Source organism: Oryctolagus cuniculus, chromosome 11 (assembly GCF_964237555.1).
Source record: "Oryctolagus cuniculus chromosome 11, mOryCun1.1, whole genome shotgun sequence".
Taxonomy (NCBI): domain Eukaryota; kingdom Metazoa; phylum Chordata; class Mammalia; order Lagomorpha; family Leporidae; genus Oryctolagus; species Oryctolagus cuniculus.
Genome location: NC_091442.1, coordinates 25,612,945 through 26,170,886, shown reverse-complemented (window position 1 = coordinate 26,170,886; position 557,942 = coordinate 25,612,945). Strand labels below are relative to the sequence as shown.

Genomic DNA, 557,942 nt, shown 5'->3' with positions numbered 1-557,942 from the left:
AATGAAGAATAAATTTCCATTGCTTCAAGCCAGAGATGGATTTAAAGGGGGATCTACAACTCAGCTATGGCCGACAACATGAGAGGGCAGGTTAGCTGGAGATTTCTAGAAAAAGTTCCATTAATCTTACAAACAGAACTGAAGGGCAAGTGTTTGGCCTAGCAGTTATGATATCTGCACCCCATATAAGACTACCTGGGTTCGATACCCACCCCTGGCTCCTGACTCTAGCCTTCTGCTAATGTATATCCTGGAAAGCTGCAGTGATGGCTTAAGTAACTGGGTCCCTGTCACTCACATAAGAGACCTGGACTCAGTTACCAGCTCCTGACTTTGGTCCAGCCCAATCCTAGCTATTGCAGGCATTTGGAGAGCATATAAACAGATGGGAATTATATATATATATATATATATATTTATATTTATATATTTATAATTATATATATATCTTTCTCTGCTTTTCCTCTTGAAAAAAAATATTTTTTAAGATTTACTTATTTATTTGAAAGGCAACGTTACAGAGAGAAGGAAAGGCAGAGAGAGATCTTCCATCTGCTGTTTCACTCCCCAAATGGCTGCAATGACCGGGGCTGGGCCAGGCCAAAGCCAGGAACCAAGAGCTTTTTCCAGGTCTCCCACATGGGTGCAGGGGCCCAAGGACCTGGGCCATCCTCTGCTGCTTTCCCAGGCACATTAGCAGGGAGCTGGATTGGAAGTGGAGCAGCTGGGACTTGCCCCAGTGCCCATATGGGATGTTGGTGCTGTAGGCTGTGGCTTAACCTCAATACCTATTTTTTATAAATATTTTTTTAAAAGGTTGAAAATAGCAACCAAACAACAAAGAGCTGCAACAGGAAACATGGTCCCTTTTCCTTTGATGAGTCACTGGAGAGTATGCGTGTGGTGTAGCCACCATCTTGCAATTATGATAGGATCTAGTCAGAGGGTGGCAACGTACAAAGATGGGAACTACCTGAGTCCTCGATAATGACGTCAAGCCACTAAACGAACCAGCCCTGTAGCTGCCTCACCTCTGCACTTGCTGTTATATAAGATAACATGTCCTCACTGTTGACGCAGATCATCCACCTGATACACAAAGAGGGGGTTTTAAAAGGTTAGTGAAAAGATAGAATTAAAAGCTAATGTGGGGTGGGGCCAGTGTTGTGGCTTAGCCACTGCCTGGGAAGCTGGCATCCCACATGGCACTGACTCGAGTCCCAGCTGCTCCACTTCTGATCCAGCTCCCTGCTAATGCACCTGGGAAAATAGCAGAAGACGGCCCAAGTGCTTGGACCCCAACTACCCATGTGGGAAACCTGGATGAAGTTACTGGCACCTGGCTTCAGCCTTGCAGGGTCTTAGTCCACCCGAACGAGGATGGACTGGGTCCAAAGAAAGGTAAGTGGGCCACTCGCCCGTTCCCCAGCCTCCCGATCCCGGAGACAGTCAGACGCAGTGGGGAGTCAAGTCAAGTAAGCAAGAACTCCATTTATTGCGCGCATAACAAAGCCTTTTAAAGCGCAAGACCGCAGGATCACTGGGGCAGGGCATAAAGACCAACCAATTACTTAAAAGGTCATTTTAAAGAGCGACTTTTTACAGGACCAGCCATATGTCTGTACACTCGTCATCAGTTGTCACCTCCCCTGATGCTGCGCAGCCAATCAGCTTTGGTGGTAAACGACTTTGGGTACTGCCCACCTTACTTCCTTTGGGCTCCATCTTTGAATTGCCACGTGTGCCTAATTTCCCCACAAGCCTGGCCCAGCCCCAGCCATTGTGGCCATCTGGAAAGTGAATTAGCCAATGGATGATCTCTTTCTTTCTCTCCCTCTCTCTCTGTCACTCTGCCTTTCAAATAACTAAGACAAAAATCTTCAAAAGTAAATACATAATTTTTTTAAATAAAAGTTTAAAAATAGTAAGGTGGGAGTAGGGATTTGGTGCATCAGTTAAGACACCACTTGGGACATCCCATATTGAAGTATGTGGATTCAAGTCCTGACTCCGCTCTGGGTTCCAGTTTCCTGGGAGGCAGCGGTGATGCCAGGGAGGAGGCCTGGGTTGAGCTCCTGGCTCCTGACTTCAGCCTGGCCCTGCCCCAGTTGTTGTAGACATTTAGAGACTGAACCAGCATATGGGAGATCTCTCTTTATCTGCCTGTCCCTCTTTCAGCCTTTCTAAATAAATATAATTTTAAAAATTTATTTTAAAAAGATAATACACATTTCCATGAACTCTGAGAAGACCCTTGGTGTGAAGGTTTGTTTGCTTTTCTGGCGTTGTGAGATTATAGTCCTATGTGTCGGGACTGAGTTCATTTGCAAGGAATGAAACCCAAAATAGTAGTGATAGAAACAAGGCAGAAGTATATTTCTCTTTTGTTTAACAGAGGTCCGGACACAGGCAGTTCAAGGCTGGCATGGCATTCCACAGTGTGGGAACCACGGCTCCTTCTATCTGTGGCTCCACCATCCTCAGTGCAACACACCACTCAAGTTGCAGCCGTCACCTCCACATTCCAGCCTGGACCCCACCCCACCCCCCCATATCCGGAGGAAGTGGTCAGGAGCCAGAAAAGGCACAGCATCCCAGAAGACACACACAAACCTCTGCTTATAGGACTTGGTCTCATGGCCACACTGAACTGTGCCAGAGCCTGAGATGTGTATTTCATTCTGAATAGCCATAAGCTGCCTCAGAATCAGTATGTTTCAGAACAAGAAAATAGGCACTGGGAGACAGCAAGCAATCTCTTCCATGATATTATGCACATTAGTCATCATTTGCTGTTTTCACTCAATTTATCGAGAGTTGCTAGATAGAAATTTGCTTTTGTCATTGTGGAGGTTATTTTCTGCCTTTTTCTCATTTCTTTTTTTTTTTTTCTTTTAATTTGACAGGTAGAATTATAGACAGTGAGAGAGAGAGAGAAAGGTCTTCCTTCCATTGGTTCACTCCCTAAATGGCCGTAGCGGCCGGCACTGTGCCAATCCAAAGCCAGAAGCCAGATGCTTCTTCCTGGTCTCCCATGTGGGTGCAGGGACCCAAGGACTTGGGCCATCCTCCACTGCCCTCCCGGGCCACAGCAGAGAGCTGGACTGGAAGAGGAGCAATCGGAACTAGAACCCAGTGCCCATATGGGATGCCGGCGCCACAGGCGGAGGATTAACCAAGTGAGCCACAGCGCCGGCCCCCTCATTTCTTTTTTAATAATAATTTTAAATGTTTACCTATTTTCATCTACTTGACAGTCAAAGTAACAGAGAAGAAGGGAGATTTTTTTAACATTTTTATAAATTTTTTTGATCTTGGTTTACCAGTTTTTAACATTACTTCATATTTAGATACTTTATACATACACATATATTTAAATATTATGTACATACATATTTAGATATTATATACATACACATATATACTATTTTTTCTTGAAAACAGGGGTATTACTATCACAAAATGTGGGATTTATGACAATTATCACCACACAGAAAAAAAAAGATTATATTGTCATGTACGCGATATAATTCAGTGAAGCAATATAACTATATACCAAGTAATGTAAGACAGAGATCATCCATCTGCTGGTTCCAAACGCCTGTAACAGGCCAAAGCCAGGAGCTCAGAACTCCATCTGGGTCTCCCACGTGGGTAGCGAGAACCCAAGTACCTGGGCCAGCATGTGCAGCCTCCCAGGTGCATTAGCTGGAGCTGGATTGGAAATGGAGTAGCCAGGGCTCGACCCAGCACTCTGATAAGAGACGCAGGTGTCCCGAGTAACTGCTTAACCCCCTGAAACACAACACCTGTCTCTTGCTTCTGAAGATAGAAACTTAGATAACTCATTTGGACCTTTCTTCTTTTCCAATATAAGCATTTAAAGCCACATTTCACTCTAAACATTGCTTTCGATGCATTCCACAAATTTTGGTATGTGGTGTTTTTCATGATAATTCAGTTCAAAATATTTTCTAATTTCCCCTGTTGCATGGATCCAAACTGACGTAACAGCAGCCATCTTTGTCATAACTGCCATCCCGCCCTCTAGGCGATCTTGGCAGGCATCCCAAACCTATGAGATGAACAAAGTCATTAAAAATAACCTGCTTTTATCTGATGCCTGGAATGTCTCTTTTAAATGTTAATATTTCTTGAGACAGTCCCAGAACATTCCAATTGGCCCCAGGCCACCTCTCTAGCTCGGCATATAAAACACTTCTGTAGCTCAGGGTGTGGGAGTCTCCGGTTTTGCAGCAGCCCAAGACACAGTTCTGTCCCTAAGTCCCTAATAAACTACACTCTGTGTAACCCTGGACTTGCCCACCTCTGTCTTCAGTCCTTGGTGTCTTCCACTTTGGTGCATGGTTCTCATATGCCAGTTTTTCCCAAACACCTTGTGATTTCTTCTTCTTCCTACAGGCTAGTTAAAAGTTTGCAATTTACCAAATTTATGCAGGGTTTTTCATATATCTTTTCTGTTATTGGTTTCTAATTTGATTCCATTGCAAATTTGAGACTTGCTTAATCATTAAATGTGTGGTGCATCTCAATGCATGTTCCACGTGCCATTGACAATCATAGGTTCTGCTGCCATTCGGGTGTACTTTCTCATAACGTCAATTAGCTCAAAGTGGTTGATCATGTCCAAGTCTTTTCTGTACTTGGTGATTTTTTGCCTACTTGCTTTATCCATTGCTGTAAGGGTATTGTTTAGTGGATATTTCTGTTTCTCCTTTTGGTCAATTTTTTTCCTTACTTTCTTGTTTTTTTCATGGTTGAAAATATTCCCTATATGGATTATCATAACATATTTTCATGTGTGGAAGGACATTAGGATTAGTGGGAATGTTTTGCCCTTACTAACAGTATGGCAGTGAGTATATTCACACATGTAGAAGAGATTATTAGATCCAAACCTACTACTAATCAGAGGGCATATATTATTCACATTTTCACAGACCTTGCCCAGTTGTCTGCCTACGGGGCTGCTTTGGTTTTGTTCCTGTGAACAGTGCCCAGTTCCCTACTCCGTGACCCACACTGGATACCCCAGTTTCTTCACTTGCTACTGCATCGGAAGAGGTTGAGAAGGAAGATGTTTCTGTGCTTACTTTGCATTTCCCGACTTATGGCAAAGCTGAGCAAATTCCTCTCAATGACCGTGCCCTCAGCTACCCAAAAACCCCAGCAAAGCTGTAAAATCACAGCTTCTGAGAGCTGGACTGCATTCTCAGTCTCTCCACTCTTCATCTCTGCCTGAGGTGAAGGAGTGTTATTTCTTCCAATTACCAGAGCCTTGGTTAGAACAGAAAATCTGGGATCAGCCAAATCTGACTGTTTCCCTTTGGCTCAGCCATTTGTCAGCTGTGTGACCTCAGGCAAGTCACCTGGGTGACCTCAGGCAAGTCACCTGGCCTTCTGAACCTTGGGACTCTCTGTTTTACAAAGGGATGAGACACTTTGCCTAAGTATTATGAGGATTAGAAACTGGATGTGTGGGAGCAGGCCTTGTGGCACAGCAGATTAAGCCACTGCTTGGGATACCCGCATCCCATATCAGAGCGCCTGGTCCGAGTCCTGGACGCTCTGCTTCCAATCCGCTTACCTGCTAACGCATCCTGAGAGGCAGCAGATGATGACTCCAGTGCTTGGGCTCCGGCCATCCATGTGGGAGACTCAGACAGAGTTCTGGGGCCCTGGCTTCAGCTTGGCCTAGCCCTGGCTATCGTGGGCATTTATCAACCTAGCGGATGAAAGTTCTTTTACACGTGTTCACTCGCTCACTCGCGCTCTCTCTCTCTCTCCCCCTCCCATCAGTCTGCCTGTAAATGTTTAAATAAACAGTCTAAAAAAAAAAAAAGGACAGAACTTGGGTATGTAAAGCACCTCACACAGCACCCAGTAGGCACTGACAGCAATGCTTTTAAATAGCTATTCGTCAAGCAGCTGCCAGGTGCACAGCACTGAGTGAAGCCCCTTCTTCTAGTTATCTCACCAATCCTCACAACAGTAAGAGATAACACCACTTTACAAACGTGGAAAACTGAGGCTGCAGGATGTTAGGGCCCTTGTCCAAGAAACAGTCATGAGCAGAGTTAAGGAGGAAGTCAAGAATGTCCGACTCCTAACCAAGCCTGTTTCCCAGGGTAGCTAGTTCATTTCACAGCATGGAAAACTGAGGCCCAGGGAGATGAAGTAACATACAAAATTAAATGGTGTGTGAGCAGCAGCCAAATGACCAAATACCCACCCCCCTTTCTGGGTCTGGGTGACCAGCTGGAGAAGAGACTGGAGAGATGGGAGGCAGGGACAGCCACCCAGCAGAAGAGTCAAGAGCATGGAAAATGTCTCTTTCAGCCAATTTTCCTGAGGAACCCTGGCTGAGGCTCAGCGCTGGGAATGGAAAGTGTGCAGGGAGGAGGCGCAGCCGCGTCCATCCGGAGAAATGGTTTGCAGAGTCCAGCAGAGGTGGGGGTGGGGGGAGCAGCTGCTCCTACGGGGCAGGGGAATAGATCCAGGAGGCCAAAGCTCTGGCATCTGCCCAGGGCTGGGTCTCCTGGGGGAGGAGGAACAGGCATCCCCCAGCTCCTCGATTCCTCCTTGGGCTCCCTTGCTCCACCAGCCTCTGCCGTGTCCTTCCCACTTGTCTGGGCACCAGCCAGTCCTAGAACCCAGAGGCTGGCAGCCCTGACTCTCTGGGGATGTGCACAGCTGAGTCAGGGCGGGTGTGGTGACCAGGCAGACGGATTTATCCTACTTCCAGAGACCTTGACCAGAGCTGGGCCGGAGCGCCATCAGCCACGCCAGATTCATCCCGATTGCTACGACATCAGTGTGGACCCTCTGTCCTGAAAATTGCCCCTTGCTATTCACAGTGCCCATAATTCTACCAGTACAGAAACAGCCAAGGCTGGTGTTCAGGATGCAGAGGCATATGTAGGCATATTCCTGCTGGCTGTTAATAACTCCTGTCCCAAGGGCCTTGCAGGTACCCCCTCCCCAATGCATATGAGTATTGGACACTGTGGATACTCACCTGGGTCCGTCCCCCTAATCTTCCCCACTTACAGCCAAAGAGGTCATGCTGGCCACAGCAGAGCCATCCAGTGCTTTGGGGACCACCAGTAAGTGCTGATCAGATCAGCTGCTAACGCTCTTCACATCACTCTTAGAAACAATCCTTGGGGGCCAGTGCTGTGGCGTAGCGGGTAAAGCTGCTGCCTGCAGTGCCGACATCCCATATGGGCGCCTGTTTGAGACTCGGCTGCTCCACTTCTGATCCAGCTCTCTGCTATGGCCTGGGAAAGCAATAGAAGATGGCCCAAACCCCTGGGCCCCTGCACCCACGTGGGAGACCTGGAAGAAGCACCTGGCTCCTGGCTTCGGATCAGTGCAGCTGCAGCCATTGCAGCCATCTGGGGAGTGCACCAGCGGATGGAAGAACTCTCCCTCTCTCTCTCTGTCTCCTCTCTCCTCTCTCTGCCTCTCCTCTTTCTGTGTAATTCTGACTTTCAAGTAAAATAAATAAATCTTTAAAAGGAACAATGCTTTGCCTTACAACTTTGTTTCCTATTTAAAGACAAATGGTGGGGCCGACGCTGGTGCAGCAGGTTAAAGCCCTGCCCAGCAGCGCCCACATCCCATATGGCCGCCGGTTCAAGACCCGGCTGCTCCACTTCCAATCTAGCTCTCCACTATGGCCTGAGAAAGCAGTAGAATATGGCTCAAGTGCTTGAGCCCCTGCATCAACATGGGAGACCCAGAAGATCCTGGCTCCTGACTTTAGATCAGCTCAGCTTTGGCCACTGTGGTCATTTGAGGAGTAAACCAGTGGATGGAAGACCTCTCTCTCTGGTTCTACCTCTCTCTGTAACTCTTTCAAATAAATAAAATAAAATTTAAAAAAAAAAAGTAGAAATTCAGAGGGGAAGGGACCTTGTACAATCTCTTCATTTTTCCAGATGAGGAAACTGAGTACAGAAAGAAGCAAAGACTTGGCCAAGGTCACACAATCTGTCAGTTTACACATAAAGACGTGAGGTCCTGACTTTTTTTTTTTTTTTTAAGATTTATTTTATTAGGTAAAGCTGCCACCTGCCATGCCGACATCCCATATGGGTGGTGGTTCGAGTCCCAGCTGCTCCACTTCTGATCCAGCTCTCTGCTATGACCTGGGAAAGCAGTACAAGATAGCCCAAGTCCTTGGGCCCCTGCACCTGCGTGGGAGACCCGGAGGAGGCTCCTGGCTCCTGGCTTCAGATTGGTGCAGCTCCGGCCATTGTGGCCATCTGGGGAGTGAAGCAGCAGATGGAAGACCTCTCTCTCTCTCCCTCTCTCTCTCTCTCTCTCTGTGCCTCTCCTTCTCTCTCTGTGTAACTCTGACTTTCAAGTAAATAATAAATAAATATTTTTTTAAAAAAAGATTTTATTAGGCCCGAGTGGTTGCCAATAAAATGGGTGAGTTCACAAAACCTGGGAAAGTGGTGCTGGTCCTAGGCGAATGCTACTCAGGATGCAAAGCCATCATTGTGAAAAACATTAATGACGGCACCTCCAATCACCCCTGCAGCCATGCTCTGGTGGCTGGAATTGATCACTATCCCTGTAAAGTGACAACTGCCAGGGGCAAGAAAAAAATCACCAAGAGGTCAAAGATCAACTCTTTTGTGAAAGTTTTTAACTACAATCACCTCATGCCCACTAGGTACTCCATGCATATTCCCTTGGACAAAACTGGTCAACAAGGATATCTTCAGAAACCCAGCTCTTAAACGCAAGGCCTGACGAGAGGGAAGGTCAAATTTGAAGAGAGGTACAAGACTGGCAAGAACAAGTGATTCTCCCAGAAGCTGAGGTTTTAGATATTTTTTGGTTCCAGTCATTAAAAACTTTTTTAAAAAATACTTTATTTATTTAAAAAGTAGAGTTACAGAGAGAGAGGGAGAGACAAAGAGAGAGAGAGAGAGAGAGAGGGAGAGAGAGAGAGAGAGAGATCTTCCACCTGTTGGTTCACTGCCCAAATGGCAACAACCAGGTCTGAGCCATACTGAAGCCAGGAGCCTCATCCAGGTCTCCCTGAAGGATGCGAAGCCCAAGGACGGAGCCATCTTTTGCTGCTTTCCCAGGCACATTAGCAGGGTGCTGGATCGGAAGTAGAGCAACCAAGGCTCAAACTGGCCTCAGTTAAAGTGGAAGCTTAACTCATTATACCTACCGCTGGCTCTGGAGCCCTGACTTCTGACACTTCCCTCGGGTATCAATTTATCCAGCCCCACCAACACTGAACTTCAGCAGGCATGGAAGGAGGTGAATGGGGAGGAATCTGACTGGGGCAGAACTGATAGCCAATCACTTCGCTCCTGTAACTGATAACTGTCGTTATGGCAACAATCTCCTGGGTCACTATCTCCACAGAGATAGCTGCCATGGCAACCACCACCAGGGGCACCAACTTCCTGAGCCTTAAGATAAACCCACAAGCAAGCCTGTCGCAGGCCAGTGACCCAGATCAGAGCTCAGAGGATGAAAGGGACTTGCCCGACACCACACAGCAAGTTGGTGGCCGAGCCAGATTTCCTGAGTTCTCCTCCTCTCGGCAGCTGACACCCCAACTCCCGCCCCCGTTTTTCGGTGCTTCCCACATTCCTCCAGCCCTCAGTCAGGATCTCCTTCCCACGGCATCTCACCCTTGGCTGCCTGTCAGCCAGCTCATCCTCCTGGGAACGGGCTGACCTGAGCTTATCGTAGAACTCATCGCAGGGGTTTCAACATTCGCTGGGGCTCCCTGAAGACCAAAAAGCCTCCAACCCCGCCTTTGGCCGCCAAAGGAAGTGATGGCCAGTGGTGGAATTTCAGGCACCAAGCTCGGAGTTGAGGAGCAATTTTTGCACAGTCGGGCCCTGGCCATTATGTAATGCCAAAGAGAGCTGCTACCCCATTATGGAAAAAGCTCTGGGCTGGGGGGCCAAGAACCTGGATTCTAGTCCTACTCTGAGTCTGACGCCCTGTCTGGCTTTTACCTAGTCCCTTCTCCTCTCTGAGACTCGGTATTCTCACCAGAGAAATGGGAATGAAGGTAATATTCTCCTCACCACCACCACCATCACAACACTGCTGAAGACTAAAGGCAAGGCGTGGCCATGGTACCTCCCTGGTACCTCCCTTTGGAATAATGGACAATCCAAATGGAAAGGAGATTCCACACACAGGCAAGCACGTGGGCAAAAAACAGCGAAGTCACGAAGAATCTACGAGAGGTTAGCATGCTGGGGTGCAGCGATGATCGGAGCAGGCTGGAATATGCCGGGGTGAGTTGAAAAGATCACTGGTGGCCTGCACGACCCCCTTGGCCATGAGGCCGTCTCCTGCCTGGGCGACTCTGATCCTGTGGGGAAAAGTCGGGTAGGATGAGGAACGGCCTGAGGAGCCAAGCGTGCTCCAGGAAGTCATTCAAAAAATATTTATCAGATGCAACCTGAGCTATGCCACCTCGGGAAAACTATTTAACCTCTGCGTAGTTCAGATCCCCTTTATGTAAAATGAGGGCAAAGCAATGGCAGCCCCATGGAGTTAGTTTGTGTGCCAACTTAGTGTCCGCGCAGCGCGTAGCAAGCCTGTGCTCCATGAGTACACACTGCGATTACTGTGATAACTACTGAGTGTCTGCTAAGTGCCTGTCACAGTCCACACGGCAGACGGACAGCGTGAACTTGCATAATTCCTGCCTTCAAGGACTTCACAGCCTCACAGGGAAGACAAACCAGAAAAGAAAGAAAACTTCAGGGGCCCACGCCGTGGTACAGTAGGTTAATCCTCTGCCTGCAGTGCCAGCATCCCATATGGGTGCCGGTTGAGACGCAGCTGCTCCACTTCCGATCCAGCTCTCTGCTGTGGCCTGGGGAAGCAGTGGAATATGGCCCAAGTGCTTGGGCCCCTGCACCTGCATGGGAGACCGGGAAGAAACTCCTGGCTCCTGGCTTCGATTGGCACAGCCCCGGCTGTTGCGGCCATCTGGCGAGTGAACCAACGGAAGGAAGACCTTTGTCTCTCTCTCTCACTGTCACTCTACCTGTCAAATAAATAAATAAAATCTTTTTAAAAAAGAAAGAAAACTTCATAAAAACAGAAATCATAAAACAACAATGATAAAGTGTTGCATCAGATGTGAATTTTAACTGTCCAGCTCAGGTGTGCCAGAACTGTTCTTTATTTTTTTTCTGAAACCAAATTTATCCTCTCACCCTCCTCCCATCTTTCTGGACTGGAGGGAAATTTAATGTCCGTCCTCACTGCAGGTTACTGGCTTCCAGGAGACAAGGAGGGAAGCCAGGGGGCTCTCACTGGCACTGGACTACAGAGCCCAAGCCCTCAGTGCCCTTGATGTCCAGCAGCCCCTGTTCCCAAGCCAAGGGAGGACCCTGGGACTCTTGCTGCACGCAGGCTCGCCAGGCCTGGGTCCAACCTCCCCAGACACACTGGCTTTCCATCCCCACACTCTGGCCACCTCTTGGGCAGGAGAGGCCCCTGGTCAAGAATTCACTGAGCATCCTTTGCCTTACAGTTGCCAAGAGCTCCTTTCTCTTCCTATTCTTGCCTTCAGAAGCCATAACCCCCTCTCCGCTCCAAGGGTTGGCAAACTCGGAGTTGCCAGAGGCCAAGCAGCTAACAAAAAAGTGAGTCTTGGTGACCCGAGAGCACACACTCCACTTAGAGGAGCAGCTGAACTATCAGGCAGCATAGTCTGGTGATTAGGGGCTTGCTTTTTTTTTTTTTTTTTTTTGTAAGATTTACTTTGTTTATTTGAAAGGCAACGTTACAGAGAGAAGGAAAGTCTGACAGAAAGGCCTCCCATCCACTGGTTCACTCCCCAAATGGTGGCAACAGCCAGGGCTGAGCCAGGCCAAAGCCAGGAGCCATGTGCATGGCAGGGGTCCGAGTACTTGAGCCATCATCCACTGCTTTCCCAGACGCATCGGCAGGGAGCTGGATCGGAAGCACAGCAGCCGGTATGGAACGCTGGCATTGCAAGCGGCAGCTTAGGGGCCTGCGTTCTAGACTGTGCCGCCCAGGCTCAAATTCTGATTCTATTATTTGCTGTGAGTCCTTAAGCAGGTCACTTAACCTCTCTGTTGTCTAAACCATGAAAAAGAGTCATGCCTGCACTGGTAGGTGTGACAACTTCACATGAGAAAGCACAAGGACAAAGCCTGACATTAGGAGAAACTCAATACATATCAGTACAGGTCACGTGCAAATGCAGGGTCTAGATGGCCAGATGTTCCAAATAGCAAAAGAAGTCAGACATCCAAATTTCTATCGTGAAATTGCTCTATTTTTAAATTTTGTGAAAACAGCTTTTAAATCCTGGTGAAGGTCATACAAAACACAGGTGGGCTGGACTGGGCCTGTCGAGGCTGAGACCGGCAATGCCTCCTGTGCAGTGTTTAAGCTTTCAGAAAACAGAAGGCAGGAAGGAAGGCATCTTGGAGGCAGCCTCCACTTTGGACTCTCTGAGCAAATCTCCCTCAGCAAGAGGTCACAGAAAGAGAGGAGAAAAATAGAGCAAGAAAAACACAAATTAATGCATCAAATTACCCTGGTACGTAAATGCTATGTGCACTGGGAATTCTTTTTTTTTTTTTAAGTAGCTGAGACAAACAATAGGACAAGTGGTCAGAGAAGGTGTTGTTTAAGCTCAGATCCATGAGATGCCGGTACCTTAACAAAAAAGCAGGACGAGAGATCAGGCCAGGGGCACCTAGGTAAAGGGCCTGGGGCAGAAAAGAGCCTGATGCAAAATAGAAGAGCTATAACGAATGAGCTGGGCGGTTAGGCAGGGCAGCGCCATGATGAGGAACATGGAGTTATCTTGAGGGCAAAGGGGAGTTGCTAAAGGGTTTGAAGCCAAGAGTGTACGGAGGGGACTCCAATAGACAAATTAGGAAGCAGTTGAAATAGCCCAGGAGAGTTGATGTGGCTTGGATTGGCCAGCAGCTTAGGACAGGGACCGCATCAGACGTGTCTGACGTCAGTCTCAAAGTCGAAGGCTGGATCCAAGCCTCAGGGGCAGGCCTGCTGCTTCTGCCTAAGCCAGACAGCGGCCCCGCATAGCCGACACCCTCGGGCCCGCCTCGGACCCAGCCCCACGGCCCGGTGTGTTCACTGGCCTCGGCTGTCCTCTGCTGGCAGGAGAGGGCACTACAGCAAAGGCAGCGGCTCATCCCCCAAAAAACCAGAACCGACCCACTGGGGAAGGAAGCTTCGCCCCGATCTTGCTCCGCACCTCGGCGAATCTCATCTTCCACCCAGTGGGTCGCTCCGGAGCCCGGGGCTCGGTCTTCGCACCTCCTCCTCCCTCACTCCCGTCGGCGAGTCCTCGGCAGTCTATTTCCCAAATCCTAAATCATTCTAATTCCGAAATCAGAAACCTTCTCGACGCGCCTTCATCACGTCCACTTCCATCTCCACCAGCCCCACCCTGGCCGGGGCCACCTCCATTTCTTCTTTCACGGATTTATCCGCCTGGATTCTTTTCCCGGCCCCATTCCGTTTGCAGCCAGAGTGCCCGTGGTAGCCTGTGATTCCAGAACCCGTTCTCCTCGGTTGACGGCTCCTCGTACCGTTGCGGGTTGAACTAGATGAGAAGCCCCCGCAGCGCATGGCGGGCCCGGCGGCCGCGCGCTGCCCTCAGAGCCGCCCCTGTGCCCCGGCGGGGTCTCAGCCCCGCGCCACCGCACTGGCTCCTGTCCCGCCTTCATCCTCCCGCTCGTTTCTGTCTGCCCCTTCCCACGAACTTCTGTTCATTTCCAACGCAAAGCCGCGTGGCCGCCGCAGCCCCGGCCGGCAGGACGCTTCCGGTCGCGCGTGCCCCTGGGGCGGACGGTCCAGCCGTCGCCTCACCCACGGCCGGGCAGTCGCGCTCTCACCCGGACTCACGGCCCGGCTAACATCCCGCCGTCATTCCCGCCTGACGCGAGCCCCACGCACGCCACGCCTGAGGCGCCCCGCACGCCCTGGTCCCAGACCGCGCAGGAGCCTGGGAGTCGCGGGTCCCGTCGGCTGCCGGGGCCGCCGGCGAGTGCGAAGACAGCAAGCAAATCAAGACAGCGAGGAGGCAGAGGCTGCGCTGGGGTCGCGGGCAGCTCCGTGCCAGCCTGTCCCGGCCAGGCCTAGGTTAGTCACCTCTTCCGGGGTGGGGGGGGGGGGTTAAGAGCCGCTCCCAGCCAGGCTTCCGCCCGTGGAAAGGGCTCTGGCCACCCTCTGCAAATGCAGCCTCCATTCCCAAGTCAACAAACAACCAAGGGGACCCAGAAATGATGTCTTTGTCTTAAAGTCTTCAAGGATCTTCTGTTGTCCTTTGTGAATGTCGGCGGCAGAAGGAGGTAATCAGACTCCGGGTTCCAGTCGCGCTTCCGGCTAATGCACCCTGAGAGGCAGCAGGTACTTGGGTCCCTGCCACTCAGATGCACGACCCAGACTGGGTTCCCGGCTTCTGGCTTCAGCCTGGCTCAGCCCCAATGTTGCCAGAGTTTGGGGAATGAACCACTGGACAGAAACACACACTCTCCCCCGCTACACATACTTAGGATTATATTCATCCTGTACAGTAAACTGTCATCAGCATTTTCCACAAGGCCTCTATTTTTTTTTTTTTAAGATTTATTTATTTAAAAGGTAGAGTTACAGAGAGAGAGAGAGAGGTCTTCCATCCGCTAGTTCTCTCCCCAAATGGACGCAACTGCCAGAAATGCGCCAATCGGAAGCCAGGAGCCTGGAGCTTCTTCCAGGTCTCCCACATGGGTGCAGGGACCCAAGCACTTGGGCCATCTTCTGCTTTCCCAGCCCATAGCAGAGAGCTGGATAGGAAGTAGAGCAACTGAGACTCGAACTGACGCCCATATGGGATGCCGGCACTGTAGGCATTGACCTTACCCACTGTGCCACAGCGCTGGCCCCACGGCCTCTGTTTTATGTTCTCTCTGTTTTGTCTTGAAGATTTATTTATTTCTTTTAAAGTCAGAGTTAAAGAGAGGGAGAGATGGAGACAGATCTTCTATCCACTGATTGACTCCCAAGATGGCTGCAATGGCCAGGAATGAGCCATGCTGGAGCCAGGAACCAGGAGCTTCATCCAGGTTTCCCACAACGGTGGCAGGGTCCAAACACCTCGGCCATCTGCTGCTGCTTTTCCTAGGCTATTAGCAGGGAGCTGGATCAAATCAGAAGTGGAGCAGCCAGGACTTGAACCGGCACCCATATGGGATGTGGTGTTGCAGACAGTGGTGCCACCCGCTAAGCCCTGATATTTTTTTTTGTTTTAATCCCCAGCTCCCACTCTTGTTCCTTCCCTCCACAGGGAAGTGCTTGACACATATTCTCTAAAAAGCAAATTTCCATGCAGCCGTGTATATACTCTGCGATTCTATAAAACATGCTGTATATTTTCCTTTTCCTAATGCTCATCTCTATGCTTTAAAAAAAAAAAGATTTATTTATTGTAAAGAGTGACACAGAGAGAGTCAGAGATAGATATTCCACATACTAGTTCACTCCTCAAATGGCTGCAACAGCCAGAACAGGGCCAGACTGAAGCCAGGAGCCAGATCTCCCACGTGGGAGGCAGCAGCTCAAGCACTTGAGCCATCGTCTGCTGCTTCTCAGCCCATTAGCAGGCAGCTGGATTGGGAGCAGAGCAGCACGGATTCGAACTAGGCACACCAACATGGGATGCGGGCATCCCAAGCAGTGGCTTAACCTGTGCGCCACAAAGCCTGTCCCCAGATCTACATTTAAAAGACCTATTCATGTTGCTAAGGAGATTGTGAGGATGCTGCTGGAGCCATGCTGAGATCCCTTCACCAAATTGTGGTGGCCTCCCCAGGCTGTTGTACTGTCTGGAAACCACTCTCTTCTGTAGGGTGTCGTTGGCCAATGAGATGACCTCCCAGCTGGCCCCCAGACTATGGCCAATGACTGACAGATACAGGGCTCCCACCAAAGTCAAACAAGAACCCCCCACCACTGCCTCTGCTTCTAGTGAACATGACCCAGTGACTCACTACCCACCCCGACTCGTGGGCCTGCTTCCCGGAAGGTCTAAGGACTCACCAGAGGGGGCTGCCCTGCACAGCGGTTCATTTACAGCCAGTAAGGAGACCACGCGGAATCATTTCTGAAGCTGTGACTTCACAAGCAAGGGAAACAGGTATCTTTTCTTTTCAGGGAAAGTGAATACGGAAGAGGGGCAGCTTGTGCCATCACAAGTAGGGGTGGGTGCAAGTTCAGAAACACGTCCAACATAGCCTGTATGTTACAGTAATGGGGTGATGTCAGTATGAAAGTGAAGCAGAGGCGGCCTTTGGGTCCTTTCTGACCCATCTGCACAGGCACTGCTCCTGGAGTGGCTTCCAGACCCTGCCAGGATGGCTGGGGACTACATCTCTCCCTGGAAGCGGACTGAAAACCGGAAAGACAGCTCGAGAGAGCGTCAGGGGCTTGTAGCAGCTCAGCCATTCTTGAGACAGGAGCATGAAAACGTGCTACTGCAAGGGGCTCTATCAATAATTAGGCCAGAGCCGGCGCCGTGGCTCAATAGGCTAATCCTCCACCTTGCGGCGCCGGCACACCGGGTTCTAGTCCCGGTCGGGGCGCCGGATTCTGTCCCGGTTGCCCCTCTTCCAGGCCAGCTCTCTGCTGTGGCCAGGGAGTGCAGTGGAGGATGGCCCAGGTGCTTGGGCCCTGCACCCCATGGGAGACCAGGAAAAGCACCTGGCTCCTGGCTCCTGCCATCGGATCAGCGCGGTGCGCCGGCTGCAGCGGCGGCCATTGGAGGGTGAACCAACGGCAAAAGGAAGACCTTTCTCTCTGTCTCTCTATCTCACTGTCCACTCTGCCTGTCAAAAAAAAAAATAATAATAATTAGGCCATGACACAGGCCCAAACCAGGACACAGCATCCCCCTAACTGAGCACGCACTGTTGGATACGGCTTCGTCTTACTGTCTCGTATCCCAGAGGGAGCATGCAGCACATGCTATCTGTCTGGTCCCCCAGGGACTCACAACTCTCATTTCCCACTGCCATGCATGTGCACGTGCACACACACACACACACATACAACATTGCAGGGAAAGCCTGTACGTACCCCCTGGAAGACTTGGAAGAAATTCTAGAGAATTTCTGTAGAATCGTGGATGGAGCTAAAAAGAATTTGTTAGGAACAGCTCCATGCATACAGTTTTGGCCTCCAAAAACGTTTTCTCCCATGGGGATTCCAGCCCTGATGCAAGGAGTTACAGGGGCAGAGAAATTGTTTCTCCCTGTTTCTTTTATCAGTAAAGTCCCCGTGGTACTTGGTGGAGCTCTTTCCTGCTAGAAATGGAGGCAGTCAGGGTTGTGGAGTGAAGCAAAAAGTTAGGTGGAAGGAACAATACACCCATCCACTCATATTCATATTCATTGAGTACAAACATATTTAAGGGTCCTGTGGCTGCAGCAGATAACAAGAGCAGTCATAGAGTTTTACTGCTCTTCTACTTTCTCTCACATGGGTCAAGACCATAGGGCCAGGGCCAGGATATGGCACAGCAAGTTAAAGCCACCACTTGGTATGCCTGTATCCCAAATGGAAGTGCCTGGTTCAAGTCCTGACTGATCCACTTCCAGTCCAGCTCCCTGCTAATGTGCCTGGGAAAGCAGAGAAAGATGGCCCAACTGTTTGGGCCCCTGCACCCACAAGAGAGACCCAAAAGAAGTTTCTGGCTCCTGGCTTTGGCCTTGCCCAGCTCTGGGCATTGTAGCCATTTGGGGAATGAACCAGCGGATGGAAGCTCTGTGTGTGTGTGTGTGTGTGTGTGTGTGTGTGTGTCTGTCTGTCTGTCTGTCTGTCTTTCTCTCTGTAACTCTTTCAAATAAACAAATATATCTTTTTGTAAAAAAAAATTGGTTTGATCCAGAATCCAATCAAAGCTGAAACATTGCATTTGGTTTTCATTTCTCTTCAGTCTCCTTTTAATGTAGGATTTTTTTGTCTAGAACTGTTGTTTTTGTTTGTGTGTTGTTGCTTTGTTTGGCTTTGGTTTGAGTTTTGTCTTTCATGGCACTACTATTTTTTTAAAAGTTCATGGTATAGAAAATGCCACCATCTGGACCTTCCTGATGTTTCCTGAGGTTCCCCCAAGCAGATGTGTGTGACACATGTTGGGCGTGTTGGGCATAGCACAGGTGATGTGTCCCCCTCCACTGCTTGCCTTTTGCCATTCTGACTCATTGCTGGTGATGCGAGTTTGATCCCTCGGTTAAGGGAGCATCCTCCAGGGCCCTTCGCTGTAAGGCAGTTCTTTCCTCTGTCATTAGTGAGTGGTCAGCAGGTAACACCTTAAGGCTGTGTGACGATCCTGCTCAACCACCTTCCTCCTAACAGGCTGGCACCCACTGATGATGCAAGCTTGCTACTCTAGGAACTGTTTAGACATTTAATACTGCATGCAAGTGTGTGTGTGTGTGTGTGTGTGTGTGTGGACACATGAGTATATGAGAGAAAACTGCGAAGTCTGAAATCCATTCACAGTGACCAAACACAATAATAAATGCAAACGGAGGGAGCTGCCTCTTTCCCTGGAACAAATATTTGGCAATTTATTCGCCCAGCCTCTAAGCAGGCTCGGTTCAGAAGTGACCCCAGAGTGGAGACCTCCTAAGAGGGGCTTCGGGGCACCCATCCTCAGCCTCCTGGGAGCATCAAGACTCGGCTCCAAGGCAGGAACCAACCTTCCAGACAGAGACTTGATGAGAGCTTTCTGAACTTGGCTTAGCCCCTCACTTCTCTCCTCTCGGGAGTGTAAGAGGAGACGGCTGGATCTCCTCAAGCCAAACTCACTCAAGTGCCCAGCCCACCTGGAAGCCGACGTGTCTCCAATTTCCTTTCCTGTGTTCTCAGACAAGGAGACTCGGAGGCGCGGGGCCTGGTTGCCAGGCAGATGCTGTGGCCTGAATTATTGATGGCTGAATTCATCAGGCACACTGCCTTCACCCATCCCTTTGGGCTGTGTCCAGTTTATAGAAAAGCGGAGCCTCAAACAACCCCTCTTGGCCCAGAAGCTACTGTCTCTGGTCCAGATTCCTGTGGTTCATTTTCCTCTTCTGCAAAATAGGACCAACCGCTGCTACTGGTGTTCCTGGGTTGGAAAAAGCACAAAGTTACTCGTGCATCCTTTGACTGCCCCTCTGTACTCACAGCCACCCCTCGGCTTCCCAAACCCCGGCCAGTCACTAATTTGTTCTCCATCCATTCCTTCAAGGTGGGTTTGAATCCTTTCCATTTTAATCTGGCCCACCTCTTAAAGGAATGAATAACCCCCACCCCAAACAAGTGCATCTTGTCTTTCAGACTATCAAACACATCTCCCAAGATGGCAGCTCCCCGGGCTGTCATTCACACTTGCTCTTCACCCCTGCCTGACTGCACACCTGCGTCGCTGGTCACGGTTTACAGGCATGAGTTTGTCTTCTACCTTTCTTCCCCCTGCCATACGCACATCTTTTTGGAGAGCAGAAACTGGATCTTCTTCACGTATGTTTCCCTCACAAGGATGAATCCAATATTTCCCTGTACAGAATAGTCATGGACTAAATAGTGCATTTTCCTGCTTTCTGAAAAGCTATCTAAATATGCTATAAGAAAACAGTCAAGCACAACACGATTTTTAAAAAATAGACGAGAAAGTTGAAAAAAGCAGAAAGGTGCAGGTAGGGTAGTAAGGTGAATCAGGGTGAGGTTGGCAGATTACGGAAAATAGCTCACTGCTCAGGGGGGATGCAGCTTTGACACTGACTTCCCAGGAACCAGTGGGAAGAGGGAAATGAAAAGAAAAATGTACAGTATCTAGCATTTACTACGTCTTCCAAGTTTCCCACTCCTGTCTCTTAACAGACCCTGCCCATCAGAAGAAGAGACTGGGCCTGGGGAGTGAAATGACTTGGCCCAGGCTGCACAGCCGTAAAGGGACAAACAGAGGCCCAAGGCTCACATCACTCATTCTTGCGTTTACTTGTATAACACTGGCTAAGCACCTCTGTACGCCAGGTCCTGTCCTCCCTACTATTCCAAATACATGTGGCCTGACTCAGTGGAGGAGATTCAAGTTCAAGTTGCCAAATCAAGCTACCCAGGCCGAATCTGTGGCTCCCACAGGAGAATTCCTTTCTTTACCACCTGCATGAGTGTCCCATGCATTTCCCAGTTCTACCTCTAATACGAAGGGGAATGGATAGAGGCAGGGGACCCTGAAGGACAGGCTAGGGGGAAAAAGCTGTCAGCAGGCAGAAGGGGGAGTTTCAGTGATGGCCCAGGTGCAGAGGGGCAGGAATAGTGAGAAGGGTGATAAAGGCAGGTGTGGGTGCGGGAAATAACCCCCTGACTTGGAATCAAGAGAACTCTGAGTCCTGACTCTGCTGTTGGCAGGCTGTATAAGCCCTTGGGTGTTCAGTTTCCTCATCTACAAAATGAAGCTAAGGGGTGTCCTACCTACGCCAAAGACTTATCCTGAAAATCAAATGAGATGTGCATTCACTCAGCGCTCAATGAGCACATACCATGTGCCAGACACTGTGCCAGGGACTTAAAATTCAGCAGTGAAATAGTGCAGATCTGGCTTCTGCCTTCATGGAACATATACTCCAACAGAGAAGACATGTATTAAATGAATAATAACCCAGAAATGTAGGATATATCACTTTCTTGCATAACACCCTTGACCATCTTCATGTTACTGTGAGATGATTCATGCCAGCTCTCTCTTTATTCCCCTCTGAACACCCCTATCATCTTTGGGTCCTCCAGCTCACTGGGCCCTTTGTCCATACCCCTACCTGGAACTGTTGTCCATTGGCTGGCTCCTCTCTTACCCTTTAGTTGTCAGACTTCCTTTGGGCACCCACCCAAGGTAGTTTCCTTCCCAGCATAGTTTCCTCTTTTTAATTCACTGCCTAGACCCACGTTTGTCTCATTTATAGTACTTAGATTCCTAGAGCCTAGCCTAGCACCTCTTATGTCCTAGGTATCCAATAACAATTCACTGAATGGATATATATGTTTACAAATGTATGGAGATGCAGTAGATGGATTGTAGACAAGAAAATATTCAGGGGCCGGCACTGTGGCATATTGGGTAAAGCCACCACCTGCAGTGTCAGCATCCCATATGAGCGCCAGTTCAAGTCCCAGCTGCTCCACTTCCGACACAGCTCTGCTATGACCTGGGAAAGCAGTGGAAGATGGCCCAAGTCCTTGGGCCCCTGCACCCATGTGGGAGACCCGGAGGAAGCTCCTGACTCCTGGCTTCAGATAGGCCCAGCTTTGGCTGCTGCAGCCATTTGGGGAGTGAACCAGCAGATGGAAGACTCTCTCTCTTCCCCCCCACCCTATCTCTCTTTAACTCTGCCTTTCAAATAAAAAATAAATAAATCTTTGAAAATAAATAAAGAAGGGCCGGCGCCGTGGCTCAACAGGCTAATCCTCCGCCTTGCGGCACCGGCACACTGGGTTCTAGTCCCAGTCGGGGTGCCGGATTCTGTCCCGGTTGCCCCTCTTCCAGGCCAGCTCTCTGCTGTGGCCAGGGAGTGCAGTGGAGGATGGCCCAAGTGCTTGGGCCCTGCACCCCATGGGAGACCAGGAGAAGCACCTGGCTCCTGCCTTCGGATCAGCGCGATGCGCCGGCCACAGCACGCCGGCTGCAGCGTGCTGGCCGCGGCGGCCATTGGAGGGTGAACCAGCGGCAAAAGGAAGACCTTTCTGTCTCTCTCTCTCACTGTCCACTCTGCCTGTCAAAAAAAAAAAAAAAAAAAGGAAAGAAAGAAAGAAAATATTCATGGTGATTGCCTTCAAGAAGGTAGGCCAAGAACCTGTTGCTTATTTTTTGTGTTGTTGGATTTTTACCCCTTGCATAAAACTTTGTTTCAAAAAATAAATATTAAAAATAAGCATTACACATAGAGGGAGTTTCTTCCAATTGTGATAAGACCCACGAAATTTATAAACTGTCCAGGTGATAAACTATTATTGACAGATTCATAGTCGGCTCTCAGAATGTTTGGAAACGCCAAGCTCCCCTGCCGTCTTTCGCTTCACTTTTCCTCTATTTATCTCTATTAAGTTGCCATGTGGCACATAGCTACACACTAACCTCTTACAGGTTTATATTTTATTTATTTTGTTCATCTGATTATCTTCCAACCCCCTCCCACTCACCTCACAAAAATGCAAACTCCGTGAGGACGGGGACGAATTTCTGTCTGAGTTGTGTCCCTGGCGCTTAGGGCCATGTCTGACATATAGGGACACTCAATAAATATTTAAAGAGCGAATGAACAACTCAACACTGAATGAAGGCACGCATGAAAAAGCAAATTCTCAGTCATCAGGAGGATGAGGCGTTGTGGGGAGTGGGACAGCCTGCGACGGCAGAGGCGACTGGGGCCGAGGAATGGGATCCTCAGGGCACCCTCGGACACATGCAGCGACCCGGGCTCCTTTCCCGACCAGTACCAAGTCGCTTAGCAACCCGCCGCCCTGCCCTCCGCCACCGCTAGAGGGCGAGCGGGCGGGGACACGTGAACGCGCGCGTGTGCGTGCGTGCGTGGGCGCGCTCGTGCGCGGCGCGCGGCGGCGAGGAAGGCACGTCACTTCCTGTTTCTTTAGGGGAACGTGGCTTTCCCCGCAGCGCCCGTGTCTCCCTCTGCGTTGGTGCTGCAGCGGCTGGAGCTGGAGTCGGATCCCCAGCGCAGCCTCGCCATGGACTCGGCCCTCAGCGACCCGCATAACGGCAGCGCCGAGACTGGCAGCCCAGCCAACGGCACGACGCGGCCGCCTTCCACGCCCGAGGGCATCGCGCTGGCCTACGGCAGCCTCCTGCTCATGGCGCTGCTGCCCATCTTCTTCGGCGCCCTGCGCTCGGTGCGCTGCGCCCGCGGCAAGGTAGGGTCGGCGGCAAAACTGGGCGCTCTCTGCTCCTGTCCCAGACACGCCCGGCACGGACCGGTCCTTTCCCAGGCGGGACGGTCAGCAATGGTCACCACCGTTCCCTCCACCCCGCGCCCGCATCCTGACACCTTCCTCAAACAGGAGTTGGTTTCCACCCCGACCCGGACGCTGACACAGGCCTCCCGGTGCGTCCCGCCGCGGTTAGGGGCGCTGGGGGCCCGACCCTCGCACTGCGGGGGCCCAGCCGAGCCGGCCCCACCCTCCCTCTGGGACATCCCACCTGGGACAGGCACCCCATCCCAGACTCCGGGCCCGCCCCCATCTGATCCGCAGAGCTCTTGTTGGGCGTCCATCAGGAGTCCTGCCTCCCTCCGCCCCACGGCCAGTTCCAGCATCCAGATCCAGTCCCGTCTCACTGGAATCGTGCTCCCCTAAACCCCCGTCCCAGGCCCTCCACAGCAGTGACCCCAGGAAAACAGCCTCAGCCCAAACCCCACCTTTTTTTTTTTTCCTTTGTGTTCTGAAATTGATTCCAGTTAGCTGGGTCCTCAGAAACTGGAAGCTGGATACCTCTACTCTTGAACCCAGCGTAAACCCCTTACTTTGTTGGCTTCTGCTTCCTGACCGCTCATCAGCTTTGAACCTAAACCAGCCAAAGGCCAGATCCCGTCCCTGACCCCTTCCCACCCCAGCCCCTGCCTCTGCCTCAGAGGAGCCCCTCTCCCCTTCCCCTACTGCCATCCCCCCTCCAGCCTAGGCCTGCCGACTGAACTGAGCCCCCGCTGGCCTCTCTCGCAAGACTGGGCCAGCCCCCATCCCTGGCCTGCCTTGGTCTCTGTCCCATTGGATACCTGAGAGGACTCCAACACCTTCCACTGCCTGTGGCCATTGCCCCAGTCGCTTCTCATCTGGCACTCTTCCTCCCCACCCACCCCAACCTGCCCTCCTGTGGCTTCTCAGACCTGAAGTTGGACCCAAGAGGAAGCTGGCTTACCAAACAGGGCAGGCCCACAGAGCAGCTGCCGCTTTGGAAACTGCTCGAGTTGAGGTTCTCGTAGCAATACCAAGCTTGAGCAGCAGCTGGGGCTCACCTCCTTTCTTCCCCGGGAGCAGAGCGCGCCACTGCCGCCTGGCTGTCCGTGGTCAGGCAGGGCTTAGGCTGAGAGGCTGTGACCCCTTTCAGGCGACCTTAAGTCTCTGCCGTGCCTGTGTGAGGCACACGTTCCATGCAGAAAGACCTTCTGAATAGACCAGGACAGGGGAGGCAGCATGACCTGAGTTTGGGCAGTTCCCCCTGAGTGGCTGCCCCTGTCTGAGTTCTCCTTGGCACGTGCTGCCCAAGGATCACCCATCTCTTCAGAGCACACCTTCCGGGTAGCACTAGTTCCTGGACTGTCGCTCTTTGCTAGAGTGAAGAACCCTGCGAGGGCTGACGAGGTCAGAGCCCTGGCCGGGGGAAGAATGACCTGGTCTGTGCTTGCAATGCGAGCGATGCTGCAGGATTCAGGGAGAGGGGTCGAGCATGTGTGCAGCAGGGACACAGAGAGCCGGGGAAGCAGGAAGGTGCCAGGCAGGTCAGGAAGCAGTGGAGGTCTGGTGTGGACGGGGCAGGAGGCGTGGACAGAAGAGAGTGTTAGTACTGAAGTGCCTCCCGGGAGCATGTCCTGCCGAGCGGCGGCCTGGGACACTGGGAGATCACGGCCAGCACCTGGCCTTTAGCAGCCGGGGTGCCCAGGGCACCTGAGTGTGGCAGGCAGCCCGATTCATTGTCCTCGTCGCGCAGGACAAGAAACTGAAGGCCAAGGACTGACTGCCAAAGGCGGCAGGACCGGGTGTGCCTGGTGCTGCTGCAGGGCTCGCTCCGCATCGGCGCCTCTGAAGACCCCTGACAGCAGCACTTTGGCCTAGGAGCAGGGCAGGCCAGAGACGTCCTTCCCTACCGTGAGCTCATTCCAAGCTTGCTCACTTGGCAAAGGGAAAAGTCGGTGTGGGGACCCAGGGATCTGGGCTGCCCGCTGTGTTAGACCCCAAAGCCAGCCGAGAAGAGGGCGTGTGAGGATAGGACTCTCCCAGGGGTGGGAGTGTCCGAGACAGCAGAGCTCAGGTGGGGTCTTGGGGGTGAGGAGGGGGAGCGTGCGGGAACGGGGCAGGGGGAAGGAGCCCTCAGAGCAGCAGGCGCCTGGTGCCCAGCCCGTCAGACACCTTCCCCTGGGAGGGAGTGAGTGTGGCCACGCAGGGTTGGTGCCGTGGCCCTTGAGCTGAGCACAGAGGAGCCCCTGCACCAAAAGACTACGAGGGCCTGCTCTGTGCCTTGCCAAAGAGAAACAGGTGTGCCCAGCCGCCAGCTGGATGGAGTCTGGTGCAGCTCCAGAGCCGGCAGCAGTGGCGTGTGTGAATGGGTGAGACCTGAGCGGGCACCGCAGAGGGCGGGCAGGAGACAGGAAGATGCCGGGGAGCCTGTGGGATCTGGGGCTGGCATCCGCTTGTAGTTACAGCAGCACCGCGCCCCGTGAGGAGTTCAGCGCAGAGGCAGAAGGGAGCGCCTCCTCGGTCCTCTTCCTTGGAAAAGCCCAGCCAGCTGTTTAGTGTGTCACATCCCGGGATGTTTTTTGTGGACGGACAGACATGTGTTGTATGTGCCTGTGTGTGTGTAGATGGGTGAATTTGTTTTGTCAAGATGGAACAGTGCAGTACTTACTGCTCTGTATCTTGATTTTGTTGTCCTTTTACAATGTGTCCTGGTCCTTTTCCTGTGTTAACACTTGTAGCTCTGCCACATCTTTTCTTTAAAAAAAAAAAAAAAGATTTATTTATTTATTCGAAAGTCAGAATTATGCAGAGAGAGGAGAGGCAGAGAGAGAAGAGAGAGGTCTTCATCCGATGGTTCACTCCCCATGTGACCACAACGGCCGGAGCTGTGCCAATCAGGAGCCAGGAGCTTCCTCCGGGTCCCCCATGCGGGTGCAGGGGCCCAAGGACTTGGACCATCTTCTACTGCTTTCCCAGGCCATAGCAGAGAGTTGGATGGGAAGTGGAGCAGACGGGACTCGAACCGGCGCCCTTATGGGATGCTGGCGCTTCAGGTCAGGGTATGAACCCACTGTGCCACAGCACCAGCCCCTGCCACATCGTTTCATGGCAGGAGAGTGGGAGATAAGGGAATACACGTCCATGGTTCAGGATTCAGATGCTCAGGAGCGCAGTCTCCCACCGCAGCTGCCCTCCGCACAGGCAGCCCCTGTCACCTGCCCTAGCTAGTCATCCAGAGGTTTTGTCCTTCACACGTAAACAAGTATGGCTTTAGCTCCGTTTTTGTTCTGTAGACCCTGTGTTTTGCACCGTGGCCCTTTTTCACCACCTATCCCTGTGTTGGAGGTCAGACCAGGCCAGTCTGTGTAGTACTTCTTCAGCAAAGGAGGTGGGGGCCTGCCTGCACCCCCCAGTTTAAAGTGCAGGTTCTCAAAGCGTGGTCACCGCAGGGCGGCATCAGCATCTGCGTCACTGGGGAGCATGCCAGAACCAGATTGGGAACCAGAAACTGGAGGGGGGCCCAGCTGTACATGTTTTAACAAGCCCTCCTGACCCACACCCGAGTGTGAAAACAGCAGGTTTAGAGGCCTCCACTAGTCATTTAGGTTGCCCGAGTCTTTGGCTGCCACAAACCATGCTGAAATTAATGTTCATATCCATTTTGCTACTTTCCATTTGTGTATTTAATAAGTTTCTCACAGTTGATTGCTGGGTCAAAAGCTATGTGCTTTTTATTTAGATTTTACAATTGACCCATCATCGAGGTTGTATCCATTCATCCTGCCACCAGCAGTGGGCCTGATTTCATGCTTAATGGCTGCATTCTGGTCCATTCTCCGGGGCAGTTTGGGGCAGGCTTGTGGTGCAGTCAGGTGTGGGCTGTAGAAAGGGCCCGTGGCACCATAGGTGGTAGGAGGAGGAGGGTGTGGTGGTGGCGACTGGGGTAAGCGGTGAGCTCAGGAAATGTTCAGGAAGTAGAATCTTTGTGAGGTGAGAGGTGTGGTGGTGAGGACAGGGCCCCCGGGGCCCTCAGCGGGGATGGCTGAGTAAGAGTGCTCCAGGAATTCCAGGTGGTATCTAGGGCATGGCCTGGAAGCAGCGCTCCCAGCCCTCGTGCCAATGGCTGGGAGCTGGGCATCTGTCTTCCCTTCCTGCCTTTGCTTCTGCCCTGATAACTCGGGTATCTCAAATGTCACTGGAAACTGAATTGTTTCTGCTATGTGTGTCAGCTTTTTTCCCTACTCTTTGTGTTCCAAGAGCTATTGTATTTGCATAGACGCATGGTTAAAAAATCCGAGTTGTATTTGTAGAGAACCCCAACAACTTTTAGTATTCTTGTGGTTGCAAAGATCAGCTCTTCCATTACTTTCAGGATTTTGTTCTCAGAAAGGTCAGAGGCCCCCTAAGCATCTTGTCACACTTTGCCAGAAATTTGCAAATAAGAAAGAGTTCTTAGGAAATAGTAGCCAAGCATCTAGACCCTGAAACTAGACCGCCTCAATCTAGAGCCTGGCTCTGCCACTCAGCTGTGTGGCACTCAGCAAGTTAACTCAACTCTCTAAGCCTCAGTGTCCTCATCTGTGCAGTGGAGCTATTAAAAGTGCCTGTTTCGTGGGGTTTTGTGAGGCTGAAATCACATAAAGTGCCTAGAACACAGCGAGGTGCCTCAGTCGCCATCTGTGTTGCCCTCGCCGCCATTACTGTCCGTCAGATTTCAGATCTGCTCTGACTCGATGAGACAGCAGCTAGGGATACTTCTGACCGTCACCCACGGAGGAGGCCGAGTCCTCTGCTCGCTGGAGCTTCCATCCAACCTTGGTTTGTCATCGAATCATATTAAGCCTCTTCCTGCTCTGGCTACAGGGCTGACCTGAATGGGGTGTGTGGAAGTGAGCTGTAGCACTGGCTGGAAAGGGAAGCCACTGGGGCTGGCGCTCTGGCACAGCGGGTTAAAGCCCTGGCCTGAAGCGCCAGCATCCCTTATGGGCGCAGGTTCTAGTCCTGGCAGTTCCTCTTCCAATCCAGCTCTCTGCTATAGCCTGGGAAAGCAGTAGAAGATGGCCCAAGTCCTTGGGCCTCTGCACCCACGTGGGAGGCCCGGAAGAAGCTCCTGGCTTCAGATCAGCGCAGCTCCGGCCATTGCGGCCACCTGGGCAGTTAACCAGTGGGTAGAAGACCTCTCTCTCTCTACCTTTCTCTGTAACTCTTTCAAATAAGTAAAATAAATCCTTAAAAAAAAAGAAAAAGAAAAGAAAGTGAAGCCACAAAGGTTTTTTTTTTTTTTTTCAAGATTTTATTTATTTGAGAGGTAGAATTACAGACAGTGGGAGAGAAAGAGACAAAAAGGTCTTCTGCTGGTTCACTCCCCAAATGACTGCAACAGCTAGAACTGCGCCCATCTGAAGCCAGGAGCCAGGAGCTTCGTTCTTAGAAGAGGAGCAGCCAGGACTCAAACCTGTGTCCATATGAGATGCTGGCACCACAGGCAGAGGATTAACCTACTGCACCGCGGCGCCAGCCCCAGTGTTTTTGTTTTCTTTTTAAAGATTTATTTTAGGGCTGGCACCACAGCTCACTAAGCTAATTCTCCGCCTGTGGCGCCGGCACTCCAGTTCTAGTCCCGGTTGGGGCGCTGGTTCTGTCCCAGTTGCTCCTCTTCCAGTCCAGCTCTCTGCTGTGGCCCGGGAAGGCAGTGGAGGGTGGCCCAAGTGCTTGGGCCCTGCACCCGCATGGGAGACCAGAAAGAAGCTTCTGGCTCCTGGCTTTGGATCAGCGCAGCTCCAGCTGTTGCAGCCATTTGGGGAGTGAACCGGCAGAAGGAAGACCTTTCTCTCTGTCTCTCTCACTGTCTAAATCTGCCTGTCCAAAAAAAAAAAAAAGATTTCTTTCATTTATTTGAAAGAGTTACAGACAGAGGTAGAGACAGAGAAAGAGGTCTTCTATCTGCTGGTTCACTCCGCAGATGGCTACAACAGCCGAGAGCTGAGCTGATCCAAATCCAGGAGCCAGGAGCTTCTTCTGGGTCTCCCACTTGGGTGCAAGGGCCCAAGCACTTGGGCCATCTTGCACTGCTTTCCCAGGCCATAGCAGAGAGCTGGATTGGAAGTGGAGCAGCTAGGACTAGAACCGTCGCCCATATGGGGTGCCGGTGCTTCAGGCCAGGGCTTTAACCTGCTGCGCCACAGCATTGGCCCCATCCACAAAGCTCTGTATGGATTGTAAGGACGCTAAGCCTCAGATGGGCAGGTCCTTTTGCCTGAGAAGCACTCCACTTCTTGTACCGTAAGCAGGCTCGTCCTGCACACCAGACCCTGTGTGTGGGCTCTGCCAGCCTGGCCAACATGGCATGGTGACTGCTCCAGCTGCCCCCGACCTGCTGTACCTGCAGAAGTGCACACAGCTTAGGTGAAGGCACAGGGCCAAGTGCTACCAACATGGACATTAGAATCCCCACAGTTCACTTTACAACTGAGAAAATCTAGGTGCTGAGAGAGCAAATGACTTTCCCAAGGTCCCACGGCTTGGAGGAAGCCAAGCTGGGAGTCAGCTGGGGCTTGCTGACCTCAGAACGCTCTCTTACGGCCGGGTGCCATCCCGGGCATCACGCAGGTGTACCTGGCCGCTGCGCCACGTGTCACTGTGCTGCAGTGTTGTTTACACAGGATCTTAGCCTGTGCACTCTTGAAGGTCAGGCAGGAGCTACCTCGTTTATTTTTGTACCCACACTACTGCTACCCAAGAAAAGTACTGAAATTTTGGAGGTGCACAGAGGGGGTGAGGAGCTTGTCCAAGTCCCACAGCACACTGCTGCCAAAAGCAGAAACCAAGGGCTGGCAGAGAAGCGGGAAGGAAGGAAACTGGGCCCGTTGGTGTCGGTATTGCTCACCTGCCCCACCCCCGCCTCCTGGCCCAGCGGCCAGAGAGTGACTCACCCGAGCTTCCTCCAGAGGGGAGGCTCTGCCTTCCAGCGCTGGCCTGGGCTGCCTCGCGGGCCCTATGTACATGAGGACCTGGGGATCTGGTTACCCACCACCTCCCGTGCCTCACTGTGCTCACAGAGCCTTACGTGTCGGGCTCTTCCAGGTCCCTTATGTCGTTTGGCTCAAGCCCCTTGGCCCTTTCAAGGTAAGTAAAGGCAGAGGTTTTCATGTGAAGCCTCTGTGAGCAAATGACTTGCCTGTTAGCAAGCCATGAACAAGGCAGTGAGCGCCTAGGTTGTCTTCTATGCATCAGTTTTGCTTATGTGTCAATTGTATCTGTAGGAAAGAGCCCCAGAAGTGGAATTGCTTGGCCAAAGAGAATGCATGTTGTGGTTTTGACACTTCTTGCCAGATTGCTGATTCGTGCCCGTCATCAGTGTCAGAGACTCCTCTTCCCCACAGCCTCACCACCTCGATGTGTGACCAAATGCATGGTGCACTTTAATTTGAATTTTCCTTATTAAGAATGAGAGTGAATATTTTCCCTCTATGGTTGAGCTATTTATAATCCCTATTCTGTAAATCTTCTCTTTGTTTCCTGGGGGGGTGTGCAAATTATGATTTGCCGCATCCTGCTAAATTGTCCCCTCAGAAAGGCCGGACAGGTTTGTACTCGATCCGGAGGTACACACCCCCAGTCCCCTAGCTGCCTCTCCTGGGCATCATTGTGTAGGCTTGCTGCTCTGCGCCCCTGTCTCTTTCCCCTCTTGCAGCCTTCCACCCTGGGGCTTTAGGGCCTCATTCTGCCAAAATCTGCCCTCTCCAGACGGCTCCCCTCTTAGCTTGTTTTTCCTGTTGGGTTTTAAGTGTCATTTATTAGCCAGACTGTGGTAGATGCCACACCTGTGTGTGATTCCTTCTCCCAGGGACGCTGGTGCCTTATCCACAAAGTAGACATGGTGACATTGGAATCCTGGCACTGCGATGAGCCTGTAGCTGTTGTGGAGAGAATTCACTGAGGCGTGAGCGGAAGTCTAATCAGGCATTGCTAGTACTTTTGGTGGCTATGATATAAAATAGTCGGGGAATAGGCTTGCCCTAGCAGGGGAACCTGGAAGGGCTTCATGGCGAGGACATTTGCTGGGCCCCTGAGGACTGAGAGTGTGAGGAGGGCGTTCTGAGCCTGGAAGCTTTTGACTACAAACTTAAATCAGGATTACAGGGGTAGACTTTAGCCTAGCGTTTATGATGCCTGCATTCCCTAATGGAGTACCCAGGGTCAATCCCTGACTCCAGTTTCTTGCTAATATAGAAAGAAATCTAAACCAGGCTTACATGACCATCAATGAATGCTCATCAGAAAGTCTTATATGCGGGGCAGGCATTGTGGCACAGCAGATATAGTCACCACGTGGCATGTGTGCATCCCATTTTAGAGTGCCTGATCCAAGTCTCAACAGCTCCACTTCCCGCCCTGCTCCTGCTGATGCACCTGGGAGGCAGCCGATGATGACTCAAGTACTCGTGCCCCTGCCTGGTGGAGCTGCTGGCTCCCGGCTTCAGCCTAATCCAGCCCTGGCTGTTACAGGCATTTGGGGAGGAGTGAACCAGCAGTGGGAGGTCTGTCTCTCTCTCTCTCTTTCTGCTTTTCAAATAAATAAAAAATAAACATTTTAAAAGTCTTATGACATGAAGCAGATATAATTCCCATGTTGCACTATTACTTCATTTTCAGTTCTTTTCCATTATTTTGATTTCATTTAATTCTTTTTGTAAACATTTATCCTTTGTCAGCTCTTTACTTACATCAGATTCTTGCCAACTGTAGCATCTGCCATTGTAAATTTGATTGTGGCTTTTATATTTTTTAAAAATTTATTTTATTTTTGAAAGGGTTACAGAGAGAGATAGAGACAGAGGTTTGGGGCTGGCTCCATGGTGCCGGTATCCCCTATGGGCACCGGTTCTAGTCCCAGCTGCCCCTCTTCCAATCCAGCTCTCTGCTATGGCCTGGGAAAGCAGTAGAAAATGGCCCAAGTCCTTGGGCCCCTGCATTCATATAGAAGACAAGGAAGAAGCCCCTGGCTCCTGGCTTCGGATCGGTGCAGCTCTGGCCGTTGTGGCCTTCTGGGGAGTGAACTAAAGGAAGACTTTCTCTCTGTCTCTCCCTCTCACTGTCTATAACTCTACCTCTCAAATAAATAAGTAAAATCTTAAAAAAAAAAAAAGAGAGAGAGAGAGAGAGAGGTCTTCCATCGCTGGTTCACTCCCCAAATGGCTGCAACGGCTGGAGCTGAGCCGACCCAGAGCCAGGAGCTTCCTCTGGGTCTCCCATGTGGGTGCAGGGGTCCAAGCACTTGGGCCATCTTCTACTGCCCTCCCAGCCCATAGCAGAGAGCTGGATCGGAAGAGGAGCCAGCCGGGTCTCGAACCAGTGCCCATATGGGATGCTGGCGCTGCAGGCCAGGGCTTTAACCCACTATGCCACAGCACCGGCCCTGTGGCTTTTATTACCATGTTCAGGTCTCTCCCAGTCAGATTTCAGTTTTGTCAAGATTTTCTCTCCTTGCATTTGGTGACTTCTCAAGTGCCATTTCAGCCATAGGCAGTTGTTTGTGCCAGTTATAAAATTCACTACCTGTTGGATAAAAGATTAATCGTATTTCCTTCTTAGAAGATCTATAAGAAAATTGGGAACAGTTCTCATGAGGGCTGGGCCTGCCCCTGTGTCACTAGTTGCCGGGTTTTTTGTTTTGTTTTGTTTGTTCTGGTTATTACATATTAGGACTGCCCCTGCCATAACCCTCTGCCCAGATGTACACACCCTGCGTTCTCTGGACTGTCTCCATCAGCGTCCAGTCTTCGAAGTGGCAGAACGGCAGGATCCAAGTATCTTGTCCCTGGGGCAGACGGGTAGGCAGCGTTGCCAGCAGAGGAAACAGCAGCCGCAGAAGCCTTGAGGCAGGAAAACATGGTTAGTCTGGGGCCCCTGACGACCAGGCTGGTGGGGAGTGGGGACCAAGATGAGTGAGTGTCTCTGTGAGCCGGAACCGAGCCCCAGCTCAGCCAGGTCTCTCTTCTCTCCTCTAGAACGCCTCGGACATGCCTGAAACCATCACCAGCCGAGACGCTGCCCGCTTCCCCATCATTGCCAGCTGCACCCTCTTGGGGCTCTACCTCTTTTTCAAGGTAAGTCTTGACCTCTTGTTGTGTCATTTGGTTTAAATGACTTTATTTTGCTTTGTTTTATTTTTCCCATCACAGGAGCCATGCATGTTCATTTGTAGAAAATAAAAAGCAGGGGAAAATAATTGATTGACACATAGATCGGATACCAGGGTCAAGCACCGTCAGTGTCCAGGACCCTTTCCCTCCAGTCTTTGTTTTCTCCATGTACTTTTTGGTTTGTTTTGTGATCTCAGTTTGGTTTCACTGTACTGTTGACGTTGGGGTGGGGATGTGTCTCAGACATACCTCTGCCGTACTAATTGCCTTTTTTTTTTTAATTTATCGAGGTTTATTTTCCCAATAAAAGTTACACAGGCTCAGTGTTGAAAAGCTGGAAAACTCAGAAAAATAAAAAGGGGGAAACAGCAGTCATCCAAAACCCCACCAGAGACAGCCCCAGTTTCCCTCTGGAGGTGTGTCCTTCCACTGTTTCTCCCCGTGCATGGTCCCCACAGCCAGGCCCCGCGGTGTGTTCAGTGCGTAGCTGCTTTTCTCACCCCACATTAATGACATCATGAGCATTTTCTCATGTTACTGCGAACTCTCCTTCTAACTTTTTAAAAAAGATAACTACTATTTTCTGATTATACAAGTAATGCATACAGAAAACAATGTCAAGTGAGAGAAAAACAAATCCACACAATGCAGAAGTAGTCACTGTTAACATTCTGACATATCTCTTTGCAGGTTTTTAGTAGCATGTTTGTTAGCATAATTATAACTGTAATATTTTATTTTTTGGAGTTTCATTTTTGTTGTTGGGTTTCTAGGATTCTTTTTTGTTTTTTGTTTTTGTTTTTTATTTTGGAGGTAGAGCACACTTCCTTTTGCTGATTCATTTCCCAGGTACCCGCAACAGCCAGGGTGGGCCAAGACTGGAACCACAATGAACTCAGTTACTTGAGCTATCACCTGCTGCCTCCCAGGGTCCACATTGGCAGGAAGCTGGAGTCGGGAGCTGGCACCGGGAATCGAACTGCCAGTGTGGGACACAGATGCCAACCACGAGGCCAAATGCCCTCCCTCTTCTCGTTTTCTGGAGTTTGGGGAGCATTTTTGGTTTTTGTCTTTTTAAGATTTATTTATCTGTGTATTTATTTTGAAGGCAGATTGACAGAGAAGGAGAGACAATCTCCCATCCAATGGTTCACTCCCTAAATACCCACAAAAGCTGGGGCTAAAGCAGGCCAAAGTCAGTAGCCAGGAACTCCGTCTGGGTCTCCTGTGTACATGACAGGAACCCAAGTGCTTGGGCCATTACTTGCTGCCTCTAAGGTGTAGTAGCAGGAACCTGGATCCAAAATGGAGGCAGGACTTGTTCCGAAGCATTCTGACATGGGATGCCAGTGTCCAAAGTGGCAGCTTAACCTACTACACCACAACCCTCACCCATTTTTTTTTTAATAGTACATCAGAGGCACTTTTTCCCTGATCACTGTTAATTCCTCAGTGATAACCTTTTAATTCACATTTCAAAAGTATGTGTCCATGATACAGGGCAAGCACCTGGCATAGTGGTTAAGACACCACTGGGAACACCCACATCCCATGTCAGAGTGCCTCGGCACAAGTCCCTATTCCACTTCTAGTCCAGCTTCCTGCTGTTGAACACCCTGGGAGGCAGCAGATAGTGCCGCAAGTACTGGGTCCCTGCCACCCACTGGGAGGCGCAGATTGAATTTCACCTCCTGGCTTCAGCCTGCACTGTCCCTGCTATTGCAGGCATTTGTGGGATGAGCCAGCAGATGGAAGGTACCTCTCTTTTTCTATCTGCCTTTAAAATAAATAAAAGAAATAGAAATTATTTTTAAAAACTACATGTACATTATTTAAATTTTTTCACTCTACCAAAAGGTACATTGTACATGAGCCATCAGCCTCTCCCAACTATGTCTTTTTTTTTTTTTTTTTTTTTTGACAGCGTTAGAGAGACAGAGAAAAAGGTCTTCCTTCCGTTGGTTCATGCCCCCCAAATGGCCGCTACGGCTACGCCAATCTGAAGCCAGGAGCCAGGTGCTTCCTCCTGGTCTCCCATGCAGGTACATGGGCCATCCTCCACTGCCCTCCTGGGCCACAGCAGAGAGCTGGACTGGAAGAGGAGCAACTGGAACTAGAACCCGGCGCCCATATGGGATGCTGGCGCCACAGGCGGAGGATTAACCAAGTGAGCCACAGCGCCAGCCCTTATGTCTTATGATTCTCTTAGATATAGGTCTATGTTTATGTTCAAAGTTTTCAGTATGTGCATCACACATACAGCTCTTAGCGTGGAGGTGGAGGTGTTTTTGTGTTGACACCGTCAGATCTGCCTCATTCTGTTGACCACTGCTCCTGGCTCTGCTCTGCAGGGTGCCCACTGTGGGGATATCGCGGCAGCACTGCCGGGAACACCTTCCTGCCCGTCCTTCTTCAGGTGTCCCTGCAGCAGGATGACCAGGTCACACAGTGTCTCCTTTTATAATTGGACAGCGAATGCCAAGGAGCCTTCCAGAAAGAGGATCTTACATTCCTCCTCTCTAGAGTTCTGGCCTCCTCATTCTCACCTGCATTTCCTAGCACCAAAATTTCTAGCTTTCACCCGTCTAGGCGGCTCAGGAGCACAATTTTCAGTACCTATTTCCTGTTCATGAGTCCCTCGTTGTCAGATCAGAAATAGTGTATGTCGGGGCCGGCGCCATGGCTCTCTTGGTTAATCCTCCGCCTGTGGCACCAGCATCCCATATGGGCGCCGGGTTCTAGTCCCGGTTGCTCCTCTTCCAGTCCAGCTCTCTGCTGTGGCCCAGGAAAGCAGTGGAGGATGGCCCAAGTGCTTGGGCCCCTGTACCCGCATGGGAGACCAGGAGGAGGCAACTGGTTCCTGGCTTCAGATTGGCGCGGTGCACCAGCCGTAGTAGCCATTTGGGGGGTGAACCAGCGGAAGGAAGACCTTTCTCTCTGTCTCTCTCTCTCACTGTCTAACTCTGCCTGTCAAAAAAAAAAAAAGATTAAAAAAAAAAAAAAAAAGAAATACTGTATGTCGTGGTGTCAGAATATCCCCACAAGCAGATACACCACAGATGACCAGAGCAGCCCCTTCACTTTAAAGAGAAAATATTCTGATTTTTTTTTCTTTTAAAAATAAGGATGCGCCAGCGCCACGGCTCAATAGGCTAATCCTCCACCTAGCGGCGCTGGCACATCGGGTTCTAGTCCCGGTTGGGGCGCCGGATTCTGTCCCGGTTGCCCCTCTTCCAGGCCAGCTCTCTGCTGAGGCCCGGGAAGGCAGTGGAGGATGGCCCAAGTGCTTGGGCCCTGCACCCCATGGGAGACCAGGAGAAGCACCTGGCTCCTGCCTTACGATAGGCACGGTGCGCCGGCCGCAGCGCACCAGCCGTGGCGGCCATTGGAGGGTGAACCAACGGCAAAAGGAAGACCTTTCTCTCTGTCTCTCTCACTATCTGCTCTGCCTTCAAAAGAAAAAATAAGGATGCATCAAACAATAAATATTCACTGACGCATTTTTTTTCCTGGCCCTCGGTGAAGAACTCGATTTTGATCGAATGCCTTGATTCATAGCATACCATCCTCAGTCCATGCCAGGTTCCCCTTACTGTTTTCCGTTCCCTTCACCCCTGGTTCCCACCTCATTTCCCGCCTCCATGTCCCTTTCTGCCAGAGGTACCTGCTGCCTGTTTGGTTTCTGTCCTTATATGGGGTACAGTGTGGTGTGTCGGCATGTGGGGGAGACTCTGTTTCCGTAATTGGTTCTGTGCGTCCTCCCTTGCCTTTTCCTCCCCCTGTACTTGGTGGGTCTCTGTAGCTCTGCGTGCCTCAGCCCACTGCTTCTGACTTTGCTTTTGGCAGGTGTTTCTCAAGTCACTGCTGTGCTGAGGGCAGGAACACACACCCAGGCCCTTGCTTCCAGACCCTCTTAACGTGTTTAATATGTAGGACTCTTTTTTTTTTTTTTTTTGGACAGGCAGAGTTAGTGAGAGAGAGACAGAGAGAAAGGTCTTCCTTCCATTGGTTCACCTCCCCCCCCAAATGGCCACTACAGCCAGTGCACTGCAGCTGGCACACTTTGCTGATCTGAAGCCACGAGCCAGGTGCTTCCTCCTGGTCCCCCATGCAGGTGCAGGGCCCAAGCACTTGGGCCATCCTCCACTGCACTCCCGGGCCACAGCAGAGAGCTGGCCTGGAAGAGGAGCAACCGGGACAGAATCCGGTGCCACAACCAGGACTAGAACCCGGGGTGCCGGCGCCGCAGGTAGAGGATTAGCCTCGTGGCACCAGCCTACATAGGACTCTTTCTTTAGAGCCAATGCCCAAAAGGAGTTCTGGCCACACAGAGTGTGAACTTGCTTTCCAAGGCTCTGGCTCCATGTTGCCGAGCCAGTCCTTCCCTCCAGGCAGGTGAGCCCACCTGCCCAGTGCCAGGAGCAAGAGCATACCTCTCCCCCAGGCCTCTACGGTTCTGCGGCTGCATGGATATTGCAGCCTCCAGGCTCCACCTGAACTCCAGCCCAACACCTGCTTGGCTGGTGTTCACAGGAGAAGGGCCACCACAGCAGGTCTTGCTCAACCTCTCACCCCCTCCTCCTGCTAAGGGGACTGGAGTTTATAACTGCATTTTACATTTTTTAAGGTTTTATTTTATTTATTTGAAAGGCAAAGTTAGAGGGAGAGGGAGAAACAGAGAGATTCCATCTGCTGGTTCATTCCCCAAATGGCTACAACACCTGGGGCTGTACTAGGCCAAAGCCAAGAGCTTCTTCTGGGACTCCCACATGGGTGCAGGGGCCCAAGCACTTGGGCCATCTTCCACTGCTTTCCTAGGCCATAAACAGAGAGCTGGATTGGAAGTGGAGCAGCCAGGACTCTAACTGGTGCCCATATGACATGCCAGCATTGCAAGTAGCGGCTTAACCCACTGTGCTGTAACACCAGCCCCTGCATTTTACATTTTTATAGCTGTATGTTTTCCTGAGGCTTCAGCAGTCCCGCAGATAGGCTGTAACACCCTGTCCGAGGGCTAGGGGCAGCACTGCAGTAAGCTGATCCCACCGTAAGTCTCCCTTCTTGCTGTGCCATGACTATGAACCAGCGGCATTCAAACACATCAGTGAAACGCCGTCCTGTCATTAGTTCGTGTGTTCTGTCCTGGGCCCCAGTGAAGGCATCTGGCTGCACGGCTCCTTCTGGGCGACCTGAGAGTGGAAATCATTTCATTTCACATGCACCTCTGACAGACTTCCCGTCTGAGCTTATGGTGATCCCAGCCTCATCGCCAGCTGCGCTGGTAAATGGGAGAGGAAGTCCCCTTGATGGGGTCTGTAAGGATCACTCCCACACAGTCAGAGAAGCGTATGAAATCAGGGCACTTACTCCACCCGCAGGCCCTGGAGAGGGAGTCATGGCATGCCACACGGGGAGCTCCTGGGGAGTGAGCTCAGCCAAGCAGGTGGCAGGGCAGGGCGAGCGCCCTTGCTGGCTTCCGGTGGAGTAAGCAAACAGGGAGAGTTCCTAGTGTGTCTGACGCCACTGGGTCCCAGCTGGGGCAGGCGAGAAGGGGAACTCGGGCAGGGACTGCATTCTGATGCATCTGCTCACCTGGTAGGGTGCACGTGACTTGTTTGTGGAAAAGTGGAGGCAGAGGAAAATAAGAAGTTTTTAAAATTTACAGTACAGTAACATTTCTCTTCACCCTGGCCTTGCCTTTATCTTACCCTGTTTCAAACAGATTGCTTGGGGCCAGCACCATGGCACAGTAGGTTAATCCTTTGCCTGTGGCGCCGGCATCCCATATGGGCGCCGGTTTAAGTCCTGGCTGCTCCTCTTCTGATCCAGCTCTCTGCTGTAGCCTGGGAGGGCAGTGGAAAATGGCCCAAGTCTTGGGCCCCTGCATCCATGTGGGAGATCAGGAGGAGGCACCTGGCTCCTGGCTTCGGATCAGCGCGGCTCCAGGCATTGTGGCCATTTGGAGGGTGAACCAGTGGAGGGAGGACCTTTCTCTCTGTCTCTCCCTCTCACTGTCTGTAATTCTACCTCTCAGATAAATAAATAAAAACTTAAAAAAAAAAAAGGTTGCTTTGAGGCAGCTTATAAAAATTACATTGAAAGGTATACAAAAAACAGGAAACTGAGAAACTGAGGTGAAGGAGAAAAATTAAATGAAATCACCTACAGTAAGCCTTGGTTAGGGCCTCATCCAGAAGCTGTGCTCTGAAACCCTGCACCGTGGACGCCTGCAGGAAGGGGGCCGTAGGTGTGGCTCTGACTGGTTTGCACCCAGAGCACAAAGGAAAGTCAAACGTGGTGCTCGATTCACACGGTCCACGTGGCCCCAGAGAGGTTCATCCCGAGGGCCCCACGCTGATGGTTGAGGGACTCCTCATCTTCCTGAATCGAACACCATCCATACGCCTGCGAAGTGCGTTCCTAGGTCTTCTCCTGTCGCGTCCTCATTGTAGGCATAGACTTGCTCCATTCAGCCATTCTGCATTTCTGAGTGCTGCGTGCTCAGGACACCACCGTGAGAGAAGCAGCTGCCATCCGTGCCATGGATGACTATGAAGTTTCAGCTCTAAGGAGGGCAGTGGAGGCGAGGCCCGCGGGGCCGGCAAGCGGAGCAGAACCAGCCCAGGGTGACGCACTGCTCCCACACGAGCCACGGGCTCAGACCCTGGCCCTTCGGTCCACCCCGCTCAGTGGCAGCCCCTGTACACACTGCAGAACATGCTGCAGCCTCTCTGCTGCCTGGCGCTCCCGCGTGCCCCAGGGCAGGGCTCCCCGTGCCCTCTGCTGGGCGACACAGGGCCCTCCTCACGGACTGCCTGCTCCGCCCTCGGGCCACGGCATCTTCCACACGGTGACAGAAGGATGCTCCCAGGCCATCCCATTCTGTCCCGGCCGAGCCCTCAGTGCTCCAGTTCCGACCGGATTCACCCACACGGATCTGAAGTCTTTTCTGGCGCTGTAGGGTCTGGGTCCCTCTCACCTCCTACCCTCATCCTTAGGCACTCGTTTTGCTCCCTCAGCTCTAGGCCCACAGGTCCTCCTCCACAGGCCCTGCACACTTACACGTGACCCACCTCCAGACCTCGGCGTCTGCTCTTCCTCTGCCTCCCATGCACTTCCCCACGTATCCCCATTCCTCACGTTCCTTAGGTTTCTATCCCGTCATCCCGGCCATCCCCAGCCACTGCTCCAAAGTAGTGGCTCCGCTCCTTCAGTCTCTCTCTTTGCTCTGCTCCATGTTTCTTGGCGCCCATCACTGTGGGACTGTGTGTGTGTGTGTGTGTGTGTGTAAAGTCGTCCTCCCTCTCCGGCACCTGAGCTCTGTGAAGACGGGGCCTCGGCCGTGTTCTTTGCTCTGTGTATGTGCTGGGGGCGCAGGTCAAGGAAATGCCCTGCGAGCGCGTCTGGACCCGGGACCAAGTCAGCGTCCAGGACTGAGTGAGGAAGAGAGAAGACCGAGGCCGCCTGTGGGTGGGAGCGGGGCCGGCGGGGGGATGTGAGCCCTCGTCGTGGAAGGCAGAGGGAACTGTGGTGAGGCTTTAGGCAGGGGAGCGTCAGGGTCAGGCAGATGCTGAAACGCTCCCACAGCAGCCCTCCGTCCGACACGCAGCACTCCACTCCCTCCCAGGTAGCCAGCCTCACAGTAACAGCAGCCAGTGCAGCTCGAGTGACGGCCATTGCCTTGGCAAAGTCCAAAATGAACAACACGTGACAGCTGGCTTTGGAGTGCTGTGACCGAGTGCTTCTCAGTTCCGCACTTAATAAGATGGAGAAGCGGCTGTCAGGGCTGCTGGCCCAGCTCCCGACTGCCCCCAGGAGGGCACGGGGCACACAGGTGTCTGGTGACAAGCATGCTGAGGCCCCGGTAGTCATCTGTGGGGGCTTCCTGGAGTTGTGAGCAGGGAGGAGCAAATACGAAAGAGCTGCCTTGGGGCCTGGACTTCAGACCCCGTGCAGGCTGTGGGCTCGAGCATAGCAGCTGCCTGACTCCAGACAGTGGTGGCGCAGCGTACACCGAGACTCCTCTGGAGGCGCCTCCGCAGCCTCTCCCCCCCTTTATCTGCACAGCTGCAGGAACGAGAGTGCCCTGGTGTGTCTGAGATTGTCCCTCACAGTCCCCTGCATCCAGAGGGCTGAGACCACACCAAAGAGAAGTAGGACTCTAGTCACCTCCCAGCCACTGGCGAGCCTGACTTCCTGTTTTTCTTTGTATTTCTGCCTCAGATATTTTCCCAGGAGTACATCAACCTCTTGCTGTCCATGTATTTCTTCGTGCTGGGAATCCTGGCCCTGTCCCACACCATCAGGTCAGAAGGATCTCTGCACCATTTGAAGCCACTTTCTCGGGAGTCAAGACAGGGTCTTGGATGACAGCATGACCCTGGTGTCACTGAAAGCCAGGTTTGAACCCTGGCTGTAAAACCCAAGGGAATCTTTACCTGTGTCACACTAGAGGTGGCCTAGGACAAGAACTGTAACCTCTTGAGGCCACAGTTTGTTTGCAGGTTCAGGGGAGAGTGTCCAGTGGATGTCGCCCACCACCATGGGGGTCAGGGCAGTTATCTGTGAGCTGTGATGTCCTGCTGTCACGGTACTGAGATGAGCAATACTAGGGCCACCCGCCAGGTGTTGCAGCTTGCTGTGCACCAAGCACTAGGCAAGGCCCCTCACACTGTGTCTTGTGTCCTGATGAGGGAGAGGCAGACTTGTGAGGACTAAGAACTCTGGAATCTGACTACCAGCTGTGAATCCAGACTCTGCCACTTAATTATCCTGTGACCGTGGGCAAGTTACTTAATCTCTCTGGCCTCAATTTCCTCATGATTGGGGGAAATAATAGTCCCTTCCTCATGGGGGTCATTGGAAAACTTCTAGCACAGTGTCTGGCAATTAATATGGTCAATAACTATTAACTGTTGGGATCATTCTGTTTATCTTTGTTAACTTGCTGGACAACCTTAGGGGTCAACCTTTGCGTTTGGTCCAGTGTTACACTCGGGAAAATTGAAGCTCAGAGAGGCTGAGAAATTGGCTAGAATCACACAGCTGGTGAGTAACAGAGCCAGGGTTCACACTGCAGTCTGTAGCCCAGAGCCTGTCTCCTCCCATTGCAACCTGCTCAGATTGCCGGGTGCTCATTCAAAGGAGAGGAGTGACCCAGGCCATTGTGCTGCAGGGCTGTCTTTGGCAGTTTGGACAAGCTGGCTCTGCACTGTGCAGGACTGCCCCATGCACTACAGACATCTGGCGGCCTGGCCTCGTCACCTGCAGTGTAGCCCCAAGCCCTTCGAGTTCATGGCGTCACACAGAGATGCCCAGCATGTTTCTGTATGCCGATTGAAGTAGTAGAGCCTCAGGCTCAGAGCCACTGATAGACCGAGTGGTCAGCAGAGCAGAGCAGCTACCCAGAGTAAAACGGCTGGAACTGGGCTTTGAAGAGTAGGAAGCCTGGAAGAAGGACAGGACAGGCCAGGCCAGGCGCTGGAAGGTGTGTGAGCACTGAGGTACAGTCAGGATCTTCCCCGAGCATTCAAGGTAAAAGCTAAAGAGAAAGCACAGGATCTACTCAGGGAAGGCCAAGGTTGGTGTGGCTTCATCTCTAGGCACTGTGGCACAGCCAGGCGTAGTCAGACCATGAGCTCGAGACACAGACAGCCTGGGACCAAGTTAAGTGTAAGTTACCAGGCTCTCAGAGCACCAGTTTGACCATGTCTAAAATGGAGAGGCTACAGGGTAGAGGCAGCATCGACTGAGCTGCTATCCACAGTGCACCTGGAGCACAGGGCCAGAGTGCAGCCAGCTGAGTGGCTGGTCCGCGGTTACACTGTGGGGACTTCAGCTCTGGTGTTTCAGCCAAGCCTAGTGTCGTGTTGACCTGAACTGACCCTTTACCCACAGGATCTTCTAGCCACTTTCAGAGAATTATGGCTGTAGCCCCCATCCTGAAAAATGAAGACCCGGGAGAGTGGAGGGAGGAGAAGGGGAGGTTGAGTAATGGTTCCAAGACAGAGAGAAGCCATTGTGGAGTTCCCAGCACAGTGGGCCCGCTGCAGGGTACAAGTGTGTGATAGGTGCCGGGCAGCCAGGCGTGAAGGAGGGATAAACAGATGGAAATGCTGATATGAAGTAGGCACTGTACCTCATAGAAATGTACATGCATTACATGTTAATTGAAAATTTGGTAAAAAGAGCCAGCAAACCTCAAGTGACTTAAACCATTAATGTAGTGCTGACCCAGGCATCCTTGCTGGCAAGATGGACTTTTTTTTTTTTTTTACTTTTGACAGGCAGAGTGGACAGTGAGAGAGACAGAGAGAAAGGTCTTCCTTTTGCCATTGGTTCAGCCCCCAGTGGCCACCGCGGCGGGCGCATCACACTGATCCGAAGCCAGGAGTGCTTCTCCTGGTCTCCCATGGGGTGCAGGGCCCAAGCACTTGGGCCATCCTCCACTGCACTCCCGGGCCATAGCAGAGAGCTGGCCTGGAAGAGGGGCAACCGGGACAGAATCCGGCGCCCCAACCGGGACTAGAACCCGGTGTGCCAGCACCGCAAGGCGGAGGATTAGCCTGTTGAGCCACAGCGCCGGCCAAGATGGACTTCTTTTATGACTGACCCAGGAGCAGAGGGATAGTCGCTTCTAGTCATCGGGTCCCCTCCCGCCAACTCTAGCCCTCCCTACCCCAGCATCTCTGAGAGGATTGGGACCTCCTCTTCCCCCCACAGCCCAGCCTCCACCTCGTAGTGACAGAAGCCACTGTAGGCCGTGGGCTGGGGCCTGGTCATTTCACTTCATCTCAGCAGCACTGCAGCAGACATCTCCCTGTCCGGCTGCACAGGCAGTGGGCTTTGAACCTCTGCCGTTCTGATGCCAAAGACATTGTCCTTTCCGTTTAAATAAGAACTGAGAGACACTGTCCCAGATTTATTACAGATTAGTCAGGAAACAGTCGTCTTTCTGTCTTAACCAATTCAGGTTTTTAATTATAGATATTATCAACAGAAAATAAAACCAACTGCAGCTAAAATTGCATATGGTACAATCTATTAATGACTTGAAACTAACAGAAGAATCACTTTCTTAATAAAATTTAGAGCAACTAAATTTGACCTGGAAAAACTGGACATTATAAAAATAATGGATGGCCATGGGCAGAAGGGACACTCACCCTACGAGGTCAGAGAGGTTGACCGAAAAATTTTATCAGAGAGGAAAACTGGCAGATGAGTGAAGTTGTTCATGTATAGTTTACATGGAAAACAACTGAATCCATTGAAAATAACTTTAGTAAAAGGGGTGGGTTGTAATTTAATCATGTTTTTTTTTAAAGTGTTGGTCCAAGAATTAAATTGACTTTTATTCATTTAAGTTGAGTTTTCTCCAATACTTTTCTCAAAGAAAGTCTACAGTGTCACTCAAATTTTGATAAACTATTTGTATCCACACTATCCTCTGTATCCAAACAACAAAGTCCAAAGGCTTAATACAGGGAAGTTGAGGCTCAGGTGGGTCATGCGACCAGCAGGATCCGCAGCTGCTAAGGGTGGAATCAGATTTTGAGCCCAAAACCTGTGTTCTTCCCAGTTTGGCCCTAAATGAAGGGAAAAGAAGAGCTCAGGGAGTGCAGGCTGGCTGCTGGTTCCCAAAAATTGGCAGAGGAGAGGCCTGCCAAAAAGCCATGACAGGCTGTGCCCCGAGCCAGCTCAGCCCAGGCTGGGGTTCTCTTGGGATCCCTGTGAACTCCACAACCATCCCCCAGCCCACCTCAAGCCTCTTCAGGAACAAACCACAGCATGGGGTGTTAGGAAGGACAGGGGCTGCAGTCTGCCTTCACCACTTGCAGTCACCATGACTCAAGCCCAAATGCCAGACGTCCCTGCCACCGGGACCCACCCAGATGACTTAGAGGACCAAAGGCCCAGAAGGCCCAAATCTGCCACCACAGGAGGAGGAAGCCGCATCACCAGTTCCACTGACCTGACCTTCCTCCCCAGGGGAGAAGGGCACCAGGACGTGGTTCTCAACGGGACACCATGACCCTTAGGTTTGCTGTGAGTCCCAGGAATCAGGAAGATTCTGCCTGCTACGCAAGTGCCTCCAGCGGTGTTAGCTCCCAGGCACCAGGCCTATGGGTTGGATAAAGATGGTGCCAAGGACCACCACCCTCAAGCTTACCCTCAAGATAGAGGCCAGCTCACTCGAATGTGACCCGTGTCATACAGCACTTCTCAGAGGAACGAAGACGATGGTCCAGAGACTTCCTATTTGAAGTTGAAGCCACAGTTAAGCTCACAGGGAGCCGGTCACCCACCTACCCTCTTGATAACCCTCTAGAAAAAACTCTGTTGTCATGTTCCTAATGAGGAAAGTGTAGCACAGAGCAGTTAACTAACTTTCCCAAGGTCACACCTCTAGTAAGTGGCAGAGCCAGGAAATCTGGCTCCAGAGTGCACATTATTACCCATCAAACTTTGCTAGTGAGGGTTTTCGCAGTTCCCCAGCCACCTCTGGGCCTCTTCCCATACCTGCACACATTCAGTGGCTTCAGACTCCCCAAGAAATCATTTAGAAAACTGAGCTCATAGTAGCTTCCAGCATCTTCTAGCCGTGAACCTGCCTCCTGCCTCCCTGGAGCCCTGCTGTGGAAGCCCTCTCCTGGGTCCATCTTTGTGCCACCACCTGCTCAGAAGGCCTCTCGTCATGCACAGCACGGCCTTGCCACCTGGGAGGAACCGGCTGCTTTACAACTGAGGAAGCAGACCCAGAGATGACTGCTGAATCCACGTCTTTCTCCAAGCCTCTCCTTGCTTTACCACTGGGGCCTGGGTACCTCTGGCCTGCCTCCATTTCCTGTTTGTTGAGATGGCTGTTCTTGGATTTGCCTGTCTAATCAGTCAGCACTAGTCTGCTCTGATGTCAAATGCTTTCGGACTGAGACTCGAGGAGTACACCATGGTGACAGAAGCTCACAGCTCTTACCTCCCTGCTGCAGGCCCTGGGCTGAGCTAGCCATCTCAGCTGCCCTGCCTCCTATCTTCGAAGCAATGCTTTGAGATGGGTGGTATTATTATCCCAATAAACGGGTGAAGACACCAAGTCACTGAAGAGTTCTCTCCCAAAGCCACATGGCTGGTGTGTGGCAGAGCAGGGCTGGGCCACAAGGAGCCTACTGCCACCCCTTAGGACCAGACTAGGCTGAGGGGCCTTGATTTGCTAGTGTTGCTTTGAAGATACTCCAGGAAAGAAAAAAATCTCCATTCCCTACCTGGCCAGGAAGTGGGGCCTGGAGGGGCTCAGAGAGACTGCTTCTAGAAGCAAGGGCAAGCCAGTCCTGAGCAGTGGCCTGGTGGAAGGGTGAATGAGGGTGTTCCTGCTGTGGGGGCTGTGCTTCATGAAATCTCGGGCCTGTCACTTGAGAACAAAGTGATGTGGTGTGGGAGGGGGCGGTCCAGGACTCTGCTTCTTGACAAGGGACAGGTAGTACAAGCAGTCCGTGTTCCCAATCTGTCACTCTCCCTTAAACTGCCTTATGTGAAAGGCTATCTGCCACTGCTTTGCATTTCTTTGGTGTCGCCACATAAATCACTAGGAGTCCAGAGACTTGGACCCTGAGCTGGGATGCCGGCTCCCCGTGTGGCCTTGGGCGAGTCGGCTCATCTCGGAGGCCTCTGTTTGCACGCCTGTAGAGTGGGAGCGCCAGCACTCACCCATCAGAGCAGCTGTGAGGGTGCCGGGCAGTAACAGCTGCCAGAGGGAGAGGAGGGCGAGGGCTGGGACCGGCCGTGGGGGCTCTGTTTGCCGACCTGCTTTGTCTTTCCTTCCAGCCCCTTCATGAATAAGTTTTTTCCAGCCAACTTTCCAAATCGACAGTACCAGCTGCTCTTCACACAGGGTTCTGGGGAGAACAAGGAAGGTCAGTGCCGCCCACTTCCCTGTGGTCTGCCTGGGTGTCTCCACCTCAGTTCCCCTTTGGTTCTTCGGTGTTGGCTTCTCCCGGAGAGCTAGTGATGGAAGAGGTATTACCTCGACACGGGACTCTGGGTGGATGGCGCCTGCCTCTCTGAGCACTTGGGTTTTGGGGTTATTTTTCATCTGTGAAATGAAATTGGTGATCCAGTACCTCCTTCACAGGCACATTGTTGGGACTGTGGGCAGATGATAAAAGGAGAGCCGTCAGCACACCGCGTGTCTGATCACAGCGAACGGTGCCCGCGCTCTGGTCTGTTGGGTCTCATTTTAGTACCATTACTGTCCCACCGAAGATTGGAAGAAAAGGGTGCCACAGCTTTGTTAGTGAAAATTGTAGGGAACTGAGAGGATCCTGGGGTTCGCAGGTTACTTAGGGTACGGGTTCGGATGCAGTGGCAAGATAATCAGAAGACGCTTGGTCGTGTGTCACAGTCTAAGCTCATGAAATGTGCCAGTGTCTACTCGGGTCTAGTACCTTCCGCCTTGTCCCTAGAGAGCAGCAACTTGACGCGACTCCTTTTTGCTTCCCTAAATGCATCTGTGCCCGGTTTTTTAAAAAGGTGAAATTTGCACGATTAGAGTCTAAAGGTTCCCGGGCCCCGTCTGTCTCGTGTTCCGCCATATTTAGGGCTGGTCCCCAGGCCGGGATGCCGACCGTCACCCTTCAGACCAGCCAGATGGGGAAAAAAGCATCCGCATCAAAGGCCTGTGTAGCTACATGGGAAGTAAAAGTGTCCGGAAGCCAGTCGGCCTATGTCCAGTCAGAAATCCTCCGGGTACGCCCCCTGCGTTCTCCCTCCAGCTGGAAAGGACCGCGTGATCACTTCTTCCTGCCCAAGTCCCGCCCTTTCCGCCACCGCCACTGAGGCGGAGTCGGTGATCCGAGGAACCCGCAACGCGCCGACTCGGGTAGGAGGAGCGGAAGTGGTCACGTTTTGCGGAGCCGTAAAGCGCGGCTGTCGTGTCGCCTTCCGGTTAGCGACAACGGCTGCGACCGGCCGGTGGTGCCGTCCGTCTGCGGGAAAGGGCATCTGCCAGACCCTTGCCCATACGATTTCCTTCCTGTTGCCGGCCCTTCGCTGCCACCGCCACGTCTGCCTTGAAACATGTTCAAGAAATTTGATGAGAAGGAGAACGTGTCCAACTGTATCCAGTTGAAAACTTCGGTCATTAAGGGTATTAAGAACCAACTGATAGAGCAGTTTCCAGGTATTGAGCCGTGGCTTAATCAAATCGTGCCCAAGAAAGATCCTGTTAGAATAGTCCGATGCCATGAACATACGGAAATCCTTTCAGTAAATGGAGAATTGCTGTTTTTTAGACAAAGAAAGGGGCCTTTTTATCCAACCTTGAGATTACTTCACAAATATCCTTTCATCCTGCCACACCAGCAGGTTGATAAAGGAGCCATCAAGTTTGTACTCAGCGGAGCAAACATTATGTGTCCGGGGCTGACTTCCCCTGGAGCCAGGCTCTGCCCCGCGGCCGCGGACACCATCGTCGCGGTCATGGCGGAAGGGAAGCAGCACGCTCTGTGTGTCGGGGTCATGCGGCTGTCTGCGGAGGACGTCGGCCGAGTCAACAAAGGGATCGGCATCGAAAACATCCACTACCTGAATGACGGGCTGTGGCACATGAAGACGTACAAGTGAGCCTCGGAAGGACCGCCTGGGCTCAGCGTGGCGATGTGCTGTGTGTGTGTGTCTGTTCGGCAGCATGAAGACACTGCTGGTGATGCCAAATAAATTCAGCCGATGCTCTTTTTTTTTGTAAATCGGGGTTCTGTTGTCATAGAGGAAAGAACAGAGATTGAGGGACAACCAGCAGTCGGCTGTGCTCTAGGAGCCCCGCGAACCCCCGCGGGCCCCTGGGCTCCCTCTCTGGGAACCCTGGAAGCACTCGGGCATGGCTTTGAGAGGCCATGTCTACCAGAGCACTCCCCAGAAGGCAGCACGGGAACCCCTCCTCCTGCCTCCACCCTCCCCTCCTCCTCCTCTGCTGGTGACCCGGGGCTGCCAGCAACCTGCCTGATTCCTTTGGGGGCAAAGTAGGAAGACTCCAGAGGAACCAGGACCTTGCTGGAGGCCCCGCCCGGTGTCCACTGGCATGGATTGCACACCTGCCAGCTGCCAGGCACCGCTGAATGCGTTGTTCCCCACAGCAGGCCTATGAGGGAGGTGCTGTTACCCAGTGTTCACAGATGAGGAAACATGCCAGAGAGGGAGCTGCCTCCCCCAGGGTCTCCCAGCTGCTGGTGGCAGAACCATGCCCCCAACCCCAAGGACCACCTCCCTTTGACCCCGTACCAGGCCTGCATTCTTCTCTAGGCCTCTGTTCCCTCCTCTGGGAAACTGGAGGGGTTGGGGATGTTGCCACTGAGCTCTCCCTGTCCTGGAACTTCCACCAGCCAGGAGCGGCCAATGCTGATCCCCTTAGCTCATGGGCTTCTGACAGTGCCCCCGTCCTCCATCCAGGGGCTGACAGGCGGGAGGGGCAGCCCCAGCCCGGGGAGTGGACTTACCTGGTCTCTCTGCCCAGAAATCATCAATTATGAGTTTGACACTAAGGACCTGGTGTGCCTGGGCCTGAGCAGCATTGTTGGCGTCTGGTACCTGCTGAGGAAGGTAAGTAGTGGGCCTGGGCGAGATGGAAGGCAGGGGTGACAGCTCAGGGTGGCCAAGGCAAGCTGGCCTCACTCCCTTTGCTTCCGCAGCACTGGATCGCCAACAACCTGTTTGGCCTGGCCTTCTCCCTTAACGGAGTGGAGCTCCTGCACCTGAACAACGTGAGCACTGGCTGCATCCTGCTGGGAGGACTCTTCATCTACGACGTCTTCTGGGTGAGTCGGCAGAGATGCCCGGGGCCCTCATCTTCCTGCTGCCCCTCCCCCCGCCTCCCGCTGGAAGTGGGCCCCCAGAGCAGGTCCTCCCTGGGCCGGTCTGTGCCACGGATCGCGTCTCAGAACCCGCTCAGCACCAGGCGTGTCCCAGCTACTCCCACATCCTCCTCACGGTGGCCCCAGCACAGCTGTGGTGTCGTCACACATCTCCTTAGCGGGTTGGGAGTCAGAGAAGTTCAGACGATGGTGAAAGTGCTGACGAAGGGGCCCACAGCTGGAAAGGGGCTGGGCGAGCCCTGGCTGCACACCAGCCCCGGGCTGAGGGACCTGTCACGCGTGTCCACGAGGCCCCCTGAGGAAACGAGGTCAGCCTGGCGGGCACGCATCCTCTGGCCCCGGGCAGCCTCTTCTCCCCTTGAGTAGGTGGTGCTGGCGGGGCTGCCTGGGCTTTGTTTCCCAGCGCCCAGTGCCAGTGGCAATGTCACCTCAGCCGCAGATTGGTCTAGAGCCCCTGGTGGCTCCTGTCTCCTGCCCCAGATGTAGCAGAACATCTGGAAGCCCAGGGACTGCCATTCTTCCCCACTGTGCTCCAGGCTCCTCTCTCCTTCTAGGTGTTTGGCACCAACGTGATGGTGACAGTGGCCAAGTCCTTTGAAGCACCAATAAAACGTAAGTGACCACCCCTACCACAGGGCACCCCTCCCCACCCAGCTGCCCCCAGCCCTCGTGGTCGCCTTGCTGGTCAGTGCCTCCAAGCTCTGCCTCCCCAGCCTGGTTGCCTTCTCTGCCTGGCTCTTCTGGCCGTGTCCATGAGCCACTCTTGTGCCCCGGCCTGGCCCCAGCTCTTGGCAGGTTGCAGTGTGGTGTGAGATGAGCTGGAATGAGTGCACGTACAGAGAGCAGGTGTCCAACACCAGCCCCTGGTGGGGGGAGCAGCGATTTTCCAGAAGGGGCCTCCAGGCTGAGACCTTACGGATCACTCGCTGGCATCCCCGTGGCACCTGAAGATCACGTGCTGGCTGGCCCGAGGCTTTGTTCTTCACGGTCCCCACCGCTTCTGTAGCCATCTTTGAATGAGGGAGAAATTCTGTTTTCTTACGCTACAGCAAGCCCAGGGGTGGAATGGCTCAGGGTTGGGTTAATGACTCAGTGGAGTCACCACCCTTCTCAGCACGTCCACCTGCCTGTAAGCTCGTTCCTTCTTGGTCCCAATGTTGCTGCCAGGTCCCTGGCACTGACAATCCTCACACTGCCAGGTGCAGAGACTGAAAGGAGAAGCCATTGTTTCTCATCAGAGAGGGATATTGCTCCCCAAGTCCCTGCTGCAGCCTCTCTCATGTTTCATTGGCCAAAACTGTGCCAGAAGGTCAAAGTGCAAACCATGCATCAGCCAGAGGGCTGGGAAAGGTGTGGTTTGCCGCAAATCTAAGCTTCAGACTAAGCAGGAACCGCCTCACGGATCACACGGCTCAGAGGGGACAGACTGAAACATCAAGAAGGAAGAGGAGGGTGCTGTTGGGAGGGCGGTCAGCAGTGAGTGCCGGGGAGGCTTTACCTGCGGCAGCGGGGGCATGGGGAAGGCAAGTCCAGGAAGCCAGAAACAGCCTCGTTCTCCACCATCGCAGGCAGCCTTTCTCTAGGAGCTGCAGGGCAGTTCGGGCCACACCGTGCTCCTAAATGTTGTGCTTCCTGTCCAGTGACCCCAGAGGGAAACAAGCTTCTCCTAGCTCTAGCCTCAGTACACCTCCAGGGCCCGGCCTGGCTCGTCTCATTGGGGAGACAGAGGAGCACGGTGGACAGGCCTGGGTGTCTCACCGCCCCATCTGCTGCTGGCGGCTCCCGGAAGCAAGCATGCAGGGGTGGGTGTTCTCCAGCGCAGAACAGGCAGCAGCCGGAGCAGAGCCTTTACCTCCCGTGGGCTTTGATGGAGGAACCTGGAGGACCCAGCTAAGTGGTGGAGAACACACATCATCAAGCCCATAGGGACAGGATGGGTGTTTGAAAGAGCAGACAGTGTCGGTAAAGGACTGGAGGCAGGCAAGCGCAGAGCGCCCTGGGAGCCCAACACCAGGGCAGGAGTGTGGCTGAGTTCCAGGGAGCAGCAGGGATGAGGCTGGGAAGAGGTGTGCAGAGGCCAGATTGGAGGAAGCCCAAGGATGCCATGCCAGGGAGCTTGGGCACTGCCCAGACAGCGAGGACGGGCCCTCGGGAGGCTCTGAGCAGAAAGTGGTGCCGCGGTCATATTTGGTGCCTGGAGAACACCAGTGCCTGGTGCTAGGCCTGGATCTCAGAGGCAGGAAACCAGAACAGTCAAGTTCCCAGAGGCTGCAGCTCAGATCCCAGCCCCGCCTTTTACTGTGTGGCCTTAGGGAGGAAACCTAAACTCTCTGAGCCCTGGTTTTCGTATCTAGAGTGGACGCAGTAGTCTGCTGCTCAGAAGCGAATGGTACTAGGACTGAGAGGGTCAGAAAAGAAAATCTATACATTGTGCACTGCACGTTCAAGCCAGGAAGGAGCAAGCAGGGTGAGGACATCGACACGTTAATAGGAGAGGCACAACTTACCCAGAAGCCCCGTGGCGCCCCTGTGTACATAGTGTACACAGAGCTGAGTCATATGGCCACCCCTAGCTGCAAGGGAAGCTGGGAATTCAGGGAGCGGGATTGTGCTTGTTGGCGTAGCCTCACATCACACTTGACCAATCACCTGGGAGGGCTGTCCCATTCAGAGCTGCTACTGGATTCATACAGCAGGCAGCAACTGCTTTGTCCTCACAAGGCCCTGTGGGTGAACACCAGCCCCAGGTGCCTCCTGCTGTGACCAGGCCCCGGGGAGGCACCTTTCTCCCTAGGCTGTATTTCTAGTGGCTTGCCAGGGGAGGACCTGGAAGCGAGGCATTTGCTGGTGTGTGGCCTCTTCTCCCTCCACAAACACAGAAGGGCCTGTGGGCAGGCCCGCCATGCTGCCATGCCGCCATGCAGAGAACCTTCTCAATGTCAATACTTGGTGTCTCTTTTCTCTTACAGATCGGGCTGTAGGGTCAGTCTCATTTGCCAAAAGGGTCCCATAGTTGTGCAGGCTTTGAAATTGTGTGTCGTTTGAGTTGTCACTGCAGAGGCCCTCAGCCTGGACCGCCCCAGCCCCCCACCCACCACTCCCCACCCTGACCAGCCATAATTCCAGGTGGAGCCATGGTTCTTGGCCTGTCGGCATCCTCTCGCCTCCCCACCCCCACCCCCGCAGCCAGTGTGTGTGTGTGTGTACGCATGTGTGTGTGCTCCGAGCTGGGCTGACCGCTCACACTCCTGCCTCCCCTGTAGTGGTGTTTCCCCAGGATCTGCTGGAGAAGGGCCTCGAAGCGGACAACTTCGCCATGCTGGGCCTAGGAGACATCGTCATTCCAGGTGACTGCTAGGGCTGGGCCCTGGGGTGTTGCGGGGAGGTGTTTCTGGAGCAAGAGGCAGGACCCAGAGCAGCCAGCCTTAGCTGTAGGGCAGGGGAAGAGACGCGGTTAGCCTGGGCCGTTCCTACACTGACTGGGCCAGGCCACCTTGACTGAAGGATCCCAGCTCCGCACATGTGTGAGCCGGGCCCAGACAGCCCGCAGGGAGCTGTCGTCACAGAACTTCTAGTCTGGGTGCCCGGGTGCCCACACTCAAGCCCGAAAGTGAATGTGTAATGCCAGCCCAGGGTACACCCTGGCAAGCACGTCGGGTGGCAGCCTAGACGGAGCTGGCACCTCTCACATACAGCCCCGTGTTGCCGAGTGTGCCACTGTGCCCTGGCTGCCCTGCCGTGTGCCAAGCTGGTCCCAGGAGAACACGCGCGTCCCGTGTCCATGTTCTTGGTAGAGGGACATAGTACACACACCTACTTAGCTTCCCAAGCTGGCCTTTGAGCCCCTGCATCTACATGTGCTTGCCAGTCAGTGCTGTGTACGTGGGCACAGTCCCCAGTCCCAAGGGTGGGCGTCCATCTCTCGTAGCCAGGACTTGGCCTCGCCTTGACAGCAGCAGCCAGATTCCCAGGCAGGAGCCTCAGGGCAGAGCGCTGCTGCCACGCTCCCCGCAGCTGCAGCGCCCGCGGCTTGGATGCCGGGCTGCAGACCTGGGCCCAGCAATGGGCCAAAAGGCACCTGTGTTCCCCTAGGCCCAGGGGCTCAGAGGCAGAGGCTGGATGTGTGTGGGAGAGGGAAGTTTGGAGCAAGCGAAAAGCCAGCTTACTGTCTAGTGCAGGGATTAATGGCAATTCTAATAATCCAGGATGACACTGGCACTTTGTGCGATTTTGATCTTGTGACACAAATGGAGATCAAGCTGGAAACTAAAGCTCAGAAGCAAAGTCGTGATAAAATCCCCAGTGAGCACTTGGGCCCAGACTCGGGCCAGGAATGGCTGCTGCTGAGACCAGCCCTCAGCACAGTGGTCACTTGGCGGCGCTCCGTGCACTGCATAACTGTTGCTGATGAGGACCGTGTGGGCCTCAGAGATGGCTCAACCTGCCCGAGCCCACGAGGGCCTGGAGGTAGGGGCTTGCGCCCCAGCGCTTCCGTCACTTCCGGTGCCGTGCGGCAGGGACCCCTGCTTCCCCCGGAGAAGGCGGCTGCATCCGACAGAAGAGATCAGGTCCCGGGCAGCACTTGGCTCGCTGCAAACAAGGCTGCTGCGCTACGGGCACCACACGCACCTGCTCGCGGTCTGGGCTTGGGGCATGCACAGGACCTCCCTGCACGGCTGAGCTCACCCTCACCTCTGTGTTCCCAAGGGTACTTGAAAACAGTCGCGCAAACTGGAATTCGAAGTTTATTTTGGCACCAGAAAAAGTTTGGAATCCATGAGCTTTTTGAAACCTCCTTGTATGTGCCCCCAGACCTTTGCAAAATCACAGGAAGCTTAAGTTGGTTGCACCCTCCAGGAGCCAGGGTGGAGCGCGGCCTTGAGGTGCAGGTGAACCAGGACTGAATGCTCCTGGCCAAGCCCTGACCTGTAGGGTAGTTGGAGAATTTGGCCGCCAGGGGGAGCTGAGTGTTCAGCTGTTTCTGGGAAAGCGCTAGAGTGCTCTCCCTACTCCCGGAATCTTCACTGAAAACCAGCTCATTACCCTCTTTAAAATTGATCATATGTTGCCAGTTGGTGCTTGAGCAGCACCAAGTATTTCAGATTTTTTTTTTTTAAGAGAAAGATCTTCCATCAGCTGATTTGCTCCCCAGATGCTCACAATGGCTGGGATTGGGCCAGGCTGAAGCCAGAAGCCTGGAACTCCATCTGGATCTCCCACATGGTGCAGGGGCACAAGCACTTGGGCCATTTTGTAGTGCTTTCCCAGGCCCATTAGCCGAGAGCTGAAATGGGAGTGGAGCAGCTGAGACTTGAACTTGCGCTCACATGGGATGCTGGCACTGCAGGTGGTGGCTTTCTTCGCTGCGCCACAACACTGGCCTGCATATTTCAGTTCTTGAGATCCTGCCCTCGACTAAATGTGACTTGGCCTCTGCCCAAAGACCAGCGAGGAAGGCAGAAGTGCAGCCGGACGTGCTGTGTGCAGCATACGGCAGCTGGCTGGATCCCAGGCGCGCTTGGACGGCTGGATCCCAGGCGCGCTTGGACGGCTGGGGTGAAGGGCTGGGCAGCTCACCATCACCTCCAGAGCGGCTGCAGAGCCCCCTGACGGTCTCCCTGCAGCCATGCGGCAACCACCGGCAGCTTTTCCAACACCTCTTGAGGAGGTTCTCCTGCTTCCAGCTCTTGCAGTGTGTCCCCTTCCCTGTGTGTCTCGTGCTGGCCGCAGGCTCACTGGCCCTCAGTGCCGACCACACCCCCTAGCCCCTTTGCCTTGGAACCTTTGCACCCCCTTCCCTGGCAGTGTCGCTTCAGAGGCCCTCTCCATTCCCCTGCCTCCCCCGAGCAGGCAGACTGCCCGTGCAGCAGGAACTCCTGGCCCAGCTCTCTAGAGCAGTGATTTTGCTTACCTGGCATCCCCTGTGGTGCCCGGTGCTAGCAGGCGCCCGGTGTGACACAGTATGGCGCTGTGAGGTTACTGTAGTCTGGCCAACACCAAATCCTGGGACCTTCTCCTGGGGGGAGAAACAGGGTTTCCGCCAGCACCTGCCCTGTGGGCCACATCTTCAGGGCTGGCGACTGCCCCTGACTGGCAGTTCCCTGGCACCCTCTAACCCTGGCTCTCTCCCTGCAGGCATCTTCATTGCCTTGCTGCTGCGTTTTGACATCAGGTAAGCAAGTGAGGGTCTTCCAGGCACTCCCCAGCGCTTTCATGAGCCCAGGGGCGGGCCACAGGGGACCAGATCCTCCACCCCACACCACCCAGAGCTCTTCTCACTGTGTCTGTTTGGAAATTCTAAGTATTTGAAAAACCTGTGATCAGAACGTTTCTTCAAAGCTGAGAACCCCAGGCCAGGAGACTTCAGCACAGAAGGTCTCGTGATGCTGCCTGCCCAGCCTTTCCAAGCCCCAGCCCCTCATCCTTAGGTCCACAGGAGACGATTCCTGCCGCAGGGTCATCAGGAGAGGCTGGGGGCGCCCGGGGGGATCCAGCCGCAGCCGATGGCTTCGCTGGTAGCATCCTGGGCTCGGTCAACACAGCGCAGCTGTTCCCTCTGGCTCCTTGCTTAGACTCCTGGGCTGCCTGTTAGAGGAAAGGGCGCGAGGGAGGGGAGGCCACCCTTGCCCAACACTCCAGGTCCTGAGTTAGCGCCTGAACGACTGGCCCTGCCACCAGCAGGTGGCACCAGCCAGGGCTTGGCTGATCATTGCTAAAGCTGCAGAAGTGGGGGCGGGGGTGAGACTCAGTGCTAGGTCGCTGAGCTTCCACCCAGACAACCTCTCCGACTCTGACTCGCAGACATCTGGGTTGTTTGTATACTGCCCATTTGGAACGCAGGGACACAGGGCTAACAGACAACGGGCCTTGGGAGGAGGGGGAGCTGGCCAGCCTGTAAGGAGAGGCACATCAGGGCCAGCCATGTGTGCTCTGGCTAAGCAGAGCTAACACAGAAGGGACGCACAGGATTCCCCTGGCCCTTGGCTGGAGGTGCCACTGCCGGCACCTGCGGAGGCCAAATCTCGTTCCTAGCATAGGCTCACAGGCCTTCCAGGCTGATGGCAGAACCTGCAGCCTTCCCAGGGGGAGTGCAGCAGCTCCCAGGGCGCTTGCAGCTGGAGCCCCCGAAGCAGCCAGGGCCAGCTTGTGTGGCATCACTGGGGGCACACAGCGGTCACGGCGCCGCCCATGTTGGACCCGCGCAGTCGACACAGTGCCACCAAGCTGCACCCGCTGCACTTGTGGGTGATGACTGCCTGTGGTTTCTCAAAGCGCGACCCCGTATCAGATTCCCTCCGTTTTTCAGATAGTGATTTCCTGGGCCTCACCCCAGACCTGCTAGATCGGGTCTGGACCCGGACCTAGAACCTGTATTTTTTGTTTTTTTCTAAGCTTTCCAGATTGTTATGCTGGCTGGCGTCTTAGCGCCAGTGTTCTAGGTTCTAGATACAGCATCCATGTTCACAAACCCCCAGGGAGATGGGCTTGTGGTTTTCCCGTTTTGCAGATGAGTAAACTGAGGCTGAGAAAAGGAAGGTGACTCATCAGGAGACGTAGCTGAGGGCAGTGACGGATGCGCGTCCAGCCCGGGGCTCCCGGCTCCCCCGGCCCCCCCGGCTCCGTCCTCTGAAGGTTTGTTGCTGCGGCAGTGCCCTCGGCTGACCCCTGCGCTTTCCCCGCAGCCTGAAGAAGAACACGCACACCTACTTCTACACCAGCTTTGCGGCCTACATCTTCGGCCTGGGCCTCACCATCTGCATCATGCACGTCTTCAAGCACGCCCAGGTGAGCGGGCCCACCCCCGTCAGCACAGTCGCAGCCCTCCCGGGGCTCCCGGGGCCCACTGCTGCCGGCGCAGGGCTGGCCGCTTCTCGTGGCCTTGCTCCTGTGGTTGCAGGGAGGCTGTCGCTGCTCCAGCGCACACCCAGTAGGCCTGCTTGCCGCCGTCGTCAGGAAGGCAGGAACTTGCCCAGGAGCCTCTTAGCAAATGTTCACCTGTGTTTCATGAGCCAGCTCGGTGCCACGTGGCCTCCCTGGCCTCACGAGACTGAGACTCCAGGAAAGAACTTGGCGCCTCTGTAGTGGCAAACAGAGAACAGGATTGGGATGGGTGTCGGGTGTGTCGCAGTGAAGCACTCACTCCCCAGGTGAGCGATAGGGTGTTGAGGTCCCTGGGTAGACCAGGGCTCTGCCTTCTGCCACCAGGGTGGGTACAGAGCTCAGGTGGGTCACGCTCAGGTGACCTGGTGCAGGGTGAGAACCTGGAGGGAAGAGGAGCAGACAGGACCTCCCATGGGCCGGACTCTGCCCCTGAGGGTCCCTGTGAACAGGGGCCACACAGGCAGGAAGTGCTAGAGCCAGGAGCCATGCCTGGGTCAGCGTGAACGCCAGGCCCAGGCTGAGAAGCCCCAGCCCCACTGGGAATTTGGAGGCCAGCTGCTGCGTGGGCCGCCGGGCGGGTTGCTGCCTTTGCTTGCTTTTCCTCACTGGTAGTGAACACAGAAAATGGAGATAAACAGCAGCCACCTTGGAGTGATTTGAGGATGGAATGAATTAACAAATGCTCAGAGCCATTCCTGGTCCAGTTAGCATTGGCTGTCGCCAACAGTGGTCTCCTCATACACGAGGTTTTACCTTCCATGGTCTCAGTGACCTGTGGCACATAGATGTGAGGTGGAAAGTTCTGGAAGGAAGCAGTTCACGAGTAGTCAGGTGGGTGCTGTCCCGAGCAGTAGGATGAGGAACGTGACCCACCTGTCCCACACACCTGCACGTGACGTGGCTGGCGGCTGGTGCAGGCGTCTACCAGAGTGTGGCCTCCACGGATAAGAGGCTCTCCCCCTTGCCCCCACTGCCCATGGCCTGTCCTCAGAGGGGCTGCCTCGGAATGAATCACAAGAGCTGTTTGTTGGCTCCCGCATGCTGTTTGTTGTTAATGCACGTAGGCTTCACCGTGAGCCCCGGAGGGGAGGGAGGTGCTACGGGTATGCACAGAAGGCCCCCGGCCCCTAGCCCAGAACCCTCAGGGAAGCCTGCTCAGTCTGCCCGGAACGGCCTCCAGGGCAGTGCTAGCTGGGAGGGGTGTCAAGCTGGCGAGGGCTTCCCAGACTGACTGGGTCTGGACTGGGGACTGGTTTAGTTTGGAGGTCTCTGCTCCAGCTCTCTACCAGTTCCAGGTCAAGATTCTAAGCCCAGCAGCCGGCTTTGTGGCACTGCCAGTTAAGCCACCACTAACTTACCGTATCTGAGCACTGGTTCAAGGCCTGACTGTTCCACTTCTGATCCAGCTTCCTGCGAATGCACCTGGGAAGGCAGCAGTTAATGGCCCAAGTGCTTGGGGCCCTGCCACACCACATGGACAACCTAGATAGAATTCCAGGCTCCTGATGTTGACCTGGCCCAGCCCTGGCTGTTGCAGCTGTTTGGAGAGTTGAACCAACAGATGGGAGATCTCTCTTTCTCCCTCACTGCCATGTCCCTGTCAATAAATATTTAAAAAATAAAATGAAATAAAATCAGAGCTGTTCCCCCAGCAGCCACCAGGTGGCAGGCTTGCCCTCTGCCTGGTTGGACTGGGGGCTCCCATTCAGTTACCTTCAGGGTGTGGTCCTCTCTCCTTTATGGGGTCACTGCAGCTCTGAAAGAAAAGGAGACTCCCAGATGTCAATCTGGGCCCTGACTGGAGCCCTGGACTCCTGACCCCTGATCCCAGGCCAGGGCCACTGCCCAGTGGTAACAGCCCAGCCCTTTTCCCAAGTCATCCAACTTGGCATCTTCCTAAAATTCCTAATTGGGAAGGGGATCTGGACATCAAGGGACCCTGTTTCATGGTGGTCCCCCGCCCTCTCCTAGATGCACCCCTGGTGCCGGCCTCGCCTTGGGGAGGGCAGCTCGTTCAGAAGCCCACCCCAAGCCAAGGAGCCAGTGGCTGCCTCCGGGAAGCCCTCAGGGGTGATGGGCTTCAGCGTCCTCGTTGTGCAGAGCAAGTGGGAAATAGTTCAGCCCTGGCCACAGTGGGAAGCCAGGAGTCCTGACCCCCAGCTCCTGGCTCTGAGCTATGTGTCCCACCTTCTCCACACTGACCTCTTTGGACAAGTTCCCCGGTGCTTTGAGGGGAAAAAGGATAATCCAAGATTGCATTCCTCTGACGACAATGGCTGCAGCTGTCAGGAGAGGTGCCCCCGCTTCCCCAGACCCCACTTTTCTCTCTCAGGCTTTGCTGAAGATAGTGCTTTGGGCTTAGAGGCAGAGGAACCTGGGTGCAAATCCTACCCACTGTGATTTTTTTTTTTTTTTGACAAGTCCTTCTCCGCTCTCTGCACCTCAAATTTTTTTTAACATTTATTATTTGAAAGGCAGAGTGACAGATCTTCCATCTGTTGGTTCACTCCCCAAATGGCCACAACAGCCAGGGTTGGGCCAGACAAAGCCAGGAGCCAAGAACTCCATCTGGGTCTCCCACATGGGTGGCAACAATTCAAGCACTTGGGCCATGTGCCGCCTTCCTAGGTGTGTTAGCAGGAACGAGATCGGAACAGCAGCCGGAACTCATGCTGATGCTCCAACGTGAGATGTCCTTGTCTCTGGCAGCTTAAGCTGCTGCACCACAGCACCTGCCCCTCTTTCTAACTTCTTGGTTTGGAAACTTGCGTTTTTTTTTATTTCAAGACTTTCCTGTTCTCTAATAAATTCACTAGAGGTTGTAAAAACTGATATAGTTCACAGCCCACCCATGGAAAGTGCCAAGGAGTTGTCTGAAGGTTGGGCTCGGGGACACAGGGGGAGGCTTCCTTTGTTCTCTGGCCAAGGGCTGGCTCTGTGTGAAGAATGGTGTCTCTTACCCTCACCCCACTCATCTCCGAGACACGCTCTTAACTTTGTGAGCGCCCAAGAGGGAGCCATTCACTTGGTATCCACCAGGCCTTCTTCCGAGTGCCAGGCAGGGCGTAGAGCACTAGGCGAGATGACTGGCGGGCGGGCAGGGGCTCCAGTCTGCACCGGCTCAGGCACACTGCACTGCACCCCACGGAGGTGTGCTGTGGGGGGTACCCCATGGGGGTCGGAGAGCAAGTGGCCAGGGGCCCTGGCTCCGGCGAGTACCGGCTTCTTCCCAAGCAGCAGCCCCGGCGGCAGAAGCTGCACGTGCAAAGGTCCCATGGCTAGAGTGGGGGGTCAGGCGAGGCGGGCAAGGGAAGCAGGGACCCCACCTCCCGGAGCCTTCAGGCCACAGGAGCACTGGGGACTGGGGAGGCTGAGCACCCAGTGAAGTCCAACTTGCAGATGCACAAGGGTGGAAGGGCTTCCGAGTCCCGCGGCCTGGGCTCCGGTCTTCCGTTCAACACCCGGACCTCCTCCTCTGCAAAAGCAGCAGTGGCGGGGCTGCGGGGTGGCCACACTCGGAGCCTGCCTGCATGGGATGCGGCTGTGCACGAGAGCTTGTCCTGTCTCCTCGTCTCCCGACGCAGCTGCGCCGGAAGTCTCCACACAGGCCCTGGGGCCAGATGCCCTAGCGTGATCCCAGTGGAGCCCATGTCCAGTGGGGTCACCTGGGTCATTGTCATCATAGCAGCATGTCCCAGGCCTAGGGAAGCAGGGTCTGTGCGAGTAGTGCTCACCTGGGCAGTTGTGTTTGGCCCTGATGCCCACGTGATTGGGACACTGCAGCCGGACTCCCAGGAGCCTGCTGGACTCACTGTGTGTTTCTTGAGTTCCTTCCTGGGGCCCTGGGTTTGGGCTCAGCCGCTGACTTGCTCTGTGAACCTGGACCAGTCATTGGTCCCTGGTCACATCCGGAAGAGTTGGGGTGCTGGGTGTGGCCCTGAGTGGGTACCCTGCCCAACACTGCCTCACTGCCTGTGTCCCCTCACAGCCTGCGCTCCTGTACCTGGTCCCTGCCTGCATCGGCTTTCCTGTCCTGGTGGCGCTGGCCAAGGGAGAAGTGACAGAGATGTTCAGGTAAGGCGGGGCAGGGGCAGGGGCAGGTGCGGGCACGCTCATGGGCACAGGTGCACCTGCAGGCCGCCCGTGGAGCCTGCTGGGGGCGTCTGTACACATCTCTAGGGGAACGTTCTTCCCGACTGCCCCACCCCTCGCCCTCACCACCAGCACGTGGGAGCTGGGCTGTGGGCACCGGTGGGAACCTTTCCTGGGGCTCTCCAGGCAGCCTTCACAGCAAACGCCGCTGGCAACGACTTCTCTCCAGGCTTCTCCACTCTCAGGGCCCTGCACTCCCACCCTGGCTCCACCTGGGGCTGGCCTCAGGCATGTCTTTCCCCTCCCTTGGCCTCAGTTTTCACCTGTGAGTAATTGAACGAACAGGGCTGTGTGGTGGGAAGTGCCCCAAGTTCAAGGTTACGTGTCAGTTCCTGGGGAGCCGCCTCTGTGGCTATAACCCCAGCTCATTGCTTTCTCTCCACCTCAATTTGTAATTTGTGTCTCCTCACACACATACCCCTTCCCCATGGCCACATCCACACCTGCCACACCTTGTGCATAGCCCCACCCACACCCCAAGGCCTGCGTGACTCTGGCAGGTGTCTGCTCCCCAGTGCCTCCAGCCCCGCCTGCCGGGGACCTAGAAATAGCTGCCAGCTGTGATTAAAGCTGCCCACTCGGGGGCCTTCCACCCAGCTCCACCTGCCTGGCCTCCGAGTTGTCCCTCGAGTGCCTGCCAGGGCCTCCTGTGCACCTGGCTGCCCTGCGGGCAGCCAGTGACTCACCCTTCCCCCCCTACCTGCCTCTGCCCTCCCTGTCCTGCCTGGAATCCCAGCTCCCAGTTTCCAGCTGCCTGCCCGTATCTTGTGGCCTGGCAGAGGCCTGCGGTGGCTGAGATGAGGGAGGGAGGGGCGGGGGGTGAACTTGGGGACAGATTTGGAGATTTTGGAGCAGAAATGGCCCTGATCCCTGAGTTCAGCACTTTCCCCTCCCCCTCCCCGGCTGTCACCCAGCCTCAGGCCCACCTGCCCCCGCCTCCCTCGTCCTGTCTGGTCCTGTTTCGTCGTCATCGCTGAGCTCAGAGCGCCCCGGCCAGGGCAGAGGGTGCTCCCTCTTCATTCGCCTGGCACCGGGTTTCCCTAGGTGTTCTGCCCTCGGCATGATGCCCACCTGTTGCCCTCTCCCCCCTGCCCAGAAGTTACTTAGTTGGAAAAGCAGGTGGTCTCCGGCTCTGTCCCTGTCTCTCCCCTGCTCCCACCTTTTGGTTTCCTTTCTCCTTCACTGGCACTCCCCTTTCATTCACTGCTTTGAATAGGGAACACTTTGGCACGATTGCAGATTGCAAGCCCCTCGTGCCCCAGCCCCAACATGTGGCGCCCCAGGGTCTCTGAGACGGGCACAGCAGTGGATGCATCTAGAGCACCCTTGCCTCGCATAGCCGCGTGGTGCACCTGCAAAGTCTCCGGGGGCAGAGAGAGAGAGAGGAGACCGTGCTGCCCTCACCCCTTCAGAAGGGAGTCTCTGTCCCCCGTCAGTCTTTCCCTCTCCATCTCTTTTTCCTGTCTCTGTCTCTGTCTCTCACACAGCTACGAGTCCTCAGCGGAAATCCTGCCTCATACCCCGAGGCTCACCCACTTCCCCACGGTCTCGGGCTCCCCAGCCAGCCTGGCCGACTCCATGCAGCAGAAGCTAGCTGGCCCTCGCCGCCGGCGCCCGCAGAATCCCAGCGCCATGTAATGCCCAGCGGGTGCCCACCTGCCCGCTTCCCCCCACTACCCCGGGGCCCAAGGTAGGGCAGATACCCCAGCTTCAGTATACAAGGCGAGCCACGGGGCTAGGAAGCAGGGGTGCCCAGAACCCAGTAACCCACCGGGGTGGGGGCCCCGAGTGGGTGAGACTGGTTGCTGCTCACTGTGTAGGTGGAACCCAGGAGAAGCCACTTTCTCCTTCAGAGCCTTTCTTCATCTCTAGCTGTCTCGTCCCTGCCTCACTGGGTTGATCTGGCGAGCAGATACATGTTTGGCCTTGGCATGAACTCAGTTGCTCAATGAGGGAAGCCCACAGTGAGAGCTGAGCCAGGGTGTCTGCAGGGCGGCACCTTGCCCCTCGCCAGTCGAGCTACCCCTGCTCTGCACCCCTGGGAGCGAGCTGCTGGCTCCTGCCCGGTGCCCTGGGAGGCAGCCGGGCCCCCGGTCTCTTCCTGGCTACCCCTTTGTTCATTCGCCTGCAGAAGATTCAGGAAGCCAGTTGGTCCACACAAGCCCAGGCACAACCTCGGCCCCACCTGCCCCTGCTACCTCTTGGCCCCACCGGGCACAGAGCATGCCAAGCAGCCAAAGGACTGGAGGATGCTGGGCAGGGGCTGCAGGCCTGATGCCCACAAATGCCTGGGGGGCTTCCTTGGATCGGAGGGAGAGGGGGCACCGAAGGCCCCGCTCTCTGCCCGCTCTGACCTATCTCCATTGTTTGGTTTTTTGCTCAGTTATGAGGAGTCGAGTCCCAAGGATCCAACAGCAGTGACAGAATCCAAAGAGGCAACAGAGGCATCTGCATCAAAGGGGCTGGAGAAGAAGGAGAAGTGACGCCCCTGGGGCTGACCCTTTGGGGCCAGACCTGACGGCGGGGAAGGACCCACACAGGCGTGCAGGGGCAGAGGACGCAGGAGGCTGAGGGCAGCTCCAGGACCCGGGAGAGGGCAGCAGGTCCTCCAGCCAAGCCCCTGTGGCCTCAGCTTCCCTCTCCTCCTCCTCTGGCCTCCCTCTGCTCCTCCCTCTCCCCTGCAGGCAAAGGAATCCCCCAGCTTCCTCCCTTCCCAGAAGCCAAGTGGGAAAAAGGGTGTGATTTTTAGATTTTTGTATTGTGGACTGACTTTGCCTCACATTAAAAACTCATCCCCTGGCTGGGGCGGGCCGCTGTGCTCCTGGAAGGGTTCCCTGCAGTGCTGCTGGTGTCTTGCACTGGCATTACCGCGTCTCCCTGCCCACCCAAAAGCTTCCTGAGAGCCTCCCCACCCCCAGTGCGCTGCCAGCGGGCTGGCCAGCAGAGGGGGCCCATGAGCCCCCCTCCCAGCCATCATTTTGCCCCCAGCAGTGAAGGCGGCAGTGAGGGTGTCAAGCCAGTGCTGTGCTTGCCCCTGCACCCGGCCCGGGCAAGCTGTGGGGGGGTGCCAAAGCTGATGCCGGCGCGCTTCCCTGGTGCCCACGGTCCCCATGGCCGCTGGCTTCAGCTTCAGAGGGCCTGGACTCCAGGTTGCCTTGGAGACAAAGGTCCCATCTCTTCCATTGTGCCCATTCCCAGGACTCTTCCCAGAGTGACTGCTGCAGGGCCGGGAACCCTGGACAGGCCGCCTGTGCCCGAGAGCCACAGACCCCTGAGCCAGGGTTCCCTCAGCCCTGCCTGTGGGAGAGGCCCCAGTGGATCGGGAGCAGTGGGCACAGCCCTCACCCACCAGCCTGGCGTGGGAACATTGAGACAGGATGGGGTGGCCGTTGGCCTGAGTTCTAGCCGGGACTCTCCCTCGTTCGACTTCACATTCAAAGGACAAGCGTGACCAGAGACTCAGAGTGCCTGTGAAAACGCTGGGACGGACGTGTGCCAGGCTTCTCGATAGCAGCTTCGGTTCTCACAGCCTTGGGTTCTGGGAGCTGCTGTTAGCCCCCTGTACAGCGGAGAGCACAGAGGCAGCTTGCAGTGGACATCAAGTGGACCTCAAGCAGTCAGGATTGGATGCCAAGCTCCTGAGGACCGTCCAGGTCCTCTCCAGAGCCCTTGGGACGGTCACGTGGCTGGTGGGCTGGGCCCCTCGGAGCCAGCACCCAGCTTCCCTGGGCCCAGGATCCTATGGAAAGGAGGAGGAATCGAAGGCTTCTCCCAGCCAGGAGGGTCCCTTTCAGGGGCTTCTCGGATCTCCGCCAACTCCAGCCGCCTCCGGGGGGGAGGCCGTGTGGTCCTGGAACAAAGCCCCTGTGAGGGCGGCAGATGGGGCAAGCGGCCCAGGCACACAGCGCGGTTGGCTCTGCGGCCCGGGGCCCACAAAGGCCTCATTGAGTCACCGCCGGCCCCCGGCGGAGGCTGAGGTGGCAGTGGCGCCGGGCGCCTGCCACCTAATGACCGTCCTGGCCGGGCCAGATGTTCCACAGACCTCGGCAGCGCCGAGCAGGGCCCGCCCGGCCAGCCGGCACCGCAGAGGCCACTCCAATTCCAATTAACCAGCTTCAGCTGAGCAAACAGCGGGCAGCGGTGGCCCAGCCCGGGCGGTAGGCCCGGCCGGCAGAGCCTTGGAGTCTAGACTCCAGATGTGAACTGCCACCGCCAGAGTCCCATGGAAAAATGGCACCAGGCCGGCCACGGACGGGGCCTGCACACTGGAGTCAGGGCTGGGTGCTGGGCCCGGGGCCGGCCTCACTCTCGGGTGGGTGTGGAGTCGGAAAACAGTGCCCCACCCCCAGTTCTGATTTGTTGGTGTCTCTCTGCCTCAGTCTCCCCTGACTACAGTAGGTGGGGGGGGGACTCCAAGGGAAAACCAGCCCCACCGAGAGCCCTAATGCATACCCCTTGTGTTTAACGTGTCAATTTCACACGGGACTGGGGCTATGCAATCATTTAACCGGCGGGGAAACTGAGGCAGAGGCCTTCAGCAAGTGTATAGGGTGCGGAGGTGGCCACTGTGATGTCGACCTGGGTGAGGATAGGGGGTGGGCGGTCTCCGTGTAAAAGCCCGGCTGGCTCCCACCTCCCCACCCGACTGCCTGTCGCTAGCGCCTCCCTCCCAGGGCGCTGCTCTAACTTTGGGGGGAGCACGTTTGTCCGGCCTCAGTACCTGGGGCACCGCAGGGAGCACAGGTCAAGACGTGGCTGAGTGAACGATAACACCCGAGAGGTGCCTTCTCCTGTCGTCGCTACCGTCCTGCCGGGGTTCCTGAGGGGCGAGGCAAGAGCCTTGCGGCCCAGGAGGTCAGAGTTCAGCTGTGGGGGCACGCACGGGGAAGCAGCCCCAGGGCCGAGGATCCCACGGGGCGGCCGCACCCCCCTGCTCAGATTCCCCCAGTGGGCCCAGGCCGGGTCGCGGGGGGCGGAGGCTGCATCCTGCCCGGGTGCGTCAGGAAAGGCCAAGCGGGCGGGAAGGGAAGCGCCACCCCCACCCCCGCCGCGGCCACACCTGGGCTCTCCAGGCGGGCAGCGGGGAACCCGGCCGGCGCCTGGCTCCAGCGAGTCTGGGCCGCCTCCCCGCGCCGCCCCGTGGGGGCCGCCAGATGGGCCGGCCGCCCGCCCAGCGACGCAGGCAGGAAACGGCCGGCCGCGGCTGCCAGGAATGTGCGCGCGGGGGCGGGTCCGCGGCCACGCCCCCGGGGAGGAGCCGCCGCCGGCGGGCGTGGGCGCGCTCGCGTCCCGGCGCTGCGGCTGCGTCGCGGGCAGGGGTCTCCCAGCGGGGGCGGCCGCCTGGCTTCCCGGCCCCTCGGCTTCCCGGCCCCTCCGGTTCCCTGCCTGTGACGCGGGGCTGCGTGAACTCTTCGTTTCCTTCCCTTCGGTCCTTGGCTTTCGCGTCCCCCTGCGCGGGCGGCCCCGGGTCGTAAACCCGCGGAGGCCGAGCCTTGGTTTTCCGCCTGAGGATCTTGCCGGGGCGGACGCACTCACAGGACCGGAGTCTATGCCCACGAACCTTCCTCCAGCTCCATGCTGCTCACCTGGCACACGGTCGTGTGGGAAGTGGGACAGTGCACATGGAGGGCGCACGTGGTGTGCGTCCCGGTGGGTGACATTTCTGGAAGGGCCTCCGAGATGTGAGAAGACAGATCCGGGTACATCTGAAGGCTGGGCACTGGGTTGCTTGGGAAGAAATTTTTTGCTGAATATGCAAACTTTGCCATATTTTGTATTTTTAAAAGTTTGGGTCAAGTGAACATACTTTTCAAAAACCAGTACAGTGGGGGGTGTTGGTTCGAATCCTGGCTGCTCCGATTCTGATCCAGCTGCCTGCTGATACGGCTGGAAGGCAGCAGAAAATGGCACAAGTAGAGCCCCTCCCACCCACGCGGAAGCCCAGGACGGGGCTCCCGGCTCCTGGCTTCACCCTGGCCCAGCCCTGGCCTTTGGGACCCTGTGGGGAGTGAACCAGTGGAAGAAAGATTCATTCTCTCTCTGTGTCTGTAACTCTGACTTTCAAATAAATAAAAATAAATCAATAATCACAAAAAGAAATCTAGCTTTAGGGGGAAAAAAAAGAAATGAACTCTTAGCTACATCTGGCGCCTGCAGCATTTAAAATCCAAGGAGGGTCTGAAACCTGACCAAGGTCCCAGAGGGCCAGAGCGGCAAAGGTGAGACATGAGGAAGCAGCTCACTGCCCTCACCTGCTCTTCCTCAGGGGGAGGGGGAGAGGGAGGGGCAGAGCCCATGGGGCCAGGGAGCCAAAGAAGGGCTCAGAGCAAGGGTGTTTGCAGTGGAGAAGGCCTGGGAGCCGGCGATGACCAAGGGAGTGGGGAGCTGACAGACAGGACTCAGGGCGGTCACCCCTGTGCCCCTCCGAAGCACGGCGGGGCCACCGACACCGGGCTCCTGACTCCACTCCGATTCCCTCTCCTCGGGGACTGTGAACTCACTCCACTCCCGTCCTTAAAAATGTCCCTGGCTCTGCTCAGGTCCCAGAGAGGCCTAGAGCTGAAGGGAATCAGGAGAGCCCCATGCTGGGGATAGAGACCTGAGATGAAACCAGCGTCACCAAGGGTAAAGCCGCCGCCTGCAGCGCCAGCATCCCACAGGGGCGCCAGTTCCCATCTTGGCTGCTCCACTCCCGACCAAGTTCCCTGCTAATGCACCTGGGAACGCAGGACAATGGCCCAGGTGCTTGGGCCCCTGATATCCATACAGGAGACCCAGAGTTCCAGGCCATTGCACCCATTTGGGGACTGAACCAGTAGATGAAAGATGTCTCTGTGTGTGAGGGAGCGACACAGACAGACAGACTCTGCCTTTCAGATAAATTTAAAAAAAAAAAAACCAGGGCAAGCGTTTGGCACAGCAAGTAGCAGTTAGGACACTCACATCCCACACGGGAGCGCCTGGGTTCCAGGGCAGGCTTGGCAGCTGCTGATCCAACTTTCTGCCGATGCACACCCTGGGAGGCAGCAGGTGATGGCTCAAGGACTTGGGTCCCTGCTGCCCACATGGGAAAGCTAGATGGAGTTGAGTTCCAGGCTCCTGGCTTCAGCCTGCCTGGCCCAAACTTGGCTGTTGAGTTTCCCATGTGGGTGGCAGGGGCCCAAAGACTTGAGCCATCACCGGTGCCTTCCCAGGCACGTGAGCAGGGAGCTCAATTGGAAGTGGAGCAGCCGGGACTCAAACAAGCACTCGGATAGGGGCTGCTGGCATCATCAGCAGTGGCTGAACCCAACCCACAGCGCCACAGCACTGGCCCAGCTTAGTAAGGATTTTTAACCCAAATCGATGGACAATGCATATTGGTTTGATACCCGTTTCTGACCTCCTCCTATCTAATACTCAGCCTCTGTCACTTTGACGCGGGACAAGGGAAACAGACTGGTTACCTGCATGTAAGGCAGACCCCTGCCCAGGAGATGAGGCCAGGGGGGGTCTGTATTAGGACCTCCCGCCATCCCCAAAGCTGCCCAGTGGGCTGGCCCTGTGGCCCTGGGATCAGCCCTTGGGGGAGGGGAAGGACCTGCTGAGGCTCAGCACCTTGGTCCTGCATTCAAGGCCTCCAGGAGCGGGCCATCTCCGGCACCAGGAGCTGGGTGCCTGCCCCTCTCTGGCTGTCCCAGGGCCAGCTGGAGGGGGAGGGAGGTAGAGGCCCAGGAAGCATAGGTGTCAAGGTGGGGGAGGGGCTGGGCAGTAGAAAAACCCAGGGCTGAGACTGGACAGCCGCTGCCGAGGTGTGGAATCAGGGCCGGGGCTGAGGCCCTTTCTTCGTGACAGGTTCCCACGCAGCTGTGAGCACGTGTGTCCGCGTCTGTGTGGCAGAGTGTGTGTTCTTGGGAGAATCCGTGCACATCTGGCCTGTTCAGGCCTGTAAGGGTGCAGGAGTTGAAACCTTATGCACAGGACACATGTGTTTCTACTTGGTTGGGTTTGTGAATTGTCAAAAGACAAAATTACATCACATTTTAAAAATGATTTATTGGTTTATTTGAAAGGCCAAGTGACAGAGAGAGAAAGATCTTCCACCATGGGTTCGCTCCCCAAGTGGCTGCAACAGCCAGGGCTGGGCCAGGCTGAAGCCAGGAGCCAGGGACCCCATCCGGCTCTTCCCAGGCGCATTAGCACGGAGCAAGACAGGAAGCGGAGCAGCCAGGACTGAACCAGCATGCGGATATGCCACAACGCCGGCTGCAAACGACAGATTTAAAGGTCTCGGCTGGCTCTGTCTGCGAGCCCAGCGCCAGGCAGTACAGGCAGCGCTGCGAGGAGCTCGGCAGAGAGACAAATCGCCGCACTGACTGACTTCCCACAGGCACTTGCTCCTGCTGCCTGCGCCAGCCTCTGGCGGGCTGGCTACTTTCCCCTCTCTCGGGACTCCTTGGGAAGGCAGGTAAACAGCTCTGTGGAGGTGCCGTGGAGAACTCCTTCTGGGTTTGGTCCGTTGGCCACAGCAGCAGCTCAGGCCCAGCCTAGGGCTTGCTAGGACTTTCATTGAACAGAATGCAAACTTACACACTGGTGTCTATCCTGGTGTGTTTAGAAGCGCGTGTGAGAACATGTGAAGCAGTAACTACATCGGGATGTGTGTGTGCACGCACACATGCATGAGAGAGAGATCCTGGAGCTGGTGTTGCGGTGCAGTGGGTTAAACCACCGTGTGCAGCTGCGGCAGCCCACATGGGCACCAGTTCATGTCCCAGCTGCTCTGCTTCCAATCCAGCTCCCTGCTAAAGCACCTGGGAAACAGCTGAAGATGGCCCAAGTGCTTGGGCCCCTGCACTCACATAGGAGACCGGGATGGAGTTCCAGACTCCTGACTTCGAGCTGGCCCAGCCCCAGGCTGTTGTAGCCATTTGGGGAAGGAACCAGAGTATGGAATACCTCCCTCTGGGTCTCCTACCTCCCCCACTGCCCACACACTCTGCCTACCCACTTTGCCTTTCAAATAAATACATCTTTTAAAAAAAAGATTTATTTGAAAGAGTTACACAGAGAGGTAGAGACAGAGAGGTCTTCCATCTGCTGGTTCACTCCCCAGATGACTGCAAAAGCCCGAGCTGCGCTGATCCAAAGCCAGGAGCTTCTTCTGGGTCTCCCACACGCGTGCGGGGGCCCAAGGACTTGAGCCACCTTCTACTGCTTTCCCAAGCCATAGCAGAGAGCTGGATTGGAGAAGGAGCAGCCAAGACTAGAACCAGAGCCCATATGAGATGCTGGCACTTCAGGCCAGGGCTTTAACCCACTGCACCACAGTGCTGGCCTCAATAAATATGTCTTTTTAAAAACAGACTAGAGGCCGGCGCCGCGGCTCACTAGGCTAATCCTCCACCTAGCGGCGCCTGCACACCGGGTTCTAGTCCCGGTCGGGGCGCCGGATTCTGTCCCAGTTGCCCCTCTTCCAGTCCAGCTCTCTGCTGTGGCCCGGGAAGGCAGTGGAGGATGGCCCAAGTGCTTGGGCCCTGCACCCCATGGGAGACCAGGAGAAGCACCTGGCTCCTGCCATCGGATCAGCGCGGTGCGCCGGCCGCAGCGTGCCGGCCGTGGTGGCCATTGGAGGGTGAACCAATGGCAAAAGGAAGACCTTTCTCTCTGTCTCTCTCTCTCACTATCCACTCTGCCTGTCAAAAAAAATAAATAAATAAAAATAAAAATTAAAACAGACTAGAGATCCTGTGTGACTAGGCATGTTTGGGCTAATAAAAGGGTTTTTGCAAAGATTCTGCGTATGCAAGTTAGTGAATGGGTGCCACTGCACCTTTCTGCCCGTGTGTGTGTGTGTGTGTGTGTGTGTGTGTGTATCTTGTATTTCTGATCCGTGCTGCCCTCTGCCCAGGTCACTCCCCACCCAGCCTGTGCCCGTCCCCACCAGCCTCCCTGTGTCCACATGCAGAAACTCCAGAAAAAGCTCGCAGACTGTGCAGTAAGACTAAGATCGGCTTTGAAAATTTACGATCTAATTATTATTTTTTATTTTTTTATTTTTTGACAGGCAGAATGGACAGTGAGAGAGTCTAATTATTTATTTATTTGAAAAGGAGATGAGAGAGAGAGAGAGAGAGAGAGAGAGAGATCTTCCATCTGCTGGTTCACTCCCCAGATGCCCTCCATTGGGCTGGGGCAGGCCAAAGCCAGGAGCCAGGAACTCCATCCTGGTCTCTCAAGTGGGTAGTAGGAACCCATGTACTTGAGCCATCACCTGCTGCCCCCCACCCCCACCCCGGCACATTAGCAGGAAGCTGGATCAGAGGCAGAGGTGCCTGGGCTTGAACCAGGCACTCCAATACGGGATACTGGTGTCCTCTGCCCCCAAGGTTTGCGATTCTGACTGCCCAGTTTCCTCATCTGTGAAATGGGGGCACAGGAACTGGGAGAGAGCATTCTCTCTCCCCTACCTGCCTCCTTCCCAAACGCCAGCCAGGCCTTTCTCCTCTGGCCAAGTTAACGCACTTTTCGTTTTTTTAGGACTCAACGCTGCTCCCAGTTTGCTCAGCACTACCCGCTGATGGCCCTGGATTTGCCAAGGACACAGCCCACGGGCACGGGGGAGCCAGCCAGGGCCGCAGGCGGGCCGCAGCCACTGTGTTCACGCCCCAGTGCGCCGCGCTGTCAGTGGGAAAGCAAGCTGCAGTGAGAAAGGGGGAAAAAAAGAGTTTTTTCTTCCTTACCATTTTTTTGTTTTGTTGTCCGTCTGTGTCTCTGGAAGCCCCACAGGATGGAAATGTCCTAAGAGAAATTGAACAAGAGGGGAAATCCCATTATCTGTTGTGTCGTGTTTCTTTTTTTTTTTTTTCAATGGGTCTCTCAGGATTCCACGGGACCCCCTTCCCAGGCGCTGTGTGGTCCGGGCCTGAGAACGTCCAGCCCCGGCCCCACAGCCCACGCCCACCCACCTCCGGGCCGCGGCCGTTCCCAGGATTCACATGGTAATGAAGGCATCCATCTTCCCCAGACACACACTGCGCCCTCCGGCCCGCCAGTCCGGCACAAAAGCCCTGGCGCTCGGCCTCACCACCTGTTGGATTTTCCCAGGGAAGGGAGGAAGGGGTGGAGAAGGGCCCCCTCCTCCCGTCCCCAGCCCCTCCGCCCCAGCCTGGGCCCGCGGGGCGGCAGCGGCAGCACAGGTCCTCAGCTCCCAGGCCGTGTCAGCCTTGTGCGGGGGGCATCTCCAGTCAAACGTTCCAGTCCCAGCCACCGTGCCTCCCACCCAGCTCCACACACCTGCAAGGCAGTGGGTGATGGCCCAAGTGCTTGGGCCCTGGCACCCATGTGGGAATGCGGATGGAGCTCCTGGCTCTCGGCTTCAGTGTGGCATCTGGGGAGTGAACCAGCCGGTGGGAACATGGAAAATCTGTGGGTCGTTCTGCTTTTCAGGTAGATGAAAACATGTTTAAAATAAAGACAAAGATACAAAAATCCATCCAACAAAAAGGGGACTGTCCACCTTAAATCTGAGTATCTCAGGTGATCCTAGAGCTCAACCCCAGAGAATACCACTGCCTGTCTGGGTTCTGTGTGTGTAAGAAGAACATTCTGGAAGGACTCAAAACCTCAAGCTCTGTGAATGCGCCAATCACAAACGGCCCGAAGGAAATACCCAGAATGGGCACATCCATAGAGACAAAAAGGAAATGGGGGTGGGGTGGGTAAATGAGTAACTTTTTTTAAGATATATTTTTATTTATTTGAAAGACAGAGTTACAGGGAGAAGTAGAGACAGAGAGAGAGGTCTTCCATTTGTTGGTTCACTCCCCACATGGCCACAACGGCCGGAGCTGCACTGATCCGAAGCCAGGAGCTTCCTCTAGGTCTCCCATGCAGGTGCAGGGGCCCAAGCACTTGGGCTGTCTTCTACTGCTTTCCCAGGCACATTAGCAGGGAGCTGGATTGGAAGTGCAGCAGCTGGGACTCAAACCCGTGCCCATATGAGATGCTGGCACTGCAGGTCAGGATTTTAACCCACTACGCCACAGTGCCGGCACTACAAGTTAACTTCTATAGGTAGAGGGGCGTGGGGGCCACAGCGTTCTGCCGTGGCGTGGAGTGCTGGAGTCACAAATCTCTGAACTAAAAATCCTGAGAGGTCCACTTCCAACAGGCAAGTTGCGAGCTCAGGGAGCGGCAGTTCTAGAAACACTTCTGTCCCTGAGTGGCAGGCGCTCGCTGTGCCCCCCCACCCCTGCCACCTCCAGGGATCCAGGTGGATCCTGCCCGCCGGCGGGGCTCACGCACCAGGCGAGTTTCGCCTGCTTGTTCACAGATGGCTTTCACACCACACAGTCTCAGAGTGGGAGGAGAAGTCTGGAGGGTCCATACCTCTCCTCCTTCCATTTGCATGTAATTCCATTTTGAAGAGGCAGGACCTGCTCACAGCACAACAGCCATGAAGCATCAAAAGCAGGTCCCTTTGTCCTCCTTGGAGGCTGTTTCCTAGCAAGACAAGCAAATACACACGCACTCTTTCCAGTTTCTTCTCTTACTTATTTTCTGTATGTGTTTAAGAAGCAGAAAGAGGGCCGGCGCTGCAGCTCACTAGGCTAATCCTCCGCCTTATGGTGCCGGCACACCGGGTTCTAGTCCTGGTCGGGGCACCGGATTCTGTCCTGGTTGCTCCTCTTCCAGGCCAGCTTTCTGCTGTGGCCCGGGAGTGCAGTGGAGGATGGCCCAAGTGCTTGGGCCCTGCACCCGCATGGGAGACCAGGAGAAGCACCTGGCTCCTGGTTTCGGATCAGCGCGATGCGCCGGCCGTGGCGGCCATTGGAGGGCGAACCAACGGCAAAAGGAAGACCTTTCTCTCTCTCTCTCTCTCTCTCTCTCTCTCTCTCTCACTGTCCACTATGCCTGTCAAAAAAATAAATAAATAAAAATAAAAATAAATGCTATTCTGTGTTTTTTTTTTTTTAAAAAAAAAAAAAAGAAGAAGAAGCAGCAGATAGGGAGACAGACCAGCAGAGATAGAATTTCTACCTACTGGTTCACTCCCCAAATGCCCACAGGGGCTGGGGCCGGGCCTAGACCAAAGCCAGGAGCTAAGGACTCACTGCAGGTCTCCCACGTGGCAGCAGGAGCCCCAACACTTGAGCCATCACTGCCGCCCTGCAGAGTACCAGCAGGAAACTGAGTCAGGCGCCAGAGCCTGGGACCCAGGCCTCCGGTGTGGAGTGTGGGCATCTTAAGTAGCAGCTGAACCGCTAGGCTAAACATCTGCCCCTTTTGCTTCTTTTAAAATGACGAATGGTTGGGGCAGTCTGGACAGCCTACTCTGCGATTTGTTTCTTCTTGAACAGTGCACCTTGCGGATCTGGGCAGATCACGGCGACAGGGAGGCTTGGGCTCTGTGGCCCAGCTGCAGCTTGCAGTGCCCACACTCCAAAGCAGAGTGCGAGTTCCAGGCCCACACGCTCCACTTCCACCACAGCTTCCTGCTGATGCGCCTGGGAGGCAGCCGGTGATGGCTTCAGTCCTTGAGTCCCTGCCACCCACACAGGAAACCCTGATGAAGTTCCAGGTTCCTGGCATGAGCCTGGGCTAGCCCTGACTACTGCTGGCCATTTGGGGAGTGAACCAATGGATAAAACAATCTCCCTCTCTCCCCCTCCTCTCCCTCCCTCCCTCCCTCTCCCCGTGTGTGTGTGTGTGTGTATGTGTGTGTGTGTCCCTCTCTGTCACTTTGCCTTTCAAAGTCATTAATTGGTTAAAAAAGAAAAAGACAAAAAGGATGGCAGGAGCCTCCTGCTCCCTTTGTGCAGCCAGTCCCCTGGTGATGGACGCGTGGGACTTTTCCAGCTGGCCGCTCTTCCTGTACCTACATCATTTCACACATTTGAGAATATCCTTAGGATAAATTCCTGCAAGAGGAAGTGCTGTCTCATGATTTCCCAGGGCCACATGGTATTTCACAGTTTACTCAGCCATTCTCCTTCCAGGGCAGTTAGGTCCTTTCCAAGCAGTTGCTCCGAGGAGCGCAGCTGCGGGAGCCCTGGGGACAGCCCTCCTGACCCCTCTGGCAGTGTCAGAAGCCCTGCATCTCCTTCCCAGAAATGCACATCAGATTCACACAGTGCTGAGGCCCACCCGGGAGCCTTTAGAAACCCTGATCTGCACCAACTGCTGTCATCCTGAAATGGAGAAACACCAGGCCCCCAGGGGCAGCTGCGCAGGGTTGTGGTGATTCTGCACCATGCAGGCGGCCACGGTCCTCAACTCCAACCCCCCTGGGGCTCACGTCTTCCCCAGAGTCCTCCCCAGGACCTACCTGGGGTTGCAGGACAGGAGCCACCCTGCCTACCCCCTCCTCTCACTCGGCTAGTCACAATGGCCTTGTCACCACACCATGCTGGGCACACCTCTGCATCTGGACTTGGCATGGGCTGGGACTTGCACCTGCAGTGTTTTGTTTTGCTTTGTTTTTCCCTAAATAGTCAAGGGTAGCAAGGGACTAAGTTCTTTTTTGTTTCTGTTTCTGTTTTAAGATGTGCTAATTTGAATGGCAGAGATAGAGAGATCTTCCATCCTCTGGTTCACTCCTCAAATGACCCCCAGTGGGCGGGGCTGGGGCTGGGCCAGGAGCTTCATCTGGGTCTCCCATGTGGGTACAGGGGCCCAAGCACCTGGGCCATCTTCCGCTGCTTTCCCAGGTGCATTAGCAGGGAGCTGGATCGGAAGTGGAGCAGCCAGGACTTGGAACTGGTGCCCATAAGGAATGCTGATGTTGCACGTTGAGACTTAACCCAGTACGCCACAACAATGGCCCTGGACTAAGTTCTTTACTGAGATTCCTTCTTGGGGAGTCCTTTGCTGGTTGCCCCTCCTATGTAAGATCACCCCAGCCTCCCATGTCCTCCGATTTGCGCCACTTACTTTTCTCTGTCATACTTGTCCCCAGATGATATAACACACACTACACTTATCCTGTTGCACCCTGCCCAGTAAAAACTCCACAGGACCGAGACTTCAGTCCAGTCTGTTCAGTATAGGACCCCAGTGGGTGCTCCAAGATGTTTGTGAATTTAAAAAAAAAAAAAAAAAAAGGGAAAGGGGTAAGCATTTGACATAACAGTTTAGATGCTTCCATCACACATCAGGAAGAGCACCCAAGTTCAAGTCCAAATTCCAGCTTCCTATTGATGAGCACCCTGGGAAGTTGTCAGGTTCCTGCCCCTCGTAGGGGAGACCCAGACTGAGTTCTCAGCTCCTGGCCTGGACCTGGCCTAGCCCTGGCTGATGCAGGCATTTGGGGACTCTATCCACAGTATTCTCTGTGTCTTTTCTCTCTTATTTACTTGAAAGGGAATTAGAGAGAAAGAGATCTCCCATCTGCTGTTTCACTCCCCAAACAGCTCCAACAACCAGGGCTGGTCCAGGCTGAAGCCAGAAGCCAGGAACTCAATTCTGGTCACCACCAGGGTGGCAGGAGCCCAAGGACTTGGGCCATCTTCCACTGCTTTCCCTGGCACATTAGCAGGGAGCTGGATCAGACACGGAGCAGCCAGGACTCTAACAGGTGCTCAAATGGAATGCCTGTATCAAGGCAGTTTCTGAACTTGCTGCACCGCAACAGCCCCAAAATAACTTTTTTTCCAGAAAAAAAAAAAAAAAAAAGAATAGGTTTGTAAAGCACTGAGCACACGGGAAGCTAAAGGAAGTGAGGTGCCAGCTTTGAGATGCTGCACCCCCAGCTCCTGGCACTTGCTGTGACCTTGGACGAGTCATCATTCAGGAGCTCTGTGGTCACAGTCCCCTAACTGCACCTGTGCACAGGGCGGCAGTGAGGCTGAGCCAGGTAATGGTTGAGAGCCTTGGCTAAGTGCTTAACCAGCAGCAGCCGGTACTGCTGCGGCAGACAGGGTGTGACCCGGCCCCTCCACCGGCGGACCGAGCTGCCACTCGGGGGGTGTGGCAGGCAGTCCCAGGGAGCGCTCTGACCGGATTCCTGAGAGGTGTTCTAGTACTTTCCAGCTACAGGGTGGGAAAGGCTGGTGCGGTGGGGGCGGCTGGAGGTAAAACGCCCGCACCTGAGAAGCCCTCGGACCTAACCCGGCTCCCCGCTTCCCAGTGGCGCCGGGCGGCCCGCCCAGCGCAGCCGCGGAGGAGGGCGGCGGGAAAGCGAACATCTGGCCGCGAACATCTGCCCTCCGCCTTTGTCGCGCGGCCCTGGGCCGGCCTCGCACCCATCTGCCGCCGCCCCCGGCCCCCGCCCCATCTGCGCGCCGCTCCCCCGGGGCGGTTCCCGGCGCCCCCGCCCGCGCCCGCCCAGCCCGTTCCCACGGGCCGAGCGCGCCCATCTGCCGCGGGCGGTTGTCCGGCGCGGCGGGCGCTGCGGCCAGGCGGCCCCCAGGGGCGGGCCTCCGTGCCCAGGAACGCCTTTCGGGCGGGTGCGCGCCCGGAACAAAGTCCGGGAAAAGCCGGGCGCTCCTTCCCGCCTCGACCCGGCAGGTCCGGGTGCCAGCCTGCAGGTCGCCCGCACCCCTCCGCTCCCTCCCACGCTGAACACTGGGGGCTCCCCTGCGTGCCCCCTTCACCTCGAACGCAGACCCCGTGCGCCTCTTCCTGGAATGCCCTGGGCCTCCCTGTCTGCCTCCCTCTCATTTCTGGAAGATGCAAAAATCACCGCACTCCTAGCATCCTATTACTGTTACTAGCACCCTGTTCCCTCCAGCCGCAGCTGCGCACTGTGCAGTGCGCTCTGCTCGCTCCCTTCCTGCGCCTTTAAGAATGACGCTGTGCAGAAGTGCTCCTGTCCCAGCCAGACCCCCTCCCTGCCCTCCAAGACCATCTGCCCACCCCTCCCTGATCAACATCATGACTGGCAGGTTTTTTTCCCGGCCAGGTCTCTACACTTTTAGGTCCATAAATGGATCAGCCCTTAGCATTTTCCCTGAGCATGCTCCCATCTGTGGGTGTAGCCAGTATAAGGCACACAGGTCTGCCTCCTACCTGTTCAGTGCTGCATACTAGGCCCTCATCCTCTGATCTCCGCGTCGGTGGCTTTCCGTTGGGTGCCGGGACAGCAGGTGCTGCGCATGCGCATTCTTGCCAGCACCGGCTGCGTGCGTGCGTGGGCGGAGCGGCTGGGTCACAGGGTGTTCAGATGTTCACTTGTACTCGGCGTTGGCATTGCCACATGGAGTTCCCAGGTGATCAGACCAGTTTGCACACCCACCCGCGGTGCGTGCCGGTTTGTATTTTCCCACATTCTCACCGACATTTTATATTATCAGACTTTAGTCGTTTACAAGGTGATGTGTTGGTTGTCACCTGCAGATCTTCCAGGTGTGCAAATACTGGGCTTCGGCCGCATCTGCCTCAGCCTTCCTCACGGTTTCCCGTGAGGAAGTGGGAAGTGACCTCCTCCTGCAGGAAGGCCTCCTTGACCCCCCCTAGCTGAGGGGCAGTCTCTCCCGGGACATGCCTCCCACAGCTTCTCCATCAGAGCCCTCAAAAATTGGCCGGCCAGTGCCGCCTCACAGGGTCCACAGGTGCAGCGCCACTCAATAGGCTGTCAGGAGCAGAGAGACGCTACAAAGCATGCTCTTGCGAACATACTCCTTGGAGTCAGAGCCCCTTGGGACAGCCCCTATGGACAGCACCTCTGTGTCCCCAGCGCATGGCTACAGCAGCCAGGAGCCAGCCTCCTGGCAGGTGGCGTTTATTCCCGCGTATAGTGACTCCAGCCAAGAGCAAGCGCCCGGTGCCTGCCTTTGGCATGGCTGCCACCTGAGGATGGTAAGGCTCCATCGCTTGGGGCCGAGACCCAAGCACGGAACCAGGGTTACCTCCAGGGAGGCAGAGCGGCCACTGTTGAACAGTAACCGGCATCTAGAGTGCTGACCCCCTCAGCCCTGCTCCAAGCTCTGAGTGACAGCCTTGAAGGTTCACAGGGACACAGGGATGGGAGCTCCTTCCCTTCCCCCACTGTCAGGGCTGGGAAGGGGCGGGGAGCCGGGGCTCTGGTCTCCCACAGCCCTCCCTGCTCTGTTCCCAAGCACACTTCACTTCCTGTCGGCCAGCACACTGCTTTCTGCCCCCAGCAAAATCATCCTAGTAATATTTTTTTAAAGGACGACTCAGGAAGACCTTGTCCTGAGTCACCGTAGGTGAGGAGGCTGGCTCTGCTGGTGGCCTGAGTCAGGGAGCAGCTGGAGGTGCCAGCCCTGGGGTTCTGGTGCTGAGGTGGGGCTGAGCAGGGCGGGCGGGGATTGCCCCAGGCTCCCCGGGGTGGGCAGGGAGCTGGGTGGGGTCCTGGGAGATTCAGCCTCACCTGGTGCCTGCGTTCTGGGCCCTGGAGCATGGGGCGTGGATGAGGGAGAGCCAGGTGTCAGGGAGCAGGTGAGTCAAGGGAAGGCCAGGCCGAATGCTGGAGGGGGAGCACCGAGGCCCCCACTCCCCCCCCCCAGTCATCCGGCTCTTGCCTTACAACTGGGGGCAGTGGCCTCTACTGGGCCTTGCCTGGGGTGGGGCCAGCAAGCCTGGGGCAGGCCTGGCTGGTAGCACCAACCTCTGTGGCTGCCAGGGTCAGAGCGGCTCTCACACCTCCACCCTGGGCAGGGCCCAGGCCTGCATTGGTGGGCGTGAGACACCTGGGGTCTGGGCAGGCATGGTTGTGTGTCTGTGGAGCTGACGCAGGATTCTGAATCGTGTGTGTGTGTGTGTGTGTGTGTGTTGAGGGTAAGGGGTTTGTCTACATCTAATAAGACCTCAGGGGTGTGGGAGGCCAGATGGGTGGGTGCCAGGAGGAAGTTGCGATATGCTTTGGCCTTGGGTTCTTTTTCTAAGGCTGGGGGCACACGCGGCGGCCGCATCTCGGTGTGGCTGCTGCTGTCAGGGGAGCACACGGGTGTGTGGTGTTGCGGTGTAGGCTGTGTGCAGCTATGCACAGCCGTTGTTGGGGGGCTGAGTGGAGTTCTCTCGGGTGTGACGGCCGGGCGTCCTGATGTGTGGCCTGGTCAGCCTGCTTTTGTGGAAGAGGGGGGCCTGTGTCGGTTGTGCAGCTGAGCGTTGGGTTTGTGTGTTGAAGTTGCTGTTTGCAGTGTAGAGGAGGGTAGATTTTGTGGTGGGCAGCTGGGCAGGCGGCTCTGCTGGCTGTGTGTGTTGACTGGTGCGGCGCCTGTACGCGCGTGCGATGTGTTGCTGTGCAGTTCTGTGTGTTGCATGGCGGCTCTGTGGGAGAGTGCAGCACTGCGCATGTGCAGCCCTCAGGTCTGGCCCCGTGCGGAGTGCCCGAAGATGGGGGCTCCCTGGGCTGGGCTCTGCCCCTCCCTCTGGCCGCAGTGGCCCTTTGTCCGCAGGAAGGCCCCACCCCCTCCATCTGCAGGGGACCCGGGGAGGGGCCCAGACTGCCAGGCTCCAGCCTCCCGTCCATTGTTCTGGGGCCTCTTTGCAAAACAGGATGGGAGGCGAAAGGTGGACGGAGGCCTGGACTCTGCCACTCCCTGAAATAATGACCCTGGAGCCCAGCGCAGAGTTCTGCGGGTGAAGGGCCAGCAACAGGCCCCATTTTGCAGATGGGGAAAGTGAGACCCAGACTGGGGGAAGGGGACTTGGCAGAGAGCCTGGAGCCCTGACACCCCTTCTGCGCCCAGCTACAGCCTCCTGCTGCCTTTGGAGGATGGAAAAGTGAGACGCTGCAGGGGCGCGGAGCCATCCACTCTGCCGTGCCCAGTTCCCAGTGCTGTCTGTGTCCTAGGCACAGTCAGAACTCGCGGCGGGGCGGGGTGAGGGTGGGGGACAGAGTACTTCAAATTTTGCACCCATTTCACACATGGAGAAACTGAGGACCACGAGGCCAGACCTCTAAATACTCCGCGCTTCCAAGGCCATGCTGTGTGACCTCGAGCAACTTGCTTGCTTTCTCTGGCCCCGGCGCCAGTGCACCAAACAACGGAGCCTCTCAGAAGGTTCTGCTCAGGGCCGGGGAGTGGAGAGGGGCAGAGCGGGAGCCCTGCATCGGGAACACATCTAGCGCATACTCAAGACCAGGGCAAGGTGAACGCACGGAGGCCAGGGGGCTGAGAAGGCCTCTGGGCGGGAGCGTTTGACCTGAGGCTTGGAGAGTGGGAAGTGTGGTCGGCGGGCGAGGGTCTGCGCATCGGGACCAGTAAGAGCAAAGGCCCTGAGGCAGGGCTGAGCCGGACCCGGGAGGGGCCTGCGCGGCGGTAGGCGGCGGTGGGCAGGCGCCGCGAGCCGGGGGCCGGGGGCCGCGTCCGGAGCGTACCCGCAGCGTGACGGGCAAAACCCCAGAGCGGGCTGGACTCAGGGTTCTGGAAGCGGGGAGGCCTGCGGTCTCCCGTCACGGGGGTGGGGGCGGGGACGGCCGGAGCCAAAGGTCTCTCCCCCGCAGCTCGGGCCGCCCCAGCCCAGAGGCGCCGGCCTGGCGGCGGAGACTGCTCTGTGGGCACATCTGGGGAGCAGCTGCCGAGCCAGGGCCAGCGCGGGTCACGTGGCGCCGGGCAGGCCCGCCCCCCAGCTGGAAGGCCAGGAGTCCCCTGAGGGGCAGTGGGAAGCGCGCTGGCCGTGGACGCGCGTCACCAAGGACGCGCTGGGCCGTGTGGACACGCATGCGCACCAGCTCTCGCCCGCCTCGCGCAGCGCCTCGGTGTCCTGGCCGCCCGGGTTCAGGGTTCAGGTTCCAGCGCCACCCTCCGCACAGCGGGATGGGAAGCAAGTCATTCGGGCTCCGTGGACCCCAGCGCCTCGGCTGTAAAGGGCAGGGGCTTTTAGCGCGTGGTCCGCGGGCTGCCCGCTTCTCATGCCGCGAATACTCATGGAGCGCCCCCCGGGTGCCAGGCAGGGCGACGGGCTCAGGATCCTGGCACCGAACCCGGTTCCTGTGATCCCTGCGCTGCAGAGCTTAGCGGACACTAGGCACAGCGTCTGCCGCTGAGTGAGCGCTGAGTGAGCGGAGAGGCCGTGGAAAGCAGAAAGGGAGGGGTGGCGACCAGGGATCAATCGCAGTGACGGGGCGTCCCCGCCCCCTCACCAGGTGCTGCACTCAGCTCCCACACAATCCCGCAACCTGAGCTCTGGCTCACACGCAAGGAAACTGAGGCGCAGCCTGCCGTGGGTACAGCCAGGATTTGAAACGCCAACGGCTGGGCCCTCTTCCCTTCTGGGCCCTGGTCTTCTAAGAGACCCTGCGCAGGAACCCAAGCTTGGCGGCACCAGCAGAAGGGAACCTGTTTTCCCCAGGTGACCTCGGTAGGCAGGACTCCGGGGACAGTGCACGCTGGACTCCCGCTACCAGCGAGAGGGCGGGGAAAACCATCCGTGTGGCAGGGAGATAAACAGAAAGTCTTTATTTAAACTCCTTGTCAGGCCTTCAAAATGCAAGAGAGAAAAGCCAGGGCCGGGAGTGCCGCGGATTCGTTGCCGTGGGGCTGAAGGGATGCCAGCGTCTCCCCGCAGGCCAGGGATGGATCGGGGCAGGACCAGGAGTTTGAGGGGAGCTCAGTAAAGGGGGCCTTTCATGGGGTCTGTAAGCCTGGCTCACGGGCTCACTGTGAACCCCTGGAGGCACAGCTGCAGCCCACGGGGTGCCAGGGGCCCGGCCTGGCGCTGAAGAGGCTCTCCCCATTTACTAGCACCTACTATGCCAGGCCAAGCTCTGTGACCCCTCACGGTAACCTCGGCAGGCAGAAGTATCAGCACTTTTTAAAAAGAGATTTTTTTTTTTTTTTTTTTTTGACAGGCAGAGTGGACAGTGAGAGAGAGAGACAGAGAGAGAAAGGTCTTCCTTTTGCCGTTGATTCACCCTCCAATGGCCGCCGCTGCAGCCGGCGCACCGCGCTGATCCGATGGCAGGAGCCAGGATCCAGGTGCTTTTCCTGGTCTCCCATGGGGTGCAGGGCCCAAGCACCTGGGCCATCCTCCACTGCACTCCCTGGCCATAGCAGAGAGCTGGCCTGGAAGAGGGGCAACCGGGACAGAATCCGGCGCCCCGACCGGGACTAGAACCCGGTGTGCCGGCGCCGCAAGGTGGAGGATTAGCCTATTGAGCCACGGCGCCGGCCTAAAAAGAGATTTTTAAATTATTTATTTGAAAGGCAAAGTGGGCCGGCGCCCTGGCTCACTAGGCTAATCCTTCACCTAGCGGTGCCGGCACACCGGGTTCTAGTCCCAGTCGGGGCGCCGGATTCTGTCCCGGTTGCCCCTCTTCCAGGCCAGCCCTCTGCTGTGGCCAGGGAGTGCAGTGGAGGATGGCCCAAGTGCTTGGGCCCTGCACCCCATGGGAGACCAGGAAAAGCACCTGGCTCCTGGCTCCTGCCATCGGATCAGCGCAGTGCGCCGGCCGCGGCGGCCATTGGAGGGTGAACCAACGGCAAAAGAAGACCTTTCTCTCTGTCTCTCTCTCTCACTGTCCACTCTGCCTGTCAAAAAAAAAAAAAAGAAAGGCAAAGTGACGGAGAAGGAGAGACAGCTCTTCCACCTGCTGGTCCATGCCCCAGACAGCCGTAACAACCAGGCCTGGGTCAGGTTAGAGCCAGGAGCATGGAACTCCATCTCCCGCATGCGTGGCAGGGACAGAAGCACCTTGGCCATCACTTGCTGTCTCCCCAGGCACATCAGCAGGAAGCTGGATAGGGAGCCGCACAGCCCACTCTGATGTGGGATGCTGGCATGACAAGGCGCAGCGTAACTCACGGCACCACAGCGCTAGCCCTCTGTATTACTTCTTCTCCTTCTCCTTCTCCTCATTCTCCTTCTATCCTTCTTTCAGATTTGTTTATTTGAAAGTACAAGACACAGACAGACCGATGATCTTCCATTTGCTGGTTTACCCCCAAAATGGCCACAATGGCCAGGGCCAGCGTTGTGGCGCAGTGGGCTAAGCCATTGCTTGCAACAAAGCCATCTTGAAGTCCAGCTGCTTCACTTCTTATCCAGCTCTCTGCTGTGGCCTGGGAAAGCAGTGGAAGATGGCCCAAGTGCTTGGGCCCCTGCACCCGCGTGGGAGATTGAGACAGAGTTCCAGGTTCCTGGCTTCAGCCTGGCCCACGCCTTGCTGTTGTGGCCATTTGTAGAGTGAACCAGTGGGTGAAAGATCAGTCTCTCTCTGCCTTTCAAATAAGTCTTTTTAAAAAAAATACCTACCATGTGACTGGTCACTCCACTAATAAATCTTTATCTGAGAGCAATGCAAGCCCAGGCTCACAGAAGCACCTGCACACCGGACGCTTGGACAGCTTCATTTGTTCTAACCTAAAGCTGCGAAGGCTCCAGATGTGCCTCAATGGGTGAATGGAGAAGCAATGTGTGGAATAGCCACACGATGGAATACTACTTACCACTAAAAATGAATAAGCAAGAATGAATCTGGAAATAACGATGCTGACTCAAATAGCCATAAAAAAAAAAAGTTAAGTACATACTGGGGCAGGTGGTGTGTAGCAGGTTAAGCCACCACACGCATCTCCAGCATGCCGTATCACAGCCCTGGTTCACATCCCAGCTGCTCTGCTTTTGATCCAGCTTCCTGCTGATGTGCCTGGGAAGGCAAAGGTGACAACCCAAGTGCTTAGGCCCCTGCCACCCATGTGCGAGAGCAAAATGAAGTTGCTGGCTTCTGGCTTCAACCTGGCCCAACCCTGCCTGTTGTGATTATATGGAGAGAGAACCAGCAGATAGAAGCTCTCTTTCTCTCCCTCCATCTGTCTCGCTTGCTTCCTCTGCCTTCCAAATAAATCTTTTTAATTTTTTTTTATCTTAGAGTTGTATAGTTTTTGCTTGTCACTTACGTGTCAATAAAATTGTTAAGGGGCAGGCATCTGGCGCAGGGGTTAAGACCCTGCTTGGGGTGCCTGCTTCCCATTTCCTGCCTCGGTTGCAGCCCCAGCTCTGCTTCGGGTCAACTTCCTGCTGATGTCTACCCCAAGAGGCAGCAGGTGATGGTCACCATGTGAGACCTGGATGGGATGCTGGGCTCCTGGCTTCAGCTCAACCCCACCTGGGGCAGGCACTTAGGGACTGACCCATCTTTCTCAGTCTCCCTCTCTCCCTCTTTCTCTTTGTTGCTTTGCATTTCAAATAAATAAATCTTTTTTTAAAGATTTATTTTATTTATTTGAAAGAGTTACAGAGAGGGGTAGAGACAGAGAGAGAAGTCCTCCATCTGCTGGTTCACTCCCCAGATAGCCACAATGGCTGGAGCTGCGCTGATCTGAAGCCAGGAGCCAGGAGCTTCTTCTGGGTCTTCCACACTGGTGCAGGGGCCCAAGGACTTGGGCCATCCTCTACTGCTTTCCCAGGCCACAGCAGAGAGCTGGATTGGAAGTGGAGCAGCTGGGACTAGAACTGGCGTCCATATGAGATGCCTGCGCTTCAGGCTAGGGCTTTAACCCATTGTACCACAGCGCTGGCTCCTATAAATAAATCTTAAAGAATGAAATACCTATGTGAAGATAAAAGTGGAATTCTTACTTACATCACTCCTTTCCCCTGCCCACTTTTTTTTTTTTTTAATTCATTTCACCTACTTGAGAGGTAGAGTACTAGAAAGAGAACAAGAGACACAGAGATTGACAGATCTTTGACCTGCTGGTTCACTCCCCACATGTCAGAGACCCAAAACTCCATGAGGTCTCCCATGTGGGTGGCAGGAGCTGGAGCACTTTAGTCATCTGCTGTCTCCCTGGGTGCGTTAGCAGGAAGCAGAATTGGAAGAGGAGCAGCTGGGGTTAGAACCTGCTCTCATACACGGTGGCTTTCCCTGCTGCCCTCCATCACTCTCTACAGCGGCAACCCTATTAATAAGTCAGGGTTTATGTTTTCTTTCTCCCTCCCCCCACCCTCCCACCGCAGCTTGCCAATGTTTCTTTGAGGTGCAATTTAAAAACACAGTGAAGAGCATGCAGGCGTATGTTCTGACCAGCTCATCCACCTGCAGGCACACCGCATCATGACAGGGAACGTTTCCCTCCCTCCAGAAAGTCCCCTGCACCCCGCCCCTGGCACCTCCCCACACCCCACTCCCAGAGACCACCACCATCCTGCTAACTTCCACTGCAGATCAGCTGTGCCTGTTCTCGGACTGCGTGTCAGAGAAACCACACCGGACTGTTTGAGTTCTGCGCTCTTGCTTCTCATTCCGTTTCTAGACCCTCATCCTTAGGAGCAGCATCTCTGCTGTTTTCCGTACACCGGGTCTGGGACCCCTCAGTCTGTCCCTTGCTTTCTCTCCTAATGAGATGTCCATATCTCAGAGCCAGTCTGCAGCGCTGATGTGCCAGTCCTGGTTCATATAACACTACACTTGATGGACATTTAGGTCATCTCAGCTTCCGCTCTTGCAACCAGCACACAATGGGCATCGCGCGCCTGTCTGTGTAGGTATCTCTGGGGCTGACTTGCCACGAACAGAATTGCTGGGTCCACTCACAAACACTCGGTGATGAATTAATACCCGCGTGTCCTCCGCTGACCGTGTCCCCTCCACTCTCCAGCAATTTTTTTCTTCTCCCATCGTGGGAGGATTGGCACACAGGGCCCTGGGGAGTCTGGGGCACATGGTGGGGGGGTGTGGTAAGGGGATGGGTAATTAATTACTGATGTGTCTACCAGTCCTTTGCGGCTGCTCTCCTTTTTTAAGATTTATTTTATTTGTGTTTATTTGAAAGGCGGAGTTAGAGAAACAGAGGGAGAGATATAGAGATCTTTCATCTGTTGGTTCATTCCACAAATGGCCTCAACAGCCCAGCGAAGCCAGGAGCCTAGAACCCCATCGGGGTGTCCTGCGTGGGTGGCAGGGGACCCCAGTACCACCACCATTTCCCCCTGCTTTCCCAGGAGCATCAGCAAAGAGCTGGGTCGGAAGTGGAGCAGCTGGGACTGAAACCCAGGCCCGTGGGCAATGCCGGCACTGCAGGCGGCGGTGTAACCCGCTGTGCCACGAGGCCGGCCCCCGGGGGGCCTGGTCTCCTTTTGGGGAGGTAGTGGACACGCTTAGGGTTCCCGCTCCCTAACTTCCCGGAACAAGAGAGCCTGGCCATAGGCAGCGGAGGAGCCATCATGCCAGTCTCCTATGCAGGCAGCACTTTGTCCCTGCTCAGGCCTCAGCTTCCCCGCTGGTGGCACGCCCGCCCGGGGCTCTCAGAAGGAAGGAGCTGCATTGCCATAACGAGCCTTGTGCATCAGCTGCGACTCCTGCAGACTTCCTAAGCCTCGGTTCTGCACGGCTCCGCTCGCCGGACGCGCGGAGAGAATCGCCGAAAACCCGAAGGCAAAGGCTTCCCACCGTGCCTGTCGGGAGGCGAGAATGGGGGTGCTGCCCGCTCTCGAAATACCAGAACGTGAAGCACCCGGGGCTCTCGGAGCAGGCACGACTCGCAGAACTGCAATTGGAACTCGGGCCTCTTTCCCCTAAAGAGATTGGGGCGGGCGGGGGGGGGACCCTCCCAAGCTGCGGGGCTGGGCAGGGGGCCTCGCAGGTGTGGGGCCGCGAGGTACGGCGACCCCTGCCCGGCACCCGCGCCCGCGAGCGCCGCATTCCCAGGCCTCCCGCCCGGGGTCTGCAGGTGACGGCGGGGGGAGCGCGCGGACGCTCCCGCCCGGTTTGCCGTCTCCATGGCTACCGCCCGCGCGGCGCCAGCCTGACAGCCCGTCCCGGTTTTATGAATGGGTGACGTCACGAGCCTGGCGTCTAACGGTCTGAGCCGCTTGTTCAGACGCTGACACAGCCCAGCCCGGGAGAGAGGGGGGCGGCTGGAGCGCCGCAGCTGCCGCGCCGTGGGAGGGAGACCCCGCTCGAGGTCTTCGAGGGGAATAAGAACCCAGCCAAAAAAGGGAGAAAAACTAAGTCACTAGCTGCTGCAGATGCCTGCAGGCAGGGCTGCACACGCGGGGTAGAGTCCTCTGTGCGCCTTCTGCGTAGTTCGGGGCCCAGAGACCCAGCCCCTAACCCTGCAGGGATCTGGGTGGGCCCTCCGGGCCCCAGGAGCAACCACAACTGCGTTCCCCGGCGACCAGCCCCGGGAGCAGGGTGTAAAGGTCAGCTCGCCTTCAGTTTCGGCCCCGGTTCCTGGAGGTCCGAGAGAGGCCGGAAACGCGGGGGCCAGCCCTGGGCTCTCTGGGAGACCCAGAGGCCACCACGTCTCCGTCCGGGCCTCAGTTTACCTCATCTGTAGAATGGAACCGAGAGGTGAGAGCGTGAACATAGGAATATGGCTCCTGAGGCCTTTCAGTCATCGGCAGTACCGCTCTCGCCTCCTTCCTGAGGAGCCCAAAGCAGTGCCCACCGCCACACGCCGCCCTGGCCGGTGCCCTCGCGCCCTGCCCGTTCCCGAGACCTGGGCTGCCGTTCCACCCACTGGCGGGTGCGCCCCTGGAGCAGGAGGAGGGACCCAGGAGGCCGAGGTCACGCCCCCAGGCCCCCATTGGCTGCTTTTGAACGTTCTGACCCCGCCCCTCGGGGGGGGCACGTGGCGTCTCTATAAAAGCGCGAGGGTGGCGCGGCGTTCTCGCATTCTACAACCGTCTCCTGCGCGCTTTGAGCTCGCTTGCAAGCCCGGCACTCGCCTCCTCGTCGCCTTCGGCACTCTCTCCCAGCCGGTCGCCAGAACCATGAAGGTCGCCAGTGGCAGCGCCGCGGCCGCCGCGGGCCCCAGCTGCGCGCTGAAGGCCGGCAAGGCGGCGGGCGGCGCGGGCGAGGTGGTGCGCTGCCTCTCCGAGCAGAGCGTGGCCATCTCGCGCTGCGCGGGCGGCGGCGGGACGCGCCTGCCCGCCCTGCTGGACGAGCAGCAGGTGAACGTGTTGCTCTACGACATGAACGGCTGCTACTCGCGCCTCAAGGAGCTCGTGCCCACCCTGCCCCAGAACCGCAAGGTGAGCAAGGTGGAGATCCTGCAGCACGTGATCGACTACATCAGGGACCTGCAGTTGGAGCTGAACTCCGAGGCTGAGGTCGGAACCCCAGGGGGCCGGGGGCTGCCCGTGCGGGCTCCGCTAAGCACCCTCAACGGCGAGATCAGCGCCCTGACGGCCGAGGTGAGCCCTGGGCTACCGTCGGGGCTGGGTCGGGGTCGGGGGCTGCACCGCGTCCGCTCCATGCTTTGGGGCACCTGGCGGGGCAGGGATGCCCAAGGACACCGGGAAAGTGTCTCCTGGGGAGGCGGCGGGTGGGCTGCGCCTGCTGCACCTGCCCCCCTGTGCAGCCCTCCGTCTCACCTCTGGCTCGTTTTCACAGGCGGCGTGTGTTCCCGCGGATGATCGCATCTTGTGTCGCTGAAACGCCACCCCCAGGCGCTGGCGGACCCCGGCGCTCCGGGGGGCAGCACGAGTCAGCGCTCCCGGGTAACCCCCAGTGTCGCAAGACCCGGGAGAAACCAGACAGATCTACGGCCCTCGGGCCCCTGCCGAGTCCGGCCCGGGGCCGGGGGCCCGCGGTGGAGGGGCCGACCCTCTCTCCACGCCTACCAGCCACCAGAGACTTTGGGGGGTGGCATTCCCCCGTGTGTTTCTATTTTTTGAAAAGCGGACATTTTAAAAAATGGTCACGTTTGGTGCTTCTCAGATTTCTGAGGAAATTGCTTTGTATTGTATATTACAATGATCACCGGCTGAGAATATTGTTTTACAATAGTTCTGTGGGGGGTGTTTTCTTTTTTGTTATTAAACAAATACTTTAGATGGTGGTGAAGTTGCAGTGACTTCTCTCATGGCGGGGAGGGGAGGGGAGGGGCTGGAGCCGGGGGTTGAACTCTGACCCTTGCTGCAGCTGGTGCTGGGAGGAGGGGGCCTGCAGGGCCACATCTGGACTGTGGCTCTTAGCGACCTGAATGAGTGTTTCCGGTGTCTTTAAAGTCTTTTCTTTCCCCCCATCCTTGGCCATTTCCCTGCTCCCTAGTGTCATAAAATTAAATCCTCTACACGCTGGGCTCACTCTCAGAGTGGTCCGGGCCATCTGGATCACCTGGGGAGGCTGTTAAAATGCAGATGAACCTGCTGGGGGCCCCCTCCGGGATGGGGGAGCAGTGAGGCCGTTGAAGTGGGAGAACCAGGTTGCGGGCCTCCCGCCTCCCCCCACCAGGTGGGACCCAGAGCCCTCTCTGTCCCCAGTTCCCCAGAAAGAGGTTGCTCTCGCAGCAGGCTGCCCTGCGGCTCCCAGCTTGTCCAAGTGGGTGAGCAAGTTGGCAGGGCCCGGCTGGGCACAGCTGCTGGGCCACCTGCTTTGGGTCTGCACCCAGCCGCCTCACCCTGGCCGGGCTCTGCCAGCAGCTCACTGAACCGCCTCTGCCCTGGGGCGCCTGTGTGGGCCCGGAGAGGAGTGGGCGAGTCCTGCCCCCGGCGGCTTCTGAGCAGGAGAAAGGTGCCCTGGCCCTGCGCGCGTGTGCTTGTGCTCCTGGGGCCTGTATGTGGGGCAGGAGTGAACCGGACACTCCCCGATCCACCGGGCTGGGTCTTCTGCTCGCGTCCAGGCTGGGGGCTGTAGGCGGGAGGGTGAATGTGAGCAGGCACATGTGTCCTGCAGATAAGTGCCTCCCAATTGCTGGGACGAGCGCTGCCCTAAGTGCAGTGCAGGCATCTGGGTGGTGGGGGGGGGGGGTTCTGTGACTTTTCTGGAGGTGAATGCCCCCCCTTGGGGGTCCTCTGCAGATATCTGGTGGGAGGAGCAATTTTCGGAGCAGCAAGGAGGCCCAGGGCACACCTTCCCGCCAAGCCCACGAATTACACGTGGAGACACCGAGTCCCCTCGCTGGGGAGTGGGCTATGAAAGCGCCTGCTCAATGAGGCAAAGGGGGGGGGGGGGCAAGAAGCAGCCCCTGGGCCGGCAGCCCGAGGATTTGGCCACAGCGGGATTCTGGTCCCAGGTCCTGTAACGGGAGAGGAGCTCAGAGAGGAACTCCCCCCTCAAATTAATAGTCACGATTAATGGTCAGTGCCCCCCATCAACACGAAGCCAGGCACCAGCCCGCTCAAGCATGTTCTAGATTGCACCAAACACACGACAGGTAGGTAAATTATGCCCTCGTCCTCGCCCCCCACCCCGCCCCTCACCGGGCGGCTGCTTGCTAGGGCTAACCTCAAAATGGTCAATGAAATAAAAATTCAGGGCCGCACCCCGCGCAGTGCCTGGCACGTAGTGTGACACAGTTATACATTCTCATTATTAATTGCAGCCTGCGTGTCCTTGGAGTGTCCTCGGAGGCACACGTGCGCACCCACTCCCTCCCACGTGGGCCCCCCCCCCGCCCGCGCCCGCAAGCCCACCCACGGGGCCGCGGCCGGGCTCCCCGCGCGCACTCCTCCGGGGCACGGCCGCCTTCCCGGCGAGGAAGGGGCTGCGGCGGGCCCGGGCCGCCTCCCCCGCCCCACTCAGTCGCACTCTGGATTCCACGTTTCCCTCTTTTCCCCTTTGGCCCGGGCCCAGCCCATCTGGAGGCCGGCTCGGCGGCGGCCTGGGAGCGTTTCCATCAGCTGGGCCCGAGGAATGCGGAGCTATTTAACCTGAGCATCCCCAGGTGTACGGAGGCGCCTGGCTGTCTGGGGCCCGCGGTCTTTGGCACGGCCGCGCTAGACAAACAGCGCGCCGCCCCCGCCCTGCCCCTCCGCCCGCAGCTGCAGCCGGGCCTGGGAACGGAGGGCGCCGGCGGCTTGCATAAGAGGCTCCGGGCCTCGCCGAGGGAGGGAGCGAGGGAGCGAGGGAGGGGGCCGAGGCCGCCGCTGTGTGTGCCGGCGCTTGTGTGTGTGTGTGTGTGTGTGCGCGCGCGCGCGCGCGTGCGCGCGGGGAGCAGCGCACAAAACCTTGCTCCTTGGGAAATCATTAACGACTTAACCCCTCCTGCACGGGACGAGTTTCTTGGCCCTGGACTCTGCTTTTCCCGAAGTCCTTGTCTCTTCAGTTAACAAGCTTATAGAGCGCTTGTTACCTGCCAGGCGCCAAACTCAGCTCTTGCAAAAATCAGTTCCTCTAAAATTCATAACCTTTAGGGGGCCATTGGGACCACGTGTTCATCCTAAAAAATACAGTTATCATAAAAGGTTCACGTTTTAGCAGGGAGGCAGGTAGGACAGAGTTTCTGAAGGGGTCCTGAGGCTCATCACCTCATCTCTCTGAGCCTCTCTTTTCTCATCTGGAAAATGGGTTCAGCACTCGGGCCTGCAGGGTCCCCTGACCCCAATGCACATAAAAGGTTTCTCAGCTCCAGGACTGGCTCAGAGCAAACACTTAGTATATGTTTGTTTGTTTGTTGACAGGTAGAGTCTCTCAGTCTCTCAGTGTGAGAGAGAGAAAGGTCTTCCTTCCATTGGTTCACTCCCCAAATGGCTGCTACGGCCGTGCTGCGCCGATCCAAAGCCAGGAGCCAGGTGTTTCCTCCTGGTCTCCCATGCGGGTGCAGGGGCCCAAGTTCTTGGGCCATCCTCCACTGCCCTCCTGGGCCACAGCAGAGAGCTGGACTGGAAGTGGAACAGCTGGGACTAGAACCCGGCGCCCATATGGGATGCCGGCGCCGCAGGCAGAGGATTAACCTAGTGAGCCACAGCACCGACCCCAGTAAATGGGGATGTAAAATGTTTTGGGGCCTTACTCTAGGGAGTATCTCAACAGTCCCATCAGGTGTGTACCCGCCTCCCCCATGCCCTAGATGAGAAAAGGGAGACACCAGAAAGGTGGGGTGACCCTCTGTGGGCCACGCGGGGACACCAACTTGGAGGCCGTTCCAGCAACCAGGCTTCCTGTGCGGGATGTCCGTGTTCCATCTTGGTGCCACTCAAAAGCCAGGCTCTCTGGTCTTTCCGCGGTTTCGTTTGAAAGCCCTGACCTGGCCTAATGCAAGGCACATCTAGGAAGCACAAGGTCTGCCACCGCCTCCAGGTTCCTCTCCATTTTCAAAGATGGAAGCGGCCGGCCCAGGCTCTGCTCACCTCTCAGAGGTCCTGGGCCGGGTCCTTGAGAGGCAGGCAGCCTGGCACAGGTGTGACATCAGGTGGACACCAACCAAGCCGTGGAAAGAACTGCCTCGCGCTGTCGCTGCCCGCCCTGACATCTGGACACACCTCATGCCCCGCCCCCAGGGCCCACGGATGGCTCCCACAGCAACAGCAGCCATGGTGACGCATGTGGACCCCGCGTTGGCCGCAGGGGGCTGCCGCCTAGCACTGTTCTTCATCCATTCTCAGCAAGCCCCCGGAACGGCCAGCCAGAGCCTGCTCCCCACTGCCCAGCGTGGCACAGCCAGCCGGGCTCCCCAGCCGCAGGGGGGGCCTCCAATCCATCCCCGCCTGGGTGCCAGAGTGAAAGGAGGTGACTCACAGGGGCAGGCCAGGAGCCGGGGGAGGCTGGGGCCAGGATCTGGGCGCTGCCTTCCGGGAAAGGGCCGGGAAGAGGAAGGCAGAGGGCTGGGAGGAACTGCAGGGAGGGGGCAGGGCGCCCTTATCTCCTGCCCCGCCCTGGCTGGCCACACTTCCTGCCTGCCCCAGCTCTTGCAAAACCTCCTTCCCGGCGCTGCCCCCAAGAGAGGTGTCCCGGGCCGGCCGGTGCTGGGTTGCATCAGAGCCTTGTGCAAGGGTCGGTGGAGGGGAGGATGGGGGCTGCGGGTCAGGAAGGGGCGAGGGAAAGCAGAGCCGGTGCCACTTCTGATTGGGCGCTTGCTTCACCTCCCGGAACCTCAGCAGCCCCAGCTTTAAAATGGGTGTCACACGCACTGTTCTGAGGTTTCAATGATGTCACCCCAAACCTATGCACGCCCCAAGCCCCAGGCCAGCCCCAACTGGCTCATTCAACAGATGGTTATAAAACAACCAGAAGCGCTGGGAACAGGACCTGCCCTCTTGGGCCTGCATTCTTAGTGGACAGACAGTAAATGACTATGCATTGGTTCAGGAGGTGCAGTTACCCTGACTTTATTGACGCTTAAGCACCAAGGTTCCTTACCCAGAACGAGCCCTAGCCATACGTGTTGGTATGATTCTTGTGTTTTTGTAAAATTTGCAAACTATGTGTTTATCTAGTTAGAGGTCCACGAAAGCTGGATTCTCCCCTGTCTATAGATGGCTTGGAGCAGGGGCCAAGCTTGCGGGCCCGGCTGCAGGTCGTGCGCGGCTGTTGCCCATTTCTTGGGCCTGAGACCCCGGGATCTCGGGCCGGGAGCGCTGTCTGGGTCAGTGAGCGGGCAAAGCAGCTGGGTGCTCTCCGGCACGGGCACACGCAGGCACTGGGCCCACTCCGACCTTCCTCGGGCTACCGGCGCCGCCTCCCGGGCAGAGCCGAAGTGGCACCAGCGCGGGCAACTAATGCGGCCCGGGTCCTGCGGGAGGCGAAAGCTGGTGCCTGGGCGGCCTCTAGTGGACTTGCCGGGAACTGACGTCAAGGGGTGCCTGTGTGTCTCTCTGTGTCTGGAGTCTGCGTGTGCCTCTTTGTCCAGGTTCACAGCAGACGGCGAACCCAGAGACCGCCACCCTCAGCCCCAGCTCTCTCGGGCCTCCATTCTCTGGCTTTTCACCCATTCTCTTTCCTCTTCCTTGTTTTGCCGCCACCCCCTCTGAGTCTCGGTTCCCCAACCATAAAAGATCTTGGGCTAAACAGGTGAAAAAGTCATTTTAAATTGTGAAGCCGTTACACCTGCTGCAGATAGTCTCCACATATGTCTACAGTTCAAAGGCGATAGTTACACTCACCCGCCACACTGCCTCAGGACCAAAGTTCCCCGGCCCCCTCAGGAAAGAACCCCCGCCCCCTTGTGAGCTGCTGCCTCGGTCCACAGCTGTGTGTTAATCACATACATCCAGCATGTGGCCTTAAACAGTCTACTGCTTAGTTTTACCTGGTTACCTTTTATACAAACACAGTCAGAGGCAGGTGTTTAGCCTGGGGGTTAAGACGCAGGTGAAGATACCTGTGTCCCACACAGGAATACCTGGGTTCCAGTCCCAGTTTCTTTCTTTTCTTTTTTTTAAAAATCAAGAATTTTTTTTTTACTGTGAGATAGCTAAGATTTCTTGGTTTTTTTTGGAAAGATTTTTTTTTTGACAGGCAGTTAGACAGTGAGAGAGCGAGAGACAGAGAGAAAGGTCTTCCTTTTATCGTTGGTTCACCCCCCAAGGAGATTTATTTATTTATTTGAAAGTCAGAGTTACATAGAGAGAGAGAGGAGAGGCAGAGAGAGAGAGAGAGAGAGAGGTCTTCCATCCGCTGGTTCACTCTCCAAATGGCCACTGCAAATGGCCACAGTGCCTGGAGCTGAGCTGACCCAAAGCCAGGAGCCAGGAGCTTCTTGCAGGTGTCCCACACAGGTGCAGGGACCCAAGGACTTGGGCCATCTTCCACTGCTATCCCAGGTCACAGCCGAGAGCTGGATTGGTCATTCCAGTTTTCTGACTCCAGCCTCCTGCCAGTGCAGGCTCTGAGACATAGTGCTGATGGCTCAAGTCATTAGGTTCCTGCCATTCATATGGGAGTCTTGGGTTGAGTTCCCAGCTCCTGGCTTTGGCCTGGCCCAGCCCAGGGCACTGCAGGCATTTAAAGAGTGAACCAGCCGGCCGGCGCCGCGGCTCAATAGGCTAATCCTCCGCCTTGTGGCGCCGGCACACCGGGTTCTAGTCCCGGTCGGGGCACCGGATTCTGTCCCGGTTGCCCCTCTTCCAGGCCAGCCCTCTGCTGTGGCCAGGGAGTGCAGTGGAGGATGGCCCAGGTGCTTGGGCCCTGCACCCCATGGGAGACCAGGAAAAGCACCTGGCTCCTGGCTCCTGCCATCGGATCAGCGCGGTGCGCCGGCCGCAGCGCGCCGGCCGCGGCGGCCATTGGAGGGTGAACCAACGGCAAAAGGAAGACCTTTCTCTCTGTCTCTCTCTCTCACTGTCCACTCTGCCTATCAAAAAAAAAAAAAAAAAAAAAAAAAGTGAACCAGCCAATGGGAACCCCCCCATACATAAATTAAAGCAGCAGGAAGCCAGATGTCCCCCTTCCCATGAACCCGGGTGGCCTTTTCTTGCTGCAGCCAGTAGGTTTCAGCAAAAATGATGCCACTGACTTCCAAGGCCGCAGCGTGAAAGACGCCTTCCGCCTGGCTTCTGTGAGGCTCCGGCTCAGGCGGAAGCAGCTGCCTGGCGTGCAGGACCCCCTGCAGCCACCCAGATGGTTCCTGCAGCCTTCCAGGCGCTCCTGTCTGAGGGAGGCTGCCTGGGCTCTTCCCGACTGGCCCACTCCTCAGCTGAGTCCCAGATGAAGCCACAGGGAGCAAGAAAAGTACTCAATGAAGCCCTGCCCGAGTGCTTGACCCACAGAATCCATGAGATGTAATACAATGATTGTTGCTAAGGCCACCACGTTTTGGAGTAGTTTGTTATGGTGCAAAATACAGCCAGAACAATCCTGCTTGCATGTTTACTGGTGCAGCACAGCTTCTGTCTCTAGGTGGGTGTTCCACAGCCTGCTTTGTTCTCTTGTGCACTGTCTAGCACAGAGCCTGGCACCTAGTGGGTGCCCAGTAACTTCTGGAATAAATCAGAGTGTGGACGGGGCGGTGGCACTGTGGCACAGTGGGTTAAGCCACCTCCTGCAATGCCAGCACGCCTATCAGAGTACAAGTTCAAGTCCCAGCTGCTCTGCTTCTGACCCAGCTCCCTGCTGATGCACCTGGGAAAGTAGCAGAAGTGGCCCAAGTGCTTGGGCCCCTGCCACCCATGTGGGAGACCTGGATGGAGTGCCAGGTACCTGGCTTCAGCCTGGCTCAGCCCTAGCAGTTGTAGCCATTTGGGGGAATGCACCGATGGGCCATCATCTGCTGCCTCCCAGGCACATTAGCAAGAAGTTGGATCCGAAGTGTGGAGCAGCCAGGCTGTGAACCAGGCACTCTGATACGACAAAGCAGGTGTCCCAAGGGTGGCACAAGGCCACTGTGCCACAAGGCCCGCCCCTCCTCCAGCTTCTTAATCACAGACAACTGCAGGGATTCCTTTAAGGGTGCTTCTACCCAGTGCCCAGAGGGCAACGCCCCACCCAGTCCCCTCCCAGCCTGCACACAGGCTCCTGGCAGTGACAGCCCCTCCCAGGACACCTGCTGTGTCAGGCCTGTGCTGCCAGTTTTCTTGCCAGTATCTCACTTCCTTTTATATTTTAAAGCTATTTTTATTTATTTGAGAGGCTGTGTGAGTGTGTGTGTTCGCTGCTGCCAGTTCACTTCCTGAATGTCCCCACAGCCAGAGTTGGGCCAGGATACTCAGTCCAGGTCTCCCAATTACTAGAGCCATCATCATGGCCTCCCAGGGTTTGCACTGCAGGCAGCTGGGACCAGGCACCCTGCTGTGGGATGTGGGTGCCGTAATGGCTGGGCTGGGCGAATGCCTGCTTCCCAGTATCTCCTTTCAGCACCCCCCCTCAGTGAGGTCAGGTCTGTAATTATCCCTGAGAGGCCTGAGGCTCCAAGGAGAGCTAGCTCTGGGCTCAGGGTTCTGGATCCAAGTCACTATTGTTCATTATAAGCACTATGGCTTTTCAAATATTTATTTTATTTTCATTTGAAATGCACAGTGACAGGGAGAGGGAGAGAGTGCAAGGGAGCTCATCCATCTACTGGTTCGTTCCCCAAATGGCCACAGTGGGTGGGGCTGGGCCAGGCTGAAGTCAGGAGCCAGGAACTCCATCGAGGTCTCCCACCTGGGTGACAGGGACCCAAGCACTTGGACCATCTTCTGTTGCCTTCCCAGGTGCATTAGCAGGAAGCTGGATCAGAAGTGGAGCAGCCTGGACTTGAACCAAAGCTCTAATATGGGATGCTGGCATCCCAGGTGGTGACTTAATCACTTACTAAGCACCAACAGAAAAAAGGAAGACCTTTCTCTTTGTCTCTTTCTCTCACTGTCCACTCTGCCTGTCAAAAAAAAAAAAAAGTGATCATAATGATAACGATTCATGAACTTGTTAACAACTGCTCAATTCAATGAGTTAAGCAGGATATTTTCATAGTTTCAAAGTATCTCCCTTAAAAAAAAAAAAGACAAAAAGACAAAGCATCTCTCTTAGCATATTTAACACAAAGAGTAGACCAGTGAAGTCCAGCAAATCCTGCCTTGGACAAGTAACGGAGGTCACTGTCACTCGTGGTGCTGATGGACCCAGGTGCCTGGGTAGGTCACTGCTCCGGGGACACTTCCCCGATTAGGCACCACCTCCATTTGATTGGGAGGAAAACTTACAGACATCTGGGGAGTGAACCAGCAGATGGAAGCTCGCTCGCTCGCTCTCTCTCTCTCTCTCTCTGTCTCACCCTCTCTGTAACTCTGGTTTTCAGATAAATAAATAAATCTTTCAAAAAAAAAAAAATACCAAGGTTGGCTTGGTTTTTCTGAGTGATCCCTCATTATGTAAGAGGTTAACAAAGCGGAGGCTGAGTGAAGGCGGACAGGAATTCTCTGTACTATTTTTATAATTCTTGTGTGACTAAAATTATCTCAAAGGAAAAGGAATATGAAAAGCAGGAGAGAAGGGAGGATGTGGGCTCCGCTGAGCGCCGGCTGCAGTCTCGCCGTGGGAGCAGTGGGAGGCTCCGGGGGAGGGAGCCAGGGGAGGGGGCTGGCGTGGGAGAGCAGCCCCTGAGCAGCACCCGGGCCCCAGAGTGCTCTGCAGCCCCAGTCCCTTTCACCCGGAGCAATGCACCTGGAAGAGAGATCCAACTGATGGGAGCTGTGAACGGTGCTGGGGAGAACTCCCTATTTCAGACAAGAAGACCAGAAACGTGGGGTCCCCGGAGGCCAGAGAGCAGAGAGACAATTCTAGAGTGGAGAGAGTGGGTGCAGAGCCTGCCCCATCTCTATGTGTGAGTCAACTCCGGTCCTGGCTCAACAGCAAGGTGTGCACACGTGGGACACATCCAGAGAGGGAGGCGGGCCTGAGAAAATGAAACTGGTGTTAAAACCACAGCCAGGGCCAGCATTGTGGTGCAGCAGGTTAAGCCGCACCCCATGTGGTCACCAGTTCCTGTCCGGCTGCTCCACTTCCAATCTGGCTCCTTGCTGGTGGCCTGGGAAAGCAGTGGAGGATGGCCCAAGTGCTTGGGCCCCTGCACCCATGTGGGAGAACCTGGATAAGGTCCTGGCTCCTGGCTCCTGGCTCCTGGCTTTGGCCTAGCCCAGCCCTAGTTGTTACACTGTTTGGAACAGAGGAGGCAAGATCTATCTCTCCTCTCTCTGTAACTCTGCCTTTCAAATAAATAAATAAATCTTAAAAAAACGCGGCTGGCGCTGTGGTGCAGTGGGTTAACGCCCTGGCCTGAAGTGCCTGGGTGCCAGTTCTAGTCCCAGCTGTTCCACTTCCAATCTAGCTCCCTGCTATGGCCTGGGAAAGCAGTGGAGGATGGCCCAAGTGCTTGGGCCTTTGCACCCGCGTGGGAGACCCGGAGGAAGCTCCTGACTCCTGGCTTCAGATCGGCACAGCTCCAGCCATTGCAGCCATCTGGGGAGTAAACCACCGGACAGAAGACCTCTCTCTCTCTTTCTCTCTCTGCCTCTCCCCTCTCTGTGTAATTCTGACTTTCAAATAAATAGATAAATAAATCTTTAAAAAAAAAATCTTAAAACAACAGAAAACCAGCAAGGATCAGAAACACCTGGACAACATCAACAACCAATTTGCCCAGTGGATGCTTACAGAGAGCCCCACCTACCAGTGCCCAGGGAACATCCACTAGGCTGACTTTAGACCTTTGACGCATAACAGATGTTTAAAAATTTATGGGGGCCGGTGCCGTGGCTCAATAGGCCAATCCTCCGCCTTGCAGCGTCGGCACACCGGGTTCTAGTCCCGGTCAGGGCGCCAGTTCTGTCCCGGTTGCCCCTCTTCCAGGCCAGCTCTCTGCTGTGGCCAGGAGTGCAGTGGAGGATGGCCCAAGTCCTTGGGCCCTGCACCCCATGGGAGACCAGGAGAAGCACCTGGCTCCTGCCATCGGATCAGCGCGGTGCGCCTGCCGCAGCGCACCAGCCACGGCGGCCATTGGGGGATGAACCAACGGCAAAGGAAGACCTTTCTCTCTCTCTCTCTCTCACTGTCCACTCTGCCTGTCCAAAAAAATAAATAAATAAAAATAAAAAATAAAAATTATGGGGCCACCGGTTGGCCCAGCAGTTGAGACCCTTACATTCCAAAGGGAGCGCCTGGGTTCCATTCCCACCTCCACTCTTGACTCCAGCTTCCTGCTAGTGCAGACCCCGGCAGGCAGTGACATGGTTTAAGTGGTTAGTTGGGTTCCTGATACCCACGTGGGAGGTTGAGTTCCCCGCCCCCAGCCATTGAGGGCATTTGAGAAATGAACCAGCGAAGGGGGGCTCTATCTCTTCTCTCTCTGAAATAATTTTTCTTTTTTCTTTTTTTTTTTTTTTTTGGACAGGCAGAGTGGACAGTGAGAGAGAGAGACAGAGAGAAAGGTCTTCCTTTGCCGTTGGTTCACCCTCCAATGGCCGCTGCGGCCCACGCGCTGCAGTCGGCGCACCGCGCTGATCTGATGGCAGGAGCCAGGAGCCAGGTGCTTCTCCTGGTCTCCCATGGGGTGCAGGGCCCAAGCACTTGGGCCATCCTCCACTGCACTCCCTGGCCACAGCAGAGAGCTGGCCTGGAAGAGGGGCAACCGGGACAGAATCCGGCGCCCCAACCGGGACTAGAACCCGGTGTGCCGGCGCCGCTAGGCGGAGGATTAGCCTAGTGAGCCGCGGCGCCGGCCCGAAATAATTTTTCTTTAAACTTAATAACAATAAAAAGTTTAAAGTTAAGAGATATGTTCTTGGATCACAACGGAATTAAACTCGAAATCAGGAACGGAGAGCTCAGCCTGGCCCGAAAGCGGTCTCTCGTCCCGCCCTTCCCACGGCCGGCGCAATACGGCCCAGGGTGTCCACGAGGCCCCGCCCTGGGCCAGAACGCCGGTCTCTCCCCGTTGGCTGGCCCGCAGCAGTCCTGGTTGGGGTCGGTGCTGACCCGGCCAGCCAGGTCCCGCGCCATGCACCTGCAGGCCTCAGCGTTGCAGAATCCCAAAGCTGTTCCAGCTGCTGAGGGACAAGCCCCGGCCCGCTCCGAACCTCACCGCTCGGTCCGTCGGCCCCGCCCCCTGGCGCTCCCTGCGGTCCCCCGGCCCCACCCCTGCGGTTCAGTCCCCGCCTCTCGGGGTCGGCTCTACCGGCTTCAGCCTCGCCCTGGCCTTCGGTGTGTTCCTGGATTCTGTCCTCTAAACTCCAGCTCCTCCCTAAATTCAAGGGCCTGCCAAGACTCCCGAGGCACCAGGGGCCCGTGTTCACGACATGGTTAATTTTTTCCCCATATTTAAAAAATTTTTTTTTTCATTTTGTTTGCAAGACAGAGATAAAGACAGACGATTGTTCATCGGCTGGTGCACTCCCCAAATGCCTGCAAGAACCCAGAACCCAGTCTAGGTCTCCTAGGTAGGTGGCAGGAGCCGGGGCTCTGAGCCAAGCAGGGCCACGATTCAAACCCAGGAACACCCACAGGGGAGGGGCACCCAAGCAGCATTTTGAGGACTGCTGACCCCGATATTTGATGCCTTTTCCTATTCTCACCACCCTGTCCTCAGTATCCCCTGGGGACCACCAGCCTGGGCGGGGGTCATGTTGACAGGCGGTGGCTCAGGCCATTTTTCTGGGCTGACTCTGGGGCTTCCTGGAGCTGAAGCAATGAGTGCAAGCCACCCCGTTTCTGTGGGGCCTCCCTGGGGGGCCGGGTCTGTAGGGGTCATGCCAGGGTCCCCTCTGCTCTCATGCCCTCCAGGGTTCTGGGGGAAGACTCTTCCCCACCTCCTGGGTCCCTGAGTCACCTGCTTTATGGGAGAGGCCACCTGTTTTCAGGTGCAGGGCCTCTGGGCGGTCACCCCGCAGGTGACAGCGCTGCCGCGTGTGGAGCTCAAGCTGCCCCGGGGCCTGCCCGCCACTACCCTGAGCCCTGGAGCAGGCGTCCCCCACAGATGGTCCTCATCACAGCGTCACTCACATCTGGAGCCTGGAGTTCCCACAGGGGTGGGAGCGGGGGCGGGGGCAGGAAAGGGCAGGGTGGGACAGAGGGCCGCGTTCCCAGGATGCCTTCACTTGGGAGGTCCCTAAGAGATGGGGAAACCAAGGCCCAGAAATGGTGCCGCTCAGCTGCCCCGTGGCCGCCATGGAGCCAGCTCACAGGTGCAGCCACCATCTGTCCATCCTGGGTGGGCTCTTCTCTGGAATGACTGAAGGAGGGTCTTCCTCTGGCCTTGTCCACAGGGCTGTGCTACACGACACCCCGCTCGGCATCCAAGAGGCCCCCAGGGCCACAGCATCATTGGGGTCTCTCTCTTTTTTTAAATATTTATTTGAAAGAGCCGTAGAGAAAGAGAGAGGGAAAGCTACAGAGAGAGAGAGAGAGAGAGGTCTTCCATCTGCTGATTCACTCCCCAAATGGCCACAACAGCTGGGGCTGGGCCAGACCAAAGCCAGGAGCCAGGAGCTTCCTCCCGGTCTCCCACATGGGTGCAGGGGCCCAAGGACTTGGGCCATCTTCTACTGCTTTCTCAGCACATCATCAAGAAGCTAGATCAGAAATAGAGCAGCTGGGATTCGAACCGGTGCACATTTGGGATGCCGTTGTCACAGGTGGTGGCTCCACTGGCCTCTCTGGGTCTCTTCACTCTGGAATTCCTGTGCCTTGGTTTGGGGAAGGGGGTGCGTTGGCTCCCAGGAGTGACCACCAGAGGGCGCTGGCCCCTGCATGGCAGGCCCTGGAATTGGGCGGGGGTCGGTCTTGACCAGAATGGAGGTGATGGGCATCCTGCCCACTGCAAACTCCCCCTAGCTAGTGCCTGCCTCTCTAGGCTCGTCTGCCCCCCAGGATTAAGCCACCTCTCTTCAGAAACTGGCCAGAGCAGCTCTCTATGGCCTCACTGGGAACCCTGGTGGCTGGGGGCTGGGCAGACCTCATGGGCCTAGAACTGGGAGATCCGGAAAGCCGTGGTTGCCAGGCCACAGAGCAGCCCCAGTCCTCACCATCAGTAGTACCTGAGCAATCCCGGGCCGCGTTTTCTGGGCTCGTGCTCTGCTCCGGGTCACCATGCTGCCCCCTTCTCACCCTGGTGGCCTCCCATGTTTGGAATAAATCCAAGACCCTTGCCAGGGCTTGTGAGGCCCTGCGTGGGGCTCCAGCCTACTCCTCCCTCATTTGGCCCCCTCTTGTCCACTGCTCTGGCCAAGATGGTCTGCCTTCTGTTCTTCGACCTCAGCCTGGGTTTCCCTACCTCGGGGCCTTTGCACGGGCCTTCCCCTCTGCCGGAAGCTGGACTCGGCCCCCTGCCAGAGCAGGGGCACTATCTGGGCATGTTTGGCCGCACGTCCTCCGGCACTGAATCTGGTAAACACGACACACAGTAATGCCAGTGGGAAGAGATCTTAAGTCATTCTTTTTGTTTTAAAGATTTATTTTTATTTACTTGAGAAGGAGAGAGAGACAGAGAGAGAGGGAGCTTCCATTTGCTGGGTCACTCCCCAAATGGCCGAAACAGCCAGTGCTGGGCCAGGCTGAAACCCAGAACCAGGAACTCCCTCCAGGCCTCCCGTGTGGGCAGCAGTGGGGCAAGCACTTGGGCCATCCTCCGCTGCCTTCGCAGGCACATTAGCGGGAGCTGGGTGGGAAGCCGAGCAGCCAGGACTCCAATCTGTGCTCACGGGGGATGCCTGTGCACCCCGCACCCGCCCCTTAGTAAATAATCCCTGAATCCATTTGCCTGAGGCTTTTCTGTTTTCATTGCGGGAGGTAGGACCTACCACCAGCCCAGTTTCACAGGGAGCAGGAGCTCAGAGAGGGCAGAGCATTTGTTGAAAGTCACACAGCCAGGACGCAAACCCAGAGGCCGCTTTGTCACCACCTCCCCTGGGTGCAGTGCTGTGGACAAGGGGTCCTGCACAGGCCAGCTCCTAGGTGCCAGCCGCTGAAGGCTTCCGGGAGGAGGAGGCTTCTATCTGCAAAGGCCCCGTGCGCATTCCAGGCATGCGGACCGCACTGAGCACAGGTGCAGAGCCTGGAGAACTCTCGTTCAGGACTCCCCGCATCAAGGGCGAGCAAGCTCTAAGGACAGGGGCCCGGTGGTGGGCAGATGGAGGCGGACGCGCCAGGGAGTCCCCCAGGGACAAGGGACGCGCGCTCCCACGCTGGGCTGAGCAGGACGTTCCCACGCGGCCTTGGCCTTGGGGAGGGCTGGGGGCGGGCCTGGGGGCGGGCGCCCGCGCTCTGGGCGCTTCTCAGCAATCCTTGCTGGGCAGAGCCGGGTCGCGCTCCTGCTGCCGCCAGCCACCGAGGTGAGTAGGTGTCTGTCGGGCGGCTTGGACCTCCGCCCTGGCCCTCACCAAGGAGGAGGGGTGGGGGTGCTGAGAGATGGGAGCTGAGCGCTTCTTGGCAGTAGTCCTGTGTCTGCTTTGGGGGTGGCGTCTCTTTCCCCCAAATCGCCATCACCTCTCCTCCCTCTCCCCACTTGTGGGATTCTCCCATCCTCAGCAGGGACGGGGACCCTCTCCTTCCCACATGTGGGGGTGTCCCTCCCACTTGTCACAGATGGGGTGCCCCCTCCTCCTCTGCAGTCCCTCAGTGGGAGGGTCTCTCTCTCCCCAGATGTGCTGTCCCCCCACCCCCACCCCCCACCCTGTCCTGGTTACCCAGTTTGGTCCTGATCTTCTAAAGCCATTCTCTCCCAGCATGGGATGGGGGTCCTGAGTCTCCCCCAAGGGGCTGGGGGCTGGGCCCAGCTCGCCTCCCTCCCTAGGAAAACAGAACTGCTCTGCCTGCACGTAGGCAGCCAATTAGGGGGGAAGGGGTGGGAGGCCACCATCTGCACAGATGGCCCTGTGGGGAAGGCGGCCTCAGACCTGCTCCCTCCACCCAGTCTCCTGGCCAGGCTGAACCAGGGCGAGCCCAGAGCCAAGGCCCCAGCCCCAAACTGCTCCAACCCTGACCCAAGAGTTGGGCCTCCTCCCACTTCTTGGATGACTCAGGTCCCAGGAGGGAGCTCCAAATGTCTAGGGCCTCCCTGTGCCCCCTTGGGGATGTCAGACTGAGTGGGAGGGGCCGGGGCAGGAGAGTGAGTTGGAGCCCTGGGACCCCCCACCCCCGATCCCCGGCCATCGCTCCAGCAAAAGAGGGCTTCTCAGCCCCCAGCTGCCTGAGCCGGCAGACTGACCCCTCCCCACTCCCCGCCTCCACCCCAGATGCTCTCCAGAGCTGCCTGGAGCTTCGTGCTGCGAACAGGGGGGCTCGGAGCCCGAGGCGCACACAGCCCAGGAGACGCAGGTGAGACCTGAGCCCTCCCTTCCCAGCCGAGCTCGGAGCTGGCCCTCCCAGGCTGCCCTGGGCCTCTCGTGATCCCATTCCTCGGTCTTGAGCCAAGTCTCTCTAAACTGAGCCCACGGGGCGAGCCGTCCCCAGCCTCCAAACCTCAGGCCCCTAAGACCTTTGTGTCCTGGGGTGGAGACGGCTGCAGACCTGGACCCTGCCGTTTCCTTTTGCATCTGCTATCACTGGCAGTCAGAAGGAAGAGGCCTAAAAGCAGGAGAGACTTCAGCCAAACAGCAGAAGGGCCTCCCTGGCCCCCAGGAGAACACATTCTATTTCCTGTGTCCCACACGCGGTGATAAACGTTTCGCCTACATTAACACATTTAGACTTCACAATGACCATGTGAAGTGGCTGCTGTGTTAGCTCCACTTCTCAGGTGGGCAAACTGAGGCCCGGGGGAGGGGTCTAGCTATCAGAAGAGGCGGGGCTCTTTGGCCAAGGCAGTTGCAGCACTGTCTTCGAGAGGTGGTAGGGAGCCCTCTTAATTGGCTACTCTGGTGTCCGAATGGGGGAGCTTTGATGAGACCCTCCTTGGTGCCCAGCTTGATTCTCAGCCCCCTGGACACACACCGGGAACCCTCCGTGCCAGACGTCCGTGCCAAGCTCCCCACTAGCGTACGAGGTGGGTGCTCTGGTTACGCCCACTTTCCAGATGGGAACGCTGAGGCACAGCAAGGTAAAGGGGCTTGTTGGAAGTGAGTGGGGTAGAACGGAGTTCAGGCCCCACCGACTGCAGAGCCGGGCCCTGGAGCCCTGGCAAGGACACGCGCAGAGGGCATGGCAGCTCTCGGGCCGTTTCACATCTGGCCTCTTGGTGGCTGCCCCTTTGCCCAGCAGCTGTCTGCCTGCCGAACTGCTGACCTCAGACCTTCCCAGGGAACGTGGGGCTGAAGGGTAGCCCAGGTCCCTCCTGCTCCATGACTTCAGCAAATCGCAGAGCCGCCGCCGGTCTTTGCCTGTACCACAGAGGTAGCAGCATCCCCGGGCTCTGAGCCACGGAGCCGCCTGAGCTTCAGGCTTCAGCCTGGCCCCTGGTACACAGCCGGCACTCCACAGAGGCAGCGCTCTTACTGACCTATGGTAGACGCAGGACCCCCGCAGGCAGCGTGGTCCAGCTCCCCGCCTTGTGCCCGCAGCCCGCAGCGAGGGCAGGATGCCGCCGTACACCAACTGCTATGCCCAGCGCTCCTACCCCATGCCGGACGAGCCGTTCTGCACGGAGCTCACCGCCGAGCAGCGGGCCCTGAAGGAGAAGGAGAAGGGCAGCTGGACCCAGCTGAGCCCCGCCGAGAAGGTGGCCTGTAGGTCTGGGGCGGGGCTGCTGGGGGGCGTGGCCCGGGGGACCTGGCAAGGGAGGCCCCGAGAGCGCCAGCAGCCCCCAGACATCCGAACGTGCCCCTGGCGGTGGGGTGGGGAGCGGTCTTTCCTTGTTCATTCATTCTTTCACCCACCCAACCCAATGTGCACAGCCTGATGCTACGCGCTGCCCAGGGACACCAAGGGGACCCCCCGGAGGGTGCTTGCCCTTGGTGTGCTCCCAGTCCAGCAGGGGAAATGCACACAGACCCCAGCAGAAACTGTGATGCAGCCCATGTGGCTAGGGTGAGCTGTGCTCAAGGGACTATGAGGGCCCAAAGGGAAGGTGGAATCCTGGTGGGCCTCCCAGAGGAGGGCACCTTCCAGCTGGCATAGAGGACGCACCCAGGTCCTGGGAGCAGAGTGGGGAGGACTGTGAGCGAGTGTGGGGGGGATCCCTCACCACTGAGGTATTTACTTAAACATGAGGGGGTCCTCCCAGATGCTGGTTCGCTCCCCAGATGCCCTCCACACCCAGGGCTGGGAGTGCCGCCCTGCTCTTCCCCGTGAGTGGCGGGAGCCCGGTCGTTTGAGTCTCTCTGCCGCCTCCCAGGGTCTGTGTCGGCAGGAAGCTGGAGCCAGGAGCCAGAGCTGCAGCCCAGGCCCTCCACTATGAAGCTCTTGTTTGAGAGGCAGAGACGACTCCCATCTGCTGCTTCACTCCTGAGATGCCCACAGAGGCCAGGGCTGGGCTGGGCTGGAGCCAGGAGCCAGGAGCTCAACCCAGGTCTCCCACGTGGGTGGCAGGGAGCTGATGACCTGAACCCCAGGGTGTGCGTTAGCAGGAAGCTGGGGTCAGGAGCGGGGTGCGGGACACGGGCATCTTAACCATGGGCCAAACACCTGCTCCAGGTAACGTGTTTCAAACCACGCGGGCGAGCACTGAGCCTAGCAGTTAAGATGCTCACGACCCTGTCAGAGTGCCTGGCTTCGATGCCTGGAGTAAGAAAGACAAGCAGTCCGTGTATAGACCAGCTGAAAGGGGACAGGCCTGGTGGCTCGGTGGGGGTTCCCCTGCACGGCTTGCGACGCCCACATTCTGCATGAGGACCTGCTGGGGTCTCAGCTCCTCTGCCTCTGACCCCGCCAGCGCACCCTGGGCGGCAGTGGAGGATGGCCCAAGTGCTCGGGTCCCTGCCACCTCCCTGGGCGACCGGGATGGGGCTCCTGGCTTCAGCCTGGCCCAGCCCTGGCTGCTGCAGGCAAGTAGGGAGTGAACCAGTGGATGGACAATTTCTCTCTGTCTCCCTCTGTCACTCTGCTTTGCAAGGATAAAAAATTAATATTTTTTAGAAATAGATGAATAAAAATATCTACTTAGTGTGAGGGAAGCAGAGATCAGGCAGGAAACTGATGAAATTTCGAAGGAAAGAAAAGCACAGTCCTATTGCTTCCTGGCCTAAAATCCAGCCTCCGCAATTCAGTTAGAAGGAAACCCAGTGCTCCCCCCGAGGCAGGGGCAGCCTGTGGATCAGGCTCCTGCTGACTCCCCCTTGGCTACACTCTCTCTGTTTTGATCATTCCACTCCTGCCACCCTGGTCTTCCTGTCACCCCACCACACTTCCTGCCCCAGGGCCTTTGCACTGCCTTCCAGTTTCACCCGACTTTCTCCCTTTGACTTTCCAAGCCTCAGTTCCGTCAGCTCCTCTGGCCACACTAACTGAAGTAGCCCTGCCCACAGCTGGTGTGAGGCATTGGCCAGTCAGTCCCCTCCTCTCAGCTCTGCAAGAGGGGTGGGTGCTGTGCTGCAGCGGGCTAAGCCGCTGCCTTGGATGCCCTCATCCCCTATAGGAGCGCCGGTTCAAGTCCCGGCTGCTCCGCTTCCCACCCAGCCCGCCTCTAATGCGCCTGGGAAGCAGCAGAGGTCGCCTCAAATACTTGAGCCCCTGCGGTGCATGTGGGAGACCCAGGGGGAGTGTCTGGCTCCTGGCTTCAGCCTTTCCCAGCCCCAGTTGTTATGGCCAGCAGATGGAAGGTCTCTCTCTTTCCCTTTTAAATCAATTAATTAAAAACAAAAACAAACAAACAAACAAACAACTCCACCGGGTCAGGAATTTCTGCTCGGCCCTGGCTGCGGTCAGCGTTTCCCGACCTTACCTGCTCAGTCCGAATCTGCTGAAGGGAGAGCATCCGCAGGCCGGGCCGGGGCGGGGCCCCGCCTGAGGCCCCGCCCCGCCTGCCCCGCCCCCAGTGTACCGGCTGCAGTACCGGGAGAGCTTCGCCGAGATGAACAGGCGCTCCAACGAGTGGAAGACCGTGATGGGCTCTGTCTTCTTCTTCTTCGGATTCACGGCCCTGCTGATTTGGTGGCAGCGAGTCTACGGTGAGTGGCGACACAGCCCCTGGCTGCAGAACTCCCCAAGGAGTGTAGGACGGAGGGCAGAGTGCGGCTGCTTGGCTCCCATGGAGGGAGTCCAGCTCTCTGGGCCTCAGTTTCCTCATCTGTGGAATGGGAATAGTAACGTGTGAGCATTTAATGAGAGCGAGCCAGTGCTTGGTACACAGTCACAAATGAGGGTGCTGAGCGCAGAGTCTCATCTGCTGGTTCTCTCCCCAATAACCACTGCTGGACAGGGCTGAGCCAGGCCAAAGCCAGGAACCAGGAACTCCATGCAGGTCAGGCACTTGGGCCATCCTCCGCTGCCTCCCCAGGCACGTTAGCAAGGAGCTGGGTGGGACACAGAGCAGCCAGGACCGGAAGCAGGCACTCCCATGCAGAGCAGTGCGGTCCCAAGACCCCAGGACCTGCCGCCTCCCCACCGAACTTTTCTTGACCCAGACGAGTGCTTCTCCAGTGCCATCCGGGATGAAAAGTGGCACCGAGATGCAGAGTCTTGGCCCCACGCTGCCGGGTTCCTGGGGCAGACCCTGGGGGCAGCCCTCCGCTGGGGGTGACCGGTCGGGAGCCCTGCTCTGGGGCTTGTGGGGAAAGAGCCGGCTGTATCTGGTGCAGCCGACGTCACTCTGCTGCCCTCCTGTGCTTTCCGCAGAAGAGTGAGGGCCCTTCCCTGGGGAGCGCAGGGTCAGTGCCTGTGAAGATCCTTCCCTTCCTGCCCACGCAGAGCACCGGGACAGAGGCCAGACAGACAGGCGGCCATGGCAGGTGGCCAGGGAGCAAGCCCCAGGTGGTGCTGGGAGCGCTCAGGGCCTTTCCTGATGCTCACATCAAGGTACTTAAAGTGCCTCCACCAGTGCTTCGGCCTTTGGGCTAAGTATTGCCCTCCCCAGATTAAAAATGTATTTGTTATTTATTTTCACTTACTTGAAAGGCAGAGAGAGCAAGAGAGAGAGAGAGAGCAGAAGCGAGAGAGCGAGCAAGCATCCATCTGCTGCTTCATTTTCCAGATGCCTGAAACAGCCAGGGCTGGGCCATGCTGAAGCCAGGTGCCAGGAGCTCCATCCGGGTCTCCCACAGGGGTGCAGGGGCCTGAGCACTTGGGCCGTCCTCCACTGCCACTGCCTTCCCAGGCACACAAGCAGGGAGCTGGGTCAGAGGCCAGCAGAGCAGCCAGGACTCCAGTGTGGGCGGTTGATGTGGCGTGCAAGCTGCGGCCTGTCCCCTGTGCCAAGATGCAGGCCCCAGTGTGAACGTGCACACCCCCTGCCTACCCCCTTTCCTCCACGCCCTAGGAGACTAAAGGGACCCCTCACCTAGGCTCTTCCCAGCGAGGGGAAATCCGTCCCTGTGGTCGCGGTGGACACCTTGTGTCTCCCAGCATCGTGCTGGCAGCGTCACAGTGCTGGCCTGCTCGAGCCCCACAACCCTAACGGGTGGAGATGGAGGCTCAGAGGAGGGAGGTCACACAGCAAGGGAGGAGTGGAGATGGGATTGAGATCCAGCCTGTCTTCAAGCCAGTGCTTGTTACAACTGGCCGCAGAAGCAGGTGACGGGGCTGAGGCCCAGAGCGGGGAAGCCCAGTTCCCATCGTGAGTCCTGGGCAATGCTGGGGGCAGAACCCAGAGGTCAGGGGTCAGCGCCGTGGTGCAACAGGTGAAGTCGCCTCTTGGGACAGCAGCATCCATATGGGAGTCCCGGCTGCTCCACCTCTGATCCAGCTCTCTGCTAATGCACCTGGGAAAGCAGCGGAAGATGGCCCAGGTGCTTGGGCCCCTGCACCCATGTGGGAGACCCTGTTGGCGTTCCTGTCATTTGGCTTCAGCCTGGCTCAGCTGCAGCCTTGTGGCCATTTAGAGAGTGAGCCAGCAGATGAAAGACCTCTCTCTCTCTCTCTCTCTCTCCCTCCCTCTGTCACTCTACCTTTCAAATAAATAAAAAAATTTCCCCCCTAAAGATTTAGCCATTTGAAAGGCAGAATCACAGAGAGAGGGAGAGACAAAGAGGTCTTCCACCCCCAGTTCACTCCCAAAATGGCCGCAACGGCTGGAGCTGGGCAGATCTGAAGCGAGGAGCCAGGAGCTTCCTCCAGGTCTCCCATGAGGATGCAGGGGCCCAAGCACTTGGGCCATCTTCTACTGCTTTCCCAGGCCATAGCAGGGAGCTGGATGGGAAGTGGAGCAGCCGGGACTCAAACTGGCGCCCATATGGGATACTGGCGCCACAGCTGGCAGCCTCACCCGCTAAGCCACAGCGCCAGCCCCTCAATAAATCTTTAAAAGAAAGCAGCAAGAGCCCAGAAGTCCCCCGGCGCTACGTCAGGAGAGTCTGGCGGGCTGGCCAGGGTGGCGGGCATGGGGAGGGCCTGGCAGGTGCCCCGTCCTGCGCCCCTGCAGTGTTCCCGGAGAAGCCCATCACGCTGACCGACGAGTGGAAGGCCCGGCAGCTGCAGCGCGTCCTGGACATGAAGGGCAACCCTGTGCAGGGCCTGGCTGCCCGCTGGGACTACGAGAAGAAGCAGTGGAAGAAGTGACCTGGAGCCCTGTCAGCGGCTCCCCCGGCCCGCTTCCCCAGGCCCCCACCCCAATAAAGCTCGCTGTCCTATCTGCTTTCAACCTCCGGGTGTTCGCAGGCTGGGAGGGGCGGATCTGGGGCGGAGCCTCGGGTGGGAGGGGCGGGGCGGGGGCGGAGTCTCAGGTGGGAGGGGAAGGGACTCCTCCCAGGGGGCCAAGTCAAGGGCCTTTCCTCAGTTAGTTCATAAAGCACCTACTGTGTGCCAGACAGGGAGGCCTCACTGGGTGGGGGGATGCCTGTCCACGGGGCAGAGTGGGAAGTGCGTTGTCAGTGTGGCAAATGGCGGGTTACGTGCTGGTAAGAGCCCTGGAGAAACAGCGAGATCAAGAGCCCAAGGCGGGCTCAGGGCGCAGGAGGTGGCACTTTGCTTCGGGAAGGCCTGGGCGACTGAAGGGAGCAGGAAGTGCAGAGACCTGGCTGGGGACCTGGCGGGGGTGTTTGTGGAACGCCAAGGCCACGGGGCAGCTGTGTGTAGCGGGGACACAGGACAGCGTGGAGCACAGATTTCATAGTGCCCTAGGGGATTTTTTTTTTTTTTTTAAGATTTGTTCATTTATTTGAAAGTCGGAGAGACAGAGACAGAGAGATCTTCCATTTCTATCTGCTGGTTCGCTCCCCAGATGGCTGCAACAGCCAGGGCTGGACCAACCTGAAGCCAGGAGTTTCATCTGGGTCTCCCATGTGGGTGCAGGGGCCCAAGGACCTGAGCCATTTTCTGCTGCTTTTCCAGGCCATAGCAGGGAGCTGGATTGGAAGTGGAACAGCCAGCGCCCACAGGGGATGCTGGCTTCATAAGGCGGCAGCTTTACCCACAACACCACAGCGCCAGCCTGCAGTTTTCGTCTGTGTGTTTTATATGCATTGTCAAAGGGTTTTAGTTCAGGAGAAACAGGGAACCGTATGTCTGCTTCATCTTCCTGGACGCGGAAGTCGGGGTTCATCTTATTCCCAGGTCCCTTGCCATTCATGCGCGGAGCACTCCTGGGTATGACTTGCATATCCCCGCCCCCTGCATGTTCTATGAATGGGGTCACAGGACAGATTGGTCAGACCCCTGCTCGTTCACGAGAATGCTGAACGTGGTTCGGCCAGCAGGCACCCGACGCCTGCTTTTCTTTGCGTGTCGTTTGCAGCGTTCATTGGTCGCTGTGTGGATTCATGACCTTGTTAGGAGCACAGGTGGCTTTCAAATACATGATGAGATGCCAACCTCAATTAGAGTTTTAAGAAAGAGAATTTCAAGTGCTATTCTTTCATCCCCCAGATGGACCAAGAACAGACGTGAGACAGGAGCCAGCCCTGCAGCCACCAGAGGACAGGGCGCACGCCTCGGGCCCGACGCCCCCTTGAGGAGCTTACCTGTGGGGCCCGAGGTTGTCTGGGGTGGGCTGCTCGGATGAGCCCAAGGTGAGAACTGCCGAATGGAGTGTCCCCTCGTCGCCACAGACTGGCAGGGCAGTGGCAGACGTGCGGGAAGCCCAGCCACGTGCACGCCCCAGAGTCCTGTGCAGCCTTGGTGGCCGGTCCTCCTACACGGGCACAGCGTCTGTGTCTGTTTCGCCACAGGTTGATGTTTTATTGAAGCCTGGGGCGGGCAGATGCACAAGACGCAGAGGACAGACCTGCAGAGGGGCCCTCAGCCCCTCCGTGGGTCTTGCAAAGCATCCCCTGGGGCCCAAAGTGGCAGCTCACTCATCGCTGCAGCCTGGATCGGCTCCCTCTCCCTCCCCGCTTTGCATAAGCACTTGCACCTGACTCCTAAATTTATTTCATTTTATTTTTTATTTGAAAGTCAGAGTCACACAGAGAGAGGAGAGGCAGAGAGAGAGCAAGCGAGGTCTTCCATCCGCTGGTTCACTCTCCAAATGGCCACAATGCCTGGAGCTGCGCCAATCCAAGGCCAGGAGCCAGGAGCTTCTTCCCAGTCACCCACATGGGTGCAGGTGCCCAAGGACGTGGACCATCTTCCACTGTTTTCCCAGGCCATAGCAGAGAGCTGGATCAGAAGAGGAACAGCCAGGTCTCGAACCGGCACCCATATGGGATGTCGGCACTGCAGGCAGCGGCTTTACCCATTACACTACAGCACCAGCCCCGAGACTTTTTTAATTTTAAAAAGATTTATTTGAGGGCCGGCGCCGCGGCTCACTAGGCTAATCTTCCACCTAGCGGCACCGGCACACCAGGTTCTAGTCCCGGTCGGGGCGCCGGATTCTGTCCCTGTTGCCCCTCTTCCAGGCCAGTCCTCTGCTGTGGCCAGGGAGTGCAGTGGAGGATGGCCCAGGTGCTTGGGCCCTGCACCCCATGGGAGACCAGGAAAAGCACCTGGCTCCTGGCTCCTGCCATCGGATCAGCACGGTGCGCTGGCCGCAGCGCGCTGGCCGCGGCGGCCATTGGAGGGTGAACCAATGCAAAGGAAGACCTTTCTCTCTGTCTCTCTCTCTCTCACTGTCCACTCTGCCTGTCAAAAAAAAAAAAAAAAAAAAAAGATTTATTTGAAAAGCAGAATGACAGAGAGCGAGAGTGAGAGAGAGGCAGAGAGATTTTCTATCTGCTGGTTCGCTCCCCAGATGGATACAACAGCCAGGGCTGGCCTAGGCCAAAGCCAGGAGCCAGGAGCTCCCTCTGGGTCTCCCACGTGGGTGCAGAGGCCCAAGTACTTGGACCACCCTCCTGCTGCCTTCCCAGGCACATTAGTGGGGCGCCGAATCAGAAGCTGAGCAGCCAGGACTCTATCAGAGCTCTGGCATGGGATGGCCAGGGCCAGCCTAACCCTTTGCGTCACACAGGCAGCCCCAGGTTGGTTTGTTTTCACACGGAGCAATTGGAGTCTGCCTGGGGACCTCCCGGTCTGGGGGCTCAGTCCCTTCTGCCAGCAGCACATTTACAGACCTCTCACTGGTGGCCACAGGGTTAGGCTCATCTTTTTTCTATCTTACTTTTAGAAGTCCCTGTTCTCACTTTGTGCCCCTGTTCCTGGCACCTCAGTAGCTTAAGAATGACTTCCTCAGGGCCAGTGTTGTGGTGCAGAGGGTTAAGCCACCGCCGGCGACACCAGCATCCCCGATGAGCATCTTTGAGTCCCAGCTGCTCCGCTTCGGATCCAGCTCCCTGCTGATGCACCTAGGAATGCAGCCCCAGTGCTTGGGCCCCTGCACCCCTGAGAGAGACTCAGAAGAAGCTCCTGGCTCCAGGTGGCCATTTGGGGAGGGAACTGGTGGATAGAAGATCTCTTAGTCTCTCTCCCTCTCTCTGTAACTCTGCCTTTCAAATAAATAAAAATAAATCTTTAAAAAAAAATACTTCAAATGTAAAGATTGACTCGTGAACACCTGCAATGCAAACATTCTACGAGAATTCCCAAGTCTCTTTATAATGAAATTATTCAAGTTAATTATTCATGTGTGAACCTACTGAAATGAGGTGGCCTAAATCATTTAGGAGGGAATTAATCCTCCATAAGTCTGGGATTCTAGCGGTAGTGCATTGGATATTTACTAAAAATCAAAGGAGACACACACTTATATAGGTCATGCATGTTCGTTGCTATTAATGAAGAAAAAAATTCCTGCTATTTTTGCTTCAGGGCAGACCCTGCGATGATGGATAGTAAAATGGAGAGCTGGACGTTATGTAATAGATGGGATCATGGTAGAAGTTGCTGCTTTTTCTACATGATTTATTCATTTTTTAAAAAAAGTCATAAGCGGGCCGGCGCCGTGGCTCAATAGGCTAATCCTCCACCTTGCGGCGCCGGCACACCGGGTTCTAGTCCCAGTTGGGGCGCCGGATTCTGTCCCGGTTGCCCCTCTTCCAGGGCAGCTCTCTGCTATGGCCAGGGAGTGCAGTGGAGGATGGCCCAGGTGCTTGGGCCCTGCACCCCATGGGAGACCAGGAGAAGCACCTGGATCCTGGCTCCTGCCATCGGATCAGCGCGGTGCGCCGGCTGCAGCGGCGGCCATTGGAGGGTGAACCAACGGCAAAGGAAGACCTTTCTCTCTGTCTCTCTCTCTCACTGTCCACTCTGCCTGTCAAAAAAAAAAAAAAAATCATAAGCAATGCACACAATCGTCATCTTAAACTTCTTCAGGATTCAGAAGACTAAACAAGTGAAAGCTAACTTTTAACCCTTGGCTTGCTAAAAGATTTTTTTTAATTATTTTACTCCATTTTTTTTTTAAGATTTATTTATTTATATGAAGGCAGTTATAGAGAGGCAGAGGCAGAGAGAGAGAGAGTCTTCCATCCTCTGGTTCACTCCCCAGGTGACCACAATGGCCCAAGCTGTGCTGATCCGAAGCCAGGAGCCAGGAGCTTCCTCGGGGTCTTGCATGTGGGTGCAGGGGCCCAAGGGCCTGAGCCATCTTCTACTGCTTTCCCAGGCCTTAGCAGAGAGCTGGATCGGAAGTGGAGTGGCCGGGACTTGAACTAGCGCCCATATGGGATGCTGGCACTGCAGGCGGCGGCTTTACCTGCTATGCCACAGTGCTGACTCAAGAAATAATTTAAAAAATTTTTGATATTAAAATCTTCCCTATGAAATATTTTGCATTTCATAAATCATAAATATGTAATCAATGGAAATGGATTCATTTTCCCCAGGACTGACATGGACATTCCCAAACTCCTGCCAGTACCCTTCACTGAGTAACTCCAACATGTGTTGCATGTATGAAGTGGGAATCAGTGACTTGCAGGTCTGGTTAGAACTGACAAGGAGGGGCCGGCGCTGTGGCGCAGCGGTGCCAGCATCCCATGGGGCGCCGGTTCTGCTGCCCGAGACGCCTTCTCCCATGGGAGTCCCAGCTCCTCTGCTTCCCCCAGCTTCATGTTCATGTGCACCCTGGGAGGCAGCAGGTGACAGCTCAAGTCCTGCCCCCCCCCCCCTCAGGAGGCCTGGATGGAGCTCCTGGCTCCTGGTTTTGGCCTGGCCCAGCCCTGGCAGTTGTGCACACCTGGGGAGTGAACCAGTGGGTGGACGATCTCTCTCTCTCTCTCTTGCTCTGCCTTCCAAAGAAATAAAAGTAAATAAGTTAAAAAACAAGATATTTATTTTTGGGAGGCAGGTGTTTAGCAGAGCAGTGAAGATGCACCTGGGACAAGCGCATCTCATTCTCCGAGTGCCAGGTTCAAGTTCTGGCTCCACTCCTGATTCCAGCTTCCTGGAGGGCTTGGGTCTCTGGTCACTCACGAACGAGACCTGGACGGAACTCCCAGCCCTGCCTGTGGTCTGGCCCAGCCTGGACCCCTGCACATATCTGGGGAGTGAACCCGTGAATGGGAGGCCTCTATTTCTCTTCTCAGATACTACTAATAAAAAGCTTACTTTGTACAAAAATTTTGAAGTCATTGTGTAGTTGTTTGATATCCATTGCCAATGAGCTTTTGAAGAAAGCTTTTTTTGAAACTTTTTTTTTTTTTTTAAATTGAGAAGTAGACAGACAGAGCTTTTATCCACTGGTCCATTCTCCAAATGCCCACCACGGCCGGCCCAAGCTGGGAGATGTCAGGGCTGGGAACTCATCGCAGGTCTCCCAGGAGGGTGGCGGGGACCCAGGCACCCAAGGCAGCCCCCTGCCTCCCAGGTCTGCCTGAGTAGAAAGCTGGAGTCAGGAATGGAAGGTGGCACTGAATCCCAGCACTGATATGGGAGGGGGAGCTAGCCCAAACACCCCCCTCTCCACATTTTGAGGTCCCTGCAGAGTTCTAATATTGTGACCATTTATGCCAAAAAGGGGGTGGGAAGAGGAGAGTATATTTACTTATGTGTATTTGCCTGTATGTGAAAAATCTGGGGAGGGGGCTTGACTTAGGTAGGGGACAGGAGCCAGAGTTACAAACATGGGGGAAGGGTTGGGTGGAGGCTGGAGGCTTTGGACTTGAACCGAGGCAAATGCCGATTCCAAGACCCGGGAGAGCTGTGCAAACTCTGAACCCGGTACCCAAGCGTTAGAAGTGTTCCGGGGAGCAGGCGGGGGGGGGGGTGGCTGAGAACACGGGGAGAGCTGGTGGGGCTGCAGACAGAGGTCTCAGCTCTGAGCGAAGGCAGCTGGGGCTGGGAGAGGCTTTCAGGTCATATCCTCCTGCGGCCACCAGGGGGCAGTCAAGCCCGCCAATGGAAGCGGGCGGGGCGGAGGTCGGATAGGCCCCGCCTCCAGGCCCGGCCCCAAGGGGAGCGCACGCGCTGGACTCCCTGACCTCTGTGCCAAATGCAGCTCCCGGACCTCAGGCCGCTGCCACGTGGATCTCCAGGAGAGCCCGCCCGGTAGCCGGGGGTCACCCCGTCTGCGTCCCCCCCCCCCATCTGCCCCCACCGGCCCGGTTCTCTCGTTCAGTCATGACAAACCCGAGTTGTGAGCCGGACGCCACCATAATTCCCGTTCCGAGGAGGGTAACGCTGGGCACAGGTTTGGTAGCTTGCCCTGCATCACTATGTCAGGAACGGCGAGTCGGGACGCACCCCTGGCCTCCTCGCTGTGCAAGCCCTCGGAACCTCCTCCACACAGCAGCCACCGGTGTTCTGGGGGCTCCAGCCACAGTGGCACTCCCTCGCTCACCGCGATCGAGATCAGACCTCTCATCCCATCCCGGCCGTCCTGACCAGGGCCCCGTGGCTGTCCGCTCTGCACACACCGGCTTTCTTTCCTTCAGCCTGGATTCCCGCCCTGCCACATCCCAGGACCTGGCTGTTTCTGCTCTGCTCAGCCACAGGCTGCCCTGCCGCTTCCTCCAGGGAGCCCTCCCTGAGTCCTGATGCCCAGACACGCTCAGATCCCATGTTACCGCTGTTGAAGCTCTCACTGAGAGCCGAGCTGCGCTCTGACGTGGCCTTCCTTTTCGTATTTATGATGGTAACACTATTCCAAAAACCTGTTGCCCTTGTCTTTTTCTCCGATGCCATCTCTAATTCACCCAAGTTCCTGGGTGGAATCAATCTTGAAAATGTCGTCTCTAGGGGCAGGCACTTGGTGTAGTGGCTAAGACCTACCTGGGAAGCCCACACCCCCCATCGCAGCGCCGGGTTCACGTCCCAGCTCCATTCCCAAGTCCACTTCCTGCCAGGACGCACCCTGGGAGGCAGCAGGTGATGGCTCCAGTCCTTGGGCACCTGCCACCCAGCTGGGAGACCCAGATGGAGTGCTGGGCTCCTGCTGTTGGCCTGGCATTTGGGGACTCAACCAGAGGATGGAGATGTCTCCCTCTGCCTGCCAAGTAAATAAAACAAAATGCTTCCCCCAGGCTGACCCCTTTCACCTCTACCCGACTAAGCCCTTCGTGTCTTGCCAGAGACTGCAGTGGTGCCCTATGCTTGTCCGGCCCCCACCGCTGCCCTCAGGAGCCGGAGTCCTGCTTTCCCCGCCTGCCTCCCCTGCTAGGACGTCGGGGGCTTTGCTCTGCAGAACACTGGGGCCGAGCCCTGTGTCTGTGCAGAGCAGGCTCCACGAACACTTGCCGCATGGCTGTTTCGTTCTTCTGCGAGGATGTTAGCTCCTAGGGGCGAGGGCTGGGCCTGTCCTGTTCACGGTGCAGGCCCAGTGCACAGCACACACCAGCAGCGTCCAGGTGAGGAATCTCAGGCCCTCGTCCGAGGCCCTCCCTGACGCAGGGCAGCGGAACCAGGCCAGCAGCGGGCTCCCCTCAGCCTCTGCCGCCCAGCAGCTCCTCCTTGCCCCATCCACGAACACAAGAGCCCAGGCCCTTTGTTCACTGAATAAACACGGTTTATTACTGAACTGCACTTTCACCTTCACACAGACTATTTCAAAGAGCTGGAACAAGTGTGGGGGAGGGACTGGGGGCGGGACAGGTGCCCCTCAGGAGCCAGGACCCCTGGGCCAGCGTCTGCAGACCAGGGCAGGGAGGAGAGGGAGGGAGCGTTAGGCCGTCCAATCTCTGGGCACCAGCTCTCCACGTGCACGCGCACAGCAAGCCAGCAGCTCCGCACACATAAATACAGACACGCTTAACAAAAATAGTATATCATCTGCACAAGGAATAAAAACTAGTCTCGAATATGTACAGCAGAGAGCCTAGGGCGGCCAGGGCTGGGCCGGGACCCCCAGGGACGAGACAGGCCAAGGTGGGGCAGAGCAGACAGGGAGGCCTGAAGGGTTCCTGGCCAGGCCACTCTGACCCTGGCAGCCAGCTGCCCAGGCTGGGTGGGAGTGGGCACACATCTGCCTGGCTGGGCCGTGTCGGCCCCACCCTGAGCCCCTGCCCAAGGCTCTCCTTCCTGCCCTTCCTGCCTGAGGTAGGGAAGACCCTAGGCTCCCACAGCTGCTCCCACAGCTCCCCTTCACCTCTGGGCCGAGGCCCCTGCAGCCCTGGACCCCACGGGCAGCAGTCCAGGGCAAAGTTGCCACAGGCCGATCTTGCGGGAAGTGAGGCAGCTGAGGCCAGCTCTGGGGCGTCTGTCCTGGGCCCAGTTGGTCCCTCAGTTATGGTCACGGGAGCCAGGGGAGGGGAAGGGACGGGTGGTGCTAGACTGCAAGGTCACCCTAGCTTTGGCATGCGGTGCTCCTGCAGCTAGAGCCCCCTCCCTCCAGGGGCTGGCGTCGAGCCTGAGGCCTCTGGAGAACATTCGACTGGGAGTGGGGGCTCTGGCCAGGCCAGAGAGGGGAAGGGGGTCCTGGTCCCTGCTCATCTCAAGCAGCCTGAATCCCTAACTAGTTCAAAGTGGCCTCTACACGGCTCTAGGGGGTAGGGAGGCAAGGAAGGGGGGCCCAGGCCCAGGGGAGATGGGAAATGATCAACTCTGAGGCCACAAACATCAAAACAAAGGCAATCTAGTCTCTCTAGGGAAGAGGTTCAGGAATCTTTCCAGCTCCCTAGCAGGTGAGCACTCGGGGTGCTGGGCAGCAGGGAAGGGTCTACCCACTGGGCGGACCCTCGGGCGTCCAGCCAGAACTCCCCCACCCCGCCCCACACACCACCTGCCAGCCTCCATCGGGCAGCTCTGGGGGAAATTTTGTGGATTCCGAGGCCAAGAGAACGGAGGGGTGGGGGAAGGTGGCTCTCTCAGAAGCGTGGTAGTCTAGGAAGCTAACTGCAGGGACCAGGCCTAGGCCCAGCCCTGGGCTGCATGTAGTGGTTCTCCGGGTGGCAATGGTGGCCGGACGGAGGGATGTGGCGGGAGCAGGGCAGGGGCGGGAAGGTGAGTGGGTGGTCAGTGTCTGGTCATTTCCGGCTGAAGAGGGAGCCCAGCAGAACCACGCCAGCCACGGTCATGCCCGTCAGGAACCAGCGGTTGAAGCGCTCCTGGCCCTTGCGGCTCTCGGCTGCTGCGTTGTTGCCGTAGAGTTCCACAAACGTGTCCTGCGAGGAGACAGAAGGGAAGGCACGTTGGAGGTCGTGGACAATAATGCGGCGATGGGAGGAAAGGGGCCCTGCAGGCGACGGCCATGGGGACCCCACAGCCTGCAGCCACCAGTGGCCCCCGAGGCCAGTTCAAGGGCTGAGGGCTGCCCTCTGTGGATGACCGACCCCCACCACTGCTGATGAAACAGGTGCAGAGTGGACAGAGCTTAGTCCAAGGTCTGACAGCCAGGGAGTGGAGCTTGCTCCAGAATCGAGGAGGGACCGACAGGTGGCTGGAATGCAGTGCAGGAGAGGGGACGGGGAGAGGGGGCCCAGGGGTAAGCAAGGCCCAGGCCAAGTGTGACCTGGAAGCCACGGAAGAGCCTGGAGCTGAGTCCAAGAGCACAGCAGAACCCCCAAGCCCCAACCCTTCTCCGACTGCGACAGGGGGAAGGGGAGGCCACGGGAGCAAACTGCCAGAGTGGTTCAGGGCTGGGGGAGGTTTGGGATTTTCAGTCTCTACCTGTGGTGGGAACATCTGGCCCAGCGTGTCAGCAGCTGGGAGGAGCAGGGCAGAGGGCAGAGGGGGTGACAGTGATGCAGGCCTGGGAGGCCCTGGCCGGGTCCCCCCACCCAGGGGCCATGGCTCTGGGCCCAAGAGGAGGTGAGCACAGGAGGGAAGCACAGGACTTGGGGAAGGTGGGGCTGCGGGCTGGAGTGCAGCCGCGGGCAGGGCATGTACTGCACCGTTTTATGAGTGAGCTTCCCAGCCAATTTGTCCTTTTATCCTCCCAACGATGCCATGTGGACTGTAATCGCCCAGTCATCAGACCAGGAAGCTGGGCCACTCAGGTAAGTCACCCAGCTTCTGGCAGTGGTGAACCTGAATCCAAAGCGGTCTCTGGCACCTAGAAACAAGTGCTCAGTGTGTCTGTGGGATGGCTGAGTCTCGGCTGGCTCCACAGCCTTGCTCTCGCTCTCTACCAAGAGCCCCTACGTGGGCCTGGCATTGTGGCACAGCAGGTTAAGCCACCACTTGTGGCCCTGGCATCCCATACTGGAACACTGGTTGGAGTCCAAACTGCTCTGCTTCTCATCCAGTTTCCTGCTGATGTGCCTGGGAAGACACTGGAAGATGGCCCAAGTACCTAGGCCCCTACACCCACATGGGAGTCCCGGATGGCATGCTCGGCTCTTAGCTTCAGCCTGGTCTAGCCCTGGCTGTGTGGGAGTAAGCCAGCCTTCCCTCTCTCCCTCTGCCTTCCAAATAAATACACACACCTTAAAAGACACCACCACCACAGAGCTGCCTCCGCCGGCCTCCACTTCCACCTGGCTCCAAGTCCCACCTGCCAGTCTGCTCACTTGTGATGCCTGCCTGGCCCCACTTCCAGTCTTAACGATCCTCCCAGTCCATGCTCCACAAAGAAGACTTCTAGGAACACAGGTCAGATGTGGATTCAAGTCCTTTGCAGCTCCCTGGGCACTGAGAAACCAGTGTCTCACTTCTGTGTCCCTGGTGCTGAGCACAGTGCGACATGCACTGAGCTGCAGACTTTTTTTTTTTTTTTTTTTTAATTAGGCAGAGTTAGACAGAGAGAGAGAGAGAGACAGAGAGAAAGGTCTTCCTTCTGTTGGTTCACCCCCCAAATGGCCGCTACGGCCGGCGTGCTGCGCCGATTTGAAGCCAGGAGCCAGGTTTCTTCCTGGTTTCTCATGCGAGTGCAGGGGCCCAAGCACCTGGGTCATCCTCCACTGCTATCCCAGGCCACAGCAGAGAGCTGGGCTAGAAGAGGAGCAACCGGGACTAGAACCCGGTGCCCATATGGGATGCCAGTGCCGCAGACGGAGGATTAACCAAGTGAGCTATGGCGCTGGCCTCAAGCTGCAGACTTATGGCTGCAACAGCTGGAGCTGAGCCAATCCTAAGCCAGGAGCTTCTTCTGGGTCTCCCACGCAGGTGCCAGGGCCCAAGGACTTAGCCCATCTTCTACTGTTTTCCCAGGCCATAGCACAGAGCTGGATCGGAAGTGGAGCAGCCAGGACTCAAAATAGCCCCCATATGGGATGCTGGTGTCCCAGGTGGCAGCTTAACCCACTGCACCACAGCGCTGAACCCTGAGCTGGACTTGACCATCTCCCACACATTTCATTCAAGTCATACTGGTCTCTCTGCTGTTCCTCCGACACTTCCTGCCACATCTACTTGCTGTTCTCACTGCCTTGAGTCCCAGCTCAACACTCACCTTACCTCCTCCCTTCACTCACCACTGCTTAAATGTTACCTCTTCAGATGGGGCCAATGTGGCATAGTGGGTTAAGCTGCCGCCTGAAAATGGCATCCCATCTGGGTGCTAGTTCAAGTCCCAGCTGCTCTACTTCCAATCCAGCTCCCTGCTGATGGCCTGGGAAAGCAGCGGTAAATGGCTCAAGTGCTTGGGTACCTGCTACCCATTGAGGGAAACCCGGAAGAAGCTCCTGGCTCCTGGCTCTGGCCTAACCAGCCCTGGTTTTTGCAGCCACAAAGTCCCCTCCTGGGGCCAGCGCTGTGGTGTGGTGGGTGGGGCCCGCTGCCTGCAGTGCCAGAGTCCCATATGGGTGCAGGTTCGAGGCTTGGCTGCTCCACTTGCGATTCAGCTCTCTGCTATGGCCTGAGAAAGCAGTGGAGGATGGCCCAAGTCCTTGGGCCCCTGCAGTCGCATGGGAGACCTGAAAGAAGCTCCTGGCTCCGGACTGGCATAGCTCTTGCGTTGTGGCCATCTGGGCAGTGAACCAGCGAATGGAAGAATGGAAGACCCCTCTCTCTCTTTCTGCCTCTCCTTCTCTCTCTGTGTAAAGTCTGAATTTCAAATAAATAAAAAAATCTTAAAAAAAAAAAAAAGTCCCCTCCTCAGAGAGGCTTCCCTACCCACCGCTGCCTCTCTCCACCTACTCCTTCACCTCACGTTAGTGTTTTGCTCAGAACTTTGCATAACCAGATTCTGATTTGTTTTCATTGTGATTTGTCTGCTGTGTGTCTTGATGAGGGCAGAGTCCCTGTCTTGTTCCTACATACCCAGTGCTGACAAGTGTCTGCTCAGTGGTCACATGCCACACATTTTGGTTAATGACAGATGCTTATATAACAGTGGCTCCACGGCTAGCGCCGCGGTTCACTAGGCTAATCCTCTGCCTGTGGCGCTGGCACCCCGGGTTCTAGTCCTGGTTGGGGCACCGGATTCTGTCCCGGTTACTTCTCTTCCAGTCCAGCTCTCTGCTGTGGCCCAGGAAGGCAGTGGAGGATGGCCCAGGTGCTTGGGCCCTGCACCCGCATGGGAGACCAGGAGGAAGCACCTGGCTCCTGGCTTTGGATCGGCACAGCACGCCGGCCGTAGCACACTGGCCGTAGCGGCCATTGGGGGGTGAACCAACAGAAAAGGAAGATCTTTCTCTCTGTCTGTCTCTCTCATGGTCTAACTCTGCCTGTCAAAAAAATAGTGGCCACACAAGATTATGATGGAACTAAAAAAAAAAAAAAAAAAAAATCCCCATTGCCTGGTGATCCTGTAGCAATTGTAAGGTGGGGATGCTGGTGTGAACAGACCCACTGCACTGCCAGCTGTGTAGAAGCATAGCACAGAGGCAGGCGTCCAGCCTCGCAGTTAAGATGCCTGTGTCTCACAGCACAGTGCCTGCAGGTCTGGCTCCTTTCAATGCAGGCCCTGGGAGGGAGTGATGATGGTTCAAGGAACTGGGTTCCTGCCATGCACACAGGATGGTGTTCTCAGCTCCTGGCTTTGCCTGGAGCCCATCCCCAGCCACTGTGGGCATCTGGGGAAGTGAATCAGCAGGTGACAATTCGCTCTCTCACAAATAAATGAATTTTTTTTTAAAAAAGCATCATGTACAATACTCAGTACTAGATAAGGACAAATGACTGTCACTGGTGTACGCATTTACTACATTTTCTAATCATGACTTTATGGTGTGCGCCTTCTGCTTATTAAAAGAAAGAGCGCTGACTGTAAACTAGCGTGCTGCGTTGCGCAGCCGCAGCCGGACACCTCCGGTTCTCCGCGTCTCTCACTTGCAGCATTTCTCCTGTGCCAGCACCACGGAGCTTTCTCTAAGTACTCCGCTGTTTGCACAACAACAAAACCGCCCAGCGACACACTTCTCAGAACGCACCCAGTGAGGCAGGACTACACAGCAGAGCGAACGCACTGCCTGCTTACTATAAGCAGGCTCTGTCACCCTCATTCACAGAGTCAGAGACCCGAGTCCATTTTATAGGCGAGATGCAGGGAAGACCGAGTTCACCAGAGGGCAGGGCAGGATCAGACGGCAGGACTGCTTGGCTTCACAGGGAGTGTGGCCATGGCGGTTCACAGCCCTCCAGACAGGCCTGGGGGATACCAGGACAAGAACCACGCACAGGGAGGCGCTGAGCCCTGTGTCTGCGAGAAGAGGACAGCTGCGGGCATGGACGGTGCCCCCTCCCCTCCTGGCCAGTCTGTGCAGTTTGGCAGACAAGGAAACTCTTACAGGAGGTTTCATTTCTTTGCCCCCAAGTTAAGTGGGCCCAGGTGATAGGGGAGTGCTCCGGGCCGTGGAAAGCATGGGAGAAGGGAGGCCGTCGCTGGGAGGCCCCGCTCTCCCAAGGGGCCAAATGTCCCACCAGAAACCAGGGACACTGGAAGTCACAGCCAAAGTGGGAGGGGCTGGCTCCCTTGATGGGAACTTTCCTGAAGCTGCGGGCTGGCAGCCACCGGAAACTTTCAGCTCTGGGGCTGGGCTGGAGTAAACAGGCCCTGTCCCCGCAAGAGCACAAAGCGTCCACTGTCCAGGAACAGCCATTCCAGGGTGGGGGGACATTCTCCTCTCAGCGCCACGGAGAAGGGCCCGGCAGCCCCAGCCCAGCGCAGGCATTCTGGCCTGCACAGTCTTCCTCTCCACCAGGAGCTCCTTCTCCTGGGCGGGAGGAGGGTTTCCAAGGGGTGTGGGTCCTGGGGACTGCTTTTGCAGAGAGCACACCAGCAAAACGGGGCGTGCTGTTCCAGGGCGGGTGCTGGAGAGGCGGTGGTGTGGGTATATTTAGCCCATGGTTCACACAACACACTTGGAAACAAACACAGCCATTTTCTCAGCGGGCGGCTGCTCTGGGTAAATAAACAGGATCGCAGACCAGGCCTGGTCTGGGAAAGCAGAGATAAGCCCCCACTGCTCAGGGCCTCCCCTTGGATGTGGTCAGGCCCAGCATGGTGGGCAGGGGAGGCGGTGTTCAGGGTGGTTACAGGGAGGTCTCTGATGTCACCAAGGTTTCCAGGGAACCCAGGCCAAGGGCCTGTCTGTATCCTTTGCTTCAGTTGGCGTACTATTGCTGGGGCAGATTTCTTTGTAGCCGACCACTGCCACGGGGATCCATGTGGACTTCCACAGACTCTCGGCCCCATGGGTCAGCAAGGCCAGTCCAGCCACCCATGCCAGTTCCCCACGGCTGACCTGTGGCAGGGCCTACACTAGGAACCTGGGTCTCCTGACTGGGGCCACTTTCAAGGTTCCTCCTCCAACACTTGAGTGCCTCCATGAGTCCTGGCCACACACAGAAGGGCCCACACCACAGTTCACAGAATGTTTTGTGTCCTGCACCTTTGCCAACACCATGTCTGCTAACTGGTCACCCTTGCCACATCTTTCTCCTGCCCTTAGCCAACACCTCCTCCCCCTCACGGCCCCTTCCCTGCCCCTCCCTTCTCCAACTCTGGGATGAGCGTCTCCTTTGGGGTCCTCGGACCGCTGTGCATTGTCATGTTTACTGAGCACCTACCATGTTCCATGCCCGGCAAGAGAAACACAGCAGCGAACAAGGATGTCCCAGAGCTTATGTTCTGGTCTGGTTTTTTTTTTTTTTTTTTTTAATTTTTTTGACAGGCAGAGTGGACAGTGAGAAAGAGAGAGACAGAGAGAAAGATCTTCCTTTTGCTGTTGGTTCACCCTCCAATGGCCGCTGCGGCCGGTGCACTGCGCTGATCCGAAGGCAGGAGCCAGGTGCTTCTCCTGGTCTCCCATGCGGGTGCAGGGCCCAAGGACTTGGGCCATCCTCCACTGCACTCCCGGGCCACAGCAGAGAGCTGGCCTGGAAGAGGGGCAACCGGGACAGAATCTGGCGCCCTGACCAGGACTAGAACCCGGTGTGCTGGCGTCGCAGGTGGAGGATTAGCCTAGTGAGCCGCAGCGCCAGCTCTGGTCTGTTTTCAATGGCAGTGGGATCACTTCCAAAGGGGTGAAGTGAAAAACTCTCCACAAGGTCATGGTACATAAAGAGAGGGTGTAGGTCACGGTATTCAAATTTCATGGGAGACCCATTAGGACAAAATTGTCTAAGACTCCTGGGAGGTGGAAGATATGAGCAAATTAAAGGTGGAGAAACAGTGTCCTCTTGGGAACTGGAGGGAAGACAACAAGAAAAGGCAAGACAATGGCAGAAATGATGAATTTTAAAGAAAATTAAGTCAAGGGCAGTGATAAGGAAGTACCTGGAGGTTCCTCTGAGGAAGTTAAGGTTTGAGCTACAACCTGAATGAGCAGGCACTGGAAAGCCCTGGAAGGGTTAACAAAATACTGAGTGAGAAAGACCATGTTCCAGCCAGGGCAGCAAGTACCAAGGCCCTGTGGCAGGAAGAAGAGCACTCCCTGGATAAAGCCCTCTGTCAGTGCACTGGTCCCCTGCATAGAGTGCCCGGAATGAAGCCTGCACCTCCCACACAGACAGACTGCCTCTGACTGCCTCTCTGCCAAACAAATGACGCTGGTCACCCTGCAGCCACCTGTGTCCCCGCACAGGTCAGGCAAAAAGGCTGACACAACGGGAGAAAGGGCCTAGGTGCCAGGGACCACGCACACGGCCAAGGGCTGAAGTGAACTCCCTGCCTGAGTCTGGCCCACCTCCCAGCTCCGTCCCTCTGCTCTCTCACCTCCGCAGTCCGTGTGTCCTGCCAGCAGCGTGACTTTGAACAGGTTCCTCCTCGTCTCTGCCCACACTGTCCCTGACAGCTGACCTTTACTGGCGTTGAGTGATCACCTGTGCCAGAAACAGCTCAAGCACGCTGCCCTGACCACACGTCCAACATGCTCGCTTGAGATTATTCCCTGAGCTGTCTGCCCAGTATCCTGTGCGGTTTGTCAGCTGTACCTCTAGAATCTGGTGCTATACCCAATAGAGCAGGTGCCATCTAAACCAATGCTTTAGATGAACAAAGGAATGCTTCCATTGAACCCGTTTTACAGATGTGAAAATGCAGGCTCCGTAGCTTACCCCAGATCCCTATCTAGGAAGTGCTGGGCTTGAGTTCTGGCCTCACTCATTCTGATGGCCAATGCTGCCATCTCCATCTCTGTCACCTCCACCCCAGAAAACCTGACCTCCACACAGGGCAGCGGCAGAGCGTCTGACACTTGCTGCACACCTGCCCCGCAGGACACTCTTCTTGGCAGTGCTGTGGATGGTTCACTGGCTACCTCCGTGCTTTGTTGGTCAATGGTGTTAACTCTTCACCCACACAGCTGATGGCCCCAGGCCTTCTAATCATATGACCTGCGCAGCATCACATGGGGAGCTGGTGACCTGGCCGGGATGACCACACCAACAATCTGGCCCCAGTGCCTGTGCTCCTGACCTTGATGCAGTGCTCTGCTCAGTTTCAGAAGGACAGCACTTCTCCAGCCCCCCACCCCTGGACCAGGTAAGTGCACTTCTGAGACTGAGGCAGGGCCTCAACCCAAGCCCAGGTGAATGGAGGCTCAGACACAGAGACCTGGCTGAAGTGCTAAGCAGCGAACCCAGTTTCAAGCCCAGTATGGCAGACAGGAAAGCCCAGATCCAGGCCAGTGATATAGCTCTGGGTCCTTTTAGGAGGGGAAAGTGGCCTGAGGCCACCAGCTCGGGCTTCAACCAGCTGAGGGGACTGGGTGTCACAGGAAGAGGCAGCAAGGAGGACCAGGAAGTGATCCCTCTGTTCTGACTTCCGTGTGGACTAGGGCCCATGCCAAACAGGCCCTTCCTCCCTCCCACGTGACTCTGACAGGCCGAGGCCCACGGTGGCTTCATTCCTGCTTAGGTATTTCAGGAAGAGGTAGGTGCAGGGCAAGGGGCTCCTAGCAGCCAGGGACAGTGCCAGGACACCAGGACTGACCTGACCCCAGCATTGGCACGGCTGGCACCAGCAGGCTGTGAGTCACTGCAGAGTCATTTTCTGCTATGGCCTCAGTTTCCCTGAGGGAGAGGCAGAAAAGTGCTTGCTAAGTAGACAAACAAGGCCTGTCGCTGATCCCTGGGAGGGGGCAGGAAGGGGGTGGGGTAAAGTGGAGGTCTTATCACTCTCTTGGCGGGGAGCTGCAGGCGGAGGCTGGAAGAAGCAAGGTTTGTGGTCGGATTCCACTTCCTTTGGCTTCCCCTGGGGAGCCATTGGGCTTGGATGGAAGACAGGAAAGAAACACAGCCTTTCTCCTCTACCCTGGGGGAGTACAGCCTGCATGCAGGCAACTTCCAGGCAGCTTGTGGGGTAGGAGGTAAGAGGTGGGTGGCCAGACTGTGTCGGGGTCAACACCACAGTCCAGCCAGCCCAGTTGGGAGCGCTGCTGCGGCCTTCTGCCTGCTGGGCCTCAGTTTCCCTGCCTTGACCTCACAAAGCAGTGGCAGTGAGATGGGGCGAAAGCACCTGAAGCCAGGTCACCTCGCTGTTACTACCTAAAGGAGGTGCAATGGGTGGTGGGGCCCAAGTGGTCCGTGTCTTAGGGAACACTTGGAGGCACCCTCACAGCAAACTTCACGGCCATCTTCCTGCAGCCCGGCTGTCAGCTGGCAGCCTCCCCACCCCCCCGGCCATTAGTTCTAAGAAGGCAGCCTGACAGCTGTGCTCATTTCTCAGAAAAGGAAGTGGTTGTGCCGGTGGGAGATAACACCTCCGCTGGGGAATGGAGAAAGCTATCGGCAGCGTGCGCGTGGCTCTGTACCAGGGTGCGGACTTGTGGGCACAGGACTCAGGGCATTCACGGGGCGCAGAGATGCTCATTTAGGGCCTCACGACCTCCTCCCCTGCAAGTGATGAAAAAGCAGGTACCAGGCCTGGTGCCGAGTGGTCCTTGTGTGAGAGCTCATCAATCTTCAGTTACCCTGCTGCAGGAGTGCTGCTGTTACTCCATGTTACAGACGAGCCAGCAGGTGCACAGAGACAAAGTCACCACCCCACACCCATCAGGTCCCACAACTCCGCAGTGGCAGACTCAGAATTTGAATCGGGGCTGTCTGGCTCCAGAGCCCTGGCATTTAATCTCTAAGTTGCTGAGCGGCTGTTCTGTGCCTGGATGCATTCATTCCCTGGACGGTGGGGCCTCTCTCATCTCCTCTCTGGAGATCCTGTTCTCCACAGGTAGATGGCTGCAGCCCTCCATTCTCCCAGTGTCCAGGTGAAAAGAACCATGGCTCACAGCAGGAAGAGTCAGACTCAATACAGGCCTTACAACACACCCACCCAACTGTCCATGTGATACCCTTACCCCCCACACTCCTCCTCACAGATACAGCTCAGAAAGGTGGAGTGTCAAGGCCACACAGTGGGTCTGTCTCCCTCCAAATGGCCACATACACAGGATGTCATGGGCACATTTGGACACTCTCTGTATGCACTTGGATGGGGGTTCCTTCCTTCCTGGGTGGAGTGTTTCATCATGGGACAGCCCCACTAGAAAACACAACCCTTGCCTGGGAGCCAAAGCCTTTCTCCCTCTGTCCCCCACAACTGGTTGGCCTTAGTTCTCAACCTCTCTCTGCTGCTGCTCTTCTGCAATTCTGATGTAAGAACTACACAAGGCAGCAAGGGCAGGCAGAAGAAGCGTTGCCAGCCTTGCCTGGAGCCCTGGGCCAGTCTTGCTCCTCTCCTCATTTGTAAAATGGAGATAGTATCTGGACCATTTAACCAGGTAACCATTTAAAAAAATTTTTAGATTTATTTAATTATTTGAAAGAGTTAGAGAGAGGCAGAGGCAAAGGCAGAGGCAGAGAAGAGAGACAGAGAGAGACAGAGGAGAGAGATGTCTTCCATCTGCTGGTTCACTCTCCAAATGGCTGCAATGGCTGGAGCTGGGCCTATCCGAAGCCAGGAGCCAGGAGCGTCCTCTGGGTCTCCCACACAGGGGCAGGGTTCCAAGTACTTGGGCCATCTTCTGCTGCTTTCCCAGGCCATAGCAGAGAGCTAGATTGAAAATGGAGCAGCCAGGACTCGAACCAGCACCCATATGGTATGCCAGCACTGCAGGCTGCAGCTTAACCCACTATGTCACAGTGCTGGCCCCACAAGGTAACTTCCTATTTCTCTACTTATCTGAGTAGCCAGAACACAGAGCAGGCAGCTAATAAGAAATCTGTTGTAAAAAAATTTTCATTCTATTTGAAAGGTAGAGACAGAGATCTTTCCAAATACCTAAAAACAGCTAGGGCTGAATGAAGCTAAAGCCAGGAGCCTAGAACTCAATCCACACCTCTCATGTGGATGGCAAGAACCCAAATCCATGAGCCATCATCGGATGCCTTCCAAGTTGCACACTAGCAGAAAGCTGGATCAGAAACAAAGAGGCTGAGACTCAAGCCAGGTACTCCAAGCAGCGTCTTAACCGCTGCACCAAACGGCAGCCCCACCAACTAATCTTGTTAAAGACATTTAGCTTTAAATTTTGTATGTGTAAAACGGGACAAAAATTACCTTATTTCAAAAAGAATACTGGGGTCAACACTGTGGCAGAGAAGGTGAAGCTCTGCCTGCAGTGCCAGCATCCCATATGGGCACCAGCTGCTCCACTTCCGATCCAGCTCCCTACTAACGCACCTGGGAAAGCAGCAGAAGATGGCCCGAGTGCTTGGACACCTGCACCTACATGGGAGACCTGGAAGAAGCTCCTGGGTCCTGGCTTCAGCCTGGCTTAGCCCTGGTTGTTGCGGCCATTTTGAATCAGTGGATGGAAGATCCCTCTTTCTCTCTTTCTCTGTATTTCTGACTTTCAAATAAATAAATAAATAAAATCTCTTTTTTTATTTTTTTTTAATTTGAGAGGTAGAGTTACAGACAGAGGGAGAGACAGAGAGAAAGGTCCTCCATCCACTGGTTTACTTCCCAAATGGCCGCAACGACTGGAGCTGGGCTGATCCAAAGCCAAGAGCCATCTTCCACTGCTTTCCCAGGCCATATCAGAGAGATGGATCGAAGTGGAGCAGCTGAGACAAGAACCGGTACCCATATGGGATGCTGGCACCACAGGTGGGTGCTTAAACTACGATGCCACAACGCCAGTCCCAAATAAAATCTTTTGAGTCTGGGAGTTTTCTCCCTGGCTTCAGGGCCTTCAGGTCTTTCTTGGCTTCCTCCAGGCCAGGCTGCTCCATCTCTCACATGCCATGCTCTCCTCAGCCTCGGGACCTTCACCATGGCAGTCCCTCTGCTGAGCTTCTCCTGCTTACCTATTAGGTCTGAACCCCTCAAAGGAGGCCAGCCACTCACTTCCTCCCTCACTGGACCATGGACTCCGTCCCCAGGCCTCGTCTGGTGCTGGGCTCAGGGGAGGTGCTGAAGAGCATGACTGGTGGACAATGAGGAGGGAAGAGAAGAAAGACCACTTCCTGCTCGCGATCCCCATCCCCAAGGCTGAGATACCAGGCAGCTGGGCAGGGCACAGGGCATTCTCCTGATAGGAAGCCTGCTTGGGCCCAGGAAGGAGGACAGGAAGCTACGGGAAGGATTTAGCAAAGGCATCTTCTGTACTGTGCTGAGACAACAGGCAGAAGGGATTGGGGTAGCAACCTGCAAGAAATAGGACCATCCTCTCCCCCAAATTCTGCTTCCTTCTAGGATCTTTGCCCCCAAACTCTTGCTCTAAAGTAAAAGCATCTCCTCCCTCCTTTCCAACAAAGGTGATGCCCACTCTCTGGCTGAGGCTGACCAGTGCTGGATGCTGCAGAGGAAGCAGCCCTGGGCTGACAGTCAGTGGATGAGGGTTTTGTTCCCCAGCTCCATCACTGGGTTGCTTGGGATGAGTCTATTACCCTGTCTAGGACTGTCCCCACCCATGAGCGGAAGGGACTCTCTCAAAGAACTCCTCCGAGTGCTGCCACATCAGGAGGATGGAAGCAACTCACACATGGACCAATGGTGACTACCTGGCTTCTCCCTCTCCAGTGTACCCAAAAGATCCAGAAAATGGTACCTAAGGTAAAAGGCAACATTCCAGAGTATAAAGACCTGTTGCTACAAAGGGTCTGATCCCCTCCACCCCGAAGCCTGTGGAATTACAGAGGATGGCGGCAATGAGTACAGCCTATGACCCAAGGCAAACTCCTGCCCTCAACCTCTTCACCCCCCTCTCTCCACTGCCTCCAACTAGTCCAGACAAGTCCTGGGTATTTTCAGCCACCTTTATTTGATCGGAAATGTTTGGAATTCCACAGAGGGCCACCAGCTCTAGAGGATTTGGGGATGGGAGCAAATCTCTACAACACCCTTCCCTCCCCACCCCTCCACGTGAATGCTCACACACACACCCCATGTAACCCAAAACTCAGAGCTGAGTGCTCCTGCAGGGCTGCATTTCCTACATTCCGGCTCCTTTCCTTTTCATCTCTACCCAGTCTACCCGCCCCATCCACCACCAAGGTGCCAGGAGGGCTGCAGTGCTGGGTGTGCAGCCACCGAGGGAGGGGCCGCCCAGAAGCCTGTTGGTCCCCGTCAAGACCCGCAGCACTGGTAGACCGCAGAACTAGGAGGCTGGGGAGCCATGCACTGTCCCAGCCGATGCAGCAGTCACCTTTGTTGTAGGGATGTCTGGTTCAATCCTTCCCTGAAGAGATGGGACACTCGGAGGAGGTGAGGAGGCAGGACCTGGCCTGGGGCATCCTGCCTCTCTGCTGGAGCTGGGGCAAGTCCCTTCCCCCGAGCCCACGTTCTGGCTGTACAAGAGAAGGGCTCAGCAGCAGAACTCAATAGCGCTAGCATCCACTGCTGACACAAAAGTCCGCAGGGACATTTTACCAATGAGAAAACAGTGAGGAAATTCTGCCCGAGGCCCAGTACCAAGCAGGGACATTCAGTCTCCAGCGAATGGGAACGGTGAGGAGGTCTTTACCAGGGCCTGCCTGCCTCCCCTTTCATACACCCAGTATTTCAGCTGCTCTGCGCTTGGCCCCTGCCCCACAGCCCGAACCTGGCCATTGTTTTGGAAATGTGTGTGTTTTCTAAGATAGAACAGGATGTCTTTGGGAGCTGAGCTGCCCTGTACAGACGCAGAAAGGCCCAGAGAAGCTGCCCTGCTCAGCTCTGCACACTCACCACATTTTTACCAACAGGCACTGTGCAAGGTGCTGAGGATAAAGGAATAACTAATCCTAAGAAAATTCCTACCTGTGTGAGTTTACAACCCATGGAAAGAGGCAAGAAGCAAACTTGTCAGATGGTGACAGCTGCCACAAAGGATACAGGTGAGAAAGGAGACACAGAAAACACAGACGAGAGGAGGATTGGAATCTGTGGTCTGAGAAAACTGGAGGAGGTGACCTGTGATCCGTGCCGAGTGAAGTCAGGGAACGCGCGCTGCAAGGATGAGAGAAAGGCAGAGGCCCCAGGGACAGGGAGACCAGCGCAGGCGCGGACTGAGCGAGTGGGGACACTGGCAGTGATGAGGGCATGTGGAGGTAGCCTAGGGCCAGACTGAGCAGGCAGGGCCTTGTAGGTCCTTTTGGGACTTGGGCTTGTCCCGTGAGACACTTCAGGGTTCTCGGCAGGGCAGGGACACCATCTGACTTTGGTTTTAACAGGGTCCCCTGGCTGCTGGGTAGTGACCTCTAGGGACAAGGATGAAAGCAAAAGTCTAGAGAAGAGCTGACACAGACATCCAGGAGAAACAGAATGGTGGCCTGGCTGTGATGATACCGGGGAAGCTGATGAAATGCTGTCGGATTCAGAATTTAGTTGAAGAGGAGAGCTAACAGGAGAGCAGGTACCTAGCTGAGCAGTTAAGACACCTACATCCCGCATCAGAGTGCCTGGTCTGACTCCTGGCTCCGGCTCCTGATTTCAGGTCCCCATTAAAGCAGACGCTGGGAGGCAGCAGTGATGGCTGAAGCACTTAGGTCCCTGCCATTCTTGTGGGAGACCTGGACGGAGTTGTGGGATTCTGGCTTCAGCCTGACCCAGCCTTGGTTTCCTCTCTTTCTGTTTCTGCCTTTTGAACAAATAACAATAAAGACAGAGACAGCAGAAAAGATTTGCTGATGCATTGGACATGGACAGGATTCTGGCTTTTTTATCATCTCTAAAGGCAGGAGGGTTGTAAGATTTTTTTTCCTTGACTGATAACTACGGGGATCCAGATGAAGGAAGAGACAAACCATTTCTATTGTTCTAATGGAGGCAAAAATCATTTGTTCACCAGGTCCTCGAGTGGAAGGCAAGAGAAGGAAGGCACGCGTGGGTCAGACACAATACGGCAAAGGGAGGGCAGGGGTCTGCCAGACTGTGGCCATCCCATCTGCAGCACACACCCCACCCCACCGCCAGGCGTGTGCAGGGTTCCGGAGTAGATCGATCGGCTCAGGTGGGAAGTGGCGACGCCCCTGCTTTAGGTTAACAGGGAAGAAGGCACATCAAGGCACACGAGGCAGGAGGTGCTTGGTGACCAATCAAATGAACAAAGGAATGAGACAATACCATGAGGCTAGGATGTATCCAAGAACTTCCCAAGTCTTTCTAAATTAACCAAGGTAAGCCTGGCCCATGGGTCCCCTCTCCTGTCACTCCTTCTGCATCCATTACATTCTAGGCTGAGGCTCCAGTTCCTCCTCTTTGTGAACAGACTCTGAAGTCTGCAGTCACTGAAGCAGAATTTTAGGGCTAGAGGAAGCACAGACACATCTGGTTGACAACTCCACAATTCCAGCCTTCACTGTTGTGGCTTTATCCATGTCAGTATTTTTTTAAAAAAAAGATTTATTATTTATTTGAAAGGCAGAACGGTGCAGGGGTGGGGGGTGAGGAAAAGAGGGAGAGAGATATCTTCCATGTACTGGTTCACTCCCTACATGCCCACAACAGCCAGGTCTGGACCAGGCTCAAGTCAGGAGCCAGGACTCCATCCTAGTCTCTCAAGTGGGTGACTTGAACCATTACCCACTGCTTTCTCAGGCCCATTAGTAGACAGCTCGATGGGAATCAGAGCAGCTAGGACTCCAACCAGCACTCCCACATGGATGTCAACACCACAACCGGCAGCTTAACTCCCTGCACCACAACACCAGTCCCCATATTATCATTTACTTAACATTTTTTTTTTAAAAAGACCTATTTATTTGAAAGGTAGAGTTACAGAGAGAGAGAGAGGGAGAGACAGACAGAGAGAGACAGAGAGAGATCCCCAAATGGCTGCAAAGGCCAGTGCTGGGCCAAGCTGAGGCCAGGAGCTGGGAACTTCTTCCAGGTCTCCCACATGCGTAGCAGGGGCTCAAGCACTCGGGCCATCTTCTGCTTCTTTCCCAGGCCCATTAGCAGGGAACTGGATCGGAAGTGGAGAGGCTGAGACTCAAACTGGCCCCCATATGGGATGCTGGCATCGCAAGCGGCAGCTTTACCCCCTGTGTCACAATGCCGGTGCCAAATTAACATTTTTCTATCAATTGACTCACTTCTTAAAACATTTAAGCAAATATACTGAACATCTTCGACTTCTTCCCCAAACCTGTGTTTTCTGCATCTTTCTCCTTTTTGGAAATGACAGCTGAAAATCAAAACCCAGGGATCATGCTTAAATTCTCTTTCACTCTGATCCGTCAGTATATTCCCATGGATCTGTATTCAAGTGTACCCAGAATCCTAGCACTTTTCACCCCTCCAAGGCATCATTCAGTCCAAGCCAACATTGTTTCTTGCTGGTATTGTCCCAGCCTCCTCACTGGGTTCCTGCTTCTCATCTAGCCCATGGCTGCTTCACCACACAGCAGAGGAGTCAGCAGGGTTGGTTCCTGGCTGCTCAAACCCATCCACCACCTTCCTGCCTCACCCAGAGAGGAACTAAAGTGTCTCACCATGTCACCTTCTACCACCTTCCCTGCCCACTCTCTTCTAGCCCCTCATCTCTTCCTTCAAACACGCAAAGCACACTCTTCTCACTTTGGGGCCCTGTGCTTGTTCCCTGTCTGGAATGTTCTTTCCATAGACTGTCAGATGCTTTACTCCCTCAGCTCATGCAGATCTCATGCCTCCTCCTCCGAGGCCTATCCCAATCACCCTTTATTAAAAAGACAAATACCAAAAGTTGCCTGGTCCCCACTCATCACTCTCATTCCTCTTGGTATGTAAACTCCATGAAGAATCACCCATGGAGTTAGAATGGTGCTTGCATATAGCAGACAGTAAGTATTTGCTAAATTAAAAAGTGAAACAAGAAGGCATTGTGATCACTACTGTAACTGGAAAACCAGTATCATCTGCCACAGGTGGAAATCAACATAAAATGCAGTGACTATTAAAACTGTTCACTTGCACACCACCTCTACATTATCTTGAAGATTAACAGGGCACACCTTCATCCTGATTCAACATCTTTACACATGACACCCAGGGCAGGAGAAAAGACAGGTCGGAGTCAGTCAGTCAACAGGAGGCCACACCAGACAGGTCACACAGGGGCCCCCCGCCTACATCTTGGAACCACAGCCACGTCCCAGAGTATGCAGACCGAATCTCAGGGAAGATGTAGCTAGATCGGACCAAAAAGGCCTGTCTGAGGGGCCAAGAAGGCCCTCCCTTTTGCCAGGCACGGAGCTGGCAGTTTTGCTGAAGAGAACAAAGAACAAAGAGGAGCGTGCCAGGCGGAAGGAGCCTCACGGGGCTGCTTCGTGGGGGACAGACACGCACGAACCTGTAGGTGAGGTCCGTGGAGACCAGACAGCTGAGAGCAGAAATGAAAACAGGCGAGGTCCCAAAGGGTGGCAGCTTTAATCCCGTAAACATCAGACAGGCCTGGGGGTTCAGGTGTAGGTCTGGGGACCCAGCTGAGCCCAGCGGGGAGAACAGGATCTCCCCAGTCTCCTCTGTGATGATGCTGAGCAGCAGCACTACCAAGTCAGCCACTTGTCACAACAGGACAGAGCCACCACCCAGTCCCCGTGTTCCAGAGGGTCTCTTCTACCTCCCCAGGTCCAGCCCGCTCCAGCCACATGGGCCCATGGGGTTCAATCCCTGTTTAGAGGGGACCATTCTTTTCCCACCCCCCTGGGGCTCAGTGAACATGATGCAGGTGCAGAGGGTGAAGCTAGAGCAGTTGTAACTGCCAGGCCAGCAATGCCTGACCTACATCTCCATGGTTGGCTGCATGCGAAGAAAAATACCAGGGATTTCCGTTGGTGTTCACCAGATGCAGCCGGTTCAGGGAAGGCTGCGTCTTCTGAAAGCCTGATGTGACCAGGGCAGGACGGCAGCGAGCTGTTTGCTGCAGGGAGAGGGCAGGCCTCCATACTACTTCCTGGCTTTGGGGACTTTCACAGATTTCAGACTACACAATTTTTATCTTCTTTCTACCAAGGTCTTCCATTAAATCTTTTTTCTTCTTCTGGTTTATTATTATTATTATTATTTTTTGACAGATAGCGTTAGACAGTGAGAGAGAGAGAAAGAGGCAGGTCCTCCCTCCATTGGTTCACCCCCTAAATGGCCGCTATGGCCAGCGTGCTGCGCCGATCCAAAGCCAGGAGCCACTTGGGCCATCCTCCACTGCCTTCCTGGGCCACAGCAGAGAGCTGGACTGGAAGAGGAGCAACTGGGACTAGAACCCGGCACCCACATAGGATGCCGGCGCCGAAGGCGGAGGATTAACCAAGTGAGCCACGGCGCCGGCCCCTTCTGGTTTATTAAGGAAAGAAAGAGAAAAGTAAAATAAGAATCTATTTGGAAAAAAATCTTCATAAGCTAAATAGCTACTCTTATTGTAAACCACTGGCATTTGGAGTAGGACTTTGATTTTTCATTAAAAAAAAAAAAAAAAAGACAATCTGAAAGTTGTGCCTAGTGGTACTGTGAAAAGAACCTGCAACTAAGGTAAGAAAACATGGGCTCCAGGCCGGTGCTGTGGCATAGTGGGTAAAGCCGCTGCCTGCAGTGCCTGCAACCCATATGGGCACTGGTTTGAGACCCGGCTGCTCCACTTGCAATCCAGCTTTCTGCTATGGGCTGGAAAGCAGTAGAAGAAGGCCCAAGTGCTTGGGCACCTGCACCCACATGGGAGTCCCAGAAGTAGCTCCTGGCTTCAGATCGGCTCAGCTCCAGCCATTGTGGACCAGCAGATAGAAGACTTCGCTCTCTCTGCCTCTGCCTCTCTATCAAACAAATAAATAATTCTAAAAAAAAAAAAAAAGAAAAAAAAAAAAAGAAAGAAAGAAAGAAAGAAAGAAAGAAAGAAAGAAAGAAAGAAAGAAAGAAAGAAAGAAAGAAAGAAAACATGGGCTCACCCTGCTCGGCGGCAGCTCCACCTGGCTGTGGTCTGGCCGCCCGAGAGCCTCGGTTTTCTCATCTGACAAGTGTGGAGCATGAGGAAGATGAGCTCTAAAGCCCTTTCAAGCTACCAAGCACTGTAATGCTATTCCAGGGCCCCTGGCCGCCTTGAGGGAACAGTGGTGGGTAAGGAAAAAGTCAGTTTTCTTAGCAGACAGGAGACTGAGCTTAATCTCCGTGCAGCCCTTTATGAATCCACTGGGCAATCCTGGGAAAGTAATTTTACCTCTGGACACTTAACTCTTCTTATATGAAGCAAAGCCCCTCTGGTATTATCATGCCTCCCTCGTGCTTCACACCTGTTAGCATTCTCTATTTCCTCAACTTCAACTTCTGTCCTTGAGACCTGCCAGGTTCTAAGAGCTGTGCCATAGGGACTGGAATAGCCTCTGGGTCCCCAGCCCCCCATTGAAGTCAATAAAAAGATACTTCTATTTACTGAATGTCTTAAATGTTAGGCACTTATGTGTAAACATTCATTTCTGGGGGCCAGTGTTGTGATACAGCAGGTTAAGTGCCATTTGTGACTTGGCATACCATGCCAGAGTGCCAGTCCTGGCTGCTCTGCTTCTGATCCAGCTCCCTGCTAATGCGCCTGGGAAAGAAGCAGAAGATGGTCCAAGTGCTTGTGCCCCTGACATGCACATGAGAGACCTGGATGGAGTTCCTGGTTCCTGGCTTCAGCCTGGCCCAGCCCCAGACATTGTGGCCATCTAGGGAGTGAAACAGCAGATGGAAAATCTGTCTGTCTGTCTTTCTCTGTCCCTCCCTGTTTCTCAGTCACTCTTTCAAATACATAACTAACAAAATCTTATATAAAGTTCATATCTTGTAGATAAGGAAAGGGAAGTGTACAAGGCTGAATTTACTTGCTCAAGATCCAGTAGATCCTGGGGTTCAAACCCAGGTGTGTCCGTCATTATACACTACAGAAAGAGGAATGCACTATGGGTAGTGGAAAGGACGTGGCATTCAGAGTCAGTGACCTGACTGCATTTACGTGCTAGCATGGCTTTCGTTGAGACAATGTGGACACAAAGAAGTATAGACAAAACTTTAATGAGCTTGTGCTATTGCTTTATGACCCAAGCCTGGATTTCCCCTACATTCTTCTTCTTATTTTCCTTCTTCATTTTACTTGAAAGGCAGACACACACACACACACACACACACACGATCTTCCATCCACTGGTTCACTCCTCCAGATGCCCACAACAGCCAGAGCTGGGCCAGGCCAAAACCAGGAACTAAGAACTCAATCTGGGTCTCCCATGTGGGCGGCAGTGACCGAAGTGCTTGAGCCATCATCTGCTGCCTCCCAGCATGCATATTAGTGGGAAGCTGCGACCTGAACCAGGCACTCCAATATGGGGTGTGGGTGTCCTAAGCATCAACTTAACCACTGTGTCAACTGCCTGCTCCTGGGATTCTCATATTTGAAAGGCAAATAGAATGTGCATGCCGTAATATCTGACAGGGTTCACCCTATCACTAATTTGCTGTACAACCCTGGGCTGAACAATTAAAACCTGAGTCTCAGGGTCCATGTTTACAATAAAGCTTATGCCCTCCCTCCTAACGCTGGATAAATGTGTGCTAGCTATTAGAATAGTGCTGTGCTTCCTATCTCCTCTGAGCTTCTCTAACACTTGTAGTGTCTTCCATCAAGAGAAAGAGCTAAGGATGGACGTTATATTTCCTATTGGAGCAGTGAGCACACCACAGGTGTTCAAAGAAATTATGGCAATAAGTTCTTTCTGAAGTGCTATCTGTGGGGGCCATATCCAGCAACACCCACCAATCCTCTGCTCTCGGGCCACCCTGTGCTTGGCACTGGGGACAGGGGTCAGGGTAAGGAGGAAGTTCAAGGTTTTTTCCTCTAAAAGTCAGTGTGATGGGGAGAAGCTAGACGTGCCCTTTATAAAAGGCATTAAACATTAAGGAAAAGTACAAGAGGCAGACAGAACCATGGGAAATCCATGGACCCATGAGTGAGTGAGTAAGGGCTTCTGAATGCAATTGGACTGGATTCTGTCCCTACTAGCATTTGACCTTAGGACTATTATTTAATGTGTTTTACTCTCAGTTTTCCAATCTGAACAAGGAGGATAACAACATGTTTCCCAAACAGGATTACTTCAAGGATTCGAAAGACTACACAGTGTTCTTACGGTACCCTGCACAAGGTAGGCATTTAATAAACTGCAGCAACTATGTTGTCATGAGTGTATTAATCACAGAAGGGTCATCCCTAAGCTCCCCTGAAGGCCAAGAGATGCACAGTGATAGTCGTGACCTGAGACTCTGCACAGTTTTGGAAGGATACAGTTCTCTCCATGGAACCCTAATTGGAGCTGGAAGCTCTTTTTGGGGGAGGAAGGCAGGCAGTTCAGGACAGACCACAGGCCTCAGATGAGATGGATATGGGTGCCCCCTAGGGACTCCATAGCTTCTCAGCTGTGTTTTCTTATGTGCAGCTGTCCTCTCTGAACCTGATTCCTCAGCTCCATTGGACTCGATGACCCTCTTGTTCCTCTTCCTGAGAGCCCATCAGGGGTTTTCTTCAATAGCAAAGATACTGGAAGATAAACTCAGGTTTAATTCCAGCTCTATCACCTACTCACTGGGCCAGTGACAACAGTACACGATTTAACCCTTCCGTGCTTTAATTTTCTCATTTAAAAGCCTTCCTGTGAAGTGACTAAGAAGCTTCCTAGGCAATATGCCTGTGTTTGGCACATAGTAACCATTTCACTTGATACATGAAAGTGTTATCTTGTATCCAGGGCCTGGTACAAGAAGACACTCAATAAATGTGCTAAATCAAACCCCATCTGGGTGGAAGGTTGCTCAGAGAAAACCATGTTCCTGTACAGGCCCAGGCTGGTAATATTTATTAAAATCACAAGTGCACACACCTTTTGACACAGCAGTTCCACTTTTAGGGATTTATCCCCCATAGACATATTTGCACATGGCCTAAATGGTAAACTAACAGGGCTTCACTAAGTATCATTGTTATAACTGCAAAAGACTAGAAAAAAATCTGTGTCCACTAATGGGAACTGGTTAAAATACAGGACAGTGCCCTGTACGGAATACTGTGTAGCTGTCAGAAAGAATGAGGGGGTATGTATTTAGACTCAAAGTTAAGATGTCTGTGTTCCACGCTGGAAGGCCTGGCTGGGTTTGATGCAGGGTTCTGTGACTTCCTGTTAATGTAGACCTGGAAAGCAAAAGGATGGTTCCAATAACTGGGTTCCTGCCACCCGTGTGGGAAACCTGGATTGAGTTCCCGGTAGGAGGTGGGCCACTGTGGGCATCTGGGAAGTGACCCAGTTGATGTAGCTCCCTGTCTGTCTCAAATAAATAAATTTTTTTTTTTTAAACTGTCTAGGGCTGGTGTTGTGGCACAGTAGGTTAAACTACCGCCTGCAACACCGGCATCCCAGATGGGCACTAGTTTGAGTCCTGGCTGCTTCACTTCCCATCCAGCTCCCTCCTGATGCACTTGGGAAAGCAACAGAGGATGGGCCAAGTGCTTGGGCCCCCGCACTCATGTGGAAGACCTGAGGAGGCTCCTGGCTTTGGTCTGGCCCAGCCCAGTCCTTGTGGCCATCGGGGGATAAACCAGCAGACAGAAAGGTTCTCTTTGAGTGTCTCCTCTCTTTAACTCTGCCTTGCAAACAGTAAGTACATTTTTAAGGAAAAATTTTAAATGAGAAAACTCCACGAATTCATATAGAATGATCATCAGAGATACTATTAAGTGAGAAAATGAAGGTACCAGCACACAAGCATTTGTGTGAAAAGATAAGGAAGCATGTATGTGTTCTCTCAGGAAGGGAACCAGGGTGGGAAGGAGACATTTGTTTCTCTTGAATTTTGAACTACATGAATATATTACCTATTCTAAGAAAATTAAAAATGGGATGGGAGTAAAAGAGATTCTTCTGCCAGAAGCAACTAGGACTCCTAGAGACAGACCCTGGCCAGTTATTATACTCAGAGAAAAAGGACAACTCTGGTATCTGCATCTTATGACAACAAATACCCCCCTAGTGGGTAACCACTGGCACTGGGGTTGCTACCAAATCTGACCATTTATCCTTAGATGCTATTAAGCCAGAAGAGGACCAGGATCCGTAAGGTGATTCCTCTACCCTCCAGGTTAACTCTGTCCATGTAGACTAACAGGGAATAAAGTTTCTGATTAAAATACAACCTGCGGGACCGGCGCCAGCATCCCATATGGACACCAGTTTGAGTTCTGGCTATTCCACTCTGAGCCAGCTCTCTGCTATGGCCTGGGAAAGCAGTAGAAGATGGCCCAACTGCTTGGGCCCCTGCCCCTGCATGGGAAACCCGGAAGAAGCTCCTGGCTCCTGGCTTCAGATTGGCTCAGTTCTGGCCCTTGCAGCCATCTGGGGAGTGAACCAGTGGATAGAAGAAATTTCTGTCTTGTAACTCTACCTCTCTAATAAATAAACAAAATCTTAAAACAAAAACGAATTACCCCACAATGGCACAGTAAAATAAAAGAGGAGAGAACCTAGCCCTGGAAGGAACAGCAAATGGGGACAGTAAACTTTAGGGCAAAAGTAAGGAATCTGTATCCTGCCAAAGGCCATTTGGATGTTTAAAACATCATTCACAGGCAAGCAATACAAAATTATCAGCTTGAACATTAGCCGCTGTAGGATTTACTGAATTTGCCAGGCCCCCAAGGTCCCTACTGTCCCCTCTCCTTCCACTGTCCAGTCAATCTCTTCTATGTTTGCTAAAACCAATCTACCAGGGATCCTAGAAAGTAGATAGCAACTAAACTGACTTTGGAAGAAATACAAATGGTTATTAGCAAAGCATAAAATGTTCTACCTCACAAATAAAATAGTCCTTCGTTACTTTAAACTTTTAATATGAAAATAAACACATACAAGTATAAAAGTGGAAAGAATGATGAAATGAACCCATCATTCAGTGTTGATCTGATTTCAACTGTTTCTCAACCACTGTTACTAATGCTTGTATTACTTTGAAGCAAACCCCAGACATACTTCTAAAAAGTAAGACCCAACATAACTACAATACCATTATCATGTCTAGAACTTGAAAAGCTCAACGAAAACCTTGGAAATGTTTTAAATGTGATCAAAACTTTGCAAAAAAGGGCACCTTTGTGCAATATGAAATATTAATGCAGTGTATATAATAAGCTCTAGGTACAATTCAAGTCATAAATAATTCAGTTTTGTAGCCTTTTAAACCTAGTAAAATAAAGGCTTTCTACCAAAAATACTAAGGTGATGACAGTCAACTCCAGATCTATTAAGGACTTAAATGTGGAAGGTAAAACTCTTAGAAGAAAACATGACAAATGTCTTTTAGGACCATAAGTTAAGCAAGGAAGAATTTATTCAACAAGACATAAAAGATGTAAATCATAGAAGAAAAACTCAACTATTTTAAAATTAAGAAATTCTAGGGGCCAGTGCTGAGGTGCAGTAGGTTAATCCTCTGCCTACAGCGCCAGAATTCCATATGGGCGCCGGTTCTAGTCCCGGCTGCTCCTCTTCCAATCCAGCTCTCTGCTATGGCCTGGGAAAGCAATGGAAAACTGCCCAAGTGCATGGGCCCCTGTAATCATGTGGGAGATAAGGAAGAAGCTTCTGACTCCTGGCTTCAGATTAGCTCAGCTCTGGCCATTGCGGCCACTTGGGAAGTGAACCAGTGGATGAAAGACCTTTCTTCTGTCTCTCCCTCTCACTATCTGTAACTCTATCTTTCAAATAAATAAATACAAATCAAAAAAATTCTAGTCATCAAAAAGCATATAAAAAAGTGAAGACAAACCCCCAACTAAGAGACCACATTTGTAATATACTTGTAGAAAAAAATATTAATATTCAGAATTCATAAAGAACACTTGCAGATCCCTAAGAAAAAGGCAAATCAAAAACATAGAGCAAAGATAGGCACACGTATTTGATACACAGAGAAAATATGAATGGCCAACAGATGTAAGAAAAGCTTCTCAGCCCCATTTGTAATCTGAGAAATGCAAATTAAAACCAGGAGATATCATCTCATCCCCAGTAGCTCCATAAAAATTTAAAAGTCTGGCCATATCAAGAATTAACAAACATGTAAGGGGCTAGAGTTGTGGCATGGCTGATAAAGACACCACCTGCAATGCCAGCATCCCACATGGGCACGGGTTCAGGTCCCAGCTGCTCTACTTCCAATCCAGCTCCCTGCTAGTGGCCTGGGAAAACAGCAGAAAATGGCCCAGTGCTTGAGCCCTTGCTACTCACTTGGGAGACCTAGAAGAAACTCTTGGCCTTGGCTTGGCCCAGCCCCAGCTGTTGTGAACATCTGGGTAGTGAACCAGTGGGTAGAAGATCTCTGTTTCCCTCCCTCTCTCTGTCTCTCTGTAACTCTTTCAAATAAATAAATGTTTAGGAGAAAAAGCCAAAAAAAAATTTTTTTTTTTTTTTGAAAGGCAGAGTGGATAGTGAGAGAGAGAGAGACAGAGAGAAAGGTCTTCCTTTGCCATTGGTTCACCCTCCAATGGCCGCCACGGCCAGCATGCTGCGGCTGGCGCACCGCGCTGATCTGATGGCAGGAGCCAGGTACTTATCCTGGTCTCCCATGGGGTGCAGGGCCCAAGCACTTGGGCCATCCTCCACTGCACTCCCGGGCCGCAGCAGAGAGCTGGCCTGGAAGAGGGGCAACCGGGACAGAATCCAGTGCCCCGACCAGGACTAGAACACGGTTTGCTGGTGCCGCAAGGCGGAGGATTAGCCTAGTGAGCCGCGGCGCCGGCGAAAAAGCCAAAATTAACACAGATGTAATGCCCTGGAAACGCATATGCTGCTAGTGGCACGGTGGCAGCATAAATTCACACAAAGGAAAACATCCTGGCATTACCTTCCAATCAAGCACTTCCACTCCTGTGAATGTATCCTACAGCAGTGATTCTCAAAATTATGTGCCAGGGCCAGCAGCCGCAGCATGGCCTAAGATCTTGTTAGAAATTCAAATTCTCAGGGTCCTGCTTCGACAGGGAAGCGAACACTCCAGGGGTGCAGCCAGCCTTCTGGTCTAACAAGCTCTCAAGATGACTCTTCTGGGCAACTACAGTTTGAGCGTCACTGCCCTAGAGAAACTCTTGAATGTATGTAAGTGCACAGACACCCACAGAGCACTCATAACAACACTGCTAAGGGAGCAACCCTAACTCCACTGACAGCTGAATGGATACATAGCTTGAGACGGAATCTTACAACAGGGTATGCAAATGAACAACTTACAAATCATTCTTGCAACACGGACAGATCTTGCAATGTTGAGTTGAAAAAGGGAACTACAGGCAAATACACAGAGTATGACAGTGAAGTTCAGAAGCACGCACAAGAATCTTCGATGCTGATTATGGACATTTGCTGAAGAAGGTCAGGAGACACCACGCCATGCTGATCACGAACTGAGGGCACTTACCGAACAACAAAAGCAGCTTTCTCTGAGCTTCCTTTACCGGCTTAACGCAGACCCTCCAAAAGCAGTGTGTCATGAACCCTCTCCCCAGGAATCTCACCAACCAGGATAGCTTAACTCAAGGAGACAGGAGGTGTACAGCACACCCAGAGTTTGTCACCTATTCTCAGCACCCATGCCTCTTTCCCAGGGAGTATTCACTCTTTCCTAAATTGTCCACCTCCCCTCTCCCATGAAGAGGATATAGAGGGCTTCTAGATTTTTAAAATGTTTATTTGTTTGAAAGGCACACACACATATACAGATCTCTCCTATCCTCTTTTCACTCCCCAAATGTTCACCCCAACCAGGTCATGCTGAAGCAGGGGCCAGGAACTCAATCCAGGTCTCCCATGTGGGTGGGCAGGGACCCAAGCACTTGAGCCATCACTTGCTACCTCCCACCATGTGCATCAGCAGAAGCCTGAACAGAAAGCAAAGCAGGACCCAAACGCTGGCACTTCCATATGAGATGCAGGTGTCCTGAGTGCCTACCCAGCTTCTAGACAGATTTTACTGGGCACTCAGGTATTCACTTTTTTCATGTGCTACCTTGGTGAATACAGTAAATTTGTATACAGTCTCCTGTTAACTTGTTAGGGTATTTCATAGATTCTATTACTGAATTCTCAGAGGGTAGAGGGAAAGTTTTCCCTCCACTACAAACCTATGTAGTAAAACCTAAACAACAAAAACAAAAAAAGTAAGCAAATGATAAACACAAAGCTCAGGAGAAAGGGTAGGGGGTAACAGAGTGGGCAGGGTACTCACGTGTTAGATTTTTTTTTTAAATTTATTATTTGGGACCAGCATTGTGGCATAGAGGGGAAAGCTGCTTTCTGTGATGCTGGCATCCCATATGGGCACCAGTTTGAGTCTTGGTTGCTCCACTTCTGATTCAGCTCCCTGCTAATGTGCCTGGGAAAGCAGCAGAGGATGACCCAGATCCTTGGATCCCTGCACCCCTGTGGGAGACTGGGAGGAAGCTCCTGACTTTAGCCTGGCCGTTGTAGCCACTTGGGGAGTGATCTTTTTAAAGATCTATTTATTTATTTGAAAGTCAGAGAAGGAGAGGCAGAGAGAGAGCGAGGTCTTCCATCTGCTGGTTCACTTCCCAACACTCCCCAATTGGCCACAATGGCCAGAGCTGCACCATTCTGAAGCCAGGAGCTAGGAGCTTCTTCCAGGTCTCCCACGCAGGTACAGGGGCCCAAGGACTTGGACCATCTTCAACCGCTTTCCCAGGCAATAGAAAAGAGCTGAATTGGAAGTGGAGCAGCCAGGACTCGAACCGGCAGCCATATGGGATTCTGCAGGTGGCAGCTTTACCCGCTATGCCATAGTGCCGGCCCCTCCATCTTTCTGTAAATTCTGCCTTTCAAATGAAATCTCTTTTAAAAATTATTATTTATTTGCAGGCCGGTGCCGTGTTCTAGTCCCAGTTGCTCCTCTTCCAGTCCAGCTCTCTGCTGTGGCCCAGGAAGGCAGTGGAGGATGGCCCAAGTGCTTGGGCACCTGCACCCGCATTGGAGACCAGGAAGAAGTACCTGGTTCCTGGCTTCGGATCGGCGTAGCTCCGGCCATGGCAGCCATTTGGTGGGGGTGAACCAATGGAAGGAAGACCTTTCTCTCTGTCTCTCTTCCTCACTGTCTAACTCCATCTGTCAAATAAATTAAAAAAAAAAAAAAAAGGAAAAAAAATATTTATTTGAAAAAAGAGAGAGACAGAGATCTCCCATGCACCTGCTCAAATGATACTCCTCAAATGCCTGCAACAGCTAGGGATGAGCCAAAGCCAGGAACCAGGAATTGAATCCGAGCCTCCTACATGGGTAGCAGGAACCCAACTACTTGAGCCATTATCTGCTGCCTCTTAGCTTGTGTGCTCCCTCCCAAACTCAACCAAGGCACTCTGATATGGGATGAAGGCCTCTCAAGTTGCACCTTAACTGCTAAGCTAAACGCCCACCCTTAATGTTTGACTGTATTAACTGGATGATGAGTTTGCAGGTGATCCAACTTTCTATTCTTGAAACTGTACAAATGTATTATGCATTCTTTGCTATAGTTACAGTAAATTTCTTCAAAGGAAAAAAAGAGGTGAAAAAGGTATATGGGAACAGTGCACTACTCTGAGCCAGACTGCGCCACTAATGAACTACATATGTGGTGTCCAAAGGGTTAAGCCTGTTTCTTTGCCTGTGGGTGGGAGGGCAGGCAGCAGCTGGGGCACAGTGGGAGTTCTTGGCTCCCCTGGCTCCAGCCTGGATCAAACTCAGGAACTGGCACCTGGGTGTGTGTGTTGGGGGGGGGGTGGTTAGGCCCTCTGGACAGGTGGCACCTACAGCCCTTGGTGACCTGAAACATCTAAGGGGCTGAGCCCAGTCAGATGGAGCCCCTTCAGCTGGTAAGGAAGTTTGTTGGTGGCAGCTTAGAGCTGATAAGAAAGGAAAGAGGGTCTAGGGGAGAGGATGGGGGTGGGGAAGAAGTGGGTGGGCTGGGCTCAGATACTGAGGAAGGCTGGTGGGATTAGCACCTGCTGAGAATGAGATTAGGTTTCTTGGGAAGGGCTCATCTATCTAATGCTCCCCAAAAGCTGTCTCCCTGTGGCTTTTCTCTGCTGGACAGATGGTGTCTGAGCTGCTTCTTGGAGAGTGGGCTCCTTGAGGGGGTGCTGGAGGGGGACTGGACCTGCTTGCCTTCTTTTCAGAGGTCTGTTAAGCCCTGGAACTTCCTGCTTTCCAACAATAATAGTAATGATCAGAGTTAACTCTCACTGAAGGCTTACTATAGACCAGCCACTGTCCTAAACCCTCTACCACAAATTAGCCCTATTTAATTTTCATAGCACCCAACTGCCCATGGCCTAGATAGTAAAGCAGGTTCACATCTGAGGAAATTGGTGCTTGGTAAAGTTAGATACTTGTCCAAAGTCAAAACAGCAAGCAAATTAGGGCCTGAATGTGTCAGTCCAACTCCACAGCCCTAGCAGGAAACCACTATTTCCTATGGTTTCCTATGCAAAGCTATCATGTCTTCCCCTTCTTAATAACAGCAAGCTCCTTCCAGTTGCTCAGGCCAAAAGTCTGGTCTCCTCTCTCCCTTTCACCACCCACCTGGATTCTCTTGCCAGTATAGTCTGTTCCTCACGCAGGCACCTGACCAGTCCTTCAAAACTATGATATGGATCCTGTCACTTCCTGGCTCAAAAATCCTCCATGCCTTTCCATTGCTCTCAGGATAGAGGCAAGAATCTGTTTGTGGCCCTGAGGGACATGGCACCTGTTACCTCAGAGGTGATCCCCCTCTGCTTACTCCACTCCAGCCGCCTTGCTGGACTTCGAGTATGTTGGGGAGTCTTTTCTGTCCTTGTTTTAGTAGTTGGTGTTCCCTCTGCCTATGACATTCTTGCCCCAATTATCTCTGTGGATCATGCCCTCATTGCAATCAGATCCAATGTTATCTTGTGAAGAGGACTTCCTGATGAACCTACTTAAAACAGAATTTTTTCCCCATCCCTAACCCTTCACCCTGCCTTTTTATCTATAGCATTAAATGCTGACATATTAACTTACACAGAATGTATCTTCCCCACTGCAATGTCCACTCAGTGAGAACAGGACATTGATTTGTTCACAATGTACGCCTGACCTGTAGCTCAGGGCCTCACATATGGCAGGAACTCAGTAAATATTTGTTAATGGACAAATTAATGAATGACCAACATCCCTCAGGAAATGACTCAGGCTCAGAGGGTGGAAGGCTATTTGAGTGCCCTTGGCTTTCTTAGCCCTGATGACCTTTGGTAGCTCCCAGGCAGTTGTCAATGTTCTGGGTGCATAGCATCACCACTGTGTCATCTGCTTGTGCCTGCACGCACGTGCACACACACACACACACACAGACACTGGCACTGGAGCACACTGGATCTGGGAAGGAATGGATCTTGGCAGTAGGGACCCAGGTTCAGTAAACTCCAGGGCACTTACTTTCTGGGTGGCTGTTTTTGCCACTGCTGCCCTCCAAGGTCTCTCAGTCATCTATCCCTGCATTGGACTCATTTTGACTTTTATTCTCATGAATAAGTCATTGAAGGGTTTTGAACCAAGGACTGACAGAATCTAACCTACATTTTAAAAGGCTCACTGGTTGCTACAGGATAACCGTTTAGATGGGGAAGGGGCAGAGCAGGGAGACCAGGGAGGGAGGAGGCTGGCATGGCTGCCTAGATGGGGATTGATGGCAGATGTGAGAGATGGATAACAGCTGTGCCTTCTCACATCCTACTTTCCAGACTGTTTCTCCTGTCAAATATCAAACAGCAAGAGAACATGCTGGGGACTAATCAGGGGGTTGTTTCCATTTCTCAGCATGCCCCTCAACAATTCGCCCAACAGTCCTGTGAGGTAGGCTCTAGCAGTATCCCCATTTCATAGTGAAGAAAACTGAGGCTCTTTAACAGGTCAAGCCACCAACTAAAGCCTACAAAACTGGCTCCAGCTGGCCCTGGTGATTTTATCACCAAAGTCTGTCCTTTCCCACTTGAATAGGCAGCTTCCAGCCAGCATCCATCCACATCCTATACAGGAGCCAAAGGCCAGGTCCAAGCCCACCTTTTCCAGGAAGCTGCCCCTAAGCTCATCCAATGGTCGGCCTGGCCCTCGACTGAGGACCTGCCGACAGGGCTCCACTCCACTGAGTACCCCTGGCTGCTGAAGGCTCTACATGTGTTTCAGCAACACAAGGAGCTACAGACCCTGGAGCCATGCATTGTACACATGAAAAACTGGGACACTCAGAAACTCAAGTTAGGTGTCTGCTCATCCATCCACCTGGCACTGAGCCAGCTTTTCATTATTTTCTTTAGCTTTTATTTTTTAAAATCCATTTAATTTTTTTCCCCCGTTTTCGTCACTGGGTTGGGAAGGGATGAAATGCAAGCAATTTTTGTACCCTTGACCAGATTCTAAAAGCTTTAAGGTCAAAGTCCACAAATCATGTTTGGTTTGTCCATCCAGTGCCCAGGACTTATTAGGCAGATGGGTCAGAGGTTCCAGTCAAGGTCACAGCTAAATGAAGGTGAAGCAGAGGGACAGGGAGATTTGCTACCTCTCATCTCAAGCACACTGTTCCTTAGCTTGAGAGGCTTAAGGACGGCTTTTCTTTCTTTCTTTCTTTCTTTTTTTTTTTTTTTTTTTCATGAAAATACACCCTTTGGAGCTTTAAACACAGCAATCATTCTTCGAGTTACGACCCTGCGGACAAATTGGACACCCATACCCAGGCTTATTCTGAAGAGACTTGCAGAGCAGGAAGAAAGGGGCAATGGCTTTCAGTTCCCGTAACATGTCTAGAAGCAGCAGCTGATTCAGCTCGATGATGTCACCTCCCCAAATCTCCTGACCAGCAGCTGAGAGGGTAAAAGCAGGAAACTGGGGGACACTTTCAGTTGCCTATGTCCGAACATGCCCCTGGCAAAGGCAAGCCCCGCTCTGCGAGCGTCCTTCTGAGGGTGAGCAGTCTCCTCGCAGTGGGGAGGACAGTGGGTGTCCTTCAAGACCTGCATTCCAAGATGTTTCCCCCACTCTCCTTTTACAAACAAGCCTTTTGCACACCCTGAACCAACACTGCTTCATTTACTCCAAGTGGAGCAGTGGAAACAAGCCTGACTTCGGAGCCAGACCCATGGGGGTTTGAATCCAGGTTTCAGTGCAGACAAGCTGCAGGACCCAGGCATGCAAATCCATCTCTCCAACCTCTGTTTCCTCACTAGAAAAGAACACTTACCATACAGGCTAGGTGCGAGAATTAAACAGAAAATGCATGCACATTGCCTGGCATGGCACAGGTACTCAGTAAATGGTAGTCACCATTATTCCCTTTGGATGTCTGTAGGAGAGATTTGAAGTTCATCTTCATCAGCAACAAATGTACAGACTAGGCCCACTCAGTGTCAAAGCTGAGAATCTGAGTGGGCCCAAGTCTTGAGCCAAGCTCAATCCTGCCTTGGTTTTCTGTCTACACAAACTCTGCTTCACATACTCTCAGACTGGCTCTTTCTCCTCAATCTGCTCTCAGCTCAAATATCAACTTGCCAGAGAGGCCTTCCTGGACCACTTTGTAGGTAGTTGCTTCTCCAGGTATCCTGTTAGTCGGTTTTATTTCCTTGCAGCGTTTTACCCACTATTCTGGGATCATCCTACATTTCTGTGTCTTGGGCTAGCTGCCTCCTTCACTACAATCAGAGTCCTGTAAGAGCAACATCCTCGACTGTCTTGTCCATCACAGCACCCCCGTACTTAGCAAAGGGCCTGGCACGGCTGCCGCTCAGTGAACACCCACTGGATCAGCAAGTGAGGGAAAGCACCTGGGCTGGCCAAAGGCTACACCGCCACACACTCACTCCTCTGCTTGTGAGTTCAAGGCTGATTTCAGATGCTGATGCTGCCACGTGGGAATCAGGGGCCGGGATGGGCAACCCTCCCTGGCGAAGGCGGCTGCTTATCAGGGCTGCTGGGGAGGGCTGTGGAGTCCTCTTCTGGCACTACAGGTTGCTACAAATCTGGCTCCAGCTGATCCTTCTGGTTTTATCACCTAGTAAAAGAAACCTCTCCACACAGGCTTCAAACTGGACTGCCACTGCCATGGCTATCTTCTTCAGTCTGCCCTAACCTAGATATCTTAGCACCCAGCTTCCTGCCTTGTGGTAAGGCAGTACAAATCTCATCTCTTCTGTGAAGTTCTTCCCTCATTTGGAATTGAGAATTTCTTGCTGGGAGCCACAAGATCACGTGTCATGTCTAACTCACGGAAGTGTCTTTACTGGGTCTTCCATGGCAGTATCTAGATTAGTAAAGCTTCTGGGGAAAATTTCCTTGAAATGAAGTTGGGTGGGTCCAGAGAGGACTGGGGAGGGGTCCCCCACCCTGCTGGACTGGCCCCCTTTAGTAAGTGAGGACAAAGAGGAGAGACCTTGTTGCCTCAATCCAGGAGACCAGCTATGAGGCAGGAATAGAGCCAACCAATGCTGGCCTATGAAATGTAGTCTGGGACAATCCCAAGATCAGGTAAGTGATTAGGTAGTTCTACAAAACACATTTTCAATCATGCAGGCAATATCTATTTATAAAGAATGGCAGAAAAACTGCTTAGTTTAAAAGGATTTGTGTCGTAAATATTTGTATGAAATAATCTTAGTTCTGATTGTCTTATCCATATTTTCCTTTTGCCTGACTCCCGTAGACACCTTATCCTTTTGATTGTATGAATTTCCCTAAGTTGCTTCTAACTCTTCATAAAACAAAATGACATTTCAACAAAATATAGAGAAAGTCCAGTTTTCTTTTAAATGCTACAGTGATATATATTTTAAAAATGATGTTCCAAAGAACTCACTGTAACAATTAAGGATAAATGACAGGGGCTGGCGCTGTGGCACAGTAGGTTAACGCACTGGCCTGAAGCGCCGGCATCCCATACGGGCGCCGGTTCTAGTCCCGGCTCCTCCTCTTCCGATCCAGCTCTCTGCTGTGGCCTGGGAAAGCAGTAGAAGATGGCTCAATTCCTTGGGCCCCTGCACCCATGTAGGAGACCTGGAAGAAGCTCCTGGCTTCAAATCAGCCCAGCTCTGGCTGTTGCGGCCATCTGGGGAGTGAACCAGCGGATGGAAGACATTTCTCTCTCTGCCTTTCTCTCTCGCTCTCTCCTCTGCCTCTCTGCAACTCTGCCTTCCAAATAAAATAAATAAATCTTAAAAAAAAAAATGAACCAACAGATGGAAGACCTCTGTCTTTCTGTAACTCTGCCTTTCAAACAAATACATTTTTTTAAAGAATACTATTAATTCTTAGCTTTTCTTCAAAGGGCCTTAGTTTCTTCATGTCCTAGTTTGCTCATTTTTTATTCACTCCAAAATTATTCACTGAATGTTTATTACCTATAAAAAATAGCTGCAGAGACACAATGATGAATAAACTAAAGTCCCTAGAAATATGGGGCTTATCTCCTAGAAGAGACCAAGAAAAACCAAGTAAACAGAAGTTGTTGCTATGACAAAAATATAAGAAGGTAAGAGACCAGAGTGATTTGGAAGTAGCTCCACTACTTTAAACTACAGGGGTCAAGGAAAATCACTCAAAGGAGGTGATCAGTGAGTTGAGCCAACTGTAGGGACCAGAAAGGAAGCACCAGGGACAGAACATTCCAGGCAGAGGGAACAGCAACTACAAAGGCCCCCAGGCAGGGACAAACGTGCCAGAATCCAGGAACAGCAAGAAGCCTTGTGGCTTGCGTGGAGGGAGGGGGAGAATGACGCAGAGGCAGCCAGTACCAGATCCTACAGGCCTCAGAGGCCTTGGAAAGGAGGCTTACTGGAGGCTGCAAGCAGAGTGTGATAACATCTGAACTTGGTTTTTATTGTCTTTTTTTTTTTAATTTTTTTTAAAAGACTTATTTATTTGAAAGGCAGAGTTACAGAGAGGCAGAGGAAAAGAAAAAGGTGGGGGGAGGGACTTCCATCTGCTAGTTCACTCCCCAAATGGCTGCAACAGTTGAGCTGGGCCTATCTGAAGCTAGGAGCTTAGAGCTTCTTCAGGGTCTCCCACGTGGGTGCAGGGGCCCAAGGACTTGGGCCATCTTCTACTGCTTTCCCAGGCCATAGCAGAGAGCTGGATCGGAAGTGGAGCAGCCGGGAAAAGAGCCGGCATCCATATTGCTTGCTGGCATCACAGATGGTGGCATTACTGGCTACGACACAGTGCTGGCCCCTGGACTTGGCTTTTAAGACTACTCTGGTGGCAGTGTTGGGGCAGGAGAGATTTTCTAAGGGCCCTTCCCCAATCCTCTTTTGCCCTGTCACTCCAGGCTCCCATGAGCAAGAAAGATGTATCCACTGAACAAGACAGGCAGGAGTGGTTCCAGTCCCGGGCAGGAGTAGGGAATGTGTTACCTCATTCTACAGAACATGGAGGGAGTGGCCCACTCAGGGAAGGGTGTGAATCCCAGCTTGGAAAATATCCCAAACCACCTGTATTGTTTCTGCCTCCTGTGTGAATTTTTCTGCCAATGATACACTGCTGTGGAATGCACCCACACCCACACCCACACCCACACCCACACCCCCCATCTCCCCTTTGTAGAGGTGGAGTTAGCTCAAAGCTAGCCTACAGGAAATGGTCAATAAAGAGCTACTGGCTGATTAATTAAGAGAGGGAATAATCTCAGCCATTAGCAAGTAACAATGAGTGCTATGAGTACTGTGCTGGTCTCTGGGGATGCAAGGTGATTAAGATGGGTTTCTGGTTTACAACGAGCTCAGAAATCAGCACACAGACCCCTAGTCACCATGCTGGATACAACACTGATCGCCCTCCTTATCCAGGGATAGAAACAGGGGTCCTTGGAGCCAGACTGCCTGGGTTCATATCATGGCTTCACCATTGACCAGCTGTGCATCTTTGAACAACTTCTACAACTTGTCTGTACCTCACTTTTCTCCTCTACAGAATAGGAATAAGAATACTGACCTCAATGGTACTGTTTTGAGAATTCAGACTTAACATTTAGGAAACATTTAAATGTAAGTACTCAGTAAATTATTAAAATTACTATGGTGGGGCTGGCGCTGTGGCATAGCCGGTACAGCCGTCACCTGCAGTGCCAGCATGTCATGTGGGTGCCGGTTTGAGTCCTGGCTGCTAAACTTTTGATCCAGCTCTCTGCTTTGGCCTGGGAAGCTGTAGAAGATGCATCTGCCCCTGCAGGAGAGACCGGGAAGAATCTCCTGACTCCCAGCTTCAGATTGGCCCAGTTCCGGCCATTGCAGCCATCTGGGGAGTGAACCAGCGGATGGATGACTTCTCTCTCTCTGCCTCTGCCTCTGTAACTCTGTCTTTCAAATAAACAAATAAATCTTTAAAAAAAGTACTATGGCATCTGCTCAACTTGTACAAAATTCTATGAGGGAAGTATTATTATTATTCCCTCTTTTCAGATAGGGGAACTAAGACTCAGAAATGGGAAGGAATATGCCAAAGACCCAACAGCTGGTAGGTGACGGAGCCCAGATTCAAACTCAGCTCTGTCAGATTCCACAGCCCACACTTCCTATAAAAAAATAATAAAATAGGGGGCTGGTGCTGTGGTTTAGCAGGTAAAAGCTGCTGCCTGTGATGCCGCAATCCAGTAACAGGGCCTGTTCAATTCCCGGCTGCTCCACTTCCAATCCAACTCCCAGCTAATGTGCCTGAGATAACAGAAGGCCCAAGTGCCTGGGCCCCTGTGCCCATGTGGGAGATCCAGAAGTTCATGGCTCCTGGCTTCGGACCAGCCCAGCTTTCACCGTCATGGCCATCTGTGAAATGAACCAGCAAGTGAAAGATCTCTCTCTCTGTAACTCTGCCTTTCAAATAAAACAAACAAATCTTTAAAAATAATAATAATAATCCCCTTCTCATAACGAGCCCCAACATGGAGCAGGGACCCCATAAAGGGGACTATGGCATACACCATTGTCCCTGGAGCTTTTCCAGTGGTAGGTACTGTGGAAAACAGAGGTCTGCAGGTGCCAACTTCAGGTTTTGCTCTGGGGCTCTACAGTCTTCCTCACTAAAGTTTAGGGTACTAACATGGAACCCCAACTTCCACCAATAAGCCAGGTCAAGAAACTCCCCCAGGTGCCCAGCCACCTGCACAGACAGGCAGGCAATATTCTTTGGGCTGGCTTCTTGTCTGGCCCTTCCCATCTCTCAGTTTCACTACTTAGCCACCAGTCTGGGGTCTCATACTTGCACCTGCTGCTAGATACAGTCCCAAGAGACCCTGAGCCCTATAGACCTGGGGTCTTTCCTCACACCTTGCCCCAAAGGCCATTTCTAAATGACTCTTGGGGAACTTCTCTGACATGGTAAGCCCTAGAGCTCCGTCTGGATGTGGGTGCCGTGCACATAGGGAAATTCTCCTCACTGAGTAGCAGAAGGAGAGTGGGTAGAACAAGCAGTGGTTGTTCTTGTTCTGAATCAGAGGTGAGGGTGGGGGGAGGCCCACTGGGGATTGGGTTTTAGACTTAAGCACCACCAATTCCAGCTGGGTCAGGGCACCCACTCAGTAGGCCCACTTAGGACAGTGAAGATGTCTTGGGGTCAGGAATTAATACTCATTTCTACTTCCCCTGAGTCTGGCCTTGCCAACCTCAAAATGAGAGGAAAGGGAAAGCCCACTCAGGCACTGTGCTCACTTCGCACACACCATTTGTTGTTAGGAACACCAGCTACCTAGGCTGCCCAACTGCAGCTGGTAAGAGTAGGACAGTTTCCAGCCTCAACAAGTTCAGAGCACTATGCTTAGTTTTTCTCCCGACAACCCTGTGAAATGAGCATTACTTTCATTTTTTATAGATATTCAGGCTTAGAAGAGTAACTTGTTCAAATTCATGGAGCCAGACAGTGAAAAGATAGTGTTTCCTTGCAAGAAATGCCCGTTGGTTGAATGAATGCATGAACATAGCTTTGGCTGTGACCTTAGCTAAGAAGCTGCAACAAGACCAAATATTTTTAGTTCTCAAAGTGCTTTTTCATCTATCACCTCCATGGGCCTCCCTGCTAGCCCACGAAGACGCAAAGCGGGTGTTATCTTTCTTCAACATATGAGGCAACACAGCAAACAAGGGGGGTGCATTCTGGAAAATGGAGTTCCCACTTGTCTTGTTTAATCATTCAAACATGTAAATGGTATGAATTCTAGTTTATTTATTTTTAACCACTTGAAAGGCACAATGACAGAGACAGACAGACAGACACAGGTACACATACACCTAGAGCAATCTTCCATCTACTCTTTCATTCTTCAAATGCCTAAGAAAGCCAGGGCTGGGTCAGGCCAAAGCCAGCAGCCCAGAACTCACTTCGGGTCTCCCACCCAGGTGGCAGAGGCCCAAGCACTTGTGCCATTACCTATTGCTTCCCGGCATGCATTAGCAGAAAGCTGGATTGGAAGGAAGCTCAGATGCCAGGACCCAAACCATGGGATGCCGGCGTGTCCCCAATACCTGCCTCCAAACTTTAAGTATTTACCTTACTAAGTCCTCATCAAGTTAACTCAGTCCACAAACAAGGAGGTTCCTGCCTTCTTGAAGATGTTTGGCAAAGATCAGAGAAAATATGCTTCATTGCCAAATGTCCAGTAAACAACACTGGCCAAACACCTACTGTTGTACATAGTAACTGTGGGCCTGAGTGGAGGAAGCAGGCACCATGGCTGTTCCCCACAGCCTCCAACTTTGGAAATCATTCCTGGTCCAAAGGATATTCACATACACAGACTCTTCAAAAAGTTCATGGAGGGACAAGCATCGTGAAGTAGCAGGTTAGGCTGCCGCCTGAGACACCAGCATCCCATACAGACACTGGTTTGTGTCCAGGCTGCTACACTTCTTCTTTTTTTTTTAAAAAAAGATTTTATTTATTTATTTGAGAGGTAGAGTCACAGACAGTAAGAAGGAGAAACAGAGAGAAAGGTCCTCCTTCCATTGGCTCACTCCCCAAATGGCTGCAACCACCAGAACTGTGCTGATCCGAAGCCAGGAGCCAGGTGCTTTGTCCCGGTTTCTCATGAGGGTGCAGGGGCCCAAATACTTGGGCCATCCTCCACTGCTTTCCCAGGCCACAGCAGAGAGCTGGATTGGAAGAGGAGCAGCTGGGACTAGAACCGGCACACATATGGGGTGCTGGCGCCACAGGTGGAGGATTAACCTACTGTACCACAGCGCTGGCCCCCCAGGCTGCTACACTTCTGATCCATCTCCCTGCTAATTGTCTGGGAGAGCAGCACAAGGTGGCCCAAGTGCATGGGCCCAATCACTCACAGATCAGGCTGAAGCTCATAGCTTTGGCCTGGCCCAGTCCTGGCTACTGTGGTAACTCAGAACCAGTGGATGGAAGCGATCTCTTTCTCCCTCCCTAAAACTCTTTCACATAAATAAATACATTTTTTAAAAAAAGATTTATTTATCTGAGAGGCAAAGTCCCAGAGAGAGAGAAGGAGAGACAGAGAAAGAGATCTCCCATCCACTGGTTCACTTTCCAAATGGCCACAATGGCCAGGGCTGGGCAAAGCCAAAAATCAGAGCCAAGAGCTTCGAGTTCCAGTTGCGGCTGCTCCGCTCTGGATCCAGCTCCCTGTTAATGTGCTGAGAAAGGACTTGGGTCCCTGCACCCACGTCGGGGACCCAGGTCCACCCAGGTCCACCCAGCTCCAGCTGCTGCAGCCATTTGGTAAGTGAACTAGTGGATGGACAATCTCTCTCTCTCTCTCTCTCTGCCTCTGCCTCTCTGTGACTCTCCCTTTCAAATAAATAAATAAACCTTAAAAACACACACACACACACACACACACAACCTGCATCCATATGGGATGCCAGTGCTGCAGGCCATGGCTTTAACCTGCTGAGTCACAACACTAGCCCCAGTAAATAAATTAAAAAAAAAAGTTCATACATAACTTGTATTATTAAAAAACTGTATGAATTTCAATTTTTTTCTATCTTTCATGAATTTTTTGAAGGACCTTTGTATTCTGACAGTTTGAAAATATTTGTTTTTTAAAAAATACTTTCTTAATAGTTCCAACAAAAATCACAGCGAGTTGATCACCTGAGATGGCAACCTGAAAATAACAGTAACGGGCCGACAGGTGGCACAGGTGAAGCCACAGCTGCTAACACTCATGTTCCATACTAGAGAGTGAGTTAGTCCTGGCACCTCTGCTGTCATGTGAGTTTCCCACTAACACATCCTAGGAAGCAGCAAATGATGGCTCAAGTGCTTGGGCCCATGCTACCCACAGGGGAGACCCAGATGTTGTTCTGGGCTCAGCTTCAGCTTGGCCTAGCCCTGGCTGTTGTAGGAATGTGGGGAGTGAACCAGCAGATAGAGGATCTCTATCTATCTGCCTTTCAAATAGATGAAAATGAATAAGCACTTAAAAATTGTATTTATTTATTTAAAAGGCAGAATAACAGAAATGGGGAAGAGCGCTTCCATCTGCTGGTTCACTCCCACAAATGGCTGCAACAGCCAGGGCTGGGCCCAGATAAACCCAGGAGCCAGGAACTCCATCCTGGTTTCCCACATGAGTGGCAGGGTTCCAAGCATTTGGTCTTCTGCTGCCTTCCCGGGCACATTAGCAGGAAGCTGGATATTAAGTGGAGTACCTAAGACTTGAACCAACACTCCAATATAGGATGCTGGCCTAACCCACTGCACCACAACACCAGCCCCCTAAATAAACATTTTTTTTTTTTTTAAAGTAATGATCGTGGCTGCCAGGTACAGCCTTTGGCACCGGTGTTCCATATGGATGCTGGTTCGAGTCCCTGCTAATCTACTTCCAATCCAGCTCCCTGTTAGTGCACCTGGGAGGGCAGCGGAGGCTGACCCACATGCCACCCACACTGGAAACCCACAGGAGGCTCCTGGATCTTGACCAGCCCAGCTCCAGCTGTTGTGGCCACTGGGGAGTGAACCAGTGGATGGAAGACTTCTCTGTCTCTTCCTCTTTCTCTGTAACTCTGCCTTTCAAATAAATGAATAAATCTGAGAGAGAGAGAGAAAGAAAGAGAGAGAGAGAGACAAAGAGAGAGCCACTGTATGCTATCTCCTTTTTATAAATGAAGAAACTAAGGCTGGGAGAGATTAGGTAATTTGCTAAGGTAACTTATTTTTTTTTTTTTAAATGTATTTATTTGAAAGAATTACAGATAGAGGTAGAGCCAGAGCTGAGCTGATCCAAAGCCAGGAGCCAGGAGCTTCTTCTGGGTCTCCCACATGGGTGCAGGGGTCCAAGGACTTGGGCTATCTTCCACTGCTTTCCCAGGCCAGAGCAAAGAGCTGGATTTGAAGTGGAGTAGATGGGACTAGAACTGGCATCCCACGTGGACTGCAGGCCGAGGCTTTAACCTGCTGTGCCACAGTGCCTGCCCCTAAGGTAAGTTCTGAGCAGATGGGCTTCAGCACTGGTTTGTACTGAATGATAAATGTCTCCCAAGGAGGCACTGACAAGGCGGGTGCCAGGAATACAAGGGGCAACTGCTGCCTGGGAGGGCTGGGGCCTCCAGAGCCCCCTCCCCATAGTGTTTATCACACTGTGATGGGAGGTAAGGAAAGAACACGTGTATTCAAGCTACCCCTAGGGCAACAGGAGTCTCTCCTTCTACGCAGACTCTCATGGCACCCACCCAATCCCCAAGAGAGCGGTGGCAGGTGGGTCTTTTCTCCTTGGAACTGTGGCGGTGGGGCACAAGGGAAGATGGAAAGAAGTCTTACTGGCTCTTCCTTCCCTTGGGCAAGAAGCCTGTAAGTGTGATCAGGTGCATGTTCCTCACACGGGAGGGTCCTTGAACCCAAGACGCCTCAGAGAGGAGAGACTGGCACAGCCCTGAACTGCCAGCTGAGCTAACTCTCTCTAAACATTCTAACTAGGTCATCAGGTTCCTGGAGAAGCCAGCTGTGGCTGGGAGTGGGGGATGGGGAGGGAAATTCTGCAGTCTACCAAGATCCCTACTTCCCTTCAGGCCCCACCCTCCCAGAAATCTGCACCTGCTCCCAAACTGACTCTGCCCCCCAGCTGGGCCCAGCTGTCAACGGCTCCCAATGCCCCACACTTGCCTTACTTGGGCAGGAACTATGGGGGCTTCTTGGGCAGGAGGTACCTTGTTGCTACCTGAGCCCTTCAGAGAAGAAGCTGTGGGGCAGGGAAGGGCTAGCTTCTCCTGGAGGGAATTTCTGGCTCCACAGACAGCAAGAAAGCTAGGCACCTTTGGGCCTGCCCAGGGTACCGTACTGGCATTGTCACAGCAGGTGGCAGGGGACAGGTGATGTTTACCCTGCTGAGGCCAGAGCTGCCAAAAGGCTTCAATCAATCCTTTGAACCTGCACCTGGCCCTGAGCCCCAAACAACAACCAGGGCACTCGATCTCATCTACAGGTTGCAGGTGCCTCCAGCTTTTATGTACCTGTAGTTCTTCCCCAGGAGTTACCAGGGACCTGACTCCACTCCATATGTGCTCTGGGCCTCTCCAAACTGGATCCCCCTCCTCACCAACCACCACATCTTGCTATTCAGAGGCCTCCGTCAGTCACAGGCTCCCCCTTCCCTGACTAGTTCTATTGCCAGCCCAGGTCCTCTTCACCTCCAGCCAGTCTGCCTCCTCACTATCTCCCCAACGCTTCGTACCCATTCCACCTTTCAGATCTGTTTGGGTGCTTCCTGTCCATCTGCTCTGCCCTTGCCACATTCTTGTCAACTATTTAAAGCCCTCACTGTCCTAATAGGCAATGACATAGCTTCCCACACAGTCAGGCACTGTGAGAGGTGGTGTGCGCCGTAACAAACAGGTGCTGAGTGTCTCCGGTGTTACCGAGCACTTTGCTAGGAAACAGGATTGAACCAAAGAACAATTCTGGGAACTTCGGTGTTACTGAAAGAAACAGACAGGAGGCATGCAAACGTGGTGGCCTCTGGGGATATGATATTTGAGACCTGAGACCTGAAAGAAGATAGCAACTACTCTGATCGGATCTAGGGGCAGAGTGATTCAGGCAGAGGAAAAAGAGCGAGCCTATGAGGAAGAGACTGCCATTATCTCCACCTTACAGATGAGGAAACTGAGCCTGAGTCGGAATTCTACACCGCACTGTGGAGACAACTGGGATTATTCAAGTCCCCAGTGACCCAGCTCCTTTCTGACCCTTTCCACTGTTGGTGCCAAACGCAGTCAGGATCAACAATGCAAGCTGGCTGGGGAAGAGGTACAAGCTGATGATGCAGGCTGAGGGTGGAGGCCTCAGGGCTGAGTAATCAACTGGGTAGCTGATGGTGGAAGTGGGCCCAACTGGCAGAGGCCCAGGGCACCTGTGGGATGCAGCTACTGGGTCTAACCTCTTCTGCTTTTGCAGTCTACACCACAGATTTGGCAGGTTTGCCTCAAGCCATTCATGAAGAATCTTACGTTTATTCCCATAGCTTCAGTGAATTTACTTCCTTACTGGCAGAGATGTTTTGGTAGGCTAACCTGCATCTGACATTAACAACCTTTCAGGTTCATTGAGCAGACCCTGGGTGAGCTCTTGCCCAACCCTAGGCCCTTTGCCAGGAACTCAGGGCTAGTCCAGGCCTGCAAAGCAGCAATGACACAGTGGCTTGAGGATCGGCTTTGGCACCTGACAAACCTGAGTGCAAGACCAGCTCTGCCACTGATGAGGTGTGTTACTGCAGCACTTGGCAGAAGATCTCCAAGCCCCGGATTCTCCCTCTTCCCACCAGAGCATTATGAGGACCAAACAAGGTGGTACGCCAAGGGCAAGAACCAAGCACTGGGCACACAGCAAACAAGCACTCCATACCCAGTATCTGTTATTAGTACTAAAAACACATTTGGGTTTCACTTTCTCATCTATGCTTTGCTTGCTCTGCTAGGTTGGCATTTTTCCTTCAGTCTCATGGATGAGAATTTGAAGCTGATTTGTCTACTGTCACAGCACCAGCAAGAAGTCAGTTGCACATGGGAGTCCAGAGCTTTGTCTGAGCATGTGCTAGAACTGAACAATGCACCCTAAAGATAACGAGCCCTACCTGATGTGTCCGGAACCCAAGTGGATGGATGGGTGATGCACCCATAATGACTGAGAGGGCATGGATACACACCACGAGGGGTGGGCCTCAGTGCCACTCACAATGGCCACAGTATCCCCAACACTTAGCACAGTTAAGGCCCTCACCAGTATTTACTGATTTACAAAAGAACAAAATTCCCAGGACAGCTCTGAGCACTGAACCCAGCCTGAGAGGTAGCAGGTGGCATGGGTGACAGTGGATTAAAAGCAGAACAGATTCTGAGGTTGCCACTTGCTGCGGGACAAGCTCCCTTGCTTTGGTTTCCTCTATGAGTCACTCAGCTCACCTACCTCACTGGGAGTGAATTTGGTGAATTAAAGTACTACCAACACATCAAAGGGATTGTCATTATGCTACTGACTACTAAGATACTAGAGCATTTTGAAGCCAAATGCACCCCGAATTTGAACCCAGTTCTTCCTGGTCCTACTGTGAAGCCCTGGGCATATCATTTTCTCTGGGCTTCATTTTTCAAAACCATAAAATAAAGACATCTCCTACTTTGTAGGATTCTTAATGATTAGAGATTAAAAAGCAGCCTTTAGAGTAAAACAGACGTGGCTTCCAATCCTGACTCTGGCTCTTGCTAACTGTGAGTCCTCTTAAACCTCACTGCCCTGTAGTGATAAGGTTTGGGATTAGTAACACAGATGACACCACGTACTGAGGGTTCGTGAGCCAACAATCATCCAAATGCCAGTGGATGGGAAGAGCGACATAGCGCCATGTTTAACTGTTACCCTCCCAGGCTTTATGCTCCATGGTACTGCCCTGGATAAGTTCCTCAACCTCTCTGTGTCTCGGTTTCCTCATCTGTGAAATGGGGATAAAAATAGCACCTACTTCAGAGCATCGCTGTGCGAATGGAATTAATTCAATCACGCAAAGCACTGTGAACAATGCCTGGCACAGAGCAGGAACTCAATAAATGTTAGGTGCTATTAATAGTAATGTTAACAATAATATTAATCATCAGGCGGAATAAGAGGGAGGGACTGTTTAATCCTGGGACCTGGGCAGCCCATGGAATAATTCCAGAGAAGTCCCAGGGCAGCTGTCTGTAGGCAAGGTGTCAGTCAAGAAACGCTTCTGTACAAAGGACTTGAAACTGGGGCTCCTAAGCAAAATTCCCAGCTCGGTTGTTGTTGAGGAAGGGGGGGGGGGTTGTCAAGGGGGGGGTGTCACCAGCCTCTGGGGAGACAAGTCAGGCTCCTTGGAAGGGACACTGTGTTCCTGGCCCTGCCTGGCTCAGGGGAACAAAGGCACGTGTGTGTGGCCGGGGAGGAGGGAGGGGAATGTTTCCCTTTCAAGAGCGGAACAAAGGATCTGAGGCATAGTTGAGTGCATTCCAATCCCCTCCCAGGCCAGCTCCCATTCCTCAGATGATTCTCCAATAAGGTTTTCAACCTTCTGGTTTCCTCCAGAAAGGTGACTGGGGGAAGGGGCCAGGGCTACTGGCTGTTTCACTCCACCCTCTGTCATCAATCTCCAAGAGGCAGCACTTATCTGTGCCAAACTTCTGAGCTCTCTCTTAGGAATTTCTGTCCTATGCAAGGATGGAGTGGAAACCCCAGGGGAGCTCAGGATTAATGGATGGCACAGGGCACCATCAAACGACAGGTTCGGCTCAGGAGGTCCATGGCCGAATTGCTACCAAGTGATGGAGCCAAGGAGAAAGCCCCCACAGCAGAGCACTGGGTGTGGGGACAACGGCCGGCAGAACTAGGCAGGATGATCTTCTCTAAGTCTTAAAGGAGGGCTCACAGGCTGCAAGGAGAAGCTAGGTGAAGGGGGAATGGGGAGGGAGCAAAGAAAGTAATAGACAAGAGGGAGTCCAAAAAAAGGAGTTTGGGAGGAGTTGGGGGCGCCTCTAGGGACATTACTTTCCAGTTTCCACAGGCTTGCCGGCAGGCATCTGGCTACAGGGCTGGGACAGGAAGCAGTCCATGGAAGTCACTGCAATGGCATTTCCTGAAGAGCAAGAGCAAAACCTCTAGTTCCGAGGGGAGCTCTGGAGTCTGCCCAAAAAGCCCTGCAGTCTGCAGCTTTCTGTAAGCTTGGCCTGCGTCTCCTCTGAGATGAAACCAAGCAGCAGGAGGTCTGAAAGGTGGGTTCTGTCTGCAAAGACATTATTCGCAAAAAGCACTAAGTAATAAACAAGAAGCTGAGTGAGGCCCCTGAAGCAGCCCTGGGACAATGCGGACAGTGATGCTATTCTGAGGAGTTGACACATTCAATCTTCACAATAAGGTGGTGTTATTATTAGAGCCATTTACATGTTAAAGGTCCAGATTTGAAAATTCAAGCCCTGCCTCTCCTCCTGAGGTCACCTGGGCAAGCCCCTTCAGCTTCCGCACCTGACTTCCCTCTGGTGACGAAGGTGACACCCTTCCTGCTCACCTCTCAGGGCAGCTTCAAGGAAAGAGAGGCAAGGCAGATGTGAAATCAGTATTTGTCGGCTGTCCGTAACAAAAGCCTGGCCGGGGCCTGCCTGCAGAAGAATGGGGTATTCCAGAGTCTGGGAATGGGTCTCCTATGAGTTCCGTGGTAAAAAAGACAAGAACTATGATGGCATCACAGTGCCATCTCTGCCCATCTCCAGCCATGCCTGGCAGTTGCAGCAACCTTTTCACTGGGGTCCCTACAGTTCAATCACCACCAGGGCTTACCATGTCCTGTGTAGTCTGGCACCAGCTCCCTCTCTTTGTGCCCCTCCCCCTGGCTGTCTGTTCTCCAGCCACATAGACCTTGCTCATCCTTGGGAATGCTAAGCGCCTCCTTCTTGAGTCCACACCCTCTGCTTGAAACACTTTTTCTAAGGGTACAGCACATCATCCATCTGCTTCAAGTCTTCGCTCCAGTATCACTTTTTGTCGGGGCTCAGGACATACCAACCTAAAATATGACTAGGAAACCAGAATATGTCACCTTAAAAATATACTTCTTTGGCATATTCTGGGCTCTGCAAAGTTGAAACTTACATCTACAGAAGAAATCTATATGAGTAAAAACATCTCTATCAGAAGAGGGCTGCTCCAGACAACTTCTATCACGCAAGACTTATCTGTGTGACAAGGCGACCTTTATTAACCATACAATTCCTATACCATATCAGCATTTGTGTGGCTACCAGCCCCTCAGGAGTCCCAAGGCACTATTCTGTATCTCAGGATGCCATATAAGGCTTCAGTCATCTGACTTTTAAGTCCCATATTTTGTAGGACTCCTATGTATATACATGGGTAACAGAAGTGGTTTTTATTTCCTTCTTGTTAATCTGTCTTATGTCAATTTAATTCGCAGCTCAGCTAAAGAACCTTGGAGGGTGGAGGGAAACCATTTTCACTTCCCTACACCTTCTTTGGTCTTTTTTTATTATTTTTAAAGATGTATTTATTTATTTGAAAGTCAGAGTTACACACAGAGAAGGAGAGGCAGAGATTGAGAGAGAGAGAGAGATCTTCCACCCGCTGGTTCATTCCCCAGTTGGCTGCAAGGGCTGCAGCTGAGCCGATCCAATCTGAAGCCAGGAGCTTCTTCCAGGTCTCCCATGTGGGTGCACAGGCCCAAGGACTTGGGTCATCTTCTACTGCTTTCCCAGGCCACAGCAGAGAGCTGGATTGGAAGTGGAGCAGCCAGGACTTGAACTGGCGCCCATATGAGATGCCAGCACTGCAGGCAGTAGCTTTACCCGCTATGCCATAGTGCCTGCCCCTCTTTGATCCTTCTTAAAATGACAGGCCCATCCTCTCTTCCTAGGCATGTCCTATGCCTCAACCTGTTTTATCTTCCTTGTAGCACCCATCACCTGCTATATGAGGGTGCTCATATAGTTTGCAGGAAATGGAATTAAAAGATAAGTTTATGGAGCTTGGAATAAACGGGTGTACCAGTTAAGAAAAAGTTTGGAATGTCTGCATCCCATACTGCAGTGCCTGGGTTTGAGTCCTGTATTTGCTCCTCATTCCAGCACATCCTGGGAGGCAGCAGGTGATTTCTCAAGTATTTGGGTCCCTACCACACATGTGGTAGACCTGGGCTGAATTTCTAGCACTTGGCTTTGGCTTAAGCCAGCTCTGGCTGTTGAAGACATGTCTTTCTCTCTCTCTCTCTCTCTCTCTCTCTCTCTCTCTCTCTCTCTCTCTTTTTTAAAGATCTTATTTATTCATTTGAAAGGCAGGGTTAAAGAGAGAGGGAGAGACAGAAAGGTCTTCCATCTGCTGGGTCAACTCCCCAAATGGCCACGATTGGACCTGGGCTGATCTAAAGCCAGGAGCCTGGAACTTCTTCTGGGTCTTCCATATGGGTGCAGGGGCCCAAGCACTTGGGCCATCTTTCACTGCTTTTCCAGGGCATAAGCAGAGAGCTGATGGGAAGAGGAGCAGCCAGGACATGAACCAGTGCCCATACGAGATGCCGGTACTGCGGGCAGAGGCCCAGCCTAGTACACAACAGTGTTGCCCCCCAAGACATTTTTTTCTTTTAAAAGATTTACTTATTTATTTGAAAGTCAAGAGTTACAGGAGAAAGGAAGAGATAGAGCAAGAGAAAAAGAAATCTTCCATCTACTGGTTCACTCCCCAAATGATCGCCAACAGCCAGGGCTAGGCCAGGCTCAAGCCAGCAGCCAGGAGCTTCTCCTGAGTCTTCCACGGCGGTGCAGGGAACCAAAGAATTGGAACAGATGGGAATTGAACCAGTGCCCATTTGGGATGCCAGTGTCACAGGTGGCAGTGTTATCTGGTACACAATGCTGGCCCTTGTTGCAGACATTTGAAAAATGAACCATCATTCTCTCTCTCTACCTTACAAGTAAAATAAATTAATTAAAAAAAATTTTAATGGGTAAGTTTACTTTGATGCAAAAAATTTCTAAAACCATGGGAGCTATTACCTGCAATGCTAGCATCCCACATGAGCACCAGTTTGAGTCCTAGCAGCACTACTTCTAGTCCCAGCTCCCTGGGAATGTGCCTGGAAAAGCAACAGAAGATGACCCCAGTGCTTGGGCCCTTGCTACCCATGTGAGAGATCCAGATGGAGTTCCAGGCTCCTGGCTTTGGCCTAGTTCAGCACTGGCTATTGTGGCCATTTGGGGAGTGAACCAGCAGATGGGAGATTTCTCTCTCCTTCTCTCTGTCTCCCTTCTCTCTCTGAAACTCTGCCTTTAAAATAAAATAAATAAATCTTAAAAAAAAAAAAAAAAATTCTGAAACCAACCATACAAGTATATGTGGTCCATTGCTAACCAAGATGTCACTATGTGATGCATGACTAGCCACATATTTTTTGTCTGTCTCAACCCACAGAATGTGAGCTCCAGGAGGATAGAATTTTAGTTTTGTTTATTGCTGCACTACCAGTTCCCAAGACAGTCTGGCAACAGCAGGAGCTCAATCAATGTTGGTTGAATGAATGAATAACTAGGTAAAGGGCTACTCCCATTCTGGTATGAAAGGGGTCTGTTTCTTTTTTTTTTCTTCCTTTCTTTGAAAGGCAAAGTGCTAGAGGAAGAGGGAGAGAAAGAGAGAGATCCTCCATCTGCTGGCTCATTCCCCAAATGCCTGCCACAGCCAGGGTTGGGCCAGGCCAAAGCCAGGAGCCAGGAACTTCATCCATGTCTCCCGTAAAGGTGGCAGGAACTCAAGTACTCAGGTCATCCTCTGCTGCCTTTCAGGCCAATCAACAAGAAGCTGGATGAGAAGATGGAGGTGGGACTTGATCCCAGACACTCTGTTTTGGGTTGCTGGGTTGTAGGCATCCAAAGTGGTCCACATGGTCTGCCTCAAACACCTGCCTCTTTTTCATTAGGTGCCTGTTAGGCCCAAGATCTTTGCTCAGTGTGAGGGGACAAGCGTGGACTCCACCCTCAGGAATCGCCTAGCCCTGAGAGACAGTAGATCTGTTAGGTATGTCTTGTCTGTACCTAGTCAGACCCTCCCACTGTCCTTTGCATTTTCCAACTTTTGCTGGGTTCCACGCCAACAGAAAAGGCTTAGTCCCCTTTCCTTAAGTTACCTGAAGCTGGTACTCACATTCTCCTGGGTGTGATCTTCCCCAGGCTAAACAAAAGACCCAGTGAGACTGCCTGCCCCTGGGAACTGAGACAGCCTGCCGGCCAGAGGGCCCAAAGAGAAAAGGCTCTGGGAGCAGAGTGAGCCCTTCAAAGAAAGAGGGAGTCCTTAGGGAGGACCCTGGAAGTGCACTACAGGTCGGGGTGGGAACAGGGTCTCTCTTAACTAAGGCAGCAGCAGATTATGTTTCCATAGAAGAGTGGCTCACTGGGAATTACCCCTTCATCTACCCACACTACACCCACACAGCCACACTGCTGAGACAGCCCCACACTGGAGGCTGGGGTGCCAGAGAGGCAGGAGCCTCTGCACAGAGGTCTATGTTCAGCCCACTGGCCTCAGGACAGGTATCTGCTGCTGCCTCCTGGACCCCCCAAATTCTGGTGACTGCCCACCCACACAACAAGAAAACCCTGCAGGTTCCCTAGAGGCCCCCTAAAAAATACCTGGGTAATTTTCAACCAGAAACTGAAGGGCTTCATGGGGTAGTGGGGAAATTATTCCCGGGAAGTCTGGAAAACCCTGTGAGGGCGACAGTGTTTTGAGAGCAACCTAAAATGAACGTACAGAACAAGTGGGTGTTCCAAGGGGCAGCCCCGAGACTCTGCTACCTCATTTTTGGACCTGAATGAGATTACTAAAAATTTCCACTTTTGGGGTTTCTGATAGGGTTTCCCCCAAAAAACCACAGCATTGCCAATGTCTGCAAAGGGAGCTAAGGCGGTTCACCTACGCATACACAGGTGCTGCAGAGCCCTGCAGCCTGGGAAAGGACCCCTCCCGCGTGGCTCTCAACAGCGATGTCTCCAGCAGGCTAAAGGGTTTCTCCAGGGACTGCTGACCCAAAGGGCCCTGGCCCCCCGAAGGTCCTCACCCACACTGCCACTGGGAAGCCCCAGAGATAGTCCCTTCAGGGAAGGTCACCAGCACAAACAGTCCACTTGAGTATCTCCTGGGCTGGTTTTGTTTCCTCAGGAGTGAGTGGGGCTGGGAGGCCGGGGTGGGGATGGAGGTGGGGGTGGGGCGGCACGGCAGGCAGAGTTCAGTTCCCTGAGGGAGGAAGCCCTTCACTAAAGAGTGCTTCCACCCTACAATTAATGTCGGGGAAGGGCTTTTGTTCTAGATCCTTTACTGGAGTCCAGCTATGGAGCTGGCTGTCATTATTCCATTTTACAGGTGGGAGACAGATGGACAAGAGTGACAGGTGACTCCGGTCAGGCAGCATCTGGCATTCCAGTCTGGGGAGTATCACCTGGCAACTAAGGAGAGATACTTGGGGCAGGCCACCTCCTCACACACACACCATTCTGTCAGCTACCAGCAGGCCCTAAGAGGGCTTTAACAACGAAAAACTTAACAAGAAGCCCACTCTGATTGGGCCAAACCTGAGACTCACTTGACACCTGTCATTCCTGAGTTTTACCAGTGTGGTTACCCACAGGCCTTTCAGAACCCGCTGGGGAAGACAAAGGCACTGTTTTCCCCACAGCTACTTGAACAAAGCTAAGATCACATCACAGCTCACAGAGAGTACCTTCACAGGTATGTTTTGATTGGCCACTAGCATCTCTGGCTTTCTCTGCCAGTCTGTCTGGGTCACTTTGTTACTCCCTGGACAATCTCTGTAGACTTTAAGGGTTTAGGCTTTAGAGTTAGGTCAAGCTTAGTATAAATTCTCACTCAACTGGCTGAGGGACACCCAGGATCTGTCACTTGTCACTAGGAGCCTCATGTGAAACTGGGAATAAAACCATCTATTTTGGTCACTATGGGAAGACAGGAAACAGCATGCCAATTCCACAAGGGAAGGGCCTATGGCTGGTTATGGCCAACACCTAGCGCCCTGCCCACCTCCGTAAACGCTCAGCAAACTCATTGCTTAAGAACCTAACACAATGCCTAATACATAGGAGGGTCTCCGTAAAGGCTAATTTCCTTCCCTTTCCTGTGACGATGCCAAATTTAGACAACATCCGTCGGCAGGCAGAGTGGCCCGTAACTCCTACGCTCAGGGATCCCTCAGCTGAGGCCTCCAGGCTGAGCTGCTACTGCAGTAGCCAGTCACTGCTGCTCAGAGCAGGGTGGCACCTTTCCCGGCTCGCTCGGAGGGCTCTGACTCAAATGTTCTTCACCCACTGGTCTCAGGGGAAGAACACACTCCCAGGAATGGTTCTGACACAACTCGCTCTTCTACACACGTCCTCTGTGTTCACTAAGAGGAAGCGACGTGTGTGTGTGAGTGTGAGTGTGACTGTGTGTGTGTGTGTGGTATGTTGTCCAACGGGCTCTGACATTTTTCAACGAGGCGATGGGAGGTGGAATTTCCATCCAGTGGCGGGCGAATGGACGGGCCCAGGCCTGCTGGGTTTTAGACCTTTTTCACCCGCAACGCTGGGTTGCTGGCAATTCTCTGATTGGGACGGCCCTCTGCAGACTGGCTGGCAGACCAGGCACCTCTCCCAACCTGCCTTTTGTTTATAGCTGGCCACAACTCACCTGGTATTAGGACCACTGGCCAGAGACAGTGGTCAAGGCAAAGTGGGCAACTGGCCCACGTCCCTCCACAGAGATGCCTCCGAGGGTGTGTCTGTAGTACTGGAATCCTGGAATCAGCTGAACAAATATTTGCCCCCAAAGAGAATCAAAGCAGGAGGGACCAGGAGAGGTCATCACACAAAACCCAACAGGAACTGTTTAATCATTTATCCCCCAGGGAGTTCATTTACAGAATGGCTTTTCAAGTCTATCAGCCTTAGCTCCAGGGAGCCTCCGGCCTCTACCACCCCCACCCCCACCCCCACCCCCACCCCCACCCCGTCGCCTACTGACTTGACCCCCTAGCCTTTTTCAAGAGCCTGCTGAGGAGATGAGCTGAAGTTGCAAAGAAACGGGAAACGAGCCAGGGGGTGGGGTTCCAGGAGAAACTCAGGAGGTTTGGCTCCACGGTAAAACCGAGTGCCGGCCACGCCCCGGCCCAGCCCACGACAATCACATTCCTGGCATTCCTGAGTCCAGGTGCGCGGCCCTTCCACCTCTGCTCCCTCAATGGATGACTTATTCCCCACAGCCTGTGGATTTTCTGCATTTTCTGAGGGAACAGAATGCCTGTGTTCCGCACCTCCCCTGGGCAGGGAGACCAGCAAGGAAACAGGACCAACCCCGCCTGCAGTGACCACTGGTGCAAAAGGTCCCTCCACCACCTCCTCGTGACTCAGGGACGGAGAGAGACACCTCCCTGTCTGGACTGGGAGCTCCCTGGCGTCCCTCACTCTGCTCACGCCACCTCCAAGGCTTCCAGGACTCTGCGAGACCAGGCGAGCTGGCCACGTTTCCCAGTGCAGGAAACTGAGGCTCAAGAAAGTAAAGAGCCTGTCCAAGGTCACACAGCTGGCCAAGAGAGAGGGCTGGCGCTCCCACTCACGTCCAAAGTCTGACACCAAATCTCAATGGCCCACAGAGCCCCACAGACTGACTTCTTGCCTTGCCAGCCGGCCAGTCAGAGGCAGAGCAGCTGGAGCTCCTCACCCCACCCCAGGCAGCGAGTGAGGTGCAAAGTCCTGGGGCTTAAAGCGTGACACAGCAAGAGCTCCACAAACAGGCCAACCGTGCAGAAAGTTGCAAGCTGTGTGCAGCACCAACTCAGGAGGTGCAGCACCAACACGAGTGGCACAGCCCACGCTGACCTAGAATCGGACAATTCCGAACCCACCAAGCCACTGGGGGGAACTCCTGCTTGGCCACATAAGAAAACTCTGAAATAAAGGGAAGGAAGCCCAGGTCAGGACGGCCAGTCCTGGAGAAGAAAGGACGCAGCGACTTGTGGGTCCCCGGCACGCCACCACCTGCTCCAGACATTCTGCTTGTCACCCTTTCAAAGCATGGAGAGCCACTGCTCCAGAGTGAGGGGGGCACTGGACCAACCCCCCACTCACAGATCAACACCTCAGCTATTCTGTGCTGAGAAACTGGAAAATAAGCATGGAAGATCAGGGTCATGAGGGTGCCCAGATGGAAAGAACCAGGTCTGGTGCTGAAATGGGGCCAGTGCCTCCAACAGTCATCTAACTAGCAGAAGCTGCAGGGAAAGGCTGCTGGGGGTCCTCTGACAGAGGCCAAAGCACAGGGACAAATGAGGGGTGTGGTTCTTACCCAGCCGCCGTTCTCCTGGATCCAGGGCTCCAGGTGATCATTCAGGTAAGTGGCCATCCACGCCGCGATCCGACTCACCAATACCTCCATCTCCTTGTCCACGCTTTCCACGCACAGTGCCCCGCCGAAGGAGAAAAAGGCCACAATGCGGCCCCAGTTCACCCCATCCCGGAAGAGTTCGTTCACTACTTGTTCAAAGCTCTGATATGCTGTCCCTGGGGTGATGTGGAGCTGGGATGTCAGGTCGCTGAATGCCCGCCGGTACCGCAGTTCAAACTCGTCGCCTGCCTCCCTCAGAGCCTGCTTCACTGCTGTCATGGGGATCACCTCCCGGGCATCCAAACTGCTGCTGTGGCCAGTGGCTCCGTTCACCGCGGGGCTGTCCGCCGGGTGCCAGGCTGGGTTGCCATTGATGGCACTGGGGGTCTCCATCTCTGGTCCAGTCCCTTCCGGGGCCTCAGTCCTGTTCTCTTCCACATCGCTAAACTGACTCCAGCTGTATCCTTTCTGCGAAAGCTTGTAGGAGAGAAAGTCAACCACCAGCTCCCGGTTGCTCTGAGACATTTTTATAATAGGGATGGGCTCAACCAGTCCATTGTCCAGAACACCTGCTCAGGGATTCTCTTCTGTGATCCAAAGCCAAAATAAGGCTCTGAAGGGAGAAAAAGAGCTTTAGGGAAAGAAAAAAAATTAGTATAAATGCCATTTCCCCCCGCAACATCCCCTTCCCCTTCCAGGTACCAAAACTCGTTTCTTTGTGGCTCCTATGAAGGTCTGGGTCTAGGTTCCACGAGACTTCAATGAAGTCAAATTGTAAGCACCACTGGGCTCTGAATCATCCCACTGGCCTCTTTTATCCCAGCCACCCCTTTTTCTCCGAAACGCTGTCCTCGGAAAGTCACCCCATGGGCAGTCCCCCCACCACCACCCGCCGCCCCCGCACCACCTACATTCAATTCCGTCTAAGCCGGCGACAGCAGGCAGGTGCACCCCCGTAAGATCTTTTGTATCATAGGTCGGGAGAGGAGGTGGCGGCAGGCCGGGATGCCGGTAACTCAGCCGGCTTCGCGGCGGCTGGCGAAACAAACAGCTCCGGCCGGAGGGATCATGCGACCCGGCAGGCTGGGCGCCCAGAAGGCGACACAGGAATTGCGACGCTCAGGAACCAGCCCGCTTGCTGGCTTGCTCCTCCATTGCCGGGATCCAGGGCCGCCGCTCCGCTCCGCTCCGCGCCCGCGGCCTCTAGCCACCCGGGAGCCCAGCCCCCTCGCTCTCGCACGCCCCTTGGCTCTCCGCCTCCTACTGGGAGCCAGGAGAACTCTCCCGGAGGTGGCTGCTGTAGGCTTAAGGTTTTTCTTTCTTTCTTTTTTTTTTTTTCCTCCTTCACTCCGGTCTATTTAAGTACCAGCCCTGGGGGAGGTTCCCGAAACCCTGAAGGGACTTCTCAATGGGGCTCAGGGTTTCGATGAGGGACGCGGGGAGGAGAAAGCTGCCTCCGATCTGCCATCTGACTCCGGGAAGGCCACCCCCGGGCCTTTCCGGGAAGCTGAAGGCCGGAGACCCCCAATAAACGCCGCTGATTTTCTTTGAATTCCCCAAAGGCCCTGAACGTGGCGGTGGGGGATTGCCAGGTCCTCCATTCCCCGCCCGGATACAATGGCCGCCGGCGCCCTGCACAAAGACGGGGTGAGGGGGAGGCGCTGGGCCTCTTCTCGGGTCGGGAAGAGGGGTCGAGGCCTGCTTGAGGCCCCCCACGGCTGAGACCACGTTTTCCTAGGGACAGGCCCAAGGCGGCTTCTGGGAGCCCCAAGAGGGCTCGGAGGCCGGGGGCTGAACCTCTCCGGAGCCCGGGGTGGGTGGGCTGCGGCCTTGAGGCTTCTCCCGCTCGCTAGGCCGGGTACCCGCCGAGCCACCGCCCCGTTGCTAGGCAACCACCCTCCCTCAGGGGCGCCCCCTAGACCTTTCTGGGAGGAGGGGTCTAGCCCCCGGCGGCCCTCCCCCGGCGTAGCCAATCGGCGAGCCCAGTCGGCACGCAAGCGGGACGGCGAAGGCTCCCATTGGGCGTATCGCCTGTCACACAGAGGGTAGGAGGCGTTCTCACCTGCAAGTCCCGCGAGCCGTGGGGGGCCACATCCCCCCTTCATCGGCCAGGTGGTTTCCAGACGCGACGGTTCTTCGCCGCCGAGTTCTGTGCCGCGGACCCAGGCCGGCCTACCTGGCTGGCTGCTCGCGCGGTCTCTCTCCAACAAGCCGGCCTCAGTTTCCCCTGAAGAGACCGGGGGAACTTGCAAGCTCAGTCACTTCCGGTGCTGCGGCAGCGCGCGCGAGCCCGAGACGCACAGGGAGTGCGCGCCTTGAGTGACTCGAGTCAAGACTTGGGGGAGAACGCCCCCTTGCGGTCCATCTGGGGAATCGGAGACGTGAAAAGAATCAGCGTTTAGGTTCAGGTTTCCGTTCGTTTCATCCGTCTGCCGGTTTATATCACGGAAAAAGCGTTGCGTTGTGGCTAAGCACTCTGGATTCCAACTCTGCTAGATGGGAAAGTTTCTCGACTTCTCAGTCTCCTCAAGTGGGAAATGGGATATAGGACATACAGCCCCCCGCTGAGTGTGAAGATTAGCAATGATTATTAGGGCGCTGTCTCAGGCATATGGGCGCCGGCTGGTGTCCCGGCTGTTCCACTTCTGATCCAGCACCCTGCTCTTGGCGCCTGGGGAGGCAGCGGAAGGTGGCCCAAGTGCTTAGACCCCTGCCACCCATGTGGGAGACCCAGAGGAAGCTCCTGGCTCTGGCCCGGCTCAGACTGGTTGCAGCCATGTGGGAAGTGAACCAGAGATGGAAGGTGTCTCTCTCCCCCCATCTGCCCCTCTCTCTATAACTCCAACTTTCAATAAATAAATCTTAGCAAAAAATAGGTACGGGACGCGTGTGTTTAGCCTAGCGGTTAGACACTGACATCCCACATCAGAGAGCTTGGGTTGGGTCCTAGCTCTGGTTCCTGACTCCAGCTTCCTGCTATGTGAATATTGGGAACCTTGGGGCAGACCCGGATTGGATTCCCAGCTCCTGGCCCCTCCCTAGCCCAGTCCTGGCTGTTACAGGCATTTGGGGAGTGAACCAGCTGGTAGAAGCTCTCTTCTTCGTGTCTCCATGCCTCTCAAATAAATAGAAATTTAAAGATAAAAATTAGACATACAAGAACACTGAATATTAAAAAGATGTAGAATGGCCGGCGCCGCGGCTCACTAGGCTAATCCTCCGCCTGCGGCGCCGGCACACCGGGTTCTAGTCCCGGTCGGGGCGCCGGATTCTGTCCCGGTTGCCCCTCTTCCAGGCCAGCTCTCTGCTGTGGCCAGGGAGTGCAGTGGAGGATGGCCCAGGTGCTTGGGCCCTGCACCCCATGGGAGACCAGGAAAAGCACCTGGCTCCTGGCTCCTGCCATCGGATCAGCGCGGTGCGCCGGCTGCAGCGCGCCGACCGCGGCAGCCATTGGAGGGTGAACCAACGGCAAAGGAAGACCTTTCTCTCTCTCTCTCTCTCTCTCTCACTGTCCACTCCGCCTGTCAAAAAAAAAAAAAATGTAGAATGAAAACGTAAGTCCTCTCGCCTGCTCTCCAGTATCCAGTTGTTGACAGGAGGAGTGGACAGTGAGAGAGAGAGAGACAGAAAGAAAGGTCTTCCTTTTTGCTGTTGGTTCACCCTCCAATGGCCGCCGCGGCCGGCATATTGCGGCCGGCACACCGCACTGATCCGAAGCCAGGAGCCAGGTACTTATCCTGGTCTCCTATGCGGGTGCAGGGCCCAAGCACTTGGGCCATCCTCCACTGTCCCCCCCGGCCACAGCAGAGAGCTGGCCTGGAAGAGGGGCAACCGGGACAGAATCTGGCGCCCCAACGGGGACTAGAACCCGGTGTACCGGCGCCGCAAGGCGGAGGATTAACCTAGTGAGCCTCAGCGCCGGCGGTCATCACTCTCAGCTCCCTCCCTGTGTGGCCTTTCAAACATGGCCAGTGTATTCAAAAGCATATCTATACCTATAGGTGAAAATGTTTACACTAGGGGTAGCACGCTCTAATGCTTTTATTCAATGAGCTGTGCATTTTGAAGCTGCCTCCGTTTTTTAAATTAACACACAACTTGACAAGGATCTTCCACAGCTCAGCTGCCCTGCCTCTATTTGAGATCCTCTAGGGAGTTTCTGATACTTTGCTGTTACACACAATGCTCTAACTTGTCCATGTAGTATTCTGTATTCATGGGAGTTTTTCTGTGAACTCCTGGAAGTGAGATTTCTGGTAAAGGAGTTGAAGAATTTCTTTCCATTTGACTATTTTTTAAAAGTTTATTATTTATTTGAAAGTTACACAGAGAGAGGAGATGCAGAGAAAGAGAGAGAGAGAGAGAGAGAGAGGTCTTCCACCCGCTGGTTCACTCTGCAGTTGGCCACAATGGCCAGAGCTGTGCTAAGTAGGAGTCAGGAGCTGCTTCTGTGGCTCCCACGTGGGTGCAGGGGCCCAAGCAGTTGGGCCATCTTCTACTGCTTTCTCAGGTCATAGCAGAGAGCTGGATTGAAAATGAGAGCAGCTGGGACTCGAACCGGTGCCCACATGGGTTGCCGGCACTGCAGGCAGTGGCTTTACTGCTATGCCACAGCGCAGGCCCATCTATTTGACTTTAATGAATGCTGGCAAAGTGCTCCCCCAAGCAGTGGTTCCAGATCATCTTCCCATCAGTTATGCAGGAGAGTGCCTGTTTCCTATACACAGTGTGTCAGCAAACATTTTGGTCCTTGCTAATCAGATGGTAAAAACCAAGTGGCACTTCTTTTTTTTTTTTTAATATTTATTTATTTAAAAGTCCGAGTTACGGAAGAGAGGCAGAGGCAGAAGTAGAGAGAGAGAGAGAGAGAGAGAGGCCTTCCATCTGCTGGTTCACTCCCCACATGGCCACCATGGCCCGGGCTGGGCCAGGCCGAAGCCAGGAGCCAGGAGCTTATTCCAGGTCTCTCATGTTGGTGCAGCAGCCTGGGGACTTGGGCCATCCTCTGCTGCTTTCCCAAGCAAATTATCAGGGAGCTGAGTCAGAAGTGGAGCAGCTGGGACTCGAACCAGTGCCCATATAGGATATCGGCACCTCAGGCAGTGGCTTTACCTGCTACACCACAGCACCAGCCAGCTGGGCTACATCTGATTTACATGGGTGGTGTCACAATTATTGTAACACGGAAAGTGCCATCAGGCAGTCTAATGGTGACGGGGAAGTCCACAGAAGGCACATAGGCTTCCAGAGATCTGAACTCCTGCTGCTGTGAAATACTTACTTGGTCTTCATCCCCACTTCCGGACACAATGCTGCTTCAGATCCTTGCACTCTCCCAAGTGCTGTGTCTGTGTTCTGATGAGTTGGCAGGTGGCCGGCAGCCCCTGTGGAGTCTTGTGATGAGAGTTGGTCACTGGAAAGACCAACCATTGATAGAGGCTTGGGCCTTTCAGCCCTCCCCCAACCTCTGGTGTGGTGAGGGAGGCTGGCGATCAATCAACGCCTGCATCATGAAGCCTCTGTAAGAACCCCAAAGGAGTGGGTCCAGAGTGCTTGTGGATGACTTGACCATGTGCAGGTTTCGAGGCTGATGTCCCAGAGAGGGCACGGAACCTGTCCCCCCACCCCCCATACCTTCTCACCTTCTCCTGAAGGTGCTCTGTGCTGACCCAGTGAGCGGGAGCAGGAGTATTTCTCTGAGTTCTGTGAGCTGCAGGCCAGGTAACCCCAGGTCACAGCTGGTGGGTGGGGAGTCCTGGAGGCCCTGCCTCGTGCCTGGGGGCCGTCTCGTGAGTCTGGGCTTCTGCCCGTGGGAGCAGCTGCTCCCTCCAGGTGAATGAACTGCACTGGATTAGAGGCCACCCAGCTGCTGCCCATGGCTGCAGCATCGCCTGTGGAGGGTGGGGTGGGGTGGGAAAAACCTCACACACCTGGTGCCAGAAGTGAGTTGTGAGGGTCTGCTGGGAGAGACTGGGTTGAGTTTTTTCTTGAATTCTCAGGGCTCTGTTGTACCGGCCCATAAAGGAGAGTTGTGGAGCCTTTAGTTGACTGCGACCTGACTCTAGGCCTTGAGCCAGAAGCATCCCAGTGAGCTGGAGTCCTGGCCCTCAGAAACTGTAGGAGATAATAAATGCTCGCGATTTCCAGTTGCTAAGTTTGGGGGGATAGATAACTCAGGCACATGGGAGACCAAGAAAAAGCTCCTGGCTTCTCTCTTGGCTCCTGACCTGGGCCTGCCCCAGCCCTGGGCATTGTGGCCATTTGGGGAGTGAACCAGGGGATGGAAGACCTCTCTTTCTGTCTTTCTCTCTCTGTAGCTCTGCCTTTCAAATAATAAAATAAATCTTTTTTTTAATAGAAATGTTCTTAGTAAGCTGAATTTATATGTATGCACAGAAATTTTTTTGCTTCATTATCTTTCATATACAGATACATAAAATGTATACACATTTGTATCTACTCTATGTCAGATAAAATCAGTTTTAGAAAGACTAAGAGATACAAGTATACTAAAATGCTAATAGTGGAGATATTGCCACTGAAGGATAGGATATATTTTCTTGATTATTTTTTGTATTTTCCAAATATTAAAAACATGAAAGTATTACTTTTAAAACTTATTTATTTATTATTTAGAATGGCAGAGAGAGAGATCCCCCTTGTACTGGTTTCTCCACAAGTATCTGCTACAGCCAGGGCTGGGCCAAGTCTCCCACAGCATGGCAGGGACCCAACGACTGAGCCATCACTGCGGTCTCCCATCATGTGCAGTAGCAGGAAGCTGGAATCAGGTGCTGGAGCCAAGGAGCAAACCAGGCACCCTGATATGGACGCAGGGGTCCTGAGTGGTGTCTTAGCCACTGTGCTGAATGCTGGCCCTGGAAAGCATTACTTCTATATGAGAACTTTAAAGACATGTAGGGGTGGGTATTTGCTTTGTGGTTAGGATGCTAGTAAAGACATCTGTTGTGTTCTACTCCAGACTGCCTGGCTCCTTCAACACAGCATAATGTTTCAGATTCATCTATGTTGTAGCATGTATGGATAAACCACATTTTAATTTTTTTTAGATTTATTTATTTGAAATGCAGAGTTACAGAGAGGCAGAAACAATGTTTTATTTATCCATTTATCATTTGGTGCACATTTGGGTTGCTAAAGATTTATTTTGGGGCCAGCACCCAAGGGCCTGGGTACCTCCACTGCTGTGGGAGACCCAGAAGAAGCTCCTGGCTCCTGGCTTTGGCTTGGCCCAGCCCCAGCCATTGTGGCTATTTGGGGAGTGAACCAGTGGATGTAAGACCACTCTCTCTGTCTCTTCCTCTATCTCTGTAACTCTGCCTTTCAAATAAATAAATTAAAAATAAATAATTGGCAGTTAAAAAAATTTTAATTGTGGAAAATTTCAAACACATGAAAAAGTACATTTATGTGTTTATGTATGATGAGCTCATCACTCAGGTTCAACACTTGTTTACTTGTGGCTAATCTCGTTTCATCTGAACTCCTGCCTGTTTATTTCTGCTGCATACTCCCAATTATAATTAGTTAATTAATTAATTATATTTAAAATGCAGAGAGAGAGTTTCCATCTGCTGGTTCACTCTCTGAAATGCCCACAACAGCTAAAGGTTGGGAAAGGCTGAAGCCAGGAGCCTGGAACTCAGCCTCGATCTTCCATGTGAGTGGCAGAGACTCAATACTTGAACCATCATCTGCTGCCTCCCAGGATGCACTTGGGGCTGGGAACCAGGCACTCAGGTGTGGGATGTGATCGCCCCAAGTGGCGCCTTAACCTCCTGTGCCCCAACACCAGCCTCACCGTCAATGACTAGAGTCATTTCATTCCTTCTAGTTCCACACATAGCTTTAAAAAACAAGGACTTTTAAAAAACAAAACAAAACCCTATTTTTTTTTAAAGACATTAGATCTTTTCTCCTGTAGTTTTTGGGTAAATTTTATTGATCGCACCTCTGTGGTTTTAGACTTACTATAATGTATCAGTATGTATGAAATCTAGGGTGTGAATCCCCCCTAAATGTCTCAGAATCCCTAACAAAGTGGAAAACAACTTAGACAACTTACATTTAACAACTTAATGGAGCAATGAACAGCTTGGCCAGCTTATGGAAGTAGAATTTTGGGCTATGATGTTAGGCAGCATTTATGGCCTGAAGACGGGAGTGGGGTACAGGGAGGCTTAATGTATTACAGCTTGCAGTGCGTGATTGAAGCTCAGATGCTGTAACTGACACTCCTCCATTTGCTGGAAGAGCACCGTCCACTACTAAATTAGTCTTTCGTTTATCTACTAAATTAGGTTGTGGTCCTTATGTAAGCACCTAAGCACTGAGGCATCCTCAATTCAAATTTAGTTTAGCACCACCTATTATTTTTCAAAATTCAGATGACACCTCCTGTGTTTTTCCTCTTCCCTATGAATTTTAGCGTCAACTTGGCAGCTTTCATGACAAAACTTATTGGGATTTTCATTGGCATTGCCTTGAACTTTTAATTTGGAGAATGTACATCTTTATATTGTATCTTCATCCATTAACAAGGAATATAATCTCATTTAATTTTGTTATTCAACGAAGTTTTACTGCTTTTATTTTTCCCACTGAGGTTTGGAAGCTTTGTAATTTTGTTGCTATTATGAACCGTATCTTGTTGTTATTATTATTTTTTTAATTTATTTCACAGGTAGAGTTATAGACAACGAGAGAGAAAGACAGAGAAAAGTCTTCTGTCCCTTGGTTCACCCCCCCAAATGGCTGCCACGGCCGGCGCTGCGCCCATCCGAAGCCAGGAGCCAGGTGCTTCCTCCTGGTCTCCCACGCGGGTGCAGGGGCCCAAGGACTTGGGCCATCTTCTACTGCTTTCCCAGGCAGAGAGCTGGACTGGAAGAGGAGCAACCGGGACTAGAACTTGCGCCCATATGGGATGCCGGCGCCGCAGGCGGAGGATTAACCAAGTGAGTCACTGCGCCGGCCCCAGATTAATTTTTAAAACTAGAGTTTCCTTCCCCGAAAGCTTTGGAGAGGTCCACGATGCGAGCTGTTCCGTCATCTAAGCGGAATCCCCACCTCTTCCGTCGGTACCACCTTCCCCAAACAGTTCGGAGCAGAGCATTCCGGGCTCTGTAGTACCGTCCTTTCAAGAGCTGTTCTGGAGGCGACAAAGGCGCACAAGACTACATTTCCCAGGAGACTCGTGGGCGGTTGGATTTCTGTTCCGCCTACCAACTTCCGGCGTCGCTGCGCATTCTAGGGCCAATCGGGATGCTAGGATTGCCGGTCCCTGCGGCTCTGATTGGTGCATTCGACTAGGGTGCCCGGGTTCAAATTTTCAACGGTACGAGTCCCGCGGCGGGCTTGCGGGAGCTTGGTCGTCAGAGCTGAGGCGAGGAGAGACCCGGCGAGCTGAGGTGAGGTGAACCGTGGGAAGACAAAGGGGAACAGCTCGGGCGCGAGGCTCCATTCTTGATTTTGGAACGGCTGGAGGTCGGCTCCCATCTCGTAGTGCGGTCCGTGCCTCTAGGCCTGGTCTCTGGGGCCGTTGGGGTGCCGAGGGCCGCCTAGGCCCGGCGGGGTGGGAGCGGGGGCTTTTTTGGGCCGCCGTTTTCTTTGAGACAAGATTTTTCCACGGTCTGTAAGGGAAATAGGGGGAATAAGGAGTTGCGGGAGGCTATCGGCCAATAATAGCGGCAACTAGAATCATTGCCGTTCTCTGCGTACGCGTTCCAATTTGATTTTCTCCCAAGCCAACGAAGTAGATGCGGTTTACAAAGGAGGGAAGCGAGACCCAGAATATAATAAACTTCTAGAAATGAGTGTGGTATTTGATGGAGGAAAACAGATGGGGCCCCAACTACGTTTCAAAACTTTGTGTAAGATAAATGGTGATAGAACATGATTGAGGGAGAGTTTACTTCCTGTTGGCGGTGTCTTCTAGTTTGGATTTAACGTGAATTCTATTAGGTATATTTGTCAATCCTATCCCTTTTTATCAAATCCCTTAATACCCTTTCTGATTTCCTTTCTTAGGACGTTAATAGATTGGAGGGGGAAGGAAAGCTATGAACCGGCTTTTAGTATTGTAGGATTGGTTTACGCCTTATTTTCTTGATATATGGTTTCTTTTTCTCACAGTTTAATAATATTTCAATAACAGGGACTTCCCCAAATCATTCCTGCTTAGAAAAGTATTTTTGACTTGCTGATTTTGCTTTAAATTAATCGCTGTGCTTTCTGGTTCAGCTTTACCTTGTCCTGAAATCCTGCGTTCTTCCTTTGAGTGTCTTTGCTCATCATATGCCGCCGTCAAAAACAGGACAGTTGGCTGCTGTAGTAAAGATATTCTTGTATTGTGAACTGAGTGTATTAAGCTACCTGTCAAGCCACCCCCAGATCATACTTGAATACCCTTGTTAAGGTAGCCAGTTAGTTGACCTCTGAGGGTCTACTGTGTGGTAGAATCTGCGGGTATACAGATATGTGAAGGGCTTTCTGGTATGCTTGGGAACAAAAAGATGGATTCAGATTGATAAGTATCAATCAGAACAAGACAAGGCAAAATTTGAGTGCTTTTTCAGGGCAGTTCAGAGGTGATGGAGATCAGTGAGGCTTAAAACAGGCGGAGGTTGCTTTGTGTGGAGCAAGTGGAATGCACACTGGTTCTTGAAAAGCAGAGTTTGTTAGAGACTGGAACAGTCATGGTGCACAAGAATCACTAAGTATCTGTTTAACTGAATAGGCAGGAGAGCACTATCTAAATTGACTACAGAATTGTGGGTATGGAAAGCTGGATCAGATTCAACTAGTTTGAGTTTTTAAACTCTTGAGATTATTTAAATAAAATAGGGTTATTTTGGCCAGACTTATGCTGAAATCTATATTCCAACATTGATAAAGTGAATTATTCCACAGTAGGGATTAAGTTTGTCCAGGAGAAGGGATTATGTGGGAAAGTTCTTAATTTCTTTTTTAGATACTAGGGAAGGTTGTTCAGAATCCTATATCCTCTCTGTATTTTTTCCTTTGGTCTTTCCTGGATCTCTTACTTGATTTTCTTTATGAATTGCTGGGGAAGAAAGCAGGAGGGATTTAAATGCTCTTTGACCAACTTAATTTTCTTTGCCATGGATAAGCTTAGGAAGCAGGAATTAACTACTGAGAGATTGAACAACAAAGTGGTTCTGTGAATACAATGTATTTGAAACACAAACCTAGAGATCAGCAGCCCAAGATACTTTATGAGAAAAGGATAGACAAATGTGGTGGGATTCTTTCTTTCTTTGCCTAAGGAAACTTGCTAAAAGGGAAAGACATTAAAGATAATGAGAAAAATATAAAATTAGAAGTAGGAGATTACTTTGGAAATTTAAGGGAAATGCTATTTATACTTTTTCCTTAAAGTAAAAGAGGATAGTACAACTTTGTTCATATTGTTAGTGAGCCTGCTATTTGTCTTGATGCTTGAATAGAAGTATACACTACCACCCTTTGGTGTCAGTAGTCCTAAATTGCAGGCTTTGGAAAGTGGGGGTAATGTCAGATACCAGAAAATAGCAAATGTACACTAAACAATTTCAGAATAGCTTTATACAGAGGCAACAGCAGTCTGTTAAGTTTAGCACGTTGGGAGATTTGTGCTACTAGTTCTCAGAAACATCCTTTGGGTTTTCGCAGGTTAGTTAGCCTTGGTCTTTATGGTCCCTTCCTATTAGTGTTAATCCTTTTCATTATGGAGAATCCAAATCTGTTTCATTGTCTTTCTGCTGCCTCTACTTCTTGAAAAGAAATATCTGTTAGACTTCATGATTTTAGAAAAGAGGTGAAAGATTATATTGCAATATGAGTCAAGTCTGACAATTTAAGTCACAGGTAAGCTGTGTCAACACCTGCGTAATATAAAAAGTGAGTAGGGGGACATTAATGTATCAGCTTTATAAGTGTTTAGATAACTTTAATGTGTCTTTATGAAGTAGCACAAACTTTGGGAAGAAATTTACTGAATACAGAAAGCACCCTCATAGGTATTTTGATAAATTTCTTTACAGTTTTTATGTGCCTATATATATATATATTTTTTTTTTTTTTAATATGTTTATGGAGGGTAGATCCTCAGACCCTGAAAGCCCCTGGGCCTAGGAGCACAGACCTCTCCCAATCCCCCTACCCAAGGATGACATTAAAAGGAGCTCACATTAAGATGGGAAAAAAGTCATACACTAAAAATCTGTTACCTTTTTTTTTATTTAATAAGGTGAATGTTTTTCCATATCATGACATTTTTCTACAACGTAACTTTAATGGCCATATGGTATTCCATATGATTCTGCCATTGTATTTTACCCAGTGAAATCACTGGTCACAAAAAATGCATATTTTTAAGACTTTTGATATATAACATCAAATTGCCTCATGGGAAGATTATGCTGGTTTACACGCCCACTAAATAGTATGTATTCACATAGGCAAAAAAATACATATTTTTAAAAGATTGATTTATTTATTTTAAAGGCAGAGAGAGAGAGAAATATCTCCCATCTGCTGGTTCACTCCCCAAATGCCCTCAGTGGCCGGAGCTCAGCTTCAGTCCAAAGCCAGGAGCCAGGAGCTTCTTCTGGGTCTCCCACGTGGGTACAGGGGCCCAAGCACTTGGACCATCTTCTGCCTCTTTCCCAGGCACATTAGCAGGGAGCTGGATGGGAAGTGGAGCAGCCAGATCTTGAACTGGCGCCCATATGGGATGCCTACACTGCTTTCAGAGGCTTAACCTTCTGTGTCACAGCGTTCTTATTCATATGGTACAAAAATCAAAATAATTGTAGTTAAAATATCTTCCTCTAACCTTGTCACTGTCTTCCTCACTTCCCACTACCACATAGGTAAATACTTTTATTAGATTTTTGGGTTTCTGTTTGTGTATATTTCTGAAAGTAGATACCTTTTATTTATTTATTTATTTATTTATTTTGTGTGGTTTATTTATTTATTTATTGGAAAGGCAGAGTCACAGAGAGGCAGAGTCAGAGAGAGGTCTTCTATCACTAGTTCACTAATCAAATGACTGCGACAGCCGAGCTGGGCCAATTCGAAGCCAGGAGCCAGGAGTTTCTTCCTGATCTCACACACTGGTGCAGGGGCCCAAGGACTTGGGCCATCTTCAGCTGCTTTCCCAGGCCATAGCAGAGAGTTGAATCAAAAGTAGAGCAGTCGGAACTTGAACCTGCCGCCAGCACTGCAGACGGCAGCTTTACCTACTATGCCACAGTGCTGGTCCTGGCAGATACCTTTTAAAGTATACCAGTCTCTACAAAATGAAGTGATTGTCATTTAACTAGGATTGTAACCTCCTATAGCCCTGCCATCTACCCTTACAAACTCTAGGCTTCTTCTTATTGGAGTATCAGACACTTCAGGATACTAAAACATTTAGTTTTTTAGTATTCTATGGAGATCTGTGTCATAATTTGACCTAGAGATAATTAAACAGCATTCATTGATTTCTGTTCACATTCTGTTAATTGTTTAGGAGTGGGTTATGGTTTGTTGAGTTCTGTGGATAACTTAATATGGAGTTGAGTTTGTATCCTTTAAAAAGAACAATGTGAAACTGTTTTTGAGAGAAATGATGGAAAAATATATTTGCTTGAGGGTTCTGCATAGTGATGAATTAGAACCAGTGTTCATGTGTTCTATGTTGACTTCTGAGTGTTTGGACAGTTGAAGGATTGTCATTGTATTTTAAATTGACCCAATTTTGGAAGCTTCACAGATCTGTTTCTGTAAACAGATCTGATTTCACGTAGAAGTTAGCAAACATAAATGTGGAAACACAAAGTCCATTAAACTTCCTTCAGACTTAGTTTGTGACTTTGATTAACAGTTAAAATTGCACACTGGATTATGTTGCCATTTACTGCCTCCTGCTAATCCCTTATGTACAAGAAAAAAAATGTAGGTGTTTTCTCCATGGGTAAGATGAAAATAACTCAACTCTATTTTACTTGTGGTAATGTAACAGGATCTGTTCTCCCTTCTGAAAGTAGGGGAGGATGTCCCTGGGGAAATGGCATCGCCTGGGATGGGATCATCTTAACTAACCATACTTCTAATGAAGTCTTGACTTATTCTGTGTATTCCATTGCCAATTGTTTAACTCATGATTCTCTGTCTAGTAGAAATAGATGAGGCTCATCTCACAAACTGGATAACAGGTGCTTGAGAACATCTTATCACACCAAAGTCTTTGTTTTGCTAAGAACTGTGGGTCCACTATTTCAGTCCTGCTTAGAATGCACCCTTTGCAGCAATCTCCTACCCCCTCTGAATATGCACCTTGTGATTTATAGAGCTTGTCAAGGCTAGTTATTTTTGGTTTGAAAGTGAAGGGAGACATAAGGCAATGGGAGGTTAATTTCAGATGAATGTGGAAATAGGTTGCATTGCTGCTTCTGCAGTCTTCCTTATGTGTTTCTCCCCATTTATTCTCCCTTTTCATTTATTTATTCCCTCATGAAGTCCCCAACCTTCATTTTTAGCCTGTAGAACTCTGCAGGCCTATCTCATCCTTCAGATATCACTTCCATCAGTAAGACTGAGCCTTCTTCACCATATTCTCCTCTGTGTTTGCAGAGTGTCCTCTGTTTATGCCCTGTTGTAGCAAGAATCACCCTGTTTCTTAGTTATATTCCCCATTCAGCTGTGAATTACCTTAAGGAAAGGGGGAGGGAAAAAAATCTGTGTATCTCCTTTCGGTGTTTGCTTTTTGGAAACAAAATGGGCTGTTTGTTTTGATGAATGGCGTTTAAAAGGAATGGCTTAAAAGGAATCTTACTGGTTCCTGGCATATGGGATGGGTCTTCTCTTTGGGGCTGTTGTAGGATTGTTAGTCATTAATACCTATTTTTCCATTTAGAATGTTTTTAGTTTTTCCAGGAGTCTGAGCTGTGGCAGATTCAGATAATTTTGAAAGGAGAAGCTGATTCTCTGCTTGGCAGCTTGGTTTGTTTGAGGGAATGTGGTTGACGCATGTGCTTTTTTTTTTTTTTTCCTCAGTGAGACCTGTTGACAGAAATTCAATCTTGATTAAGGGGTACAGGAAGGCATCCAGTTCCCACCATGCCTGGGGTGCTCTGATTTGAACAGTTGCCTTTGGCTTTGGACTGTTCCATTTCCCAGGAGGCCCTGTGGACTTTAATTTTTGATTTTTACACCCTAATATTTATTTTTTTGTGGGAGAGGCAGTGTGAGGAAACTGGCTTCTTCTGTATGTTGTTCTTCTGTATGTTCTGCTCTCAGCCTTCATTGAACAAGTCTCAAAGGATAGTATTTGTTTACCTATTTCCTTTTTTCAGGAAGCGAGAGTTGGCCATATTAGAGCAAAAAATCTAAAAAGAAGCTTCTTTTTTTAATTAAAGGTTATATTAGCTTATTTGAAAGTAAGAGGAAAAGAGAGATGGAGAGACGATCTTCCATCTGCAGGTTCATTTCCTGCAGTTGCCCGGTTTGGTCCAGACTGAAGCCAGGAGCCTGGAACTCTATCTGGGTCTTCCACATGTACGTCAAGGACCCTAGCAACTGGGCCATCATCTGCTGCTTTCTCATGAGCCTTAGCAGGAAGCTGGATCAGAAGCGGAGCAGCTAGGACTTTAACTGGCACTCTATGGGATGCCAGCATTGTAAGTGGTGGCTTAACCTGCTGTGGCACAATATCAGTCCCTCTCAAGAGAAGCTTTTTTAAAAAGGGGTCATGTTTGAAAAAATATTTTGGTTCTATATAAAGATTAGGTATACTTTGATTTTCATATTTGTTTTATCCCCCACCAGTCTTAAACCTCAGCACATGATGATTGAAAACGCTTTTCATAATCTTTTGCTCTAGAATATCCACTGAGAAGTCCTCACTGGCCTCTAACATATAGAGCAAGCAATTTACATACAAAAGTACACTTTTAGAAAAAAGAATTAAGGGAATAATGTTTTTATGGTAGGATTCAACCCAGAGTTTTCCTAATATAAATAAGACTTGTAATTTACCCCAATTTTTTTTATGAGCAACTTCTCATGGATACTTAATTTTTGTGCAAAGCAGAAATTATTTGCATTTGTCTGTCAGGTTATTGTCATTTGATTATCTCTTCTTTTTGAAGAAATTTATAGGAAAATCCTATAAAGAGACCCCAGGTTTTAGACTCTTACAGACTTGGTTTTTAAATTTTTGTTTATTTATTTTTTAAAGATTTCTTTATTTGAAAGCACCACAGAGAGGGAGAGACAAAGGGAGATCCTCCATCTGCTAGTTCATTCCCCAGATGGCTGCAATGGCCAGGCCTGGGCCAAGTTGAAGCAAGGAGCCAAGAACTTCTTGCAGGTCTCCTGCGTGAGCAGCAGTGGGAATAGCTGCTTTCTCTGGCTGTTAGTAGGCAGCTGGATCAAAAGTGGAGCAGCCAGGACTCAAACTGGCACCTGTATGGGATGCTGACATCACAGGCTTTACCTGCTACACCACACGATGGCCCCTGTAAGATAAATTTCTACATTTGATAATATCTGTCAAAAACAAAAGTGTAAATTGCTCTCCAAAGAGGCTGGCAGTGTAGCTTCATAATCAGAAAAAAGAAGATAGGGTATGAGGAGTTGTTGAATTTGAACACTTTCCAGGTGGTTTTCAGCAGCATGCTTTGATGGAATTAGGGGTTTCAGGAGGCTAAGTGGGCTTGCTGCATGTTACATTCCTGCCTGTTCCCTCCCACAGCTTTAGTTGTCTTCATTACATCCTTGTCTGGGAAGTATTCCCAGTGACCTGGGTTAGGCATTAAGATCATGGGAATCCAGGAGTTTCCCATGTCTTCCAGCATGCTTGCTCACAAGAACAGGAAAACTTGAGCAAGGGAATTTTTTTTAACCACTGTCAGTCACTGAGAAATCTTTCATTAAGGGTCTTTAGAATAGAAATGTGGTCAAAGAGTAGAAAGATATCAGAGGTCAAATGACAGCGATTATACCTCATGGTAGTATGTTTTACAACACTTGAAATGCCTTTTCATTTGTTTATGGGAGGTAGGTAGAGATGTAGAGTGGTTTTGCCGATTGTCATATACATGTAGTGAATGTCAGAGGACTAGAATTCTGGATTTCTTTGTTTCACAAAGTGATAAAGTTTATTTGGAAGGTAAGGAAGCAAGCACACACACATGGGCCTGAGTATACCAGAGAGAGAGAGAGAGAGGGTGGGAGAAGGGAAATAGTGGGGGACCCCTCAGAACCTTCTCTTGTCCTTTTCTCTGATGGAAGAGCGAATTCTGGATTTCTATGTTTGGTTGTTTGTGATGTAACAGAAAATGTGACAGATGACTTATATAAAAATATTTTTCTTATTTCTTTCATTTTTTAAAAAGATTTTTTAATTTTTTGAAAGGCAGAGAGAGAAAGAGACAGACTGAGATCTTCCATCCCTTGGCCCACTCCCCAAATGGCTGCAACAGTCAGAGCTGGGCCAATCTGAAGCCAGGAGTTTCGAGTGCAGGGGCCCAAGTATTTGGTTCATCCTCCACTGCTTTCCCAGGTGCACCACCTGGTACCTGTACCTGTGTATAAATGGGATGCTGGCACCTCAGGTGGTGGCTTTACTTGTTATGCCACAGTGCCAGTCCCCCCCCCCCCCCTTTTCTTTTAACATTATTTATTTTATTTGAAAGGTAGAGTTACAGAGAGTGTAGAGACAGAGATCTTCCATCTGCTGGTTCACTCCTTAAATGGTCACAATGACTAGGGCTAGGCCAAGCTGAAACCAGGAGCCAGGAGCTTCATCTGGGTTTCTTATGTGTGGAGGGGGCCCAAGCACCTGGGCTGGTATTCACTCTTCCCTAAGGCTCATTAGGAGGGAGCTGGATTGCAAGTGGAGTGGCTGGAACTCAAACCAGTGCCCATATGGGGTGCCAGTGCCACAGGCAGTGGCCCCAAGTATATTTCTTACATAAGAGGGCTAGAGATATGCGGTTGCTACAGTTGATCATCAGTGATCCAATAGCTCAGTGATGGGGCTGGTGCTGTGGCATAGCAGATAAACCTGCTGCCTACAGTGCATTCATCCCATATGGGCATTGGTTCAAGTCCTTGCTGCTCCACTTACAATCCAGCTCTGTGCTAATATGCCTGGGAAAGCAGTGGAAGATGGCCCAACTCCTTGGGTCCCTGCACCCAGGTGAGAGACCCAGAAGAAGCTCTGGGTTCCTGTCTTTGGATCAGCCCAGCTCCAGCTGTTGTGGCCATTTGGGGAGTAAACCAGTGGGTGGAGGATAACTCTCTGTCTTCTGCCACTCTAACTGCCTCTCAAATAAATAAATAAAAATTTTTTTAAAAATAGTGGTATCAAGACCTATGTTTCTTTAGACAGTCCACACATGTACACAAGATGGCTACTATAGTTCTAGCTGTTATCTGTCTTCAAAGAGAATGAAAGAAAAAGCAGGAACAAGAGCTGTGGCTGTTCAGGAAAATAAAACTTTTCATATGAATCCCTTAGCAGATTGTACTTAGTTCTCATGGGTAGAATAGTCGAATGGCTACTCCAAGATTGGAAGGTAGTTATCAAGGAGATGACTTCCTTTTTAGTGTACTTACTATTGTTTTGATGATGTTCAATGAAAAATATTTAATCATACTTCATCAATGTTAATCTCTAATTCTCTTTATACTTATGGTTCATACTATATAATTTAAATATTATATACTGTTGTCTGTTATTTATAGAGTATGATTTGACCTTGGCTCCTGTGTAGATTTTGTGTTTTTTGTTGTTGTTGTTGTTTTATTTGAAAGTCAGAGAGAGAAAATGTCTTCCATTTGCTAGTTCACTATCCAGCTGGCTGCAATGGCCGGAACTGCGCCTATCTGAAGCCAGGAGCTTCTTTGGTGTCTCCCATGTGGATGCAGGGGCCCAAGGACTTGGACCATCTTCTACTGCCTTCCCAAGCCTTAGCAGAGAGCTGGATCAGAAGTGGAGCAGCCGGGTCTCAAACTGGCGCCCACAGGGGATGCTGGCACTGCAAGTGGGAGCTTTACCTGCTACACCACAGCGCCACTCCCCCTTTAATTTTATTTATAGATTTTTTTTTTCTGTGTTAGATTTTTAAGTTCTTTTGTGTTTAGGACTCGATCTAGTTTTTGTGAGAGGATACAGTCTTTGAATTTTGGTAAGAAGGGAACTGGATATCATCAAGCCCACATCTTGTGACTCCTAGCAAATCCTCAATGTAAGAGAAACATGATGAATAATGAAAGAAGAGGGTTACTGAAAAATTTAGAATGGAAATGATAAAGAACATTAGTCAGAGCAAAAGACTAAAGAGAATGGATCTATTTGGAAATAAATACAGTTCTATTTCCTATGCAGATAGAGACCTTAACTAATTCACCTTTTCTAATTCACAAGGACAGAGAGCAGAAGGATATAGAAAATAACATTGTACTGAAGTCAGGAGCCTCAGTTCTAGATCTAGCTCTACTTATATAACTGTGATATTGGGCAGGTCATTTAATCTCTCTGATCTTCAGCTCCTCTTCTAGAATGGAGATATTAATTGCTGCTATACAGGATTGTGTGAGCATTAGAAATAGTACATTCTTAGTACTTCAAGGCAGCTGGCATATAATGAGCACCTCTAGTAGTTATTTCTTACCATTATTGTTAGTATTATTATTGTGTGATTGTGGAGCATTCCTTTTTGCTTTAATTAATCTTTACATATAAACTGCAAAAGCTAGCTGTTAACCTATTTTTTTTTTTTTTTAAGATTATTTATTTCAAAGTCAAGAGTTATAGAGAGAGGTCTTCTTTTTGCTGGTTCACTCCTCAAGTGGCTGCAACAGCCACAGCAGAGCCAGGATGAAGCCAGGTGCTTCCTCTGGATCTCTCATGTGGGTGGCAAGGACCCAAGTATTTGGGTCATCTGCTGCTGCTTTTCTCAGGCCATTAGCAGGGAGTCGGATTGTAAGTGGAGCAGCTGGGACACGAATTGGTGACTAAATGGGATGCCGACATCACAGGTGGCAGCTTTCCCTGCTATGCCACAATGCCAACTCCATAAATATGCTTTTGAAGAGTATTTTAACAATATGTAACAACCTGCCTTTGACCCAGCAATTCTACCTCTTAGGATTTTTTTTTTTTTTTAAGATTATTTATTTATTTGAAAGGCAGAATTAGAAAGAGGCAGAGAGAGAGGGAGGGAGAGTGAGAGAGAGGTCTTCCATCTGCTGGTTCGCTGCCCAAATGGCTGCAACGGCCAGAGCTGGGCTGATCTAAAGCCAGGATCCAGGAGCTTCTTCCAGGTCTCCCACAGGGTGCAGGGGCCCAAGGACTTGGCCCATCTTCTGCTTTCCCAGGCCATACAGAGAGCTGGATCGGAAGTGGAGCAGCCGGGACTCAAACTAGTGCCCATATGGGATTTTGGCACTGCAGGAGGTGGCTTTACCTGCTACGACACAGTATTGGCCCCAGGATTTTTCTTAAAGGAAGAATTCTAGGTGTATAAACATTTAGCTATGAGGATGCTCCTTTAGAAGTATCTTTAAAGTGAAAATATTGAAAAAAGCTAAAATAGAGGATAAATATTTATGGTGCAGCCATTGATGATGTGTCTGTATTTACTGAGTTGGAGAAATGTTCACAAAATGCAAAGAGTAAAATGTCAGTGACCCACTTAAAAGTAGTTTTTGAGGGAGAAGTCTGGAATACTATGGCATTATAGTTTTTTTTTTAAATAGATGTTTTTAGTTATCTGTTCTTTATAAGTATGCATTTTTATAATAAAATGAGGGCATAAAGAACTAAATTAATAAATGTTTATGCAAGTGATTTCTGGTCTGTACTTCCCTTCCAACACACAGAATACTTTTAAGTGTATGTTGTTCCCTAGATAAAGACAGATGGCTCATTAGGTTTCATAGGTGATTATTTGCCAATGAGCATGGCCTTTTGGTTATTTTTCATACTACTTCTAGCTGTTTTGTTAAATAGAGCTGGAGTGAGTGCTCATTTTTAAACTTACAGATTCCACAGGATGCATTGTAAAACTTTTTTTTATTAGCAGGAGTAGGGGTAGGTCTATCTTTGACTTGTTCCTTTTATTATGTATGTTGTGCCTTTTATGTGTATTGCAAAATCATTTTCTTGATGTCCACAAAGAGTAATTTTTTTTAAAAGTTTATTTTATTTATTGGAAAGGCAGAATTACAGAGAGAAAGGTCTTCCATTCGCTGGTTCATTCTCCAAATGGCCACAAGAGCTGGAGCTGAGTCTGTTTGAAGCCAGGAGTCAGGAACTTCATCCAGGTCTCCCCACATGGGTACAGTGGCCCAAGCACTTGGACCATCTTCCGCTGCTTTCCCAGAGTCATTAGCAGGGAGCTGATCAGAAGTGGAACAGGCGAGACTCCAATCAGCACCCATATGGGATGCTACAGACAGTGGCCTAATCCACTATGCCATAGTGCCAGCCCTAAAAAAGTAATTTTTGAAAATATTTCTAAGGAAAAAAACCTGTACTTGACAAAATTGTGTCTAGCTCTTACTATGCAACATCTAGTTGGAAGAATGAGGTGTACAAGTGAGTAAACTGAGTAAAGCCTGTTCTTCAGGAATTTGCATGGTTAATTAATATAAATTGGATGGTAAGTGTTATAGCAGAGATATAAACAAAGCACTGTGGCGTTGGAGAGGCTGTTACATAAGGAGGCAGAAATTGCCTCTTTCCAGTTCCAAATGTATTTACTTCAAGAAATGTCTTCAAGTTACTCTCGCACTCCCCCAAAAAACTTTTAGATTGATTTGCCAAAGTAAAACATATTGTTCTGGTGATTTTCAAAATTGAAAATGTTATAGTAAAACCAAAGTAATTGTTAGGGAATCAGTACCTTAATTAATGTTCAACCAAATTTCTGAACCATTTCTTTGCACAGAAGGTAACCCATTGGGAAAAGTGATACAAATACTGGGAAAAATCTGCTGGTCTGCACTAAGGAAAATGTCACAAGTTCAAAGTTCTTATACCTTTGATGCTCCCACGGACTTCATCAATTTTACATCTTTGAATGATGAAGAAGATAGCGAAAATGTAGATTTGTGGTTTGGTAAGTGTCAAGTTTCTGTGGCCATTTTCGGGGTTAGTGGCTTACTTTGTGCTGAGGATCTTTCAAATACAGAAGCAATTGCAAGAAAATAGCTAAAATCGAAACTCCCTTCCATACTAAGACATGTTGTCTTCCATGCTATCCTAGAAATACAGTTGGCCCTTGAACAACACTAATTTTTGCAGATTCACTTACTGTGCAAACTTGGCTTTTTTTTTTTTTTTTTTTTTTTGAGATTTGTGACACTTTGGAAAAATTTCCAGACAAAACATGTAGCCTTGAAATATCAAAAGAATTAAGAAAAAGATAAGTCATGATTGCATAAGAAATATGTAAATAATAGCTTATGTTATCATTTCCCTGAGAAAATGTGTGGACTTATGAGGATTTCTTTTTCCAAGTTTTTCTTTCTTTTCTTTTTTTTTTTTTAAATTTTTTATTTTTTTATTTTTTTGACAGGTAGAGTGGACAGTGAGAGAGAGAGAGACAGAGAGAAAGGTCTTCCTTTGCCGTTGGTTCACCCTCCAATGGCCGCCGCGGCCGGCACGCTGCGGCTGGTGCACCGCGCTGATCCGATGGCAGGAGCCAGGTGCTTCTCCTGGTCTCCTATGGGGTGCAGGGCCCAAGCACTTGGGCCATCCTCCACTGTACTCCCTGGCCACAGCAGAGAGCTGGCCTGGAAGCGGGGCAACTGGGACAGAATCCGGCGCCCTAACCGGGACTAGAACCCAGTGTGCCGGCGCCGCTAGGTGGAGGATTAGCCTACTGAGCCGCCGCGCTGGCCTCTTTTCTTTTTTTTTAAAGATTTTTTTTTTATTTATTTGTTTGAAGCAGAATTATAGACAGACAGAGGGAGAGACACAGAGAGATCTTCAATCCACTGGTTCACTCCCCAAATGGTCGCAACAGCCGGAGTTGGGCTGATCTGAAGCTAAGAGCCAGGAGCTTCTTCTGGGTGTCCCATGTGGGTGCAGGGCCCGAAACACTAAGGCCATCTTCCAGTAGTTTTCCAGGCTGTTAGCAGAGAGCTGGATCAGAAGAGGAGCAGCCAGGGCACAAATTGCTGCCTTTAGGGGGTGCCGGTGCTGTAGGTGGAAGCTTAACCTTCTGTGCCACAGTGCCAGCCCCATTCAAGTTTTCTTTACATCAACAACAAAGGTATAAGCATAACAATACTATAAAATATAGTTTAAATGAAAAAAGTGAATCTCACAGCCTTCCTTAGTTCTAATATTTACTTCCCAATTTTCTTCCAGATAATCACATCTTTTTATACAGTTGCAGTCAGAGAATACATACAGAGAGTAGTTATTGCTAGGATTTGCTGCATTCCTGAAGCTGTCAGTAGAACAAACTTTTCACTGTTTTGCACTGATTAGTTCCTAGGGAGAACCTAGCTCTGCTCTAGCCTAACACATCCCACATTCCCTTCTTATCTCCCTAGTTGAGGAAGATCTGTAAGACTAGAAGATGTCCTTTGTGAGCCCTACAGATTCTCGTGGCTATAGTTTTCTGTAAGAGGAACATGATGTATTTTAGTGATAGATAAAGCCAGTTTATGCTTGTATGGCCCTAACTGTGTATCAAGCCAAGATTAGGAGCTATTCACAGTGCAAAGTCTGCACTTTGCTTTTTCTATAATGCATTGTTTAATGTTGCCAGTTTTTTAGTGATAGTTTTTAAAGTCTATCTGTGACTTGCACTTGTTTCCTTTTGTTTGCTAGAACTTTACTTGGGTTGGAAGTATATCAGTAGGGGGCTTTAGTCCCCATTTTAAGTATGTGGCACTGATTATAGCTTTCTTACTGATTTTTCGGATGATAATGATCTTACCTTTTCACAGAGGAGAAGGCCAATTTGGAGAATAAATTTCCTGGGAAGAATGGGACAGGAGAGCTTTTGCATGGCAAAACTACTCTGAGGAAAGCTAATCTTCAGCAAGCTGGTGTCACACCTCTGAGACAAGGTAAAAAAGACTATTTTAGAAAAAAAAGTTCCTTGGCAGAAAGAAGAGACAGTACAATAGAAACCTGAGGGGGAAGATTATCTAAATGCTTTTTATTAATAATTAAATTGACTAATTAATTTTCTCATGGGAAAAAATGTGCTGTGCTGTGCTTTTTTGAAAATCTTTTGTAACTTAAGGTAATACGTAATTTTATTGCCAGACACATAACTGTTTGTCTTCTTATAATATTTAAAAAAAAAAAAAGATTTATTTATTTATTTGAAAGGCAGAGTTACAGAGAGGCAGAGGCACAGAGAAAGAGAGATAGAGAGGTCTTCCATCGCTGGTTCACTCCCCAGATGGCCGCAATGGCCCGAGCTGAACCAATCTGAAGCCAGGAGCCAGGAGCTTCTTCTGGGTCTCCCACATGGGTGCAGGGGCCCAAGGACTTGGGCCATCTTTTACTGCTTTCTGAGGCCATAGTAGAGAGCTGGATTGGAAGTGTAGCAGCCAAGACTCAAACTGGCGACCAAATGGGATGCTGGCTCTACAGGTGGCAGCTCTACCACAGTGCCAGCCCCCTTATAATAAAATTTAATGTAAGCTCTCCTGTGTGTCTGACTGGGAAACAAAACAACAGGAGAACCATTGTACAAGAATTTTTACAAGAAATTTTAAAAGATGATTGACATTTAAACTAGCAGTTACTTAATATGCAGAATATTGTCTTACTTGATGAGAACATGAGAAGCATTCTGTAAGAGGTCATAAATTCGTCTTTAAAATGATTACTTTAAAACAGCTCTACATATATCGCAGCATGTAATTCACCTACTGAAAATGTAAAATTTCAATATTTTTTGTTAGCTGAGCAGCCATTACCATCATCATTACACAATATTTGAAAATTGTTCTGTGGGTAAATCTGAAATCATTCTCAGTCACACCATTAAAAACTCTCCAGTTAAAAGAGTTGACTAGAGGCCAGTGCTGTGGCGCAATGGGCTTACCCTTCACCAGCAGTGTGGCATCCCATATGAGCATCTGTTTGAGTCCCGGCTATTCCACTCCAATCTAGATCTCTGCTAAGGCCTGGGAAAGCAGTAGAGGATGGCCCAAGTGCTTGGGCCCCTCCACCCAAGTGGGAGACCCAGAAGAAGATCCTGGCTACTAGCTTCAGATTGACTCCTAGCTTCAGATTTGCTCAGCTCTGGCCGTTTTGACTATTTGGGGAGTGAACTGGTAGATGGACGACTTCTCTCTCTCTGCCTCTGCCTCTCTGTACCTCTCTCTTCCAAATAAAGCTTTATGGGGAGAAAAAGTTAACTAAAGGGGCTATATCGGAGAAATAGCTGTATTTTCAGTGAACTCGATTAGTATACAGAGTTTGAGCTGCTGTGCTGATTGTGAAATGATTCATGGTTATAGGAGATAAATACTGAATTTGGGGTCTGGGTAAGCACCTTGAACTTTGGTGAATTTCTCCTTCTTACAGAGGGAATAGAACTGTTTGGCATGTTTCATCTGAAACATGGTCTTCAAAAAGTTCATGGAGGAGTCATAGTTGTGATGCAGTGGGTTACGCCAGCTCTTGTGATGCTGACATCCCATATGAGTGCAAGTTTGAGTCCCACCTGTTCCACTTCTGATCCAGCTCCTTGTTAGTGTGTCAGGGAAAGCATTGGAAGATGGCTCAAGTGCTTGGGTCCCCTGCTACCCATGTGGGAGACCCCGATGGAGTTCCTGGCTTTGGCATGGCCCAGCCCTGGCCATTGCACCACTGGGAGTGAACCAGGGGATGAAAGATCTCAATCTTTCTTTGTCTCTCTCACTTACTCTCTCTGTAACTGCTTTTCCATTAAAATAAGCAATTTTTATTAAGTTCATGGAAAATGTGTATTATGTACTCTCTAACTCTGCCTGCCTTTCAAATAAATAAATCAATCTTTAAAAAAGGAATGAATGAAGTTGTGTTACACTAACAGATCTGGCATTGAATATTTACATAATCATGATAATGTGAATACTGCTAATATAACATCCACAGTGCATGGATTTCAAAATTTTGCTCCAAAATAAACTTACCTCTTAACTCCATTTTTCATGATCCTTTTGAAATATCTTTGTGCTTTGAACACCATGGGCCTTAGGGCTGTATTTTCAGTTGAATTTCATTTATTTATTCAGTGTGACAGATTTTCTGTTGCTGTGATCTTTCTGCTTTTCTTAAATTGAGAGGGAATGCACTTTGAGTAAAGACTGTTTTGTATCCAGTGATTCACATCGTCACATACAACAGTAAGTCCCTAAGTAAGAGGCCTCTGTTGGATCTACCCTGTGGTAAAGACCATGTACCCTACTTAAATGTGTGACCCTTAAACTCCTCAGAGTCTTTGTATTCATTTTTTCTTTTTAGATGGTCCCAGGAATTACTCTTGAAACTGATCTTTTTTTTAAATTCCATGAACTTTTTTTTTTTTTTTTTTAAAGATTATTTATTTGAAAGGCAGAGTTACAGAGAGGCAGAGAGAGAGAGGTCTTCCATCTGCTGGTTCACTCCCCAGATGGCCTTAATGGCTACAGGTACGATGTTTCGATCACAGGAGACAGGAGCTTCTTCCTGGTCTCCCACACTGGTGCAGGGGCCCAAGAACTTGCGCCATCTTCTACTGCTTTCCCAGGTCATAGCAGAGAGCTGGATCAGAAGTAGAGCAGCCAGGACTCGAACTGGCACCCATATGGGATGCCGGCACTGCAGGCAGTGGCTTTATCCACTATGCCACAGTGCCAGCCCCTGTATTCATTCTTGTTATACATTCTCATTCCTTTGGCAATGTTTTTCCCTCTGCCTAGGATACTTTTTTTTTTTTAATATATTTTTAAAATTTATTTGAAGGGCAGAGTTAGAGAGAGACAGACAGAGAGAGATGTCTTCCATCTGCTGGTTCACTCCCCAAATGGCTGTGATGACTAGGGCTGGGCCAGGTCAAAGTCAGGAGCCAGAAGTTTCTTCTTGTTCTTCCACAAGGGCCCAAGCCATTGAGTCATTTTCCACTGCATTCACAGGAGCTTTAGCAGGGAGCTGCATTGCAAGTGGAGCAGCTGAGACTTGAACCAGCATCCATATGGTATGCCTGCGCTGCAGGCTGGGGCTTTAACCTGCTGTGCACAGTAGGTTAAGATAAACTCTTACAATACCAGTATCTCATATCACAGTGCCAATTGGCTTCCTGGCTACTCTACTTTAATGTGCCTGGGAAGGCAATATCTATAAGGTTATGTCTATAATGCTTTATAATCTGATTATATTAGCAATATTCATATTATCATGATTATGTAAATAATCAATGCCAGATCAGTTAGTGTGACACAACTTCATTCATTTTTTTTTTTTTTAAGATGTATTTATTTGAAAGGCAGGCAGAGTTAGAGAGGCAGAGAGAGAAAGAGGGAGATAGAGAGAGAGAGGTCTTCCATCTGTTGGTTCACTCTCCAAATGGATGTAATGGTCAGGGCTGGGCCAAGCCAAAGCCAGGAGCTTCTTCTGAGTCTCTCCCATGGGTGCAGGGCCCCAAGCACTTGGGCCATCTCCTGCTGCTTTCCCAAGCGCATTAGCAGGGAGCTGTAGCGGGAGTGGAGCAGCCAGGACTCTAACTGGTACCCATATGGAATGCCGGCACTGCAGGTGGTGGCTTTACCTGCTATGCCACAGCGCCAATCTCGTCATTCCTTCTTGGTTCTTCTTGACTCTTCAGTTCCATTGCTATGACCTCTGGGTCACAGAGGATGATTCTGATATCAAGATCATGTGCATTTTCTTTTCTTTAAATGTTATCAATTGCTTAACTTTTTGCTACACTGTAGTCAGTTTCATTTTAGAAAGTGATTCTTGGAAGTTAAAGCTGCCTTTTTGGGAGGGCACTTCTCTTTTTGTTAATATCTTTGCTCCCTTATTCTGAATATTCTTTCTTCATATACTACTTCATTTTGCAGGGACACATGTTCAAAGAACGTCCTCAGATTAGTTGTAGGGAGGAAAACTTTGAATTCTCATATTTGTAAAAGTCGTTCCACTTTCATATATAGTTGAAAGGTTGAGTTAATATAGAATTGTAGATTGAACATTACTTAACTACGTTGTTCTTTTCTCTTCTAACCTGTATTACTAATGAGAAATTCAGTGCTTTTTATTTTTACCTGGGTGATTTCGATGTAAGCTTTCAGAGTTTTATCTTTGTTAATGTTCTGAAATGCTAAGAGGTTATGTTTGGAGTGCTTTCTTCTGAGGTAGTGTCTTAGGCTTGCAAATGGACAGGGCCCTGGATACTTCATTTCTGTTTCAACCAAAGTAACTTTTTCTTAAATTGACACGTAATATTTCTATGTAATATTTTTGGGTTACAGTGTTATAATTCAATACATGTGTATAATGTATGAGAGAGTTGCTTTTATAAACTAGCCTTCTGCATAAGAGTTCACTGGAACTAATGTTTCATTGCTTAGGAGGTGTGTGTGTGTATAGTTTTTTGATCTATATTAAATTATGTATCTCCAGCTCATTCCTTGGACTTTCAGTGCTAACTAGTTTTTGATCTCCCACAGTTGATAACACTTATTACAAAGAGGCAGAAAAAGAAAATATTGTGGAACAGTCTTTGCCTTCAAATGCTTATTCTTCCCTGGAAGTGGAGGGAGTAATATTGAAAAATACTCCAGCTCAACCTCAAAGGTAAGACTGTCTGGTACTCAAAAGTTGTGACTATCAAAAAAATGTAAAAAATAAATAATAATGGCAGAGTACCTACTATGTGTGTGTACTGTGTTAGACTCTATTTTGTCTTATTTAATCCTTATAACATTTATTAGTTATAGATAATATGCTAATTTGTAGATGAGGACTCAGAAATACTAAGTTGCTTGTCCAAGGCTGAGAGAGCACTCCCATCTACTGGCTTACTCCCCAAATGCCTGCATTGGCCGGGATGAGGCAGGACTGAACCAGGAGCTAGGAACTCAATCTAGGTCTCCTACATGGGTGGCAGGGGCAAAATTTCTTGAGTTATCACTGCTACCTCCCAGGGTGCCCATTAACAGGAAACTAGAATTGGGAATGGAGATGGACTCAAATCTGAAGCACTCTGGTATGTAATATGGGCATTTCAACTTGCATATTAACTGCTAAGCTAGATGCCCACTCCACCTAGAAAAGGAGAAGGTAATTGTCAGCAAGTTGTTGTTTTTGTTTTTTATTCAACTTCATTGGGGTCTATTTACTAACACTGGTTTATTAATTCATTTTTTAAAGATTTACTTATTTATTTGAAAGGCAGATTTATAGACAGGAAGAGGGAGAGACAGGTCTTCTATCCACTGATTATTTCCCCAAATGGCCACAACAGCCAGGGTTGGGACAGGTTGAAGCCAGGAGCTTGGAAATTCATCTGGGTCTCCCATATGAGTGGCAGGGGCTCAAGTCCTGGACCACCCTCTGCTGCTCTCCCAGGCACAAGAGCAGTGAGCTGGATCAGAATTGGAGCAACCTGGACTCAACCAGCATCCATATGGGATGCTGGCATCACAGGTGGTGGCTTTGCCCATTACACCACAGCACTGGCCCGAACCAGCATTTAAATAATCAAATTTTATTTGTTGAATTTTTTTTAACTTTTTTTTAAAAAGATTTATTTATTTGAAAGTCAGAGTTACACAGAGAGAGGAGAGGCAGAGAGAGAGAGGTCTTTCAACCATTGGTTGACTCCCCAGATGGCTGCAACTGGACAGAGCTGCGCTAATCTGAAGCCAGGAGCCAGGAGCTTCTTCTGGGTCTCCTACGTGGGTGCAGGGGCCCAAGGACTTGGGCCATCTTCTACTGCTTGCCCAGGCCACAGCAGAGAGCTGGATTGGAAGTGGAGCAGCTGAGACTAGAACCGGCGCCCATATGGGATGCCGGTGCTTCAGGCCAGGGCGTTAACCTACTGTGCCACAGCACCGGCCCCCAAGATTTTTTTTTTTAAAGATTTATTTATTTATTTGAAATGCAAAGTTAAAGAGAGAGAGAGGGAGAGAGAGAGGTCTTCCATCTGCTGGTTCACTCCCCAAAAGGCCACATGGCCAGAGCTGCACCAGTCCAAAGCCAGGAGCTTCTTCCAGGTCTCCCATGTTGGTGTAGGGGCCCAAGGACTTGGGCCATCATCCATTGCTTTCCCAGGCCATAGCAGAGAGCTGGATTGGAAGTGGAGCAGCTGGAACTTGAACCAGCACCCATATGCGATGCCAGCACTGCAGGTGGCAGCTTTACCTGCTATGCCACAGCACTGGCCCCAAGATTTATTTATTTATTTGAAAGGCAGAGTTACAGAGAGGCAGAGGCAGAGAGAGACAGAGAGAAGTCTTTTATCTGCTGGTTCACAACCCAAATGGCCGCAATGGCTGGAGCTGGGCCAATCCACAGCCAGGAGCCAGGAACTTCTTCCAATTCTCCCATACAGGTACAGGGGCCCAAGGACTTGGGCCATCTTCTACTGCTTTCCCAGGCCATATCAGAGAGCTGGATTGGAAGTGAGGCAGCTGGGACTCAACCAGTGCCCATATGGGATGCTGGTATTACAGGTGGAGGCTTCATTTACTTGTTACACCACAGTGCCGGCCCCTGTGTGTTGAATTGCAAAATCTATGGACGAGAAAGATTAAATTCTTAGAGTGGAAATACTAATACTAAACTTATTATAGCTATTGTAGTTTGACATACTTGCATGTTTCTAAGGAAAATTTGCATATCTGTAGTAGATACATTCATTTTCGATTAATTTTGTCAATTCCTTCACCATAGAAGATCTGTTAGACTCTCTGCTCAGAAGGATTTGGAACAGAAAGAAAAATGCCATGTAAACATGAAAGCTAAGAGATGTGCCACTCCTGGAATCATTAGTGACATTCCACCTTCCAAAAAAATGAAAGTGTAAGTAATTATGCTTCTTATTGCAAGGATAGACATATTGTACCTTGTATACCTGTAAGATAAGTTTCTTTCCTGAATTTGAATTTTAAAGTGAATAGAGTAAAATCACAACTGGGAACATATTTAATCCCTTTGATGCACTTGGAGCTTGGGAAACTTCTAAAGCCATGACCATGGTTAGGTGAATGGCTACTTGTCAACTTGGAGAGTGCTCAAATTGTAGTTGTCACAGGTTAATAAAAAGCTGAGTACTTGGTACTTGTTCTTACCAGTTACAAATGTATTTTGCTGCAAGTTAATTAGTCTATTTAGTCTCAGTGGTTTAATGAGTAGTGATTTATTTTCACAGAAGTGTAGAAGTACAGTCTGCTGACTGGTTCAGAGAACAGTGTTAGGGCTAACATCTGTGATTCTTAGCTTTTTCCTTTTCCTTGTTGCCTCATTGTCACAAGATTTCTGTTATATTTCTATTTTTTAAATATTTATTTATTTGAAAGGAAGTATGACAGGGAGAGACAGAAAAATCTTAAATCCACTGATTCACTTCCCCAAATGGCTACAACAACCAGATCTGAGTCAGGTCAAAGCCAGGAGCCTAGAACTCTGTGCTGGCCAAACACTTGGTCCATCATCGGTTGCCTTCCCAGGCACATTAGAGTAGCCAGGAAGCAAACTGGCACTGTAGTATGGTATACTGGCATTGTAAGAGGTATCTTAACCCACTGTGCCACAATGCCACTATATTTCTAGGCATATCATGTTCAAGGAGAGTAGGGCAAAAGAAGTAGGCAGTACCAATATAGCAGGAAAGTGAAATCTTTCTCAAAACCATTTATTTATTTATTTTTTTTCAAAGATGCATTTATTTGAGAGGCAGAGTTACTGACAGAGAGAGGGAGAGACCAAGAGAAAGGTCTTCCACCCGCTTGTTCACCTCCCAAATGGGCGCAATGGCTAGAGATGGACCTATCTAAAGCCAGAAGCCAGGAACTTCTTCCGGGTCTCCTATACCCGTATTGGTGCCCATATGGGATACCAGTGCCACAGGTGGAGGCTTAGCCCACTATACCATAGCACCAACCCCATCTGTTTCAGTTATGTCTTAGTTCCCTAGACTGTCATTTGGATCCCCTAGTTGCAACAGAGGCTGTCAAGTATAATCCTTACTTGTAACTTGGTGCATTGCTGCTTCCTCCTCAAAATTTGGGGTTCTATTAGTAAGAAAGAGATGGAATAGGTATCAGAAAGGCAAGTAGCTGTCTGCTGTTTGATCATTTGATGATGAGCAAGTGAAATTCCTCTTTACCATTGGAAAATTCTTAACTTCCACTGGCTTTCTCAAAGCTTACTCGTTGGAACCATTGGTATGTATGATCTAATGATACTGTTGGAAGAATCTTGTAGCTGAAGCATATTTGTTATCCTAAAGAATGAGAAAATTTCATCCACACATAGTAGATTTAGGGAGGTGAGTGGTATGTGATATACTTAACAAGTTATGCATGTTTTGTCCTCTTCCATTCCAGTTCTAATAATAAGAAGAAATCAGAGGAAGAAGGCAGTGCTCGTAAAGATATTTCTGGCAAGAATGAATCTTCTCCAGAAAAAGCTAAAGGTAGCAGACACACTGTAGCTTGTGTACCACCTGTAAGGTAAGTTTCTTTTCTTTTCAGAGTGAAATAGGGTAAAATTACAAATGGGAACATAGGCAATCTGGTACACTTGGAGCTTGGGAAACTATTAAGGCTGTGACATCCTGAGATGAATTTTTCTGTTCTTGGATGGTGTTCAACTCTTAAAACAATGAGGAACACATGCTATTAAAGCAAATAAAAAGAAAGAATAAAGAGAAAAGTTGGAAATGTTCTTAGTACCTAAATTGAATAGATCTTTTTTTCCAATTCCCTTCTAGTCTTTACCTAAGTAAACATACATACAAGTATTTTCAGTCAAATAACATTAACATCCTTTTTATTCACTTGCCTGGAGACCATTTCATTTTTTTCCCCTGTGCTGCTGCGAAGTTGTCTCATTTATCATCAAATTATATTTAACCATATCCTGTTAAAAGCATAGTTTCCAGTATTTATTCTTATAAGTAATCTGTGAACCAACTTCACAGGTAGAGCCATTTCTCTGAGTGGTTTTCTCAGCATAAGGAAAGATTCTGTGATCAAAAGGTCTGACTGGTTTTATGGGTGTTGATATTTATAGGCAATTTAAAAAGCATTTATTTATTAGAGGGAGAAGAGAGCATCTGCAAGAGCACTCCCCAAACTGCTGATTGACTCCCCAAATGCCCATATAGAGCAAAGAATGCAGTCCAGGTTGTCCATGTGCATGGCAGGAACTCAGTGACTTGAAACATTCACCTCTGACTCCTAGGGTCTGCATTAGCAGAAAGCAGGAATCAGGAGCCAGAACCATGTACTAGGTACTCTAGTATGGGAGAAAAGTATTGTAACTGCCAGCCTAAACACCTGTTCTCTGCCAATTTTATTTCTGCCATAAAAGTACTGATTTACATACTACTGGCTTTGAAAGAATATTTTTATAACCTTGTAAGCTTACCTGCTTTTTTTTTTTTTCTAAAGATTTATTTTATTTATTTGAAAGAGTTAGAGAGAGAGGTAGAGACAGAGAGAGAGGTCTTCCATCCACTGGTTCACTCCCCAGATGGCTGCAACAACTGGAGCTGTGCAAATCCGAAGCCAGGAGCTTCCTCCAGGTCCCCCACTTGGGTGCAGGGGCCCAAGGACTTGGGCCATCTTCACTGCTTTCCCAGGCCATAACAGAGAGCTGGATCAGAAGAGGACTTGAACTGGTGTCCATATGGGATGCCGGCACTGGAGGTGGTGGCTTTACCTGCTCTGCCACAGTGCCAGCCTCTGCTATTATTAATTATATTCACCACATTGTATGATAGATCTCAATAAAAAAAAGTATTCTTCCTGAGATTTAAAAAAATTTTTTTCTTAGACCATCTCCCCATTCTTCCCAGCATCAAATTATTTTTATTTTAATTTATTGACAATACTATTTTTTTTTTTTTAAGATTTGTTTATTTGAGTTACAGAGAGAGAGAGGAGAGAAATCTTCCATCCTCTGGTTCACTCTCCAAATGGCCACAACCACAGGACTGGGCCAGGCTGAAGCCAGGAGCCAGGAGCTTACTTTGGGTCTCCCATGTGGGTGCAGGGTCCCAAGCACCTGGGCCATCCTCTGATTTCCCAGGCACATTAACAGGGAGCTGGATTGGGAATGGAACAGCCAGGGCTTAAACTGGTATCCATACGGGATGCTGGCACTACAGGTGGAGGCTTAACTTTCTATGGTACAATACTGATTGCCCCATGTAACTCTGCCTTTCAAACAAATAAAAAGTAAATCTTAAAAAAAGAAAGAGTGGCTACTGTATATATATATTGAACTTTACTGTGTGTCAAGCACTCTAGGAACATCTGATTTAACAGCCACAAATATTCCATGAGCATGGGTATTTACATTCCTTAATTTTTAGTGGAGAAAACAGGCTCAAAGATTTAAATAGTTTTCTCAAGATTATATAGACAGAAAATGAAATGACATTGGGATTTGAAGCTTATTTGGCTTTACTTTTAAAGACTCTATTACACTCATTTTATGTATCTTAACCCATTGCTATATTTGGAAATATTTTTCCTATTCTAGTTTTTATTGTTGTTGTTGTTGTTGTTAAGGATTTATTTATTATTTGTAATGGAGAGTTATAGAGAGAGAGAGTGAGAGAGAGAGATCTTCAGCTGCTGATTCACTACCCAAATGGCTGCAACAGCCGGGAATGCCATAGGCCAAACCCAGGAGCCTGGGACTCTATTCAGGTCTCCAATGTGGGTGCAGGGGCCCAAACACTTGCTGTTTTTCCCAGGCTCATTAGCAGGAAGCTGGATGGAAGTGGTACAGCTGGCATTGAAACTGGCACCCATATGGATGTTGGTGTTACAGATGGTGGTTTAATCTGCTGTGCCACAATGCTTGCCTCTCTATTAGTCTTTTAATTTTAGTTTTTCTTGCAACATAAATACTCATCATATTGTCAGATTTATGGATTTTCTGTAATATCTTCTCTACTCTGTTTCAGCTATTTTTTCTGAAATTATTCAATATTTTGATTTATTTTTCACAGTGTTATCTAATAAGTATCTGTTCATTAGATAATTTTTGATTTTGATTATTTTATCAGGTTTAAAATATAGTTTTTTGGGGGACCGGTGCTGTGGTATAGTGGGTAAAACTGCCGCCTGCAGTGCCGTTATCCCATATGGGAGCTGGTTCAAGTCTCAGCTGCTCCAATTTCCATCCAGCTTTCTGCTGTGGCCTGGGAAAACCGATGGCTCAAGTCCTCGGGCCCCTGTACCCGTGTGGGAGACCCAGAAGAAGCTCCTGGGTCCTGGCTTCAGATCGCTGCAGCTCTGGCCATTGCGGCCATCTAGGGAGTGAACCAGCACATGGAAGAACTCTCTCCATCTCTCTGCCTCTCCTTCTCTCTGTGTAACTCTGACTTTTTTTTTTTTTTTTCTTTTTTTTTGACAGGCAGAGTGGCAAGTGAGAGAGAGAAACAGAGAGAAAGGTCTTCCTTTTGCCGTTGGTTCACGGCCGGCATACCATGCTGATCCGAAGGCAGGAGCCAGGTGCTTCTCCTGGTCTCCCATGGGGTGCAGGGCCCAAGCACTTGGGCCCTCCTCCACTGCACTCCCGGGCCATAGCAGAGAGCTGGTCTGGAAGAGGGGCAACCAGGACAGAATCTGGCGCCCTGACTGGGATTAGAACCCGGTGTGCCGGCGCTGCTAGGTGGAGGATTAGCCTATTGAGCCGCGGCGCCGGCCATAACTCTGACTTTCAAATAAATAAATAAATCTTTTTTTTTTAAAGAATAAATAAATCTTTAAAAAATAAATAAAAATATAGGTTTTGTTTTAAAGATTTATTTTATTTATTTGAAAGAGTTACAGAGAGAGGTAGAGACAGACAGTGAGGTCTTCCATCTGCTGGTTCATACCCCAAATGGCCACAATGGCTGGAGTTGAGCCTATCTGAAACCAGGAGCCAGATGCCTCCTCCAGGTCCCCTACGTGAGTGTAGGTACCAAGGACCTAGGCTTTCCCAGGTGCACTGGTCGGGAGCTGGATTGGAAGTAGAGCAGCTGGGTCTCAAGCAGCGCCCATATGGGATGCTGGTGCTGCAGGCCAAGGCTTTAAACCCAGCTCACCATAGCGCCGGCCCCAAAACATGGTTTCTATATTTGCCCTTAGATTCTATCGAATCGGTGAGCCTCTATTATGTCTTACTGATTTAACTTTCAGACAGAAGGTTTTGAAAAGTACTGAGGAGCAAGAGTTGGAGAAGAGAATGAAAATGCAACAGGAAGTGGTGGAGATGCGGAAAAAGAATGAAGAATTCAAGAAGCTTGCCCTTGCAGGAGCAGGTTAGCTTGATTCTGGTAGATGCTAATTTGTGAAGAATGCTGCTAGTGATCTTGGTAGGGTTTTTTTTTTGTTTTTTTTTTTTTTTTTGAGGTCTCAGCCAAAAAGGCTTATTAGTCTCAGCATAAAAAACATGTTTATTTAGAAAGCTGGATGTGGATTCTTTATATCACAATGGTGTTTCTATAGAACATTTTATGTACGTTAGCCTTCCTTAGATCATGCCATTCCTTTTTTGAAATAGAAAAAGAAGAAACTAGGATTGAGACAGATGGTAATTGAGCAGGTTTTTTTTGTTTTGTTTTGTGTTTTTTTTTTTTTTCCTGTTAATCCATTTCATTATAATCTAAAGGCAAAGGAATGGAAAACTGAGTAAGATCCAGTTGCAGCTATGGAGGAAAAGATGACTGAAGGAGCTGCAGGTTGGGGAGAGTCATAGTTCTGCTTTGCTATGACATTGCGTTTTTATTGTTGGGGTTAAAGCTATTAAGTCTTGTTTACTGTGTTGAAAAAGCACTCCCAAAATGGCTACAATGGCTAGGGCTGGGCCAGGCTAAAAACAGGAGCCTGAAACTCCATCTAGGTCTCTCATGTGGGTGCCATCTTCTGTTGCTTTCCCAGGAGCATTAAAAGGGAGGTGGATCAGGAACAGAGCAACTGGGACTTGAACTGGAGCTTGTGTATAGAACGCTGGTTTTGTAGGCAGTGGCTTAACCCAGTGCACCACAAGGATTCTTATTCTCTATAGAGAATTCTGTTCTCTACATGTAGTAGTGTCCGTGAGGACTGTTTCTGCTTTTGGGTGACATGTAGATGGTGAACCGTCAGATCCATGGTAATAGAAATACCAAAAGGTCTGGAGTAAAAAAGGACTTATTGATGTTTCCTATTCTTTTTAAGTTTTAATTATTTTTAACAGAATCAATATGGTTTGTAGGTAAAATTCTAAAAACATAGTGATATTTTCTTCCTCCTTCCCCCAATCTTTTATGATTTTAATGTTATCTGTGTTTTACTGTGTTCCTCACTCAGGGCAACCTGTGAAAAAATCAGTGAGCCAGGTAACCAAATCGGTTGACTTCCACTTTCGCACGGATGAGCGAATCAAACAACACCCAAAGAACCAGGAGGAATATAAGGAAGTGAACTTTACATCTGAACTGCGAAAGCATCCTCCATCTCCGGTGAGTTGATGGACTAAATGAATAGCCCTGTTACTAATTCAGTTAGGATTTCAGATGTAACATTTGTGGTTACTATTTATATTAGTATAATCAAGACAGACATGTTTTGAATTAGATAATCTAAATTCTCATTTTGCCCCTGTTATCTTTGTGATCTTGAATAAATCACTACCTTTCCAGGAACCAGCGTACCAAATTGTTGTGAAGACTTGATTGAGAATGTAGGTAAAATAGATAGCATTGTGAATGGGAAATTACAATTTCGGCATTTATACTGTTAGGAAATTCTTTTTTTTTTTTTTTTTTTTTTTGACAGGCAGAGTGGACAGTGAGAGAGAGACAGAGAGAAAGGTCTTCCTTTGCCGTTGATTCACCCTCCAATGGCCGCCACAGCCGGCGCGCTGCGACCGGCGCACCGCGCTGATCTGATGGCAGGAGCCAGGTACTTCTCCTGGTCTCCCATGGGGTGCAGGGCCCAAGCACTTGGGCCCTCCTCCACTGCACTCCCTGGCCACAGCAGAGAGCTGGCCTGGAAGAGGGGCAACTGGGACAGAATCCGGTGCCCTGACCGGGACTAGAACCCGGTGTGCTGGCGCCGCAAGGCGGAGGATTAGCCTAGTGAACCGCGGCGCCGGCAGGAAATTCTTTTTTTTTTTTAAAGATTTATTTATTTATTTGAAAGTCAGAGTTACACAGAACAGAGAGAGAGAGAGAGTCTTCCATCTGCTGGTTCACTCCTCAATTGGCCACAATGGCTGGAGCTACACTGATCCGAAGCCAGGAGCTTCTTCTGGGTCTCAAACACGGGTGCAAGGGCCAAAGGACTTGGGCCATCTTCTACTGCTTGCCCAGGCCACAGCATAGAGCTGGATGGGAAGTGGAGCAGCCGGGTCTTGAACTGGCACCCATGTGGGATGCTGGTGCTTCAGGCCAGTGCGTTAACCTGCTGCGCCATAGTGCCGGCCCCAGAAATTTCAGATTTCAACAAGAGACCCATTTTCTTGAATAACCACGTTGATGGGAAAGTGAGCATCCACAGACCTCATCTTGTAATTGAAGCCCAGTGTAACCCCCTTAATCATATTCTGTACATGACTGCAGGTGGTGTGAACAGTTGCCATCTCCTTTCAGTTTCCCCACCATTTGTCAACTGGAGCCTCTTTTTCTTTCCAAGGAGGCTGATGTGTTCTACACTGATGTGACTGAAGGCCCTTCACAGGGTTTCTCTGGGCCCCTTCACAATAACTATGCGCCCCTTTGATGTTGACATTTTCTGGAATGTCAACAGTCTGATTGCTGAGAATGGTCTTCATTCTTGCAGTAGATGCAGCAAAGAGAACTCATATTATTTTTTTAAAGATTTATTTACTTATTTGAAAGGCAGAGTTAAAGGCAGGGGCAGAAAGAGGAGGTCTTCCATCTGCTGGCTCATTCCCCAACTGGCCTCAAGGGCTAGAGCTGGGCCAATCCGAAGCCTGGAGCTTCTTCCGGGTCTGCCACGCTGATACAGGGCCCCTGGGACTTGGGCCATCTTCTGCTGCTTTCTCAGGCCATAGCAGAGAGCTGAGTCAAAAGTGGTGCAGCGGGACTTGGACCAGCACCCATAAGGGATGCCAGCAGTGCAGGCAGCAGCTTTACCTGCTATGCCACAGTGCTGGCCCCCATTGTCATATTTTGAAGTCAATACTTTGCAGACTTAAACTCTAAGGTTGTGCTGCATGTTTTGAAATAAATTTTTTTAAAGAGATTTGCTTCTATTCTGAGACCAGCTTCATCAGAATTAATGATCCATGCAGTAAGCTTTTGCATCAGTTTGAGGAGGTGAGTGGAGATTCTGATTCAGACAGACCCAGAAGCCTGATCAGGTTTTGTCTGTGGATGAGCTTAGGGATGGGATGCCTTTGTAGCTTTTTGTTTGAATTCTAAGCTTGCTTACTTTTGATAGCTTTAAAATATTGACTTGCTTGAGAAAAATCACCTGTGTACTATTTATTGCAGAATAATAGTTGAGTGCTAGAACCTTTCTCCCCCCTCTCCTTTATTTTGAAGATAGAAATAATGCTGATTATAATTCTTAGCCAAGAACTGACAAACTTCAGAAGGTAATTTTGGCTAACTTTTCTCCTTACAGGCTCGAGTGACTAGGGGCTGTACCATTATTAAGCCTTTCAACCTGTCCCAAGGAAAGAAAAGAACATTTGATGAAGCGGCTTCTACATATGTGCCTCTTGCACAGCAGGTGGAAGCCTTCCATAAACGAACCCCTAACAGATACCATTTGAGGAGCAAGAAAGAGGATATTAGTAAGTTTCCTATCAGTATTATACCTAGCTGGCGCATACCCCCGAGTTCTTAGCAGAGGCAGAGTGAAAGGAGGATGAAAGAGTGAGAGGAGTGGCTGTAACTGCTGATGGGTATGTAGATTTGGTGGTTAACCGATGAGGGGATTCTATAAGAGAGAAGATAAGGAAGTCTGAGGAACATAGGTGGTGTAAAATAGTTGTTGAGAGTATAGGGCTGGTATTCTGGATAAAGCAGAATCTAATTGTTTTGCCTATAAATTTTTACTCTTGCAAGGTATTTTTTTTTCTTTTGTTAAAAGATTTATTTACTTGAAAGGCAGAGTTACAGAGAGGCAGAGGGAGAGAGAGAGGTCTTTTCATTCACTGACTGGTTCACTCCCCAAATGGCTAACAACAGCCAGAGATGGGCTAATCTGAAGCCAGGAGCTTGGAGCTAGCTTCTTCAGTTCTCCCACCTGGGTGCAGAAACCCAAGGACTTGGGCCATCTTCTACTGCTTGCCCAGGCCATAGCAGAGATCTGGATGGGAAGTGGAGCAGCCAGGTCTCGAAATGGCACCCATATGGGATGCTGGCGCTTCAGGCCAGGGCCTTAACCCACTGTGCCACAGCGCCAGCCCCCATGTAACTCTATCTTTCAAATAAAATAAATCTTTAAAAAAACCAAAACAAAACAAATTATATATGACTCTTAGTGTGATATCCCTGCTTTTAGAATTCCAGTTCCATTGAAGCATGACTTACTTTTAAATAGATTTGGTTCTGATTTTCTGTAATAAGATCTAAATTGGAGGATTCATTCAATATCATCTTGAAAATTGATAAAATTATCCCTCTCCAGAAAAATTCATGATTTTTTTAAAGATTTTTTTTTTTTTTTTAATTTGAAACACAATGTTACAGAAAAAGACACAGAGGGAGAAAGGTCTTCTATCTACTAGTTTACTTCCCAAATGGCTGCAATGGCCGGAGCTGAGCTAATCTGAAACCAGGAGCCAGGAGCTTCTTCTATGTCTCCCACGTGGGTGTAGGGGCCCAAGCACTTGGGCAATTCTCTGCTGCTATCCCAGAAACATTAGTAGGAAGCTGGATCAGAAGTGGAGCAGCTGGAACTCAAACCGGCACCCGTATGGGATGCTGGCATTGCAGGTCAGGGATTTAACCCACTGTGCCACAGTACTGGCCCCAATTCCTGATTTCTATAAGAGGTAGTGATGGTCTTAATATTGATACTTTTCCCATTTGACTTCCTATGAAATGATGCTGCTTTGTTATAGACTGAGAGTTACTACTGTGTCTTTAGAAAGGCCCTAGATTTAAAGCTGAATAAACAAAAATTTTATTTGTCAATAACAAAATAGTTGCATTGTCAATAGAAAGTACAGACCTGTTCAGTGATAAGGAACCCATCAGACATGACTGGACTCTAAATTCAGGAGATGACAATAGAATATACCCAAAAGCTACCTTGGTCATACTCTTCAATAGCAATAGGAAATGGACTGAACTTTGGTGAGTAAGCTCAGTGTGTAGGGCCAGCTATGTTGTGGTTAGTTCATCCATCTCTGGGCTACCTCTTTGAGGCAGCACTTAGAGGTTAAGTAGATCTTGAGGATATAGATAAATGTTTGTGATCTTGGTTTACAGACCTGTTACCCTCTAAATCTTCTGTGACCAAGCTATCCAGAGACCCACAGACTCCTGTACTACAAACCAAACATCGAGCAAGGCCTGTGACCTACAAAAGTGCAGCAGACCAGGAGGCTGAGGAGCTTGAGAAACTACAACAGTAAGTTCCATTGGTAGTGTCTGAGAGAGAGCTCCCAGAGTTTGGCTACTTTCTTTTCAGTTTTAAAGGGACAACAACTGCTATCCTTTCTTTCCTCCTTTTTTTTTTTTTTTTTTTTTTTAATATTTTTCATTTATTTATTTAATTTGAAATTCAGAGTTACAGAGAGGGAGAAATACATGGAGAGCATTATCTTCCATTCTCTGGTTCACTACCCAGATAGCTGCAACAGCCAGTGCTGGGCCAGGCTGAAGCCAGGGGCCAGGAGTTTCTTCCAGGTTTTTCACATGGGTGACAGGGGCCCAGATACTTGGGCCATCATTTGCTGCTTTTCCAGGCCATTCACAGGGAGCTGGATTTAAAGTGGAATAGCTGAGACACTAACTGGCCTCCATATAGGATGCTGGTGACACACACAGTGGCTTTACCCACTGTGTCACAACACTGGCCCCTTTCTGAGAAAATTTATGGCATTTGAGTTGTAGGCTCTGCAGGTTTGTGCCCCTGCCTCTGTAATTAAAGAATTGGAAGTGCTTTATGTCCTTTATAAATTAAAAAAAATAATGCAGAGATTGGAATGGGAGAATTTAACAATTCCAGTTAAGGAATGTCTTCTGAGGTTAGTTTAGAAAGGTCTTTATGCCTACATAAGGGATTGTTAGAGCTATCATCAGTGGAGGAAACTGGAACTTAATGTGGTTAGAATGAGAGTTCATCTCTTACCCTTCCATTCTCTGTTGTGCTACTTTTGAGGACTTCATCTGTGAAAAAAGCTCTAAGTTTTAGAGTGATGGGTACATTAGGACTGATTTATTCTTTGCTCCAGAGGTAAAGATAATGGCTGTGGAGAAAGTTGAAATTTATCTCTGAATATGGATAGTCTTATTTTTTTGTGTTTGGCCAAGTAAAAAGGCCATTTTTGCTGTTTGTGTAATTTTTATATTATTTAAAAGGTTTTTTATGGCTGTCATTTAACTCCCACCTTACAGGTACAAATTCAAAGCTCGGGAACTTGATCCCAGAATTCTTGAAGGTGGCCCCATCTTGCCCAAGAAACCACCTGTGAAACCATCCACTCAGCCTATTGGCTTTGATTTGGAAATTGAGAAAAGAATCCAGGAGCGAGAATCAAGGAAGAAATTAGAGGATGAACACTTTGAATTTCATTCCAGACCTTGCCCAACTAAGATATTGGAAGATGTTGTGGTAAGAAAGAATAGTTAAGGCTCTGGGGGCTAGCAAAAGTGTCTTGTCAGTGACCAAATATCAACCTTTTTGTAAATGTTTTGAGTGGATATTATGAACAGGGCATCACATTATGAACTATATGTAGGTATAAAGAGACATAACAGAAATGGATTTTGGTCCGAGGCAACATGCAGTGTAATAAGGGCAATAACATGTATAAATAATATAAAATGGACAGAAGTGCTATAGGAATTCAGAGGAGAAGGAGAATTACTTTTTCCAGATAGGAGGCTTAGGAAGTGCTTTGTGGAGGATACAGCATTTGACTTAAGCCTTAATGTTGTATAGTAGTAGTTGTCATCATTGTGTCATTGTAACTGGTACTTGTACTGTATATACCAGGCACTGCTCTGTGCCTTGTTCATGTGCAGTTGTAGCTCTATATCTGGGGGGGATTTGTTCCAGAACCACCATGGATATCAAACTCAAGTCTCTTAGGAAATGCTATAATAATTGCATATAAACTATACATATCTTCCTTAATACTTTAAATCATCCCTAGATTATTTGTAATATCTTGTACAGTGAAATTCTATGTAAATAGTTGTGCTGTATAACAGGTATTCCCTTGTTTAGGGAATAATGACAAGAAAAAAGTCTGCGTGTTCAGTACAGATAAGAGTTTTTCCCCCACAAATATTTACCATGTGCAGTTGGTTGAATCCACTGTTACAAAATTCATGGATACAAGGGGCCAACTGTGATAACTTTTTTTTTTTTTAAGATTTATTTACTTATTTGAAAGGCAGAGTTACACAGAGAGAGGAGGAGAAGCAGAAAGAAAGGGAGAGTGATCTTCCATCTGCAGGTGCACTCCCCAGAAGGTCACAGTGGCTGGAGCTGGTCTCCCATGTGGGTGCAGGGGCCCAAGTCCTTGGGCCATCTTCTACTGCTTTTCTAGGCCATAGCAGAGAGCTGGATCGGAAGTGGAGCAGCCAGGTCTCAAACCAACGCACATAAAGGATGCCGGCACTTCAGGTGGCGGCTTTACCCGCTTCGCCACAACGCCGACCCCATTGATAACTATTAACTCATTATTTTTGACAACAACCTCTTTTAAGTGGGTTACTTTAGTTATCCTCATTTCAGATGAGGCACAGTCAAGTTACATAGCTTTCCTAGGGCACGCAGCTAGTTTATGGTGGAGCTAGGATAGAGTCTGTGATCCTGGCACTCATTATGTACCTTTCCAGTACATGATAGAGTTTGGATATGCAGAACTTCAAATGAAATGAACTTGCAAAGTATTTCATTCAGTGGAAGTAACATTAATGTGAAAAGAAGACTGAAGGTAGCAAATGCAGAGCACGTATTAGGAGCTCTGAGTGAAGAAAAGTTTTTAAAGAGCAGTTAGAAACTAGAGAAGTGGAATCAGTTTGGTAGACTCACAACCACAGTTTTAATGCAATCGGAGAGAAAAATGCTATAGTTAAAGAATAAGAAGAAGTGATAGTGGACAGGGTTGTGGCATAGTGTGTTAAAATTAATTTTATGGGAGGGTATTGCGTGCATTTGGGGAGTGAACCGGCTGATCCAAGATCTTTTATCTGTCTCTCTGCCTTTTGAATAAAGTGAGAATAAGTAAAAATGCTTAAAAATGTGAAACAATCAAAAAAGGAGTTCTTCTACCATTAACCTAGATAAAAGTCAATCCAAATTGGCAGGGAAAGGAGGACGTCCCCCCTTCTGCACAGAACTATGTCTAAAAAATTATGCAGGTGCTTAACTCTGTCACTTATTGTTATTTTTAAAAGGTTTATTTATTTGGAAAGGCAGAGTTATATATACAGAAAGATCTTCAACTGCTATTTAACTCTCTGAATGGCCGCAGTGCCATGGCTGGGCCAGGCTGAAGCCAGGAGGCACGTGCTTCATCCTGGTTACCCACCTGGGTGGCAGGGGCCAAGCACATGGGCCATTTTCTACTGCTTTCCCAGGCACATTAGCAGGAGGTTGGATCAGAAGTGGAGCAGACTGGACATGGACCAGCACCCATGTGGGGTGCCAGTATTGCAAGTGGTGGCTTAACCCACTGTGCCACGTGCTGGTCCTGTGGTTTTGCTTCTGATTCAGCTTCTTGCTAACGTATACTCTAGAAGGAACAGTGATGACTCAAGTACTTGAGTCCCTGCCACCCACTGGAAGACCCAGATTGAGTTTTTCTCCTGGCTTCTACCTGGAGTCTGGCTGTTAAAGGCATTCGGGGAATAAACCAGTGCAAGGAAGATATGTTTGTCTCTTAAAATTGAAAAAAAAAAATTCTTTAAAAAAAAGTTGGTGTCAGGAGAAAATAGATCTTTTTAACTTCTAGTCTTGGACTCTTAACAGCAGAACTGAAGAGCTTGCCTCCCAGAGCCTGGTACAACACATCTGTCTGCCACTGTTGTTTCCCCAACTGTGTCGCCTAGTGCTGAAGCTTCATTTCCATGTGTCTTGATGGTTCATCTTGTGTTCTCCTGCTTGTGGTTGATAGGTGGCAATGAAACAACAGGGTTGATGAGAGATGGGCTCGGGCAGCAGTGGGCCATGAGGCAGATATAAAAAAGGTCTCGTGGGGCAGAGGTGGAGTGATGAAAGCCTTGAGCATGAGGGTGTGAAATGTGAACTTGTTGCCGACATCTAATGGGGAGCTGGGGCACCAAGGAGGTAGATGTAGTGAGGCCAGTGAGTAATTTTAGCTTAGATATTTTAGGGATGACTTGGGGGAGACCAGCAGGCTATTTTTTTGCATACTCCCTGAGATAAATTGCTTCACTGTAATGACCTGTGAAGCCTTGGAGCCTATTCCAGAGCACTTGGGGACATACGCTGCTTTAGAAGAAACACTTACCCAACATCCCTAATCCCTTTTCTGGATGCTTTTTCTTTTTCTTTTTCTTTTTTTTTTTTTTTTTTTTTTTTTTTGACAGGCAGAGTGGACAGTGAGAGAGAGAGACAGAGAGAAAGGTCTTCCTTTTGCCGTTGGTTCACCCTCCAATGGCCGCCGCTGCAGCCGGCGCACCGCGCTGATCCTGGCAGGAGCCAGGAGCCAGGTGCTTTTCCTGGTCTCCCATGGGGTGCAGGGCCCAAGCACCTGGGCCATCCTCCACTGCACTCCCTGGCCATAGCAGAGAGCTGGCCTGGAAGAGGGGCGACCGGGACAGAATCCGGCGCCCCAACCGGGACTAGAACCCGGTGTGCCGGCGCCGCAAGGTGGAGGATTAGCCTATTGAGCCACGGCGCCGGCCTTGGATGCTTTTTCTAAATGCTTCATCTGTCCACCTGCATTGCACATTTCCAGCCATATATCGCCTCTCCAGAGATACTTTCCCCAAACTTGCTGCTGAGGAAGCTGCCTCCCAGCAGCTGTTAGCTCCACATTCTGCTGGATTTCTTCGGGGCAATTGTGAAAATTAGGAAACATTTGTTATTTTGTCATTGTCTCTCCCACCAAATATGAGCTCTCTGTGAGCAGGAACCTCATATATTTTTGTAGTTCACTCTGCTTGTATTCCCAGCACTTAGCATGGTGACTATAACACAGGCACACTGAGATTGGATAACTGAGTGATTGATGGTATAGGCTGGAAAGTACCAGCTTATATTTCTAGCCTGTGTTAGACACTGGAAATTCAAAAATGGAATAAGATATGACCCTTGTCCTTCAGCCTTTCCCAGTCTGGAAGAGTATATCAGCATATCAACATATTTTCACTCTGGGTTTTTTTGTTAGGTGCTGTGGAAAAGGCACAGAGATACAAATAGCAATATCCCAGTCCTCGGGGAGCTTATAATTTATTTTTTAGTTTTACTTTTCTTCAGTTTTTATTTATTTGAAAGGTGGAGTGTTAGAGAAAGAATGAAAGAGGGAGAGATTTTTCCACCTGCTGGTTCACTTCCCAAATCCACAACAGTTGAGAATGAGCCAAACCCGAAGCTAGAAATCAAGAACTCCTATGGGTCATCCATGTTGGTGGCAGGGACCCAAGTGCTTGGCCCAACATCTACTGCCCTCAGGGTGAGCATTCTCAGGAAACTGGATCTGAAGCAGAGGAGCTGGTATTCCAGCCAGCCATTCTGGTAAGGGATGTGGGCATTCCAAGCACTTAACCTGCTGTGCCATATTGCCCACTCTGTGGCAGGTTACAATAACAAAAGTACTTTTTAAAAACTTAAAATAACAAAATAAGAAGCCATTTCTGGTTTTGGAAACTTAATTTCTTTATTTTATTTTTTTTCAAATTTATTTGACAGGTAGAGTTATAGACAGAGAGATAGGTCTTCCCTCCATTGGTTCACCCCCGCAAATGGCTGCTATGGCCGGCGCTGCGCCGATCAGGAGCCAGGAGCCTACTCCGGGTCTCCCATGCGGGTGCAGGGCCCAAGCACCTGGGCCATCCTCCACTGCCTTCCCAGGCCACAGCAGAGAGCTGGACTGGAAGAGGGGCAACCGGGCCTAGAACCCAGCGCCCATATGGGATGATAGTGCTGCAGGCGGAGGATTAACCAAGTGAGCCACGGCGCCAGCCCTTTTTATTTTGTTTCAAGCTGAGCCCCTAGTTGGCCCTCATTGTGGTGAAGACGGAGTATAGGTCATTAGTTGCTACAAAGATGATTTTCATAAATCATCTTTTTTTCTCCCTCAACTAATTATGAGGATTGACCTCATTAATATTTTCTTCATGGCTTACTTACAGATTTCCACTGTTCACAATGCACATTTTTCTGCAGAGTATATGTAGAGAAAGAGGGAAAATAGGAAAAGAGGGATTATTTTAGAACCAACTAAATCTTCAGATATGTACTTCAGTTAGTTTATGAAAAACCCCCAAGGCCTAGAAGGCTATCTGATAAGCCCAGTGATACAGAGCTGGCTAGAGCAGGTCCTTGATTCCTTGCTTACTGTTCTTCCTACTTCCACACTCAAGAAGTGGTGCATTTATCCTGTCTATTTGTACAGGATATTTGTGGGACAACAAATTTTTATTTTTTCCATGGTATGCATCATTTGGAAACCCATTTTTTTGTTTTAATTAATTAATTAATTTTTGAAAAGCAGTGATACAAAGAGAGAGAAGTAGAGAGAGATCTTCCATCTGCTGTTATTCCTCAAATGGCCACAATGGCTGGAGCTGGGCCAGGCCGAAGCCTGGAGACAGGAGCATTTTCTGGGTCTCCTGTGTAGGTGGCAGAGGCCCAAGGACTTGGGCCACCTTCAGCTGCTTTCCTCCGCACATTAGCCTGGAGCTGGATTAGAAGTGGAGCAGCTGGTACTCAAACCTATATGGGATGTGGGCACTGCAGGTGGAGGTTTAACCTTTATGCCACAGCACCGGCCCTGGAAACCCATTTCTCAGACTAATTAGTCACTCTGATTATAAAGTCAGTAATATTGGATTTCACTGTGCTAGTGATTATTCCCTTCACAGTGGTCACCAATTTTGATGATTGTGATATTATACAAAGCATTTTGGAAAAAGCACTTGTCATGAATCCTGACTCAGTCTTTTGGATCTAAACCTTTAACAGTGGACAATCTTCATATTTTAAAAATTTGCTTTTAGGTGCCGGTGCTGTGGCATAGTAGGTAAGGCTGCTGTCTGCAGTGTGAGCATCCCATGTCGGCGCCACTTTGAGTCCCTGCTGCTCCACTTCCAATCCAGCTCTCTGCTGTGGCCTGGGAAAGCAGTGGAGGATGGCCCAAGTCCTTGGGCTCTTGCACCTGCGTGGGAGACCCAGAAGCTACTGGCTCTGGCTTCGGATCAGCACAGCTCCGGCCATTGCGGCCAGTTGGGGAGTGAGCTAGCAGATGGAAGACTTCTCTCTCTCTCTCTTCTTCTTCGAGGTTTCTTTCTTTCTTTCTTTCTTTCTGTCTTTCTGTCTTTCTGTCTTTCTTGTCTTTCTTGTCTTTCTTGTCTTTCTTGTCTTTCTTGTCTTTCTTGTCTTTCTTGTCTTTCTTGTCTTTCTGTCTTTTTTACAGGCAGAGTTAGACAGAGAAAGATCTTCCTTTTTCTGTTGGTTCACCCCCTAAGTGGCTGTTGCAGCTGGCGTGTTGCGCCAATCCGAAGCCAGGAGCCAGGTGCTTCCTCCTGGTCTCCCATGCGGGTGCAGGGCCCAAGGACCTGGGCCGTCCTCCACTGCACTCCCGGGCCACAGCAGAGAGCTGGCCTGGAAGAGGGGTAACCGGGACTAGAACCTGGAGTGCTGGCACCACAGGTAGAGGATTAGCCTAGTGAGCTGTGGCGCCGGCCCTTCTTCTTCTTCTTCTTTGAAGATTTATTTTATTTATTTGAAAGACAGAGTTTGAGAGAGAGGTAGAGACAGAGAGAGAGGTCTTCCATCCGCTGGTTCACTCCCCAGATGGCCTCAACAGCCGGAGCTGTGCCGATCTGAAGCCAGGAGCCAGGAACTTCTTCTGGGTCTCCCATGTGGGTGCAGGGTCCCAAGGACTTGAGCCATCTTCTACTGATTTCCCAGGCCACAACAGAGAGCTGGATTGGAGGAGGAGCAGCCGGGACTTGAACTGGTGACCACATGGGATGCCGGTGCTTCAGGCCAGGGCTTTAAACCACTGCGCCACAGCACCGGCCTCTCTCTGTTTCTGCCTCTCTTTCTCTCTCTGTGTAACTCTGAGTTTCAAATAAATAAGTCTTTAAAAAAATTTGCTTTTAGAAGTTAGTAAAAAATTATTTGGAATTAAAACTTTCTCTTTAAAAAAAATTTTATTTATTTATTTGAAAGGCAGAGTTACAGAGAGGCAGGTCTTCCATCTGCTGATTCACTCCCCACATGGCTGCAATGGCTGGAAATTCAGCCAAAACGAAGCTAGGAGCTTCTTCTGGGTCACCCATGCAGGTGCAAGGACCGGGGTACTTGAGCGATCTTTCTCTGCTTTCCCTAGGAGCATTAGCTAGGAACTGGATCAGAAATGGAATAACCGGGGTAGGGGTGGGACAGCGTCGTGGCACACTAAGTTAATCCTCCACCTGTGGTGCCAGCATCCCATATGGGTACTAGTTCTAGTCCCTGTTGCTCCTCTTCCAGTCCTGCTCTTTGCTGTGGCCTGGGATAGCAGTGGAGGATGGCCCAGGTGCTTGGGCCCCTGCACCCACATGGCAGACCTGGAGGAGGCTCCTGGCTCCTGGCTTCAGATCGGTGCAGTTCCGGCCATTGCGGCCATTTGGGGGGTGAACTAACAGAAGGAAGACCTATCTCTCTGTCTCTCTCTCTCTCTGTAACTCTACTTGTAACTGTCTGTAACTCTACCTGTCAAATAAATAAAAATCTTTAAAAAAAAGAAATGGAACAACCGGTATTTGAACTGGTGCTCACATTGGATGCCAGCACTACGGGTGGAGGCTTTATCCAATATGCGACAGCGCCAGCGCTCTGGAATTAAAACTTCTGAGTGGTCCAAGATAACAAGGGTGGAAAGTTTTGTTAAAGATTGAATAACACCTTGCATGGTCCAAAAAGTGGCTTTGAAAGCCATTCCAAGAAAAGACATTCCAGACATGGTTTGAGCAGTTGCAGCATTGTTGGGATTAAGAAGATGTCTCTCAAGATATCTTCTTAGAGTTCCATGATATAAATTCTGTTAGTCAAGTGTGCATTCATTCTTAATGCGTTCATTCAACATTTACTGCATGCCTTATACTACACAAGGTCTATGTTAAGTGCTAGTGATTGATGGAATGTGAAGTACTCATAGACTAATAGAGGTAAACATCTAAATAAAATAAGTATAGTGAAGTTTTACATGTATAGTCAGCTCTCCATATCTTTAGATTCTACATCTATGGATTCAACCAACTATGAGGTATATTAAAAATATTTGAAAAAATTTTTGTCTTTATTGTAAAAAATATAGATTTTTCTTGTCTTTATTCCCTAAACAAAACAGTAAAACCACTAGTTATGTAGCATTTGCTTCATATTAGTATAAATAACCTAGAAATGATTTAAAGTATATGGGAAGGTATGCATCGGTTATGTGAATACAACAGATGCATACCTTCCCATATACTTTAAATCATTTTATTTGGGGCTGGCGCCATGGCTCACTTGGCTAATCCTCCACCTGCAGTCCCGGCATCCCATATGGGTGCCGGTTCTAGTCCCAGTTGCTCTTCCAGTCCAGCTCTCTGCTGTGGCCCAGGAGGGCAGTAGAGGATGGCCCAGGTGCTTGGGCCCCTGTACCCTCATGGGGAGACCAGGAAGAAGCATCTGGCTCCTGGCTTCAGATTGGTGCAGCGCTGGCCGTAGTGGCCATTTGGGGGGTGAACCAACGTAGGAAGACCTATCTCTCTCTCTCTCTCATTGTCTATAACTCTACCTGTCAAATAAAAAAAAATGTTTATTATCTTAAAACAAAACTAAATGGAGCTGTGGCATAGTGGGTAAAGCTGCTGCCTGCAGTGCCAGCAACCCATATGGTCGTCGTTTCTAGTCCTGGTTGCTCCACATCTGATCCAGCTCTCTGCTATGGCCTGGGAAAACAGTAGAAGATGGCCCAAGACCTTGGGCCCCTGCCCTTCAGTGGGAAACCTGGAAGAAGCTCCTAGCTCTTGGCTTCGAATTAGCCCAGCTCCAGCTATTGTGGCCATTTGGGTAGTGAACCAGCAAATGGAAGATTTTTCTTTCTCTCTTTCTGCCTCTCTATAACACTGCCTTTTTTCTTTGAAAAAAGATTTATAAGGCCGGTGCCGCGGCCAATAGGCGAATCCTCCACCTAGCGGCGCCGGCACACGGGGTTCTAGTCCCGGTCGGGGCGCCGGATTCTTTCCCGGTTGCCCCTCTTCCTGTCCAGCTCTCTGCTGTGGCCCAGGAGTGCAGTGGAGGATGGCCCAAGTGCTTGGGCCCTGCACCCACATGGGAGACCAGGAGAAGCACCTGGCTCCTGGTTTTGGATCAGCGCGGTGCACCGGCCGCAGTGCGCCAGCCGTGGCGGCCATTGGAGGGTGAACCAATGGCAAAAAGGAACACCTTTCTCTCTGTTTCTCTCTCTCACTATCCACTCTGCCTGTCAAAAAAATTTTTTTGTAAATAAATCTGTAAGAAATATTATTTATTTGTTTGAAAGAGTTACAGAGGAGACATCTTCCATCTGCTGGTTCAGTCTCCAAATTGCTGCAATGGCCAAGCTGGGCCAGCTGAAGCCAGGAGCCAGTTGCTTCATCTGGGTCTCCCATGTGGGTGCAGGGGCCTTTAGCCATCTTCTGCATTAGCAGGGAGCTGGATCAGAGTAAAGCAGTCAGGACTCAAATCTGGCACCCTTGTGGGATGCCAGTGTCTCAGGCAGCAGCTTCAATCTGCTATGTCAGCGCCAGCCCACATTCGTTTGCTTTCTGTTGTAGGCGTTTTTCCTAACTACTAAAAAGATTTTTGGTGAATTATATTTTAACTGATTTTGTACTATCTATACCTTAGTTATTTGCTGCATGCAGGATTTGTTTTGTCCTAATCAGGAAACAACATACTACAGTGTAGCTTCTTTCTGATTCCTGATACATGAACTTCTCTTTAAGGAAAGGGATTTAATATTTCACACAACCTAGCAGATTTTGTTCTAGGATGTCTAATTGAGTTGCTTCCTTCTCCTAGGGTGTTCCTGAAAAGAAGGTACTTCCAATCACTGTCCCCAGGTCTCCAGCCTTCGCACTTAAAAACAGAATCCGAATGCCTACTAAAGAAGATGAGGTGATTTCCTGGGAGTTGGGGTTTCTTTTTGCTTCTGCATAGTCCGTCTAAACCTTACTATTTCTTAAACTGAATGGTGTGCAGAGACAACCACTCCTATTTGTAGTTTGCAAAGCAGTTGATAAGGTTATGACTCTTCTGGCTGTCTTTAGTAACTGGGTACAATTTGTGGAATTGGAAGTTAAGCATTGGAGGTTTGTCTATGTCTACAGCATTGAAAATCAGCCTATCTTTGTAACATGCATCAAAAGTTTCCAGATCCTGCACTTTATTTTGCTGTATTTTGTTGTTATTGTCACTATTTGAAAAGGATTTTAAAAATTCATGCTATTATTATTAACAGTTACATTTGTTTTTTCCGAACTCCATTAACCGAAGGAGGTTACTTGTGTGTGATGGTTCGTAGGATTGTAGTACATAAACTGTCATTGATCAGGCTAGTTTCTTGTTACATCCCCCATTTTATCTATAAATATCCAGAGTTAGGGTAATTTTATAGCAGATCTCAAGCATAAGCCTTTTTATAGTTTTCTTTGAAACTAAAATACACAGTAATCTTATGTTACCAGCTTCAACCCAAATAACTGTCTTGGTCCTATTCTGGGGTTGGCAATCATTAGCCCCTAGTCACATGTTTCAGCAGAGTCTGAGACTGGGTCAAAGAAGAGGATGGAGTCCATGCTTGGTCAGTATCTTTGTTCTGATCTTCATTTTATCCATGCTCTTGGATCTCCTTTAGTTCTTAAAACATTCCAGTGAAAAGCTTTGGATCTTTTAAGTCACTATGTTAGTCCTTTACCAGATGCTCTCACATTACTCTTACCCTGTGAGATAGTGGGTCACTTAGCTGTTATCTCTCTTTGATAGAAGAGGAAGCTAAGACACCTAAGAGATTGAATGACTTGCCTTAATTAATGACTTACACAATGTTTCCTTACTCCACATTATGAGGAGGTGGGATAGAGTGAGGAGTTTTGTTTCTAAAATGTGCTGTTTCTCAGGAAGAAGATGAACCAGTGTTGATAAAAGCTCAACCTGTGCCACATTATGGAGTGCCTTTTAAGCCCCAAATCCCAGAGGCAAGAACTGTGGAAGTATGCCCTTTCTCCTTCGACTCTCGGGACAAAGAACGTCAGTTACAGAAGGAGAAGAAAATAAAAGAGCTGCAGAAAGGAGAAGTAGGTGTTTTCATTTCTGCAAGCAGCAGCATGTTCTTGGGTCCTTCAGAGATAACCTTTTGTGTAGCACTTCTAGCATAAAATCCCTGTCTGCCTTTGATTCCTCAAAGAACTCCATGAAATATAGATAGGGCAAGTAATTTAAGTCATCCTTTCGGCACGGATAGGTTAAGTGACTTACCCAAATCACCCTGCCAGTTATTGACAACATTGGAAGGAAAACTAGATTTCCTTTTGAGCCTGTTACTCTTTTCTGCTATACCATGCTGCTTTGAAAACTGGCTGTCCCTATTTTTCAGTTTCCTCCAAACATTCTGGAGCAGGTGTTGATTTCAGGCTAGTGAGTTCTTTGTTTTAAATTTCATGTTTTCTTTCCCATCAGGTGCCCAAGTTCAAGGCACTTCCCTTACCTCATTTTGACACCATTAACCTACCAGAAAAGAAGGTAAAGAATGTGACGCAGATTGAGCCTTTCTGCTTGGAGACTGACAGAAGAGGTGCTCTGAAGGCACAGACTTGGAAGCATCAGGTGGGGATGAGAGAGAAGTTATTAGTTGTTTGGTTGGTTAGATAAGCAGATCCTGAAATCATCTTAGGTGATACACTTGGTTATTCCTGAGGCTCTCCCTCTAAATCAGAGATCAGCACATTTTTTTCTTAAAACATTAGGTAGTAAATATTTTGGTCTTTATAGTTTACATATGGTCTCTGTCACATATGGAATGGGGGTGTGTGTGTGTGTGTGTGTGTTTTCAACCCTTGGAAAATGTAAAAAGCTTTTTTAGCTCAAGGACTATACAGAAGCCGGTTGAAAACTGAATCTTGCCTACAAGTTGAAGTTTGGTGACCCCTACTTTTTTTTTTTTTTTTTTTTTGACAGGCAGAGTGGACAGTGAGAGAGAGAGAGAGAAAGGTCTTTCTTTACCGTTGGTTCACCCTTCAATGGCCGCTGTGGCCAGCACACCGCACTGATCTGAAACCAGGAGCCAGGTGCTTCTCTGGTCTCCCATGCGGGTGCAGGGCCCAAGGACTTGGGCCATCCTCCACTGCACTCCCGGGCCACAGCAGAGAGCTAGCTTGGAAGAGGGGCAACTGGGACAGAATCCAGCACCGCAGGTGGAGGATTAGCCTATTGAGCCGTGGTGCCGGCTGACCCATACTCACTTAGGGAAAGTGAGAACTAACAGGCTTTGAATCAAGAATCTTTTGAAAACCTCATCTGTTCTATTAAACTCATTCATTAAGTGTTTTCCTTTTTCTGTTGTTTTGGTAACAATATGGAAGAATAGATAGTCTTAATATGGTATATTGTTGGGCTGGCGCCATGGCTCACTTGGTTAATCTTCCACCTGCAGTGCCGGCATCCCATATGGGCGCTGGGTTCTAGTCCCGGTTGCTCCTCTTCCAGTCCAGCTCTCCACTGTGGCCCAGGAAAGCAGTGGAGGATGGCCCAAGTCCCTAGGCACCTGCACCCTCATGGGAAACCAGGAAGAAGCACCTGGCTCCTGGCTTCAGATTGGCGTAGCTCCAGCCATAGCAGCCATCTGGGTGTGAACCAACGGAAGAAAGACCTTTCTCTCTGTCTCTCTCTCTCTCTAACTCTATCTGTCAAATAAAAAAAAAAGTTAAAAAAAATGGCATATTTTTTCTGCATGGTGTGTACTATACTTCTGTATAGCAAGTATATTGTGAGTTTTAGATAACAGGTGATTAGAAACAACTAATTGCTTATTGGCTGATTTAATAGAATCTAATTTTACCCAGTTAGAAGAATTTCTTCTGAATCCTTAATTTATCAGTATTTTAATGTCATTACCTCTCCTGGATTGTGTCCAAAAATAGCTCTGATCTAATCCTTGTTTGTGGAGTTTGCCACTCTTGAAGCCCAAAACATGCTATTACTTCCATTATTCAATACAGGTCTTGTATTGGCATTGTTCTTTAGGAAACCTGAGGACAGTTGCAGAAGTAATAATGAAGTCATAATGTTCTCAGGAACATCTATGTGGGAAAGTTTGGTAGTACAAAAACCATATCTCTTTAAGATCTTTTTTAGGTACATACAAAGGTAGAATAAATAGTATAATGAACTTCCATGAACCTGTCACCTTGTTATATAATAATAAAAACATGAAAACTCATTTCATGTATACTTCTGTGTACTTATCTATGGATTCATGTATTTACACAAGATTATTTTGAAATGAAATCTAGATAGCATCTCTTTATCCTTTATCCACTTCTGTATGTATGCTTAAAATATAAGGACTTCTGAAAATAAGCGCAATAATATCAGAATGATTAACAATAATTCCATTATGGTGACAAGTAGCCAACATTAAACTGTGCCCAAATTTCTCATAACTTTTTTTATAACAGTTTCATTGTTCAAATCAAGATCCAAATAAGGTCCATCTGTGGGCTCATCTCTTTGTATTTTGTCTTTTGAAATAAATTGTGTTGATTGTCATATAGATTCCCACAATCTGGGTTATGCTGATTGTATTGCCTTCGTGTTTGACACATTCCTCCAAGCTTGATTAGATTCTAGTGGCCGGGTAGTTGGAAAGAGACTACTTCATGGGTGATATTGTGTGGTTCCTAATGATTCCCATTTAGAGGCATATGATGTTGCTTATTTTTACTGTAATAAGATAAGCATTGAATGCATCTTAAAAGAGGGGTGACATTTTGCATAGCATTTGGTTTAGCAGTTAAGATTCCACTTAGGTTGTCTGCATCCCTTATTATAGTGCTTGGGTTCCAGTCCTGGCTCCACTTACACTTCCAGCTTCCTGCTGGGGCACATCCCGAGAGGCAGCAGTACTTGGGTCCCTGGTATCCAAATAGGAGACCTTGATTGAGTTCCTCCCTGATTTTGACCTGGCCCAGCCCTGTTGTTGTAAGTATTTGGCAAGTGAAATAACAGATGGAAGATCTGTCTGCCTTTCTGTCTCTGCCTCTCAAATAAGTAAAAAATAAACTTAAAGATTTATTTATTTGAAAGAGTTACAGAGAGAGAAGGAGAGACAGAGAGATCTTTCATCCATTGATTTACTTCCCAAATGGCCTCAATGGCCGGGCTTGGGCCAGGCTGAAGCCACGAGCTGGGAGCTTCATGTGGGTCTCCCATGTGACTGTGGGGCCCAAGTACTTGGGGCCATATTCTGTTGCTTTCCCAGGCACATTAGCAGGGAGCTAGATAGGAAGTCAAGTAGCCAGAACACAGACCAGCACCCATATGGGATGCTGGCATCTTAAGCAGTTGCTTAACCTGCTATGCCAAAATGCCAGTCCTGTAAAAAAATGAATTCAAAAAAAAATCTTAAAGGTACTAGTTCTCAGTGGGTTCAATTATTATCAGACTGATTTATTCATTATGTAGTTTGTGCATGGGAACTTACCTGATATCTACTGGTTTTATTGCTGAAGCAGTTCAAGATTATTAGAACTTAAATTATTAAGGTGGTAGTCCTGGAAAGTTATATAGTTGCTTATCTGACAGATTTTCTTTCCCATAGTTGGAGGAAGAACTGAAACAACAGAAGGAAGCAGCTTGCTTCAAGGCTCGTCCGAACACTGTCATCTCACAGGAGCCCTTTGTTCCCAAGAAAGAGAAAAAATCAGTTGCTGGTAGTACTACATGTGCTCTTGGGGGTTTGGGGCAGAGTTGTCAACTTCCTAGGGGGTGGATACTGGGATTCCAATTGTGTGAGTACAATGCTTTGGCAACCTGAAGCATTTGACTTTAGAGGATGGTAGCTTTTCTTCCTCTGTACCCTTTGTTGAATACAACAGCTTTATTGAGTTGCACTGTGTATTGGAGCCAGATTAATGTAACAGAGGCCTTAGCAGAAGCAGGTGGTATTTTATCAACAGTAATAGGCTTTCCCACCCATAGATTAGCAAATATATGAGAGAAGATGATCCAGGTGTCTTTCTGGAGTTTATCTGGAAGCAAGCCTTAGATACAAAACATTTGGTTCCTTAAGCACTGCACAGTGTGTTAGAAAATTGAAATTGCTTTGCATCTTCTACATCTGTCTCAAAATTACCATGTAGTTTTGAGCAAGCTACTTCACCTCTATGGATTTTGATTTTCTCTGTTACACTAGATGATTTCCAGAGGCCCTTCCAACTCCAAAATTCTAAGATTTGTCTAAGATTTAATCTTTCTCCCAGTGATTAGCCTTTCTTTCTTTTTTAAAAAAGACACAATCACTTACTATTTCCATAATAATAAGCTCTGAACAAAGTGGAGACAATGACAACACATTTAAACTTCCTGTCAAAAATTAATCTGTTATGAATTTCCAATGGTTCAACTTATTAAAATGTAAAATATATAAAAGAAAACAGGAAATATAAATATTCACATCTTTGCCATATAATGCAATCTCTCTTTAAAAAAAATTTGCAGCATATGTATAATTCTGATGGTGATTCAAATAAACACAAATCACTACTTTTTCCTAACCTCCCTATTATTATTATCTGAATCTGGGAATTGCAGTATTAGAGAATTATGCAAAATTAAAAACAAATTTACTGCTCATAAATAATTTTTATTATTTTAATGTAGCAAAGTGTAAATTTTCAATTAATATAAGATAATTATTGCCATCTGTAGATAAATAAAAAAATTTTGGAGGCAGATGTTTAGCCAAGTAATTAGGATTCTTGCCACTGACCTGGGAAACCTGGGTTGAGTTCACAGCTCATGGCTTAGCCCCACCCAGACCAGCCATTTCAGGCCTTTGGGGAGTGAGTCAGCAGAGGGGAGTATGCTTTCTTTGTCTCAAATAAATATATAAAAATTTTTTAAAAGCTTTATTCATTTATTTAGAATGTCAGCTACAGAGAAAGAGGGAGAGACAGATCTTCCATCTGCTTAAATCAGATGGCTGCAACTGCCAGCGTTGGGCCAGGCCAAAGTCAGGAGCCAGTAGCTTCTTCCATGTCTCCCATGTGGGTGGCAGGAGCCTAAACACTTGGGCCATCCTCTTGTGCTTCTCCCAGGCCATTAGCAGGGAGCTTGATTGGAAGTCCAGCAGTCAGGACTTGAACCAACACCCGTAGGAGATGCTGGTGTCTCAGGTGGCAGCTTTACCCAATATGCCACAGTGCTGGTGCTGGCCCCTATAAAAATTTTAACAAATGCAGATTTAATAACACTTTTATAATAAAACCTAACTAACATGATAATAAAAATATGTGTTTATTTGTATAGATAATATCTGTTTAGGGAAGAAGGTGTCATGGTGAAAATAATTTGGAAAATATTCACCAATGCACATTATGTGCAAAACCTTCTATATAAAACTTAACTATTTTCAGTGAAATAATAGACCATCCAAATACTGTTCTTGAAGGATAAATACATTAACCTAACAGGTAGAACTCAGTTTTTCTGTTGCCATGCATATCTGTTCATTTGCTCAATCCAGGGGGAACTAGGTTTATGCAGTAATTGTGCACCAATATTGTTTCTGTTTCTGTACTCAGAGGGCCTTTCTGGTTCTCTAGTTCAGGAACCTTTTCAGCTGGCCACTGAGAAGAGAGCCAAGGAGCGGCAAGAGCTGGAGAAGAGAATGGCTGAAGTAGAAGCCCAGAAATTCCAGCAGTTGGAGGAGGCCAGGCAACAGGAAGAAGAGCAGAAGAAGGAGGAACTAGCTAGGCTCCGGAAAGAACTGGTAACTGGCAGCATGAGTACTAACTAACCCAGGGTGCCTCTGTTTTATTTGCATCTGACCTTGTTCCAGGCAGAATCTAAGGTGGCCCACAAGCCTACACCAAAAACAAGTGAAAGGGAGATCATGTAAACTGAGGGTACTGATGAAGTTTAGACAAGAATGAGGTTAGGGGTGTGTATATACATTGTGACCCAACTATGAACTGTAATTTTGGCCCTTTTTAGTAATTAACCTGCCACTTCAGAAACTTACAATGTTTATAAGATGTAAAGCCAGTAGTTCAAAAAATATATTTGTCCTTGGGGCCAGCGCTGTGGTGTAGCTGTAGTGCTGGCATCCCTTATGGGCACCAGTTCATGTCCCCGCTGCTCCTCCTCTGATCCAGCTCTCTGCTATGGCCTGGGAAAGCAGTGGAAGGTAGTCCAAGTCCTTGGGCCCCTGCACCCACATGGGAGACCAGGAAGAAGTTCCTGAATCCTGGCTTTGGATCAGCCCAGCTCTGGCCATTGCAGCCATTTGGAGAGTCAAGAGAAGCAGCTGGGACATGAAGTGGTGCCCATAAGGGATGCCAGCACTGCAGGCAGAGGCTTAACCCACTATACCACAGCGTTGTTCTCCACCAATGGTCATTTTTACATTAGGATATCATGTCTTGTAACCATGCACAGTGATGCATTTCCTAGGATTCTTTCTGTTTGCTTTACTTATTTAAGTTATTCATTATTTCTTTTGGGCTTAAGGGCCAATGTGCTTTACAATTAGGCAAGAAACAGAAAAGAACGTGAGAATTACAAGATTAAATAGAGAAACACATAAGTTGTTGAGATTTTGTCTAAACAGTGGGCTTGCAACTGAGACCTCTTTTGGTACAGGTGACTGGGCCTACTGGAAGGCTCTAAGGACAACTTACTCAAGAGGCTAGCCTCTTTGCAAAATCCAAACTACCATTTGTTGATTGAAAGAGAAAACAATATAATCCCTACTCCAGATACACTCATAACATCAGACTCAACTTCTTTGATTATTCTGTAATACTTGATACCTGCCTGTTGTGTTTGCTCCTGTTACAAGGCTATTTCTTTTACAATTCCCAGGGCAGGCCCATTGAAACATTCTACAGCACAATTCAGTAAATGCAGTGTCTCTGTTCTAATCTGGCTCGATTCAGGGTTGATTATTAGAGTACCCAAAAGCCTTCTCCAGCAAACTTCTTGCTGGTTCTTGTTGTTTTGTTTTTAAGTTCATGCTGTTGGTGAATAATAATAGTCAAGTTTTTTGTTGTTGTTTTGTTAAAAATTTATTTATTTGAAAGTCAGAGTTACACAGAGAAGGAGAGGGCTAGAGAGAGAGAAATCTTCCATTCGCTGGTTCATCCCCAAATGGCTGCAATGAGTGGAGCTGGGCCGATCTGAAGCCAGGAACCAAGAACTTCTTCCGGGTCTCCCACATGGGTGCAGGGACCCAGGAACTTGGGTCATCTTCTACTGCTTTCCTGGGCCATAGCAGAGAGCTGAATCTGAAGTGGAGCAGCCAGGACTTGAACTGGCGCCCATATGGGATACCAGCACTGCAGGTGGCAGCTTTATCCCTTACGCCACAGCACCAACCCCAGTAGTCAAGTTTAAGATTGTACTGTAACAAATTCTTAATTTGTAAAATTCTGCTACAATTGAGTACAGCCCCTTTTACTCTTTGACACCGGAGATGGGTTTTTTTGTTTTGTTTTTAAGATTTATTCATTTGAAAAGCAGAGTAATAGAGAGAGGGAAAGATAGAGAGATCTTCCATCCTCTGGTTCACTTCCCACATGGCTGCAATGGCTAGGCTGGTCCAGGCAGAAGACAGGAGCCAGGAGCTCACATCCCGTGTGGTTGCAGAGGCCCAAGTACTTGGGCAATCTTCCGCTGCTTTCCCAGGCACATTATCAGGGAGCTGGATTGGAAGTGGAGCAGCCAAGACTCAAACCAGTGGCTTAACTCATGTTGCCACAACACCTTCAGTGAAAGCTGAGGAACCCAGCAAAACCCTGAATAAACAGAAATCTGGGCTCCAAAACCCTGTGTACTTTTCCATTATACTGTGTTGTCTTACCCACTCCCCCTTTCTTTAAGTTAGTGACTGGGATCTGCAAGTCTATGCAAACATTTTCTCAGAAAGAAATAAAAGCAACTATAAGCATTGTTTGCTAATATTCTAGTCAGTGGTAACTTTATTTTCCTTACTCTGCAGGTGCACAAAGCAAATCCAATACGCAAGTATCAGGGTGTGGAAGTAAAGTCAAGTGACCAACCTCTGACTGTGCCTGTATCTCCCAAGTTCTCCACTCGATTCCACTGCTAAACTCAGCTGTGACCTGCAGATACTGCTTGGCAGCTGGAGCTGCTTTTAACGTCAAACCAGGAGCCTTCTTCCTTGTCGCTGGGAGTGGAGAGAACCGATTTCTCCAGTCTTTTCAGCTACTCGTGTCAGACAGAATGTACTTGACAACTATGGGCTCAAGTTTTGTTGAGAGTTGTTTTTTTTTTTTTTGAGGCTAATAATGAGACTCAATTCATGTATGCCTTGATTAGACTCCATGTAGTTATTTCCTTTATACCATCAGTTGACCTTTAATATGTGTCTTAACTCTGGCTAGAATTTCAAGTCTCTGTGATAGCACAGTGCAGTCTTATTCCCATTGCCCCCTTCTGCCTTTCTTATATATATATATATATTATTATTATTTTTAAATCAGAAAATAAAGATAGTTAAATCCTGAGATAGGGTTTAAGTCCTGGTTTCAATGAGGAGCAAATGCTACTTCAGATTCTTTCCTCCTCTCTGCACAAATGAGTTTGTAGTTAAGAAGCCCTGTGCTATAAGGGTGAAAACCTCATTAACTGCATCACTGAGGAAGAAGATGGCGTGAACGCATGGGAACCTCACAGCAACCATTTGGCAAGCTTTGGGCAGAGCTGGTTTTAAGGTATCTTCTTCCCTTATCTGTGCTGAGAATTACAGAGAGCAGTGCAGTGTGCATTTTAAAACCTGGCATGTAATAAATACTTTTCGTCTTCTCCTCTCTCATTTTGTTATTTGATACTTTTCAAATCTGTCAAGCCTCTTTGAAGGACATCTCTCACTGGGGAAATGGGTAGTTTGAGAGGTGGGTCCAGAATCTTTTTTTTGTTTTTTTTAAGATGTATTTATTTGAAAGGCAGAGTGACAGAGAGAGAGAGAGAGGAAGAGACAGATCTCCCATCCGCTGATTCACTTCCCAAATGGCCACAACAGCCAGAGCTGGGCCAGGCTAAAGCCACAAGCCAGGAGCTTCTTCCAGGTTTCCTATGTGGGTGCAGGGTCCCAAGCACTTGGGCCATCTTCTGCTATTTTCCCTAGTGCACTAGCAGAGAGCTGGATGAAAAGTAGAGTAGTCCTGACTCAAAGTGGTACCAGCATGGGATGCCAGCCCTACAGGCCATAGCATAACTTGCTGTACCACAATGCCAGCCACTCCAGAAACTTGAAAGCACAGGCTCAGTCCTTAAAAAAAAAAGTTGTAATTTTTTTTCTTATATTAGAATATTCTTCCATATTTTGTTAACTCCCTCCCAGTAACTACCCAGTGTTCTGTTACACCTTTGTATAGACTGTTTCTTAACAAAACGACCTTTATCACATCTGGTATATTCTTCCCTGTAAGACTCAGCTCAAGTAAAATATTTTTTAGAAATTGTTCTTTAAATATCTGACCTCCTCAGGTAAGCACGGTGACTTCCTTCTTTGTGCTTCCCAGATGTTTCTTGTGCCTATCCCTTGTAGAGCAGTTTCAGCATGTCTGAGTTACTTGTACTTTTTATAAACTAATAGAGATGCAAATATTTAAGTTGCTTAAAGATAAGAATTATCATAGTCATCTCTCTGTTTCTTGTGGATAGCACAATATTGGGTTATGTTCATATTAAGTGATATATTTTCTTTTAGACTTTATGTATTGTTTTTGAATATCTGTTCTTACCTGTCATTTACACCTGTGTCGGGGGCTAACAAAGCATCCATATGATGCCCAGGCTAGTCAAAGGTACTGTATGACATCAAGCCTATTTTAAATTCATTTTTTATGCATCCAGTGAGCGTTTATAGATTTCCTATTATGTAGAAGCCATTGTAGATGGAGCAGTAGGTGACAGAGTAAGATACTGTGTCTCACGGTACAATTTGCAGACCCCTGGGCCTCTTGACTGCCCACAACTGGTGCAAAGTACAGTTCCTGTGTTCATTTCCTAAATGCCTGTGGTATATAGTTTCCTAACTTTTTAGTTCATTTAATAAGTTCTTATTTGGAGCTAACTATATATGTCTTGGCACTGTTCTATCCCTGACAATACAGCAATGAGAAAAGGAACATTTGCCTTCATGGAGCTTAGGTTTTAAAAGGGGAGATACACAATAAGCAAGTAACTATTGTGTCAGGTGGGAAATGTTGCTCCAACTGCCAAGCAGTGAATAGAATAGGGTAGGGAAGAGCAGCTTGCGTGTTTTAATTGGGATGGTGAAAAAACTCTCTTGTTCCAGTGAAAGCTAATAGTGGCTTGGGGTAGTGGGGTGGCAGTGGGGTGATGAGAGGCGGTTGGATTCTGAATGATTTTGATGGGGTAACTGGCAAGATTTGCTAACGGATTGAATGTGGGTGGAGAGTGAAAGAAAGTGGAATTCTAGAGGTTGCCAAGGTATCAGCCCTCTCCCTTATACTATGGACATCCTAGTCAATCCTGGTTCTTATTTTTCTTGTGGATTCTCAGGTCAATGGATTGTTTTTTCCCCTGTTTATCTCTACACCACAACACCAGGCTCTTGGTCATGATTTTCTATTGCTAATATTCTGATACTAATTAATATACTCGAAATAGTATTCACTTTTTTTTAAAGGATTTATTTATTTGAAAGGCAGAGTTATGTAGAGGCAGAGAGAGAGAGAGTCGTCTTCCATCCGCTGGTTCACCTTCCAAATGGCCACAACACTGGAGCTGGCCGATCTGAAGCCAGGATCCAGGAGCCCCTTCCGGATCTCACACATGGGTGAAGGGGCCCAAGGACTTGGGCCATCTTCCACTGCCTTCTCAGGCCACAGCAGAGACCTGGATGGGAAGTGGAAAAGCCGGTGGATGCTGGCACTGCAGACAGTGGATTTACCCACTACACCACAGCACTGACCTCACTACTGTTCACTTTTGCATCGATTGTTTTATACTTGCATAAATTTTTGGTTGCTATTTTCTCCCTTTTTGGTTTTCTTTAGAGTTTTGTTTCTAAATTAAAGTGATACACAGACTGCAGTCGATCATTGTAACACAAGATGGGATGTGAGGGGCCAGCACTGTGGCATAATGAGCAAAGCCACCCGAGTCTGCAGTGCCAGGATCCCATATGGGCACCAGTTCCCATCCCAGCTGCTCCTCTTCTAGCTCTCTTCTATGGCCTGGGAAAGCAGTAGAAGATGGCCCAAGTTCTTGGACCCCGGCACCCGCATGGAAGATCAGGAAGAAGCTCCTGGCTCTGGATCTGGCCAGTTACAGCCATCTGGGGAGTGAACCAGCAGATATAAGACCTCTCTCTGTGTCTCTCCCTCTGTTTCTCTCTCTAACTCTGCCTCTCAAATAATAAATAAATCTTTTTTTGAAGAAAATAGGTGAGATGTGATTCAGTAATGTGAGATACAGTGCTTTGGGAGTTTAGGGATTCTTGCTAGCAATGAGGTTTCATGCAGTTTAAAGCCTTTTTTTTTTTTTTTTTTTTTTTTTTAAAGTAAAAATTGCAAAAGAAGCATTGCCTTTTAGAAACAATACAACTCTGGAGCTGGGACTGTTGTGTTGGTTAAGTTGCTGTCTGTAGCGCTGGCATCCAATATAGGCACAGTTTGAGTCCTGGCTCCTCCACTTCTGATCCAGCTCCCTTCTAAGGCACCTGGGAAAGCAGCAGAAGATGGCCCAAGTGCCTGGGTCCCTGCACCCACATGGGAGACCTAATGAAGCTCCTGGCTTCTGAGTTCTTAGGTAGGGCCTATTCTTAGCTGTTGCAGCCATTTGGAGAGAACCAGTAGATGGAAGATCCTCCCTCCCTCTCTCCCTTTCTCTGTGTAGCTCTGCCTTTCAAATAAATATTTTAAAAAGTAAAAGTAGGCTGGCGCCGCAGCTCACTTGGCTTATCCTCTGCCTGTGGCACCGGCACCCCGAGTTCTAGTCCCAGATTGGGGCACCGGATTCTTTCCTGGTTGCTCCTCTTCCAGTCCGGTTCTCTGCTGTGGCCTGGGAGTGCTGTGGAGGATGGCCCAAGTGTTTGGGCCCTGCACCCACATGGGAAACCAGGAGGAAGCACTGGCTCCTGGCTTCGGATCGGCGCAGCGCACTGGCCATAGCAGCCATTTGGGGAGTGAACCAAAGGAAGGAAGACCTTTCTCTCTGTCTCTCTCTCACTGTCTAACTCTGCCTGTCAAAAAAAAAAAAAAAAAAGTAAAAATAAAACTATAAAACAAAAAAAATTAAAATCTCTTTCCTATATTCCTATTCCCCAGAAGTAACTTGTTGCTTACTAGGGTGTTCTAGAATGTTTGTTATGTGCACAGGTATTTACAGAGCATTTCAACCTTTTTTTAGATCGTGAAATTGTGGCATTCTGTACTTTTTCTGAACTTTGTTCTTTAGTTATGCATTCACTGAAAGACATTAAAGGTAAAAATTGTTTTCTTCTAACTGTGTAGTTCCCCTTCCCGGAGATATTGTTCTCAGTATCTTGTGTTCCCTTGCAGAGATGATTTCTGTATCTTGTTCCCCACTTGTTTTTTATACAAATAGCATCACACTGTATTCCCTGTACCTTACTTTTTTCAGTGTGTTAAGTATTTGATGTGATTCAGGTGCTACTTTGGGCATATCTGGGTTTCCTTCTTGGCTGAAACATTTGGTGATATGGAGGCAGACCTCTGCATGATGTCCTGGGCTAATGAGCTGAGGTCCCAAGGACTTGAAGGTGGGCCAGCAGCATTAGGCCTTTAGCCCCTCCTGGCTTATTAGTTGAGCCTTGGGGACTTAGGGCTTGAGCATCTGGTTGAACCTGTGTATCCCAGTAGATAAATCTTGACACTGATTCCTTTTCATTTCCCTTGGAAAAGGCTGTCTCACTGAATCATGTCTGCTTTGGAAGTTCATTGCTGAGAGTAGCAGTTAAAAAAGCTGTTAGACACGTGGCTGGGCTCCTATTTCTGCACAGACAGGCTGAGTTACAGCTTGGTGGTGTGGATCCAGGTAGGAATTGGTCAACATTCTGAATCCTGAGCTGCCATCAGCCTTGCAGCCTGCTGGGATGCTCATTTTAGACAACATATAAAGTTTCCTGGATATGGGACAACCTCAGGCCTATGGAAAGAGCAGGAAGGTTAAAGTGTGTGGTACTTTCAGCAGTGACGAAGGCGTAACCAGGGAACTGACATGTTTGCTTCAATGCCAAGAATTCCAGGACAATTTGTTATCCAGCTAAAGCCAGTATAGTTGCTACAAAAAAGAATCTTGGGAACAAAAACTTAACTTTTTCCTCAATTCCTTTGTCTTCTTGCACGTACCCAGTTTATTTTCTAACTCTATAGTAAAGGTTGCTGATGCTGGAAATGTCTGAATTTTGCTATTCTCTTCTTGTAAGCAAATATTTGTTATTCTCTTTCTTGTAAGAGAATGAGAGGCTGGGCTCAGGCCAAAGCATGGCTCTTATGTGCTAAAGGTATCATCTTCCTAAAAGAGCTTCACAAGTGCTGAGGTTTCACTCAGAGAAACCGTAGTTGGAAGGTTAGGGATATAAGCTTTAAGGAAATACAGATTGAGTATTCATCTGAAATGCTTGGGACCAGAAGAGATTTTGGATTTGGGGATATTTGCATGTTTGGGAAAGGGATACAAGTCTAAATGTGAAATTCATTTGCTTCATATAATTTTACACACTTAGCATATATTTTAAAAGTTTTTTGTTTGACACAGTTTCATGGTATAGAGTTTTCTTATGGTGTCATGTTGGTACTTAGAAATTTCTGAGTTTGGAATATTTTGCATTTTGGGTATTGAGATCAGGCGTGTCCAGCCTGTGCTGGATTTATCAGGAAAGAATGGATATCACCACACCAAGCTTTCCCTTCTCTCTTATCAATTGCCCTTCTCTATTTAAAAAAACAGAAGCACAGTTTTATCAGGCAGAGGGGAGGTCTGCAGAGCCCTCTGTGTGGTTAGTGGACTAGTTTCTCAGAACATTACAGTCATGTGGGTGCTGAGAATTGTGGCCAAATGCTCTTGCCCAGCTTGTTTTGGCACTGGTGGTATTCTTTTAGGAGCAAGGGTGGGAAAATGAGCCTTCAGTGGGTCATGATACGACTCAGTAGTTCTGACTTGTACTATGACAGGCAGTTTGGGGCTGCATTGTTAAGTTTGCTTGGTGGTCTGGAGAGGTGAAAAGTCTCAGTCCTGCACTGACATACCCTACTGTGGCCATGCACACATGTAGATTCACACAGATGATCTGTTTTTTCTTTTATGAAACTTGTATTTTTTTATACCTTGTAAGGCATTTCTGTGTATGTTTTCTGTACTCTGCTTTTTTTTTCCCTTCTTTTTGTAAGATTTATTTGAAAGGCAGAGCTACAGAGAGAGAAAGGGAGAGGGAAGGAGAGAGAATTTTCCATCAGCTGGTTCACTCTCCAAATGGCTGTAACAGCTAAGGCTGGGCCCAACCAAAGCCAGGAGCCAGGAGCTTCATCCGGGTCTCCCATGTGGGTACAGGGGCCCAAGGACTTGAGCCATCTTCCACTGCTTTTCCCAGGTGCATTAGCAGGGGGCTGGATCAGAAGTGGAGCAACCAGGACTCAATTGGTGCCCATGTACTCTGTTTTTTTAACTTATTTTTGCTGTATTACTTTTTTTTTTTTTTTTTAACAGGCAGAGTGGACAGTGAGAGAGAGAGACAGAGAGAAAGGTCTTCTTTTGCCATTGGTTCACCCTCCAAAGGCTGCCGCGGCCGGCGCACCACGCTGATCCGATGGCAGGAGCCAGGTACTTATCCTGGTCTCCCATGGGGTGCAGGGCCCAAGCACTTGGGCCATCCTCCACTGCACTCCGTGGCCACAGCAGAGAGCTAGCCTGGAAGGGCGGGGGGGGGCAACTGGGACAGAATCTGGCGCCCCAACCGGGACCTGAACCTGGTGTGCTGGCTCCACAAGGCGGAGGATTAGCCTAGTGAGCTGCGGCGCCAGCCTAAAATACAGTTTTTAACGGTAGTTTACTATTCCATTGTTGGGTTTTTATTTTTTAAAGAATTTATTTTAGGCCGGCGCCGTGGCTCACTAGGCTAATCCTCCGCCTGTGGCGCTGGCACACCAGGTTCTAGTCCCAGTCAGGGCTCTGGATTCTGTCCCAGTTGCCCCTCTTCCAGTCCAGCTCTCTGCTCTGGCCCGGGGAATACAGTGGAGGATGGCCCAGGTCCTTGGGCCCTGCACCCGCATAGGAGACCAAGTGAGGCTCCTGGCTTTGGATCAGCGCGGTGCGCTGGCCACAGTGGCCATTGGAGGGTGAACCAACGGTAAAGGAAGAGCTTTCTCCCTCTCTCTCACTGTCCACTCTGCCTATCAAAAAAAAAAAAAAAAATTATTTTACTTGAAAGGCAGAGTTACAGAGAGAGGTAGAGAGATCTTCCATCTGCCAGATCACTCCCCAAATGCTCGCAATGGCCAAGGCTGGGCCAGGATGAAGCCAGGACCCAGGAGCTTCATCCAGTTCTCCCACATAAGTACGTAAGTGCAGAGGCCCAAGCACTTGGACCATCTTCTACTGCTTTCCTAGGCCATTAGCAGGGAGCTGGATCAGAGGTAGAGTTGCCTGGGCTCCAACCAGTACCCATATGGGATGCAGGCATTACAGGCGGCAGCTTAACCCATTAATGCCACAACGCCTGTCCCCTACTCCATTGTTTTATGTTTGCTTCTCTTCAGTGCTTATTTTGCAAAGGACTTTTGTCATAGGACAGAATTGTGCATATTTGCTTCCCTTAATTTGTCATGTCTGAATCTAAATCTTAAATGACTGTTTTCTAACCACATATCAGTTAATCTTTGAAATTAAAATATAAGCTCAAAAGTAAATACAATCCCCAAAGCACAATGACATTACATTGACAAATGGAAAGCTCCTTTTGGCTGGTATAATGTAAGTATTATAGGCTCTGCCTCTGAAAAAGTTAGTTGGCACTTAGCAAAGCTTTTCTAAAGATAATTCAAGTTCTGTTAAAGTCTCGAAACCCTATCTTTTCAAATGAATCTATGCAAGGATTTGTTGTCTCTAAGCCTTCAGATCAGATTTGAAAGAAGACTGTCTTGCTTAATTCTAGTTGAGGCTGTGATGGTTCTTGGGCAAAATGGAGTTGGGATTGTAATATGGCTTCTGTCATTGACATGCTGAGTGACTTTTAATAAGGTACCTTTCTAGGCCTGAATTTCCACATCTCTCAAAACTGAGTCAGAATGATGAGTGAGGCTCCTTTAATTTAAGCATTTTCAAAAATTTTCAGGCAATTTGTTTAAGCTATAATAACCCTAATTTCATATTTATATTTTTTCTATGCCAACCACTCAGTCACTACAAGAAGGTACCTCTTGCCAGCAAGCTTTCCTGCCCTTGGATTTCCATGTGGACTTTAAGAAAAATATGTTGGAGATCAGTATGCTTTGTTGTTGAGGATTTTCCAAATGTTGTTCTGGAAGCAGAGATCTAGCCCAGATCACTCCAGGGGACTAATCCCTGAATAATGTTGTCCTCTGACATGCACACATATTTTCTGATGGTTCTCTTGACCTTGGAACTGGCTGATGACTGTACAGAATGTTCGATGAGTTTGTTTGACATACTATAACAAAGAAGTCTCCCCCCTGCTCCCATACCTGACCAAAATGTGTTTTCTTTTCCTGGAAGTGGCCCTTCTATTGGTAGAGACAGTTCAAGGACATCACAGTAAAGCTGATACCTTGCCTTATTCCTTTTCTGTCTCCACTGCTAGTAGGTTTTTAGTATTTATGGCCAAGGAGACCTGGATATTGTTTTTGTGTAATTGGTGCAGGGCTCAGGAGGAACAACAAATTATTTAATTGGGTAAGCCAAAGATCAGGAATCGGGGAGTTGCTGGTGGCTTTGTGAACTTGAGTGTGTCATTTGAATTCTCTGGACCTTGTTCTTTTTCCTCTAGTTCAGTAGAGAATTTGCCTAGCTTTAAAGAGATACAAAGGCACTGTGGACAGCACTCGTGACTGCTGTTCACCCCTGTTGGCTGGTGTGACTCAGGGTGACCATGCTTCAATATTGTCAGGGGGTATTTGTCACCAGAGGTTGCCAGAAGCCCCTGTTTTTCACCCACAACTAACAACGTGGCAGAAGTTCAGCAGATGCTAGGTAACAGGCAGCTGAAAGGAACAAGGAGGTATCTCTGCAGAGGAAGGGAGGCTCATGGGAATTTGTGCAAGTATGAGAGGTGAGGGATGGATTTCAGTTGAGCTTGTAAAAATCTCATTCCCACTATCTAGAGGTTGATGTCTACATTGTAGGTGCACTGAAATTGGGTGACCTTTTTTGGGCTTTCCTTACTATACACATTAGCCTTTTCTTCTCTTTTTGTGGTAGTTTGTACTGCAGAATCTAATGCAAGAAACAAACAGCAGAGCAAGCAGTCAGCTAGGAGTTGGGAGGGACTGTCAGCATTTCCCTCCTTCGCTAAATGACTTAACTTCATGCATCTCCTTCTCTTCAGAACTTCAGCTTACTGTTGACTGAATCTGAATGTTTCTGTTTTCCTCACACATGCCAGAACATTGCTGTTGGCTACCACCTAGAGACCTCGTGAACAAGACTAGGAACTAGCAGGTGGACATCTTGGGCCAGGACTTCCTCTAGGAGCGATGGTCCTCCTGGTGTGGTCTGCACATCATCAGCAGCAACACCTGGAACTTAAAATGCATCCTCTTTGCCCCCACTGCAGGTCTGCTGAGTCAGCACTGTTGGTGTAGGGCCTACAGAGATGACAACACGTGCCCGAAGGCGAGGAGCACTGTGCCAGAGAGGAGCCTCCAAGTCCCGATAGTGGTCTCCCTGTCCAGGTCCTGGTGGCCAGCGAGCCAGCTGCTCTCTCCTGTGCCATCAGCTCCCACACCTACCAGGAATCCACCTGAGGGTGAGAACATGTCCTGTACCTCCATGACTCTGGGAAGTCACCTTGTAGAGTCTGTGTTAGAGAGGACAGCTGCTGAATTTATTGAGCAGGTATTTTATCTCCTCAGCCAAGACTCCACTCGCAGAGTGAAGATGGAGAGAAGCAGCTTTTTCCGTATGTCCTTCCAACAAGTCAGATGACAGATGAGGAGAGACTGAGGTTCGGAGTTGAAGTGAACTTACCCAAAGTCACGCTACTAATATGTGCCAGGATCAGAATTTAGTCCCAAGTCTGTCTGCCCCAGGTACCTTTCCTATCACACCAGTTCGTAACCGTTGAGCAGAGCCTGCTCCAGGGGAGGGGCATTCTCAGGAGCTCCGTTCTCGGCCTCTCGATTGTGAGCTGGAGCACTCGCTGAATGCGTGATCTTGCTGAGGGAACCACCAGCTAAGCTTCCCAGAGGCCGAGAGGCAGGCGCACTGTCCTCACGTTAACCTGCCGTCAGCACAGCAGACCGGTTGGATTCTTCGGTTCCTGCTGGGGATGTGGGAACTGCCAGTCAGTTAGGCCCCAGCCTCAGCAGGTGGTCAAGATGCTTTGCCCAGGCCCACTCCTCACCCTTTATTTGAATGCCCCTCTGTATCCCAGACAGGGCCCTCAGAGTTTGCCACGTATCTCCTGGTTCTTAGGGTAATCCTGTAATAGCAAATGGACCTGGGGTTCTATAAATAGCATAATGGCAGACCGGGAAGCTGTTCTGTGCAACAGCACAGGACACATTCCGCACTTGAGCTATTTCCTGGGATCGTGTGATGGGAGTGACTTCTAGTGCAGATAAACTCAAATTACTCCTAACTCCTGGGTCTCTGCCCTGCACTCAATCTTGCTTCTATTCTTTGATGTGTCTGTGTGTCTTCTACCCCTGCTGCCTCTGCTTTCATGCAGTGGTGCTCCCAAGTCTGCTCCTGGGACATTTCCTGTTCTTGGAACAGCTGCACCAGCCTGGGGTACCCTCTTGCTACTTGATCCTATAGAGAGGTATCCAGTGACTGTGGGCAATTTTCAGATGACCTTGTTCCTCTGACGTCATTAGGTTGCTATTTTTGGCTTTGCTGTTTATGCTGCAGACATTGGGCTGGGATCTGGGAGAAGGAGGAGGGAAGGAGGGGCTGGTCTTAGTTCCCATTGTTTTATGGCCTGCTTAAAGTAGGAGCATTTATTCTTTTTTGTTTGTTTGTTTGTTTATTTATTTATTTGAAAGGCAGAGTTAGAGAGATCTTCCATCTGCTGATTCACTCCCCAAATGGTGCAATGACTGAGGGTGGGCCAGGCCAAAGCTAGGAAATTCTTCTGGGTCTCCCACATGGGTGCAGGGGCCCAATCACTTGGGCCATCTTCCGCTGCTTTCCTGGGCTGTTAGCAGGGACTCGAACTGGTACCCATATGGGATGCCAATGCTGCAGGCAGGGGCTGGAACCTGCTGAGCCACAGCACTGACCCTAGAGCATTTTTTTTTTTTTTAAAGATTTATTTATTCGAAAGTCAAGAGTTAGACAGAGAGAGGAGTGAACCATCTGATGATTCACTCCTCAGTCGGCCACAACGCTGGGGCTGCGCCAATCTGAAGCCAGGAGCTTCCTCCAGGTCTCCCACATGGGTGCAGGGGCCCAAGGACTTGGGCCATCTTCTACTGCTTTCCCAGGCCATAGCAGAGAGCTGGATCAGAAGTGGAGCAGCCGGGTCTCGAACCGGTGCCCACATGGGATACCAGCACTTCAGACCAGGGCATTAACCCGCTGCGCCATAGTGCTGGCCCCAGAGCGTTTATTCTTAAACATTATAGAGCACATAGTGAATTCTGGGCATTGGGGAAACCAAGTTTATAACATTGTTTAATTATTTTTCATTCACTCATAAATTTAATTTTTGTAGATATTATTTTGGAATGGTATAGTAATTAAGCATGAGGGCTCTGGACTCAAAAAATTAACCCTCCATTTACTGCCCTGAAACCTTGGATGAGGTGGTCCTCTGTGGCTTGATTTCCTCTTAGAAATGAGAGTGATTGTGATACTGTCTTCATAAGGGTGCAGTGAAGATGACAGGAGTTGATACCTGTGCTTGGCACATGGTGCATGCACAGTCAATGTTAGCAGCTAATACTGCTTAACCACAGTAACACTGCTTCCTGTAATAGCTACCTGAGAAAGCTGAATGTGCCACAGTCCCTGTCTATTCTGAGCTGGAATCCGGAATCCCAGAGTCTGAGATGTGGGATGGTAGGCACAGTCAACATAAGCCAGAAGGAACATCTGTGTGCACAGCTTTGTCCCTACATGTGGGTGGCGTTCAGGAAAACTAGATGAAGTTCCGTCCTGGGAAAGCCTCAGACAGTGACTTTCAACCCTGACCGCATCTTAGAATCTTCTAGGAAGATTTAAAAAATAGCGGTATTCTGGGCCTCATCCCGATGCTCTGATTTAATTGGGCTGAGCTCAGCTTCAGGGCCTGTACAGGCTCTCCGGTCTTTCCAGTGTGCATCCGGATTGAGCAGTGGGACTCCAGCCCATAGGGATATGTATCTTTGAAACTCTCTACCGTCTTGCAAAAGGGTGACTCTTACTAAGAGAGTGCCTTAAAGCTGGTCCTTTTTCAAGGCTTGAGATGTTTTCCAGTTAGCTGGACCCGCTGACCAGGCAGTTCTTGAACTTGGGCGTGCATGAATCACCCGAAATGCTGGTCATAGAGATAGATTCCTGTGGCCTCGTTCCAAAGAGGCTTCATTCCAGTCCCTCTGGGGGCTCAAGCACTGAGAAAGCAAGCATCCCTGATGCACAGTCCCCAAGTCTGCTCGCGAAGTCCCGCACTAGTTCCTGTCTCGTCACCTCACCATTTTCTGTCTTGAATGTGTGCACATTGCTAAATGTTTGAATTATCAGTCTGATAGTTATAAATGGTCATTCAAAAAAGGAAAATCCAGACAGTAAGAGTCATCTTCGTTGTGTCACCTGTCAGTATGCCCATTTGCAACCTTCCAAGTAACAAAAAGGATACTACCCTAGGGATTTTTTAAAGTAATTTTTTTATACCAAAAATGCAATATGGAGAGATGCTATAGCTTTCCCCAGCTTCATCTCTGTGACTCCAAAGTAACCAGTTTGGTCTTTGTCACAAAGTAGAGCACGTAGTAACTAATCTTAGCAATAACATTACAATTCTGGGATGGAACAGTGTATCAGCTGGGCTTCCAGAGAAATCTCTGTTCAGTTTGCCCCTCAGATTACCCACAGATCTCTGCTTACCAGCCTTGGTGGGAAGAGCTCTTCCAGAGACCTACCAGGCTCTGCCAAGGCCCGGGGTCTAGGGTGCAGGGTGGGAGAGGGCAAGAGAAAGCAACTGGCTGGTGACAGCCCGAGTGCTCCTCCCACCAGAGGAAATTTGTGAGGGGAGTTGGCTACTCTTTGGAGTCGGAAAGGTTGCTCAACTCCTTGGATTTTCCATCACAGAGCAGGGAAAGGGTCAGGCAGGGAAAGTCTCCTCTCAGCAGGTCCTTTTAAAGCCTCTTGGCTTGACTGGTTTCCTCTCTGGAGCCAGGGAAGTAGGGCTCGGGTGGCGTTAACCCCTCCACTCCCAACAGATGGATGAGCCTCGGAGCTTACACTCTTGGAAGGCAGAGCCTCCCAGGGCATGGGGCCTAAGGAGCCGTGAACTCTGGCTGGAGAAACCTTCTCTCTGGCCTTGTTAAATCCAACAGACATAATTGCATCCTGCTGACCTTAATTCCACTGGCAAGTTTAATTGGCTCTGGCACTGCCCCACTGCCCGCCCTGCACCCTGGAGAGGCTGTCTGCACAGCTGGTGCAGGCGGGAAAGCCCCCGCTCAAGGGTGGGCAGGGGCTCTGGCAGCCCCTAGCTGGGTGGAGGAGGTTTCCCTGTGCCTCCAGGAGAGCCCTGAGAAGCAGCTTGGGAACTCCCAGGGAGCAGCTGCTTGCAGCAGGCAATCCCAGGGCTCCGGAACCAGGCCAGCCTCCTATCCGGCATAAGGCACAGTGGGGACACTGGCAGGAACAACTGAGCCCTCTACCTACTATGTCCACAGCATTATACTCCCCCCGACCACCACTGCAGGTATTAAGCCCAGTGCCCTACACACTTGTGCTGGCTGAATACTCCTAGCAACCCTGGGAAGGAGGCAATGGGGCAGAGTGGTTATGAGGTGAGCCTTGGGTTAGTTAAATGGTTCCAGTCCCAACTCTGACTTTGCCTATAACTCAGTCTTCCTGTCACATCTATGAAATGGGGATGGAATAGCTGACATTTTTAGAGCACTTAGTCTGCACCCACACATTGTCCTAAATACTTCCTATTCCTCCCAGTGTGAGGCAGGTGCTTGTCTTACAGATGAAGAAACAGGTGAAAGCGTCTGTCCGTTCTCACAGTTGGGTGCCTGCAAGCTTCCCTGGTGGAGCCCTAACCCTCACAGAGCAGGGCTGTTGGAGGGACTGTGAAGGACACTCAGCGAGTTGCGCACCCCAGGCCCGTTTTCGTAGGAATACAATTAAGTAAGTTGCTGGGAATCAGTAACAACAGTAGCACACACACACACACACACACAAAAGCCTCTTAAGTTGTCCTGCCTGGAGTTTGGTCTCTCTCAGAGGTGGCTCTGGATGGAATCTGGGTGGTCTGAAGCTGCTCACCATCTGTGACTTCGGGGATAGGACACCCTCTGTGAGCATCAGTTCCCACATCTGTACACGGGTCTAACACTTGGCCCCTAGAGTGCCATGTGGGGATCCAGGGAGCTGAATGAATCAAGCCCTTAGCCTGGCCAGGCCTGGCCCTTAGTGGGCACTCACTCAGTAAGTGATTGGTATTCATTATCACAGTGAGACAAAGGGGATGCAAGGACCACTGCGGGGAAGTAATCCCACAAACACACGACAGCTTTGCCGGTCTATGCTGGGCTCACATGAGCACTGGACAGCTCCGCCCCTGGGGGGCTCCCAAGCAGTGGGATCAGCCTGGAACTCAGCCTGGGGGTGGAGGCAGGGTCCAACATTTGAAGCTAAACTAAACATCCTGTGGGGACAAGCGAACAGTGCACTAGGAGGCCCTAATAATACGTGTGGGTGGGCAACATTTCGACCTTTAGAACACTACAAGATCCACAAGGAGTACCCAGCAGGGAGAAGGGGGGAGCCACAGGCTGGGGAGTTTTAGGAAGAGCGGAGACTTTAGGCTTTGAGGACGGATGCTCCTGGCTCAATTCCTCTCTTGTTGAGTGGTTTTGGACAAGCTACCCATTCCTTTAATTTTCCTCATCCAGAAAATAGGATGACTGCTCATCGCAGAGCTGCTACTGAGCTGATGCCTAAAGACAAGGTAGATACAGCCAGTAGGCACCTGGGAGTGGGAGCTCCCTTCACTTAGGAGAGCCTGGGTTCAGGTTGCACTTCAGCTCCTTAGAAGCCATATGGCTTTTAGTGAGTTCCTTAACCTCTCTGTGCCTCAGTTTCCCCATCTTGGATACCTACCTCACTGGTAGGATTATTACCTGAGTGATTCTACGTAAGAGCACGAAGGACAAGCTCTGGCACATGGTGACAGCTAGATAGGCAGTAGTTAACTATTTTTGCTTCCTGGAAGAGGCTGTCACCTGGAGAAATGAAGGAGAGGAGGGCCAGGCCCAGAGAAGAGGGTCCCACAGTGTACAGAGACTCAAGGCTGGGGAAGGGGCTCCAGCTCTGGTTTTGCCAGCTTGTGGCAGGAACTCTTGACATTTGTTCATTTTAGAAAAGCACATTCATTTTTAATAGCAATCCATTCATGCAGCTCATGGCTCAGACGCAGAAATAAAAGCACACAAGTGGTGCCTCCCTCTCCTGCTCCCCGCTTTCCTGTTTATCCTGTCAAGTCATCATATATGATGCCCTCGTTTTGCACAAATGAGAGCACACTCTGCCTGCTAGTCTGCACATCTCTCCCGCCCCTGGAGGTCACTTCATACCCACTCACTCATTCACTCCCCCTCCTTTCTCTCATCTACTGTGGGTTGCTGTGCTCATTGATAGCTGCAGGAGCTGAGGTGTGGGGCGAGTACAGCGATGGCTGGTTTGCAGGCAGGACCTGAACCCAGATGCGCAGTCTCCACAACTCCAGGCTCTCCAGGGCCTCCTCAAAGAAAGGCCCTGGGCCAGGGAAGGCCCTTTGGAACACAGCTCTCAGGTCCCACCTCGGCCTGAAACCCTGCCCTCACCCCCCACTGCCCACCCCCCATCCCGGGCTGTGTGCCCCGCCAGTGCTGCATGGCCACCAGGTGACCTCAGAGTGGGGCCGCAGAACACTGACATCCTCCCTGGCCCCTCGGAAAGTCTCTCCAGAAGCACAAGAGAAAGATTTTTTCAACGGAAAAAGCTTTCAGGCCCATGGACATGTTGAACAGGTGCTCCTGAGACAATTTCTTACCCAAAGATGATCCAAGGAGATCCGGATGCCAGGGGCACAGAGCTGGGCCCTGGGGTTGGGGTGATAAGCCCTAGGCCTGCGCAGCTCTGGGGAGCCCCAGGAGATGTGGCATGCAGATAGGCAGAGCCAGGGCCCAGCCTGGGCATGGTCTTGCCCTTTGGCCCTGCCTGAGAGCCCCTCTTCTTCCAGGGCACCCCTCTGATCCTGTCCAAGTCGGGGACACCGGGCAAGGCCTAGGGGAAGGGCTGCTCCTCCAGGGCCCCTTGTGCCCCCTCCCTTTCTCTTCTTGCTTGTTCCAACACTGTTCTCCCCCTGGTCAGGCCGTGGGAAGAATGCCGTGTCCTCTGAACAGGGGCCAAGAGTGACAGGTGGTGGCAGCCCGAACTGCATGGCCCCTGGTGTAAGAGATCCTCTCCTCCGTCCCCGCCTCCACTACCCATGCCCCTGCCTCCGCCTCTGCCCACCCGGCCCAATCCCTTACAACCGCCCCAGGACCGCTCCTGAGCAGCCGCTGCACGACAGGCGGCCACCAGGTTGCCCCTTTCTGCTCCAGGTGCCTCTCTCAGTCAGGTAGCCTTGGCCTCTTCTCTTACTACAGCCAGACAACAGGAGCATTCGACAGCCTGACACACCTCACTCTGCTTTCTGCAGCTAGAAAGACTTGAGTTAGACAAGCAGAAGCACACGCCTCCTGCCTCATGGCGACAGAAAACGGAGCAGTCGAGCTGGGAATCCAGAGCCTGTCAACAGGTGCCAGGCTGGGACAGGAAACAGAGGGAGGAGCTTGGGAAGGGGCGTTTGAATCCAGGGTTGGGCAGGTTCCTGGGTGGGAGTGCTGGGCTGGAAGTGTTTGTGCATGGCATATGGGAAGCCCAGAAACCAGAAAGATCTCTGGGTGGAGCTGGGCTGGGCCTGGGGTCTGTGTGCAGTCTTCCCTGGGGACATGGGGAAGGTGCGACGCCTTCCTGGACAGCCGTTGGGGATGCACCTGAACACTCCCGGCAAGGCGTGGTGGCATCTGGGGGATCCAAGCCTGCCTAGAGGGCCAGAAGCTGCCCACAGAGGCTGCCAAGGTCCTAGGAGCCCGGCTCTAGGGACCACAAAGTGGCCCTTGAGGCTCAGTGTGCTAAGCATTTGCAAGTTGTGGCCTGGGTGGGGACCCAGGTGCAGAGCTGATCCCTGCCCTGCCTGCTGGGGAGGAAGGGCTGGGAGGCTGGCGTCCTGATGTGCGTCTCACTCCCTTGGCAGACGAGGCATCTAAAGGTGCTGCAAGCGAAGAGTCCTTGGCTGCAGAGAAAGACCCTGCCCCCCCAGACCCAGAGAAGGGTCCTGGCCCCTCAGACACAAAGCAAGATCCCGATCCATCCACGCCGAAGAAAGATGCCAACACCCCTGCCCCAGAGAAAGGGGATGTTGTCCCAGCCCAACCCTCAGCCGGCGGCAGCCAGGGTCCTGCGGGAGAGGGCGGCCAGGTTGAGGCACCTGCGGAGGGCAGTGCTGGGAAGCCAGCAGCCCTGCCCCAGCAGACTGCGACGGCCGAGGCCAGCGAGAAGAAGCCAGAGGCCGAGAAAGGTCCCTCGGGACACCAGGACCCAGGAGAGCCCACGGTGGGCAAGAAGGTAGCAGAGGGCCAAGCAGCCGCCAGGAGAGGCTCACCCGCGTTTCTACACAGCCCCAGCTGCCCCGCCATCATTGCAAGGTTAAAGCCCCCTGCCTGGGAGTGGGGAGGGGGTCCCCCGGCTCTGTCCCTGGGGCCCTGCTTAGTTCCCCTGTTATGTGCACATTCAGTGCCAGGAAGGGTGGTTCTGACATTTTTTGTCAGAACGCCTTTGTCCTGGGGGTTGGCTGGGCCACCTGCAGGAACCAGAACTTCACTATGGTTCACCAAGGCCTGGCAGGTCAGACAGGAGAGGTCTTCAAAGACCCCCATGCTGACTCCTCTTCTGCAGGCATTGGAGACCAGAGGTTCCCCTTTGCCCGTGGACTTGGGTCTAGCCAAGGGTAGGGCTGATCTGTCAGGAAGAAAGGGTAAGCCTTCTCCTTAATATAATTATTGGCATAATAGGAAAAGGTGCCTGGTGACTAACCAGGTAGATAATTGCTGGCACTTTCATAATCTTAGTACAGCACGGGTGTTAGGATGCAATCAGCTTTACTTCCTTGATCTGTTGTACGTCACAGCGGTGATGCCTACTTTATCAGGCTGATAATTGCGTAGTATCAGTTTCATTGCCGCTGACTTTCTGAATCAAGAGTTTCCTGACTTCTTATTTGTATCCACATGATGGTTACCCATCTGAACTACCCTCTTCGCAGCTATTGGTGATCTCTATGTGTACTAACAGTCGGCTATTAACGGTTTTGACCTCCCTTGATTTTATGCAAAGCGAACTGGGATGCATCTCCCCAGCCTCTGGGGCCGGGTCTGCATCAGCTCCAGATGGCAGATGAGGCCGCAGGGCCGTGGGGCTGGGGTCTTCACTTCTGTGTTCTCGCCTTCCAGCACCGAGAAGCTGCCGGCCCAGAAGCCCCTCAGTGAGGCATCAGAGCTCATCTTTGAAGGGGTGCCCGCGACCCCCGGCCCCACCGAGCCCGGACCAGCCAAGGCAGAAGGAGGGGTGGACTTGCTGGCAGAGAGCCAGAAGGAAGCAGGAGAGAAAGCCCCAGGCCAGGCTGACCAGGCTAAGGTGCAAGGGGACACCTCAAGGGGGATCGAGTTCCAGGCTGTTCCCTCAGAGAGACCGAGACCGGAGGTGGGGCAGGCCCTCTGTCTCCCAGCCAGGGAGGAGGACTGTTTCCAGATTTTAGGTAGGCCAAGGAAGCTGGGGGCTGGGGCAGCCCTGGGCGGGGGGAGGGGAGAGGAGGGGACCACCCTTGAGTCTTGCTGAGCGGCCCTGAGCTGGGCCTCCCTGGGCTGACAATTCCAGGAGTATTTCCTTTGATATACGGGAAAAAGGAAGTAAAGCACCCTGAAGTGTGCACTTGAGCCTGTTGGGGCTGCCTGACTCCAGAGATCACTTTAGATTTTCTTTTGCTTTGGCTAAAATGGGACCAAAAAAAACCCACAAAACTCAGGGAAGTTATTGGAGCAGCACAGACTCCCACCTGGGTGGTGGAATCTGGGATCGACCGTTGCAAGGGCTCACATGTCAGACTTTGGGGGGATAGGGGTTGTGGTGGTTCTGGGAGCCACAGAAGGTTCATGTGTGGGGGCAGTGACCAAGGGGGCTGGGCAGAACTGTGGAGTGGGCTTGGCTGGTGATTAGACGAGGGGCTGGAATTCTAGCTGGCAGCAAGGGCACTGGGCGCGAGGAGCTTGGGGCTCAGGGCAAGGTGCCAGCAGCGGTGAGATGGGGTCAGGAGAGCCCAGAGTGTCCTGACTCCTCCCCTCCCGCCCCTCAGGCTGAGGTGCTCTGGGAGCCCAGCCAGCCGGCCTGGTGAGCGGCACAGTGCCACCCAGACAGGGTGGGAGGACCTGGCGGCTGGGCGGCAGCCAGTAGCCTTGCCTCCTCTCCGCGGCAGCGCCCCGCCCCATCCCGTCCCACCCAGAAATCACATCCTCGGGGTGACGGGACCTGAACCATCTCCAAAGGCCGGCTGATTTATCACCAGCACGGCTTCCCTGCTATTTTTAAAAATTCCATTCCCGATGACTCAGCCTGGGGGCCTTCAAGGCCCGCTGTTCCCCATGCTTACCGCTAGGTGGCAGCCCCTCCTCACCAAAAGTCTCCGTTCCTGGGCCGGGGTCGTGAGCCCCAAGTGCCTGCCACCTGCTGGTGGTGATTTAGAGGGGGTGGTGAGTGGGTTCAACAACCCAGTCACCATTCAAACACAGAAACCCTACTATCGCGATCCACTTCGTAGTTGCTGTGTTTGTTTTTAATGGGGTCCTTGCACCTTATAATGTAGGAGAGTCCCAGAAGTCCAATCAGTCCCCATAATTCTACCAGGAGAAGCTAGAATCAAGGCAGAGGCCTCCCAAGGCCACGTTGTGTGTCGGTGGCTGACCTGCCATCGGAAGCTAGCCCTCCTCTGCTGGAATCACTTGGTGAACTGAACTTTCCCGGAGGGGACCCAGGCCAGGCAGGAGGGGCGGTGCCCAGATGAACCCTCAGCAGCCCTCGACATTGACGTGACGGCTCTGCTCTGCCTCCTCAGATGACTGCCCGCCACCCCCAGCCCCGTTTCCCCACCGCATCGTGGAGCTGAGGACTGGGAATGTCAGCAGTGAATTCAGCATGAACTCTAAGGAGGCGCTGGGAGGGTGAGAGCTGGGACCCCGCGCCAGCACCCACAGGCAGGACAGCGCCTAGTCCCCGTGGCCTCACCCTGGCTACATGGGGAGGGTGAGAGCTGGGACCCCGCGCCAGAACCCACAGGCAGGACAGCACCTAGTCCCCGTGGCCTCACCCTGGCTACATGCAAGGCCCAGACACTCCCCACTGCACAGGCCCACGGGCGTGTTTGCTCCCGTGTGGTCACACACACTGCATGCAGCCCTCACGTGCTGACAAGTACTCAGGGTCACTGTTACTCACACAGACACACCATGGGTCAGTAATGTTTCCAGTTGGAAATGCCCAGTATTCGCCTGTCTCCATTCCAGACACCACTCTGACCTCCTCAGGGGAAGGTGCCTGCCCCCAGGACCCAGGGCTCCTGTATGGCCTAAGCCTTTCAGGGTCACATCCGGGGACTGTCCTCCTGAGGAGCCTGTGCACACGGTTTGCAAGCTCCAAGGAGCCTGCCTTCAGCATTGTCCTGGCAGCCCATCCCCAGCTTCAGGAGAGAGTCGGGGTGGGCTGGCGTGTGCACTCCATCTCCCAGAGCAGGAGCCAGAGGCACCATGGGCCCTGGGGCCAAGATGGGGAGGGCCAGGACCCTGCGGACCCTGTGCCCTTCGGAGGCCTCTCGCTCCCAGCCTCTTCTCTCTCCAGGGGAAAGTTTGGAGCAGTCTGCACCTGCACAGAGAAATCCACAGGCCTCAAGCTGGCAGCCAAGGTCATCAAGAAACAGACCCCCAAAGACAAGGTAGTGGAGGGAGGGGTGGCTTTGCAGGAAGGAGGGGGCTCCTGGGAGCAGGCCCCTCTCACCTCCCTGCACCTGTACCGCTGAGCCTGGGACCTGGAGGGGGAGCCTTGTTGCACTGCAGATGCTATGCAGACAGACAGATGGACAAACAGCCAGCCCTGCTGCGGGGGCCTGATGCTCCTACCCACAAACCAAACAGCTCAGTCAGTGAGCTGGTCTGGGGACTCGCCCTTCTAGGCAAGGGGTCTTCAGTTCCACAGGCAGCGATGAGAGTGGGCTGTGGGCCAGGCCCTGTGTTGGGCACTGGGGTCCCAAAGTGAAGTGGATATGGTTCCCGCCCTCAGGAGCTGACGCCAAAGTAAAGCAGCCTGGTGGGGAGCTTTGCCTCCAGCGCCAGCCTGGGCCAGGTTGAGAGGAGACCATGAGCAGACTTGGAGGAGTGAATGCCCGCGTGCAGGCGGAGGCTCCCACAGCGCAGCGTCTGCTCTGTGAGCAGGTGACGGCATCCGCAGCTGAGAGCACCCAGGGCCGCAGTCAGGAAAGCGGGGGCAGGGAGGCAGCCTGGACCAGCTGTCTCCTGAGTGAGGGCTTCGAAGGATGAGGCGACGTCTCAGGGGAGAGGGCAGAGTTCCAGGCAGCAGGAACACTGGGAGGAAAGGCCTGAGGGCCAGAAATAGCATGGGAAGCCGAGTGGGGAGGTAGATTCTGGGCACCCCGGGCAGAGGTGATGGGTGTGCAAAGGCCCGGAGTCCAGCGGGAGCTGGAGAAGCCCCTCGGGAGAGCTGTAGCCCTGAGTCCTGCACGGGGCTCCAAGCACAGGTGGAAGGACTCACTTCCCTGTGTCATCACATCCTCTCTCTCTGCCACCTGCCAGGGCCTGCATCTCATCTGACCGCTGTATCACAGGGTCCGCTTCAATACCAAACGTACTCAGTACTCACCTAGTGGCTAGCTGTTGAGGACTTTTTCTGTGCGACTCACTGTGCCTTGTGCTGGGGCAATGTCAGTGAACCCAGAGAGTTTCTGCCCCGAGGCGGGCATGTGGCCTAGCAGTTAAGACACCTGTCGGGGTGCCCCACCTCCCGCATCGGAGGACCTGCGTTTGGGCTCCGACTCTGCTCCCGATTCAGCTTTCACTAATGCAGACCCTGGGAGGCAGCAGGTGAGGGCTCAAGTGGTTGGGTTCCTGCCACCTGTGTAGGAGACCTGGATGGAGTTCCGGGCTCCTGGCTTCAGCTCCAGCCCTGGGAACTGAACCAGCGAGTGGGAGATATCTCTCTCTCTCTCTCTCTCTCTCTGTCTCTCTGTCTCCAATGAATGAATGAATGAGTGAAGTCCCTGCCTTGATGGAGCTGAGGGACTTCTATCTTTTAGTTAAACAAAACAACATGAGTGCAGCCAGGCAAGGAGAAGTGCTAGGAGGCAGTGAAGCTGAGGTTTGATGGGCCATGCTGGGTGGGCTGCTGGGGCCTGAAGGGAGGGCTGGAGTAAAGGGAGAAGAGGAGTAATTGGGGTTGCCGTAAGATGCGTGGTGTTTGACAACAGGTTCTGGGTGGGAGAGACACCTAAAGGGATAGCATTGGCCGATTTCCATGGTGTAACTATCCCTGCCATGGCTGATCCAACCCACCAAGGCGACAAGTGGCTTGCATACTTTCTGAAAGTGACAAATACTGGTGGCTTAGACTAGGAAGGCAGTGGTGGAGGAGGTGAGAAATTACTGGACTTACAGCCTAGTTTATTTTATTTTTTTAAAGCATTATTTTATTCATTTGAAAGAGAGTTACAGAGAGAGGTAGAGCCCGAGAGAGAGAGGTCTTCCATTCCACTAGTTCACTCGCCACATGACTGCAGTGGCCAGAACTGGGCCATCATCTTCTGCTTTCCCAGGCCATAGCAGAGAGCTGGATCAGAAGAAGAGCAGCTGGGACTCGAACTGGCGCCCATGTGGGATGCCGGCGCTGCAGGCTGGGGCTTTAACCTGCTGCGCCACTGCGCCAGCCCCTACAATTTAGTATGTCAAGGATTTACTAATGGATTGGGTGTGGGACCTGCAGAAGTGAGAGGAAGCGAGGAATCAAGATAGCTCCTAACTTTTTGTCCTGGTGTCCCTCTGTTGAGGGGCAGGCTAAGGGGAACTCCTGTGGGGCGGGGTGGGGGCGGGGCTTGAATTCTGATGTGATAGATTTGAGATGCCCATTAGACACCCACAGGAATGGCAAGCAGCCAGAGTCTGGAGCTGAGGGGAGCTATGCACTGGAACTGACACCGTTTGGAAGAAGTGGGACCTGACGGGATAGAGCCTAGAGAGGCGAGGGAGGAAGGGGAGGACGGAGTCCTCGGGCATGCCGCTGTTAGAGAGAGGAGGAGGAGGGAGGCTGGCACAGCAACGGGGTCCCTGCAGGAGTGACACAGGCTGACGGGCTGGGCAGAGAAGGGAGGCAAGGAACCCAGCCCGGAGGAGGCCCACAGGTGTAGTGAGAGGGTGGAGGCGGGGAGTGATGGCGCCTGGGTGGTGCCCTTGACGTTCCTGTCCCCCAGGAGATGGTGTGGTGAGAGGGTGGAGGCAGGGAGTGAGGCACCTGGGTGGTACCCTTGACGTTCCTGGCCCCCAGGAGATGGTGTGGTGAGAGGGTGGAGGCGGGGAGTGAGGCGCCTGGGTGGTACCCTTGACGTTCCTGGCCCCCAGGAGATGGTGATGCTGGAGATCGAGGTCATGAACCAGCTTAACCACCGCAACCTGATCCAGCTGTACGCAGCCATTGAGACACCACACGAGATCGTGCTGTTCATGGAGTAGTGAGTGCGGCCGTGGGGCGGGCGCGGGGCTGCTGCCGGCGGGCGCCGGGCAAGCCTGGACAGGACTCTGTGCACGCAGCATCGAGGGCGGCGAGCTCTTCGAGAGGATCGTGGACGAGGACTACCACCTGACCGAGGTGGACACCATGGTGTTCGTCAGGCAGATCTGCGACGGGATCCTCTTCATGCACAAGATGCGGGTGCTGCACCTGGACCTCAAGGTAGGCGGGCCGCGGGCAAGCCCCCGGGACCCACGCCCTCCCGCCCGTGGGTTCAACAGGCGTGTGGAGCAATAGAAGAGGGGACAGAGAGACGAACACAGGGTCCCAGCTTTTACAAAGCCTCTGGTCTAGTGCTGGGGGTTTGTTGGAAGAGCCTTTGGCAGCCCTGTGAGCCGCAAGCTCTGTGTCTCACACATGTGCAGCTCAGAAGTGTCGGAAAAGCACCACGCTCAGTGTCGGCCTGTGACAGGTGCAACAGATGCTTGTGTTCACTTATTCAAAATCAACTGATATTTGTTGAGGGCCTCCTTTATGCCAGGCAGTGTTTTAGGAGGTGGAGATCCAAGGGCGAGCAAAATCGATACACATCCCTGGCCTGGTGGTGCTGGCACACAGGTGTGGCGTTAGTACAGCGATGCACACACGGGAGGCACTGCAGAAGCGTGCACACAGTAGGACGGGCGCAGAAGCCAGACTTTCTGTCTTGCACCTCCTCTCCCCCACTGCTAGCGGCTGCCTGGAGCGGAGTGACGTCTGCCTAGGGTGTGGAGTAAGCAAGGGCGGCACAAGTGCCAGGCGGTTGCCGTCCTGAGGGAGGGCTGGGGGGTGAGGTGGACTCTCAGTGCCTTTAGCAAGTAGTGAGTCATTGGCTTGATGAGCACATGCCAGGTTCCTGCTGCTGGCAGGCCCTGGGCTAGGCATAGAGGTTTTGTGTTTTTTTTTGTTTTTTTTTGGTTTTTTGTTTTTTGTTTTTTGTTTTTTGACAGGCAGAGTGGACAGTGAGAGAGAGACAGAGAGAAAGGTCTTTGTTTTTGCCATTGGTTCACCCTCCAATGGCTGCCGCGGCCGGCGCGCTGTGGCCGGTGCACCGTGCTGATCCGATGGCAGGAGCCAGGTGCTTCTCCTGGTCTCCCATGGGGTGCAGGGCCCAAGCACTTGGGCCATCCTCCACTGCACTCCCTGGCCACAGCAGAGAGCTGACCTGGAAGAGGGGCAACCGGGACAGGATCCGGCGCCCCGACCGGGACTAGAACCCAGTGTGCCGGCGCCGCTAGGCAGAAGATTAGCCTGTTGAGCCACGGTGCTGGCCGTAGGCATAGAGTTGTATCACGAGGACTATGAAATGGGGAAACAGGTATCATAAAATGACGGCCAAGTCAACAGGTCCCTGACAAACGATCAGTGTTAGGAAAAAGCATGGGAGTGTAACGGAGAAACATACAAGGCGATCTTGGAGAAGGAGATGAGGGCCAGGGCTCCCGGAGGCGGCCCGACACGGGCCAGGGAGATGCTGCCGTCTCTGCCACCTGCCCTGCTCGGGGTGGGGGCTGTCAGCACCCCCACTGCCACACGAGGCCCCGGGGGCAGCGGGGAACGTAGGAGGCTGTAGTTCTAAGCTGGGCAAGAGGTGATGGGGGCCTGGACAGGAACGGTGGTGGGGACAGCCCTAGGAGGTGGCTTGTGTGGGAGTAGGTAGTTATAGCGGAGAGACCTGTAACAGTAAACCTGCAGGAGCGATTCCCAGGGGACGGTTGAGTACCTGGGCAGGTGGTGGCCGCTTCGCTGAGCTGGAGGCACCTGCCACCTGCTCTGTGACCTCAGACGCCTGCCTTTCCCTGGGGACACCAATTTCTTCAGCGGCAGAATAGAGTCCCCAGTTAAAATGCAGCGCCCCGCGAAGGAACACGATGGGCAGCCTCTGTGTCCCAAGGTGTTTCCTGTTTTCAGGATAGCATTAAGCTTTTCATCAAGAAAATGCTTCTCGGTCAAGTAGGTTGGGCGACCCTCAGCTCCCAGGCAGGCCCTTTCCTTGGGGGCTCAGCTAGGGGACTGCTGAGGCCCCCCAGGAGTGCAGAGACTCCCCACGAGGCTGAGTCTGCCGCGTTTCCCCCAGCACAGAGGCCCTGGAGCCTTTCTTTTCTGCTCCTGTTTTGGTAGGACACAGGCTGAGCTGGGAAAGACACCTGTGTCCCGCCCCGAGGGAACGGGCTGCTTCTCAAGGGGTTCTCAGGGGCCAGGGCCGTAGCGCAGCCAGGGTAGCCAGCACTGTGACACCGCGATCCCAGATCGGAGCCCCGGCTGCCCTGCCTCCTCCAGCCCCTCGCTGATACACCTGGGAAGGCAGTGAAAGATGGCGTGGGCCCTGCACCCGGGTGGGAGACCAGGATGGAATTCCTGGCTCCTGCTTTGGCCTGGCCTAAACATGGCTGCTGTGGCCATTCGGAGTAAACCAGCGAGTAGATATTTCTCTCTCTTCCTCCCCACCCCAGCCCTGTTGCTCTGCTTTTCGAATAAATAATTTAAAAAAAAATTTTTTTTTTTTTTTTAAAAGGGCTTTCACATGCTCACAGAGCCCTGACAACCGAAGGCAATGTGTTGAGTGGCCAGGTCAGGGGCGGCTGACAGCAGGGGGAGCTGGAGAGCTCATGTCCCGGGCGTCACAGGCAATTCGCACCCAGCTGCGTGGCCCGTGTGCCCTGGGATTCCGGCTTTTTGGAAGGTGCTCGTTTTTGTATGAAATCTCCTGCCTCGGAGCCGTCGTGAGCTTTAAGACATCCCTACTGAACCGCGAAAGCTCAGCTTAGGCCCATGTTCTGTGTGCTGGGGAGGACAGCAGAGCCGCAGTGGGAGGAACCGGCCTCGCTGTAACTTGCATTCTCCGTGCCTGGGGCATAGGTTTCCTCGGAGCCTCCCGGGTGCGTTTGTTAGCCACGGTGGCTGGGAGAAGATGCCAGCAGCATTGTGTCCACCCCAGTGCTCACCCATGGGGTACGCAGTGGGTCCCTGTTAGCCAGCAGCAGCAGGGGGACATCCAGAGGCCAGTGCTGAAGCCACAGTCCTGAGTTCAAATGCTGGCTGTGTCATTTGCTCACCGAGTGACTGTGGCCAAGTCCCTTCTGTGTAGAACCTCAGTCTTCTCGACTATAAAATGGGGATGGGTGTAATGGGTGTAACTGTCTCTCAAAGTAAGTTTTCTTTTAAAGATTTATTTAAAATAAATCAGAGTTACACACACACACACACACACACACACAGAGAGAGAGAGAGAGAATGTTCCATCTGCTGGCTTACTCCCTAAATGGCTGCAATGGCCAGAGTTGGGCCAATCTGAAGCCAGAAGCTTCTACCAAGTCCCCCATGTGAGTGCAGGGGCCCAAAGTCTTGGGCCATCTTCAACTGCTTTCCCAGGCCACAGCAGAGAGCTGGAAGTGGAGCAGCCGGGACTCAAACCTGCGCCCATATGGGATATGGCGCTGCAGGCAGAGGCTTTACCCGCTAAGCCATCATGCCGGCCCCTCAATGTAACAATTTTAACTCAGGGTAACAGTTCATGAGGATTGATGAGTTCTCAGGCAGAAAGCCAGCGACACAGGGCCTGGTACTGTCAGCTTCTTGTTGCCATCGCTAGGTGGGGAGACAGGAGGAGCGCATCTGAGAGCGTACCCAGAGCCTCGGGAGCCCCTGTTCCCCACGGCGGGCCTCTGGGCACCTGCTGCCTCCGGGGCTCCACGGCTCTTGGGGTGGCCTGCGCTGGCCTCCCAGCCCAGTCCCAGCCTCCGAATTCCTAGAGCGGTGGTGTTCTCACAGCCTGGGCCCACTTACAGGTCTTGGGCTTTCGGGCCGAGGCCTCAGCTCCTTATCCGTGCCTGCGGCAGGAAGTCCCGGAGGGTCTCTGACAGCTGCCCCCTTGCCAGCCTGGGCTGTCCCTTGGAGAGCCTGTGACTGGGGTGCATCTGGTGGCAGAGGACAGATGAGCTGGGTCAGAGGCCAACCCAGGCCACACCTCTCTCCGCAGCCAGAGAACATCCTGTGTGTCAACACCACGGGCCATTTGGTGAAGATCATTGACTTTGGCTTGGCACGGAGGTACCACCGGGGTGGGAGGGAGAGGGCAGGGCAGCCCTGCGGTCAGCCGGAGCAGGGCGGGGGGAAGGGTGCTTGGGAACTGGCCGGGAGCTGTGCTCTGAGCCCTTGGTCTCGCCCCCAGGTATAACCCCAACGAGAAGCTCAAGGTGAATTTTGGGACCCCAGAGTTCCTGTCACCTGAGGTGGTGAATTACGACCAAATCTCCGATAAGACAGACATGTGGAGCTTGGGGGTCATCACCTACATGCTGTGAGCCCCGAGGGCGGTCTCTGTGGGCGTGGGGTGGGGGTGTGTGAGGGGGTAGTCAAGGCCAAGACTGGCCTTTGGGTTCTGGTATAGTGCGGGAGGTTGGGAATACAAGGGTGAACCAGGAAAGGGGAACTTTGTACCCATTACATAGATGGAAAAACCAAGGCCCCTAGAGGCAGAGCTCAGGGCTCTGGACAACACATTTTGGATGACCCAGGGAGGGGGCAGAGGGGCAGTGCACATTCTTTTGTGCACTCTTCATTCATCATCTTCACTGTAACCCAGGGAAGCTGGGATGATTATACCCATTTCACAGATGAGAAGAGTGAGGCTCAGAGAGGGAAACTGACTTGCCCAAAGTCACTCAGCCAGACTCAGACCTCCTAGGAGGTGACTCACACCCCGCCCCTTGCCATTCCCTCCCCGAAGGCTGAGCGGCCTCTCCCCTTTCCTGGGAGATGACGACACCGAGACCCTAAACAACGTGCTCTCCGGCAACTGGTACTTCGACGAGGAGACCTTCGAGGCCGTATCGGACGAGGCCAAAGACTTCGTCTCCAACCTCATCGTCAAGGAGCAGGGGTGAGGCTCTGCCTGGGCTGTGACCCCACATGCGCTCCCAGGGTGGAAACCGGGCCAGGAGCCCGCAGGGCTGCGGTGCCTCCCAGCGCACTGCCCTCTCTCACCCGCCCCGTCCCCTCCCACAGGGCCCGGATGAGCGCTGCCCAGTGCCTTGCCCACCCCTGGCTCAACAACCTGGCGGAGAAAGCCAAGCGCTGTAACCGACGTCTCAAATCCCAGATCTTGCTTAAGAAATACCTCATGAAGAGGCGCTGGAAGGTACCACGGGGCGGGGGCGGGAGGAGTCCTGGCACAGCCCCCAGTCCCTCAGCCCTGCTGCCCGGGGCTGGCGCTGTCTGGAAAACAGGGCTGAGTTTTCTCTCTGTGTCCTGGGCTGGCTTGTGCCCTGGAGCGCAGCCCTCCGCCCACCCCCCCCCCCGGGTGGGGGGCGTCCGTGCGGGACTGGGTCTCGGGGCAGCGTCTCTGACCCCACCATAGGCTTCCTTCCTTCCCTTTCCACATGTCTACCGCGCAGCTACTGCGCCTGGGCGATGGGGGCGGCGCCCTGGACGGGCAGAGGCTCTTGGTCTCTGTGGACTCATTGGGGTGGGAGCTGGAGAGTTATTAGAAGCGGTGGGCAAGGGAGTCCCCTGCCCCCCAAACGCAGGGGTGAGGAGTGTCAGGGCCGAGGTTGCACTTGTGCTTTTTTTAAAAGATTGATTTATGTGGAAGACAAAGTGGCAGAGAGAAGGGAGGAGAGAGAGAGATCCCCCATCCACTGGGTCACCCCCTAGATGGCTGCAACAGCCAGGTCTGGGCCAGGCTGAAGCCAGGAGCCAGGAGCTCCATCCTGGTCTCCCATGTGGGCGACAGGGGCTCAAGGACTTCTGCCACCCCCTGCTGCCTTCCCAGGTACGTTAGCAGTGAGCTGGGTCAGGCAACAGAGGTCAGACTCAAGCCAGTGCTCTGATATGGGATGCTGGCATTTCAAGTGGTGGTTTAACCCAGTGCACCACAATGCCAGCGCTATGGTTGCACTTTTAAAAGAGGGGGTTAGGGAGAACTAAGAGGGAGGGGTGAGCAGTGCCAGTACTGAGGGAAGTGTTCCGGGCAGAGGGGGTGGCCAGTGCAAAGGTCCTGAGACAGAAACACTGTTGGTGATTTTGAGGAACAGGTAGGAGGCTGGTATGGCTGGAGTGGGCTGGGCAAGAAAGTAGGAATGAGGTCAGAGAGGAAGGAGGGGACCGGATGTGGAGGCCATGGAGGGACTTGTTCACCGTGGTGAGGAGCACTAGGGAAGCCGGTTGGAGCGGTTGAGCAGAGCAGCCGTGAGTTCAGATCTGGCTGGCGCCCTGATGCATGTTGTGCGCCTCCCACAGCCGGTTTGGGCCCCGCACCCTCTCTGGCCTCTGACCTCAGCCACCCCCAGCTTCTCCCCTGCCCCGGGTTGACTAGGATTCCCTCACCCTCCAGAAAAACTTCATTGCCGTCAGCGCTGCCAACCGCTTCAAGAAGATCAGCAGCTCCGGGGCACTGATGGCTCTAGGGGTGTGAGCCCCGAGCAGCGGAGGCCTGGACGCAGCCGCTCCCCGCCGGGGCTGAGGCCACACAGCCCGGAAAGCCAGAGAAGGCGGGCCAGAGCCCCTGGGCGGGCCGGCCAGCACAAGGCTGCGCCAGGCTGGGAGGCTCGGGGCTCCCCATGCCCCCATGCAGCGAGCGCTTCCCCGACGTGAGCCGCCGCCTCGGAGTGTGGCCTGGATGCAGCCTGCTAACAGCCTCCCCAGACAGAGCTCGGGCCCACCAGCCACGCCCCAGGCTCCATGGGCCCGTCCCACCACTCCCCTTCCCTCCCTGGCTCCCCCGTCTTTGAAGTCTGCTCTGGGGGCCCCTGCTTTGCCCTGCCTGGGGCGTCCGCAGCCTGGGCTTGCTCCTGGCGATGCTGGGCTGAGCTGGCCGGAGGTCCCAGCATGTGTGGCTTCTGCGGGTGTGAACGGGAGGCTCCTGGCGGCCCATTCCTAGGGCCCAGCTGCCAGGGGAGACAGAGCGGGCTTTGTGAAAGACCTCCGCGCCCTGCCGCCTCTTCTCCCAACAGATAAGACCCAATACGCACCATCTGGCCCCCACCCGCCCTCCGTGCGACCACCAACACACAGGAACTCTGCACCAGAGGGAGGACGCCCAGCTCGGGCCTGGCCGAGGGGGAGGGGAGGATCCTGGGGGACACCGGAGACCACCCCTGAGCTTGCCTGAGCGCCAAGGCGGGCCTGGCCCAACGCAGCCACTCCGGGCCTGTCCCAGGGGTCAACCATGGCCTCCAGTGATGGGGTCAGCAGGCCCAGGAGGAGCGGGAAGGCCATTGGGCAGCCCCCGCCCTGCTCTCAGCTTGTGCCTTGTAAATAAATGTACAGGTTGGATGTGGCCTGCTTGCCCCTGTGTGAGGTCACAGCCCGCTGTTGTCAGTGAGCACCTGCTGCGCACTGTGTGCCTCAGTGTCCTCACACAACAGCCACTATCTGCGGGGGATCACAGAGTGCTGGGTGCCCCGGCGGGCTGGGCACAGGCGGGCTGGGCACAGGTGGGCTGAGCACAGGGGGGTCTTCACTTACAACCCACAGCCACGTGGCACAGTTGAGACTATGGAGGGGGAAAGGAGCCAGAGATAGGGAGGTAAGGGGAGGACCCGCGTCGCCGTGTGGGTGATGCTTCCCTTGGCCACAGGGAGGCAAAGCAGCCCTCTGCCAGCGCTGGTGTCCTCATGCTCACCCAGCGGGCGCAGACAGTGAGGCCCAGAGAGGGGAAGGAACGTGAATGGGAGTCAACAAGCCAGGGGTGGGGCAGGCTCTGCCGGTGAGCTCGCGCTGGCCTCGCCACAAGGAGGTAGGAGCCGAGAGCAGGGCTGGCCAGAGGGGCAGGCCCGGGGCCTCTGCTGCCCTGCCATGATGGGGCCTCCCAGGAGGCCTCGGGGGAGGGGCTGCTGGGCACCGGGCTGCACTGGGGCTCCGTCTGCTGGAGGGGACAGCCCAGAGGGCAAGAGTGTCCGCCTGATCAGTTGTAGCCTTTCCGGCTGTGGGGACAAGTGAGTCAGGAGAGGGACGGGGGACACAGAGGGCCCAGCAGTTAGCACGCGGCGAGCTCCTCATCCCCTTGGCTGCTCACGGCGACCTGCCCCGGGAGAATGTTGCCCATCTCTCGGAGGGGCAAGGCGAGCCTCAGGGAGCTCCATCCACTTGCTCAGGGTCACACAGCTCATCAGTGGCTGAGCCAGGGTGTCTGGGCCTCCTGCTCTTGACCACGGCACTGGCTGCCTCCTGAGCCACCTCGGATTTGTCCGTGGTGTTCACTTCATCCCTGTCTGCCTCCGTGAACATAGGCCTGAAGCGTGAGGCCAGGGTCCCCACCCCCTCCCCTGCCCTGATCAGCAGGTGCCACAGGAGGAGGGGCCCGAGTCTGACCCTTATAATTGAGGGCCCGGGGAGCCTGGCTTGGGCTTTGGGTGGGAGGTGAGCTTATGGGCAGGGCTCCCAGGGCCACAGCTCCTTGCCTCCTGGCCCGCCACCTGCCAGCTGGGCCAGGCCTGTGGTTTCCTCTGAGTGGTTCCCTTAGCCTCGCTGGCCTCCACCCAGGCTGAGCCTGGGCCACACAGCGTGATGATGAGGGATGAGTCACCGCTGAAGGCGGAGGGCAGACAATGAAGTCCAGCCAGAGCGGAGGGCCGGGGCCTGGATTTGGCTGGGGAAATTGAGGCCGAAACCAGGCAGACCCCCTCATCAGAGACCCCAGCAGCTGGGACAGGCCCCGAGTCCCACCGAGAGTCTCTGTTTCAGCCTCCGTAACATGAAAATGACTGCCTCAGCTCTCCTCTCCTCCGTCAGCCCCGGGGCTGGTGTGAGTCCAGCTTGGAGGCGTGCGTTCCCCATGGTCCACAGAAAACAGGCTCAGAGAGGGAAAGTGACTTGCCCAAGGCCACACAGCCAATTCATATGTCTTAGGTGAGAAACCCACTCAGAACCATGGGCCAGGGCTCACTGCTGCTCCAGATGCCCCCCCCTCCCCCCAGGAGCGCCTCTAAGAAAGCTCTTTCTGATTCCTCAGACGTCCTTGAGCTACTTCTGGTCCCTGGAGGCAGGGAAGGCGTAGCCTTGACATCGCGGATGAGGGACCGCAGTTCGGAAAGACTTGCTTCCTCCTGAGGGCCAGAGCCCACTCAGGGCCAAGCCGGTGCCGCGGCGCTGGTGTAGCCCTAGGGTGGCTCCCCCGCAGGCCGGGGCCCCAGCCCTCTTGCCCTCAGTGGACCTCCCATGCCTGGAAGCCACAGGGAAGGGAATCGCCCCACTGGAGGGAGGGAACCCATAGCTGGTTTGGGACGGCCACACTAGCACTAGGACTGAGCAAGGGGCCGGGCCAAGGCTCTGGGCTTGGGGTCCTGCGGTTCCCAGGGTGCTGGCTGTGAACTTCCCTGCCTCTTGCATGCTTTGCCCTGCCCACCGCAGTAGCAGGGTCATGGGCTTCCCCTGCGCAGAGTGCCCCACGGTGCCCGTGTCCTGATCGTCCCCTGCAAAGCGACCCGGGACCACCAGCTTCCCCTGCTCGGGGTCCTGGACCCCTTTTGTGGGCTAAGCAGGGTTAACCCCCTCGATGGGACCGCTCCTCCCTGTTGGTCACAGCTCAGATTTTCTCCGAACCATTTCCTGCCTCTGGGCCTCAGCCAGGCCCACAGTGACCACCCCCATGGGTCTGGAAGCCACTGAGGCCACATCTGGTTTGGATTACACCAGAGCTGGTGACGCTGCCTTTTCCTGTCTGGGTCCAGTGGCCTCGAATTCCACCGGCCACCTTGGACCCGACAGCACAGTGGTGGGAAAAGATTTAGCCAGTGACAGGACTGTTGTAAGGGTGTGAAGCAGCCAGTGCTTTCCCCGGGGGCTGGGGCTGGGGAGGGCCATCAGAGGGGCTCCTACCCTGCGGCTGCCCTCACACTTCCCTCCCTCGTCCCTTCTTCCCCTCTGGTGAACGCCATTCATTGAGCACTAGGCACGCTATCAGGTGACACCCATGTATTAGCTCATCCCCCCCCCCCCCCCCGCCATGAGTGGGTATTTCTGTTATCTGCATTTCACAGACAGGGAAACGGAGGCACAGGCTGTGTGTGGACAAGTCCGCAGGCTCCAGCAGGTGGCAGGCAGGCAGTCTGACTTGGCATGCGTCCAGTCACCTCATAGCGTTTGTCGGGTCCTGCTCTGTGCCTGGGGTCGAGTGAGAACCTAAAGACAAATCAGCCGTGGTCCCGGGGTCCCTGCGGTGGAGGCGCTGCCAGCCTCTGGGAGCCAGGGACGGGCATGGGGATGAGGGGGAAGCCGGGAGGAGACTCAACCATGGAGACAGGAGGGAGATGGCAGGCCCGTTCTCTTCCCCCTAGTGGGGGCTGACACCCAGCTGAGCACAGAGGAGGAGCAAAGCTTTCCCACTTAGGAAGGGTAGACAATGAGGAGGGTGCGCGGGGGCAGAGGGGGCAGAGGGCAGTGCCTGCCCACAGACCTGCAGCAGAGCAGCCCAGGAGGGGTTTTGCCCATGATGCGGCTGGAAGCAGGATCTGATGGAGTCGGGGCAACTGGGAGCTGAGGGAGCGTTCTGAGCGAAGGGTGATGGCCAGATCCACGCTTTGTTAGGATCCCGGCAGCCAGCAAGGTCTGGGGATGGGAGAGAGAGACTGGCAGCTGGGCCACGGCGGCCGGGGAGGCCGAGAGAACCATGGGGGGACGGGGGCGGGAAGCTCGGCTCCGCATCCCCAGGGGGACGGGCTGGTGATGGGGATGTTGGGTACCAGGTCGGGGGAACAGAGTTCAAATCCGCTTCTTTGTCCTCTCTGAGCCTCCGTTGTGTCTGTAGAATCTGGCAAGGACAGGGTCTGCTTCCCAGAGGCTCCGCACAGCTCCGCGAGGGGTGCAGGTTGCTCTGGAGCCTCCACTGTGTCCCAGATGCTGTTCCAGGGGCTGGGGACTAGCAGGGAGTCGACCAGAACCCCGGCCTCCTGGGACTTCATTCTAGAGGGGAAACACTGCAGCGCCGTCAGGGCTTGAGCACGTGTTGCCTGGGAGGACGTGGAGGACGTCACACTCAGGGGCCTTGAGCAGACAGAAGGTGGTGAGGCAGGGAGCCCTGTGGATATCAGTGGGAGGCTGCTCCGTGCAGACCGGAGAGTGAGAGATGAAGACATAGCGTCCGCACCGGACCCACCAGGGCTGGGCTCTCACTCTGATGAGGCAGGGAGGGGCTCTTTGGGACTGAATCCGCGTGGACAGGTGACTGCGGCTGCCACTCAGCAAACCTTTGTGGAGAGCCCAGTGTGTGTGAGCCAGCCCCCCCACATACACCCCTGAAGCTCGCGTGCTGAGGTAAGAGACACAGCAACAGGTGCATACCACACGTGTGCGTCATTCCACATGGCCGTGGATCAGATCAGGGGTAGGCAGCTCCTCAGAGGGGGTGATTTGACTTGGTCTTTGGATGTCGAGGGGCCCGCCAATGGGGAGAGGGCGTTCCAGGCTGAATCAACCGTGAGTACCAAGGCCTAGAGATGGAAAAGGTACCCTGGGCGAGTCGGTTGTCCCGGAGGAGCAGCAGCCCGCTCCAGCCTCTCTCGTTTGAACCCGTGTGAGATTAGGGCCCCTCAGGCCTGGCCCCCAGGGCTGTGCTCGGCAGGAGGCAGGCCTGGCCTTCTCGGCGGGATGGGGCCTCCGGCCTGTTTGTAGCCATGGAACCGTCTTCCTCTGCCCCACCAGCTCTCTCCCTGGGTCACCACCCAGTTACCGGCAAGGCAGGACAGGGGATTAGGCAGCTCTGACCCTGCTGGGCTGTGGGCTGAGGGTGTGAGGCCTCCAGTGGGGCTGCTGCACTCTAGTTTCACTCCTGTTAACAGACTTATTCACGCAGTGTGTAGGACACCAGAATTGGGGGGAATCATTCGGCCCATTTTACAGATGCAGAAACCAAGACTCAGAGACGTGAACCTGATTGCTTAAGGTCACACAGCCAGGCAGGGAGATGCCAGAACTTGAGGCCACTGCCCTTCTCCCCTGCACGCTGCCTCTCCCCTCACTGTGATCAGCCACTCCTCTGGGAACACAAGTCAGACTCAGAGGGACATGCCTGGAACCCAAACCCCTACTGATTTTTTTTGAAAGATTTATTTATTTTACTTGAAAGAGTTACAGAGAGGGAGAGAGAAAGAGAGAGAGAGGTCTTCTACCCACTGGGTTCACTCCCCAAATGGCCGCATGGCTGGAGCTGTGCCAATCCAAAGCCAGGAGCCAGGAGCTTCTTATGGGCTCCCACGCAGGTGCAGGGGCCAAGGACTTGGGCCATCCTCCACTGCCTTCCTAGGTCATAGCAGAGAGCTGGATTGGAAGAGGAGCAGCCGGGATGTGAACCGGTGCCCATGTGGGATGCTGGTATCGCAGGTAGTGACTTTACCCGCTATACCTCAGCGCCAGCCCCTAGTGTCCACATTTTAGAGGTGAGGGAAACAGAGAAGGAAGGCAGCTTGTCTAAGGTCACACAGCTAGGAAGTGGCTGAGCTGGGATGTGGACCCAGGTGGTCAGCCTCCACCGGAGGCACCTCCTGCCTCTGACGGGCAGGCCGGTGGGCATGGCGGGAGTCTGTGGGGGAAGGGCTGTTTCAGCTGAGGCCCGGTCTCCTGGGTCCCCACACTCCCAGCAGGCGGACGTGCCAGGCTGGGGGCAGGAGCGTCTCGCTCTGGGCGGTGGAATGCCATAAAGCAGGGAAGGAAGCAGTGGGCGGGAGAGAGGCCGGGAGATAAGACGAGGGTGGAGGGCCCTCAAGGAAAGCTGGGCCGTGGGTGGGGGTGGCTCCTGGTGGCCGGGCGGGGCGGGGGGGCGCCCTCTGCCCTGGGAGAGAAGAGACCCCGCCAGTGTCAGGTGGGACAGGGCCCTTTCCTGCAAGCCCGCGGGGTGTCAAGCCCTTGGCGTGGGGGAGGGGCTCAGCAGAGGAGCAGGAGACGCCCTTCTCGCTCTGACATCCCAAGAATCTGGGCTGGTGGTGTCAGAACGCCGGACTATTCTGAAATGCCACTGGGATGTTCCCTGGCCTAATCTGCAAGGTGACTCAGTATCCCTTTTGTTCCAAACTGATGAGAGGAGGAGCAGGCACTGGGACCCCTCCTGGAGACAGATAAGCCTCCTAAGGGTCAGATGCAAATGCCCTGTGCCCTGGGAGCCACCTGCCGAGGGCCAGAGGGCGTTCTATGGATCGGAGAACCCAGGTCTGCCCCTGCCGTGCTGTGTGGCCTTGGGCATGCCACTTGCCTTCTCTGGCCTCAATCCCTGCACCTGTGCCAAGACTCTGTCTCTGGGTGCGCGCACATGGATCAGGCACTCCGGAGCTCTGCAGAGCCAGGCCCAGGTGGGGGTGGGCAAGCGGGAGCCCAGAGGTGTCTGTGGGTCATGGAAGGAATGTGAGGGCAAGAGGCCCAGTGGGTGGGGGCCCTGGGCCGGGCAGCGAGCAGAGGGCAACATGATGTCATGGTGTCTAGGTCTGCTGGGATGGGGCCTCCTCCAGGCCGTCCCTCAAGTCAGCCTCCCCATCCCCCATCCGCTGGGCAAAGGGAGGAAAAGCGAGGCCCGGAGAGGTGGGCACGGGTCCAGCATCAGGCAGCGAGGCCAAGGCCGGCGCTGAGCCCAGGGTTCTGCCTGGGGACTGGGGCCCAAGGGGCTGCCGCTCAGAGCTCAGCCTGTGCAGCTGGGGCAGTTGACCCTTCCACACATTCCCCCAGGGCCACCCCAGCTCAGCGACTGCACCTCCTGGGGGCTGCCGGGGCCTGGGCTCCCCCAGCCCCCAGCGCGGCCTCCTTTCCTCTTTCCCGCTCAGGCAGGACACAGGCTGGGAAGGCACAGGGTCACCGGGGCTCCTCAGGAATGTACAGCCGGGAAGGAGGCCTGGCTGTGTTGAGAAAGAGCCCCCCGACGTGCCCGCATCACTCACACGCACACCCCGAGATGGCCAGCTGTGCTACGAACCCATCCTCCTCTCCAGCCTCCAGCCTCCATCCTCCTCTGCCACGAGGGGCCTTTCTCCTGTCCCCTGTGACTCCTGGGCCTGCCTGAGGCAGGACAGACCCTCACTCCCTCCCCCACTGGGTGACAGGCTCTGGGGGCAGCAGTAAGGGCAGGGAGGGGCCCCACAGCTGGCCGGGCACTTTCCCAGCCCCTTCCGGCCCCAGCAGGCCCCCACCCCGGCTCTGGAGTCTGTGGGAACCAGACAGTTCGGGCTGTCCAGCCGGGCTCACTTCCTCCCAGGCCCCAGGGGACTTGCCGAGGGAGGAGGAGGCCACAGAAGCTGAAGTCACTGTGGCCGCCTGCCCAAGGGAGGGCCTCTAGAGGGGCCTGGGCTGCTTGCCTCTGATGGGGTCCTCAGTCTCCAAGCCGTCATTCCACATCAAAGACCACAGTGGGGGTGCCCCAGCACCCATCATCCAGATGGGAACACTGAGGCTCTGGGGAGGAAGATGTTGGCCACTTCTCCTTCATGGGGGCTGTGGGGACAGTGCGGTTTCAGATTCTGACCCTCAGATGGGGGCTGCGGATACCCCCATTTCTCCTTCCACCCAATGGGTACTAGAGGAAGTCAAAGGTCAGGGCTCAGTCACTGCAGATCTGCACCCAGGACAGCTGGGGTCCTTGTCCCTGCTCAGGGAGAAAAGCTTTCTCAGGGTCCCTGGGAGACCAGAGAGGCGCCCGTCCGCGTGGGGAATGCACAGAAGGTGACAGGCCCTGGGCTCCCTGCCTGTGCACGGAGCCTGCCTTTCCAGCCCTGGCCTTCCAGGAACTCGGCCCTCCCCCACCCCACCCCCCGCCCGGGGGTGGTCACCACCAGCCCTGCACCCTCCCTCCCTCACACTGCAGGCCACAGCTCCCCTCTGCCACTCACTTGCCATCTGGGGCTGGAGCCGGCAAAGCCCCCGCCCCTCTGAGCCTGTTTCCACCACTGTACCATGCAGGTGGGCCGGGGGACAGTAGAAATGCCACTGTCGGTCACAGTGCCTGTGACTGCTCAGACTGGAGACTGCCGAGTCACAGGGCCCAGGCTCCGGAATCAGCCCCACAGGCCAGCCCTGCCGCACCCCTGCCCGGCGTCTTCCTTGGTGGCATGGCTCCCCTCCCCTCCCCCATGCCCTGCTCTCTTCCTCAGCCCCTCTGGGAAACTCCCTAAGAAAGTCCCCAGCAGGGGGACAGCCTCCCGGGAGACATTCCCAGCCAGGGTCCCTTCCCCCCACCCCGACCGCAGCCGCCCCACGCTGACTGGGCGGCCCGGTTGCAGCCCCCCGACACCCAGCGAGCTGACCCTCAGCATCACATGGCTTTATTGCCCCAACAGCCACAAAGCACACCCAAGGGGCCCTTCCCCTCACCCCCAGTTTGTCCAGAGGCCCCAGGGCCTGGCTGAGTGTTCACGGTCTCCATCCGGGATTCCTGGCCTGGCGTCCTTGGCCCGCCGCGACTGGCTCCTCGAGAACTCGGATTCTGCAGCCAGGCTGGGCCTGGAGGCTATCGTTGCCAGGGGCCCCGCTGGGACCGCCTGAGGCAGGGCTGCCTTCACTCGAAGAAGAACATTCCTGGTGTCCGGTAGAGGCAAGGGGTGAGCCCCAGCGGGCAGCCAGAGCCTCCCTGGCCAGGGAAGCCCCCTGCCACCCAGGGGTCCTTGGGGTCAGCCGGCAGGGGCAGCGGGGGCCGGAGTGAGGCTGGGGGCGTGGGTGGTGCAGGGGAGGGGGCTGCAGACGTCAGGAGGTGCTCAAGGCCCGGGTCGGCGCCCATGCAGAAATTCAGCGCCTGCAGCCGGCACTGGTAGCTGCTGCCGATGCCCGCCTCCGAAGGCAAGACAGGTGCAGGGGCCTTGCTGAAGCCCTCTGCTTCCGAGAACCCGGCAGGGAAGCCAAACGCGGGGCACGGAGACGGCGACGGGGCCGCGGAGAGCTCCCCTGGGCCTGCAGGCTTGGGTGCCGACATCTCCTTGGGCTCCGTGTGCAGTCGGGGCCTGGCATCAGCGGTTGCCAGGCCCACGCTGCCTGGCAAGGCTCCCACGAGGCCCCCGAAGCTCAGGCCCTTGGGGTCTGGCAGCTCTGGCGGAAATGGGCATTGCCTGTCGGTCCCGGGGGTTGGGACCCCTGGGTCCTGGCTGGTGGCTCTGAGGGGTCCGCGGCGTGCCTTGGTGGGGCTCTTGGTGCCCTCGGCAGCCGGCCGCCGGGTGAAGCGGCGGCGGCGGCGTAGGAAGCTGCCATGCTCGAACATGTCGTGACAGTCAGGGTCGAGCGTCCAGTAGCTGCCCTTGCCTGGCTTGCGGTCGTCGCGCGGCACCTTGACGAAGCACTCGTTGAGCGACAGGTTGTGGCGGATGCTGTTCTGCCAGCCGGGCCGGTTGTGGCGGTAGAAGGCGAAGCGGCCCATGATGTAGCGGTAGATGCCGCTGAGGGTGGCTCGCTGGCCTGGTGAGCTCTGGATGGCCATGGCGATCAGGGCTATGTAGCTGTAGGGAGGCTTGGTGGGCTCGGCCGAGGGGGCCAAGGGCCCCGGGGGAGGCTGCTGCTGCATGCTGGCCGGGACCACGGGGGCCAGGCACGGCGTCCAGGGCTGGCGTCCGGCTCGGCCTGGCCAGGCTGGTTAAAAGCCTCACTGGCCCAGCCTCCCGGCCTGGAAAGGCAAAAAGGGGTGGACCCGCCGGCTGCCCTCCCCTCCTTCCCCGCCCCCTCCTCCCTCAAGGCCCAAGAGGGGGGCGGGCAGGCAAGGCCGGCACTGGGGAGCCGTGAGCAGTTGCCAGAGGTGAGGAGGTGGGAGGGAGGGGACTGGGACCCTCAGCCCACATGGGTGGCGGTGGCTGGGGAGGGACAGGATGTGAGACTGAGTGAGACAAGGTCAAAGAGAGAGAGAGAGAGAGAGAGAGAGAGAGAGAGAGAGAGGAGATGCCGACATGACGAGAGAAAAAGGCAGAGACAGAGAAAGAAAAAAATGAGATGGACAGATAGAGACACAGAGCCAGAGAGGGGCACACTGCCCCCCCCCCCAGACAAGGACTATCCAGAGAATCTTAGAATTCCTGAGACAGAGAAATGAAGAGAGCCACCGAGAAAGGAGATGCAGAGAGAGACAGGTCCAGGCCCAATGGGGGTGGGGACGCAGAGAGAGAGAGATGCTGATGAGAGGCGGGAGGGAGGCACAAGCCGCAGATCCCCAGGGAGTGGTGGAAGTCCCAGGCCCCCAGATCGCCCCCAGTCCTGCTCTGCCTCTCCTCCCTCCAGGCCTGTGGTCTCTCTCCCTGCAGTGCACAGCCCTTGGGCCACACTGTTCCCCGTCCTGGCCTTGGGGAATGTGTTGGAGGGGTGCCTAGCCTGCTGAGGAGAGCCGGTGAAACCCCAGTTCTGCCAGGCCCCTGGCGCCCTCTAGTGACTGGCGCGGGGAGGGCCGCTAGCGGGGCAGAGACCCTCTCCCAAGAGGCACCTGAAGAGCCTGCCCCGGGCCTCAGTTTTTCTGTCTCTACAATGGAGTTCTTCAGTTGTCCAGGCCATGGTGAGAAGGCAACAGGCTCCCTTACACAGCAGCCAGCACTGTAGGGGATAGGGGTGTGAATATAGCTGTGGGTTGTCACTCACCTGAGGCCCAGCCTGGGGCCAGGGTTCAGGCCTTCCGACAGTAGGGGCAGCGTGCTCCCTGCTCTCCCACCTCCAGGTCCGTGGTCCCCTGCTCCGAAGCGGGCCAGTTCGCTCTGCCCCCTGCACTGACTCCGCAGACCAACCCTGCTCTGGGGCTCTCCCATAGCTTCTTTTCAATGGATAAAGAATCTGAGGCTCAGAGAAGTAACCCATCTGAGGTCACACAGCCGGTGAGTGACACAGCTGGGACTTGAACGGAGGATTCTGCAGCTCCTTAGCGGCATCCCTTCTGTGCGCGCAAGGGGTGGCTGACACTCCCTGGACTCCCGCTGGGAAACGTGCTGTGAACCAGCACCCAGCGCTGGGAACCAGATGCAGCGGGTGTTCAGTGAACATGAATGACGAACACAACAGGGGACAGAATTCTGCCTTTTCTGTCCTTTGAACAATCACCCAGCTTCTCCCCAGCAAAGTGCTTTCTTAATGACAGATAAGACAATGTTTATAAAGATTTGCATAGAGATTATTTATAGATGAGCTCATTATAGATTACTTATAGAATCATCATATAATCAATATATAATTGAATCATATACATAGTTATAATATAAACAATGCATTATAATTTATAATTACTTACAATATTATGTATTATATACATCACAAATATATAGTATGCATATATTTACATATAGTATGCATATATGCATATATTTACATATAGTATACATTAAATATAAACATACCATATAGTCCTATATAGTATAAATATGCAATAAATGAATATATTATAAATTATACAATTGTATTATAATTAGCATATTATTGTTTATATTTAATTCTACTTATATAGTTATTATACATTATTTATTTGTAGATAAATAAATATATATTTAGATAGGTAGGTAGGTTACACTAGATTTGATGTTGGCCTCTGTAAAATGATTCCTGGCCGGCGCTGCGGCTCAATAGGCTAATCCTCCGCCTACGGCACCGGCACACCGGGTTCTAGTCCCGGTTGGGGCGCCGGATTCTGTCCCGGCTGCCCCTCTTCAAGGCCAGCTCTCTGCTGTGGCCAGGGAGTGCAGTGGAGGATGGCCCAGGTGCTTGGGCCCTGCACCCCATGGGAGACCAGGATAAGTACCTGGCTCCTGCCATCGGATCAGCGCGGTGCGCCGGCCGCAGCGGCCAATTGGGGGTGAACCAACGGAAAAGGAAGACCTTTCTCTCTGTCTCTCTCTCTCACTGTCCACTCTGCCTGTCAAAAAATTAAAAAAAAAAAAAGATTCCTACAAAAAGGTCAGAAATCAGAAGCGGAAAAGCTCTGACCCGCGGTGGAGCGCAGTTTCTCTACTGGCCGGCAGGGGGCGGTGTAGGTGCCCTCTCCTGCTTACCGCGGGATCCCTGACGCTCACAGCCGGGCGGCACGGGCTGCCCTCCCTCCGTGGCCCCTGCGCTGGAGCCGGCCTCGGCTCTAACAAAGACAGCGCCTGCAGCCGCTGCTGGCTCCCTGGCCAGCGTCCTGTGCCCGGGGTTCGGGCTGAGTTCTCTATTTAAGGGTCTGCAAACGCCGAGCCTGTCTGCGGCCTGGGAATTTTGTCACCGACGGGCCGCGCTGTGAACCCTGTGGATCCAGTCCTGGGATCCAGCCCAGCTGTAAGCAATGCCCTGACGAACTCCGTGGCTGGTTGAGGCCGGCAGGAAGTGAGGCGCCGGTGGCACGCTGGGCCTGAGCGAGAGCCCAAGTCTTGTTTCCCACTTGCCGCGCATCTGGGGCCTCACGGGCAGCTCCGTCCCTGCGCCCGCCCGGGAGGCCGAGGGCCACCGTCCACTTCCGCTGGCCTCCTCCCCCGGCGGCCCTAGCCACCAGTACGGGGAGCCCCGAGCCCCGGGCGCAGGTAGGAGAGGCTGCAGCGGCCGGGGCGCCGCTGACAGCCGCGCCGGGAGGTGGGGTGCTGGGGTGGGGCCCCGGCTCGGCCTGCCAGGAGCAGGGAGGGCCGCGGCAGTTCTAGCCTTAGCCACGGCCCATTGTCCAGGCAGGCCCGCAGAAACCAAAGGTTGCCCAGGGGCGGCGCCCGGGGCCGAGGAGCGAGGACGGGGGCGTGGCTCCCGGCTTGGGCGGAGGGCTGCGCTCAGCGGGCCGCCGTCTGGCCTCGGGCCCTGGGTGGCCATCCTGCAGGTGGGCTCGCAGTTCTGCGGGCAGTGACGCGTGCGGGCTGGGTCAACTACCGGTCACCCCCACACGCCTGGAGCCCGGCCCGTGCTCACGCCCCTTCCTGCGCCAGGCCCAGTTCCCTGTCTCCACGTCTGGCTGGTGTCCCACGTCTGTGCTGATCGATCCGAGCGCATGTCCCCTATGCCCACTCCCATTGCCTTGTGCTGATCTCGTGCCCAGCACCCTGCAGGGCGCCCCTGCGCCCACACGGGTACCCAGGTCCCGGGCTTCTGCCCCGCCTTTCTGTGCCCACCCCCGCCTGCCGACCTCCGGAGCTGTGCCCGACCTCTGGGGGCCCACATTGTTTCCCACTCCCCGTGCTTCCGGGCCATGTCCTTTGTTTCGATGCCCACCCCATACCCAGCACCTTCGAGCTCATTCCCCTGCGCCCGCGGCGCCCGCCACCGCACGGCCGCGCCCTCCCCGCTGGGACAGCAGCGCGGGCCGGGCAGTTGGCGGGCCGCACGCGCGCTCCAGCTCGTTGCGCTGCGCTCCGTGCAGGACAAGCGGGCCGCGCCAGTACACGCTGCCTTGGCACAGGCGCGTGGCGAACGGACCCTCGGGCGCCACCCACGGCAGCACCCCGCACTTCAGGTGCGGCCACAGGTGCCGTGGCAGGTGCGCACGGAACAGCGGCTGCCAAAGCGGACCTACGCAGCGCGTGGTGGCGGCCCCAGCGGACTCAGAAGGCAGCGCTCGGCGGAGCCGCAAGGGCAGCCAGCCATCTGCGGGGCGAGGAAGGAGGGCGGCCACCTTGGCGAGGTTTCCCTTCCTCACCCCCTCCACCACGGGTCAGGCGACCCACAGGTCCTCCTCGCCCTCCCCATCAGTGATGGCAGTGACTCTTGTAGTAGCAATAGTAGTAGTAGCAACAGCAGCAGCACTACATAACAGCTTCCAACATAAACCACCCGTGGTCCAGCGCGGTAACCACAAGCAGCCTCACCGGCCCTGGAGAGCACTCCCAAGGATGCCTCCCATACACGAAGCCCTCTGCCAAGGTTAGCTGTTAAGGGGTTGTTCCAGGGGGTCTGCATGTGGATGGGAGACGGAGGCCGGCTGCCCCACTCTGAGCCCTCCCCAGTTCAGCCGCTGTCAGAGGGGAGGGTGGGCCATTAGATGCCTCACCAGGGTCGCCACAGGGGTGTCTGGTGGCCCATGCCTGGTACCCCAGGAAGTAGGGGAGCGGTTAGGGCCCCTCCCCCTGACTCCTCCCCACCTCCATCCAGGAGAATGGGGAGGAGGCAGGTGGGTGGGGCCGTCCTTGCTGGGTCAGCCAGGGGGCCTGGCAGGAGGGGCCCTGCGGGGCCAGCCTGAGGGGCTGCTGCTTGTTGTCACCCTCTGTGAGCACTGGGACAGAGGATCCTGACTGTGAGAGGAGACCTGGGGGCCGCAGGAGTTCCCAGACTGTCCCCGCCGGCCCGCCCTGCCTCGCCCAGGGCAGGGAGGGGTCTGGGCGCACTGAAGCGCAGCTGGGGAAGTTTCAGGTCTCAACACTGTCCCCAGTGGGGAGGGAAAGAAATTGGGGGGGAAGTGTTGGAGGTGATGGTCGCCGTACTGGGAAGCACAGTGCAGGGTGAATGTGGAGAAGGATCTAGTGATGATGGAGATGGGGACAAAGCTGTGGGAGGGGCCCCAGGGACAGTGGGAGGGACCAGAACTGATGGCCGGGTCCACAGACTGAGCCGCAAACCTCAGATGAGAGGAGAGGTGGGGGGAGGCAGAGCCTATGGGGTAAGGGAAGCAGTGCCTGCTGGAGCCAGGGGTGAGCAAGGGGCAGGGGGCACAGTGACGGACCCATGGGCCATCTGGGAGCTGAGTGTGATGGGGTGATGGGCACAGGGGGGAAGTGGCAGAGGTGGGAGGGGGGAGCAGAGTTGGCGGGGGGGGGGGAGCTGATGGGGGCGGGATCAGTGGTGGAGGGGTAGGGCCAGGGAGTGGCTTGCGTGGGAGGTGACAGCTGGCAAGTCTTAGGACTGGAAGGACACTCCGACCTGGTCTGTCCTGCAGGTGGGGCTCAGTCACGTCCCCGGGGCTGCTGGCTGGATCAGGGAAGTGCCTTTTGTGTGAGGAGCAGCACAGACCCTGGGGACTGCTGACCCCCAGTAGGAGTGCCCCAGCTCCCTGTGTGACCTCAGGAAAGGCCACGGGTCAGTGAGCCTTAGCTTCCTGCTTTACAAATGGTCTAAGGGCCCTGAATTTATCAGCCCGTGGATTTAAGCTCAACGAGTCCACCATTTCCTGTTGTAAGTAGACAAAGTGAGGTCCTTACTGCCCAGAGAGCCGCCCTCAGCTACTGCCTACAGGGGCGGGATGGGACCTGGGCCACGGGCAGCGTCACACACAATGTGGGAGGCCTTGTGGGGACAGAGATGCCCACTGGCTGCACTCGGGCGCCTCCGGAAGTCGGCACTCTTGAGAGCACCGAGGAGCCGAGTCTGCCTCGTGGAGGGTGCTGGTCAGGGCCCTCCAGGTGCTTGCCCTGGTACACGGCCCAGGCCTGCACACGACAGGGGAGCTGGGGAGGGGGCTGGTGCCATGCAGGGGGAGGACGGACTGCCTGTCTCCCACCCCTCTTTCTCTCCATCTCCCCTCCCTCCCTGCTTTCCTCCTATCCACCCGTCTCATAGTCTTCAATCTCCTTCTATATTCTATGCCTTAGCTAACACTGAGGATTGAATGAGGAATAAAACAGATATGGTCCCTGCTCTAATGGGAAAAGCCAGCTGCAATCAGCTAATCAGAAACACTTTCCAGGTGATGGAGTGTGATAAGTAAAAGAGAAAATAAATGAGGTGATGGGATAGACAGTGATGGCCGAGGTTTGTATCTGGAGAACTGTGCAATGAAACCCCCGTCCCGTTGCCACAGACAACGTGGACTCCTGATCATTTAAGGAACCACAAGTAAGAGGCAGAACTAAGATTCGTGAGAATAATGTAGAAGAAATCTAAGGGACAGAGGAAACTTTAGACAAAACTTGGGCGGCAGGAACCAGAAGGCCAAAGAATTGCAATGTCTGCAATCAGGATCTAGAACGCAGGAAGAACTGCAAGTGGACAAGAGGCGGGGGGCTTCCCCTCAGGAAAGTTCTCATCAAAAGACAGGAATCGGGGTTTGTGGGAGAGGAAACCAGAATTCCACAGGCATGTGAGGAGGTGCTCAAACCCCTCAGTGTCCAAGAAATGCGAATAGAAACGGGAGAGGTGCCAGCAGGGGTCGGTAGGGCCGTGGGCACTGCTGTGGGCACTGCTGGGGCTGTGTGTGGCACGGGCACTGCCCCTGGGATTAACCTGGCACGCTGGGTTAAATTAAGACCAAACCCGTGAGCAGATGCCCCTGTGCGAAGGGAGGCTCACAGGGGCTCTTAAAGGGGCCTGCTTAAGGAGACCCACAGTGGGGCTGGAAGTTGGAAGCAAACTTATGTCCCTCCTGGGAAGGTGGCTCTGTGTGCGTGTAATGGGTGCCCACCATGCAGTCTATCAGCATCTAGAAGCAACAGATTAGATCTGCAGAGGACAAGAACAGATCCTCGGAGCGCCGCCACGACTGAAAGAAAAGTGAGTCCGCAGAACGAGGTCCGTCCTCAGCATGAGGTGATGTGCATGAGGTAAGAGCACACGCACAGCCACACACACGCAGCCCAGAGGCGTTCGCTTGAGCACGCTAGGGCGGCTGTCTGGGGGGAGGGACTAGATCAATAATGAAAAAGCGAGGGGCTGCTTTGGAGTGGGTGATAAGCAAAGGTCTCTTGGAGGAGGGGTGCTGGCTGAAGCCTGGATAAAAATGAAGACCGCAGCCTGATGAAGAGCGGGGTGGGCAGGGTGCTCCAGGTTAAAGGAAGAGCACGTGCCAAGGGCCTGAGGTGGGAAGGAGATGGAGCGATTCAAGAAGGCGGGTGTAGGGAGGCCGTTAGGAGATGTATTGCTACGGGGCCACGGGGGATTTACCTGCCCACTCAGTCCTGTCCTCAGTCTCCACGTCTAGTGGGACACAGGGACGCCGAAAGAGAAAGCCAGAGTTGGTGTTAAGTGCTGGGGCGAGCCCTTCTGAGGTTGGATTTTGCTGTCTGTGAACACCGTCTACAGGTGTCTGTAATACGTAACCTCCCGTAAGGTTGGCTGCAGTATGCGAAGTGGTTGGCATGGTCATTGGCATACGGCCAGTCCCTATTTATTGCAGCACTGTACTAGGATACTGTAGCTCAAGGTAGCACAGGCAAGGGCACAGGGTACCAACAGTGACAAGAGGGACCTTTGTTTTCTGCACTGCTGAGTTTCAAAGCAGCTAGAGAGGTGCCTTGTAGCCGGGGGGGGGGGGGGGGGGGAGGGGAGGGGTCCTCAGTCAATGTTGACTGAGCTTAGCGGAGAAGGGAGAGGAGCTTGTGGCTTTCCTGGTAGGAGCAGAAGCCCAGCCTTGGAGGATGCAAGGTGCATTGGTGGGAGGGGGAGGGGGCTGTCGAGCAGCCTGGTTGCCGGGGGGCTGGGTGTGTGAGGCTGAGGGCGAGTGTGTGTCAGTTCTCACTACCCACAGTGGCTGCGCCCCATCGAGTCTCCACAAATGCAGAGCTGGTGAACACGGAGCCGCGGCGCCCAGGAGCAAGGCTCGGCTGAGGGCTTTCAAGCTCAGTCTCCGGTAGGGAAACAGTCCCACCGTCTTCAGTACAGAACCCTGCAACGCATCGTGTTTCTAGTCCAGGGCGCTATTTATTTAATGTGTCCACATGATTCATTAACAGTGAACGCCTGGCTACCCTCACTGTGACCTACGCCTAACTTCCCTAACGTGGATTTTCTCGGTAAGGCACATCGCAGCCTTCCTGGGAGTCTTTTTGAATAGTAAAGTCACCAACAAGCAGAAGAAAACTAGTGAAAATGTGACACTTATTGGACTACAAAGGGGACACTTGTTTGCGGAATGAGGGCAGAAAAATGAAGGCAGAGGGTTGCCTTGATTGACCTCACTCTGAATGTTCCCAGTGGTGAATGCGCCCCATAGAGCTTAGTACGCATTTATGAATGGGGGCAGCAATGGCTCAGGGACTGAGCTGGGGGTTACAACTAATGTTAGCGGGCAGCAGAATTTGTGAATGTAGAAGCCACGAGTAATGGGGCTCAGCTGCCTGTGTGGGAAGAGACAGGCTGCAGACGGAGCGGGAGTGTCCCCGAGGCCACGCTTTGTCCCATGTTAAGGGCCCCAGGAATCAGGTGTGTGTGTGTGCCAATGGTGGATCCCGGGTGGGTCGGAGCGGCCCCCAGAACTTCCTTCCTCTGAATGACAGCCTACAGCTGCTAGGGGACTGGCCACGTAGCCACCCATTCAACACATATTGAGCACCTACTGTTGCCAGGTCCTGTGTTGGTGTCACCACCCTCCAGCAGCTCATGTCTGCAGGAGACAGACTCGTACCCAGCACTGAAAATGTACAGAGAAAGATGTTCCAACGGGGGAAGCAGGAGTCAGGGACGGCTTGGGAGAAGCACCGAGTTGGAGCTTAATAAATGCTTTCGATCAATGAATGTGTGACGGACGGCTCTCTCTCGGGGAGATGACGCCACCGAGGATGAGGGGGTCGGCAAGGTGAAGGCGCTGAGAAGGTGCTGCAGGCAGAGTGCCACGGTCTCATGGTGGGAGACGTGATGCGGTTAGAGCCCGAAAGGGCCACAGTGGGGAGGAGCAGTGAGGCCAGGGGGGGGCGAGCAGGCTGGGCTATGAGGCCAGGGTGAGGAGGTGGGGCATCATCATAAGGCCATGGGGAGCCCTGGAAGACTTCTTGGTCGAGGGGGTCAATACTGTTTGCATTTAGAAAGGTCTCTCTGGAGCGCCCAGGAGAGAGCTGAGGACACAGGGCGCAGGGAGCCCAGGAGGCCACTAGGGCTGTCCGGGTTTGAGCAGATGAGCTGAAGGGGTGCTCTGTAGGAGGAGCTCCCTCCCAGGCACTGGTGACAGGCAGGCAGAAGGGAGTGGCCAGGGTGCAGGTACTGGAGGAGGGGGCAGAAGTGAGTGCGGTGTGCTGAGTCCGAGAGGCAGGAGCCCATCTGGGAGACAGCAGCATTAGACCAGCAGGTGCGGGGCTCAGAGGGGCGGCCCTGCAGGGGGAGAGCAGGACTTGCTGGGTGGGGGGAGGCCGAGAAGCAGACCCTGGAGGTAGGAGGGCGGTAGGGCTAGGAGGCAGAGATTCTGGGCACCAGGTGAGAGTGGTACCAGGAGAAGCAAGGGCCCTGCAGGTGCAGATCCCGCAGGAGACAAGGGACGTGAAGACAGTGATGCATCCTAGAAACAGGAGCAGGAGGGACAGAGCCAGACGGGCTGGGTGGAGGGGGTTAGTGACGGGAAGGCGCTTTCAGGTACATGGTGCTCTGAGAGCAGAGGGAAGACCAGAGCAGGAGGAACCGGAGGCCATGTTGGTGTTCAGGCTGGTGGCGCTGGCCTGATGCGCAGTTGGCTGTTTCCTGCTTAGGGATGGATTCCAAAGCTCACGGAGGGGCGCAGTGTGGGGAAAGTCAACAGTGGCCTGGGAGGGGGCGCTCAGGCGGCAGAGTTCCTGAGAAAGGCTGGTGCTGTGAGCTCGGCCGGTTACCGGGTGGCCAAGGCTTGGGCTCTGGTGGTGAGAGTTGGGGGAGTTCCCGTGGAGGTGTCTCGTTTCTTTGTGCTGTTGGGGGGGGGGGGGGCTTGTGTTGGTGGTGATTGCCACAGTGGTTTTGCTTTAAGAGGGTGTCTGAGGGTCTCCCTGCAAGGAAAGCGTTACTTACAGCAATGGAGCCCAGGTGCTGAGGCCAAGTGTTTCCAAAGCTCACCTGTGGCCAGGTGTCGCAGTCCCCAGTCCCCTTGTCCTGAAGAGTGCTACATCCTGCTGCGCCCAGTTGCTCTGCTAGGCTGTGTGCTTCCAGGGCATGCAGAAGAGAGTCTTCCATGGTGCCTGCTCTCGATGGAGGCCAGGGGACCTCTGATTCCCACCGTGGGTCGCCTGCCATCGGGGCCCTTCCATCTCTCCCTGGACCAGGGGCCGCCGGCCATCGGGGCCACACTTCGTGGCAGCTGGGCCCGGGGCCACCTGGATGTGGTGCGGAGGCGACGGAAGTGAAAGACGTCTGGGTGGGCAGGCTGTGCTTTCCGCTCTGACCCGTCTCCAGGGAGGCCCATCCCTTTCACCGCTCCCAGTAGCATTCTGGCCTAGGGGGCACTGGTCCTTGCCTAGGGAGCAGCCAGAAGCTGTGGCTGGCCTCCAGAGCCCGTGGGTGGACGGCGCCCAGAGCTGCAGGTTGTCCTGCTCCTGTCCGCTCTGCCCAGCCACCTGGAGCCTCACCAGTCTCGGCAGGACCTGTCGGAGCTAGAAGGCAGTGGCCTGGTTCGAGTGCACACTCATGAGCTCCATCCCAGGCCTGCAGAATCAGACTGGGCAGAAAGCCCAGGAATGCGCAGTTTTACAAGTTCCTCGTGGGCTCTGATGCAGGCGGTCCATGGGCTGCACTGACTTTCTCAAGCATTGGGAGTCCCTGTACACGGACTGCTCATCACCGACCTGGGCCGGGCTAAACCCGTTCCTGCAGAATCTCAGCTGGTTCTCACAACAGCAGCTGAGGTGGGTATAACTGCCTATTTTATTGCTAGGAAGACTGAGTGGTGGGCACTTGGCCTAGAAGTTAAGACACTAGCTGAGCCACTGGCATCGCCTATCAGAGTACCTGGGTTCAAGTCCTACCTTCAGCTCCTGACTCTGGAAGGCAGTGGTGATGGCCTAAGCGGTTGCTCCCTGCCACACTCACGTTAGATCTAAATTGAGTTCCTGGCTCCCTGCTTTGGCCTGGCCCAGTCATGGCCATTGCAGGCATCTGGAGAGTGAACCAGAGGATGGGAGTGTTCTATTTGTCTCTCTCTTCTTCAAAGAAATAAATTTTAAAAATTTTTCAAAAAGAAGACTGGGACACCAAGAGGCTAAAGCCATATAGGAGGATACAGACCGGTGGGGTGGGAGTGGGCCAGGATGCAGGCCTGTGGCGCTGTCCCCAGAGCAGTGCCCCATGCTGCCTGCTTGACAGCTACATCTGGGGTCTGTGGGTTCCTGGTGGGGCCCGGGTCACCCTGACGTATGTAAAATTTTCATCTGCATGTGTTTCTCAGGGGCTTCTCTCTCATTAAATGGCCAAAGGAGATCTGTGACATGTCAGAGGTTGAGCGGCTCAGCCCATTCTACCCTTTGCTGTGCACACACGGAAACAGGTCCTCCGAGACAGTGGGCATGGGCCTGCATGGCCACACGTCGCTGACCAGAGGCTGGAGCAGTGCCCCTCACATGGCCTGTGGATTTGGGAGGGATTTCTCTGCTCCTCCCCTCTCCCCATATTCCAGCAGCCACTGGGTTCGTATACTTTTTTAAAGATTTCTTTGAGAGGCAGAGATACAGTGGGAAGGAGAGACGGGGGTGGGAGGGAGGAGAGAGAATCTTCTAGCCGCTGGTTCATTCCCCAAATGGGTTTACACCCCAGCCCTGCCACTTGCTACCTGGTGCCCTTGGGCACCCATCTGTTAAATAACAACTACTTCATCAGGTGGCTTGAGAATTAACGAAGTCCCAGGTAAAGCCTTTAGCACCGTGCCTGGAGCAGGTACTCAACAAAGAGCGAGGGCTGGCATGTGGGTGCGGTGGGTCAGGCCACCCCTTAGCACCCGGCATCCTGTACTGCAGTGCCTGTTCAAGTCCTGGCTGCTCTACCCTCCATCCAGCTCCCTCCTAATGCACCTGGGAAGGCAGTGGATGATGGCCCAATTATACGGGACCCTACCACCCACATGGGAGACCCGGATGGAGTTCCTGGCTTCAGCCCTGGCTGTTGTGGCCATTTGGGGGAGCAAACCAGTGGATGGGAGACCTGTGTTGCTGTTTCAGGTAAATAAATCTAAAAATGAGCACAACACTGTCGCTGTTGGGTCTGAATGTGGTGAGGTGATGCTGGAGGGGGTGTGGGAGCCATCCTGCAGGACGGGAAACATCAAACCCAGGGGCTTTGTTTTGTCCCATTTGGAGGGACTCCACAAGGTTCATGGAAAATGGAATTAAAAGATGGTGCACATTTCCCGGGAACGTTTTGCAGCCCTGGTAGCTGACGGGGGCCCTGGAGGTTTTTACACATCAGAGATAGACAGCTGTCTAAGGCTGGAAACTGGGGTGCCACTGACCAGGCAGCAGAACTTTCCTGCTGAGCCCACCACCTTGCTCGTCCCCTGCATCCTAGCCAGGGCCTCCTCGCTCACGGCTCTCTGCCTGCGATGCTGCTCCCAAGACATCAAGCTGGCCGGCTCCCTCACCACCGGACCTACCCTTTCATTTCTCTGGTCCCCTCCCCACCAGAATGTCAGCCACATGAGGGCAGAGGCTTCGCCTGATGCTGCGTGCCGGCACATGACAGCTACGCAGTGGACAGTGTCCCGTGGACGAGTCTGCGGCTGGCACAGCAGATGAAAACTATGTTGTGCATTTCCCCCAGCCCAGTGCTGGGGCCTGTGCCTCCCTGCAGTGCTTGGTGCATGACAAGAACCGCAAACAAGTGCCTGTCAGGCGACAGCTGGTTCAGATCCCTCTCATGTCAGGTTAATTTCAGGTTAGGACAAAGCAGCTCCAGCGCCCTCGGGTCGTCTCTGGGGCCAGTGTTGCTTTATTGGATTCCCCTGGCCTTCAAACTCTGGTTGGCAGGGAGGGGCATTGTTGTGGTACAGGGGGCTGAGCCACTGATGGCCACGCTGGCCTCCCGCGTGGGAGTGCCGATTCCAGTCCCGGCTGCTCCTTTCCATCAGCCCAGTACCCGGGCCCCTGCCGCCCACGTGGAGGATCTGAGCGCTCAGGATGGAGTTCCAGGCTGCTGACTTCAGCCTGGCCCAGCCCAAGCAGTGCAGCCACCTGGGGCGTGAACCCGAGGATGGAAGAGCTGTGTCCCGTCCTGTCACTCTGCTTTCAGATAAGTAAATCTTTAAACATAACAACAACCTCTAGTTGGGAGGGGCCATTCCCACCACCGGGGTGGATTCTCCAAAACCAGAGCAGCTGCTTCCGAAGCTCCACCGCGGGACGCAGGCTTCACCTGCAGCCGGCCCTGCCCCAGCCGTGTGCTCCCGGGCGAGCGGCCTGGCCTCTCTGCGCCCCAGGGTCCTCCCGGAGATTCCCTGCAGCAGGGTGAGGCAGGCTCCGCCTTACCTTACTAGCTGGTGTTGGTGAATAGGTGGGAGTTGGGGAGACCCACCTCTGGGAGTGCCGGGGAGGGGCGTGTGGTCCCAGGCTTCAGCTGCGCAGGTTGCCGTGGGCGCGGGATGCCGGTCCCTCGGGCAGGCAAACTCTCCCAGCCCCGTCCCTGCAGGCCCCTGGCCTTCGCTGAAGTGACGGGAAGGCACTCGGACAGGCAGCTTCTGTGTATCTTTAATATCCTCCAGGCTCGCCCACCCCCTACCCGCACCCCACTCCCCTCCCACTCCCGCCGCCTTTCCGAGTGGAGGACAGGAGCCCTCCCCCAGCCCAAGGACTAAGGCACCAGGTGGCTGCAGCAGGCCGGCCCGGACACACGCACAGGTGGAGACGCACACACCGCCGACGCGGACACGCGCGGGGGCGGGGCGGGGATCAGGCCGCGCGGGCTCCCGCAGCCTCGGGGCTCGTCCTGGCCGTGGGCGGCCCAGGCAGCCCCGCGAAGGGGACCGGTCGGGAGGAGAGGGAGCCGCGGCGGGGCGGGATCCTCACTTGCCGCCCTTGCGGGCCAGACACCGCGGGAGGCATGAGAAAGTCTGCTTGACGCGCGCCAGCAGCGGCAGCGGCCGGTGGGCTTCCCGGGGCGAGCGCGGCACCAGGCGCTGCAAGGTTCCCTCGGAGGCCGCCGCGTGCGGCGCGGCGGAGGCGGCCGAGGTCGAGGAGCCCTGGCGGCAGCGCCTGCACAGCGGCAGCAGCGCGCGCACCTCCTCCTCGTCGCGGAACGGGCTCTCGCCGAAGCGCTCCTCCAGCTGCCGGCGAAGCTGGGGTGGGCGCGCGGGAGGGGGCGGGGTCAGCGCGTCGCTCGCGCCCGGCCTGCCGCACCTGGCTCAGCCCCGCCCCCTCCCGAGTTTCCAGGCCCGCCCAGAGCCCCTCTCCCGGTCGGTGAGCGCCTCCGCTCTCTCGGAACCCGCTTGACCTCGGCACTTCATCTTCCGGACCTGCACCGTGTGGTCCGCGGGTCCGCGCGGGTCCCTCCCCCGCCCCTGCGCATTCACTTCCGAGGGCTCCGGGGCTGCACCCACGCACGGCTTCTTCCCCGCCCAGCCATTTCCGAGCGCAGCCCTGCGCCTACGCGCCCAGCTAGGGAGCAGCGGCCACCTGCTGAGCCTGCCTGCGATCTAGCGCTCTCCCGGGCTCTGGCGCGCGCTCTCCTCTCTCCGCACTCCCGCAGCCCGTTAGCCTTTGTTCCCGGGGAGGCCTGAGTCTCTGACTTTTCCATGTGCCATCTGCCCAGGAGGTGTCACCCCAGGGCCTCTCCAAAGACCCAGCGCAGGAGGGGGCATGGACGGGGCTCCCCGCAGGGGTCAGACACCCGAAAGCCGCCAGCTCCCCGCGGGTAGAGCAGGCAGAGGGCAGTGTGGGGAGCCCTGGTCCAGTGAAGGGCCCAGTGCCTGGTCTAAACTTAGACCTTCACATTCCAAATTAAAAACGGAAAAGCACTTGGCTGTTAAACTACACCCGGGAGCTCAAGAGTACTAATTTTGAGACCCCAGGAAAACCAAAGCACAGGCTGAATTCTTTCCAGGCAGTGCTGGTGAGGTCCAGGGGGAGGAGGAGGAGGAAGGGTCTCCCCCCCCCCCCGCGCCCCCCTGCGCCCCCGCCCCAGGACGTACCTTCCGGGAACTCCCCCAGCCAAACTCTTCAAGCTGCTGCCTAAAGCCTGGGTTGGGGTTGGCGATGGGCCTGGTGGCCTTGATGGCTTCCAGCACTTCTCGCCAGCCCAGCCCCGTCACAGTCATCACATATGCGGTCACAATGGTGGTGCTGCGAGAGATACCTGCAAAACTGGGGTCCCCAACGACCCCCAGGCTTCAGGGAGGGTCCACAGCCCCAGGCATGTACCCCACTTCAGCACCTCCACCCCCCACCCCCACCTCCAGCAGCAAAGAACCTTCCAGGACCTGTCTGTCTGCCCACCACCAGGCTCTTGCTCATGCTGTTCCCTCTGTCTGGAGTATCCCCCGCCACTCTACACCAAAGGCTTGGCTGAAACATCGCTCATTCGTTCCACAAACACTTCCTGATCATCTGTTCTGTTCCAGGTACTGGGCTTTAGTGGGGGAGTAAAACAGGCAGAGTGTCCCCGAGTTGATAGTATGGGGGGAGGAACAGACATGAAGCAGAGAGGCCGTTTCCGGAAGTGACGATGGCTTTGAAGCTGAGGCGGAGGGCCAGGAAGTCTGTATGGAGAGAGGTCTTAATCTGGGGGGGGGGGGGGAGGGGACACTGGAGGAAGTGACATGAAGCTGAGTCAAGAATGTTCGGGGTAGTGCGGGCAAAGGTTTGTGTAGCTGCAGTGGGGGAAGGAGGGAGACAGGTGGGAGGCAAGGCTTTGTTTTGACAGGAAGGGGGGAGAGAGCGAGCTAGTGAGAATGCTATCTTCCATCTGCTGGTTCACTCCCCAGAAGGGCTGGGCCACGCCAAAGCTAGGAGCTTCATTGGGGTCTCCCACATGGGTGGCAGGGCCCCAGGTGCTTGAGAGAGCCAGTCTCCCAGTGGGAGCTGTGCAGCCAGGCTGGGCTGGGCTGGGCAGAGCACCGGTGTTCGGTGAGGATGATCTCAGCTATGCCGGTGGCACCCCAACACAGAGAGCCTGTCTCCCAGCCTGGGTTCCCACTGCCCTGCACCCTTGCCTCAAAGGCCTGACCCCTGTGCCTCCCGACAGTGCTCAGCTCAGCATTCGCTCCCCCACTTTACAGATGAGTAAACTGAGTCTCAGGGGGGCTCAGCTAGGGGGCTAGGAGAGCCATACGGCTGCTTTGAGCCTCTGCTTGTCACCTCCCAGATGAATGGTGGGCTGCTGGCTCGGCAAGATCACTTCCAGGGCCCCATCATCCCCATGGGACGGAGGGGTGCTCAGGGTGGGACAGCCACTCCCCTCTTAACTCACCAGTGCACAAGGCAGTTCCCCCCATTGAGGCGGCAACAGTGGATAAAGTTGATACATTCTTTGAAGTGCTTTTTGCTAGAGAAGGAAGGGACAGGGTAGGGAGCACTGAGGGCCATGTCTCCAAGGAGTTGTCCCCTCTCCACTCATGGGATAGCAAGGGACAGAGAGCCTGGGGTCCTCAAGTCCGCTGGCATGAGGGGATCTCACACAGTTCATGTAAAATCCACATTATCTTTCAACTTTCCATGAACTTTGTGAAGCCCCCAGTGGGAGGTGGAGGGGCATGTGGGCGACAATGGTGGTGTTTCGGGAGGTGAAAGAGGCAGGGGTCCTGTGGATCCCGTTTTCATGCTGGATTATTGTGGCTTTCAAGGAAATGGGTGGGAGGAGGGAGACACAGGGGTCCCACTCCTCTGGGGTCTGCGGTCAGAACTTGTGACAAACCAGTGATGGCCAGCGGCTGAGGGCGATTCCCCAGGGGCGGGGTTCTGTCTGGGTCCATCCCACGCTGGCAGGCACTGGTGCTAACGACACAAAGATCCTGCATGTGTAGCCTCCGTTGTCACACACCAGGTCCTGTCCTACAGCTCAACCTTGCGGCGTCTGATCTGAGCCTCCTTGAGTCTCATCATACCTTGTTTTACAGATGAGGCTCAGAGAGGGGAAGAGATTTGCCCAAGGTCACACAGTAAGAAAATGGCAAAGCCTGGCAGGGTCCCAGCTGTCTCAAGTCCGAGGTCAGGGACAGGTGGATCAGGTGCATCTGATCCCATGAGACAGGGCACCTTCTCCCTCTCAAAGCTGAGGAGCCTGAGGCTTGGGGAGATTTTCTTGGCCAGGGGTGACTATGGGTGATCCCCGGTGACAACTCCTCCCTTCCCCTCAACACAGGAGGCAGCTGTCACCTGTCCGTCTGCTGGCCCATCCAGGGGAACTTACATGGGTACCTCAGGGGTGTCGGCCACTGGGATGCGAAGGTAGGTGATATCCTGCAAGGACAAAGCATGTCAGTTTTGCGCCTGGTCCCGCCTCCCCGCCTCCCCACCCTGAGCTTCCCAGCCCCGCACACCCCAGCCCTGTTTCTGCCCTGTTGCTGCCTGTCTGGGCCACTGTTGCCCCCTCTGACTTTGTGATCCCAGAACCTTCTGAGCAGATGGTGAACTAAACCCATAAATGACTTCGATATGAGGACTTCATTTAAAAAAGCCCCACAGAGCCTTTGTCTTGGGCTGGGAAGGGCCTTGCTGAAGTGACTCCCTCCCAAGCGGAGATATGAAAATGACGTGGGAAAAAGGACAAAGTAGATACGACGGTCTCTAGGAGAAACAAAAGTTAGGAAAACAAGTTTGAATTTCGTGAATTCTGGTTACAAATCTGCGCTAATTATTAGAATAACCAAGGAACAAGCTGTCGGTAATTTTCCCAACAAACTTGCTATGTTACCCTTTGCTTGGGGCTTAACCTCCGTACAGTATCTGAAGATTAGTTCTGCCCAGCTTCCGGGGACCTCATTGCTTTTCTCAAGGTCCTCCCGTGCCACTTTGACATTCAGTTGGCTCTTTTCAGGTGCCTGGTCAGTCACTGGCCACTGGCTGAGGGACCACAGGCCAGAGCCACAGCTGACCGTGGCTTTATGTGAAATTCCAAGCCTTCTCGGAACTCAAATTCCCCCAAGGTCATGAAATCCTGTATCTTTTGCAAGGTTTGCAGTTTCACTTTGCAACACATTTGGCCTTGGGTTGGCACAGGGTTGTCAACCCCGACTGTTCAATTCGCTGATGGGGGGAGGGAGGGGTGCTGGTGAGCAGAGGGCAGGGCCGTGGGAGCCAGGGCCTCAGTAGCAGCAGCCGCTCCATGCCACCCGGCCTTGACCACCTTCCCACGCGTGCTGTTGGGACTGTGTCCTCCAAGAACTCCAAACCCAGGCTCGGCTGGCCCGGACTTGTGTTCTTGGAAGGACACTGAAGATCACAGACAATTGCGGATTGCCCTTCGGGACCATCAGATTGGCCTCAGGGGAACGCTGAGGCCGAGAGAGGAGGTGGCCCCTGCCCAAGGTCACTCAGCAGTCTGAGGCAGAACCTGGTCTCAGCCTGAGGTCTCCAGAGGCTGTCCCCACCACAGTTCTCCTTCAGCAGAAGGACGGACAGACGGACGGACGGGCTGCGTTTATGGAGTGGGACGGTTACTACTTTGTTGTCATTTCACTGTAATTTGTTGTGCATCTATTATGCAGCTCTCAGCAACTCAGGGAAGTGGGTATTATTATAAAACTCCCATTGTACAGATCCCGCAGCTGAGGTTCAAGGAGATGAAGCCCTGCACTCAAGGTCCCAGGGAGAATAAACGGTGAAGACGCGCATTGGGCCTCCTGACTACCAGGTGTAGTCTGGACTTCCTGCCTGCCTCCTCTGGACCCCAACACCCCCACCTGCCTTTTCCAAGACTCGATAAATCCCAGTATCAACCCCCCCACAGTGAGGCCCAGGCTGAACTGTGTGCAGAATATCTTCACCACCCCAAGCCCCTCTGCATCCTCACAGCAGCCTCTGGGCTCGAAGGCCCAGAGATGAGAAGTCACAGACCAAGGTGGCACAGTAGGACACAGAACCCAGAATCATCCATCTGGGATCGTCCGTCCATGTGGGCAACGGGAAGCCTATGTGGTGGCCTTCGAACGGTCCGGTGCGAGACCTCTGTGTTCAAATCCCAGCTCCTCAGCTTCTCAGTGGTGTAACCTCAGTGTGTTCATTTACCTCCCTGGGCCTCAGTGGCCAGCTGGGGATGGCAGTGTCAAACAGTCCCGTGTCAGGACCACAGACATGAGCACGGGTCAGAAGGTGGCACAGGCCCTAGCATATTGCCCGCTCGGGAGGGGAGAGCTTGCAGCCCGCCCTGCCCACCTGGGCACAGCCCTGGGAGGCGTAGCGAGTACCTGCAGCAGAGGCTGGGGTGACTCATGTATAGAGATGATATGTGTGATCTTATTCCGGCCCAGCTGATCCGGGTCTTTGGCATCTGAAAGAAACAGGGGGCTTGAGCAGGCTGGCAGGTGTGACTTATTTGTCCCTGATATGCAGGGGGAGCTGGCTGCCCGGCTCTCCGTCCCACATCTCCCAGTCCACATTGGCCCACCCCTACCACTGCCTGCTCCAGGAGCCACAGGTGCCCCATGCCCCTCGGCATCTGCCTTGCTTCTGGGGTACCCACAGCTAAGTGTCCAGCAGCCTCAGGTCTGGCTTAGGAGCCCCAGCATATCCTTTTTTTTTTTTTTTTTTTTTGACAGGCAGAGTGGACAGTGAGAGAGAGAGACAGAGAGAAAGGTCTTCCTTTGCCGTTGGTTCACCCTCCAATGGCCGCCGCGGCCGGCGCGCTGCGGCCGGCGCACCGCGCTGATCCGATGGCAGGAGCCAGGAGCCAGGTGCTTTTCCTGGACTCCCATGGGGTGCAGGGCCCAAGCACCTGGGCCATCCTCCACTGCACTCCCTGGCCACAGCAGAGAGCTGGCCTGGAAGAGGGGCAACCGGGACAGAATCCGGCGCCCCGACCGGGACTAGAACCCGGTGTGCCGGCGCCGCTAGGCGGAGGATTAGCCTATTGAGCCGCGGCGCCGGCCCAAGCATATCCTTGAACCTAGCAATTCTCCTTCAAGGAAAAGAGGTTGCTCACTCAGAGAGCGGTGTGTGGAGTCAGTGTTTTCTGTAGATGCACTTGTTCCAGAAATAGGCAATGAGGGAGAATGGCCTCCGGTCTGGCAGAAAGGGCCTGGAGAGGTCACAGTGGGTCTGCACCTCAGCCGCCCACCACAAGGTCTGTGAGCTTGCAGCCAAGGATGGCCACTCAGCTTCCAGAACGGTATACAGAAGAGGTTTTACACATGATAAATGCATCGACAGAGCTCCACGCAAGTTATTGGCAGGTATGCCCCACAGTGCTCTCCGTGGTCACCCCAGGGGCTGCAGGGCGCAGTCGCTGACACGCGCCCCCTCTCCTGTGTCCTCCTCCTCCTCCTTCAGCACCCTCAGTGGGTCCCAGCTGCAGCGGGCCCGGGGGCAGGCGCATGGCTTTCCTGGGGCTACACAGGAAAAGCAGACCAGGTCTTGCTTCGCCAGGTACAGAAATCAATGGGGCCTGAGGCGGGAAGGGATGAGGGGCGAGCCTCTCCCTGTCCGAAGCTGACACCACAGAGGTGACTCCCCAGCTCAGCGCTCCCAAGCTCCGAATCAGCCTGGCTCTCACACATTTTCTACTCCGTGGCCACAAGTCTGTGCCCAGGCTGCCTGGCCCCATCCCTGACCAGCTGAGAGCCCTGAGGGCAGGGAGGGGGTGGAGGCCCCCTAGCTGAAGGCTGTGGAAGGGGAAGAGGTGGAGGGTGTAGGCTTGGCACCAGGTTCTGCAGCCGCTTGTCTCGGGGGCTGTGGCAGGTGGGGGCAGCGGCACTCGGGACCCTGTCCCAGGCCTCGGAGGACAAGGCTGTGGGGGCGGAGTGCTCAGCTTCCCAGCCAGAAGTGACACCCCAAAGAGACCCAGTCTAGAACCTGCAGGTGGAAGAGACTGGTAGGTCTTGTGGGCAAGGAGGAGGCAGAGGCTCCGAGCAGGTGCAGGCTCGCCCAGGTCCAAAGCTCGGCTCCTGAGCACTTTGTGCTGCCCCTCCGACCTCGTGGTGGGACATCTGGGGAAGGTTGAAGCGGGTGGGGGTGGGGGGCGTCAGCGCCAGGCCCCTGACCCTCCCTTCCTGCGCCCAGACTTGGGGTCGCCTCCAGCCGCCCCTGCAGCCCCCGGTCCTCCATGAGCCCTTCAACCCTCCCAGCCTGGCTGGGGCATTCCTGAGTGTGTCTAAGGTGCGTGGGCCAGGCCTGAATGGTGGCCACAGGCCTGGGGCAGGCAGAGTGCCATAGCCTTGGCAGAGTGGGCAGTGCTCACCAATGAAGTTTCCGAGGTAGAGTCCAGGAAGTACCTGCAGGAAGGACAGGCAGGGGTCAGTGGCTGGGGCTGCACTCCGTTCCCACTCCCTGGCGGCCCGTGGGTCCTAAGAAAGGCCCTCGGGCTCTCCCCTCCCTTCCTCCCTCCCTCTGTGAGAGGAGCTGGGGAGGCTGGGAGAGGGGCAGGTTGAGGACAGATGGACCTCGGGAGGGGAGGGAGGAGGAGACAGGAGTGGGGCGAAGAAAGGTGAGCTTGGGGGATTCTGCCTGCAGGAGGCGAGAGGGCACACGGCGGCGGGGCGCGGGTGGGGGGTGGGGGGTGGGAGTGTGGGGGATCCTTCGGGGCAGGGTGGGGCAGGGAGGGCAAACAGTGCTGGTCAGGGCCATGGGGGAGCCGGACACAAGGCAGAGGTGGGTCGGAGAGTGGCAGACACAGCAGGGGACAGTCACAGACACACACAGGCAGAGAGGCGAGCAGCTCAGAGGTACCCACAGCGGGTCTCCCGAGCCACACAGCTCTAGTGGGACTCAGGGCTCAGAGGCAGGCACCGACCCAGCCCGGGGCCCCGCCACCCCTACCTTGGTCATGCCATTTCCCATGGTCCCGGGCCCGGGGGGCCAGGCGCACCCCCAGCTCGCAGCCCGGAAAGCGCTCGAGTCACAGCTGCCCTGATGGCCCAGGCCCGGCGCCTGGAGCCTAGCGGGGAACCGGGGGCCCGGCGTCTGCGGCCCTGCCCAGCCCTGTCCAGCCGCCGCCGCTGCCGCCGCCGCCACCGCCCGCCGACCCCCGGCCCGGGAGGGAAGTGATGGTGGAGCTGCCGCCGCCGCTGCCGCCACCGCCGCCGCAGGCTCCTCCTACCCCCTCGGTCATGTGGGGCCCCCCCCGTGGGTCGTGTCGGGGGGCCGGACAAAGCCCCAGTGTGCCGAGCCCACGGGCCCGCGGGACAACGGCAGCTTGTTGGGTCCGCGAGGGGCGCCACCTCCGGAGAGGGGGCGGGGACAACGCCCCCACCCTGGCCGTGTCAGGCGCGGGCGGCTAGGGGATGCCGCGAAGAGCCCCCCTAGCCGGCCCGAGACGCCCTCCCCTCCCGGTTCCGGCCCTGCCTGGACCTTCCTGCCGCCAGGGGCGGAACGCCAGCGTCCGTGCCCTTGGTTTTCTAGAGAAACGTGATGGGGCCGGGCCCTGGCTGAGGGCTCTCTGCTCTTCAGACTCTGTTGGCGAGGAGGAAAGTGGGTAATTCCTTTCCCTCCCGCGCTGCTATCCTCAGCTCTTCCATTCATCCCCACTGCTACCCTCCTACTCACGGGTCACCCCCTTCACCCCACTCACCCAGCCGCCTTCCCGTCCACCCACCCCTCCATCCATCCATCAGCCCCATCCATCCATCAGCCCCCATCCATCCATCACCCCCCATCCATCCGTCCATCTACCTACCCATCAACCTTTCCTTCCTTACCTTGCATTGTCTTGCCTTTCCCTCCTCTGTCCCCCCTCACCCCTCCATCCCCTCCTTCCTTCCTTCCTTCCATTATGGCCTCTATAATGATGGTGCCATCTTAGAGTTAGGGTAACTTGTGACAGCCGTTAGGGCCTAGAAATCAGAGGTGAATGTGGGAGAAGTAGGCGTGGAGGGCTCCAGGCCCCTGGGTCCCTTGGAGTAAAGCAGATCACAGCAAGGCGTGGTTAGAGACCAGCGTTCCGAAGGTGAGTTTGGAGGCCCTGTTCACCTCTCACATGCTGGGTGACCCTGGGCGCGGTTCCTTGGGGCCCTCACTAACCTAGTCCGTGTGTCTCAGGATGTTGAAGGGAGCACTTCCTGGCTACAGCACCAAAGCGTGTAAAATAGTTTCTGAGACTATAAGGTATCATTTATAGGAATGTAAATGGATTGAGACCAGACACTTAGGGGAGTGAAGCAGAAGTGGGGGAACCAGCTTTCCTCCCACGACCATCCCCCCAGCCCTCCATGCCCTCCATCTCCGGTAGCAGGTGTCTGGGGCGGGAGCTATCAGGACCTGGACAGAGCCGGTGCTCTCCGTCTGACATGCGGTGAGGGAGAAAGAGGAGACTCTATCTGCGTGCTCCCTGCTCCCTCAAGTTCACAGCCTACGTGGGGCTGCCCCTCTCAACTCTGGGCCAGGATTCTCAGAAAAAAAAAAAAAAAAAAAAAAACCAGATGAGTCAGTGACTACTGAGTGAGCACTCCCTGGTGGGGACTCGGGACACAGCGGCAGGTAAGGTGGAGATGGTTCCTGCCTTGACGCACCTGCTCTCCAGACCAGCCCTGCCCACCAGACACAGAATGCTGGCCACCTGTGTGAGTCCACGTTTCCTGGTAGCCATTTCAAAAGCAGAAATGAATTCATTGTTAGCATTTTTGTTTCACGGAATGTGTCTAAAATAACATTTCATTGTGTAGTCAATATTTCACAGTTGCTAATAAGATTTTAGAAACTGTGTGACGTCCTCAAAGTCTGGTGTGTGTTGAAACAGAGCACATGTCAGTCCAGACAAGCCACATTTCAAATGCCTGATAGGCATATGGAGCTGCTAGCTGTACGCTGGGCATCTCAGGTCCAGAGGGGGGGAGCCAGCAAGATGTGTGAAGAGACAGCGTTTGCAGATGGTCCTGGCTTTCCGTGCAGGAAACAAGTGCGGGAGGGGGCAGAGAGAACCTTCCTGAAGGGCTACCATCTGAGCTGAGAGCTGACCTGTAAGAAGGACCTGACTATTTGAAGAACAGAGGAAGCTTTTTCCAGCGGCAGGAAGAGCATGAGCAAAGGCCCTGTGGTGGGGAAAGCTTGGCCTATGTGAACAGCCACCCACACTGGCTTGGAGGGAGCCTAGGGCAGGTGAGAAGAAAGAGGGCTTAAGAGAACAGTAGGGACCAAGCATGTAGGACCACGCATGGCCAGGATCAGGGTCCAAGCTTTTCTTCTTCTCCACATGAGGGGAAGCCACGGGGACAATGTAAGCCAGGAAACTGCATCGTTTGGTTTGCATTTTACTCTCGGCTTTGGGAAGCCGGGGGGAGGCTGCTGCGGCAGCCCCATTGGAGGGGCCGGTGCCCTGGGACGGAGCGGACCCGAGAAGCTGGACAGAAGGGGGTAGACCCAGCATTTGGGAGTGTCCGGGCACTGCAGCCAAGAGGACAAGCAGACTGTCCACACTCAATGTGGGGGAGGAAGGAATTCTAGGATGACTCCCATGTTCCCTGCCTTGAAAATGTGGCAATGAAAGCAGGGTGTTTAGCCAGGGGTGGAAACTCGCACCAAGGATCTACAGATGGCCCCAGCTGTGGATGGTGTAGAGCGAGGCTGGGAGGGGCAGGCGTCGTGCAGCAGCTGCGACACCACTTGGACGACTGCATCCCGTTTCAGAGTGCCTGGGGTCAGGTCCATCAAGCAGCAAGTGATGGCGCAAGTAGTTGGGTCCCTGCCACCCACAGGTGAGACCTGGATTGAGTGCCAAGCTTCTCGCTTTGGCCTGGCCCAGTTTGGCTATTGTGGGCATTTAAGGAATAAACCAGTGTATAGGAAATCTCTCTGTCTCCATCTCTCTGCCTTTCAAACAAATAAACTAAATTAAAAAAAAAAAAAAAAAGAGAAAGAAATGGCTGAAGCCTTAGCAGCTCTGGGACCCTGGGCAGGGTGAGCAGCTGTCACTGGACCTGTTGCTTCACCTGCCACGGTGCCATTGTATAGTGGTTGCCCTTTGCACCCCTACTTGGTCGGTAGGAGGGAAACCAAACCACACGTATGAGAGCAGTGTGTCAGGTCAAAGCCCTGGGAACAGACCCGCAGTTACTGGACTGACGACTTGAGTATCTCTGTGCCATTCAGCCCTTGCGAGTGCTGGTTGGTGCACAGCCTAGTGTGTCTTCAGTGAATCACGGAGGGGCTGTTTCACAAAACCATTCCTAGGAAGATGCAGAGGCCAGGTCTCGCCCTGGCATCCCCTTGCTGAAAACCCTTCAGTGGTTCACCGTGCTAGGCCAAGTCATGCTTCCTGCTGAAATGTCCAGGCCCTAATTCCCGTAATCTCGGAATGTGGTAGGCTACCTCGGAAGCAGGGATGAAGCTTGCAGATGCCACTGAAGCTGGTGATGGGCTGACCTGGAGAAGGGAGATGATCCTGGATTATTCGGGCGGGCCCATGGAAGCAGGATCCCTACAGGGGACAGTGGAGTCCGGAGGGTGGGGATCAGAGGGATGGGATGACAGAGCAGAGCTCTGCCCACTGCTTATAGTCAGTGACACCCACTTCAGACTTCTGCTTTCGAGAGCAGAACTCTGGCACCCTTCTGAGTTCCAGTTCAAGTCCCAGCCGCTCTGCTTCCAATTCAGCTCCCTGCTAATGGTCCTAGGAAGGCAGCAAATGATGGCCCAAGTATTTGGGCCCCTGCTACCCACATGGGATACTGGGTGGAGTTCTAGGCTCCTGGCTTTGGCCTGTTTTTGTGAAAGACAGAGAGAGGGAGAGGGGGAGAGGGGGAGAGGGGGAGAGAGAGAGAGAAAGGGAGAGAGAGGGAGAGAGAGAGGGAGAGAAAGGGAGAGAGGTCTTCCATCTCATCTATTACTCTCCAAATGCCTGCAAGATCTCAGGCTAAGCCAGGCTGAAGCCAGGAGCCTGGAACTCCATCTGGGTCTCCCACATGGGTGATAGGGGCCCAAGTCCATGTGCCGTCTTCCACTGCTTTCTCAGGTGCATTAGCAGGGGGCTGTAAAGGAAGTGGAGCAGTGGGGACTCTGATGTGGGATTCTGGAGTCACAAGTGATGGATTATCCTGGCCCCTAGGTTGTTTCTTGTATTTTCTGCTGTTCTAAACAATGTTGCAAAGAACGTCCTTATGGGAGTAGGGCTGGTGGGAGAATCGCTGGCTTGGAGGATGTGTAATTTTCAACTTCAGGAGGTATTGCCAAATTGCCTTCTAATTGCGAATGTGGCAGCAGCAAATGAGGGGGCCTGTCTCCCCATGCCCCCACGGACTCAGCGGCTCACAGAAACACTCATGTGGTTTTCTTTCTGTATTGCTGATACATTGCAAACCATATCTTATACATGTCTAATTTACCTCTCTCAATTGGCTTGCTGACCACTTGACTTTCTTCTGCCAAGAAAATCCCTATGAATTTCCTTTGTCCATTTGCCTTTCTTTTTTCAGGGGTTGAGGGAGGGTGTCATTTTCTCCCTGGTTTGTAACAGCTCCTCCAGCACCAGTCCTTTTTATGTGGCAGATGGATGGCCCCTCCCCCCACCTGACCCCATCTGTAGCTTGTCTTTTAGTCAAAGTTACTGTCTTTTGTTACATGGTGAGGTAGTTACAGAGCTATTGTTTCCTTTTGTATAAAAGATTTATCTGAAAGGCAGAGTTACAGAGAGGGCAGGAGGGTGGGGCTGATCCTGTCTGCTGGTTCACTTCTCAAAGGGCTGCAATGGTTGGGACTGGGCTAGGCGGAAGTCAGGAGCTCCATCGTGGTCTCCAACAGGTGTAGCAGGGGTCCAAGTTCTTGGGCCACCCTCTGCTTCCTTTCTAGGTGCATTAGTGGGGAGCTGGATCAGAAATGGGGCAACTGGGACCCAGAGTGGCACTCTGATATGGGATGCTGGTGTCCAGGTGGCAGTTTAATTCCCTGTGCCACAACTCTGGCCCCTAGTTTTTTCCTTTATTAATAAGGATTTATTATTGCTTATCTAAGAAATTCCTTTCTCACCCTGAGATCACAAAAATTGACATAGATGTGTCTAAAATATTTGTTATATTTATTTTTTAATCCACTTGCATTAGGCTTCTGGTTTTCAACTCCAAGGAAGCATCAAGTGCACACACACACACATACACACACGTCCATTTCTAGGATCCCCGTTACTTTCCAGTGATCCAGCTAGGACCTGATAGGCTGACAGGGGTCTCCCTGCCCCCCCACTCATTCCTGCTTTGACAGCAGCCCTGCTGTGGTTCAGCAGAGTTGGACCCCCAACCCTGGTAGGTTGGTACTGAGGAGGGTGGAGGCCCAGCCCACTTAATGGTGATTGGCAGTTCTGGGTCACTGGGCGGGGGTGCTGCTGGACTTTCCTTCTCCGAGACGCTGGGTTCTCTAAGCTGAGTTGGCGCTTTATCTGCTTCCTGGCTCGGCGTGTGATCCGCCTTCTGCATTCTGCCACCCACCACCGTCAGTAGATTCCAGAAGAATGGGGCTGACCAATCTGGGACTTGGAGCTTCTAAAGTGATCCTTTTTCCTCCATCCATAAGCCGCCTCTCTCAGGTACTTCAGGTAACGTAATAAAAAGCTGACAAACACAACGCCTCAAAAAACCCTGATTGGATTTGGAAACATGCATTTCTGATATTGAGTCTTTCACCTAGGAGCATGGTATTTCTTCCATTTAGTCAGGCCTTATTTGAGAGACAGAGTTACAGAGAGAGAGAGAGAGAGAGAGAGAGAGAGAGAGGTCTTCCATCCACTGGTTCACTCCCCAAATGCCCACAACAGCTGGAGCTGAGCTGATCCCCAGCCAGGAGCTAGGAGTGTCCTCCAGGTCTCCCACGTGGGTGCAGGGGCTCAAGCACCTGGCCATCTTCTATTTCCTTCCTGGGCTATAAGCAGGGAGCTGGATTGGAAGTGGAACAGCCGGGACTCCAACTGGTACCCAAATGGGATGCCAGCACCACAGGCAGAGGCTTAACCTTCTGTGCCACATTGCCAGCCCCTCAATAATGCTTTATTTTTCTCTGTGAAAACTGTCAGAATAAAAATGAAGTCACCTATGTCAATCCTAAAAATGTATACATATACATATATATGCATTTATATAAAGCCAGGAGATTATGAAGGAAGGATTTTTAGGCGTAACTGCCTGTTAGTAACTATCACAAAAGACTACCAGAACTGCATTGCACAGAGGCCACCGCACCAAGGACATCTGCCAGCAAGTGTCGTTCACTCTTGGACTGATGACTCCCTCGGTATTAATCTCTGTGGCCAGAGGTAATTGTTTTAAAATGGCTGCTGAGCTCCTCCTCTTCAGGCCTTTCAGATCTTCCCCTGGTGGGGGGCACTTAGCCCAGCGGCTACGTTGCTGCTTGGGATGCCCACATCCCTGGAGGCGTGCCTGGTTCGAGTCCTGGCTCCTCTACTTCCCATCCAGCTTCCTGCTGGTGTGCAGCCTGGGAGGCAGCAGATAATGCCATGCGTGCTTAGCACCCTGACACCCATGTAGGGCTGGACTGAGCTGCTAGCTTTGGCCTGGTCCAGACCTGGCAGGTGCAGTCATTTGTGGAGTGGACTAGCACATGAAAGATCTCTGTATGTCTCTTTCTTGCTCTCTTTCAAATAAGATAAAAACAAATTGTTAAACATTAAAAATTTAAAAAGTACTTTCCCTTGCTTCAGTCTCCTTGAATATGCCTGTAGTTTACTATTTTTTTTTTAAGATTTATTTATTTATCTGAAAGAGTTAGGGAGAGGAGAGGCAGAGAGGGAGAGAGAGGTCTTCCATCCGATGGTTCACTCCCCAATTGGCCACAACGGCCAGAGCTGCATCACTTGGAAGCTGGGAACCAGGAGCTTCTTCTGGGTCTCCCACATGGGAGCAGAGGCCCAAGGACTTGGGCCATCTTCTGCTGCTTTCCCAGGCCATAGCACAGAGCTGGATCGGAAGTGGAGCAGCCGGGTCTTGAACTGGCACCCATATAGGATGCTGGCACTTCAGGCCAGGACATTCACCCGCTGCACCACAGCGCCGGCCCCACCTGTAGTTTACTATTGCATGCATATACCCATTTTATTCCAAATTAATATAATTTCTTTATCTCTCTCTCTCTCTCTTTCTCTCTTTCCTCCTCTCTCTTTCATTGCCTATTTTGCTATTCAGGTTGACACTTCCATGAAGCATTAAACTGCACAAGGGCAAATGCTTTGTTGGTTTTGTTTATTTATTTGAAAGGCAGAGTTACAGAGAGGTGGGCAGGGGAGTGAGAGAGACAGAGCTCTTTCATCCACTGGTTCACTCCTCAAATGGCCACAAAAGCCAGGAACCAGGAACTCATGGGCGGCAGAGGTTCAAGCATTTGGGCCATCATCTTCTGCCTTCCCAGGCCATCAGCAGGGAGCTGGATGGGAAGTAGAGGAGCCTGGACTCTAATTGCATCCCAGGAGGGAACACCGCTGTGGCTTAACCTGCTATGCCACAGTGCTATCCCTTTCTCTTGGATACTTAAGTGAAAACAATATTGGTGGACATCCATGCCAGACATGTATAGACAGCGGCATCTTCCACTCCGCCACTGTGTGGGGCGAGAAGCAGGGCTCGGGCTCGGGCTTGGGCTCCGGCAGTTAAAGCACAGCTTGTGGACCCGAGCTCAGTCAGCTATAGGATTTCACCCAGGAGGCCTTGGAAACTGAAGCAAATAATACAATGAAGTAGATGTCTGTTGAGAATTCATTTGGCCAGTAGTAGCAGTATCAGTGACAGCTTTTAAAAAGCTGTCCTTTAAACATTATTTGACAGGTGGGGAGAGGGAGAGAGAGAGCAAGTGCTTCCAGCTGCTGGTTCACTCCCTTAGCTCCTGCCCCATTTTAAAATCTGAGTGTCCAAACTTGTACCAACTCTGCCTCATCCAATGTCCCACCAACGAATTCCATCTCTAGTTTAGTGGGTTGCAGTTTCCCTCCCTCCCTTCCTTTTTCTCTCCCTCTTTTCCTCTCTCCATCTTTCTTCTCTTTCCTCCTCCTCCTCCCCCTTCCTCTTCTTCTTCCTCCTCCTCTCCCCCCCCCCCCTGCAAAAACCTTCAGGCTGAGATGTGGGCGGAGGGAGTGGGAAGAGCCAGCCGCAGGGGGAACTTCCGAGAGCAGCCGCGGTGTGCGCGCGTGCGGGAGTGTGCGGTGGAAGCGAGGGTCCCGCTGGTAGCCGCAGGGAGAGCAGACCTTTTGGGGAAGAGCAGGGCACACACGGCAATGAGGCTGGCAAGGTCCTCAGGCGCCAGACCAGTAAGGGCCTTGCTGGTCCGGCTGGGGAACTGCGTGGCGTCCTCGTCTTGAGAGCGATGGGGAGCCTTGGGGGGCTGTACGCAGGGAGTGGGGGCGAGGCGGGGTCAGAGTTGTGCTTTGCGGAGCTGGATGTAGGGGAACGAAGTGGGCTGGAGGCGGCGGGCTCTAGCGGACTGGTCCGGAGGCCGCTGTGGGCGTGGGGCGAGTCGAGCATCAGGCGGGGCCTGAGAATTGCAAAGCTGCTTCGACAGGGGCCCGCGTCACCACGCGCCGGCTGACCAGGCGTCTAGGAAACTTGCTGAGGAAGGAGACTGTGCACCCTTGAGGGTAGGAAACGCAACGGCCACTTTTCCGCTCAGCGCTCTTGGCTCACGGCGGCGCGGCTGGGGGAGTGCCCGCGGAGGGCAGCCGGGCTCTGGTAGTGAGCCCTGAGCGTCGGCACTGGGGGAGGAAAGCCGAGCAGGTCGCCGGACCAGGCTGCGGGGATGCGCAGGAGCCTCCAGGGTGGACCCGGGCCTGCGGACCCTGCCGAGCGCAGGGCGCGTCGCTCATCCAATCAGAGCGGCGAGCCGGGCGCCCTCCGTCGCCTTGGCGACGGGACGCACAGGCTCGCGCTGCGCGGCGGCCGTTGGGACGGGGCCGTGGGGAATCAGGTCATGTTGCGGCCGAAGGTAGGAGTGGCGTCTGTCCAGATGCGCTCGTCTCCTTGAGAGAGGGAGAGAAGCTGCGGGAAGATTCAGAACCTGGGGGTCTCTCGAGGAGCGAGTCCCACAGAGGGAGAGAGACGTCCACCTCAGGGACTACAAGTCCCGGCACGCCCCGCGCCGCCCCAGCGGCTGCGCATGTCCCGCGATCCCCGCGTGCTGGCGGCAGGTTGTAAAATTCCGGAGTTCTGACCTGGGCTTAGATTACTGTGACCCGGGAGGAGCTGTGTTTTCAAATTTTCCGCCTCGGAGAAGCCTTTAGAGGTTGTTCAGCCTGCTACCTACCTGCCTATCCATCCATCCATCCATCCATCCAGTCATCATCCATTTATCCATCCATCCATCACCCATCCATCCAGTCATCACCCATCCACCCATCCATCCGTCACCCGTCCATCCATCCATTATAGTAAGTGAGGGGGAGACAGAGACACAGAGAGAATCTTCCATCCACTAATTCACTCCCCAAGTCACCACAATGGCCCGGGGCTGGGCCAGGCTGAAGCCAGAAGCTTTTGTTATGCCCAGATAAGTAGATCCCCAAGAAGCTATCAGCGACCTGATCACACCGAAATGCAAAAGCAAGGTTTTTATTAAAAAGGTACAAGCCGTGACAGGGACCTCATCCAACCAACCGGCACAGCGGAGGAAGGAGGAAAGCCCAGGTCTTTGTTCAGGGAGCTTTTAAAGGGAAGATACGTCAGCAAAGGCTTAGGGTGCAGGGCCTTTTGTGATTGGGCAGGGCGGGAGGGGGGTCTCTGTTTGGCTTGGGTTCAGGGAGTTACCTCATTTGTTAATCTCTACTGAGCTGCCCTTGGTCTGCTGAGCTAGCAGTCCTTGGTAAGCTTTGATATCTCCAGAATGCCTGAATGCCTGCTTTTACAAGGACTCGGGTCTGCTATGGGAAACGGTGGCTGTTTTTTATTGTTTCAAAATAGTCACTTTGGCTCTTCACTTTACCCAGATCTCCTGTATGGGTGATGGGCTCAAACACTTGGTCTGTCCTCTGCTGCTTCCCCAGGTCATTAGCAGGGAGCTGATCGGAAGTGGAGCAGCTGAGACTCGAATCGGTGTCCACAGCGGATGCTGGTGTTGCAGGTGGTGGCTTTACCTGCTATGCAATAATGCCAGCCCCTTGAATTTGTTCTTTTCTCTGCCTCAACTTTCTCTATGCCAATCATGATTTAATTCTCAATATTAAAAAGTAAAACTATTTAAACACACACTGGGACACATATCTTTTTTTTAATATTTATTTATTTGAAAGGCAGAGTTACAGAGAGGCAGAGGCAGAGAGAGAGGTCTTCCATTCACTGGTTCACTCTCCAAATGGCCTCCATGGCCAGAGCTGAGGCGACCAGAAGCCAGAAGCCTGGAGCTTCATCCGGGTCTCTCATGTGGGTGCAAATGCCCAAGGATTTGGGTCATCTTCCACTGCTTTCCCAGGCCACAGCAGAGAGCTGGATCAGAAGTGGAGCAGGCAGAACTTGAACCAGCACCCATGGGGGATACCAGTGCTGGAAGCAGTGACTTTACCTGCTGTGCCACAGCGCCAGCCCCACATATCACTGTTTTTAAGTATTATAAAAGCAGAAACTAAACATCACCTGAAATAATCCTTTCCTGTCAGCCTGACTGAGCTGTTGAAAGGAGGGACAAGGTGCAGATGGCCGAGGGATGCAGACTTTTAGCCGTCTACACCGTGACCATCGGGCGTGGCTGACCCAGGTCGATGTGGGGAAAAGGGAGTGGACTGCTCGCCGTGACAGGCTCTGTTTTGGGGTTCTTGAAGCAGAAGCACAGAGCACCTGTATATTGATGGACAATTGTGTGCTTTCTTTCAAATGACTCAGAGGAAATAGAAATGCGAATTTACAGAAGCGGGGCTGTGGGTGTCGGCCTTGGAAGGGCATGCAGGGTGTGTGTGTGCACCTCACAAAAACAGGCCCAGAGGAGCACGCAGAGGGAATCACGCGTGTGCCAACTTCCGTCTCAACCCCTCCACTCAGAGGCCCGCAGGGAGCTCTCCAGAGGGCAGAGGGTGTGAGGAAGCGATCAGGCAGGCGTGAACCTGGGCCATAGCAGAGCAACAAAGCCAGCCCCTGGGGAGGCGGGGCTGGCGGGGGTGTGGACACTCCAGGGAGAGGGAGGTGGGGCTGCCAGAGGTGTGGGTGCTCCAGGGGAGGGGGAGAAGGGGCTGGGGGGGTTGGACACTCCAGGGGAGGGGGAGGCAGGGCTGGGGAGGGTGGACGCTGGAGTGTCCAGGGGAGGGGGAGGCAGGGCTGGGGAGGGTGGACACTGGAGTGTCCAGGGGAGGGGGAGGTAGGGCTGCGCACGCGCGCGGGGGTGGGGGGAGGTTAGTGTGAACTTCCCTATGGGAGCTTTGGACATAAATCTGAATGAGCTTGAAAGGTGAGCACTGTTAACCCACCCATCATCTTGATCTGTGCCTTGTGAGTCCTGGGCACAGGATCCCACTGAGCTGTGTGCGTGGGCCCAGCCCGTGGAAACCCACACGACTTTGCACTGTTGTAAGCCACGAAGTGGGTCGTCATTTCCCACCCAGCAATGGAAAACTAATGCAAAGTTGTTCGTTCTGCCCAGGACCAGTTTCGATTTCTCTCCCCTTAGGTGATCAGCCTTGATGGTACACGAGGGCCAGGCTGCAGGGGCTTTGCAGGGACAGGGTAATCCCCGCCACCCACTGAGGATTCGCAAGGTCCCTCTGGGTAGAAGGAATTCAAACTGTGCTGAGTCTGTGGCCCAGCCTCCTCCGGGGTCTGCGGCTGCATCAGACATCTCCAGCTGGGGTAGGAGGCCCAGGGACCTCTCCTGGAACCTGCTGAACTGGGGTCTCAGCACTGGGATTCAGGGTTCCCCTTTGGGGCTGGAAACCAGCCGTTCACTGTGCTCCCATCTGTGGGGGGAGCCCGCGGCGAGGCGGGCCCTCAGATACTGGGGGGTGCCTTCGGGGCAGAGGAGCTCCATCCTAGACTGTCTGCTGGACACAGGGTGGCCTGCGAGGACGTGGCCAGGCCCTGGGCGTTGTGGAGTGCGATGGTTTCAACATTTTGTTTTTAAAGCCAGAGTTGTTTTTTTTTTTTTTTTTTTTAAGGTTTATTTTATTTATTTGAAAGAGTTACAGAGAGAGGTAGAGACAGAAAGAGAGAGAGGTCTTCCATCGCTAGTTCACTCCCCAGATGGCTGCAACAGCTGGAGCTGCGCCAACCCGAACCCAGGAGCCAGGAGCTTCTTCCGGGTCTCCCACGTGGGTGGAGGGGCCCAAGGACTTGGGCCATCTTCTACTGCTTTCCCAGGCCACAGCAGAGAGCTGGATCGGAAGAAGAGCAGCCGGGACTCCAACCAGCGCCCATATGGGATGCTGGCACCTCAGGCCAGGGCTTTAACCTGCTGTGCCACAGCACCAGCCTGGTTTCAACATTTAAATTGAGCTGGGCAGGCAGGATTGAGGTGCAAAAGCAGTTATACCCTTTTCCTTTTCTCATTGCAGAATCAAAATTTTAAGGGCCATGGAGTGTCAAAGGGCAAAGAGAGGTGAGTAGTCCCACAGGATCCAACAAACAGGAAAGGTTCCTGTCTGCTCGCCCAGCTCCCTCCCTTTCTCCTTTCTTTACTTATACTAAGAGCAGTAGTAATAATAATAAACAATTATGCACTTACCAGGCCCTGGGCCAAGGACCTTTCTCGTATATTATCTGCAAATCCTCACCACGCCCTTTGAGGTTCTGCTCAAAGTTGTGTCCATTTCACAGATGGAAAAGGGGAGCTCAGAGAGGTGAAATGGCCAGCGCAGGGTCACGGGTCTGTTAGTCACAGAGCTCGGTGGCCTGCAGGGTGCCCCTCTGCCTCTGCTGTCTTCCTGCTCCTTCAGCAAGCCTGGGGGGACTGACGATGACTTCATTGTCAGCTGTGCCTGGCTCTCAGTGACCTGGATGCACGACTCAGCACCTGCTGGCTTCCCTGAAACAGAGTCGGCTTGCACAGAGCGGGCGTGAGCGGTGTAGACTGTGCTGGGGAGAGGCCGTGTGCACTGCACACACCAGAGCAAACGTTTTAGAGGTTTCTGCTCTCTGTTTCATTAGCTCTGTCTGTTCTCGCCGAGGCCTCTCCTGTCCCCACGGACCTTCTCCATCCTTTCAGGGGGCACCCACCACCCACCCTTCTTCACCTTTTTTCTCCCCACTCTGACTCTGTCCCATGCATTTTAACTCTCACTGACCGACCGAGCAGCTCAGCTCCATTCCAGATCCTGCCTGAAACTTACAGCCCTGCCTAAGCAAAGCGCTCCAGCCAACAGCACCCATCCACCTATTTTACTAAGGCAAATACCAATTAGAAATGTATTCAGCTACAAGTACCAGAAGACCCACCTAATATACTTTATTAATTTATTATCCTCACAAATCAGAGGGCCTAGAGGTACAGTGGTTTAATAATGTCAGCACCAGCATCTCTGATTTTTTTAAAAGGATTTATTTATTTATTTGAAAGTCAGAGTTACACAGAGAGAAGAGAGGCAGAGAGAGAAAGAGAGAGAGAGAGAGAGAGAGAGAGAGAGAGAGAGGTCTTCCATCCATTTGTTCACTCCCCAGTTGGCCACAACGGCCAGAACTATGCCGATCCAAAGCCAGGAGCTTCTTCCAGGTCTTTCACATTGGTACAGCAGCCCAAGGACTTGAGGCATCTTCTACTGCTTTCCCAGGCCACAGCAGACAGCTGGATCGGAAGTGAAGCAGCCAGGACTCGAATCAGCGCCTACATGGGAAGCTGGCACTGCAGGCGGCAGCTTTACCTGTTACGCCACAGCACCGACCCCTGATTTTTTTTTTTTAAGATTATTTATTTGAGAGACAGAGCTAGAGAGAGAGAGAGAGAGAGAAGGAAAGACAAAGAGAGAGGTCTTCCATCTGCTGGTTCACTCCCCAAACGGCCGCAATGGCTGGTGCTGGGCCAATCTGAAGCCAGGAGCCAGGAGCTTCTTCCTGGTTTCCCACACAGGTGCAGGGGCCCAAGCACTTGGGCCATCTTCTGCTGCTTTCCCAGACCATTGCAGGGAGCTGGATGGGAAGTGGAGCAGCCAGGACTCAGACTGGCGCCCATATGGGATGCCGGCACTGCAGGTAGAGGCTTAAGCTACTGCACCACAGTGCCGGCCCAAGCATCTCTGTGATTATCTTGAGTCTTTCCTCATGGACACCAAGTGGTTGCTGTAACTGAGCCTTCATCTTATGAGCATAACAAAAAATAAATAAATAAATAAAGAAGCAGCCACAGCCACACAAACTCTAGGTTCTGCTTTCCCCATGTTGGTGCTCAGGACTCTGGATGCATGGCGCCGCTGCGTGTGTCCCGTTGTTTACCACAAGTGGTTCATCCATCTTCCTTTGAAAGGCTCTTCCGTTAGTGTTGGTTTCCGCCCCCTCTGGAGCAGGCACGGAGACCAGGATGTGACAGCAGGTAGTTTATTCGGAAGGTAATTGCCATGAGCACCGGCAGGAAGTGGGGAAGTGAGATGCTGAGCGAAGGAAATCCACAAAAGATGCTAGCGACAGGTTAGTACTGTGGCCGAGTGGGCTCAGTCCCACTGGGGGTTGCTGGGAGACAGTGAAGACTGACCGCAGGCCCCCTGATGGAGGGGTGGAGAGCTGGGGCGTCCTTGTGCACCAACTGCAGCCTGTTGGTTGCCTGTTATGGGGGAGGCCAGTTAACCACTGGATCCTCAGATCCTCTAGACACTGGCTGCACAGCCCAGGGCGGCCGGAGAACTCCCCGAGCAGCTGCTGGCAGTGGAATGTCCTCTGATTGGCGCCACAGGGTCAGTGAGTGCCCGGGGGTATGGGCAGACCCCCAGTGGGGTGTGCTTCAGGCTGTTTTCATTAAAAAAAAAAAAAAATCTACAGTTGCAGTCACTGTGTGGGGGGAAGCATCCTGCCTGCTGCTGGTGCGTTGGCTGCCGTTTCTGTAGATGCTCCTGGAGAAGTTGAGGAAGTTCCCCTCTGAGAGTTTTCATCCTGAATCAGTGTTTCCTTTTGTCTGTTTCCTTTTTTTTTTTCCAAGATGTATTTTTTTTTTTTTAATTTTTGACAGGCAGAGTCGACAGTGAGAGAGAGACAGAGAGACAGAGAGAAAGGTCTTCCTTCCGTTGGTTCACCCCCCAGTGGCCGCCACGGCCAGTGTGCTACAACTGCACTGATCCGAAGCCAGGAGCCAGGTGCTTCTCCTGGTCTCCCATGGGGTGCAGGGCCCAAGCACCTGGGCCATCCTCCACTGCACTCCCGGGCCACAGCAGAGAGCTGGCCTGGAAGAGGAGCAACTGGGACAAAATCGGCGCCCCAACTGGGACTAGAACCCGGTGTGCCGGCGCCGCAGGCGGAGGATTAGCCTATTGAACTGTGGTGCCGGCCTTTAAAGATGTATTTATTTATTTCAAAGGTAGAGTTAGAGAGGGAGAGACAGAGAGAGGTCTTCCATCCGATGCTGGTTCACTCCCCAAGTGGCTGCAATGGCTGGAGCTGTGCCAATTCAAAGCCAGGAGCCTCTTCTAGGTCTCCCACACGAGTGCAGGGACCCAAAGACTCGGGGCATCTTCTATTGGTTTCCCAGGCACATTAGAAGGGAGCTGGATCAGAAGTGGAGCAGCTGGGACTTGAACCAGAGCAGTTTTTATCTGCTACGCCACAGCACAGGCCCCGTCCTCCTTCAGAGTGTTTACTTCTGCGTCAGGGGATGCGACACTGCGATGTCTCTTCCTTAGTCCGTTAGCAGGTGGATCACCTCGACTGCTTTTCTTCTTCTTCTTCCTCTTCTTCCTCTTCTTCCTCTTCTTCCTCTTCTTCCTCTTCTTCTTCTTCTTTTTTTTTGACAGGCAGATTTAGACAGTGAGAAAGAGAGAGACAGAGAGAAAGGTCTTCCTTTCTGTTGGTTCACCCCACCAGTGGCCGCTGTGGCCAGCACTGCGCTGATCGAAGCCAGGAGCCAGGTGCTTCTCCTGGTCTCCCATGTGGGTGCAGGGCCCAAGCACTTGGGCCATCCTCCACTGCCCTCCCAGGCCACAGCAGAGAGCTGGCCTGGAAGAGGAGCAACCGGGACAGAATCCGGCGCCCCGACCCGGGGTGCCAGCACCACAGGCGGAGGATTAGCCAAGTGAGCCGTGGCGCCGGCCCCTTGATTGCTGTTCTAACGGATGTGCTTGGTCCCCACCAAAGTTCAGGTTGAAAGTTAATTCCCAGTGAAATGGTGTTGAGGAGCGCTGGGGCCTTGGAGTGGTGTGTGGGGTGAGGGGCGCCACCCTCGGGCAGGGAGCAGGGTGGCTCCTGGGGGAGTGGATGCGCGTGGGTTGTGACAGAGCGGCTCAGCCTCCCCTTGGCCTCTCTCTCCGGCTGGTGCTTTTCCACATGTGCCTGCCCACAGCTTGTGCCCACTCTGTTTGCTCTGTGATGCCACCCGCCAGGAGGCCCGGGCCAGCAGCCGAGGAAGGTTGGTGCCATGCTCTTAGGCCCCAGAACTGTGAGCTGAGTAACCTCTTTTCATGATGAAGTGCCCAGCCACAGGTATTTGGTTATAGCACCAGTACACAGACTGAGACAAATACCGAGTCAGCCTTGCTGCTGACGTGGACTCCACTTGGCTGTGGTGTGTAATTCTTTTTTTTTTTTTTTTTAAGATTTGTTTATTTATTTGAAAGTCAGAGTTACTCAGAGAGAAGGAGAGGCAGAGAGACAGAGAGAGGTCTTCCATCCACTGGTTCACTCCTCAAGTGACCGCAATGCTGGAGCTGGGCCACTCCAAAGCCAGGAGCCAGGAGCTTCTTCCAGGTCTCCCACGTGGGTGCAGGGGCCCAAGGACTTGGGCCATCTTCTACTGCTTTCCCAGGCCACAGCAGAGAGCTGGATTGGAAGAAGAGCAGCTGGGACTCGAACCGGTGCCCACATGGGATGCCAGCACTGCAGGCAGCGGCTTTACCCGCTACGCCTCAGTGCCGACCCCGTGTGTAATTCTTTTTATGTTAGGCTGAATCCTATTTGCATCCATATTCATGAGTTTTCTCTCTGTGTACCATTCCCGTCTGGTTCTGGTATCAGGTTAACACTCACTTCACAGAATGAATTTTTTTTTCTTCTTCTTTTTTATTTATTTGACAGGTAGAGAGAGACAGAGAGAAAGGTCCTCCCTCCATTGGTTCACCCCCCAAATGGCCGCTACGGCCGGCGCTGTGCTGATTGGAAGCCAGGAGCCAGGTTCTTCCTCCTGGTCTCCCATGCGAGTGCAGGGGTCCAAGCACTTGGGCCATCCTCTGCTGCTTGCCTAGGTGCATTAGCTGGGAGCTGGCTTGGAAGTGGAGCAGCTGGGACTCAAACCAGAGCCTGTACGGGATGCGGGCTTTGAGGGTGACAGCTTAACCCGCGATACCACAACACTGGCCCCATGCTTTGTTTCTGAGGTCCTCCGCCAGTCTGCCGTCTCTACCTTTTGGTCTTACGTCTGTTCTATGTAGAGTATCTTGGGTTTTTGGTTGTATTCATAGGAGAACTAGTGAAAACTATGCTTCTCCATCTTCACAGATGACTGCTAGGAAAGGGAATTGGAAACATTCAGCACTTGATAGAAGAATTAGAGGCCACCGTTGTGGCACAGTGGCTTAAGTCACTGCTTGTGATACCAGCATCCCATATTGGAGTGCTTGTTCAAGCCCTGGCTGCTCCACTTCTGATCCAGCTCCCTGCTGATGCACCTGGGGAGGCAGTGGAAGACGGCCCGAGTGCTTGGATCCCTGCCACTGATGTGGGAGACCTGGAGGAAGTTCCTGGCTCCTGGCAAACACCTGGCTGTTGTAGCCATTTGGGGAGTGAAACAGTGGATGGAAGACCTCTCTCTTTTTGTCTCTCCCTTCCTCTTTCTGTCACTCTGCTTTCAAATAAGTAAATATTAAAAAAAAATTAGACAGGGTACATGTAAAGCAACTGCACCATGCCTGGCACCCAGTGGGCGCTGGATAAATTGATTGCTATTTTTTAATGACTCAAAGATTCTCGTAGTTCTCAATTTAAGTGTTGTTGTGCTATGATTGGTTAATTCGTTTTTTGTGGAACTTGACCCTCTTCCTCCTCTTTTCCTCTCCCTGGGCCATCCCAGGAAACTTGTTGATGCTGAGCAAGTGTTCTGCCGCCTTGTCTTGCAGAGAGCAGAGGGCATCAATCCGGTTCAAGACCACCCTCATGAACACGCTCATGGATGTCCTTCGCCACCGGCCAGGATGGGTGGAAGTGAAGGAGTAAGACCCCCCCCACAACTTTATCCCTTCTTTCCTCTCCCAACCCCCCACGCGTCCCTTCATTTTTCTCCCAGTTCTCTGGGAGCCCACTGGGACTTGTCCCAGAGCGGCTGTAACATTTGTTTAGACTCACAATGTGTCAGGTGCGTTACTGATGCCATCTGTCTTATTTAAGCCATACAGCCCTACCCAGGAAGACAGGATTACATTCAGAATGACTAAGCCAGTTTTTCAAGGTCACACAGCACGTAGGTGTTGGAGTGGGATTCGAGCCCAGTTCAGTGTAACTGTTGCACAGCCGGTGTCCTGTGGCTCTCAGTAGAAACAAGGAACGCAGCCACCATGCTCCCGCTGGCTGGAATCCTGCAGCGATGGGGCCAGACTGAGCGCTGTTCTTTGCATTCTCTGATGTTCTAGAGCAAGTTGTTTGACCTGCGAGCCTACATTTCTTCTTTTATGCTGAGCTAAGATACAGTGCCTGGCACATAGTAGGTGCTCATTTTGGTTGGGTTTAGTGCTCAGATTAGTAAGGTTTAGAGTCTCAGAGACAGGTCTAGCATCTGCTGTTTCACTCCCCAGATGGCCACAATGGTCAGAGCTGCGCCAATCCGAAGCCAGGAGCCAGGAGCTTCTTCTGAGTCTCCCATGTGGGTGCAGGGGCCCAAGCACTTGGGCCATCTTCTGCTGCTTTCCCAGGCTATAGCAGAGAGCTGGATCAGAAGTGGAGCAGCCAGGACTGGACCTGGTGCCCATATGGGATGCCAATGCTGCAGGTGGAGGCTTAACCTACTGTGCCACAGCGCCGGCCCCTCAAAATGCTTCTACACCAAAATAAGCTGACTCTTTTCATTCCGTTTTCCACAAACCTGTTGACTCCTCGTGGCAGCAGCTAGGCCGGCTGGACGCCCCAGCACTTCACTTGCTTGGTTTCCTTTAATCCTGCCCACAACCTTTCCACACTGGGGCTTTCAGCCTCCGCCTCTTACTGATGAGGAAACTGGGCACGAAGTGATGAAGAGTGCCACGTTTGAGGTCTGTCGGCTGGTGCGGGTGGGGCCAGGCTCAGCACCTTGTCTGTCTGTCTGTGGAGTCCAGATCATCCCCTCTCCATTCTGGGAGCCTCTCAGTGAATTAAAGGACCCTGAGAGCAGGTGCTGTGAATCCATGACGCCGGCTGCCTGGGGCTGGGATCTGGCGGGGACACAGACGTTAAATCACCCACAAAGAAACCAGGCGGTGACCTCCCGTGACAAGCTGGGGCCAGGGGACCCATGACAGTGGAGTCCTACTTCTGGGATTTGGGGGACTAGGACAATGATTTCAGTGATGACGGCAGCTGCCCTGGGTTTGCCTCCATGGTTCTCACCGTCACACTAATCAGGTACCGAATGAGGTTCCCTGCCCTGGGTACTGAGGAACGGATGTAATGAGGGCTGCACGGGCACTTGGGGGAGGTAGAGAAGCAGTGTTTGCTCATTCATTTGTCCCAATGCTGACCTTCTCCTGAGTGCCAGAGGGCCAGGGTGCATGGCCATTAGTCCAGTCCACACCCTCAAACCGTTCTGCGCCTCAGGAGACAGCTCTTGATGGGAGCAGGTCCCCAGGCTTCTGGCTCAGGGGGCAGGTGGCAGTGTGAGGCCACGAGGAAAAGCCGTCTTGGGGATGGTCGTCCGCGACCTCACCCTTTATCTTTTTGAACATTTTAAAATCTGTCATTTGAAATATTTTATTACTGTCTTTTTAGACCTGATTATTTTTGACAAACTATATGCCAGTCTCATTTTTCTCTTTTGTTTTTTTTTGAAAAATAATTCATAAATCATAGAACAAATCATGTTAAAATATGCACTTCTAGGTCTTTCGGCACATTCACCAAGTGGTGTGATCATCACTGTCTAATTCTAGAGACTTCTGTCGTCCGCAGAAGAAACCCTGCACCCACTAGAGGTCGTTCCCACGTCTCTCCTGCCGCCCCTGGCGGCCACTGGCTTATTTCCTGCCTCTGTCTATCCGGGTCATTCACATAAGTCGAGTTGTCCACTGTGTGACCTTTTGCTGTCGTCCCTCACTCTCCATGATGGTTTCAAGATTCATTCACGCTGTGGCACCTGTCGGTTCTACATGCCGTTGTGCTGGCGGGGAGTACTCTGTTGTGAGGGGTGCCACGTTTTCTTTATTCGTTGGTTAGTGGGCACTTGGGCTGTTGTAAATAATGCTGCTGTGAACATTTTGCCCAGGGATTCTGTTGTGTATTTCAGGTAAAATAACGAAAAGCTGGCGAACACTCGTAGCTGGGAGTGGAACTGCTTAGTCGTGGGACAGCCCCGTTTACGTTTTTGAGGAATGTATGAAGGGGCAGATTCCCCACACCCTCATAATGTTCCTTATTAGCTGCCATCTTTACTTGAGGCACCCAGTAGGTGTGGGGCAGTACCTCCTGTGGTGGTGAGGAGCGGTACCTCCTGTGGTGTGGGGCAGTACCTCCTGTGGTGTGGGGCAGTACCTCCTGTGGTGTGGGGCGGTACCTCCTGTGGTGTGGGGCAGTACCTCCTGTGGTGTGGGGCGGTACCTCCTGTGGTGTGCGGCGGTACCTCCTGTGGTGTGGGGCGGTACCTCCTGTGGTGTGGGGCGGTACCTCCTGTGGTGGTGTGGGGCAGTACCTCCTGTGGTGTGGGGCAGTACCTCCTGTGGTGGTGAGGGGCGGTACCTCCTGTGGTGTGGGGCAGTACCTCCTGTGGTGTGGGGCGGTACCTCCTGTGGTGAGGGGCGGTACCTCCTGTGGTGTGGGGCAGTACCTCCTGTGGTGAGGGGCAGTACCTCCTGTGGTGAGGGGCAGTACCTCCTGTGGTGTGGGGCAGTACCTCCTGTGGTGTGGGGCAGTACCTCCTGTGGTGTGCGGCAGTACCTCCTGTGGTGTGGGGCGGTACCTCCTGTGGTGTGGGGCAGTACCTCCTGTGGTGTGCGGCAGTACCTCCTGTGGTGTGGGGCGGTACCTCCTGTGGTGTGGGGCAGTACCTCCTGTGGTGTGCGGCAGTACCTCCTGTGGTGAGGGGCGGTACCTCCTGTGGTGAGGGGCGGTACCTCCTGTGGTGTGGGGCAGTACCTCCTGTGGTGGTGAGGGGCGGTACCTCCTGTGGTGTGGGGCAGTACCTCCTGTGGTGTGGGGCAGTACCTCCTGTGGTGAGGGGCGGTACCTCCTGTGGTGAGGGGCAGTACCTCCTGTGGTGTGGGGCAGTACCTCCTGTGGTGTGGGGCGGTACCTCCTGTGGTGTGGGGCAGTACCTCCTGTGGTGTGGGGCGGTACCTCCTGTGGTGTGGGGCGGTACCTCCTGTGGTGTGGGGCAGTACCTCCTGTCGTGTGGGGCAGTACCTCCTGTGGTGAGGAGCGGTACCTCCTGTGGTGGTGTGGGGCAGTACCTCCTGTGGTGTGGGGCAGTACCTCCTGTGGTGTGGGGCAGTACCTCCTGTGGTGTGGGGCAGTACCTCCTGTGGTGTGGGGCAGTACCTCCTGTGGTGAGGAGCGGTACCTCCTGTGGTGTGGGGCAGTACCTCCTGTGGTGTGGGGCGGTACCTCCTGTGGTGTGGGGCAGTACCTCCTGTGGTGTGGGGCAGTACCTCCTGTGGTGAGGAGCGGTACCTCCTGTGGTGTGGGGCAGTACCTCCTGTGGTGGTGTGCGGCAGTACCTCCTGTGGTGTGGGGCGGTACCTCCTGTGGTGTGGGGCAGTACCTCCTGTGGTGAGGAGCGGTACCTCCTGTGGTGTGGGGCAGTACCTCCTGTGGTGGTGTGCGGCAGTACCTCCTGTGGTGAGGGGCAGTACCTCCTGTGGTGTGGGGCAGTACCTCCTGTGGTGTGGGGCGGTACCTCCTGTGGTGTGGGGCAGTACCTCCTGTGGTGTGGGGCAGTACCTCCTGTGGTGTGGGGCAGTACCTCCTGTGGTGGTGTGCGGCAGTACCTCCTGTGGTGTGGGGCGGTACCTCCTGTGGTGTGGGGCAGTACCTCCTGTGGTGTGGGGCAGTACCTCCTGTGGTGTGGGGCGGTACCTCCTGTGGTGGTGTGCGGCAGTACCTCCTGTGGTGTGGGGCAGTACCTCCTGTGGTGGTGAGGGGCGGTACCTCCTGTGGTGAGGGGCAGTACCTCCTGTGGTGTGGGGCAGTACCTCCTGTCGTGTGGGGCGGTACCTCCTGTGGTGTGGGGCAGTACCTCCTGTGGTGTGGGGCAGTACCTCCTGTGGTGTGGGGCAGTACCTCCTGTCGTGTGGGGCAGTACCTCCTGTGGTGTGCGGCAGTACCTCCTGTGGTGTGGGGCGGTACCTCCTGTGGTGAGGGGCAGTACCTCCTGTGGTGTGGGGCAGTACCTCCTGTGGTGTGGGGCAGTACCTCCTGTCGTGTGGGGCAGTACCTCCTGTGGTGTGCGGCAGTACCTCCTGTGGTGTGGGGCGGTACCTCCTGTGGTGAGGGGCAGTACCTCCTGTGGTGTGGGGCAGTACCTCCTGTGGTGTGGGGCAGTACCTCCTGTCGTGTGGGGCAGTACCTCCTGTGGTGTGCGGCAGTACCTCCTGTGGTGTGGGGCAGTACCTCCTGTGGTGAGGGGCAGTACCTCCTGTGGTGTGGGGCAGTACCTCCTGTGGTGGTGTGGGGCAGTACCTCCTGTCGTGTGGGGCAGTACCTCCTGTGGTGTGCGGCAGTACCTCCTGTGGTGTGGGGCGGTACCTCCTGTGGTGTGGGGCAGTACCTCCTGTGGTGTGGGGCGGTACCTCCTGTGGTGTGCGGCAGTACCTCCTGTGGTGTGGGGCAGTACCTCCTGTGGTGAGGGGCAGTACCTCCTGTGGTGTGGGGCAGTACCTCCTGTGGTGTGGGGCAGTACCTCCTGTGGTGTGGGGCAGTACCTCCTGTCGTGTGGGGCAGTACCTCCTGTGGTGTGGGGCAGTACCTCCTGTGGTGTGGGGCAGTACCTCCTGTGGTGTGGGGCAGTACCTCCTGTGGTGTGGGGCAGTACCTCCTGTGGTGTGGGGCAGTACCTCCTGTGGTGTGGGGCAGTACCTCCTGTGGTGGTGTGCGGCAGTACCTCCTGTGGTGAGGGGCAGTACCTCCTGTGGTGTGGGGCAGTACCTCCTGTGGTGTGGGGCAGTACCTCCTGTGGTGTGCGGCAGTACCTCCTGTGGTGTGGGGCGGTACCTCCTGTGGTGAGGGGCAGTACCTCCTGTGGTGAGGGGCAGTACCTCCTGTGGTGTGGGGCAGTACCTCCTGTGGTGTGGGGCAGTACCTCCTGTGGTGTGCGGCAGTACCTCCTGTGGTGGTGTGGGGCAGTACCTCCTGTGGTGTGGGGCAGTACCTCCTGTGGTGTGGGGCAGTACCTCCTGTGGTGTGCGGCAGTACCTCCTGTGGTGTGGGGCGGTACCTCCTGTGGTGTGGGGCGGTACCTCCTGTGGTGTGGGGCAGTACCTCCTGTGGTGTGGGGCAGTACCTCCTGTGGTGTGGGGCGGTACCTCCTGTGGTGTGGGGCAGTACCTCCTGTGGTGATTTGCTTTTCTCTGGTGGCTAATGCCGTGTAGCCTTTGTTCACGTGTGTGCTGGCCCTTTGCGCATCTTGGAGAAACGTCTGCTCAAAGCCAAGCCCGTTGTTTTCAAACTGAGTCTACATCAGTCAGCTCTGTAAGACGCCTGAGAGGTACTGCCTACGAAGGACGAAGGTTTATTCTGAGTCACAGTTCTGGAGGTTCCCAGTCCGAGATGGGGGCCCCATCGGGGCAGGCACAGGTGAGGCCTGCAGGTGAGGGAGGGACGACCCCGTGATGCACCAGAGACAGGGCGCTCTGCTTCCACCCTCTGGTGTCTCCTTAGGAAGTCATCGCGATCTGATCTCGAGCTGCACCCGGCAACCTAATCGGCCACAATCCCTTCCTAGGCCCCTCCCCCGACACTCTAATGGAATCAAGCCCCCCCCCCCCCCCCGCACCCGTTAACTGTTCACGTAGGAGTTCGGCCTTTGAACATCTGCTTGAGCTGGTTGAGCCAAGTCCTGCTGACGCCAGGACAGACTGCTTCCCTTTCGACTGCGACTTGAGTCCTTCGTGCCCTTGTCACGTACAGGATTTGCAGATATTGGCTCCCGCTTGGTGCATCCCCGTCCCACTTTCTTGCTAGTGCCTCTGCAGACAGCTTTTTAATTTTGATGAAGCCCAGCTTATCTGTTTTCTTTCGTTTCTTCCTTGTGTTTTTGATGTCACAGCAGAAGAAACCATTTCCGAATCTCAGGTCACAAAGATTTACCCTGTGTTTTCCTCTAAGAGTTTTATAGTGTCAGCTCTCATGTTTAGGTCTTTCATCCAGCTCGTTAGAATTTTTGCATATGGTATGAGGTAGGGGGCCCAGCTTTGCCCTTTTAAACGTACCCATCTTTTAAGCATTTCTAATTTGAAATAATTTAGACTTGCAGGAAAGTTTCACAAATATAGTTGTCCCTCAGAATCCTTGGGGAAATGGTTCCAGGACCACCCCTCCCCCATGCCAAAATCTACAGATGTTCAAGTCCTTTATATAAAGGACTTAAAGGCATAGTCTTTACATGTAACGCATGCATAGCCTCCAATATACTTTTTTGCAAAGATTTACTTGAAAGTCAGAGTTACACAGAGAAAAGGAGAGGCAGAGAGAGAGAGAGAGAGAGAGAGAGAGGTCTTCCATCCCCTGGTTCACTCCCCAATTGGCTTCAACAGCCAGAGCTGCGCTGACGCAAAGCCAAGAGCCAGGAGCTTCTTCTGGGTCTCCCATGCAGATGCAGGGGCCCAAGCACTTGGGCCATCTTCTACTGCTTTCCCAGGCCACAGCAGAGAGCTGGATCAGAAGTGGAGCAGCCGGGACACAAACCAGAGTCCATATGGGATGCCGGCACTGCAGGTGGCAGCTTTAGCTACAGCACCACAGCGCCAGACCCTCCCATATACTTTTTTTTTAATAAAGATTTTTTATTTATTTGAGAGGTAGAGTTACAGACAATGAGAGGGAGAGACAGAGAGAAAGGTCTTCCTTCCGTTGGTTCACCCCTCAAATGGCCACTACAGCTGGCATGCTGCGGCTGGTGCACTGCACTGATCCGAAGCCAGGAGCCAGGTGCTTCTCCTGGTCTCCCATGCAGGTGCAGGTGCCCAAGCACTCAGGCCATCCTCCACTGCCTTCCTGGGCCACAGCAGAGAGCTGGCCTGGAAGAGGAGCAACCGGGACTAGAATCCAGTGCCCATATGGGATTCCGGCACCGCAGGTGGAGGATTAGCCAAGTGAGCCGCGGCGCCGGCCTCCCATATACTTTTAAAAAAGATTTCTTTATGTATCTATTTGAAAGGCAGAATAACGAAATGAGAGAGAGCTTCCATCTACTGGGTCCTCCCCAAATGGCCTCAGTGGCTGGGGCTGGGTCAGGTGAAGCCAGGAGCCCAGAATTCCATCCAGGCCTCCCACATGGTGGCAATGGGCCCAAACACTTAGGCCATCTTTCGCTGTTTTCCCAGGTGCATTAGCAGGAGCTGGATTGGAAGGGAGTATCCAGGACTCGAGCAGGCACTCCACACAGGATGCCAGCGTCACAAGCTTGGCTTAACCCACTGCACCGCATCGCCAGCCCCTCCTGTACGCTCTAATTCATCCCTAGATGACTTACGCTGCCTGGTACGAGATGTTGCTATTGAAGTAGCTGCTGTTCGGTGTCACGTAGGGCATAACGACGAGGGAAAAAAATATGTTCGTGTTCACCGCAGATGCGACTTCTTCTCCCAGTATTTTCCACCCAGGGTTGCAGGAAGGCGGGCCAGCTGTAGTGCACAGCCCCCTTGTCAGTGCCTTCACCTGGTTTCCTCTGCTCCTGTAATCCTAATGGACTTGTCCGAGTTAGGAAATTAACACTGCTACTTAGTGTGAACTGAATTGGAGACATCATTTGGATCTCACTGGTTTTCCCCGAGTATCCTTTCTCTGTTTCGGAGTCCGGTCCAGGATTCCCCCTGCAGTTAGTTGACTGCATCACCTCAAATACACGACCGTGCCTCGGCCTTTCCTCACCCTTTGTGACCCTGACACCTTGATAGTTCTGTCCGGGCATTTTGCAGAGCGATCGCACTTTGGGTTCATCTGGCATTTTCTCGTCCCAAGGCTGTGCATTCTGGCAGGAAGGCATGGAAGTGCCGCCGCCCCTTTCCCGGGGCACCACGTCAGGGTTCGTGATGCCAACCTGTCTCTGGCATGTTACCGGGATCACCAAGTGAAGGTGTTGCCTGCCAGGCTCCTGCAATGAAAATGAGCTTTCTTCTTTTTTAAAAAAATTTGTTTTAAAAATATTTGAGAGGCAGAGAGAGATTTCCCATCTGCTGGCTTACACCCCAGATGCCTACAATTGCCCCAGCTGGGGCTGAAACTGAGCGCTGCGAACTTAATTCAGCTCTCCCATCTGGGTGGCAGAAAGCCAACTTCTGCAGGGAGTGGAATCAGGAGCCAGAGGCGAGTATTGAACCAGACACTCCCGTAGGGGACGCGAGCATCTGAACCTGGTGTCAGCTGCTAGGCCAAATGCCCAGCCCTCTTCTTCTGATTTGTACTTAATACATACTATGCAAATATCAAATATCAACAGACTTGGCTTTTTTTTTTTTTTTTTTTTTTTTAATTTTTGTGCTATTTGAAAGGCAGAGAGAGAGAGAGAGAGAGAGAGATCTTCCATCCACTGCTTCACTCCCCAAATGACCAGGTCTGGGCCAGGCTGAATCCAGGAGCCAGGAACTCCTTCCGGTCTCCCTTGTGGGTGGTAGGGACCAAGTGCTTGGGCCATCTTCTGCCTCTTTTGCAGGTGCATTAGCAAGGAGCTGGATTGGATTTGTAGCAGTGAGGGCTTGACCCGGCACTCTGTGTGGGACATCGGTGTCACAAGTGGCAGCTTCACCCAGGTTGCCACAGCACCTGCCGCAGGATCAGTAAACTTTACAGCAAGGTTTCAGATCTTAGAGGAGTCTGGCCTAAATCTGTTATTATTGCTACACTGACTGAAACGGCACTCTGACTCAGGGGTTCCTGCTCCATCTATAAAGAAACACTTCTCTCCTGCGCCCATCTAGCAATTAAATGTCAGTTTCGCTCCTGGGAGTCCACAATCCAAACCAGAAGTTTTCACTCCGGGACGTCCCATGTAGGGGAAGCTGACTCTCAGGAAAGACCGCGGGTCCCCGAGGCGGCAGGAGCTGAGCCAGGGCTCCTGACTCAGGGCCGGGGGTGCCTGTGCGGCGGAACCTGGCTCAGAGCAGGCCCTGGGGGGAACGGGGCCGAGGCGCCTGGAGGAGGCCCCAGTGCACCGGCCAGCGTCGGCAGCAGCGGGCCTGTCTCCGGCAGCTTTCCATCTGACTGCGGAAGCCAGCCCTCACCACTGCTGTGCCTGCGGCGTGGCCCCAGGGGAGGTTTGGAGAGGGCCCAGGTCCGGGGTTTCATTAATAACTCAGGGTGCCGCTGCGAAGCAGGTAGCTCCTGGCTGCATCGCCATCTGTGCGTGCCGTGTGCTGTTTGGATTTTCCGCAAGATCCACTCAGTGTTGTACTTAAATAGAGGAGCTCGTGACGTTATATGTAGAGTGACGGGTTTGTCTTGATAGTTATGCCGTTTATTCCAGTTAATATATTTTTTTTAAGATTTATTTATTTGAAAGACAGAGGCAGAGAGAGAGAGGGGTCTTCCATCCACTGGTTCACTCCCCAGTTGGAGCTGCACCAATCCGAAGCCAGGAGCTTCTTCTGGGTCTCCCAGGTGGGTGCAGGGGCCCAAGCACTTGGGCCATCTTCTACTGCTTTCCCAGGCCATAGCAGAGAGCTGGATCTGAAGTGGAGCACCTGGGATTCAAACCCATATGGGATGCCGGCGCTACAGGCGGTGGCTTTACCCGCTATGCCACAGCACTGGCCCCTCCAGTCAATGTTAAAATAGGGACATGGCTGTTAACCTTTTAAAAGGCAGACTGAGGCTTGTGGCTGTGATGGGGGCCTGTGTGCTGGGAGGTGTCACCCACACAATGCCCCCTGCAGGAGACTGAGAACGCTTCTCCATCACCCCCCACCTCCCCACCCCTGAGCTCCACCTGAGGCGGGGCCTGCCTTGCTGCCTTCAGGGGTCCCACCGTGTGCAGGGGAATCTGGGAATTGAGGAGCGGTTTAATCTGCACTCTGCTTCCTTGAAAATCCCTAAGGGAGTTCCAGCCACAACCCAGACTTCTCCAGCTGCTACTGCTGTAGCAGGTGACGTCCAAGGTGCTCGGGCCCCTGCCACCCGTGTGGGAGACCCGGATGGATTCCTGGCTCCTGACTTCAGCCTGGCCCAGACCTGGCTGTTATGGACATTTGGGGGAGTAACCGAGCAGATGGAAGATTCTCTCTCTCTCTCTCTCTCTCTCTCTCTCTCTCTCCCTTTCAAATAAATAAGTCATAAAAAAAAAAAAATAAAAAACTTAGCTGCTAAGGCAACACGGCATTCAGCTCACCGCTCCTGTGGCCAGGAATGGGGCTTCTCTCTGCAACACCAGGGGCCAGAGTGAGGATGAGGATGAGGAAGAATCCATTCTGGGGGCCACTCAGAGGAGGCGCTTCCAGAGCTCAACCCAAGAAGGACCTTGAGGCTTCTCCATGCGGCCTCGCCACCCTCAGTGCGCCCTGGCATCTCCTCTCCCCCCCTCCCCCACCCCACCCCACCCCACCCCACCCCTCCCCGCCCACCTGGCCGTGCCCAGGTGCTGCTCAGCTTTCCCCTCCAAGGTGTCAAAGCTCAGCACAGTGTCTGTAATGGGAAGAAGGGCACTCAGCCAGACACCTGGTGACAGGAAGACAGGCGCGTGCACTGTGGCGCGTCCACTTGCTGGAGGGGAGGCGGAATGAGACTCACAGATATCAGGGGCTGGATCCCCCAAACGAAAGGTTGCTGAGAAAAAGCAAGGTGTGTGAGGAGACCACAGTGGCTGGGCTCCGGAGCCCGCGGCCTGAATTCAGGTCCTGCTGTGCCGCCTGCCAGCTAGATGAATGTGAGTGAGCTCTTTAATCTCTGTGCCTGCCTCAGTTTCCTTGTAGGCAAAACAGGTGTAATAATGGAACCTAACACTTAGGGTTTCTTTTTTTCATTTTTAAATATTTATTTATTTGAGAGGCAGAGTGAGAGAGAGAGAGAGAGAGAGAGTCTTCCATGCACTGGTTCACTTCCCAAATGGCCACAATGGCTGGATCTGTGCCAATCTGAAGCCAGGAGCTTCTTCCAGGTCTCCCACGTGGGTGCAAGGGCCCAAAGACTTGGGCCATCTTCTACTGCTTTTCCGGGCCATAGCAGAGAGCTGGATCAGAAGAGAAGCAGCCGGGACACGAACCGGCACCCATACGGAGGTTTAACCTACTATACCACAGCACTGGCTCCAGGGTTTCTATAATGATCAAGGAGGTACATTTGATAGCCGGCGCTGCGGCTCACTAGGCTAATCCTCCGCCTTGCGGCGCCGGCACACCGGGTTCTAGTCCCTGTCGGGGCGCCAGATTCTGTCCCGGTTGCCCCTCTTCTAGGCCAGCTCTCTGCTGTGGCCAGGGAGTGCAGTGGAGGATGGCCCAAGCTTGGGCCCTGCACCCCATGGGAGACCAGGAATAAGCACCTGGCTCCTGCCATCGGATCAGCGCGGTGCGCCAGCCGCAGCGCACAGGCCATGGCGGCCATTGGAGGGTGAACCAATGGCAAAGGAAGACCTTTCTGTCTCTCTCTCACTGTCTACTCTGCCTGTCAAAAAAAAAAAAAAAAAAAAAAGGAGGTACATTTGTAAAGTCCTAAGGACAGGGCCTAGCACCTAGAAAGCCTAAAAACCTGCCACGTAGCTCCACATCCTACGTCTGGGCACACACATGCAGCAATCCTGCAGAGGCCCCATATAGAAATGACACACCATGCTCCCATTAATGGTTTCCCCTGGGTCAGGAGAGAAAAACATTCAGGGGCCTTCAGTTACAGCTGTCATTTTTTACTTAAAAAATCGGGCGACTGTGGCCATGTCATTTTCTTTCCTGTGGCATCTTTCCAAGCCCCTTCCCTCTGCTCTCCAGCAGTGGTACCCAGATTTGGTGGGTGAGTCTAGTTTCCTGCCCCTCTCCCTAGCACAGTGGGGGATGCGGGCTCAGGAGTTGGAGGCTGGCAGGGGCATGGGCGAGTCCTCCCCAGCAGTCCGTCCTATTGAGAGCTCTGAGGATTCACTGAGGGCTTGGTGGCTGGTAAGGGCTTGCAAATGTTGCCTAATTCCTCTGTGGGGGTGGCCAGGCCGGCAGCAGGACCAGGTGAGGGTGGCTGGTGGGCCCCTGCCCTAGCGAGTGATGGGAGCTGCGGACGGCTGTCAGCCCTGCCCATCGAGGCCAGGAGGCGCTGTGGGCGCACCTGCTGCTCGTTCAAGGGCAGCCAGCTGCCGGGATTTTCATGTCCGCCTTGCCTAGCTTTTGCTCTACTCTTACAAAGTAGAGGTGAGTAGCAGCGGCCCACAGCTGACCCCCAAAGACCCTTAAAGGCGCTCCATGTGTGCGCTCGTGCAGGCCCCTCCAAGGGCCACGGAGCCCAGCAGCAGCCAGGTCCTCTGGCTGTGACTCTGCGTCTCCCTCCCGCAGTGAAGGGGAGTGGGATTTCTACTGGTGCGACGTCAGCTGGCTCCGGGAGAACTTTGACCACACCTACATGGACGAGCGCGTGCGCATCAGCCACTTCCGGAACCACTACGAGGTGGGTCTGCTCAGGACACTGGGGGCGGGCGTGAGCAGCGTTCAGGGGCACAAGGGCCAGAGTAGAAAAACCTGTGGGAACGTGGGGTCCACCACCCACGCTACATGGGAGGGTGTGAGGCTCGGAGCCTGATGCGGGAGTTGGCTGTCCTGGCCTTGGGCTTTGGGGTCCTGACCTCAATAGCAGCCATGTGAGAGACAAGCTGGTGGGGGTGCAAGGACTGAGGGAGCAGCAGGCTTGGGGAGTGACCGGTGACGATAGTCTCTGGGGGAAGCTTGATTTCTAAAGAAAGAGGTGGGGCTGGGGGAGGGGGAGGGGAGGCTTGCAAAGTGCTAGCTCAGCAGTGGCTACTTAGTGTAGCTTAGTAGTTAATAGAAAAACTTATTTGTTGGGGCCAGCGTTGTGCCATAGCAGGCAAAGCCACCACCTGCGACTCCAGCATCCCCTTTGGGCACTGGCTTGTGTCCCAGCTGTTCCACTTCTGATCCAGCTCCCTGCTAACGACCTAGGAAAGCAGTGGGGAAAATGGCCCAAGTGTTTGGGCCCCTGTACCCACGTGGGAGACCCGGAAGAAGCTCCTGACTTCAGCCTGGCCCAGTCGTAGCTGTTGTGGCCACCTGGGGAGTGAACCAACTGAGGATCCCTCTCCCTGACCCTGCTCCCCCCGTCTATAACTCTTCCAAATAAGTGCATCTTCGAGAAACTAAGCTTATTTTCATCTTGTTTGAAAGGCATAGGGTGGGATTACGTCTTCCATCTGCTGGTTCACTTCCCAACTGCTCACAACAGCCAGGGCTGGGCCAGGCTGAAGCCAAGGGCCTGGACCTCCACCCGGGTCTCCCATGGGGGTGGCAGGGAGCTTGGGGTGAGGAACGTGACCTTCGGAGTCGACGGCCACAGGGGAGGTAGCTCTGGGCAGCTGGGTCCCCGTCTCCTCCCCTGGGAGGAGGGTATGAGTGTGGTCACTCCCGCTGCTCCTGTCTCGTGAGCCGGGGCGGGGAGGCCGCGGGGCCCTCACGGCCTGCCCTGCCTCCCAGTTGACCCGCAAGAACTACATGGTGAAGAACCTGAAGCGGTTCCGGAAGCAGCTGGAGCGCGAGGCGGGGAAGCCGGAGGCAGCCAAGTGCGACTTCTTCCCCAAGACCTTTGAGTTGCCCTGCGAGTACCACCTGTTCGTGGAGGAGTTTCGCAAAAACCCGGGAATCACCTGGATCATGAAGCCCGTGAGTGCCCGGGGCGGGGGCAGGGGGCCCACTGCGGGCCGGGCTCTGCTGGACAGCTGGCCTCACATGGCCTCTCTGCCTGCCCTCGAGGGCTGGCGTGGGCTCCGCTTCTCCGCGGAGTGTGGGCCCAGCAGCTGTGACTGGCACACAGCAGGTGCTCAGTAAGCACTTACTGAATGCACAAGTGGTGCTCGGGCCCCATGGCAGGGAATCCAGAGCTCTCTTCTCGGCCCGAGGGACAGCAGTGGCTGTGCAGCCAGGGGCGTTAGCGGTGTCGGTGTCAGCCCAGTCTTGAAAGAGCCAGGGCTGTGTACCCAAGCATCCGCAAATACAGGGAACATCAACAAGGTGGGAGAACGGAATTCAAAGGCAAGTTTGCTTTGGTGCAAAAAACTTGGAGTCACTTGCAGAGTTTGCTCATGACGTGCATCTCTGTGGGCTTCTGGAAGGGTCCTGGGCCTCTCTAAGCCCTTGTTTTATAGAAAGCCCTTGGCCTCAGCCCACAGTCAACAGAGGAGAGAGGTGCTGAGTGTTGGCGAGGAGGCTGGCGTAGGAGAGGGAGTGCAGGGGCCTTGCCGGCCGGGCAGGCATCTCAGAAGCCAGAGGTTGGGCTCTGAGACCAGACCCTTTGGTCTGGGTCCTGGCTGTACCACTTGGTGGCTGTGTGACCTAGGACAGGTTACCTAACTTCTCTGTGTCCCAGTTCCCCGATCAACCACATTGGAATAACTGTAGTACCTTGCATGGTGTTGTGTGGCTAAGTCGGGTAACACAGGTGGGGAAGGTGGTAAGTACCCAGCAAGTGAGAGCCGCTGTTGTTCATGTTACAAGAATCAGCATGGCGCTGCCTGAAGGCATCGAAAGGATGGATGGACAGACAGAGGGAGGGAGGGAAGGGCGTCCAGGCAGAGGGAACTGCGTGTGCAGAGTGTGTGGCCCAAGCCCTTCAGGGGTCAGGAAGCCAAGTGGAGGGCAGAGCACCTGCTGGTTGCCCGCTTGCCACCAAGCCATGGGCCGCCATGGTCTCGAAGGCCATCATCAAGGCCCCTGTCAGCTTTCCGGGCCAGAGCAGGAGCCAGGCCTCCGGGAGAGAGCTGGGGGCAGGGAAGAGGGCACGGCCCTTCCTTGTGGAGCTGAAGATTGGGGCCCAGTGTTGGCTGATGCTTGGCTGGGGACCCGGTGCTGGGCAGGAGAAACCCCCGGGGTGCTCCCAGCAGGTGCTGGGCCCAGATGTCCCCGGGCGCCTCTGCTTCTTCAAGGCGTGGCAAGGAGGGCTGGAGCTTGGCGCGGTGGGGATTAGGCAGATGATAATTTGCACTAATTGGGAACGAGCGACTGTGTAGTAAGTTGATTCCTTTCCCAGCCTACAGCCTTTGTTAGCAGCAGACGCTGCAATTAAGAGGAGGAATCTTGGCTGTCTCCCTAGAGAGCTGAGCCGCCCCATCTGGGGAGTGGGGGGAGGGTGCTTCTGGTCTGCGTGGCCTGGGTTCTGGCTCTCTGTGAGTGAGAGCAGGTTACTGAGTGCCCCTGGGTGCACCTGCTCATCCGTCAGCTGCAGGGGAGCCGGTTCCTCCTACCTACAGGCTGCAAGCTATCCCTGTGCAGAGAGATCGTGCTGTCTGCGTGACCACGAGTAACAGGCATTTGCGTTGTTACTTCTAGGAGCACAGGCAGATCCCTGGGAAGCACCTGGCCAGTGTCTCTCGGGCTTTAGCGAACCTGCGTGTCCCCCGGGCACCTGGTGAGACTGCAGTGCGTGCTGCAGCAGGTCTGGGCAGCACTGGGCATCTGCAGCTGTGGGGCCTTGGACAACGCCTGGAGTAGCCAGGTTTCTGGGCGGGGGCACAGTCCTCTCGAGAGCTTGTTAAAGCACCCCCACCCCAGCCCCCAGAGGTCTGATTCAAGAGTTAGAGAGGAGAGGCAGAGAGACAGAGACAGAGAGGTCTTCCATTTGCTGGTTCACTCCCCAGTTGGCTGCAATGGCCAGAGCTGTGCAGATCCGAAGCTAGAAGCCAGGAGCTTCTTCCGAGTCTCCCATGTGGGTGCAGGGACCCAAGCACTTGGGCCATCTTCTGCTTTCCTGTGGGGAGCAGCTCGGACTAGACTAAGTTACTGGAATTAAGACTTATTCTATGCATCTGCTCTCCTCTGTGGGGAGCAGCTCGGACTAGACTGTTACTGGAATTAAGACTTATTCTATGCATCTGCTCTCCTACAATATGGCGCTGGGAGAGGAGAAAACAGCTTCTACCCAGCTGCCTCCAGTTCAACCAATAAACTGTAGGACTTGCTCCTGATTGGAGAGCAGCGTACTCGGCGTGTGGGCAGCCGAGTTAGGATTGGCGGAGGAGGACTATAAAGGAGGAGAGAGACGGCATGCACGGGGAACATCTATGGGGAACATCTATGGGGAACATCTAGCTGAAGGAACACCTGTGCAGCCCCCGAGACGAGCCGGCCGGCGGTGTGCCGCTCCCCTGCGGAAGTGGGGAATGTGGCCAGGGGGAACTGCCCTTCCACGGAGGTGGAAGGGATAGTAGCCAACCCGGGAAGAACCAGCAGCAAACCCGGGGAGGGCCGAGCAGACAGAAAGAACAGCGCAGGGTCCTGTGTCGTTCCTCCACGAAGAGGGGGAGCGACACTTTCCCAGGCTGTAACAGAGCTGGATTGGAAGAGGAGCAGCCCGGGCTCAAACCAGTGCCCACATGGGATGCTGGTGCTTCAGGATGGGGCTTTAACCCGCCGTGCCACAGCGCCGGCCCCTGGATTTAATTACTTTGAAAGAGAGCCAGAAAGGGACATCTTGCAGCCACTGGTTCACTCCCCAAATGGCCGCAAAGACCAGGAGCGGGCTGAAGCCAGAGCTCCATCCAGGTCTCTCATGTGGATACAGGGCCCCAAGCATGTGGGCATTCCCCCGTGCTTTTCCAGGCCACCAGCAGGGAGATGGATTGGAAGTGGAGCAGCCAGGGCACGAAGCAGTGCAGATATAGGATGCCAGTGTCACAGGCAGCGATGTCACCCGCTCTGCCACAGTGCCAGCCCCCAAGAATAGTGGCTTCAAACACATAAAATGTTTGTTTGTAAAAGAAAGCAATTACAAGCAAGGAGCTCCAAGACTCCCAGCACGGAGTCCTGACAGGGAGAGAAGGGGATTGGCACACACTGAATCCACGGACCAGACTGCCATGTTGTACCCCATAGACACATCCGTTAAAATAACGAGCAGGTGGAGGTATGCCAGGCTAAGCCCCTGCTTGGGATGCCCTTACCCATATCGCAACCCCAGTTTGAGTTCCTGTGCTTCCAAGCCAGCTTCCCGCAATGTGCCTGGGAAGGCAGTAGATCGTCCAAGTAGAGGTTCCAGCCTGGCCCAGCCGTAGGCGGTGTGGACATCTGGAGAATGAGCCGGTGACTGGAAGACCTCCCTCTCTGCCACCGCGTCCTTCCTTCCCACCGTCCTGCTCTCCCCCTCGCTCTGCCTTTAAATAAATGTTTTAAAAACAAACTATATTTAAAAATAGTTACCAAACTGTTACTCTGGGTCCTCCAAGAAACAACCACAAGACAAGGCTAAATATACCAGAGGCATTTTTTTTTTTTAAAGATTCGTTTTTATTTATTTACTTGAAAGAGCGACAGATCTTCCATCTGCTGGTTCACTTTGCAGATGCTGAGCCAGGCTGGGGCCAGGCGTCTGGAACTCCTTCCAGGTCTCCCACGTGCATGGCAGGAGTCCAAGTGTTGGGCCGTCTTCCTCTGCTTTCCAGGTGCATCGACAGGAAGCTGGATGGCAAGCAGGGTAGCAGGGACTTGAACTGGCGCCCCAATGTGGGATGCTGGCATCTTAACCCACTGTGCCCCCAATGCACCGGAGTTTTGCCTGTAGGAGAAAGTAGAGAGGGAGCAGGGTGAGGTGGGGAGAGCGTCCAACCTCGGAGAGGAGAGGGGAAGAAGCAAGGGGCCAGGGAGAGTGGAAGCTCCTAGATCAAGTGCAGCCTGAGGGCGAGTCCAGCCAGGCCCCAGGGAGGCCCCAGGGAAGTCGCTGTCGGGGTCCTCCCGTGTCTCCGGAACGGGCAGCAGCCCCTGGCAAGGACGTCAACACCGCGTGGCGTTCGGCCCGCTGCTCTCCTGCACTGGAGGCCTGTGGGGTACGACTTCGCTGCCCCCTCACAAGCTGTTCAGCCGTTCTCTGTGCCACGGTACTCGACGCTAACCATCGCTGCCTCCAGGTCGTGTAGGGCGTGCACCGTCCTTTGAGACCGCGGCAGTGATTGCAACGTAATGTGATAATGGCCGATTGCTCTGGATGGCAGCGTCACTGGCACCGCTGATAGCTTGTGATGTGCTGCCCGCACGCGTAGCAGAATTCCTTCTGCTGGAAACGCGACAATCTGGGTAGGAATTAGTGAAGATAAAGACGAAGTCCATCTCATGTGAGCTTACAGACCTTGGGGAGTGTCCTCCAATGGAGAAAGGGCAGTTCCAGGGACGATTTGCAGGCGGCTCACGCCTCTCAGTCACAGGGTGGCTGACACAGCTCTAGCCACACCCCTCCCGCCTCCCTGGCCTTGGGTCCCTTTTGGAAAAGATGAAGCTCCTCCCAGAAGTCCTTGCAGCAGACTTTTGTTGGCCAATCATGTGGCAGTGGCATGGAACCCCAATGGGGGGCTCAGACCTCCCCAGAGGACGCAGGGGTTGAGCTAAATGGGAAGCAGCGTGTCCTGTCAGCAGGGATGGGGGGAATAGCTGTGTGGGAGACCCCTGACTGCTCAACACCTGGTGAGTGTGGCCTCTAGCAGGGACAGAACAGTGGTGACACGGGACGAGGACTGGGTGGCCACAGCTGGTATAGTTCATTCTAATAATCCACTCAAATATTGTTTCCTAGCAAAAATAATCTTTTTGGAAGAGACATAATTCAGGAGCCAGCATTTTATACCACGTTATCAAGTAAGACAGACGCTCCCGGAAGCAGCCCCGCACGTGTGGTGTCACGATTTTGGGTGCCCCTAGCGCTGTGTCCTGCTGGCCAGGTGACTGGGCATGTGCGCAGCCTCCTGGCTCCTCGCTGTTCTTGGCTGAGCCCTGGGGGTCGTGTCAGTGCCTCTGCCCGAAGGCCTCCTTTTGGAGCTTTGACGTGGGCATGTGTGGAGGTCTTGGTGCCTGGCTCGGCGTGGACCCCGGAGAAGTTCACCACTGGCCTGGAGTCGCATTCTGGCTCCTCCTCCTGAGTGACACAGCCCGCAAAGCGTAGTGGCTTGAAGCGCCAGTGCTGCCTTGTTTGTGGCTCAGGAGCCTCCGGTGGCGGTGGCGGGAGGTGTGAGCCTCTGCAGAGGGCGGGAAGACGCAGTGTCCCTCCGCCCCTCCAGCGCGGCATGGTGCTGGGCTTCAAGGGTAACGCCCTCCCGGCAAGAGAGCCAGGCGGGAGCTGCATTGCCTTTAGGATCCAGTGCTGGAACCCACACACCGTCACTGCGGCTGGACACTGTTGTGACGGTCCCTAAGGCTCGCCCCCGGATCGAGGGGCTTGGACTCCGCCTTGGGTTTCCGGTGGGGCCCTGGAGAATGCAGGGGCCTGGGAATATCGGTGATCATTTGTGGAGGTGGCTGTTGGAACTGCAGGCGGCACTTCTGCAGACAACTAGCATTTAAAGAAAACAGGAACCAGTTCTTTCCTCCCATGTCACCTTCCTCCCTGATGCGTTTTATTTATTTATTTATTTATTTTTGACAGGCAGAGTAGACAGTGAGAAAGAGAAAAAGGTCTTCCTTTGCCGTTGGTTCACCCTCCAATGGCCACTGTGGCCGGCGCATCACACTGATCTGAAGCCGGGAGCCAGGTGCTTCTCCTGTTCTCCCATGCGGGTGCAGGGTCCAAGCACTTGGGCCATCCTCCACTGCACTCCCTGGCCACAGCAGAGAGCTGGCCTGGAAGAGGGGCAACCGGGACAGAATCCGGCGCCCCAACTGGGACGAGAACCCCGGGGTGCCAGCACCACAGGTGGAGGATTAGCCTATTGAGCCATGGTGCCGGCCTCCTGATGCATTTTTAAAAAAGATTTAGAAGGTAGAATTAAACAGGGGCAGAGCCAGAGAGAAAGATCTTTTTTTCTTTTCTTAATTTTCTTATTTGAAAGAGTTACGCAGAGAAGGAGAGGCAGAGAGAGAGAGGTCTTCCATCCGCTGGTTCACTCCCCAGTTGGCCACAAAGGACGGAGCTGGGCTGATCAGGAGCCAGGAGCTTCTTCCAGGTCTCCCATGTGGGTGCAGGAGCCCAAGTTCTTAGGCCATCTTCCACTACTTTCCCAGGCCATAGCAGAGAGCTGGATTGGAAGTGGAGCAACTGAGACTTGAACCAGCACTCATAGGGGATGCCAGCATTGCAGGTGGTGGCTTTACCCACTATGCCACAGCACCAGCCCAAAGAGAAAGGTCTTATGCTAGTTCACTCCCCAAATGGCCACAAGGGCTGGAGCTGATCTGATCCAGGGCCAGGAGCTTCTTTGTCTCCCACGTGGGTGCAGGGGCCCAAGCACTTGGGCCGTATTCTACCGTTTTCCCAGGCCATAGGAGAGAGCTCAGTCAGGAGCAGCTGGGACTTGAACCGGCATCCTATGGGATGCCAGCACTGCAGGTGGCGGTTTTACCTACTGCGCTGTAGCACCAACTCCCCCTCCCCCCATGCATTTAACAAGGAGAAAAATCTGTCCCAGGATTGCCAGACAGATGTCTTCCAAGGTTTCATTGGCCAAAAGTGGGTCCACCAGTTGCAAGGGGAGCCAGGAAAACCAGTATCTGGCCTTCTGTCTCCGCCGTGAGAGGTTGGGCTTTGCCAGGAAAGGACTGGCTGTGGCGAGGGCAGCAGGGGTGGGTGTGGCTCCCAGACCAGAATGTGTGAGCCTAAAGAGGTACTTGGAGTGGAAGTAGGAGTCCAATCTGAATGTTCACAAAGTAAGTGCACTCAAGTAACCAACAGCCAGGTCATCAGCAAAGAAGCCCCTCGGGCCCCTTCCGTGCACAGAGCCCCGAGCCAGTTGTGGCATAGGCTCAGTTTGTCTGTCCAGACTTCATATGCGCAGAGTCAGAGTGGGACTCCATCGTGTCTGGTTCCTCCCCTTCAGCGTCATACGGTTCATCTTGTTGATGGGAGTGTTTGTAAACCAGTGACGGTCGGTCATGGTCGTATCCCAGTCCATGGGGCCAACGTGTATCCATTTGGGAGTTTCAAGGCTGGAGCAGTTACAAATGGTGCTGCTGTGGGTGTCTGTGTCCGGGTGTCCGGGTGTGCGGGTGCCTAGGAGAGGAATTGCTGAGTCGTAGTTTTGAGGATGCCACCTAAGGGTCTCCCTGCAGCGCACACTCCACCTGCCGTGAGTGGAGTTTCAGGCTCTCCAAATCCTGCCCAGCACTTGGTGGTGTCTGTTGTTCTAGCTGTTCTCAGGGAGGGCGTAGTCATACCACACTGGGAATCTCATCTGTGCTTCCCGGGTGGCTGGTGCCGTCACGCACCTGCTCCCATGTTGACGCTGATCAGTCTTCCTTTACCAAGTGCCCATCCAAGTCTTGTCAAAGTTGAGGACTGCTGGAAGCCGTGGCTCAGGTGCTTTCCCAAAGTGCTGTGCCTGCTTGGTTGTCCTTAAGCCCTTGCCTATGGCCCACAGTCTTTTGGGTACCCCATCTTCTGGGCACCCTCAGGGTGCATGGCACGGCAGGCAGAGCAGAGCCCCTCGTCATGGTCAACCTGTACAGCCACACCTGCCTGTTGTGTGTGCCCTGCAATGTACAGGGGGCTCGGGGGCCACACCCGGGGAGAACAGAGGGGAGTGAGTTTGCACCTGCTCAGAGGCTGCAGGTAATTAAAGGGCTGCTCTGACACCCGGGAATCCCATTTTTCTAGGAGATTCTAGAAGCCAGAACTAGACTGGTGAAGTTTAGCTTAGCACAGTGAGACCGTGAACAATTCACAAGGCCTGGGTTACCACTGTCTCGTGGTTCAGCACACAGTAGGCACCTACTATGTACCATTTGGGGTGGGAGAGGGTAGCGAGCTCCCTGGCAGTGTGAGAGTGCGAGGCCAGGCGGTGACCGCTGGAGGAGCGCTCCGCAGGACGTGAGGGATTCTGCCACCAGGGACTCAGAGGCTGAGAATTACCCACGCCGGGTTCAGCGAAGGCAGGCTGATTGCAGTATTAGCCGAAGCAAAACCTAATTAGGAAGGCAAATTGATTTCCAAAAAAAGAACTGGATGAAATGTTCCCAGGACTGTTAGAAATGGTTTTTTAATTGTCTGTTCTCTTGCATTATTCATGCAGATGCACATCTTTGTGAGCGAAGTCTCCCCCTCTCTTCCCCCCTTCCCGCTCTCCCGTGCTTAGCACCTTTTCTGTTCCAGCCCCTTCAGGGCAGGTGCGGGAGACGGGTGCAGGGGAGCGGCCGTGCAGCGCTGAGCGGCCTCTCTGCCCCCGTCCTTGTCCCAGGTAGCCCGGTCGCAGGGGAAGGGCATCTTCCTCTTCCGGAGGCTAAAGGACATCATGGACTGGAGGAAGGTGAGCCTGCCCCCAGAGCCCCTCGTCCCACGCCTTCCTCTGCCCGGCTTGGGGGAGGAGCCGTCTCTCTTCCCTCAGCTCCGAGGCTGGCCCAGAGCTCTGCCCTTTGGCCTGCCCTGGGAGTGTGGCTCTGGTTCTGAATCCTGAGCCTGCCACTCAATGGCCGTGCAATGGTGGACGGGCGAGTTACTCCCCTCTCGGTGCCCCAGTGGGTGGGGACAGTAGCAGTACCTGCCAAGGACGTGGTGCGTTACTGCACATCAAACCCCACGAATGGAGCGGCGCCTGGCACGTGGGAAGCGCTCAGCCCGTGTTCTTGATCTGGTCTTCCTGCTCACGTGGCTGGGGGGAGCTTGGCTGGCTGACTTCCTCTGGTCTGGACTGCGCTGGGGCCTGGGAGACGGCTCCGTCTCTGCCCAGACGCCGTCCTTGCGCTGTGCACCTGCTGGTTCCCGTCCTGCCTCTGCCCCTCGACAGCTCTGTGGTTTCAGGGGAGATTACCGAAGCCTCTGAACCTCAGAAGTGATGGTGGTGTGGGTGTGTGGGAGGAGCACCCTCTGCACCAGCAGGCTCACAGCAGGCGCTCAATAATTGCATCTCCCCCATACCTGACTCCTCCCGTGAAACTGTCAGGGCACCGTGGGGAAGAAGCTCGCCAGCCTCGAGCTGCAGCCTGCCCGGAGCACCATCAACCTCTGCAGCAGCCATGTGAGTAGAGGTGGGGGGGGGTGGGAGGGGTCGGGGGGGGGGGAGGCCAGGCCCGGCTGCCCTTGGCTGACGCAGCCCTGGGGTGGGGGCTGGAGGAGGCAGGCCTGCCACTGGGCCTCGTTCCCCCATGTTGGAAAGGGGACAGTGGGCAGGGAGGGATTTGCGGACAGTGGGGGTGTGGTGGGGGAGAGGGCTGTCCTAGGGCCTTTCGGGTGGTCTGGGGAGCACTCACTGCCCGGAGAACTTCCTGGAAATGCTGTGTGCCTGAGCTCCCCGACCTGGGGACCACTAGCCTCATGACACCGAGCCCCGGTAGGTGGCTGGGGGGCCCTGAAGGAGCGAATTTTAAATCTTTTTGTCCCTTTTATTTAAGCGTGGGAAACCATACACAAATGGAACTGGCCATTTAGCCAGAATGCAGAGTGCGGCTCCGTGCCATGGCACAGCGATGCCCACCGTCCAGCTCCAGAGCGCGTCACCTTTCCCAGCCGAGACTCGGTCCCCAGCAAGCAGCAGCTCCCCATCCCTGCTTCCTGTAGGGAACCTCGTGTTGGTGGACGCCCGATACGCATCCTGTGTCTGGCTTAATTCACTGAGCACGCCGTCTTCATGTTTCATCCATGTTGGAGCGTGATTTTGTTTAGAATTTTTTTTTAAATATATTTTCATTCTATTTAAAAGGCAGACAGAAAGAAAACCAGTCTTCCATCCACTGGTTCACTCCCCAAATGTCTGCAACAGCCAGGGCTGGACCAGGCAGAAGCCTGGAGCCCAGAATTCAGTCTGGGTCTCCCACATGGGTGACAGGGACCACCCACCTGCTGGCCATCACCCACTGTCTCCAGGGTGCACATAAGCAGGAAACTGGATTGGAAACGGAGCCAGGACTCCAACTGGGTGTCTTGCGATGTGATGCAGGCATCCCAAGAAGTGTTTTAACCGCTGTGCCAAACACTTGTCCCCGTTACAAAAGCCTATCTGATTTCATTTACTTTTAATCAGTTGGAGTAAAACTAGGCACATACGGCCCAGGGCTGTCCCCCGGGCAGCCCAGGCACAGGGGTCACATGCTCTGGTCCTGGGCTGAGACTGTGAGTCCTCACCCCAGCTGTCCCACTGACCAGCTCAGTGACCCGGGCACGCCAGGCTCCCTCCATGTGCTTCTGTTTCTCATCTGTGAAATGGGCGTCACGGTAGTACGTCCCTGGAGGGCGTAGCCCCTGGGAAACGCCCAGCGGACGTTAACAGTGATCATGACCGCTAGGAACCGAGAAATTCCGAAGAGCAAAAAGACGAGATCCCCGTGGAGAACTACGTGGCTCAGCGTTACATTGAAAACCCCTACCTGATAGGAGGTGAGGTGTGGGCTCCACCCCCCGGCCTTCTACCCTCAGCCGGTCCAAAAGTCAGTCAACAAGCCTTGAGTGGCATCTGCCAAGGGCACAGCACGACACTGGCCGTGACGGGGTATAGGGGCCTGGCCTGCACTCTCCCCTCCTAGCCACTGCCCGGGCTGTTCCCTCTGGCTGGCAACGCCCTTGCTGGCCCCCTTCTGCAAGACCCGGCTTGCCCATCCATGCACCACGCAGCAGATGCTTGCGAGGTGCCCACTGGGTGCCAGCCTCTGTCCCGGGTGCCTACTGCCACCCTGCGCTCAGGGAACATAGGTCCCAGAGACAGACAGCCCCATGCAGTGGTGGGTGCTAGGAAGTGGGTCAAGCAGGGTGAAGGGACACAGAGTGACCTGGGGGTCAGGGAGGGTCCTCAGTGGTGACAGTGACGGGGGACAGCCAGGAGTCACCTGTGGGAGCAGAGTGCAGGGGCCAGGTGGGCACGTGCCTTCTTCCTGAGGTCTGGCAGGTGATGGACGGCCCCTGCTTCTGCTTCCACATGGGCCCGCGACCTGCAGACACCTCTGGTGTGGGGGAGGGGCCACCATGGGGCGCTGTGGACTGAAGCACATCAGTAGAGCAGTGTTGATGCCACCTGCCTCTGTCCCGCCTCCGGCAGTGACTCCCCCACGGGACGGGGGGGTTCCTAGATCTCTTTCTCTCCTCCCTCCCCCAGTGTCCTGTCCTGTCTCCTAGCTCTAAACACCACCCAGATGGCAGCGACTCCCAGCTTTCTGTCTCTAGTCGAGACCCTGGCCCCAAACCCCAGATCTTGATGTCCAGCAGCTGGCGACTCCCCCTTGGAAGTCAACCAGCAACTCCAACCCAACGAGCCCCACAGTCAAACTCTGCCACCTCCCCCAGATCCGACTCATCCCCCAGCCTCTCCGACTGGTCTGGGTCACAGCCCCTCCACACCCACCGAGAATGATTCTGGGCGTGGCCTCCCCTCCCTGGATTCTTCACTGTCAGCAGCGCGGCTCTTGAAGCTGCTGGCCACCCCTCTGGCTTGCATCCCGGTCCTCGCTGATGCTCCACTGCTCTGGTCCCCTTCACTGCCGTGCTGAGGCTCGGAACCCTGCCGTGGCTCCCCGTGGTTGGTGGAAGACGCCCAAGGATCGTGTGTGACCCAGCCTCTGCCAGCCTCACCGACTGCATCTCCTTCCGCTTTGCCCATGGCCCAAGCTCTTTGTCCCCCGGGGCCCCTGTCCACTGGTGCCTCCTGCCTGAGGCTGCTCCACACTCTGAACTAAGCCCCTAGAATCCCCCCCTCCTGTGGGGTCTGCCTCAGCCCCTGAGCGCCTGATCTCTCCCCCAGCACTGCCCTGCCACAGGGCACCCTCTCCTGTGCCTTGTGTGGGTTATGGGGAGCTCTCTGAAGGTGGGCGCCATGTCTGTCCCCTGCCGTGTCCATCCCGAGTCTCTCCCAGTGCCTGACACCCTGTGAATGCATTCTGTCTTCCCCACAGGCCGCAAGTTTGACCTGCGCGTCTACGTGCTGGTGATGTCGGTGAGTAAGCCGGGGCAGGGGCCCGCTCTAGCGGGGGTTGGGGGGATGGGCAGAGGCCGCGCCAGGAGCAGCATACGTGAGCCTGTCGGTTTTAGCTGCTGAGCCCCAGGGGAATGTCCCCGAGGTTGACCGTCTGGGATGCCCAGTGCCTGGATCTGTCCCTGACCTTGACTCGGTGTTCTATAGTCACCCCAGCGGGTGTCTGTTAACACCTTCCCACTCAGCAGCTCCTACCTCATCTAGTCCCCCTAACAACCCAGTGAGGTAGATTCTGTGACTATCCTAGTATTGTAGGCGGGAACAGACACAGAAGTTTGGGGACTTTCCCAGGGTCACACAGCTGGTGAGTGGCAGAGCTGGGTTCCGAATCCAGGCAGCCTGGCCCCAGGGCCCACACCCAACTGGGGAGTCGCTGTCTTCCTCCCATCCATCCGTAAGCCATTCACTCAGCACACAGCCAAACCAGCCTGGCGCACTCCTCTGCCAGGCACAGGGGTGGCCGAGATGGGCTCAGCCACTGTCCTGGACATTGCAGGCAGGTGGGTGTCCCTGGAGCAGAGGAGCACAAAGGGGGTCCATTCGTTCTCCTCTTGTGTCCCCCTGGCCCTGGAGAGGCCATTGCGGGAGCAGGTGCTTGTGGGATGGCACGGGATGGGGGGAGGGGAGGACAGGCGGCGGGAGGGTGCGAGCTCACCTGCATGCTCCTCCCCCGTCTCTCCCTCTCTCCCACCTCCATCTCAGTACATCCCCCTGCGGGCCTGGCTCTACCGCGACGGCTTCGCCCGATTCTCCAACACCCGCTTCACGCTGAACAGCATTGACGACCAGTGTATCCTGGCATCCACCTGCCCCTCTCTGCCGCCCGCAGCCCTGCACACACCCCTTCACCCTGCAGACGTCGTCTGGCTGCCCGCAGGGCTCTGGGCGAGCTGCACATGGGGTGGACAAGACAGGTCCAGGCCTTTCCCTGTGGGAGCTCCAGTTTTGTGAGGTCCCAGGGGAGCAGCCCCCCCCCCCCACTGCGCTCCCTGATGATGGTTTTGGTGGTGGGCTCGAGTTGATTCATTTGCGCCCTTTTGTGTGCTTTGTCTTCAGTCCCTCATTCATTCTAACACAATGCCATTGTCACCCAGCCCAGCAAGGCTGGGGGAGTCCACGAGTTGCTGGCAGGGGAGTAGAACGGTCCCGCCCCTTAGAAGGCAGTCTGGCAGATGTCTGTCACAAGACACTTGGCACCACCCTGCTTCAGCAGTGCGCCGGTCGTGGACATCTATCCTACAGGTGCACCCACGACACAGGACAGAGCAGCCTCGTGTCAGCAAAGGAATCAGTGGAACGAATGGCTCATTTCTACATCAGAATACTATACAGCTGTTCGTTTTACTTTTAAAGGCTTGTTTTATTTATTTGAAAGAGTTCGAGGGAGAGACAGAGAGGTCTTCCATCCGCTGGTTCACTCCCCAATTGGCCACAATGGCCGGAGTTGCGCCGATCTGAAGCCAGGAGCTGCTTCTGGGTCTCCCATGTGGGTGCAGGGGCCCAAGGCCTTGAGCCACCTTCTATTGCTTTCCCAGGTCATAGCAGAGAGCTATGGCTCTGCTTTTCAAATAAATCTTAAAAAAATAAAGGGGGGGGGCAGCCAGCACTTGAACCAGCATGGATATGGAATGCCAATGTTGCAGGTGGCAGCTTTAACCCACTACGCCATAATGCCAGCCCCTAAACTTTTTTTTTTTTTTTTAAGTTTTTAAGATGTTTAGGCCTGAGCCTCAGAGAATACGCAAACGCTTGAGCTCACTGGGCAGTCTAGAGCGGCTGGGAGTGGGGGGATAATTTGCATACAGTAATGGCAGGTGCTGCCGCTGCTGGCATGGGCAACCCAGCCAGTGTCTCAGCCTTGACCTAATCATTCAATTAAGTGTGTGTCCAAGGACATGCCTTTGCGTTGCCTCTAAGGCTGAGATTAGGCCCCTCTGAGTGTTTGTTTTTATAATTTCTTTTTTCTATTTTGGCTTCTTCTTTTCCAATATGTTTGTTCACTTTTGTAATTCTGATGACATGCGGGTTATCACATTTGTTTGAGTTGGGTTTTACTGCCCCCTGTTTTTATAATTAAATTAAATAATACAGAGAGCAGGGAACAGGGCCTACCCAGAGGGAGCCCTCAGCAAATGTTAGTGTCCTGACTCCCTGTCCAGAGTGTTTGCACTTCTCTGGGCAGCGTGGGGACCTGCTGAACAAGCTGAGCCTCTCCCAGGCTGCCTTCTATTTAATAAGGCCTCACTGTTTGCACAGAGTGAATACACATCATCTTCCACCCCTTCTTTTAAATTGTTTTTAATTTTTTTAATCTTAAAATATTAAACTACATAGAAAACTGCAGCAAAGACTATAATAGAAACTCGTGTATGTACCATATTAATATTTGGCTGTATCTGCCTCAGATATTACAAACCAGCTTTTAAAATAGTATAGAAGGGAGCAAATCTTTAGCTTAAAAGTTGGGGTGCTGGTTAAGATGCCCACATCCCTCAAGTGTCGGGGTTCAGGACCTGGCTCTGGCTCCTGACTCCAGCTCCTTGCTAGTGCAGGCCCCAGGAGGCAGCAGGGGTCACTCAGCGGCTGGGACATGAATCGGCGCCCATAGGGGATGCCGGTGCCACAGGCAGAGGCCTAACTTACTAGGCCACAGCACTGGCCTCCAATTTATTTTTTCTAAAAAGGATTTATGTATTTGAAAGGCAGAGTTGCAGAGAGGAGGAGGAGAGCCAGAGATCCATCGGCTGCTTCACTCTTCCAGGTTCATTTATAGATTCTCTGCTTGTCAGTTGCCTTTAATATGAGCGATCCCCAGGTATAAATATAATCTTTTTTGCCCTAACCATTATCATCAGAAGTTACATTTGCTGTAACTTCTTTTTAATTGCTACAAAATACTGCAGTGCATGGACTTAACGCGCCATTTGGGAAGCATTGAGTTTCTTGCTAGTGTAACAGACAGCGCTGCAAACCTTTTGCTGTGTTTGTTTTTCCTTTGGAAGGAGTTGGAGACATAAGCACAGGTTGAGGGCTCCTGGCCAGGTGTTTTCCGGAAGTTCTGTATTTACCTGCCCGCTGACGCCGTCCAGGTCACCGTAGCCGCCCGGTACTGGTGACAGCCATTGTCAGAAGACCGTTTCTGGGAACATGGTCATGGCCAGGAGGAGCGTGCACGTGACCGCTTGTTACGCTATTCTCGCGACTGTTTTGTGAGTTTTGAATTTTTCCAAACAAAAAGGTTGGAAATGCAATGACTGACTTGAGGAAGCAGAGCTTTGCCTGAGAGGTCACATCTCCTCCAACTTGCATTTTGCCCAGTTCCCGTCCGTTTGAAATGGTGGCTCTCGGGTTCCTAGCTGCGGTCATTCTCCCCAACGCGCTCCTGCCGGCTGTGTTTTCTCGTATGTTTTCATAGCCTTCGTGTATTAGAGCCGGGACGTCTCGCTGTGAACAGTTGATGTGAGATGACTTGCCACGTTCGCTTCCAGTCTTGGCCGTGCTCGCCTTCATTCTGTCTGGACATCTGGTTACCTTCGTTGTTATGGAGCCGGCCCCGGAGCTGTCAATTGCCTTTGTTGTCTCTCAGTTGAGAGGATGCTTTTCCCCCTCGAGATTTCACAACACACCGGCTGCATTTCTCTCCAAATTGGTTCTGATAGTCTGTTCGCCCTTGGCCGCATGGCTGGTCCCCGGGGACCTGATTTGAGGTCTGTGTGGAGGGGGAGGATCCGCTGGCCCCCTGTGCCTGCGGCTGGGGAAGGCGGGAGCAGGTGAGGCTGGGTCCTGGGAGCCAGCGAGGGCCCCTCTGCAGCCGGCAGCTGCTCAGCCAGAGCGCCCTCTTCCCTTGTGATTCTTTAAACAACCACTAACTAATTTCTGCGCAGGAATATATCCTAGGCTCTATGGAGATAGAACTCGCGTCCCACACGGCTCACCGCCGAAGCACACGGTGGCAGGGCTCTCACCGTACCCACACAAGCATCGCTGAGGTCAATCTTGGAGTGCTGTCGGTGTCCCAGCGTTGGCAGCCAGTTTCCGCCTCAGCGGGTGGGCCTTCGTACAGACGGAGCCGTACGGCCTGTGGCCTTCCAGCCGGCTGCTTTCACACATGGGCGCTCCCCATCTCCTTGCTGCAAAGGCGATCGCACCACATGGCTATGCCCGCCTCCGGAGAGGTGGCCACACCCTTGGCTTCTCCCCTGGGGACAGGGCTTTGCTGACACTTTCTGCCTGTGGGCATTTCTCATACAAGTGTGTGCACGGACGGGTGCGTCCCTCTCTCTTGGATGCCTGTGTACCTAGGGATGGACTTTCTGGTCACGTGGTAATTCTCTGTGTGCGTTTTTAAAGTTTGCTTATTTATTTGAGAGCATGAGAGGCCTGCCTTCTGCAATTCTCCTCCAAGTGCTGCAATGGCCGGACTGAGCTGGGAGCCCAGGGACTTTGTCCAGGTCTCGCCTGTGGTGGGCAGGGACCTTATGGCTGCCTCCTAGAATCTGCATGAGCCTGGAGTGGGTGGAGCCGGTGTCAACCCAGGCAGTCCCTCACCCTGGGAGGCGGGCATCTTACCACAAGGCCTGGTGGCCACCCCAAAGTCTATGGTTACTTTTTTTTTTTTTTAACATTTATTTATTTGAGAGGTAGAGTTACAGCGAGAGGGAAAGACACAGAGAAAGGTCTTCCATTTGCTGGTTCATTCCCCAAATGGCCACAACAGCCAGGGCTGGGCTGATCTGATGCCGGGGCCATCAATGCAGGGGCCCAAGGACTTGGGCCGTCTTCTACTGCTTTCCCAGGCCATAGCAGAGAGCTGGGTCAGAAGTGGAGCAGCTGGGACTCGAACTGGCACCCACATGGGATGCCAGCACCGCAGGCAGAGGATTAACCACAGCCCCTCTCTGGTTACCTTTGAGGAACTGCTAGATTTTCCCCAAGTACTGCACCATTTTCCACATCCTCCAGTGTCGCCCAGTTCCCATTTCGCCACATTCTCACCAACACCTGTCACCTCTCGCTGCAGCAGCCTGGTGTCCGGTGGGTGTGAAGTGGTTCTCCCTTGTGTTTCTCTGGTCACTCATGACACTGAGCTCCGTTCATTGGGGAATCACGTGTTCAGTGCCTTTGCCCATTTTAAAACTGGATGGTTTTGTCTTGTTGAGTTACAAGAATTCTTTATGTATTCCAGATGCTAGTCCATATCAGGTTCATGATTTGCAAATGCTTTCTCCCATTCTTTGAGACTTTTCTTTTCTTTTCATTTTCTTCAAAATGTCCTATGAAGCACAAAAGTTTTTACTTTTGATAAAATTGGATTTAGTTTATTGCCTTTGCTTCTGGTGTCATATCTAAGAATCACTGCCTAGCCCAGGCTCGTGACAATTTATTCCTATATTTTCTTTTAATAATGTTACAGTTTTGCCTTTTACGTGCAGGTATGTGGTCCGGTTAGAGTTATTTTTCGTCTGGTGTGAGGAAGGGGGGGTCTCGCCTCATTCTTTTGCACATGGATATCCTGGTGTGCCTGCCCCATTTGAAAAGACCGATTCCTCTTTGCCCTAAGTACCTTCTTCTACCACTTGGCCATACACAGCAGGGCCCCTTACTGGGTGAGCTGTCCTGGGCCACTGCTGTTGCAACTGATGCAGGAAAAATTCAGAAGAACATGAAGGAGAGGGAAAAGGAACTCTGAAGCTCTGAGGAAGATGTTTTGGGGGAAGCACGCCGAAGATGACGCCCGCTTCTCCAGAGAGGCTGGGGCCCTGCGCCCTGTTGCATCTGAACAGACACACGTCTCCTGGTCCTTCCGCAAGGCACGGGGCCATCCTGCTTGCGGTGTAGGGGAGGATGTGGAAGGAGGGCGTGCTCTCGGTGGCCGCCGCGTCTCTGTCTCCACCTGCTCGTCTTGGGGTGCTGTGGGTGCTGCCGAGCGACGTCAGGGTCCCTGGTGGTGATGGTGGTGATACAGGAAGGCAGGGTCTCAGGGCTGGGTCTTCAAGGCCACTCCCACCCCCACAATTCCTACAGAGTGCCGCCCAGCCCGAGCCCCTCAGTCTATCCCAGGAGGACTGCCCCACGTCTGGTCTCTCTACTGCCTAGGAAGTTTTCACTCCTGAGTTGGAAAGTACTAACATCAGCTTTGCTGGGCGGCATACAGGTCCTTCTATGCAGTGTTTCATCTGATCTTTCCAACAGCCCTGTGAGGCCAACAAACGGCTACGTTCCCCCACTGCATGGGTGGGGAAGCGGCCGGTAGAGGAGTAGGCGGGACTTGAACCCAGGCTCGTCTGCTTCCCGAGATCGTGTGTGGGACCTCTGAGCTGCTGTGTGGCCTCTCCCCATCTGGTCCCGAGCAGGGGTCTGGGTGCCATCCCTCGGGGCTCTGTGGGTGGGGCTGCCTCCTCTTGTCCACACTGGCCCTTGACCACCAATCTCTGCCAGACGTTCACCTCACCAACGTCGCTGTCCAGAAGACATCTCCCGACTACCACCCAAAGAAGGTGAGGACGTGGGCTGCGGCCACCCACGGGCTGCGGCTGGGCAGGGTGGAGTGGCGAGGAGCCTGGCATGGCCCGGGGGGTGGGGGGCTCAAGGTCACCAATGAGGTCAGGCCTGCCCCTCCCGCACGCACGGCCTGGGGCAAGCACGCGATGGAGGCCTGTTTCTCTTGGGTCTAAATGTGTAAAACCAAATGCACCCCTGAACGAGATGCGCCTCATCCTTCTGCCGTGGCACTCCACTGGTGTTATCACACAGACGGAGTTTCTCACCTGTCTGCCGTCTAATCTGCGTATAACCTGCGCCGCAGGTGCGCATGTGGAATCCTCAGACTTCTGGGGTAAAGGGGCCCAGCTCGCCTGCTCGCTGCTGCTCCCTCCCCGGCTCCATCCTGGTCTGGCCGGGTGCACACAGCCCCCCACCCACAGCCTGGGATGCACACGGGGCCGGTATGGTCTGCTCTCAGGGAGGCAGGGCCAGCGAGGAGTCCTGCGCAGGCCACCTGGGCAGGGACTTCCAGGATCCTGAGCGGCCAGTCCCCGTGGACGTGCAGAATCTGTCCCACAAACAGGCACACCTGGAGTGGTCCTAACCCCAGGCCTCGGGGCTGGGTGGGACGGGTGGACTCCTGCGGCCCCCAGGGTGCGGTCAGATGAAGGGCCCGCCGCGCTGCTCTCCACGCTGCACAGGGCTGCAAGTGGATGCTGCAGCGCTTCCGGCAGTACCTGGCGTCCAAGCACGGGCCCGAGGCGGTGGAGGAGCTCTTCGCTGACATGGACAACATCTTCATCAGGAGCCTGCAGAGCGTGCAGAAGGTGATCATCAGTGACAAGCACTGCTTTGAGCTGTACGGCTACGACATCCTCATCGACCAGGACCTCAAGCCGTACGTGCCGGGGCCTCGGGGGTTTCACACGCTCTGCACCTTTGAGTCCGGGCGCGGCCACTTCCTCCTCGTGTAACCCTGAACACGCTTCCTTTTCCCGTGCCTCTTGCCCATCCACAAAACGAGGAGCCTGGGATCGGCCGGCCTGGGGCTCGGGGATGAGCACGACGGCAGGCAGGCCCCACCTTCCCACGTGCAGGGCCCAGGGCCCCGGGAAGGTGCGTAGCTGCGTCTGGTTGGTCCTTGCGCCTCCTCCGTGTCAAGGAACTGTTTGGGGTCTAAATGAGCAGTGCAGGGCACAGCAGCCTGTCCCGATTGGCTGCTCTGCTTTAGCAGGTAAGAAGCTGTCACTCTCTGTGTCTTGGTGCTTTGAGGACGCAGAGTGCTGCATGAGAAACAATGCGGCAATGGCGTTCACCGCTGAGCTGCCAGGGACCACAGTGAGGGCCTACTGTGACGCAGCAGCATTGGGAGGCAAAGGCCCCTGGGTGGTTGGGGAGCTGAAGGTCAAGGGTGGAGCCAGGCCCGGGGTCCCACCTCCAGGAGCCCAGCTCCCTGCCCAGGGTCACTAAAGGTGCGGTAGGGCTTTGGGGGTGGGGCGGGGTTCAAAGCCTCTCTCCTTTGCTGCCTGTATCAAGAGTGGCTGCAGGCATTGGGGTGAATGCTGCTGGATGGAGAAACAATGGGAAGGGGGACCCCGGTGCCCCCTGCCCTGCCCTCTCTGAGTCCAGCTTCCTGTCTGCAAGGAGGCGGCTACAGGTCCTTGGGCTGCTTTTGAGCTCTGATCACTTTGAGGTTGGCCCTCAGGGTGTTTCTGTGTGTCAACCTGAAATCTGGGAGATGTGTACATGAAAATCAGGATGCAGGGGTCTTCAGGAAAATCGGATGCTCTTGCGATCCTGGGCCCCCCTCCCGCAGGAGCTGGCCAGGGCCTTTCCAGCTCGGAGTCTGCAGCCTCCCCAGCCTGGGGCCCTGCCATCTACCGGCAACCCCTTCTCAGGGCAGACACTCTTCTTACACCCGCATCTCTGTCAGAAGGAGGAAAATCAGTGATGGCACAAGGACGCCAGCTCCCCTCGCGGCACTGCTGAGCTGAGAGCAGAGCCCAGGCACCCCGGCTAGCCTCTAGGCGAACTCCCAGGGCCTCTAGGGCCCGAGGACCCTAAGGCTGTCCCGCGCCCCCCTCAGGTGGCTCCTGGAGGTGAACGCCTCACCGTCACTGACGGCCAGCAGCCAGGAGGACTACGCGCTCAAGACCTGCCTCCTGGAGGACACCCTTCACGTGGTGGACATGGAGGGGAGGTGAGGACCCCGGCCTGGCTCCCCCGTGTGGACAGAGTGTGAACGCGGGGCCTGGCGGCCCCCATCTCACACACAGCAAAGTCAAGGCATCCACACGGGACAGGGCTCGGCCTCTCTGGGCTGAGACCCAACCTAGGGCTTCCCTCAGGCCCTGGACCAGTCACCTCAGTCTGCTTCCTCATCTGTGAAATGGGAAACGTGCCTGCACGCGGGGTCGATAGAGGAAGTGACCGAGACACTGTACCGTGACCGGCCTGGCCTCAGGACGAGGCTGTGTGCGTGCTGGGAAGACCCAGGCTGCGGTTCCGGGAGTGGGTGGGTCCAGGTGCTCGGTCGGTGTCGGTTGCTTCGCCTGTTCCTCTCCCTCTCGTCATGTTAGCTTCCCCCAGTCATTCCGGAAAATGTTGGAGGGCGAGCCCTCGCGGCTGGGGACCGAGCCACGTGCCTCTCCCTGAACCAGTCCCCGTGACTCTGAATGACCAGGCATAGGTCCTGTGCCCACCTCCCCGGGGCAGAGTCACCCCACCTGAGTGCTGTGGGTGAAGGTGGAAGGAAGGGTTCTCAGAGCTGAGCTACCCTTGGACTGGAGGTGAAACATGCTGGGCAGACAAACCTCAGCATCCACAGACCTACCGTCACTTATTCATTCAACAAATGCACGAGCCCCTTGCGTGTGGACCTGTGCTACACACAGGACTACAGTGGTGAACATGACAGGCCTCACCCCAGACTACATAGAAGCCCTAGCAGGTGCTTGTCACTGAGGGCACGTAGGATTCAGGAGGGGTCGGGGCCCGGCTTGGGTCTTGGGAACCCATCGGGTGGACCTCTTTTAACCCTTGCACCCCTGCCTGTCCAGACTCACGGGAAGGGAGAAGCGAGTTGGGGGCTTTGACCTCATGTGGAACGACGGCCCTGTCAGCAGAGAGGAGGGGGCTCCTGACCCAGTGGGGAACTTTGTGACCAACACGCACCTCGGTAAGTGTGAAGTGTGGCCCGCGGTCTGGCAGGCAGCTGGGCGTGGTGGTCACCTCGTCCAAACTCTACCTGCAAAGCGCCCGCTGTGTGACCTCAGCAGGGGACTTGGCCACTCTGCTCCTCACTGTAAGGCAGACGTGGAATAGTCTCCCTGAGCTCTAGAACGTGGCCCGGCGTGCAGAGGGAGGTCATTATTAACCTGTCAGGAGGTGGACCCCAAAAGGCTTAGGCGGAAGACAAAATTCAACAGAAATCAAGGACTTCAGGACTTTAAATTTGGTTTCTAAAAAGTGAAAAAACATCCCCAATTATACAAACTGTTCTCACTCGCTGTAGAATATTTGAAAACTAAAGGAAATTTTTTAAAAAGCCAGGCAGACAAATGTCGTTCACAATCTGGCGTATCTCCTTCCAGTTTTTCAGAACCGCATCGTTTTCACAACACTGGCGTCGGGCTGAGCTCCGGGGCCCTCTCTCACGAGCTGTTCTCCATGCGGAAGTCCTAACAGCAGCCTCCCATGGGAAGCACTTTTTTGGCCAGGTGTTGACTGAATATTTTACGCACATCTCCTTTCACCTAGGGCAGCTTTGAGTGCCATTTTAGATGGGAGGAGATGGTCTCTGGATGCCCCACGGCTTCCTGGGAGTCTTGGGTGGAAGTGGTGTGCCAGGGCTTGAACGCTAGTCGGCCTGACTCCAAAATACAAGTGACTGCCCATTGTGCTCTCCTGCCCCTTGGCAGAGTGAGAAACCGTACTGCTATACAGCTGCCGCAGTCGAGCTGCAGTGGCCGCCCAAACTCACGGAACCAACTTCTCACAACGGAACATCTGGCACAGTTCCAACTTCGCCTGTTTTATAAATAACACTGTGAGGAATATCTTCTCACACGGCGCGGCTGAAATCCGGGCTGTTTCCTCAGGACAGGTTCCTAGAAGTAGAATTGCTGGGTCAAAAGCATGGACTCATCACAACCAAACTGCTTTCCAGAAAAACTGCGTAAATCTGCGGGCAGTGGATTGCGAAGAAAAAACTGTGCCAACTTCACAGAAGTGCTGACTCGTGACTGTGTGTGCATTCCAGTGGTTACTGGTGTGGTTTCAATTTTTTAGATTTGTATTTCTGCCATACTCCACATCTGCTTTTCTATGGGTTATTTACAATGTACTACGTGTGTAAGGTCTGCGGATATTAATATGCTAAAGATACAACCCCTCTAACTTATGGTAGATACTTTCTTGAGTTTGTCATTTGCTTTTTAAATTTTGTGCCTGGCTTTTTTTTTTTAAAGGCAAAGTGACAGACGGAGAAAGAGGGAGATCTTCCATCTGCTGGTTCACTCCCCAAATGTTTGCAAGAGCTGAAGCTGGGCCAGGCCAAAGCCAGGAGCCCGGAACTCCATCTGGGTCTCCTACATGGGTGGCAAGGCTTTGAGTACTTGAGCCCTCATCCCCTGCTCCCAGGCTCATCTGCAGGGAGCTGGACTGGAAGCAGAGTAGCCAGGGCTTGAACCAGGTCTTCTGATAATGGGATGCAGGCATCCCAAGTGGTAGATTAACCCGCTGAGCCGGTCCCCCTTATTTTGAATGAAATCTTTTTTGGGTTTGGTATGACTTGGAATTGGGTTTGGCCGCCAGCACCTGGAAGCCATCGTGAGCTGAGGGGCTGGTTTGTCTGGAGCCGCGGGAAGCCATGGGTAGGACGCCCAGGGCTGATATGACAGCTGTGCGCCACCCCAGGGACCTCGCTTTTCCTCTTCCTGCTTTGCACGCGCGACAGGTCAGCTCAGTGGCCATGCTTGTTGCCTCACAGTTCCAATATGACTGCTTCAACTCTGGACAACGCATCCTCGTTCCAGGCGGGAAAAACGGGAGGACGTAAGAGCCAGTGCCTTCTTGTCAAGGCTTGTTTCTTATTCCCAAAAGGAAGCCCTCACAGGGACGTCTGCTGGCATCTCGCTGGCCAGAACTGCAGGGATGCCGAGTAGTCTGCCTTGCGGAGAGCAGAGGGAGCCTGTGAGTGATGCTGGCACAGCCGACCCCCGGGGCTGCGTCACTGGAACTCTATACAACGTGGACTGACTCAGGAGTGGGGGCGGGGCCCAGGAACAGCCTTTCTGACAAGCTCCCAATCAGTAACTGGCGGTGTAACAGACCTCCCCCGGCCCGGCAGCTTCAAATGACTTGGTTTGCTGAGGGCTCTGCAGGTCTCTCCTGGGGTAACTGGGAGGCCTGCAGGCGCCTGGTGGATTCACGGGACCTGCCAGCCTGGACAGCCGCATCCACAGGTACGGGGCCTCCAGCGGGCGAGGCCTGGCAGCTGCATGTGCTGCTCTCAGGGCTCCACGAGAGAACGCTGCGTTCATCTGTCCATGAACTTGTCGAAGGCCCCTGGTTGGCTCCCCGCCCTTGATGGAGCAGGGACGCAGCCTTGCAGCGAGGCTCATGTGCAGGAAGGGGAGGGCGGCGGCGGCGGCACCAGCTCTGCACCGGCAGCCATCAGCGCTGCTGCCGAGCAGAAATGGAGGACCCGGGTCTCCCGTGGGCTGCGAGCCCAGACTCGCCGGGGAGCTTTCAGATGCAGTGGTCTGGCTGGACCACGGTCAGTAGTTCCCAGCTCTGAAGCCACTGCATTGGAAGCCTCTAGAATTATCCCCAAGTTTCCCACTGAGCAGGCGGATGGTGGTCAGCATAGGAGGAGCTGCCTGGGGCTGGGGAAAGTACCATAGAGTGAGTGATGTGGTCAGGCACACCAGGTGAGATCAGGAGATAGCTCAGTCTAGAATTCCAGGGGCTGTGTGTTGGACATGACGATTTGAGAGTTGGAAAGGAGCTGGGGTTCCCTGGTGTGGACTTGGAGAGCACTGGGGATGCGCACAGTGGGTTCTCAGTTTGGTGACGTCTCATGGTCTGTGAGACCTAGGAGGCAGTGACTGGGTTTGAGGGGCTAAAAAGGACGGCAGACACCTCCAGGTCAGTACCTGCGGCCATGAGTGCCCAGATGAACTGACCACAGGTGGGCTCCAGGGCCAGAGCTGGGAGCAAACGGGAAATGAAGGAGCGCAGGTGTGCTGGGACTGCCGGGGCCACCGGGGGGCAGAGTCCTCTCTCGCCCAACTGCGCCTGGCACGTGGGCTGGGTAAGCAAAGTAAGCTAACGCTCACTGGGCACCCATCAGGTGCCAGCTGTGTCCCCACTGAGCAAAGCCGAGAGCAAAGGCAGCGAAGGGCAGCAGCTGACGCGTGACTGGCACCAGACAGCCCAGGTGCAGATCCCAGCTCCACTTACTGTGTGATCTGGGGCGGAGGGCATGTCCACGAGTCCCTGAGGCTCCAGCAGGGTGTCCACCTGGGTGCTCCTGAAGCAGACCCAGGAACCCGTAAGTCCACTCCCCCAAGCAGGGAGCATTGTCTTGGTTTCCAGGTGAGAAGACTGACATGCAAACTGCTGAATGACCCATCTGAGGACCACGGGAGCCCAGGAGCGGAGCACGATGCAAACCAGGCTGTGCATGGCCGCACAGCTCTGCCGTCCCCTCCCCCACCGGAGGGTGAGTGAACAAGCCCTCCCAGCCAACACCCCTCTTCCCCTGCAGGCTGTGTGAATGATCGGGAAGCACAGCTGAGGCAGCTGTTCCACTCCCTGCAAGTCCAGAAGAAATCCTCGGGCTGAAGCCCACTACCACTGGAGAAAACGGCCCTGGGAGGCCCGGCCTCTCCCCGGCCCGATTCCAGCATGGCGGCAGCAGCCTCCCTCCCTCCCTCCCGCTGGCCTGGCAACAACTTTGCTGGCTAAGCAGCCTGCTTGGCCTGGCCCCTGGATTCCCCGCCCCCGGGCATCTTTGCCCCAGGAGACAGCCAATCCCAGAAACTGGATGGCCTTTAACCCTGACGGACTGGCTTGTTCAGGCCCAAGGAGGACAGCTGCAGCGAGCCCCGCTACCCGAGACCACATCTAATAAATGGGCACAGGCCTTCCTTGGAAAGTCTCTGCTACCGGCCTGGCTCAGGGCAGGCTGCTAACTCAGCCAAGACCCCTGGCTTTGGCATTTTGACTTCTTACAAGGTCAGTGCTGAAAGGGGTCTTTTGGGAGCAAGAGTTCGCAAGCGCAGCTTAAGACTGGTCACTGAGAGACAGGGCAGTACTGAGCCCTACCATGCACCTTCTCACCAAAACACCCTACGTGCACGTTGCGGCAAGCCATGGGCCCTCTGACCACCAGCTGAAAGGCACTGGGCTGGAGCCGCCCCCTTCTCACACAGACAAGGATCAGGAAGGCGGAGCTGCTTGGTGCTCTCTGCAGAACGCATCCAAGCCAGCTGGCAGCACCGGCGCCCCTCGGTGCCTCCCTGTATGAGGCTGGAAGCTAAGCTTGTGAACCTGTGAAGCCCCAGGCTGAAAGCAGGCTGGCTTGGGAGGCCAGGAGCAAGCAGGAAAAGCTGTGCTTTTCACATTCTGTATCCCCTCCTGGGGGAGGGCCTGCAGACCCCGGTGCTCCCACCCCTCCCTTAGGCCAGTTCTTTTGGCTCCAAACAACAGTCTGCCGGGGTTAAGGCAGCTGGCCCCAGAAGCAGAGCTCCTCCAAGGCGCACCCAGGCAGCCTCTGCAGGGGCTGAGTGGCTCTTCAGCTCAGCACCCACCTTGCCTGGCAGGCAGGGGCAGTGTTCCTGTGGGGAAGCCGGGAGCCAGGCAGTCGCAACAAAGGGTGTCTACTGCTGTGAATTCTGCGGCGCCTGCTCCTGCACGTTTGTTTAAAATGTCTCAGTAGGGTTTCAAAATCCCAAGTTAACAAAAGGCGGCACTGTGACCTCCCCCACCTGCAGCTTGCCCCAAGGATGCGCTCACAACCTACTGGCTCATCACACACCTGCTCTGCCCCTTGCTTTTCTCAGTGTGGTGCTTGTTCAAGTCCATGCTCAAGTACCTGCCTTAGCCTTGGTCGGTGCTGCACAGTACTGCACTGTCTGGAGCCATCCTCTGCGGATGGGCACTTAGTTTCTAGTTCCACCTCCCTCCATCAGAGGGTTATCGTGAGGAATGCGTCACTTCTACAGGCCTCTCCTGTAAGGTGTTTCGACAAACACCCACGTTTTTACATGTTTTTCTGAATCGGGAGACTCAGCAACCCAGATTTCTAGCTCTTGAAAAATACTTGATCTGGTCCTACCAGGCTGTCCTTACCACAGTCAGTCAGGCCGTGGAACAAGGGGAACGGGCAAAGTGTGCCCTCTGCACGTTGTCAGCTGTGAGTCCCTGCTGCCTGATCCCGGGAGCCTGGAAATCCACCTGTGCGCGTCTCCCTTGTGCATGGGCCCAGGCATCTGCACCATCATTGCTCCCTCCCAAAGTACACATCAGCCAGGAGGCTGGGATTGGCGGCAGAGTCTGGAACCCAGGCACTTGGCCATGGGATGTTAGTCTCCTACCTGATGCTTCAACAGCTGCCCCCATGTGGGGTTCTCAAAGGACTGGTGCGCACTCCATGGAGGACCGAGTGAGAAAGCGCTAGAAACCGACTGTTTTACTACTGTTTATTGAGTCCTCCACAAGCAGGACATTCTTGCCCATGAGGAGCCCAGATGCTGAAGGCAGCCAGGCCTCTAAGTGGTGATGAAGGGGCGCCCCTCCCCCACAGGGGTCTAAGCAGCACCCACGCCCTGGGGCCAGCAGGGGACGCATGTGCGCACGCCCCCCGAGCTGCACAAAGCACTGAGTGTCCTTCATTCAGAAGCCACCTGCTCTATTCCAGTTCCACCGTGGATGCTGCCTGCCTGGCATCTCCCCTGAGACGAGGGCTGGACCAAGGATCCAGCTTTGCCTCTCCTGCCCGGCGCCATGTGAACAACAGGCCATTGTCAGGAAGTGCCTGGTGCAGTCACTCACCCACACACACCCACTGCAGCCGCCAGGGCCTGTCAATAGGTCCTGTGTCCTCCGAGCCACAGACGTCAGGCCCAGCAGACACAGGTGGGCTGAGGTGCCCTCCTGCCATCACCAAGTAGCCCAGCACTATGAAGCCTTCGCATGGTGCCCCAGAGGGCTGCCTGCTGCTGCCAGTGCACAGCCGTCCTTGTAGCTTTCAAGGTTAGGGAGTCCTGGCTCCTGCGTGACTCGGGGGACGCCAGTCTTAGTTCCCCCACGGTGGTACCTGAGCTTCATCCTTTCAAGATGACCTTGAGAGCTTTAAGCTCAGCTGGGTTGAGGGGGTTCAGGTTAAAGCCCTTCAGCTCCGGTTTACCTACAGGGAGAAAGCAATCCATCAGCACATGGGCCTCCTGCTGTCCACCCTACTGCTGGCTCTGGCAACAGGCCCAGGAAAGCGGCTAGCACGGCACAAATGCTGCCAAAGTTGGCCTTGGGTTCTGGCAGGATGGGCCTCAAATTCTGCAATGCACCTGCTCCTGGGTCACCACGAACCTGCAAAGTCATGAGACTGCACACCCAGAGAGCTCCAGATTTTTGCCAGATCTGTGACTGATCTGGAGTGCTCGATCTACTCTAAGTTTCAGCTCTGACCTCGATCCCCTGACTAAGCCCACTCTGTCTCTGGGTGGTTGCAGACAGCCACTGCCTGTACCGCCACTGCCCACCACTGAGGGGCTTCCCACCCCGGCCCCGCAGCCAATACCTTGGGCCTCAAAGAGGCGGTTGACCTTCACTTTAAGTTGTTTCCGCAGTTTGTCTATTTCTTTATCCAGATGGTCCTGATCTGAAAGAGGCAGGCAGACGGTAAGGCCATACTGGACAGACTGACCTGCAAGTGGGGCTGCCAGCTCCCAGAGCACTGAGGAAGGCCAGGCCCTGCCCAAAACAGGCCAGGCCCCGACTCCCAGTGGGAGTGACCTGCCCTTTTCCCAGCCAGGGAGCTGTTTGCAGCCCAAGTTCGTGCTTTTAAGATACTTTTCCAGAGTTCCCAGGATCTAATGGTCTTTAGAAACTCGAGTGGCACATGTTGAGTGCCCAGACTCGCAGACCCCACAGCAGGGGTGGGAACCTTTATTTCTGTCTAGGGTAATGTGGATATTTATAAAACATAATTCGTGGGCCTTATAAAATCAACTTAAAAATTAGCCTCCTAGCAGCCTTCACTGTGGCACAGAGGGTTAAAGCCCTAGCCTTCAGGCCGGCGCCGCGGCTCAATAGGCTAATCCTCCACTTGCGGCGCCGGCACACCGGGTTCTAGTCCTGGTAGGGGCGCCGGATTCTGTCCCGGTTGCTCCTCTTCCAGGCCAGCTCTCTGCTATGGCTGGGAGTGCAGTGGAGGATGGCCCAAGTCCTTGGGCCCTGCACCTGCATGGGAGAAAACACCTGGCTCCGGATCAGTGCGGTGCGCCGGCCTCAGTGCACCGACCACGGCGGCCATTGGAGGGTGAACCAACAGCAAAGGAAGACCTTTCTCTCTCTCTCTCACTGTCCACTCTGCCTGTCAAAAAAAAAACAAAAGCCCTAGCCTAGCCTTCAGTGCCAGCATCCCATATGGGCGCTGGTTCAAGTCCTGGCAGTTCTTCTTCTGATCGAGCTCTCCGATATGGCCTGTGAAAGAAGATGGCCCAACTCCCTGGGCCCCTGTGCCCACGTTGGAGACCCTGAGGAAGCTCCTGGTCTCAGCTCAGCTCTGGCCTTTGAGGTCATCTGGGGAGTAAACCAGTGGAATGGAAGACCTAACTCTTTGAAATAATCTTAATTAGCCTCCTACAGACTTACTGAATTCCGAGTCCCACCTGCAGCTGCCTTGGCAGGGCCAGACCAAAATGTGCCTGAAGGCTGGACGGTCCTCACTCCTAGGTTCACTCTCCCCACACCTCCATTTCAACAGTCTCTACTGCAGTGAACAGGAAAAATAAAAGCTCACGGTCCCAGGGTCTTCTGCAGCTGAGTGCCATGGGACTTGTTCTGGGCAATAAGGTATTGGCAGTAAGCCCCTGGGAAGGATGGCTTTATTTCTAAAAAGAAAGGCCACAGTAGAGAACCTCCAGCCTCTCCTCCAGCCTGGCAAGACACGCAGTCTGTAATGACGCACGGGAAACGCTCAGGTGCCGACGCTGCGCAACTGTGCCGGTCCTGACCTGCCCTCCTCTGCGGCATCTCTCATGCGTGAAACCCCGAATCCTTATTTTCCTGAAGCCTCAATGTGTTGGGTTTTCTGCTACTTGTAACCCAACGAGTTCCTCTCTGATGAGCAGGCACTGTGCTGTGCGACACAGCAGGCCCAGGGCAGGGCAGGGGTTAAAGCCCACACCAGTGTGAACTGTAACACAGCTGCCCAGGCTCCAGCTCGGTTCTGGGTTAAGAATGTGTCCCCCAAGAACAGCGCCACGGCCCTGGCCCACCCCGAGGAGGCCTTCCTTACCTTTCTCAATCATCTCCTTGGTCTGAGGGTGCGGCATCTTGATAAACATGCTCCCGAAGCACACCGTCACATCCTCTGAAACAGCAAGCGGTCACTCCTTTACCACTTCCCGAGTACCTACTACCTTCCAGCACTGTCTTAACCACTGAGAACACAGCAGAACAAGACAAAGCGCCTGCACTCGTCGTGTTCAGGCTAGAGTGCAGAGGGAATAAGCAAAGGTGTGTGAAAAGTCAAGTAGTTTAAAAAGAATTGGGGATGCTAGGGGAGGGACGCTTATACCAAGTGGTTCGAGGTCTCTGATTATGTGACATTTGAGCAGAGACCAAAGTGACAGTGTAGACATCCAGGGAGGAAACGGGACCAGCAAAGATCAGAAACGTGGGCAGACACAATGCCTGCATCCTATTTGGGCGCCAGTTAGAAACTTGGCTGCTCCACTTCCAATCCAGCTCTCTGCTATGGTCTGGGAAAGCAGCAAAAGATGGCCCAAATGCTTGGGCCCCTACACCTACGTGGGAGGCCTAGATGAAGCTCCAGGCTCCTGGCTTCAGATCACACAGCTCTAGCCACTGTGGCCATTTGGGGAGTGAACCTGCAGATGGAAGACCTCTCTCTGCCATTCAAATAAATAATTTTTTCAAGATTTATTTATTTGAAAGTCGGAGTTACACAGAAGGGGGAGAGGGAGAGAGGGGGAGGGGGGAGAGGGAGGGAGGGGTCTTCCATCCACTGGTTCACTCTCCAATTGGCCGCAACGGCTGGAGCTGTGCTAATCCGAAGCCAGGAGCCTGGAGCTTCATCTGGGCCTCCCACGTGGGTGCAGGGGCCCAAGGACTTGGGCCATCTTTTGCTGCTTTCCCAGGCCATGGCAGAGAGCTGGATCAGAAGTGGAGCAGCTGGGTCTCGAACCAGCACCCATATGGGATGCCAGCACTTCAGGCCAGGGTGTTAACCCACTGCACCACAGCACCGGCCCCTCAAATAAATAAATCTTTTTTTTTTTTTTTTGGACAGGAAGAGTTAGACAGTGAGAGACACAGAAAAGTTTTCCTTTTTCCGTTGGTTTACCCCTCAATGGCCGCTAAGGACAGTGCATTACAGCCGGCGCACTGTGCCGATTCAAAGCCAGGAGCCAGGTACTTCTCCTGGTCTCCCATGTGGGTGCAGGGCCCAAGCACTTGGGCCATCCTCCACTGCACTCCCGGGCCACAGCAGAGAGCTGGACTGGAAGAGGGGCAACCGGGACAGAATCGCCGCCCCAACTGGGACTAGGACTAGAACTCGGGGTGCCGGCGCCACAGGCGGAGGATTAGCCTAGTGAGCCGCGGCTCCGGCCATAAATACATCTTAAAAAAAAAAAAGATCAGAAATGTGCTGGAGGTGTCACAACAGGCAGGAGACGCACGGGTTTGGAGCTCGTGAGAGAGAGAATACTGGACAGTTGCGGGGTGGACGCTGGGCTACACGGGGTCTTACAGGATGACTCTGGATTTTACTTCCGTGCCAGGAGAAGCAACGGGAAGGCTGTACACATTGCAGCGCCCTTCAAACAGAACACAAACTTCTTCCCTTGGCCCCTCGGCCCTTCATCACGGCGGGGTCTCTGCTCTCTCACCCGCCCTGCCACCCCCTGAACTCTGGCCTCACCTACAGAGCTCTGCTTCTGAGATACTCAGCACCCGCCCCACGTCCAGGCCCATTCTTAGCCGCCTCCCGACTTGCACCTACACGTCTTCTGCTGTGTTTCTCACCAGAGTACAAGGGCAGCGGCTGTCGCCTTGATGGACCCCAGCGCAGTCTGCCACAGCTGATGAGGAGCTGGCAGCCCGCCACTAAGGCGCCCAGCGGGAATCCCCGGCCAGGCTGTGTCAGCACCCACTAGGCTGCGTCCACATCTGCGGCCTCCCGCCTGGTCTCCACCGGGGGCACGATGAAGGCCTCTATGGAGGTTTCATCTAACTGATACGTCACAATTATACAAACTATGGGATAAACGCGTTTCCATTCGGTACAGGGCGGCGGGCAGGAAGTCTCCACTCACCAGAGCCGCTGAGCTCCTTCTGCAGGGCCCTCAGGCCCTCTCGGTTCTGATTCCTTTTGGTGTCCAGGTCCACAATCTGCAAAGCACAGGGACAGGGGCTCTCAGCTACCTCCTGCCCAAGCTGGCACATCCCGACAGACACGGGGCTGCTGACGTCTTTCCCCTCCTAAACACAACGCTGTGCCCAGGTGCCGCCCACCCCACAGGGGCTGGCAAATGTCTGCTAAGTGGGCGATTCTGCAGTAACTAAACCAGAATCACCAGGGGCATCTGACGCCTCCCCACACTCTGATTAAGCAGGCCTAAGCAGCTCGGGTGCTGGACAAAGTACTCCCGCTGACTCCGACTCGGTATGGTGAGAAAGCACCACGCTGGCTGCTAAGCAGTGAGGAGGCGGGGGTGCCCGGCTGGGCTGGCGAGCCGGAGCACAGCACACCGAGGACTCCTGCTGGGCACCGCGAGCTGGGCACTTTCATCTTCCTATGTGCTCCCCTGAACAACCGTCGGGAGCACCTGCCACTGTTCCTCTCGGCCCGCACGCCGGAGGCAGTACTCAGCCCGACTCCTCCCCAGGTCTTCCCTCTCTCGGTAAACACAGGACCAGCCACTCAAGCACTACCTGAAGACGACAGGGAGTCGCGGACCACTCAATTCCCACTTCCTCACCTGCCACTGCCTCCTGATCCATCCACTTCGCCAGCACCAAAACCTGGAGCGGCAAACGCCCCTCGCTGGTCTCCTGGCCTCCATCCTCGCCCTCCTATAATCCGCACAGCTGCGGGAATATCCTAAAGCCTAGGTCCAGCTTTTTACCCACCCCTTCCCCGTGAACTCTCTTTAGAAGCGTGGCACTTAAATCAGAACCCGACCCACGCCGCCTGGGCAGGCCTGCAGCGCCCTCAGCGACCAGGGCAGCCCCCGTGACCTCCTCTTTGCCCTTCTTCTCCCCTCGGGGCCTTGACCGGCCCAGCGCGGCCAGACTCGCGGCGAGGCGCGGGAACTGCCTTTTGAAACAGGTGCTCGAGAAACCGGCCCGAAGCGGTAATGGGTCAGGACCCGGAGGACACGCTACGGGGCAGACAGGGACGGAGCCAGACTGAACGCCCACTTAACGCCAGCCAGCGTCCGACTCACGTTACCACGGCCGCCCGCGCCTGTGGTGGCGGAGCTCAGGCCACCGGCCCGGGTCCATCCACGGGCCCCGCGCGCTGCCCTACGCGCTGGCCGCCGGGCCCCAGCGCCGCGGCCCGGCCTCCTACCTGCCGCTTGTCCGCCAGCACCTCCTCCGCGAGCTCCTCCACCTCCACCAGGTACTGAAGCACTCGCTCCGCCTCGGGGGACAGCATGGCACCCGGCAGCTACCACCGCAGTTCAAACGCCACCAGGTTCAAGCTCTGCTCCGGCGCCGATTCGACTCCTCCGCGCACGCGCCGTCCGGACAGGGCTTCCGGCGCGCCTGCGCAATCAAAAGAAGCACTGTGGCGCGCTGGCTCCGACGCACGCGCGTTGACGGAACGCCAGAGGCGGGGCCTCTCTTTGAGGAGCGCGTTTGGAGCGCCCCCTGCAGGCCCAAAGAACACAATCGGCAGAGAGCGCTGCCTCCTACCCTTCCCGGTCCTCCCCGCTACTAATATTTCCTATGCACCCACTAGATGCCAGGCAGTTGGCAGTGAATAAAGAAACTAGTGGGAAACACTGACAAATAATTATACGCCATGGTGGGTAGTGGTAAAGGCTTTGCAGAAGTGGAAGTCAAGCCCGTGTGGCAGTGGGACTTATGTTTAACCTGAGACACCGTCATCTTCCCGGTTATGAATAAAGAGGCCTAGGAATCCCCTCATGGTCTTCGGAGGAAGCAGTGAATTTTTTTTTGTTTGACCCGTGTTTGTTGAATCCCTCTGTTGGGTCCGATGTCCAGAGTTGCTGACCTAGACATAAAGGAGGGGCTGGAAACTATGGGCAGCGACCCTTGAAGCTCCAAGTCAGAAAAGAGGTCTGCATGCACTGGACAGTGAATTGGTGTTGGGTCATGGGATCCAGGAGGGCACCCAGAGGAGGCAGGTGGGTGCAAGTGGCTCCCAGCAGAACCAGGAGGCTCCCTAGGGCTCTTCATGCCCTTCCCCTTCATGGAATGGCTGGGAAATCAGGGAAGGAAGGACTTTGAAAAGTTAACAGCAGGGTCCGGCGTTGTGGCGTAGCAGGTAAAACTGCTGCCTGGAGTGCCGGCATCCCATATGGGCACTGGTTTGAGTCCTGGCTGCTCCACTTCCAACCCAGCTCTCTGGCCTGGGGAAGCAGAGGAAGATGGCCCAAGTCCTTGGGCCCCTGCACCTGCATGGGAGACCTGGAAGAAGCCGCTGGCTCCTGGCTTCAGATTGGCGCAGCTCCAGCCATTGCGACCAATTGGGGAGTGAACCATCAGATGGAAGACCTCTCTCTCTCTCTGTGTCTCTCCTTCTCTCTCTGTGTAACTGTGATTTTCAAATAAATAATAAATCAATCTCTTTAAAAAGCATTAACAGCAGACCTGATCTAGACTCTGACCTCCCTGCCTCCCTGAATCCAGTGTAACCTTTATTCAAGAAGCAGAGAGAGACAGAGGTAGGCAGACAGAGGTTCTCTCCCCAGATGCCTTAATGAGCCAGGGCTGGGTCAGGCCAAGGCGAGGAGCTGGGAGTTCACCCCAAGGACTTGAGCCGTCACTGCTGCCTTGCTTGGTCTGCATTAGCAGGAAGCTGGTGACTCCAGCCTTTTGTTCTTGGCTCTTGGCCCACCCTCTCGGCCCCTCTGCCTTTCCTGTATCCCACAGCAACCTTCATCCAGACAGCATCCTTACCGCCCAGCGTTGTAGCCTCAGATTTAGGCCAGGAGAGGGGCAGTGCCTTGCCACACAGCAAGTCAGGAGCAAGTGTGGTCCGGAAGGGCTCCGGTCGCCGTTCCATGGCTGTCTCTGGACCCTAAGAAACAACTCCCTGCCCCCACTGTGGCCCCAGAAGCCCTAGCATCTCCTCTTTGCCCAGCCTCTGGCTGCCTTCCACTGCCAGATATGGAGCTAATTCTCTGTGCTGCCACCTGGTGTGGGGAAGGAGGCAGATCCATTAGGGAGTCCTCACTGAGGGCGAATTTGCCACCAAACCCAGGATGTTTTGTGTAAACACCGTCTGTCTGAGACACACAGACACGTGCCCTGAGGAGGAAGAGGGGGCATTAGTCAATGGAGAAACAGGGCTCATCAGGCATCCATGGGCCTCACACCCTGACCGGGGACCAGGCTAACCTGCAACCCCTGCCAGATGGGCCTGGATGGAGGAGGCTTAAGGAGGATCCAGGGGCCGGCGCTGTGGTGCAGTGGGTTAAAGCCCTGGCCTGAAGCGCTGGCATCCCATATGGGCGCCGATTCTAGTCCCAGCTACTCCTCCTCCAATCCAGCTCTCTGCTATGGCCTGGGAAAGCAGTAGAGGATCCAAGTCCTTGGGCCCCTGCTCCCACATGGGAGACCCAGAAGAAGCTCCTGGCTCCTGGCTTTGGATCGGTGCAGCTCTGGCTGTTGCGGCCATCTGGGGAGTGAACCAGCGGATGGAAGACCTCTCTCTCTGTCTCTCTGTCTGTGTCTCTACCTCTCTCTATAACTCTGTCTTTCAAATAAATAAAATAAATCTTTTTTTTTTAAAGGAGGATCCAGCATTTAGCAGCCTGTAATTGACCATTAGAAGCTACTCCTGGCCACTGTCCAACTGGGGAGGGGTCGAAGGCACAGCCAAAACTTGGAGGTGGTCCGGCCCAGGACCCTTGGAGAGCCCTTCCGTGTCAGCACCGTCTATTTAACAAGTATTCACTGACCTTCTAGGCTCTGTGATGGGGAAGCTGCCACGAGCAAACCTAGACCTGGTCCCTGTCCTCAGTGTGGTGGCAGGGACAACCCGTGAGCCAGGGCAGCACATCGCCTGCCCGCCGGCGACACTGCCGGGAGCGCAGGGCAAGGCAGGGTGGAGGAGAAACCACGGCAGCGTCGGCTGAGATAAAGCAGTCAGGGAGGGCTTCCCTGCGGAGGCAGCACCTGAGCAGAGGTGTGGAGGAGGTGAGGTGGTGAGGCTTGTGGCTCTCTGGGGGAAGAGTGCTCCAGGCAGAGGGAACAGAGAGAGCAAAGGCTCACATGAGCCTTGGTTTGGAACTTGGAAGAACACAAGGCCCGCGTAGGTGGAACAGAATGGGCGAGGGGAAGAGGGGAAGAGATGAGGTTGGAGAGGGGAAGGAGGCACTGAGCGTGTGGAGGCTGCCGGCGCCCCACCCGAACGCACTGCCTCCCCGGGGGCCGCCTGCCAGCACTGCGGCACAGGCTTCAGCTTCTTAGTGCTCGCTCAGGGAGTGCCAGGGAGTAAGTGTCCACGGGAACGAGCTCCCACCCAGAGAGAGCTGCCTGCCTCTGCCAGCTTCCTTGCCCTCTTTGGGAGACCCAGGAGGGGAAGGCTGGTGCAGTCATCCAGCCATAAGAGGATGCTCACCGGGTCAGGGGTAGCAGTGGGGCTGGTGACCAATGGTGGGAATCTCGGGGCCTGTGCACGCACTCCTCGGTCAGCCTGGTTCATTTTGCCCCACACCTTTGTACCTGTGTCACTCCCATGTGTCCCCCTACTCCTCAGCTTGATGCCCCCTCCCTCCAAGGGACCAGAGTCTCCTCTGGGTCCCCATAGCTTCCTGGGTTCCCCCTTCTCTGCACTTCCCACACCATCATTTTTCTCTAAACCTCTTCCTCTCCTGGCATGGGCTCTTCAGGGAGGGACCGTGTCTGTCTCAGTCACTGCTCTATCTCCAGAACCAAGACTGGCGCCTGGCACACAGCAGGTGCTCAGTCCACGTGGATGGAGCGTGCGTGAGTGGACACAACAGGAAGCAGAACTCTCTAAACCCAGAGTAGGTGCAGACGAGTAGAGCTCCCTCAGGGCAATTCGCGCCCATCCCAGGAGCCAGGTGAGCTGAAGCTGGGCACCACCTGGTCAGGGTATTGCCGACAAGATTCCGGCTCTGGGTAGGATGGCCTCCGAGTCTTCTCCAGCCAGAAAACACCTACACAGTAACACCAGGGCACTTTGCCCACCCTCAGCTGTCCCTACCCAGGGCCGGAGCTGCTGGGGCTCTGGTGTGCAGGGGTGGACGCAACCAGAACAGTGCCCTGCGTGTCCCCCGCATCCTCTCCTGCCCTCAGTGGATTCATGACCAGCACTGCATTCTACTTAGGGAAGACTGCCCTGGCCCTAGAGCCTCTCGGGGGGCCTTACCCTCCCTCTAAGCTGCACCCTGTCTTCTCAGGTGAGTGGAAGCCCACTTTCCCTGCCTGGGAGAGGGCAGGATCCCGCTGAAGCTGCCATCCCCGTGCCTTTTGGGGGAGGCTCCCAACCACACTTAGTCTCCTCTCCTCCCCACCCTGCCTTAGGCACTTCTTTGTGGCTGCGCCTTCCAAGGCTCCCATCTCGGGCAGTCAAAGCCAAGCCACAGGGCCCCATGCCACCCGTCCTGCCCCTCTGAGTCACCTTTCACCTCCTTGCTGTATCACAGACAAGAGGGATGTGGGCCAACCTCAGGGCCTTTGCTTGCTCTGCAGCACGTTCCGCTGAGGTCTCCATGGCCTCCTCTCTCACCTCCTACAAGGTTTTGCTTAATTGCCACCTTCTCAAAGAGGCGGCCCCGCCCCCAGTGCTTCACGGCAACTTCCTCTGCTCCACTTTCCCCTCTTTTCATAGCTCTGTCACCTTTTTTTTTTTTTTTTTTTTTTGACAGGCAGAGTGGACAGAGAGAGAGACAGAGAAAGGTCTTCCTTTGCCGTTGGTTCACCCTCCAATGGCTGCCGCGGCCAGCGGGCTGCGGCCGGTGCACCGCGCTGATCCGAAGGCAGGAGCCAGGTGCTTCTCCTGGTCTCCCATGGGGTGCAGGGCCCAAGCACTTGGGCCATCCTCCACTGCACTCCCTGGCCACAGCAGAGAGCTGGCCTGCAAGAGGGGCAACCGGGACAGAATCTGGCGCCCCGACCGGGACTAGAACCCGGTGTGCCGGCGCCGCAAGGCGGAGGATTAGCCTAGTGAGCTGCCGTGCCGGCCAACTCCGTCACCTTCTCATGTGCTCTGCCATCACTCATCGGCTGGGTTCGTTGTCCATCTGCCTCTGCTCTCCTCGCTGATGCAACCCAAATGCCTGGAATAGTTCTGGGCCCACAATAGGTGCTCAAGAAACATTTAAAAATTTTATTTATTTATGTACTTATTTGAGAGATGGAGAGCTCCCAGCCACTGGTTCACTCCTCAGATGTCCATACTGCTGACCCAGGGCTGGGCCAGACCAAAGCTGGGAGTCAAGAGCTCAGTCCAGGCCTTCCCTGGGGTGGCAGGGACCCAGCTACTTCAGCCATCACCTGCCACCTCCCTTGGTCCACGTTAGCAGGAAGCTGGAACGAGCAGGGAGGCTGCGACTCAAACCCAGGCACTCTGATTTGGGGTGCAGCATCATAACTGCTAGGCCAAATGCCCACCCCTCAGCAAACATTCATGAATGAATGAGAAGAACCAGAATTCGAAGGTGGGCAGATTCTCTCGGACGCCTGGCTCCTGGAGTCAGGGAGCCAGGCCCTGCTGCCCGAGTTAAGGGGATCTGGCTGTGCTCCGAGATCTGCGAGAAGCTGTCCACTAACCTAACTGGAGGGCTTTATACGGACACAGGCATGTCAGGATTTGCCTTGTGGAAGCCCCCGTAGCCTCGGGGATAGGACGGGCTAAGAGGAGCACTGTGGTCGAGTCCTCCGGGTTGTGTGTGCAGAGGTGAGGATGAGAGGGAGCTGATGCTGTGGTCGCACTGGGGCTGGGGAGAGAAGAGAGAGGAGCCGGCCCAATGTCCCAATTCTCCAGGCAGCCTGGGTGGCTCTTCCACCAGCACTGGCCTGGGTCGTTCAGGCCAGGCCTCCCAGCTGCTGACAAGGCACGCTCCCACCCTGCAGATGGGCTGTTTGCTCGCCTGGGTGGTCCCCAGCTCCCCACTCCGTTTCCTTTGCACCCTTGTGGGCTTGGCAGGTGGAAGGGAGGCCTCCACGCCCTCCCCTCTGCTGACCCGGAGAATAATCCCATGCATTCATCCTCCCACACCCCTGGGTAACGCAGAGGTCTGGCTCCCATTGCACAGAAGGGGACCCTGAGCCCAGGAACGGAAAGGGGACCCTCCCAAGGTCAGGCAGCCAGATGGGGACGCCAGGTGGGGACTTTGTCTCCCAACTCCCCACACTTCCATTTTCACCAAGCAACAGATGTCCCGCGGCTTGACTGGAAAAATCTTAAGTGACCTCAAAGAAAGGGCAAGCCCAGAACATCCCAGGCCTCCCTGAACTGGTCTTTAGGACACCTTTCATCCTGAATTCATTCGTTGAAAATTGCATGAATAGATTCTTATCAGAAGTGAGAACACAATGGAACTGGTGTTTGGGTAACAGTTAAGACACTGCTTGGGGCTCCTGCATCCGACATCAGAGTCCCTAGATTTGAGTCCCAGCTCCACTCGACTCCACCTTCCTGCTGATGTGCACCCCGGAAGGCGGCCGGTGGTGGCTTAGGCACTCAGGTCCCTGCCACCCAGAGGGACACCCAGGTTGAGTTCCAGGCTCCTGACTTCTTCTTGGCCCAGCCTCAGCTGTTGCAGCCATTTGGGGACTGAATGAGGAAATGGAAGATTCTCTCTCTCTCTCTCTCTCTCTCTCTCTATCTATCTCCCCCCTCTCCCCCTCGCCCTCCCGCCCTCCCTCCTTCCCTCTCTGCTTTTCAAGCATATGAAAATAAATAGGGGCCAGCATTGTGCTGTAGCGGGTTAAGCCACCACCTGCAGCACCAGCATCCCATATGGGCACCGGTTTGCATGCTGGCTGCTCCACTTCCAGTCCAGCCTCCTGCTCATGTGCCTGGGAAAGCATCAGAACATAGTCCAAGTGCTGGGCACCTGCACCCATGTGGGAGACCCAGAAGAAGCTCCTGGCTCCCGGCTTTGCATTGGCACAGCTCCAGCTGTTGTGGCCACTTGGGGAGTGAACCAGTGGATGGAAGGTCTCTGGCTCTCCTTGTCTCTCTCTGTATCTCTGCCTTTCAAATAAATAAAATAAATCTTTTTTAAGAAAAAGGAAATAAATAAACCTTTTGTAAAAATTTGTGTACAGATGGAATTTAAAAACGAATGTGTTTTGGTGCATCCCCGCACAGTTCTACAATATGCATTTTCCATGAATTTTTTGAAGGCGCCACATATCCAGACCCCCTCCCCCCTCTTTTCTAACAGGGGCAAAACACTCTGTAGAACACAGGCTCTATAGTTGACTTGCTTTCTGGCTTTTCAAATAACTGTCCCCTTGCTATTTCAGGCATAAAGTAAAGGGAGCTGGGCTGGCCCCTCCCTGCTTCTTTCCCCTCGCTGCCCTTGGGGGCGGCGCACCCTCAGGCCTGTCGGAGCTGCCGGGGCTGCCAGAGGGACTTCAGTTTCCACTTTCCTCTGGCACGATCCCTTGTCTGTCTAGGAAGAGGGCAAGCCTCTCCCGGCTTTGGCCTTTTCACCCACCTGAGGCCCGCTGAGGTCAGGGGTTGTCGTGGTTTGGACGATAGTCTGGGTGTCCCCTTCAGGCCCACGTAAATGAACCCAGGAGAGGACCTAACCCAGTGCCAGCGTCCGAATTCAGGTGGGAGCTCTGGGAAGTGACCGAGTTGCACTCTGTTGCGGGGACGGAGCTCCGTGATCCAATCACGATGGCTTTATAAAGGGGGATGTGTGGACATGGAAGACAAGCTTCCTCCACTTCTTGGCCTGTCCTGCGACCCTTCCCCTACACTCTGCCTTTGCCGGCCCCCATCATTAGATGCCACGCACAGGGCCAGTAATGACGTTGGGCTGTGAACTTCCACAGCTGTGTAGAATGAAAAGGTGATGAACACGGGGCTCCCTAGGCTTCCCCTGAACCACGAAGGCTTTCAGCAGCAAAACAAGGCTGAGGTTCGGGCACACACCTTTCCTAACCGTGATGAGGCTCAGAGGCCCCTGAGTCACGTGCAGAGGGGCCTAAAGCCAGGGGTGGCGAGGGAGCAGGCTTCCTTTCTTTTTTTTTTTTTTTTTTAATATTAACTTATTTACTGGAGAGGAAGAGGGGGTCCCAGTGGCTGTTTTACTCCTCAAATGCCTGAGAGGGAGAGGACCAGGGACTCAACTCAATCCAGGCCTCCCCATGGGCGGCAGGGACCTAACTGCTTGGGCAATCACTTGCTGCCTCCCAGGGTCCACGTTAGCAGGAAGCTGAATCAGGAACAGAACAGGTTTGAACCTAGGCGCTGTGATGCGGGAGGTGGGAGTCTTAACCACTAGACGGGATGCCCACTTTCAGGCGGCTTTCTTGAGTCAGTGACATTTGAGCTGAGATCCGGGGATGAGTAGAAACGAGCTCAGCACATGGAGGACCTGTGGTTGGGTGTGGGACAGAGATGTCAGCCGGCGGAAACAGCGAGTGCAAAGGCACGGAGCAGGGGGGAACGTGGAGGTGGCCGAGGCTTGTGGAGCACAGGGGGGCGGGGCAGACAGACAGGGAGGCTGAATGGTTGGGCAGGGACTGGTCATAATGGAGGGCCTGGTGGGCGGGGCAAAACTGAAGGCTGCATCCATTCACTCCATAGAAACTGCTGGACACCTACTGTGAATTCAGAGCTGTGCTTCAGCAGTGAGCAGGACAGACGTGGCCCCCAGGTAGCTCACTGGGTAAGATAATAACAGTAAGCAGTTGGGGCCGGCGCTGTGGCATAGTGGGTAAAGCTGCTGCCTGTAGTGCTGGCATCCCATATGGGTGCTGGTTCAAGACCCGGCTGCTCCACTTCAGATCTAGCTCTCTGCTGTGGCCTGGGAAACAGTAGAAGACCCAAGTCCTCAGGCCCCTGCACCCACGTGGGAGATCCAGAGGAAGCTCCTGGTTCCTGGCTTCAGATGGGCACAGCTCTGGCCATTGCAGCCATCTGGGGAGTGAACCAGTGGATGGAAGACCTCTCTCTCTCTCTCTCTCTCTCTGCCTCTCTTCTCTTTGTGTAACTCTGACTTTTGAATAAATAAATAAAACTTTAAAAAAAAAAGTATTTATTTAAAAAAAAACTGTAAGCAGTGGAGGAGCCGTCAGCCTTCCGCAGAAGCACTGCCATGTGCCAGGGACAGTGATGAGCATTTTCCATGTCCTATCTCACTTGAACTTCACCACCACCTTGGGAAGTATAGTACCTTCTTACTGAAGAGGAAACCCAGGCTGAGCAAGATGAGTGATTTACCCTGTGCGAGGGGTCATGGGGGCTTTTGGCCATACCCTTCAAAAGGCCTTTTACAAGCCTTCACTCAGTGCTGGTGTGTGGAGGATAAATGGGCACAGTTTCTACTGAGGGCATCTATCAACACATGTACTGTTCAATCAGCAAGTCCATTGCTAGGAATTTATTCTACAGAGAGCCAAATGATGTGTCCATGAAGTTACTACCTGCCGGCTTTTTTGTTTGTTTGTTTGTTTTTGACAGGCAGAGTGACAGTGAGAGAGAGAGACAGAGATAAAGGTCTTCCTTTGCCGTTGGCTCACCCTCCAATGGCCGCTGCGGCTGGTGAGCTGCGGCCGGCGCACCACGCTGACCCGAAGGCAGGAGCCAGGTGCTTCTCCTGGTCTCCCATGGGGTGCAGGGCCCAAGCACTTGGGCCATCCTCCACTGCACTTCCCGGGCCACAGCAGAGAGCTGGCCTGGAAGAGGAGCGACCGGGACAGAATCTGGCGCCCTGACTGGGACTAGAACCGGGTGTGCCAGCGCCACAGGCGGAGGATTAGCCTAGTGAACCGTGGCCGCCTGCCGTGTTCTTGATACAGACTGGGAACAAGCACACACTGCCCATCACGTAGGGGACTGGTGAAGCAGGGCGTGGCCATCCAAGCCCAGAGGCTGAGAGAGAGGAGCAGGGTGCACTGATACAGAGTAATCTCCCAAGATGCTGTTTCCTTGGGGTGGAGGAGAGGCAACACCCCGCACTGAATGTAATTAAGTTACCGTTTGTCAAAAAGTGGTGGGACAGGTAGATGAGAGTGAGAAGAGACAAGCAGAGAAGGAGAAAGGAAGAGAGACACCTACAAGAAGTGTGCGCCATGGATTGCTTCGGGGAGGGGAGCTGTGGCCGGAGACAGGCAGGAGAGACACTTTTTAATGTGTCCCCTCTCCACCTTTGAGTTTTGAACCATACAAATGTATTAACTGTTCAATGAACAAATAAATACAATTCAGTCCTTTTAAAGGACTTCTGGATTCCATGGGGGACGAAAGAGACATTGGAATAGAGAAGATAGCTCAGAATTGGTGGGTTCCAAAATGAGTGATTTCCTTGTTTGGGGGCTGGCACTGTGGCGTACTGGATTAAGCCGCTGCCTGCAGCACTAGCATCCCATATGGGTGCTGGTTTGAGTGCCAGCTGCTCCATTTCCTATCCAGCTCTCTGCTGTGGCCTGGGAAAGCAGTAGAAGATGGCCTGAGTGCTTGGGCCCCTGCATCCACATGGGAGATTCAGATGAAGCTCCTGGCTCCTGGCTTTGGTCTGGCCCAGCCCTGGCTATTGCAGCCGTCTGGGGAGTGAACCAGTAGATGGAAGACCTCTCTCTGTCTATCCCCCCTTCTCTGTAACTTGGCCTTTCAAATAAATAAAGATAAATCTTAAAAAAAAAAAATCCGCTTGTTTTACAAGTAAGGAAACTGAGGCTGGGAGTGGTGAGGTGGTCTGCGCAGGGTCACCCAGGCAGGTGATGGCAGACTCAGGACTGGCTGTTGGCTGCACTGTGGACCTGTCGGAGTACCTGAGTTTGATACTCCATTCTGGCTCCTGACTCCAGTTTCCCACCGGTGCAGACCCTGGGGGCAGCAGGTGATGGCTTGAGTAATTGGGAGACCTGCATTGCGTCCCCAGCTTGGGCATTTGGGGAATGAACCAGCAGATGAGAGCTCTTTGTCTCTGTTTCTGTTTCTCTCTGTGTCTATGCCTCTTAAACACACTTAAAAAACCCGTTTTAAAGGCTCCCCTAGCTGAGGGTGGAGAATGAACCTTAGGCAGGGTAAGAGGGGCTGCAGTGAGGGGGCGGGGACACAAGGTCTTGGCCGGGGGCAGTGTAGTGTGGGCAGGAGCTGGTCTCCCCATCTGTCAGCAAGGGAGTGGGAGGAGATGTCCCCTGAGGGCCTCTCCAGCTGGGGAATTTCGTGGTTTGGTGAATTACCATGCACCCACCAACTAGCTGCAGCCAGCCGCTGTTTTTCTTCTCTCATAGTCTCTGGGCTTTGCCTCTTGGATTCTGCATCTGAACAGAGCCCAACATCAGATGGGGCCTCCTGCCCATCCCCATCACTGCCAGCCCCACTCTTGTCCCCACCTCCCAGGGACAGATGGGTGGGCAGCAGGAGGCAGCTGGGCCTGATGCATGCAGGGCCCCAGAGGAGAGAATTAGCTGACAGTTCGCAACCCCTCTCCGCCTTCCAGATCCTGAGTTAAAAGCCCCAAACGTCATCCCCAAGGGGCAGGGGTTGAAGGGCACCAAGAGATGGGCAGGGCAAGATGCTTTCCTGTCTCCCAGCTGCCCGTATGGGGGTGGGAGACCTGGGAACTGAGGGCGCCTGTGCTGGGAGCTGGGAGCCGTTAGGGTGAGGCTGAAAGCCAGTGGCCTTCAGGCCATGTCTGACCCACTGCTTCATGTCTTGGCCTGAGAAATATTTGAGAAAAATTGGAGCCAATGTTTGAAAATCAAGACATTTTCCAGTAAAGTCCAGATTTCTGAGTTCTCATGAATCTGACCATGCTAATTGCCAATTCCCATTTTACAATATACAGCAGGAGCTGAGGAGCAGCTGTCCTCATTATTATTTTAGTTTATTAATAGGTTAATACATTCACATGGTTCAGAAAAATTACACTAATGAAGCCTCCCATCTTTGTCCTCCTTCTGTCCAGTGTCCTCTCAGTAATCGATGGTTTTCTTATGTCAGCTTCCAACATTTACGTGTATATAACACATAAAAAATTGAGGTTACTCTCGCCCTTTCTTCCCTGCTTCACCCCCTGTTCTGTCCCCGTCTTTTCCCTGGAGAGGCCTTTCTGTATGAGGACATAGAGAGCTTCCTGCCATGGGCCACTCTGTTGTCAGGAAGTCCCATGATTTATTTGGCCAGTCTCCCACTGATGGACACTTGGGTCCTTCCCAATATTTGCTGTTATAAACAATGCTGTATGAATTATCTCATGTACAGTTTGCACAGACACAAATATTTCCATAGCAGCTAAAGGAAATTTTAGGATCAGACAAAAGTAGAGCATGTAGTAGGCTCCAGCAGGACCCTGAAGCAAGGCTAAGCCTCGAATGGTGGTGAAGGCTGCTCCTAAGAGGATCCTCAACAAAGCCCGGAGACCACGGCCCTGGGGACTAGGGAAAAGCCCCCAGACTTGCCTCTGCCACGTGCTAAGTGCAGAACATCTCTCAGGTCCTCAGCGTCCCCATCTGTAACATGAGAGAGTAGTGTGGGGACCTGGATGAGTTCCCCAAGGGCCTGTTCAGCTCTGACCAGCTGTGGCCACCTTCGCCCTCCCTGCAATGTGCCTGGCTTAGCTCCACTGTGGAGCCTTCGCACAGGCTGTCCCCATGCCCTCCCCACCCCTTGCCACAAGAACACCATCCTAGTCTGGGTCTCTGAATTTGTGGCCACTCAGAACACACCAGTCCCATGTCCTTTAGCGTAGAGTTCCCTCAAGAGCACCCCAAGAGGTGGGTCACCCCAAAACCTGACCCACACCTCAGATCCCCCCTCAAATCATTCTTCTAGGTCACTTCCTCCAGTGGCCTGAACGCCAGCAATGAGTTTCTGGATACCAGCTCCGCTACTTCCCAAAAACCAGCTTTGTGACAGCCCTTCCCTGAGCCTCAGTTGCCACTCAAAGAATGGCTCCTTTGAGCACAGCATGTGGCAAATCTGTGAAGCTCTTAGCACAGCTGTGGACACACAGAAGGGCTTAGCGGTCTCGTAAGTTACTCCCCTGGTCTGATCAGGTTACCTTTACAAGATGGACAGAATGATGGGCCCTTTATTGTAGGGTTGATTGCTCATTCATTCATTAATTCCACGATTTTTATAGAATACCTATCTAGTGCCAAGCACACCAGAGGGCATGAGAAAGTCTGGTGGTGAAGAAAATTCAGACATGTATCACTTAACAGAGGGGAAACATTCTGAGAAATGCATTAAGTGATTTCATCCTTGTGCTAATCTCACTAAATCTGCTTACACAAATTTAGATGATATAACCTATGACACACCTAGGCGCTCCGGTATAAGCTATGGCTCCCAGGCTGCAAACCAGCACGGCAAGTTCCTGTATGAATACCGTAGGCAACAATAACACAATGGTACATATGTGAGTATCTAAACACAGAAAAGTACAGTAAAAATACCAGGTGATAGAAACACTTCAGCTCCACTGTGCTCTGATGGGACCATCGCCGAATATCCCCTCTGTCACTGACCGAAACATCGGGATGCAGTGCACGACCATAGGTAGATTGTCCCAGCCCTCATTGAGCTCCCAAGCAGTTCAGAGCAGGCTTGTGTGCTGATACTAAGCAGAAATACCCTAAGGCATTATGGACACTCATAACAGGGGACCTCGGGGACACTGGGGGATAGAGAACAGGGCACACAATTGGGTGAGAGACCCAGGAGTGAGAGGTGTCACCCCCCAGAAACAATCATCATTATTTATCCTCACCACAGCCCCAGGAGCAAAGCACCAGTTATCTCTCATCTTACCTTTCTCTAAAGTTAAAGGAAATCAAGTGCTTTGCCCAAAGGGATGGCTGGGTTTCAAACCTACATTTAGCCAGTTTGAGAGTCTCAGACTTAAAAACCTATCTCCTACTGCCTGTTCAACTGGGCCAGTCCTGGCTTAGAGAGAGGAATGGGAGCTGGAGGAGCTGCCTCCTTTTGGGTAAGGCCCATAGATGGGAACCTAACTCTGCCAGGCCCCACCCAGACAGCCTCAAAAAGGCAGAGGTTAGACATGCAGGACCTGGCCCAGGACCAGGAGGGTACCCTCGTCCGCAGCTTCTCCCCTTCCTGCCACCATCCAGGGCTCTGTGCACCCCTGGAGTCTCCCCGCCTAGTGTTACAGGAGAGGAAGTCAAGGCAGAGATCCTGCTTTATAACTAACATTGGGATTCAGCTCTTCCAGCCCAACCGACATACACGCCTGCTAATCTGAACACACTGGTGGATAATGGACTGTCAGCCTCGAATCCAGCCTGGAAAATTCTCTTAATCCTTAACTCTTCCCCCTCTGTTTTCAGCATTGGGCAACAGCTGGTACCCCAACCTCCTAAGCATTGCTGAGACCAAAACAGACCCTGGATACTGAAGGGATGCCAGGCTGCTGGACTGCAGATGGCTGCTCAGGGCCCAGGACAGCTGTCTCCCTTCATCCTCCCTTACCTGCCATTTCCTGACCCCCTCTGCCCTCCTCTCCTGCTCTTCCCCCCTCCTCTCCTCTTGAGAGTAGCAAGGTCTATTCTGGAGCCAGACAATGGGCTTGATTTTGGCTCTAGTACTATCTGCATGACTCGGAACAAATTAATTACCTTCTCTGTGACTCGGTTTCATTAGTAAAATAGGAGGGGGAAAGGCAAAGCACCTCACACACTGTGAGGATAAAATGAGTTAATAATTGTGCAGTGCTTAGAACAGCGCCGGGCCAGGAGGAGGTGCTCCAATCTGAACAGCAATCTGAACAAAGGTTGGGGGGTGGGGATGGGCAGGGGTCTCCCCGGCCAGTGGGGCCTCCTGCACTGCTATAATCTCCCCTGGTCTCTCCAGCCCCAGGTTGCTTCCCTGTGGTCAGTTCTCTACCCTGCTGCTGGATCTGCTCTCTAAATCCTGGCATGGTCACAGAGCTCCCCTGCGCCAATTCTGCAGATTCCCGATGTGCTGCTGGAGGAGGGCCACCTTCCGGCCCTCTAGGACCAAACCCCTCAGACCTCCCCAGCATCCTCCCCATCTTCTCACCCACCCACTCCCATCTGCGGGCCACACTTCCTTGAAAACGCGCCCTCCAGGTCTTGCCCTCGCCCTTTTGCCCACCCAGTTTTTGCTCTCTGCCTCTCTGCCCCCATGCTGTCCCTTCCCTCCCTTGCTCTCCAAACCTCCTGTGACCACAAGCGAGCAGTCCCTGAGAGAAGGAAAAGGGCGAGTGAGGAAGAGGCGGCGACTCTCAGAGGGGCAATTTTCGCTGCTTCTAAACGGAGACAATAAGGAAAGGGACCTCCCAAGAACACCGATGGGGTGGCACTGTACCAAGCACCAGGGTCACCGGGAAGGGGTTGCTTTCGCCATGCACGACTGCCACAGGGTTGCTGTGGGGTCCGCCGGAGCAGCCAGGCCCCCAGCAAATTACTTCTAACTCCCTGACCCCCACCCCTGGCCGGCCAGGCTGCTGGAGGTAAACACAGGAGATCAGAGGAAGAAGAGAGGACGGGAGGGGGCCCATCAAGAAGAAAGGAAGTGGAGTCCGGGGGGAGGTAAGACACGCAAAGCCAGAAGCCGGGGCCCCACCTCCCGAGGAAGGACAGAGGTGACCGAGGGCGCGTTCCCCTCCCCGGCCCCTCTCCCGCCCCTCCGGAGGGCTGCCCCATTCCGAGGCGGTGCGCGCGCGCGCCGGGCGGGTACCGGGTGGCGCGGCGCCGGGAGGGATGAATAATTAAAGGAGAGGGAGGAGGAGGAGGAGGCGGCAGCGAGGAGGGAGGAGAGGAGGCGGGAGCCGCCCGCGCAGGGTCCTCCCCGCCGCGCACCGCACCCCCTCCGCCGCCCGGAAGTCGCTCCCCGCCGCCTGCTCCGCCAACATGGCCGCGAAGTCGGATGGCGCGGCAGCCGCTGCCGGCCCGGGGCCGGAGGGGGCGGCCGGCGGGGTCCGCGGCGGGGCGGGCGGGCGCGGGGAAGCGGCGGCGGTGACCGGAGGCGCCGAGGCGGGGGGCCCGGGCCCGCGCTACGAGCTGCGGGACTGCTGCTGGGTGCTGTGCGCGCTGCTCGTGTTCTTCTCCGACGGCGCCACGGACCTGTGGCTGGCGGCCTCCTACTACCTGCAGGGTCAGCACACCTACTTCGGCCTCACCTTGCTGTTCGTGCTGCTGCCCTCGCTGGTCGTGCAGCTGCTCAGCTTCCGCTGGTTCGTCTACGACTACACCGAGCCCGCGGGGGCCCCGGGACCCGCCGTCAGCACCAAGGACAGCGGTGCAGGCGGAGCCGCCATCAGCACCAAGGACAGCGCCACCGCCTTCAGGACCAAAGAAGGCAGCCCCGAACCGGGCCCCCAGCCCGCGCCCTCAACGGCCAGCACCTACCGCCGCCGCTGCTGCCGCCTCTGCGTCTGGCTGCTGCAGACCCTCATCCACCTCCTGCAGCTCGGCCAGGTCTGGAGGTAGGAGAAGAGCAGGTGGAAGGGTTGAGTGGGGGGGGGGGAGTGGAGGGTGGCCAGGGCAGCAGCCTTCCCAGCCCTGCTTTGACCTCTCCAGGCCCCCTCCTGTCCTGACCCCCGCCCCACCTCCCCTCCCCTCATTGCAGCTCCTCCTGACCTCTGCCCCTAAACCCTGACCAACCCAGTGCCATTGGCACTGATTTGGCTGTCAAGAGAGGAGGTGATGGGGTAAGACAGGAGGGAGAGATCTGAGGGGTGTGTGGCTGAGGAGGGCCCTGAGCTCTGGCCCACTCCTGTCTGAGTGCCGAGCCCAGGCTTTAGAAAGCTCTCAGAAGTCTTTTCCTGCTCCCAAACATTCCCAGTTTGGAATCAGCCCAGTCCCAACCTCCCAGGAGAGACAGAATTTGAGGCAGCCAAATGAATATCCCGCCTAAACTTTTTGGGCTTTTTGGGAAAGTGTATGCTAGATCCAACTGGAAACTCTCTGACTCCAGCTTCCTAAAGGCTCCCCCAGTGCCCTCTCCCTCCAACAGGGCCAAGGGAATTTGGAATCTCGAATCTGAGATTCAAAGGCCACCAGCTTCCCTTTAACCCTAGGACAGCAAGGTAGAAGCTGAGGCTTTGTTTAAGCTGCCCACTTGCAGGCTTCTTCCTCTGCCAGAATTCAAGGTGCCTGCTGTGCTGTGTTAATTGAGGAGAAGAGGACTCCCCGTGACTCCAAGGTGCTCCAGCACCTCAGGCTCTACCACTCAGTGACAAAAGGGACTTAGTTCCTGTGTGCTCTTAGGCGAGCAGACCCCCTCCTCCTTCCAAGCCTCAGTTTTCTCACCTGTGAAACAAGGGAGACTCTCTGGATTTTGCGTCTTGCTGGTTTACCATCACATTTTCCTGACCCGTTGGGGTGATCAGGGAAAGGTCTAGATGAGGACTCTGAGACTGTCTCCTGTTTCAGAAATGTAATGAGTTATCACGATGGCAACAGATGTGGGGGAAGCATGGAAGAAGTCACTCTGGAGATACACAGGGTGATTATTTCTGTTATATTTATTCTGCTACTTGTTAACACATTTTTGCTTAACTCAGAAGATTCCATTCTGGGCTGAGGGTTGGAAACAGGACTCCCAGGGTTTGTCCCAGCTGCTCACTTGCTGTGTCACCCTTGCTGGGTTGTCAGTTCTTCCTCTGCCTTGGTTTCCCCATCCGTGCCTGCCAAGATGATGTGTACTTTCCACCTAGCTTGCCCTGGGTGGGGGAAGGGGGTGGAGTTCTAGCTACACAAGGCATTGTTGTTATGATTATTAGCTGGACACACAAAAATATTCATGTCTACATCCAGGAACTAATCTGCATTTATCATTCTGTGCCCGAGTGGACAGATGGTGAGAGATATTTTTAGATTCTGAAATGGTAACTTCCTATTCTTGGTAGCCAAAGCTTCATTCCCCTTTCCCTTCAACCTAAAGTGGGCCAACTGCCCCTTGACTCACTGGTTACCTGCCTCCCCCATTCAGAATCCACTTACAAGAAATGAATGCTTCTCTTCTTTCTTGAACATAAACAGTTTCCCTCAAATAGGGCAAAAAATGGCCACAGGCAGGGGGTCCCAGGGGAGCGGCTGGAAATGGCTGAGGGTCTGCTGAGTGGATGCTTGCTCAGATGAAAGAGCCATTTCCACTCTCCCTCATTTATAAAGTGAGGGATTCAGGATGAGATGATTTTGCATGAATAAACCATCTAACGGCTGTGAAGTTGAATTTGGTCTTACAGGAGTACTTCCTGTGGCTTGAATAGTACTTTTTAAAACCCAGAGTTGTGCAAAACGTTTGAATCTAGCAGTATGAGGCCTGTAACAATTGAGACTCAGGGACTCCAGTTTGTCTGCCCTTCCCTTTGTCACAGCTGGGCCACCTCACTTAGGCATGACGTAGGCTTGAGTCCCTAATTTACAGTTCTGAAGCAATTATTTTATTAAGCACTCACTTTAAGCCAAGCCTACTGGTCGCCTTTTTACCAGCTTTATCTTCTGAATTCCTCCTAATAGTCTTAGCATGTGGCTGGCATTATAACTCCTGGTTGACAGATGAAGGGCTGGGGGCTACGAGAGGGGCCTCCTTGCCCAAGGTCACATAGCTAGGGACTGGAAAAGCTGGGACTTAGGACTCTCTGCCTTCACAGCCCCAGTTCAATTTATCTACCTTGCAATTCTGCCACTAACATGTCCCCCACGCACAAAGAATTATGAGTCTGAGATTCCGAGATTCCAGGACGATAGAAAGTCAGGGCTTCTGTTGTGCTGAGATAAGAATGTGGAAAGTGGGGAGGGAGCTGAGCTCTGTGGGGAAGGATGGGAAGCAGTGTGGTGAGGACTGTGCCGGGCAGGGGGTGGGGCACTGTCGGGAGTCTTACTTCTTCATAACTAGCTTGCTAGATGACCTTGCACCAAGCTCTTCCTGTCTCTGGGCCTCAGTTTCTCTGAGTGTGAAATGAGAAGATTAGATTTGATGACCTTGGCCAGGAGAAAAGGAGACATGCCTTTCTCTCTGGCATGGTGCTGGGCTCTGGCTGCTGCTTGTACCACCCTAAAGTCATCAGATTAGATTTTGGGGGGCCCTCTCTTGGTGCTTTTCTATTTTTTAATATTTATTTATTTATTTATTGACAGGCAGAGTGGACAGAGAGAGAGAGACAGAGAGAAAGGTCTTCCTTTACCGCTGGTTCACCCTCCAATGGCCGCCGTGGCTGGCGCACTGCTGCCTTGCACCGTGCTGATCCCAAGCCAGGAGCCAGGTGCTTCTTCTGGTTTCCCATGTGGGTGCAGGGCCCAAGAACCTGGGCCATCCTCCACTGCACTCCCAGGCCACAGCAAAGAGCTGGCCTGGAAGAGGGGCAACCGGGACAGAATCCGGCGCCCCGACAGGGACTAGAACCCAGTGTGCCAGCACTGCTAGGTGGAGGATTAGCCTAGTGAGCTGTGGCACCAGCTGGGGGGCCCTCTCTTGAATACCCCCTCTCTGTCAGGGCCACAGCCTTGCTCCCTCTGCCTCCTGACAAGCCTTCATTCCTGAGATGTTCTGAACCAAGTTAGTGGCCTGCTGGGTGCTTCCTTCTCCTCCAGAACACTGAGTACTTAGAAAAGTGGGGCTCAGAACTGCAGAGAGCTGGAAAGGGACTATGGAGTGTAGACTGTCCTCTCCAAATTCACATTCTGTGATCAGTTAGGAGCAAAAATGTCATAGAAGTGGCCATGGGACGTGAGAGGTCCACATGAGGTCACATCAACCAAGCTGGAATTCTGACTCTAGGTCTGTTACCAGAGCTAAAGCCTCTAGACCTTGCCCTCAAAGCCCTGGATTCCAACATGGCTTAGGGTCTGATCCAATGGGAGGAAATAGAGAGAAGGTTTAGAAAAGCCACTGGGGCTGACATTCCTAGAAACTAAGCAACGTTAGCACCACATGTTTGCTCACCACATGAAATGCTCCCATGGTTGTTCTGAGTGGCCAGCCCAGGGTAACAGGAAAATTCTTAGGCTTGTACAATGCCAAGTCAAAAGTGCAACTGCTTTGGGGAGCCAGGAAGGTAACAAACCAAGCACATGGGACATGGAACAAGAGGACATTCGGGGACACGCAATGTCCTAGACAACAGGAAGATACTGCCTGCTTCAGCTCAGGGTTCCAGGAGAAGTTGTGGACCCAGCGTTTTCAAGTCCTGACTTCTCAAGAGAAATGGGGATCTGGGATTTTTGTGCGAACTCTCCCAATTTGCAGAGTTCTCGAAAGTAGTATTAACAGAAGGAAACATATCCATGGGCCCGTCTTCCACATAACCTTTGATCTAGCTCTGCACCATTGATAAGGTCCTTTAATACAAAAGCTCTTATTATTTTATACCTAAAAGGAAGCCCAGAAGAGGGTGAAGCTGGGAGGGAACCCTAAGAACCCTACACAGCCACATGTCCCAACAGTCCCTGAGTGAGGTAGTAGAAGCAGGTGGTCTCATCTCACCCAGAAGCCTTCCCCCTGCTGTTACTGAAATACCCATTAATCAGATCAGGAAGTCAAGTAACTTGCACAGAGGCACCACCGAGGAAGTGAGATGGGTTGCACGCCCAGACTCATCCAGCTCCTAAGCCCAGCTCTCTCCCTGGCACCACACACTGGCTGCATCAGGGGATCCCAAAGCTCAGTGGCTTTGGATATAGTCCCCAGGAGAGGGGCCAGGGCGTTTTGTGGGGCACGAAGCTGGCTCTACCTGGACACCAGCCTGTGTCTTCACCCCTTTGCCTCCTTCCCACCCCCTTGAGCTGTTAAGCCACTGAGGACTGTTAAGCCAATTAAAGTCCTACCTCCGTCTCCTCTGACCCTGTGGGCAGCAGAGCAGTAAGCCATGAATCGTGCTTTCCCTAATCTTGGACTCACTGGGCATGAGCTCTGCCTGGATAAGCATGGATTGCTAAGCCAATTAGTGGGAGCTGATCTGGCATGGGATTCCTCCCAGGCTGTCAGGTTATGGGGACCCCAAAATGGGGAGAGAGGGAGAGAGCTGGGCTTTGGGGGTCCTCCATCTGTCCCCCCTCTTTGTCTAGTCTGCAGCACGGTTCCCTCTGCATCCTAACAAGCCTTGCGGTCCGGAGAGGCACTGACCCTGCCAGCCATGCAGGGCACGTGCTGGGCTCCCTCTGGGAAGGAGCCATTCTCTTGCTCTTGGCACATGGTTAAGAACATGGACTCTGGATTGAAATGCTCAGTTTGGATCCTGACCCTCCTACTTCTTACATGTGAACTTGCTGGGCCACATCATCTCTCGTCCCTTAGAAATCAGGGACTATTGTTTCGAGTGGGATAGTGTCTATCTACCAAGGGCTGAGAAAAGAGCTGGTCCTGTCATGAAGTGCTTGTGAGCCACTGGCAATGATTACTGCCACCAGCCTGGGCTTTGTTCCCTGTGGAGCGTGGGGCCAGTGACAGGCAGCCATTCATTTAGTCTGCAGTCTTTACGCAGATATTTATGGGGCACCTGCCATATACTAGACACTGCTCCAAGTGCTAGGGAGAGAGCAGAGAGCAGGACAAAACCCTTGCTTTCTTGGCACTCAGTAGCCTAATGGGGAGACCAACAAACAAAATATCTGTAATATAAGATGTATTGGGCCAGATGGTGATTAGTGCAATGGACAAATGAAGCAGGGCAGGAGACTGGGGCAGGGGGCTACAGAGTGCCAGGGAGGAGGATGTGGCACTTCAATAAGGGGGTTAGGGCAAGAGGTGGCATGTGGGCAGGGGGCTGACCTGGGGAGGGGGAGCTGCGGGCAGGTCTTAGGAAGGGAGAGAGCAGGCAAAGGGAAGGAAGAGAGAGGGGAGAAGACCAAGTGGCAGAAGCAGAGCGAGGGGTGAGTGTAGGGGATGGCGGTGGGCGAGTGGGCAGGGGCCAGGTCGTGCCGGGCCTCATCAGCTGAGACACAGGATGCCCAGGAGAGCCTGACTGGGGGGTGGGGAGCGAGGTCTTTCTTAGGTTTATGCCGTCCACTCTGCCTGCTGGATGGAGGTGGACGGGAAGGAGGCCAGAGGCAGCCTGCAGACCCCTGAGGAGGTCCCTGCGGAGGCCCCAGTGCGGCGGGCAGGGGTCTGCCGCAGGCTGTGTGGATGGGTTCCCTTTCCTGCTCGGGTCCTCAGCTGCTCTGCTGGACCCAGAGGGTGGGGGTCCAGAACCCACTCTCTAGGATCAGTGTTTCCTGCATCTGCCACTTGCTGTGATTTGGAGCAAGTGGCATAATTTGTGTCTTAATTTTCTCACCTGTGAAATGGTCATTCTAATACTGGAGTTGTGGCTTGGGTGGCGGGGGGATAGTGTTGTGTGAGCACAGGGGCTGGGGCACAGGAAGTGCTCCACCATGACCAATTCCCACTGTTTCTTGCAGTGCTGTGCATAAAACAGCCCGGGGCTTGGAGTCCACGGTGGTTTTCAGACCGCTTCTCACTCCACTCCCCGTCACCCCAGTGAGTGGCTGTGTCTTTTCTGGTGTACTGGTTACGTGGCTAAGATGTTGTCTGGGCTCATCAGTCCACAGCTGCAACACGAACCTTGTGACCAGCCACAAAGTCCCTCCCTGCTGTGACTGCCTCCCCACCCACCTCCTGGGAGACCCCTCTCCACCCTCCCCCGCCCTCCTCTGCCTGCCCCTCCGGCTGCTACAGGCCATTAGAGCTCCTCCTAACAGACTCAGAGGCGGCAGTTGGGCCCAGCGTCCCCTGTTTGATCTATAAAGACCACACAGGAGAAGCCCTGGGGAGCCAGGGAGGGGAGGGCTGCCAGGAAATGGCTTTGAACCCCGGCAGCTGGGGTGAAGGTCCCTGGAGAGAGGAAGGAGGTTGAGATCTGCCGGCCTCTCCCTCCGTTCACCATGGCCATGGGGCCTTTGTCTGGGCTTCCAAATTCCTCCTTGGGGAGATCTTAGGGAAAATCTTCTCAGCCTCCACTGTCAGCCCACTTTGCCCTCCTCCCAGGCTGCGTCCACCTGGCCCTGCCACCCTGGAGCCCACAGGCAGCCCTGGCTGCCCTCCGCCCCCGGAGCTTTAGGCTGGCACGGACGACCGTGGCCGCCTCCCCCAGAAGACCTGCTGCACCTCGGTCCTGCCATGTGTCCTTGGCCTGTGTTCCCCTTCCCACTCCCCCAGGCTGGGAAATTCTGCCCATCCTTGAAGGCCGAGCTCAAATGCCATCTCTTCTGAGCAAACCCACGCCACCCTCTGCCCCTTGACCCCCACCGCCCCCTCCCTAGCCAGGCAAAAGTCATCTTGTGTCTAAGATAGAAACTGCTGGGCTGTTTCATCTGTCTGTGAACGAGCTCTTGTTGGAACTCAGGCAGCACAGAAAGGGCACTGAGACACCTCCCCTTGGCTCACAGCCTCTCAGGACGCATGGGTGGGCCAGGCACGTTTCTGCTTCCTAATTAGTTTTCTGTATTGCTTGAAGATTTGACCTCTGGTTTTTAATTAACCAAGAAATACATGTGTACATTCACTTGTTCTTAAAAAGGCAAGTATTGCTGGAAATTATTGCTACCACTTATTAAGACTTAGGTTAGAACGTTCATCTTTGTGACAATCCTGCCGGGTGGGAGTGCAGTGATGAAGAGCTGTGTAGCCTTGGGCAAGTCACTTAACCTCTCTGGGCCTCAGCTTCCTCCTTTGTGAAAGGGATAATAACAGTTCTTATGCAAATGGCCCTAGTGAAGTGCACTTTGCAGGGCGTTCAGCATCCAGCAGCACTCAGTTTGTGGCAGCTCATATCGTCTGTCCTCTTCAGACATGAAAATTGAGGCACAGAGAGGAACGGCCTCCCGGTGAGTGAGCAGCAAAGCCAGGCTAGGAAGCCAGGCCGCCAGGCCTCCAAGCCCACATGCTAACCACCCAGCTACGCTACCTTCTGCCAGTCAAATGTATTCTTGCCAAACAGCCTATCCTGCATTACTTTGCAAAGCAGAAGGAAAATATCTGGGCTTTCTATTTGTCTATGAAGTGTCCACTGGGAACCTCCTAGGCTCTTCCTCTCAGATTTGCCCTAGGCCCAGTGATCGCCCACCCACATGGATCAGAAACCTGTGGTGGAGCTGAGGCCTTGTTCCTGTGCCTCTCTGTACCCCATAGCAAGTGGCCCAGCCAGCTCTGGCAAACCTATAGCACGTTCCTAAAATGCAAAGTCTGTCAAAGCAGGCTTTGGTGGTGGCTGGGCCAGGGTTGGTGGTCTGAGTCAGTGGGAAGCCCCTGGCTTTGGTGAGCACAGCATTGAGGTCAGTGACACCTGTGCCCTGTGCCTTCGACTGTCAGGGGCTCCTGCAATGGAAATGCAGCAGACGTAGCAGGAACACCTAACGCTGGGCTCTTGGGAGGACACAAGTGTGTCTGACTTAGGAGCTGGAGAAAGTTCTTTGCATGCAGCAGGTGCTCCATAAATGTTGACATGAACTGCTGTGTCTGTAAAGGCCCACTAGGGGCTCCAGCATCTGGGTGAGTTTCCCCAGGACTTGGACAAGGAAGCAGAGCAGCTGAGCGCTCTGGGCAGTGGTGCAGAGAGAGGCACCGTGACCTCCTGGCTGCGTGCCCCTGGGTGAGCTCCTGCATCGCCATGAAATGGGAATGGTGATAATATCCACCCCTCATGGTCCTGAGAAACATGTCTTGAGATCCTAGACATGCACAGGGCTTGTCACATAGTAAATGTTCAGAAAACACTGCTACTGCTATCATTATTGGTCCAAGCAGCAGCCCATCCTCCTGGCTTTTAATAATAAGGTGGGGGTGGGAGAGGAGCCTTGGGGGCCCTAAATCTCAGTAACCATCACCACTGGCCTCCTATCAAGGAAGGAGGCGTGTTCTGTGGCTCCAGAGATGGTGCGGGAACAGACCACAGTGCAGGGTCCTTCGAATACAAGCAAGGTCACCCTGTCAGTCAGGCTGTTCCCAGGGCGTGAGCTCGGCATTACCAGAGGTGTTCGGAGACAGGTGGCCGACTTGGGCAGGGAATTCGGAGCAGAGACCCCTGCGTCAGCTGGAGAATTTTGAGAACCTGTAGCTCTGACTTTGGGACTTTGTGATGCATGATTTTCCCACATTTTTAAAAAGAGTATCTATATTTTCTTTTTTTTTTAAGATGTATTTATTTGAAAGTCAGTGACAGAGACAGAAAGAGATAGACAAGATCACCCATCTACCTGCTGGTTCACTCCCCAAATGCCCACAGAAGTCAGAGTTGGCCCAGGACAAAGTCAGGAGCCAGGAGCTCCATCCAGGTCTCTCATGTGGGCGGCATGGACCCAGGTATTTAAGCCATCACCGCAGGCTCCCAGGGTCTGCATTAGCGCGGAACTGGAATCAGGTACAAAGACAAGACTAGAACCCAGGGACTCTGATATGGAATCTGAGTGTTCCAACCGAGGGCTTAACAGCCAGGCCAATGCCTGCCCCTAGTTGACTTGCACAACCCTACGTGGATGTGTCGGAAGTGTGGGTGTTGCAGAGCAGAGGCCTAGACCCCACCTTCCTTCTGCCCTTCTGTGTAATTTTGAAGCAAATCTCAGACATCAAACGGTTGCATCTGTAAATGTTTCACTATGTCTCTAAAGAGCTAGGCTTTTTAACAAACACAACTGAAATGCATAACACTTATCACACCTGCAAGAAAAAGAGTAATGACTTCTTAATTAGTTGCCAACACTTCCACATTCAGGTTTTCTTTCTTCCTTCCTTCCTTGGACTCTTTTTTTCTCTTCTCTTCTTCTTCTTTTTTTTTTTTTTTTATTTGACAGGTAGAGTTATAGACAGTGAGAGAGACAGAGAGAGAAAGGTCTTCCTTCCATTTTTGCACAAGTATCCTGATTTCCAGCTCTTCTTGACAAACGGGTGCCCCAGCCATGCTGGGCTGAAGTCCTCCCTAGCCGGGACGGTGGTGGCCAGCAGCTTTGTCACACGGGACACCCTCGCACGTCCCTGAGTCCTCTGAGCGCTGGGTTGGAGACCCTGACTCCGCCAAGGAGAATCTCCCACCTCGCCCAGGAGCGGTAGCAGTGCTGCTTCTTCCCAGCCACCTCCAGATCCCTCCAGGAGGCTGAACTCTAACCTCTCTGCCCCGCTGACTCTCCGCTTCCCAACCCCCATGCTGGGGCACCAGGAACAGGGAGGGGTGGGAACCTACGGCCTTGGGCTGGAGGTTTTAATCTCCGCTCTGCACCCATCTCACCAGCCCAGTTCACATACGGGGAAACTGAGGCCCAGAGAGGGCAGAGAGCTGGCTGCACTTATGTCATGGGTTGCAGGAGAGGCCCGAGCCTCAGCCCAGAAGCTTTGCTGGCCAGGGGCTACCTGCTCCTGTGCTGGGCAGACAGCAGCCCTGGCTGGGAGCTGATGCGAGGGAAGGGGGTCCCAGCTTTTCAGCCAGATCCTAAAATTAGTGGCTGGGAAATGTTTGGCCCTGGCCCAGGAAAAAAAAAAAAGAGGCACTGTGACTGCAGGGGGCTACTGAGGAGGAGGTGGCGCTGGCTCCCAGTGCTGCAGGAGGCAGCAGCCAAATGTGTAAACTCACGCTCTTTCCTGACATTTGTGACTCATTCGGATGCCAACCCCAGGAGGGCTTTTCAAAACAAAGATTTATTTATTTATTTGAAAGGCAGAGTTACAGAGAGAGATAGAGGGAAAGGAAGAGGGAGAGGGAGAGAGAAAAAGAGAGAGATCTTCTATCTGATGGTTCACTCTTCAAATGGCCACGACAGCCAGGGTTGTGCCAGGCCAAAGCCAGGAGGCAGGAGCTCCATCCGGGTCTCTTCCCACAGGGGTGCAGGGGCCCAAGCACTTGAGCCATCTTCTGCTGCTTTTCTAGCCACATGAGCAGGGAGCTGGATCAGAAGTGGAACAGCTGGAAATTGAACCCAGTGCACATATGGGATGCAGGTAGCAGCTTAGCCCAGCTCCAATGCAGGCCCCAGGAAGGTCCTTTTATTTGTTTGTTTGTTTGTTTGTTTAGCATCCTTGCAGGAGTGCTCCACCTTGAGGGGTAGCTGATGGGGAGAGGGGAGAGGCCACACCCCCCGGGGGGGGCCGGTAGCTGTGCATCTGGGACCCAGTGTGTTGAAGAAAGCCCACATTGTGGGCCGGGTCTGTGGCCTGGCTCAGCGGGACCTCACCCCACGGTGAGACGCAGCTGGAGGTCGGCCCTGGTCTGAGATCCAGCCCCGACGCTCTGGCTGCTTGGCCGGGTCACTTCCCTGAACACACGAGAAGTGTGTGGGCAGCTGTCCCCTTGTCTGTGCCATGCTGACCTCCCACAGGGCCCTGCACTCTGTTCCCCACCGCAGAGTGCTCCCTCCAACGTGCAGAAGTGGTGTCTGCTCCCGTCACGGCTGGCTCAGACCCTCCTGTGGCTCCCATCAGGACCCACCCAGGCCCACCTCAGCTGTCTTGGAGCTACGGCCGTTCAGACCCCTTCCTGTTGCCCCCCTCTTCAGGACGTTGGGCAGTATGGCTTCCCCTACCTCCTTCACTGGCCAGTCCTGTGCCTGCTGCAGATCCCGGCTGATCTCCTCCAGAAAGCCTGCCCTGACTGCCACGCCCTTGCCAAGCCGGGCCAGGCCCTTTTTCTGTAGCACCAGAGCGCCGAAGCCTGTCTGGAGCCCATCTGGAACCCAGACAACAAGTCTGTGTTGATGTTGATGTGATGATTCCATTAATGCCCAGCTCCCCGTTAGGCTGAGATGGGCTGGATATGTCTTGTCCACCAGCATTTTAGCACAGCTCCTGCTGAACAGCAGGGAAGCAAACAGCAGCGGAGCCTTCCCTCTCCTGGGCCTTGGTCTTCTCATCTGCAAAATGGGAACCGTATCCACCGGGCTGCAGCGAGGATTTTGGCAAAGTACGCGAGGAAGGTGGATGATGAGTGGTTCATTGTTTTCAGGGGGGCAAGCAGAGACCCCTCCCCAAGGAGGCCGGCCCTGTGATCTCACCCCTCTCACAGGAGCTTCTGGGAGCCTCTGTCTCCTGGGGACAGGTTCAATAAGCACCAGAGAAAACCAGGGAAGAATGAGAGTTTGCGGGGCATGCATGGAGGGAGGCCTTTCCAGGCAGAGCCCTGGGGCTGGGCAGTTTGGTGTGCTCCGGAGACGCAAGACAGAAGTAGCTGTGGAGTGTGTGAGGGAGGCCGGAGTGCAGAGTTTTGCTCTGGGAGTGGCCTGGCCTGACCTGGGAATTGACAAGATTCCCTCGGGCCGTGGGCAAGAGGAGAGTGTGGGCGTGGGCCAGGCTGGTGATGCCAGCACTAGTGGGAGAGATGCCCTCTGGTTCAGGACAGCTGTTGGCCTCGGTGATATCGGAACTGGGTGGGCAGGGTGGAGGGTTTTAAGGAAACCCTTTGGTGAGAGTGAGAACCAATGACTCAGAGGGGTCAGACTTTCCAGGAACCGGCTGGGTCTTCGGAGCCCCCCGTTATGATTGTCACCGCTTCCCCACCCTGTCCTCTCTAAACCACAGAATCCCCAGGGAAGCTTCTCAGTCCCTCATGTCCAGCCGGGGTCCCCAGGGGTGGCCGCACTGCCCACTCTCCGTGCACGGCTGCAGCTGCCTGGGTAGCAGCCAGAGTGACAGGGAGATAAAAAGAAGGTGGGACTTGGTGATCTCCCCCATCCCTCCTCTGGCCCAGGGGCCGTGGAGAATGGGCCGGGTCTGAGTTCTAAAGTCACACGGCGCTAAGCTGCTGTGTTACTGCAGCTCCCCTCAAAGATCAGTAGTGAGGACCGCACGTTAGCACGCATACAAAGGCCCACAGCCCGTCCGTCTGCTTGGCCATCAGGAACAGAACTGTCACCTTCCTCATCCTCGCAGACTGCCGCACACCGTGCCCCCAGACCTGCAGAGTAGTGGCAGGTGCAGCTGCTAGAGGCCGGCCCTGCCCCACGACGCCCACCCTGCAGGGCTGGGCCCCTGCCCCTGCCGCAGCACGAGAGCTGCTAGCGGGGAGGCTGTTCCTGGATGGAGCCGAGAGGCGCGGGGGAGCCGCTGGAAGCCGCGTGTTCTTGGCCGGGAGCTGTGAGGGGGAGTGGGGAGGGGCGAGAACACACTCGGAAGTGCGGGCCCAACAGATGGAGGAGCCGAGGACGTGAGAGACGCAGACAGACAGAGAGAGACCCAGAGTCGAGGAGAAGAGAGGCAGGCAGGGGCGGACGGCCGGCAAACCGGCAAGTGAGCAGCAGGCGGACGCAGCCGAGGGCCGGCAGCACCCAGACAGACTGAGAGGCAGCAGAGCCATGTCCCTGGGGACTGACCAACTGCAGGTCCTAGCCTCCAGGGGAAGGCAGATGGGCTGACCCCAGATCCCAGGCTCAGGCAAACAGCCAGACATAGCATCCGAGAGACTACATGGGCCGTAATCCCAGGGACATTCAGGTGGGCAAACCCAGGGTCGCAGGGTGAGCCTGAGTGACAACCAGATGTACCGACAGTGTTGGAGGAATGGACAGGGTAAGCTGACCCTGCAGTCAAGGGACAGACCGGGCACAGGCAGGCAGATGCAGTGACCCGGACCTGACAGCAGAAGCAGCAGCGGGGCCCTGCTCAGGCCCAGGTGGGACTGAGTGGCCGCTGTGGTCCAGGCCGGAAGCCCCGATCCAGAAGCTGGGCCCAGAAGCTCCCTGGCCTCTCAGATCCCCCTCATCCTCCGCCCCTCCTTCTGCCCATGGAAAAGGAGCCCGGGACTCTGGGAGGAGCTGGCAGGGGCCTGGGGAAAAGGGAGCGAGCTGCCATCCGCGTCTTGGTGCTGCTGCCTGCTCACAGAGGCAGGGCTGGGGAGAGACGGGGTCCACACCCTCCCGGCTGGCTTCTCGCCTCCTCTCTGCTCCCACCCGACCCACAGCAGTTTACACTTTTCTGCTCTCCCAGTTTCCTCCCAGACGTGCTTCTCTGAGCCCAAGACTGAGAGTCTGTAAATTAGATCCAAACCAGACAACTTGGCACCTCTGTTTCCTCATCCAGAAAATGGGACGGCAACAGCGCTCTGTGAGCTTGAAGGGCACTGACTCCCACCGGGCCTCAGGCAGCTAAAGTCAGAGACCTGTCAGAAGAGGGGAGACCTCACCAGGCTGGGGGACTGTCAGGGAGGGCTTCCTGGAGGAGGGACAGAGATGAGGCAGCGAGGACAAGAGGAGCCGGCAGGGTGTCCTGCCTCCACAAAGTCAGGCAGAAGCCCCAGGACCCTCCACGGTCAGGTGGGCAAGGCACACACTCACCGACTCATTCAGTAAATATCTGTTGATTGCCTGATGCTGGGGACAGAGTGGCAAGGTCCCAGGGTGAGACTGCTCAAAGGAGCCATGTGGTAGAATAGAAAATGAATGTGTAAGTAAATGAATGAGATCTCCTCATAGTGTATGTCAAGAAGAGAATAGGAGGACAGAAGCAGTGATATGGTGAGGGGGGAGGTGCCAACGTGGGATGGGAGGCCCAGGAGACCTCTCCAAGAAGGTACCGTGAACTGATGAGGAGTCAGCCACAGCAGGATCCAAGGAAGGGGTGTTCCTGGCAGAGCAAGCGGCAGGTGCAAAGGCGCCATGGCAGGGCTCAAGGGGCCCCCAGTGCATCGAGAGTGCTGGGAACAAACGGGACACTGCTTGAGATGAGGGCAGAGAAACAGGCAGGGCCAGATGGTTAGGAGTCTGCAAGCCAAGGGGAGACACTTGGGTTTTATTCCAAGTGTGATGGGAGGCCCTTGGAAGGCTCGCGAAGGGGATGACATGATCTGACAGCGTTTAGAATATCCCGCGGGCTGCTCTGTGGCGGGGCAGGAGCAGATGCAGAAAGCTCACAGGGAAGCCCTTTGTGGTCATCCGGGCAGGAGATGGCAGTGGCCTGCACTAGGTGCTGACAGCAGACAGATGGATGGACCGGGCATGCATTTTGGAAAAGAGCAGGTGCACACCTGCTCCTCAAGTCTGGAGTCCTTTCCCTGAGAGGAGGCATCCTTTTCAATGGGTTCCATTCGTGGGGAAGATCAACTTTCTTTCGGTGGGAGGTGGGAGGTGGGATGGGGCAGGCTTCCTGGAGGAGGTTTCAGGAAAGATGCTAGGGAGTCGGGAGGAGCCAGAGACCCCAGCTCAGTGTGTGCTCCCCTCCACGTGCCCATCCCTTTACAGTTTACAAATTATTTTCTGATCTATCACAACAAAGAGGGAAGGCTCAGAGACTACCTATGGCCACGCAGCGGGACTGACGCAAGCCCACCAGCCCAGCACCCTGCCAAGTTGCCTTTCTGACCCTCCCTGCAGTGGCTGGGATGCAGCCAGGATGACAGGTGCCAGCCCCAATTTAGAGAAGGGGAAACGAAGCCCAGAGAAATGAGGTTGCGTGTCCCGGGCAGGCCTGAGACATCCATGGGCTCCACATCTATCAAGCATGTTAAAATGTAGCCACATCAAATGTAAATTATATATAACCCAATCAAAGCCAAATTGCAGTTGACTGGCTGACATCATGTTCTGTTTTGCAGACATTTAATTAAACATTTATTAATTTTGATTCTGCAGTTTTTCCCTATGTTTTGGAGCCAATTTATTTTAGGGCCTCAAACATTCTCCTAGGCCCATGAAGATCTCGTAGGCCCTTGGCAGGGAGCATTCAGTGGCAGCTGGGAGGAACAGCCACGGTTTTGGTCCTGTTGCCAAAAGGGGCAGAGTAAGGCAGCACCCAGGCCTGTCACCCCCGATCTGCAGCACGGTCTCTCCACTCTCTCCACCAACCCCATGCTCCTGGCACGCAGAGGCCTCCTTGCTTCTCCTCCTCTCTGGCCAGGCTCCTGCCCGCAGCAGCCCTGGGCTGCATGAGCCCTTTGTCTGCGGTGAGCGGGGAGCTGGCAGAGGAGGGGGTGGAAGTGGGCGGGGAGGTGGGCAGGCGGGCTGTCAATGGTGATGGATGCTGGCTGAGGGCCGGGGCCTCCCTCATGCTGACCCGGGCTTGGAAACAGATGGTCTTCCAGCCTGAGAGAAACTTCCAGGGTGTTGCCCTCCCCCAGCTCCCCGGGCCCCTTTGCATTGGGCCAGCTGGTCTCTCCCTGCTCAAAGCCAGAGCTGCAGGAGTGGAGAAGGGAATGGATCTGGGGGCCCCTCAGGAGTTCTGGGGACCAGCGTGGTCTCTCCCTCACCCCCACTTCTGGCCACCTCCAGATCTGCTCTCTGCTCCACCTTGGTCCCCCGCCTTGGCTCAGCGCTGTCACTGCAGGCCTGGACCAAACCCCAGCCTGTGCTGGCTTTCCTCCTAGCCGACTTCCAGAGGGGCTGCCTGAGCTACTGACTGACCCCATCACCCCTGCTTCTGGGAAGGAGCACACATTCACAATCGAATCGGAACTCTCCCGTCCAGAATGGGATGCCCTCACAGCCCCAGTTTGCTCTGCCCCACCCAGTAGAACCCTCCTGTCCAGGTCCAGCAAGCCACAGCCACCCCAAGAGGCCACGCTCTCCCACACGTCCATGCCTTGGCGTCAGCAGGTCCTTCCGCCTGGAACGCCCTCCTACCTCTTGTGTGCCTTCAGATGCTAACCTGCACTTTAAAACGGACAGCAAACACTTCTTTCTCCAGGAAGTCTTCCCTGACCCCCTCCCCCAGACATTCATCCATCTCTCTGGGGTCCAGAACATCGGCTTCACCTCCTGTCTTGGCTCCCCTGGCACTGCGGGGTCCAGGAGGGTACCATGCCTGGCACAGAGCAGGTGGCCAAGCTCCAGCGGCTGTGGGAATGAAGGGCTCTGGCTTTAGTGCTCCTGCAAGGTGCAGACAGCGGCCAGAGGATGATGGGGCAGGTTTCAGATGCTCAGGGCCCTGCCTTGGGGGAGTCCCTCCTACCCTGAGAAGTGTGAGCACAGCAGGTGTGAACGCACAGGGCTGGACGTTGCAGAGCAAATACCAGCTCTGCCCGCAAGCCAGACTGAGGGCCCAGCCCCTTCCCCACCCTGGCCACCAGCTCTGTGATGCATCCTGCTGAGGGTGTGTCGATCCCATTGACGTGTGCCAGGAGGAGCACCCCACGCTGGAAGTCCTTGGCCACACTTTAGGGTGAGAGTCTGGGCTGACAGATGGAGAAACTGAGGCCCAGAGGGGACCACACAGCTGCTGAGACCAGGATACTCAGTCAGGGACACTATGGATATCAGCTGGCCCCAGCTTCCAGGGAGCTCCCTGGTCCCTGCCTTCAGCTGGCAATAACAACTTCATGACTGGAGCTGGTCCTGATTCCCAAACCATGTCCCAGGCGTGCCAGCACTCCCCCTCTGGGAATGGACCTCCAAATTCTGGGCTCCCCAACTTCAGATGCAGGCATTAGGGTCACAGACTCTGTTGGGAGTCCCCCTCTGCCCGTGCTCAGTGACTGAGGGAGGCCACGTCGGAGGAGCCCTCGATGACTTCAGGGAAAGCTGCACCTGCTCTGCCAATCAGGGCATCTGGGGGCTTGGACTGTGGCTGCAGCAGTGTGCAGCAGAGCTGCTGGGCGAGGAGAAGGGCTGAGATGCGCGTGGGCACTGGTGCCTGGGCACTGCTCCTTTCCGTGTGCAAAATGCTTCTCACCCACCGGACCCTCACAGCCACTGTGGGAGGGATTCTCTAGGGCTCAGAGAGGGTCTTGCTTAAGGTCACAGTTCACTAGAAGCAAAGCTAGGATTTGAACTCCGGACTTTAGAAGAAAGCTGAGAGCTTCCTTAGAAGAAAGCAAGGATCATCCAGGTGTGGGGTGGGCTGGGGTTGAGGGCTGGGGTGTTCAGACAGAGGAAAGAGCGGGTGCAAAGGTCAGGGGTGAGGGAGAGCACTGGGTGCTCGGATGGGAGTGGAGAAGGGGGCGCCTGAGGTGGTCGGGAGAAGGGACAGGAGCAGCATCAACAGCAAAGTCTCGATCCAGGGGAATGGGGCTCCTAGCAGCTTCCCCACGCCCTGTGCTGAAAGATGGGCACTCACAGGTGTGATCAGGGAGCAGGCCAGGTGACAACAGAACTGGGGCTGGCACCAGATATTGTCCCTGAAGAATTCCACGCCTGCGAAACTCTAAGGCTCCCAGGAAGAGGCAGTGTGGTCTCGTGGTTACCGGGTGGGCGCTGTTGCCAGAATCCCGGTTCCACTACTTCCTGTGTGACCTTGGACTGATGAGGCACCTCTCTGGGCCTCAGTGTCCTTACCTTCTGTGAAATGGGGCTGATCACAGGACTGCGGAAGGCTCAGGGTGCTCCGAGCACAGAAAGCTGGCCCCATAATGACGGCCATAAACGCTCAGGGATTCTTTTCTGCCAGTGCTCGAAGCCAGTGAGCTCCCCCAACAGCCCTGGGTGATCCCCTTCGTCCGCCTGTCGCCCTCTGCGCTCCCTGGCTGGGTGGCTCCGCAGGGTGCGCGCATGGAGAACCCGGGCTGGAGCCTGAGCTCTCCGCCCCACCCCCCACCCCCGCAGGTACCTGCGCGCGCTCTACCTGGGGCTGCAGAGCCGCTGGCGCGGCGAGCGGCTGCGGCGCCACTTCTACTGGCAGATGCTGTTTGAGAGCGCCGACGTGAGCATGCTGCGCCTGCTGGAGACCTTCCTGCGCAGCGCGCCCCAGCTCGTGCTGCAGCTCAGCCTGCTGCTGCACCGCGGCGGCGAGCCCGACCTGCTGCCCGGTGAGCCTCCTTCCCCGCCACAGAGCCCACCCACGCGGGGTTGGGGGAGGCCTCGCAAGACCCTAGGTCCCCTGATGCCCTCAGAGGTAGGAGAGCCCGCCGGAGGCTCCTGTTCTCACTGGTCTCCCTCCCCCACCCCCGGCTGGCCAAGTCAACACACCTTGGCCCTCGGGGAAGACCCTGGCCTGTTCATCCCCAGGCTGTTCTGGTCCCAGCAGGCATCTCCTGGGGACCCCCTGCCTCCCAGCTACCAGAGAACCTGTCTCCCTAGTCACCGGGGGCGCTGGGGACCCCTCCCAGGCCTAGCCCTGCTCCCAATCCCCTCCTTCCCCAAACTCCTTCCATCACCAACAAGGCAAGGCCAGCCCCTCAGTGTCCCCCCAGCTGCAGTGCCCATGCTGTCCCTGCCCAGGCCCCTATGAGTCCCTGGCCCAGGACAAGGGGTCCCACCCCACCCTCAGTTCTGCTCAGCTCCACATATCCCTCTCCACACCCAACGCCCATCCTGGGGCCCCCGATATCTTAATTGGCCGCCTCCTGGCTCCTCCATGCCCTAATCAAGACCCCCCTCCTCTTCCACTCCCAGAGTCCTGGACCCCCGACTTCCCACCCTCCCACCAAGATCCTGCCCCTAATGGCCCCATACTAGACTTGACCCTATGGAGACTCAAGTCACCCACCCTCCCCCCGATGCTCCCGGCTTCACAGGAACACCCAGCCCTGCCTACCCTCACCTAACCCCATCCTCCACAGCCCCTTCCCCTACACCTCGGAACCCAGCTCCTGACCCGGAACCCTCCCCCTCTCCCCAGACCCCAACCTGGACCCGCCCCTAACCCAGCCCACCCCGCCCCCGCCCTGTCTCCGCAGCCCTGTCCACCTCGGCCTCCCTGGTGTCCCTGGCCTGGACGCTGGCCTCCTACCAGAAGGTGCTGCGGGACTCGCGGGACGACAAGCGGCCCCTGTCCTACAAGGGCGCGGTGGCCCAGGTGCTGTGGCACCTGTTCAGCATCGCGGCCCGCAGCCTGGCCTTCGCGCTGTTCGCCAGTGTCTACAAGCTCTACTTTGGCATCTTCATCGTGGCGCACTGGTGCGTCATGACCTTCTGGGTCATCCAGGGCGAGACGGACTTCTGCACGTCCAAGTGGGAAGAGATCATCTACAATATGGTGGTGGGCATCATCTACATCTTTTGCTGGTTCAACGTCAAGGAGGGCCGCAGCCGCCGCCGCATGGCCCTCTACCACTGCCTCGTGCTGTTGGAGAACGCTGCGCTCACCGGCTTCTGGTACTCCAGCCGCAACTTCGCCACCGACTTCCGCTCGCTCATCCTGGTCTGCGTGGTGGCCTCCAGCTTCGCGCTTGGCATCTTCTTCATGTGTGTCTATTACTGCCTCCTGCACCCCAACGGGCCCATGCTGGGTCCCCAGGCTGCTGGCTGCATCTTCTCCGAGTCCCCAGAGCCCTGTGGGCCGCCGGCTGATGCTGTCACAAGCCCCCCGAGGTCCCTGCCCAGGACTACAGGCGCTGAGCGGGATGGGGCCTCCGTGGGGGGTGAGCGAGCCGGGACCCCCACACCACCTGTCTTCCAGGTGCGGCCCGGCCTGCCGCCCACACCAGTGGCCCACGCCTTGCGGACAGAGGGGCCTGTCATTCGGATCGACTTGCCTCGCAAGAAGTACCCGGCGTGGGACGCTCACTTTATCGACCGCCGGCTGCGGAAGACCATCCTGGCGCTGGAGTACTCCTCGCCGGTTACACCGCGGGTGCAGTACCGGAGCGTGGGGACCTCGCAGGAACTGCTGGAGTATGAGACCACCGTGTAGGCTACAGTCTCCCCGACAAAGGCATGGGCTTGGCTGGCCCCGCATCGACCACCACCCTGTGGAGCCCAGAATTTCAAGGCCACCAAGCTAAGGGGGAGTGGCCCATCATCGGTTCTTTCGGGGTGTGGGGGGGCAGCCTTTTGGAAGGCCTGGCCCGATGCCCTGTGGCCCATTCCCCAGGGAGACAACTGGTGCTACACCCCTCGTGAGCTGCCCCACTCCATGGGGCCTCATACCCTCTCTCCTGCCTGGCTTTGCTCACGGCTCGGCCCTGGTGACCTGCTAGGCAAAAGGGCACTGTCTAGGGTCCATGACCTAGACCCTGTGCTCCTCACTGGGGTATGTGGGGGCGGGGAGGAGGCCTCGGGGAAGGATGGAGGGGCTATATGTAGGGTTGGCACAGTTTCTGTAGGGTCTGAGGCCTGCAGCTGGGGCAAGAGGGGAGTTGACGGAGGGAGTTGGGGTGGGTGGGAGATGGAGTAGGAGGCAGTGCTAGAGATGGATGGGGGGCAGACCCCTGAGGGGTCCTGGCTGGCAGAGGTCTGAAGCGGGGGAGGCGTGGGGGAGGGGAACCTGCACTCCAGAGTGTGGGTGATGAGGGAGGCAGACTCCTGAGAGGGGCTCTACCAGGGCTGAGGTTCCAGACATGTCCGGGGGAAGTTTCCAGGAGCCAATCTTTGTTCTGGATGAGCGTCTGGAACATTCTGCCATATCAAGGCCTGGAGCCCAGCAGAGAAAATGCGAGGAAGACACTTGGTCTGGGCCCACAACAGATGAGGCTCCATCGTCTTCCTGCTCCAGAGCCATGCTTGGTTCTCGAGGAAGTTCTAGAACACTTGGCAGGTAGTAGAGTGTCCAAGAGACTTCTGGGGCTTGTGGGAGTTCTAGGCCCCTGTCCACCTTGGTCCACAGCTGTCTTCCTGCAAGGACCCCTGAGACATTTCTGCTACCAACTGTTCCCAGCTGGAGAAAACGTAGCTCTGGGGACGTGACGTGAATCCTGGCTCTCAGCCGTGCCGCAGATGCGGCTCCCTGGGGCGACGTGTGGGAAACTGACTTGTTTTGCCTTCCATCTGACAACACCCCAGTCCCATTCCCACGGCCTGAACTCTCCCAGGGCTCGTCCCCGCACCTGGGACAGCCAGTCCTAGACGGGATGCAGACAGCAGCGAGTGTTAAGGACAGACACAGACCTGGGCGGGGGGGCAAGGCTGGCCATGAGAATCCTAGACTATGCAAATTAGAGGAGCGCTTAGGCCTCCTTGGTTCAGCCGCCCATGGGATTCCCAGAGGAGCAGTTAGTCTCACAAAGTCCCAGGCTCCTGGACGCCACAGCAAATGGTGATGACCGGTGCTGGATTTGCCAAAAGCGACTCCAAGGGCAGAGGGGGCAGGACTCCTCTCCCGCCAACTACCAGCACCACAAGCACACATCTCACCAGTGGCAAGGCCACCCCAGTCCCGGTGCCAGCGGTAGCTATGCAGACGGCACTGGCCGAGGCAGGGTGTGCGTCTCTCCTGCCCACACAGAAGGATGCTTTTCCCTCTTTTGTCCATTTCCCCGAGCCCTGGGGAGCTCAGGAGTGGTGGGGCTGGGAGAAGCCGAGGTCATGGCAGGCCTGCTTGGCTGGGTTCTCCCATCCACCTTGTCCTCTGCCCAAATCTGTCTTCAGAGGCCGAATTCTGTGGTCCGTCACACACTCCTCAAAGCCTTTATGAGACAGAACCTCGGGGACGGGGCCCCAGGTCCAGCTGTCTCTCCAGGGCTGACCTTGGCCAAGAGTTTGCACCCTGTGTGGTTTCCCTGACCTTCTCCCCTGCCTGCAACACCCCTGCAAGAAAGGTGCCCTCAACCCAATGCAGGCTCAGAGGCAGCATGCTAGCCGCCCTTGGCAGTTCCTGGAACGGCCTCTCTGCTGGTGCCTCTCTCCAGCATGCTGGGAGGAAAAGTGGACAATCTCCAGCCGGGAGCAGCTCCGGGAGGCACCCGGGCACCCTGGGAGGAGAATGAGCTGGCAGTGCTTGGCGAGGCGTGAGGCTTGCAGAGAAGTCACAGCCATGTATTTGGCCTCTGCTCCACCCCCTGCCCCTATCATTGCAATGCTAGAAACCTTCCCTCAGGGCCTCGGCCAGAAAGAACCCGAGTCCCACATGTGGTCGCAGTCCAAGGACCCCAGGGAGAGGGCTGCCGGCCCATTCTGCGCCTCCTCCTCTGGGGAGCACTGGACCCTGCCCCTCCCAGGCCTGAGGTCCTCCAGCGTGCTGGCCTGTGCCCACACCTGTCGTCCTGCTGCTCCCCGTGTGACGTGGGGGAGGGCCCTTCCCCTTAGAACTGTCTCCTCTCTGTGACACAATCTACCTCAGCTGCTTTCTCCCCTGCCAGAACCAGTTCCCCGCCCCCCACCCCAGCCTGGAAGCTCCGTCCTCCCAGGACGCCAAGGGGACTAGCAGTGAGAAGGGGTCCAGAGCCCCAAGCCAGAAGGGGGGCCCTTGGGGTCCCCTAAGCCATCTGCTCCTCCCATCCATTACACACAGGTGATATCGAGATCCAGGGACTTGCCCAAGATCACACGGTGGGGCGGTGGCGGCGGCGTCAGGGGGTTCCCAGACATAGGCGGGAGTCAAGTGCATCGAACTTGCCAAAACAGAACCCCTGGAACCAAAGGGCCAGGCAGGTCCAGCCCTGCCCCCGAGCAGCTCTAGCCTAGGACGCTTGTGTCCCCTTTCCCATCATTGTCTTGAGCTTCCCCACCTCAAACCAACCCCCTGGGCTGCCGACTGTTCTCACGGTCACCATGCGCCCATCACACCTGCACGCTCCGACCTGCCACGTGCCTTGTAAATCGCCCGGCTGAGCAGCACAGACTCTGCCCTCCCCAGCAGGAGGGGCTTCCTAGGTGCCCGCCCCCCAGTCTGTTCACCTGCTACACCTGTGTCCCCCAGGGCGTGTCACCAGTGAGAGTCGGGGAAAGCAGAGGCCAGGAGGCCGAGGCTGGGGAACACCCAGGTCTCCAGGTGAGGGCGCAGGGCCTGGGAATACCCAGGGGTGATTTTATCTGGGGCAGAGGCTCTGCAGCTCTTAGAGCTCACCCGGGCCTGGAGGCCATGCAAGCCTGACGCCGTGGGGCACGGTTGCCTGGATCGCAAACTCAAAACGAGAGGCATGGAGGTGCTAGACAGCAGGGAGTGGTGGAGACTGAGACCAGCAGGAGAACGTGTGCCCTCCCTGCAGGCACTGAGGTTCACATTTTTGAGAAGCACGGTGCTGGCCAAGCACGGTGCTGGCCAAACTGGGCACTCAGATCTGGCCCTCTTTGGGTCTCTGGATCAAAACGTGGAGATGGTTCTGGAAACCCCTCCAGGGAAGTCAGGAACAGAGGCAGTGGCTCCCTGAGACCTTGCTAGTCCAACCCTAAACTCGTACCACCTGACAGCTGCCCCCACTGCTCTCTCAGCTGAGAAAGGAAGGTCAGTCTGGGAGTCCGGGGGTCCCTGGTTTGGGAGCCATCACCTGGTAAGGGCTACAGCACCCCGCACCCCACCCCGGAGTGCTGGGGTCTTCAGTTTAGCAGGAACCTGTATCAGGTAGGGAGAAGGGAAGCCCAGGTGCAGGATGAGAAGGAAGGCAGGCCCAGCTGCCCCACCTGCCTCCTCCAGGACTGAGCTGGGGGTAGGCCTGCAGGGAGGCGAGCAGTCGGTACCTGCACTGAGGTGCTCTGTGATGCCTGCGGACGAAGGACCGAGTGAGTGCCAAGCCAAGCCACTGGGGCAGCCACAGGGACGGGGCCTGGGTCCCCGTTCCTGGCCAGGGAGGCTTCTGAGACTGGGGGTGGGGTGTGGGGGGGAGTCAGCCATTCCAGCTGCCGAGGGGAATGGGAACTCCTGGGAGAGGCGAGGGGAGGAAGAACTCTGGAGCAGAACATGTGGGAGTGGGAGAGGAGGGCCCGGCCCAGGCCTGGCCTGGCTGCTGGAGACAGGAAGCTCCCCGGGCAAGGGGGCCCCTGTGCTCTGCCTCTCCCACCCCTCCCTTTTCAGCAACCCTGGCCTTTCTTTCTATGCACAATCACTACAAGGGCACCCCTAGGCCAGGCTGAAGGGGTGGGGGCCCCAGGGCACCAATAATCTGCGTGGGGCACACCTGGGACAAAGAGGGGTACAATAGGCACGGGGTGGGGCAAAGGGATGATCCCTGCTCCCCAGATCCCAGACTCCACCTAGACTGAGCGTGACCCTCCTCCCACCTGTCTCCTTCGGGCTGTCCTGCCAAACCTGGAAAGGCCTGGGACGAACACAGCCCAAGCCCACTGGTTTCCCAGAGAGCAGGAAGGGACCGGAACCATTGCCTGGTCCTTCTGCCCCTGAAGAGCCTACGGTTCGGGAGTTTGGCCTGGCGTTCCTCCAAACAAGCCTCATTCCTTGAGGAAGAACTCAGTTTCCCACATGAAAGTAACTCAAGCCAAGCTTCTGATTGCAGAAAGTGAATGCCGCCATGGCCTGGAGGTCATTTCTAGGGTCTGGAGGCAAAGAAAATCCACATTCTGGATTGTGTAATACAGAGTTCTCGGAAGCATTCGCAGGCACTGTTTCCTGCCTCCACGGATGCTCAGTGGGTTGGTCACCCAGCGTCCTTTGGGACAGCAGGGGCAGGCCTGGAGATGGGAAGCTGCCAGCCTGTCATACCGCCAGCTAGTGGCAGGGTGGGACTAGAATCTAGGTCTTTGGGGGTCCCAGCAGAACACCCCCGCCCTGATTCCCCTCCGCTTTCTCTCCCGACTCCAGGAACCACTAGCCATGCCCGAGGGGCCATTCCCCTCCCTCAGCACAATTCCGGGTGACCCTTCCCGCTCCCCAATCAGTCCCCACCTGGCCCACTTCTATTTCCAGTTCCCGGTCCCACCTCCTGTATTTATAATGTCTGTGCCATCCCCAACCCCCACCCCCACTGAGCCCCTCCGCACTTCCCCCAGGAGGGGGAGGGGCCCCAAGCTGGGGCTTCTGGACTGAGACTTTTTTGTACGCCACAGACTTTTTGTATATTTTTAATTTTGCTGCGACATGAGATATTAAAAGTCATTTCAGTATGTGCTGCTTGCCTACTATTGTTTTGGCTGTTCTGGACCAGGGAAGGAGTGGTGGGAGAGGAGCCTCCTGTGACAATCTAGGGGCTCCTTTAAGAGAGAAAGGTACCGGCTGGAAGAGGGCAGGACATTGTACAAAGTTCCCTGTTGACTGGACAGCACCTCTACCAATCAATCTCCTGGCCAACCTTTCTAGGGATGATCTCCAAATTCATTTTACAGATAAGAGAAAAAAAGTGATGAGGGTGGAGGCATACCTATCAGAGGTGACAAAATCAGGACCCAGATTGAAGTTCCTCACTTCAGTAAAACAGACGTTTACTTAGCACCTACAAGGTACCAGGTAAAATTGTAGGCACAGTGAACAGCAAAGCTATAAAACAGAGACACTCCCTGCCCTCCAGAGTTCACCATCTTCTAAAAGATCTGCTCCTGTGCAGTGCTGGCTCTCAAACTTCAAGTGCTGCAGAATCACTTGTGGGAAAGGGGCTTGCTTTGTTTTATTTTATTTTTATTTTTAAGATTATCTCTATCTATCTGAAAGGCAGAGAGAGATTGATTGATTGATTGATTCCATTCACTGGTTCACTCCCCCAACAGCCACAGCAGCAGGGGCTGAAGCCAGGCGCCCGGAACTCCATCTGGGTTTCCCACCCGGTGGCAGGGACCACCATCCACTGCCTTCCCGGGCACATCAGCAGGCGGCTGGATCGCGAGCCGAGTAGCCAGGACTTGAACTGGCACTCAGACGTGGGCAAGTGTCCCAGTGCACAATGCTGCCCACCCAGGGAGCTTGCTGTGCGTGTGGACTTCCGACTCCTGGGATTCCACATTCTCAAAGTTCTCCAGAGGATTCTGGAGCAAGGGCGCGTGAGCACCTTTCTTTAAGGACCACTGCTGTAATGCACCCTCCTGGGACAGGAAGCTGGCCGTGGCATTTCCCTCCTTAGAACCCCTTGCGACTCTTCAGCACCTGCAGGGGAAGGGTCACGTCCTCCTGTTGACTCTTCACAAACTGGGCCTACTTTGAGCCTCGTCTTCAGCTTTGCCCCTGCCCGGCCCACATGGCCTCTCCCAACCACCGTCCGCCTGCTCCCATTGTCCCGTGCAGGTAGAGTCCCAGTTTCCTAGGCCACCCCACCAAGTGCTCAGGGAGTGCTGGAGTCCCTATCTGGCTCCAGGAGTCAATCACTATTAGCCTAAGACCATGGTTCTCAGCGTATGATCCCCAGACTAGTAGCACCAGGGACCTTGTTAGATTGCAGAGTCTCAGGACCCTTCCCAGACTTACTGAATGAACCACTATGGGGTGGGGAGAGCAGTTTGTTAAAGTTTATTTTTATTTATCTGGGGCCAGCGCTGTGGTGGAGCAGATAAAGTCGCCACCTGCAGTGCCGGCATCCTATATGGGTGTTGGTTCGAGGTGCAGTTGCTCCCCTTCCAATCCAGCTCTCTGCTGTGGCCTGGGAAAGCAGTAGAAGACGGCCCAAGTCCTTGGGCCCCTGCACCCACGTGGGAGACCTGAAAGAAAGCTGCCAGCTTCGGATCAGTGCAGCTCCAGCCATTGCAGCCATTTGGAGAGTGAACCGGTGGATGGATGATCTCCCCCCCACCCCACCTTTGCCTTTCAAATAAATAAATAAATCTTTTTAAAAAGAAAGGCAGAGTGACACACACAGATCGATCTCGCATCTTCTAGTTGCTCCTCAAACGCCTGAAATAGCCAAGGTTGGGCCAGGAGTCAGGAACTCCACACAGGTCACCTATGTAGGTATCAGGGACCCAAGTACTTGGACATCATTTGCTGACTCCCAGGGCGCACATCAGCAGGAAACTGGGCAGGAAGTGGATGTGAACTCAAACCCTGGCAAACCATATTGGATGTGGGCATCCCGAGAGGCAGTTGAATCCCTGTGCCAAATACTCACCCTACCTTTTTCTACAAAGGAAATTTTATCTAGCTGCATGGCCACCCAGGATAAAAGATCCCATTTCCTTTGAAGCTGGGTGTGGCCTTGGAACAAAGTGCTGGCCATTGAGATGTGAGAGCTCTCTGCTACTCTGGGTCTTCCCATTAAGGGAGGGACTGTGTTCTCCACTTTTGATTCAGCCTGTCGGCTGGACAACAGCTCAGCGGAGAGACCAAAACCGCAGCATGGTGGGTCAGCAAGGGAGAGCATGCCTGGCCAGGGAGCTGGGCGGCTGGTGCCTCCACTGTTCCGTGAGAAGATAAACATCTTTGTGCGTAGGTCACTGCTACTTGGGTCTTTGCTACAAAACCAAAATAAAGCCTGGCTGCTGTACTCGGCTGTAGGTTCCTAAGGAAAGTCTCCTGCGGAGTCTCTAGGAAAGGTTTCTCCTCCACGACGCAGACAGACAGAAGGGGAAGCAGATGGCTTCGTGTCCAGCCTCCTGCCAAGCAGCAGCTGTGTTAGCTGCCAGGGCTGAACAGAATCCCCCAGACCAGGCGACTCAAACAACGGAGACTTAACTTCCTCCGGCTCTGGAGGTTGCGAGTCCATGACAAAGGTGCTGGCAGGGCTGGCTCTCCCAGAACCTGGCTCCCTGACTGCTGTCCTCGGCTGGTCCCCACACGGCCTGTCCTCCACACACAAGCTCCTCCCTTTTTGTGTCCAAATTCCCTTTTCTTAGAAGGGCACCTGTCAGATTGGATAAGGGCTCACCCTAACTCCTCATTTTAACTGAATCACTTCTTTCAAGGTTCTATCTCCAAATACTGTTAGATTCTGAAATACTGGGGCGGGGGTGGTGTTGGGGCTTCCACACACCAATCTCGACAGGGACAGGCACAATTCAGTCCATACCACCAGCAATGTAGAAAATACAAGGACCTTGATGCCACTGTCAAGGTGCTTGATTAGTCAGCCCTGATTGGACTTCTTGTCTGACAGAATCAAGTTTCCCTGTTGTCTAAGCTGCCTTTGGTGGCATTGTCTGTGGCTTGCAGTCAGAGCCATCACCACCCAGGTATTGTGTGTTTGTTCAAGAGGTTCCCTCTGTCTCAAGAAACCTCCTTTCCATCCATGCTTGCACACATGGCTTCAGTGCCACCAGCTTGGGAGTGGCTCCTGAATCTGTCTTCCCCAAACAAATCCCCTGCCTTATACCAGAGTTCTTTGCCTGTGTGTCTTTCTCTCTAACCAGATCAGGGTCAGCATATGCACTGTACACCTGCTGCCCCAGTCCCCTCTCCCGCCCATGGCAGGCATTGCTAATCAATTCCTTTTTCCTGCTGGGAGTAGATCTAGTTTTTATAATCCTCTACACAGCACTCCAGGCAGCACCTGCCAATCAGCTGGAGGCAGCCCAAAAGAGATGAATCCCATCTGCCACAACTGCTAAGTCTCTGAGAGCAGGGCCTTGGTTTCTCTCATCTCGTTTTTGATTCACAGTTTTAATAATATGTGTTATCACTGTATGCTTCTGTTTCCGCTTAACTCCTGCAGCCGCCTTTGAGGCAGGTGCCATCATTATCCCACTTTTGCCATAGGAGGATTCTGAGGCTCTGAGAGACTGATAACTTGTTCAAGGTCACTCACATTTAAATGTAGCTACCTTCACTGACATTGACTAAGTACATCATCTGTCCATGGCTCTGGTGGACAGGGAATTCAGAGATCATTTTCTATTTCTAGTGGTATTCAAAACATATTATCTAGGGGGCTGGTACTGTGGCGTAGTGGGTAAAGCCACCACCTGTGGTGCCAGCATCCCACGTGGGTGCTGGTTCGAGTCCCAGCTGCTCCACTTCCGATCCAGCTCTCTGCTGTGGCCTGGGAAAGCAGTAGAAGATGGCCCAAGTCCTTGGGCCCCTGCACCCATGTGGGAGACCTGGAAGAAGCTCCTGGCTCCTGGCTTTGGATCAGCGCAGTCCGGCCATGGTGGCCAGTGGATGAAGACCTCTCCCTCCCTTCCTCTCTCCCTCCCTCTCTCTCCTTCTCTGTGTAACTCTGACTTTCAATAAATAAATAAATCTTTTAAAAAAGTATTGTCCTATCAGGCTTCACGGCAGTTTAGTGGTGTTTGCAGCTAGTCTAAGAATACTATAACTGCCCATTTTATAGATAAGAGAAACCGAGGCCCAAGGAAAGGAGAAGGCTTGCCAAAGCCAGTCACGGAGGTGCCGGAGCAAGAGACCACAGTTCATCCCCCGCTGAAACTCTGACTCCTGGCTTAGCCCAAGGGGTTAAGTGGGAGCTTTGATGTCCAGGGCAGAGTCAGGGATTGGCTCACACTCCTGGCCTCTTCCTGTTGGCCCTGCAAGCTGAGCTCACTCCCTGCTTTTGGGAGACTGGCAGGATGTAGGGCAGCAGGAGGGCGTGGCGGGAGAGCTGGGGCTAAGCAGAGGGAGAGAAAAAGAAAGCTGGTGGCTGGGAGCCTCTCCCTGCAGCTATGCTGAGCTGATCTGCCCAAGCCTCCAAACACAGTGCAATGCCTGGCACCGGCATGTCGCCGTCACCGTTCCCAGTGGCTTCCTCATTCCTAGCCTCATGTCTTCCTCATTGCACCTCTGATCAGGAGAGAGCTTTGGGGGGGTCATCGTTCCCACCAGAAAGAAAGCTGAGGCCAGGAGCAGTTCCCAGGGCTGAGGCGTCATGGGCCACTCAGAACCTCTCCAGCTGTCCTGGGTGGGACAGGCAGAGTGCACAGGTCCTGGGATTAAGGAACAAGGAACATGGGGCTTCAGATCCAGCCCAGTGCCAAAATCCAGGGTCTCCTACCACTCACTGTGTGACCACCTCAAGCTAGGCTCTGCACTTGAGTTGTCGTTTTTTCTTTTTAATTTATGAGAGAGAGAGAGAGAGACTCCCATCCAACGTTTCACTCCACAAGCGCCTGTCATAGCAGGGGCAGGAGGGGCAGGGCCAGAGCCAGGAACTCCACCCAATTCTCCCACGTGGGTGGCAGGAACCCAACCACTTCAGCCATCACTGCTGCCCCCCAGGAAGCTGGAATCAGAGCCAGGACTTAAACCTAGGCACTCTGGTTCAGGATGCAGGCATCTCAACCATGCCTTAACTTCTAGGCCAAACATCTGTCTCAACCCAGTTTAAAAAATCTGGATAATAGGAATGATGGTGGGGCTGGAGCTGTGGTTAAACCACTGCCTGCCATGCTGGCATCCTATATAGACACTGGCTGGTGTCCCAGCTGCTCCACTTCCAATCCAGTTCCCTGTTAATGCGCCTGGGAAGGCAGTAGAAGATGCTCCTAGTGCTTGGCCCCTGCCACCCACGTGGGAGCCCTGGATGAAGCTCCTGGTTCCTGGCTTCAGTCTGGTCCAGTGCTTGTGTTTGTGGTCATTTGAGGAGTGAACCAGCAGATGGAAGTGCGCGCTCTCTCTCTCTCTCTCTGCCTCTACCTCTCTGTAACTTTCAAAAAATTAAATAAATCTTTAAAAAAAAAAAAAAGGAGTAGTGGTACCCCCACCACGGTGAGGAATGAGAGAGTAAATGTGCTCAAGTGCTCAGTGCATAGCCACAGGAGGGACCTTGCCCACCTAGTATTCGCCCAAGAGATGTTAAACAGCCCAGGACCCAGAGACAGGGAGATGGTTGGTATTTGTTGAGCACTTCCTATGTGCCAGGAGCGCTTCTAAGTGCATTTAATCCTTACAGGTCATTGCGAGATCATACCAGTGTTGTGCCCACTTACAGACAGGGAACAGCCACAACTGGATGTGGGACTTGTCCGAGGTCACCACCCGCATAAAGTGGCAAAGCCAGGATTCAAACTCGGGCAGCCGTCGGGAGCTACGCGTTCTGCCTTCCTGAAGAGCGATGATGGATTTTAAATCATAGCTTGCCTGGGCACTCTACCGTGATGAAGCGCTTTCTACCACTCTCATCCCCCTCTCCCCAGGGCTGCCCGGGGAAGGGGCCACATTTGCCCCCATTCCTAGAGGGGTGGGGGCAGCAGGCTGTAAAGGCACTGATTTGCCTTGCCAAGGTTACACATCAAGGTCAATGACCTAAATAGGCCTGGAACTTGGGATTTTCCGAATTTGGACTCCAAATTTAAGAAACCCTTCCCCAGGCCCATTCAGCCGCCAAGCCCCCCTGACAGCTGGAGACCTTGAGACTTTCTCCCCAGCTGGAGGGTCCCAAGGCTGTGTCCTCCATCCCCTCCTCCCCGCCAGCAGATGGGAGGGACAGGAACTCCAGGGCTGGTGGAGTTTCCGATCAGGCAGGAAAAAGAACAAAGGAAAACCGGGTGGGGGTAGGGGGGCTGGAGGGGTGGCCAGGAGGGTAGCAGGAGCAGAGGGGACACTGCACCATGGAATATGAAGTCAAGAAAGGGAAGAAGGTAGGTGGGAGTTGGGGGGAGGCAGGGCAGAGTGTCGCCCCTGAAGCTGGGGAAAGGGAGAGCCTGGGGGAGGGGGAACAAGTGGCACAAACGCAGCCTTGCTCTCCTGTGCAGGGACCTTCCCTGCCACCCTTGGGCAGCCACACACTAAGCTGTTTCTCCACTCTCGGTGGCCTGTGCCGTCCTGGGAATGGGCCAATGGAGAAGGACCTTCCTGGGAAACTGATCCAGGGAGACCTGCTTCCCCGGGGGCTTCCTCTCAGCTTCTCAGGTGGAGGGGCAGACATACACCCAGCAGATCCACTCCTCTGCTCCCCACCACCCCTCCCAGGAGGGCCCCAGCAGGACAGTCCTGTGCCAGGGAGACTGCCTACCGTGCTCCAGCCTAGCCCTGCCCTCGGATCTCCTACAGGGCCCGCTCCCAAGGCCCCAGCCCGGGAGCCACCCTCTCCAGCCCCTGCCCCTCACCCCTTCATGCCTCACTCAGTTTTCCAGCCTGCTTCTCGGGGCATCTCACCTGGCTGTCTTTGGGGAGCTCCTCAGATTCCAGCCCCGCCCCCATCCCCACAGAGCCCTCTTCTTCTGGGAAGCCTGGGTCAGAGCTGTTCTAAAAGGCACCCATGTGAATCGCAGAGGACTCAGAAGTCAAGATTATTTGAGGGCACCTCAGAAAGTTCAAGGACAAATGGAGCTAAAAGCTAAGTTGATTTTGGTGCAAATTGTTTTTGAAATCCCTGCATATGAGGGCCTTCCAAAATGCTTCTAGAAAACGCATATTATGAAAAAACCTGCCTGGAAGCCTGCCACTCTAGAAGTTCCCCAGGCAGTTATAAAGGGCAGCCAGGGTGGGGGCTGGGACGCTGGCTGAGCCCCGGCTCCCGGCCTAGACGCCCACGGTCAGACTCAGGGGCTGTGGGATGGGGCCCGAGAACCTGTATTTATTTCTCTCAGGGTCCCAGGTGGAGACCTGCAGCAGCTGGTGCTGGACCCCAGGGTCCTGCTCAGAATTTGAGATCCAGATTGTATGGGTCTGGGCTGGGGCCCTGGATTTTCACCTTTAACTTGATCCGGGTCATTTCTACGCAGGTGTCCCTGGGTTCTACTTAAATGCACTTATTAGTCATTTGTAACTTTTAGGGAAGCACAGAAGACGGCCTGGCCAGCACCTGTGCACCTACCGCTCAGCCACACTGACTCCTAACTGACCCCGCTCACTCCTTGCACCTGGCAGGCAGGGGCTACACCATCACCTGGGTATTTAGGATGCAGGCTTTGGAGCAGGACCGCCCAGGGTGAACTACTGGCTTCACTACTACTAGCTGGTGACTATCAGTTAGTGCCCTCTCTAGGACTCGGTTTCTCCATCTGTGAAGTGGAACTCATAGAGGTGCCCCTTCCACAGAGCTGTCGAGAGAATCACGTGAGGCCCTGTAAGCAGCACAGCGAGCGTGGGGCGCGCTCAGCCCGGGCAACCACTGTTACCATGGTTACTCTGCACCCTCCCAGGCCTTTGTCTCTCCCATCCGAAGACTGGTGTTCCCCAAGGCCGGGCGCCGCCAGGCAGCCTGCCGGACCAGCGTGAGCCGCCGGCCACTGCACTCCCTGCCCCTTTATCCTCCCGACTACCTCATCGACCCCCAGATTCTGCTGTGTGACTACCTGGAGAAGGAGGTCAAGGTGCGTGTGGGAACGACCTTGGGGTCAGGAGGGACCTGCCTGTCCTCCATACCGGCTCTTGGGCCACCCTATCTCTCGCGGGGGAAGCTGCAGCTGTGTTCATATAGGCCTCTGCCCCTGCCTTATGCCGGGGGTCCTTAGTGAGGGACCCCCATCTACCATATGGGGCTCCAACTTCCACCCAGGGGAGAGTGGCGGGGAGCAGACCCCCTGCACCTCCCCAGGCCACTCTGCCCCAGCTGGGGACTGAGTCTCCAAGGGCACTATTTCTGTTTGTGAATCCTGCGAAGGAGCAGGGGGCACTCCTCATTCAGCGTTGCCAGGCTTAGCAAATAACAGGCCGCCTAGGTAATCCTGAATTTCACATAAGCAATGGATACTATCCCAGTATGTCCCAAATATCACATGGCACTCAAAGCACCACAAAACTGAGAGAGAAAAACAGTCGTTGTTATCTGAAATTCAGATTTAACTGTCAGCCCTGCACAGAGAGAAAAGCTAGGCAAGCTACTTAAAGTTGAGGGCTGAAGTTTCACAGGAAATCAGAAGAGAAGGGATTTGGTTGGTAGAACGCACCTGCCAGAAATTAATGAAAAAGTTCATTCTTAGCACAAGACTGAAGGCAATGCTTTTCTGGCTCCAAGCATCTCCTCCCAACAAGATGCTGGGCTGAGGCCGGCGCCGCGGCTCACTAGGCTAATCCTCCACCTTGTGGCGCCAGCACACAGGGTTCTAGTCCCAGTCGGGGCACCGGATTCTGTCCTGGTTGCCCCTCTTCCAGGCCAGCTCTCTGCTTTGGCCCGGGAGGGCCGTGGAGGATGGCCCAAGTCCTTGGCCCTGCACCCGCATGGGAGACCAGGAGAAGCACCTGGCTCCTGCCATCGGATCAACGCGGTGTGCCGGCCGCAGCGGCCATTGGAGGGTGAACCAGCGGTAAAGGAAGACCTTTCTCTCTCTCTCTCTCTCTCTCTCACTCACTGTCCACTCTGCCTGTCAAAAAAAAAAAAAAAAAAATGCTGGGCTGATTCTACAACCTTCTTCCCTTTCCACTGGGCTCTACACCAGAACAGGACAGAGAACAAGTGACTTGTGGTCACCTGGACCCCGACGCCTCTCTGGCCAGGAGGAAACACACAGGCCGGCACTTGTTGCAGGCAGCGAGCATGACTTCCGCTTCGCTCTGGAAGCGCACGCTATAGGACGCTATGTTCAGTTTTCAAATTAGCCTCGTCATGCCTCGGTTTTTTCTCATTCTTAAAGCAAGGATGAATGAGGCTCAGAACTGTGTCCGGCTTCTATTAAGAGCTTAATAAACATGGCCAAGCTATTATTAACTCAGATGTTCCTAGTCTACCGGCCCTGTGACGGCGAGGGGGCTCCGGGTGACGTCCCTGTGCCCTGCTCCTACCCCCTTTCCCATCCAGTTCCTGGGCCACCTCACCTGGGTGACTTCCTCCCTGAACCCTTCGAGCCGGGACGAGCTCCTGCAGCTTCTGGACACGGCCAGGGTGAGACTGTGGGAAGGGAGGGCTGGGTGGCGCCCGCGGCTCCCTTTCCCGCGCCCCGAGCACTCAGGAGCCCCGACGCCCCCACCCTGCAGCAGCTGAAGGAGCTGCCGCTGAAGACCACGGCGGAGCAGGACAGCATCCTGAGCCTGTCGGCCCGCTGCCTGCTGCTCACCTGGCGCGACAACGAGGAGCTCATCCTGCGCATCCCCACGCACGAGATCGCCGCCGCCTCCTACCTGCAGGACGACGCGCTGCACCTGCTAGTGCTTAAGACCGGTATAAGGGGCGGGGCCTGGCGGCGGCGGGGGAGGGGGGGGAGCAGAAGTGAGGGGAAGAATCTTGGGTGTAGGCGTGACCTGCGGCTGGGCGCGGGCCTCAGACTGGGAGAGCAGACGATGGCAAAGGCCTGACCACTCTACCCTGAGACGAAGGGCAGGCTGAAAAAGACAGTTGCAAGAAGGCAAAGCCTGAGGTTGGGGCTGATCCACCATCCGGAGGCCAAATGAGGAGCCAGGGGAGCATGGACAGGCCTAGGGGCCGGATCTGGCCCAGGAAGAGTCAGGCATAGGAGCAGATCCGAAGTTAAGGGCGGAGTCTGTCTATGGGTGGCGTCTAGATTGGGGGACAGTCTTGGGTGGAGCCTAGCTAGGGTGGAGTCCAGGTTGGGGGTGGGGTGTGTCTAGGGCGGGGTCTGAGCCATGACCAAGGTCTGGCCTAGAAACTCTGGCTTACGCTCAGAACCCAGGTTAAGGGCGGAGTCAGGCAAGGGGCGTGGTCTAGAGGGGGGGAGGAGTCTGGGACCCGGTCTGACCTACAGGCGGAGACCTAAGTGGGCTGTGGCTGACATCAGTCTAGGGGACAGGGTGGGCAGGGTTGAAGACAGTGGGTAAATCTGATCCAAGCAAGGCCAGGATCCTAATTTAGGCTCCAATGTAGAGGGACAGCCTGACCACCACCCTCAGGTCAGAGGGCAGGTCTGTGTCGAGGGCCAGGGGGGTGGTTGGAATTGCATAGCCTCGGAGAAGTCCAAGCCAGGGGTGAAGCCTAAAGGGGGAGGGGGCGGCGCCCGAACGCAAGCGAAGCTGGGCGGCAACGGGCTGTGCTATGTCGAATCCTGAATCCAGGGGTAGGCCTGAGGCCCGGGGTGGCTGGAGACCCTGAGCAGCGGGGTCGGATCCTCCAGCTGACCTCGGCTGATGTCCCAACCTTGCCCCCGGCCTCTCCTAGGTCTGGGCGTGGACCCAGTGCCCGCAGGCGTGGATGCCAGCCCCGGCGGTGCGGGGCGCGACCCGGGCCCACCAGGCGCAGCGCCCGAGAAGCGGCGGGTGGGCACGGCGGAGCGGCGCCACACCATCTGCAGCCTGGACTGGCGCGTGGCGTGGGGCGGGGGCGCGGGCGCCGAGGCCCGGGCAGGCGGCGGCGGCGGCAGCCTGGAGCGGCAGCGCGCCGGGACGCGGGCGTCGGGCAGCTGGGAGCGGCGGCAGACGTTCAGCGGCAGCTGGGAGCGGCGGCACGCGGGCAAGCCGGGCGGCAGCTGGGAGCGCAGGCAGGCGGGCGGCGGCGGCAGCTGGGAGCGGCGCCACCCGGGGCCCAACCCGCTGGACCCGCAGGACCCCAGTCCCGACGCGTACTGCAACCTGGTCATCCTGGCTGTAGCGGACAGGGTGAGCCTGAGCGCACCGACTTCTCCCTCTCTGGCCCCCACCCCGCCCGGTTCTCTGGGTTCTTGGGGTCTGCCCCGGAAGACCACACCCGGGACTTCGGTGGCCACAGTCCAGTCCTGGACACCTCCCCGGGGGTTCCTCAATGGAACTAAAACTCAAAACGTCGGATAGCCGGGCTAACTCCCTCGTCCAGCCCTGCTGCTTCCCAGTGCTGTAGCTGTCCCTGCTGTCTCTGTAGCCATCACCAAGCCAGGAATCACCGGTCACTAAGCTAGAGGCAACCCGCACCGGGGCGGGACAGCAATAACTGTTGAATTCTCACAGCCACCAGAGCAGCACATATGACGACCATCCCCATTCTGTAGACAAGGAACCCGGGACCCTCTGGTTAAATAACCTGTGCAAGGCTGCACAGGAAGCAGGTGCTGATTTCCAGCCTGAAACCCGGGAAGGGCAGAGCTGGTGCTCCCGGGAGCCGAGGCGGCCACTGAGGCAGACCCCCTACTGCGTCCTTGCGGTGTGGACGTGGACCCCTCCCCATTCACCCTGGCTTCAACTCACTGGGCCGTGTTGAGTACCAACTACATGCTGGGCGCTGGGCTGGTGCCGTGGGGGCTGAGGGCACAAGACGTCATGGGGCTGGTCTTGGGGAGCTCACAGTCCAGCACGCGCCTCTCATTCCTCAGCCTCCCAAGCTTCTCTGACCAGTGGCCAGCGGCTCCCTGTCTATGGGAACGGTGCTGAGCAAACCGGAGGGGCAGGTGGATAATATGCAGGACACTGGGGCACTACAGCTGCCCCCAGCCCTGGAAATGCTCTCACCTGACACCAGCTTCCTCCTCCCCTGGTCCTTCCGCCTCCCTGGGCCTTCTCAGGAGCTGGTCTCTCCTCTCCTCTCCAGCTTCGGACCACTGGAGTGCCCCAGGCTTGCTCTCTGCCCCTCTTCTCTCCTTTGTCAACACTGTTCTGGATGAGGTCCACTCCCATGCCTTAAAAACCCTGAGAATTCCCCAGAATGCACCTTTCACCTAATCTCCATTCAGCTCTTGACAGTTCCAAAGCTGAGTCCACAAGCTCCCCCACGCCGTGAAAAACCCGCTGTTACGACTCCCTTGCTCTCCCCATGACACCTAATGGCAGCTTCAGCCTTGCATTGCCGTGGTGGAAACCTTGCAGTGAACTTTAACACCTCTCTCCCTCTCCCTCCCTCTCTCTCATTCACACACACACTCAGCCACCACACCCACCTCTCAGCCCCATCCCTTCCTACCCTCTCGCTTTATTCTACTCCAGCCAGGCTGACCTCATTCTAGAATGCAAGAAGCCTGCGTGTTCCAGGTGCATCTAGACCTGGGCCTCGCAGTGGACACCAGTGGGTAAATGAGCACAAGTCCTAGTGTGAGACCTTGTGATGGGGACCAAGACGATGAAAAGCAGCTTCCAGGAAGGGTGAATGGGGGGAGGGGACCCCTTTTGAACAGAGAAGCGAGTTTGTGCCATTTAACTGGGAGCCTGCAGCTGAGGAAGAAGGAAACCAGATTCCAGACAGATGCAGCCGTGGGCTTTGTTTGTCCTACTGTACACGAGGGCTTTGCCTACAGGTCTGGCCCAGTGCCTGCTGCATGAGAGGATGGAGAGATGAGTAAATAGTCACTTCTGGGGGGGAGGGGTTTGAGCCTCTGGCCTCCCATCTGAGGCACTGCAATCCCAGGAAGGGTACAGGAGCAAGAGTCACAAAACCTGCCTGTCACTGTTATGCCATGAACCTGCTCTGTGAGCCTGGGTGGGTCACTTACCCTCTCTGAGCCACGGTGTCTTTATAGAGTGAGGGTCCTCTCTGCTCTGCCTGACCTGTAGGGCTACTATAAGGATCAATCTTTGGTTGATGGTAGCATACCCCACTATTCCAGAATGCTCACCCTGAGTTACGACTTAATTTACATCATGGGCTCTTATAGATATAAAATAGGAATAGCATGAGGATGGTCTTTCCATCAGTTATTGTCTTTCTTTGTCTGTTGCTTAAAGATATGATGAAGTAAATGTCTCAAAAAGTTTGCATCCAAGAACTTGAACTCCTTCTACCCAGAGACTGGCATTTATGTATTCATCCCACTTCGGTTTGTGCACTGGGTACCAGGAAGCTCCTATCTAGACACAGCATCCCATAGTAGAACTATGTTGATTATTTCTCCTCTGGCAGATCACTTCCCCTCTTGGGTCCTCAACCTCCACATTTAAATTTAATTAGGGCTCACTTTAGATAAGCTTCAGGAGGATCTAGCAGTCCCCTTTTAAACAGGTGCTAAGAGCCAGACAGCGACCATAGGATCTTGACAGGTGATGTGAACGGGTGTGTGAGTGAGAGGGAGGGAGGGAGGAAACAGGGACAGCCGGCAGCGGTGCGGCCTGACCCTTCCCCTTCTCTGGGCCAGGACGCCGCCGAGGAGTCCTGCGCACTCATCTGCCAAGTCTTCCAGATCATCTACGGGGACCAGAGCATCGAGTGCGTGGACCGGGCTGGCTACCACTACACATCCACACCCGAACGCCCATGGCTCTGCAGCCGCAGTGAGTACCTGGCCTCCTCGCCTGCGCCGAGCCGAGACATCCCGAGAGGCCCCCGCCGCAGCTGTAGTGCGCCACGGTGTGTAGCTAGAACGCCAAGTCAAACCTGGCGTCCTCAAAGACGCTCAGGGTGCCAAGTTCAGGCGGAGCCTCGCAGGTGGATGTTCCTCCCTGTTGTGCGGAAACCCAGGCACGTACGTGTGTGCTTACTGCGATGCCCAGGCTGAGGCGAAAGCCTCTAACTGCAGCTGCCTTCACGGCCATGGAGTGAATTCCCCTCCTGCCTCCGCCGCTGCCCCCTGCAGCCCGGCCCGCTGTGTGGCTGCAGCACCCAGGGGCTGCCTCTTCTCTCCTGAAGACCCTCCCACCTGTGCAGCGGGGGAGTTAGGGATCCCCCGGGGATGACAGGCAAATGAATGAGGTCATTCAGCAACAGACATGTGTTGAGAATCTACTACCTCCAGCCCATGCCCAACCTCCAGGGCACACTGGTGAGCAGAAGCAGCTGTGGCCCCGCCCCTAGAACGCTCAGGTTATAGAGCGTGCCAGCGCTATAGAGCGTGAGGCAGCTGCCAGCGATTCAGGGCTTGTCATGGATGGGGCCGTGAGAACTGGGCTCACCTGGGCAGTCAGTGGGAGGCAATGGGTGCAGTGAGCCGAGGTCAGGAGGCCGGGGCAGGTTCATGCACCTGCGAAGTGATGGCCAGGAGAAAGTTCTGTGTCCATAGTGCTTCCTCTTCACACACACACAGCTCGCAAGAATCTCCCTCACCTGTTCCTTCCTCTGCCTCCCCAAGGCGCCATGAGGCAGGTAGGAAGCTGCTTCGTCAGGAGCCTGGGGGAGGTGCCCAGAGCGGCTGCGCTGGTGCCAGGCAGGACCCCACCCAACATGAAGGCTGAGGTCGGGGCCCCGGGGGCTGGGCGTGCTGGGCTCTGCTGTGCCGCCCCTGACGGTGCCTCTGTCTGCCGGACCCAGGTGAGAGCTGCCACACGGACGGGACCTACGCCTACGACGCCGACTTCAGCTGCTGCAGCTCCTTGTAGGTGCCGCCCCCGACTCCCCGCACTCACGGTCAGGCTAGAGAGGGTAGCAGGGAAGGACCGAACTGGCCCTGTGCTGAGACGTGGGCACTGCGGGTGGGAGGTAAGCGGGGTCCCGGACTCTGGGGAGCTTCCAGACCCCTGAGAGACGGACGCAGGGGTCACCAGAACCCAGCCCTGGGTCCACATGGCCCAGTCATCCCGGCAAGGGACCTGCAGAGTCCAAGTCACAACTGACGTCAAAAAATTGTGCCGGTTGGCTCTTGTTTGGGTCCCATGTAATAGAAAACCATGGAAAAGGGTAGCTTATTCAAGACAGGGCAGGCGTTCCGGGCAGTTTTAAAGCGCTTTGCTGGAATTCCCACCACTGACGTCTGCTTCCACCTCATTGGTTGGAACTTGGTCACGTGCCCAGCACGTAAGGCTGGAAAACAGGATTTTAAACTGTCTGGGGGGAACACGGCCGGGCACTGGTTAGGTGACCATCCCCCCGGGTGGCCCAGGGCTTCCCGGGACGCAGGATTTTCTGTGCTAAACTAAAACGTCCAGGACAAACCAGCACAAGAGGTTACCCTTGTGGGTCTAAGGACTTGGGGTTGGAAAACATCCTTCTCTGTCAGTGATATAAGCCCTATTATCTTTTTAGTGGCAACAGAATTACCCTTTTTTTTTAAAAAAAAAAAAGCATAAACATATATGTACGTATGTATTTGAAAAGCAGAAAGAGATCTTCCATCCACTGGTTCACTCCCCAAATGGCCACAGTGGCCAGGGCTGGGCCAGGCAGGGGCCGGGAGCTTCTTCTGGGTCCCCCACATGGGTGCAGGGGCCCAAGGACTTGAGCCATCCTCTGCTGCTTTCCCAGGTGCATTAGCAGGGAGCTGGATCAGAAGTGAAGCAATGGGGACTCAACCGCTGCTCATATGAGACGCTGGCGTCACAGGCAGCGGCTTAACCCTCTGCGCCACAACACTGCCCCTAGCCTTTCTTCTTAGTCCCATGTGCCCTAGTCTGTGAACAGCCTGGTGTCTGTGGAGAGAGGGACGCCGTGAGGGGGCTGATGCCCAGCTTGCATGTGCCGAGTGCTGCTCCTTAGGCACCGCGTTTCAGAAACCAACATGGCGGCGGCGGCATGCCAGCGGCTCCCGTTTGCTGCCTGCATGGCAGGACTCCATGCGATTCCCAAAGATGAACGCTTCTCATTCCCACAGTGACACCAAGTTTTACCATCCGTTTTCAGATTGAGGAATAGAGAAACAAGCATTAAGTTTCCCTAGGACCAGTGGCTCATGAGTTGTAGGATTGAACACAAACAGGCTGGCTTCAGGGCCCACACCTGGAATCACGAAGCTACATGGAGAGGGTTCTGGAACAACGCCGGCACCAGGAGGCGTGAGCCCACGGCGGACTCGTTTTCTTAAGATGTGTTTATTTATTTGAAAGAGAGAGACGGAGAGACAGAGACAGAGAAAGATCTTCTGTCCTCTGGTTCACTCCCCAAATGGCTGAAGCCAACAGCCAAGAACTCCTTCCCAGTCTCCCACAGGAAGGAACCCAAGCACTTGGGCCATCACCTGCTGCCTACCCTGGCACATGTGCAGGAAGCTGGATCAGAAGCAGAGCAGCTGGGACTCGAACCAGCAACTCTGGTATGGGAAGCCAGCTTCTCAAGTGGCGACTTAGCCCACTGTGCCACGATGACGCCTCCCCACCCCGCCCAGCTAAGGCTAATGTGTAACTAAGCAATATTTCTTGAGTTCCTTCTACCTGCCTGGCACTGAGCTGTGTGCCGGGGCTACAGCAGGAAAGACAGAGGCCAAGGCCTGTGCTTGGCACACAGTATGTTCTCAGGAAACAAAACCCTGTAGCCAAGTTCACCGTCTAGAGCAGGAAGCCACGAAGTCACTATTTAATGGTTACCAGCCCTAATGGTCATGCGCACTCCAGAGAAGTTCGGGGTGCTGCCAGAGGGGCTGAGGGAGACCCCACCTCATCCAACACTTGAGCCAAGACCTGGAGGATGAAAGAGGGAAGAGCACTCCAGCAGAGGGAACGGCATGGGCAAGGACCCGAGGCGTTTGATGCACAGGCGGGTGGCCGCTGTGGCTGCGGCAGAGGCTGTTAGGGCCGGAGGGCCGGGAAGGCCTTGCACGTCGTGGGTTCCCTGCCAGGCTCCGTGAGCACACTGAGCCAGTCTCAGGGGGGTCAGGGAATGCTTTCCTGGGGAGAGGACGTTTAGGGGCAAATGATGAGCAAGGGTTGGCTTAAGCAAAAGGTGAGGGGAGAGCATGTGCAAAGGCCCAGAGGTGAGGAGGTGGGTGGAGTATTAGAGCGAAAAGGAGAAGGTGGCACCAGAGCAGGGGGAGGCCTGGGAGGTGGCCAGGGGCCAGTCATGCAGGGGTGCGGGAGGCCAGAATGGGAGCAGCAGTAGCCGTGGCCATCCACCTTCAGCCGGCTCAGGGCAGGGGGTGGGGGGTGAGGGCGAGTGAGGGCTCCTTTCCTCCTGTCCCCGCAGCAACGGCTCCCAGGACACGTTTGAAGCCTGTTACAGCGGCACGTCCACACCCTCCTTCCACGGCTCCCATTGCAGCAGCAGTGACCACAGCGGCCTGGGCCTGGAGCAGCTGCAGGATTACATGGTCACGGTGAGCTGGGGCAGGCAGTGGGAACAGCGTGGGCAAAGGCCCAGAGGTGGGAGTGCCCCTGGGCACATCCAGGAGTCAGGCATCGTCCTGGACAAACCAGAGCGGAAGACTTCAGAGCTCAGGGCAGAGACGAGGTAAGGCGGTCACCGAGCCCACTGGGAGAGGACCTGAGATGGCTGCTGGGAGAGGACCCGAGGTGGCCGCTGGGAGAAGACCTGAGCGCTGGCCACTGGCATGGGCTGCATGCTTGCCGTCCAGCAGACCCTGTGCAAGCACCTTCCGTGTGTCCCCAGCAGCCCTATCACGGGCCCCACTTTGCAGCTGGGGTGGGCAGGGGCCAGGGAGGCCGTCACCTGCCCAGGAGTGCAGAGCTGGCCGATGACAGGCCAGGATCTGAACTAGGCAGCTTGAGTCCACACCCCAGCGCGTCTGGGTGTGCCTCAAGCCGGCCGTGTGGCGAGGAGGATCGGGCCAGAGCTGCCCCCTCGTGAGGGCTCCGGCCAGGTCTGGTGGGCAGAGGTCGGGCGTGGTGCCTCCCTGGGCTTGACTGCCAGTGGTGTCGTCTGCAGCTGCGGAGCAAGCTGGGGCCCCCCGAGATCCAGCAGTTTGCCGTGCTGCTGCGGGAGTACCGGCTGGGGCTGCCCATCCAGGACTATTGCGCCGGCCTGCTGAAGCTCTACGGGGACCGGCGCAAGTTCCTCCTCCTTGGTGAGCCCCCGCCCCCAGGGTCAGCGGAGGCCCCTCCTCCTCCTCCGTGCCTGTCCCAGCCAAGGTCCTTATCCTGCAGCCTGTGGTGAGGGCGAGAGCATACGATCCCTGGGGCAGGTGAGGCTGGGGTGCACAGAACCAGGCGGCTGAGAAAGCACCGGGCAGTCATTTCCTCTTCACAGCGAAGCCAGGAGACCAGGGATTCTCCCCATCTCACCCCACGAGGAAGCTGAGGCTCAGAGAGGCTGGGGAACTTGCCCGAGGTCACACAGCCAGCAACAGCAGGAACGCTAACGGTCCTAAGCTAGCATGTGTGTGGCAGTCACTGCGTCATCTCACTGAGTGTCCCCAGTTCTGGGAAGCAGATGCGAGAATTGTCCCTTGACCCCCTTGTGCACCAGGAAACCGAGGCCTGGAGCAGTCACACAGCTGGGAAGCAGGGACAGAGAGAGCACCTACTGTGTATGGCTCCCCTGTGCTAGCACCTTGCTGTGTAATCCCCGGATGCCCTGCAGCCCTGCCCTCCTGGAACAGGTGCAGGTACTCTCACAGCTGCAGGCAGTGAGGCTCAAAGCAGTTCACAGAGCTAGAAAATGGGGCCAGGGCGGCCGTAGTTAATAACCCGTGGGCGCGAGTGAGCATTGACCGCCTGCCCAGCCTTCCTCGCTGTCCACCGCTCCGACCGAGGGGCCCTGGGCAGAGCACACAGCAGTGGGGACTGGAACTGGGGGCTCGCGAGGGGCCGCAGGCCCCCGGGGAATCAGCCTGCCTTGTGGCTGCAGGGATGCGGCCCTTCATCCCCGACCAGGACATCGGCTACTTCGAGGGCTTCCTGGAGGGCGTGGGCATCCGCGAGGGCGGCATCCTCACCGACAGCTTCGGCCGCATCAAGCGCAGCATGAGCTCCACGTCGGCGTCGGCCGTGCGCAGCTACGACGAGGCGGCGCAGAGGCCCGAGGCGCAGGCCTTCCACCGGCTGCTGGTAGACATCACGCACGACATCGAGGCGCTGGCCCCCGACGACGACGACGCCCAGGGCGCGGGCGACGCGGCTGAAGACAACTACCTGTAGCCGCCTTCCAAGAAGAGAGCTCGCAAGGGGAGCGGCCCTGCAGCCTGCCTGTCCGAGTCGCAGTCATTATTGCCCGGGGTCCCCGGCCCCAGGGTCCCTCCCCCAAGTGCTACCCCAGCTGCCCGGGACCTCGTCTCTGTGCTGGGACTCGGGTCCTTGCAGTACCGAGAGTGTCCTGCAGGGGGCGGACGAGGCCGGACTCTACCCTCTGCCAACCCTTAGGCCCTACTTTGGTCTCCACAGTCCCAGATCCCAGGAGCCCCCCTCCTCCCCGATACCCCCAGGGAGAGGGCTGAGGAGTGGGCTCCAGCTGCTGGCAGATGGAGAAAAGAATTCTCAGAGCCGAGGGCACCCTTGTCCTAATTTCAGGAGGGGACTTCAAAAAGTTTGTAGAAAATGGAATTAAAAGATATTTATTTTGGAGCAAAAGAATTTTGAGATTCATGAATGCTCTTTTAACAATGTGCATTTTCCCTGAACTCTTTGAAGACCTGTCACATGCACAGATTTTTTTTTAATTTTGCACCAAAGTAAACTTAATCTTTTAATTCCATTTTCCATGTACTTTTTGAAGTTACCCTCATTATAGACTGGAAAACTCAGGTTCAAGAACAGAGAAACAGACATGAGGGAATCTCAGGATTGCCCTTAGATACTGCCCTAAACTGCCCAGCTAAATGGAGGGTCTTTATAAGGTGCTGGTAGCAGGGTCTCCCCTGGCTGCTGGCAGGAGTTGCGTTGTCAGTGTGGAGCAGAGCTTTCCCTCCAGTGGGGCCTGACTCAGGGAGTGTGGGGTCCCCGTCTTGGCCCTGAGACTGAGCCAGTTGCTTGTTCAGATCTTGGATCTGGAGCCGGGATTTGGGGATTTGGAGATCTCAGGTTTGGAGCCAGGCAGGTCCAGGGCTCCTGTCCTCTGGGAGCTTCCTATTTCTTCATGTGTCCAGTGAGGGCAGCCCCACCTGCCACATGGGGTGGTCACGGGGGTTAATGAAGATTGAGACCACAGTGTTCAATAAATGTTGCTCCCTTACACGTTGAACACTTTCAGACTCAGTTTACCTGATCTGCCTGGGAGAAATAGGATGGGAACTTGGGCATTAAGGAGATGGTCAGGGGAGAAGAAACAGAAGTCAGCCATCCTTACCGCCTGGCTCTGTGTCCAGCCCTAAGCTGAAAATCCCCAAGGCCCCACAGCCTGCTGCCCTGGGCCTAGGTAACCAAAGAAATCTGATGACGGGGTCGGAGAGGACGAAGCCAGGGCCAGGACAGCAGCTGCACAGCCAGAATAAAGCCTGGGAGGGTTAAAGGGACAAGACCTCGGAGGGGGCCAGACACACAGAGGAGACAGGATTCACCTGTAAAGCTGTGAGAGGCTTTCATGGCCAGGGGTGGGGTACTGGGCCTGAGGCAGGTCCTGTTCGCGTCGATTTTGCAAGAAGACTTCAGGTCCAACGAGTCCCACGAGTCATTCTCAGATTGTGGCAAGTGATCACCGCAGCATCGTTGGTCCATGCAAGGCCCTTCTGATGTTGTTTATTGTATGTCTGAAAGGCAGACAGAGACAGATGGAGCTCTTCCATCCACTGGTTCACTCCCCAAGTGTCCTCAACAGACAGGGCCGGGCCAGCCCAAAACCAGGAGCCAGCAGCTCAGTCTGGGTCTTCCATGTGGGTGGCAGCAACTTAGCTGTCTGAGCCAGCCCCCTCACATTATCAGGGAGCTGGATCGGAAGTCGAGACTTGAACCCAGGCCCTCCAGTGAGGGTATTCCAAGGGGTATATTTTCTTTAAAAATCTATTAAGTTGAAAGATTTACAGAGAAAAGGGGATATATATACACACACACATGGTGTGGGGGAAGGGAGAGGGAGAGAGAGAATCTTCCCCAGATGGCCACAACAGCCAGTGCTGTACAGGCCAAAGCCAGGAGCCAGGAGCCTCATCCAAGTCTCCCACACAGGTAGCAGGGGCCCAAGTGCTTGGGCCATCTTCTACTGCTTTCCCAGGCCACTAGCAGAGAGCTGGATTGGAAGTGGAGCAGCCAGGACATGAACTGGCACCTGTATGGGACGCTAGTGTCACAGGCAGTGGCTTTACCCACCACACCACAAAGCCGGCCCCAACCAGGCGGCATCTTGAGTTGAGTGCATGTTGAGTGTCCACCAAATGCCTGCTACTGGTGCTTAGTCCACTGCCCCCTCCCGCTCACAGCTTCCTCACGCTCCTTCCCCCATCACCATAAGCACTCGCCCCTATGTGTTGATGGCTGTCCCTGCTCATAAAATACACGATGCTGTGTAAGAATTTCGTTCATTGCTTTTTTTCACTCTGTAATGTTTTTAAGATCTATCCACATCACTGTGGCAAAAATCTAGCTTATTGCATCCAACCTAGCAGAATGTTCTGTGTGGGCATTGGCTGCCAGCTCTCTCCATTTCTCCAGTGAAGGACAACCAGGTTGCCTCCAACTCCCCGTTACCGCTGCCAACACTGTGATGGACATCCCTGCTCATGCCCTGTGGGCCTATGTGGAAATGTCACTGGGCTCTGTACCCAGGAGGGCATATGCATTGTACATTTCACTAAGTCCTTCCAGAATGGCACCTGCAGCCTGTGAAAGAGGCTGTTTCCCCGCAGCTTCGTCAGCTTTTGCGTCACCTGACTTTATAATGTTTGCCCATCAGTTCTGGTGTAAGGTGGCTTCGCAACATCAATTTAACTTACATTTCTCTGTTAATGCTGAAATTCGGTGCTTCCTCCTGTACTTGGCAGGCTTCTGGGGTTCCCCTGCTGTGAATTGCCTGTTCTTGTGTTTTGCTCAATTCCTATTGGGTTTCCTGATGAGTAGCTTAAAAAATCTCGATATTAATCCCTTGTGGGTGTTGACGTTCCAAGTATCTTCTCCCAACATGTTGCCCCTTCACTAGTTTACCTACAGAATAGGTTCTCACACATCAGCCTGCAGCAGAAACTCCTGGAAGGTTTGCTAAAACACAACTTCCTGAGCCCCGCCTCTGGTTTCTGGCTCAGCAGGACAGGAGGGGGTGGGGGCGAGAATTTGCATTTCTAACATGTATCCAGTTGATGCTGCTGGTCCAAGGACCACACTCTGAGAGCGACCAGTCCGTGGTGGCTTGCGTCGAACAAATCCCTTAATTTTCATGTTGTCCAGCTTGTCATCTTCTAGAGGAGAGAACTTGGGCTCAGGCAGGGGAGGCAGATGAGCCGAGGTGGAGCTGGGATTGGCACTCACACTGCCTAACTCCAGCGCCTCTGCATTCTCCTCTCACCCCACCTGGGGATGTAGTGGTCCTAAGTGGAGGCTGTAGGGAGGCTCAGCAAGTTCCCCGAGAAGGGGAACTGGGTTGGGTAGAGGCAGGTGCCAAAGAGCGAGGTCTGGGGGCTGTGCAAGAGAACCAAGCTCAGAAATGGCCCGCGGGCACGGGGACACCGCTGAGAAACACTGGGACGGTTCTTGCCCCACAGCTCTAGGGATGAGGCAATTTCTCTCAGACCACAAGAAAGTCCCCACCCCACCCCCCACCCCCCCAGAACTACTGTCTTACCAAGGCCGTGTAATGCCTGGGCTTCTGAGGCCTGACGTGCTCTGGCTAGGGTGGCCCAGGCACTGAGCTTAGCAATTCTGGCCACACGTCTTCCAGTAGCATCCAGAGACCCTGCCAGGGTCATTTCCCATCACAGTTTAGCTGCTGGCTGAACCTGCTGGGAAAACCCCCGGGTGTGGGCTGGCACAAGTGTGCGACTTCCTCATCAGCTGGTTCCCCCAGGGACAGGCCTGGCCCAACAGCTGCCCTCTGGGGCTCTCCCAGCTGTCAGCGGGAGCTTCTTAGTGGTCCTCTCCAGCTGTGTGCCGGGGGGGGGGTGGGGGGGTGGGGGGGTGGGGCTGGGGCCCCCTCATGCCATCAGCAAGCTTCGCGAGAGCGCCCAGGCTGTGCCCCGTCTTGTGCTGGACACTAGGGGGCAACACAGCACAATCCCTGACTTCCTGGGGCCGGGGAGGTGCAGGGGGCGGGGCGGGGGGAGGGACCTGGGACAAGCAGGGCACAGCATTCTCAGTTGTAAAATCCAAGAGTCAGGAAGCAGTTCTTTCTGGGGAATCTGGGACGGCTTCACAGAGGAGGGGCTCTATGAGCAAGAGCTTGAAGCACGGGTTTGTGATCAGGCGCTCTGGCCAGGGGGTCCATGAGTGAATCTGAATCCCAGCTCCATCATCTGTCAGCTGGGTGGGCCGCAGGCGAGCCCCCTGATGGTGCGGGGCCTGGGTTTCCTCCCGGGGATCATATCAGCATCACCCTCATAGACTCGTGGAACCTGGTGAGGGTTCAACAGGGGGGTCCACGCAGCAGTGCACGCAGTGAGCACGGGAGAGCCGTGAGCATCATCATGCCTGGAGGATGGGCCAAGCGGCTTGTGCGGGACTTGTAGGAGAGGAAACAGAAGGAGCCTGTTGAGGAGACCCTCGAAGGAGCTGCGGGAGAGAGTCTGGGAACCGGCTGGAAGGAGAACCAGATGAGGGGGCGGGGAGCTGGCTCAGAGGGGGAAGAGACAGCAAGAGGAGAGGTCAGGTGGCAAGGGAAGGGAGAGGAAGTTCATTCTCAGCTCAGAAATAGCAGCCTCTCCCATCCTTTCATCAGACTCATTCACTCATTCACTTATGCATTCATTCATTCCACCTACACCCCAGCCTCTTTTTTTATTTATTTTTTTATTTTTTGACAGGCAGAGTGGACAGTGAGAGAGAGAGACAGAGAGAAAGGTCTTCCTTTGCCGTTGGTTCACCCTCCAATGGCTGCCGCGGCCGGCGCGCTGTGGCCGGTGCACTGTGCTGATCCGATGGCAGGAGCCAGGTACTTATCCTGGTCTCCCATGGGGTGCAGGGCCCAAGCACTTGGGCCATCCTCCACTGCACTCCCTGGCCACAGCAGAGAGCTGGCCTGGAAGAGGGGCAACTGGGACAGAATCCAGTGCCCCGACCGGGACTAGAACCCGGTGTGCCGGCGCCGCAAGGCGGAGGTATTAGCCTAGTGAGCCGCGGCGCCGGCCCACCCCAGCCTCTTAGAATTCATGATCTAGACATTTTCATTGCTGTTAAATAAGTTTCCTTGGAGCCTCCAGAGGCAGTGAGCGCTCCAGCAGATCTCAGTGGCCGGAAGCTGATAGCCCTGCTGCCGGCTCCTCCCCGCTGGTATTTCGGAAGAGGGATAGAGAGGGGTCTTAGAGCCAGGCCAGCACATTTTGCCCACTTTCTACGAGGGAGGGAGTTCACTGACTTCTGTGGCAGCCCCTTCCATGTGGAGTAGGAGCCGACAAACCCCTCCGCCCCTTCCACCTAGGTGGCAGGGACATGGGGGCAGCTTCTGGGACATTAGCAGGAAGCTGGACGGGAAGTGGAGCAGCTGGGACTCGAACTCGCCTTCCCACATGGGATGGCAGTATGGCAGGCGGTGGCTTAACCCACAGCACTACAACCCCAGCTCCCTCTCCACCCTCCTCGTTCTAGCTTCCCCTCCCAGAGTGCTGTGCAGCTCAGCCTCAGCCAGTGAGTACAAAATGGTGCAACCTGCAGAAATGCCTCATTGCTGTCTGAACGCAACCTGCTTATATGTTAAAAACTGGGGGCCACCCTGTGGTGCGGCAGGTAAAGCTGCCGCCTTCAGTATCAGCATCCCACATGGGCGCTGGTTTGAGTCCCAGTTGCTCCATTTCTGATCCAGCTCTCTGCTGTGGCCTGGAAAGGAAGTAGAAGATGGTGCAAGTCCTTGGGCCCCTGCACCCATGTGAGAGACCCAGAAGAAGCTCCTGGCTCCTGGCTTCAGATCAGCACAGCTCAAGCCTTTGCAGCCATTTGGGGAGTGAATCATTGGATGGAAGACCTCTCTCTCCGTGCCTCTCCTTCTCTCTCTGTGTAACTCTGACTGTCAAGTAAATAAATAATCTTTTTAAAAAAAAATTGGCCTTGAAGCTTATTATGCAAAGCAATGGTGCCTTTGGGGGATACTGATGATCTAGAAATAAACAAGAAGGATCCGCAGGCTCATAGGAAAAGAGGCACATTATTTGTAGAGTTCACAGAAGGGAAAATACAAGTGACAGTGACACAGTGACAAGATGTTCAACCTCATTCATAGCGAGAGGAATGCAAATTCACTCTACTCCTAGAAACCATTATTCAATGGCTAGATTGGCAGAGTTCAGGGAGTTTGCTATCTCACCGTGTGGGTGTAGGTGTGAAGAAACAGGCATCCTCACATATTCTGGGTGGGAGAGTGAGTGAGCGTAAATGCCACCGAGCAACGTGTACCAGGAGTTTAAATGCATGGACCCTTTGAGGCGACGATTCCCCTGCCAGGAATTCCGCCCACATTCAAACCCACACAAATAGCGGTGAGTGTACGAGGAGAATCATTGCAACTTTGTCCCTAATAGCACGAGGTTAGAAGTGAACCCAAGGCAGGGTGACAGGGGACGGGTTAGCTGATCGCTGGCTTAGGCAAACAGTAGCATACCATCCGCAGCCACAAGTCAGGATGAGGTGGCTCTCCGTGGGCTGAGAGAGAATGATTTTCAGAGCTAGTAAATGAAAACAGAAAGAAAGAGAAGTGAGGTACGTGTCTTTGGATGGTGCTGTCTCTTTGCTTAAAGAGACAGGCAACATCTTTGTGTGTATGGATGGAACAGTTCTAGAAGGAGACACAAGGCAAGCCAGGGGTGCCGCCTGCAGCTGAGGGGATGTGTGTCTGTAGCCCCAGGGTAGAAGGAGACTTTTTTCCTGATGTGTCCCAGGGCGGTGCCATGATGATGGGTGACAGCAACGCAATCTTTCCAAGCCGCTCCTCCATTATCATGATATTTACCTAACTCTGAAGACAACATCTGTTTCCACATCTGTCTGACCCCCTCACGCCCACTCCCAGCACACACATGCACAGAACTTGTAGGGAGAGGGCTGGCTGTGACTCTTTCCTGTACTCCCTGCGACTCATCATGGCATCTAGCACCCAGCAGGTGCTGGGAAAATTGGAATGAATTTTCACCATGCTCACCCTCTCCAAGAAGGCCCCCAGGTTGTCCCCTCCGGGTACTCATGCTTCTGGGCAGACCCCTCCTACACGGAAGAGGGCGACCTGTGCAGTCACTGTGACGTGTCCCCTTGCCCTCCTAGGGGAAGCCAGCCACTGCGTCATAGCACACTCACGCAGTGCCCTGGGGTTCACCAGGCGAGGAACGGAGGCCTCCTGCCAACACCCATGCTGTGATCCACCTGTGTGGGGAGCAACCCGGACTGGACTGAGTTACTGGAATTAAGACTTATTCTATGCATCTGCTCTCCCACAATATGGCGCTGGGAGAGGAGGCAACAGCTTCTACCCAGCTGCCTCTCACCAACTTGACAAGCTGCAGGACCTGCTCCTGATTGGAGGAGAGCAGCGTACTTGGCGTGTGGGCAGCCGAGTTAGGATTGGCGGAGGAGGACTATAAAGGAGGAGAAAGACGGCATGCACCAGGAACATCTAAGGGGAACACCTGTGCAGCCCCCGAGAGAGCCGGCCGGCGGTGTGCCACTCCCCTGTGGAAGTGGGGAATGTGGCCAGGGGGAACTGCCCTTCCACGGAGGTGGAAGGGACAGTAGCCAACCCGGGAAGAACCAGCAGCAAACCCGGGGAGGGCCGAGCAGACGAAAGAACAGCGCAGGGTCCTGTGTCGTTCCTCCACGAAGACGGGGAGCGACATAATGGTGCCGTGACTTGGATATGAAGCCTAGGCAGGGTTTGGTGTCGTTCCTCCACGAAGAGGGGGAGCGACACACCTGGGAACAGATCCCGCAGTCCCAGCCAGGCCTTCGGAAGGCAGTGAGCATGGGAGAGTCTCCCCACCCCCATCAGCCAGAGCTGCTGAGCTAAACTCCTTCCCAGTTTGTGAACCACCAAGACTGTGAGCTAATAAATGCTCACAACATTTTCCATTGCTAACTCTGGGGTAATTGTGTGCACAGCAATGTATAATTAATATAATCAACAAATTAAGCACTTTCTGTATACCAGTTCTTCGGGGGAACACCAGAGAAAAGGCCAGGGTCCTTCCCTCAGTGGGGTAAGCCAAGTCCACGTTCATTCCCAGACTCATTCATTCCTTTAACCAGTGTTTTCTGAGCACTCGCTGCATACATACCTGGCCCTGTGCTGAGTACTGAGTCACGGTGTGTTGCAGCCAAATGCACAGTAGGACGAAGGAGGACTCCCTGGATTATGTGCACAACAAACGAACCTGTGCTCTTGTGGGTTCACTGCATGGAAGTCCCACGTGGAAAGAAAAGCACGGTAAACACTGGACCGCAGCCGGTGACACGCGTGCTGCGGTCGTCTGCTTGGAAATGCGTGTATAAAGATGAGTTGACAGAGAATTGTTAATGGCAGTGTGTCAGTGGTGAGTATAGCAATTTTGCTGTCAAATTCTTTCAAATGTGCTATGTGTTTGAAAATTTTCATGATAAAATGGAGGAAAAGGACACTGGATAACCATATACAACTACTTCCATCTTTTATTATTATTGGAATCACACAAGCAAAAAACAAATGCATTGGAGTTAAAAAAATATATAGAAAAACCACCCTTCCTCTCTCCCTTATTCCTATGTTCCTTTCCTCTTTAGGGACAAAGTAGCTTCCAGAACTTTCTCTACCCATTTACAAGTATGTGAGTCTAGCTAAATACAAAACTATGATTTGTGTGGTTTTTTAAAAGGAATATACTCTCTGTACTATTCTGAAGCTATGTCTCAGGGATCTCTGTTAATCCACGCCCATCACCGCAGTCTTACAGTGCTGAGTATGTGCTTCTCCACACGTGAGGCGCAAGTGCAGGGGCTCAGCCCAGCCGGCAGGATGCTGATCAAGACTCCGCGTCCTCCACCCAAGTGCCTGGCTCTGACTCCGGCTCCAGCTCTGGCTCCGGCTCCAGCTTCCTACTAATGCAGACCCCAGGAGGCAGAGGTGGTGGTTCAAGTAGTTGGCTTCTTGCCACCCACATGGAAGGCCTGGATTGAGTTCCTGGCTCCGAGGAGGCAGGGCCTTGTTTAGGAACTGACAGCAGGTTGGAAGAGCTGGGGCTGGAAGCCACCCTCCCAGCCCCAGGCCCGGGTGGCCACTGCTGGAGTGCATGGCATCAGGGACTGAAGAGGCCCAAGTGTGACCGCAGCACGGCCCAGGCCCCAGTGCTCCCGGGCCCAGGAGGAAGTCCACACAGCTTCCTCTTTTCTTGGCCTCTGGGGACTCCGGGGGAAGGGAGGGGTGTATTGTGAAATGGAACAGTTCCCTGACACCCTTAGGGGGACCGTCAGCTGGAGGTGACCACACAGCTGGGGACAGAAAAACAGTTTGCTGGGTTCCCTCGGCATCCTCCAGTCCCACCCAGTCCTTGAACGAGAGGCCAGCCTCCCCCAGGGCTGCCTGGGGTAGGGAGTGTGTGGCCCCATCACCCACAATAGGAAGCCCCAGCTCCCTGTCAGCTGCTGCCAGCCACCTCCTCTGGCTCCGATCTCTCAAGCTGTCCAAGCCCAGGACTTCAGGCACCAGTGGCACGGAAACATTTGGGGTTCCTGGGGAGGGCCAGGCTGTTCCCCCTCAACCCTTTGTCCAGCTGCCCTTTCTGTCTGGGATGCCCTTTGCCCTGATCTTCTATCAGCAGCATCATTTAAGCCCCAACCTGTGTATCACCTCCCTCAAGAAGTCCTCCTTGATGCACCCTGGCTGGACACTGTGTTCTTCCTCCTTGGTCCTACAGCGTCACACGTCTCTTTCACTTTCTCCCTCTCCCTGTATCTGCCCCCACTTCCTCCTCTGTAATTTAATTAATAGCTTAAGTGTTTGCCTCCCTAAGTTTTCTTTAAGATATATTTTGTTTGAAAGGCCAAGTTAGAGAGAGAGAGAGAGAGAGAGAGAGAGAGAGAGAGAGAGATCTTTCATCCACTGGTGCATTCCCCCAATGGCTGCAACAGCCAGGGCAGAGCCAGGCTGAAGCCAGGAGCCAGGAGCTTCAGCCGAGTCTCTCAAGGACTTGTGCCATCTTCCGCTGCTTTCCCAGGCCCAACAGCAGGGAGCTGGATCGGAAGTGGAGCAGCCAGGACTTGAACCAGCGCCCATATGTGATGCCGGCATTGCAGGCAGCAGCTTTACCCACTACGCCACAGCACCAGCCCTGTTGCCTCCCTAATTGAATGGGAAGTTGTTTGAGAGCCAAGGCTATCTGTCTGCTTCTGTGTTCCCAGACTGTGTCAGAAATGTACACAGCAAACTCTTAACAAATATGAATAGAATTAGTCGAAGAACAAAGAGTCTGAATCTCAACACCTGCCTCACTGGCTGTCCTTAATCCTCAAGCCTCATTTCTTCATCTATATAATGGGCATGGGCATGGTACTTGCGTGGCACTGGCAAAAAGGCAGAGAAAACAATCAACTGGCTAAACACGAACCCTTGAACGTGCTTGTCCTGCAGCCCCTGGTGGGAACAAGTTCTCTGTGGAGAATGAAGGCAGCATGGGGCTGGACGAGGGAGCACCCTCCTAGGACGGGACAGTCAGGGACCAGCAGGGGCTGAGACACAGTCCCGAGGCTGCTCTTCTTGGGTTCTCATTGGCCTGTCTTGGACAAGGAAGGCAGCACTGGCCTGCCTGGGACCGCAGGGCTGTGATGTGAGCACTGGCTGTTTTGTACATGAAAGGGGAAATGTCTGAACCCTGAAATAATGCTGACTCTCTCCTGTTCCCCAGCCTGCTTTGAATATGGACCAGTCACAGTGGCCCCCGGAATCTGCAATCTGATAGGCAAACACCCCCACCCCCACCCCGAAATAGGAAAATGCATTCTGGAGGGATAGCATCTAACTCAGTGCCAAGCCAAGCCCCTCGTGTCTCCTTGCTCCCAGCCTCCCTCCAGCTCTGAGCCCCGCCCTCTCTCTCCTCCTCAGTCCCCACCAGGCCCTTACTCTGTGTGGTGAGGCACTGCGACGTGGGTTTTGAATGCCGGGCGTTACTTATTGCCTCTGTGACCTTGGGCAAGTGTCTTTACGATCCATTTATAATCATCTCTATTTTTTAATGTTCATCTATTTTTATCTATTTGAAAGGCGAGTGACAGAGAAAGAAGTGGCTTCTGGGCCGGCGGCACCGCGGCTTACTAGGCTAATCCTCTGCTTTGCGGCGCCAGCACACTGGGTTCTAGTCCCAGTCGGGGCGTTGGATTCTGTCCCGGTTGCCCCTCTTCCAGGCCAGCTCTCTGCTGTGGCCAGGGAAGTGCAGTGCCAGGGAAGTGCAGTGGAGGATGGCCCAAGTCCTTGGGCCCTGCACCCCATGGGAGACCAGGAGAAGCACCTGGCTCCTGCCTTCAGATCAGCGCGGTGCGCTGGCTGAAGCACGCCGGCCACGGCGGCCAATGGAGGGTGAACCAACGGCAAAGGAAGACCTTTCTCTCTGTCTCTCTCTCACTGTCCACTCTGCCTGTCAAAAAAAAAAAAAAAAAAAAAAAAAAGAAGTGGTTTCTATTCACTGGTTCACTCCCCATCCTATTTTATATGACGTAATGTCAGTGAAGGCAATGGCCTGATGAGGTAGATACTCTCTTCCACCCCGCAGAGAGGACTCAGCCAAAGTCACCTGGGTGACAGCCACCCACTTACTGAGCCAGCACCTGCTGCCTCTCAGAGCTGCATGGGTGGGAAGCTGGAACCCAGAGCCAGAGGCAGGAACTGAGCACACAACCCCGGGCATGAGAGGCAGCGTCTTAACCAGAGTCATTGTTGCTAGGACAAACACCTGCCCCACTTGTGGGGTTTTGATAGGGATTGTGTTGGGGCGCAGCATATAAAGCCACCACCCATGATGCCGGCATCCCATATAGGCACGGGTTCGAGTCCCGGCTGCTCCACTTCTGATCCAGTTCCCTGTTAATACACCTAGGAAAGTAATGGAAGATGGCTTAAGTCCTTGGGCCCCTGCTGCCATGTGAGAGACCCAGAAGAATCTCCTGGCTCCTGGCTTTGGCCTGACCCAGCCCTGGTCACTGTAGCCATTTGCAGAGTAAACCAGCAGATGTAAAATATCTCTCTCTCTCTCTCTCTCTCTCTGTAACTCTGCTTTCAAATAAGTTGATGAATCTTTATATATATATAAAATGTTTTGTACATTTCAGAGTATCTTGCACTTTTTGTTAAATCAACTATTTTTGCTGATATAAGTAGAATTGTTTTCATAACTTCATTTTCAGATCATGCATTGCTAGTATATAGAAATACTATTGATTTGTATATCTTCTTACTCTTTTAAAATATTTATTTATTTATTTGAGTGGCACAGAGAGAAGGAGAAACAGAGATGGGGGAGAGACAGAGACAGACAGAGAGAGAGGGAGAGACAGATAGAGAGAAAGAGAGAGAGAAAGAGAGAGAGAGAGAGAGAGACTTCCATCTGCTTACTCTCCCAAATGCCTGTAACACGCAAGCCTGGCCAAGCCGAAGCCAGGAGCCAGGAACTCCATCTGGGTTTCCCCTGCGAGTGACAGGGACCCGGGCACTTGAGCCATCATCTGCTGGTCCCAGGGTGCATACTGGTGGATTGGAATGGAAGAAGAGGCAGGCTCCACCCCAGGCACTCCAGTGTGGGATGTGGCATCCCAATCGTGTCCTTACCGCTGTGCCACAGGCCTGCCCCTCCTTACTCTTTCTTTCTTTTTTTAAAATTTATTTTATTTATTTGAAAGATAGCATTACAGGGAGAGGTAGAGGACAGAAAGAGAGGTCTTCCATCTGCTGGTTCACTCCCCAGATGGCTGCAACAACTGCAGCTATGCCAATCCAAAGCCAGGAGCTTCTTCTGGGTCTCCCAGGTGGGTGCAGCGGTCCAAGCACTTGGGCCATCTTCTACTGCTTTCCCAGGCCACAACAGGGAGCTGGATCGGAAGTGGAGCAGCTGGGACTAGAACGGGCCCCATATGGGATGCCGGTGCTCCAGGCCAGGGCTTTAACCTGCTGCGCCACAGTGCTGACCCCCCTCCTTACTCTTTCTAACACTGCTTAATATTCCATTGTTGTCTTAATATTTACACTCCTATTCCTTCATTCATGGGCACTTGGGTTGTTTCCATCTTTCCCTGGTAGATGGTAAACAGCAGTGCCAGGGTGTGAGCTCCGGTTTGACCCCAAAGATGCAGTGCGCAGCACCCCTTCTGTGGTCAGCTCTGTTTCCCACGACAAAAGGCCTGTGACCTCAAGGCCTGGTAAAGCATTTCTTTAGAATAGAATGTGCGGTTGTAGATGTTCTCTCTGATGCACATATAAAAGTTGTTAAATAAAACATGGTAACACCAGACGTGGGCGAGGAAATCAGCCAGCACTGGAGACGTGCAAAGGAGCAAAACCACTCTGAAAGCCAGTGTGGCAGTTCACCGCACAGCTAACCATACAGGACTCCAGTCCTAAGTATGTACCCAGGAGAAATAAAAACACATCCACGCAGAGACCTGTGCCTGAACGCCCGTAGCCGCTTTACTTACATGGCTGACAACTGAAAGTAACCCACACGGCCATCAACAAGCAGATGGATGAACAAATACTGGGACACGTGTGCAATGGAATAGTACTCAGCAGTGAGAAGGGATGGACCAATGGAACGTGTCATAACTTGTAAGAGAAGACAGCAAAAAAATACTGTATGATTGCACTTACGTGAAATTCCAGAAAATACAAGGCTAATCTGCAGTGACAAAAGGACAGCCCATGGTTACCAAGACTACCTAAGGGCAAAAAGATGAAATGCCAAAAACAGAACATAAGGGGATTGGGGGTGGGGCGATAGAAATGCTCTTCATCTTGGTGGGGGTGGCAGCACACAAGTGCAGGCTCTATTTGCCCGAACTCATCAAGCTGACAATTGTAATGGCACATTTTGTTTATCAAAGCATTCCACAGTGATGTTTGATGCAGCTTTGGGTACACAAGGACTTTATCACAGTGTCACTCTAATAGCAGAAACATTGGTAGAGTAGAAGAATGCTTCAGTTCCCCAGGTATCAGAATGCTAAAGTTTTGCAAGGAGAGGGATTGCTACTGCTAATGGCCCTTTAAGGTGCCCTGGGCCTTTACCAAGACATGCATTTCTCTCCTTGGAGGCTCCTGGGTGGCTGGAACAAGTAGAGGGCAGGCCAGAGGTGCAGGAGGATTCACACCCTCCAGGGCATCCCTCTTCTAACTGGAGGACTTGGTGCACAGGCATGCAGGGGTATGGTGCAGCTGCCTCCATAACCCCGTGGCAGACTTGAACTCCTGTTGCACACCGTGGTCACTTGATTGACAATGTTCCCCTCGCTGGCTTCCTTCCTTCCCCCGTGTCATTCACCGGCTTCCCTACCAATGTTGTCTGCATCTCCTAAATGAGCTATTTTCACTGGAATCCATGTCCGTGGGCTGCTTCTGGGGAACTCGAATAACACTGGCAATGATGCTGAGGGACAGTAAAGATGCGGCAAGTGACAGAAGAGAGAGCAGGGTGATGACCATTCTGGAAACACCTGTCATTCTTGGCAAATGAAGTTTTTTTTTTTAAGATTTTATTTATTTATTTATTTGTAAGGCAGAGTTACAGACAGAGAAAGGTTGTCCATCTGCTGGTTCACCCCCCAAATGGCCACAATGGCTGGAGCTGAGTTGATCCAAAGCCAGCAGCCAGGAGCTTCTTCCAGGTCTCCCACGCAGGTGCAGGGGCCCAAGCACCTCGGCCATCTTCTACTGCTTTCCCAGGCCATAGCAGAGAGCTGGATCAGAAGAAGAGCAGCCAGGACTTGAACTGGCACCCATATGGAATGCTGGCACCACAGGCAGAGGCTTAGTCCACTACACCACAGAGCCAGCCCCAAGATTTATTTATTTATTTGAAAGTCAGAGTTACGGGGGGCGGGGGGGTCTTCCACACCCTGGTTCACTCCCAAATAGCTGCACTGGTGATGGCTGAGCTATGCCAAATCAGAGTCAGGAGCTCCATCCAGGTCTCCCGTGTGGGCGGCAGGGGCCCGAGTACTTGGCCATCCTCCACTGCTTTTGTCCCAGGCCATTAGCAGAAAGCTGGATCAGATGTGGAGAAGCCAGGACTCAACCCAGCACCCGTGTGGGACGCCAGGGCCACAGGCAGCAGCTTCACCTGCTACACCACAGCGTCAGGCCTGAAGTCTTTATAACGGCCTCACACAAGTCCATAGGGAAGGTGCCTGAGGATGTCCATTGTGGTATTGTCGACAGTGGTGGGAAACTGTGCAGTCTAAATGTCCATGAACAAGAGAGTGAGAAATTAGAGGTGGAGGATATGAAAGATGACCGCATGGCAGTTACCTTCTGCAATCTGGCTACGGTGTCAGTTTTCTATACTATAATGAGCCTGAGGCAGGCTAGCTTTACAAGCAAAAGAGGCTTATCTTCACTCATGGTTCTGGAGGGTCAAGGTCCAGAGTAGACTGGCCCACTGGTTTGCCCTCTGATGATGGTGTCCTTGCTGGCAGGGTCCTGGAGCAGCACGTAGCAAGACAGGGAGCTCACTTGTCTCTGCATCTCCCCTCCTTGCAAAGCTACCGGTGCCCTAACGACCTAATCCAGTCTAATCAGGTCCCTGAGACCCCCGGCTCTGAACGCAATTGGATGAAGTCTCGAACCTCTTGGTGCAGTGCCATTAGTGTGTGACTTTGGCGAGTAAACTCCTGAAGCTTCCTTTTTCTCGGTTAGTGGGTGATATTCAAACTATATATGTATTTTTTTTAAAGATTTGTTTATTTAAAAGGCAGAGAGAGAGAGACAGAGAGATTCTTCCATCCTCTGCTTCACTTCCCAAATGACCACAAAGCCAGGAAGGAGCCTAGAACTCCTTCAGGTCTCCCATGTGGGTGGCAGGGGCCCAAGCACTTGGGCCATTTTCTGCTGCTTTCCCATGTGCATTAGCAGGGAGCTGGATCAGAAGCAGAGCAGCCAGGACTTGAACTGATGCTGTGTTATGGGATGCCGGCATTGCAGGCAGTGGCTGAACCTGCAGCACCACAACACCGACCCCAGCAGCCAGATTTTTAACAATAGCCATGGAATAAGAAAAAGAAAGTACAACACTGAAATGGTGCCATTCAAGTACATTAAACCCACAGCACACATAGTTGGAACACACCAACTATGGAAGGCCAGGTTCATTGTCTTTTTCATTCTTGGTTGCATGTCCCCCTCTCATGCCCCGGGGGGCACGGGGCTGTGTCAGGACACAGCTGCAGGTGTCTAGAGGGCAGAGCACAGCAATGCTGCTAGACATCCCAAACAGGACAGTCCAGGGCAAGCAACTATGCGGCTGACAGCCCCAGCACAGTGCCCGCCGGGAAAGGGCGAGTGTGGGGTGATGGCGTGAATGAGTGATGGCTGTGCTGAGCCTCAGGATGGGGTGCGGTAGGGATTCCGCAGAAGTCCAGGTCAGCCCCTGCAGGTTCCAGGAGCTGGCGTGCCTCGCCCTCACCCGTCCCGTGCTGGCCTTGGTCGCCTCCAGCCCGACTTCTCGCTGCTGCCCGGAAGCCGACCCAGGGCGAGCCAGGGAGATCCCCATGGGCCAGTGGATTTGCATGGTCAGTCCAGGGGAAACTGCTGACCATGACAGGGCAGAGGAGGTTCAGGACACAGTATGGGGGGATGGGCAGGGCATGGAGGCAGCGTGGGCTGGAAAAGGATCAGACTGGGAGAGAGGGGAGAGAGCCAGGGGACCCTTCCCGGCCTGTTTGATTACTTGAAGGCGGCATGGATGCCCTGGAGGCCAGAAGTTGGCATTTTTGGTGGCTGCGATTGAAGTCCTGGGGGTTAAGCACTTGGAGTGGGAGGATGACCTAGGGGCAATGTGGGAACCCCGGGTTGGGGTTATAAATCTAGGAGTGGGGTCAGGGATAGAACCCTTTGAAGAGGGGTTGTTAGGACCCAGCAGGCTAAACACTGCTGGCAGTTCCAGTATCCCATATGGACACCTGTTTGAGCCCTGGCTGCTCCACTTCCGATCCAGCTCTCTGCTTGGGCCCCTGCACCCGTCCAGGAGACCTAGAAGAAGCTCCTGGCTCCTGGCTTCGGATCAGCCCAGCTCTTGCCATTGTGGCCATCTGGGGAGTGAACCAGCAAATGAAACTCTCTCTCTCTCTCTCTCCCCTCTTCCCTCCCTCTCTCTCTCTCTCCCTCTCTAATTCCACCTTTCGAATAAATCAATCTTAAAAAAAAAAAAAAAAAAAAAAAAAAGAACGCATTGGGAAGGTGTTGGGGCAGTGGCAGGAGGGACGCGCCCCCAGGGATGGTGGATCCTGGGAAGAGCTGGAGGCCTCTGCCGGATGGTGACCTCGTTCAGGATGACCGGGGCGGTGTTCGGCCCCTTGGGGGCGGGGTTAGCCTCTCCCGAGCGCGGCCGGGGCGTCACTGCGCCCCCGGTGCCAGCAGGGGAGCTTGGCAGTGCTTTGCGCCCGGAGGAGTCCTCGAAGACCGGCACGCCACCCAGAGGTCTCCCAAGTCCGTCTTCCTCTCTGCGGGCGGGCCCCCGAGGCCCGGGGGCTGCTGAGCTGGGGGGGCGCTCGAGCTGCGAGGATCCGGGCTGCCCGCCAGGCGAAAAGCGGGCGCCTAGGTGAGTACCGCGGGCGCGTCCTGGGGTCACCTGGCCAGGGAGGTGGAGGAGCTCCGGCTCGTGGGCAGGGCCGGCCGCAGATGGCAGCGAGGGGAGCAGGGGTGGGCAGTAGGTCCCCAGGGGACGAGCGGGAGTAGGGGGGCCGGGGAAGAACTCGTGCGGCGGAGGGAAGGGAGCCGCGCCCACGGAGACGCTGCTAGGGCTGCGCTTCTCTGCGCCGTCCGGGTTCCCCTTCTGCGGGGCAGGGGGAGTTATCACCCCGAGAAGGAAGGGACGCGGCCGCAGGGAGCGCGGGAGGGAAAAGCCCTTCGGGTTCCCGGTGCGGGTGTGTGACGGTCACGCCAGGCGGGCAGCGGCGCGGGCAGAGGGGCGGCTGGGCGGAGCGTGACGCGCGCCACACCCAGGCCAGCTGCAGCTGGGTCGCCGGCTGGGCTGGAGCCCGACCTTGGGAGGTCTGGGTCACCACCGGAAGCTCCTGGACAGCGACCAGGGGACTAGTGCCCAGTCCCGCGTGGCAGTCCTTGGGCAAGTCAGCCTCTCCAAAACGCGGCCACTGAGTCTTCCTTCCCAGGCCGCGCCGCTCTGTGAGACGTGACAGGGCAGTGCAATGGTTAGGGCCGGTGAGGCAGACTGCCTGCTGGGCCTTGGGGAAGAGGTCTGGCCTTCCTGTGCCTGGGTTTCCAAAACCCAGGATGGGGGCACACAGGGCAATCCAGGAGGAGCAACCTTCATCGAAACACTCAGGATCAGATGGGATTTGGATTTCAGATTTTTTTTGTTTAGGAATATTTGCGTTTACATATATGGGACGGAAGTCTGAGCACCAAGCTCATTTACATTTCATAAATTCATTAAGAAAGCCGCCCACTTGGGGCAGGCGTTGGGCAGAGTGGTTCAGTCGTCCCTTGGGACAACCATGTCCCACATTCAAGTGTGTGGCTGAGTCTGGGTTCTGCTTCCAATCCCACTTCCTGATAATGTGGACCCTGGCAGGCAACAGTGATGGCACGAGTCCTTAAGTCCCTGTCACTTCTGCGGGAGACCTGGATTAAGTTCCTGGCTCTCAGCTTTGGCCTGATGCAGGCATCTGAGGGGTGAACCAGCAGATGAAAGATCTCTCTCTCTCTGCTTCTCAAATGACAAAAAAAAAAAAAAAAAAAAAAAAAAAAAAAAAACTAAAAATAAAAATAACAAATAAAACTGAAGCACCCCCCCACACACACACTTTGTCCTCTTTCTCTTTCTCTCCTTGCCCAGAAGGAAATGCTGTCATGGATTAATCCTTCCAGTCTGTGTCTTTATTTTTTAAAAAGATTAATTTATTTATTTGAAAGAGTAACAGACAGAAAAAGAGAGGTCTTCCATCTGTTGGTTCACTCCACAAATGGCCACAACAGCTGAAGCTGGGCCAGTCCAAAGCCGGGAGCCAGAAGCTTCTTCTGGGTCTCCCACATGGGTGGCAGGGTCCCAAGCATTTGGGCCATCTTTCGCTGCTTTCCCAGGAGCATTAGCAGAGAGCTGGAGCAGAAGTGGGGCAGCCAGGACTCGAACCAGCACCCATGTGGGATCCTGGCACTGCAGGGGACAGCGTAACATGCTTCACCACGGCGCCGGCCCCCGGTCTGTGCCTTTATACATTTGGTGTACATCTCTGCATAAGCAATCCAGAGTGATTTCCAGTGTCTTCAAGAGCTACAGTATCTCCCCGTTACCCCCCGGAGTATGTTCTGAGGCCTAGGGGCTGCCTGAGCCTGCTTTCCTCATACCCAGCACTGTATGGCATCTCTCTGGCATCTCCAGACTGCCAGCGCCATGCACCTGTGCTTGGAGGCCACAGTAAAATGTGAACATAAGCACTGTGATATCGTAGCAGTGTACCTGAGAGCCGAGACAGCTACCGAGTGGCAAGTCCGGTACACAGCCTGGACACGCTGGGTGATTCGTATCCCAGGCAGGCTGGCATGGGACAGACAAGGTGGGATTTCAACACGCTGCTCAGAACAGCTGGCAGTTTGAACCGTAAGACTTTCTTATTTCTAGAATTTTCCCATTTAGTACTTTCAGACCACGATTGACCATGGGTAACTGAAACCAGGCAAAGTGAGATCGTGGATAAGGGAGACTGCTGTACACGCCCTCCCGGTGAGAGCCTCCCACCCACACGCACTTCTCACGGCTGCGCTGTCCATGTCTTTCCAGGATGAGCCACAGAGGTGTCATTCTTCCCCTCTAACCACCGTGGCGCATCCAGCAGGCGGCCAGCTTACATGCTCATTCCCTGCAGATGGGCATTCAGGTCGCTCCCAGGTGTTCCCCACGACAAACAGCATTGCCGGGACTACCCTGCCTGGACAGGGGACCTGGGACCCTTGTGCAGCTGTTTCAGAGGAAAACACCAGGGCTCGGCGGCTTTCCACCCTTCCCATCACGTGAGAAGACCGAAGGCTCTGCCCCAGAGAGGGGGGAGAACCCGGCTCTGCTGGCCTCCCGCTGTCTCTAGACCCGTGGCCATGTGCCTGGCGTTTGGTAGGGACTCAAAAAATGGAAGCATGAGTTTTTTTTTGTGACAAACATGTTAGTATATAGTGCTGAATATATCATTTTTATCCTATGCATTTGCTTAGCGTTATATTGGAAGCATTTTTCTCCATCATTGAAATATTATTACATTTTAATGACTCTATAATATTCCATTGTTTGAAAACACCATAATTTGTTTAACCTTTCTAGCAGAGCACTCTTACGTAGTTTGTGATTTTAAAATATCCTAATTGAGCTGAAACGCACATATCTGTATTAAAATCAACCATTTAGTGCAGCACGTTAGGCCTCGCTTGTGACACTGGCATCTCATACTGGAGTACTTCCTATTAATGCACCTGGGAAAGCAGCAGAAGGCGGCCCAAGCACTTGGGCCCCTGCACCCACGCGGGAGACCAGGGATGCATTCCTGGCTCCTGGCCTCAGCCAGCTATGCCAGCTATAAGCTATGAAAAGAGCAGAGTGTGTGGGCATTGTGGCTTCAAGGACTCCATTTGTGGAGGACAGTTTTGGGGGCCGTTGAGCTTGGAGCACCCAGCAGGTCGGCATGGATGTTGCTTCAGCTGGCAACTGGCCCTGTCTCCTGTTCCTATATGCAGGCGGCTACCTCTGCACAGAGAAGCTTTGTGCCTCCAAGCATGAGCTACTCCAACGGCATCCCTCCCTTCGTTTTTTTTTTTTTTAAATTTTTTTAAAGATTTATTTTATTTATTTGAAAGAATTACAGAGAGAGGTAGAGATGAGAGAGAGAGAGAGAGGTCTTCCATCCGCTGGTTCACTCCCCAATTGGCTGCAATGGCCAGAGCCGAGCTGATCTGAAGCCAGGAGCCAGGAGCTTCTTCCAGGTCTCCCACGTGGGTGGCCATCTTCCACTGCTTTCCTAGGCAACATCGGAGAGCTGGACTGGAAGTGGAGCAGCTGGGACCAGAACTGGTGCCCATACGGCATCCCTCCCTTTAAACACACGCTCCGGGGTGTCCAGGAGGCCAAAGGGCACTTCACTGAATTATTCAGCAGGAATTTATTGAGCAATTACTGTGTCCTGGTTTTACCCCCACGGATGGATCCGTGAGCAGAACAGAGTCCGCGCCGTCCTGTGTCTTAAACCGCAGTGGGGGAGATGAGCCATCAATCGATGGGGTGACATTCGGTGTGTTAGCTCAGGGCCTTTGAGAAGCAGACTCCCACAGATTAACTGCGCTAGAAATATATCACAGGAAGCCCCCAAGAGAATACGGGGAGAAACCACGAGAGGCTCGGAGAGCCGTCAGGTGGCAAGGCACAGCTGATGCCTGAAGAAGAGGAAACGGACAGAGAGAGTGGAGAAGGAGGGAGAGAAGGAAGAAAGGAGGTGTGGGGAGAGGGAAGGGGGAGGCACAAGTGTCCCAGGCCACGAGGGAGGTCTAAGGAGAGCCGGTCACAGACCCCTCCATGCGGGGCTGCCCCAGTGTCCCTGCCGTGCTCTGTGGCTGGCTGGAGCAGTCTGTGGGACAGTGCTGAGAGGGTCAGAGCACAGCTGTGGCCTCGGGTCGGTTATGCTCCCTGCAGTTGACCGCCGAGAGGTGCGGCCCCAGAAGGCCACAGTAAGATGCTGTGGGCCAAGAATGCGGGGAATGACGGGGACAGAAAGTAATGGGAGTGGGGGCAGCGGCTGAGGACAGGCCTCTAGGAAACTGAGATCTGCACAGAGATCCGCCGTGAACAAGCGTTTCTGGGTGAAGAATATTCCAGAAGGCAGCACATGCACTGGCCCTGCAGTAGAAGCGTGGTTCGCATGTTGGGAAAAAGCAAGGCGAGAGGTGTGCGTATGGAGAGGAATGATCTGGAGCGAGCTGGTGGGGACAGGTCTGCGAGGGTGAGCGGCCGTCTGAGCACAGAGGCCTGCCCCACTGGAGAGGGGTCGTGCTCAGGGGCCCAGCAAGGGTTCGAGCAGAGGGGTGTGGCCTGGTTGACATCTTTGAAGGTTCACTTATTTGTAGGAGGCAAAGTGTGGCTGCAAACCCAACTCCTTCAGACTTCAAAGTCACATCCCCTGTTCCCCAAACTGCCCTGGCCCCTGTCCACTCTAGAGAGAAAATTCTTCCCAGGAGGCTCACAGCTGCCCTGGAATTCTGGACTTGACTGGGTGGCCCCAGGGTAGTGAGCAGGCTAAGAATTCACTATGTGGTTGCAATCCTGCACCTCAGAGCTCACCTCCAGCTGAGCCAGGCAAATGGCCGGAGGCCTTGAGTTTGTCCTCAGTGTGTTGTTCTGTCATTCAGCGCCGTGTGAGCCCGGGCACACCCCTCCCCCTCCCTGGGGCTGTTCCTCCGTGTGTATAATGAAGGCAGTGATCGCCCGACTCTCCTGTTGTAAAATCAAAGTTCTGAGCCCTATAGAAAGAACGGAGGCCCCGAGAAGGGGAGGGCTGGGGTGGGAGTTCGGCATGAGAGCTAAGATATGAGATATAAGATATGAGAGCTTGGGATACTTGTGTCCCAAATCAGAGTTCCTGGGATTGAGTCCCAGCTCGGCTTCTGATCCAGCTTCCTGCTAACACACACCCTGGGAGGCAGCAGATGATGGTTCAGGTTGGGTTCCTGCCACCCACATGGGAGACCCAGATTCAGTTCTAACCTCCTGGCTTCGGCCTGGTCCAGGCCTGGCTATTGTGAGCCTATGGGGAGTGAACCAGTGGTATTAGGGACAACAGTCACTGGAGGAGGAGATGCTGTACTCAGAAGACGGGGAGCCGAGAAGAGCTGCAGTGCTCTGTACCCCGAAAGTGGTCTTGTTGGGGAAGACTCCCCCCCGGCCCCGCACGCCGTGGCTGAGCTGTTCTGAGAAGGGAAATTTCCTGTAACCCGACGGTCGTGAGCTGCAACAGTCTGCCTTCCTGAGCCTCCTGTTCCAGTTCCTCATTCCCCTTCCCCTTCATCGCCTGCAGCCTCTGGGGCTGACCCCAGGGCCTGCTGAGAGGCAGGAGAGCCGGGGGCCCACTCTGTGCCGTGGACCTCCATGCTCCCCTCTGAAAAATGGGATCATAACTCTGGTCTGCTCATTTCAGCCAGGCACGCTGAGGATTCTGGGAAGCAGAACCCAGTGTATTCCCTGCACAGATGTCTGTGGAGGGCCTGTGACGCGCTGGGCACCGGGTAGGCACAGCCACAGGACCACCGGCTTGACAGAACCCACCCGTCCCTGCCTACTAGAACGGCTCCAGTAGCATTTTTTTTAAAGAACTGTGCTATTTATTTGAAAGGCAGAGTTACAGAGAGAGAGATGCTCCATCTGCTGGTTCACTGCCCAAACGGCCACAACAGCCAGGACTGGGCCGATCTGAAGCCAGGAGCCAGGAGTCTCCTCCAGGTCTCCCACGTCAGTGCAGGGGCCCAAGCACTTGGGCCATCCTCCACTGCCCTCCCGGGCCACAGCAGAGAGCTGGACTGGAAGAGGGGCAACCGGGACAGAATCTGGCGCCCCAACCAGGACTAGAACCCGGGGTACCGGTGCTGCAGGCAGGGGATTAGCCAAGTGAGCCACGGCACTGGCTACCCATCACCATCTTAACCTCTTCTACCCATCGCTGTCATGGGGTAAGTGTTGCGGTGCAGCAGGTTAAGCCACATCCCTTATCAGAGTGCCTGGTTTGAGTTCTGACTGCTCCACTTCTGATTCACCTTCCTGCTAATGCATCCTGGGAGACAGTGGATGATGGCTCAACTGCTTGGGCCCCTGCCGTCCACATGGGAAACCCGGATAGAGTTCTTGTCTCCTGGCTTCAGCTTGACACAGTCCCAGCCATTGCAGGCATTTGGGGAGTGAACAGCAGATGGAAGAACTCTCTCCCTCTCTCTCCACTCTGCCTTTCAAGTAGATGAAAATAAATAAATAGACATTGTGTTAAACACCTGCCATCAAGGAAGTCTTTGTTATTAGTCATTTATGCTTAGGTATGAATTGCAGTCCCTCAGAGGAATCTCCTCTGCGTGGGACAGGACTCCTTGATGTTAAGGGGGCAGCAATCCAACTCAGACTGGCTCCAGCAGAGAGAACGGTTGTTGGAGAGTCCACGAGAGATCAGCGTCAGCCAGGCTGAGGTCTGGGTCTCTGATTCTGCGGTTCCTGGCTCTGCCTGGCTGCTGCAAGCCTCTTTGCTAGCCAAAGGCCAAGGGTGGAGTCTCATTGGCCAGGACTGAGTCACGTGCTCATCCCTGGTTCCATCACTGCAACCCTGGCTCACCCTACAGCCGGGGGTGCAATCGGTGCTACCCCGACCCGAAAACTGAGCCTGGGGAGGGAGCGTTCCCAAAGGACGACGGTGGCTGGTGGCACCGCAGGCGGAGACGTGGGAGTGGCAGCGAGGCGGGAAGAAGGGCAGCTGTCCCTTTCAGAGAGCGTCTCATCCCACATCCGACTTCACGTGTGGAGGCTGCAGGGCCCCACAGAGCCTGGGACTCGGCTGAGCTCACACAGTGAACTTGCGGCAGAGTGGAGCCCTGGATCCTATCCTTCACAGGCCTCGTGGAAGCTCCCAGAAAACCCTCTCGGGCCCACTCCACAGCTGCTCAGGCAGGCCCTGGCCTCTTCCCCTTGGACTTGACTATGACAGTGCAGGAGGAACCCTGGAGGCCTCCGCCGCCCGCATGGTGACCGTGGGAAGCAGCCAGGGCAGGCAAGCTGACCTTTCTCGTTTCCCTCCCACGCCGTGCCTGCAGAAGCCGGGGAGGCCAAGAAGAAGGTTTCGGGTTCTCAGAATCGCAGTGACCTGAGGAAGTGTCTTTACCCGTGCTCAGTAGTTCTGAACCCAGCAGCCAGAAGGGCTACTTCTGCCTTGGAGCCTGGTTTAGAACCACACAGGACAAACACGTGTGTGCAGATGATTCAAAAAGTCTTTCACATCCCTTGTTACACAGACTTCGGGCCAGGCCTGAGAAGCGAGCATCGCCTATCTTACAGGAAAGAAAAGGAGACCCCGAGAGGGGAGGTGACTTGCCCAAGGTCACGATGCCAGGAGGTGGCAGGACCAGGATCCAAACGCAGTATCTGACTGCCACATTCAGCCTTCATACCATTAGCTCGGTGGGTCTCAAATTTTGCGGTGCGTAAGAATTTCCTGCCAGACTGTAAGAGGTCCTCACTCGCAGAGCCGCTGGTGCATGCAGTCCAGAGTGTGGCTCAGGAATACAGAAGAGTCAGTGAAGTCGCTTTGGGTGCGAGTGGCAGAAACCCCGTTCAGGTTGGCTGGGGCAGAGTGAGAATGTATTTGCTCGGGAACTGGAAGCAGTCCCGGGGGTTTATAAGCTTCAGGCATAGCTGGATCCAGGTGCTCACACATACCTTCAGGAACTGCTTGGTCTGCATCCCGCAGCTCCGGTGTCTTCTGTGGTGGCCTCACTCTACAGCAGCCTCCTGCCTTCAAGATGTCAAGGCGGTGCCCAACAGCTCCAGGTTCCTGAATCTCAGTAACGGTTCTAGAAAGCTTTTTCCTAATGTTTCCAGAAAATTCCCAGGGCACAGACTCTGTGAGGCTCACACACCGTGCTTCCCTGTAGCTGAAGCAATCTTTGCGACCGGGGGTCGGGGGCCAGGACCCTCGGGTCAGCCAGGCCTGGATCCAGTTGCCAATCCTGCCCAGAAGGCTGGTTCCCCAAAGGAAAATCCAGGAGCTGGCACCAGAGGAGGGAAGGATGTCCCCTAGGCCGTGCCTCAGGCACCTGGAGACCTGGACGTCCCTGCCACCTGTTCTGGATTATTCCTCAGCGCGCTGTACTCGGCTGCCAGATCCAGCGGGAGAAACTGGATCCTGCCTGCCCTTCGGCCACCTTTTTATGAGAGCGTCCATGTAATAAGCCCTCTTCTGAATTTAGGGTTCAAAAATACTTGTTTCTGTCAACAAACTGCCATATTTCCTGGGATCTTATGGGGGTCGGTGTTCAAGTTTCCATTTTTAACTTTGCTACTAGGAGGCTCAGAGAGAAATCTGGTAGCAGGCCCACCCTGGGCTTGTGTTTGGGAATGTTTCCTTTCTGATTGGTAGAGTAACCCCTTCTGAGACTTGAAGGGCTCTGTCTGTGGTTTAAGGTTTTAGCTCCTTCAAATCCTTTTTGGAAATCAGATCTTGGAATGTTCTCGGGTCTCCCCAAATATTTATCTTTATTGGAAGCTCCCTCGTCTTCAAAAACCAACTTCTTATTCTTCTGCTGAATTGTTATAATCAGCAAGTTGCTTTGTCTATGAACATATCAACAAGGATTTCAAGATGTTTTGCACTGAAATTAATCCTTTCATTCCATTTTCCATGAACTTGGCAAGCACCCTCCGAGACTCTCATGTGACAAAAACGAGTCGGTAGTCTTCGTGTTTGGCAGTTTGCTTTTTCACCCACCAAGAACCTCCACAACTGCTGCATGGCCCAGCTATCTCTCCCGTTCCCTTAGAACTTTCCAGAGGACACAAAACGCACTACTGGGGCCACTGTTGAGGCCCAGCTCGGGAGAGTAAGTGCACTCATAACACTGTGCGGCCGTCACCACCACCACCTGTCTCCACAGCTCTCATCTTGTAAAACTGAAGCTCCACCCATTAGGCAGTAGCTCCCCATTGCCCCTGCCCCCAGCTCCTGGTGACCGCCATTATACTTTCTTTCTTTTTTTTAATGTACTTATTTTATTGAAGGATATATATATATATATATATATAGAGAGAGAGAGAGAGAGAGAAAGAGAGAGAGAGAGAGAGAGAGAGAGAGAGAGAGATCACCCATCCATTGGTTCACTTCCCAAATGACTGCAATGCAAGGGCTAATCCAGGCAGAAACCAGGTGCCTGGAACTCCATCCTGGTCCCCCACACGGGTGGCAGGGACTCAAGCACTTGGGCCATCTTCTGATGTTTTCCCCGCATGTTAGCAGGGAGCTGGATCAGAAGTGGAGCAGCTGGGACTCGAACTGGCACTCTGATATTGGGTGCTGGCATCACAGGTGATTGCTTAGCTCACTGTGCCACAGCTCCGGCCTCTCACGATTCTACTTTCTGCACCTCCTAAGGGCCTCTTTGATTGTGGCTTTGGGAAGTAATTTCGTATGTCCAACCTTCCCTTCTCAACTTGGTCCCTGGAGCACAAACCACATGCTGACATTTTTACTTCCCAGCACAGTGGGAGTGGGCTAGGCGCGCATTCACCACCTCTCTGTGCGTGCGCTCCCACTGTGCACTGGGCCGGCACCAGGGGACATGGTCATGAGCAAAGTAGCCTTTCCCGTGCAGTGATGAGGGAGCCGTCCTGTGTCTGCACTGCCTGATCAGGAGCTTTGAGCCACACACTGCTACCACGCCTGCTTGGCGAGGCATAACGGCCATGGGCTGTATGTGTAAAATATGCTGCAGTGGGGTTTGAAGACCTGGGACCAAAAAAAATGCATTGGGAAAGGCTTTGGCCTAGCAGTTAGGATGGTTAAGGCTCCCGTGCCCATACTGGAGTACCTGAGTTCAATTCCCAGCTCCAACTCCTGGCTCCAGATTCCTGCTAATACAGCAGTGATGGCTCAAGTAATGGGATTCCTGCCATCCAGATGGGAGACCCGAATTGAGTTCCCAGCTTCTGGTTCCAGCCTGGCCTGGTTCCAGCCTGGCCCATCTCCAGCCATCGTGGGCATTTTGGGAATAAACCAGTGGATGGGTACACTCTCTCTCTCTCTCTCTCTCTGTTTCTCAAATAAACAAATTAATTAATAAGGTAAACAGAAATGGTTGTGGTCAACATTTATGTAGAGCTTCCTGTGTGCTGGGCACTTGGACATTCTGCAGCTCACCTGGTGCCCACCACCCCCTGGGATAGAACCACCACCACAAGGCCACTGGGAACATGTAATTCAGTAACAGACTGATACTTCATGGGTGCTCCATATGCATGGATTGGGAATCCTGTAGCTCACAGCTACAGATCAGTGGCTGCTCAGGGAGGCAGGTGAAGCTGCCCTACATCACAGAGCAATGCTCTTCCCAGAACACATTTCCATTGATAATTATAGATAGATAGAGAGAGAGAGAGATAAATAGAGAGATGGATTTATTTTATTTGAAAGGCAGAGTGGGGGTGGGATATGAGAATCTTGCATCCATTGGTGTGTTTTCCAAATGGCTGCAATGGTTGGGCCAGGCCAGAACCAGGAGCCAGGAACCCCATCTGGGTCTCCTATTTGGGTGGCAGGGGTCCAAGCACTTAGGTCGTCTTCCACTGCCTTCCCAGCGCATTAGTGAGGATCTGGCTCAGAAGCGAGGCAGCCAGGACTTGAGCTGGTGCTCCTACTCATATAGGATGCCAGCGTCACAGGCTGTGGTTTAACCCTCCGTGCCACAATGCTGGGGCCTGAGCAAATATATGAAGTGTGTTATAATCGTATGTCATGTAAACCTACACCAGATGTTATTTAATTTTCCCAGAACTGTGATACATATTTCATACAAATCAAAGGGAGATGTTGGTTTCAGATTCAAACGCAGGCAAGTACATTATGAAACAGTGGTTCATGGTGATAATGCCCAGATTAATGGACAGCACCCCAGCAGCCTGAGCGTGTCCCTTACTCTATTCACTAAGTGCAAGCGAAGCAAAGGCCACTCAAGTCTTGAGGTGGGAAATCATCCCGCTCCCTGCCAGGAAGCACAAATCCTGGCAAAGGAAAGGAATCCATTTTCTTCTTCCAAGTAACTCTCCTAAGCTTAGGAACTTGGGATTTTTTTTTTCTTAAACCATAAACACATGCTTTTTTAAATTTTTGAAACTTTACTTATTTGAAAGGCAGAGCGATAGTGTGCTCACACATGTGTGAGAGAGAGACTGATCAACCTTCCATCTACTGGTTCACTCCCCACATACCCATCGCAGCCAGGGCTTGGCCAGGCCAAAGCCAGGAACCAGGAACTCCACTAGGGTTTCCCATGTGAGTGTCAGGGGCTCAAATACTTGAATCATCATCCTCTGTCTTCCCAGGATCGCATTAGCAGGAAGCTGGATCAGAAGCAAAGGAGCCAGAACCTGAACCAGGCACTCCTACTAGGGACGTGGGCTTCTCAGGCAGTGTAACCCACCGTACCCTCCTGTGCTTTTCAGAAACAGGATAAGTATAGCTGAGTGGTAACTGCTTTAGGAGAACATGGCCGTCGTGCCGAGATGAGGGAAGCAGCCACCTCCTTACCTAGGTGCTCAGAACCTGCCTCCCCCGCCGATCCCTGCGCCTATCTGGAGGACAGACGTGAAACAGTTCTGCCGCTTTGGCAATGCGCTTTGACTCTCATCAGGCAAACGTGTTTTCCTTACGCATCTGAAGTTAGTGCAACTGCAGTGTGTGAGTTCCACCTGCACAACGTCCCCCAACCCACCCTCTTCCCGCCTCCTCTCACCGCCTGCACCAGGCCACTGTCATCTGACTCCTGGACAGCTGAGGCAGACACACACACACACACACACACACACACACACACGCTGCTGGGTTCTCTGCCTTGCTCCCTACAGTCTGTCCTTCCCCTGGCTACCAGCGGGATTAAAGTGCAAACTGAACCCTGTCATTCTCTGGCCAAAACCTTCCCATGCTTTTCCACTATCCTTAGGATAAAATCTACAGGCCAGCATTGTGGTGTAGCAGGTAAAGTCACCACCTGCAACACTGGCATCCCATATGGGTACAGGTTCGAGTCCCAGCTGTCCCAGTCCGATCCAGCACCCTGCTAATGCATCTGGAAAGGCAGCGGAGAATAGCCCAAGTGCTTGGGTTCCTGCACCCACTTGGGAGACCCCAAAGAAGCTCCTGACTCCTGGCTTCGGTCTGGCCCAGGCCTGGCCCTTGCAGCCATTTGAGGAGTGAACCAGTGGATGGAAGCCCTCTCTCTCTATCTCTCCCTCTCTCTCCCCTGGCTCTTTCCTGGTGTTTCCATCATCCTCATGACTTCTTCAAATAAACTCCCCTTCCCACAGGTCCTCATACCCATGGCTAGGACAATTTATCAGCTCTGGGCCAGCCCTGGGGCAGGTGTGGACATGGGGAAGCCTGGAGGGAGCCAGGGTGCATGAGCTCTGGGTGGGCGGAGTGTGTGTGTGTGTGTGTGTGTGCGTGCAGGGGGCTGGAAGGGGCAGTCAAGCCAGGGGCCTCCAGTGCCAGCCTCACAAGACTCCCGTGTGTGGGGCTCTGGGCAGCCAGGGCTCACTTCCCTTCTGTCTGCCACAGGATGGGGTGCATGAAGTCCAAGTTCCTCCAGGGTGGACGCAAAATCTCAAAAACCGAGCCCAGCACGAACCTGCACACAACTGTGTATGTGCCGGATCCCACATCCTCCATCAAGCCGGTGAGTAGAGGAGGAGCCTGGCGTCCTCCCCGGCCCTGACACTGCCCCAGCATTGCTCTTACAGCCTCTTGCCCGCCCACGCTGGGCAGGATGAAATGGAGCCAAGTAGCCACCGGCAGAGCCCTCACTCTCCAGGCAACATCTCCAGGATGCTTCCAGGGCCAGGAAGCCACTTCCCCTTGTCCTGCCTGCAGCCCAGGCCTTGGTCCATCTGCCTGGGCTCCACCAACTGGGTCTCAGGGAACATCACAGGCCTCCAGCTGGGGCAGTAGCAAAAGCGGTGCTTAGCGTAGAGAGTGGCCAGACAGGTGGAAACCACAGCTGAAATAACGGCGGTAATGGTAGCATCAGCATCACAGTGAGAACAGCAGCAGCTGCAGTGAGAGCAGTAACGACAGTAAGGAGACGCCATCAGTGGACTACCACACCGTGCGCTCTACATCAGCTTGGCAGCAGGTGCACGGCAAGAGCAGAAAATGAGATGTAGCGATGTTAGTAAAATTTCTTTGTGTTTTTATTTTTTTTAAAGATTTACTAGGGCCAGCTTTGTAGAGTAGTAAATGGGTAAAGCTGCCACCTGCTACGCTCCACTGACCATCTGGCCCCCTCCTGAGGCGCCTGGGAGGGCAGCGGAAGATGGCCCAAGTATTTGGGCCCCTGCCACCCATGTGGGAGACCCGGATGGGATTCCTGGCTCTTGGCTTTGGCCTGGCCCAGCCTTAGCCCCTGAGGCCACTTGAGGAGTGAACCAATGGGTAGAAGACCTCTCTCTCTTTCTCTCCTTTTCTTTCTCTCTCCTTTCTCTTCTCTCTCCTCTCTCTCAATCTCTCTCTCTGTCACTCTGACTTTCAAATAACTAAAATAATCCCCCTGCCCCCGTGTCCCCCGTGACCTGGGCTTCTGGCCTCTGATCTTCCTGCTCTCTCCTAGGTCTGATGCCTAAAACAGGACTAATTCTGGAGGACAAGGGAAAGGTCACCTCCTCCGTCTAACACTGGGCCTCTGGGAAGACGGCCTGAGATTCCTGACCGTCCCAGTGGGCGGTGTCCCGAGTGGGCTGCAGCCTGTGGACCTGCAGTCACTCTCTCTGCTCCACTACTCACCTCTGTGGCCCTGGGCCTTTCTGTGGTGGGGACCCCAGGTTCTCAGAGGTCCCCTGGTTAGTCACCAGGGGTTTCTTCCCTGTTTCTGTTTTTTTTTCTGAACATCCGATTGAAGTGATGTAGTTGTGTGCTCCTCAGAGAAAGGGATTCCAGACCAAATCCGTTTGAGAGGGGTGAGCTTTTAGCCCAGTGGTTATGACACTAGCTAAGATGTCTGCATCCCACACAGAGGACCTGGATTCCACTCCCGGCTCCAGCTCCTGACTCCAGCTTGCTGCTAATCCAGACCCTGGGAGGCAGCAGCTGATGGCTCAATTATTTGGGTCCCTGCCACCCACCAATGGCAATGTCATGGGAGACGCAACTGGAATTCTAGGTTCTTGGCTTCAGCCTGGCCAAGACCTGGCTGTTGCAAGTATTTAGGAGTGAACTAGCAGATGGAAGATATCGCTCTCACACTCTCTCTCCTCTCTCCCTTTCAAGTAAAATGAAATAATTCTTATTTCTTTAAAGACGTATTTATTTGAAAATAATTTTTAAATAAAAAATTCCAATTACAGTTAAAGCTACAGTATCCATTGACCGGTGCTTCCCTCCCCAAAGGCATCACCTGTTGTCAGTCTGGTGTGGACCCTTGCAAACCTTTCTCCGTAAATTTACACGTGAAAAATATTTAGGGCAGGTGTATGCGTGTTTTATGTAAATGTGTTGAACGTATCATTCTGTATAAGGTGCTTTCTTCACCCAACAGCGAGCCACTGGGGACAGCTGTGATGGCAATGAGCCTCAGCCTCCCCTTTACAGCAGCCACTTCAAGCGCCACTGTTGACATGGCCACTCCCATTTGGATGACATTTTGGTTCACGTACATGATGGAGTCTTTAGTCATGGCTCATGTGCATGGACCTACAGTTTCTTCAAACACACCTTAAAAACACTGGTCTGGCCCAACCCTCTCACTGTGTGTCGACGGAAAGGGTCCAGCCAGCATCTCCCAGGATGTCCAAGGCCAAAGGCAGAGGCCACTCCTCAAGAAAGCCAGATCCCGGGGGGTGGGGGGTGGGGGTGGTGTTTGGCTTGGGGGTCCAGACACCAGCTAAGAAGCCCACGTTCCGCCTCCGAGTCCTCAGCGCTGGCTCCTGACTCCAGCTTCCTGCTAGTGGGGATCCTGGCAGGCGGTGGTGACAGTCAGGTAACAGAGCTCCTGCCACCCACGTGGGAGCCCTGGCCTGAGTTCCTGGCTCCCAGCTGTTGCAGGCACTTGGGGAGTGAACCCCTGAGTGGGAGTTCTCTTTGTCTCTGTGCCAGAAAGGAAGGGAAGAAGGGGAGAAGGAGGGGAGGTGGGGAGGGAGGAAAGGGGGAAGGAACAACCACAATCAGAGCTGCGTGGGTCTTTGGGCTGGCTCTTTCTTTAACTGTGCTGGGCAGCCTCAGGCATGTCCCCGGCCCTCTGTGAACCTCCCACCGAGGTGTGCAGGACCGGCGTAAGATGCCCCTGGGCTTCCTAGTCAACAGAGACCTTCCACGGCCTCTCACGTGGCCACGTTCACTCCCTGCCCCCTCTCTTCCCCGCAGGGGTCCAGCAGCAGCCATGACAAACCCCCGGGACTTGCAGAGGGTGAGTATCCAGGCCCCAGGAGCCATGCGGCTGCAGGGCGTTCACTCAAGTTCTTGGTCTGAGACCGAGGCAAACTCCCAGTCACAACCACCCCGAAGACCCCCCTAATTTATCCCTAACGTGCTTTGCACGGGCTACTGTGTGCCTATAACACGGTTTAGTCACATGAACAAAACACAGTTAACTCTTGGGCCGGTGCTGTGGCTCAACAGGCTAATCCTCTGCCTTGCGGCGCCGGCACACCGGGTTCTAGTCCCCGTCAGGGCACTGGATTCTGTCCCAATTGCCCCTCTTCCAGGCCAGCTCTCTGCTATGGCCCGGGAGTGCAGTGGAGGATGGCCCAAGTCCTTGGGCCCTGAACCTCATGGGAGACCAGGAAAAGCACCTGGCTCCTGCCATCGGATCAGCGTGATGCGCTGGCCGCAGTGGCCATTGGAGGGTGAACCAATGGCAAAAGGAAGAATGGCAAAAGGAAGACCTTTCTCTCTGTCTCTCTCTCTCTCTCTCTCACTGTCCACTCTGCCTGTCCAAAAAAAAAAAAAAAAAAAAAAAAAAAAAAAAAAAAAGCACACAGAACACACAGTTAACTCTCAATTCCACCCTCATGTCTAGTGTGGGGAAGCCTTCTGTGTCTGTGTACCAGTGGGTCCCGAGCTGGGTGCCAGGGACCGGGGTGCTGTGGGCTCACCATCCTATGTGTGTCCCTTGTCACCAGGTTCTGAGGACATCATTGTGGTTGCCTTGTTTGACTACGAGGCCATTCACCGCGAAGACCTCAGCTTCCAGAAGGGAGACCAGCTCGTGGTCCTGGAGGAGTGAGTCCCACCCCCCCACCACCACCACCAGGACACAGCCACCCCCAGGGCTCCACTACACTCCCTCTTGCACTTCAGTGGGGAACCTGGTGGACCGGCTGTCTTACTCTGGGTGTTGACGACCAACAAGAACCCAGTGAGACTGGAGGAGGAAAGGTCTGTGTGCGTACCAGGGGTGCGTCCAGGCAGGGAGGAAGAGTGAACGCACGTCCCCAGGATGTCTTCCCGAGGGCTCCATGGTCACGCTGCAGGTGCGCCTGCGAGCCGGGCGCTACCAGAGTGGCTGCGCAGTCAGACACCCTGGGATCTCTGAGTGTGCCACCTCCAGTCTCCCACAGCCCTCACCATCCGTGGGTTTCGTGTCCAGGAGCACTGGGGCCCAAGAATGGGAGTAGCCATGCCTGGCCCTTGAGCCCCCTCACCCCACTCCTACTCTGGGCTGAGCTGAACCACAGGTCTCCCACGGGCACAGGGCCCTGCCTTGGGTTTGGCTGGTAGGGCCAGAGCTGCAAGTACGGAGGATGGGACTGGGAGATCAGGGCCAGGGCTTGACCGCAGACCCTCTGGTGTGCAGATGGGGCTGCTGCTGAGACCCTGCCCCTGGTCGTGGGCACACACTGGGGCTGAGAAAGCCTTGGCCCTGCCCCTCACCCAGTGGCTTCCTGGGCATAGGTGGTTTTCTGGGCCCAGGCTATGGAACTGGAGAGGGCCCTTGGTCCCTGACCCTGTCTCTTCCTCCCGTCCCTCAGGTCTGGGGAGTGGTGGAAGGCTCGTTCCCTGGCCACCCAGGAAGAGGGCTACATCCCGAGCAACTACGTGGCCCGCGTTAACTCTCTGGAGACGGAGGAGTAAGTAGTGCACTTCCTGCCTTCCAGAAGCGTGAGCAAAGCCAGCCTTGTTCCCGCCTCAGGACCTTTGCACACACTGTCTGGGCACTCTTCCTATCCCAACGGGTGGTTCTCAAACTGGAGCAGGCGTCAGCGTCACTGGAGAGCTGGTCAAGACGCTGGTTTCCAGTGCTGCTGCCTGGTTGAGAAGGTGTGTTTCTAATGAGTCCTCGGGAGAGGCCGCTGGCCCAGGCCCTCGTCCTGGGAGCGGCTGACCTAAACGCACACGTCAGTCCTCACGATGCACACACAGCTCGGGGATCAGGGTGGGATGGACTCGCCCTGCCTCCCACCCTAAGAAATAGACAATACTTGCAAGTGTTCCTAAATAGGAGTGGCATGGAAGGACACAGGCTGAGGAGCGGAAGTCTTCCTCCCAGCCTGTCCCCAGCTGGCCACTTCCCCTCCCCAGAAGCGACCAGTTTCTAGAGCCCCCAAGTGCTGTATACTTGTACAAGAAGGTCAAGTTTGCACACGTGGTGGGCGCTGTCCACACCGCTGCCTCGCACCTCTGTGCAGCTCTCCCACACTGCACTTTTTCCTCTGCCTTCTGCAGTGTCCATCCCTGTGCTGGTCCCCGCGTCAGCCACTCCTGGTCCCGTGCTCCTTGTGTGCACGTTGTTTCTTCCCTGTGCTAGGCGTGTGAGATGATCTACTTCCTGGGGTGGGATTTCCAGGGGCACAGTTGTTCCTAGCTGAGGGGTCTTCAAAAAGTTCATGGAAAAGATGTATTGCATGGATTTCAAATTTTTTGCACCAAAATAAGTTTATATTTTAATTCCATCTTTCCACAAATTTTTAAATTCAGTTTTTAAATTGTTATTGATTGATTTGAGGGAAATAGAGGGAGAGTGGGAGAGAGTGGGACAGAGAGCAAGCTCCCATCCTCTGGTTAACAGGGCCAGGCCAAAGCCAGGTGCTGAGAACAGAACCCAGGTTTCCCACGTGCGTAACAGGTACCCGGCTACATACGTGAGCCTTCGCCGCTGCCTCCCGGAATCCAGTCAGCAGAAAGCTGGAGTCAGGAGCCAGTGCCAGGAGTCAAACCCAGGCACTCGGGCCTGACGTGAACATGGGAGTCTACTGTGCATCTCCACTAGGCCAGAGCAGCCCCCTCCACAAACTTTCCGAAGTAGTATTGTGTACTTTCACACCGCGGACTACTTTACCAGAGCAGGGATCACCTGACAACACGAAACCAAGGGTGGCAGGTGTGCAGCACAGCCCCGCGGTTGAGCTCGGGCTCCGAACTTAGCCTACCTAAACTTGAATCCTGCCTCTACGACTTCCCAGCTGTGTGGCTCCAGGCAGGTTACTTGTCCTCTCTGTTCTCAGCTCCCTCTCTATACAACGGGAATAACAAAGGTGACAATTCCCTGTTGTTGAGTGGATTAATGAGATCTTGATGGATAGTAGCTGTGTTTGTCTCCGTTTGATCACAGAGGAAGTAAGTGCTCTGGAGAGCAAGCGACTTGCTCAGAGTCACACAGCAGGCGGACAGACACCCAGACAGAACAAACGAAAGTTTCCAGGAGGGGCTGGCACTATGGTGTAGCAAAGCCGCGACCTGCAGCACTGGCATCCCATATGGGTGCCAGTTCGAGTCCCGGCTGCTCCACTTCCAACCTGGCTCTCTGCCACGGCCTGGGAATGCAGTGGAGGATGGCCCAAGCCCTTGGGCCCCTGTACCTGCATGGGAGACCTGGAAGAAGCTCCTGGCTCCTGGCTTCAGATCAGCGCGGCTGCAGCCATTGCAGCCAGTTGGGGAGTGACCCAGCAGATGGAAGATTCTCTCTCTCTCTCTCTCTCTCTCTCTCTCACTGCCTCTCTGTAACTCTGAGTTTCAGATACATAAATAAATCTTAAAAAAAAAGTGTCCAAGCATTTTTTATTAATTTTTTGAATATATAATTTTTATTTTTGTATTAATTTCTTTTCATTTTATTTGAAGACAGAGAGGCAGGAGAGAGAGAGAGAGAGATCTTCCATCTGCTGACTCACTCCCCAAATGCCTGCAGCAGCCAGGAGCTGAAGAAACCAGGAGCCTGGAACTCAGTCCTGGTCTCCCCCATGGGGGGCAGATAGCCAGCTGCTTGAGCCGTCACCTTCTGCCTTCCAGGGCGCACACTGGCCAGAAGCCAGATTGGAAGTGGAACTGAGACGTGAACCAGGCACTCTGAGGTCACCTAGGCAGTGACCTCACAGCTGCACCAAATGTCCACCACCCTCGCTCCCAAGGTTAAACTTCTTCGCAATCTTGCATTTTAGCTGAAATTCATGCCGACTTTTTCTTTGAGTCTTTGTGTGTGCAGGGGATCGATCGTGAGGCTAACGGAGCCCAGGCCTGCACTCCCAGGGACCCCCAAGGCCCTGACATGGAGCCTTCTGGCCATTCATGTGCTTGTGAAATTGGCAGCAGGTTTATGGCCACGTGTTGAGACCTCCATCTCTTCCTGTCTGTCTCCCTACTGCTCACCCTGAGCGGCACCCTGCCATCGTAATGCTGTGCTGTTCGTCTTAAGAAGAGCCCTGCCCCTCAATCTGTGTAGGCTTCAGTTTCAGCCAACTGGATGTGCCTCTGCTACAACATCTGTTTCAATATGTAAAGAGTGGCTGTCTTCCCCAGTCACTCGGAGTTAAGTGATGCCTCGGGAAGCCGGGCCCCCAGTGCCCCGTGCCAGCTGCCCAGCCCTTGGCACCCCAAGTTAATGCCTGTGCTTGCCCCCAGGTGGTTCTTCAAGGGCATCAGCCGCAAAGATGCAGAGCGCCACCTCCTGGCTGCCGGTAACATGCTGGGCTCCTTCATGATCCGAGACAGTGAGACCACCAAAGGTGACAGCACCCTCCCGCCTCCTCCTGCCCCCTCCCACCCCCTCCCACCCAGAGAAGGCTAACAACTCCAGCAGGCTCCTGCTCTCACCGCCCTGACATTCTGTGCCTGGCATGGCTCTTCCCAGCTCCTGTAGCTGTTCTGGTTAACGGAAGCAGTCCCTGGACTGCTTGTGTTTTTCAAAAAGACCCATCACCATAGCTCTTGTCCGGCCGCCTGCTTCCTCCCTCCCTCCCTGAGGACACGGGGCGGGGTGAGGCTGCAGGAGGAGACCCACGCCAGCCCAGTCTCTGGGACTCTGCCTAAAGCGTTCCTGGGAGGCTTCTGGAAACTTGGCTGCCAGGGGACGCTTCCTGGAACTCCCAGGTGGCTTCATGCTGGGTGGCTGCACGGGAGGCAAGAGCAGGGCCCGAGAAGAGCACAGTGCACCCGGGTGTCGGCTGAGGCCTGCTGTACCGAGCGGTGGGCATCAGTGGGCTTCTGACCTCACAGGCAGAGTGCCCCATACCGAGATGTTTGGATGCAGACAAATCAGGGATGTTGTACAAAGTCTGACCTCCCGGCACCTTGAAGCGCACGGTCTGGGGGAGGTTGACTAGAGGCCTCTTTGGACCCCAGCCTTCCGATCTGGCAAAGCCTGCGTGTGGCCAGGATGATGCCACTCACAGCGAGTGTCGCAGGTCGGCGAATGCTCAGCCTTTACTTCCTCCCACCCAACAAGCCCCGGGGAAAAGAAATGAGACAAAAAGGGGAAGCCATGCGCAGCCCAGCACTGGGGCAGCCTGGACACTGGGATGGAGAAACCACTGCAGCCCTGTAGGGCGGGAGGGGCCCTGGTTCACCTCCGTGGCCCTCCGTGGTGGCAGGTGTGGCCGGTTTCACAGCACTCGCTGTTGCGTCAGGTCCCTGCATGCCATCCTGCTGCTTCCCGGATTCTGCCTCACCCCCACCCAGCATCGGCTGCATCAGCCTCTCCTGGACCAGGGCTCAGTGGCAAAGGGGGCCCTGGAGCCAGCTGCCTGGGCTATAGGTGAACTACTCACCTCTCTGCCCCTCGGTTCCCTCGTCTAGAAAATGAGGGTAGTTACATTCTAAAGCCTCTACTTCATGCGGAAAGTCATTGTATAGAAGCAACCTATTTCCTACAATTATAATTCATTATGATAAATATTAATGCTATTCATGCATTGTTCATTTGTGCAGGGTGCTCAGGACCGTGCCTGGCACCGTACTCATTCAACAATTTAAACCTCTCCCAAAGCCAGGGACATCTGCTGGTACAGTGGCCGAAACTGAGGGACAGAGGCTAGTAACTCGCCCGAGGACACACGGCCGTGGTCCCGGGTGGACAGATTCGTGTGCTGCTGTCTGGGTGGTAGCAAGTGCACTGGGTTGCTGTCACCACTGGCTCAATGGAGTCAGACAGCGTATGTCTGTGATTTTACAGCGGCAGAGCTCAGCGGCCTGACCTCACAGGCTCAAGTCAAGGAGTCGGCAGGGCTGCTTCCCTCTGGAGGCTTCGGGAGAGAATCCATCCTTTGTCTTTGCAGCCCCCAGAGGCCACCTGCACACCTTGGCTTGTGCCCCCTTCCGGTTACTCCCACAACCCTTGTCTCCGGCTTCATATGTGCTATCTCTAACTTTGACCTTGCTCCTTCCAATAAAGGTTAGGTTCAGGATAGGCTCCCACCTCCAGATCCTTCATCCCATCTCACAGTCCCCTTGACCACGGGAGCTAACACAGTCTCAGTTCCGTGGGTTAGGGCACGGAACGGCCTTGGAGGACTGTTATGCAGCTGGCCACAGCACATCCACATTTCAGTAACTGGATTGGATTTGTTGTTGCTTATGTGTCTATTTGTTTCTGAATAGTCTGACTTTTTACCTAACTTGTGTGGTATCCTGGCTGTCTCTTAGGTAGATGATGATGATAGATGATAGACAGATGATGGATCAATAGGTGGTAGATGATGATGTTCATAATAATAATGAAAAAGATGATGATGATAGCTAACAGTTGCCTAGAAGCTATGTCCCAACTACCTTCCATTCCTTCCATTACCTCTTTGATGATCGGGCAGTGTGACGGGTGTGGAGGCGTGATAATACCTACTCCCACTTCACAGATGAGGAAACTGGGCAGAGAAGGGACTTAGTCACATGCCCGGAATCTCACAGGTGGACCCACATTAGGACCCAAGAGCCCGACTCCTCAGCCACTCCTAGATTCCTGCGCTCTTGCCCGGGTGCCCAGATGGCGGCGGCTGTGGCCGCCCGGGGTGTTGGGGGAGGGTGTCGAGCTCAGGCGAGACGGCAGGCCTCTCAGGTGCCACTCTGAAGGGCTTCTCCCGGTCCGCTGCAGGGAGCTACTCCTTGTCCGTGCGAGACTACGACCCGCAGCAAGGGGACACAGTGAAGCACTACAAGATCCGCACCCTGGACAGCGGGGGCTTCTACGTCTCCCCGCGGAGCACCTTCGGCACCCTGCAGGAGCTGGTGGCCCACTACCAGAGTGAGTGCGGCCCAGCCACATCCCCACACTGTGGGCCTGGCTCTCGGGGATCCCGGCGCCCCGCGGCCACGAGGCCTGCTGAGCTCTTCCCAACCCTCCCTGAATGAAGAGTCACTTTGGCTTCTCCGGAAGGGAGTGGGGAGGCAGCCAGAGGCAGAGGCCGCCTCCCGTGATGCTCTGCTCTCTTGGAACTGGCCCTGATGGTGGCAGTCAGGGAACGGTGACAGATGTGGGGGACCAGACTGGGCAGCCTCGGCGGGGGGGAGGGGGGCCCTGCCTGGCTCGGAGCTCTCTGCCCGTAGCTGACCGGGGACTCTGTTGCAGAGCAGAGAGACGGGCTCTGCCAGCAGCTGTCAGTGCCCTGCGTGGCCGCAAAGCCACAGAAGCCATGGGAGAAAGACGCCTGGGAAATCCCACGGGACTCCCTCAAGCTGGAGAAGAAGCTTGGAGCTGGGCAGTTTGGGGAGGTCTGGATGGGTAAGGACCCAGGGCCAGAGCGGGAGGGGAGGGGAGGGAGGGGCTGTGGTACTGTGGAAGGCTGCGCAGGGCAGAAGGGGCCATCTGAGCCTAGCCACGGAGGCATCCAATAGCAAACCACCCAGTGTAGACCCTGATTGGCCTTTGAGGTCAGCCCAGCTGGGGTCAGATCCTCCTCTGGGAAGCTGGAGTCCCAGATGAGGAATCCTGTCCCGCACACGGCGTTGGAACCGTCCACCCGCTGGGGGTGCAGCTAACCAGAGGCCTCTGGGGATGATGCAAATACAGAGTGGGGAACAACGGCTTGGAGGCCTCCGGGTAAGCTCAACGCTGGCAGCTGGTGGACAAGCTCCTCCGAGCCCCTGCCACGGGCCAGCACTGTGCTAGGACATTGTGGGCACCAGGAAGGCACTGTAACACACCCACTGTCTGTCCCCTAATCTCTTGGGAACAGCAGTGTCTGCTTCCCAGGGTTGTGGGACAGACACAGTGGCTGGTTTGGGCCTGGGGCTCCCCTCTGGGTTAATACTCCACTGGGCCCATATGGGAATGAAGACATTGCTTCCAGGGACACACAGTTTGGCCTCATAAAGTAAGCTTGAAACTCATGCCTTGACATTGAGAGAGCTCTCCCATGCGTTGGCTCACTCCTCGAGTGCCTGCAGCAGGTGGGGCTTAGCCAAGCTGCAGCCACCTTGATCTTCACACTGCTCTTGACATAATGCCAGACTCATTGTGCCCCGTAAGGTCCGACAAGGCCTGGCTTTGCCTGCTTTTCCACCTCTTCATCTACCTACCTCACCCTTGCAAGATCAAAGTGAGGGGAGGGGTGACTTAAGTGGTGTTTTGAGGTCATTTTTAGATCTGGCAACAGCCCCTCACAGGGAGCGCTTATCATCTCCACTGTGTAGATAAAGTGTGCGCAGCTAGGAAGTTGTGAACCAGCCTTCCAACCACATCTGTCCAAGCCAAAGCCCATCCGCCCTTCCCTCTCTAAGGCTGAGGTGGGCAAGGAAGGCTTCCTGGAGGAGGCGGGTCTGCAGCAGGGCCTTCCAGGGCTGTGGGAGGGGACCACTGGGCTCTGACCCCCTTTACCTGCTCCCTGCCCCCTCCAGCCACCTACAACAAGCACACCAAGGTGGCAGTGAAGACCATGAAGCCGGGGAGCATGTCGGTGGAGGCCTTCCTGGCGGAGGCCAACCTGATGAAAACTCTGCAGCATGACAAGCTGGTGAGGCTGCACGCGGTGGTCACCCAGGAGCCCATCTACATCATCACGGAGTTCATGGCCAAAGGTGCTGGGGCCGGGGGCTGGGGCTGGGGGCTGGCCCGCTGCAGGCCGAGGTGCCTTTGAGATGCCCCCAGCGTGGCTGGAGGCTTTTCTGACGAGGACTCAGTGAGCATTTGACTCTGCAGCATGGAGTGAAATCAGGCCATCGGCCCTGAGGGGCAGGGAGTACTGGGGCCCCAGGGGAAGGGGTCCCTCTGGAAGATGAGGGGAGAGGCCTCCAGGCTGCTCCCCGGGGCCATGGGTGCTTTCGTGGCCGGGGTGACTCTCTTCCTCCGCGGCCACCATCCCTGGGTGCACCAGTGCTCTGGGAAAGTCGCTGAGGCAGCAGGTCCAGGCCACCGCGCCCTCGCCACAATTCAGCCTGGCCCAGGGGTGGTTTTAGGAGCCCCCTCCACGTTCACCACTGTTTTCAACTCCTGCCCATTTTCAGATAAACAGAAACATCTCACACAGCCTCATTTAGTGTGATCTGAAATCTCAAAGCTTTTCTGCACCTTCCAAATGCAGCCGCCCTGTGTTTAGAACACTAGGGACACCCCTGGTAGAGACCAAAACCCTCAGGGACTCACGTCCCGCACACACAAGGATGTGGGATCCACCTGCTCATGACTCACACACATCCCTCTGCACACTTGAGCCACCTCTGGATGACCTGTAATGCCTAACACAATGGACATGCTATCTAGGTGAACAGTTGCTACCCCGGGTTGGTTAGGGAATTACGACAAGGAGAAAAGTCTGTACGTGTTCAGTACAGATGCAGCTTTTAAAACAATTTTCTTTTTAAAGATTTGTTTTATTTATGTGAAAGAGTTACGGGGTGGGGGCGGGGGAGAGAGTCTTGCATATGCTGGTTCACTCCTCAGATGACCGCAATGGCCAGATCCGAAGCCAGAAGCCAGGAGTTTCTTCTGGGTCTCCCACGTGGGTGCAGGGGCCCAGGGACTTGAGTCATCTTCTGCTGCTTTCCTAGGCCACAGCAGAGAGCTGGATTGAAAATGGAGCAGCTGGAACTAGAACCGGTTTCCATATGGGGTGCTGGCACTGCAGGCAGCTTCAAGGGCCACAGCACTGGCCCCTTAAAACTATTTTCCATCTGTAGTTTAGGAGAGCCAACAGCATACAATTTTTTTAAAGATTTATTTCAAAGTCAGAGTTACACAGAGAGAGAAGGAGAGGCAGAGAGAAAGAGAGAGACAGAGAGAGAGGCCTTCTATCCGCTGGTTCACTCCCCAATTGGCCGCAACGGCCGGAGCTGCACAGATCCGAAGCCAGGAGCCAGGATCTTCCTCCAGGTCTCCTATGTGAGTGCAGCCATCTTCTACTGCTTTCCTAGGTCACAGCAGCCAGGACTCGAACCGGCACCCATATGTGATGCCAGCATTGCAGGCAGCAGCTTTACCCCAACGGTATACAATTTTGTCAGCCTTCTAAAGCCATGGCTCCGGTCCTCAGGCTCACAGGCTGTTCCATCAAAAAACCCCTCTGGTGACCAAAAACTCATTTTAAATAAAGACCCTCAAGGGGCTGGTGCTATGGCTCAGCAGGTTAAAGCCCTGGCCTGCAGCATAGGCATCACATTTGGGTGCCAGTTTGTGTCCTGGCTGCTTCTCTTCTAGTTCAGCTCTCTGCTAATGTTGATGCACCTGGGAAAGCAGTGGAAGATGGCCCAACTACCTGGGCCCCTGCACCCACACGGGAGACCTGGAAGAAGCTCCTGGCTCCTGGCTTCAAATCGGCCCAGCTCTGGTTGTTGCAGCCATCTGGGGAGTGAACCAGCAGATGGAAAATCCATCTCTCTCTCTCTCTCTCTCTCTCTCTCTCTCTCTCTCAGTTCGGGTCTCCCATGTGGGCAGCCAGGACCCAAGTATCTGAGCCTTACCTTCTGCCTCCCAGCTTGCACATTAGCAGGAAGCTGGAATGAGGAGCAGAGCTGGGACTCGAACCCACACTCCCATGTAGAATGCAGAAGTCCCGGTCAGGGTTTTAACTGCTGTGCCAAAGGCCAGTCCTAACAGACCTTTTCATTAAACCTGTTGCTACGGAAAACTTTAACCACATACTGAAGCAGTAAGAGCAGGAATGTGCGCCTGGTGTGGTGATGCAGTGGACTGAGCTGCTGCTGGCGACATCCCGTATCAGAGGCCTGGATCGAGTCCCAGCTACTCTGCTTCTGGCCCAACTTCCCGCTGACAGACCCCAGGGGGCAGCAGGTGATGGGGCAAGGAGCTGAGACCCTGTCACCCACCGGGGAAACCCAAGTGGAGTTCCCAGCTCCTGGCTTCAGTGGCTCAGCCCTGGCTGTCGCAGCCATTCAGGGAGTGAACTAATGGGTGAAAGATTCTCCTCTCTCTCTCTCTCTCTCCCTCTCCCTCTCCCTCTCCCTCTCCCTCTCCCTCTCTCCTTCTCTCTGTCACTCTACCTTTCAAATAAATAAAATCTTTCTTCTTCCTCTTCAAAAAAAAAAAAAAAGTAGTAATCCTCCCCCCTTCCCCTGCAGGAAGCCTGCTGGACTTCCTGAAGAGTGAAGACGGCAGCCAGCAGCCCTTGCCGAAGCTCATTGACTTTGCAGCCCAGGTGAGAGCCGATGAGGAAGCCGGGGGGAGGGGCACAGGCCTTCTGTTCCGAAGCCCAGAGGCAGGGATGGACCTCGTACTGTAACACTAGCAATGCTCACGGGGAGCCCAGTGTGAACGCACACCTTTGCACAAACCCTGTAGGTACCAACTTGTTCAGTCCTCACTGGAGTGTCCCAGATGACCTGTCACCCTCTGGGTATCTGTCCACGTAGCCTCTCACCACGCAGGTATCCAACCAAGGGCGGGCGGTTGGCCCAGCAGTTAAGGTGGCCGCATCCGTATCAGAATGCCGGGGTTCAAGTCCTGGCTCCTTTCCCAATTCCAGCTTCCTGTTGTACACTCTAGGGGGCAGCACATGATGCCCAAGTAACTGGGTTGCTGACACCCACAGGGGAGGCCCAGGCTGAATTCTGGGCTCCTGGCTTCGATCTAGCCCAGCCTAGGCTGTTGGAGGCAGTTGGGAAGTGAACCAGTGAATGGAAGCATACAAATAAAATGAGGAAAAAAGTAGCCTGACCAAACAGACTTTAGAGCATAGTGATGAGATTTCAAGAAGAGCAGGCCTAAGTCTCAGCCTGCGTCCTGCTAGCCGGTGTCCTTTTGGCCAAAGCAAGTCATGTGGTCACACCCAGTCAGGTGGTTCATTTCACCCAATATTACAGCCTGGCCATAGCCAGGTAATCATGACCCCATTTTACAAACTAGGAAATTGAGGTATAGAGCTAAGTACAGGTGGGGACACAGGGCTAGTGAGCCTATAAATTGCTGCACTAATGACAGGGAATACAGCCATGTATGAAGTGGGAAACATTGCTGTCATGGAAGTGACTGTCCTGGTGGACAGACAGGTGTTAAACACCGGAGTCTCTTAGACAGTCTGCCGGGACCCAGGCGGCCTGGGCTCAGAGTCAGAAGAGGGGTAGGCATTCTGTGTGGCAGGCTAAGCCGCCACTTGGGATGCCCACATCCCCATGGGATTAGCAGGTCAAGTCCCAGTTGCTCTGCTTCCAATCCAAGTTCCTGCTAACGCATCATGGAGGCAGCAGATGGAGGCTCAAGTGCCTGGGCCCCTGCACCCCTGTGGGAGACCAGATGGAGTTCTGGGCTTCCGGCTTTGCTCGGGCCCAGCCCCAGCTGTTGCAGGCCTGTGGGGAGTGAACCAGGGGACAAAGACCTCTCTCTCTTTCTCTCTGTTTCTCTCTCTCTCTCTGGCTTGCTCACTCTTTCTCTCTCTTTCAAGATGAAAATATTGGTTTTAAAAGAATACAGAAACCTCTGAAGAACATAGAACAGAAGTCACAGAAATGCTTCTTTCAAACCCATTTTCTTCCCATTTCCCACTCATTGCCTGCAGCTCCTCACTCAGCCTGTTTTCCACTTTTGTCTTCCTGAGTATCTCTCCTATTTGTATGAAAACAGGGAGGACAGGGGTGTTTCTGGGAGTGCACAGCTGGGACTTTTTTTTTTTTTTTTTTTTTTTGACAGGCAGTTAGACAGTGAGAGAGAGAGAAAGAGAGAGACAGAGAGAAAGGTTTTCCTTCCGTTGGCTCACCCCACAAATGGCCACTATGGCTGGCGTGCTGCGCTGATCTGAAGCCAGGAGCCAGGTGCTTCCTCCTGGTCTCCCATGCGGGTGCAGGGCCCAAGCACTTGGGCCATCCTCCACTGCCTTCCTGGGTCACAACATAGAGCTGGACTGGAAGAGGAACAACCAGGACAGAACCGGTGCCCCAACCGGGACTAGAACCCGGGGTGCTGGCGCCGCAGGCAGAGGATTAGCCTAGTGAACTGTGGCACCGGCCGACAGCTGGAACTTTTATCCTGGTCCAGGAGCAATCAGAGAAGGCTTCCCAGAAGAGGTAGCCCCTGGGCTGAGCCCTGAAGGATGAGTAGAATTCAGCAGATGAGGAGGAATGAGAAGGGTGTTCCACGCAGAAGGCACAGCCCGTGCACGCATCCAACAGTCCTGGTCAGCTGGGCCTAGAGTGGGACATGGATGAAGGAGTAACGGTTTGCAGCCTGATGAGAGCAAGGGACACCTGCGGCTGGGGGGCCTGAGGCTGGGCCTCCAGAGCTGTGGTGGGCAGAGTTCCTTTCAATATGCAAATCCCAGAGGCCCAGAGACTGCTGACAGTGGGTAACAAAAGGCTCTGCTTTCAGAGCCTGGCATGCCGGGGCAAGCGGAAACCAAGGCCTGGCGTCTCCAGTCCAGGGGACCCTGTCGTCTGGCCCGGTGCTCTGGCTTGCTGCTGAATTCCAGCCGCTGGTCTGGCAGCAGCCTTGCTGGGCAGGGCCGTGCTCTGGGACAAGACCACGCTCCCATCTCCCATACGGGGAGACAAACCCGAGGGGGGAAAGAGGTTCTGGGCCTCGGTACAGCCAGAAGCAGAGGTTGACTCTGAGCCCAGGGACTGGGTCCCACCTCCAGTCCTAGAGAGGCAGACGAGTGCAGTGGGGGGTGGGGGTGCCCCAGCCCTGTCGCTCTTAGACCTGGACCTATTCTGAGTCTCAGTCTCCCCATTCATCAAAGGAGGGGACTGGACCATGCCTGAGATTTCCAAACTTGAAAACTTTGTTTAGTGACAACTCTGTTGGTCAAAGGAAATTGTATATCGTAGCTAAATGTATAAAAATATAGATCACTACAGCTGCTCTGTTTGAAGAGGACACAGCAGCCTCGTATGTGGTCTTTCTTTGTCTCTCTACCCCCAAATTTTAAAATTTATGTATTTATCTGAAAGGTATTTACAAAAGTGAAGGAGACACGCACACACACACACACACACACAGAATCTTCCATCTGCTGGTTCACGCACCAAATGGCTGCAACAGTCAGGGCTGGGCCAGGCCAGCTGCTTCCCCAGGCGCATTAGCAGCAGGGAGCTGGATGGGAAGTGGAGCAGCTGGGACTTGAACTGGCAGACTTGTGGGGTGTGGGCATCACTGGCAGTGGCTTGACCCACTGCGCCACAGCACTGCCCCACACACCCTGCCCCACCTTGAGGCATCAGAAGGCTTCAGTTGGAAAAGCCCTGGCCTGGAATGTCCCTACAAGTCCTTCCAGCTCGGATGCTGCGATGTTCTGATGCTCTTGGAAACAAATCCAAGCTCCAGTGCTTGACTTCCTGGCACCCACGTGGTGGACACCTTATCAACCCCCCATTCTTAGGCCAGTCCTGAGTTCAGTAAACCTGTCCATTATCCATTCACAAACCAAGTCCTTGAGAAGCACTCTCTGCAAGCACATGGACTTAGCAGTCACACAGAGTTTTGGTTTTGATCCCAGCTCTCCCTGTGTAGCATCAAGCAGTAGCTTAAGCTCTCTGTGTGCCACTTTCTTGAACTGGGAGCAGAGAGGCACCACTGAAGTGTATGCCATGTCCTTGGTGTAGGCTTAGAGGATTTCTCTTTGCAGGAGCCCGTGGAGGCAGGTGCTACAGTTGTCCCACTTTACAGAGAAGACAAGAGAGGGCACAGAGGGGTGCAGTAGCTTGCTTGAGGTCCCAGAGATATGGGGTTCAAGCTGAGTCAGTCCAACTCCAGAGCCATTTAACCATCACCCTCTACAGCCTCTCAGTTGCACCTCTCCCGTGGAGCGCCAGTGGGTGATAAAAATAAAACTGCCCGCATGCCCACTCCATAAGAAATACAAGTCCCGAAGGTCTGAAGGAGTAGAAGATAGGTGTGTGGACCCTGAGTAGGGCTGTTGGAGTTCCAGACCCGGCCCTGCAACCTGCAAGCTGTGCACTCAGGGGTCAAGTGTTTGTTTGATTTCAGTTTTCTCATGTGTGAAATAGGGCTGAGAGCAAAGTCACCTCCCCTTAGTGTCAGCTCACGATAAGCTGCTGTACCTGCCGTGCACTTAATAACTTTTGCTAACTGTTCATCTAAGGACTCCTTGTAAACTCCCCACACTCCTCAGACCAAGACACTGTCTCACCTTCCTCCGCTCCCCCCAGTAGGCGCTCCATTCCCTCTAACCCCCCAAATAAAATCAGTCTTTGAAGTTTATGTTCAAAAGTCTGGATCTCAGTTCCAATGGCCTTGGATGCCCCCTGCTGTCCACTCCCTGCAAATGCACCATGCCTCACACCCAGAGCCAGCTGCTAAGGTCTGGTCTGATCAGAAGAACCCCGACCCCTCCTAAATCATCCTCAGCTTGGGCCCAGCTACCGTCCTCCATCACGTGGGATTCTAGAGGCAGGAATCTAGAGACGGTTCGAGTGTGACATCCAGAATCTTCTTGGTGGTGTGGTCAGGAACCAGCGTCCTCTCCTGTGTGAGACCGAGATCTGACAATTTCGGCCTCAGAGGGCCCAGAGGAGTTTGCAGACTCTAAGAAGTGCTTTCTGGGAATCCGAGGGTTCATCCTGAACCTCCTTAGCTCAGACTCATCTAAGTAAAGCTGTCTCTAAGACACACACCCGACTGTTGCCATCAGAGGCTCCCAGGCCCTCACAGTGAGAACCACCACCGCAGCAGACGGCTACTCAGTCATCTAACATGAGGGTGCTCCAAAACCTTAGTGCACACGGAGTTAAAAAGTAAGTGTACTTTGGTGCAAGCATTTGAAATCCACACATAGTGGTTCATAACACGCATTTTCCACGTACTCACTGAAGATCCCACATATCTTTCCATTATATTCAAAATAAAATCCAGCCTCCTGTCCCTGCCTATGAGGTTGCTTGTAACTCATGGCCTCCCTCAACCAGCTCTCCCCATCTTCCGCTCAGCCACCCTGGCCTCTGGGCTGTCTCGCGAGCTCCTGGGCTCATTCCTACTCCTGGGCATTGGCTCCTGACATCCTCCCTGCCTTTTTTTTTTTTTTTTAACATACTTGCTATAATCATCATTCCAAACTTTGCTGAAATTTCACCTTTTTAAAGATTTATTTATTTGCATACATTTCATAAATACAACTTTAGGAACACAGTAATTCTTCCCACTGTACCCACCCTCCCATCTCTCTTCCTCCTCCCTCGCCTATTCCCAGTCTTATTTTTTACTAAGATCTATTTTCAATTAACTTTAAAGATTTACTTATTTATTGGAAAGGCAGAGTTAGAGAGAGAGAGAGGTCTTCCATCTGCTGGTTCACTCCCCAGATGGCTGCAATGGCAGGCGCTGGGCCTATCAGAAGCCAGGAGCCAGGAGCTTCTTCCAGGTCTCCCACAGGGGTGCAGGGGCCCAAGGACTTGGGCCATCTTCTTCTGCTTTCCCAGGCCATAGCAGGGAGATGGATCAAAAGTGGAGCAGCCGGGTCTCAAACTGGCATCCATATGAGAGCAGGCAGCAACTTTACTCCCTATGCCATGGCACCAGCCCCTCAGCTAACTTTATACACAGAAGGTTAACTCTATTCTAGGTAAAGAGTTTAATACTTTGTATGTGAAAGAAAAAGAAAAAAACAAAACTATTCCTCAACAGTCCAGACAAGGACTGTTCAAAGTCATTGCATCTTGAAGTTAATTTTGCTTTTTTTAATAGCATTTTTTGAGAAACTTAATTATCTTTAAAGATGAACCCAAGAATGATATATCTTTTGTGAGAACTTAGACATGACTATAACTCATGAGACATAAGAATATACTCCACTTATTATTCTAAAATGAAGTAATTCTTTGAGAACAAGTTTTACTAATTAACTCTCATAATCATATGTGTATAAAGTTAATTGAAAATAGATCTTAGGGGCCAGCGCTGTGGCGTAGCATGTAAAGCTGCAGCCTGCAATGCTGGCATCCCATAATGGGCACCGGTTCTTGTCCCAGCTGCTCCACTTCCAATCTGGCTCTCTGCTGTGGTCTGGAAAAGCAGAAGATGTCCCAAGTCCTTGGGCCCCTGCACCCACATGGGAGACCTGGAAGAAACTTCTGGCTCCTGGCTTCGGATCAGTGGAGTTCCAACCATTGTGGCCAACTAGGGAGTGAACCAGCGGATGGAAGAACTCTCTCTCTCTCTCTCTCTCTCTCTCTCTCTGCCTCTCCTTCTCTTTCTGTGTAACTGACTTTCAAATAAATAAATAAATAAATCTTTATTTAAAAAAAAAGAAGAAAAGGCCAGCACTGTGGCGCAGTGGGTTAACACCCTGGCCTAAAGTGCCGGCATCCCATATGGGCACCGGTTCGAGACTTGGCTATCCCACTTCTGATCCAGCTTTCTGCTGTGGCCTGGGAAAGCAGTGGAAGATGGCTCAAGTTCTTGGGCCCCTGCACCCCTGGCTTCAGATCAGTGCAGCTCTGGCCATTGTGGCCAATTGGGGAGTGAACCATCGGATGGAAGACCTCTCTCTCTCTCTCTCTCTCTGCCTCTCCTCTCCCTGTGTAACTCTTTCAAATAAATAAATAAATCTTTAAAAAAAGAAAATAGGTCTTAGTAAAAAATAAGAGTGAGAATACGAGAGGGAGGAGGAAGAGGGGTGGGAGTGTGGGTGGGAGGGCGGGCACGGTGGGAAGAATCACCATGTTCCTAAAGTAGTAATTGTGAAATTTATGAGGTTTGCAACTGTAAAGCAGTATAGTTCTGCATTTATTCCTACAGACTTACTTTTATAGGCACAGCTTAAAACCTTGCCATGGGACCTCAAATCTCCTTCAGCTGGGCAGTTAAAAATAGCATTTTAAGTGATACAGTGATCATATGGACAGGATTGTGTTAAAGTGATCATACAAATAGGACTGAGTGTTTGGTAATAATCATAGATATAATTAAAAGGGAGTGAAGGCTCCAACATGGGAAGCAGTACATACAGCAGACTCAGAAAACTTTACCTTCTCAGAGCAGCCCTTCCCTGACCACCCAAATAGCCCTAAACACTTCGTGTACTGTCATCTGCTCTGTCTTCTCTTTCTAGAACTTACTGCTACCTGTAAGGGCTTTCCCTGGCTCACCACCTGTCCAGGGAACACATCTTGCTTTTGTTGAATGAGTAAACGAATTTTTCCTGCCCAGACTTAAGGATGAAGAAAATGTAAAGAGATACAGCAGAGGATGGCATGAGCCTAGGTTGTCCTGAGAAAGAAGACTGGGGATAAAAGCTCTTCACAGTATGCTGGTGTGGGGTGTGTGTGTGTGTGCGTGTGTGAAGGTTTCTGTTTCTGTTGCTTTTTCCCTGAGAACATTTCAAAGTGCCTTCTGGAAGTTCTGGAACCCTGAGAGGCCCCCAGAGTGATCCAGGCCTTGCGGACCCCCCTGACCTAGGTGAGAGACAGAGAAATGCCAGGCTGGGGCTGGGCCAGGTCTGAGGAGGAGGGCGCCTCTGTTTCGGGTGCAGATTGCAGAAGGCATGGCCTACATCGAGCAGAGGAACTACATCCACCGAGACCTCCGAGCTGCCAACATCCTGGTGTCTGCATCACTGGTGTGTAAGATTGCTGACTTCGGCCTGGCACGGGTCATCGAGGACACGGAGTACACGGCTCGGGAAGGTAGGGAACACCGCTGCAGGCCAGCGTGCCCAGGGGGCTGTGAGCGCGGAAAACCAACACCTGTGAGAGGGACTGGGGAAAGGGGAAGGTCTGTCCAGCACCAAGCTTGGCGGAGTCCTGCTGAATGGCACCCGAGACTTCCGAATGAGCGGGAAATCTGAGACCAGGTAGAGAAGCGTCGATGGCTTTAAGACTTAGGCGAGTACCACTGAAATGAAGGTGGAGCAACTTTGTGTGTAACAGGCAAAAACTGGGGGGACTCAAAACGTCCACAAACGGTAAGATGGAGGTAAGCTGTGATCTGTTCACACAATATCATATCACACAGCAGCGAGAAAGCACAGCCCAGCACGAGTCTGCACGGAATGGTGACTCTCGCAGCACAATATCCCAATGAAAGAAGCTGGACAGAAAAGCATAGATGTTGAATGGTTCCATTTATTTGGAATTCAAAAACAGACAGAAGCAAGCATCTGGCCTAGCAGTTAAGCCACCCTTCAGGATACGCCTGTCCCGCACTGGAGTGCAGGTCTGGGTCCTCACTGCTCCTGATTCCTGCTCCCTACTGCATGCCTTGGGAGGCAGCCAGTGGCGGCTCAAGTGGCTGGGCTCCTGCCACTCACAAGAGTGACCTGGGCTGGGCATCTGGCTCCTGGCTTTGACCTGGCCCAGACTTGGGAAGGGAACCAGTGGACGGAAATGCACACGCTCTCTCTCTCAAATTTTTTAATTTAGAAGCACACAAATATATACAGAAGAAAGTTTATAGTGGTATTATTCATGATAGCCTAAAAATGGAAACGACCCACGTGTCCATCAACTGATGAACTGAGAAACAAAACGTGGTGCAGAGGAATGTTTTTCAGCCATAACACTGACCATATCTGATGTGGATGAGCCTTGAAAATATGTTAAAAGAAAGCCAGATGCAAAGCCCCATGCTGTACAACCCCCCCCTTTTTTTTTTGGACAGGCAGAGTGGACAGTGAGAGAGAGAGAGACAGAGAGAAAGGCCTTCCTTTGCCATTGGTTCACCCCCCAACGGCCGCTGCGGCCGGCACGCTGCCACTGGCGTGCTGTAGCCAGCGCACCGCACTGGTCTGAAGCCAGGAGCCAGGTGCTTCTCCTGGTCTCCCATGCGGGTGCAGGGCCCAAGCACTTGGGCCATCCTCCACTGCCTTCCCGGGCCACAGCAGAGAGCTGGACAGGAAGAGGAGCTACCAGGACAGAATCTGGCACCCTGACTGGGACTAGAACCCGGTGTGCCGGCACCGCAGGCGGATTAGCCTATTGAGCCGCGGCACCAGCCTACAACTCCCTTTTCATGAAAAGGTGGATGGGATGTGGCAAAAAACATTCTGAAGTTCACAACTTTGTGAATACTCTAAAACTCATTGAAATGTACACTCTGTAAGTGGGTGAATTGTTTGGTCAGTGAGTCATATCTCAAAGCTGTTGGAAAAACAGACAAAATTCATTTATAACCATAGAGATGAGAATGGTGGTTGTCTACATGAGGAGGCATGGAGTGAGTGGGAGCAGGAGGGAACCCTCTGCAGAGGCGAAAACGTCCTCTATCTTGGTCCCACAGCGAGTCCAAGGGCAACTACGTAGCCACAGGTGCATCCAGTTGTACATTAACGATTTGCACACTCTGTTTCATGTTTATGACTCAATGAAAAAATTTAAACTCAAGATTTAAACCACTGAAAGAATAAATGTACAGTGCATAAGAGGATAAGCAGGAAATAAAGAAAACTCTCTAGAGCCAAAAGAAAGACAGGAAAGAGAAAAACACCCACCCACCAAGAACACTGTTAAAACCTGACCTTACAAAGGCCTCAGCAGATGCCAGTGAACATAGATTCTTGTAGACCTTGTGGGCTAGCCATAATACAATGACTGTAAACACTATCCAAAGGCTAACTAGCCAGGGGAGGGGAGGGGAGAAGGGAAGCATAGACCCCCACTCCTCTCAGGGGCCAGGAGCCCAAGTGCCCCCTTCCCCCCTTGCTAGAGTAAGGGGCCAAGACACAAACTGCCAACCTGGACTCCAAGCCCCTGAAGCCCTTCTGCTCCAGTCTCTGTGACCTCTCGGACCCCATTCTCCAGGGCTGGACTTCCCTGGCTATCAGCTGAGTTGGGGTGGGGGTGGCTCCCAGAATGAGCTCCCACACCACAGCCCAGGCCTCTGTGCCCACTCCTCCCCAACACACACCCCAACTTCTGCCATCTGTCCTAGGATGGGTGTCCCTTGCTTCTACTAGGAGGCCACAGTCCGGGAAGCTGCAGTTCTGCAGGGGCCAGATGTTGGCGGCTGTGGCCCCTGGCACGTTCCCGCACCTGAGCCAGGAAGCAGGCCCGCCTGTTCTCCAACCCCTCACCCCAACTCTGCTCTGTCCAACTGCACAGGGGCGAAGTTCCCCATCAAGTGGACGGCTCCCGAAGCCATCAACTTTGGCTCCTTCACCATCAAGTCTGACGTCTGGTCCTTTGGCATCCTGCTGATGGAGATCATCACCTACGGCCGCATCCCTTACCCAGGTAAGGAAGGCGGCACCAGCCTGGGGCTGCTCCCGGAAGCAGCCTGCTGAGGGGTCCAGCTTGTCCGTGTGTCCATTCAAAGGGTGCTCCTGACCATCGCCCCAGCCTTCTCTTGTTGCTCCCATCTCCGTTAGTCACTGCCACTGCCCAGCAGGCTGCAGGCTTCCCTGGCCCCCTCTTCTCCCACACCCCTTACCACATCCCAGTGGTCACGAGCTTCTAGCTACTCAACTCCACGTCTCCCAAGTCTGCACACTTCTCACCGCACAGCCTCCACCCAGGTCCAGGCCACTGCCGGTACCCACGGGGCTGTGCACGGCCTCGGCATCAGCCTCAGCGCTGTCTGCCATCTCTCTCCTGTGGGCTGGTTTCCTAAATTGTGAATCAGGGCTCATCACTTCTCCATTCCTCTTGAGTGATCTCCCATTACAAGCAAGATAGACTCCCAAACTCCTCATCTGGCCTGATGGTGCTAGGCGATCCAGCCCCTGCCTAATTCTCCAGCTGTAACTCCTGCTGCAGCCCCCACCCCATCACCTAAAGCTCCAGGCTCCTGCCCCGTGAGTCTCTTCCCAACAGCCTGTCCTGCTTCGTTGGTAGCACTCACCCACTTGACAACTATGTATCTGCTTCCTATTTTCTCCATCAGACTCAGGTTCCAGGGGGCCAGAAATCATGTCTGTATTCCTCACTCGTGCGTCCGCACTGCCCACCTCTGACTTGGCATGTAGTGCGTACTTAACAATTATTTGTTGAGTGGCTGGACGTATCCTTGTGTCCATGAGCAGTACCCTACACTGAGTGGGCCATGTGGATATTCAAAGATGTACCCAGCGTATAGATGGCCTGGTACTCAGTACATAATGTTGTTCTCTGTTCCTTTTTCCATTGGGCTGTCTCTGGGTGTCTATAGTCAGAACACTGGGACAACACTGATAGAAAGAGTCCCCATGGCCGGCGCCACAGCTCACTTGGCTAGTCCTCCACCTGTGGCGTCGGCACACCAGTTCTAGTCCTAGTTGGGGCTCCAGATTATGTCCCGGTTGTCCCTCTTCCAGTCCAGCTCTCTGCTGTGGCCCGGGAAGGCAGTGGAGGATGGCCCAAGTGCTTGGGCCCTGCACCCGCATGGGAGACCAGAAGGAAGTACCTGGCTCCTGGCTTCGGATTGGTGCAGCACGCTGGCTGTAGCAGCCATTTGGGGGGGTGAACCAATGGAAGGAAGACCTTTCTCTCTGTCTCTCTCTCTCACTGTCTAACTCTGCCTGTAAAAAAAAAAAAAAAAAAAAAAAAAAGCCCCTGACTTTCTCTATAAATAGTACTGAATTTGAATCCTCTCACCATCAGCTATTAAATTATGATAAATTCACTGCACTCCTCCTGCCCCAGGGTCTTCACCTTTAAAATACACAGGTAATGATGTCTACCTTCAGTGGTGGTTGTAGGGATCAGCAGTAAGAGAGGTAAACACTGGGTTCCTTCAGGAATATTTACCGAATTCCTACCATGTGCCAGGCACCGCAGGTACCGTGAGAGACATGACCCCTGCTCATCCAGAGCACCTGTCATCAGGAGCCCACATTCTACCCGGAGGAACACACACATGGAGCAACCACTGTCGGATGGAGGGAGAGAAAGCAGGGGGTGTGAGAGGGAGCGGTATGGGCTCCTGCAGACAGACCAGCTCTCAGAGCAGGTCATAGCTGAGCCGGGAGCTGAGGGACTATCTGGAGAAGGGATTCTGGGCAGATGGCACTGCTGGCTTGCAGGGCCTTTAGGTGTGTCTGCATACTAGCAAGGAAGCCAAGTAATCAGAGACAAGGAACGAAAGCAGATGCAGATGATATGGTCAGCAGGGCCGACGGCCACGGTGAAGAGTGTGGGTGTTGGTCTAACTGTGCAGGAAACCACTGGAGAATTTGAGGCTGGGAAGTAACATTATGCAGTTTCCACTTTTTAATTTATTTTTATAGAGACCTTTAAAAATTTATTTGAGGGGCTGGCACTGTGGTGTAGCAGGTAAAGCTGCCGCCTGCAGAGCCAGCATCCCATATGGGCACTGGTTCAAGTCCCAGCTGCTCCACTTCTGATCTAGCTCCCTGCTAATGTGCCTGGGAAAGCAGCAGAAGATGGCCCAAGTGCTTGCACCCACATGAGAGACTCAGAAGAAGAGCCTGACTCCTGGCTTTGGCCTGGCTCAGCCATGACCATTGCAGCCATTTGGAGAGTGAACCAGCAGAACCAGCAGATGAAAGCGCTCTCTCTCTCTCTCTCTCTCTCTCTCTCTCTCTCTCTCTCTCTCTCTCTCTCTCTCTCTGCTTCTGCCTCTCTGTAATTCTGATTTCAAATAAACAAATAAATCTTTTAAAAAATTATTTGAAAGGCAGAGTTACAGAGAGGGAGTGGGAGAGAAAGAGGGAGAGAGCTTCCATCTGCAATGGCCAGGGCTGGGCCAGACTGAAGCCAGGAGCTTCTTCCAGGTCTCCCACGTGGGTGAGGGGCCCAAGCACTTGGGCCATACTATGCTACTTTTCCAGGCACATTAGCAGGGAGCTGGATTGAAAGTAGAGCAGCCAGGATACAAACTGCTGCCCGTATGGGATGCCAGCATTGCAGGTGGCGGCCTAACCCACCGTTCTACAATGCTGGCCCTGGTTTTAAGGGGAGTGTGTGGGAGGGAAGGGGAACAGGGTGGCAGCCTGTGAGGCAGCTACAGCAATGGCCCAGACAGAGGTGGTGACGGCCAGAACAGAGTGGCTTCACTGGCAACACAGAAGAAGTTGATGAGGTGGTATTATCTTCCAAAGGAGAAAATATATGACTTGCTGCTGCAGAGGTGAAGGAGGGAGAACCAAGGATGATTATCTTGGCTTTAACTGAGCAACAGGTGGGTAAGGGTTTGGGAGCAGAAATTCAAGGTATGTTTTAGCCCTGTTAAACTTGAGTGATTCAGACAGCCAAGCAAGGATGTTTAATGGAGCACTGAAATATGAATTTGGCATTCCAGACCGATCATATAAAATTTGTGATCATAGACATTCAATGACTATTCTGATGGATAATTAATATAAACATTGAACAAGGAAATGGTCCCACTCATAAGGTGGCATTGAGTATGGCCACCTGGCTGTTTTGTCTCAAGTGTACACCAGTAAAAACCACGCAATGGTTTATAGGATGCATTAGGCTGTCAGTAACAAGACGACAACCTGAGGACAGCTGGAACAACAGACAAGTTATCCTCCCATCACAGGAAGCTGGCACTAGGGCTGGTTAGGCAGGGGCCCAGCGGCGATCAGGACTCTGGGCTAGTTTCTCTCTCATGGTTACATGACTGCTGCAGCTGCCAGTGCTCTCCTGCCGTGGAGAGTCAGAGGAAGGGAGGGAGGCAGTGCATGACCTTCCCCAAAGTCTCTCTTCCATCAGGGAGGAAATCTCCCAGCAGCTCCCATTGGCCAAACTGGGGCCCGGGCCCATGCCTTAGCTGCAAGGGAGGCTGGGAAATAGAATGAATGGCTTTCACAGGCGGAGAAGCGCAGCTCGCAAGAGGAGATGGGGAGGGACGGCCGTCATGGAAACCACTGTCTACCCTGGGCCCCATTTCCTAAGCCTTCCCTTTTTACCTCCCCGGCTCCTTCTCAGGGATGTCCAACCCCGAGGTGATCCGGGCGCTGGAACACGGGTACCGGATGCCGCGACCAGAGCACTGCCCCGAGGAGCTCTACAGCATCATGATGCGCTGCTGGAAGAACCGCCCGGAGGAGCGGCCCACCTTCGAGTACATCCAGAGTGTGCTGGATGACTTCTACACGGCCACAGAGAGCCAGTACCAGCAGCAGCCGTGACGGGCGGCACCGGGGCAGAGCCACCGCCCCCCAGGGCCCACTCACCGCCCCCCAGGGCCCTCTCACCCGCCCCGGGCCCACTCTTCCTCGCTCCAGCCAGGTTCTTCACCTGCCAAGTGCAGGGCTGGACTGCACAATGTCTTTCCACTCCAGTGATACACAATCTGCCATTCTCAGGAGACCCCACGTTGATATTTCTATTGCCAGGGGCTCGGGGAGTCCAGTTACAGCTATGGTTGGGATGGGAAAAGGTTGAAAATAAAGAAATAAATATTTAAATAAAAGATATGGGTGCCTGTCCTTGCAGTGCCTGAGTATCTGTTTGCTTTCTTGCTGTACGAGTCAGAAGAACTCCCCAGCGAGCGAATGCGTGAAGAGGTGCAGAGTTCCACGCTCACTGAAACAGTCACTACCTGCATTCGTGTCCAGAGGCGGCTGTAACAGACTACCACACACTTGGCGGCACAGAACAACACACACAGACCACCTCGCGCTTCCGGAGGCCACAAGTGGGAAGCGGCCGGCAGGGTTTTTCCTCCTTCTCTGCTCACCTTTCCCAGCACCCGCAGCCTGCCCGCACTCTGCACATGGCTCCACACTCTGCCTGCACCATGGAATCTCTGACCCACCTGTAAGGAACCTGTCATTACCTCGAACCCACCTGAATAATCCAGAGTCACCTTTCCACCTCGAGAGCCTCGAGCACATTGGCCAAATTCCTCTTTCCACAGCAGGTGACGTGTTCATGGGTCCTCAGGGTAAGGACATGTACATCTTGGGGGACGCGTTATTCTTCCAACCATTGCTGTCCGGTTGCCGGGCCTGCCAGGGAGCAAACAAGGACTTCTCATGATCCAAGATGCTCACTCTCCTCCCAGACCATGTTGCTATGAGGGTTGGTTGGTGATTTCCCCCAGGGCTGGGGGCTGCCTGAAGCCTGGCATTTCCCACTGCCAAGCAACCATCATGGTTATTAAGGTGGTCTCCACCATTGCAAGAATGCTGGGGACTGGAGATTTGGCTGCATGGGAAGCTGTCGGTGGAGGGCAAGGGAGAGAGAAGACAAGGAGGGGATGGGCATGTCCTACATGTTGTCTCAGCAGACAGTGCCTGATGCTTAGCTTTTGCCACAAGCAACAAGGTAAGAGGTGCACAGTGCCAGGGAGAGAGGCGGAGGATGATACTTTTATGTAAGAGTGTTACTGTAGCCTCTGAGGCATCTACATCATAGAGCCTCACACTGAATTAATTCTGTATCCCTGAGTAGCACAGAGGTCTCATCTAGCTGCCTACTCAGTAATTTCTCTCTGGACCATGTCTGAGTCCTGAGAGCAAAGCCTAGGCTCCTGTGACAGCAATTCGCCCTTGTGACTCATGGTACACGGGATGGCTATTCAGTGATCCACGGGAAAAGCACAAACCCCTGCCACCTTGATGTCGTCTGAGGATATGTGGAACAGATCAAGACCCAACCAAGGGGCCAGTGCTGTGGCGTAGTAGGTTAAGCCTCAGCCTGTGGTGCCAGCATCCCATAGGGCACCAGTTCCGAGTCCCAGCTGCTTCACGTCCCATTCAGCTCCCTGTTAATGTCCTGGGGAAGCAGCGGAAGATGGCCCGAGTGCCTGGGCCCCTGCACCCGCATAGGAGACTCAGAAGAAGCTCCTTGCTCCTGGCTTCGGATTGGCTCAGCTCTAGCCATTGTGACCATTTGGAGAGTGAACAAGCAGATGGAAGACCTCTCTGTCTCTCCCTCTCTCTCTCTCTCACTCTCTGTCTGTAACTCTGTCTCTCAAATAAATAAATAAATCTTTAAAAAGGGCGGGGGGACTCAACCTGTAGGTAGAGCTAAACCCTGCTGAGCCCAGCGTAGGTCAGCTGAGTCCCAGCTGACGTGTGGACATGTGGAGTTACATTCTGTGGTTGTTACACAGAACTATTATAGCAATAGCTAACTGAGACCTTATCTCAGGGGAGTCTATTACTATATGGACAAGGTCAAGAGGTCAATTCCCACTCTCCTGATCCTCTAAACCCCATTACCTAACACCCTACTTTATCCCTCCAGTCCCAGGAAACAGAGATGAAAACACGGATAAAGAGACAACACCAAAAGCATAATCCATGAAAGAAATAGCTGATAAAGTGAGGCTGACATTGTGGCACAGTGGTCTGAGCCATAGCCTGCAATGCCAGCATCCCATAAAAGTGCCAATTTGAGTCCCAGCTGCTCCACTTCCAATCCAGCTCCCTGCTTATGCACCTGGAAAAGCAGCAGAAGATAGCCAAGTGCTTGGCCCCTGTACCCACATGGGAAACCAGGATGGACCTTCTGGCTCCTGGTTTCAGGCTGAACCAACTCTGGCTATTGGCCACTTGGAGAGTGAACCAGCAGATGGAAGATCTCTCTCTCTCTCTCTCTCTCTCTCTCTGCATTTCAAATGAATAAATAAATCTTTTTTAAAGTTAATAAATTAATCTTCATTAAAATTTACACCTCTGTTCTGCAAAGATGCTGTTAAGATGCTGAGAAAACGAGCCTCAGTTTTGGAGAAAATATTTGCAAACATACTCAGTTAACCTTTCGTATCTATGGGGTCTGCATCTGTGGATTCAACAAACCATGGATCAAAAATATTTGAAAAAAAAAACCTTAGTACTAAACTCACACATTTTTTTCTTGTCATCATTGCCTAAGCAATACAGACTGACTTATTTGCATGGCATTCACATTGCACTTGGAGTGGTAAGTAACAGAGATGATTTAGAGCATAGATCCTATGCAAATCTCACACCATTACATTAGGGACTGGAGCACCTGCAGATTTTGGTATGCTTGAGGAGGAGGTGTCCTGGAACCAATCTCCTGAAATACTGAGGAGCTGTAATCAAGCTAATTCATACATCCATCACCTCACATGATTATAATTTTGTGTGTGTGCTAAGAGAACTCAAGGCCAACTCTCTCGGTAAATTTCAAGCAGAGAATACAGTGCAGCTGACGACAGTAATTCTGCTGTACAGTTTACTAAATCTCCATAGCTTCTCCATCCCACAGAACTGAACCTTTGTCCTCCTCAACCAGTACCTTCCACCCCTTCCTCCCCTCCAGTCCCAGAGACCCCCATTCTACTCTGAGATGATGCAGCGTTTGTCTGTCTGTGTCTGACTTAACTTCCCTTAGCATAATGCCCTCCAGATTCAGCCATGTTGTGGCAAATCGTAGGATTTTCATATTTTTTAAGTTGAATAATATTCCACTGTGTATAAGAGCTAAGGAATAATGGAAATAGGATCAGAACCCAAGCTGCTTAGCTGCAGGATTCTGACTTATGTCAGCCAAGGAGACTGGAACGTATCACCCAAGCAGACCAGGCAAACATACAAAGCATGAGCACAGGGAAAACAAAAATACTGAGGAATGATCTGCCGTTGGTGGAGCTTTGCACAGCAAAACTGGTGGGAAACTTCCAGGACCCAAGCTCCAGGAGAAGTGATGGCAAGTCTGGAACCCAGTTCCACCGTCTGTGAGAATCTAGCAAACCTTCTGGCTCTCTCAAGTGTTCTCGCCCTTGGTAATAATACCAGATCTGCTCTTGAGCGTGGGGGTGTGGTCACAAGAGCTGAAGGCTATGTCAGTGATCCACTGCCTGACAAGTCACCCGAACTACAAGTCACCGAACTACAACACCTGGGCCGTTATTTCCCCACGTGGCGCTGATGAGGTTACTCACAAGGCTACATTTGGCCGGCAATTCAGCGAGAGTTAGATTGTCCCCAACGGCTGTGCTTACATGGAAAGCGCTCAGCTGGAGTTTCCAGAACACCCTGAGGAGCTGCCTGGGCCTCCCTCTCTCCGTGCAGCTCTCCAGCAGGGTAATCAAACTTCTTTACCTCCAATGGAGTGGAAACAGAAGCTGCTACGTCTCTCAACCCATCATGTCCTGATATTCTAAATATAGGACACTGTAAAAATTTAATTTGGGCAATAAGTAAATGACGTATGGTAACTTTGAAATAAATATTATGTCACTGAAATATTCACAAAATTGAAAACTTGGGACTTAATGGGTTAAGGCCCAGACTTAGAACTGAAAGTTAGTTTTCCCACATTCTACTAGTCAAAGCAAGTGATGTGACCAGCCAGTTTCAACAGGAGAAACAGTCTACTCTCTGCAGGAAAAATGTTCCTGCAAACATGGGAGTAGTTGTGGGCAGCTATCTTCACAGAAAATCCACCACAAGGGCGTCCATAGTTGGAGATCAGAGCTCAACTGTCCCCTGCCAAGAGGCAGAATTAGGTAAGACTCTTATGAGGGGGCCGGTGCTGTGGCGTAGCAGGTAAAGCCGCCTTCTGCGGTGCTAGCATCCCATATGAGAGCTGGTTCAAGTCCCGGCTGCCCCACTTCTGATCCAGCTCTCTGCTATGGCCTGGGAAAGCAGAAGACGGCCCAAGTCCTTGGGCCCCTGCACCCTGTGGGAGACCCAGAAGTTCCTGTCTCCTGGCTTTGGATCAGCTAGCTCTGGCTGCCGCAGCCACCTTGGGAATGAACCAGTGGATGGAAGATCTCTCTTTCCCTCTCTGCCTCTGCCTCTTTAATAAATAAATCTTTTTATAAAAAAAGACTCTTATAAACTGTTTTAGCACAATGCTACATGTTGTAGCACACAGCAAACACTGATTATTATTGTTAGTAATCATTGTTCCCTTAACAACCTTTTTTTTAAAAAAATTGATTTATTTATTTGAAAGTCAGAGTTACACAGAGAGAGAAGGAGAGGCAGAGATAGAGAGGTCTTCCATCTATTGGTTCACTCCTATTTGGCTGCAGTGGCCGGAGCTGTGCAGATCCAAAGCCAGGAGCCAGGAGCTTCTTCCAGGTCTCCCACATGGGTGAGGGTCCCAAGGACTTGGGCCATCTTCTACTGCTTTCCCAGGCCATAACAGAGAGCTGGATAGGAAGTGGAGCAGCCAGGACTTGAACTAGCGCCCATATGGGATACCAGCACTGCAGGCAGTGGCCCTACCTGCTAGCCAGCCCCCCTTAACAACCTTTTGAAACACACTAAGACAGCTTAGCCTGGTACTGAATCTAGCTTAAAGCAACATACATACAGCAAGTGACCTTTGAAGTCTTCTCATCTTAGTACTGTGATTCTTTGGGTCTCTATATATATTGGAAACTAAGGCTTAGGAAGTTTGAGAGACTTGTCTCCACGCACACACCCAGCTTCCTAGCACAGGATGAAGGCCACATTCAAAGATGTCTCCCTCCACCCCACATGCAGTTTCCTTCATTGGCTTGATAAACAGAGTGTCCTATTGGGCACCTACCATATGCTTGGAGTACACATAAGGATACAGTGGCTGTGACTTACTGGATACATCCTATGTTGTTAGACGTACACCCTATGTTAGGGACTCCTCATGGTAAGCCTACACTCAAGTACAAAAGCTCCCTTCCCATTATGTAGATAAAAGTGAGGCAGAGCAAGGTTAAATAAAAGCCAACTTCCTACCCTCATAAGAATTAAAGTCCATCAGCTAGTATATAAGATAGTTAAGTAAATAATTAAATACGTAATTACAAATCATTCTCGGAGTGGGGCTGCTTTTGGAGCCCAGGTGCTAACCTCATCCGTCCAAATCGAAGTCGCAGGTAACCCTGGTAACGGGTCGTCCCGCCAATAATAAAGATGGCGCCCACAGAGCCAGCGCGTTTCCACACGCCCCTATGGCCCACAATGCAGCGGGAGTGGGGAGTAGCTTCCGCCAGGAGCTAATATGGTTCCCTTACTTACACAGCCTTCTCTCTTCGCCTAAACAGCCACTTGTACCCACATCAGGCTGCCGAGCTGGGGCTAAGCTTACTATGCCACTCCGCTGACCGCGACCACAGAGTGGACTGAAACCGGGAGATCGCCTCACTGAGTTAAATTCTGTAACCCGGGGAACACCACTTCCGCCGACGTCATCACGGCGACACGTGGATCCAAGATGGCGGTGGCGATGGTGAGTGAAGGAGACTCCGGGAGCCGGAGCTGGAGCAGGGCTTTCCAAAGGGTACCTCGGGACCTTCCGGCGCCCCATGCCTGGCCCAAAGCCACGCCCGGAACCCCTGGCTCAGGTTACCCCTGAGTGGGGTTGCCTCCCAGAAAATCTCCCTCCCGCGGCTGAGCCCCGCCGTCAGGCTTGTCAAGGCCCCGAGTTTTGGGGGAGGCGCCGTTTCGGAGGGAGTCCTCGTCTACTGCCTCCGCCTGTACCCATTCCTACTTTGGTCCCCGCGGCTGCACCCTCCTGCTCCGACTCCTCCAAAGAACTCCCCATTATCTCCACACTCGCTTTTCCCCCTCACATGCAGACCCTGCTCTCCCCGCCTGCCCACCATCCTGACCTGTCGGCGCAAGAATCCGCGCCTGTCACCAGCCTCCCAGCCGGAGCCCTGGCCTCACCTTCGGCCTCAGCTGTCCCGACTGCCACTATCCCAGAGCAAATGCCCTCACCTGTAGCACCCCCGTCTTCCATCCCTCGTTCCCCCCCGCCCCTCCTGTCTTTTCCCAGTTAGCTGTTTCTCTCCTAGGGATCTTTCATCCCACTGCTTCCCAAACTTTACTACGCCTGCGAATCCCGGGGGGGGGGGGGGGGGGGGCATGTTATAAATGCAGGCTCCTGAGTCCCACTGCCAGTGCCGGTGCTGTGGTGGTGGCTGGGGATGCCCGGGCATCTGCTCTTGTACAAGCGGTTCAGTGAACCTGCGAACGCCTCTGGCACCTGCGGGCTGCCACTCTCATTCGCTTGTGGAGGGACCAGAACTAACATTGCAGTTGCTTAGTGCAGAGTGGTTTATTTCCTGGGTGCTCCAGCATGTCGCTTCCACAGCAGATAATTCCATTCTGGGAGGAAGTGACGGGGGAGCGTCAGAGGCCAGGAAGTGACATTTGGCTTTAGCAAAGGAAGACTCTTGCTTAAATTCTTGCGTGTTGGTTGTCTCCAAGTCTGTTTCTGGTGACGGGTTTCCCTCCTGTTAACTGACTGGGAACTGGGCTTTCTTGTTCAAGGAAGAATTTCTTATATACAGCTTCAGAGGTCAGGCTGCTGTGGTCTTAGCTGAACCAAGTGTGGGGCAAATCCCCAAAGTGGCGTTTGAAGCCCATTTTTTTCTGTGCCACATTCGGAACAAGGATGGGGTAAGAACGTAACAGGAAGTCACACCCTCTCTTGCCATAGGGAAAAAGTACAATACAGAGAGGTATTTATAACATTGCACTAGGGAATTTTATGCCCGGTTCCGAGGTTTTAAAGAGGTTATAATTTAGCAATGCATGTTTCGTTACACGTTTATTTAATGAACAAATATTTGAATGCCTACTCCGTGCCAGGAACTCGGATATAGTGGTGAATTACAGGGTCAAGGCCTTCCCCTTTGGAGCTTTTGTGAGCAAGTGAATACACGAACGAGATGTCAGAGAGCAGTGAGTGCTGAGAGGACAGCAAGATGAGGGCCAGGGCTTGGGGTGACTGGGTGTTTAGAGAAGGTGCCTCGGGCTGCTGTGAGCAGAGACTTCACTGAGAGTGTTCCACACAGAGGAGGTAGCAGGTGTGAGGGATGGCGCGGGAGAGATTGGAGGGTTTGAGGAACACACACAGGAGGCTGGAGGGGCTGTAGCCTGGGGAGGGCTGGCAGTAGGAGAGGATAATACCGGATGGAACTGGAGAGTGGCCAGAGCAACTGTTTCTAGAAGCATGCCTGTAACTGGGGTGGATGTAGTCTGCAGTGGCTAGTCTCTGGGCTGCATTCTGAACGGACTGCTCTGCCAGGCTGCTTGTCCTGACCACCCCCTCCAGAACAATGCATCAGGGGAGCCAGCTTGTGCTCAGTCTGCAGAGAGGCCGGGGAGAGGGGTGTGGAGTTTAGTCTAAGCACAGAGGCAAGCACAGTGAGTGTTTGTTATGCCACCTGGGCGTATCCCACTGTGCTTCCATTCTGGAAACAGTAACTGATTTCAAGCAACTATGTAGTAGACACAGGGACCCACTGAGGCCAGTGTAGGTGGTGTGCGTGAGAAACTTGATGTTTGGTGTAACAGTGAACAAGGGGTGGGAGCAGGTTTTGTACAGGTATATATGAGTAACAGGTAAACTAGAGTCACAGGAAGGCCTAATTCATCTGTATCGGGCACTTTGACACTGAGGTTGGAACAGACCCACGTGTGGAAATAGCACGTGTGGGCTGTTTCACAAGCATTGGGGGTGGGGTTGTGTAAATGCAATCTGGAGTGTATGGGATTCTGAGATAAGTCTTAAAGAGGAACTGAGCGCGTGGCTTCAGTGGCTGTGGGAATTGCCTGGGTTTTTAGTTTGTTTTTCGGTTTTGAAAGGGTTTTGTGTACAAGTTTAGGTGATGTTCATGGACTCCCTTCCTTCTCTTTCGTTGGAGAATGGCTCTTCCCCAGGGTTAGGCTGCCACCTCCCAGGTCTGGGGGCACAGCGGGTGTTTCTGAACCTGCAGGGCCAGGCTTCTCCCGCTGTAGACAGCTGGTGTAGATAACGTTCTCTGCTTTTCCTGCCTGCCTTCTGCCTTGGAGTTAGACGACAGGGACAGGGACAGGGAGGGGGCATCTGAATTGAGAAGCAGGCTCATGGCACACTTTTTATCGAAAATGTCTCTTGGGACTGTTTTGGTGGCACTTGAGAAATGGTCATTGAGTACGTTTACAGGCATCTTAACAGTCTGGAAACTTCAATTTAGAGAATAAAGCCTTGTAATTCTCTCACAGGTATCTTCATTCACATTGTTTTGATTTGGGTTTGGTTTTTCATATAGCCTAAAAACCATCCGGTGAAAGCGTGTGTTTCAGTATTTGCAAGATTCTGCTGCATTCGCCACTGCCTAGCTCCACAGCATTCCCATCACCCCAGGAAGAAACACTGGGAGGAGCTCCTCACCTCTCCTTCCCCAGCCCCTGCAACCACTGATTGACCTTCTATCTCAGTCGATTTGCCTCTTTTGGTAATTTTACATAAAGGGAATTTTATAGTATGTGGTCTTTTGTGTTTAGCTTTTTTTTTTTTTTAAGTGTTTGTTTGCAAGTCAGAGACAGACAAACAGCTCTGTCTGCTAGTTCCCTCCGTGAAGGCCCGCAGTGCTGGGTCTGGACCGTGCTGAAGCCAGGTATTGGGAGCTCAGTCCAGGTCTCCCAGGTGAGTGGCAGAGACCATCACCTGCTGACTCCCAGGTGTGCATTGGGAAGAAGCTGGAATCCAGAGCAGGGCCAAGAATCCAGTCACAGTGATACAGGGTGCAGGCACCTCAGCCAGTGGGTTACCCGCTGGGCCACACACCTGCCTTGCACTTCTTTTACTTAGCATATTGTTTTCAGAATTCATTCATGTTGCATGTATGAGTACTTCATTCCTTTGTGTTGCCAAATAAAATTCCATTGTGTGGATACACCGCAGTTTATTTACGCGTATACCAGCTGATGGACGTTTGAGATTGTTTCCACTCTGGGGCTGTTATGTACAAGACAGTGCTGATATGAACATTGGTCTTTGTGTGAACATGTTTTCACTTGTCTTGGGTATATACCCAGGAGGGCACTTGCTGGATCGGTCCATACTGTTTTGAGGTTCCTTGGGTTTTGATCCAGTCCAGAAGGAGAGGAATTGACTGAGTGTTATCAGGTCTCCTTCGGGTGATGGAGGCAGTGCTAAGCGGGGCCCAGCCCCAGTTAGAAGCACAGGAACTGTTTTTAGTTGGAAATTGGTGCCAGCTTTAGGATAGTTGTATGGTGTGGTCCTGGAACAGAAGGCAGGACTCTGCCACTCGTCTTAGACTTAGGAAGTTTCTAGCTTCTCTGGTCCTGGTGCATGTTGAGCATCCTCTTATTCAGAGGAGCACTGGGAGCAGGAGTCAGCAGCTTGGGCTTGGCCGCAGCACTGTCCTGATTCACTCTGTGGCCTAGCTCACATTACTTTGGCTTTGTCGGTGTATTTTCCACATGTGTCATCTGTGAATAAATAAAATTTGGACTTGATGAACTCTAAATTCCAAGCTGAAAATTCTGTGATTTAGAATCCTTTTGCTAGGACCGGTGCTGTGGCACAGCGGGTTAAAGCCCTGGCCTGAAGCGCCAGCATTCCATATGGGCACCGGTTCTAATCCCGGAATGAAGTTCTTGTGTATTTTATGAGCAGGGACAGCCATCAACACGTAGGGGTGAGTGCTTATGGTGATGGGGGAAGGAGTGTGAGGAAGCTGTGAACGGGAGGGGGCAGTAGACAAAGCACCAATAGCAGGCATTTGGTGGACACTCAACATGCACTCAACTCAAGATGCCGCCTGGTTGGGGCTGGCTTTGTTGTATGGTGGGTAAAGCCACTGCCTGTGACACCAGTGTCCCATACAGGTGCCAGTTCATGTCCTGATTGCGCGTCTTCCGATCCAGCTCTCTGCTATGGCCTGGGATAGCAGTAGAAGATGGCTCAAGTCCTTGGGCCCCTGCACCCACATGGGAGACCCAGAAGAGGCTCCTGACTCCTGGCTTCGGATCGGCGCAGCTCCGGCTGTTGCGGCATTCTGGGGAGTGAGCCAGTGGATGGAAGACCTCTCTCTGTCTTTACCTCTCTCTGTAACTCTGTATTTCAAATAAATAAAATAAATCTTTTTTAAAAAATACTTTTGCTAATATCGAATCATATTTTTTGCCTATCAAATCATATTCTATTTTTTTAAAGATTTATTTTTATTTATTTATTTATTTGAAAGGCAGAGTTACAGAGAGGCAGAGAGAGGTCTTCCATCCGCTGGTTCACTCCCCAAATGGCTGCAATTGCTGGGCCAATCCAAAGCCAAGCACCCGGAGCTTCCTCCAGGTCGCAGGTGCAGGCCCAAGAATTTAGGTCGTCTTCCACTGCTCTCCCAGGCAATAGCAGAGAGCTGGATCAGAAGTGGAGCAGCTAGGACTTGAACCAGCGCCCATATGGGATGCCAGCACTGCAGGCAGTGGCTTTACCCACTACGCCACAGCGCCAGCCCCTAACTATTTTTTATATTATCGTAGTCTCTTGTGATCTTCCTAGCTGTTACCTTGGGTTGGTTGTGTTGTCTCTCTGTCCCCTTGAGTGGTCCCACGTGGCACATATTCTGCAAGAGCCACTGGGTCCTTGGAGCTGAGACGTGGACACAGGCCTTGATTAGATGTATTTCTCTGAGGAGTCCCACTAAAGGAATGCCCTTAATCCTGTCAGCAAGTAGAGAGTGGGCAGAGACTGCATTAAGTTGTGACTTAATTTCTCTTTTACAACTTGGAGAAAAGTTCCTCTTTGATCTTTGCATTAAAGGAACAGGTTGCAGGTATGTTGGAAAAGGTTGAGTGTTGGGCTCTGAATATTGCCATGGTGGTGGGAAGGACCCGGATGAGCAGGGCCACCTGGCCACAGATGAATGATAGGAGCCAAGCCTGTCCAAACTCGCTTTGACCCCTGAACTTTTTGGCTGACACTAGTGTTTCCCAAGTGAGACCTGGATGGGGGTTCCCAGGACTTCATAAGATTTATTTATTTACTTGAGAGGTAGAGTTACAGACACAGAGAGGGGTATTCCAACTGCTGATTCACTCCCCCAAACAGCCACAATGGCTGGAGCTGCACCAGTCCGAAGCCAGGAGCTTCTTCTGGGTCTCTCATGAGGGTGCAGGGGCCCAAGCGCTTAGGCCAAGCACCCAGGCCATAGCAGATAGCTGGATTGGAAGTAGAACAGCGGGGACTCGAGCTGGTACCCATATAGGATGCCCACACCAAAGGTAGATGCTTAACCTACTACGCCACAGCAGTGGCTCCTGTTCATTGCTTCTTTCCTTCTTCATTGCCTTCCTAATGTGGTTTCTCACCAATGCCTGATGCCTTAAACTGCAGTTTAGGAATCAAGCCCAAACATTAATTCACCTATGGTCCATGTGGAAAACAGACCAACAAAGCCAGAGTAACTTGAGCCAGGCCACAGATCAGGCCGCTGTCTCCTGTTCCAGGGGCTTCTTCCTGGGTCCATTGATGTTCACCCATACATGAGGTCCATTAAGCTGCCATAGTTGGACAGACCTCCCAGGCTTTGAAATCCCATTCTAAGGTTTGGGGTACGAACCTGGGCTAGAATCCCAGTCTGACACTGATTATGTTTGTGACTTTGACCTGGTATAGTGACTTTGGGCAAACTATTTACTTCTTTAAGCTTCACTAATCTTATTTTATACGTATAATAAAATTCACCATTGTAACCATTGTTAAAGGTGCAGTTCAGTGGCACTAAGTGCATTCAGATTCTTGTGTAACCATCACCATCCATCTCCAGAACTTTTCTTACCATCTGTTAGGGAATCGATTTCCTTACTCTTAAAATGGGGACGCTACTCTTCCTCAGAGGGCTGACGTGGTTAAGTAAATGGATGTGAGACCACAGTGCCCAGCACAGAGGTGGTGCTCTGTCACTTTACGCCAGAGTCTGGAATGTTCCTGGGTGAACTCTCCAGGCCTGTTGCTGGCCCAGCGGAGAGTTCTTTAGAAGTACTCAAGAGGAAGAGCGAAGGAGAGTGCGTGCCTGTGCTTGCTGGCCTCAGGATTTCAGTTGCTGGAGCCCGGTTGCCTGTGGATGCTAGTTTCCCCTGGACCTCATGCTGCCTGTTTTTCCTACTCTCAAATACCAGTTTCTGGGTGTTTTGTGTGTCTCTGCACAACAGCTCTTCCAGCGTCCAGGAGCTCTGAAATTAATGCTGCTTTTCTCAGTCTCCAGCAGATGATTTGGTCTTGGGCTTTTTCCTCCCCATCTTGGAGTTCATTAGCTCCACGGGGCTGCTTTAGCTGCCAGTAGCCTTCATTCTGTGCCTGTGTGGCTGAATTCTTAGGGAGCGTTAACTAGTTGGGTAATAGATTTCCGTTAATTGTTGGCAAATTCTGCCCCAAAGCCTTGGTTCTCTGTTCTTTCTCTCTATCCCTCCTTCTTAGTCTGGGGAACAGTTACTGACGGTCTTAAAATGGTGATTGTATCTTTGAGGAAGGAAAAGAAAAATCTAGCCGTCTGTTAAGGAGGTGCTATTGCTTCAAAGGCATGAACAGGAAGCAAAAGGGCCATTCGGATTGGCCAGACTGGATTGCCAGCGGGTGCTAGGGCTCCTGAAAATAAACAGTTAACCCTGGTCACAGAGAAATGTGAGTGAATGAAGTAATTTCAGTTGTCAGGGGGAAGTTCCTATTTTTTTAGAGGAAGTTAATTGTTCACACCTTTCAAACTGGGTGGGGCCAGTGTCCCAGGGCAAGGGGTGCTTTGTAGTCCTGGCAGCCTGTCATTAGGCGGCTGTTTGGCAGAGGCTTTTTTTCTGAATGTGCAGCCCTCAAGAATAAAACACAGAGGGAGGGAAAGACCTTGATTCTTGGGTATCTTGAGCCCTCTAACTTTCCAGGTCACCAGTCCTTTGCCAGTGATGGAGTGTCAGATGACAGCACACGGGCTTCTAGATTGCCATCAGCTTTTGCTTGACTTGATGCCTTTGCAGTCTTGTGACTTGGAAGCCAGTGGAAGCAAAATGATGTCAAATGAGCTGGTACTCACCTCTTAGGACACCCACTCCTTTTATGGCTCTGAACATGCCAAAGGTGCTTGCTGAACACTTACCTCTCTTTTCCTACTGAACTTCATATGGGAGTTCCTGAAGTGATCAATTAAAAATTAAAGAGAGGGGGCCAGCAGTGTGGTGCAGTGGGTTAGAGCTGCGGCCTTCAGCGCCGGCATCTCATATGGGCTCCACTTTGAGTCCCGGCTGCTCCCCTTCCGATCCAGCTCTCTGCTATGGCCTGGGAAAGCAGTAGAAGATGGCCCAAGTCCTTGGACCCCTGCACCCACATGGGAGACCTGGAAGAAGCTCCTGGCTCCTGGCTTTGGATCAGCTCAGCTCTGGCCATTGTGGTCATTTGGGGAGTGAACCAGCAGATGGAAGACCTCTCTCTCTCTCTCTCTCTCTCTCTCTCTCTCTCTCTCTGGCTCTACCTCTGTAACTCTGACTTTCAAATAAATAAAAATAAATCTTTAAAAAAAATTAGAGATAGGTAGGAATTTTCCAATAAGCAGGTACTTTGTGACTTCCTAGCTTCCTTACAGAAATGAACTCCTTGACAAACATCCTCTGTCATGCTGGCAGGGCTGTTGAGGGGGTAATGAAGTCACAGAATCACAAAAGGTTGGATCAGGCGTCTGATCAGGGACCCAAGCCCCTTCGGTCTTTGATCCTCCTGGAATCATGTCGCATTCTGTGTACTGGAACTTGTTCCAGGTGTCAGGAAATTCTCAGGGGTTCTGACAGTCTCTCTGACGTCAAGAATTGCTGATCTGGGGCCGGTGCTGTAGTGTAGGTTGAGCCTCCGTCTGCAGTGCCGGCATCCCGTATGGGCACCAGTTTGAGTCCTGGCTGTTCCATTTCCAATCCAGCTCCCTTCTAATACGCCTGGGAAGGCAGTGGAAGATGGCCCAAGTACTTAGGCCTCTGCTAGCCATGTGGGAAACCCAGAAGAACATCCTGGCTTCAGCCTGACCCAGTCCCAGCTGTTGTGACCATTTTGGGAGTGAACCAGTGGATGGAAGGTCTCTCTCCCCCCTCCCTTTCTCTCTCTCCCCTCTTTTTCTCCCCTTCTCTCTCTGTATCTCTGCCTTTCAAATAAATCTTAAAAAAAAAAAAAAGGCATTTCTGATCTGTTTGGTTACGTACAAAGCTGGAGCCAGAATCCCTCTGCATCGCTCTTGCCTCTCTCTCCCACTTTGTGTATACCTTCAGTGGAACCCATCCACATATTTTCAGAGGCAACTCATTTCTTTCCTGCCTTAAAATATAAATGCATTTCATTTGAATAAGTATGATTCATGTACATGGAAAAAAGTATGCACAGCATGTTGTATATCATATACAGCTTTTATCCATTTTATTTTATTTATTTTTTAAAGATTCTTTTAAAGATTTATTTATTTGATAGAGTTACAGAGAGAGAGAGAGGGAGAGAGAGAGAGGTTTTCCATCCGCTGGTTCACTCCCCAGATGGCTGCAACGGCCAGAGCTGCGCTGATCCGAAGCCAGGAGCTTCTTCTGGGTCTCCCACATGGGTGCAGGGGCCCAAAGACTTGGGCCATCTTGTACTGCTATCTTAAAGATTTATTTATTTATTTATTTGAAAGTCAGAGTTACACAGAGAGAGAAGGAGAGCCAGAGGCAGAGAGAGGTCTTCCATCCTCTGGTTCACTCCCCAATTGGCTGCAATGGCTGGAGCTGTGTCAATCCGAAGCAAAGAGCCAACAGCTTCTTCCGGGTCTCCCACGTGGGTGCAGGGGCCCAAGGGCTTGGGCCATCTTCTACTGCTTTCCCAGGCCACAGCAGAGAACTGAGTTGGAAGTGGAGCAACCAGGACTCGAACTGGCACCCATATGGGATGCCAGCACTGCAGGCGCTGGCTTTACCTGCTATGCCATAGTGCTGGCCTTTGTCCATTTTAAAAAGTTACAGAATGATAATGCATTTATCAGAGGTATATAGTCTGTTTTAGTATCTCTAACAAATGTTTTTATTTATAAAGTCTTTAAAAACTTTTATAAACATTTTCAATATATACAAAAGTAGCAGAAATAGTATAATCCCTATTACCCATCACCCAGCTTCAACAATTACCATTGTATTTGCCAAGCTCATTTTATCTGCACCTTCTGCTAGCTAGTTATTTTTTTCTTCAAGCTTATTAAGGTATAATTTAATACTGTAAAGTCACCCATTGTGATTATACAGTTCAGTGAGTTTGGGGTATGTGTGTACTTATGCAGCCATCCCCACAGTGGCACGAGGTTTTAGAGCATTTGTATTACCCCAACAAATTCCCTCACAGGCAGAGGATTGATATACTGCTGGTCCCTGTTCCCACAGGCAGCCAGCTGCTGAGCTGCTTCTGTCCCTTTGGAGTTGCCTTTTCTGGATATTTCCTGTAGCTTGAGTCATGCGGTGTATAGACCTTTGCATCTGCCTTCTTTTTCTTAGCACAATATGTTGTTTTATTTTGCTAAGATTTTCTATGTCTTCATTTTCTAAAAACTCCCCAAATGCCTGCAACAGCCAATGGTAGACCAGGCTGAAGCCAGGAGCCTAGAACTCCATCCGGTCTGCAACAGCCAATGCTGGGCCAGGTTGAAGCCAGGAGCCTAGAACTCCATCCGGTCTGCAACAGCCGATGCTGGGCCAGGTTGAAGCCAGGAGCCTAGAACTCCATCGGGTCTTCCCACATAGGGGGCAGGGACCCAGTTACTTCAGCTGTCATGACTGCCTCCCAGGGTGCACATTAGCAGGAAGATAGAATGGGGATGGGGTAAATAGTCAGGACTCAAACCCAGGTACCCTAATGTGGACCAGGATCATCCTCACCTGTGTCTTAACCATTCCTGGTGTATCATCAGCATTCAGTAAATGCTTCCTGCTGTTTTTATCAGTATCATCATTACATTCTCATCATCCTGCAGTGCAGCTCACCTGCCTCAGAAAAATGTCCCTGTTCCTCCATGTTCTGGCTGGATGACCATGGACAAGTTGTTTACACTTCTGGCTCTCAGTTTTACTGTAATGGTCATCTGCAAAATGGTGACAGAAATTTCAAAGTAGCTGTCATTGTGAGGATGGCACAGTCAGTTTCTGTAAGGTGTTCAGCACAAAGCAAAGGACTCTGTAAATAGTACATGGAAGGAAGGGACTGTGCCCACCAAATCACCTTGTGCTAAGGAGGTGTGATGGCTTATCACTTTTCTGGAGTTGTTTTCCTGCTAGGATGGGTATTGCCCTATTTTTGTGTCTTGTTTGGTGTGTGAGTCTACCTGCTCCATTGGTTTGAGACTTTGAAACAAAAGTGTTTTGAAGTCATTCAGGATTTGTTTTTCGTTTCCCTGCAACCTGAGCTCGCAGGGAGCCCATGAGATCCCCAGGGTGGTGTATCAGCTAAATGTGGAGGATTCTGTTTCAGAAGAAGGTTAGAACAGAAGTTAACTTCTTAGATTTAATTGCCTTGATAATCAGAGGAGATTGTAATCCTCTGCCCTGGCTTCAAATCTCATATCAAGTAGGGCTGAGTGGTCTGGTGCAGGCTTCGTAGAGGAACACAAGTTTTTGATTAGCAAGAAATAATGGTAATTTTACACAGAAGGGTAGTGGCTTACTGATTATTGTTTTCCAGTCTGTGTTCTCTGAAGCGCCCCCTTCTGCCACATGAAGCTATCCTTATAAACAAGGACACAGGGCCCAGCAAAGTTGTTTGCCCAAAGCATACAGCCAAGGTGGGCAGTATAACCCCCATCCTTACCTTGGGATCCAAGCTCAGTGTTTTCCCCTCTATATGACAGCTGCCTCTCTATTGTCATTGTGTAGGTTTAAACCTGGTCAGAATGAAATACAGACCCAGCACCTTCCTTCTGAGAGGTGTGTTCCACCTAGGGCAGCCTTTTATACCTTGACCCTGACTGCACTTTAGGATCACCTGAAGTGGTGCTTCCTAAACTTTAACTTGTGGAATCTGCAGAAAGATAGGTTCTGATTCACTGCTTCTCATCAGGGCCTGGAATTCTGTAGGGCTTTAGTTTTTTATTACTGTTGGTTTGTTTTCAAGATTTGTTTATTTTCTTTATTTGGTAAGGTTGAGTGGAAGAGCGACAGCTCTCCCGTCCACTGGCTCATTCTCCCAGTTGGCCATAACAGGCAGGGCTGGGCCAGGCTGAAGTCAGGAGTCCAGAACGCCATCTGCTGCTTCCCAGCTGCATTAGCAGACAGCTGGATTGGGAGCTGCATAGCTGGGATTTGAACTGATAACTCTGCTATGGGATGCAGGTGTTCCAAGTGGCTTTGCCTGCTATGCCTAGTGCCTGCTTGGAGAGATTCCGTGTCTCTAACACGCTTCCAGACAATAGTGATGCTGCTTTCCACAGATCTCACTTTGAGTAGTGAGGATCTAGAAACTTCAAAAATGCTGATTCCAGGGACCAGTCTCTCAGAGATTCTGTCTTTTAATTGGTCAGGATGACCAGTAATCTGGGACAAAAACCTTAGCACTGGTATTTTTTAAAGCTCCTAGGCTGTTCTGTGTGCATTCGTTTAGAGGGTACGGGGTGACAGATGTTCTCAAGGATTCTCAGCCTAGGTCCTTTGTCAGACGGAAAGGTGGGAGGTATCAAGAACTCCTTAAATGTGAGAATATTTTTAAAAAATCAGATTCTTGGCTGGCACCGCAGCTCACTAGGCTAATCCTCCCCTTGTGGTGCTGGCACCCCGGGTTCTAGTCCCGGTCGGGGCACCGGATTCTGTCTCAGTTGCTCCTCTTCCAGTCCAGCTCTCTGCTGTGGCCCGGGAAGGCAGTGGAGGATGGTCCAAGTGCTTGGCCCTGCACCCTCATGGGAGACCAGTAGGAAGCACTTGGCTCCTGGCTTTGGATCGGCATAGCGCGCCGGCCGTGGCGGCCATTTGGGGGGTGAACCAACGGAAGGAAGACTTTTCTGTCTCTCTCTCACTGTCTATAACTCTCTCTCTCTCTCTCTTTTACTAACTCTGCTCCTGGCCAAAAAAAAAAAAAAAAAAAAAAAAAATCAGATTCTTGGGGCTGGCACTGCAGCATAGTGGGTAAAGCCATCATCTGCAGTGCCAGCATCCCATATGGGCACTTTGTGTCCCCGCAGCTCCACCTCCAGTCTGGCTCTCTGTTGTGGCCTGGGAAAGCAGAAGAAGATACAGCAAAGTTTAAAAATCATAGCACTGGGGCTGGCATTGTGGTGTCGTGTATAAGGCTGCCATCTGCAATGCTGGCATCCCGTGTGGGCACCATTTTGAGTCCCAGTTGCTCCACTTCCAATCCAGCTCTCTGCTAATGTGTCTGGGAAAGCAGGAGAGGAAGGCCCAAGTACTTGGGCCCCTGCACCCACATGGGAGCCCCGGAAGAAGTTCTTGGTTCTTGGCTTTGGACCAGCCCAGATCCGGCCGTTGCAGCCATTTGGGGGGTGAACCAGAGGATGGAAGGTCTCTCTCTTCTCTTTCCTCTCTCCTCTCTCCTCCTCCCCCACTCTCTCCCTCCATCCCTCTCTCCCCCTCTCCTTCGCTCCCTCCCTCTCTTTGTAACTCTGCCTTTCAAATAAATAATTTTTAAAAAAAAGTTTAAAGAAAAGGAGTCATAGTGTTCCACTCATGTGTGAATGTTTCGGATTTTTATCATCAGAGGTTAGTGGTGCTTCCTTTAGTAAGGATTTATTGGGTACCTCTATCAACAAAGCTAAGTAAGCGATTAGTACAGGTGGGGAAATAGCATAGCAGGTATGTAAACAGCCACAACTCAGTACGCAAAGTGCTGTAGTGGGGCCTTAAACAAGCACAGACTAAAGTATTTGTCAGACAATTTAAGCAACAGTTTTCAAACATGACAGGTATGAACGTTTACTCGTGTACTAGATAATGTTTTCATTCTCTTGCTTCCAGTATTGTCAATCACTTAGTACCTTGAAAAGGCAGGAGGGAAGAGAATACTTCCCCCTGTGAGTGTCCAAGGGGTTCTTGAAGGAAGAAGCATTGCACCCGGACCTGGAAAATGTAGGTAGGACTTGCACAAGGCAGGTCAGGTGTCAAAAAACAACCTGAACAAGTCTGCTTACAGGGACCACCTCTGTGTCTCCTCTGAGCTCCTGTTTTTCCTACTTACATCTAAACTTTAAAACATCCCCACTCAAGAAATATATCGTCATTTTTAATGACTACTTAAATGAATAAATAAATATAACCTATGCCACTAGTACTGAGCATCTTACTATTAAACAGTGAACTATTTCAGGACTTTAAATAATGCCATTGTGAACGCAGTTTCGTGTATATTTTGATATGCTTGCCATATTTTTCTTAACATGACTACAAAGTAGAATGACAGGGTCAAAGACTGCACTTGTAGGAAGGGCCTTATTTTTTTCTTTTAAAAATTTGTAAGGGACTTGCCTGGCATAGCAGGAATGCCTGTAACACCAGCATTCTATATGGGCAGTGGTTCATGTTCTAGCTGTTCTACTTCCAATCCACCTCCCTGCTTAAGTGCCTGGGAAAGCAGCTAAAGATGACGCAGGTACTTGGGCCCCTGCCACTCACGTGGGAGACCCAGACAAAGCTCCTGGCTCCTGGTTTTGGCCCAGCTCATCCCTGGCCATTGTAGCCATTTGGGGATGGAAGATCTCCCTTTATCTCTCTCTCCTCCCCCCGCCCTCTCTCTCTGTAACTCTGCCCTTCAAATAAATTAAATATTTTTTTAAAATTTTAATTTATTTGTCTGAGAGAGGAGAGCTCTCAACCACTGGTTCACTTCCCTTACCCACAGTGGTCAGGACTGGGGCTATGCCAGAGGCAGGAACTCAATCCAGATCACCCATGTAGGTGGCAGGGACCCAATTACTTGAACTATCACTGGCTGCCTCCCAGGCTGTACATTAGCAGGAAGCTGGAATTGGGAGCAGAGCTGGTACTTAAACCCAGGTACTTTGATATCCATCAGCATCTGAACCACTCAGCCAAACACTCACCCTTGGGAGGCCCTTTTTTTTTTTTTTTTTTTTTTTTTTTTTTTTGACAGGCAGAGTGGACAGTGAGAGAGAGAGACAGAGAGAAAGGTCTTCCTTTTGCCGTTGGTTCACCCTCCAATGGCCGCCGCGGCCGGTGCACTGCACTGATCCGATGACAGGAGCCAGGTACTATCCTGGTCTCCCATGGGGTGCAGGGCCCAAGCACTTGGGCCATCCTCCACTGCACTCCCTGGCCACAGCAGAGAGCTGGCCTGGAAGAGGGGCAACCGGGACAGAATCCGGCACCCCAACCGAGACTAGAACCCGGTGTGCCGGCGCCACAAGGCGGAGGATTAGCCTAGTGAGCCGCGGCGCTGGCTGGGAGGCTTTTTAATACACAGACCAACCTGCCTCTCAGAAGTGATTCATGGAGTGGCCAGGCAGCCCAGCTCCGCGAAGGCTCTCAGCGCTCCGCGAAGGCTCTCAGCGCGCCGCGGCACGCAGGCACCCGGCATGCGCCCTCCGCGCCGCCAGGATGCCCAAGAGGAAGGTCAGCTCTGACGAGGGGGCGGCCAAGGAGGAGCCCAAGAGGAGGTCGGCGCGCTTGTCAGTGAAGCCGGCCCCCGCGAAGGTGGAAGCGAAGCCCAAGAAGGCCGCCGGGAAGGATAAGTCATCAGACAAGAAAGTGCAAGCAAAGGGGAAGAGAGGAGCAAAGGGAAAACAGGCCGAGGTGGCTAACCAAGAAGCTAAAGAAGACCTGCCTGCAGAAAACGGACAGACGAAAAACGAGGAGAGTCCAGCCTCTGATGAAGCAGAAGAGAAAGAAGCCAAGTCCGATTAATACCGTGACACATATCAGTGGTCCCTGTCTCCCTTCTTGTACAATCCAGAGGAATATTTTTATCAACTATTTTGTAAATGCAAGTTTTTTAGTAGCTCTAGAAACATTTTTAAGAAGGAGGGAAGCCCACCTCATGCCATTTTTTAAGTGTAAATGATTTTTTTTTAAGAGGTGAAATCATTTGCTGGTTGTTTATTTTTTGGTACAACCAGAAAATAGTGGCATGTTGAATTCTGGGAGGCTTTGACTGTCTTGGATGTCAGCTTAACATTCCATAGGTGGGGGTGGTTTTTATATCCTACAGTACAGCGCATACTAAATGGCAATTTGGAGTCTCAATTGTGCATTTAATCTGTCTTGAATATTTTCAGTTACTTCTCCCATGTTTTGTAGAATTGTTTCCTACAGAAAACCACTCCTAGTTCTGTCAGAACCATGTGCACTCTGTAACATCTTTGGTTGTAGTAGTCCAGTTTTCCTAATGATTTTGTTAATGTGCCGTGAAAGATTGAAAATTTGAGTGTCGTGTATATGCTATTATATTGTGAATGGGTGGGATTTATGTAACAGCAACATTTGAAGATACTTGTACTTGATAACCTCTTAAGGAAGAGTTGCCTCCAGATTTGAAGCTGGAAAGTCACTGGAATAACTTTTAAAAAAAGAATGACAATTCATGGCTTTTTAGATTTTTGGTACGTATGTTAAGAATTGTGTACAAATTAAAATGTATGTGCTGATTCTCAACACCAATAAAATCTCAATTATGGACAAAAAAAAAAAAAAAAGAAGTGATTCATAGCCGGCGCCATGGCAGGGTCCCATGCACTTGGGCCATCTTCCCCAGCTTTTCCCAGGCCATTAGCAGGGAGCTGGCTCAGAAGTGGAGCAGCTGGGACTCAAACTTGTACTAATATGGTTGCTGGCATCGCAGGTAGCAGCTTTACCCACTACACCACAGTACTGGCCTCAAGGATTATCTTGTTTTCTAGATTATTTTTCAAAACGTCAGGGTTGATATTTCCCCCCTAGACTTTTGGAATTATCATACCAACAATGCAGGATTTGTCTCTTATTTGGAGTATCTAGAACATTGGAATGGAGGAGAATTAGAGGAAAGAGGGCAGGGTTTGTTGTTCTCGCGTGAAGCCCTCGCAGTCTAGCAGTTGACAGAGGAGTGTTAGCAGAGGGTTCCCAGAAGCAGGTCCCGACTCTTCAGATGACTGGTCAAGTGAGGAGGTTCTCTAACGGAGAGGAAATCAGATGCTGTCACTGAGCACAGTCAGGCTTTCCATTGCTGTCCAAACGAAAGGAGGAAAAGCTCCTTGGTGGTCGTGTGTGGAAGGGCGTCCCATAGTGTAGAGCCTTCCCTCGGGCGTGCAGGAACGTCTGAGGAGGGCTTTCCAAGGAAGTGGTCAGAAGCCCTGGAGAGCTGGAGGGGGCAGAACTGTTTCTCATTTGCAGTGTTTGAACTATTGACTATGTACACTTCATTGTTTCAAAAAATTTTGAGCTGTTTTTTTTTTTAATATTTTATTTATTTGAAAAGGTTACAGAGAGAGGCGGGTAGAGAGAAATGTCTTCCATCTACCTGTTCACTCCTCAAATGACTAAAATAGCTGGAGCTGAGCTGATGCGAAGCCAGGAACCAGGAGCTTTTTCCTGGTCTCCCATGTGGGTGTAGGGGCCTAAGCACTTGGGTCGTCTTCTACTGCTTTCCCAGATGCATCAGCAGGGAGCTGGATGGGAAGTGGAGCAGCCAGGACTCAAACCGGCACCCATATGAGAAGCCAATGCTGCAGGCCAAGGCTTTAACCCGTTGCACCACAGCGCCAGACCCAAGCTGGTGTTTTTTAAAAAGCCTTACTTGTCCATGGCTATGTAACATGTTAACATTAGGAGAAACTGGGTGAAAGGTATATAGGATCTTGGTTGTATCTTTGCAAGTCTTTTGCAAATCCAGATTCACTTAAAAATAAAAAGATTAAGTGTAAAAGACTAAAGGGAAAAAATGTCTTCCTGTAAGGAATCCTTCCCCGTGAGGCAATTTTCTACCTTCTAATCTTGTCTCCTTCCTTCCTTCCTTCCTTCCTTCCTTCCTTCCTTCCTTCCTTCCTCTTTCTCTCCCTTCCTTCCTTTTCTTTTTCTTTCTTTCTCTCTCTCTCTCCCTTCCTTCTGTCCTTCCTCCCTTCCTTTTTTCTTTCTTTCTTTCTTTCTTTCTCTCTCTCTCTCCTTTTTTTTTTTTTTTTTTTTTTTGAGAGATGGAGAGTTCCCATCTGCCAGTTCACTCCTCAAATGCCTGCAACAACTTGGGCTGGGGCCAGGAGCACGAACTCAGTTCTGATCTCCTCTCCCACAAGGGTGACAGGAACCTAATGATTTGAGTTGCCTCCCAGCATCTGCGTTAGCAGGAAGCTGGAGTCAGGAGCCAGAGCCAGGAACTGGAGCCAGGCACTCCACTGTGGGAGACAGCCCTCTTAGCCGCTAGGCCAAATGGCCGTTCCAAAGCCAGTATCAGTTTGGAGAAGGCTCATAGGAAAAAATATTGGTGACACAGGAGCTTCCTGACCATGAGCGTGTTGCTATAAAGAGAAATGGGCGTTAATGCATTACTGTGGAGCTTTATTTCCTCCTAGCGATACGCTGTGAAGTGGTTAAAAGAACAGTGATCCAGAAGGGAGGGGATGTGGCTGCTGTGTGGCAGCCTTCCTTGTTGCCCAGATGTTAATTACTTGACCCATTTTGTGACTCATTTCTGAAAGTGCAGAATTGTTGCCTTGTAGAACTCTTGAGGACACTGGGGAGGCAGCATTTAAAGGTAGCTCAGGCTTAGCTGGGAGTGACACTAGGTCTGTTGAAACAGCAGGTGGTGTGACTTGCTCTACCCCCTACAGGATGTTCATTTCTTCTCCCCGGTTCCAATTGTGGCTCTCTTCTCCTGAGCAGGATTGGTTGCCGTGGTCCTTGCTGCTTCTCTCGCTCATGTGTGAAACAAGCGCCTTCTATGTTCCTGGGGTTGCACCAATCAACTTCCATCAGAATGATCCTGTAGAAATCAAGGTAAGTGTGCCCTAGGCAGTTGGAGTCTCTGTTAGGCAGCCTGGCTGGAGGACCATGGTGAACTGTTTATTCCATCCTGTGGTTGCAGGAAGCAGTTGTGCCAGTTACCCTGGGACAAGGAGGGTTCATTGCACGTGTTACAGGCTGAAGTATAGCACTCTTGGGAAACCCAGAGTTCCAGGAACTTGGCCTCTGCTTCTTCATCTATCTGTGCTGCTAGCTGTCTGCACCTCTCCTGTGGGGATGTGTCCTTGCTCCCCGTTCTGGTCCTTTCTGTATATGTGTGCATGTACATCTCCATCTTCTCTCACTTTTGCTGTCTGCTGTTCCGGGGTGGGTGAGTGGGGGTGTGTGTGTGTGCGCGTCCATCTCTTTTTGTGTCTCTGTCTCGCTCCATTTGCCTCCCTCTTTCATGTACTCCATTCTCCTCTCTGTTACCAGCATTCTATGCATAACTCATAGCATCTGCTCATATTGTTTGTGTTGTAAGCATCTCTCTTCCTTGGCAGTCAGACATGCGAGCTGCAGGAACCATAATTAAAATAGCATTTACTGGAGTTATTTGTGTGCCAGGCATTATGCATGGCTTGGCTCATGATGCCCCCAAGAATCCTCTAAGACAAAATCTGTATCTGTGTTTTAATGAGGGCTTCTTGTGAATTTAATGGATAAGGGAACTGAGGCCCAGGGAAGTGAACCGAGTTGCCCAAGGTCCCACCTTGAGGAAGACGTCGGGTTAGGGCAGAGCCCCATCTCTTTCCCGCTGCGGTGCCTTTCCTTCCATTGCCTCTGCCCAGGCGCCCTCAGAACCACTTGTGGCAACATATGTCGAATTCGGTGTGCTTTTAAATCTGCAGCACGTTCTAAAACTAAGGAAATGCGAAGTAACTCAGAACTGTCAGCAGTACACTCAAGTGGTGTGCTACAGTTTTATCTGCCACAATTAGTTTGCCTGTTGGGTAGTATTGCCAAGTATGCTAAAACTATGGGGCAACAGGGAGCATTATTGGATTAGTCCCCTTGCTGTGTGCTGGGCTGAGGAATAACCGACTCTCTTTCCACCAGGCTGTGAAGCTTACCAGCTCTCGAACCCAACTCCCTTATGAATACTACTCATTGCCCTTCTGCCAGCCCAGCAAAATAACCTACAAGGCAGAGAATCTGGGTAAGTCCCTCTCTCAGACTGCTTCAGCCTGCCTCAAAAGGGGACCCAGCGTGGTTTTCATCATGATAGCAGTTAACCCTTATCTAGCACCTACTATGTGCTGTACACATGATTCCCTGTAGTTACATGCCTGCTAACTTACTTAACCTCAAGGTCACCCTGGAGAGGTCATTACTGTGTTGATTCCCATCTTGCAGGTGAAATGACTTGCCCATAGTTGTACTGTTAGTTAATGGCTGTGCTGGGCTTTGAAGGAACACATGGCTTCTACTCTGGCCTGCTCCTCCTTGATTTCTAGATACCCTCTTCTCTCTTGAGGCTTTTGTTAACCTGCCCTGCTTTTCATTGTAAGAACAAGTGATCGCTTCTGCTTCAAAGCAAGCAGAGACAGCACTGTACTGGTTAAGCTGTGCAAGGTTTGCCTCAGATGATGTGAGAAGCACCCAGCGCAGTGTCTGGCACAAGTGTTCCGTAAATAGGAGCCATTTTAATTTAGATTCTGCACTTGGCAGAGTTCCAGACAGAAAGGCATCTGAAGGCATCTGTTCGGAGCACAGTTATTGATGCTTCTGCTCTGCTTCTCTCTATTAAGTCATGAAGATAGAAGCATGGGAAGAAACCCTCCCTGACCTCAAGAAACGATTCCTCCTCTCTCATACCTGGAGAAGAGAAGTGGCTCTTCTGTGTCAGAGAAGGCTAACATGTTTCTGGAATTCTTAACCAACAGTTCTATCTACTGCCAGATACTAGGGGTACTGGACCAGATGGAGGCAGTCCTTGGAGCTAGTTTAACCAGAAGCAGGCAGGTCTGAGTCTTGTCCTGTGGTTTTGAATATACATTGGCCTTAGAGCCTGGGCTGGCTCATACTGATAGTCCGGGCTCCTCCTCCTGCCTACCATTATCCTTCTTTCCACCCCATGCCGAGCTCCAGCCACCTTGTCTCTGCCTGGGTGCCTGACCACTTGGTCCCAGGACCCTAACACCAGGCCCCTCGCCAGCTGCTCCGCTCTTCCTGTGGGACCTGGTGTGGGTTCTTTGCAGCCCCAGGCTCTGCTGTTAGGCACACCTCAGTGTGCTACTGGATGACCTTAACCTCCCTTTACCTCTGTATTCCTGCCTCATGGAAACAGACTTCTGTGTACAGAAGTTACCCTGCCCTGTTTTCCCCTTCTGTCTTTGTGAAGTGCCTCCCTTCATGGCCTGGGGGCCCTTGGGCTGGCAGGAACATGTGTGACATCCCTTCCTCTTCTCAGCTCCTGGCCAGCACCTGGCACTTAGTAAGCATCCAGTAAAGAATAGCGTACCACCTGAGGGAAGCAGAGACACCCAGACTAGAGGCCTTCTGGGTTGCAAGCCTTTTGTCTTCATCATCACCCTTACCATTGCTGTCAACATGTAGAGGGTTGTGCTTCAACCCTGTGAGCAGAGTCTCATTATAGATAAGCAAGTGAACCACAAGGAGGTGAAGTTGCTTGCCTGAGTCCGTCACTGAGCAGGTGCCAGTACCCCAGGAACTTTGGCTGCAGGGTCTGTATCCTTCACACTACATCTGTCACTCTCTTCCTCGATGTTTATAGCAACTCTGCAAGCCTAGTGATTGCCCTCGTTTCAGAGCTGAAGAGCAGCAGCTTCAAAGATTTCAAAGACCTGATCAGGGGCACGTGACCAGTAGGTGGAGAAAGTGAGGGTTTTACCCAGGTTCTTTGATTCTAAAACCAGAGTTCTTTCTGTTGTCCCAGGCTAACATCTGCAGAAAGGCTCATCTGGGCTGTGTGCACATCACCGTCCCATCAGTGGCAATTCCTGTCATGGTGTATATGTTGGAGCAGCTGTGGCAGATGTCTTAGAGGGTTCACCTTCATAGCTTACAGCTTCTTGTGAAAAGGAATAATTCCACATTAACAATGAGCTACTCCAGACCAGAATGTATGTGCCCTCTTTCCTGGTTTAATTTTAGCTTCTCAGTATCCAGAAGTGATTGCACCTTACTTGGTCTGCAGCCTGTTCCTCTGTCCCTGTAGTTCTTTCTGTCCTCAGGCAAGGTCCTTGTTCATCTGGAAGGAAGTGGGCAGTAGGATGTGGTGGAGATAAATGAACCCCAGAGATTAGCACTACAACAGTGTCTTCATGATTGGGGGCAAGTCACTGACCCTCTCTGCTCCTTGGCTTCTAATCATTAAAGCACTGATTCACAGTGAGCCATACAGATGTCCTGTTGATGGCCTTACTGTCTACTCATCAATGCAGCCATGGATTTTGCAAGCTTGCATGCATTTCCGGGCTTCCAAAATGAGGTAGAGTGGGGAGAGGACTTCATGCAGGCCCCACTTCACCTTCTCCTTCCTGGTGGCCTCTCGTACACCTGAGGCATCACTTGGCAGGGCGCAACTCTGGAGTAGTGTAGCTTGCCCTTACCACTTGCCATTTATAAGCCAACATCTCTGTCCTCACCTCTCCTCTCAACCTTAATTCTTTTTTTCTTATTAAAGATTTATTTTTATTTTTTGAGTTTTTTTTTTTTAAGATATATTATTTTATTTATTTGAAAGGCAGAGTTAGAGATTGAGAGGGAGAGAGAGCTTCACTCTACTAGTTTACTCCTCAGATGGCAAGAGCCAGGGCTGGGCCAGGCTGAAGCCAGGAGCCTGGAACTCCATCTGGCTCTTCCACATGGGTGGCAGAGACCCTGGTACTTGGCTGCTGCTTTCCCAGGTGCATAAGCAGGTAGCTCTATCAGAAGTGGAGCAACTAGGACTCTAGCCGACCCTGTGCTCATATGGGATGCTGGCATCTCTAACAGCTTACTTAACAGACCCAAACTGAAAATGGGCTTCTATCTAAATTTTTTCTTCTAGTTGTTTTTCCACCTAGAACCTGATTCTAGAAACCTCATAATTTTCCTAACATGCACTACTCCTCATGTATCACTAGTATCCAGTGAAAACCAGCTCCCCTAGATTTCACCTTGTCAGTAGCTCCTAGTTCAGGGTGCTGTTCACCTGCCCAAACCCTTGGTTCCAGTCACCACACCACCCATTTGCATCCCTCCAGCCAGTTACCTGCAGCCTCTGTTTTCTACCAAAACAGCCAGAGTGATGTTTTTCTCTAACTAGAATCAGATAACATCTCCCATCTATGTTAGAAACTCCTTATTGGGTTCTGTCTTTAAAGATAAAGGTCATACTGTGTGTGGCCCACATACCCCCTGAGGTCCAGCTCTGGCCCATCTCTCCAGTTTACCCCAGTCACTCTTCTCCAGGCTTTCTGCACTGCAGCCACACAGGTCTCTCAAGTTCATGACAGTTCCCCCAGCCCCTAGGGTCCTGTCATGTGTCACTTAATGATGGAATACATTCTGAGAAATGTAGCACGTGGGAGCTGGCGCTGTGGCGTAGTGGATTAAGTTGCTGTCTGTGGCACTGGCATCCCATATGGGTGCCAGTCTGAGTCCCAGCTGTTCCACTTATGATCCAACTCGCTGCTAATGCACCAGGGAAAGCAGTAGAAGATGGTCCAAGTCCTTGGGCCCCTGTACCAACATTGGGGACCCAGAAAAAGCTCCTGGCTTCAGATTGGCCTAGTGGCCATTTGGGGAGTGAACCAGCAGATGGAAAATATCTCTCTCTGTCTCTCTGTAATTCTACCTTACAAGTAAATAAATCATTTTTTAAAGATTTATTTTATTTATTTTGAAAGACAGAGTTACAGAGAGAGGTAGAGACAGAGAGAGGTCTTCTATCTGCTGGTTCACTCCGCAGATGGATGCTACATCTTCTACTGCTTTCCCAGACCATAGCAGAGAGCTGGATGGGAAGAGGAGCAGCCAGGACCAGAACCAGCACCCATGTGGGATGCCGGTGCTTCAGGCCAGGGCTTTAACCCGCTGCGCCACAGCGCCGGCCCCATAAATAAATCTTTAAAAAAAAAAAATGTGTTATGTGGACATCATTGGGTGCCCATACACACACCAAGACGCCTGTGACATCATGAGGCAGTATAATCTAATGGGAGCATCATAATATAAGCAGTTCATTGTTGACTGAAATGTTATGTGGCACATTGACTATACTTTGCTTTTGTCTAGAATATTCTTCCCTTATCTCTTTGGTTAACTTCTCTCCTCCTTTGGAGTTCACTTCAAGCACCACTTCCTCAGGAACACCTTCCTAGACTTACTCCCCCATGTCTACAGCATGTTATACAACATACTCTCTTTGTACTGATTATTTAATCAAAATCTGCCTTACCACTAGACCATATGCTCTATGAGTGTGCCTGTTCAGCGTTGTATCCTCAGGGCCTGGTGTGTAGGCAGTACCTAGTGCTTGTTTATGAACGGACGGATGTTCATAAGTACAACTTTAGGGCCGGCGCCGCGGCTCACTAGGCTAATCCTCCGCCTAGCGGCGCCGGCACACCGGGTTCTAGTCCCGGTCGGGGCGCCGGATTCTGTCCCGGTTGCCCCTCTTCCAGGCCAGCCCTCTGCTGTGGCCAGGGAGTGCAGTGGAGGATGGCCCAGGTGCTTGGGCCCTGCACCCCATGGGAGACCAGGAAAAGCACCTGGCTCCTGGCTCCTGCCATCGGATCAGCGCGGTGTGCCGGCCGCAGCGCGCTGGCCGCGGCGGCCATTGGAGGGTGAACCAACGGCAAAGGAAGACCTTTCTCTCTGTCTCTCTCTCACTGTCCACTCTGCCTGTCAAAAAAAAATAAAAAAAAAAAAATAAGTACAACTTTAGGAATATAGTTATTCTTCCCACCATATTAGCCCTCCCACCTACACTCCCACCCCTCCTCCTCCTCCCTCTCCCTTTGCCAGTCCCATTCTCCATTAAGATTCACTTTCAATTAACTTTGGACACAGAAAACCAACTCTATACTAAGTAAAGGCTTCAATAATTTGCACACACACAAAACTGAGAACTAGTTTTGCAGTTAACTCTCAGTACAACTCATTGAGGACAGAGGTCCTGCATGAGGAGTTAGTATACAGTGACTCTTGTTAACTTATCAAGTAATACTCTTATGTATGACATCAGTGACCACTTGAGGCTCTTGAAATGAGCCTTTTAAGTCCATAATCTCTGTCAGTATTTGGACAAGGCCATAAGCAAAGTGGAAGTTCTCTCTTCCCTTTAGATAAAAGTTATTCTTTAGAGGCCACTTCTTTGCACTGGGATGTCTCTCACAGAGATCCTTCATGTAGAACATTTTTTGCCACAATGTCTTGGTTTTCCATGCCTGAAACGCTCTCATGGGTTTTTCAGCCAGACCAGGAAGCCTTAAGGGCTGATTCTGAGGTCAGAGTGTTACTTTTTTTTTTTTTTTTTTGACAGGCAGAGTGGACAGTGAGAGAGACAGAGAGAAAGGTCTTCCTTTGCCGTTGGTTCACTCTCCAATGGCCTCCGCGGCCGGCACACTGCACTGATCCGAAAGCAGGAGCCAGGTGCTTCTCCTGGTCTCCCATGGGGTGCAGGGCCCAAGCACTTGGGCTGTCCTCCACTGCATTCCCTGGCCACAGCAGAGAGCTGGCCTGGAAGAGGGGCAACCGGGACAGAATCCGGCACCCCGACCGGGACTAGGGGGTGCCTAGGGCTTTAACCCGCCGCAAGGTGTGCCGGCGCCGCAAGGCGGAGGATTAGCCTGTTGAGCCTCGGTGCCGGCTCAGAGTGTTACTTAAAGCGATTGTCATTCTATGAGTCTGCTGTGTAGGTATTCTCTCCTTTTGAATTCTATTTATTATTATTACAGTACTTGATACTATTTATATGATCTCTTTAATGCCTAATCCTACCTATATATTCACTTTAACACTTAATATGGTCACTTTAACAATTAAGATGGCATTTTTATCACCAAGTTTAATGGGATTTGGAGTCCCATGACAAGTTTTTAAATTGTACCCTTAGAAGTAAGTCTATAGGAATGTATGCAGAACAATACAGCTTTACAGTTACAAACTTCCTCCTCCCTCTCTTATTCCCATTATTATTTTTTAATGAGATCTATTTTCAATTGACTTTATACAGATATGATTAACTCTATGTTAAGTAAAGAGTTCAACAAATAGTATGGAAGGAAAAAAAGATGAAAAAAAAAAAGAAAACGAAACCGTTCCTTGATAGTCAAGACAAGGGCAGCTCAAGTCATCCCTTGTCGAAGTGTCAATTTCACTAATACAGATTTCGTTTTAGGTGCTCTATTAGTTCTCAGATCAGGGAGAACATAGGGTACTTTTCCCTTTAGGACTGGCTTATTTCACTAAGTATGATGTTTTCCAGATGCATCTGTTTTGTTGCAAATGATTTCCTTTTTTTTTTTTTTTTTTTTTTTTACTGCTGTGTAGTATTCCATAATACATATCTCATAATTTCTCTATCCAGTCTTTGGTTGATGAGCATTTAGGTTGATTCCATGTCTTAGCTATTGTGAATTGAGCTGCAATAAACATGGAGGTGCAAATAGCTGTTTGGTTTACTGATTCAGTTGCTCTTGGGTAAATTCCCAGGAGTGGGATGGCTGGGTCTTATGGTAGGTCTATATTCAGATTTTTGAGATATCTAAACTGTCTTCCATAGTGGCTTTACCAGTTTACATTCCCACCAACAGTGTATTAGGGTACCTTTCTCCCCACATGGCTGGGTCTTAGTCCACCCGAACGAGGATGGACTGGGTCCGAAGAAAGGCAAGTGTGCCACTCGCCCGTTCCCCAGCCTCCCGATACCAGAGACAGTCAGACGCAGCAGGGAGTCATGTCAAGCAAGCAAAAACTTGGTTTATTGCACATGTAGCAGAGCCTTTTAAAGCACAAGACCGCAGGATTACTGGGGCAGGGCATAAGGACCAACCAGTTACTTAAAAGGTCATTTTACAGGGTGACTTTTTACAGGACCAGCCAAATGTTTGTACACTCATCATCAGTTGTCACCTCCCCTGATGCTGCGTGGCCAGTCAGCTTTGATGGTAAATGGCTTTTGGTACCGCCCACCTTACTTCCTTTGGGTGCCATCTTTGAATTGCCACGTGTGCCTAATTTCCCTGCAGGCGCCATCTTTGAATTGCCTCCTGTGCCTAATTTCCCCACACCCACATCCTTGCCAGCATTTGTTGTTTGTTGATTTCTATATGAAAGCCATTCTAACTGGGATGAGGTAAAAGTTCATTGTGATTTTGATTTGCATTTCCCTGACAGCTAGTGATCTTAAACATTTTTTCATGTGTCTGTTAGCCATTTGGATTTCCTCTTTTGAAAAATGCCTGTTTAAATCCTTTGCCCATCTCTTAACTGGGTTGTTTGTTTTGTTGCTGTGGAGTTTCTTGATCTCTTTGTAGATTCTGGTTAATCCTTTATCAATTGCATAGTTTGCAAATAATTTCTCCCATTCTGTCGGTTGCCTCTTCACTTTGCTGAGTGTTTCTTTTGCTGTACAGAAACTTCTCGATTTGAAGTATTCCCATTTGTTAATTTTGGCTCTGACTGCCTGTGCCTCTGGGTTCTTTTTTTTTTTTTTTTTTTTTTTGACAGGCAGAGTGGACAGTGAGAGAGACAGAAAGAAAGGTCTTCCTTTTGCCGTTGGTTCACCCTCCAACGGCCACCACGGCTGGTGCGCTGCGGCCGGCGCGCTGCACTGATCCAAAGGCAGGAGCCAGGTGCTTCTCCTGGTCTCCCATGGGGTGCAGGGCCCAAGCACTTGGGCCATCCTCCACTGCACTCCCTGGCCACATCAGGGAGCTGGCCTGGAAGAGGGGCAGCCGGGACAGAATCCGGCGCCTCTGGGGTCTTTTCTAAGAACTCTTTGCTTGTGCTAATGTCTTGTTGGATTTCTCTGATGTTCTCTAATAATTCGATGATGTTGGGTCGTAGATTTAGATCTTTAATCCATGTTGAGTGGATTTTTGTGTAAGGTGTAAGGTAGGGGTCTTGCTTCATACTTCTGCATGTGGAAATCCAGTTTTCCCAGCACTGTTTGTTGAAGAGACTATCCTTGCTCCAGGAATTGGTTTTAGCTCCTTGGTCAAATATAAATTGGTTGTAGATGTTTGGATTGATTTCTGGTGTTTCTGTTCTGTTCCATTGGCCTGTCCATCTGTTTTTGTACCAGTACCAGGCTGTTTTGATTATTACTGCCTTGTGGTATGTCTTGAAGTCTGGTATTGTGATGCCTCCAGCTTTGTTTTTGTTTATAAGATTGCCTTAGCTATTTGGGGTCTCATGTGGCTCCATATGAATTTCAGCATCATTTTTTCTAGATCTGAGAAGAATGTCTTTGGTATTTTGATTGGTATCACGTTGAATCTGTGATTCCATTCAGAAGAATGGATATTTTGATATTATTCTTCCAATCCATGAATATGGAAGATTTTTTTCATTTTTTTGTATTTTTCTTCTGTTTCTTTCTTTAATGTTTTGTAATTCTCATTGTAGAGATCTTTGACTTCCTTGGTTAAGTTTATTTCAAGGTATCTTAGAAGTTCTTTCTCAGCTGTGGCATTGTCTGTGTATACAAAGGCTTTTGATTTTTGTATATTGACTTTATATCCTGCTACTTTTCCAAACTCTTCTATGAGTTCCAGTAGTCTCTTAGTGGAGTCTTTTGGATCCCCTATATATAGAATCATGTCATCTGCAAATAGGGATAGTTTGACTTCCTCCTTCCCAATTTGTATCCCTTTGATGTCTTTTTCTTGCCTAATGGCTCTGGCTAAAACTTCCATGGTCAGATGGAAAGCCAAAATAGATGAGGGTACTTCAAAAAATTTGAGGAAAATAGAATTAAAAGATAAACTTAGCATTGGGCATTTGGCATTGCAGTTAAGATACCACTTGGGCTACTCACACTCCACATTAGAGTGCCCGGGGTTGAGTTCTGGCTCCATTCCTGATCTCTGTTCCTGTTAATATGTATCCTGTGAGGCAGCAGGTAATTGCTCGAGTAGTTGGATCCCTGCTACCCATGTAGGAGACCAGATTGAGTTCCTGGCTCCTGACTTTGGCCTTGTCCAACCCCAGCTGTTGTTGGCATTTGAATGGGAGAGGTCTGTTTGTCTTTCAAATAAAAAAGTGGATGAAATTTTAAAAATGAAAGATAAATTTATTTTGATGCAAAAGAATTTTTGAAATGCATGCATACATGTCAACATATTGTATAAAACAATATCACTGACCTGAAAAAGTGCAGAGGTGATGCTGATGATAAAAGTAGTATTTGTTGCCTGCATACTCTGTGCCTGATATTTCACTTGGATTAATTCCTTTATTTCTCATGTAACTCTGTAAAGTGAATACTGTCATCACCCCATTTTATGGATGAGGAATCAAGGCTCAGTGAGGTTAAGTGATTTTACTGCTCAGTTAATGAGAGGCAGAGGCAGGATGCGATAGTAGGTGGCCTGGTGTCAGAACCCTTTCTCACTGTATGCTGTTGCTCTGTGCAGAAGGAAATCAGTAGGCAGTGGCTAGTTCTGTGCTCCATAGGTCGGGAAGGGCTTCCAGGGAGAGCGAGTAGAAGCTGAGCTTGAAGCCAGGTGTGCGGGATGGGAAGTGGCACTTGCGGTGAAGGAAGTGATGTGAGGCCCAGAGGCAGGGGAGAGTGTGCTATGTTTGATGGGCTCGGAGGGGTTGGAGGTGATGGAGCGCAGAGGACGAGGGGAGAGTGACGGGGGAGGTTGGGGAGGGCAAGCCGGGCATGAGTGAACATCTGGGCAGAGTGTTGACTGCTGGCCTGAGGCACTGCTGAAGTTCCTGGAAGTCCGTTTGCCCTGCTGTCCTGTCCTACATCTCTGTCTCTGCTGACCTCAGCAACCTCAGGGCTGAAGCTCTGAGCTCGATCTGTCTCTCTTACGGCAGGAGAGGTGCTGAGAGGGGACCGGATTGTCAACACCCCTTTCCAGGTTCTCATGAACAGTGAGAAGAAGTGTGAAGTTCTGTGCAGCCAGTCCAACAAGCCGGTGACCCTAACAGTGGAGCAGAGCCGTCTTGTGGCCGAGCGCATCACTGAGGACTACTACGTCCACCTGTAAGTTGTCCTGTGCTCCCTGCCAGCCTCCAGTTCAGGAGGGGAGGGCACTGGTGGGTGAGGTGGTCCAGAGGAACTGAGCAGGGCCTTGGGTTTCCAGCATTGCTGACAACCTGCCTGTGGCCACCCGGCTGGAGCTCTACTCCAACCGTGACAACGATGACAAGAAGAAGGAAAAAGATGTGCAGTTTGAACATGGCTACCGGCTCGGCTTCACGGATGTCAACAAGGTAGAGTGTCTGGCGCACTCACAGGGCAAGGGAGCCACAACTCTTAAGTCACGAGCACTTGGGGCCATGAAGAAGGGGAAGCCATTCAACTCTAGGCTTACAGCGTATAAAAGATAGGGATTGTGCTTTTACAAGATTGTTATTAAAAAAAATAACCTGCAACATCATCATATGGGAAAGAAGGCTAAAAAATGACAAAGACCCTGCAAATTCCCTGGCTTTGAATCCTGCCTCCACCACTTAGGGTTGTCTGAGTGACCTCGGGCCTGTGTCTTTCCATCAGTAAACCATGTAGAATAATCACACTCGCCTCTGGGGTGATTTGCAGAATAAGTCCAATAACAAGTACTTCACAGCATGGCCCCTGACTTGGCTCTTAGTGGCGATTGTCACTGTGACTGTCTTTTCTTATCTCTCTAATTCTCTAAACCGAACACAGGAATGAAGAAAAAAAAAATTTCTTTTGGGGCACAGCCCCTGTCCTCAGAGAGCTTCCATCCTAATTGGGAAGAGAACTGGCAGTGTGTGGCCCTGGGTTGAGTCTCGGTTGCCTTCCAGTGGAATTCAGAAAGAGCTCTTTGTGCGTTCAGGTTGTCATGGGAAGGTGGGCCTTGTGAGATAGATAGAGCTAAGTGGAGTTGGAAATGGATTCAAGGTGGAGTTGGGGGTGGATTATCAGAGTGAAGCCAAGAACAGAGAGAGATGCACCATAGGGACTTGATGGGGCAGGAAGGAGTAGGGGGTGGAGCAGGTGAACTAATTTGTCGTTGAAGGTGACGGCCAAATATTTTAGGGTCAAATGACACAAGGCCTTGAAAGCCGGGCTAAGAGAATTAGGCTTGTATCTGATTTAGGTTTTTTCTGATCTTGAAAGCCAGGGAGCCCTTGAAGATTTCTGAGTAGGAGAGTGATAGCAAAGTGGTGCTTTGGGAAGGTTGGCTTGGCCAGGCATGTTGGATGGGGACTGGGACCTGTTGCCTGGGGTGGTGTCCCTGGGTGATGCTCAGATGACTTCTTGGCGTCTCTGTTGCTCCACTTTAGATCTACCTGCACAATCACCTCTCATTCATCCTTTACTACCACCGGGAGGACATGGAAGAGGACCAGGAGCACACATACCGTGTCGTCCGCTTCGAGGTGATTCCCCAGAGCATCAGGCTGGAGGGTGAGTGGGGAGGCATGACCAGAGGGCAGGGCTGGGTGGGCCTGGGCTTCTCACCTTCTCATTCCCGAACTGGCTGATAGGCCCGGCAGCCCCAGCCCAGGTGGTGCTGCTGTGTTCCCCATAGAGAAGGTGGGGTGAGGGGAGATTCGACATCCTTGCTGTGGGCTGGGCACCTTAGCAGCTTACCAGCCCTGGAAGGTATGTAGTAGTGACTGAGAGGAACCCTAGAGGTTCAGAGGGGTTAGTAACTTGGCCGAGACCAAACAGCAAACTGGGGCAGCGTTTGGTTTGAAGAATAAGGGGCAGGAGTACAGACAGCTGTTGAGAAACAGATTTTATCTTTATTTCTCTCTTTTTGTGTGAATAATTGGCAGACTAAAATTTGCCCAGAGCCAATGTTGGTGCAGGAGTTTGAGAGCCCAGCCCAGTCCTGATGGGCCTCCCAGCATCTGGCCCTGTTTCACCTCACCTGCCAGCCCTGCTCACCCAGGGGCCCTTCATTTCAGCAGCAGGTCTTTCCTTTTTCCATTTGTGATTTTTCTGGTCTTAAAAAAAAAAAAAAACCAAAAACTATAGAACCTAGTTTTCAAACAAAATCATATACAGAATTCTCATAGAAAACATAGATTCCATACTTTAAAAGCACGGTGCTGCATCTCCTTCTGTGAGTGTCAGCGTAGTTTTCTGTTGATGTATGTGATCATTTGGAGGTCGTCCCTCCTTCACTGGCTTTTTCAGCTTAGAGTCTGTGTCTTGTTTTCCTGCTACCATGATTCCCAGCACCTAGCACAGTGCCTGGCAAACAGTGCTTGTTATATGTGTGTGGGATAAATGAATGGACATACAGCAGGACAAGCAAATAAATGAATGGAGAGAGCACTGAGTGATTGGATCACTGCAGTACTGGGGCTTTGGAGGGAGTAAACATGAGTAAAGCCATCCTGTTCAACAAACAGAACAAGAAGGCATCGGTGTGGTTTTGTGTGTTGAACAGGCTGAATGAGAAAATATTTGAACTGAGTGATGGAGGTTGATTGATCACAAGAGGAACTCAGACCCAGTTGCCTTCCATGCCCCCATGCCCACCATGCACATATCTCTCTGCAGCCCTGTAGAATCTAATATTTAAGGAAACCCCTGTTGCCTGCTGTGCCCCTAACCTGCACTCAGACAGACCTGGAGGCAGAGTTCAGCAGCAGGATGCTTTGGGGGCAACCCTAGAGCAGCCTTAGGGTAGTGGCACTGGGAGCGCAGGAACAGACTAAATCTCTGTCTCTCACAGACCTCAAAGCAGACGAGAAGAGCTCATGCACCCTGCCCGAAGGCACCAACTCTTCACCCCAGGAAATCGATCCCACCAAGGAGAATCAGCTGCACTTCACCTACTCTGTACACTGGGAGGTAAGAAGGGCAGGCAGGGGAGGAGGCTGAGCCGAGACTCCCCAGTAGGAGGCCTGACTTTAGTGCTCCCTCTCACCTACCAGGAAAGTGACATCAAATGGGCCTCTCGCTGGGACACTTACCTGACCATGAGTGACGTGCAGATCCACTGGTTTTCTATCATTAACTCTGTTGTGGTGGTCTTCTTCCTGTCAGGTGAGAGATCTGGGGGTTGAAAGGTAGAGGACAGGGTGGGGGTTGAGGGACCGAGGCATCATACATTACAGGGGGCTTCCAAGGTGTTCTTAGGGCCAAGTGTGGGTCAAAACAGACATCAGGGGTATGTGCCAGGCTTCTGTGTGCAGGTAAACAAGCTTCAGTCTCTCCCCTGAGGAGGTCGCTAGGGGAAGACATCTGTTCGTGCACACAGCCATTGATTCAGTCAGCACCGCTCTGTTGTTGCGCATTGCGTGCTGGGCACTGTGCCAGAAGCTGGGGATAGCCTCTGCCCTTGCTGCCCAGTCCTGAAACTAGGGTGAGAGAGACGAAGCAGCAAGTGATAGTGGTGCTGCAGATTGTCAGTGCCGTGGAGCAGATCCACAGCAGCTGAGCAAGGGCAGAGGCAGGCCTCTGTGAATGAGGGGGGAGAGCCACCGTGACCCAAGGAGAAATTGCTGCAGCAGAGTTCACAGCCTGCTGTGAGACAAGCCTGGCAAGAAGTTAGCAGTCAAGAGGGTGCTAGGCAGAGATGGAATGCGCTGATGGGCTCAGTACCACATGAGAAGAAAGGTAGTGCGCACTGCTGTATATGAAACTTCTATTGGGACCAGCTGCTGTCCCAGCACTTTACCAACACCTCAATCCTTGAGGCCCCATGAGCTAAGCCTGAAAACATTAGTGAGCTCAGGATCATACAGCCCATTCTCTTAACCATTGCACTGTTGCTAGAGAGGCAAACAGGCAAAAGTAGGGATGTGCGGCAGGGTCTCTGAACTGTTTTGGGTGCTGAGAGGTGAATATACTCAGGGTAAGGGGGTTGGTTGTTTGTTTGTTTTTAAGATGTCTTTATTTGAAAGGCAGAGTGACAGAGAGAGAGAGAAACAGAGATATCTTCCATTGGCTGGTTCACTCCCCAAATGGCCATAATGGCTAGCCTAAAGCCAGGAGCCTGGAACTCCATCCAGGTCTCCCACCTGGGTAGCCAGGGCCTAAACACTTGGGCCATTCAGGGTGAGTCTTGAGACATGAGTAGGAGACGGGACAGAGGAAGTACTGACACAGGGATTAGCCTGGGTGAAGGCATGGAGGCAAGAAAAAGATGAGGCCGTGATCACATAACTAAAAGCAGCAGGTAACCAGAGGTGGAGAGAGAATGAGCCTGGGAGAGGTTGGGCTGGAGAAGCTGAAGGGATCAGGCCATAGAGGAGTGGGGAGCAGTGTCCTGTGGCTGTCCCCGCTTTCCCAGCTGCCCTTTCATTTTCCTGCCTGGGGAGTGACCCTCTATGCACCTCTTTCCAGACAAGATCCGAGGTGGCTGCATAGCCAGTTCCTACTGGGGGAAGGCACAGAGCACAGAACCTCTGTTAGCACCGCTGATGACCCCTCCTCCCCATCCTCCTCTGTTTCAGGTATCCTCAGCATGATTATCATTCGGACCCTCCGGAAGGACATCGCCAACTATAACAAGGAGGATGACATTGTACGAGGTCTTGGCTGGGGAGGGATGGACTTGAAGAGGGCAGGAGGGCCCCCACCAGATTGGGGTGGATGTGTGTGATCATAGGGTAAACCTCAAAAATATTGAAGAAGAATTTTTTAAAAGACTTATTTATTTATTTGAAAGGCAGTTGCAGAGAGAAAGAGGTCCTCAGTCTACTGGTTCACTCCTCAGATGGCCATAACAGCCAGGGCTGGCCCCAGCCAAAAGCAGGAGCCCAAGTACTTGGGCCATCTTCTGCTGCCTTCCAGATTCGTTAGCAGGGAGCTGGATCTGAAGTGAAGCATCTGGGACTTGAACTGGTACTCCAGCATGGGTTACTGGCATCACAGGCTGCAGCTTGACCTGCTGTGCCACAATGCTGGCCCTTTGAGAAAGAATTGAAAAATTTATTATGGGGGGGGGGGGGGAGTACTTAGTTATCCAGAATATTAACTTGAAAAATGTGGTACAGTTGAAAAACTTTGTATAAAATCTTTTAGAAAACCAAGAACAAGGGCTTGGCTATTACAGGGCCTTGAAGCAGGAGAGTGGCCAGCAAATGGATGATCTTGCTATGTCACTCTACCGTAAAGGGGAAAACAGGTATTAGCCTAGCAGTTTAGATGCCAGTAAACAGGGGGCCAATGTTATGGCATAGCAGGTAAAGCCTGTGATGCTGGCATCCCATATGGGCACTGGTTTGTGTCCTCACTGCTCAATTTTCAGATCTAGCTCCCTGATAACAACCTGAGAAAAGCAGTAGAAAATGGTCCAAGTGCTTGGTCCCCTGCACCTATGTGGGAGACCCAGATGAAGCTCCTGGGTTTGATCTGGGGAATGAACCAGTAAATGAAACATTTCCCTCTCTCTCTCTCTCTCTCTCTCTCTCCCCCCTCCTCCTCCTCCTCCTCTTCCTCTTCCTCCTGCTCCTCCTCCTCCTCCTCCTCCAGGGAATGAACCAGTAAATGAAACATTCTCTCTCTCTCTCTCCTCCTCTGTTTCTCCCTCTCTCTCTTTGTAACTCCAACTTTCAAATAAAAAATTTTACAAAAAAATCTATTAATATGGCCAAATCCCAGTTCTAGCTTCTGACTCCAGGTCCTGGTTAATGCCAACTCTGGCAGGCAACAGTGGTGACTGAAGTAACTGGGTTCCGGTCACCCACCTGGGAGACTTGGATTTAGTTCCTGGCTCCCAGCCTCAGCTCAGCCACAGCCCTAAATTAGCCATTGCAGGCATTTGAGGAGTGAACCAGCAGGTGGGGCCTCTGTGGCTTGCTATGCCTCTCTCTACCTCTCAACTAAAAAGTCACAATTAAACAAATCAGAAAACATCTAAAGTCTCTAATGAAATGATGAACAGAAAATTTACAGGCAAGGAACTACATATAGCCAATAAACACTCATTATGAAAAAACTGGGGGATAATCCCCAAAAACCCAGATCTAGACAATCCTAAGACAGTTTGGGAACATGAAGTTTACATGGTTGTATTAACTGTTTGGCAAGATTAACATGAGACGAGTATCTTGGAGGGTTTTAAGTTCATCATTTTCAGGAAAGTAATGGTTAGTTCATGTTAGGCTCTGTAAAATGGGTAACTTGCTTTGACATGGTAATTCTAGAATTTTCTAAAGGAAAGGATCAAAAACAAATTCTTCAACTAGAAGTATTTATTACAACTTTGAAATTAATTTCAGAGAGTATCTATTGACACGAGGAAATGCTTCTAACAAGGAACATTGTGATCCCAATTTGATTATTTAAAGCATACATATACCTAAGTGAGGGCGTTTCAGAAAGTTCATAGAGGGGCTTGCATTGTGGTGCAGTGAGTTAAGTTGCCGCCTATGACACCAGTATCCTGGCTGCTCTAATTCTGATCAAGCTTACTCACTCCCTCTCTCCCTCTCTCTGTCTTTCAAATACATTTAAAAAAAAAAGTTCATTGGGCTGGTGCCGTGGCTCAATAGGCTAATCCTCCACCTGCGGCGCCGGCACACCGGGTTCTAGTCCCAGTCGGGGCACAGGATTCTATCCCGGTTGCTCCTCTTCCTGTCTAGCTCTCTGCTATGGCCAGGGAGTGCAGTGGAGGATGGCCCAAGTCCTTGGGTCCTGCACCCGCATGGGAGACCAGGAGAAGCACCTGGCTTCTGGCTTCGGATCAGCACGGTGCGCCAGCTGCAGTGGCCATTGGGAGGTGAACTAATGGAAAAAAAAGGAAGACCTTTCTCTCTGGCTCTCTTTCTCGCTGTCCACTCTTCCTGTCAGGGGAAAAAAAAAAAAAAGTTCATTGAAAATGCACACTATAGAGAATTACCCACTGTTTTATGGCTCAGATTCCTGCAGTGGCCAGGACTGGGCCGTGCTGATGACAGGAGCCAGGAACACAATCCAGGTCCCCCCAGCAGTGGCAGGGTCCAATCACCTGAGATATCGTCGGCCGCCTCCCAGGTTCTACAGTGACAAGAAGCTAGAATTGGGAGCCTGAGCGTGGCGTCAAACCCAGGGCTTAACTAGGCTCAGTGCCCACTCCTGTGTTATCTTTCAGTTCTATTTTCCACAACCTTCTTATTGAAACCCCCTTACATACATGGATGAGTACATATGTAAAAGACTAAAAGAAATAGAGGGAACCATTGGTATCACTGTTTTGTTAATGTATAGACATTATTTAAGCATATGTCTTTTTATTATGTCTTTCTGTTCTGTATTTTCAATTTTTTTCTATACTTAACATTGCTTTTAGTTCTTTTGGATTTCATACCATATGCCAAAATTTTTAAAAATTTTTTTAAAGATTTTATTTATTTATTTGAGAAAGAGAGTTACAGAGAGAGAGAGGGAGAGAAGAAGGTTTTCTGTCCCCTGGTTCACTCCCCAAATGGTCACAATGGCCAGAGCTGAACCGATTTGGAGCCAGGAGCTTCCTCCGGGTCTGCCATGTGGGTGTAGGGGCCCAACCATTTGGGAAGAAAGCATCTTCCACTGCTTTCCCAGGCCATAAGCAGAGAGCTGGATAAGAAGAGGAGCAGCCAGGACATGAACAGGCACCCAGATGGAATGCCAGGGCTGCAGGTGGAGGCTTAGGCTATTATAGCACAGTGCTAACCCCTTTTTAAACTTTTTATTTCTTTTATAATCAGAAAAAAATACTTTGAAATCTCACTATCCAGGAACTCTTGCCATTAACATATTAGTGTGTCTGTTGTTTTTCCACATACTGTGTTTGTGGAATTACCCTATTTTCCTCTTATGCAGCTATAAGCATCATGTTTTCTTTGTCTTTTTAAACATTTATTTTATTATTTGAAAGGCTGAGAGAGAAGGAGAGACAAAAAGAGAAAGAAATCTTCCTTCTGTTGGTTCACTCCCCTAGGTGGCCACAATAGCCGGGGCCGTGCCAGGTGGAAGCTAGGAGCCTAGAACTCCATCCGTGTCTCCCACGTGGGTGGCAGAGGCCCAAGCATTTGAGCCATCTGCTACTGCTTTCCCAGGTGCACTAGCAGGGAGCTGGATTGAAAGCAGATAAGCCGGCACTTGAACCGGTACTCCAGTATGGAATGCTGGCATCACAGGCAGCGTCTTAACTTGCTGCGCCACAAGACCAGTACCAGGCATCGTGTTTGTAGCCTGTTTTCCCAGCATGATGGTTTTCTTATCACTTATACTTCTGTGTCAGAGCAGAGCTGGTTGACACCTGTGGGACTCTCAGCTCTGGTCAGGGAGACTGGGGGAGTTCCCTGTGGGATTTGTCACTGTCCTCAAGAAATAGCCTCACTCTCTGGCTCTTTGCTGCAGGAAGACACCATGGAGGAGTCTGGGTGGAAGTTGGTGCACGGTGATGTCTTCAGGCCTCCCCAGTACCCCATGATCCTCAGCTCCCTGTTGGGCTCAGGCATTCAGCTCTTCTGTATGATCCTCATCGTCATCTGTGAGTGAGCCGGGAGGCCTATGTGTGGGGTCCTGTCCCCACATGAGCCTGGGCCTTGGTCAGAGGCATGGCTCCCTCTTCCATGTGCCATAAGGAGAAAAGATTGGGTTTCCCTCCTGGAGAAGGGGGCCTAGCACTCAGCACTAGGGGGCATGTCAGTGTCTCTGCGCCAGACAGCCGCCTGTATCTGCCACCGCCCCAGGCCCTTGGCGCGGTGAGTGTCCTCCTAGCTGCCAGCTCCATTTATGGAGCCCACCTGTCAGTGAACCTGCACAGCAGCGCTGGGATGTTGTCCTGTATTCAGAGGCTCAGTGGCTTACACAGAGTCAGCACCAAAATTAGGACTAGAATCAAATCTTTTTTCTTAAACAAGGGAAAACACTGTTGTACTTACAGACAACTCTGAAGTCAGTCTGCCTTAATTTGTATCTCAGTCTCATGCCTCCAAGCATTATTACCTTGAACAAGCCATTGAACCTTGGTGAGCATCAGTTCCTTGTCTGAGAAATGGGGGAATGGGTGTCTACCTTCCAGAGTTGACAAACGGATTCAATGAGCTGGTATTTGTAATTAGTACTTTCTAGTCTGGAAGCTACAGCTGAGATGTAGCCAGTCAAGGCCCGACAACTGCTACAGCCACCTGGATCCCAGCTAAGACCCTGGCTTCTCCTGTAGAGGGGAAAGGACTATACTGTTGAGAGGGCCAAGAGAGAAAGGGGCCTATGAGCATGACCGGGGTGGGAGCCAGGGACCTAGCGATCAGCCATCCTGACTCTCTGCCACCTGCCTCCCTCCACAGTTGTGGCCATGCTCGGGATGCTGTCACCCTCCAGCCGGGGAGCTCTCATGACCACAGCCTGCTTCCTCTTCATGTTCATGGGGTAGGTGTGTCAGAAGGGGTCCCAGGGGCTGGCACAAGCTCTTCCCTGCACTAACAGTCCCCCGGTATGGATCTGTATTTCCCCACAGGGTGTTTGGCGGATTTTCTGCCGGCCGTCTCTACCGCACGCTCAAAGGCCATCGGTGGAAGAAGGGAGCCTTTTGTGTAAGTGTCTCTGGCCTCCTGCCAGTTTCTTGGGGATCTGAGGATCCTCTTCCTGGGCTCCTCAGAAGTATAGCCAGGTCTGGTGAGGAATGTTGGGCTGGAGGCCAAGCAGGAACACTGGGGAGCAGAGCCTCTTGGGGCCATAGTTGCACTATCTAAAACAAGAGGGTTGAGTTTAGGTGACTTTTAGACTACATTGTCTGATGGCTCAAGCAAGAGAAGAGATAGGGGATCAGAATGACATTTGAGCCCAGCTGCTGGGGGAACAGCCAGCCTGGCAGAGTGAAGAGAATCACCTCCCCGGGCACCAGACTTTGGTACCTCCATTGCTCTTCAGTGAGGATGACTCCTTTTCATTCTCTTCGCCGGGGAGTGCGGCCTTGTTTGCAGAGAAGACCTTAGAAGCTGGGGGGAGCCTGGGGGTCATTCCCTTAGAGGACCAGGAACACTTCTGGGTGCCCAAACTCAAAGCAGCCTCTAGTTCCAGTGTCTGAAACCATTCTTGCAGCTGTCAGGAGCTCAAAGGGAGCTCAAGTGTCTGTTCCTGTTGCCACCCCTCTGGCATGGAGCAAACCCCCCCACACACTAAAGAGGAGCTGCAATGGTGAAGGCCCCCGTGTGCTGAGAGCAAGGGACCTAGAGAAGAATAAAGCCCACCACTCACCGCCGCTGGTGATGTTCTTTCCTGGTGAGGTCTCCTACCAGAAACCAGCCAGGATCTTCCTCAGTGGGGCCTCCGCCAAACCCAGTCTGTTACCCAAAATGTCCCCTTGCATCATTCGCCCCCAAACCAGAAACATGAGAAAAGGCCTTTTCTCCTCCTCCTCCTCCTCCTGATACCTTATGTCTTAAGACATCAGGTGTTGAAGGTTTTCCTGCCAGATATACTACGGATCCCCTTCATGTCTTCATGGTCAAGGCTCTGGCCCATGTTCAGTTGTCTTTGCCCCTTGAACTTCCTTGGCCCTCCACAGTCTCCTGGCAAGACTCTGACCCTCCCCTGGTGTCCCACCCTCCCACCACAGATGGACATCTGTAGTCCACAGCAGTTTTGAGAGTACAACTTCCCTTCTCTCCTCCAGCCTTGCCTGGGCCCTGCCCCTCTCCCTTCCCCTGGCTGGCATCGCCTCATCCCTTAGGTCTTAGCTCCACCATCATCCTATAGAAGCCTCCTCCCACCATTCGGACCTCTGAGTCCTCCCTGGTGCCCCAGAGGAGCTGGGCAAGGCCTTGTGCCTGCACATTCTGCCTTTCTGTATTGCTTTCCGTGTATGTGTCTGTCTTTTTCTTGGAATTTTTTCTTCCTGTTCATACCCCTATGTCTAAGATGGTGCCCAGCCCATAAATTTCAGCCAGGAAGGCAGGTGAGGAATTGCCTGCCATGCAGAGAATAAAGCAGGAACACACAGGAAGGGAAGAAGTGACACCTGAGGGTCACCTTTCAGGTGGAAGGAAGCAGCCTGCAGAAGGGCCTGACCCTAGAATTGCCTGAATCCCAGTCTGTTCTGCTGGCTTGATAACCTTACACACTCTGAGCCTCAGCGTCCTCATTTCTCTGATGGGGATCGTTGTATCCAGCTTTTAGGGTTGTGTAGATGGAAGGAGACTGAGAGCATGCAGGAGCAGTGGGCGGGGAGGCAGGTGGCGGCAGGCCAGAGATGAAACTGGTAGCAGATGTTGCGCATCAGGTTTCGGAGGGCCTTGGTCGTTGAAGTTGTGACTCGCCTAGATGCTCAGGCAGCCACAGCGGTCTCTGGCCTGATTGCTGCAGTGTAGCGAGGAGGAGGCTCAACTCTAAGTCTAGGGCTTGGTTCCCTGTGCCTGTACCCCAGCCCAAGAGGTTCTGGCTGACTAGACTATTCTGTACTGGGTCTGGAGCATGGGCACTAGGGTCAGACTGCCCAGGTTTGACTCTCTGTTCCACCCTTGATGGAACAGAGTTCTTTGATGCTCTTCGATTTCCAAAGGGGTTATGTCCCAGTAAACCTGTTGTAAGTTGAAAATATGCTAAGTTGAAAATGCTTTGAATAAACCTAATCTACCAAATATCACATTATGGTTTCTACTGAATGGGCATCATTTTCCACACCATCATAAAGTTGAAAAATCTTAAGTCGAATTTTCATTAAGTTGGGAACTTAATTATGTCTTCCTGGGAGGAGAGCAAGGAAGGGGCCATTTCAGGGATGGAAGAGGCCATGGTGTGGAAGTCCTGCCTGTGTCCGCCGTGTGGAAGGAATGATACTTGAGCTGAGTTTTGGAGGAGATGAGTTTGTAACTTTGGTCTCAGAGCTTCCTGGATGCAGCTCCCCAACCTGGCCCCTCTTGCTCCCAGACAGCGACACTGTACCCTGGCGTGGTGTTTGGCATCTGCTTTATATTGAATTGCTTCATCTGGGGAAAGCACTCATCGGGAGCGGTAAGTGCCCTTCCTCTCGCCCTCCCGGCCCCTCCCACCCCACTCCGCCGAGTCACTTCCTGCTTTTCCCTTCCGACTGCTGACTTCCCAAAATTCTGTTCCCAGGCCTGAGGGCTGGGGACTGGCTGGTCTTTCCCCAGTGCTGTCTGTGCCCTGGCCCTGGCCTTTCTGTGGACTCTGAGACAACTAACCAAGCTCACTTCTCAAAAGGGAGGTATCTGTGGTCCAGCGGCCACGTAGGGAACTTCCCTTTGTCTTGGTTAAGGAGCAGCTGCCTGATGGGAGACTGTTAGGGCAGCAACCAAAAGCAGGTCTCTCCCAGCATCCCTGCACTCACCACCAGCCCCTGCAGGTGGAAGCAGAGGAAGGGGAGAAGGACGCTGTCTTCTCCTTACAATGGGTATTCTGCCAGCTCCAGTCTGTCGTGTGGCTAGCAGCTGCCCCGGTTGCATTGGGTAGGATTTTGAACCCTGAGGGTAGAGGAGATGGGATCTTGGGGTAGCAGGGCTGTGGTAGAGGTGGGCGGGCATTTGGCATCCCAGCCTGAGCAGTGGTGCCACCTGTTAAAGGTTCTCCAGTGAGGCGGAGGAGTCCAGGCAGCCGGATGGCTGGGTTCTGCAGCAGCTTGAGAAGCTGCCCCTGGGAAAGGCGTGCTCTGCCTTCCACTTCCGCTTCCCTTGTGTCTCTGTTCCTCCTTCCTTTCAACATTTCCACCCATCTACCAACAGCGCCATCAGTGCTCACTGTACAAATTTTGGGAAATTCAGAGAAGTTAAATTAAAATAACTTTGAACCCAACCACCCAGAGATGAAGACTATATGGATCTTTAATGTGTATCTCTTCAGTCTTCCGTTTTATAGACACATCTGAAATAGAATTATGGAATTCTAAAATTAAAAAAGCAAACATTTATATGAAGTTAACTTTGTAATAAGTACATGCATACATACATTGTAATAAGTACATACATTAATTTCTTCCTTTTTGCATTATTTGTATGAAAAATTAGTTCTTATCCTTGTATCTCCCCTAGGGAAGTACTGCTCGCTTTTTGGTGTAGGCCTTTCCAGGCACATATACATAAATGTGGTTTTTTTTAAATAGTTATTTATTTGAAAGTCAGAGTTATTTATTTATTTATATATTTTTATATTTTATGTTTATATAAATAAATATATAAACTGTGTGTTTATGTGTTCATATTTATATATTCATATTATATTTATATGAATATAATTTAATACCAATCTATAAATATTGTATTTATAATTTATATAATTATATGAATTATAATTTATATTACATAAATATTTATATTTATGTGTTTATTTGAAAGTCAGAGCCCCTCCCTCACCCTCAACACAGAGAGAGAAGGAAAGGCAGAGAGAGAGGTCTTCCATCTGCTGGTTCACTCCCCAGTTGGCCACTGTGGCCGGAGCTGTGCTGATCCAAAGCCAGAAGCTTCCTCCAGGTCTCCCATGTAGGTGCAGGGACCCAAGGACTTGGGCCATCTTCCACTGCTTTCCCAGGCCATAGCAGAAAGCTGGATCAGAAATGGAGCAGCCAGGACTTGAACAGGCACCCATATGGGATGATGACTCTGCAGGCAGTGGCTTTACCTGCTATGCACAGCATCAGCCCCAAACTAAAATGGGATCTATGTATACATAAGTTTTCTTCTTTCTTTGCTTAATTACCACATGTAATTTGCATCCTGACCATTTCCTCTCCCCTGCATGTTCTCGGTTCCCTCTTTCCCTATTCTTCCCCACTCCCTCCCTGGATGCTGGGCTCCTCTGGGATGCTGGAGTTCCTTCTTCACTGGAAGCCCGAATGGCCCCCAACTGTACTCTCTGTCTCCACGGCTGGGATCAGTCCCAAGAGATTCTGACCAGGAGCACTGTGGTGGCCGGGGGCAGGGGCGTGTGTGGTACATGTGCAGGACTTTCCTACCACGGTGGCCCTGCTGTGCACATGGACTCTCCTTCCCTGGATCCCGAAAGGTCCGTCCTGCCCTTGCAGAGCCCCCATCCCGGGCCTCGGGGCTTGTTGAGAGTCACATGGCACTGGGTCCGCAGGTGCCCTTCCCCACTATGGTGGCTCTGCTGTGCATGTGGTTCGGGATCTCCCTGCCGCTCGTCTACTTGGGCTACTACTTCGGCTTCCGCAAGCAGCCATATGACAACCCTGTGCGCACCAACCAGATCCCCCGGCAGATCCCTGAACAGCGGTGGTACATGAACCGATTTGTGGGGTAAGTCTTCTGGCAGGGGCGAAAGTGGATGAGGCCAGTACTCCCCTGCACCATCTTGTTAGGAGGACGTGGAAGAGGGTTCCCTGTGTCAGGGTGCTCTGACCAGTGTTCAGGCAGCTCTAGTGGCTCTGTAGGCGTCATGAACGCTCAGTTTTACTCCAGAGTAAAGAGGACAAGGTTGAGGCCAGACTTGGTGTTGGCCAGTGAACAAGGATGGTGGGATGGGTTGAGAGGAGAATGCTCAACCGGCTAACACTGTTTAACTTGGACCTCGGGCAAGTCACCCCACCTCTCTGAACTTCAGTTTCCCATCTGTGAAATGGGGAGAATGATGCCTGCCCTGCCTACTTGTCAAGAGGCAGCTATAGTGTTAGAACGTCATGTGGCCACTCAGGCTCTGGTTCAGGAGGGAGCGTGGGGCTTCCTGGGAGCCTGGTCTCGGGCAGCAGTGACCTTCTTTTTCTGCGGCAGCATCCTCATGGCTGGAATCCTGCCCTTTGGCGCCATGTTCATCGAGCTCTTCTTCATCTTCAGTGTGAGTACTGCTGCCTGTGCTCTGCCCTACAGTGTGAGTACTGCTGCCTGTGCTCTGCCCCACAGTGTGAGTACTGCTGCCTGTGCTCTGCCCCACAGTGTGAGTACTGCTGCCTGTGCTCTGCCCCACAGTGTGAGTACTGCTGCCTGTGCTCTGCCCCACAGTGTGAGTACTGCTGCCTGTGCTCTGCCCCACAGTGTGAGTACTGCTGCCTGTGCTCTGCCCCACAGTGTGAGTACTGCTGCCTGTGCTCTGCCCCACAGTGTGAGTACTGCTGCCTGTGCTCTGCCCAACAGTGTGAGTACTGCTGCCTGTGCTCTGCCCCACAGTGTGAGTACTGCTGCCTGTGCTCTGCCCCGCAGTGTGAGTACTGCTGCCTGTGCTCTGCCCCACAGTGTGAGTACTGCTGCCTGTGCTCTGCCCTACATGTGCAGCCCCAGCCGCGCAGGCCCGGGCTCTCCCTCCACTGGGTGCTCTGCTCTCACCGCTGTGAGGTGACAGAGCCCCTCCCTCTCCCTCGACTCAGGCAACAGTGCTGCCGCCCAGGAGAGCTGGGGAGTGAAGTGAGCTGTGCAGGGTCTGGTGTACGTGTGGTCCAGACCTGGTGCCCAAAAGCTGTTCTGTACTACCCAATTATTCGCCTTGTGATTTGCAGTCTTGCTGCATCAGCTTTGATTGTTTTTTTTGTTTGTTTGTTTGTTTTTGTTTTTTTTTAAGATTTATTTGAGAGGCAGAGTTACAGACAGCAGAGAGAGGTCTTCCATTCACTAGTTCACTCCCCAGATGGCCAGGAGCCAGGAGCTTCTTCCAGGTCTCCCACATGTGTACAGGGGCCCAATCACTTGGGCCATCTTCCACTGCTTTCCCAGGTCATTAACAGGGAGCTGGACTGGAAAGAGAACTGCCGGGACTCCAACTGGCACCCATATGGGATGCCAGCACTGCTGGCGGAGGCTTAACTTACTATACCACAAAGCCCCCAGCTTTGATTTCTGGGTCCTACCTCATATCTAACAGTCCACATACTCACAGCTCGCAGGAAAGAGATGTCTGTGGCGGGGATAAAGTAATACCTGCCGGGGTGCTTGGCATTCAGGAAATGCTATTGCTGCGATGATGACTCCTCCTGCCAAGAGTGCCGAGATGAGAGCTGACAGGAGGGCTCTTCAGAACCATGCAAGTTTGGCTCGCCCAGCTCAGTGCGCAGCACATGCGGTCCCCTGCAGCAAGTCAGCACACGGCAAGTGTCTGCTATTCCAGAGAGCAGGGGAGCCTCCCTGCACACTCCCCTGCCCACCCAGGCCTGCCTGGAAGCTGGTCAGAGGGTTGTTGGCTGCCCTTTGCCTGCTGTGCACCCCCCAGGGAGGACCTTCCATGTGTCCCTGTGACTCTGGGGCGGTCGCTAGCCACTCTAAGCCTTCACTTCTCAGCTAGCAAAGGCCAAGTTTTAAACTCACATGTGGAGAGGAATAAAGTCATGTAGCACAACACCTGGCGTGTGACAAGCTGCCCCTAAGTGGTGGTGGCTCCTGTGTACGGTTAACTTTTGAACACCAACATGGTCAAAAAATCCACGTAAAGGGACAGCGCTGTAACGTAGCGGGTAAAGCCACTGCCTGCAGTGCCGGCTCCCACGTGGGTGCCGGTTCAAGTCCCAGCTACTCCATTTCCAATCCAGCTCTCTGCTGTAGCCCAGGAAAGCAGCAGATGGCCTCCGTCCTTGGGCCCCTGCACCCACGTGGGAGACCTGGAAGAAGCTCCTGGCTCCTGGCTTCGGATCAGTGCAGCTCCAGCCGTTGCAGCCATTTGGGGAATGAACCAGCAGATGGAAGACTCTCTCTGTCTCTCTCTGTCTCTTTCTGTCTCTCTCTCTCTCTCTCTCTCTGCCTTTCTGTAACTCTGCTTTCAAATAAATAAGTGAATCTTTAAAAAGAAAAAAAAATGTAAAACTTTTGCCTCCCCAAAACATTGCTAATGGTCTGCTGTTGACAGAAAACCTCACTGATGAAGTCAATGAGTACATTTGGGATTTATTGGTATTATATACATGAGCAACATGCGGGATCGGTGCAAGGCCACTTTTTGCTGCAGTTCGCACTTTAGTTGCACGGCGTTTACATGATACGTGGAACTCTTGAGCCCCGTGGAGCCGTGGGAAGTGGCTGCCAAGTCACTCCAGTCATACAGTGTGCAGTTGTGATTAATACTGTGCTTAGGATTGTTTACACTTCTTCCACCACAAAGGGTGCCTTGTGTAGGCTGTATGAAAGTTTTGATACACTTTAACTTTTTACAATAAATTTGCACATATTTAATGGGAGTAAATGATAACCCCATTATCTACATATATTATGTATTCATGGCGTTCCTTTTTCTCAATTTTATGATAAAATTCCTGGACTACACAGTTCATCTGCAAGTTTTTCAAATTATCTCAGATCTTCTCAAAAATCCACATATGAGTGTACCAATAATTCAAACTCATGTTGTTATTGAGTCAGCTGTAATTTTGATTGGAATGAGTTCAGGCTGAGGTACACCCACAGTACACAGTAGGCTCAGCCTTACCCCAGTCCTTTTCTGAATGTCTCTGTGGTTCATCTGCTACTCTAGGGAAGAGAACTTGTATGCCAAGCCACAGGCCTGCCCTTGGGACAAGTGATGTGCCACGGGAGGGGCAGCTTGGGGGATGCAGGCTGGCTGAAGACTCTATCTGATGTCTCCACAGGCAATCTGGGAGAATCAATTCTATTATCTTTTTGGTTTCCTGTTCCTTGTTTTCATCATCCTGGTGGTGTCCTGTTCACAAATCAGCATCGTCATGGTGTACTTCCAGCTGTGTGCAGAGGTGAGGACGGTGGAGCTGGGGCAGGGGTAGGGGCGCTAGGTCCTGCACTGGCTCACGGGCTGTCCAAAGAGGCTGAGGCTCTTGTGCCCTTCCCCCTTTCTGGTGACAAGCTCTTGGGCCAGCACATAACTTCCCTCTCCAAACCTCCGTGTACTCAGCCGTCCGTTGAGGTTAGAAAGCTGCCTGAGCACATTGTGTGGGAGTACCCACCATGACCTGAGAAGACAGCACATCTGTCAGCAGTGTGTCCACTCAGAAGCAGTTTCTGCAGTCTGCTGCAGCTGGTGACTGCTCATGCACAGTGGGTGTGCGAGGGCCAGGAGACAAACAGCCTAGGCCGGAATCGTGGTTCCTCTCTTAGCAACTGTGTGTCCTGAGCAAGTTGCTTAGCCTCTGTGCCTTCCATCCCTCCTCAGTGTGACAGGGATACTAATAGGATGCAGCTCAGATAGCTGCCTAGGGACTAAATGAGCTGATTCACAGGTGCCACCTAGAATGGTGCCTGGCATGTGTTAAGCTTTGCTGAAGAAATGTTAATTATTCACTTTTGTTGGTTTTGTTAAAAAATTGAAGTATAATTTGTGAAGTTTATACTTTGTAGTGTACAACTGTGTAATTGACAGAAATACATGTAGTTGTGTAACCACCATCACAGGCAAGTGATAAAACATTTCTGTCACCCAAGTATTACTGCTGTCACCCTGAGTCTTCAGCCCCTTGGGCAACTGTGAAATTTGGCAAGAAGTTCTGCCTGAGGCAGCAGTGACTCTTCCTGTTTCCCCCTCAGGATTACCGCTGGTGGTGGAGGAATTTCCTAGTCTCCGGGGGATCCGCGTTCTACGTTCTGGTCTATGCCATCTTTTATTTTGTAAACAAGGTACTGCCCTCCTTGAGGAAGTCCCCTTGGTCCTCTTTAGGCAGGGTGGTTGTGAGGAGAACGCTGGGAGAAAAGCTTGTGTGTCTGAATTGTACTTCCTGTCCTGAAGGGGGTGGACCAGTGTCATCCAGAACTATTTCTACTCTAGAACATGGTATTTTTTTGAGAGATGGACACCCTTCTTGTATGCTATCTGCAATGACTGGGTCTAGGTCAAAGCCAAAGCCAGGAAGCAGTAATTCAATCTTGGGTGGCAGGAACCCCATTACTGAGCTGTCCTTGCTGCCTGCCAGGGTTTGCATTGGCAGGAAGCTGGAGTCAGGAACCAGGAGTCAAAATTCAGGTACTCCAGTGGGGGACATGGGCATCTTAACCACAAGGCCAGATGCCTGCCCTGGAACGGTGATCTTTTTAGAAAGGAGAGAATCAATGTTCTGAATATTTGAGAGACAAAAGCTTTCAGGATAAATGACAATAAGAATCCTGCATGCAAAACCTATGCATGCAGCCAAAGCAGTACCTAAAGTCGGTATGTCAGCTTCATTGCTTAGAATAGGAAATAAAAGAGACTGATCAAACAGTATTTACCTCAAGAAACTGGAAAAAAGAAACAGTAGCATCAAAGGATCGAGAAGATGAAAGAATTAATAAAGACGAAAACACAGGAGGCTGAGATACCATCAGAACTAAACCTAGGACCTGAGGCGGGGGTCTCTGTCCCTGGAGGCTTCCTCTTCTTCACTCCAAGTACTGTTCAGTCCTGCAGTCAGAAGAGAGTGGCAAGGCCTCTGCTTGCGTCTCCCACGTCTTGCTTTGTGAGGCCCCTGGGTCATGTGGGCTCATGACAAGCAGGAGGCTGGCTTGCTGTCCCCAGAGAGTGGCATGAGGAAGAACGCAGCCAGATCCCGTGACAAGTCTGATAGATGCGTATATGTCATGTGAACCAGATGGTCCAATGCGAGGAGTTTGGGGGAGCAGTGATGAGCTCCTCACCTCCAAGACTGACACTGAAGACTTGATCTCACCTGTTGTACCTTGGTCTCCAAAACTCAAAAGCAAGCAGTCATCCTTTTGTAACCAAGGTGTATTTGTATTTGCAAACTGAGTCACAGGTCAGTGGGTTGAAACTTGGCAATGCCCTTTCTCAAACATCAAGTTGGACAGGATTCTTAAGACTGTCTCAGTGCAGTGCTCCATGCCTGTTTCCAGTCTGATCACCATGTCTCACTTCCACAGTCCCGTCCCTGTAAATGATTGGAGGTCAGCAAACTGTGTGGACCAGCAGGCCTGTTTTTGTTAATAAAGTTTTATTGGAACACAGCCATATTCGTTCGTTTCCATAATGGCTGTGTCTGCTTTCACACTGCCTTGGCAGAGATAAGTAGTTGCCACAAAGACCATTTGGCATGCAGAACTTAAAATATTTATATAATCTAGCCCTTCAAGAAGAGGTTTGCTGACCCATGCCACAGCACATCAAGTGACAGAGAAGATACTTCTTCCTGACACTCCCATTCTCTCTAGGCAGCTCCTGTCATTATCGAGGTCTTTCTTGATTTACACTGCAGTCTGCCTCCCTGTAACTTCTGTCTTTGGACTTTAGTCTCATTCTTGCATCACTCAGAACAAATGTCTCCCTCCTCTACAGCTCACATTATTCAGATTTCCTGTGAGTGGCAAGTGACCAAAACCCAGTTCAAACTGGCTTGAGGAAAAACAGTTTGTTGTCTGAATTAACTGAAAGTTTAAGAAATTGGAGTTCTGGCTCCAGACATGGTTAGATCTGGGGTCTCAGAAGATGTTAGGGCTCTGAATCCATACCTTCATTGTGTGCGTCGTCTTTTGGCTTCATTCTGCAGACAAAATCTTTCCATGATGTAGGAGGTGGACAGTGGCAGCACTGCCACCAAGAGAGTATCTTTCCTGTACCATTGCATAGCAGTCCCTGGAAGACCTCACTGGTGTGCATAGGCTGTACACTGTTGTTCAGTGCTATACCAGAATTGATGGCCCCAGGAGGACCACACAGTAGCCAGTGTGTTCCGCAAAACACCTGGAAGCTGAACGACAGAAAATAGCGTTGGACAAACAAAAACTAGAGGTGGTATCTCAGCCTCCTGTCCTTCCTCCCTCCTGCCCAGTCTTCCTTCTCTAAAGTTGTCTACACCACGGCCAAGGGCCCCCTGACCTGAGAGCCTTCCTGTCTCTGGCCTTTGCTCATCCCTTTGCTGGTTTGACCACTGCTCTGCCCCTTGTTCTCCATCCCCTCACCCTGTCTCTAGCCACAAGAATGCTCATAAAGAGAGACGAGGTGTTGAGCTTGAAAGCGTGGCCTTCGTCCCTTGGGCTCAGGAGAGAGCCTCAGATGGTGGCCCATATTGCTTTTTTTATTGTTCGCGTCTGGGCTCCTGGAATTTTGGGCCATGAGTCCCAGTGCACTGGTGATTTGAAAGGCAGAGTTACAGAGAAAGAGAAAGGGAGAGACACAGAGAAAAGAGAGGTCTTCTATCCACTGGTTCACTCTCCTACATGGCCACAACAGCTGGGGCCGGGCCAGACCACAGCCAGAAGCCAGGAGCTTCTTCTGAGTCTCCCACATGGGTGAAGGGGCCCAAGCCCTTAGGCCATCTTGCGCTGCTTTTCCAGGCCTTTAGCAGCGAGCTGGATTGGAAGTGAAGCAGCCGGACTCAAACCAGCACCTGTATGCAATGCCAGTATCACAAGTGGTAGCTTTACCCGCTGTGCCACAATATGGGCCCCACACTGGTGATCTTGATTACAGGGTTCCAGATTAGCTCCATTTGTCCCACAAATACCATCACAACAGAGGTTTCTAGCCTTTCTGCCCAGACCTCTGAACCCTACCCCATCTAGAGTAGGCCATCTAAGACCCTGCAAGATAAGAACCACTGGGAGTTGTTAACAAAAATGAAAACCCTCTGGGGAGGAGGCAGGTTGATGGTGGCTCACTGGTCCTTCAAGTAGGAACCTTGAACAAAACCTTCCTCACCTGCCCACCCCCTTTCTGCTGCTCGGGCCACCCAGGAGTGCTGCTGCATTGCTTTGGTTACTGGAAGAAAGTGGTATTCTGGCCCTGGCTCCCATGAGGTCATGAGCATGCAAGGCAACACAGGCCCTGGTCTACTTGTGGAGTAGCCATGGGCCTTTACCCACCTGTGAGATCAGTGAGAGGGTGGGGTTCCCAGGTTGGCTGAAATTGACTGGCACTAAGCATCCACCCCTCTCTTCTCTCTCTGCTCACTGCCCCAGCTGGACATCGTTGAGTTCATCCCCTCTCTCCTGTACTTTGGATACACGGCCCTCATGGTTCTCTCCTTCTGGCTGCTCACGGGCACCATCGGCTTCTATGCAGCCTACATGTTTGTCCGCAAGATCTACGCTGCCGTGAAGATAGACTGATGGGGTGGACCGTGGCCAGGCCCGCTTCGTCCTTGGACAGGAGGCCACCCTGCGTGGGGGACTGCAGGCACACAAAATAAAGTAACTCCTGCTCATTTGGAATGTACCTCCTGGCACGGTGTTCCTGGATCCCGGGCTGTGTGGGGGCGGGAGGGCCTGTAGATAAATCTTGCATTTTCTTCATCTTATTCCAGTTCTGTGGGGGATGAGTTTTTCTGGATTGTTTTTTCATCAGTGCTAAGAAAGTTCCCTCCAACAGGAACTCTCTGACCTGTTTATTCAGGTTTATTTTCGGTTTGGGTTTTTTTCCCCCTTAGTTTTTTAAACAAATGGATCCAAGATGGATAAATCCACGGAGATAGTGGGTTCTGGTCAGTGTCTCCATCTCAGTTCCTCAGAGCTGCTGGCAACTCCGTGACTAACTGGAAGAGGAAACACTGGGCCCTCAGTGAGGGCTTTGAGTCTCTTGCCGCTCATCTTCACCCGTGATGCCACCACCAAGCACAGCTCTAGCCTGGACAGCGCCCCAGTGCCATCGGCCTCTGCCAGCCCCTCTTGCTCCCGCTTCTCTCCTCCCCAGCCTCCTTCCAGGGCTACCCACGGCCAGGTTCCAGCCAGACCTCTGGGTCCTCTCACCAGGAACATGAGCAAGTCTTGGCTGCTACAAGGAAACCCCCGGAAGTACAGGGGCCAGGTTCCCCGAGACAGCAGGAGCCACCTCTGTTCAGAGCGGCTGGAGTTTGCTGGACCAACAAGGACGAAGAGAAGAGACCTGCAACAAACGGATTGTGTGCCAAGAAACCGGACCTGGGGCCATGTATTTCTAGAGCCAAGTGTCCATGGGGCTATGTCCGGGAAGGTTTGCTCCCCAGCTCTTTCCAGTGTGCTAGTGGTGGACCCTCTTCTCCCCCACTTCAGGGCAGAGCATGGAGGCCCAGAGACCTCAGGTCCTCTGCTTTGGGTGGCTGGGCCGAGGCACTCTCTCCCTAACATCTCCCGGCCTCGATGTTCACACTCAGTTCTTTCAGACAGACCCATCCCCTCCGCCTGATTTCCTGGCTCCTCATTTTTGGGATACCCAGAAAACCCCTTTTGAGAAGGAAGGTAGAAGGTAAGTTCTGTCATTCCTTCCCCTGGTCCCGGGAGTGGACAAGAAGCCCAGGGTCCCCAAGTTAGAAAGAAGGGGCTCGGTGGCTGACCTGGCTCCTCCATACATTCCCGGTCCTCCCATCTCCCATCACTCCCTGCGCATGGCAGACATTTGTTCCTAAGTTGTAAGAGACCAAATCACCCTGGGATTAGGCCCCAGTTCCAGCCACTCACCCTGCTCCAGGCCTTGTGGGACTTGCACCAGGAGACAAAGCTCAGAATGCTGGTTATCTAGGAACACACCTCTGCCCCTCACCCCCACACTCCCAGCGGCCTCCCAGGCCGCATCAGTCAAGCCAGTCAACTTCTCGATCTTGCCTCACAGTAACTGCAGCGCCAAGTGGTGGCCCCGGAATCAGGTTGGAGAAAAGGAACCTAAGAGTAGAGAATGATATTGGAATATTTTGTTCATTAAAATTTTTTATTCTTTTTTTTTCCCCTAAGAGATTTCTGTTTTGGGGGTGGGGGGCAGGGAGGAATGAACTCTTCCTAAAGGTTTCAAACATCGTCGATTTTTCTGACTTTTTAAATCATCATCATTATTATTTTTAACTAAAAAAAAAAAAATGCCTGTATGCCTTTTTTTGGTCCAGTTGTAAATAAAAATGCCATTGTCCTGTTGTTGAATCTCCTGCAGGGATTGGGGTCTGAAGTGAGACCAGCCCCACCCCACCCCCCTCAATAGGCTGTTGAGTGGTTTCTGTCAAAGCTCGGTCTTCTGTCACTGTAGGGCTCAGGCAACACTGTTCCCTGCCAGATCCAAGTTCCCTCTGCTCCGCCCCTCCACACCAGCGAGTGCACATTGGCCCCTGTGGTGCCATAGGCAGGCAATGGCAGTCAGGTGTGAGCTTTGGTAGCAGTGAGACCTGGCTTTGGATTCCCAGCTCCAATATTTTACTGTCAGTTCGCTTCATCCTCTCATGCAGGACTCCTTCCGCTGAAGCAACAGAAACAGTCCAACTGGCTTAAGTCTGAAAGGGAACGGATTGATCCAGAAGTCATCAGGACAGTGTTGGTTTCATTTCAGGTCTGGCTGGATCCAGGGGTTCAGAGGATAATGCGGTTTCTAAGAGCGTTAGGTCTCTGCTCTTCTGCACCGTTGGGTTCTCGCCTCATTCTGTCTCCTCATCGCCTGTCTGCTTCTCTCGGGGCAGTCGTGGAAGGCCGGTGCAGATCATTGGGCCTTGGTTATCTGGTTTGGTATGCCTCCTTGTTTCACTGTGTTCAGTACATGTTCATTCAGTATAGGTAGGCCCCAGGAAAGGCCGGTGGGTGGCCCAACGTGGATTACTGTTTGCACATCTTGCATGAATCGTCACGTCCAGGGCATATGGGTGTTGCAGGCCACCATCCCCAAGGGTATGTCAGCCCCGCCAGAGTCATTTGGTTTGGTAAGGAAAGGACAGTTCCCCCACGTTAAGGATGTGAAGCAAACAGGAGCAGCAGTTGCCTGTTAGCCCCACCCGTCCTCCTCAGCTTCAGGTCTCCCCACTGTGCAGTGAGAAGAGTGCCGCCCACATTTCCAGAGTGCTTCTGTGTTCCAAACACTGGGCCTTTGTCAGCCATTTCATCCTGGACATGATCCGAGGTGACAGCTTCTCGTCATCCTCAAGAAACCACTGAGCTGTGTCTGTCACTGCCTACTAAGTGACATTTCCCCAAGCTTTGGATGAATGGACTCAGGCCACGCACTACTCTGTCTTCATTCAACCTACTGATCTTGAGGTTCATCTGTGTTGTTGTTTATAATATTGATTGATTGATTGATTTGAAAGGCAGAGTTGCATAGAGGCTGAGATAGAGCGAGGTCACACTCCTACATGACCACAACAGCTGGAGCTGGGCCAGTCAGGAGCCAGGAGCCAGGAGCTTCTGGGTCTCCCACAGAGGTGCAGGAGCCCACACACTTGGGCCATTTTCCACTGTTTTCCCAGGCCATAGCAGAAACTGGATCTGAAATGGAGCAGCCAGAACTCTTCAGCGCCTGTATGGGATGCCAGCACCACAGGTGGCGGTTTTACCTGCTATACCACAGCGCCAGCCCCTCATCTGTGTTTTTATGTGGATCAATAGTCCATTCCTTTCTTAAATTTCGAGTAGTATTCCTACCAGTATTTGTAGGAATTTTTGTATTTGTCAGCAAGCTGTTTATCTACTTACTATGTGCCCCCTTTTACAGAAGAGGTAACTGAGACACCAAGCAGATGAGGTAACACTGAAGGCTCCATGACAGGTATGTGGCTGCTCCTGTCCTTCCAAACATGAAGCTGTAGCTTTAAAATTTATTTACTTATTTATTTATGTATTGTTTTCTCCATTGAACTTTTATTTGTATGCGTATGTTACATGCCTAGAAAAAGAATCCCAGGATTTTCCCTCCTATTTTTTTTTTTAAATTTATTTGAGAGGTAGACAGACATTGAGAGGGAGAGACAGAGAAAAAGGTCTTCCATCATTGGTTCACTCCCCAAATGACCGCAACGAGCAGAACTGCGCCAATCCGAAGTCAGGAGCCAGGTGCTTCTTCTGGTCTCCCACGCGGGTGCAGGGGCCCAAGGACTTGGGCCATCTTCTTCTGCTTTGCCAGGCCACAGCAGAGAGCTGGATTGGGAGAGGAGCAGCCAGGACTAGAACTGGCACCTATATGGGATGCCAGTGCCACAGGCGGGGGATTAACCTACCCCAACCTCCTATGTTTTTGTCATGCTTCTTCATGGTCCATGATGCCAGCTGAGGATGTCAGTACAATGAAACCAAACTGGTGGGATGGAAGCAGATTATTCTGCCATTTTTCTAGATGTTTCAACTGCACATCAAATCTGGGGCTGATCACTCCACACTTGTTTAACCTGCCCATGAGATTGACAACAATCTTCCCAGCTCTGTGCTCATCAATGATTTCAAATCCACCACTGCAACCGTGCTTCCTCATCAGTTAGAGACCTGGCGATGACTTTGGAGCACGGCCTAATCAGAACCTGGTGTTTGCCTCTCTTCTCAGCTTTGTTGATACTCTTGAGAGCATCCGCCAGGGCGTTCATGGAGGCACAGAAAGAGGACAGGAGGGGCGAGAGCATATGGGGTAACTGCGTTTTTTTAAAAGATTTATTTATTTGACAGAGTTAGAGAGATGAGAGGCAGAGAGAGAGAGAACAGTCTTCCATCCACTGGTTCACTCCACAATTGGCCACAACTGCCGGAGCCGCACCCGCACAGCTCTGGCCCCCAGGGACAGCTGTATTTAAAGTGATGTGTTTAACCAGGGGCCTTCAAGAAGTTCATGGAAAATGCATGTTACACCCCCCCCCCAAAAAAAAAAAAAGGATTTCAAACTTTACAGCAAAATAAACTTTTCCTTTTTAAAAACTATTTGAGGGGTTGGCGCTGTGGCGCAGTAGGTTAATCCTCTGCCTGCAGCGCCAGCATCCCATATGGGCACTGGTTCTAGTCCCGGCTGCTCCTCTTCCCATCCAGCTCTCTGGTATGGCCTGGGAAAGCAGTGGAAGATGGCCCAAGTCCTTGGGCCCCTGTACCCGCGTGGGAGACTGGGAGGAAGCGCCTGGCTCCTGGCTCGGATTGGTGCAGCTCCAGCCATTGCAACCATCTGGGGGGTGAACCAACGGAAGGAAGATCTTTCTCTCTGTCTCTCCCTCTCACTGCTGTAACTCTACCTTTCAAATAAATAAATAAATAAATAAAATCTTTAAAAAAAAAAAAAACACTTTATTTGAAAGGCAGAGAGACAGAAAAGATCTATCTACTGATTCACCCCTCAGATTTCCATAGCAGTCAGAACTGGGCCAGGAACCAGGAATTCAGTGGGTGGCAGGGACTCAAGTACCTGGGCCCGTACCTGCTGTCTACAGGGTGCATATTAGCAGGAAATTAGAATGGGGGGGGGGGGGAGGCACACTGTGGTACAGCGTGTTAAGCCATCATCTGTAGCTCCAGCATCCTATATGAGCATCGATTCCAATCTAGCTTCTTGCTAGTGCACCTAGGAAAGCAGCGGAAGATGACCCAAGTGTTTGTGCTCCTGTACTGATGTGGGAATCCCAAAAGAAGCTCCTGGCTCCTGGCTTCAGATTGGCCCAGCTCTGGCCATTGCTGCCATTTGGAGAGTGATCCAGTGGATGGAAGATTCTCTCTCTCTGACTTTGAAATAAGTAAATAAATCTTTTACAAAAAGAAAAGCAGTGGAGCTGGGACTTGCCCATGGACACTCTTAGATGGATGTGCGTATCCCTAGTGGTATCTTAACCACTGCGCTGAATGCTGCCCCCTAAACTAATCTCAATTCCATTTTTCACCACCGGTGAGACTGTCACCAAAAGCAAAATATTGAAAACATACCAAGTTTCCCCTATGCCACTTTCTAATTCAGCCTTCCAGCTTCTCATCCCCAGGAAACCACTGATCTGGGTGCTGTCACTGCCCTTAACTGGCCTTTCCTGGGGCTTTAGAGGAGTGGACTCAGACACTACTTTGTCTTTTTTCATTCAGCCTACTGATTTTGAGATTCATCTGTGTTTTTATGTGTATTGATAGTCCATTCCTTTCTTAAATTTTGAGTAGTATTCCATTGTATTTATCAGCAATTTGTTTATCTACTTATCTGCTGATGGACATGAGTTTGGGCTAATGCAAATTAAATTGCCCTGGGCAAATGAAGCAATGAAATAACTAGACCAATTGATAGGTGTATCTCACCTAAACTGCCAGGCTCTCTTCTTTAAAAAAAAAAAAAAAAAAAAAATAGGGGCCAGCGCTGTGGCATAGTAGGTTAAGCCTCTGCCTGCAGTGCTGGCATCCCCTATAGGTGCCAGTTCATCTCTCGGCTGCTGCTCTTCTGATCCAGCTCTGTGCTGGTGGTCTGGGAAAGCAGCGAAAGATGGCCCAGGTGCTTGGGCCGCTGCGCCCGTGTGGGAGACCCAGAAGAAGCTTCTGGCTCCTGGCTTTGGATCAGCCCAGCTTCAGCTGTTGCAGCCATTTGTGGAGTGCACCAGTGAATGGGAGTCCCCTCTCTCTGTCTCTCCTTCCCTGTGTCTGTAACTCTGCCTCCCAAATAAATAAAAATTTAAAAGGTTTTTTTTAAAGATTTGAGATTTATTTGTTTGAAAGGCAGAGTTGCAGCAGGACGTGGAGGGAGATCTTCCATCCACTGGTGTGCTCTCCCAGGACTTCCTCCAGGTCTCCCGTGTGGGTGGCAAGGCCCAAACACTTGGGCCGTCTGCAGCTGCTTTTCCCAAGCCATTAGGCAGGAGCTAGCTGAGAAGTGGAGAGCTGGGACCCAAGCCAGCACCCACATGGGGCACTGGCATAGACCACAGTGCCAGCTCCTGTCCATCTCCTGAGGCACCGGCATCACCCTGTGTGCCCATGAGCTGTGTAGAGCTCCGGCTTCCCTGCATTCTAACACTTGGTAATTTTAGACATTTAACGTGTAATATCTCAGGATGATTTTATTTTACATTTCTCTGATAATAAGTGATGTTGAGCATCTTGCATGTGCTGATTTGTCATCCAGATGTCTTGTGTGGTAAACTACCTGTTTTTGCCCGTTTTTTATTGGGTGGTTTGGGGCTTTTAAAAATCATTTCATTTTATTTGAAAAAAATAGATCTATCCACTAGTTCACTCCCCAAATGCCCATAAATACCCCAACTACCCTGGGCTGAGCCAGGAGCCCAGAACTCAATGTGGGCCACCAAGGGTGCACATCAACAGAGAGCAGGATCTGAACTGAGACTTGAACCAGGCACTTGAACACAGGGTGTGGGCATCCCAGGCAGCGACTTGACAGCTGCAGCACACACCTACCTCTGGTTTGGTCATTTTATTGTTAAGTTTGGAGTGTTCTTGAGGTACTCTGCAGGCAAGACCCTTATTGGCAGAATGCTTTGCAAAGATTTCCTCTGTGGCTTGTGTTTCCATTCTCATGATGGCATTTTGAAGAGCAGAAGTTTGAAATTTTGATGAAGTCAAGTTTATAAATTTGTTCTTTTATGAATTTCTTTTTTTTTTTTTTTTTTTAATTTCTTTTGACAGAGTTATAGACAGAGAGAGAGAGAGAGAAAGGTCTTCGTTCCATTGGTTCACTCCCCTAACGGCTGCTACGGCCAGCTCTACGCTGATCCGAAGCCAGGAGCCGGGTACTTCCTCCCAGTCTCCCAGGGGGTGCAGGGCCCAAGCACTTGGGCCATCCTCCACTGCCATCCCGGGCCACAGCAGAGAGCTGGATTAGAAGAGGAGCACCCCAACGGGGACTAGAACCCAGGGTGCCGGCACTGCAGGCGGAGGATTAGCCTAGTGAGCCAAGGCGCCAGCCTTATGAATTTCTATTTGGTGTCATATCAGACATCTCTGCCTAACTCAAGGTCACAGTGATCGTCTCCTGCATTTCCTTTTAGAAGCTTACTAGTCTTCAGTTTGCATTTAGGTCTGTGGTCCATTTTGAGGTGGTTTTAGTTTATGTTACTGAACTATGGATCTAGGTTCATTTTTTTTCACACCTGGATTTCTGGTTGTTCAGTACCATTTGTTGAAAAGGCTATGCTTTCTCCTTGCACCTTTCACAAAAATCAGTTGTGCATATAAGTGTGAGCTTTTTGGAATTGCAATTCTGTTCCATTGATCTATTTGCCTAATTTTATGCCAACACCACACTTTTTATTACTTTTGACTATACTCTAATTGCTTTTTTTAAAAAAAATTATTTATTTTACTTAAAAGTCAGAGTTACACAGAGAAGGAGAGGTAGAGACACAGAGAGAGGTCTTCCATCCGTTGGTTCACTCCCCAGGCGGCCACAACGGCCGGAGCTGCACCAATCCAAAGCCAGGAGCTTCTTTGGGGTCTGCCACATAGTTGCAGGGGCCCAAGGGTTTGAGCCATCTTCCACTGCTTTCTCAGGCCATAGCAGAGAGCTGGATAAGAAGTAGAGCAGCCGAGACTCAAACCAGCACCCATGTCAGATGCTGGCACTGCAGGCAGCGGCTTTACCTACTACGCCACAGCACTGGCCCCAATACTAATCATTTAGAACAAGTGTTAGCCCTTTTGGTTGTTTTAGGACCTTTGTGTTTCATATGCATTTTTTAAGTCATCGTGTCAATTTCTACAAAAAGCCTGCTGAAGTTTCAGTTAGGATTGTGGCCAGGGAGTGCAGTGGAGGATGGCCCAAGTGCTTGGGCCCTGCACCCCATGGGAGACCAGGAGAAGTACCTGGCTCCTGCCATCAGATCAGCACGGTGCGCAGGCCACAGCGCGCCGCCCGCGGCGGCCATTGGAGGGTGAACCAACGGCAAAGGAAGACCTTTCTCTCTCTCTCTCTCTCTCTCTCTCTCATTGTCCACTCTGCCTGTCAAAAAACAAAAAAGAAAGAAAAGAATTGATAACAATGTTGAGTCTTCCAACCCATGAAAAATTTATATTTCTGTATTCCTTTAAGTCACCAGTAGTTTAATATTAATCTTATATCCCAAAATCTTGCTAAAGTTCACTTTTTAGTTCTAGTAGCTGTTTTGTAGATTCCATGGTTTTCTGCACAGATGATCATTTGTTTATGAATAAAGAGGCTCTACTTCTTTCCAGGTGCTTGGTTACGCTGGGCACAGCCTCCTGTCCCATGCTGAATGGTGAGAGTGCACATCCCTGTCTCTGTTCTCTTCTGCCGTCTGAAAGTAGTGACTGAGGTCGTTTATTTTAGGCGCTTCTTTCCAAATACAGGGATGTAGTGCTATGAACTTCTTTTTTAAAAAGATCGATCGATTGATTGATTGATTTACAAAAGCAGAGTGACAGAGAAAGGGAGGGAGGTCAATCTTCCATCCCTTTGTTCATTTCCCAAATTCCCCGTGTTAGGCCAGGTCAAAGCCAGGAGTTGGGAGCTCCATCAGGATCTCCCACACGGCAGCAGAGCCCAAGTGCTTGGCCTTGGCCCACCGTCTGCTGCCTCCCAGGCGCACAGCAGGAGCTGCAAGCAGAAGTGGGTCTCAGTCCAGGCAATGGGAGGTGAAGGCCCCAGATGGCAGCTTAGCCTGCTCTTCCACACCTGACCCTGCCACTGCTGCCTATTAATTAATAGTATTAATTGTTTAGATCACCTACATTAATGTAATTATGGATTTGGCTAGATTCGAGTCTATAGTCTTGCAGCTTGTTTCTTACCCCATGTGGTGTTTACTTTTTCCGCCTTTTGGATATGGAGTATACTTTGTAATCCCTTTTTTTTTTTTTTTTTTTTTTTTTTTTTGACAGGCAGAGTGGACAGTGAGAGAGAGAGAGACAGAGAGAAAGGTCTTCCTTTGCCGTTGGTTCACCCTCCAATGGCCGCCGTGGCCGGCGCGCTGCGGCTGGCACACCGCGCTGATCCAATGGCAAGAGCCAGGAGCCAGGTGCTTTTCCTGGTCTCCCATGGGGTGCAGGGCCCAAGCACCTGGGCCATCCTCCACTGCACTCCCTGGCCACAGCAGAGAGCTGGCCTGGAAGAGGGGCAACCGGGACAGAATCCGGCGCCCCAACCGGGACTAGAACCCGGTGTGCCGGTGCCGCTAGGCGGAGGATTAGCCTAGTGAGCCGCGGCGCCGGCTTTTTTTTTTTTTTTTTTGACAGGCAGAGTGGACAGTGAGAGAGAGAGACAGAGAGAAAGGTCTTCCTTTTGCCGTTGGTTCACCCTCCAATGGCCGCCGCAGCCGGCGCACTGCAGCCGGCGCACCGCGCTGATCCGATGGCAGGAGCCAGGAGCCAGGTGCTTTTCCTGGTCTCCCATGGGGTGCAGAGCCCAAGCACCTGGGCCATCCTCCACTGCACTCCCTGGCCACAGCAGAGAGCTGGCCTGGAAGAGGGGCAACCGGGACAGAATCTGGCGCCCCGACCGGGACTAGAACCCGGTGTGCCGGCGCCGCTAGGCGGAGGATTAGCCTAGTGAGCCGCGGCGCCGGCCTATAATCCCATTTTAATCTCCTTCGTTAGTCTATTAACTTCGGTGTTTTGTCACTTCAGTAGTTGCTTTAGGGTTTATGGTATACTCCTATATCTTCAGCTAATTACTGTCTGCCTTTAAGTGATATCCTACCACTTTGCATATAGTACAAGAGCCTTATAACGGGGCCAGTCTTGTGGCACAGTAGGTAAAGCTGCTGTCTGTGATGCTGGCATCCCATATGGGCGCTGGTTTGTATCCTGACTGCTCCACTTCCAATCTAGCTCCTTGCTAACGACCGGGAAAAAAACAGTGGAAGTGTTTGGGCCCCTGCCACCCACATGGGAGACCTGCACGAAGCTACCTAGCTTCTGGCTTCAGCCTGGTCCAGCCCTGGCTGTCGCAGCCATCTGGGGACTGAACCAGCAGATGGAATCTCTCTCTCTCTCTCTCTCTCTCTCTGACTTTCAAATAAATAAGTTTTTTTTAATGAAAGACGTCTTATAGTATACTGCATCTCTGCCCTCCAAGCCTTTATATTATGGTTGTCACACATTTTACTTTTTACCTGAATGAAAGTCAGATTCCAGATGCAGTCACCTTTGTTAAACTCCTAGGAAGGAGCCCAGGGAGGCCATGAAGGGAAGTGTCTCATGCATGATTTGCCTGATAAGGGGAACTGCCAGAAGGACAGCTAACCACCCTCACGGACACTGCTCTGACACGCTGTCTTGTAAATTCAACCCAGCAGCAAAACCCAGCCTGCTGTGACTCGGAGACTACTTTTCCGTAGTAACAGAGCCACTCAGCAATCAGCTCCTGCCAGCTCAGGCATGAGGCCACAGGGCCAAGGAGCTCTTTGTAACAGCTTAAATAGCTTTGCTCGTGTACCAGTAAAACCCAAGGCTTCCCGCTGTTCTCAGACCTTCCAGAGGACACCTGGCCTGGGTGTGTGTCCCAGATGGCAGTCCTATTGCTTTCATTCCCAAAATAAAGCCTTTCCTGCATGGAGACCCACCTTTATTTATTCGACTTCAACACAGGTTACAAACCCCACAGTACGTTGTTATTATCTTTCCAGTTGTCTCTAAAGAATTTTAAGTAATGAGAAAAACAGCTGTACCCAGGTAATGAGCTTTTCCAGGGGTCTTTAGGCCTTTGTGGAGATCCAGACTCCCTGCAGTGTCATTTCCCATCTGCCCGAAGTGGCCTTTAACACGTCTTTCGGGCCGGCGCTGTGGTGTAGCAGGTAAAGCTGCCACCTGCATTGCCAGCATCCCGTGTGGGCGTCAGTTCGTGTGCCGGCTGCTGCACTCCTTTCCAGCTGCCTGCTAATGGCCCGGGAAAAACTGCAGAGGATGGCCCAGAGGCTCGGGCCACTACCACCCATGTGGGAGACCCAGAAGAAGCTCCTGGTTCAGCTTGGCCCAGTGCTGGCTGTTGTAGCCACCTGGGGAGTAAACCAGAGAATGGAAGATCAATCTCTCTCTCTCTCCTTCTTTTCTCTCTCTCTCTAACTGACTTTCAAATGAATAAGTACATCTTTTTGGAAAAATAATATCACATTCTCTCAGCTTTCCCATGTCTACCACATCTCGGCTTTGCCTCCGTTCCTGAAAGATGTCCTTGCTGGATGCAGAATTCCAGCTGACAGTTTTGTCGCTGCTCTGCCTGGTTCATCAGAGATGTTTCTCCACTGCCTTACTCACTCCATGGCCTCCAGCAGCCAGTCTGATGCTGCCTTATCCTTGATCTGCAAATACAAGTCTTTGCTCTGTGTTGCTGGTGGTGTCATTTTCTTCTTGTGTCTTTTTTTTTTTTTTTTTTTTTTTTTGACAGGCAGAGTGGACAGTGAGAGAGAGAGACAGAGAGAAAGGTCTTCCTTTCGCCGTTGGTTCACCCTCCAATGGCCGCCGCGGCCGGCGCACCATGCTGATCCGATGGCAGGAGCCAGGTACTTCTCCTGGTCTCCCATGGGTGCAGGGCCCAAGCACTTGGGCCATCCTCCACTGCACTCCCGGGCCACAGCAGAGAGCTGGACTGGAAGAGGGGCAACCAGGACAGAATCCAGCGCCCCAACTGGGACTAGAACCCGGTATGCCGGCGCCGCAAGGCGGAGGATTAGCCTAGTGAGCCACGGCACTGGCTTCTTGTGTCCTTTTTTTTTTTTTTTTTTTTTTTTTTTTTTTTTAAGATTTATTTATTTCAAAGGCAGAGTTACAGAGGGAGAGAGAGGGTAAGATAAAGATCTTCCATCCACTGGTTCACTTCCCAAATGGCCTCAACAGCTGGAGCCGGGCCAATCTGAAGCCAGGAGTCAGGAGCTTCTTCTGGGTCTCCCACATGGGTGCAGAGGCCCAAATCCTTGGGCCATCTTCCACCACTTTGCCAGGCACATTAGCAGAGAGCTGGATCAGAAGAGGAGCAGAGGGGACTTGAACTGGTGCCCATATGGGATGCCAGCACTGCGGATAGCGTCTTTACCCGCTACGCCACAGCGCCGGCCCCCTTCGTGGGTCTTGTGCTTAGGACTCAGTGAGCCGCTTGGATCTGTGCATTTGTAGTTTTCATTAAATTGTGAAAGGTTTAGGCCATCATTTTGTCAGATGTTCTCTCTCTGCACTCTCTCCTTTCCATCAGTGATTCTGATTGCCCTTATGTTAAACGGCTGCTTGAAGTTGTCCTACCACTAATGTCATACTCACTGAGGAGCTTTGCTTTTCTTCTTTCCTTTCTTTTTCTTTCTTTCTCTTTTGTAGGAGGGTGGGGGCCGGAGAGAGTGGATTTCTTATTCGGGTTTCATTTGGAATAGTTTCTATCCCTATGCCTTTGCATTCACTTACCGTTTGCCATGGTTAATCTTCCATTAATCATATCCAGTGTTTTTTCATCTCTAGATATTTTTCATATCACCCATGTCTCTATAATGGTAAAATGTACATAAAATATTCTAACTTTTTAAAAAATATTTACTAATTTATTTGAAAGGCAGAATTATGGAGAGGGAGGGGGAGGGAGGGAGGGAGAGAGAGATCTTCCATCTGCTGGTTCACTTCCCAGATGGCCACAATTGTAAGAGCTGCACCAGGCTAAAGACAGGAGCCTGGAACTCCGTCTAGGGTCTCCTGAATGGGTGCAGGGGCCCAAGCACTCGAGCCGTCTTGCACTGCTTTCCCAGGTGCATTGGCAGGGAACTGGAGCAGCTGGGACTCGAACTGGTGCTCATACAAGATGCTGGCGTTGCGGGTGGTGGCTCAACCAGTGCACCACAACACAAGCCCCTCTGTTTTAACTATTTTAAAGTGTCCAATTCAGTGGCGTTAAATACATTAGCAATGTTGTGAACCATCACCGCTGTCCTTTTCCAGAACTTTTTATCGCCCCAGATTAAAGCTCTGTATTAAGTAATCGCTCCCCATTTCCCCTTCCCCTAATCCCTGGTGACTGCTATTCTGCTTTCTGTCTCAGCGAACTTGACTACTCAAGGTCCCTCATCTGAGTGGACTCCAATGTTTGCCCTTTTGTGCCTGCCTTCTTTTACTTAGCATAATGTCTTTCAGTTTAATCCATATTGTGTGTATATTAGAAATTTATTCCTTTTATAAGGCTGAATAATAGTACATTGTGGGGGCCAGTGCCGTGGCTCACTTGGTTAATGCTCTGCCTGCGGTGCCAGCATCCCATATGGGCGCTGGTTTCTAGTCCCGGTTGCTCCTCTTCCAGTCCAGCTCTCTGCTGTGGCCCGGGAGGGCAGTGGAGGATGGCCCAAGTGCTTGGGCCTTGTGCCCACATGGGAGACCAGGAGGAAGCACCTGGCTCCTGGCTTTGGATCAGCGCAGCACCGGTCATAGTGGCCATTTGGGGAGTGAACCAACAGAAGGAAGACCTTTCTCTCTCTCTCTCTCTCTCTCTCTCTCTCTCTCTCTCTCTCTCTCTCATACTGTCTAACTCTATCTGTCAAATAAAAAAATAAAAATAGTACATTATGTGTGTGTGTGTATAAAATCATATTTTGTTTAACCATCCATCAGTGGACACCTGATGGACACTTTTTGGCTGTTGTAAGTAGTGCTGCTGTAAACACTGATGTACAAATATCTGAGTCCCTTCTTTAAAAACCTTAGGTAGGGGCCAGCATTGTGTTGCAGCAGATTAAGCTGCCACTACCATGCCAGCATCCCGTATGGATGCCATTTCTAATCCCAGCTGCTCCACTTCCGATTCAGCTCCCTGCTAATGTGTACGGGAAACAGTGGAAGGTGGCCCAAGTGCTTGTGCCCCTGCCACTCAAGTGGGAGACTGGATGGAGTTCTAGATTCCTGGCTTCTGCCTGGCCCAGCCCCAGCCACTGTGGCCATTTGCGGAGTAAACCAGTGGATAGAAGTCCTCTCTCTGTCTCTCTGCCTTTCAAATAAATAAATAAATAAATATTAAGGGGGTGGGGGACGTAGGAACCAGTGTTGTGGCACAGCAGATTAAGCCACTGCGTGGGAAGCCTGCATCTCCTACCAGAGCGCCTCAGATCAAGTCCTTCCTCCACTTCCAGTCCAGCTCCCTGCAAATGCACCTGGGAAGCAGTAGATGATGGTTCAAGTACTTGGGTTCCTGCCACCCTGTGAGAGACCTGGATGGAGTCCCTGACTCCTGCTTTGGCCTGGCCCAGCCCTGGCTGTGGCAGGCATTGGGGGAGTGAACCAGCAATAGATAGATAAATAGATAGATAAAGTGTTGCCATCTCTACCTGGCAGTGGGAGTGCTGAACCACATGCTGGCTCTTTAACATCCAGTTCTTCCATTTTCCAAGTGGCTCCACCATTTTACATCCCCCTCAGCAGTTTTTCTACGTCCTGGCCAATACATGCTATTTTCTGTTTTATTGATAAAACCCATCCTAGTGGGTGTGATTTTTTTTTTTTTTTAATTTTTATTGATTTAAGAGGCTGAGAGAGGGAAAAAGAGAATGCTCTCATCCACTGGTTCTACAAATGCTCACAACAGCCAGGGGCCAGGAATTCAATCCAGGTCTCCCCTATGGGTGACAGGAACCCACCCAATCACTTAAGCCATCAC

At 53.1% G+C, this 557,942-nt stretch overlaps 15 protein-coding genes, 4 long non-coding RNA genes, 1 other non-coding gene and 2 pseudogenes across 47 annotated transcripts; 15 read left to right on the top strand and 7 right to left on the bottom strand.

Moving 5' to 3' along the window:
- Nucleotides 1-8,279: 8,279 nt before the first annotated feature.
- LOC100353254 (large ribosomal subunit protein eL27-like) lies at nucleotides 8,280-8,864 on the top strand (annotated as a pseudogene).
- A 9,011-nt stretch (nucleotides 8,865-17,875) lies between these two features.
- On the bottom strand, nucleotides 17,876-22,645 carry LOC103348207 (uncharacterized). Its single transcript, XR_516646.4, has 3 exons — nucleotides 22,249-22,645; nucleotides 19,470-19,608; nucleotides 17,876-19,177 (listed from the first exon to the last, which is right to left on the bottom strand). It is a non-coding gene; the product is annotated as an uncharacterized lncRNA (long non-coding RNA).
- An 8-nt stretch (nucleotides 22,646-22,653) lies between these two features.
- Nucleotides 22,654-64,851, top strand: HM13 (histocompatibility minor 13). Of its 3 annotated transcripts, none has more exons than XR_516645.4 (13): nucleotides 22,654-22,974; nucleotides 33,021-33,119; nucleotides 41,379-41,461; nucleotides 46,977-47,065; nucleotides 49,660-49,745; nucleotides 49,835-49,960; nucleotides 50,572-50,629; nucleotides 53,281-53,364; nucleotides 56,153-56,189; nucleotides 57,700-57,802; nucleotides 61,887-61,972; nucleotides 63,538-63,740; nucleotides 64,434-64,851. XR_516645.4 is itself a non-coding variant. In XM_002710862.5 (13 exons), the coding sequence occupies exons 1-13, from the start codon at nucleotides 22,792-22,794 to the stop codon at nucleotides 64,531-64,533; spliced, it is 1,281 nt and encodes a 426-aa protein (XP_002710908.1). In that variant the 5' UTR covers nucleotides 22,654-22,791; the 3' UTR covers nucleotides 64,534-64,851. The 3 variants fall into 3 exon arrangements, 2 of the variants coding, with proteins under 2 accessions (XP_002710908.1, XP_002710909.1); XM_002710862.5 differs by having other exon boundaries at nucleotides 63,538-63,684; XM_002710863.5 differs by lacking the exon at nucleotides 63,538-63,740 and having other exon boundaries at nucleotides 22,792-22,974.
- Nucleotides 47,072-48,773, top strand: MCTS2 (MCTS family member 2). Its single transcript, XM_002710870.5, has one exon. The coding sequence runs from the start codon at nucleotides 48,228-48,230 to the stop codon at nucleotides 48,771-48,773; it is 546 nt and encodes a 181-aa protein (XP_002710916.1). The 5' UTR covers nucleotides 47,072-48,227.
- A 24,693-nt stretch (nucleotides 64,852-89,544) lies between the features above and the next one.
- On the top strand, nucleotides 89,545-90,726 carry ID1 (inhibitor of DNA binding 1). Its single transcript, XM_002710858.5, has 2 exons — nucleotides 89,545-90,079; nucleotides 90,279-90,726. Exons 1-2 carry the CDS (start codon nucleotides 89,657-89,659, stop codon nucleotides 90,318-90,320), a joined length of 465 nt encoding a protein of 154 aa, XP_002710904.1. The 5' UTR covers nucleotides 89,545-89,656; the 3' UTR covers nucleotides 90,321-90,726.
- A 14,511-nt stretch (nucleotides 90,727-105,237) lies between these two features.
- On the top strand, nucleotides 105,238-112,683 carry COX4I2 (cytochrome c oxidase subunit 4I2). The gene is made up of 5 exons (XM_002710853.5): nucleotides 105,238-105,346; nucleotides 106,250-106,331; nucleotides 107,513-107,677; nucleotides 109,925-110,056; nucleotides 112,465-112,683. The coding sequence occupies exons 2-5, from the start codon at nucleotides 106,250-106,252 to the stop codon at nucleotides 112,599-112,601; spliced, it is 516 nt and encodes a 171-aa protein (XP_002710899.1). The 5' UTR covers nucleotides 105,238-105,346; the 3' UTR covers nucleotides 112,602-112,683.
- Nucleotides 112,684-120,341: 7,658 nt separating this feature from the next.
- BCL2L1 (BCL2 like 1) lies at nucleotides 120,342-178,265 on the bottom strand. Of its 6 annotated transcripts, none has more exons than XM_008256139.4 (3): nucleotides 178,027-178,265; nucleotides 175,926-176,595; nucleotides 120,342-121,957 (listed from the first exon to the last, which is right to left on the bottom strand). In XM_008256139.4, the coding sequence occupies exons 2-3, from the start codon at nucleotides 176,487-176,489 to the stop codon at nucleotides 121,820-121,822; spliced, it is 702 nt and encodes a 233-aa protein (XP_008254361.1). In that variant the 5' UTR covers nucleotides 176,490-176,595; nucleotides 178,027-178,265; the 3' UTR covers nucleotides 120,342-121,819.
- A 6,191-nt stretch (nucleotides 178,266-184,456) lies between these two features.
- On the top strand, nucleotides 184,457-238,601 carry TPX2 (TPX2 microtubule nucleation factor). 4 transcript variants are annotated; one of them, XM_070051967.1, is made up of 17 exons: nucleotides 184,457-185,392; nucleotides 197,936-198,106; nucleotides 199,950-200,072; nucleotides 204,657-204,783; nucleotides 206,887-207,012; nucleotides 208,539-208,664; nucleotides 212,355-212,476; nucleotides 213,507-213,658; nucleotides 215,790-215,961; nucleotides 217,607-217,748; nucleotides 218,738-218,954; nucleotides 228,579-228,674; nucleotides 229,676-229,852; nucleotides 230,235-230,381; nucleotides 233,374-233,485; nucleotides 235,379-235,545; nucleotides 237,775-238,601. In XM_070051967.1, exons 2-17 carry the CDS (start codon nucleotides 198,001-198,003, stop codon nucleotides 237,883-237,885), a joined length of 2,223 nt encoding a protein of 740 aa, XP_069908068.1. In that variant the 5' UTR covers nucleotides 184,457-185,392; nucleotides 197,936-198,000; the 3' UTR covers nucleotides 237,886-238,601. The 4 variants fall into 4 exon arrangements, with proteins under 4 accessions (XP_069908068.1, XP_008254383.1, XP_008254384.1 ...); XM_008256161.4 differs by having other exon boundaries at nucleotides 235,358-235,545; XM_008256162.4 differs by having other exon boundaries at nucleotides 206,884-207,012.
- Nucleotides 238,602-240,436: 1,835 nt separating this feature from the next.
- Nucleotides 240,437-254,592, bottom strand: LOC138844317 (uncharacterized). The gene is made up of 2 exons (XR_011379951.1): nucleotides 254,218-254,592; nucleotides 240,437-240,662 (listed from the first exon to the last, which is right to left on the bottom strand). It is a non-coding gene; the product is annotated as an uncharacterized lncRNA (long non-coding RNA).
- A 49-nt stretch (nucleotides 254,593-254,641) lies between these two features.
- Nucleotides 254,642-269,367, top strand: MYLK2 (myosin light chain kinase 2). Of its 2 annotated transcripts, XM_051844880.2 has the most exons (13): nucleotides 254,642-254,787; nucleotides 254,869-254,967; nucleotides 255,466-255,916; nucleotides 256,721-257,025; nucleotides 258,376-258,481; nucleotides 259,155-259,248; nucleotides 261,938-262,047; nucleotides 262,127-262,268; nucleotides 266,065-266,135; nucleotides 266,257-266,385; nucleotides 266,815-266,967; nucleotides 267,093-267,225; nucleotides 268,420-269,365. In XM_051844880.2, exons 2-13 carry the CDS (start codon nucleotides 254,916-254,918, stop codon nucleotides 268,498-268,500), a joined length of 1,827 nt encoding a protein of 608 aa, XP_051700840.2. In that variant the 5' UTR covers nucleotides 254,642-254,787; nucleotides 254,869-254,915; the 3' UTR covers nucleotides 268,501-269,365.
- Nucleotides 269,368-277,305: 7,938 nt separating this feature from the next.
- On the bottom strand, nucleotides 277,306-283,438 carry FOXS1 (forkhead box S1). The gene has a single exon (XM_002710840.5). It carries the CDS (start codon nucleotides 278,545-278,547, stop codon nucleotides 277,555-277,557), a length of 993 nt encoding a protein of 330 aa, XP_002710886.2. The 5' UTR covers nucleotides 278,548-283,438; the 3' UTR covers nucleotides 277,306-277,554.
- Nucleotides 283,439-283,727: 289 nt separating this feature from the next.
- Nucleotides 283,728-290,730, top strand: LOC103348206 (uncharacterized). The gene is made up of 4 exons (XR_007919335.2): nucleotides 283,728-285,427; nucleotides 286,351-286,452; nucleotides 286,556-286,615; nucleotides 287,168-290,730. It is a non-coding gene; the product is annotated as an uncharacterized protein (transcript).
- A 1,479-nt stretch (nucleotides 290,731-292,209) lies between these two features.
- DUSP15 (dual specificity phosphatase 15) lies at nucleotides 292,210-300,929 on the bottom strand. 2 transcript variants are annotated; one of them, XM_051845144.2, is made up of 7 exons: nucleotides 300,443-300,929; nucleotides 299,865-299,898; nucleotides 297,877-297,959; nucleotides 295,881-295,930; nucleotides 294,942-295,016; nucleotides 293,665-293,836; nucleotides 292,210-292,812 (listed from the first exon to the last, which is right to left on the bottom strand). In XM_051845144.2, the coding sequence occupies exons 1-7, from the start codon at nucleotides 300,461-300,463 to the stop codon at nucleotides 292,540-292,542; spliced, it is 708 nt and encodes a 235-aa protein (XP_051701104.1). In that variant the 5' UTR covers nucleotides 300,464-300,929; the 3' UTR covers nucleotides 292,210-292,539. The 2 variants fall into 2 exon arrangements, with proteins under 2 accessions (XP_051701104.1, XP_051701105.2); XM_051845145.2 differs by lacking the exons at nucleotides 294,942-295,016; nucleotides 299,865-299,898; nucleotides 300,443-300,929 and having other exon boundaries at nucleotides 293,665-293,828; nucleotides 297,877-297,954.
- Nucleotides 293,835-297,980, top strand: LOC138844316 (uncharacterized). The gene is made up of 2 exons (XR_011379950.1): nucleotides 293,835-294,093; nucleotides 295,833-297,980. It is a non-coding gene; the product is annotated as an uncharacterized lncRNA (long non-coding RNA).
- Nucleotides 300,930-301,121: 192 nt separating the features above from the next.
- TTLL9 (tubulin tyrosine ligase like 9) lies at nucleotides 301,122-358,670 on the top strand. Of its 13 annotated transcripts, XM_051845137.2 has the most exons (16): nucleotides 309,448-309,526; nucleotides 312,191-312,369; nucleotides 313,071-313,114; nucleotides 318,759-318,851; nucleotides 331,494-331,605; nucleotides 332,643-332,828; nucleotides 341,309-341,377; nucleotides 342,011-342,085; nucleotides 343,350-343,440; nucleotides 344,946-344,986; nucleotides 345,728-345,815; nucleotides 351,464-351,522; nucleotides 352,210-352,406; nucleotides 353,595-353,708; nucleotides 354,568-354,686; nucleotides 355,609-358,102. In XM_051845137.2, exons 4-16 carry the CDS (start codon nucleotides 318,796-318,798, stop codon nucleotides 355,743-355,745), a joined length of 1,344 nt encoding a protein of 447 aa, XP_051701097.2. In that variant the 5' UTR covers nucleotides 309,448-309,526; nucleotides 312,191-312,369; nucleotides 313,071-313,114; nucleotides 318,759-318,795; the 3' UTR covers nucleotides 355,746-358,102. The 13 variants fall into 13 exon arrangements, 11 of the variants coding, with proteins under 11 accessions (XP_051701098.2, XP_051701099.2, XP_008254379.3 ...); XM_051845138.2 differs by lacking the exons at nucleotides 309,448-309,526; nucleotides 312,191-312,369 and adding an exon at nucleotides 301,122-301,568; XM_051845139.2 differs by lacking the exons at nucleotides 309,448-309,526; nucleotides 312,191-312,369 and adding an exon at nucleotides 309,049-309,182.
- Nucleotides 358,671-360,202: 1,532 nt separating this feature from the next.
- PDRG1 (p53 and DNA damage regulated 1) lies at nucleotides 360,203-366,569 on the bottom strand. The gene is made up of 5 exons (XM_002710926.5): nucleotides 366,339-366,569; nucleotides 365,080-365,155; nucleotides 363,036-363,110; nucleotides 361,314-361,394; nucleotides 360,203-360,923 (listed from the first exon to the last, which is right to left on the bottom strand). Exons 1-5 carry the CDS (start codon nucleotides 366,423-366,425, stop codon nucleotides 360,841-360,843), a joined length of 402 nt encoding a protein of 133 aa, XP_002710972.1. The 5' UTR covers nucleotides 366,426-366,569; the 3' UTR covers nucleotides 360,203-360,840.
- A 14,671-nt stretch (nucleotides 366,570-381,240) lies between these two features.
- Nucleotides 381,241-407,659, top strand: XKR7 (XK related 7). Its single transcript, XM_008256299.4, has 3 exons — nucleotides 381,241-382,587; nucleotides 400,550-400,752; nucleotides 401,623-407,659. The coding sequence occupies exons 1-3, from the start codon at nucleotides 382,013-382,015 to the stop codon at nucleotides 402,576-402,578; spliced, it is 1,734 nt and encodes a 577-aa protein (XP_008254521.3). The 5' UTR covers nucleotides 381,241-382,012; the 3' UTR covers nucleotides 402,579-407,659.
- Nucleotides 407,660-413,879: 6,220 nt separating this feature from the next.
- On the top strand, nucleotides 413,880-427,905 carry CCM2L (CCM2 like scaffold protein). The gene is made up of 10 exons (XM_017341701.3): nucleotides 413,880-413,983; nucleotides 415,490-415,660; nucleotides 417,085-417,168; nucleotides 417,261-417,444; nucleotides 418,396-418,832; nucleotides 421,268-421,403; nucleotides 422,377-422,440; nucleotides 424,957-425,086; nucleotides 425,656-425,794; nucleotides 426,577-427,905. The coding sequence occupies exons 1-10, from the start codon at nucleotides 413,954-413,956 to the stop codon at nucleotides 426,864-426,866; spliced, it is 1,665 nt and encodes a 554-aa protein (XP_017197190.2). The 5' UTR covers nucleotides 413,880-413,953; the 3' UTR covers nucleotides 426,867-427,905.
- Nucleotides 427,906-444,376: 16,471 nt separating this feature from the next.
- Nucleotides 444,377-485,619, top strand: HCK (HCK proto-oncogene, Src family tyrosine kinase). The gene is made up of 13 exons (XM_008256153.4): nucleotides 444,377-444,544; nucleotides 457,290-457,407; nucleotides 460,086-460,128; nucleotides 460,844-460,943; nucleotides 461,693-461,791; nucleotides 464,559-464,662; nucleotides 467,023-467,172; nucleotides 467,497-467,649; nucleotides 468,765-468,944; nucleotides 471,441-471,517; nucleotides 478,796-478,949; nucleotides 481,362-481,493; nucleotides 485,133-485,619. Exons 2-13 carry the CDS (start codon nucleotides 457,291-457,293, stop codon nucleotides 485,333-485,335), a joined length of 1,512 nt encoding a protein of 503 aa, XP_008254375.1. The 5' UTR covers nucleotides 444,377-444,544; nucleotide 457,290; the 3' UTR covers nucleotides 485,336-485,619.
- On the bottom strand, nucleotides 485,428-491,271 carry LOC103348205 (uncharacterized). Of its 2 annotated transcripts, none has more exons than XR_007919331.2 (3): nucleotides 491,135-491,271; nucleotides 485,997-486,157; nucleotides 485,428-485,565 (listed from the first exon to the last, which is right to left on the bottom strand). It is a non-coding gene; the product is annotated as an uncharacterized lncRNA (long non-coding RNA). The 2 variants fall into 2 exon arrangements; XR_011379949.1 differs by lacking the exon at nucleotides 491,135-491,271 and adding an exon at nucleotides 490,967-491,038.
- TM9SF4 (transmembrane 9 superfamily member 4) lies at nucleotides 491,085-544,570 on the top strand. Of its 3 annotated transcripts, none has more exons than XM_008256154.4 (18): nucleotides 491,085-491,345; nucleotides 509,702-509,815; nucleotides 510,881-510,980; nucleotides 520,826-520,994; nucleotides 521,095-521,224; nucleotides 522,266-522,389; nucleotides 523,672-523,790; nucleotides 523,874-523,985; nucleotides 525,398-525,468; nucleotides 529,269-529,401; nucleotides 530,201-530,282; nucleotides 530,371-530,446; nucleotides 532,782-532,865; nucleotides 534,945-535,120; nucleotides 535,592-535,655; nucleotides 538,384-538,503; nucleotides 539,291-539,380; nucleotides 542,651-544,570. In XM_008256154.4, exons 1-18 carry the CDS (start codon nucleotides 491,331-491,333, stop codon nucleotides 542,798-542,800), a joined length of 1,929 nt encoding a protein of 642 aa, XP_008254376.1. In that variant the 5' UTR covers nucleotides 491,085-491,330; the 3' UTR covers nucleotides 542,801-544,570. The 3 variants fall into 3 exon arrangements, with proteins under 3 accessions (XP_008254376.1, XP_069908065.1, XP_069908064.1); XM_070051964.1 differs by having other exon boundaries at nucleotides 491,099-491,345; nucleotides 520,870-520,994; XM_070051963.1 differs by having other exon boundaries at nucleotides 491,327-491,396.
- Nucleotides 506,268-506,888, top strand: LOC127490961 (non-histone chromosomal protein HMG-14 pseudogene; annotated as a pseudogene).
- Nucleotides 544,571-557,942: the final 13,372 nt, after the last annotated feature.

What these genes read in the sequence shown, in the direction of transcription:
- MCTS2 (XM_002710870.5), top strand. Translation starts at nt 48,228, where the DNA reads ATGTTCAAGAAATTTGATGAGAAGGAGAACGTGTCCAACTGTATCCAG.
- HM13 (XM_002710862.5), top strand. Translation starts at nt 22,792, where the DNA reads ATGGACTCGGCCCTCAGCGACCCGCATAACGGCAGCGCCGAGACTGGC. An exon ending in CTGCTGCGTTTTGACATCAG is followed by an intron (nt 56,190 to 57,699) that starts GTAAGCAAGTGA and finishes CTTTCCCCGCAG; the next exon opens with CCTGAAGAAGAACACGCACA. An exon ending in ACGTCTTCAAGCACGCCCAG is followed by an intron (nt 57,803 to 61,886) that starts GTGAGCGGGCCC and finishes GTCCCCTCACAG; the next exon opens with CCTGCGCTCCTGTACCTGGT.
- ID1 (XM_002710858.5), top strand. Translation starts at nt 89,657, where the DNA reads ATGAAGGTCGCCAGTGGCAGCGCCGCGGCCGCCGCGGGCCCCAGCTGC. An exon ending in TCAGCGCCCTGACGGCCGAG is followed by an intron (nt 90,080 to 90,278) that starts GTGAGCCCTGGG and finishes TCGTTTTCACAG; the next exon opens with GCGGCGTGTGTTCCCGCGGA.
- XKR7 (XM_008256299.4), top strand. Translation starts at nt 382,013, where the DNA reads ATGGCCGCGAAGTCGGATGGCGCGGCAGCCGCTGCCGGCCCGGGGCCG. An exon ending in CAGCTCGGCCAGGTCTGGAG is followed by an intron (nt 382,588 to 400,549) that starts GTAGGAGAAGAG and finishes CCACCCCCGCAG; the next exon opens with GTACCTGCGCGCGCTCTACC. An exon ending in CGAGCCCGACCTGCTGCCCG is followed by an intron (nt 400,753 to 401,622) that starts GTGAGCCTCCTT and finishes CTGTCTCCGCAG; the next exon opens with CCCTGTCCACCTCGGCCTCC.
- TPX2 (XM_002710846.5), top strand. Translation starts at nt 198,001, where the DNA reads ATGTCACAAGTTCAAAGTTCTTATACCTTTGATGCTCCCACGGACTTC. An exon ending in CCTTCCAAAAAAATGAAAGT is followed by an intron (nt 207,013 to 208,538) that starts GTAAGTAATTAT and finishes CTTCCATTCCAG; the next exon opens with TTCTAATAATAAGAAGAAAT. An exon ending in GAGCTTGAGAAACTACAACA is followed by an intron (nt 217,749 to 218,737) that starts GTAAGTTCCATT and finishes CCCACCTTACAG; the next exon opens with GTACAAATTCAAAGCTCGGG.
- COX4I2 (XM_002710853.5), top strand. Translation starts at nt 106,250, where the DNA reads ATGCTCTCCAGAGCTGCCTGGAGCTTCGTGCTGCGAACAGGGGGGCTC. An exon ending in CCCCGCCGAGAAGGTGGCCT is followed by an intron (nt 107,678 to 109,924) that starts GTAGGTCTGGGG and finishes CCCCGCCCCCAG; the next exon opens with TGTACCGGCTGCAGTACCGG. An exon ending in TTGGTGGCAGCGAGTCTACG is followed by an intron (nt 110,057 to 112,464) that starts GTGAGTGGCGAC and finishes GCGCCCCTGCAG; the next exon opens with TGTTCCCGGAGAAGCCCATC.
- TTLL9 (XM_051845135.2), top strand. Translation starts at nt 309,341, where the DNA reads ATGCGCAGGAGCCTCCAGGGTGGACCCGGGCCTGCGGACCCTGCCGAG. An exon ending in ACATCATGGACTGGAGGAAG is followed by an intron (nt 341,378 to 342,010) that starts GTGAGCCTGCCC and finishes TGAAACTGTCAG; the next exon opens with GGCACCGTGGGGAAGAAGCT. An exon ending in TCAACCTCTGCAGCAGCCAT is followed by an intron (nt 342,086 to 343,349) that starts GTGAGTAGAGGT and finishes CATGACCGCTAG; the next exon opens with GAACCGAGAAATTCCGAAGA.
- CCM2L (XM_017341701.3), top strand. Translation starts at nt 413,954, where the DNA reads ATGGAATATGAAGTCAAGAAAGGGAAGAAG. An exon ending in ACCTGGAGAAGGAGGTCAAG is followed by an intron (nt 415,661 to 417,084) that starts GTGCGTGTGGGA and finishes TTTCCCATCCAG; the next exon opens with TTCCTGGGCCACCTCACCTG. An exon ending in CCCATGGCTCTGCAGCCGCA is followed by an intron (nt 421,404 to 422,376) that starts GTGAGTACCTGG and finishes TGCCGGACCCAG; the next exon opens with GTGAGAGCTGCCACACGGAC.
- FOXS1 (XM_002710840.5), bottom strand. Translation starts at nt 278,547, where the DNA reads ATGCAGCAGCAGCCTCCCCCGGGGCCCTTGGCCCCCTCGGCCGAGCCC.
- MYLK2 (XM_051844880.2), top strand. Translation starts at nt 254,916, where the DNA reads ATGGCGACAGAAAACGGAGCAGTCGAGCTGGGAATCCAGAGCCTGTCA. An exon ending in GGACTGTTTCCAGATTTTAG is followed by an intron (nt 257,026 to 258,375) that starts GTAGGCCAAGGA and finishes CTGCCTCCTCAG; the next exon opens with ATGACTGCCCGCCACCCCCA. An exon ending in CTCATCGTCAAGGAGCAGGG is followed by an intron (nt 266,968 to 267,092) that starts GTGAGGCTCTGC and finishes CCCCTCCCACAG; the next exon opens with GGCCCGGATGAGCGCTGCCC.
- DUSP15 (XM_051845144.2), bottom strand. Translation starts at nt 300,463, where the DNA reads ATGGGAAATGGCATGACCAAG. An exon ending in TGGGAAATGGCATGACCAAG is followed by an intron (nt 299,899 to 300,442) that starts GTAGGGGTGGCG and finishes TCCTTCCTGCAG; the next exon opens with GTACTTCCTGGACTCTACCT. An exon ending in CTACCTCGGAAACTTCATTG is followed by an intron (nt 297,960 to 299,864) that starts GTGAGCACTGCC and finishes TGTTTCTTTCAG; the next exon opens with ATGCCAAAGACCCGGATCAG.
- HCK (XM_008256153.4), top strand. Translation starts at nt 457,291, where the DNA reads ATGGGGTGCATGAAGTCCAAGTTCCTCCAGGGTGGACGCAAAATCTCA. An exon ending in CAGCTCGTGGTCCTGGAGGA is followed by an intron (nt 460,944 to 461,692) that starts GTGAGTCCCACC and finishes CCCGTCCCTCAG; the next exon opens with GTCTGGGGAGTGGTGGAAGG. An exon ending in CGGCCGCATCCCTTACCCAG is followed by an intron (nt 481,494 to 485,132) that starts GTAAGGAAGGCG and finishes GCTCCTTCTCAG; the next exon opens with GGATGTCCAACCCCGAGGTG.
- TM9SF4 (XM_070051963.1), top strand. Translation starts at nt 491,331, where the DNA reads ATGGCGGTGGCGATGGTGAGTGAAGGAGACTCCGGGAGCCGGAGCTGG. An exon ending in ATGATCCTGTAGAAATCAAG is followed by an intron (nt 509,816 to 510,880) that starts GTAAGTGTGCCC and finishes TCTTTCCACCAG; the next exon opens with GCTGTGAAGCTTACCAGCTC. An exon ending in ACTTCCAGCTGTGTGCAGAG is followed by an intron (nt 538,504 to 539,290) that starts GTGAGGACGGTG and finishes TTTCCCCCTCAG; the next exon opens with GATTACCGCTGGTGGTGGAG.
- BCL2L1 (XM_008256139.4), bottom strand. Translation starts at nt 176,489, where the DNA reads ATGTCTCAGAGCAACCGGGAGCTGGTGGTTGACTTTCTCTCCTACAAG. An exon ending in TCCAGGAGAACGGCGGCTGG is followed by an intron (nt 121,958 to 175,925) that starts GTAAGAACCACA and finishes GTCTCCTCGCAG; the next exon opens with GACACGTTTGTGGAACTCTA.
- PDRG1 (XM_002710926.5), bottom strand. Translation starts at nt 366,425, where the DNA reads ATGCTGTCCCCCGAGGCGGAGCGAGTGCTTCAGTACCTGGTGGAGGTG. An exon ending in TGCTGGCGGACAAGCGGCAG is followed by an intron (nt 365,156 to 366,338) that starts GTAGGAGGCCGG and finishes TGTGCTTTGCAG; the next exon opens with ATTGTGGACCTGGACACCAA. An exon ending in CCGCCTCTTTGAGGCCCAAG is followed by an intron (nt 360,924 to 361,313) that starts GTATTGGCTGCG and finishes TTCTCCCTGTAG; the next exon opens with GTAAACCGGAGCTGAAGGGC.